Source organism: Pieris napi, chromosome 3, assembly GCF_905475465.1.
Source record: "Pieris napi chromosome 3, ilPieNapi1.2, whole genome shotgun sequence".
NCBI lineage: Eukaryota > Metazoa > Arthropoda > Insecta > Lepidoptera > Pieridae > Pieris > Pieris napi.
Window position 1 is genome coordinate 9,135,584 of NC_062236.1, and position 423,608 is coordinate 9,559,191.

At 33.0% G+C, this 423,608-nt stretch overlaps 24 protein-coding genes, 1 long non-coding RNA gene and 1 other non-coding gene across 33 annotated transcripts; 12 read left to right on the top strand and 14 right to left on the bottom strand.

Moving 5' to 3' along the window:
* Positions 1 to 2,556: 2,556 nt before the first annotated feature.
* LOC125063655 (large neutral amino acids transporter small subunit 1) lies at positions 2,557 to 25,254 on the bottom strand. The gene is made up of 13 exons (XM_047670217.1): positions 25,123 to 25,254; positions 19,303 to 19,540; positions 16,014 to 16,157; positions 14,345 to 14,447; positions 13,905 to 14,030; positions 11,143 to 11,236; positions 10,158 to 10,299; positions 9,523 to 9,653; positions 7,910 to 8,078; positions 6,738 to 6,831; positions 5,932 to 6,090; positions 4,830 to 4,885; positions 2,557 to 4,455 (listed from the first exon to the last, which is right to left on the bottom strand). Coding segments are annotated over exons 1-13 (1,461 nt in total). The 5' UTR covers positions 25,125 to 25,254; the 3' UTR covers positions 2,557 to 4,452.
* Positions 25,255 to 28,729: 3,475 nt separating this feature from the next.
* On the top strand, positions 28,730 to 35,219 carry LOC125063449 (NADPH-dependent diflavin oxidoreductase 1). 2 transcript variants are annotated; one of them, XM_047669880.1, is made up of 8 exons: positions 28,730 to 29,276; positions 29,822 to 30,111; positions 30,371 to 30,554; positions 33,188 to 33,408; positions 33,660 to 33,777; positions 34,129 to 34,283; positions 34,421 to 34,647; positions 34,846 to 35,219. In XM_047669880.1, exons 1-8 carry the CDS (start codon positions 28,892 to 28,894, stop codon positions 35,120 to 35,122), a joined length of 1,857 nt encoding a protein of 618 aa, XP_047525836.1. In that variant the 5' UTR covers positions 28,730 to 28,891; the 3' UTR covers positions 35,123 to 35,219. The 2 variants fall into 2 exon arrangements, with proteins under 2 accessions (XP_047525836.1, XP_047525837.1); XM_047669881.1 differs by having other exon boundaries at positions 28,732 to 29,276; positions 34,909 to 35,219.
* On the top strand, positions 30,706 to 32,874 carry LOC125063451 (U3 small nucleolar ribonucleoprotein protein IMP4). Its single transcript, XM_047669883.1, has 6 exons — positions 30,706 to 31,155; positions 31,274 to 31,436; positions 31,539 to 31,671; positions 31,931 to 32,069; positions 32,252 to 32,373; positions 32,668 to 32,874. Exons 1-6 carry the CDS (start codon positions 30,969 to 30,971, stop codon positions 32,851 to 32,853), a joined length of 930 nt encoding a protein of 309 aa, XP_047525839.1. The 5' UTR covers positions 30,706 to 30,968; the 3' UTR covers positions 32,854 to 32,874.
* LOC125063450 (THO complex subunit 3) lies at positions 35,214 to 37,658 on the bottom strand. Its single transcript, XM_047669882.1, has 7 exons — positions 37,350 to 37,658; positions 37,053 to 37,174; positions 36,675 to 36,810; positions 36,336 to 36,439; positions 35,968 to 36,129; positions 35,636 to 35,736; positions 35,214 to 35,563 (listed from the first exon to the last, which is right to left on the bottom strand). Exons 1-7 carry the CDS (start codon positions 37,551 to 37,553, stop codon positions 35,406 to 35,408), a joined length of 987 nt encoding a protein of 328 aa, XP_047525838.1. The 5' UTR covers positions 37,554 to 37,658; the 3' UTR covers positions 35,214 to 35,405.
* Positions 37,659 to 39,360: 1,702 nt separating this feature from the next.
* Positions 39,361 to 40,076, bottom strand: LOC125063703. Its single transcript, XR_007119554.1, has 2 exons — positions 39,746 to 40,076; positions 39,361 to 39,528 (listed from the first exon to the last, which is right to left on the bottom strand). It is a non-coding gene; the product is annotated as an uncharacterized LOC125063703 (long non-coding RNA).
* A 9,243-nt stretch (positions 40,077 to 49,319) lies between these two features.
* Positions 49,320 to 53,253, bottom strand: LOC125063611. 2 transcript variants are annotated; one of them, XM_047670135.1, is made up of 3 exons: positions 52,891 to 53,253; positions 52,306 to 52,459; positions 49,320 to 52,161 (listed from the first exon to the last, which is right to left on the bottom strand). In XM_047670135.1, the coding sequence occupies exons 1-3, from the start codon at positions 53,084 to 53,086 to the stop codon at positions 49,464 to 49,466; spliced, it is 3,048 nt and encodes a 1,015-aa protein (XP_047526091.1). In that variant the 5' UTR covers positions 53,087 to 53,253; the 3' UTR covers positions 49,320 to 49,463. The 2 variants fall into 2 exon arrangements, with proteins under 2 accessions (XP_047526091.1, XP_047526092.1); XM_047670136.1 differs by lacking the exon at positions 52,891 to 53,253 and having other exon boundaries at positions 52,371 to 52,459.
* A 569-nt stretch (positions 53,254 to 53,822) lies between these two features.
* Positions 53,823 to 104,587, top strand: LOC125063208 (G protein-coupled receptor kinase 2). 2 transcript variants are annotated; one of them, XM_047669507.1, is made up of 13 exons: positions 53,823 to 54,347; positions 57,413 to 57,508; positions 89,306 to 89,418; positions 92,901 to 93,069; positions 93,811 to 94,016; positions 94,553 to 94,742; positions 95,660 to 95,795; positions 96,179 to 96,314; positions 96,849 to 96,989; positions 97,738 to 97,941; positions 98,833 to 99,016; positions 99,648 to 99,745; positions 100,935 to 104,587. In XM_047669507.1, the coding sequence occupies exons 1-13, from the start codon at positions 54,296 to 54,298 to the stop codon at positions 101,028 to 101,030; spliced, it is 1,821 nt and encodes a 606-aa protein (XP_047525463.1). In that variant the 5' UTR covers positions 53,823 to 54,295; the 3' UTR covers positions 101,031 to 104,587. The 2 variants fall into 2 exon arrangements, with proteins under 2 accessions (XP_047525463.1, XP_047525464.1); XM_047669508.1 differs by having other exon boundaries at positions 92,919 to 93,069.
* Positions 85,596 to 87,632, top strand: LOC125063210 (myosin tail region-interacting protein MTI1-like). Its single transcript, XM_047669511.1, has 3 exons — positions 85,596 to 85,827; positions 85,942 to 86,045; positions 86,918 to 87,632. Exons 1-3 carry the CDS (start codon positions 85,596 to 85,598, stop codon positions 87,539 to 87,541), a joined length of 960 nt encoding a protein of 319 aa, XP_047525467.1. The 3' UTR covers positions 87,542 to 87,632.
* LOC125063209 lies at positions 86,023 to 88,146 on the bottom strand. The gene is made up of 2 exons (XM_047669509.1): positions 87,632 to 88,146; positions 86,023 to 86,879 (listed from the first exon to the last, which is right to left on the bottom strand). The coding sequence occupies exons 1-2, from the start codon at positions 88,058 to 88,060 to the stop codon at positions 86,061 to 86,063; spliced, it is 1,248 nt and encodes a 415-aa protein (XP_047525465.1). The 5' UTR covers positions 88,061 to 88,146; the 3' UTR covers positions 86,023 to 86,060.
* An 897-nt stretch (positions 104,588 to 105,484) lies between the features above and the next one.
* On the bottom strand, positions 105,485 to 114,204 carry LOC125063643 (methionine--tRNA ligase, mitochondrial). Its single transcript, XM_047670179.1, has 10 exons — positions 113,807 to 114,204; positions 113,631 to 113,729; positions 113,319 to 113,500; positions 112,923 to 113,042; positions 111,289 to 111,397; positions 110,113 to 110,231; positions 109,044 to 109,195; positions 107,911 to 108,113; positions 107,257 to 107,451; positions 105,485 to 107,091 (listed from the first exon to the last, which is right to left on the bottom strand). The coding sequence occupies exons 1-10, from the start codon at positions 113,889 to 113,891 to the stop codon at positions 106,685 to 106,687; spliced, it is 1,671 nt and encodes a 556-aa protein (XP_047526135.1). The 5' UTR covers positions 113,892 to 114,204; the 3' UTR covers positions 105,485 to 106,684.
* Positions 112,226 to 112,387, bottom strand: LOC125048506. The gene has a single exon (XR_007116829.1). It is a non-coding gene; the product is annotated as a U1 spliceosomal RNA (small nuclear RNA).
* A 597-nt stretch (positions 114,205 to 114,801) lies between the features above and the next one.
* On the top strand, positions 114,802 to 130,686 carry LOC125063255 (erythroid differentiation-related factor 1). The gene is made up of 18 exons (XM_047669601.1): positions 114,802 to 114,987; positions 115,116 to 115,297; positions 115,471 to 115,579; positions 115,684 to 115,821; positions 116,114 to 116,246; positions 116,591 to 116,785; positions 117,770 to 117,997; positions 118,916 to 119,191; positions 119,913 to 120,019; positions 120,734 to 120,841; positions 121,002 to 121,130; positions 122,835 to 123,480; positions 124,134 to 124,301; positions 125,195 to 125,414; positions 126,893 to 127,073; positions 127,918 to 128,057; positions 128,355 to 128,512; positions 129,125 to 130,686. The coding sequence occupies exons 1-18, from the start codon at positions 114,946 to 114,948 to the stop codon at positions 129,499 to 129,501; spliced, it is 3,537 nt and encodes a 1,178-aa protein (XP_047525557.1). The 5' UTR covers positions 114,802 to 114,945; the 3' UTR covers positions 129,502 to 130,686.
* A 224-nt stretch (positions 130,687 to 130,910) lies between these two features.
* Positions 130,911 to 158,481, bottom strand: LOC125063256 (facilitated trehalose transporter Tret1). Of its 3 annotated transcripts, none has more exons than XM_047669603.1 (11): positions 158,387 to 158,481; positions 147,595 to 147,751; positions 139,970 to 140,125; positions 139,522 to 139,724; positions 137,016 to 137,202; positions 136,028 to 136,149; positions 135,447 to 135,623; positions 134,157 to 134,249; positions 132,878 to 133,104; positions 132,187 to 132,339; positions 130,911 to 131,895 (listed from the first exon to the last, which is right to left on the bottom strand). In XM_047669603.1, the coding sequence occupies exons 2-11, from the start codon at positions 147,704 to 147,706 to the stop codon at positions 131,871 to 131,873; spliced, it is 1,455 nt and encodes a 484-aa protein (XP_047525559.1). In that variant the 5' UTR covers positions 147,707 to 147,751; positions 158,387 to 158,481; the 3' UTR covers positions 130,911 to 131,870. The 3 variants fall into 3 exon arrangements, with proteins under 3 accessions (XP_047525559.1, XP_047525558.1, XP_047525560.1); XM_047669602.1 differs by lacking the exon at positions 158,387 to 158,481 and adding an exon at positions 157,888 to 158,021; XM_047669604.1 differs by lacking the exon at positions 158,387 to 158,481 and having other exon boundaries at positions 147,521 to 147,611.
* Positions 158,482 to 162,888: 4,407 nt separating this feature from the next.
* On the bottom strand, positions 162,889 to 182,515 carry LOC125063481 (facilitated trehalose transporter Tret1-like). Its single transcript, XM_047669950.1, has 7 exons — positions 182,350 to 182,515; positions 170,984 to 171,090; positions 168,085 to 168,276; positions 165,459 to 165,656; positions 164,861 to 165,056; positions 164,514 to 164,640; positions 162,889 to 164,269 (listed from the first exon to the last, which is right to left on the bottom strand). Exons 2-7 carry the CDS (start codon positions 171,069 to 171,071, stop codon positions 163,583 to 163,585), a joined length of 1,488 nt encoding a protein of 495 aa, XP_047525906.1. The 5' UTR covers positions 171,072 to 171,090; positions 182,350 to 182,515; the 3' UTR covers positions 162,889 to 163,582.
* Positions 182,516 to 184,587: 2,072 nt separating this feature from the next.
* On the top strand, positions 184,588 to 200,825 carry LOC125063576 (DNA-directed RNA polymerase I subunit RPA2). Its single transcript, XM_047670085.1, has 20 exons — positions 184,588 to 184,796; positions 185,183 to 185,512; positions 185,880 to 185,972; positions 186,160 to 186,306; positions 186,938 to 187,110; positions 187,884 to 188,133; positions 189,062 to 189,208; positions 190,036 to 190,202; positions 190,825 to 190,972; positions 191,549 to 191,609; positions 192,460 to 192,659; positions 193,384 to 193,537; positions 194,166 to 194,256; positions 194,564 to 194,759; positions 195,186 to 195,400; positions 196,313 to 196,451; positions 197,827 to 198,033; positions 199,003 to 199,206; positions 199,744 to 199,908; positions 200,601 to 200,825. The coding sequence occupies exons 1-20, from the start codon at positions 184,701 to 184,703 to the stop codon at positions 200,805 to 200,807; spliced, it is 3,390 nt and encodes a 1,129-aa protein (XP_047526041.1). The 5' UTR covers positions 184,588 to 184,700; the 3' UTR covers positions 200,808 to 200,825.
* A 605-nt stretch (positions 200,826 to 201,430) lies between these two features.
* On the bottom strand, positions 201,431 to 206,052 carry LOC125063243 (nucleolar protein 56). Its single transcript, XM_047669581.1, has 9 exons — positions 205,911 to 206,052; positions 205,247 to 205,451; positions 204,653 to 204,820; positions 204,152 to 204,350; positions 203,420 to 203,683; positions 202,911 to 203,065; positions 202,588 to 202,758; positions 202,183 to 202,325; positions 201,431 to 201,859 (listed from the first exon to the last, which is right to left on the bottom strand). The coding sequence occupies exons 1-9, from the start codon at positions 205,911 to 205,913 to the stop codon at positions 201,788 to 201,790; spliced, it is 1,380 nt and encodes a 459-aa protein (XP_047525537.1). The 5' UTR covers positions 205,914 to 206,052; the 3' UTR covers positions 201,431 to 201,787.
* Positions 206,053 to 206,332: 280 nt separating this feature from the next.
* On the top strand, positions 206,333 to 209,151 carry LOC125063242. The gene is made up of 2 exons (XM_047669580.1): positions 206,333 to 207,638; positions 207,970 to 209,151. Exons 1-2 carry the CDS (start codon positions 206,460 to 206,462, stop codon positions 209,047 to 209,049), a joined length of 2,259 nt encoding a protein of 752 aa, XP_047525536.1. The 5' UTR covers positions 206,333 to 206,459; the 3' UTR covers positions 209,050 to 209,151.
* A 255-nt stretch (positions 209,152 to 209,406) lies between these two features.
* On the bottom strand, positions 209,407 to 214,703 carry LOC125063244 (retinol dehydrogenase 14). The gene is made up of 3 exons (XM_047669583.1): positions 214,609 to 214,703; positions 210,638 to 210,931; positions 209,407 to 210,376 (listed from the first exon to the last, which is right to left on the bottom strand). The coding sequence occupies exons 2-3, from the start codon at positions 210,927 to 210,929 to the stop codon at positions 209,649 to 209,651; spliced, it is 1,020 nt and encodes a 339-aa protein (XP_047525539.1). The 5' UTR covers positions 210,930 to 210,931; positions 214,609 to 214,703; the 3' UTR covers positions 209,407 to 209,648.
* Positions 214,704 to 218,761: 4,058 nt separating this feature from the next.
* Positions 218,762 to 223,203, top strand: LOC125063338 (sperm flagellar protein 1-like). The gene is made up of 5 exons (XM_047669741.1): positions 218,762 to 218,965; positions 219,270 to 219,479; positions 219,751 to 219,852; positions 220,628 to 220,773; positions 222,320 to 223,203. Exons 1-5 carry the CDS (start codon positions 218,848 to 218,850, stop codon positions 222,911 to 222,913), a joined length of 1,170 nt encoding a protein of 389 aa, XP_047525697.1. The 5' UTR covers positions 218,762 to 218,847; the 3' UTR covers positions 222,914 to 223,203.
* LOC125063337 lies at positions 222,907 to 250,837 on the bottom strand. The gene is made up of 18 exons (XM_047669740.1): positions 250,714 to 250,837; positions 247,295 to 247,433; positions 246,211 to 246,358; positions 245,116 to 245,285; positions 244,426 to 244,565; positions 238,768 to 238,912; positions 238,356 to 238,529; positions 237,650 to 237,774; positions 237,182 to 237,258; positions 236,252 to 236,339; positions 235,862 to 235,930; positions 234,293 to 234,348; positions 233,342 to 233,395; positions 232,133 to 232,208; positions 231,238 to 231,367; positions 228,979 to 229,191; positions 223,829 to 223,946; positions 222,907 to 223,125 (listed from the first exon to the last, which is right to left on the bottom strand). Exons 2-18 carry the CDS (start codon positions 247,431 to 247,433, stop codon positions 223,023 to 223,025), a joined length of 2,025 nt encoding a protein of 674 aa, XP_047525696.1. The 5' UTR covers positions 250,714 to 250,837; the 3' UTR covers positions 222,907 to 223,022.
* On the top strand, positions 248,220 to 259,677 carry LOC125063336. 2 transcript variants are annotated; one of them, XM_047669738.1, is made up of 8 exons: positions 248,220 to 248,421; positions 251,013 to 251,233; positions 251,442 to 253,166; positions 253,241 to 255,696; positions 256,061 to 256,180; positions 256,435 to 256,575; positions 256,863 to 256,999; positions 257,265 to 259,677. In XM_047669738.1, the coding sequence occupies exons 2-8, from the start codon at positions 251,015 to 251,017 to the stop codon at positions 257,423 to 257,425; spliced, it is 4,959 nt and encodes a 1,652-aa protein (XP_047525694.1). In that variant the 5' UTR covers positions 248,220 to 248,421; positions 251,013 to 251,014; the 3' UTR covers positions 257,426 to 259,677. The 2 variants fall into 2 exon arrangements, with proteins under 2 accessions (XP_047525694.1, XP_047525695.1); XM_047669739.1 differs by having other exon boundaries at positions 253,241 to 255,567.
* A 12,212-nt stretch (positions 259,678 to 271,889) lies between these two features.
* On the top strand, positions 271,890 to 292,658 carry LOC125063798 (homeobox protein HMX3-B-like). The gene is made up of 4 exons (XM_047670438.1): positions 271,890 to 271,977; positions 281,359 to 281,661; positions 287,802 to 287,905; positions 290,866 to 292,658. The coding sequence occupies exons 2-4, from the start codon at positions 281,387 to 281,389 to the stop codon at positions 291,507 to 291,509; spliced, it is 1,023 nt and encodes a 340-aa protein (XP_047526394.1). The 5' UTR covers positions 271,890 to 271,977; positions 281,359 to 281,386; the 3' UTR covers positions 291,510 to 292,658.
* A 54,739-nt stretch (positions 292,659 to 347,397) lies between these two features.
* Positions 347,398 to 356,197, bottom strand: LOC125063736 (myrosinase 1-like). The gene is made up of 10 exons (XM_047670320.1): positions 355,787 to 356,197; positions 355,029 to 355,141; positions 352,451 to 352,633; positions 351,334 to 351,588; positions 350,635 to 350,766; positions 350,211 to 350,305; positions 349,849 to 349,996; positions 348,691 to 348,845; positions 348,331 to 348,569; positions 347,398 to 347,616 (listed from the first exon to the last, which is right to left on the bottom strand). The coding sequence occupies exons 1-10, from the start codon at positions 355,819 to 355,821 to the stop codon at positions 347,442 to 347,444; spliced, it is 1,530 nt and encodes a 509-aa protein (XP_047526276.1). The 5' UTR covers positions 355,822 to 356,197; the 3' UTR covers positions 347,398 to 347,441.
* Positions 356,198 to 358,005: 1,808 nt separating this feature from the next.
* LOC125063745 (myrosinase 1-like) lies at positions 358,006 to 362,789 on the top strand. The gene is made up of 6 exons (XM_047670341.1): positions 358,006 to 358,168; positions 359,688 to 359,803; positions 359,975 to 360,645; positions 361,177 to 361,485; positions 361,737 to 361,981; positions 362,550 to 362,789. The coding sequence occupies exons 1-6, from the start codon at positions 358,149 to 358,151 to the stop codon at positions 362,707 to 362,709; spliced, it is 1,521 nt and encodes a 506-aa protein (XP_047526297.1). The 5' UTR covers positions 358,006 to 358,148; the 3' UTR covers positions 362,710 to 362,789.
* A 545-nt stretch (positions 362,790 to 363,334) lies between these two features.
* Positions 363,335 to 369,226, top strand: LOC125063521 (tetraspanin-33-like). 2 transcript variants are annotated; one of them, XM_047670005.1, is made up of 7 exons: positions 363,335 to 363,558; positions 364,083 to 364,157; positions 364,741 to 364,869; positions 365,292 to 365,465; positions 365,880 to 366,059; positions 367,679 to 367,860; positions 368,475 to 369,226. In XM_047670005.1, the coding sequence occupies exons 1-7, from the start codon at positions 363,472 to 363,474 to the stop codon at positions 368,485 to 368,487; spliced, it is 840 nt and encodes a 279-aa protein (XP_047525961.1). In that variant the 5' UTR covers positions 363,335 to 363,471; the 3' UTR covers positions 368,488 to 369,226. The 2 variants fall into 2 exon arrangements, with proteins under 2 accessions (XP_047525961.1, XP_047525962.1); XM_047670006.1 differs by having other exon boundaries at positions 367,679 to 367,854.
* A 3,252-nt stretch (positions 369,227 to 372,478) lies between these two features.
* LOC125048470 lies at positions 372,479 to 377,673 on the bottom strand. The gene is made up of 8 exons (XM_047647122.1): positions 377,505 to 377,673; positions 376,511 to 376,659; positions 375,953 to 376,067; positions 375,063 to 375,170; positions 374,645 to 374,742; positions 373,778 to 373,989; positions 372,907 to 373,123; positions 372,479 to 372,778 (listed from the first exon to the last, which is right to left on the bottom strand). Exons 1-8 carry the CDS (start codon positions 377,638 to 377,640, stop codon positions 372,578 to 372,580), a joined length of 1,236 nt encoding a protein of 411 aa, XP_047503078.1. The 5' UTR covers positions 377,641 to 377,673; the 3' UTR covers positions 372,479 to 372,577.
* Between the last annotated feature and the right edge of the window lie 45,935 nt (positions 377,674 to 423,608).

Sequence of the window (423,608 nt, forward strand, 5' to 3'; positions counted from 1 at the left end):
GGGGCGCGGTTGGGCAACCGCCCAGGGCGCCGGATATAAAGGGGCACTGCAGGCGGTGCTAGCTAGCTTCTCCGGAAAAAAAATTGAGATTGAATGTTTCAAGTGTCTTTTGGACATTACATTAATTTCAGTCAATGAAAGATTTGAACAGTTATATGAGTACTTGGAATATTGGTCTTTTTTGTACAATGTAAAACAGATTCCGGAAAAACCTGACCTTGTCTAACTCTGTGGTGATCTCCAATTGAAATTAACTGTAGACTCTAAATCAGATATAGATATTGCCCGATCGATTTCTATTCTTTCCTCTATCGCTTCTACTTTTTCTTTAAATTTTTCTCCTTAAAAACTTTTCTGCAACATTTCTTTGAACTTTTGCCAGTCCACTCTCTTTGTCTTGTACTTCCTTGTGGTAACTGCGGTTTTTTTTCTGACTTGTCTTGTTAGACATACGATAAGTTACAAATTAAATAACTTACTAAACATAAATATAGTTAGAAATAAATTCTCAATACTCCCAGACACTTTCCGTCGGCCATATTGCTTAACAGACGCTTTAAGGGTCTCAAAATAATTAGTCAACTTCACGTAAATTCTGACGCTCCATTTTTATATATGTTCATCCGACAACTATTTTAAAAGCTTTGACAAGAAGGCAGACCGATCCAAGGGGCCAATCATCCCCTAAACTAAATTTTAATATCTCTGTGAGTGGGAGCGCGAAAGCATTATCTACGCGCATGAGACTGAGTGAGACCGACTGCGCTGTTAAAGCCATGAAAATTACTTGAAAAATTATTATTATTCAAAAAGGGCAAGCAAAAGCCGTTTAATATTTTGAAGAAAAATGAAGAGTACCAACAAGCATTTCACCCTTTTGGTACGTTGGATTTTGTTGGTGATGTAGATGAAGAAGAACGTGTATTCAACATAATACAAAAATTTATCTGAGATGTTCACAACGTTCCTGGAATAATTGATGTAGATGCTGCCAGACTACAGTTGTTTATCATTTACATACATGTTATCTGATATTAATGAAGAATTCAATCGAAAGAATTTAAGAAACTTAGATGCCAGTAACTCTCAAGTTCGACGGGCTAGCTATATCGCTAGTCTTTGGAACGATGCAAGTATGAAGATGATAAATATTTTCAACCCCGAAAACAATGGCTGGACACTACAAGATGGTAAATATGATTTTCATTGGTTCGATGGAGATCAATTACCGGGTTTTGTCAGTGAGTCGCTGGAAGAACAATCAGGTAAATTATTTTCGTTTCTCATATTATTTGTATCTTTTTAGTTTTTTCAGACCTTCATTGTTCAACTTGTTTTTTACAGAGGAAGAAAATAAGGATAATGCTGATGATGATGATCACGATTTAGATATTCAATTTCAAGATTGATATTTGATGATGATGATAATGAAGATTAAAAGCCACTGTTAAGAAATATTGAAGTTAATTTTTCCACTTTGTTTCCAAATTTCCAACAAATAATTAATTAAAAAAATTGCTGCTATTTAAATATAAGTGGTATTTTAAAAAAATATTTTTTAGTTCTAATTAATAAATTGCCAAAAAAAAAATGTCGGCTAACTTTAGTATTATTTATTATGTGTCAATTTTTTTCTTATTTTTGTTGCTATAATTTACTTGTCAACAAAAGTTCTAAAAATTATAAAATATCTGTTCAAGTAATTTTCATGGCTTTAACAGAGCAGTCGGTCTCACTCAGTCTCATGCGCGTAGATAATGCTCTCCCACTCATACAGATATTAAAATTTAGTTTAGGGGATGATTGGCCCCTTGGATCGGTCTGTCTTCTTGTCAAAGCTTTTATAATAGTTGTCGGATGAACATATATAAAAATGGAGCGTCAGAATTTACGTGAAGTTGACTAATTATTTTGAGACCCTTAAAGCGTCTGTTAAGCAATATGGCCGACGGAAAGTGTCTGGGAGTATTGAGAATTTATTTCTAACTATACACTCGAAAACATATTATATAAAAATCAGCCATGAGAATTTACGTGAAGTAAGTAATGTTTTTGTGTACCTTGATTACCTGATACCTGGAAATTGGCCGTTTGACCAAGCTAGCAGGTAGGCATACGATCATAGTACATACTAACACTACCCAATCGTCCACATTTCATCCGTCAGAAAATACGTGACGTCTGGCGGCCCTGGGATCTTGCTCTAATAAGTTGAGTCGGATAATACTCATGTTGTACTTTACTAACTAATTGCAAAGCTTTTGCGAAAGCTTGTAGCTAAACTCGGTTTAATAAGATAAAATGTCGCTCGTTAAAAAAAAATCTCTTCATTTAATAATATATTTCTGTACCATTTCAAGCGCGCCGCAGACCGCCTAAAAAGTTGATTTTAGTCCATTCATATTTAAACATGAGCCAAATGTATGTAGTTCAAAAAACTTTCATATAGTTTCACATCTACTTTAAGTAATTATATTGACAATTTAGTACTCAGCCGTAGTTCTACAGCGAGCACAAACTTAAACCTAAGAGAAGTAATTAGACAAATAAAAAGTCTATAGTGAATAGGTACTTTATTATTGTCACATTGTGTCTGCGAGACAACCTTTGGCGCTAATCAGAAACAACGATATACAACATCACATGACAGTTATATAAAGCTTATTATATCGTCTACATCTAAACAACATTGGGTATGGTTTAGTTAACATGAGCAAAAATACACATCATGCGCTGTTATATAAATCTTAAAACTACACTGTATATAATTGAGTAACTAAAAATGAAGCATGTATTTATTAACAGTTAAAGAGTATTAATTAATTGCCTAATCTCATGTGGCGTAGGAGCTGATAGCTATGGGCAGGTTATACATGTTTGCAAAAAGAAATAAGTATAAAAATAACTAGCAGCGCTTTTCTTAATAGGCATGTAGGTGATCAGCCTTCTATGCCTGAGACGCGCCGTTTTTTTAGGCCAATACTGCTCATGCAAATTTAAAAAATGCTTTTTCATATTCCTTGATACTGATATCGAGTATGACATTTCGCATTACGGTCATTTGTTTTAAGTAAAAAGTAAAACACATTATGTATAGTTTTCTCTGGCCTACTTAAAGATACTCAATTATAGGTACCGTTATTAGAAAAAACTTATAATGATTCCGCGATCTTGGCAACTACAACGCTTTATAAGCCGAATATTTATAAAATAAAAACCTTAATTACTTTGGAATGTCATGTATGAGAGTAGCTATATGTATTTACAAAATAAACAAATATTGCAATTTTATTATAAAAGCAATAAAAACGATATTCCAAATAACTTTATTGGAATGTAAAATTAAACACAGCCATTTTGTTATAAATGATAAATAACCTTAGGAGGTACTTATTTGTCACTAAAATGTAGTCACAGACCTAAGTAAAAAAATTTATGATATCTGTATTATCTACTCGATTACTTTATAAAAGCTATAAATTTCTAGTAAAAATATTGTCCAACATTAGAAAGTAGAAAATGGAGAAAACAAGACTTATTTAATATATAATTATAATTGGCGCGCGAACGAACCATGTTTACGCGAATTTGCTAAATCCAGTTTTTTTTAACACAAATCATATTTTATAGGTTTTGTTTCGAAATTTCGTAGTGTCTTTTTTACATTCAGTTGAATTTCACATTAACTTAATTATTTAAACTATAATCGTCTTTTAAGCCAATCTTATTAGATTATTATATAATATAGACAAAGATACAACATTGAGGCTAAGATTCAGAGACATGTCTAAGCGCGAACGAATTGTCCGATGTGTCAAAGTCATGCGGCCATAGACAATAGATGAAACTATCATTCGCATTTGTGTGAATCCAAATCGCTACACACTTGTGATTGGTCATTACAGATTATGAAGAACTTCATAATTCTATTACAATTTCAGAACTGTAAATTCTGAATTAAGAGAAAATCTGAATATTATTATTATATAAATTATTACAAAAGCGTAAACAAAATATTCTTAAAAATTGCCGTGTATACATTTTTAATGAGAATTATCATCATTGCATACTTAAAGCTTTTTCCTTAATAATTTTCATGAACTCCAGCTTTATTGATCAGATTTATTTAAAAAAAATGGTTTCAAATCTAATTTAACTTATAGCTATGATATTCATTGACATGTTTATAAAAAATCAGATCTCTGTAACCTGAACTATATATAGTTCATTTCCAGATTGTCATGAGAATTTTTACCATCTCTTGGTAAATATATTTTTAGCCAATACAAATAAAGCGTTTCAACACTACTTATGGCTCTATGAATTTGAGGTTTTGATCCCATTTCTGTACCACTGGGATTTATCGTGTTTTATTAAAATAAGATAATATATCGTAGATGAAGAACACATAGCTTATTGTGGCTGTCAGTCCGATATGTAGGCTGTGGTTGATTACTGAAACAAAGGACAAGATTATTACTAATTTTAAAATAATACCGCTTTCACTAGATTCGACTCATTTATTTATCAAATTTCCCGTTATTTTGAATTTGAGTTTGAGTCTCAAAACGTGTTGACGGGTCATTCTTCAATTTATATAAGCGTCTTAGGGTCTGTTTCACAATGTATGGATAAAGTACCAAAAATAGCTATGCAACATAAATTATTTGGAAGATAAATTGTGCTATTTGTCATTCATCGGACTCCTAACTTATGATGGACTTTATGTGACGAAGAGCGCCATCTGACAGTCGTGAAACGCAACAATAGTGTTCTTAATATAATATCGAAATGTCAATATTAATTTGAATAAATTCGCGTAAACCAACCTTTGTTTTTGGTCGCACCGATAATGTTAACTTCTGTATTAAACGCGTTGCTGCATCTGAAATGATGAATTTCGTAATTATTTATTTATTTATTTACAATTAGTTACCGTATACAAAAACATACATGTAAAAAATAGGTTACATATGATATTAGGCATGTATGTATGTAGTATCAAAAACTAAAAGCTACGTCGATATCACGTACGAGTATATTTCAAATTACGGAACATGGAGTCTATTCATAATACTTTTATGCAAATTACTTGTTTTTTCAAATATTTTCCAATAAAATAACATTAAAAAGGAAGTTGTAAAAGCAAGATTGATTTAGATACGATTTTTCGCTTTCCGTTTATGTTCTTTATCTTGGCTTGCAAAATAACTTTTCAAAAATTGTTCTTTTCGGAAATTTATTGTTCACACAGACAAAGAAAAACAAAATTTATAACGAATATTTCATACAAACATTTTACAGAGATGTTAAAATCTAATACATTCTAAAACACACATTAAAAAAATAGTACTACTTTAATAGCCAGTATTATGTGGCTGACACATAGAGTAGATTTTTTGACATACAGGTGTCCTTACGTTCACTAAATTGCGCAAAAAAAAATCTCGATACAGTGGCGAAACTATACAATCTGGGGCCCGAGGCAAATTCTTTTCATGAGGCCATATCTGTAAAAAGTCGTCACGTTGTACTCAGTTTCATTTTAATATCTAAACTTCGAGAATTTCAGCGTAATCAATTACACGTTGTATATGTCCCACTAATAGCCATAGGCCTCTCTTAGGCGAGACGGAATGGTCTGTATTCCCCACGCTAGCCCAATGCGTATTGGAGACTTCACATTCATCCATAGAACGTAATATCTCTTGGGCAGGGGCCCTCTTGGGTCGGGGGCCCGTGGAATTTTGCCAGTCCTGCCACTATTGTTACGCCACTGCTTTGATGCGATACCGTGATTCAAGTCGAAACATGACACTAAATAAGCCTTCCAAATGTCAAAAACGTATTGGATCCTGACATACGTAATACGTACGTCATAATACGCACTAAGTCACGTTTATTATATTTATAATATTAGATTATTAATACCAGTAAGAGATCCGAGTCCAGTCAGCCTCGTCCTAGGCTCCAACAGAAGTAAATAAACCGGTACAGCTGTAAGTATCATGAGACAGCCGACGCCCGTTTCAGCTGGAGACGCTACAGCTGGAAATGCCACTACTAGGATTGTGCAGATTATGTAGAGGACTGAAAGTAAAACATATTAATAAATTATATAAATCATTATTAATCGTATAATATATTCTTCGGTTCATCAGCCTTTATCGGTTTATGGGTCTAAGACATGCCGATTTCCTCACGATGCTTTCCTTAACCCTACGAGCGACTGTTAAATGCGTAAATAGTTAGGTTAAGGGGTTCGTACCTACGACCTCAGGGATGAGGGTCGCACGCTGAAGCCACTAGGCGAACATTGCTTTTTTCATGTTATATATTTATTTTTATTACACGCTTTATATTAGCTTCACCTGTATGTATGTATGTATGTATGTAACCGACTTAAGTCCAAAAAGCTATAGCGCTCTGTGCCATATTTTTCGTCTATCGAGCAACCCACGCTTTTTCACATTAAAACCAGTATTTTTTGTTCATTACCGTTTTCAGCCTAAATTAGGAATTATTTTTCACTTTTTAGTTTGATGTGCTTTAAAAGCGTGTTTTATAGTTTTTTTTAACTATATTTATATACAAGAAATTACAGAATATAAAAGTATTACTTAATAACTAAAATATATTATTATAGCATAGTATAGTATTTTTTATTTATTATATTATCCTCACCAGAATCGGTAATATAGCTTTTAATGATTATAGTCACTTTCATAATTACTTACTAGGGAAGAAAAGGTTGACTTTGATGGGTCGTTCAAGATTTGGCTGTGTATACCGCAGAACCGGCAGACATAGCACGGCCGCACCGATGCTCAACTGAAAATAGTGAAATTTATGATAATGTGGTTAAATTTATATATTTTACAATTGCGGTGACTGAAGTGAAATTCAGTATTCTAGAACTTCAAGTTTAAATCTAGTTTAGCTCTTAGTAAAGTTTGAAAACAAACCGCTTTCTTTTCATAATTTTACACAATTTTTTTCTAAAAGGTGCCTGATTTTTGAAGTTATACTTCTATAGGCGCGTTATGAAATTAACAGAATGAAGTTGCCCACGGAAGATGCTACGGCATTGGACATAATTTAAAAACAACATTCGAATAATAATAGAATTTATGTTACACTTAATGTAAGAGAATAATAATAAATATTTATTTATTTAATTTTTCAAATGTAAACTGAACTTTATTGACTATAATGACTCCTTTTCCAGTCTTTGATTATTTAATTGTAATTAATTGTTTGCATGCAATCAAAAACTATTTTTAATAATGCCAATGAAGTATAACTTCTTACGCGCGTACATAAGTACACGCAGCCTTTTTTTTTGTAATTTAGTAAAAGAAAATTAGAAAAAGAAGTATTATTTATTATTTTAATATCATTCAAGATTTTTCATTAGGGGTCGTTCAAGTACATATTACATAAGCACGATAGGGACGGAGATATATTCTTAGATTTCTTATTTGGTGATCGAACACCGATTTGGTGAGTGAACAGTAATTATTTACTTTTTGACACGTATTACCCACACATTGTCTATGCTTGATTATTCGACGAGGATGCCTACAAAAAATTAATACATACTACTATTATTTCTGGGAACTTTGCTTACTTTTGCTGACAAGAGGAGGAGTGGGGGTGGGGGGGAAATTGCAGTAAATCTGCTAACGTAATATTTGAACGGCCCCTTAGCTCCCTCCCCCCTGGTACTATGGTACCGTACGAGGCAAATGAAAAATGTTCGTGGTATGGTAGAATTTCGGGACCATACCAATCGTAATTATTACGAATCGTAACACTTGTAAATTATAATTGAAAACGTTTTAGCCGAATACACGCTAAACCTTCTTGGTTCAAACTTTATCTTATAAGAAATAATGAAAAAACTTACCCATGTAGCAAATCCAACATAGTTAATAAGAGCCTGTATGTCTGATACAGTTAAGTAGAGAAGCGACAAAAGCGCCACGGCTAATACAGCAGGCACAGGTGTTGCACGTGAAGACACCATCGTTAACATCGCAGGCATCTGGCCTTGCGCTGCGCCCGCGTAGAATAATCTATACAAAATTAAATCAAACATGCAGAGACAGAGAATCTAGGATATGGATTATACGTTAAGTGGAGCGTTCAAGTGTTACGTAACGAATTTTGGCAGGGGGGGGGGGTGTCCCTTTGTAAAACGTTACGATGCGGGGCGGGGATTGAATTACGCGTTATAGTTACGGGTCAATAATCTCCAAAAATTTCGTGACGTCATACTTGAACGCTTCCTTAAACACTATGCCAGGGTGCTCGAACTGCAAATTACAAAAAGATATTTTGTTTGTCATAGTTATTACGAAATATTATGACGTTCAATAAACTAATTTTTTCTACGTTTTTTGCAACTACCGCCGAACGCACATATAAAATTATACCGACGGTCAACTTAGCCTTTAATGTACAAAATTTAAATAAAATATGATAATTTCTTTTTTGTTAATTTATTTGGAAAAGTATTAAAAAATAGATTCTTTAAAGCTAGATAATAAAGCTAGAGTTATATTAACAAATCCTTATAAAGACGATCCTAAGAAAACTGATTCTTTACTGTCTTTCTTATTGTGTCTAAACTAAAAAATATATACTATTGCCATACGTTCTATGATATATTAGTTTTTATATAAATTGATATTAATTTTATCGAAATACGATAACGCAAGACTCGATAGTCGGTGTAGCTTGAAAATGTCATTGTTAGAATGGTGACCGTGAATGTTCACTGCCACGAACAAAAAAATGTTAATATAAAATACACCAAACAATCGATAAAAACCAAACCGATTAAATGTTATATAAAAAACATTGCAAGGAATTTTAAGAGACTATATTTCTATATATTTGTACTACCTATAAAATATATTAGTGCCTGTACAAAACTAATAACCCTTCGCCTATTTTTCATTTAACTCTACCCACCATCTATAGTTAATAATTTATTTATTATTTATTTTATTTATTAACACTTCGTTGCATTAACATAATAAGACTTGAACATAATTAAATGAAAAGCGGCGGCCTTATCGCTTTCGAGCGATCTCTTCCAGGCAACCACTAATAATGTTAAAAGCTAACAATCAATATTAGAATTTAACATACAATTTAATTTCTACTAATAACTTAGAAATGAAGGGCCTCATAGCCTAGCGGTCTTATTAAGTGGCAGCTATGTGAGGGGTACCGGGTTCGATTCCCATTTCGAGGGCAAGTTTTAATTTAATTTAAATTTGTTCTCGGCCTTTGGGAGGGTTGTGCGGTACCGGGCGAGTGCTTAAACCGTACATGGAGGGCACGGACGAATTTCTATGAGTGAGTATGCTACCTAAGAAAGGTGACTGTGAAGGTTTAGAACGTAGCAATACGTTCTAGGCCGAGGATGGCAAATTACAAGTGCAAATTAAAAAAGCCGGTTAATGCACAAACAGTGCCAGAGCCATAAAAAAAAACTTAGAAATGACATACCTTGAAGACGTAAGTAATACTCCGTTGACAGCGCCAAAGGTAGAAGCAGCTACGAACAAAGGTATGCATAGTGCAAATGCACCGAACAATCGCTCAGCGAATGTTACTGCCACCGCAGCGGAACCGAGGACCTTGAAGTTTACAAAATTATTATGGAAATGTTATTGTAAATGATTTTACATCCGAGGACGGATTTTTCTTTAGAATAGATACATTACCGTTAAATTATAAATTTATAATAATTACTATATTATTATAAAAAAAATGAAAATGGCGAGTAAATAGTGCCAGCATTTGTCTAAAATTTGTTTTTATTTTCTATTAATCAATTTTAGATTATTATTATTATTACTATGTAGGTTAAGAGTTTGTGTGTTAGAAATAAATATATGTATCATTATTATGTTATACTAAGCGATTTATTTCAAGATTAGAGAGGATATATATTTGTTGTGTCTCTGTAGATTATTAATTTTCGCAACAAAATGCCTCCAAATTATATAACAGCACTAATCACACAAAAGCTGTAGCCAAATGATATCTCTCCCTCACTTTTTCATACACCTGTTTGACATGTAACATAGTAGTTTATTTTTTAATTAAATCCTAAAACTTAAATTAGCAGCAAAACCTACCTCAGTAGGAGATAGTGTGGTGTAAAAGGCCACATTAGTGAGTGTATAGACGATGGTCACAAGAGTACAGGAAATAGCGATGGCACGAGGTAAGTTCCGGACCGGGTCCTTAAGTTCTTCAATTATGAAATTTAAGTAGTTCCTGAAAATATTAAGAGCTTAGCGTACGATAAACTGTCGTGGAGTACACACTTGACCAATAAATAGATTATGAATGTTAATAGAAAAAAAAATGGTTTATATATTTTAGTTCATTTTAGAAATGGTATTTACAGTGGCGTAACTATACCATCTGGTGCACGTGGCAAATCGTTTTGATGGGGCCCTATCAGTAAAAATCGTCACGTTGTACTCAGTTTAATTTGAATAAACTTCGAGATTTTCAGCATACTCAATTACCCGTTGTATATGTCCCACTAATAGCCATAGGCCTCCTCTCTTAGGCGAGAGGGAATGGTCTGTAGTCCCCACGCTAGCCCAATACGTATTGGAGACTTCACATTCATCCATAGAACATAATATCTCTTGGGCAGGGGCCCTCTTTGGTCGGGGGCCCGTGGCATTTTGCCAGCCCTGCCGCCCTACGCCACTGGGCATTTAAGACTATAGCGATTTGCTTTATCTAAGTTGGGTTTCTAAAGTAGGAGACTCATACTTGCTAAGTATTGTTGCGGAATCATAGGCTTAGAGTAAAGTTATAGTAGCTACCATTATATAAACACGGCTTAAACAATGCGTAAAATCAAATAGTTAACGAATGCATTACTAGAATAGATTTTTGTAAGGACGGCTACAGAGCGTGGATTTTATGGTACTCCATACTTTTACATAGTCTACTGACTATGTAAACTTATCACTACACTTACACTTTGAGGGTACCTACAGTTGGCCTATATGTGACCCATTGTAAAAATTATTATAAATATTATGGATTATATAAAATTAAATGAAATTGTTTCTTTATTAAATTGACGTGATAACTTACCATCCGTTATAAGCGAAGAGACCAGAATAGAATGATAACGCAATGGAAGTGACGTCATCAGTTGTACCTTCAAATGTGAAATGCTCTACGTGCCCTGTGAATTTAAAAAGACAAGTATTGAATAGTGCTTTTGTGATACATTTGGATGCGTATTTGTGTAGTTTATTCTAAAAGGGCCCTCGGAGCTCGGATGATAAAAATTAAATAATGATCTTTGGTTTGGGCGTAAGAATGAGATACCTACAAATAATCAAAGGCGACGTTGAAATCTGCGTTTGACCTATAGCACTGTCGGCCAGATTATAACCTCTAATAGACAATAGGTTCGAGAGGCCATGATTAAAGTTAAACTATTTATAACCGACTTCATAAATGTTAGACCTAAAATTTGTCGGATCGTTCTCACTATGTATTTGCGTGTTGTTCCCACGAGAATATAAGTGCGTGCTCCTATTTCACCATGCCTCCTGCTGATAGAGTACAAATCTTTGTGTTTAATTTATTATTATTAATTATTAAGATGTCATGTGGAACATGGTGTAATGGTTGCAGCTCCTTACAAACATTGTGTAAAACAAAAAACTTATCGATTAAAAAGAGCGGCGTAGAGTTTATTGCCAGTTCTTCTCTTCCGTTCTACGCCCTTGATTTGAGAACTGGCAGTAAATGTAAAATTTTCATTTAATGTATATTTCTATTTTGACATTCATAAGTGTACATGGTACCTATATGAATAAATAATAAATAATAATAAAAAATGAATAAAATAAAAACTTTATTCATGACAGAAATATGGGTATGACAAAATTCATGTATCGCTTGTCCCCAGACTTGGGTAACTAGAGTACAATTACACGATGCATGTTTAAAACAATGTTTTTAAGAAAAAGTAGTGTTACATCTAATCAAACAAAAGTCGTATAAGACCTTAAGTATGCGTAAATGCATGAGTATGTAAATGGATGTGTGTACACACACACTCTGTTTATGAGAGTGTGGGTGAGAGTTATGTCTGTGTTAATTTTAGTTATATCTCATGTGTATGTTGTATCTAAGTATATATGAGTGTTATTCCCCCACAACAGTCTATTTTAGATTCATATAAATAAATTGCAGGTCCCAGTGGGGTCCATACACTTGCAGTAAGGTATCGGAAAGCGTTGGCGAACGGACGGACTCCAAAGAGGACTTATTAGATGATTACTCAGATCCGGTGATCTCCAGTTACATTAAATTATGAGAAATGCCATACAATAACTTCGCTAACTCGATAAAGGAATGCCAAAATTATAGAATAATTTGGGATATATTCGAATAAATTATCTAATTAAATAAACTATATATATACTTATATTAGACTTACTTATAACTCTACTAAACTAAAAAAACCGGAAAGAATAACAATTTTTTATATATTATTATATATATTGGGAAATTTATTTTGTACTAGGCAGAAGCATTCTATCTCCATTTAATTAGATGGTGTCAGGCGCAGATGATATCACTCAGCTTTCAATGGAGCCGATAAATCAATTTAAAACTCCATTTGCCTTAGAATCGAGTCTATAACCATGGAGTTAATTTCATTTAAAAGGGATTTATTTTACATCCAGAAATATACAGAACATTAATTTATCCTTATGTAAAGTTCATATTAAAAAAACCTGGCGTTGCATTCAAGACTTTCTCAGTGTTATAAACACGTGTTTTTTTTCATTTCAATTTCAAAAGGATCCCGACTGATTTGGCAACCAATTACTTTAATAAAGCACGCATTTTTAGTTTTTGTTGGGAGTTCGAATCTTATTCGTAGAACTCGATGCACGTTACAAGAAACCAGTTTGTAACCACATCTGTTTCCTTGATGATGGGTCTGTAACTTCCAAAGCGATACCGACAGCCATCCGGTCCTTGGTCCCTAATTTTTGATCCAGTTCCGGAGGCTTGCGACACGGATATTGGGATAAGTACACCGAAATTGCATACAACAGGCAACAGCGTCTTATCGCTGTCGCTATTGGAAACTGCAGAGTACTACTCTTCTTTCCTATAAAGAAAACTAGGATCCAGGTTTCTTTACAGGAAAGTATATGAACAGTTTTGGTCGCGGTCTTAAGCGTGCTGGATTCCGTACGATGTTTTTCACCGTATTAAGAAGTATTGTTTATAGAAAAATACACAGCGGGAGTTCGAAGGAGCCATGCCAGAGTTGAAAATACTCCTTATACATTTTTTATATCTGAATATATATAAATTACGCGTCACGTTGTTTGTCCGCTATGGACTCCTAAACTACATAACCGATTTCAATCAAATTTGCACACCGTGTGCAGTTTGATCTAACTTAATAGATAGGATAGCTTACATCTTATACCCACAATATTATTAATTAATTAATAGTCACAATTCTAACAGATGGTGCTGTGTTGAAAGTACCATCGTTTCACATAAGCTACAATTAAATATCTTAACCACCAAAAAAGCATGGTTGTCCCCATGACTGGTGTTCTCCTACCGTTACCCTTGAATAGTTTACTACTATGACATATAACAAAAACCTTAGCCACAGCAACGCTTGGCGGAGTCCGCTAGTATATTATATATTTTATCAAGACTTAGGAAAACCTGTCGAGCGGAAACTTTTCCGTTTAACCGTTAAAAGTGCTATGAGGAATATTTACACTAGGTATATTCCTTTTAAACAAAATATCTAAAATAGAATCAAGTGTTAAAACTTAGTGAAAAAATTAAGTCACTCATACCTGTGCACAGTTGGTACATTCCAGCAGCGATGATGATGAAGAGCGCCAAGAGCTTTGCGTACGTGAACCAGTCCTGCACCCTCGTTGCCGCACGTACAGACCAACAGTTTATAAATGTCAATAGCACTGAAATTTACAAAAAATGTTAGGTCAATTGAGATTTATAAATAAAAATATAAGCTAGCCAGTCGAAAGTCTAGTAACGGTAAAAATATACAAAAAGCCTAACTATACAAAAACTATATTTTAGAAAAACTTCAAAGCGTTACAAATTTCTTTCGCATTCATAAGAGTCAGTTCTTAAGTATGAGATTTTCCTTAACAAAAGCCAAAACTAAATTGCGGCTTCAATTTTATATTGTAATAATTGTATTTAACCTGTAAATTTAATTTAATTTGAGGACTAAATATTATGGATGTATAATAGGAAACGAACTCACATATGCAGCAAGCAGCCAGTAATCTAGTGGCCTCGTCGGGTGGTTGACATTCTGGGAATATCGGCTTCAGGACGTACACACTGAATGTCAGCGCCACGATCGCCTAACAACGGAACATTATATAAAACGTTTTGTACCTCAAAATAACAAATGACTGCAGCATGCACGTTTGAACTTTAGACTTTATGAATGACAGTTTCTCTTACAGTCTCTTTTGAAGTCGTATTTTGTCTCTAATATAAATTAATATTATAACAATTTTAATACTGTATATTTGTTTGTTATTTTTTGTTACATGAATCAAATTAATTATATAAAAAAATAACCTATTTAGTACAAGCAACAAAATAAAAACATATAAGTAGATAAAGTAGTAAGTAGCTTTCAGATCCATTTTCCTATGAGCACGATTTAAAGAGATTTACGAAGTTCAATAAAGTTCAAAGAACAAATCCGGTCAATCCTCGGATTTACACTAACAGGAATTGAATGTCTACACGTAAATAAATTGTTATTGATTTGACATTAAATGCAATTGCTTTAGAAATATCTATGCGTGGTATAGCAGTTAATAAAAATCTGTAGCCTCCAGTAGTCTATGTCAAACATATTTCTACAAATATATTTCACTCTAAAATATTATGTTCCACATTTAAAAGCTTATTTTAAAGCAATCCGATTCACGAAGCGCAAGAGCATGCATTTAGAACTAATTAGTATGTTTCAAAAGACCTACGTATAAGTTTAAAAATCCTATTTGCTCTATCTAGCAATATTTTTAATTATATAGGCAAAAGCTTATATGGCAAATTTTATATTATCTGATTGAAAAGAATTATAAATATGTATTTTGTCTAATAAAATATTATTATACTTTGTATTGTAACCCACAAAGGAGGTGGGCGATGAAAGACGTTACTAGAAACGAGGTCAAGATATTGATCGCTTTACTGTCACCCTTATTGCTATACAAATAAAGATCAATACAACCTCATTCCGAAAATTTGGGCTATTTTTGGAACTTCTGTAAGATCAACTAAAAAGATAATCCGCTTAAGTAAGGAAACGTACTATTTGAATCTTTTTTACTCAAAAACCACCGCAGATATTTTTATTAATATAAGTGAACACTGAACACCAACGTTTTGTTGGCAAATAAAAAAAAAACGTAAAAAGTATTAAATATTTTTAAAATAGAGAGAATCTCTCGTGGCATAAATCAGACATAGTTAGGTTCGCTGCTCAAATCAAAGAAGCAACTTTTAATTCTGAATGTCTTTATAACAGCAAACAAGAATGGTTTTTTATTATCTTCTTATTTCTTAAAAAAATATCAATGGCGCTACAACCTTTTTAGGTCTTTGCCTAAGATTTCTGTATCTATTTCATGATCATTTGTTAATCTAATAGGCAAGTAGGTGATCACTGATCAGCCTTCTGTGCGTGACGCACGCCCTCGATTTTTTGGGTCTAAGGCAAGCCGTTCACGATGTTTTCCTTCACCGTTCGAGCTAATATGAAACGCGCACATAGACAGAAAGCCCATTGGTGCACAGCCGGGGATCGAACCTACGACCTCAGGGATGAGAGTCGCACGCTGAAGTCAACACTGTGCTAGTTCTTAAACCTAGTGTTTCTTAAACCTAGCTCAATATTACAATTAAATTACCTGTGAACAAGGTCTCACAATCATACATTCGATCCACAACCGAATAAAGGCAGCGAAGGGCCCAAATGTCTCCATGATGTAGGCATAATCCGCACCGCTCTGCCGAATCATAGTACCCAACTCAGCATAGCAGTAGGCACCAACCTGTTAAAGAAAGTTAGTTTTTATTAGACTAAAAACATTCTGACATTGGAGAACCTTGGTTTACTGTATATTTCTAGGTTCTAGGTTCTAAGTTGAGTTACTTATATCTGTCAACTAGCTTAATTAGCCGTTCAAGTAACAGCCTAGCCTATGAACTAAACGGCGCCGTTTAACTAGCAGCCTGAAAGATGTTCAGCCAGTTGATCAAACAGCTAGGCAAATGACTTGGATCGATGACATTTCATTACATGTCTAGCCTGTTAATTTAAATTTAAAAAAAAAATAAGAAAAATAATCTATCTGCCACTCTCAAACTCGATACGAAACTCTTCAAACTGTCAATATGGCGTCGGCAAACCACAAGTTTGATGGTGTTTTCCAAAGTTTCATGAAAAACAACAAGAACAATAGAAGAGTGCAGTGACAATAATAAAAGAAATATCTTTTCATCTACAGTTATCATCACAACAAAAACTTCTATTTAAAATAGCGACGTTTCTTTATTACATTGTGTTGGCTTAAGCAATCCGCTTAAAATATAGTACTTGATTTCCCCCGAGACTTGTTAAGAGGTATTTATCAAATAATATTAACTGTCGACCCGTAGGTATTTTCTTAAGAAAGCCACTAGAGAATAACAGAATAGCACTTAACATAGATCGTCCGAATAAATGAGTAACTTGAGAAAGCCAATTTTACTGTCAATTATAGTTTTTGGTTATTATTTTCAAAATAACATTTGACTAGAAACATGTAAAAGTTTTCCTAATTGTATAATTAGTGTATAGGCATGACTTTGCCTTAATTTTATGTATTTAGATGGATTTGAAAAACGGAATAATATTTTGCAACAATTAATTCGTTGTCGTTCTTTCTAGAACATATATCGATAGAATTGAGCTTAGTCCACGAAGACATTACACTACATTATTACTTGTCTGTATTTGTAATAAATAATACTCTGGATTATCTAAAGATCGTCGTTTCTATTGAACCAAGTCTTCTAGGTCAAAATTATAATATTCGCGAATAACTTTACTTTCCAATCTACGCAGATGATAATGACCTACTTTTGTGTCGTAACTATTACGTTAATTATTAACACGATCTAGTTTCGGCAATTGTGTTTTAAATACCCTTTTTATTCGGTTATTAAATGTCTGAAAGCGTTAGATAATATTAGTTGTACTAGTTATGTACAATTTTAGAAGAATGTTAATTTTTCTAATGAAAGTTAACTCTACATACAGCATACTGTAAACATGAACATGTAAAAGTAGATACTAGTCGCGAGAATTTTCATCAGTAAGTGTGTTATTTTGCATATTAACATCATCAAACAACACATTATAATTCAATTGCCCACTACACTATTTACAATGAAATCCTGAACCGTGATGATAGGATATCTATTTATAAGTGAAGTGAAATGCTATGTTATGTCTGATACAGTAAAGTTTTTTTATTAAATGCTTTGACATCTTAGCACCCTGTGTCCTTTGCAATGTGCAATTTAAAATCATATTTAAATTCCATAAGTAATGTTAAAAACAATTTTTACGTTTAATGTACATGTACATATATCTAATATATAAAATTCTCGTGTCACAGTTTTCGTTGCCATACTCCTCCGAAACGGCTTGACCGATTTTGATGAATTTTTTTGTGCTTATCCGGTATCTATGAGAATCGGCCAACATCTATTTTTCATCCCCCTTAATGTTAGGGGTAGTCCACCCCTACATTTACGGTTTTTTTTGACAAAATTTTTAATTTCTATTTTTTTTATGATACAACATTAAAAAATACATACAACCCCTAACTTTCACCCCTCTACGATCAACCCCGATTTTTTTATTATAAATGATATACATGGCAAAACGACGTTTGCCCGGTCAACTAGTATGTATATAACATATTGGATTTTGACATACGGAAGACATAGTTAGCGCTATGGCTCGGCTCTGAATCTTATCCTAAGTTGCACACAACCTCTAGTTACTTAAATGTCTAATAATAAACCCTAATTTGTTAAATTTTGTCGAGAGGAGCAAGAAGCAATATGTAATGTCATCCTAATTTGTCAATCCTGTTATGTGAGTTAAATATTTTGATAGTTTAAAAACTTGAATAACCAGATATTGAATCTAACATGAACAAGGTCAACTTGTAGAGACCTTGGTCCACTTATCAAACTCATCACCTAACTTGACAATCGATTGTATATAGTTTTGACAGTAAATTGCCAATGGAAATAGTGATAGCAAAGAAATACCGTAATTAAAATATTATGATATCAAAGTAGTCGAAACCTTATATTATTTGAGTATTAATGCTACATCCTACTAAGTTGGGGATTACGTCTAGATAAACCATACATACCAATAGATATTTTACATAAGATAGATAATTGATATAATTCTGAATTTAGAGCAGTGCACTGAATAGGTTTTCTTGCATAAGGCCGGGAAAGTCGTTTTCTCTACAAATCGTTTTTTGGAGACAGTTGGCACAAAAATAATATTGCGATTAATTTAAAATTAGAATATATATTAATAATTAAAAATTAATAAATAGAAAATTAAAAACAAATTCGGTCAAAAGGTAAGATAAAAAGTTCAGTCAGTCGTGTGGCAGTGTACCTTTAACGCTGGCAGCATTTCCACTACGTTACTATAGCGTTACTTATTCGTTGAGCGAGGAAAGCTCTGGTGTCACCGGTACTATCTATCAGGCGCCAACTTAAATCTTTAATAATTTTATTATTATATATTTAATTTGCGCATGTGCACTTGAACCCCACGGCCCAAAAGTCTCTAAAAATTGAAGTTAGAAAAAATACTCCTATATTTGAGCCGTTTACTATTTGCCGCCTGTAATATATATTAAGTTTTGAGGTTTAATGACGTGACGAAGTGTTGTCACGCATTTTCGTAGAACAATTGCTGTAATTTAGTAGAAGTTGAATTGGCTCTACTGCGCAAAAGTTTAAGAAATCGTAAATTAATATGTAATAAACATCATGAATTTTATTTAAGGTGTACGATTCCAAATGTGCATTGTTCGTACCTAGTGATATTTGCCCACTGAACATTGTTTATAAACCTTCAATTAAATAGATCAACTAGTAATACATTATACATACCATACTGAAAACTCCTGATGTTATCCAAACTAGAAGACTAGCATTGACACTTCCCGTATACTTCAAAACACCAGTGGGTGACACAAAAATGCCACTGCCGATAATCGAACCCACGATAACCGTGATTCCGTTCAGCAGTGACATCTTCGCCTCCAATCCACCTTTATCATCTTCAGCCTCTGATTTAAGAGCATCTGTATCACACTCATCTTCACAACTATTTGAACTTTTTGGTGACCTGTAACAAAGAAAATGTATGCTGATAAGTTTGTTATGTGATTAAGTTAAATATTTCGATGTTTTGATGTCTATGGACTTTATGCAAATTGGGTCGTTTTCTTTCGTCAATTAACAATACATCATGCTCTACACCGACAATATTTGAGTATAATTTAGGTTTAACAAAAAATTATTTAAATTAAAAAAAACAAGCATAAAAACTTAAAATGCTTTGTTAGCTAAATAAATTTTTCAAGTAGAACATACAACAGTGCAAAATTAAATTTTAATTTAATCATTTAAACGAACTATCTCACATGTTTGTAATTAGTGACAGATTGTAGTTACAAAAATAATAGCTCGTAAATATAAAACAGTCATATTTGCGAATCTTACCGTTTTTAATCGTTAATTCGATTGTCTTTATTCAACAACGCCTATTAAATTACTTTTGTTATTCAGTGATGGGAAATAAGTTCTGCTCCGAGATTTAATTCATGAATTCATTAGAAGAGCCTTTTATCTCTAATTTAAAAGGTTTTTCAGTTTACCAACGACAATTACGTATATAAGAAAAAACACCTGCGTTTGAATTAAGAGTAGATATAGTTTGTAGCAGAATGCTACGAAACAGCTACGAATGCATAAGTTTTGATATTACAAATCCTGTCAAACGTTTAAAGATTAACACATATTTTAATTTTCGGGGTTTGTTAACATATTTATTTTTATGAATATATTTCAAGTTTGTTAAACCCCCACCAAAAACACCTATTATTATTAAGTGCTTAAAACCACTCATAAAAGCGGTTTTGTTTGTTCCGTATAGCTATTGTATGACCAATAAAGGTCTGTGAGTTTTATAATGGGGTTATTCCCAGTCTTGTTTAGCTCAAAGGAATTCAAAGGGGCCTTTATAAAAGAAATGGGGTCATACAAGGACGCGCGCTCGAATCACTTTTGCGTGGATGACAATTTAATGTTTTAATTCGCTTCAAAAATAATGCTAAGCAGAAATATAGAGTATTTCTTCATAATTTTTAATATGACATATTATTGTTATCTACTTGTATGAGTATCCGAAAGATATATATATTATATATATATCAACTAATGGAATCACATTGTAGTATTTCAATCAAAGTATAAATACGTATCAATGAGTATCAGATTTGGCCGCAGCCACGTCAATTGGCCATCAGTCGGGTATCGCATGTCAGGGGTTCAATGATAAGACCTTGTTCTGTTCCGTAACAATGATAGTGCAGCGAACTCGATTTGCAAACTGAAAGTACTACTGAACTTTCGAATTATCTGTAGAATTTCAATTGGAAACGTTGAACGTGTAATAAAAAGTATTTTAATTTTTTTATAGGAATTATAAAAAATATTCAAAGGTCAAGTACATTTGACGAATTTAAATTGGAACTTTGGAAGCTGACTTTGATAGCGCTTAAAAATTTTGCACAAATAAATCTCAAACATAAGACTAACGGTAACTTAAAGTAACTTATGGAGACAATGGTGATGTGAAAAATGGTTTATAATAAAAATATTTTTGTTTCTAAAGTTTTCCAATAGCTAAGCGCTTAAAAGCCTCCCCCTTCACTCACTTCCGAGACAATAGATCGGAAGCGATGACGCAACATATAATTTGTAAGAGTACGGCCTAGTTTCAAGAGATCGATCGTGACAAGGTTACGGCAATTACTCTCAGTCTAGACTAGATATAAGTAATATTTACGATAAAATATCACAAGACTACTCTGCAACAACGGTATAATTCTAAAATCACCAATAGAGCCTAATAAAAAAGATGTACACATTTTTGTGTTAAACATTAAAAGTACCACACTGTGATATGTATCACATACAAATACCTCAGGTCGGATATCAACACGTGAATAAGAAAACCTTAACTGCATTCATACCACTACACATATTACTTTATATATAAAGAAAAGTCTTGTTATGTAACTTAGCCACATTTTATGTAGTAAGAGAAACTTAACTTAGTAAGAAACGACTTCTGAGCGCCAAAAACTCTAATCAACATTTTCGCCGGAAAATAAAAAGAAATTTCAAAGCTATCGCTTATATTAGTGCAATCTGTGAAATTCCGCTGAAACACGAAGGGTTTTGTAGCATATACTATATCATGATTTTAGCGTAAACACCGATTGAACATTTTGTTTCATGGTTTGCCAATATGATACATAGCCTCTAAGAAGCTTGGAGTGCTCAGCTAGGCGAGACAGTACACTTCACTCCGGGCCACTGCTTGCAACTCTATTAAGCGCAAATTCCCACATGAAGTACTGTTCTTATCTCTGGGCGGGAGCTCCCAAGTACCAGCTCCTTCCGCTTGACCGTATTCAACGAAAAGCGAATCGAATTCTGAATCTTCTACCGCATTTACCATGGAAAATATTCAGAGGAGTTGTTCGTAGTAATACCTTCAGCTGAGTTTTTCATCGGACGTCAAGGCAGAATACAAAATACCATCCGTATCACCTCGACGTTTGTCGTTCCACAACTGAGCGTTACGTAAGGCAGTTTTTTTCGCGCACCACCACTATGTGTAACCAGCTGCCCTCTGAAGTATTTCCGAAGTCCGAACCAATCCGACTTAGGGTCCTTCAAGAAAAGAGCGTACCAATCCTTAAAAGGCCGGCGAGCTATCTGGCAATGTGTGTCCATGGGCGGTATCACTTAACATCAGATGAGCCTCTTGCCCGTTTGCCTCATGTTACATGTTACATAATAATGAACTTAAAAAGCTTGGTGCTGCAGTGTAGTTTTAATGCTGGCAGCATTTTCTCGCTGCATTGCGATATTTATTCGTTAACTTTTTTATTTGTAGGTTTACCTGTTTTGAGGTAATTCACTTAGATGCTTGACTGTGCAACGACCAAATTTGATTGTATAGACACTAATGGTGAGCAATTTTGTGACATGGTTCAGGTCAAACTATCATTATTATCTATTTGCTTATCATTATTGCGCTGTTGCTGGCCTATCGATAATAATATTTACATTACAAACTTTGATTGTTGATCTAAATAATTACTATGTATTAAAATATTCACAATTAATTTATAGCTGTTGTACTTCACTATATTCGCATACATTAGTTGTGAAGAATATTAATATTTTCTGTATTTATAGCATTACTAGCTGACCCGACAAACGTTTTGCCGTGTATATTATTTCTAGGATTTTTTTTTGGTTCAATAAAAATAACTATCTGCTATAATAAAAAATAGGGGTTAATTGTAGAGGGGAGGAAATTAAGGGTTGTATATATTTTTTAATGACACATAATAAAAATAACAATTTAAAAAAAATATCCAAAAAATAAAAATAAAAAATTTGGGGTGAACAACCTTTATCACTTAAGGGTTTGAAAGATAGATAGTAGCCGATTCTCAGACTTACTGAATATGCATAAAAAAATTCATAAGAATCGGTGGAGCCGTTGGAGGAGTATGGGAACGAACATTATGACATGAGAATTTTATAAATATAGAGATGAAGACTATGTTGTATAATAATAAAACGATTGAAACTAAGTAATATAGGTTTAAAATATATATTTTTATTATAGAATCGAGAATTAAGATACCTACTTGTCTAAATAATATACATACTTTAATTTAATTACTAAGTGTTTATAATACGTAACGATTTAGGTATTAAAATTACCAGATTTAATTTATCAAAAAAACCTCTCAATTTGAACCATGTTAATTAGAAATATGTTAATATGAAATCATAGTAAAATATATTTATATTTGGCATGTTATAGATCTAATTACATGACCCAACCTAGCCACAACCTTACATAAAACATTGCAATACGTCAATCTTAAATTGAAAACTATTACTATTTTGAATGATGCAATGATCTAGCGCCACTACGTCAGTACGTCTGAATGCAAGCGGGGTCTGTAATGTGAGTGGAGGTGATTAATAATACAAAATACAAAGTTCTAAGGCACTTGTGGTTGTGTGATCATCAAAAGACGATTCGGAAAATATTCCGCACAAGCGATTTTGTGACAGATTTTTTTTTTACAGTCGTGTTATGATCTCCAAACATCATAACTAGTATTAATATGATGGCGCATGAAAAAAAAATTCAATTTATTAACAAAAAATATTAATACATACTAACCTAACCTAACCGAACAATATTAATAATAGGCATTTTGGACTTTGGCTGGATTTTGGCTCCGCGCTGCGGGAAATGCAGCCCCTTCGCGGGGCTGCTCTTCCTCCGCGCCTACGATTTTTTATATGGCAGACAAGACAAGCAAAAATAATGCTTTTTAATGTCTAATCAAGATTATTTACTATTATATACTCGTAAGCTTTACGCAGATAAGGAAGTTTTAGATTGATATACACAAAATACGTTGCGACTTATAGAAACACAAAAGTTAGTGCATAAACAAATTATTTGTATCAAGATTAGTTTTAGATTTACACTCTGTGGGATCAAAGGCATTTCGGCACGTGTTTAGGCTTGGGGTCAAAAGGGGTGGGAAAACGGGAGAAACCGAGGGTAGACAGCACGATCGATACCATGTGGGTACGATTAAGAGGTTACTTTTAACCAAATCGATGTATTTTAAGTTTAATTAGTTATAATTATCATAGTAGATTTATCTATCAATCTAATTTCATAATGAAAGCTAGTAAATACGTAATTTGAATTGAGTTCGGATCTCATATCCGAACTCTAAGCTTACTAAATTAATAATAGTTATATATGTTAGATACTATAATTCATAATGCATTTTAACTTTAAGTTCAATCCTCAGGTAATTATGATATATTTATAGGTATTGGAAAATAATATAAATATATTACTGCTAAAAAAAACTAATATATTATTAATTTTAACTTAAATTTATACCGAGATAAATAAAGCCAAATAGCCTATTTAAACTAAAAATCTTTGATGTAAAAAAATATTAATTCTCTCCAGGAACAGAACTTAACATAAGTGAATAATTAAGCACGTTTACGCTTTAGTTTCAAGTTGTAACGCCTTTTTAGATGTCACAAGCATGCTACGAGTTATGGAGCTACGGTTTCTGATGTAATATGCGTAATCTTTCATCACGCCATGATCATAACGCTATGAAAACCAGATGATAAGGTAAATATGTAATTGTAAATTGTGATATACTCTGTATGTTTAAAAATGCCCAACATGCTGGGATTACAGATTCATAGGTACATTGTTTATAGCGTTTAATTATTTTCGTATGATAAAGTTTTTATTTACAAAACCTATAAAGTTTTTCTATAGATGTTCGGTTTTTTAGGAATATACATAAATCATTTTTATAAGGATTTTAAAAAAGAAAAATAAAGCTTGTCCGCTACTTAATTCTTTCCGTTTGCAGTTTTACTTATCGAAAAATTCAAAGGACGTTAACTAATTATTTAAATTTAAAAAAAAATTGTAAATTGACATAAACTTATATTATAATTTTAAATTAGTTACATTTTATTACAATAATAAAAACGTAATATGCATTGAATAGAAGAAATTGCAATTTAACTAAATAAACCAAAAATTATACTTACATTATTTATTTAAATTAAACTGGCAAACTGTACACTGCACTGATTTTCCCGCCTTTTTCCAAGTAGAGCGACTTAGTCCGCCAAGACAGAACGCGAGACTGCCGTGCGCCAGTATAGACTATAGAGAGAGGAAACGTCAACTTGTGTGAGAGTAATAGAGATATACGTAGGTATTGAGCGAGGTTTATACGGGGGTAAATGGGGTGGTATACGTCAGACGTGGGCGGTATTAAAATGTCATAGGGCGAAGTAACTAAAAATCAACAGAAAATTGTGCATTTCTATTTATAATTTAAAAAAAAGCTATACATCCTAGTCTGCCACTAAATAAAACATATTTAAAATATTTTCGAAATTTTAACATGTTCTACTCGAAAACTTATTCCAACTCTCCTAAAATGAAATTACTAAAACGTAACGCCTCGCGTCATCCGAAGCTAAGTAACACATTACATTTCGATCAGTAGGTACATTCATCCTCCATCGCCAAGCTTAGCAAACCTAGGTAGGTACTTTTGCCTAAATTTTATGAGTAACTAAAGTTTTATTTATGGTCTCCTCACTGGAGACAATAGAGACTAAAGAGAGAAGACTGAAAACGAGTTATTTATAACCTATAAATAAACGTTATCTATTTTTCTTTCTTCCACCTTTTCCAAAGTACAAGTGTGATAAGTAAAATAAATACTACGATTCTTAAATTAAACAATAATTACTTTAATAATGTATTTAATGTAACTGGTGTGTAAAAAAAATCAATTTCAACACCGAGCAGTATCTACGATATACTGAAACACAAATATTGCACATTTCTACACATACAAAATATAGTCGTTAAGTAAGAGCTAACGGTTACTTTAGACGTTTAGGTACTACAGCGTTAAATTTAAAAAAAATTACATACCGATCGGATGCCAAAATAGATATTTTTCCATACAGTCAGTGTTTAAACGGTTGTGTCTCATTATGTTTGCCCTCCGTTTAATTTTGTTGTTGTTTACTTGTCCATTGCCAACATCATTTGTTTGACCAATCACAATCGAAAGCAACAATTCGGCTTGTATCGCTTCCTTTACATCAAAAGCTTTTTTACGAAACAATAAAGTATTTTTTTTTTAATTATTATTAAACTATATTATATATTATACTATAATTCATATTTTATAAAAAAAAGTCAAATTCGTTTACTTATTCATATAAGTACCACAATGTACACTTATGAACGTCAAAAAAGAAATATGTACATACCTACATATTAAATGCTTCTAATTTTACATTTACTGCCAGTTCTCAAATTACCAGAAGAACTGGCAATAAACTCTCCGCCACTCTTTTTAATCGCCTAGTTTTTTTGTTTTACATAATGTTTGTAAGGAGTTGCAACCATTACACCATGTTTTACATGACCTCTTAAGTAATGAATAATAATAAAATAAATTAAAAACAAAGATTTGTCCTCTTTCAGCAGGAGGCATGGTGAAATAGGAGCACGCACTTACATTCTTGCTGAAACTAACATCACCGCATACACGAAATCAAGGCCGACCAGTCACCACAAGTAGCACCCGTTCACGAGTACGACGCATGGACAGCCACCGGCCCTATCGCCATATTTTAGGGAGAGAGACAACCCGACGCATGGACGCCGCCACAAGCAACGCTGCTAACAACAAGTAACGGTTCAACTTAGGTGTTCAAAGATATTGAGGGTAACATTTGTTAGTTATTCTACCATTATATAATTTAATAGATGACTCTGTGCTATCCATGACAGCAGTACCAGAGCCTGAGTAAATTAATAATTCGATTATAAATATTAATTATACGGGAGTAACTTAACCCTTAAAATATATGTCTCTTAGGGTCGATTCGAGAGTAAATCAATTTTACCTTTTACCATCTACAAATAATTCTAAGAATAGTGAGCCTATTCGGGAATTGTTATTACACCGCCGTTTCGCACGGAATAACGGAGCTATTCCTAGAATAATTTAATGGCGTCTGTCAGTCCAATCATCAGATTTCTGTTATTTCACAAATATTTATTCTGTGTTTTAATTTCAAGTCAACGCAACGTACTAAATTAATAGTCTGGCATTGTATAATGCAACGTTTAAACCATTTGATTGATGATAGTGATAGTGATGAGGAAATTATACCTAGACCTCCAAGATGGTTAAAAGAAAGAAAATACTTAATTGAATATTATAATGACCATGATTTTGCGATAAGGTTTCGTTTGAGCAAAGAAGCCACTTTGTTTTTGAAAATTGAACGTAACTTGTAATATATTTCCGATCGGTAAGTGTACATTCTTACATGTAGGTAGCTACCTTAAAGTACATTTTCTAGTATCTATGCCAAATTAATTAACTTAATGATAATTTTGTTCTATTTCAGCAACTTCTCCATTTCACCTATAAATCAGTTGCTGGGAACTCTACGATTTTATGCAACCATGAACCAATTCGACTCAAATGACCATTGGCGACACCTGTGGTTGGAGCACGCCACTACAAATAAAATAATACACAGAGTCAGTGCCGGTATTGCTGCACTACATAGTGAATATATAAAAAAAGTTCCCCAGTACTCAACTAGAGATAAGGACAGAACAAGACAATTTTTATCACATTGCTCGATTTGCAAGGGTAATTGCTAGTGCCATGGACTGCACGCACATTAAGTGCGTTTTCCAATTACAGAGCATAATGCGACTCAGTGCCGCACAATGCCGCATAATGCTGAAGCTTAATTGGAACGTGAATTAGTTTACAAATGCATCAGCAGAGTGCGCTAAGTCAGTGTTGAAAAAAATAATGTTCTGAATAGAGTTAGCAACCTCATTAATGTATAAATAATGTGGTTAACAATAATAATTGGTTCAACAATAAATAATATTTACTAACGAAAATTTCGAAAATGCCAACTTAAAGAAAAAAACTGGTCAATTTTCTGTCACTGTGTTGGTATTTATTGCGAGAAGCATGCGAGAGCAATAGTTTGGAGAGTGCTCAATTGTGCGAAGCGTTGCTGTAGTTGGAACATTCAACGTTGAGCATTATGCCGCATAATGCGCTCTAGTGCTGTAATTGGAAAACGCACTTAGTTGTCTTTTGTCCCTCTCCGATCTCAAAAATATCGGACACACTGAACTAAACATGACATGATTCATGTTTTTATTTATATAAAACCTCAAAAAATCCAAGTATACAATAAATAATAATTTTAAAGAGAATTGTATGAGGCGATTCTTGCGATTTTGAACGTGTTTAGAGGTGATTTGTTAGTAATTGTGCATGACTGCAACCTTGGGATGTACAAACTCATTATTGAGATCGAGATCGGTATCGCTATCAAAAGTTGCAGAGTAGAATAAAAATAAAATTAATTCCTTGTTTCAGGCTTCTCTACCGTACTTTTATTCTATTTAAAAAGGAAACATCAGGCCTAAGTGGTAAAAAAAGTTCAACCTGTCCTTCGGGCATATAAAAAATAGTAAACAGTTGTTTTATCTGTAGAATTTTAAAAAGTTTTAACAATTAGCATCAAACAGCGAATGAGTGTTATTGGCAATTGACATGAAAAATTGTGAAAGTGTCAATATGATTTCCCTTAATACTTATTGTTATTTCAGAAATCAGAAATCAAATTGTAGATATTAAGTATATACAATATTTATTAAAATAATTGTTATAGTTCCTCGTGAAGTGAATCTTAATGGCCCGAAATTTATAGTATATATTTAAGTCTTAGTGTTGTTTACAAAATGTGTACAGCCAAAAGGATCGTGATCTTATACGGTAGTCAGACTTATACATCTCAAGAAATTGCAGAGAGAATCTGGCGTACTACAAAAATCTTAGGGCTTAAAGGCCCAGTGCAGGCCTTGGATGACTATCCAATCTCCAAGCTTATCCACGAACAATATGCCCTATTCGTTTGTGCAACAACTGGCGAAGGAGAGGAACCAGACAATATGAAGGCTTTTTGGAAGTTCTTGCTGCGAAAAAACCTCCCATCTAACTCTTTAGTGAATCTCAAGTTTGGAGTGATTGGTCTTGGTGATTCATCATATGACAAATTTAATTTTGTGGCCAAAAAGCTTCATAAGCGTCTCATGCAACTAGGGGCGCAGCCCTTACTGGACATTGGTATCTATCAATATTATCTTATTTTCATTACAAAGTTCCTTTGTAGAATCTCTAATTATCTTCTTATCTAATCTCTCTAATTATACCAAATGACATTATCTATAGGCAATTATACCAATACTAACTACTATACTATAAAGTTCTTAACAGATTTTATTTTGGCCTGAACATTTTATGTTTTCGTAGGTTAAGTGTGTGATATTAGTATTTTTAAGCAGCAGATAATGTATATAAGTAACTACATTTTGCCTTATTTAATATACTATATGTAATTTTGGTATCATACAGGTGCATATTATACATTCTTATATGTAATGTTTTTTCTTATCTCTATGGATGGTGTGTTCCAATTGATGATAAAAGTCTAATTGTTGTCAAAATAATTTATAGATTCTTTTAAAAAATAACTTTATTTATAATGCTGGTTTAACTTGCCAATGGGCCTTTTAAATATATTGCCACTTTAATCTTTATCAAAATCTACATACATTAATTTATAAGTATAGTAAATTGATAAAGATCTAAAGATTATGTTATCATTACAGCTCTCTGTGACTATCAACATGACTTAGGACATGATGCTGTTTTGATGTCATGGCTTGAAGAGTTCTATGCAAAATTAAACACACTACTAAAAATTGACCCAAGTATTGGAGTTTCAAAGTTTGTTCCTCGTTGGAAAACAACACTAATTAAAAATAACATTACTATGATATCTGAATATGGATTAAATAAAGATATGTACTTTGGTAGTACTAACACTGATCACTTTGTTAATCCCATATACTTGGAAATAGAAAGTAATACTCGTACAACACATGAATCACATTTTCAAGTAAGTTGACCTCTGAAATATACTTAAATCATTTATTTACAAACACTTGTTAATGTCTGAATAGTTGTCATATATTGATTTATTTATATTTAATGTTACAAGAGAATGTGGGTTAAAACATTGAAAAGCTATAGAGTATGTGTATGGATACACAGTGTAAAAGATTATATGTATAATTGTTGTTAATTTGTAAAAATATGGTAAAACAGGCTAGAGTTAACATTTTCTCTTCACATTCACATTTTTTCTTTTCTTGAAGGATGTAAGATTACTTTCCTTTAAAACTGTACATAAAGAAAAAATCAATTATTGTCCTGGAGATGTATTTAATATAAGACCACGAAATAGTAAAGATGATATTGAGGATCTCTTCGGAATATTTGAAACTCATAATATTGATATTAAACCGCATTACATGTTAAACATAGAAGAATATCATGAAGGTAAGAGACAATTTAGTTTTTCATTAAAATTACAGTAGATGAAATAAAAATTATAATAATTACGAAAATAAAAATTTGTGAATTTGTGATGCTTAATTTTTAAAACGCGTGCCTAAACAGTGTAGGTAAAGTATTACTATATAGTAAATACTATGTAAAGTAAAATACGATTTATGGTTTTAGCTATGGTTTTAATTTAAACTCATGATATAATCTACACTTAACCGTAACCTGTGCCAATGGCCTCATAAATTAATGAAGTATCAATTGTCACTGTCTGTGTAATGTCAGTTGGTCTTGAACATGTTACATGTGTATTTTTGTGTAGAAACTAGAATTATATGTTAAACATTTTACCGTGTTATTTATTGTACTTGCGCAAATTTAACAAGGATATAATCAGTAAAAATCAATATGCTACGGAGGCAAGCGCGATTGCGCCGCGAATATTTGTACAGGAAGTCGGCAGAAGATAAACAGAAGAGTATTCAAGCTAAAAAAGATCAATTAAAAAAATGTTTAGAAGAGAATATTCCTATACATGGAGACCTAAGGAAAGAAGCAATAGCTTTACAACAAAGATTAGAATTTGAAGACAAAGGTAGGATATTAATCTTCTATTAGGAGGATTTCAATTTTGTTAAATTGTAACCTCAAATTTATTTTAATATTAATTTTTTGTTTTTTTTAGCCTAGACTTATAAATGTTTTATCTCCAGGTCCAGAAAAATCTGCAGTAATTGGTGGCTTCAGTGGCGGAGCAAACACATTAAACTCTCAAGATGACGAGTATAGATATGCAGGTGTCGAAGATCCTAAGATTATGATTACAACATCCAGAGAGCCTAGTGCAAGGCTTAAAATGTTTGTCAAAGAGTTAAGGTTTGTAATTAACACTGTTAATAAAAAAAATGGTTTTGGGTCAAAATATTATTATTTTAATGTCAGAATGAAAACATCTACAACAAATTTTAAAATTTTCAGACTAATATTTCCTAACAGCCAACGCATGAATCGTGGAGGTTATGAAATGTCCCAACTCATTCATGCATGTCGAGCTAATGATGTCACAGATTTTATAGTTGTTCATGAACATAGAGGAGTACCTGACAGTTTGGTGAGTAGATTATGAAATCAATTTTTGATGGCCTTTCTTTCCTTTTATTATTAGGATATTTGTCATAACATTTGATCACGTTTTGGACCCCAAATTCAAAGCTAGAAACTTATACTGTGAAAAATATTTGAATAATTATTTTACTTGTCTGTATAACTTTCTTAACTTCATGAATTTAATGATATTACATAACATATATATTATAAAACATGTGGATTTAATGATATTTTTATAATAAATGTTTCAATATAAATTGCAGGTAATATGCCATCTTCCCTATGGCCCCACAGCATCATTTACCTTGTCAGGTGTGGTGATGAGACATGATATTCCAGATATAGGGCCCATGAGTGAACAGTACCCACACCTTATATTCCATAACTTTAAAACAGATCTCGGTATGTAGATGTTATTAAAATGCTTATGTTCTTAATATACTAGATGACCTAGCCCAATTAAGTATAAAAAAAACATCCTGCAGTTTTCTGTGATTTACAGTTAAAATGCATTATATAAATTTTCTTATTGTTTGATCTGCCTTTTTACAAAATAAATTATATTTAATTTAATTATTTTGCAGGTAAAAGAACAATGAGTATTTTGAAGTACCTATTTCCAGTACCTAAGCCAGATTCAAAGCGAGTGATAACTTTTGCCAATAATGATGATTACATCTGCTTTAGGCAACATACACATAAGAAGGTAACTTTTGTTTAAATTCCTGTTATAAGTGAAACTGCAATTAAATTTATTGTTATATAATAACTTATTTTTAAAATTATGATTTCTAAAATTATTTTTATAGACAATATTATAAATAAAAGTATGCCAAATGTTCTTTTTCTTAATCTATTTTCTCTCCTCATATTTCTTTATTTGTTTGTGATATGTACTCAGGAACATACAAAACTCTCTTTTTGTCAATGCAAATTTTTTCTTCATAACATACAATTATGTCACAGATGTGTTATTCAAATATGTCATACTGTTTCACAGGTTGGTAAAGAAATAGAGCTCTCTGAAGTAGGTCCTCGCTTCCAAATGAAACTGTATGAGATAAAATTAGGCACTTTAGAAGCCCTGGAGGCAGCTGACACTGAATGGGCCTTACGCCCCTACATGAACACTGCTGCCAAACGACGATTCCTCAGTGACGAGGATGGATGGCAGGAGGAAGAATGACTTCAATAAACTTTTTTAATATATCATGTCTTTTATTTGTTATAAAATTTTGAATAATTGGATTCCACTAGACAATTGGTAATAAACTTTAAAAAAAGGCCTCAATTAGTGAAGTTACTACTCATATTTGGGCGTAAAACCGATTGTCGTAACAGCCGATGACGTTGATATTAAGTACAATAGAATTCATCCTTTGATTTTAGTCAATATAACCGGTATGTTGTTCTAAACGATGTCGTAAACGGTTTTGAGTATATATATTTATACAGATTAAAATTCTGTAGGTTTGTTTTATTTAAGATATAAAATTAATCCATTCAATGTTTTGTTTTAGACATGCCAGTTCCTCAATTTCTCAAAAAACCCTTACCAATGTATGTGATAGCGGAACAATATTGGGATTTAAAAGCATTCCCTACGCAATATGTCTTTTCTCTTCTAGCGCTTATATCAGATGATAGGCTAGAGAGAGACAAATGTAGGGAACTTAGTTCTGCTGAGGGACAGGAAGAGTGGCTAAGTTATTGCAGGAGACCAAAAAGGACTATTTTGGAGGTATGCTTTCATCTATAGATATAAATATATTGCTTTTGCAGATACTTTTAAACATTGGCTCTATATATGTAGTTATTAGAAAATGTAGCAGCATACCTACTTGCAGAAATTATAAGTTCAATCTATCATTGACAGTATAAAAATAAGTCAAAAATACAGTCTGTTCAAAATGACTGGTATGATAAATTTGACACATTGTGATTTGAAATCATAGATAGTTGGAACCAGTTAACAATAAATACCACTTTCAGGTGTTACATGACTTCCACATATCTGCATCAAATCTCACAATAGAAGTGCTATTTGAGTTGTTCTCCACAATTAAACCTCGCTCCTTTTCTATTGCAAGTAGTTGTTTACCAGCACAAGGTAATTTAGTTGTGACCTTTATAATGTTTGTATTTCTCGTTAACCAAGTTAGTTTGATTATTTTAGTAGTTATATACTTAAGGTAACACCACATTATAACATGATAAAATATGTCAGAGTAAAAAAGTCTCAACCTGATTTTAAGTGAATTTTTGAACTCCATTGGGCAGGAGCTGTCCATAATTTAGAGATAATCTTCAATAATCTAAACACATTCAATTATATATTTGTTTAGATTATATAAGATTACAACTGTGATTTTATTAAAACCAATATTCTAAGGTACCAGAAATTTTATGTTTTATTTTATCAGGCATATTTATTAATTATTTTTTTATGTTTTAACTTCAGGTTCTAAAATAGAATTACTAATGGCTATTGTGAAGTATCAAACTAAAATTAAAAAACAACGCCTGGGCTTATGTTCCAATTGGTTGAAAGGATTAAATATAGGTGACAAAGTGTATGGTTGGATCAAAAAAGGAGTTTTTAAATTTCCTGCAGCGGTGAGCCGTTTTATTAATAATTTAAAATTAAATTTAAATGTTATAATAAAGGCAACCCAAACTTATGCATCTCCAATGTAATTAGGAAAATAGTAATACTGAATAATTATTATACTTATTAAAGAATTTTTTTACAGAATATACCATTAATTCTAATAGGTCCAGGCACTGGCTTGGCTCCATTCCGTAATCTGATTCAAGAAAGGGTAGCTCTCAATATTGCTGATAAAAATATAATACACCTGTTTTTTGGCTGTCGGTATAGAGATAGAGATTTCCACTGTAGAGATGAGTTAGAAATGTGGCAGAAAAACGACAAGATTTCTCTATATTGTGCCTTTTCTAGGGACCAAGAAGATAAAATGTAAGTCTTTAAAAGATAAAAAGTGATTTCATTACATGATTTACATATCTCAGTAGTATACCTAAGTCTCGCTAGGCACAACTTCTGTAGCACTCGAAATCTTGATATATGTAAATGATATAAAAAATATATGTATATCATATTTTATTTAATTAATTTTTTTTTAAACACAAGCAGATGATCAGACTATGAGGTCAGATTTTCAGGTGATAACAAGACATGGCGGTTTCCAGAAAAAAATTATGTGTTTTTTTTTTTCAGATATGTTCAACATAAGATAGTCGAAAACAAAGATAAACTACACAATCTTCTGATAAATCAGGGAGCTTATGTCTTTATATCTGGCAACTCTAAGAATATGCCTAAAAACGTGAAAGATGCATTTGTTGAACATGTGTTGAAAGGAGTAGAAAATGCTGATAGTTTTATGGAAAATATGATTAATACTGGCAGATTTCAAACTGAAACTTGGTAATGCAGAATGTTAGTGAATAAGAATACAATTCTTGATGCTGACAATTTTATGTATTTTATTACTAAAATTAAATATCAATAAAAAGCTGTTGAACTTTGAGAGTTGTTTATTTTACACCTTAAATACTTAAACTATATTTATTAGACAACAATGTTCTCGTGATGCATAAAAGTTTAAGAACAAATTTCATTGTGGGGATACAATTTCCTTTAATGAGACCATACAGTTTAAAAACTGTTGACTAAATTCAGATATCACCAAACAGTCATTGTTTTTACTGTTACTAGCTATTACTCAGCCCCCATAGTTTAAGATTACCAGCATCACGTTTTCTTTCTGAAGGTTCCTTATCTTCACATGCATAGGCAATTAAGTAACGAGAGGGATGCCATGCTACAGTAAATGTTGCTGCTTGAACAGGGATTTCTGCTACTTTTTCACCTAATAAAAATATTATTCTTAAGGATTAGTACCATTACATGAAAAAATACTATAGTAAAAATATATACATACCGGTTTCAGTATCACCAATATCAATTATGTGGTCTTCACTGGCTGAAGCCAGCAGTCGTCCGTCAAAACTGAAGGATAGTGTTCTGACTGGCCACTCTAATCTGCAAATAATTAAACAAACAGCCATAACTTAATAACTGAAATACATTGTGTTTTTTAAAGAAACTTGGGAATATTACATACTTTATTCACAATATTGACAATATTTTTTATATTTCTGCTCTTAAAGCAAGACTGCAATAGTTACCACTGTATATATATATATATATATATTTTATTTTGAAAATATAAACAAATGTTTACTGCTTTTTCAAAGAGTTGTGTGTACACACCTAGAAAACACTCTTAAACATGCCAATTCATTGACATCCCACAGTGACACTAGGGCATCGGCTGAACCTGTCGCAAAATATCTTCCAGTGGGCTCATGCTCTATACAAATACATGTGCCTGGATGAGCTTTTAGTACTGTTTGTAGTTCTAGAGATGGATACCTACAACAATATAAGAACATATTGTCAAAAATTAGTCATTAAAATATAACTATGCATTGGAAACCATGAATACTAAATACTTTTTTTTTTTTTATTACATATAGATGTTAAATAGTTGTATAACTATGGAAGGGTATAATAAAATGTGTTTCTATATTATTCAAAGCATCTTAATATAGGTGGGCTTATAAATATAATATACTCACGTTAATATATGAACGCAACCCAAACCATTTGTTAAGAAGAAAAGATCTGATGAGTTGTTCCATGAAATTTCATTGACTTCAAAGTTAAATTGTTCTTCTGTGACCTATAAAACATTAGAAGCATAATGATAATCAAAGAGTTTTGTTAAAAATAACAGAATGCTAAAACCTTTTAATGCTTAAAAATAAACTATCATAACTAAGGGAATAGTATCAAAAAAAAAAAAAACAAGAACTTTAATAGATAAAATTACTTAGATTGCTATGTTTAATGAGGTACTAATAATGGACTAAGCCTTAGTTCTTACACTATGTTAAACAGTATTATAAAAAACTTACTACTTTATAATTACGTGCATCTATGAAGGAAACAAGATCTTCCTTATTGCCTACAGCAATTGTTGAACCGTTGGGTGACCAGGCGATATTTATATTCTCTCCTTTAGTTGATATTGCAGCTGCACATTTGTGTGATCTGTAATTGGTTAATTAAAGAAGAATTAGTTTGTGAATTATATTATACATAACTGTCTAAGATATGACCTACTGCTCATGCATCATTGCTTGTTGTAGAGGTATGAAGGGGCTTTGGTTAAAACCACATTAAAAATCAAAACAAAGACATCTATGCCCTTCCATATTTAAAATTTGTTTCTTAATATGATTTAGTGTGATATGTAAACAGATTTAAAGACCATGCATAGCACAATATCTTACCGAGCGTCCCAGATCCTCACTGATTTATCACCACTGGCTGTGCTAAGCAAATCAGGATGAGAGGCATGCCAGCACAATTGATCTACCGAACCTGTGTGTCCGCGAAATACGAAGTCTTGTACCTGTGAATTAAGCATATTTTATAGTAGCTTATGTCGTAGTGTTGGTATGAATACTATTAGTTGAAAAAAATCCCCAAATTATAGCCGATTATGAGAGATGTAAAGTTATAACAATTAATTTATTAGGTACTATTTCTTTATAATACATGTAATCTAATGTATACGAAAAACTTACTAATCTGTTCCTCTCTAAATTGAAAATTACAACAGTTTTATCAAAGGATCCTGAAGCTAATCGTCTACCATCGCAAGACCATCCAACAGAATGTACTTTAGATGTATGTGCAATGTATTCCCGCACTACATTGTGCGAAGCGAAATAATTACGAAGCTCTTGTAAATCTTCTATTGGGGTTTGTCCTTGCTTAGATTCTTTCATTTTAATCGTTTTAAAATAAACAAAATACAAATGAAGATTATTCTCAAAAGACAAAATACAAAAGCCGGAAAATTACAAACATTAAACAATAATCATACAGACGTTATCTATAGGATAACAATAATATTCTATAGTCTACTGTATAGACTATATACGGTATTTCTGAAGTTGATTAAAAAACAAGTTGATTGTTCTGGAATTTAATTTTAATTTCATTTCCATAAAATTAAATATAGGCTTAATTTATGTAAATTTCAGTGAGGTTTGGGACCTTAGTATTGGTGGATTACCTACCACTTTTATTCTCAAACTCCTTCAATTGTGAAGAACAGAAGTATTACATCGACTAAATATTTCATAAGAAAATAAATGTTTTTGTACATGAATATACCTACCACTTGCATTAAATCTTATCTCGCTATTTATGGGATAACAATGAATGATAGTTGATACCGTAGTCACCATATTAGAAATAAAAGGAAATGTTCCAGATTCGGAAACATTTCCTTTTATTTATAATTGACCTATTCTTTTATTGATAATAGTATTTGAATTTATTATAATTGACAGTGAAAATAAAATGGCAGAGTGACAGCACACTTGTTCTTTATTTTACGTCTTCCAAAAAGTAGGTTTTAATATGGCTGGCTTTGGCTTATATAGACTCATCCCCTCCAAGTGGCTGGCATTTGCGGTTGGCAGGCATGGCGGTTGGCTGGAGGGTTGGTCAACATGGCATGGCTTGGCTTTGGCTTTGGCATTGGCTATGGCATTGGCTATGGCTTTGGCTATGGCTTTGGCTTTGGCTTTAGCTTGGCTTTGGCTTGGTTTTGGCTTGGCTTTAGCTTGGCTTTGGCTTGGCTTTGGCTTGGCTTTGGCTTGGCTTTGGCTTGGCTTTGGCTTGGCTTTGGCTTGGCTTTGGCTTGGCTTTGGCTTGGCTTTGGCTTGGCTTTGGCTTGGCTTTGGCTTGGCTTTGGCTTGGCTTTAGCTTGGCTTTAGCTTGGCTTTAGCTTGGCTTTAGCTTGGCTTTGGCTTGGCTTTAGCTTGGCTTTGGCTTGGCTTTGGCTTTGGCTTGGCTTTGGCTTGGCTTTGGCTTGGCTTTGGCTTGGCTTTGGCTTGGCTTTGGCTTGGCTTTGGCTTGGCTTTGGCTTGGCTTTGGCTTGGCTTTGGCTTGGCTTTGGCTTGGCTTTGGCTTGGCTTTGGCTTGGCTTTGGCTTGGCTTTGGCTTGGCTTTAGCTTGCCTTTAGCTTGGCTTTAGCTTGGCTTTAGCTTGGCTTTAGCTTGGCTTTAGCTTGGCTTTAGCTTGGCTTTAGCTTGGCTTTAGCTTGGCTTTAGCTTGGCTTTAGCTTGGCTTTAGCTTGGCTTTAGCTTGGCTTGGCTTTAGCTTGGCTTGGCTTTGGCTTGGCTTTGGCTTGGCTTTAGCTTGGCTTTGGCTTGGCTTTGGCTTGGCTTTGGCTTGGCTTTAGCTTGGCTTTAGCTTGGCTTTAGCTTGGCTTTAGCTTGGCTTTAGCTTGGCTTTAGCTTGGCTTTAGCTTGGCTTTGGCTTGGCTTTGGCTTGGCTTGGCAGGATGTGACTGGCGACGTCACGTCCGTTACATATTATATATTTCAGATCACATAATGTAACAGAACTGCGTAAGGCCGTAAGAATAGTAGCCACTAAGACAAAATCATTTTTCGACTGCAAGCGAAACCTAACGCCAATACAAATTGATTCTTTCGAATTACCATGGAACAGATAATTTACAGTTATATTTTAAACAAAATCACTTTTGGTTTACTAGAGATTAAAAATGAAACTCGCATCTCTATAGCGAATAATTTATTAAAATAATTCTCTCCATTTATAATAACTCAATTTTTATCCAGCATTTCCTTGAATGTACTCACGACGCCACACTTTTAACTGAGTCAGGAAGTATAGAACTGGCGAGAGCCAAAACGCCGTGATAAACGCCATGTGAGCTAGCTTTTCCTAAAGAAATTAAAGTAAATTTAGGAATCATTGCAAAATATTAAGATATCACTTACCACACTCAGCCTGAGATGTATTTATAGTTAAGTCTGAACCTAAAAGTAACAAGTATGTACAAACACCTATAGAAAAGCTAATATACTTAATAGGTAACGTATTTGGCTAATTAGGATACATTTGCAAAAGCTTATTAATACCAAAGACAGTTAATACTCACTCCATGAGAACAACGGACCCTCGGAGGCCCGGATATAGTTAGCCCTGTCTGTGCAAAACTACGTTTAGGCACATGAAACTTTGATTTCCGGAAAAGGATTGATAAGTTAAAAATGTTTTTTTCCACCATCCTTAAATTAAATGCTATCATTCAATGTGTAACCTTCACACACCTGGCAAATTCTATTTCATTTTTCAGTAGAAGCATTAATATTTTTTGACAATTTTATTTTGAAAACAGAATTCAGTTTTTTCAACTTATATCTATATAGGTTTTATATAAGTAATACAAGCTGGATACATATCACACTTTACTAATAAATTTACCCAAATTTAAATAATAATAATAATAATAAGTCATTTAATCATTTAGGTACAATTTGTACTCTTATGCATGTCATCTCCCCATCTTACAGCGGCACTAGTGCCCACACATTGTCATCGTCTATAAATTCCCGAACAGTGTAATATCCTCCCTTTGTTAGGATTTTCTTGATGCAAAGCTTAAACTCATGTATCGGAAGTTTGGTTACACGGTCCGGAATCTTGTTAAATATCTGTATACATTTCCCCATAAATGAGTGAGCAGTTTTATGAAGTCTGAAAGCTGGAAAATCAAGTCTATTCCTACTTCTTGTGTTTAAATTGTGACAGTCACTGCGCTTTATAAATTTATTAATGTTTTTATAAACGTACATAATATTTTCATACACATATTGGGAGGCAACTGTTAAAATACCAACCTCTTTAAATAATTCTCTTAGCGAGTCACGCGGTTTTAATTTGTATATAGCGCGTATTGCTCTTTTTTGTAAAACAAAAATATCTTGAATATCGGCCGCTGAGCCCCACAACAATATACCATATGTCATAACACTATGGAAGTAACTGAAGTATACAAGCCTCGCCGTTTCGACATCAGACATCCATCTAATCTTTCTTATCGCAAAAGCAGCCGAACTAAGTCTTGCCGATAGATTTGTAATATGGGGCTTCCATTGCAAACGAAAATCTAGAGTGATCCCTAAAAATACAGTTGAATCAACACATTGAATTATTTCCTCATTAATATTAATGTTTGTACTGACCTGTTTTACGTTAGGCAAAGAAAATCTAATACATTTTGTATTATTAGAATTTAGTAACAAGTTATTATAAGTAAACCAACACATAACTCGGGAAAGGGCATCATTTACCTCGTCAAAATTTATTGCGTTCCTACTGATTTTAAAAATATATCTGCAAATAATACCGTTTCACATAAGTTATTTATATAAAATGGCAGGTCATTTATGTAGATAAGAAAGAGCAACGGCCCCAATATCGACCCCTGAGGCACACCCATGAGAATAGGAGCTCCTAAAGACTCTGCTTTATTTATAACCACTTTTTGTAATCGGTCACTCAAGTATGAATTTATTATTTTTATTGAGTTTGCTGAGACGCCATAATACTGTAATTTTCCCAATAATGTTTTATGCTCTACACAGTCAAAAGCCTTGGACAGGTCACAGAAGACAGCTAAAGCATCCTGTTTATTTTCCCAGGCATCGAATATTTGCTTCATGAGCTCCACACCCGCATCCGTACTACATCTACCCTTAGTAAAACCGAATTGTCTATCATGAAATAGTTTATTTAATCTAAAATGTGAAAGCAATTGATTATGAATAATTTTTTCTAATATTTTACTTAGAGTTGGTAAAATTGATATAGGGTGGAAATTCGTGGGGTCCGATTTGTCTCCAGACTTAAATAAAGGAATAATTTTACTATATTTCATGAGATTGGGAAAAACCCCATCATCGATACATCTATTAAAAATAATCGTTAGATAAGGAGAAATATTTCCAATTATTGGTGCTATTACAGCTACTGATATTCCCCATAGATCTTCTGTTTTCTTCTTATTCAACGATCTAAATGCCTTTACAATAGAATCCGTGTTAATTTTATGAAAATCGAATGCACTACTATTTTTATTTGTGCTAGACGTTAAAAGTGAAAGCGCGAATTGCGAGATGAATTCAGTTTACTAGTGATTCTTGCAGGGATTTCAGAGAAAAAGGACTCCATAGCATTTGCGACCGCTGCATCTTTTTTTATAATTTTGCCATTAATATTAATTTCAAAAGAGCTATCTTTAAATGAAGTTTTACCAGTTTCTTGATTAATAATGTTCCAAGTGATCTTAATTTTATTGTCCGATTTTTTTATTTTATTACTCAAATAATTTGCCTTTGCTATATTACAAACTTTTTTAAATATTTTTGAATAATTTCTGACATAGTTTATAAGCGACTGCTCAGTAGAAATAGACTTTTCATAATATAGATCATACAATTTTCTTCTACTAACGTAAATACCTGGTGTGGCCCAGTCACAGAGTTTCATTTTAGAGTTTAAAGAAACAGTTTTTTGTTTAAATATGCTAGCAAATTCTATGCTTATTTGTTGACATAAATATTCGTATTGCTCATTAGCATCATTTGAATTTTTAAGAAACCTAAGTTTATTCTTAATATTATTTTCAAAAACCTTTAAGCGTTTGTCCGTTATTGGCCTAAAAGTAATTTTTATGTCTTGTTTAACCCTATGGCGCTCAACAATGATTTTTTGTCCACTATGATCTGAATCCACCCAGTTAACAATAGGTACATTTTTCATATAAAACGCAATCAGAAAAAATGTTATCCAAGCAGGTAGCTGATAGGGGGGTAATCCTAGTTGGTTCAAAGAAAGAATATTGTAGATTGAACGACCCAAATAAATTAGTAAATCTACCTACTTGTATATGTACTAGAAACTAAAATATTTAAATTGAAATCCCCACAGACAACCATCTTTTTGTTATTTTTACTTATAATATTAAGAACATTTTCCATAGAAGACTCAAACAGATCATAGCTTCCAGAAGGGGGTCTGTACTCTGTATACACACACAATTATAAATTGTTCAAATTCCACACAAGAAATTTCTATCGTTTGTTCAATGGAATGTTTTATTATGTCTAATCTTTCTTTATATTTGATATTGTTTTGTAACATTATTAATGACCCACCTCTAATTGCACATTCCCTAGTAAATGCACTAACAATTTTATAATTTTCAATACAATCTAATAATTCATTTTTTTTAACCAATGCTCTGTGAGACATAATACATGGATATTCTGACTGTTTAAAAACAAAGAGATTTCTAGATTCTTTCCAGAAAAACCTTGTATATTCTGGTGTACTATTTTAAGGTTGCTAGAGGCCTTCTCTGTTGTCTTATTATTTAATTTAAATATTTAATTTGGGACAAGCATTTATGTGCATCATAGTTAGATTGCTCAATAGGGGCAACTAATTTCATGACTAATTTGCTCCAAGGGAGCACTGTCGGAACTCTGCTGCTGTATAAAGGCATTGTCTAACCTAATAATAGAAAACTGCTCAAATAAAGCAGATTTAGCAGCCAAGTTCTTGGCTGAAGTTAGTAAATAAAAGCTTAGCGTTACTGCTAATTGTTTTTTACCAAATTTAGATAGAAACAATCTATCCTTTCTTAAAAAAAAGCTGTTATCAACAAATGACAATTTATTTATGTCAATTATATTTATTTTGTTTGAATAATACGATAAACTATCCAATGTCACATTTAATTTGTATGGTAGGGGAGCCCACGATGCTAAATGGGGATTTACTCGAGCGTCGTAGAGACCTATTGGGATGCAAAGCTTAGATAATAAGAAGAAAAAAATGTTATATGATATATACCTTTTCATCGGTGGGGGAAGCGGCTATAGATTGTTAAATATGTAAAAAAAAACTGTTGCATCGACATCCTCGAGCGCGTCAGATATTGATAGCATCAATGCCCTACGTATTTTTAATAATGTACGTATGTTAATCTGATCGTTTGCATGATGCGGGTGGTTGTATTTAAGGGTTGAAAATGAAAAAAAAATAAAAATTATCGAGCGCGTCAGTTTTTCTAAGGGAGTGTTAAGTGCACCAAAAAAAAGCTCTCATTCACTAATCTGACGATTTCGATGGGACGCAAACCCACGGCCATTTTCATAATTTGCAAAAAAAAAATCGCAATTTTGAAATACTCAAGCGCGTCAGATTAAGATATATGTAGTTCATCTTTATGTTCTAAACGTAATGTCTCATAATCTGACGATTATCTAGAGGGATTCGCCTGATCTGACAAAAAAAATTTAGAAAAACGGTTCACCTAAAGGGCCATCTCTGCAACTTCCCGCTAATTCCATTCCTGGGCGCTTAAAATTGATATTTTGAGCTCGCTGAGTTCAAAGAAATAACATTTCTATGCGTTTGAGCTCTCCCAGCTCGAAAGTCTGATAGAAGTTTCATAGAACACTATTTTTGTAATTTTCAAACCGCAATAACTTTTGAATGGATCAAGCAATTTTCACGCAGTTGGCGGCATTCGACGCAGTTTTATCATCATCATAAGTAATTTTAATTGATCGAACCACAAATTTAGGAGTAATCCCGAAAAAACACTTTTTCGGGTTTCTTTCGTTCACGATATCTCTCGAACTAATCAACCGCTTTTGACCAGCTTGGTGGCGATCGACGTGGTTTTTTCACGCTCAAAGGCGGATTAGATTTTTGAAGTTGATCGATAAAGAAACCACTTTAAAAAAAAATTCTTATTTTTTTAAGATTTTTCAAAATTTCTCAAAATCTATCGTGCCGAATCGGTTCAAATTCACAGGAAATGTAATTTTGAGGGAAATATTTAGAACGCCGTTTAGTAGATTCCGATCGGTTTAAGGAAATGTAGGCATCACGCAGCTGCACGCATTTAACTTTATCGACGAATTTTTGTTATTTCGGCTTGCGGAAATCGTCAGATTATATATTTTTCATTATTCTGGAATTATTTCCTTCAAAATAAAAAAAAAATTAGCTACGCTCGAGAATGTCGAGATGACGTTTTTTTTTTACAACTTTGTTGCCCTTCCCTTTTTTTCCGTCACTCTCAAATTGTCAGATTAGTGGAATATACACTTTTTAGGATGTAATTAACTCACCCTACCTTAATCTGACGCGCTCGGGAATTTCTGATGGTCAATTTTTTTTTACTAATCTGATCCTGTCTCCTTCACGCGCGGCCTTATATATGGGCCTCATATTTTGTGGAGGTACTTAACCGGGTACAAGGTATCCCCCTATATATTAATCTGCCGCGCTTTAGTAAATCCCGAAATCCCCTCTTGGGCTCCCCTACCATAAATTATTTTCCTTCTGCGTCAAACTCTTACTATAGGGAAATGTAAACATTACAATGTTTTTAACTTCAACACTTTGAAGATGGTCAAATAGTTTTGTTATAGATTTTTTATTTGCATTCTCCCTATTTCCTATAATTATTATTAAATTGTCATTTTCTCTAAACTTAAATTTTAATATTTTTTCAGACATTTCATTTAAAGAAATGCCAGGCATACAATAATTACTTACACTTTGCCCCATCTGGTTCATCGAAATGTATCCCAAATCTTTTCCCACTTCATCGCTAAACATAACATAATTACTTACTGTTTGTTTTTAAAGAAACATTTTCTTTTTTGTTAACATCATTATTGAGGCTAAGCTGTTCAGAGATTGACGGCTCACACACTGACATAGACCATTCAAGTTGTTCCAAGGCAACCAGGCCTGGTGCCAGGGAATCCACCATGTTAGTATTATTCAGGTGGTGATTGAGGTTCAGTGTGTATTCCCTCATGCTCCTCTTAGAAGACAATGCATTATATTTATGTGTAATGTTTGCCAGAGACACATGTAAGCACTTTATTTTATCATTTAATAATAATATATTACATTCATACATTTCTTGATTTTCCTTAATTTGTTTGGAATATGATTCTATCTTGTCAATTAATGCTATATGCTGTTTTTTATTTTTTAAGCCATTTAAATAGCTTTTTTGTATCTTAATTAAACATTTTGTCTTTTTGATAATTTTATTGTGTTTAAAGTATTTCCTAATTTTTTTCAATATTATAAATATTAAGGCATATTATTTAATTCTTGTTTATAGCGTCTATCGCGCGTTTCCTAACTCGCAATCCTTCCTACCGACACACTTAAACTAATTGGACCAAAGTTCAGCTATCGTAGACAGCTTCAGTTCATATTTTATAAAAAAAAAAGCATGTTTGTGTACTTATGTACACAAGTTATATACCCTTTGGCGTAACAAGATAAATCTTTTTAAAATTTTTGTCTATCACCTTACTCTGCGTTTGTAGAAAAAACGACACTAACAATAGAAAAAAGGTGATTAATAAAAATTTAAAGTTTTATAATAACGCATTATCTAGTTAAATAAAGTTTATTTAAATATCACAGAAAAAAATCTACATAATTTAAGAACATTTTTTATTTTAAAATGTTGACTATGCTAACTTCTGGGTGTCGGTTGTTTGTGACGGTGTGCGCGCGCATCGTAAAAATTTACTCTCATTATTTTCCCTAACGTGCCAAAAGAAGTATAACCAGTGGCGTAGCTACCAAGAGGCTAGGCGGGGCAGTGCCCCGGGGCCCTCAAGCTCAGGGGGCCCTCGAATCTTCACCAGAAATCTCGATCGTTCTGATCTTTTGGAAATTTCTCCCATTTTCAAAATAAATATGACAGGTTGCAACCCCACTTTAATCAAGACATTAATTTGAGAGAAATTCAAAAGTCATGCCTAGGGAATTCCCCTAAATTCTTTCTGTAGGTTGGCAGTGTTGCTAATTTGATGGATAGTGATATGTGCATTTTATTATTCATCGATGTGCATTTGATTGTGAATTCGAGTTAAGATTTTTTTTTGAGAACGGTTAAAAAATTCATGCTGTATCAGGAGTAAGTAAGCTAATGTCAATAAACTTTTTTGTACTGGTCAATATAGTGATTCAATTTTATTTGATTTTACCACTCATATTGATGTCCGGTAAAGTCAATAAATCGTGTCAAATCTAAAGATTTCGGCTACAGCTTATTGTACTGGGTGGCGCAAAAGTACTGGCACTAATGAAAATTTGTTTATTTTTTTATATGACATTTCCTGTCATTCTGTTGTTGAAAATTATGTAGTGAACAAATGTAAAATACACTGAAAATAAACATGGACCGTTTTAATCCCCAAGAACGCGGAATAATCGTGTCAATGTTCTTACGGAAAATCTTTAAGTCTTTCACCAAAATACGCTGCAGGGTTCGTCTGGAAATGCCCAATTGCGTGGCACGTCGCCTCGTTGATGTTTCTGGACACTCTTCCACATTTTCGCGCAAAGCATCGATATTTTCAGCTGAACGGCCAGTTCTTGGTCTCCCAGACTTAGGTCTATCCAATGTTGAGCCAGTCGCTTCAAGGGGTGTGGCAAAGCGTCGGATTGTGCGACCAATCGGTGCCGGACGGTGGGGAAATCGTCAACGAAATTCACGTTGTGTTTTTATCACTGATGAATTATTCCGTAAGAACATTGACACGATTATTCCCCATTTTGGGGAGTAAAACGGTCCATGTTTATTTTCAGTGTATTTTACATTTGTTCACTATACAATTTTCAACAACAGAATGACAGGAAATGTCATATAAAAAAAAATGTGCGTGTACTAGTGTACACACGTTAGATGTGAAACTTCTTTATGACCTTATTTTTCGAAAAATTATCTATATGCAACTTTACAGAAATTGGTTAAATAAAGTTAAATTAGATAAAGTTTAACAAAAGGCTTTTAATATCACAGACTTGAATACAAATAATACAATTATTTCATTTTACCTTATTACCAAAACTATTTACTTATTCGAAAAATAAGGTCATAAAGAAGTTTCACTTCTAACGTGTGTACACTAGTACACGCACAATATTTTTACTATCATTGTTATCGTTATTATATATTTTTGTTATTAATGACTTCGAATCTCTTCGGATCAACCGTGGTAGGGGCGCTTAACCGATAAATGTGACGGTAAATTTTTTTCCAGACTTCAAAAAGCAACATGGCGCGTAACCGAAAAACGTGACGATTTGCTACAAAATTTCTCCCATACCTCGATAAAGATGTTTCACTTCAAAAATGTTACACTAAATTTTTTTCCAACCCCGATAAAGAAGTTTGACTTCAAAAAGCAACATCGCGCGTAACCGAAAAACGTGACGATTTGCTACAAAATTTCTCCTATACGTCGATAAAGAAGTTTCACTTCAAAAAGATGGCGCGTAACGGAAAAATGTGACGCGTAACGAAAAAATGTTACACTAAATTTTTTTCCAACTCCGATAAAGAAGTATCCCTTCAATAAACAAATTTTCTTTAGTGCCAGTACTTGTGCGGCACCCAGTATAACGCGAATTAGATAGCAATAATTGAAAACAAAACCATCTAGCCTGGATTTAAACAAAGTCATTGATACTTTTGCGAAAACTAAAGCTAGGAAAAAATTGTAAATATAATTGTTATTTAGTCAGTTGCTAGGCCCGACCTTTATATAATAGACCCTTGAATCTTCTGTATTTCATTTTATTCGCCAAACCTACATCATGTATTAATTGTAATTTATGTTGTTACTGTTTAATACCTGCCCTGCACAAAAAAGAGCGTACGTAGCTTAGCATTTTTAAAGTATTTGTATAATTCATATTTTTATTTGATAAAACCTAATCAGTTTACATAGCAGTGGGGCCCCATTTTTTAATTTGCCCCAGGGCCCTTGGTCACCTAGCTACGCCACTGTATAACTTCAAAAAAAATGGAAGGAACGTTTGCTTGTTTGGCTCATACTCTTACTGTTGTTACTATATTATATTAAGATAATGAACTCCTATTGATGAAAAAGTTAATATGGCGGATATTAACCGTTATAATATTAAAGCGGCCACTGACGATACGTCCATTAATCCGAATGGAGTAGTCGTCGTCCAAAATCGTCCCATGAATGGTAAAAAAGTATTCCATTTGTATGGACGTCAGCCAGCTCTGGATTTCCAAAAGGATTGAAATCCATGCGTCCAGGCCAAATGGACGTCATCCGTGGCCGCCCGTCAATGTCAGAAACGTGCGCCACGCCATATGGAAGCAGTCCGTATTGTCCGTGAATGGGCGAAACGGCGTCCATTTTTTTGAGGTTTTTGTTTCAGTTTATGTTTTGATGTCGATGGTGGTGCATGTGCTGTGTATTTGTCAAGCGTTATAATTTTCTTTTTATTGTGTCTTTGTCCGCGCGTGACTTTGTGTTGGAAGTAATAGAAAAAAATTAAAGTATTTCTATTTTTAAATAAATATATTTATATTATTAAATAAATAAAAGTATTTCTTTGTTTCAACCAATCCTTCATCCACCTTCTCTTAGGTTTTTTTTTGTCTTTTTAATAAAATACACACAACTGCTGCCGTACGATTGCAAAGTTCGAAGTGACGCCATGCATCCAAATGGAAGTATCATGAATGGTACCGTATCTCGATAAATTTCCATTTGGAGTGCATCCAAAAGGAAGTCTACTAAATGGACGTATCGTCAGTGGCCGACTTTAAAGTAACAGAAAAATAAATCACAATATAATTAACCAAAATTTTATTCAATGACTAGAAAATAATAAAAAATTGCAGTAACAGAAACAGATGGTCCTTTAACTACAGTTATTTTATCTTGCTATAAAAACATGAATATGCAATTCCCACTAACATTTTTTTATTATAAAAGTCACCTAACATAGTTTCTATTACCTACATCTTTTGCAATAAGTTTTTCTATGTGGTACATTGTTCTATAAATTAGAAAAGGGCATGAGTCTATAATCATAGAACAATGATGAAGAACAAATGTAAAACTATGAGGAAAGCTTTGATAAAGATTCTTATTAAATGGCACATGATTAGCGCGAGGCCCCATGTTGTTGAACCAAACTACCCAATACGGAAATTCTTTTAATTCTTTTGTGTCCCCACAAAATATTTTTTCCCCAGTTTTGGCTGTTAATTTAGATTTATCTTTTTTAATTTTTTTAGCTGGTGGCTCATCGCATTCTCTTATTTCTTTGCTGAGTATATTTTTTACGGCTTTATTCAATTCCGTTATACTTTTACCATTTAGAATATCAGAATCTGAAAGTATGGGTGGCAATGTGTAATCATCATCACTTTCATCAGTTGATAATTCTTTATCATCAAGACTATTTTCCAAAAATTTTACATCGGAATCTTCCATTATCCCAGTTGCATTTGGTCCAATGTTATCATCAAGAAGCGTCGTATTGTGAAGCCTTATACTATCATTATCTATACTAATGTTATTAGAAACATTTTGATTCGGAGAAGGGTCTACATAATTTCGTTTTTTTGTTTCTTCCTGCAAACGTTTGTAATATAGCGATAACAAGTTATATTTGTTAGTATTTTCTTTTTTTTTCTTTTTTGGGAGAGATGAGGGATTTTTCCTTTCCGGGGGTTTAGATACTTTCCTCGTTCTTACGGGTTTGATGTTATGTTTTTGATATGCAATATTTATAAGTTCATCTATGATAGCTTTTCGATCGAAATTTTGAGGTAAATCGTGAAGTTTTGAAACTGACGTTAAATTTGTTGAGTTTTCAGCAGTGGCTTCTTCAGCTAGATCACGAGAAAATGTATTAAGTAAAGTTTCCGGCTGTTGATCAACTGATACTTCCTTTATTATTTCTTTTAATTCAGTTTTATCGTCTTCATCGTATATACACGCATTTGGATAATCAACAAATTTTATTGTTCTCTCATTGCTAAAGATAATTTCTGATGACTCTTTATCATGTTTACTTGTATTATAGTCTTCATAACCTGTTTCAGGAATAGTGAATTCCTTATTGAAGCTACTTTCGTCCATATTCGCATTTTTATTTTTTTCTGATTTCAGTAAATTATACTCATCGTTATCGCAAAATTTAACAAATACATTTACATTTTCACTTTCCCTAGATGTCTTATGGAATGTTGCCATGCCATTGGGACCTACCGGATTTTTTATTTTGTTGTCTAAAGTTACTCCTTGAATAATATTTCTTTCTTGGCTATTTTCTTTTAAACTTAAATATTTTGTAACATAATCAAGACTATATTGAGTAAAATCTTCACTAAGCACAAGCCGTATGTCTGGATCTTGCAAATATTCTAATATTACATTTGTTGCTGATGTCATTGGAATGTTAATCAGATTAAATTCATCTTTAGGTATAACAGATACTTTGTCTTCTATTGGAATCTTATTAATAATCTCCATAGATATTTCTTGTCCTAAAGTCATTTTATGTTTTTTCCTTTCTTGAAGATGTTCTAAAAATACATAGTCATCAGCAATCTGGGTCTGACAGAAATTATCCATGAATAAATTATGCTTGCAAACCACCATTTTTCGTGTTCTAAGATATGCACACCAGTCTTTAAAAGAAAACAGTCTTTGTGTGCTGCCAGAGTTTGTGTTTATGTTAAATTCCTTTGGGTAATTATTTTCTTCATTAATTTTATCAACTACATCGGTAAGCCTAACTTCATAGTCAGAGTCTAAGCCAAAACACATTTTTAGCGCTATTACTACATAAGCCATACAAATAGTTTCAAAATCAGCAATAAATGTGAATTCTCTGATTTGCTGGCTGACTTTAAAGTATCTGCATGGGTAGTGGTGTATCAATGACTCTATTAAGCACTTAAAGTCATTTGGCAAACAGAGCTCTGTCATAAAATCTTCAATAATTTTTCTTATATCTGGTATTAAAGGTAAACCTAAATCAAGGGTATTAAAAAGACTATTTACAATAGTACAAATTTGTGTAGTGGAATATTCATTCCATAATGAGTTGCTAAACCTTAAAAAATGTGGGATTTTTCTAACATCCAGGTCTTCAGGAACATATTTTGTACAGTTTTTAATATTAATTTGCTCACTCTTTATGAGTCTTTTTAGATGAGATAAGTGAATATGACTTCTATCCAAATTTAAAGCAATATAGAATATAGCAATTATAACACCTTTTCTCAGTGGGTGAATTTTGTACATATTTCTTATCTTCTTTTCATTTTTTAAACTAAACTCGTCATGCTCAATACTATTTTCATCATCTGATGATATGGAAACTTCTTCATCACTATCAAGAAGAAATTCATCATCATCATCATGGGAAACATTATTATCCTTACTTCTATAACTATTATTTGCTTTGCACTGTTTTTTATCTTGCATATGTAAATTGCAATCATCCTTTTCGTCATCTTTAGAAGTAATTGGGCAACACATTTCATCGTCTTTAAGAGGAAATGATTTTATTGCATTCAAATTATTGTTTTCTTTTTCTTTATTATGTTTAGATAAATAGTTACTATCTGTTTCTGTATGATCTTTGTGCTCATTACCGAAGAACTCTCCCAAAATTCTGTAAAAATAACATATTAAACATTATCAAGATAAACAAAGAACTTGGCTAGATATAATTGAGCCTAGTATTCAGCTATTCAATTACATATAATTAAGCATATTTTGCAAATCAGTATGGTTTTGAGTTTTACAGATTACATACTCAGTCTGCTTGACCTGATACTTCTTAATATATCTTGTCCAAATCCATAGAATTTTATTTCTTACACTTGGTTTAGCACCAGCAGCAATCAATTCATCTGTTAGTCCTGATAATATAAAGTTATATGCATGCCATTTGTACCACTCGGCACTCACTGAAATACAAATAAAAAATTATCTAATAGAAGTTGTAAGATTAGCTTAAATATGTAACAACTGCATCTTAAAACCTTAAGTTGCTAAACTAATTTTAATAAATTCAGTTGACTTTGTGTGCTTTGCTAATGAGGAAATTGGACCCAGGTCTAGGTCTACACAAAATAGAAAAACTAAAATTTTTATGGCCAAGACAGCCTTCATAAAAAAATGTAATGGGAAAATTGAACATTTCAAAATATGACAGATTTCGCTTCTAGCACATGACTATGTCTCCTTGTTTGTCTCTTGCACTACAAAGTGACTTAGCAGTCCCATCATCAATATTTTTTATAATAGTCATAAAAATTAATTTTAAAGTCATCAGCACACCTTGCTTTTAAACTAGTATAGTGCGCAACCAAGAGATTAATAAATGTAGCATCCTTACTTTCCACTTCATCATTTTTAGTGTTATATATTTTCTTAGTGGTGTATTTAGCATGAGTGCCATCAGTGAAGACAACGGTTTCAACTATACGTTCTTGAATATTTTGGTCCTGCGTACCACACTCAACACAATAATAAAAGCCATCCACAAGATTTAAATCTGTGCCGCCGCATACATTACACGCACTTGATTTCATATTTGGTAATATATCCCTAACTAAAAACTATTAGGTCATCGGTTATGAAAACCACGTGAAATTAACTTAAAAGTTGTGTTTTATGTATTGACTATTGGCCTTGGGTTTTCAAAAACAGCTGGCAATGGGTAAAATTGGCATAATATGCTAAATAGCACAGACTACGACGTGAATTGTGATACATAACGTAAACATAAACGATAAATCCGAATCATAAGATATTATCTTATAGACTGCAAATAAATAATTGAAATGGGTATATAAGGATTAATAAAAATACTTTGACATAAATACAATATTTTTGCTTTTTGAATTATGATTTCTCACTGTGGTTTTGAAACACTAGATTCGAAAAATTCTCGTCATTTTCATTAATGTTGTTTTCACTTTTACACATTCGTTTTATTAATGAGGTGAATTATTAAACTGTTGATAGGTAAATATTTCGAAGTAGAAACATTTCGTTGTAAAATCAAAGATTGGTTGTTGTGATAACATTTATTAAACGTATTTTTACTTATAAACCGGCTTTATTAAACCCGAAGGAATAGGTTTACAATATTCAATATGTAATTTTTAGGATTTGCTAAAGGAAATAGGGATGCCATAGAAAATAGAGTGTGTCCATGTCCATGTCCATGTTCATAGGGTATGCCACTTGTATTGACTGTCAGTTGTCACTTTGCACAAATCTGGCATTAGCATTTGGCATTTACCACTATACATTGGGATTGGTGACTAGACCTACTTTTACGAGCTCATTGTGAGTTGTGAACAAATTGTGAATTGTATCAATTTATGTGTGGCCTATTGGTGCCGTTGTCAAGTTGATGCTTTCGCGGGGCGTGTTCTTTAAGTCCTATAACTGAAAGAAAGAGGCCGGATAACCTCACTCGCGGGGTTTATTGTATAATAACCAGTTAGCAGTTGTAAATTTAAAGGCTTCAACTCTGTGGACCGTCACACCCCTGTGAGAAAACGTTAACTAGTTGTTGTGTGTTGGAAGGGTTGTGACTTGTGCGTGATATCTGTGTGCATTTAACAATTAGCTGACGAAAGCTAATGTTGTGTAGTGTTGAGTTCTTCGTGTGATCTCTTGTTGTTCATTGATGGGCGGCATTTCGCACGCGTCGAAGGCGGCAGATCGGCCGCATAGGCGGATAATAACTTCCTGGAGGGTCTACGATAAAATCCGCCACACTGGAACTGATGGAATTAGAAAATATCGTAGCCAACACTGTTTACTTGAAAGCCAGAGAGGGTACGTACGTAACTACTTATTTAAAATTTAAATTATAGATGCGAATAATTCATGAGCGTGGATTCTGTATGCAAAATATTTTGTTGTGTTTACGACGTAAGCGAGATAGTTCAATGCCCTTATAATCGTGTAACCGTGTTAAAAGAGAGCAATCAATTAATTACATTAATGTACCGCGTTATCTCGACGCGATGACCGTAACGTTAACTCATGCGTCTATTATTTACCTCAAGATAAAACATTGTTTTGTTTTGTCTAACCTCATGATTGCATAAATTTAAATAATTAATTATAGCTTAGATTCTTAAAAGCATAATCTTCAATCTTACAACTTGTTGTTATTATCCTGGCTACATTTGCAACTAAGACATATTCATATGCATTATAGACAGACATAATAAGCATTTTATAATTTCATATGATTTATAATTGTGATAGTTCAAATCATTTATTTAAATTTGCATATTTTACTCTTAATTATCTTCTTTCAATATATGTCAAGCACACTAAAGATTGTAATGGATTTTCTCAAGTTTTTTCTAATTAGAAGAGACAAGAAAAACCACTATACTTTATTTACCATATGTCATAGACCACATAGCAACAGTATTTTATTTTTCATCTCTTTATAAAACATAAACATGTCACAACTCATAATTATTAAAATTGTTAACAATTTTAAAATACAATGTTCATAATATAAATAAAAACCCTATAAGAACAATGTGTGCAATAATCACCAATCAAGCACTATTTACAGTTATATTTATTTTCAAACTTCTTTACTTATACTTCAGACATCATCTTTCAGACATCCCTATTGACATGTTTAATACAAACAATGTTATCAATTTGCATTCATAGCACTAAACCTTACATCAACATGCAACAGATAGTTGAATACAGAGATTAATGATAATCATAACAAGTCATTAAAAAAAAGTACCATTGATTTTTTGATTAATGAAATTGATATGATATGGACCATGGTGTAATGTTCATAGTTCCTTACAGGCATCTAAAGAAATTGGCAATTAAAAAGAGTTTATTGACAGTTCTTCTCAACTGTACACTGAAAACTTTCAATGTTAATATCATATTATGTTAGAATTATACATTTTTTGATATTCATAATTGTAACTGCCACTATGTCATACTTACCATAAGTTTTTATAAATGATATTTTTTATATATATATAAATATAATATTTTTTATCATAAGTTTTCATATATAACTGTTATTATGTTATGTCTTAATATTTATCTAAGTCCAAACCACCTGATATTTATCTTCAACAATACTATTGAACAGTTTTATAAAAACAAGAGCTTTAAATTATATTCTTTCAACAACTTCAGTTTCTTGGTATAAAGTTTTTTAATCAATGTATATTCCTTTACTTATTTGTGTTTTGCAATATTTACAATTACTATTTAATTTGATATTGCTATTTATATTATAAAAAGTAAAAGCTACAAAAAGGTGTTGTGTTTTAAAAAACATCTGTTAATTATTTTAATTTAAAATAATGTTATCCTATAGGCGCATCTTTGATGAATCATAGTAGCTGAAACACCCCGAGGCCTGGCTGGGGTTAATTAAAGGGTAAAGCTAATTTGGCGGTCTTCGTCTAACGATACTTACTCCCTTATTTAACAAGGTCAAACGTACAATCTGTTCAGTTTTGATTAAATAATGAGGACTAGCTGACTGCTATCACGACTATGTGGAATATTGAATATTTTTCTTTTAATTTAAATAATTTTTATTGCGACGGCAACAAAACTCGTAGCACAATTTTCATTAATAATTTGTCACAAAAATGGTAATTATAATGATGATTCTAATATCTCCGGATGTTCTATTGATACAAGAAATCTTATTTAGAGTACAACTATGGCATAAATCTAAATAAAAAGCAGATACTCTCAGTTTCAAAGAGATAAACAGCTTTCCTGAAACTTGGAATCCAAATCCGATTTCGTTCAGATAGCATCGGATAAAAATCAAACGTATAAAGTGTATAATTTACGTATAAAACGTCAAGTACTTTAATAAACAATTTGTCTCTCTATGAAGCTTAATGTGTTTGAGGCTGCTCAATGTGTGTTAAAGATATGTTTTAAAATAGTGTCAATCTCGTGAAAAATTGGCATTAGCATATTATTTTATTAATTAATTTCTTTGTTGCCATATAAAATATTATGTACAAAAGCCTTATAAAATATTTAATAACAATTGTGTTAGGTATATTAATTTTCAACGAGTTCTAAAGTGCGACAATTTACTTTCTTTTAAATACCCATTGAATGTATGACGCGTAACCGTAGTATATGTATTTCTATATACATAGTTTTATTAGAACCAGATCGAAACTGTTTTTCATATCAATGCTTTTATCTAGACATCGTAAAGTACCCTTCTCCACATAGTGTAATGTGTACATTGCTCTAATTACACGAACTAGAGGCCAAGATCCAGTTTGTATTGAAATTTATTTCAATTATAAATCTTGCTGTGTTTACGTAATACCGTTGCGTCAATATGTTGCGCAAGCGATGTCTTTGTTTAGAGATATATTGAACTAATTTCGATAATTGCTTTAAGAATTTTATTAAGGCAAAATTAGTAGCGTAATCCATAAAAAAAAACAACTTCTAACAAACCATAACAAGTAAAAACCTAAATGTAATATCTTAATTAATATTCTGCCTGCTTGGGGCTTCATTTTGTATGACAGTCTGTTCTCAGGCTAATTAAAAAGAAAGTAATCTTTTAGTAAGGTATCCACAAATCAGTCTTTGTGAGCATCATCACAACGTGCACCAAATATTGCTTCCTGTTAGCATTTCGCCTAATATCTAAAATTTTATGCTTCTAAATACTGTTTATTATAAAAATAAATGTTTTTTACTGTATTTGTTTATATTTTTTTGAATTAATAAATATAATCATTGCGTAAGGCCCAATAAACGAAATTAAAAAAAAAACACTATAAATAAATGAGATTCAATTGTTTAATTGATGACCTCTGAAATTACATCACAAATTGTTTTATTCTCAGGCGGTTCCGATAGCAACAAGGGCAAAAGCAAGAAATGGCGGAAGATACTTCAGTTTCCTCACATATCGCAATGCCTAGACATAAAGACAACAATAGGTAAGTGCCTATTTCCTCTCTATATATCTCTACATTAAACGCCTTCACAATCCGTAATATTGTATCTAACTTTTAGCTCAGGTATAGTATTTTAGGACAATGAATTGTTAAAAAACAACGAGATACAGATTGATTTCTAGAATAAGTAGAAGTTTTGGTGTTGTTGAATTTTTAGTTCATAATAAATTCACCTTAAACTGTTAGTCTGGTAGTATTTAATAGAGGCCACTCTTAAAAGGCATTTCTAATAATAGCGATTCATTTATAAGTCTACAAATGCACAACTCGAAACAAAAGATCTGTCAACAATGCCGCGTCTTATAGATACTTGCGTCATGTATGAGAGGATCGTTATAACTGGGGTTATACAGAAACATAAATCATACGTTTGTACGTTACGGATCTTAGAGAAAATTCCTAGTTTTTATTTAAGATAAACCTGCTTTTAAATAGTTATGATAGTTGTATTTATAATAACGACATAGTAAACTATGATACGTTTATGAATAATTAAATTTGTTTGTACTTAAATACGCTTTCCTTTTTATTAAATTGTATTTAAGCTGTATTAAAAAATACAGTTTAGCGTAACTTAATATCGAAAAATAAACTCAAATTTTAAATTCTATTAAACCAGTACCCAATCTAATTTTATTACATAGGTAACTTACGAAAATTTTTCAAATGTAATCAATCTTGAGTACTTAATAAAAAAATAATAAAGTTATAATATAACCACCGTTCAAATCTGTTGAGCCAGCAAAAACTCAGTCGTTATCAGATAACGTTACTCATTATATCTCGATAGCTTATTCGCTAGGAATGAACTTAACGTAAAGAAATCCTTAACGTAATTTTGAGAGGAGTATTCTCCTGTCACCCATGTATACTATCTCACGACGCCAAACCACTGAGGTCCCGGTAGAATGTGAATCACATTCGAGAGTACTTCTGATTTTGGAGCCAATCATGGTTTTAGTAGGTGATACCGCGGCTATTTCGGTTCTTTGGTGCGAAGAATACGTAAATTCATTTGCACCTTGGCCATATATAAAAGAATACGGTTAAAGCCAAGATTGACTCCATTTTTCCATTTCTCTAATGATACTGATGTGATCGATATAGATTCTTTAAATTTCATTACGGAATTTAAATAAAATAACGTGTGTAACGTGTGTAACTTTTCAACTTTAAACATATTCAGCGAAACTTGCAGAATAGCAAAGTATTTCATACTTTATTTACAAAGTACAACTTTGAACGGAAAAGATAATAAGTAGCTTGTTATTTCCCTTTGGGATTACAAATTTAGTTGTAACTAAAACGTATGTCGGTAGCGAGTTTGCCTTATCAAATGTTATTTAATTATATTACGAATTAAGTAAGTTTATTTTCTTACTATGACCACATAAAGTACAGATTTTGTTTATTAAAATGCATAGAAAATTGATAATGAACTGAATATTGAATTGGTATCACTTATTCTACGACTATATGTTTAACAGCCGTTAAAGTTATTTTAACACAAATAGTAATACATTTTGTGTTATATGTAAATATTAATATATCATATAGTCATATTCTTATTCATAAAAAGTGAAAAAGTTATTGCACTGTTTTAACTAAAGCATTCTCTTTCCTTCATATTCAATTTACGCTATAATGAAAAGAGATAGATTAGTTTATTAAAACGTTTTTTTTTTTAGTTTTTATGAATAGGGTAGTTTTCACCAAACTTCGCCCTAACGTTGCGATTAGTCTGTGCAGTATTCCCTGCAAATATGTTTGTCAGAGTCAATAGATGCGCAGAAGTCGTTTTCAAGTATTTTCCTACTGAAGTACATGCGCGAATTTTCTCCCACCACGCAACGTTTTTCTAAGTTTCGTTATATGTGAAACCACCATAAGCCTTTACTACGGCGTAACGATTTGTTAACGGCTTTAATTAGTAACGATGGCTCCCTATCGCGTGACCCGCGACGCCACGTAGGAAGTACCTTATTACCTCAACGTGTTAGGGCTGACACAAATAGAAGTCATTTCACAGCGAATTATATTTTTTAATTAAATGTTTGTTTCGTATATTTGAAACATACATTGGGTGCAGCTTGTGGTGACTGGTCGTACTTGAATTCGTGTATGCGGTGATGTTGGTTATTTCGACTATGTGTTTGCGTGTTGTTCCCACGAGAATGTAAGTGCGTGCTCCTATTTCACCATGCCTCCTACTGATAGAGGACAAGTTTTTTTTTAAATTTTTTGTTATTATTATTAATTACTTGATATGTCACGTGGAACATGGTGTAATGGCTGCAGCTCCTTACAAACGTTGTGTAAAAAAAATGGCGATTAAAGGGAGTGGCGGAGAGTTTATTACCAGTTCTTCTCTCCCGTTCTACGCCCTTGATTTGAGAACTGGCAGTAAATGTAAAATTAGAAAAAACTATGTATTTCTTTACTGACGAGTCATAAGTGTAAATTATGTTACCTATATGATTAAATGATTTTTTACTTAACTTTACTTTAACCTATGTATATATATATATAACATATTCCATCTTTGGCTATATCTTTAGTACACAATAAAATTTAAAAGACAATAAGACATTAACATTGCACTATAACCCGTACGGTTAATTCTTTGTAATGCGTCAATCTATTCGCTAGTTAGGTATCTACGAATTTCTGAAAAGTTGAATCAAAATTACTTTTAATAAAAATAAGTCGGGTTTTCCTTCCTGACGCTATAACTCCAGAACACACGAACCGATTTCCACGGTTTTGCATTCGTTGGAAAGGTCTCGGGCTCTGTGAGGTTTATAGCAAAGAAAATTCAGGAAAAATTTCAACAGAAAAGCGGGATCACCAAACGAAATGTTACATAAAACGAAGCCATCTGGTGGCGAAACGGAGTTCGCCGAGTTTGCTAGTTACTTTTAAAAATGGGTTCGTGATAGGGTACACTCTTGTCAATTTATTTATATTTCATTTAAAATTTAAATATAGCTTTTTATTTTTGGTTAGCATTTCATTAGATCATATATGCATTCTTGTAAATTGTATCATGCGTTGACGAAGGCGAAAACTGGTCGCATTTATTCCTTTTAATTATGGACTTCACAGGATCTATATTGTGTCTAAGTAATTAGGCAAAGGTATATAAAATTCGTGGGTAAAAGTATTATCGGTTGAAAGGTTAAATATTTGTAGTTAATACAAAAGTGGGATATTCCGAATCTAGAATCAGTTTTGCATGTAAAACTTTATTTTAAAACGATGTAAAATATGAATTCTCACTTCTGCGCCCGTACTCTAACATCCAATAGCGATAATAATACCGATTCCTACATTTTATATTTATGTATGCAAGTTCGATGTGTCCTTGGGATCGTGGGGAACAAATACTCACTCTCTCTCGGAAGTTTTCTGTTGTTATTTTAGAATATCTGGCATCCCTAGTTTTCCCACACTCGCGATTAGGGCTGTCTACGCAAAGTAATTTATCACTATTCTAACTTTTATGGGATTAGTGCGTGGATTAGAATAAGTAATGTGTTGATTAATTTTCCATAAATTTGGTGTCAATTTATTATAGAATTATTAAACATAGAAAAAAAATAGTTAAATATCAGTACATTACTTGGACTTTCTCTTGAACACCAGTCATGGGGACCTCCATAATTTTCTGGTGGTTATGCCAGTAAATTATAGCTTATGTGAAACGTTGGTACTTTCAATACAGCGCCATCTGTTAGAATTGTTCCTGTCAAATAATAAACAAATAATTTGCAATAAAATAATATTGCGGGTATAAATTAAAAAGTAAACTATCCTATCTTTTAAAATTAAAGTTATATAAAACTGCACACATTGCAAAAGGCAAATTTGATATGGAGTCCATAGCGGACAAACAACGTGACGCGTTATTTTTGTATATATTAAGATTGTATTTTTTTAAAAACTTTCCAAGGTTTCGAAAATTGTATAACGTATACAAGAAAACTTCCTAGTCTTCATTACTGAAGTGCCTGTCATGTAGGTAATGCCCTAACTGATCCGTTGACTTCCTCCACACCACTCTTATCCTCAGCTTGTTTTAGTGCATTAGGGATATTGTGACCCATAATTGTCTTTATTTGGTCAGACCAACGGGTAGACGATACCCTACCATACCATTACCAGTTTACCGGTTTAGGCGATAGATACCTTACCTGTTGCAAAAATATAATCTACCGAAATGCCATATCAAATATTTTAACTTTTTGTTGGTTATACATTTTTTATTCATCCTAAGTTTACTGATACGTAGATTTCATTATGGAAGCTTGCTGAATTATGACGCTATTAAACGTTATACAAACGCTCACGTTTTATGGCTTAATTAATGTTAATCGCTAATGGATCGCCATCTATTGGCCGATGAAATCTTTTTGCATCGATAAAATGTAACTGCATACAAACTGTACTCTAGCCACGATAAGAAGGCATTTAGGATTTTGCTTATAAAGTTGTGTGAAAGGAGTTTGATTCAAGGAAACAAAAATAGATATAATATTGACTACTTTCTCACAGAATATTCTTTTATCTGGCTGATCAACTAAGTAATAATAAAGAAAATAGTTTTTGGACATCAAATTCCCTTTCACTGTGCCTATGAGAAGCCGAATACAGGAGAGAGTGGAGGAAGTTGGAGACACTAACTACCTTCAGAAATGAAGAGGGTTGAAGAAGTGCCATGAATGACAGTAATAAATGAAATTCTGTAGTCTGTAGAAATATGGAAATAACTTTAATAATACTAACTAACCGACGTGAGACTGATCGTAAATTAAACTAAAATGATTTATGTGCACTTTTTATTATTATTAGTAGTATAATTTGTTTTTTTTAATGTATCCTTTATTAGTTTAGTTTGTTTTTTATTTTCTTTTTGTTCCTGTTTAGTTTATTTTTCTTTACAAGTATATGTAATACATGTATTTTTGCCTACCTCATGTAATTTAATACATTTTATTTTTTTCTTTTCTCACAGTGGTTGCCTGGAAGAGATCGCTCGAAAGCGATAAGGCCGCCAGTTGCCTTTCCTTTACTTGTAATTTTGTTAAAAAAAATTTTTTAAATATAATTAAGCAACAAAGTGTAAATAAATAAAAAATAAATAAATAAAATAAATATGGTTCTAATAAAATAGACCAACTCTTTGTGTCTCTGGTATAGACATGAAGCTGTAAGCTGCGATTTGAATTTTAGATTAGTCATTTAGAGCAAAACAGAATTATTCATTGATTCTGTTGGCGATAAAAAGTTACTGCATCTATCGTAAAGATAGTTAATTTATTCTTAACTGTGCATTTAACATCGGAAAAGAGAGTTCTGTTTAATACAGATGCGAAAAGATTCCTCTTGTCGCATCTGTGTTATCTTATCTTTTAACATTCCTGTTATTTATAACTATATATCGGGATTATAAAAAATTATAAGAATATATTTTTATCGTATATAACAGGCTATTTGACGAAATTAAAAAAAATATAGTTTATTTATTAGTGACTATAGAAGCTATTACAAATTGTTAGTTTTAGGTCTGATAAGTGTTCGCTTTAAAAAATCTAATAAAATATTTATAATTTTAAAAACCCGCCAAAACGCTTCTTTAGACAAGATGGCGTCGCGCCAGTCCCTATGACGTACGATGCCTGTAAACACGTAAACAAGCGTCAAGTTTTTTATAATTATCATTATTAAATTACACAAATACACATATATTTCGACGAAAAACAACAATTATAAGCATAGTAAGTACGTTATCATCGATTCGACTAATATGACCGATTTCAGTCAAGTTTCTGACCTATAAAAATATCAAATTAATAATTATTTACAAGTTCTTTTACACCATAACGCTTATTAAAAGCTATGTTGTACACAGATTACTCTCAATAACACTTTTTGTTTCATATTGTCAAATAAGCTGTTTACCTGCGACATAAAAGTTATCTCTTGCCACCGGGTAGTGGGTCCAGTAAAGACCTTGGGATTCGCCATTCGGTTCACATGTCCCAGCCACACGAGCCTGTTGCACTTTATGAATTATTATTATTTCAATATCCTAAGAACACTTCAGGTGGAAATGTTAAACAAAAGACGAAACTGTGCGTGCGGTTGTGATTGGTCACACGTACGTAATATGACGCATTATAGTCGCGTAATGGACTAGAGATGCTGTTGACCAATCACAATCAAACGGAGCGCACAATCGTAAAATTCGATTCAATTCTGCTTATACGTTAATATGCTTAATCGCTTGTCCACCTTATTTTCTATTATTTGATTTAATTCAGAAATATATGACCTAATGTCATGTAGCCATTATCCGCTGTACACCGTACCTGTGGTCGATGTTCATCGATTAACATAAAACTTTATTGACGTAATCAAACAAAGCGTAAAGACGGAAATAGTGGCCTTAACGTAGAAGTAGGAAGCGAAGCGCCAAAAATATACAGAATCGATTAATCTCCTTACTATAAATAAAATGGAGATAATCAAATGGCCTTATATTAGTACTTCAATGATGGCGTTTGCAACCTTGAGGAGTCTAGTGGCTTGGCTTTTAATCGTGGAGTCGTCGTTCATGTTTGTATCATATATGTGAAACTCCGCTCGTACGACGACTCAACCACCGACGATACCACTTGGGGCTTATGAACAAAAAAAATATCACGAAACAGATACATAAATGTGAGGATCGAGGCCAATCACCATCATTGAATCGCCATTAGTTGAATAGTGACGTTCCGGCATAGTCAATGTATATTGTATGTGGTCCGGGAAATAATTACAGTTTAATACAATTGGCGTTTCATATAATTACGGGAAATTAAATTTGTATTAATCAGGAGGAGGCCATTACCCAAAAAGTATCCATACACGTAGTAATGGAAATAATAATAACGAATGTAGACTAAGTGTATAATAACAAAAGTAATGCCCATCTGATTTGTAATTTATATAGTATGGAATTAAAGTGGCTTTAGTATTATTATTATTTTTTATTATAATAGCACTCTACTCCCATTGTGTCCAGGGACCTTTTCTATCTCTTAAATTTTTACTAAAAATATATTAATTACAATAAACTTGTTCACGGATGACGCGTTACGCGTCTCGCGAGATACGCCCCGGCTACATCGGTAATATTTTTAATTACAATATTCACGGGCGAGCCGGGGCGCAATTCCTTGCGAGATCCGTTTTTTGATATTTGTTTGCCGCCTTTAGATATTTAATAATTTTTCGCAGAACCGTTCCACCAGGTCTGTGCTTTGTTAACATGTACTGTAGGTACGTGTACCGTTACGGTCTACAGTCATCTGTATTTGTACCAATGGACTTTCTTTCTATGTGCGCATTTAGCATTAGCTCGAAAGGAAAACATCGTGAGGAAACCGGCTTGCCTTAGACCCAAAAAGTTACCTATATACTTGCCTATTGGATTAACAAACGATACAGATACTGAAATCTGAGGCCCACACTTACAAAGGTTTGTAGCGCCATTTATTTATTGTATTTAGCTGTTTAAGCGATTATCTTGTAGGAATTTGCGGGTTATTTTTGCCGAATTTTAATATAAACTTGGATTTCGGGAGGTCTATTAATATTAGTATATAATCTAACTATTAATATAATTGAAAATAGCATTGTTATTTTGTATGGATTATATCATTACAGTCAAAAGTTTATATTCGGAAATAACATAAAACAATTTCTGGCGCGCTGACTTAGCGATTAACATATATTTAAATAATACGTAACAACGGTTCTCCCATAGATAACTATTGATTTTCTTTAAAAAGCTCTTTGCGGAATGGATTGGGAGTTGGCAACACTTTCAAGTCTCGGAATCGAGTAGAGTAAAGTAAAGTTGTAATTCAAAAACACTGATCCGTCTAAAAGTAAATCTAAAAATCAACCATGTTTAGCCTATATCAACAACGGTACCAATAAAAATAATTCGGAAATTGTGTTTTAAAAATATAATTTATTTTATCGCAATTATATTGATCTGGCGACCGAGATTATTTATTGTATCAGCAAGCATGTCAATGCTTGTTTGATAACTATTAAATTGTTTTTTTTGCAATTTTTCAATAATGAGTATGAATAATTTTTCAAATGATTCTACGAGTTTTTTTATTTTTATTATGGGCTTAGAGTCTCAATGTTACATGATAAAGAGACAAACGGTAATTCAGGGCGTTCTACAAAGCAATTTTCAAAATAAGTATTAAATGTTTCATACTTAAATAGTAAATAAGCTTCAGTTATTTTCTTATACCCTGTTCGTCTCGTTTAATTCAATGGGATGGAAGATAGGACACCTTTGGAATAAATTACTTTGACTATCGACCTTTTAGAGATAAAATATCAATTTTCATTAACTTCGTCTGAGTAGGTAATACCATAAATGGCTAAATTTATTCATTATTTAGGCTCAATGTTGATAGAGTTTTAATTCAAGTAACATTTGTTAAAACACGTTAATCTTAGGTTATGGTTTAAATTAAAAAAAATATACGTTGAATTGTATCTCCACTACCGCAGTGGAGAAAAAATTCGATTGTGGTGGAAAGTTTTTGTACGTAGTATTCATCCTTTACACAAGCCACTTGAATACATTGTGGGGACAGCAGTTAAATGGTATTCCCATTTGGGGTCCTCCTTTCGCCGATTGCTTTTAGTTCCTTTCCATGATGTGACTCCTTATTTCCATATTGAATTCTAGAAATATTCACACTTCCATTTTTAATTTTTGGCATACTAGACTGTATCTGTAGCTTTTGTCAAATCTCTTATTTTTTCTAATTCATTCTATTCTTCATACAGCTTGATTTCATTTATGTATTATTTACCTCAATTTATCTACATTTCTGATGAAAAATGCCCTTCACTTATTTGACTCTATGATAGTGTTATTTCAGCTTACTTTGAAGGAGTGGGGAGAGACGGCCAGACATGTCATTCAAACGTTGGATAAGGGAGTTGTTTAGATAAATCGTCCAAGTAATTTGGAAATGGAATTAAACAGCACAAGATTGATTAATCCAATAAACAATGGACTTTACACTGGAATTTTAGAATTTCTAGACGCTACCAATGAAACAATTTTGTGTTGTGAAGAACTTTAAATTAATTTATTTTCATCAAAACCGACTCCAAAGTTTATAAAAAGTATTAAATAAAATTTTTTTTACTAGCTTCGTAGTAAAAGAAAGAAATTTATGAAGTTCGTTTATATGAAAGGACTATGAAGATCCTATTAGGCTATTTTTTAAAAGTCGACCTTTCCAATGGTCAAATTGGTAATGGTCATCAAGAGGTTGTTGTTGATATATAGTTTTAAAAAAAATTCGGCAATTTATTTGGAAATACTAAATTTTAACACCAGGTGTTAAGATTATATAACTTTTGCCACTAGTTCAAATATATTTATGGCATTAGAAATAAAATGCTAAACACGTCTTTATGTGTCGTGTATTCACATTAACCCGTTGACTGTTTAAATTTTCATTAATCAATGTAATGGAATAATTTATTGCTCACTTAGATTGTAATGGCGTCCATTTTCTTTTTAGTGTTGATTAATATTGTTGAGTGGTTTGGTAGAGTTGTGGGTTGGGGGTTAAATGTTCTTAACAACCTCTTTCATATTTACCTTCCATACCTTTGAGCGCCACTTCGCTTGAATGTTTTTTATGCTTTTTATTTTTATTAAGATTCTGTGGCTTGGCTCTAAATATACATTTACTTTTTCGCAAGTACTTTACATTTATAGTGGGTTAATGATTAATGGAGCAGTGTTGGCATAGTGGCTTTAGCGTGCGATACTCAACCCTGAGGTCGTTGGTTTGATCCCCGGCTCTGCCACACGGCTCGATTAATGGATTTTCTCTCTAGGTGTGCATTTAACATTCGCTCGAACGGTCGAGGAAAACATCGTGAGGAAACTACTTGCATATTAGATTGATCATGAAACAGATTCAGAAATCTGAGGCCCAGACCTATAAAGGTTGTAGCGCCATTGATATATTTTTTTTTATAGTACCCCCGCACTAAAAGTGACAGGGGTATGTGATCGGCTTACTCAAGGCATTCTGCTACTCAGAGAACCGGGTGAACTATACCCACTAAAACTCCTTCAGATAGTATCAACACGCATCAAAGGACGTATTGTGTAATATTAAGAAAATTGGCAGCGTTCCCTTTAAAAACTGTCAACATGACTTGTATTTCGGACCGCGGCTAGCCCCTATAAATAGTCGAAATACGACCTCATATGTACAGTATAAAATTACATAAAAGTATATACAAATATAGGAATTTATTCCTTGTTCAACCTAGTTTACTTAAAGTTTGAACTATCGGAAAAATCTTGGCATACCAACCTGCAGAGTGCAGTAAACATTATATATTGGCAAAGACGTACGGATTTTCTCACTTATTTTGCTCTTCGTTGTTCATTCTTTGTGTAATTTTATATGAAAGTGCGAATTATGAAGCTTTATATAAAACTTCTAGTTTTAGTAACTTTTTAATGAGAGATTTGTGCACATAACAGCACTAATTTCAGGTTTAAAACATTTTAATGGTGTTATTGGTTTAAAAAAACACCGATCTAAATATATTAAACGGATTTAGGGTCTGTTTCACAATGTACGGATAAGTTTCGAATTAGCTATTTATTACTTATTGGTAGGATAAACACTATTGTTGCGTTTCACGACTGTCAGATAGCGCTATTCGTCACATAAAGGCCATCATAAGTTAAAAGTCCGATGAATGTCAAATAGCACAATTTATCTTCCAAATAATATATGTGTTGCATAGCTATTTGGTACTTTATTCATACATTGTGAAACAGACCCTAAATATTCAATAGTTTTTTTATTGTCAAGATAATGAAATGTATTAATACAACCATAATTAATCATAATTAAACGATAATTATTATACGGGGTATGGAGATCATATTAGCCTATTTTTTAGAAGTTACATACGGACACAGAAATTAAGTTTTTTTGTGTATGCTTCAAAATACACAAAAATACCAGTTATCACGAACGAAAGAAAGTTCTGAAATGTGAAACTAATTTGCTACTAACATTCAATAAGAAGGATAATAGCAAAGATAATGTCTTCGAAAGATAAAATCAAAGAAAGAAGCTTTGAATGTTGACTAGACGTCAAATGTGAAGCTTACAAAACGTGTCGCAGATTTTTTCGTAGGCAGAATCGGGAGGCTGTTTTCGTGTGATCGTTCACATTAAACTGTCGTACCAGACAGCGGGTGACGCATTGACAGATTGACAGGACAACTTTGCAAGGATTTCGAAGCCGTTTTTGGCGGCAAAAAACTGAATGCGTTTACATTAGCTGTGGCCAAATGTGGCAAGTGGTACTTGATTGATAATCGGGGTAATTTAACATTGACTGCTTAATGTCGTGTCGGTTTTTTATCTGTACAAGAATTTTAGGATATATATTACGTGCGTAAAAACCGTTAGACAAATATTTGAGCTAAAAACACCATTTCCAGCCAGCCATTTTTTTCAGCTCGAATCGGAACTAGAGTGTCGGTTTTCTTTGTAGACGGTAGACGGAATATTCGCTACAAGACCTTATAGAGTTATGACTTCCGCGATGTTAATTTTTTGATTAACTTTTAAAGAATACAATCTAATATATAAAATTCTCGTGTCACAGTTTTCGTTGCCATACTCCTCCGAAACGGCTTGACCGATTTTGATGAAATTGTTTGTGCTTATCCGGTATCTATGAGAATCGGCCAACATCTATTTTTCATCCCCCTAAAAATGTTAGGGTAACCCCTAATTTTATTTTTTAGACAAAATTTTTAATTTCTATTTTTTTATGATACAGCATTAAAAAATACATACAACCCCTAATTTTCGCCCCTCTACGATCAACCCCTATTTTTTATTATAAATTATATACATGGCAAAACGACGTTTGCCGGATCAGCTAGTTGTTCATAAAATTAAATAGTAAAATTTTCTTTGGTTCGGCTTCTGAATATAAAAGTAATTCGCCATAGATCAAGAGATATTTCAAAACATACTTCCTGCATACGTAATTTGAGAAGGGTAGGTACGCGTCTGTTTTGGATAGGTTTCGGACGGGTAGGACTATACTATTCGCTTTTCAAAATATGAAATAGTGACATATCAATCGTAAACACTATACGACATTTTCGATCTTTGTAACATATTTTACTTTACTGGGAAATAAATTAATCTCCGTGATGGTATAGAGTCTTTTCAACATTAATACATACTTGTATGGTCATTATAGATTAAATCTGAAGCCAAAAAGGCTCTTTCGTCCCAATTGTTCCTTAAAAAATTCAGACATTCAGCTTCGTAGCAAGTTGTATCGATTTTTTATTAAATGATTGTTGAAAATAGTGTTCAAAAACTTATAAAAACTAGTGGTGCTTTTGCTACCTTTTGTGTTTAGTCCTTAGATTTCTCATTTCTGTATGTGTTTTGTGCTAATAGGGAGGTTGGTCATCAGCCTTACGCCCACGACTTTTTGAGTTTAAGGCTACTCGCTTTCTTCTCGATGTTTCCCTTACGGTAAAAGAAAACATTGAGTTTTTAAGCACTTACAAAGAATAATTCATTGGCGCATAGCTGTGGTTACAACGCCAACCTCACGGTTGCTAGGCGCAAACTCAAGCCACTGGGTCAACACATACAAAAAATAAAAATGATTTTTTTAATTAAAATTGATAAAAATGTAGTTAGTGGCTTTAACTATCCATGAAAATGGGTATAACCAGCCTTAGTCGATTTCGCACAATACACGTCAGGCCCTAAATCCACTTCCTCTAGACATATTTTTGGCTGCCTCTATGAAATCGTTATATTTGAGTACGTATAAATATTATGAGACGTCTTGGGACATAAACTGGCTAACTCTTAGCTAAACATATTAAGCGTTGTATTAACAGCTGTAAGATACGAATTGTAAATAGTTCATTATCTGGTTGTTGGGTTTGTTTTCACCTATCGCTCATGTGTTATGAAGTTTTATTTGGTTTTGTTATTATTTTAACTTTAGCAAACTCTTGTAATTAATTAACTCTAACCAAAATTTACTAACGTATGGATCACAAACTTGGGTGTCCACTAAATCGCTGCATACAAAAATACAGTTGTGTCAAAGATAGATGGATCTATGTATGATAGGGAAGAAAAAATTGATACTTAGGTACTATAAGGTAGCAGATGTCACAATGATATATAAACTTAAGTGGAAATGGGATAGACACACGGCGAGGAACAGAAAAGTGGAGCAAAAATTTTTTAACTGGTGTCCAAGGTACAATTATCGTAAAAGTGGAAGAAATTTTAGAAGATGGGTAGACCAGTTTAAAGAGACAAGAGGTGGTACATGGCAGAGAGTGGCACAGGGCAGACAAAAATGGCGGGATTTGGAGGTCTTTGCCAATAAAGTACCTACTACAGATATCTAGAAATTAATGAGATATAAATAATAGTAGAAATATAAATAAATTTAAATGTATCTGAAAGTGAAACGAAGGCTTTTATTATAAAAATGATTCTCTGTATTTACAGTCTATAAGGTACGTTGAAATCAAGTTGATGATAATTCTTTAAGGTCTCTTCTTGGGGTGAAGGAACAGGTTTCTTCTGCCACACTTTGTATCAACTTCTGAAACACAAAGCAAAATTGGGCTCGAATTGCCGGGTTGCCGAGGGTTTTAGTGCCAATTCGGCTCTCTCAGAAGGAGAGGGATGGAGTGAGTAGAGAACCACATACCCCAGTTTCCTTTGGTGGTATATAAGATGCCTCTTATTTAATATACTGCTACCATAGGTACTATATACGGCTATATTTATAGCAAGCATGTTTCGCGAGTAATGTTTTAATTACCAGTACAGTTCGCTACATATATTTTGTACTAATATTATTTTTTGTACTGGAATTGTCGTTTGTCTGTATGAGGCAGTTCAGCATGATTGTACAGTGAAAACAAATGAATTAGTGAAGGACACACGCTCTGGTGTGTATAGTTAGTTAATACAGTCAAATACTGTTATAACGACTTCGAAGGGACTACTTATATTTGGTTGTAATAACCGATAGTATCTTAATATTTTGGGAAGGAATCGATGCAATATTCTTATTAATCTTTTCAAATAACATGCTATTTCCAGTAAACCATCTTCGAGTTGCAAACCTGTGTTACAAGTGAACTTAGCACTCAACCTTTGATATTAACATTGGGAAATGCAATAACCGTGTAATGATCTTGTGTAATCTAAGAAATAGTTGCCCTTTGGGTATACACACATTTTATGGAAAAACATGTAAAGTTCGTTCTACAGAATATTTATAAATACCGTAACTAAACATAATTTTAAAATATTCATTACTACCGATCGTTCTACAAGAAGTATTACCCTGCGGCTGTTTAACGGTAGATAAGTTTGTTAAGGCTTGTGTTACGTGTAATCTATTTTTTGAAATTAAGACCGATTCAAATTATTATAGACATGGATAGAGTTCTATACTCGAACAGTTTTTCACACTTGGTTGTATTAAGCTATCATATTTATATTTCTGCCCAAAAACCAGCGGTGCTGCAACCTTTTTCGGGCTGAGTCTCAGATTACTGTATCTGCTCTTTATCAATTGGTTTTTCTAATATGCATAGGTGATCTATTTGTGCCCGAAACGTCGTTAACTTTTTGGGTCTAAGGCATGCAGGTTTCCTCACGATTTTTTCCTTCACTGATGAGCGGATAATGCTCATGCGCTCATAGACTGAAATTCCATTCGTGCTCAAAACCTAGGACTTCAGGAATGTGAGAAGCCACTAGGCCAACAGTGCTCACATTTAAAAGCCAATACAAAAAGTACGCGGATTACTAATTTTAATTGAAAAAATATTAAAGAAAATTTTAATTAAATTTAAAATATAATAATTTGCGGTGTATTTTTTAATTAGATGCGTAATTTATTAAATTAATCACATGAATACCAGTTTTATGAGTTACGTAAAAAACTTTTCCTTGCGAATATATTTTGAACAGTTTAATAATTATCATTGTTATGAATATTTATTCCGCTACTCGTGTGTCCTTAAAAAATTACAAACGTAAAACAAGGTAAGGCATAAAAATTACAGATGCGTAGTTATAACGACCTTTGTATGAAATTTAGATTAAAATTCATTTATTCAACAAATTGAATCGTCAAGGCGGGCAATAATTGTCATTCCTTCCGTGCATCGGATGACGTCGATGTTTTTATCGATTTTATATCGAGATCTTCGGTTTTATTGTTTTGTGACGTGTAACTTTGTTGCATAGAGTAGCGTAGTGTTCAAGCGTATGTTGACTTATTAAAAAATTAGCTGACCCGGCGAACTTTGTACCGCCTAACAGTCGATGAATTAAGTGATATCTCTATAAAGTACTTGCTTAAATAAAATTTATTTTATTTATATTTCTATTCGATTTTGTCACATATCCAGCCGTTCTCGTTGTAACTAAGCCGACTTAGTTTAATTTATATATAGATAATTAGTAATACTCTGAACGTTATATCGGGGTGGTGCCGGAAACCACCACGACACCATTGCCACGCTGAAGTTGAGCATATGCGAAACATGTTTAGGAAACCTTGAGAATATAATAATAATATAGTTTTATTTTATTCCATAAAAATACAAACACAAACGACCCACGAAGGAGATCAATCGTAAATAAATAAATAGTTAATCTCTCGGCTCTTTTGTTTACATGGGGATAACAAAGGACCCATATAAAAAAGTTGAAAACTTAAATCATACTCAAAGATTAAAGAAGATAAAGAAATACAAGTTATAATTAGGGAAGTGATTTAAAGTAAGATCTTCGAGTCAAATAAAGCTAAAAAAGTCTTTTGCTCTATGCCTCTTTAAGTAATTATATTTGGTAACTGAGTTGCACCGTTAATTATTTTTAATGGACGACTATGAGTACGCTTGTAAAAATCCGTGTCATTGCTGAATAATACGTGAAAAGATCGCAGCTGATCGGCTTCAGAGATTATCTTGACGCTTTCTACTCGATATTGAGATAAATTGATAAGCCTTCTATGGCTTGATTCCGAGCGTAATTAAATTGCGACCAGCTCCACTTTACCACGGTTAATGGGAACATTGTATGACCGTTTATTCAATTCAATTCAATTGGTATATTTTATTATCTCTTGCGTGTTTTTATATGAGGACGTTTTTATAGGCAAGAGTACCTGTCGATAAAATGAATTCATTTTCGGACAGTCATAATCGTGTAGATGAAAAAACATTCAAGTAAAGTGTATCAGTTAAACAATACTTGAAAAGTTTTTGGGGGGGTTTGAAAATTAATAATTTCGATGTGTTTTTTCGAAATGAAATTTTGCCTCTCATGCCATTTATTTTTGTATAGTATAGGGGGGCAATATAGTTTCCAGGCATGGAACAAGGCATCTTTAGTTACCTAGGATTTTAAACGTCGTTTTTGCGAATTCGCTCTGAAAACATGTGTACACATATTTAGTATTCTTTTTGTAATACCCGATAATAGGTAGTGGTTTCGCCTACGAACGAAGTTACGATTCCTAGACTTGTTGTTTTGAGCTGGGGTTTAAAAATATACTTATTGAATCCTTTTGTGAGTTGAATATAACTTTGCTACATAGAAAATCACTTAGTCGCCTAGACGTGGTAATAATGCTAGAGTTTCATCTTGACAGTTCCCACTGGAACCATACATTTCGTTATATGGAAAACTATAATTTAGTCAAGTCACCATGGAATATAGATAATATGAAGCATTTTTTTAAGTTTGTTTATAATGTTAACAATATTAATTGCGACAGTAAGTACTCAACTCGCGTAGGTACTCTACATATTAAAATAACTCTTTTAACAGAAAAAAAACAAACTAACTTTTTCACTCGAGATGTTGAGGTATGTAGATCATAAATAAAAATACTCATTTTTACATTCAATTTAAATAAAAGATTTTTATAATCAACTTTCTTAAGTAGATTTAAATTTATAAATACCTAAACAATCAGGAAGTAACATTGTCTGCTTTTGAGGTATAATGTGGAATTATAAATACTATAAAAAATTATTGACTACATAGTACAATAACTGATAAAATCTGTATTTAAACAAAAGACGGCTGGTGGAGGAAAGGGTTAATGGGGTTGTCAAATAGATAGTGGTTTTATAATACTAAGATTGTATCTAAGTTAAAGGAAACATTTTGATAATAAAACGCTGTAGCAATTTTTAATTGTTCTGTATGCGGTGTCGAATATTAACAGCGACATACTATTAATTAATTCACGTTTATATGATACTAGTAATTATGTGAAGTTAGCGTGACCTCAATTTTACCCCATTAGATGGGTGTGGCGAGTAAAATACCCATTTCCAATATTAATCCGATTACGAAGGTTTTTTTAAATAATGAATGGACGTATCATGAACACCTTATATGGAGGCGTTGGCGATTCAGTGGTTTTCAATGTCTCTCGCGGCGACACCTTTTGCAAGTATTAGGCTACACACAGTATTCGTACAAATATTTTAAGTACAGTAAGCGTACGTTGGCAGAATTTTGAAAACTGTGGACCATCACGTATCACGTATTATGTAGAAATGTGGACAAAAAAGTGTATGAATATTTATTACTTCTTTCTGTCAAGTGAGTTCGTAAAATTGTTGAAGACTTGTTTATGAGTAAAAAATTGAGTCTGTAGCGGCTATTAAGACTCAGCTAACAAAGATTTGGATTTTATTCGTCGTAGGCACATAAACGTGGACCAGATAACGATGAAATAGTAATAAAAGTAACCCTATCGGCATAAAATACTTGATTAAACCATAATTTTTAATACATTTTATATGTTTGAGAGTGTAGGCGTAAAGCAAGCAATTCTAGTACCAAAATTGACGTAATGTCACACAGAATAAAAATTCTCATTTCGTGTGTATACATACACTTTTGGTAAAAGAGTTTCTTCTATGTACTGGTACCAATTAATGATACATGTGTGTGTCAGAACCGAACCGAAGGATGTCCGTCTATGTCCAAGCCCCAAAAATAGACGGCGCGCATCAAGCACAGCTGACCAACTTGCGTATAAAGAAAATATACCGAAAATAGAAATCTGAAGATGTTTATTGCCATAGAATATTTAGAATATTAAAAATAGTTTAATGATTTTATAATCAACATATCACGCTCTCAATTGTTTGATATTTTGTGCTCGCAGCGCTGAGACTATATAACAGTTTAAGGTATGCACTGCCTATATTTCATAGCAATGAACTAAAGGGACGAATGGCCATTTAAGTGCGCCTGTACCACGATTTAGTAGCCCATAAACCTCCCTTGAACATGTCGTAAAGAGCCCATCAAATTGTATTCAACACAGATATAATTACATAGATAACGAATCAACTAAACTTTGGGTACAAAGAGTAGACTTTATTTTTTGTTTGTTTTTGAAGTTATACTTCTTTTGACGCGTTAGGGAAAAATGATAAGAAATTTTTTTTACGATGCGCGCGCACATTGTCAAAAAAAACCGACACTCGCACACCGTCACAGAAAAACCGACACCCCAGACCGTCACAAAAAACCAACACCCTGAAGTTAGCATAGTCAACATTTTAAAATAAAAAATGTCCATTTCTTTAATTATGTAGATATATTTTTTTGCAATATTTAAATAAACTTTATTTAACTAGATAATACGTTATAATTAAACTTTTAATGTATTAAATACCTTTTTTCTATTGTTAGTGTCGTTTTTCATACAAACGTAAGGCGAAAGATAAAAAAATTTAAAATATTTTTATCTTGTTACGCCAAAGAAGTATAACTTACGCGTGTACATAATTACACACACATGTTTTTTTTATCTGTATTACACGCTTAAATAATTACCGGTTTTAAACGAAGTGGTCATTTAATCATGTAATAAAGGCGGTTTAATATATAAATTAAAAATTGTATGTGCGCAACAAAATAATAATTTCCTAGTGAGTTTTTTTTTATTAAACTAGATTTAAAATTAGAAATTTCTGCAGACGATGCGTGCTTGAAAACAGTCGTAACTCTTGCGTCACGTTCGTGACGTACAAAGTATTTTACAAACTAACTAAATATGCCCTGACGTTTTAATATATTGAATAGCCATCATTTGCTGGTAACGCGTAGGTGGGGTTCGATCTCCGGCGTATAGTTATTTCGGGTCTGAAGACGAAGGCTAATTATCTACTTGCCTAAAAATTTAAGAAACATACACATACGTTGAAATGTGTCTCCCACTTCACATTTAATTTTAACATCTGACGTGAAGGTGTAACTAATATATGCATTTATATGTAGACTGTTGTTAGAATTTTTATATAGGTACTAAATTTTTGAAATTTACGATGCGCGCGCACCGTGACGCAAAATTAACAGAATGAAGTTGCCAACGGAAGATGCTACGGCATTGGACATAATTTAAAAACAACATTCGATTATTCGAATATTATTATTAATAGAATTTATGTTACACTTAATGTAAGAGAATAATAATAAATATTTATTTATTTAATTTTTCAAATGTAAACTGAATTTTATTGACTATAATGACTCCTTTTCCAGTTTTTGATTATTTCATTGTAATTAATTATTTGCATGCAATCAAAAACTATTTTTAATAATGCCTAAGAAGTTTAACTTTTTACGCGCGTACCTACATAAGTACACGCATCCTTTTTTTACTGTGGAACAGATCAAAGGGTGCGCTTGTAGAATTCTTCTCCTTAGGTCATTATGTTAATAAAGTCTCAAAAAACAATTATGTTGATCTTTAGCCAACAAAATCCCATCAAAGGGAAGCCAAAGCTCTAAATGTAAAAATAACGATTATAAATGTATGGGGGAGTTGAATTTAAAAATATCTTAGATCCCCTCCTTACATAAATCATCTCTTGCCCATAAACAGATCATCGTAAACAGATTATCATGAATCTTTTGAACTAGCTGCGAAATAACGGTGGAAATATCAATGTTTAATAATGTTTTCAATTATCGGCCGACTTGAAATGGAGGTTTTGTTGATTCCATAGATTTTATAAATAATATAATTGAATCGTATTAGGACACGATACGTGAAATCAAATAAAAATTACTATCAAATACTAAAGAAATTTTTTGTCTATGCTGCGAATAACGTTCGTTATTTAAACCAAATTGCGATGTTCCTTTGTTTTTTTTGGCGGGCCCAATTTGTCAACGGTATTTTGATTTTAAAAGGTTTCTTATAATACGTTGGCGGTAAGGGTTTAATTTTTGTATATAGCCCAATGGATAGAATGACCTTTTAAAAAAAAATCAAGATGAAGAGTAATCCCATCCTTTAAGTTGGCTTAAAAGAAAAAACAGAATTGGTGAACACTAATTATAAGCGAAATTTTATTTCTCAACTGTACATTCTCACGCACGAGAAGACAAAAATATTTTACGCCATGCTATTTCTAATGTCTAAAATGATCATGTCAGTATTGCTTTAACGCCTCTCACATTTTTGTCTATGGTCCCAGGGCATACGCGTAGAATACAGATATACACACGAAGACGCGGAAAAGATAGCATTGTCTTTGACTAAAACTGTGACTGACATCAGATGGAAAGTCTCAAGAACGCTTCGGTAGTTATCAACACCTGTCCGAAGGGTTAACATTCCTTACTGATAATAGAGTATTGACGTCACGCATACGTCAGTTACACATCACTCTATACAGATGTACGTTGTGAAAACAAAGCCTTGGACACAAGAGCTTTTGGATTCTTAAGATTTATTCACATCGCATATTCAGTTTATCAACCCCGGAATAAATTTTGTTAGAATTTATATAATATATAATAAAAAAGTCTACAAACTGATGCAACGCTCGAAGGTTTTACAGAAGAAGCAAAAATAACGACTAAGAAACGATGATAGATTTTATCTATTCCAAGGTTACTATAGCGAATTCAATAAACTGTTTTAGACTGCTTAAGCCTTCCTTAAGGTCAGTCAAGGTCGCGTCTTATGGACTCCGGCACACGACCAAGCAGAGGCAATGATGATTCCATAGATGGTGTCGCCTCTGCAATATGTTGACATATGTATTTGACGTAGAAGTGTAATTTCTCCGTAACAGCTATGTACGAGATCGGAGGAGTAGGATATAAATCTAATATATAAAATTCTCGTGTTACAGTGTTCCCATACTCCTCCGAAACGGCTCGACCGATTCTTATGAAATTTTTTTATGCATATTCTAGTAAGTCTGAGAATCGGCTACTATCCATCTATCAAACCCCTAAATGATAAGGGGTGAATTATTTTTTTAATTGTTGGATAATTTTTTTTTTTATTATGGTTAAAAATAGATACAACACTAAATTTTCACCCCTCTACGATCAACCCCTATTTTTCATTTGTTAATTAAAAAATTAGGACTTGAACTCTGAGGTTTATATATACAGAAAAATACACAGAAAAACCTTCAAAGTTTTCATTCCGGAAAACGGAACAGTGTCTGGGGTAGCATAGCAAAATGTTCCATGTTGGTATTTACTAAAAAGGTAGGCTAAGTAAAATCGCATTAAGGAGAAGCGAAGTTCGCGGGGGCAGCTAGAAGTATATGTATATGCTGCTAGCGTTGACTAAGCAGGTACATTTTAAATTTTGAAATGTCAATTGTCCAATCTAATCTCATGAAACGAATTAAGACAATGAAATCATCAAACTCAGAGGTTAAGTGAGGTTATAGAGGCTCTTGAAACTACTGACAATTTAAAGCTGCATCATCATTTTGCTATTAGCATAATATATGATTATCACTTCATGTTTAAGTAGACTCTCGGGGAAATAATAAGGGGTTCGTTTAAATGATAACGCCCTTTGGAACATACAATTTGTCGATACGAGATCTGAAATCGATCTGAGACCGTTGGAAACACGATTCTTATTTAACACGACATCAAATGCTTTATTGCAGTCGTGGTCAGAGAGGTCACCGCAAGTTGACAGATAACATATTTGTCATAAAGTTTTTTTTAAATTTATTACATGACCAAGGATACAAGTCCTTTAGAATAATAGAGTACAAATTTGACGTTGACTATTTTTAATGGTATATTTAATATTAATTAAGTTACGTTTATATTAATAAATCAAAGCTCACCAACATATTATGTAAATAGCTAAAATAATAACTAAAATGGATTAATAGAGAACTAACTTATCTTAATAAATAAAAATTTAATTTTCTGAATTAACAACATTTTGTGATGAAGCTTATTAAAATGTCATATAATCGCTTTCAAATCGCGAAGTTTTAAATTGTTATTTACAATTTATCATAAAACGCCGTGCAATCTAAGTTTGTGAGACGATAAATACAAATAGTTCTAGCCGAAATGGCTGGAGAAATATTAATAAAACTTTATATTGGTCGTAAAAAAACCATTTTGTGCTTAGCCACCGTTTCCATTCGCCAACTCGAAATTAATAAAGTTTACAAAAACAATTATAACGATGTAGAGTTATAAAAATGTTTAATTAATACTTAATCTTGTATTAGCGGGTTATTTGTTATTATTTATTACGGGTAGATATTTGTAAAAATGTGTCTTTTTTGAGGTGATAATTGTGGTGGTTTCAGGCTACAGAGATGGGTGTCATTTTCATATTATTATTCACGCACATACGTGCATACTAAGTTTTATTCTTTTAGTGGACCTCGGAATTTAATTACAGCACAGGGATGTCCTAATGTGGGGACTAGCGTCTGTAAAATAAATAATTAATAAAGTCTTATTTATTTAATTATTTTCTAGTAAGTGGGTAATAAATTTCTTATTGCTGAAATAACCGACACAGTGGTTGACGAAGGTGGCTGGTTTGAGTTCCTTGGATTACATTTCCTGCAACACAAGACGTTCAGATTAGTAAAATAAATAAATAAATCAGTGGCGCTACAACCTTTTTAGGTCTGGGCCACAGATTTCTGTATTAGTGTCATGATCATTTGCCAATCTAATAGGCAAGTTGGTGATCAGCCTCCTGTGCCTGACACACGCCGTCGAATTTTTGGGCCTATGGCAAAAATACGACGGTTACCTCACGATGTTTTCCTTCACCGTTCGGCACATAGACAGAAAGTCCATTGGTGCACAGCCGGGGATCGAACCTAAACTGTTCAATATTTTCAATATATATATAATCAAAATTAGTACGAGTATTTACCTTAAAAAGTGAATTATAAAATAGAAGTATAATCTACCCACGCCCATTGGTTATGGCTTTGTAAGAATTACTTCAATGCAACAAAACAAACTCGAAATCCCCAAGCAATTGGCCGCAATTAGAAATTAATTAATACCGTCGATTAATTGGAAATGTCTAAGCGACGACTGTTATTAAAATATTTATTAGTTTCATTAGCTGTTTATTACTTAATTCATTGTTTATGGGTAGTTATAGGATACGGGAATTCATTACATTAACGAGAATTTAACGGTATGTTTAGTTTAATATATGGCAATAGGATCGGTGTTAGCCTAGAGGCTTCAGCGTGTGACTCTCATCCCTGAAGTTGTAGGTTCGATCCGGCTATGCACCAATTGACTTTCTTTCTATGTGCGCATTTAGCTTTTGTTTGAACGGTAAATGAAAACATAGTGAGGAAACCGGCTTGCCTTAGACCCAAAATGTCGGCTACGTGTGTCATTACTAATTTGCCTATAAGACTGACAAGTGATCATGAAACAGATACAGAAATAAAACACTATTTTGACCGGATTGAAGTTATGTATTATTATAAATTTACAACTATTTAACATAATTTTAAATTTGCACGCTGTAAAGCACGCGAAACGTCGGATAAATTTAAAATTATGTTAAATAGTTGTAAATTTATAATAATACATAACTTCAATCCGGTCAAAATAGTGTTTTATTCAAATGAACATAAGTTATGTTAATCAAAGACAATACCAGATACAGAAATCTGAGGCCCACACATAAAAAGGTTGTAGCGCCACTGATTATTATTATATGGCAATAAAAAGAAGTTGTGGCGTAATAGTTGTAACGTAAAGTAAATATAGTGGAATCTCCTTTAGTAATTTTGTTAATATATATGGCCTGTCTGATACTATGGTTAATATACGTATATAGGTAAGAAATGTGGAATTCAGTTGATGCGTTTTATTATCAAAATATCCACTATGAAAATAAACACACACCTCCCTTCAATATTAAGGCAATAATATTTAACAACGTTAACGTGAACTTCCTACGGCAGACTTGATCTGGTCAGTCCAACCCGTAGGTGACCTTCCGCGCGGTCTAGTGCCTTCCATTTACTGATCACCACGCCGAGATACGTGTCCGAAGAATGTAAGGATGCGAGATTGTACTGTTGTGAACAGACGCTGCTTAATACCGAGTTCTTGATGTATCGAGACGTTTGTAACAATATATATATTGACACTAGCAGACCAGCCAAGCGTTGCTGTGACTAAGGTTTTTCTTATATTACATTGTAGTAAACTATTCAAGGGAAACGGCAGGAGAACACGTCATGGAGACCACCATGCTTTTTTGCTGGTTATGCCATTAAATTGTAGCTTATGTGAAACGTTGGTACTTTCAACACAGCGCCATTTGTTAGAATTGTGACTATCAAATAATAAACAAATATTTTGCAATAAAATAATATTGCTGGTAGAAATTGAGATGTAAGCTATCCTATCTCTTAAGTTAGATCAAACAGCACACGGTGTGCAAATTTGATTGAAATCGGCTCGGTAGTTTAGGAGTCCATAGCGGACAAACAACGTGACGCCTAATTTATATATATTAAGATAAATATGTAAATCGTAATCGCTGTTGAAAGAGTACTAGTGCTGGTATATATCGTCCCAACATAAAATTAGGTCACGGTAAAGCTTAGTATTTGGACGCGATAAGCGTATCGTTTAAAACAATTTAGTTATCTTTTGGACGGTATGACTAATGTGAAGACCGTATTGAGTCCTTATCCGCAACTGAGTGACGTCATAGCTAAAACTATCACAATAGAACGATTCTTGCGTATTTATCTCTGATTGAAACCCCGCAGCGCCGAAAGTATGCCTCCGTCAATAATTCAGTTTGGAAACAATCCTTTAAGAGTCCCTTTTACTCAAGTAGTCGCTCTTCTATGCCTGTCACACAATTTTATATGCCGGTTTCTTAGGATATTTTCATATTTTTCCATTTCTGCCTTCGAATGCCGGCTAACTGCTGGATGCGATGGGACGTCGTATTACATTGTGTATACATCTGTAAAGGAGTAGGCCTAGTGGCTTCAGCGTGCGGCTCTCAATCCGTTCGTAGGTTTGAACCCCAGTTTTGCACCAATGGAGTTTCTGTTTAAGGAAAACATCGTGAGGAATTTCATGCCTTATGCCGGCCACACACACTACGGTCTACCGGAGAGGTAATCTGTGCAGGTATGCCTGCGCAGGTCAACCGAACAATGGTAGCGTGTATGGGTATCGGAGCGGTCTTCAGTTCTCTTTGCGATGGCATCGAATGTGGACGATGACACGCTGGCGTTGCTAGGTCTTGCTTTAATTTTGAAGAAAAATGATACGAAAAACAAGCGAAGAAAGTGGTGTAAGCATTGGTTATTGAAAAGGAAAACAAACGGTCATGTTAATTTATTAAATGAATTGAAATTTGAACCAGAAGATTTTAAAAAATAATCTTCGAATGGACGAGAAAACATACCTTAAATTACTTGAAATGGTTACTCCTATAAAAAAAAAGAAGACACAGTTATGAGAAATAGTATTTCTAAATCAAACTTAAAACAAAAGTAATAAATGTAGATACATTGCCGATTACTATCTTAACAACCTGCGCAGGCGACCGGAGTACACGCACACAAGCACAGGTACACCGTACGATGTCACTCGAAAGAATCGATTTTCGATCTTGCGCCGGTCGCCTGCGCAGGTTCAAAAACCTGCACAGGTGGACCTCTCTGGTAGACCGTAGTATGTATGGCCGGCATTAGACCCTAATGGGGCGTTCCCATGGAGCGTTAATCACGACAGTCAACTACGCTAGTCAACTGTCGTTCGTGACACTCACGAAAGTGTGAATTGATGAAACGTTCACATGGTTGGGGGATTTCGTGCCGTTCACGCTTCGTGTTTCGACTTAGTTTATTTATATTTATTATTTATTTTTGAATTTTGATATAACTTCTTTTGGTCCAAATCCAGGAATATTTCATTCATGACTTATTCTCTTAGCTGCGGCGGCACGTAAATCTCTATCACGGTATTCCTCCAAACTTGGATCATATAACACCTTTTCCATAGAATATAACTCCAAAAAACACGTAGTTTCACTGTCGTTAAACTTAATTCCACGTTGTTGTGACGACATCTTGGCTTCACGAACGGTATATCACGACTGAAAATCAAACACGTTTGATCTATCCACGCTTGTGTCGTGCGCCGTTCCTCACGAAAGCAAGTTTAACGCCTATGCGTTCACACAGAAGTGTATTTCACGAAAGCGTGGTTGACTGTCGTGATTAACGCCTCGTGGGAACGCCCCATTAAAGTCGACGGTGTGTAAGGCATGGAAGGTTGATCACCTGGTAATTATATCACGGAACAGATATAAAAATATTAAGGCCCAGACCTAAGAGTTATAGCGCCATTGGTTTATATGCATCAGCAAAACGGTTTAAATTCAAGAAAGAGATTTAATGGGTAATATATTAGAGCTTTAGTACTTTAGTACTTTATTACACTTCAAACATACTGAATGTTATTTTTTTTAGTCATTTTTCAATGTAGTTTTATTTAAAATTTAACTTCCCCTCATGAATTGTTCGATTCATTTTATTTCAATTGAGTTATCGTAAAGGAAACACTAAATATAGACCAAGTAACGTAGTTAGGTCGATTTTCCTCATATTGAACATGAACTCACGAAATCTGACAATTATTTTAGCTTTATGGCCCTGAATCAAATGTAGTTCGATAATTGACTAATGACTTGTTTATGTATCAATGAAATGTATTTCCCATTTACAGGAGTTTGTATCGTATTTGTATTAAGAAAGAGTTTACTTTCAAATTGCATATACCGATGGGCCATTCACTCGTGAAAAAATATTTTGCATAACATAACAATAGTATTAGATGTCCATACTTAAATTTGATAATATAAAAATAGATAGTGCTCTTTTATGTTTTTTATTTATTTATTACTTATGTATTTTATGTTATAAACAAGTAGGTGATCAGCCTTCTTTGTCTGACACGCGTTTTAGATTTTTGAGTTTGAGACACGCCGGTTTCTTTATGATGTTTGCCTACACAGTGACAATTGCAGACATAGAACGAAAATTCCATTTATATAGCCGTGTTTCGAATGCACGACCTCAGGGATGAGGGTCGCAAGCTGAAGCCGCTGTGCCAACACGTTCTAATAATATAATGAAAAGTAATCGTACAATTTATAAGTTATATTCCTCCATTTTTTTTAAACTATTACAGTTGAATATAAAAGTTGCTGTGGAATACCAATTGACACCAAAAAAGAAGTTTAAATTACTAAGTAGTAACATAATAGTCAAATGTCCATAGAATAGTAATATCCCACCACACATCTTATATTCTATATACTCCATTAGCCGCGTACTGACTGAGCGAGCAGCCTCGCGAGGCTGCCTCGCGAGGCAAATCCTCGGTCGGTCAAGACGTGCCTCGCCCGAGGCAAACGCACGCGCTGCCTCGCCCGAGCGTGCCGCGGCCCGAGCCGAACGTTGTCGGTTTTTGTCGATGTTCAAAGGCGCCTCAGTACGTTTGCCGCGCTCACTCAAGACGGTAGTGTTTTGCCTCGCTTATTCGTTGCGTGTTAGTTGTGCGTCATGGATAAAGAACAGTGTCTTAAATTAATACGACTATATGGTGAATATAGACGACTTTGGGATGCGCAATGTCCTGATTACACAAATAGAGGACTAAGGGAAGATGCATGGAGAAAAATAAGCCAGGAAATGAACCTTCCAATAGCTGAATTAAAGAAAAAAATGGACTCTTTACTAGGGTCTTACAGGAGGGAAAAGTCGAGAGAAAAAAAAAGCCGAATCACAGGATCAGGTATTTATTATTTAATGTTTATGATTAGGGTTAACAACATTCATTTTATTATATTCAAAGTTACATCGGTTTTTATATTATTTCTAATATTATTTTTTTTATTTTATACTGCAGGTCGTGGTGAAATATATGTTTCGAATTGGTATGCCTATGAAGCCTTCAGTTTTCTAGGAGATAGAAATCACCCAGGAAATACACAAGATACTTTAGGTGAAGAAGTGAGTACCTATTATTTACTGATAATTATTCTGCCAAGAAATTGCTCCGTTTGTTATGAAATGTCTCCCTAAATGTGAACGTATTTCTTTTATATTTGTTGATCCTCGCCGTGGTATGGCTTGAATAGATAGCATTGATGACATTTCTGTATCCTGTCGCCATCGGCCGGGTATTACTGTCCCTTCAACTTCGGCATCGAATGATCCTGGGGGAGTGAACCTTTGTGAGGAAGCTAAATCTCTACGCAAGTAGTTATATAAGCATATGGTAGTCAATACGACTTTCGTAGCTTTTTCTGGTTCTAATAGTAGCGGCTTCCTCAGTACTCTAAAAACGGAGCTTAAAATGCCAAAGGCATTCTCCACAACTCTTCTTGCTCTGGACAGCCTGTAATTGAAAATCCTTTCCATTGAACCTCTTTCTGGAGTACCTTCATAAGGTTTCAATGTGTAATCATTGAGAGCAAAAGCTTTATCGCCTAGAATAAAATAGGGCACTGCAATTTTATACGGTATTTGTAATATTTCTGGTGAAGGAATGTTCAATTCCTTCTTTTCGACCTTTTTATATAAATTGGTATTTTTAAACACACCGCCATCTGATATACGTCCTTTGCTGCCAACGTCTACGTACAGAAATTTATAGTTAGCGTCAACTAAAGCAAACAGCACTATACTTGGAAACATTTTGTAACAGTCATAATCATTGCCACTATTTATCGGCGACTGTAATATAACATGCTTCCCATCCATTGCTCCTATGACATGTGGGAAATTCCATTTGCTCTCAAACTCTTTCGCTATGGTAAGCCACTCTTCTTCGGATGATGGTATCTGTAAATAAAATTAAGTAATAATTTCTATCTTTACAGAATGCAAGTCTGGATAATACTCGAAATGATGACGGTTATAACGAAGAAAAAAATGAAACTTCAAACTCGACGACAACGGAAGGACCTAAACAAAAGTCAACTAGACCTAAAAAGAGATCCAAAATGAACGAAAGTGATGATCTTACTGATAACGCCATATCTGAAGCATTAACACTCTTACAACAGTGTGCAAGCGATAATATATCAGAAAAAAATGATCCCTATAATGTGTATGGCCAATATATAGGAAATGAGTTGAGAAAGTATGATAAAATTACATTAGCATACGTAAAAAATGCAATCAATAAAATTATCTTTGATGCAGACATGGGAGCATACAGTGGTTATAGTTATTATACTCAATCATATGGTGAACACGATAATTTAAGATATATGTCTCATCCCTCTTCCTCATCGACGCCATCTACATATTCGATGCCTGCTGCCTCACCAATGCCTTCTACCTCACCGATGCCTCCTACTTCACCGATGCCTCCTACTTCACCGATGCCTCCTGCCTCATCGATGCCTTCTACTTCACCGATGCCTGCTGCCTCACCAATGCCTCCTATCTCACCAATTTCGATGCCTCCCCCTCCTCCTTCTCCAGCTCCTCATCATTAAATATTTGTTTGTTTAATTTTCTTATATTATTTGTCCAATTTTCTAATCAGATTAATAAAAAAATAATAAAAATATGTAATTTTATTTTACCTTAACATAATCCTTTAACACCTCAATTATAGCATCACAGACTTCAGGAACTATAACCGATATCCTTTGTTTTGATATACGAAATAGATACTGTAGACTGGTATAAGAATCTCCTGTGGCCAAAAATCTCAACGTCACTAATAATCTTTCCCTAGCGGATATTGCTTCTCGAAAATTTGTGTCCTTCTTGCTTATTTTGGCGTTTATGAGAGAATACACATTGTCAAATTCGATTTTACTCATTCGAGTGAAATTTTTTTCTTCGTCATCGAAGCACAACTCTTCAAATAATCTGTTCCCAGCCTGTAATCTATTTTTGTATAAGGGTTTAATCCAAAAACGTTTAGTTTTCTGTTTTCTTTTTTTTGCAAGCCTTAGAATTATTAAAAAGGCAGTGGTAGCGACAGCTTTCCGAATGTGCGGCCTCATGGTGGTCTCGGGCAAACTATACGGGCACGCGCGGTCTCTATTCGACTTCAAGTTAAACTGAGCGTCGATGCTCACGATGGCTCGGACTTGCCGCGCGAGGCAGCCTCGGATTAGAAAACTTACAGACCGAGGCTGCCTCGCGCGGCAAACGTTGCGAAGCAAACGTCCGAGGCTGCTTCGCGAGGCTGCTCGCTCAGTCAGTACGCGGCTATTGGCTATGTATAAATTACATAATTGAGTTGCTAAGATGTTGACTGCCATATATAAAACAAATGACTGGCTAGAATTGGCACTCTATATATAAAACAATGATTGCAATAATTGTGATAAGGATATCCCAATTTGATGTAGCTCTTGTAATATCCACGTAAACTTGGCATCACGTGGTAGGAAAACTATATTGAAAGCAGGGTCGCTATAAAAGTATTGGGGTAATACAGCCCCATACGACCTCGTTTAGAGAATCGCTATTGAGATATTTTATATATAAATCCGCTATTGAGTGTTAGTCACACTTTCAGTAATTGTATGCGACTTTAATATCTTGTATTATGTTCGATTGTGATTCGATTAGGCTTGGTTAAACCAATTATAGGGTGCTTTTAAGGTAATAGGAGTATGTGAAACCGCCGTTTAGGTCGCCTTGGCAATTATAATTTGGGAACTGGTAGTAAATATAAATTTAGATCTTCATTTTTATTATTGACGTTGACGATTGTTTCATTTTTTATTATTGATTGACGTACAAGTACAACATTGATATGAAAAATTAGCGCTATATATACAGTGACCGGCAATTTTTTTATTAACTTTTTAACAGGAAGAAAGAGATATCCCTTTTCCTTCAAATCTTTCATCTTCATTCGGGGATTTTCTTTCATATCAACTAAAATATAGCTGTTATTTGCAAAGTCACCAAAAATTCATTGAACTTGCTGAAATTTATCATAACATGACGTAATTTTAAATATTAGGAAAATCTAGTGTTTAAAGAAAACGGCGAAACAACTTTTAAAAAGCCGCATTCGCGAGCCTTCTGGCATTGACTATCCATGGGCGGTACCACTTAACATCAGGTGAACCTCCTGCCCGTTTGCCCCTGTCCTATATAAAAAACGAAAATAAAAAATAAAAATTGTACAAAGTTGCGACAAGACGGAGCGGAAACTGGTCATTGTGACGTAGATTTAGGCGATAACTGACGATAGGATTGATCGATTTTAATCACCATTTTCTTATTTTCAGATGTAAACTACGAATACATAGTCGACCAGCAGCCGATCGGCAAGCTGCTGTTCCGACAGTTTTGCGAACGGAACCGCCCTCACTACCACAAGTACAACAGTTTCCTAGACGCAGTTAGTATACAAATCTATACTTTATCACAATTATTATAAAGCTGAATTTTGGTTGAATGTCCTAATCTCTTACGGGTTGGGATTGATAATCATTTTGTATTGGTTGATTATCCAGGAAGGAGTACACATAGTATCTAATATATAAAATTCTCGTGTCGCGGTGTTTGTAGTTAAACTCCTTCGAAACGGCTTGACAGATTCTCATGAAGTTTTGTGTCTGAGAATCGGACATCATCTATTTTTCATCCACCTAAATTGTAAGGGTAGTCCACCCCTAAATTGTTATTTTTTTTATGATACAGCATGCCAAAATACATACAACCCTTAATTTTCACCCTTCTACGATGAATTCCTATTTTTTATATATTTATTGAACTAAAAAAAATGTTTGTTTTGTGCATGTTATTAGAAATAATATACATGGCAAAACAACCGTTTGTCGGGTCAGCTAGTTTTCTATATAGGAGACTTCTGGTTTTTGATGAAAACGGAACTAACTTTAATATATTATAAATATTCCCTTTACTTATACGATAAGTATGTTATAGTATTTAACTTGGACAAGCGACATTTAAGTTGTAATTCTTAGGAGCACCTTAGAATTTCAATAAAATGTTCTCGCTCCAAAAGAAAATTATTACCGTGCAAATGAAACGTCAAATGGGGAACGCGTAATTACCGCACATAAAATGAATTTCGCCTCCCCAGAGTTGTATGAGCCAGGGATGGATTTAGGATTTACCTTAATACATGTCTGGCAACTAGATTGGTCGAAGTCATATAACATGCACTAAAATATGACGGTGTCAATTTTTAAATTGTACCCAATTTAATATCCCTGAACATTAAAGCGGGGCCATAGACGGACCGCATGTTGCAGCCGATACAGACTGCTCTAAGCGGTCGCCGCACGGCGATCTGCAGTTTCCATACTAAATTTATATTCGCAATACACGGACCGCTCGAGCAGTTCCTGAGCAAACCGCATATTGCAGTCAAGACCGACTGCTGTAGAGCGAGCGCGCGGGTCTTCTTGGAGCAGTTGTGTTCGACTACAAAATAATACTGATGCGAGTTCATTTACAAGATGGAATTTGATGAAGAAACACTGCTACTTGTACTATTATTACGCGAGCGTAGGCGTAGAAGACACCGTAGTATTTGGGTGCGTCCAATACTACAATCAAGAGAACAGCATGGAATATTTCATACTTTGTATCACCAGCTGAGGGAAGACACTCAACTACTTTAGAATGTCCCTGGTTTCATTTGATGAATTAGTTAGTATTTTATTTTATTTGAGGGAGTGGCGTGCGGTCGGCAGCAGCCGCTTGTAGCGGTCCGTGTATGATGGGTCCGGCAGCTCTAAGCAGTCGACCGCACGGCGAAACTCGACCGCAGAGCCACTGTTCTGATCGCTCAGAAACTGGCCGTGCGGTCCGTGTATTGCGGATATGAATTTAGTATGGAAACTGCAGATCGCCGTGCGGCGACCGCTTAGAGCAGTCGGTAGCGACTGCAACATGCGGTCCGTCTATGGCCACACTATGGCCCGCTTAAAGCGTTGGCAATTATTTAAGTAATCATTGTGTTTATTCGAACGCAGCAGGAACGTTTTGTATATATAAATTGAGTAGTCAATGAACGTAGAAAAAATATTACTCGATTTTATTTTGCAAAGCCGACACTGTTGTGTCGATTAAGTGTGGATAGAACTAATGATCAGTTAATGGATCGAACCGTAACCCCAATCTGAGATGAATGTTCCAATATTTTTTGCGCATTTACTGCAGTTGCTTTATAGGCTTAGAGCAAGAACTGTAAATCTTGATAATGGTATAATCTAGAGAATAATGTTTAATGATAGCCAGCTAAAATTATAAAATGCAATGTTTTAATATATTCGCAACAGTTTTCCCGGACTATATTTCTCAGTGACGTACAGTTTCTTGTCATGTTTATCAAGATACTAGTAATTTCTTGTCTATTCTCTGTAATAATGATGGCTGCCGTATGTCAAAATCCAATACATGTTTGACATCAGACGTTCGATTATGAATCTTACCAGACAAGCGATGACTTAACTATTCTCTTGATGAACATGACAAGAAAGCCCAACGTCACTACCGGATTTTAGTCTAGGGAAACTGGTGGGAATTTATATTAAAAAAAGGGTAAAGCTTAAAGCTGACAAGTCCAAAGACAAAGTTTCCTAACTGTCAAATGGTGTTATTTTCGACAGATCTACTCTGAATCTTAGAATTAATCCTTATGTTGATAGAAATAACGAGCTATCACATAGTATAAGGAAGAATTTATTACGGATCAATTCTGAAATTGTCCTTACAGATGTAAGAACTTGGGTAATACCAACAGGAAATAATAATAAGGATTAAGCTAATAAACACATAAAGAAAAGATTTTATATCTCGAAAAACCCCACAATTATTGGTATAATATACACGTGTCACGGATGTTACTAGCTTAAGTGTATCTATAGTTTGGAATTTAAAAATTAAATACATATGTGTTTCCTAGCTTAATGAATAGTAGGTATAAAAGATTTCGTTTAAACTTTAAAGTCATTCAAAACGCGTGCAATTTTGTGCGTTAATGTTGCTACAAATTTAAATGTAAGAAAGTGTTATCTAATTTGTTAAATATTTTTATTTTATTAGTCGTAATTTCGCAATTTATTCTTTCAAAATTATTAGTACTTATGTAATTTATATATACAATTACTGTCAATCGCATTTCTGTTGCTATATATATATAATAACAGACTTATTTAGGCTACGCAAACGAGGTCGCGATCACGCAAAGTTATAACTGTACAATATTTCCTAAATAGCCATTCTAAATTCATCTCGTGTTCTCGAGTTAATCATATCTATACGTCTGAAGTTAATAATACAATCCCAAGTAATGGCCAGAGTACGTGAGGAAACTGTTTAGCTAAGTTCAAGCACTGACAAAAGCGACATATCACAAACTATGGTGTGAACTTTGCGAAGTTTGGCATCAGGAGTTATAAGCTATATGTGTACACTGTACATATCTGATTTTTTTATATAGTCTGTGAGCTATCGATCTGTCTTCCTTCTGTATATATTCCACCTTTTTCAACACAGATAAAACGGACAAATTGAACGACCTGTTTAAAGTATCTTCGTAATTTATCTAAACCGTCTCAAGTAAAATAAATGCGACGCAAACATATTTTTCTTAATCTATGCCATTTCTAACGTTCTCCAAGAGATACCTTTGTAATTATATTTTATTCTAGATTTAAAACCCAATACCCAGCTGTGACGGATTAACTACGTCAGTTGAAGTAATTTTAATTACCAATTTACTTAAATGGATAGTACATGGTTAATTATTATCATTATTTTTCTCCACGGACGCGTTTAGCGTTTTAATCTGGTTTAGCTGGTATGTGTTGACGTAAATAAAATGCATTTATATCTAACCAATAAAAGCGTAATATAAACCTCCAGGCGGAGAGGTCGGAAGTGGAGGTGGATGAAGTGAGGGTGGCGCTCACGGCGGAGGTGTTTGGCAGATACCTTAAAACAGAAGACAAAGATGCTGTCACCGACGTCGTTCCTGCCAATGTTATCGACGACGCCAGTGCACTTCTTCTAGAAGGTACCTTTAAATATTACTTAGAAATGGATTTAATTTTTTGATAGCCAAGGTGCATTGCCAGACAGACGGTCACCGATCGTTATTTTAAATACGTTTTTGTGTTAATTTGATTTGGAATCTTACCAAGATGCATACAATCCTGATCTTTCTAGTTCTATGGAAGCACGTAGTCTATGAGCGAATAATATATAATTATATCTCTATTAATTACGAAGAACAATACAAATCAAATTGAGTTTTTGTAACTGTGTTTACGTTCATACAAATCGCATCCAAAGTTAGAACTGACGTACGTGTGGCATTAACCTTCTAAAACTTGCCAATATTCTCTAAATCAGTTCCAATTTTACCTAAAATCAAATTTCTCTTTAATGTTTCTTTTCACCGACGAAAGATAAGACACAGTAATCTGTTTCTATTACGCCTGAGTAAGTATCGTAACTCTGATAAATATAATGTTGCTGTCACTAGTGACTTTTTTACAGAAATAGACGTTTAAAAACAAATGAATGCAAATACTATATTAATAACATTTATTAAACCAAATTCAAATACTAGTTAACATTATTTAAATAGGTATAAATCGTTTTTTTAAATTGTTGATAAATTTACTTACGAAATAAAACGCTAATTACGAAATTTAACAAATTTTATTCAAGAGTAGTAAGTATTCTACAGAAAAAATATTTTTTAAATGACCTCATTTAATTTTACGTAATTAAATTGATTAATTAATTCCAGGTGGCGCTCGGGATATTTTTGGCGAGTGCATACGATGCGTGAAAAACTTTCTCGCTGGCACTCCATTCGCGGAGTTTGAGAGGTCTATGTACTTTCATCGGTATTTACAATGGAAATGGCTAGAAGCACAACCTATTACGCAAAATACCTTCCGCATGTACCGAGTTTTGGGTAAAGGCGGTTTTGGGGAGGTTTGCGCTTGTCAAGTGAGTTTTTTTGCTTACTAAACTATATATAACTGTAATATGTCTAGTCTTTTATTGACATAACCTTTACACATTTAAAGAAAATACTTTTTTACCGGATTGAAGTTATGTATTATTATAAATTTACAATTATTATAATTAATTTATAATTATTGGTCACCGTGACCACGCACGCTGTAAAGCACGCGAAACGTCGGAAAAATTTAAAATTATGTGAAATAATTGTTAATTTATAATACATAACTTCAATCCGGTAAAAAAGTGTTTTCTTTAAATGTAATATTTCTATTAAATCGTATAAGATAAAAACATGATTGACGATAGAGAAATTGCGTGTTATAAAGTTTTTAACTTTCTAATTATATTGATATAATTATTATGATCATTGATATTGACTTTTTCTTGTGTTAATTCAATGAATTAATTTTTTTTACAATGTATAGTTTGATCAGTAAAAAATAATGCGACTGTTTCAACAGAGACACAAATAAAAGTGTCAGTTTTAGTTCAATAATTTTATTAAATCTGACTTAAAGGTTCGAGCTACGGGTAAAATGTACGCATGCAAGAAGCTAGAGAAGAAACGTATAAAGAAGAGAAAGGGAGAGCCGATGGTGCTGATAGAGAAGCAGATACTCCAACGTATTAATTCACGATTCGTCGTCAACCTTGCGTATGCTTATGAGACTAAGGAAGCCCTTTGTCTGGTGCTGACTATTATGAATGGTAAGTATATCATGTTAGTACTGGCTTCGGTCAATTAGCTGTTGTTTTTCGCTTGCTATCACTGAAAAGCACTCGGAGCGTTGTAAAATGCGATATAATTAATGTTATTGGAGTTTACTCCTTAAGAAACGATTTGAGTTAAAAGGCCCGGTACGGAAATTTTATGAGGAGTAAAATCAAGTGTAACACGAAAAGTTGAGGCGTTATGTGTAACAAGAAAAGTTGAGGCGTTATGTGTAACACGAAAAGTTGAGGCGTTATGTAGAAAGAGACAAACTATCTGTAGGATTGAACGTGTAAAAGAATGAGATGGAATACATTACACAGACTTTTCTATTTTGAATTCACGTTTTGACAGCCACGTTACAACATTGTCAGTGTTGACAGGTGTAGAAAATAAAAGTTGATTGTCTAGCGTGCCATAGAGTTTTGTCAATAGTAATGGTCAGTGAAATTAAAACTAAAAAGATTGTTCATTCTTATTCTTCTCTTAATATAAAGGTAACTTTGGTCACAGAAAGAAAATCCTATTTGGGCATAGATGATGTAGGTACGTATTATTACTTCTACAAACATTTATATTATAAAAACATATATTCTTACCACCTTTAGTATGAAAATATGGTCGACAGCCACAGAACATTATCGCCATTTTATCGTTCGTAAGGAGTAAACTCCAATCGTGCGTCGTAGCTGACACACACACACTTTTTTGTCATTTTATAAATATTGTTAAAAATGCTCAATTCTGCGTTGGTGTTTTAAGGCAAGCAAGATATTGGCAAACCAAGTAAGTGTCTCGATTAACAAAAACTTAACGCAGTAAGTCGAGTGTTACGTGTACTGTGTAATACATACTGTGGATACTAATATTGTACGTTTTGTAACTGGTATTGCAGTTTATTAAATAATTTCAGGCGGTGATCTTAAATTCCACATCTACAATATGTGCGCGGGCGCAGAGACCGGCCTGGGTTTGGAACGTGCGCGTTTCTATGCAGCACAAGTCGCCTGTGGTCTGGAACACCTGCACAAGATGGCTATTGTTTATCGGTGAGGAATTGGTTTTACATTAAATATACTTTTTAATCTAATGAAGGCTCTGTTTTTATGTATAAATCTAAATATGCTATGTATAAAAATCCAATGATTAAGATAAAAAAAAATGTTTTTAAAATTAAGATAAAAGAGCACTTATTATTCATTTAAGAATACGGACCTTTAAGTATTTTACTTTAAGCTCGTATTCTGGACATTAATCAAGATTCAGTTTAAATGTTAAATGCCCAGGACGAGATATTGACTGGATATAAGAATACGGACCTTAGTGACCCCAACCTCGTTTTCGTTACCAGACCATAAAATAAAATAAAAACCTCCTTTTCGTAACCGCGTATTTTACCATATATTTATATTTTTGTCTTAATATATTTCAGAGACTGTAAGCCGGAGAACATATTGTTAGATGATGCGGGTCACGTGCGTATCTCGGATTTGGGTCTGGCCGTGGATGTACCCGAAGGGGGCAGTGTCAGGGGCCGGGTTGGCACTGTGGGGTATATGGCACCTGAGGTAAGATTTTACGTCCGTTCATTGTAATTCTTTCTGAGTTTTCTAAAAGTTAAATTTCCCGTTTATCCCTTTCCTTATATTTTGTTAATAGTTATTACAGTTGCTTCTGATATCGTCTAAAACATGTAATGTATTTGTAAATTCATATACAAGTAAGTAAGACTAGATGATGGGTAGGAAATTCACTGATTTTACATAAACTATATCTGCTCAGGCGCATGTGCCAAAGCTGGTTTTATGTTCTATTCTCAACTCTGACTCGACCATCCCACTTCGGGCGGATGTTCGACGTCAAGAACACACACACACACCAGAACGAGACAAATGTTAAACTGTGGCAGATGCTCGCGAATCTCAAGATTCTTAAGAATATTTTTATGTATTTCATATAACATGTAAAGGATTTAATTGAATACATATTAAAATTAAATAATTATGTTATTCATATTCTTTGAGATGAAGGAAAAGACAATGTCATTTAGAAATGTTTATACTGATTTGAGGTCAATGTGTATTTACGTGTAATTTCCTCAGGTGATAGACAACGAGCGATATACATACAGTCCGGACTGGTTTTCGTTCGGATGCCTGGTGTATGAAATGATTGAGGGTAGAGCGCCATTCCGCGCAAGGAAAGAGAAAGTCAAGAGGGAAGAAGTGGATCGGAGAGTTAAGGTATGGCACATTCATTGCTATGCGGATGACAGCACTGGGGATACTCTTTACACTGGCCGGGCAGGTATTTCTCGGGCAGTTGTTGATGAGTACCGGAACAAACTTGTGTCTGAAGTCGAAACTCTACTACGTGGAGTCTCAGTCTGGGGCAGACAAAACCTAGTCCAATTTAACCACAAGAAGACACAAGTTTGCGCGTTTTCCGCTAAAAAACACCCTTTTTCGCTACTCCTCTTTTCGAAAACACTCTTCTTAAAGTCACAGCCAGCATTGGAATACTTGGCGTTGACATATCGAACGACGTTCAGTTTCGCGGTCACTTGGAGGGAAAGGCTAAATTAGCCTCCAAAAAGCTTGGTGTGCTCAGCAAGGCGAGACGGTACTTCACTCCGGGCCACCGCATGCCACTATATAAAGCGCAAATTCGGCCCCACATGGAGTACTGCTCTCACCTCTGGGCTGGGGCTCCCCAGTACCAGCTTCTTCCACCTAGCACCCGCGAGCCCTCGCGATAGTAACAACTAAATTATATATGAGCATATAAAAAACCAATAAATTTAATATTTTTTAAATATGGGCCTTAATATCTCCACTATTCTAGTATGATATTTTAGTTACTTTTAAACATGGTCCTAATAATACATCTATTTTAGTATTTAAAACTTAAAACGTATACAAAACGATGCCCTTTCAAAATTCGTACTAAAAATTTGTATCTTTTCAATATTGTAATTTTATTATGTTACAGCATGAACCAGAGAAGTATTCAAGCAAATTCAGTGATTGCGCACGCTCATTATGCAGTGCACTATTGGCAAAGACTCCGGCGAGTAGACTTGGCAGTAACGCTGGCAAGCGAGGAGCGGGTCAGGTCAAAGCTCATCGCTTCTTTGTCAGACTCAACTGGGCGAGACTCGAGGCTGGAATGGTTGATGCTCCTTTTGTGCCTGATGTAAGTTAACACTTACGTCCGAATCCAATAACCTATCTCAATCCATTGACCATCTGAGATAGAAATCTTAATCCAAATGTTGTTACAAGTGTGCCAATAACCAATCGACGGATAGTAATAGCCATCTGTCGATGTATCGACAGATGGCTATTACTATGGACTATGGCTTGTAAGCTATCCATGGGAGGTCGGATCGGTGTCTGTGGATAGACCTTTGTGTGAAAATGACAGTTGACGAAAGCTCGATTCCAACAGTTAATTATTTTAACAGATTTTAACTTACATCAGTTTTTAAAATCATTAAAAAAGCAGTTTGTTATGTTTTCAACATAGACATGTTTATTTTAATGTTATTTGTGCGGTTGTATTTACTTTATTTGGTTTATATTGATTATCAAATATGAGTGTAAATTCGGTAAAATGGAACGACAAAGAGGGAAGAGATTGCATTCTATCCTTAGCCAAAAATGAATGGTCTTATTGGGATGCAGAGATGGATCGACTGTCACGGATTGATGAGATTGTGGATTAATTATTGGGTTCGGGCGTTAGAATACACACTTTAACGCTAAGAAACTTAAGTCTTGACTTTCAATTTGAGGGTAAGAGACACATGTCAAAGTCTTCTGACGTTTGACAAATAGGAGTTTCATATTGTTTCAAAACTGGTATTAATGTGTTTTTTGTATGAACAAAAAAAATATTTGATTTTTGAAAGTTACTTTTTCCCGTGTCTGTTTCCGGGTGTTTGGATCTACACACCGGTAAAATATACAATGAAAGTTTTTTAACGTTTTTATTACTTATATTACCGCAGTATATAGAAATAATATGTTTAATTATTAATAATATCCTGAGATATATAGTAAGAGGTTAATTTAACAATTCCAGCCACACGCCGTATACGCAAAGGACGTTCTCGACATAGAACAGTTTTCAACAGTGAAGGGCGTGAACTTAGACGCGGGTGACGACACTTTCTATGGGAAATTTAACACCGGCTCCGTGTCCATTCCTTGGCAGACCGAAATGTTAGAGACCGGCTGTTTTACGGAATTAAATGTCTTCTCTTCAGGTATGACTACAACTACTAGGTCCCACCTTCCCTTCTTTGTATTGTTGAGTCTTAAGGCATTCCGGTTTCCCCACGATGTTTCCTTCACTGGACAAGCGAGTGTTACTTGACGTTGACTTGTACTCGATAAGAGCGCGGCCACAAATCGGCAACGGTGCAGTGCGGCGCCGCACCGCTATTACTGTTGCGGTGTGGCAATATATTTTACCCCACCCCGTTTCGTCTCGCAGGTCACAACTCCGGCGCGCTTGCGGTGCGACGCCGCGTGTCGTGTGACATGGTATAGTAATTTGTATGTAGAGAAGTTTAAAGGCTCTTTCCTACTAAAAGTATATGCGCTGGCTTTACGACGAATTTTGAATAATATATTTATGTAATCTATGAATACATATTATTAGTTTTTGTATGTCTGTCTCTATGTACAAGCTAGTCTCAAAAATGTATTTTTTTTGATACTATAAATTTAAGCTTAGGTCAGAAAAACATATAGATTTTGTTCTATTCCAATCTATGTTAGTAGATAAAAAAAAATAACATTTGCGGTTACAGCTCTTTTTAATCATTCGAAATTTTAATAAGAACATATCAATCTTACTTTTAGCATATTATTATAAGAAAATATTTTTTTTAGATGAGACCGGAACAGAATGTCGCAGCCCTGACCTACAACTAGAAGCTACACTCGAGACTGTACAAGACGATAAAGGATGCTTTGTGTTCGCTAGAAAGGTATTTTATATAAAAAATATTATTTCAACATGAACACTTCAATTAAATAGTTTATTATTGTATAAGGCAGGGCTTTGACACAATGCGTAATGTCAAAATTAATCGCTTTTTCAGCAATTGCAAAAGTATTTCCTAGATGACATTAGATTAGGCTTGACCACGTTCTTTACAAACATTACAATTGTAATAAATCAAAATAATGTATGTATGTTGATTACTTGGTGGTATAGGTCGGTTATCGAAAGCTGGCGCGTTCACAGTAATCACACTAATGCAATTTCACATACTAACTACACAGGTCTACTCTGGTTTAAGTAAGGTTGGGTGGGTTGTAAATAAATAAAAATGTGTCAAATACATATAAATCTTATGTGCTTACGAGGGTGGATCCAAAAGTTCTAAGCCCGACCAATAACGTATAAGAGTAGTTTGTGTAAATAATTTTTCATTTTTCGACATAAGCTCCATCTAGCTCAACACACTTCACTTTTACTTCACTAACTATTCTTTCAATACTCCTCTTAGAAACCCCAGTCGCATCTGATGTCAAATTAAATATAACATTTTTTCATTAAACTGTTTTTATTAAGATGCTTAAAATAATTAAAAACATTGTGCACCATTTCACGAGATTGTCCTGGTAATGTTTGAAAAAAGATCAACTTGTATAAAATAATAATAATATCAAACAGTAAAGATCAACATAAACAGTAGCAAAAGAAAAACAATAACTGTCTCTTTTATACTTATAAGCTTGACCGAGCGCGAGAGGGACAGTCTTTTCATGATGTATTTGTGATTGAATTTCAGTTTGACATCACGTCTCGCGCTTATTTACAGACACTACACAAGCACAAAGTGTAAATGTGTTGAAGCCGCCAGCTTTAGATAACATACCTACATCTATTTAAATCGTTTTGGATACTGGAAAATATGTCAAATAATGCTTTTTCCTAAACATCTTTTAGGAAAAGCATTATTTGACATTGTTGAAATATAATTACAACTTGGCAGCGACAACAATTACCACAAGTTTCCATAGCAAAACAAATTTGACGTAGGAATAATCCTATAAAATAAATAGTATTTTCTGTATTTACAATATTAACTTAGACAAGTCTAAGTACACACTTACTTTTCCCTCATTCAGATTTATCGACAGACATATGTATTGAAACCATTGTTTCAGGTGTTATGCCCTCAGAAAAAAGTCCCTCAACGCTTGAGGCCTGTGCCCATCCCCGAACATTTGCTGCAACCTTCGTCTCCACCTCCCCAAAGCTGACCGCTTTTGTGGGTAGATACGATTTCTTTCAGCGGGTAGATCGAGAAAACATTCTATTAATGTGGGTAGTTTTGCGAGTAGCCGATATGTGGTTAGCTGAATGTTTTGTGGGTAGTTTTATAATTGACTTGTAAAATTGGTCGGACAGTCGAATGTTGCAAGTTCAATTTTGCGGGTAGGTAACGATGGTACAATATTTAAACGCACATATTTTAGTTATTCGAATCGAAAGTTTATAGACAAATTTAAATATTTATAGAGGGATAAACCTAATTTATTCCTCGCTGCTTTGAATAAAAATAGACAAATGTTTCTACCCCATTTACAAGGCTTTTGTTTAAGTCAAACGGTTAACAAAAATTTCAAAAAGTATACTCTGTTCTTTAGAAGAAAATAATTGAAAACATTTTGTATGCACCGTACCATTTGTTAACCGTAAATACCATTTTTGTATTCAATATTTCTTCTCGGGAAACGGATTATTTTCTAGCAACTGTCCAATAATCAAAATATATTTTATGCCTTATGTAATTTTGCCTCGTATACGTACGTTTTTATATGCATTTGTCTTCAGTACCTGTCAAAATGTTTTGAAGTTTCCTTCCACAAACAGAACAATCATGAACAATTTAGTTTTAAGCGATTCTCTTAATATATTTTATTTTCGATCGAATTTATTATGAAGTTTGATTCGCAGGTTTTAGATTAGAAACGCTTAATCTAATTTACCAGCACTTTAGTGCGTGATTTTTAATGATATTATTTATTATTTTTAATATTTGGGCGTAATTTGAAGGTGACTAGAGTGAGCGAGTGAAATTGTAATTGCTCTGGCTTTATGCGAAAATCGACTTTGTTAACATATCTATATGAATTAAACTCGAAAACTAATTATTTTTAAATATCCCAAAATATGCAAAATAAAAGTTCCTAAATAAAGACGATTATTGCATAAATATTCAAGGGCTTAGAATTATGCCATGCGACAGATAGCAGAGAAGGGGAATTTAGACACGGCTTTTTGAATCTAGAAGACTGTAGTCTTTGGTCGGAGACAGATTAGATTAGGGGCATAGATAACAAATGCAAGTCATGGTCTCTGGTCTACGGCTATAGTGACGTAATCTAGTGCAATGCAATTATATATTTTTAATGGAATGTATCAAATTTTTTATAGTATAAATCGAGCAATAATTTAGAATCGATATTGTTGATTCGGTAACTCGAATTTTTTTGTATTTGGTGTGTATATTCGTCGATTTGATAATTCAATTTTAATTCGTGTGTTTCGCGATGTCGTAGATTAATTCATAAATTTATCGTTGAAGTTACGAGCAGCTAATTTTAAAGTTGTTTTCTTATTATTCTTCACCCGTAGTTCACAATCGTTTGGTGTATAATTTTCTAATAGTCCATAATGAAATGAAAAGATAATCGCGAAACAATTATTTGGAACTTTGTCAAATTGTAAATTTAAATTAATTTGTACGTGTCTTATAGCGTGTGTACATTGCCGGTTTTCTTCCATATTGTATTAGTGTAAGTATTAATGCATTTTGACGTCTACTTTTATTGTATTTTACCATTTTTAAATGCCTTTTGTCTTTGGCGGTCGCTGTTAAAATTTTGTATAGAAATATTGAGAGGTAACGCTTGTGACTGTATAGTAAACATTTCTGAAGAAGCATTATTAATACTTGACACGTGTTAACAAACTATACGTTAGAGGCGTTACAGTTTTTTAGACTTAATCTTAGTCTCGTTTGGCCAAACGTAAGGTGTGCTACACACATAAATCATTCTATTGTTAGGTATTGTAATGTTGGTTAGTGTGTAGCACTCCCATGTACAGCGAACTTCATTATATAGCAATGCAACTAGAATAACATGCTAGTTTTGATTTTATTATTTTCGGTAACGCCTCATTCTACGAGTTCAATTCTTAGTTCAACAGAATTTTTAATGTTCTGATGACAATGTGTAAATTATTTTGACCTATTTATTCAAAAGGCGTTACAAAAGATATTTAGAGCAAAGGAACTATATATTCATGGGAAATTTTACGAGTTTTGTGGAGTATTGTAAACAGTTTCATTTTCATAGCTCAGAAATCATCAATATCGTCCATACTACAGCTTCTAAGAATATTCCAGAGTTTTGTGCAAGTGTTTTTTCTTAATTTTGAAAGTACCCTCAAAACTCGTAACTTCCCCCAAAATCGCACAAACAAGGCTGAGGGTTCTCTTCCGTTCTGACTGCTTGTCCATTCCACAGCTCAAACCACCATAGATTTAGATGTTATTCGTGTAAGTGTATCGTGTTGTGAACACCTGTGTCGTCTACTCGAGGGCAGATTTATTAAAAATAGAGATTGCACAAAGTTATCAAGTCAAGCCACCGCAAACTGCAAACTTTTTTATCTGTCAATAACAAACTATTGTTTGATGGTACACGGCACGCACACAAACCCAAGTAAACTATCGCGTTGGTTGTGGGTCACACCAGACAAACAAATTGAAAACAGTCGTGAAGCCATCCATCTTATTTGTCTACCGATACAGACACCGGCAAACTTCTTGAGCATTAAACAAGGGAGCGGGGGAAAGTTTGCGCATGGTATGGGACGCGCGGGACACAAACGTCAACTTATTTACCAATTACGCGACATGTCACTCTTCCGCCGCCGGGCACCATCGCCCGCCAAAGTGATACCTTAAAATCGCTTCTGCGCAAGCAAGGACATTTATCCAAGATGTTTGCCGGTATCTGTACCAAATCGGTGTATTGTGGGTACTTGGTCATACTCTATAACAGCCCTATTAAACTATCGGTTGATAAAAAGTTTGCAGTTTTCGGTCTCTAATTATTTTACATTTCAACTTATCTTTAATATCTATTTGCTAACTGACTTGTTGTTTTCTAAAGGTAAACAGAAGTCAAGAAAATCGTTATTGAGAAACGGTTAAACTTTACTATTGGCATATATACAAGGGAATGAATGTATTTTTCGATAACTTCAAAACTTAATTTTGAAAAATCAAATGTTAGCTAAAAGTTGTGTATACCTTTCGATTCAACAAGCCCAGTTTTAAGCAAATTAACTCAGATTAAAGAACAAATGCAAAATATTTTATGAATTTGTCAATAATGGCTACGGAACGATTTAATGTAACTTGATTAATTTAATTATTATCAATTTTATGTTTAAAGAATATTTTCTATAACTTGATAAACACATTTTTACCAATATAAAATATCAAATTTTTAATAATCATAATAAATTAAATTATTAATTTGAAACTTAATGTTCCCTACCACTCATCGTTGCCTGTGTCATACTCAAGAATAAGTTGTGGCAGAAAATTTTGCGATATTATTTTTTGTAAGGACGCACAAATAATTCAAATGCACAAAAGTATTGTTATTGGTATTTGAATGATAAATGGGTGTGATGATCGAGTAGTTTAGATTAGCTTCGGTACTGTTAGTTATTGCAGTATTTTGATGCAAATATTATAATTTAATAAGCGTATTCATAAATAAATTGACTCCGATTATGTGTTTGTTTTATTTATGAGCATTGTCGATTAATTTATCATTTTTAATCATTACTTTAATTAGATTCTAAAACTAAGTAATAAATTTTGGTAAACAATAAGGTTTCTAGCATACAAATTCAAAAATCATTTAATCATGTAGGTAACACATTGTACACTTATGACTTGTCAGTAAAGAAATACATATTAATGCTTCTAATTTTACATTTAGTGCCAGTTCTCAATCAAGGGCGTAGAACGGAAGTGAAGAACTGGCAATAAACTCTCCGCCACTCTTTTTAATCGCCATGTTTTTTTTTACACAACGTTTTTAAGGAGCTGGAACCATTAAACCATGTTCCACATGACATCTTAAGTAATTAATAATAATAACAAATTAAAAACAAAGAGTTGTCCTCTATCAGCAGGAGGCATGGTGAAATAGGAGCACGCACTTACATTCTCGTGGGAACAACACGCAAACACAGTCGAAATAATTAACATCACCGCATACACGAATACAATATAGTATAAATAGCCGAGTTTCATGTAGGGACGTCAAGACTGAATATAAAATACCATCCGTATCACCTTGACGTATGTCGTTCCACTGAGCGTTTCTTAAGGCAATTTCTGACTCGCACTACCACTATGTGGAACCAGCTGCCCACTGAAGTATTTCCAAACCAATTCGACTTAGGGTCCTAAGAGCGTACCAATTCTTAATAGGCCGGCAGTGCGATTGCGAGCCTTCCGCAGTGCGAGTGTCCATGGGCGGCGGTATCACTTAACATCAGGTGAGCCTCCTGCCCGTTTGCCTCCTGTATCATAAAAAAAAACAATGATTTTTATTCACAATAATGTTAAAATCATTTCTTTATGTGATTGCACGTAACAATGGGGAATTAAAACAATTTGTTATCGCATAATAATTTTATTGATTACTAACTGATTCTGAACAGTCCATTTATATATAGAATTGCGTAACATTTAAAAATATTCTATACATTTTATAATAGGAAAGATGAGATTAGTAGGATTTGCAACTTATAAATTAATCTCATTTAAACAAACCTTTAACAAAATTAAAAAAAAAAAACCAGTAACATTCAAAAGCTAGTACAGATTTTCAGTACATAATGTTGTACATTTGTAATATTTCACACTAATTGACTAGCTACAATATACTACGGTCTACGGATATATAATCTACACTTATACAGTCGAACATAGAAAAAATGTATTGAAAGGTCATAACGATATTTATCAATAGGCTAAAACACGGGGTTTGTTGACCTTATCTATATCCCCCTAATGACTATATTTTTAAACATACCCGTGGGATTTTTAAACTATATAGGGAACTTTATTAAACTATTTATAACTATATACAGGGAAACCGAGTCTCACATTTTTATTAAGAGAAAGTATTAAAATCATAAGAACTTAAGGATTGTCTGCAGATATTTTTAAATGATTATCGCTTATTCTCATTCGACTAAGTTAATTGATGTGTTTTATTTAAACCCGATTATGCTAATGTTAAGAAAAGATAAGGCACATTATAACACTGAATTCATAACTATACTTACATTGTAAAGATTTGTAACGAATAAACTCAAAAACTACTGGACCGAGTTTAAACTTCTACATTAGAACACGCTATCCCAGACTAACAAAATTATTTGCAAGATATTAAAAAAAGTTATTTCTAGCCGTAATCCGGGTAAACGACTTTAGAAGGAGGAAATAATTTGCTAAATTAATAAGATCATTTGGCATTGTTATAATCCAAAACAAATTATTTATTCATATTGATAACTATGTACCGTTAATATTAATTAGATTTAAATGTGAATTTAGTACCAATTCCCAAATCATAGGCTGCTGGCTGGCGAGAAGAACTGGCAAGAAACTCTCCGATACTTTTCGATTGCTATTACTTATCATAATCTTACAATGTACACAGGTTTACGTGTGCAGCTTATTATAAGATTGATCTAATTTTACATCAATCGTACTGTTTGTTAAGTTAGACATTCACATATAATTCGCATTTTCAAACAAATTTAAAACGTTATTTAATAAACAATGGTATTAATTGTACTAATTAAATTATCACGCACTAGCCTTTTTCTTTTTCACATTACTCTTATCAATATAAATACGCGGGAACAAAACAAACTTTCCGCTTTGTATATTCTTCGTTTCATAGATGGCGCCCTTCAACCGCCAAGACGGTTTCTCACAGTGTTGCCAACTCCTTAAATTCTTCCCGACTTGCAATTTATCTAAAAGCTTATTTGTTATATCTGGTATTACTGGCTGTAGAATTATTGAGCAAATACGTAAAGTTTCGAGTGTTAAATGGAGTACAACATCTAACTCTTTTTGGCTTTCCGGTTTTTTCTTGAGCTCCCAGGGTTTTAAGGTTTCGAAGAACAAATTGGCTAAATGTAAGGCGTGTATGACCGCATCCACTGCTTTATAGAATTGGTAGTTTGAATAGTGCGAGCGACATATGTCTGTAATAAATATTATAAAATAACTATTTTGATAAAGGATTGGTAAAGTTTTAAACACAATTTAACTTAACCGTTTACATATGTTTAAAAAAAACTTTATGATACATAGACAACATTCAATTACTGTAATTACTTTATTCATCAAGGTTATAGACTTTTATTTACCTGGCAACCTTTCCACTGCATCTAATAACTGTGACGTCACTTGGAGCTGGCAACACTCTGCGAATTCCTGCTGATGTAAGGCGGGGAACTCACATCTTGGATTCAGGGCAGGCCCACAGCTTCTACTTACTAAATTGCCTAGAGTATCTGCTAACTCGGAGTTCGCTATGTTGATAAGTTTTGTTTCGCTATAATCTATAAAAAAAACTTAAATTATCATCTGCCCGGTATACGATTAGATAAACGATTTATATACAAATATTTGACACAGTATTTACGCAGACATTTATTACTTTGTTTTTTTTTGTAAATTTAATGAATTGTATGATTTCGTAGATAAATCTCACAATATTGTTTTGAAGAATTTGTACAGAACTGATAAACTTTCACCGCAAATTTTGTAATTGACGCATATTTTCAACTGCATAATAAAAGGTTTGAGTGTAACTAGAAACGTACAAATGTGCAAAGTAAAAATATATTGTGTATATTTATCAGTAATAATCATAAATGAATCCTTTTATTTGAAGAAAATAAAATCAAAATAGCTTTATAATATATAATATAAAATCTTTAAATTAGAAAATGTCTACTACATATTTATTCATTAGATTTCTTTTTACTTAAAAAATTAAGAAAAATACAAAAACTTACTAGCGTCATCCGCCATTGTTGCCTCTCTTAACATTAAATATCTAAGAGCATGAGATGCAGCCGTATGCCTTGGGTCTACCACGTTGTGGAGACTTTTTGACATCTTACTGCCATCGACCGTCCAATGACTATGGCAGAGCAACTGACGTGGCGGATGCCACTTGACGGCCATTAGGAATGCTGGCCAGTAGATGCCGTGGAATCTGGGAAGGGTAACTCCACTTATATATTTCTTTCTTAATGTTGCTGATAGACGCTAGACTAATATAAACATAAAAAGATTTTACATATTTTTACGTCTTATAATTCGATGGAGCCGGCTGCACACATGAAAAAACATGACGCATGCGGCGTTACCTCGCTCTGAGGCGTTCCATTTAAGGCTTGAAGTGCAAGCGAAAGCGCGGAACGAGCGACAAAGATGCACAATCGGCCACCGCGTTCGGCAGCGTTCGTTCGTTAAAAAACTGACATAATTGTATTTATGCGTACAAATAAATGTAACTGAATTCAATTGTGTTTTCCATTTACCTCCTTCTCTATATCCATACAAAATATATATTAAACAAATAAAATTAAAATTTTCTTTTCAACCATTCCATCGGTATTTTCTTATGACGTTGCCTTGTTCAACTATCGTCAGTAAACCGACTTTACAGACAACCGATTTTGTGTAATGTAACAAATTCGTTCCAAAACTCAATATATGATGTAATATTATACATGAGGTTTATATTATTTTTTATTAGTTAATTTATCACTAAGTATGACTTATTAATTATTGTAAAGTCGAGGATACGGTGGACAGAATAATAGCAACCAAATGATTTTCTATCGTTGTTGAATAAAATTCGTCTTAGAATACACTTATAGCCAATTATATGACGGCTCATTGGTCTAGTGGTCAGTACCCCCGATTGCGAATCCATGGGTCCCGGGTTCGATCCCCGGCTGAGACGGACATCGATGTGATGAGAATTTGGTGTTGTGCTGAGGTCTTGGGTGTTTAAATATGTATTTATATGTCTATCTATCAATAATATGTACGTTGCCTAGTACCCATAACACAAGCTTCACCAGCTTAGCATGGGACTAGGTTAATTGGTCATAAAAAAAAAGAAAAAAAAAAATACTTCAATATATCCTTTCCGACAACTTGTACATCTGCAGGCCAGGGTCTACCCTTGTCCTTCATGTGGTCATCATCGGGGTATCCGCACACCGTAAGGTAGTTTATTAGTGCGTCCAGCCAAACGTATATACTCTGCTCTTCATCGTCCGGCACCTGATGATATCAGTCAGTATCGTTAGAGCCAGACTCTAATGTGACTCTAATGAAAGATAATTGAATTATTTGAAAACTTTCGGATGGCAACACAAAATGTCATTGAATTTCTTAGGTTAGTATGATTTATTGTCTTGAGACATCATAAAATTACTCATTTTTAATTCTATTATATATTTTTTCCGAATTGTTAACAGGTATAATAGCCTGTTTTATTTGACAGAATATTTCGTTTCTATCGCAGGATTTAATTATTCCGAATAAAGTTATGTTTTATAATAAATATAGTTTTATAGTTTTAGTTTTCCATGCAATGCTAGTCATTTTAAGTATCAATAGTAAAATATTAACTACGATTATATACGAATTTAATAGAAATATATATATAGAAATTCAGTTACTATTAATGTAAAAAATAAGTTTAATCCACAAAATATATCACAAACTTTTAAGGATACCATATCTTCAGTCTTCACGTTATCTTCTTTCATTAGTCTCTAGTACAGTGACCAGCGCGGCGATAAATATTGAACGTTGAAAAGATAAAATCGACTAAAGGACTTTAAAAAGAAAAATAGATACAGTTTTAAAATATAAGAATGAATCTGAATTGAAATTCTGATAAACGATAAATTAAATGAATTAAATAAACAAATATTTTGTTTGAATTAGGAGATGCATAGATTGCCAACGTGCAATATCTACACGGGATAATAATAATAATAATAATAGTACGCCGGGAATTGTTTTACATTTATGTTTTTTATATAGAATCGTTTTTTAAATAGGGGGGCGAGTCTACATGAACACCCATTTTAGTGGGTACGTTGCCGGCCTTTGAGAGAGGAGGATGCTCTTTATATGTAAACAATAGAGGACAACAACAGAAATTTTAATGATATTTAAAAAATACTTACTGGTATAGCCCAATGAACCCTGGATGCCGGTCTACTGACGGAAATATCTGGTAGGTATACATCGTTTTCAACCATTTCTTGCAACTGCTTTTGAAATTTGCTAGGTCTCACTACACCATCTGTAAATATATTTTCAGGTTAATTTTAATAAAGGGGCCGTTCAGGTATTACGTAAGCCAATTAAGCAAATTTACTGCACAATTTATCCCCCCTCCCACCCTGAGAGCAAAAGTAAGCAAAGCTCTCAAAAATAATAGTACATAGACGTATTAATTTTTGTAGAAAATGCATTTCGTTTTCAAGAATAGACAATGTGTGGGTAACATGTGTAAAAAAGTAAATATTACTGTTGACGTAATCACCAAATAAGAAAACCAAAGACCCCCCTATAGTGCTTACGTAATACTTGAGAGACCCCACGTCCACCAGCACTGAAGGATATTTTCTCTATGCACTGGTAAAGATAAACCTTACAATTACTACGGAATATTTAATATATGATAAAAAACTATATGATAACTGAAGTAGAAAAAGCAGAGGAAGAATGGAAAAAGGGAAACAAATCTTTTTTGAGAGGAGACCAATTGGTGATTAAAAAACTGCAGGATAACCAGCGCGAAAAAAGGAAGAGAGATAAAACTGTATCTCCCAACTTGTCTACACAGAAAAAACAGAACACATCTAACAAGTTTGAAAACACATCGACTAAAACTAACAATGTAGGACAAAAAGAAATATTACAACCAAACATACTACAATATATAGGAAGAGATAGATCGTTTTCGACCTCCGACATTTCAAAAAACTAACAAACACACGCGAGCAACCTATCAAAACAAAAACAACAACAACTAAAACCGGAAAAGCAAAACAAATATGGAAGAAACACATTCTAAAACAACCTAATCAAGAAGCCTTCCCACCACGGTTGGTCGCCGCGGGAAGATCAGACCACCACCCTCTAACAAAAAAACATAATATATAATGATAGCATCGCTCAATACTAGGACTTTAAAAGTTAGAGGAGGCCTTTGCCAAGAGGCACACCAAACTCTGTGATATACTGGAGTGAAAATATATTAAAGTTCAGATATATAAAACGACAGAGTTTCGGAATTTAAAGGCTATATTATTATTATTATTAACTGAAGTAAGGTTTCGCTTGGAAAGTAGTACCTGTCTGAAGCCATTCTCTGAGGTGCTGCTTGAATGCGCTCAATCTAAACATATAGTTTGTCTCCTCTGTCCATTCTAATTTGTGTCCTGATTCTACTGACACTCTCACCTAAAATTTAATTAATAATAATAATCTTTATTTATTTGTCACAAAAACTTAGGACATAAACAAGTGACAGTTATATATGTACTATTATAAATAAATAATTGTCTTACTTCTGTTTAGGGAAAAAGCTTGTTTGTGTGAGACTGATGCCTGCTAAAGGTAAGAGTACCCGTGTTACAGGTCATCAGGCCTCCACCACTTCGGATCGACAGAAGGTCTTATACAATACAATATATAGTAGAGAAAAATCTAGTGAGAATAAAACAATTGGTGTAAAATAAACGTAAATACTTTTTCGTATGACGTATGAAATTGCTTAAGTATTGACCAATTATAATATTTTGTGTATTCAAATGGTGTATTGGGTGGATTCTGCTCAAAAATTGCCGTCAAACTTGTTTCAACTTTCGGTCTTATTTCTAGAAAGGTAATTTGTAACTGCCGGTCTATAATACTTCACTGCGAAATATTTTTTTAAGCCCTTCCTCTATTGCCGTTTTCAAATTACCAAACTATAAAAAAATTACGTTAGGGATATTAAACAAAACAGTATATTAATTGATTGCTTCTTCATATAGTTAAACCAAAAAAACATGGTATCTCACTGTGGGATGATCGTTTTGATTGATTGTATAGTGTTCATTCTACTGAAGTGGATTGGAAGTTACTTAACCTAATATACATAATAATAATATACTAAGGTTACATAATAAATTGTTATTTGCTAATTCCCATCTAAGACAAATAATGCTCAATAAATAAACAGTTAACACTTCGTATACAATATAATAATTTGCATTATAATTAATACATATCATCATTAATTTAAAAGGGGGACGGCGCGTACGCAGTCCCCACTACCAAAAATTACGCGTCCGAGTTATCCACATTAGGGATAATCGCAGAGGTCAACTCAACCGCAGTGCAATGGAGGAGTCTCGCTCTGGGGGAACCGCCTTGTTGATCACGGTAACCCCTACGCCAGGTAAGTATGATTTCTCAAACTCTACGAATCTATATATATCAGTTGAGAATCATAACAATACCGCGTTCTGTATTTCTGGATTTGCTATAAGGCGCCATCTACTATGAATGCGCTGTACTAATGTATCACACAAGTTTATCCCGCGCAATCTATTATAAACCAAAGGAACTAAACAGAATGTTTATTGTTTAGCCTCAAACCCTCAACTGCCTTATATATATGGATTCCATTTTTCCATTCTGTAACACTTTTTTGTTCTATTTTAAATTATTTAATCTTTAAACAGTTCTCTAACAAAAAATAACTTTTTTTTTGTTAAACTTAATATGGTGTTAGATTAAGGGGATAAAGCTATGTTTCAGTTAAATCCATATATTATTATGTATTATTTATATGACTATTATTAAGGAGATTAATTTAAATATTTACTGCTCCAATACATCTTAAATTTGATGAAATATAGTAAAACATTTATATTCAGAGGAAATATTTACATGCTAAATTTGAAAGTATGTAGTAACATAGTATTTACTATTTACTTACCTTGCCATCAGGTTTGTCATCAACTCTAATCTGAGCATCAGGCACAAATGCCTCATCATTCACACTATACCATCCTGAATACTTAGCTTTGTATATATAGTCTTTTTTAACTAATTTTTTCTGAAAAATGTTATAAAAGAAAAACTTAAAACTTTATTTCAGACTTTTAAACAATTCTACTAACTGCTGCTTATTATCATCTATTTGCTAAAACTATCCATATACTTGTGTAAATATAGTACATTTTTATTGATTGATGAGTAGAAATCATAAAGATTTAATTTAAAACATTTATTTAATATACTGTTTTCAGAAAAATATATCCCAGATTGTACATGTAAATTTTATATAAATTTTGAGTTGAATAAACATATATACAATACTATCCCAGCTTACCCAAAAATGCTTAACAGCTTTTTTATGCCTCTCTTCTGTAGTTCGTACAAAATCAGTAAACTCAACATGAAAATCTTTAAATAAATCTCTATATTCCTGTGATATAGCTGTACAGTAGTCTGGTAGAGAGAGGTTCACTTTAGCGGCAGCCTGCTGGATCTTAGTACCATGTTCATCTGTGCCTGTAGCATTTAAATATGGTAACAAACTATATGGCATTATTTTATGGAGATATTTACTGAAATTTTCCTGAAAGTATAATTTAAGAACTATTGATTAGAGAAAATAATAATATAATAAAATAAACCCTACCAGTACTAAAGATCACATTTGTTTCAGGATTTGTTAATTTTTCAAACCGTTGTATTGCATCTGCCACAACTGCAGTGTACAAATGTCCTAAATGAGGTGCTGAAATAGTATGAATATCCCACTTTAACATCTCGAGATTAAATACTGATTTTAATATATTATTATCATTAACTTACCAGCATTAACATAAAATATTGGGGTTGTTATATAAAATGGCCTTTTCTGAATGACTGAAGACAATAAACGAGTCGTGAGACGCATTCTAAGTTGTTATTGATAAAAAAGTACTACATATATTTCATACAACAGAGCATTTCTGCAAGTTCAAGTTCCTGGTTAGAAGGTAAAGTTGAATCTTGAAAATCAATAATCATTAAAGAAAGATAGTAGAGAAAGGTTATCATTTATTTATTAAAATTTTAAATCCATATCAAAATTATCAAATAGGACTACTTATATAAAAAATTAAAACCATTAGTTATGAATGATTTTATTTTTTAGTCTCAAACCGCATTTATTCATTTAACAAAAGCAAAAAGGAAAATGAAAAATCCACATTCCACAGACCAAGACGTAGTAATGTAATCCAGGGCCACCAACTTTTGAAATGAAATGACCGCTAAACTCAAATCAACAGTCAACTGGCCTACTACTTTAAATGCCTCATTCAAAATTAAACACTCAGATAATTCAGAAATTAGGCTTTTTTTTATGTTAAGACTATAATTCGACGTAAAACCAATATCATTCGTTTCCTATTTTTTTTATCTTGCAGTGCGGAAAGACTGACTGTACTGGTGAGGCACACCGCAAGAAGCTCAATTTTGTATATAAGTACTTATCTTTAATAATCTTGTAATAATAAGTTGTCAAGCTAATGAAAGTATAGAATAATTATGAGCCAATTCTTGAATCCCGAACATTTAATTTAAATTTCTGAATTAAAATATGCCGCCCTAAAAATTGGCCTAATATTTATGGGACCGAAAAACGCTTATTTTTGGGAGGCCCTAACTTTGGGAACCCGATGGAATTCCTTCTCTAATAAATTTTTACGATAATATGTGAACATCTAGCAACCGTAAGATGTGACATATTGTGATACTACTTAACTAATTGACAGTGACATCCAGAATTAAACTGACTGTCAAGGAACGAATGAAAATAGAAAAAACAATAAAAAAAATTCAATACACCGCAATACAAATTTTATTCTACCTGCTGTCTGCTTCTGATTCTTTTATTATTTTAAGATTTACAGTTCCAACATTTGTTTTGTTATTTTTAGAGGAGCAGCATTGTTTGAGATACTAAAATGGAAGACTACGAAGTCGAAAATGAAATAAAAAGGGACAAGGTAATCCATGTGTGATATTTAAATTTTCTATAGTAATCTTTATTGGCATATTGAAATATACTGATATTTAATTAACCAAAATAATAGTTTGACGAATGTGATAAATATATGTCTGTATGTATTTCCAGGACCGGAGTCCATCTCCTGATGTAAAATCGACAGCTGTGGTCAAATACACCGCTTTTCAAAGTCCAGTTGGGTATGCTCGGCTGCAGTGCAACACTGACCTTAATCTCCCTCCCTCCAACTGGGGAGGGATAGATACATACGGTTTGAAACAAATTTTGACGAGGGGTACAGGCTTATCAAGGTAAATATAGGGACCAATTATAAAAAGAAGGTTCATTTCTAAACAAAAATGTTTAATTATTATATATATATATATAATATATATATTATATAGTAGTCATTAAAATGCTTTTTTCTTTAAAAAAATATATTTTAAGATATGGGAGAATCTAATTAATATGAAGTGATGATCAGTTTCAGAATGGCACACATGTTTCCCGATTGTGTAGGTGAAGTCGATTTAATATCTGACGCTGAGTGCATTAAGAAATTGCTTAAATTACCTTATCAACCAAATGGAACTGTAAGTAAACATGATTAAACCAAAACACCTAATATAAAACTTTGACAAATCATACAGCTTATTAGTTAATATAACAGTTTCTTGAGATAATCAAAAATTTTCAGGTAAGCATGATGGTGCATAGAGTACAGAACACACTGCTATTGGACGACTTTGATGTTTATGACTACCTGATGAAGTCAGAATGGTCTTGGTTAAAGGATTTCTTCTATGAAAACATAATTAAAACTATGTCTGAGAAGGTACATTATTTATAGTGAAGAGTATTTATGTAGTAACCTCTGATCATGGTTTTAAGTTTATTTAAAAAAAAATTAGTTGGTTTGAAAATAAAAGACTGCTTTTTGAATAGTGAAAGTAAAGTTAGCATTAACATGTAAACTTAAAATGAACTATATAAAGAGGAATATTTTGTATATATTTCTTAAATACATTCTTAGATAAATAGTATAAGGCATAGAAATCTGTTTGCAATTATTCCTATAGAATTTTTACAATAATTTCTGAGAAAATCTAACAGAATTATGTGTGTAGGAACATATGTCTCTAACTCCAGCAAGAAGTGCAAGCGCATTACAACTGACTCACAAGTTCCTGTCTCACAGTCTGCTTGAAAGGCCGCAGCCGTTGCCTGCGCCTGTTCCAGACACACCTGATTGGATTTCTGGTTAGTTTTGGCTATTCTACCAACACCAAATTTAATACACTATGTGTCAATCCTAACGGATGTGAAATTCAATGAATGTAATAAAGTAGCTGCCGGTACTGTCCTTCCACTACAGTTATATTTAATATGTTAATGCTAATAAAGTTTACTGTAGCATCATGTTCATTCTATTATTAAGTCCTGCTGTTTTTATTGCAGCACAAAAATTTTAAAAACTCGACAGGAATCTAATTTTTTTGATAACCTACTCTTATTTTGTAATTAAAGAAAACGAATGTGTAGTTATGTATCATTATCTAAATTAAGAGTTTTGTAATTTAGTTATTTTATGTTTTCCAAAATAGGTCCGCACCTACCGGAACCGGAATCACGTACAGAAGAATCAACCCCTGAGGACTCATATAACCGCAATGTACTATGGAACTTTGAAGATATTCATATGTTAATAGGCAGCAATCTCCCGATATTTGGCGATAAGGATCGACCATGCGTTAGTTTGAGGCTGAGAGATGCTCGGGAGCCTATCAATGTGTTAACAGGTACACAGGTACACATTCTAAAAAGGTGTATGATGTTTGCTATGTTACAATTGTACTAATCATATAGCCAAAGATGGAATACATAATATATACAAAAAGGTTCATACATTTACGAAGGGAAAAGATCAATAAAAAATATTAAATACGTAATACCTAATTCGGCTGTGCAGTGTGATGGTGTGAAAGTGAGGGTATTTATTTGAGATGATGTCATTTAGTAGCAAAGTAATATTGTTTAAAGAACTTTATTTCTCATTACAAAAAATGTATTTTTATTTACATGAGAAACTTAATATAATATACATATACAAACGAGATACGCGTCGCCATCAGCTATCCCAACTTTAGTCTATTAGGCTCATTCTAATATGTATATTTAATGCCCTCTTGAATTGACTAAACACGCTAATATTACGAATTTTAGAGGGTAAGTGATTAAATAATTGCACACCGTAGTATGTATGAGAGTATGAGACTCAATGGATTTTTTTTAATAATTTGTGCGCGGCTCCGGCAAGATAAACAAACTCGCTCGACGAGTATTGCGAGAAGTGGTGTATTTGATTTTTTTAAATGATAAGCTACTATGGAGCGAGTTATTCAATATTTTTATAATTAAGATACAGGTGCTATAAACATATAGTTGTTTGATCGTCATAATTTTGGTTTCTTGATAGATTTTATTAGTGGGTGTTAAAAAATTGTATCTAAATAGTGCTTTTATTAATTTATTTTAAGTAATATTATCACTATAATATCGTATTGTTTTCGTATTAAATGTTTTCTAGCTCTTTTAACTAACTCTTCCAAAAGCTAGTAGCGATGAGTTTTGATGCATCTATTTTAAACTTATAACAATTTGTGTATAAATAAAATTGACATTAATTTTAATTCTCTACAAGATCAATCAATACAAATAATAAGTATTGTTATTTTTATACTTTTTGAGTGCCTGGTAGTAAGTTATTTTTTTTTAACTTTCAGGAATTGACTACTGGTTGGATAATTTAATGTGCAATGTCCCAGAAGTCTTAATGTGTTATCATTTAGACGGCATTGTACAGAAGTATGAGCCAATGAAAACCGAAGATCTGCCTAATATGGAAAACTCCAAGTTTTCACCAAAAGTCATAAGGAATGTCGCTCAAAATATTTTATCCTTTTTGAAATCCAATGTCACCAAGTCTGGACATACGTATTGGTTGTTTAAAGGTAAGTTTATTAGCTAAGTCCGTAATTTTAGTTTTCAAGTTTAACCCGTTTGCCAAATTTATCTGTCATACTCATACATACATTAGATTCCATTTATGTCGTGGCCCAGTCGTAAAACTGATCATTTTATGATATGTCCGGCGATTTCATAAGATTGATCTATTTTTAGATTTAGATTTTATTTGTACTGAATGGTTACTGTTGAATCCACATGTCTCAGTATGGCTATTTTCCGATTTAATCCGGTATTTTTTTTGTAATGAGGCAATAAAATATAGCTAGAGTTACTTAGTTCGGTTGAACGCAATCATCTCAGAAGCAACTGGACCGAATTCTAAAAGTTTTGTGTTGTTTATTGATAGAAAAAGAGTGTGTGTACTTATATACACGCGTTAGAAGTTATACTTCTTTGGAACAACATAGTTGGAATCAAAAGAAGCAATAATTAAAAATTTTACATACCGACAATTAACCTCAAATCTATAAATGCACTCAAAACAGTTTATTCAAATCAGTTTTATCAATAATATTCAATATATATATATAAAGATATACCAATAAATAATAAATTATTATTAGTAAATACTATCACCGTCGTATATGAATTTAATAAAATCACCAAAATAATATTTATTTATTCACACTGTTTAATTGTACTGTTACGAAACACGTGTTCAAAATATAAAATACTAGAATATACAATGTGAACATAGTTATTATCGATTTTCATGCCACCTGGAACTAACTTTACGGTGTAGAATTTAGGTTCCGGTGTGCGCGCGCATCGTAAAAATTCACTCTCATCATTTATCTCCATCGCGCCAAAAGAAGTATAACTTCAAAAATCTATAGTCAACATCGTACTACAACAAGTAAGCTTTTAGATAAACTGCGGAGTAAAGCAAGAGCATCTTTCAGGTCCCCATGATGACGTGGTAAAACTCTACGATCTGACGTCACTATGTCCGGACAGTCTCGATAATCCGTTCACGACACCAGTCGCGATGTTATTGTACCGTGTTGCCCGTAACATGAGAATTATGAATCGGACGAAACATGTCCGCCAACTTTTGGAACATGTAGTGCAATTGTTGCAAGTGGAAAGATATCCGCAGATTGTCGCTTCATCCCACTATATGTTGTCTGATTTGTATGTACCGGCGACGACTAATCCCGCATGCCCGGATTTTAAAGGTTAGTTTTTTTTATTTTTATAGAACGGGGGGCAAACGGTCAGGAGGCTCACCTGATGTTAAGTGATACCGCCGCCCATGGACACTCTCAATGCCAGAGGGCTCGCGAGTGCGTTGCCGGCCTTATTTAAAACCTTTACTTTAATATTTTGATTTGCTATTTTAAAAGAGTACCGAGAGTTTTTTACGCCGGCTTTTTCTCTCGGCCTACACCCTCTGTCTTCTTTGCCGATGAGTAGGGATGCCTACAAATTCAAATTTAATGACGTGGAATAAGTGATACATGTATCTTATGTTCCATAATAAACATATTTTTTATTTTAATACGTTGACAAAATTTTGATTTAAAATCGTTTAATTTTACAAAGGACAAAAAATTTCTTAGTATTAGATGATTTTTTTGTGACTATAAAGTATAAAATTTTTTTTTTAAAGCCTGTCAACGGGGATAAAAAGTCTTTGTTTTCTTTTAAGATTTCAATGTACTAAATTTCTATTGAGCAGTAATATCAATTTAACATTCGCTCGAACGGTGAAGGAAAATATCGTGAGGAAACCGGCTTGCCTTAGACCCAAAAAGGCGACGGCATGTGTCAGGCACAGGAGGCTGATCACCTACTTGCATATTAGATTGACAAATGATCAACAGATACAGAAATCTGAAGACCAGACCTCAAATGTGCGCTACATTACTACATACAAGGGTTAATATTTTTTTTTAGATGAAATTCTAGAGCCGGACGACGATTCTGATTTCGGAAACTCAGCTGAGTTTAATGATAATGTTGATAGAAATAGTGAAGGAGACACGGAGAATGAAGAGAAAGAGGTAATTTTTTTCGCGTGACGTAAAAAAAAATATGTTTATTATGGAACATAACATACATGATCACGTCATCCCTACTCATCGGCAAAGAAGACAGAGGGTGCAGGCCGAGAGAATAAGCCGGCGTAAAAAACTCTCGGTACTCAAACATCAAACAACACTTATTTTATAATAAATATCGCAAATTAATTATTAATTTTTTATCTTTTTTTACTTATTCTATTCATATCTTGCGATATTAAAGCATCTTCGTAATAAAGCACGTGCAAGCAATCCCAATTTGTAAACAAAAGAACGTTTATTACGGGCTAGGACAATAAAGCGTAATTAGTTAAAACTAATTTCGGCAGCTTAAAAAGTACTTTTTATTACTTAATCGTTATTGAAGGGTGGCGTATGCTATGTAGAGTGTATCATTGTATAGAAGACAAGCTAAACCAACCAAAGCCGAGTGATTTCGACGCTTTAAGGAGTTTGTTTTTAAAGGGAAGGACGTTACATGAAGTTTACACTGTACTAATGTAACGCGAAATGAATGCGTTTTGGATACCGATTGTTCTCGAAATTATTACCCTTAAAAGTAGCAGATAAGCGAGCCGTGGGTACAAATAAGCAATAATAACGTTGATTCTGTTTCCTAATCTAAATAATCTAAATCCCAGTGAGATAATAGATTTATAGAAATAATCCAATAATGTTTTTAAAAATATTGAACAGGAGAAGAAAACTGAGGACAATTTAGAAGCGAAGGGAGACAGTCTCGCCTTACAAGTGAGATGTCTGACACTAAAGGATACAGGGAACAAGAACACACAACATAGTGGTGTAAGATTTTTTAATACTCTTCACATATAAATAACTTAAAAAAAAATTTTTTTTCTATATTTTTCGACTTTACCTTTCGTTAAATTTTTCGAAATACACTTTGCCATAAAGTGATAAATTTAGTATATGTATTCAAATACAATAATTTGTTTTTTAATAGAGTGGAAAGGAGAAAGAGTCGGTCAGTTCGGGTCTGGGCGTAGAAGTTCCGGATAGATGTGGCCGAGCGTTGTCACATGCACTCAAAGGGTTATCAGCCCTGCATCACCTTACTATTGATAAGGCCAAGGTGAGCTTAAAAAAAGGATTTCATTAGTAATGCAAAACTTCTTTAGGGGCGTGTACACTTTTTTTGGAATGGGTAAAAAATGTTAAACTCGCGTCAGGAATTGCGCATTTTCGATCAGGTGATTGAAAATTCGTAAGACGTATGGAGAGTAGACAGCTGGCGCGGTGTATTTAATGTATAGTCCTTTTCATGAAAGAAGTCCCCCAGACGCGGCGCTGCAATCGCATGACGTAATGTTGCCATTTATGAGTAAAAAATTTACCTATTTTATTTACACTTAGCAGATGTAATTTATCAAACAATATTATTTTCTGCATACTTCGATGAAACAATATTTCTGTTGTGTAAAAAAGTATATTTTTATTTACTTATATTAGCGGTGTTCTACCTACTTACAGGGAAAAGATGAGAAAATAGGGTAAAGAAAAGCAATACAATTTTTATTCAGAGTATTATTGCATAATTGTTGGGTTACAATTTTTTTCGAAGTACATGCCGTTGTTATACCTTCGTTTGTATTCTTGTTACAGTTTTTTCTGACACACCTGCAATTAAATTATGAACAATTAAAAATAATAATAACTTTAAGTTTATAATGCTTATGTAATATATGTTTTAATTTCAGTTACCTAGTTTCATCACGTTATGTATTTGTTCAATTTTGTCGCAAAAACGAATTTATATCATAAAAGTCCCATCAATACAGCAAAAAATTATTAAATTGCAACTCTAAAAAGTACCTGTTATGGCGGCAACTCTCTTCCGAACATTGTTTAGTGGTATTAAAACACCTTGATTCTTATTTTCCGCTTCACAGAACTCTTTCACCTTTAATATAATTTCTCGAGCCGAACTTTTTACAACTTTTGGCATTGTAATCAATCTTTAAAATGCTCTAAGCTAGTTAAAAATTCACAAAAATCTACCACAACAAACGAACTTGATAACATCGACGAATGACAACATTGCCGACCTGTCAAATTTAGTTCCAAAAATCACCGCGGGACTTCTTTCATGAAAAGCACTATAATATAAATTGTCATGTTTGTGTACGAAAGCGCAATAAATAAAATATATTGTATTCTACCACATAAATGATAGTACTTTTATACTAATAATTAAAGCAATTCGTGCAAAATTATTCCCTAAACATTCCTAAATATAAAAAATGCACAACGTTAATATTCAAGTTTTCACTTCCTCGGCACTCCCGGAGTGCAACCCGTCGTTTTTTTATATATTTGTTATGCTGAAAAGGAGTTTACTGTTATTGTAATACAAAGTAAGTCAAAATTTAATTTTTATATAATAGAATTTGACCCAGTAAAAATAATAAATAAGTGGCGCTACAACCTTTTTAGGTTTGGGCCTCAGATTTCTGAATCTGTTTCATAATCATTTGACATAGGTCAGCCAGGTGATCAGCCTCCTGTGCCTGACATACGCCATCGACTAATTTTCGGGTCTAAGGCAAGCCGGTTTCCTCACAATGTTTTCCTTCAAAGTTCGAGCGAATGTTAAATGCGCATATACCTAGAAAGAAAGTCCATTGGTGCTCAGCTCCAATGGACTTTCGTACAGGGATCGAACTTACGACCTCAGAGATGAGAGTCGCACGTCACACAGCTCAGTACATGCTCTAAAATACCGTTCTTAGCACGTTACGATAGCCTTTTTAAATGAAATGATGATACATTTTCATAGGAAGAGGAACGCGAGCGTCTCAAAGAGCAAATAATAAACGAAGAGCAACACCCGAAAATGGCTAACCCGTTCGAGCCGATCAAAATGGACTATCAGCCAATGAACAAGAAAGAACCAAAAGAGCACGTATCAAGAAGCAGACGCCGGAGACGCGAAAGAAAACATTCAGAGAAAACTGGGAATTACCTAATCGAAGCCAATTCGAATGTTGATAAAAACGCGATTCTCATACGCAAAGAGAACAACACATTTCCAAATTGGCATGAGCCGAACAGGGATGACAATTTCGCTTGGAAACTGCATTTGAAGACGTTGTTATATGAGAAAATATGTCTCGCATACGCAACCCTAGCGGAATATAGTTACGCCCACGAACAATATGGGTTTTCTTTGAAATACATAGAACTTGCCAGCAAATGCCAGAAATTGTTAGGCAGTATGATAATCAAAAGTAGAGTCGTGGATGCGTCATGTCTTATTGGAAGGATTGGGGATAATTTCTTTCAACTCAGCAAACATTGGTCCAATCTGGAACAGTACCAGAAGCAGTTCGAGATGGATCATGATATCGATAAGAAAATTCGACACGAGATTGAGAATGATTTGGTGGATGAGACTGAAGTTGCGTGTAGAGATTTCGATTTGGGTGAGTTTAAATACTTATATTATAATACTTATATTATAATACTTATATTATATAATACTTATATACTTATACTTATATTATATAAACTAAGAGAATCCGCGATTTATATTATAAATCGCGGATTCTCTTAGTTTTTAGAGATATTTTTTTATTTCTAACAGGAATTTTCGTTTGCGAACTGTGGAGTCCCGGTCATTCCTACCTATACGATCTCCAATTGTGTATACTCTTTCCTCAAAAGCCGGCAACGCATCATCTAAAATTGGTGTCCATGGGCTGCAATGACTTCCCTTTTTGGACGTCCCTTAGACTCGTTTATAAAAAAAAATTTTGTTCTTATCTCTTGTGACGATAAATGTCATGCCTTTTATTAAAATATTACGTATTCTCTTAAGAACCCGTTTCGATTTAGGAAGATAAATGTTAAATATACAATCAAATATGTTGTATTAAATGAATGATGTATCTGTTTTTGTATGTATTAAATAACCCAAAATTTACATGTACATGTAGTTCATGACTTAAAATATGGCAAAAAACTTCTTTTTTGAATCACCAACGATTATATTTCAATACATACAAGCGGCATCCATTACGACGGAAATGAATCGAAATAATAATTAGCCTATATAATTATTAAAAATCAATTACAGATATATCCCTACCATTAAGCGATCTAGAAGCAATGAAGTCATCGTGTGCGTATTACCGAAGAGCGAGTGACGCAGTGCCGGGTGGCGCGCACAAGCGAGACGAATTGCAACGACGCTTGGCCTCTGTTTGCAACGAACTCGCTGTCAGATATATGAACGATGGACAACGTAAGTTATATACTTTTCTAGTGGTTTCTTTACAAAATAATATTGAAGTTATACTTCTTTTGGCGTGATCGAGAAAAATGATGAGAGTGAATTTTTACGATGCGCGCGCACCGTTACACAAAATTAACAGAATGAAGTTAGTTCCAGGTGGCATGAAAATCGATATTAACTATGTTCAAGTTGTATATTCTAGTATTTTTATATTTAGAACACGTGTTTCGTAACAGTACAATTAAACAGTGTGAATAAATAAATATTATTTTAGTGTTTTTATTAAATCAATTTCATATACGACGGTGATAGTATTTACTAATAATAATTAATCATTTATTAGTATATCTACTATAAACTGTGTATGTAAAATTTTTAATTACTGCTTCTGTTGATTCCAACTATGTTGTTCCAAAGAAGTATAACTTCTAACGCGTGTATATAAGTCACAAGTCACTCTTTTTTTTTCTATTTAAACATCGACGTTGTCACATCCCATAAAGCGTTTAAAAACTTCGTTATAGCTAAAAGTTGAAATCAAACTTAGTATTTAGGATAATTTGAATATTGGTCAGATGTGTCATCTGACAATTTCAATAAATAATATTCCTATATATAAAAAAAACTCCTTCACACTTGACCAAACAAAATAAACGTTGAATTGTAGGTATACCACTTTCTTCCGATTTATGAAGTCGGTTATAAAAAAATTAAGATTAGTTCATACTATAATATTTAATATTTTTTTTAATCTATTCAAATTGTATTTGTACTTTGGAATCGTACATTTTTTGACACCACTTCGGAAATTCTATTGCGAATAATATTTAGAGAAAATAGATAATATTATAATAAAATCTTATTTTTTTTTAAGTTTTTTATAACTCCGTTTAATTTTTTAGAAATCTACATGAAATATGCAGAAGAAGCTGGCGAAAACTCTGCATTTCCAAAAGACATTCGTGACCAGTTAAAATCCCTTTCGCATATGTCTGCGGAGTGCTTAGATGAGGCCACGTCGATATTCGAATCGGTCAAGGACGTTCCGAATTTGGCACTTTTGTACTGTAATAAGGCCAGATATATGAGATTCAAGGCGCATTGTGAAAGAGATGGGTCTACGTAAGTATAACAGCAATTTACCAATTTAACCGTTAGTAATGTAATTTTACGACATAATTCATAAAATACGCGTTTAACCTGATATGATATGAGGCCCATATGGGGTGCCAATTTGGCTACCGTATGGATTTCAAAAAAACCAATGACTATGAAAATAACATGTGTACGACACGAGGTGGTCGATGAACGTCTGCCCTGAAAGAACGAACTACGCATGCGCTGCCGCGTGGTGAGGTCTCGAGACATACTTCAACGTCGCAATTCAGATACCGGCAAACATCTTGAACAAATGTCCTTGCCTGCGCAGAAGCGATTTTTAGGTATCACTGGGAGGGCGGCCGGCGGGCGGTGGTGCGCGTGACGTGTCGATCGCGTGATTGGTAAATCAGTTGACGTTTGAGTCCCGCGCTGCACAACTTTCCCCCATTCCTTTGTTTAATGTTTAAGATGTTTGCCAGTATCTGAATTGCCACTTTGAAGTATGACTCGAGACCTCACCACGCGGCAGCGCATGCGTAGTTCGTTAGTTTCTTTGCGTACTACAAGACACAGATTTAAAATAGCGGCGGTAAGTAGAGGATTCATAGTTGGCCATTACACGCGTCATCAAATCATGCAAATAGATCTAGGGTTTTAATTTTTTTTATTTATTTTAAATTTCTTTATATCCTCGACTCTTGTGGTACGGGACCATATTTTATTATGTGTATAAAATAAATTCCCATTTAGGTTTAAAATTAGTGAACTAGACATAATTCGGCGTGATCTATTTTCAAATAGTATTAAAACATAGGGTAAAAGTTATCAATTTTTTTGTACATTCTTTTTGGAATTGGAATCTCCCTCACAGTACTGGCAGCTCATGGAATACATGATACCAAATCATTTAGAGTCTTTGCAAAAATAAAATCGCCTTAGCAGTTTTGCGATCTAATATAATTTAATTTAATAGTTTAATTTGGTCTACAATTTTAGTGTTAGGTAGAAAGTGCGGTTAGTAAACATATATGATTAATTTGATCTTATCTAATATTGCATTGTACGAGTTAATGATACAGGTATTTCACCATCTTTCTTTTTTGACAATAAACTTAAAGCTATCTATTATTGTGAGAGACTGGTGCTTGAAAAAGGTTGGGAAAACCTGTTATTACAAGTCACCAGTCCCTCTTGGACATAGTGGCAAAAATGATTGCTAATACAACTTTTAAAAACGAACAATAAATAATTTATATAAAAAATATACCTATATATAAAAAAAATTGAAAAAAGTTAACAAAAACAAAAGTCAATATAATTCTTATTTGTACGTCATTTCACTTATTCACAAATAGATACTTTAACTTTTTCATATTAAGTATTTTGATAACTGTCGAACTATATTGGCGGAATAGTGCTGTCAAAATCACAAAAATCGGTTAGCACTGCATCAACTAACTAAATTGTGAATGTCTATAACCGGAGATGTAAATTTTTAGATCTGAAAAACGTAGCCTATACAGCAAAGCCGAAGACCTGTACATGGATGCCCTGAAGATGCTGGGTTCTCGTGAGAACTGTGGAGCAGCAGCAGTTTGGGATCTGGTGTCTTGGGAACTCTCGTGTCATCTCTACACTAAGGCTGTATCGATGCAGGACTTTCCGGACTTGTATGGATGTGTAAGTACTATATATTTATCATTTTAAACGTTATTTACATTTAACACACATAAATAAATACTCATTTGTTCATAGATAACAAAATATTTATGAACTATAGATAAATAACAAGACACGTACAAGATTTTAAATTTTTTTGTTTATGTTAAAAATATAAAAAAACTATATAAGAGTGATAGAGATAGTTCCAAAATAATTAATTCACCTATGACAAAAAAGACCCCAAAGATGCCTGTTCTCAAATCAAGGTAACAAAACCGAAGAGATGTGAGAGAACGTATAAGAGAAACGCTTTGCCGCTCTTTATATTCGCCAAGTATATGATACAAATTTCCTAACATTAAATATTAATTGTGATATGCGGTTAGGATTAAGAATAATCAATATTTGTAAAATTTGTTTGTTCAGATATATATAGCAACAGGTATCTTTTCGTCGATATAAAACTTATAGAATCACTTTTACATAAATTTATACAAAACCTATTTATATTTATGTCCAACACACAATTATACTCTATTTTTAAACTACATAGTAATGATAATAATTATAAAAAGTAGTAGTATAATTAAAAATAATATATATTTTTTTAATTCTTTGATTTTCTTATTTGGTGATTACGTCAACAATAATTATTTACCTTTTAACACATATTACCCACACATTGTCTATGTTTGAAAACGAAATGCATTTTCGAGGATTCCTACAAAAAATTAATACATTTATGTGTTATTTTTAAGAGCTTTGCTTACTTTTGCTGACAAGAGGAAGCCCCTATCCGTTAAAAAAGTTTTATTGATAACTACTCGCCTTAACCAAAAACGAAATATGATTTAATTTTCAGGAAGTAATGGAAGTAGCGGAAGCATTCAAACACGCGCTCAAGTATTGTCTTTTAAGCCCCGGTCCGAGGCAGTATCTTTACCAGTTTAGAGCCGCCATGATTTATCACCGGCTGGGATCGTTGTACCATTCACAATTTCGGTATGTATCATTCAATTAACGATTTCAAACAACAAAAACCTTTGCAATATTTCACCCTTGTCCAATATTTCTTTTAAGTTTCTTTTCTGGTCCTTAACTCATGTGATCCTAGTCATAATACTCTATGGTTTTCAAAATTTGAATTTGGAATCAAAGCGCTTTTAGAATAACGTACAGAATATCAGAATAAAAAAATAACTTTAAAGTAAATTAGATATAGTCTTCAAATGTTCTATTGTCTTTATAGCCATGGATTCGAAGTTCTTAATTCAAATATATTTTTTTTTTATTCTACAGATTAACGACAGAGGACGGTCCCAAACGTCGTACGTTATTGCATGCAACTTGCACGAGTTACCAAGAGGCATCTGTTCGTTTTGCCGCACTCGAGGATATCTTTATGTTCCTCGCAGTGAGGTTGGAACACGTGGCCCTTATGGAAGGGTACGCACAAAGTAAGATATTAATATTAATTTATTCGAGAGAATAGGTTTTTTTGAAGTTATACTTCTTTAGGCGCGTTATGAAAAATTGATGAGAGTGAAATTTTACGATGCGTAAGACACAAAGACCTGAGACACAAAGTTGTCAGTGTGATTATAGCGTGCGAGAGCGAGATAGGAATAAGACAATCTACAAATAAAAAGAAATAGAATATGCGTGAAGTTAGCAGCTATGCCAAGAATTTTGAATGACCATCATGAACTTTGAAGTACCTTTTTAACAAATAAAGGAGTTTTAATTATTTTTTCAAAGAAATTTAGCAATGCTTTTTCACAAAGACCTATTGTTTCTTAGTTAAAAGGTTATGAAACATACCAAGTTATTAAATTGAATTAATAATATAATAAAATAATAAATAATAATAATTATTATTATTAATATTAATTAATTATTGAATAATATACTAAATATTAAATATTATTAAATTATTAACGTTAAATATTAATTATTTAATATTTTTAAAAAATAAAGAAAGCCAAAGAAGTATAACTTCTTAGGCGCGTACTTAAGTACACGCACCATTTTTTTACACAGGCGAACATTTAATGGAATTTGTTTTTCAGTATCTCCAAACGTCAAACTAAAGTCCTTCCAAACTGCTTTAGAACTCTTACAGCAGTCGTACTCTGTCTTGATGCTATTAAAAAATCGCGATCCCGAAGAAAAAGACACAAGAACTGAGGAGTGTGATGAAAAATCGCTCAAAAATGAATATGGCCTAGTCGCATTATTCGAAAACAGACTTCATCACATATTAAAAAACATTATTCAGTATTGTCGATCGAAGACTAACAAAGACTATGAAAAAATGACAGATATGTACAAAAAATTGTATTGTGCAAGTTTGAAAATTGTTAAAAATGACGATATGAGATTGTACGCGGCGAGTATTTGCGATGTATTGAATAGTATGAATAATATTGCTAAAGAATTTGCGTAAATTTAGTGCGGTATTTCTAACCAAAACGCATCTATAAGGCCTTAGCAATGTCGAATTTTATGCTCCTATTAAAAACCGGTAATTGACCTCAAATGCCACTAAAAAGACGTAATGCAATCTATAGTAATGATTATGATAGTTGTGTCATTCCTTCGTATAATGTCAGTATTTGACAGTTCACAGGTATTTATACAATTTGTGTTGCCCCCTTTATTCATAAACGTTAATCTCTTGCCTCTTGCTGTCAACTAGTGTCTATGCTTTGATAAAAAGAGACAAACGACTACTTTAATTGTATGGTGCAACATATTTTATATGATGCGACGTTTGTTCGAGCTTTCACTACTCAATGTTTCTATACATTGTCAAAAATATCTATTTAATTTTACATTCGTGATAAGAGCATGCTCTATAAAAAATGAATTTAAATTCAAAACTCGAAGTCCTATTCATAACGTGGTCTCAAGTTAGTTCCAGTTACCATGGTTACCATTCTTCAAATATTCAATTAGAATCGTTATGTTGTTGTACTATGTTGTTAACAAACATAATCTCTTTTTACTTATTTTAAAAGAATTCAGGAGCTCATTTTTGACAGGGACGAGTAGTCAAAGTTGTGATTTAGCGCTAAGTAATGTCAAAAACGTCTTGGATTTGACATACCCCACTAAAACCTACATGTGGACACGATATGTTTGTATCGTTAAGGCGGTGTTTATTATCGTTGGTCAACTTTATAATCTATAATATTATCGTAAAATCAATTTAAACGAAAGTGGTTTAATAAAAAAAATTTGTTACCTCAATATGAAATAAGATTTAAGGTGAAATATAGGAAGAGAGTAATTTAGTTGATTTGCGTTTATTTGGATGTAATTAATCAGTTTTATAAGTAATTGAAGTTCATTAAGACTTAACGGCACCGTTCTTAACATGTAATTAGTTAGGTATCGTTTCAGCTATTCAATGGATGACTCTTTAGTACGGCTCTTAGTAGTTATTACCTTTCTTTTTGGTGTATAAAACTATAACGAAAGAGGCGAACGTCCCTTTATCTTATGATATGATATGGGGACGCAATAAAACAGTGTATAATATAATTCATGTTTAAATATTTAAGAAGTCTCGTAATTGATAAGATTGACTGATCTGTTGTGTAAATACATTATTAAAATATGTTTATTATTGGATGTTTCATTTTAGAAATTCTACAGCACACATCTTTGACCTTTTTTATATCCTATCCATTTACTCATTCGATGATGTGATAGTCGGTTCAAGACTATGCAAAAATTAGTTAATTATAACAATATCATATATAATTTTTTGTAAATATCTGCCCGTGTCTGTTGATGATACAATTCAACTAATTGTACCACAAAAATATGGAATAAATAAAAACGAACAAGTAATATCTAACATTTATTTCAACAAGTATCACAAAACACAGCCATTACGTACATTTAATATAAAATGTTTACAAAAGCTAGCATATTGACAAGTACATTTCTCACAACAACAAATAAAACTGGTTTGTGTTCATCAAGAATCTTCTTGATTATTGCGTTAACAATTTCTAACAAATTCATTGAAATTATTTGACAACTTTTATTTAACAAATAAAAGATAGGAAAGATTACACTAGAATGATATCTTTCTAATTTAAGAGCTCTTATTATTATTAGACAAACTGACGTCAATTACCTTTGAAATAAAGCCTTTGATAACATGACATATTTTAATCAGTTTCACGGTTTATCCTATGTTTGTACTTTGGTACATCATAAATTCGTTTAATAATTCGTAAGTGCGTTTAATAATCTAAATATAAAAGGCACTGGAATAAATTCTAAATCTATGTGAATTTAATTCTTATAAAATAAACACAAACATTATATTATATATTCCGGTTTCAGGACAATTTTTTTAATATTTTGGAAATAGAATTTTTCCAACAATCTAATTACAAACAAAAACACATTTCCTATTCAAAATATTAGTATATAGTAAATATAAATAAATATATAGGATCGGTTGCGTTAAAGAATCGCTTAATAAATAAACTAAAACAATTAAATATTATTAGTTTATTTAAAAATTCAAATTTAACAATGTACTATAATTACGATAAGAACGTCTTAATAGATAACTATAATACTAACAAATATGTTTATATATTCTTACTTTATTTAAGCCCGTTTATCGAACTATTCTAACTAATGTCCCAATCCCCAATGGAGTATGGACACATATAATCCTATTCGTAGCCTCCGGCCAAAAAGCTTGGTCCCAATCATAACATAATCTCACAAAACATAATTAATCTAAAAAGGATTAAAATATATCTTGGACTAAGTTGTGCATGTACATTATGCCTTTTCTTGTCTTTGTTTTCTGAAAAACAAAAAATATAATTACTATTTTACTTTGGCAAATACTAGTAAAAACAAATTTGATATGACAAAAATACGACGGGTATGTTTACTACAAACACTTTATCATAGACTCAATAATTTTTTTTTTCGTAGATGGATATCGATTCTAAGAAGGTTGAGTTTAGGAATGTTTAGACTTAAGACTCGGTGCTATCTACAAAATGTTATATTAAAAAATCATTTATCTTTGACATTGAAATTAATGTTTTACCCCGATTAATTAAAAGATTAAGAAAAATATTAAACTTACCCAGCTCCCAACATCTCCTGTATCTCCTGGAAGCTCTTGCCCTTGGTCTCAGGCACAACGAACAATGTAAAGAAGAAGGCAAAGACACTACACACGCCGAAGATCCAGAAACCAACAAACATCCCGAGGGATGACGATATGGTTGGGAAGTACCTGGAATGTTTTATACATTTAATTATTGATCATTTCCATTTTTAACCAACTCCAAAGAAGAGGTTATTATTATAACTGTATGTAATAGTGTTGGAATTGGATTATGTATGTGTATTTAGTATGTATGAGTAGAAAATGAGATCTATTCAGGCTTCAAGCACGTGTAATAAGAGTTCTATGTTTGAATGTCTGTCCACAATTCATATCGATTGATCCTTTTGATTATATTCCAACTTAGAGAACAGTCTAAGTTTCATACACGCATTCTGGGACATGTAGAATATAGGAGGTTTTACTTAATTACATTTTTAAACTATCCACAAATTTTAAGAATATCATTCAATTTATGGTGGTCCATTCTTGTTTCCACACCTCGGTAGAAAATTTTTAAAGCCAAAATTTTATGAGGCGTTATTATAAACAAAATAAATAATTCAAAGACGCGTTAAATCCTAAAGTGCAAGAAGCAAAAAATAAATATTTTTTAGTCAAGGCTTAAATATTAATATAAAAAGTTAACCAACATAAAAAAACGTACCTGGTAACCAAGAAAGACATCACCCAACAGAAAGCAGTGGCAATAGGTGACGCTGCAGCCTTTACTTCGATGGGGAACAGTTCACTCATCACAGCCCAAGGTAATGGTCCCAAACCCCAGCAATAGGTAACAATGAAGACCACAAGGGACAAAATAGGCAGGAAACTGATAGTTTCCACTACTGGACTGTCGTTCTCTTGTAGAAGGAAGAACATGCCGAGCAAACCCTGGGGATGAATTTAATTGATAACAACTTGAACTAAACAATGTATTGGAATTTAATCTTCTACTATATAAAAATAAGTCGGGTTTTCCTTCCTGACGCTATAACTCCAGAACGCACGAACCGATTTCCACGGTTTTGCATTCGTTGGAAAGGTCTCGGGCTCCGTGAGGTTTATAGCTAGCAATTCAGGAAAAATTTCAAGAGAAAAGTGGGATCACCAAACGAAATGTTACATAAAACGAAGCCATCTGGTGGCGAAACGGAGTTCGCCGAGTTTGCTAGTTAATAATAATAATACTTCTTGGCCTCAGATTGCGTCCGTTTCTTTGATCATTTTTATTTCATAAATAGGTGATCAGCCTTCTGACACATGTCGTAGTTTTTTGGATTTGAGACATGCTTGTTTCCTCACGATGTTTTCCGTCACCGTACGAGCGAGTGTTAGATGTGCACAATGACAGAAAACCATTGGTGCACAACTGGGGATCGAACCTACGACCTCAGTTATCAGAGACGCACGCTGAAGCCACGATTGAATTGAATGAAATGCTACCTAATTAATTCAGCTTACGATAGTATAAAGGTAAGAAACTAATAAAACAATTGTGTACGTACAATAAAAAACAAAAACGGGTCTACAATTTTTAGTTCTCGGCCTCAGATGTCTGTATATTTTATTTTATTTAGTTATGAAGCTTACGACATCACATACAGTACTAAATCTACTAATTATTTTACAGAATCTTACATCTAAAATGTGTGACAATTAATGTAAACATAAGTTTCACACAAAAAAAAATAGAAATTAAAAATTAATACATATACGATAATACAAGCACACAATAAAATAATATAAAATTATAGAAATTTGTTGGCACTTAAAGCGGAAAAAAAGGAAAAATCATCAGCAAAACAGCGAAATTAGGTTCGAGAAAGGCGGGGACAAACAATAGATCTATCTCGATATATCTCGTGATGATTTTTATTTTTCATTAGTGGCTTTCAAAACGAAATTTAATCTATAACTTAACATTGATGAAGGATAAGACTTACAGCTCCAATAGCAGTTCCACATGAGGAGATGAGGAGAAGAATCCGTCTACCTAGTCTATCTACGACCAGCGGTGTGATGAATGAAGCAACCACCTGAAATATATCTTTTCTTATAACAAAAATATCTGATGTAATAAATAAGTATTCATACTTGTTTAATATAATACACAAAGTTGCAATTAAATTATCTCCATTGGTAGATTAGTTATAGTTTTGTAATTATTATTAATATCTAGTAATAAGTCGGATTAGAGTTTGACCTTGAATCAATTCTAGTAATAATTTTCAAATTATCTTGTTTATAATATACTTCAGAGCTTAATTGTATATAAACAAAGTTGTTATAATAAGAACAACGTCTATTAAATTTCTACCTCAATTTAATGCAATGTTCGGTAATTTTTCGACTAATTCAACAGTTACATGTATCTAAAGTACAGGTGTAACTAACATTGTACCTAAGTCAAAGAAACTTTAAAATCAGCAGATTTCTATATTTATGTAAGTCCTGCTTATATACAAAACGATTCCAACGTAATGTTTTCACGCTTAAACTTTAAATTAATTTTACAAGGTTATTTTTTCTAATATACACGTTGTAACTTAATCGCAAGCATACATCTTTTCTTTATATATATATAATTCTTCTGTGAGTGTGTATGTCACTGGAGAGTAGTTCAGTGAAACGACTGGACCGATTTTGATGAAATTTTTTGTGTGTGTTCAAGGGGATCTGGGAATGGTTTAGATTCACAAATCAGCCCGCCAGATGGCGCTGCAGTCGGTACTTTCATACTTTGCTTTACTAATCGCTTGAAATATCATGCAGGACAACGTCTGTTGGGTCCACTAGTCTATATATATAAAAATGAAACCCGTTTTCTGTTGTCACGACATAACATGAAAACGGCTTGACCGATTTGGCCAATTCTTTTTTTATAATATTCTTTGAAATAGGAGGATGGTTCTTACGGTGAGAAAAATTTTAAAAATTGAGTGAAAAAGTCTAAAAACAACTTTTCTGTATTCCCATACATAATATTCGTAATAATACTTAAAAGTCAATTTGAACTTTAATGCCATACTATAAAGTTCAAGTGTTAGGACTAGGGTTATTTAAATTTTTATTTTTTTACATAATGTATTTGTTATCTTATCAAATTTTTTTTTATATTAGCTAGACCGGTGTTCCGAATAGCAGAATAAGTATTTAAAAAAAAATAAAGAATTGACTGTTAGGCGGTACGATGTTCGCCAGGCCAGCTAGTTTTTAATAAAAGTGATGCATACCTGTACAGCCCCAATAATGATGGTTGCGACGGAAGACTCCAGAGAAGTTCCAGATGCATCGAAGATGTCAGTCATGTAGAAGAGAACAGCGTTGATACCACAGAACTGCTGGAAGAAGACCAGCGCACACGAGATGTAGAACGCTTTGAAGTTACTGCCGCGGAAGACATCAGCAAGCTAGAACAAATTAATGCATTAATTAATTTTATTGTTATAATTAATTACTTTAAAATGTAATGTGGTGTATTGATCTCCATACACACATTTTGTATAACAAAATATTTACAAGAATGTTGAAGATATTATTGCCATTTTTCGCCCTCGATGTGTGAACTGACACTAAATTTAGAAGCTTTAAATGTTATTTTAATGACGTACAATATTTTGACTGTAATTAAAAATACTACCCAAAAATCAGAAGAACATTTTCACGAAATGTAATAACTAATAACTAATTCGAAATTGGCATTCGTGACGTCATCTATTCTTAATTATTAGAATTGGCACATCAGAAAGTTCCAATGACGCAATGTAAGTAATTGGAATTCGACAACATAGACACTTCGTTATTGTTATCTTACCGTGGCTGTCTTCTCCAAGGAAGCCTTCACTTCCACCTCCATTTTGCTGAGCTCAGCTTCAACACCCGCGAGGGAGCGGCCCCGGATCGTCGCGAGACATTCTGCTGCTGCGTCTCTGTCATCTGAATGAAAAAAAAAAAATGTGTGCGTGTACTAGGTGTACACACTTGTGAAACTTCTTTATGACCTTATTTTTCGAAAAATGATCTACTATATGCAACTTTACAGAAATTGGTTAAATAAAGTTAAATTAGATAAAGTTTAACAAAATTCTTTTATTATCATAGACATGAATACAAATACAAATTATTTCATTTTAATTTATTACTGTACTACTATGTAGTACTAAAATTATTACAGAATTTCATTAATTGTAATAGAATTATTAGTATTACTATCATTGTTATCGTTATTATATATTTTTGTTACTAATGGCTTCGAATCAACCGTGGTAGGGACAAGAAAAAGATGGCGCGTAACCGAAAAATGTGACAAATGTGTGTAAATTTTCCAACGCCGATAAAGAAGTTTGACTTCAAAAAGCAACATGGCGCGTAACCTGCTACAAAATTTCTCCCATACGTCGATAAAGAAGTTTCACTTCAAAAGATGGCGCGTAACGGAAAAATGTGACGCGTAACGTAAAAATGTTACACTACATTTTTTTACAACCCCGATAAAGAAGTTTCACTTCAAAAAATTAAAAATATACGCAAAACAGAACTCGACTAAGACAAAATACTGTAGCAATTTTTTATATGTATAATGTCTATATTCAAATGCAACTAGGATGTCACAGGTTCATGTAATACAGTTTTCACCAGCCTAGGATTTCATGTCAATAACTGTTATTATTAGGGAATAAAAAACTAATATCTATAAATATGGAAATATTTTAACACAATTGAAACGTTACAAAAGCCGAACGTAACAAAAGATACACGAGTCGTTTGTTGATTCTGATAAAAATAAATCAATTTCTACTCACTCTTTAGCAAGTAATAAGTTGGAGATTCCGGCATGAAGAAGAAGAGAACACAGAAGAGTGCAACTACAGCTACACCTACATAGGCAACTGCCATATACGATATATATGGTCCAATGCCATAGACCAACAAGAAACCCAGAGTGATGAAGGCTTGGAGGAAAGACCCGAGTGCACCACGACTATCATCCTGCAATGAAAAACGGTTATTACAAACGTGCAAAAACAAAGGACTTAAACGTGAAAGTAATGTAAATTTTTTGCCGAATATTTAGATTTATGCATTTTAGGATTTTCGTGATTAATACAGGAACGTTAAGTTCGACGACGATTTTATAAGAACTCGACACATCGTTAATAAATATATAACAAATTTCAAAAACTCTTATACATAGTTGTTAGTGTGTATTAATTAACAATCGTGAATGATATCCCTATATTTTCATACACTTCAACCGTAAAAGCAAAAAAAACTTAATATTTTTCTAGATAGATTTTAACTATTAATGCACACTTTCCCATTAGACACTATTATTTAGATTACTAATGGCCTATTCCGGCTTCACACAGCTAGACATTTACTTCTTGAAATATTTTGAAAACAAATAACTCGGGGATACGAGGCATGCCTTTTAAGTTCTGTCGTTTCCATATTTCCCGGCAACTTTGAATTTGGACCTGTACTATATTCGAATGTGTTTACATTTTGAATCTCAAAACAGTTAAAAGTATTAGGATTAATGCTATTGTTTAGTCACAGCGTCAATTTGAATCTGTCAAGTTACGTACGAAAATGAATCTTTCTAAGGAAAATGTTCGTGCAATAATTTTCTACAACTTTAGAAGAGGCCTGACACGGCTTCAGTGTTTTGAAGAGCTAATATCTGTGTTCAGTGATGAAGCCCCATGTCTGCGGACTGTCGAACGCTGGTATTTAGAATTCCAGCCTGGACATACTAGTGTTAGTGACCAATCTAGCGAAGGACGTCCAAAATCGGCCTTCACTGAAGAAAACATCATTGCTGTGAGACAACTAATTCTCGAAGATTGTCATGTGACGTATCGAGAGATAGAGGCTCTATTAGGCATCTCAGGGACAACCATTCAGAAGATCTTGCATGAAACGCTTGGTGTGAGAAAGCTAGTTTGCCGTTGGATACCGCATCTGCTTTCCGACGATCACAAGGCGGCCCGCGTCAGATGGTGTAAGAAAACTCTGCAAAGGTTCAACCGAAGAGAGTCAAATCACGTCTACGACATCATCAGTGATGCCGAATCTTGGATCTATGCCTACGATCCTGATTCCATACAACAATCTACAATCTGGGTCTTTCAAGACGAGCCAAAGCCGACTAAACTCGTTCGTTCTCGAAGCACTTCAAAGAAGATGGTGGCCACGTTCGTTAGAAAAACCGGCCATGTTGCGACTATTGCACTTGAAGATTGTAGAACAGTTAACGCAGAGTGGTATACCACAGTTTGTTTACCACAAGTCATCGCCAAACTTCGAAAATCTAACTTAAAGCGGCGCATCACCCTGCACCACGACAACGCAAGCTCACACAGCGCTCGTCAAACAATTCAGTATTTGAATCAGGAAAAAGTAGAAATTCTTGACCATCCTCCATACAGTCCTGACCTAAGCCCTAACGATTTCTTTACATTTCAAAAAATTAAGAAAAGTCTTCGTGGTCAAAGGTTCCAGTCCGGAGAAGAAGCAGTCGACGCTTTCAAGTCAGCCATTTTGAACACCTCCACTTTAGAGTGGAATTAATGTTATAATAACTGGTTTAAGCGAATGGAAAAGTGTATTAAGCTACGTGGTGAATACTTTGAAAAACAATAAAAAGTACTATAAGGTTCTAGTTGTGTTTTTTTCTGCAAACGACAAAACTTAAAAGGCATGCCTCGTAGCAGTCTAATGATAAATTAATTTTTGAATACAGATCTACTTTTTGTTTGAAAAATTTAAATCTTGCCTCTTTATAATATAGAATAAATAACAATCGCTCATCCTTGAAATATAAATCTATAAAAATATAACAATTTCATAACAGAGCAAAGATTAATGTAAATATAATGTCACAATATTTGTCAAGGGCGAAATCCGTGATGCAATGAGATAACCCGACCCCTTTAATATTGAATACAATGTACAAGTTTGTAGGTTAGGAATAATATAATTAGTTCGTACCAATAACATCGTTTTTATGTAAACTTCAAACGACAATTCTTTTTACAACATAATATTATATTATATATATAACATTGGTTACCAGATATCCTTAGTCAATGACTTTCATTTAGTTTAAAACTAACAAAAAATCGTTTTTAAAGACTGAAGTTTTCTAATGAATATTTTCTAGGTAATACCTTAGGTTATATTATTTGGTAATACGAATAAGCGTACGTTTTTTTTGGTTTTTCCACCAAGTCCGATATTCATAACTACTTCTAGTAAGTCACATATATTCGAGTCTATTAAGTTATAGTGAGGTTATATGCTCACCGTAGCAATTTCAGCACAGTACATTGGCGATATAGTGAAGACCATGCCGACAGACACGCCCCAGAATATACGACCAGCGAATAAGTACGCCATAGTCTTAGCCACCGCCACCAGGATCCAACCGATAAATAGAGGGATGGTAGCGGAAATCAAACCCCATTTCCTACCGATTTTTGATGCTGCGAAACCTCCGACAAATGGTCCTACAAATAAAAGACAATAAAGGGACACATTAGTGATTATTACAAAAAAGCTATACGCTAATGTTTGACTTATTATATCTCATGTTTTACTTTATAATAAAAACATTTTTAATTGCTTGCCTATTGTAGTAATTTTAAAAGCATATTTGATGAATTCTACTTATCTCTCTTGAGAGACAATTTAAAATTATGTATAGCGATTCGATACTTTAACAAATTATTTTTATTTATATTGCTCAACTTACCAAAAATAGCACCAATGGTGAGAATTGATCCCATCCAAGCCAAGTCATCAGGAGTGGGTATGGTTTCCAAGGGTGATTCGTCAGTCCTGTTAAGCTTAGAGTTGATAGGTGCCGTCCATCCCATGTTGTAGCCCAGACTTGCGATGAGTATGTTCGCTGAAACGAAATGTGGTGATTATAGATCCTCTTGAATTGAAATTGTATTTTCTTTTTCTAAAAAATGAATCGATCTAATTGCAACTAAAGTAGGTTTTAGTCTCTTTCTGCCAAATTGCGTAGACGCTGTAATGAAAAGAGACAAATGAGTACTTTAGTGAAAACGGTTCAAACAGATTCATTTTTAAGAACAAGAGGGAATACTTTCAGCTGAACTAAGCTTAAAAACTAAATGGGTACAGCTTGTATTTCGTGCATTCCTGTTTTTCAGTAGTTTAAAGTATCAACACGGTTTTTTTTTACAACAGAATCACAACCGGCAGCTGATATATACATATGTTTACATACTTTATTTTATATTCGTATCGAAATAATTATTTATTACACTAATATTATAGTCGTTTACTGTTAGTTATGTACACCATTTTATAAATCTCAGAAATTCGGTTTTAATCTACCAACGTTTTCTGAAAACATTATCTGCCTGCTCCAAGGCATAATAAATAATAAGCCTCGCCTTGATAATAAGACGTATTTAAAATATTTAAGTTTTCACATTTACAGTCCTACACACAATTAGTTTAATATAACATATGAATGGCGTCAAAATCACCGTCAATATACGCCGGGCGCTACCATAAATAAATTTTTTCTCGTAATGTCATAACATTTTGCCCGTCGAATCTCCTTAAATGTTCGTTGTCGAGTAAACATAGGTACCTATATAAAGTAAATAAAAAAACTTCTTCGTCGTGTAATTATATTACAATTTAAAATATATGACATTTTCTATCTATTTGATAAAAAAAACAATTCCTAGAAATATAGAGCAATTACATAGATAAGAATTCTCGTTAGAAAAATACTATGATTATGTTAACAACGTTCTATGTATTTCCGGTATAAATAATGTATATAGTCGAGTCATATATGATATTACGTAGTTATTATTTGTATATTTTGTTAATATATTAATACTACAATAATACATACACGGTTGATATGAGCCACTGAAAACGCTTCTTTATGCCCCACTAATATAAAATAGTTTAACTTTTAAAAATAAAAACCTCTTTCAAAAGGTTTCTTTATTCATATAATCTATCCTCAAAGGCGAATTTAATTTCAGTAGTAAGATAACTAATGAAATTAATTTGCGTATAAATGTAAAATAAACAAAACTTCAATGAAGTGTAAATGTTTGTTTAGTTGTAAATAATGTTTGTATTAATTCCGTTACATAAATCTAGATTGTGTAGGGTTAAGAGATATATTTGTCTTCTTACGTCAGAATTTAGTCCAGATATATAACAAATATTTACATTAAGAAACCCAACTTACTGGAGTTAATAATATTCTTGAATCTCTAAATGGGGCATACATCTTGCCTGATTTTATTAACTGATTGTAAAACTTATTTGGCGTTTTAATTCAGTTTATTTCGATTACTGAATACATTTCATTCAAATCAAGCAAAAGAAAACAAATCTCAAATGGCTAAAGAACTTTAAATAATTTTTCCATAATTACATTTTAACAGAATAAAACATTATTTACCTAATTCATATAGTATAGTTTATATAATTATGTATATACTCGACCTATTAAATGTTGTACTAGTCAGTATATAGTTTGTTAATAAATAAAGTCAATAAGTAGTTAGTTGATCATAAAATAGGTGCACGGGCTTGGCCTATTGTTTGTATGCATTCGATGCTAACTCAATAATGTAACACACCCATTTGCCTGTTCCAATAAACTAACTATAACAGCTCCTAACGCGAAGACAAATCAATTCTTAATAATCGTATTTAAATTCATTTGACGTTGAGCGTTATAAAATTAAAATTGTATATTTTTGAATACTATAGATTATATTTGTTTATTTGATTACTTTGTTTAGACATAGACCTAAAATTTATTACTAACAAAACACACAGAAACACAGAAAATAACAATAATCAAAACATAATAATATAAATAAAACAATTTTTTTTCTTTTAGAGGACACGGTACGTTTCAATTGTGTAATGCGTGTGTGCTGTGGTTGTAATTGGCCCTGGCTCAGCATTATGCTGAGGAGCAGACTGTTCCACAGCGCTGGTCATTCTGCCAGACACCACAGCAGCTAGTTTGCGCTTCAGTCACAAAAAAGGAAAAAGAATTTAATAATAATAATACTTAGTAGAAAAAAATTATATTAGTAAAAGTTAGCAGTGTAAGTAATGAAGTCTTGTGTAAAAGTATTATAGTAAATAAAATAATAAATAAATAATTGTTAAGAAATAGATAAATAAATATTTTTGGACGGATTAAAAACTAAATTACGTGGGATTTTTGTTGAGTAACTAGATGTTCTTTATAACTGCGAAGAAAATTGGTTTTATTGCGCATATTTAACGGATTTAATTGATTAACAGAGTGAATTAACTTGACATTTTTGACTTGAAATAATATAAATTCGCATTTGTGTTCTGTGAAAAACCTGTTGCATATATTTATACATAGCCAACGGAGGCAGTAATATGGCACTTCCCTTTTGAGATCAATTCTATTTGACATTGTGTAGCAATGATCTTTAGCAGTGAGAAGTTGTTTGCATAATAATATTTAAAGGAAATGTTTTTTGTTCACAAATATATTGGCGTTTCTGCAGAATGTAATTAGTCAATAATATGCCTAATTGTAATAACATTTAAAATATCACACGACATTTAGATGTTACCTTAGGGTCATCATCAAAACGAAATCAGTACACTATTACATCGTTTTTATTGAAGTACTCATTCGTATATGTCAAATTCCGTTTAAGCAATAAAGGGAGCTGCGCTATTCTTTAAATATGAATTATTTATTAATTTAATTTATTTATTAACACTTCGTTGCATATACATAAATATAGTACAATTGACATAATTAAATAAAAAGGAGAGCAACTGGCGGCCTTATCGCTTTCGAGCGTTCTCTTCCAGGCAACCACGAATTAGTTCTAAGTAGTTCTAAAACTAGACAGAAGATTGTTTGCTTCCCAAGTTGTATTTATTCATGACATTACAAAATGTATTTAAGACCATTGTATCATTTAACTGCGGTACAGGCTCCCGCAACTTATTCATAAATTATAGGAAGTCATTAATCATAAATGGTGGAATTAATGACGTTACACCTCCCATTAGTCGCCATACACAATACAATAATAAAGCGTTAACTTCTGAAGTCATCTGCTTTACGTTGTGTAAAGGAAACAATCTATTCTCAATTGAGCTATAATTGTTTATTTTAAACTTTGCTGCGCTCCCGAATGAAGACCAATGGTTCTATTCTAAGTATATATTGTATAATCTGTGGTAATATAACTACAACCCGAAATATCTTTAGTAGTTTCGTGATATTCTGCATTTAATATGAAGTAGCATCAATTATTAGTTGATTAGGAGTTGTTCAGACTAGCTGCAGAGTTTAACAACGGACGACAAGGCAGAATACAAAATACCATCCGTATCACCTCGACGTCCGTCGTTCCACAACTGAGCGTTTCTTAAGGCAGTTTACCGCGCACAATGTGGAACCAGTTGTCCACTGAAGTATTTTCGAAACAATTTGACTTAAATAGATATGTCGGCATTATGTAGAAATGTCTGATACACGAGGTTTATTTATATATTGTTTGTTACTTTGTGAACTTACTAAATTGTTTATATTATACGCATCAGCCTTTCCAAAAGATGGTGAATACTTGTAAAACTCTGAATTTTCTAAAACTATTCTAAAACTTTATCTATAGTAATTTAACCCAAGTTGCAAGGTTATTATCCACCAGAATCCGGTGAAATATTATTCACATTTAGTCTAATTTTGCTAAATAATAAACAAGATTCTAAAAAACAATACTTAAGATTTTGTAGTAATAATAATTAGGGACAATAGTATTATATCCAGTTTTTAAAGCTATTTGAATACAAATAAAACACGCTCTCCGCTGTTGTACATAAGATTGACATTCCATTTATTATCTTTCAACAATAGAGATATTTTGGATGCGTCTTCGTGTCTATATTTATCGTGATAATTAAACTATATTTGCTTATAATCTATGCACGTGAAATTCGCATGACATTCGCTCACACCCATGAGTGTTGGCAGGTTAGATGCATTTTTAATTTTATTTATTACTTTAAGTACTTCGAATGATTGAGCTCGAATCACTGAGTTATAATAGAGAATATTATAATATATTATAGTAATGATTAAAGAGAAAGACATGAAAAACGTCGATGAATTTATTATTTATTTCATTATCAGGGACAAATTATTATGAATAATGAATAGGTACAGTTTTTTTAAAGATAAGCGTTAATTTAATCGGTTTTCTTTTGTTTTTAGCTAACAATTGATATAATGAAACATTATTCAGAAGAATATATTAATTATTTTACTTGTTTTTTTTAACACTTCTATGCAAAAATCAGTACAAGTAATAATAATGAAATAATAGGGGCCGCAAAGGTGGTTAGGGATACGATGTGGTAGTTCTTGAACAGTAGAAAATTAAAGGATGATAGGAACTAAGTGAATTCCATACTTATAGTAAATACCATGCTTTACTGTGGAGTCCCTATAAGATTCACCAATAAAGGAAGGGTTATGTGATGGGATTTCAAGGACATATCTTTCGGTCTATGTTATACTATTTCATCAGGCATGCATCAGATAACAATTCTAGTTACCTATTGACATTTGAAGTCAGTAAATTCAAAGTAAATTACTGTCGGTAGATAAAACGGAGTTAACAGAGCTATTTACAATTTTATTACTTTATTTTCACTAAGTCTATCAATTTTCGATAGTGTTTTATTGGCGTGCACATTGTTTGCGAATAATGTTTCCTCCCAACACACAAATTTTCACAAAATTCACCGCATTAAAGAACGATTTTTTCTCAAAATTTAAGTAAAATAACTATGAACTTTTACTTCTTTTAAATCAAAGATAGATGATATTATGCAGCAATAATATAGATCGAATATCCCAAAGTTCTCTCGACAGTGTAAACCTGTTGGGGCTCGACAAACCTGGTATATTACATCAGTTTAACCTCGGAAACCATAAGCAAAATCTCTTTTAGAGTATCTAGGTGAGACGGGATCATAATGTACGAACTAATTCCTGCCAGTCTTGTAATGTCTATGATTACAATTATGGTATGATAAAAAGATAGAGAACGCTGTCGTCAAGTTCATCTAAGAGACTTTTAAGATAGAAGTTCCAGTTTCTACCACCCGGTACTAGTGTAATCCCATTATATCCGGTCAAATTAATTGGCAATCTAAGTCATATACTCAAAGATAGATCCTGCCACACAATTTCGTTTAAAAAAGTTAATCAGCCAAAAACATGTGTTATAATTAAAATAATAATTTAAATTCGAAGGTCATACCGTTGATTATTTCACATTATCGCTACTTTACATAATGTTGATAAAAATACGAAAAACAAGTGTAGTGGGGGTTAAGATAGAACATACTGGTTATCATAGCAATAAGAGTTATATAAACTTTTATGACCTTTGCGATTATAATTTTATACAATAATATTTACATTATTTAATATTATTAACCTTAAATTATTCTTCACAGTAAAACCCAAAAAGTTAACTGGAAATTTATCGCGGAAACGGTTCGTAGCACGGATTATGCTACGAAACGTAGACACCAGCTTCAGTTACATAATATCTATTAAATCTTAAATTTCTTGCAAATGCCTTAAGAAATGTATTATTTCTGTGTCGATTCACGTTTTTTGAAGTTATACTTCTTTAGGCGCGTTATGAAAAATTAATGAGAGTGAAATTTTACGATGCGCGCGCACGGTGATACAAAATTAACATAATGAAGTTGCCCACGGAAGATGCTACGGCATTGGACATAATTTAAAAACAACATTCGAATAATAATAGAATTTATGTTACACTTAATGTAAGAGAATAATAATAAATATTTATTTATTTAATTTTTCAAATGTAAACTGAACTTTATTGACTATAATGACTCCTTTTCCAGTCTTTGATTATTTAATTGTAATTAATTATTTGCGTGCAATCAAAAACTATTTTTAATAATGCCAAAGAAGTACCTATAACTTCTTACGCGCGTACAAAAGTACACGCACCCTTTGTTTTTTTTAAATCCTAATTGATAGAATGAAATCATAAATCCTTATCAAAATATGCATTGAAAACAGCAAATAACATTTTTGTTATAATGGGAATGTGTTTATAGCATAACAGACTTGAAATGATTGTTATAACAGATGTATTAAATTACAATAGACTATCAGTATTTATTATATTACGATTTTCTACGCTATGTTTTAAAAAGCTATTCTTTTAGCAAATTAACTTTAATTACAACTAAAGAAAATTTAAAATTGTATATGTTACTTCTAAAATAGTTTAATTTTGCAGTTAAATTTTAAATAATATCAATGGTGAGGTTTTACTAAACATTTTTGTTAAAAAGTTGATAGTTCACTAATTTCACTGTAATTAAATGACTACTACACAATCATGGTCAGAATAAGACTTTAATGTCGAGTTATGTAATCGTTACGATGTTTTAATTAATGTTATTATTATTTTTCAATCCGTAACTTAAATAGAGTTCTTTTATCAATTGCGTAGTTGAGATAATATCTCGCGATAGTAGCTTGTTTATATAACAATATTTTTAGTTAATTATAGATTACAATTTTAGATGTTACTTAAAGTTGATTTAAGGATGTGTTAAAAACAATTATTATTAGTATAATTATTGTTATTGAATAAATAATTGCATTTGCATTTTGTTATTAATTTTTTCAACCTTTGTATTTGTAGCAAGAAAACACATAAGTCTTAGACGTATCATGACTTTATCAGACATTTAATCCAGATGTTATTTATTTTATAATATTATAACCGTGTTATCTTTTATACGTCTTTTACGATGTAACTGCTATTTTGCATTTATTTTTAAAAAAATAATATTTCCTCAAGTAACGACGCGGAAAATTTAAAGATTTTGTTTACGAAAACGAACATTTGGAGTCAAATGATTATCGGAAGGTTTAAGTTCTTTTAGTAACAAATGCATATAACGCATGTATGCTATATAAACACACAAAATAAGAAACTACGTAAATAAGTTTACTGCGCAAAGCCGTACTGAGTCTAATCTGAGATTTTAAATTACTTTTCACAGCAATTTAGCTTACTTTTTAATTTATTTATATTTAAACCGCAATTTAAAAAATATTTGCTTAAATTAAGATGTCGCCTCAATGATGTGCGCGGACGGCTCGAATACATGGCCAGTGCCAAATCGAATAAAAAAAATTGGACCTATTTGAAAAACTCACGAATTCAAATCCCATTCGGAAGTACCACAGACACATTTTTCACAGATAAACACAAACACATCACATAGACATACCGACGCCGGCGATGACATATTGCCTCCAAAGTTGTCCCTCCTCCATTCTGTACGCTTGTTGGTTGACTGGCGCGCCGCTGCCCACGGGGTCGTAAGCGTAGCTATCTGCCATCTGACGTCACTTCTACGTAGTATTGGCACGCACGCCGTTCCAAATCTGTAAGATTTCAGATTTTTCTCGTCACTATTAATTACTTGATTATATCTGAAAAAAAATTCCTTTCGTGTTTTGTTGTTAAAAATATTCGAATTTTAAAAGAGATTATAAGATAATGTTTAATTAAATAGTCCTGAAAGATATGAAAGGTAATTATGATAATTATTGATTACAAGACTAATTATCTACATTTTAGGTAACTTTTGAAAAATTGGCTTATTAGCTTACATTAACATTCCTTAGGTGGGGTCATATCATATTTTCAAATGATTATTAATCATTAAAATAAATATATTGGAAAGGTACTAAACAGACATACATTTGTATTCACAATATGTATTTATGTTAAGTTATACGTGCGACATATTTATTTGAAAAATTATAATTTATATTCCTAATTAAAAAATCTGAACATACATATACTGCTATAATGTTTTTAATACATCAATTAAAAAAATATAGCAGTGATTATAAAAGGAAAATATTCTTAGGAATTATCACATATTTTCCATAAATATTATTATCAGTTATAGATAATACAAGTAGATATTTAATTTACAATTATCTGTTATATTCCTGCAATATTAATATTATAAGTATTTTATTACTTTTATTGTTTACCACAGACTACAAATTAATTACATGAATCGGAACCATAGCTCTTTATAAGTCTTGAATCTCAGATTCTGTTTCTATACTTTTGGAAGTTATACTTCTTTAGGCGCGTTATGAAAAATTGATGAAAGTGAAACTTTACGATGCGCGCGCACCGTTACACAAAATTAACAGAATGAAGTTGCCTACGGAAGATGCTACGGCATTGGACATAATTTAAAAACTACTTACAACAATAGAATTTATGTTACACTTAATGTAAGAGAATAATAATAAATATTTATTTATTTAATTTTTCAAATGTAAACTGAACTTTATTGACTATAATGACTCCTTTTCCAGTCTTTGATTATTTAATTGTAATTAATTATTGGCTCGCAATCAAAAACTATTTTTAATAATTGAAAAGAAGTATAACTTCTTACGCGCGTACATAAGTACACGCACCCTTTTTTTTCTTTATAGGTAAGTATCTTTTGTATCACATAGACAATTTATGGGTAATTATGTGTCTAACTTCATCTAACGTACGTGATAGAGAAAAGAAAAACCATTGGTCCAGTGTTACCACCATCACAACAAAAACCACTTAACCACTAGGCTAATAATCCTCTTCACAGGCTACAAATAACTGACATTATTATGTATCTATTGTATTGTATTGATGTTGCAACTGAATACAAAACAATTACATTTCGAAATATTTTGTTACGTTAATTACAATCTTGCGATTGCGATTGGCTAATACGATGTTTTTAAACAGGAGATCCTGGCAAGTCCCGGTGAAATAATAATTTTTCAGTGTCTCGAGCGAATTTATATCTATAATAACTAGCCGTTTCGCGCCCGCTTTGCTGGACGAATTAAAATAAATTTTATGTTTCATTATTTTATTTTTTTTCATATTTTTATTATTCTTCTTTTTAACTTCCCGCTAAGAAAATTGAAATATTTCGAAAATCGAGTTTTTAACAGATGTTGACGTTTTGCGGTTCTAGGAAGCCTCTTTTGTTTTTATTAGCGGGAAAAATGTTCATAAAAGTAAAACAGCAATAAAAAAATGAAGGAACGTTGGAATTTAATAAAAATTTCGCATCGAATGGTGGTAGTTTCATGTCGATACGATCAGTGGTTTAAGCGTGAAAGAGCCTCAAACGAACACCATTTTCTTTTTATATATATAGATAAATGAATTCTTTTGTTTATACAGAAGGAATTCTTATGAGATTGAACTGAATTGTTTATAAGTTTTTATTAATTTAAATTCAATGTCTCATAACATGGACATAAATTAAATAAAGATACAATATCATAAGATAGAAAAAACTCTATATCAATTGTGTAACGTAAAGTAGTATAGTAAAGTAACATATTTTTTATTATTATAGTTTTTTTTTTCATAAACAAATAAACAATTGCCTCAGATTGTTTCCACTCTCTTGATCCTTTTCCACGCGATAAATGCTTTCACCGTACAAGCTACTGTTAGATGCTCACACAGACAGAATGTCCATTGGTGCGCAGCTAAAAATCGAACCTAAGACACCGTCAGGGATGAGAATCGCTTCCTGAAGCCACTAGACCAAAACTGCTGATATTATTCAAAAACATTATCAAATGTCTAATAAGCTTAGTACTCTATATTTTAATAATAAATATTTAAATAAAGTAATAATATTGATTTATAAAAAATATTAATATAAATATAGAGTAATATAATGGCGAAGTAACAAATTACCTCTATCTCATTTCATTTTAAAATTTTCCGAATTATCATAAAAAACCTGTTTATACAACGGAAAAGTCAGGATAATGAGGAAATGCTTTTGCGCGTATAGAATAAGTAACGATTTCCCGTGTCTCGTTCCGGTATAAATTTTCCTTAAGGGAAGTAAGTACAATGATCTTATGACATCGACTAATATGTTTTTCTTCTATCTTTCGTTTTCCTGTTATTATAAACGACCAGAAACTGCTTCGATTTCAACAATAGACAAAAGAATGTATACTATTCTACACCCTTCAGCGCTTTCTAAACTTGAGACCTTATATATTTATAAAACTCCCAGACTCTTTATCACAATATTTAATTATTATGGAATTGATTTATCAATTATTGATTGTTAAGATCTCTACGCCTGACAATTTTCTTTTGGCCAAAAAAAAATTAAAAGTTGTCAGGCGTTTTTATTAGTAATAGACCAGTGCCGATAATTTTTGAAACCAAAAAAAATTACAGTAGGATGAAACCCATTAGAAAAGCAGGGGAATATGATCAAAATGAAAGGAAAAATAAATTACGGTCGATCTGAGGTCGGGAAGGGGTAGGGGGGGAGTTTTAAGGGTAAAAAACGGTTTATCTCGATTTCCGGCAAAACTAAAAGTCCTATCGAAGAAAACTAAATGGCAAAGTTGTAGGCAATAAAAAGATCTACAACTTTTGTATTCACACATTTTTCACATAACCTCAAAATTTAGGTGAAAAATTCAAAAAAACAACTTTTTGGTTTCTTATTTCTATCTTTTACAAAAATTTATTTTTTTAAACGAAATTTGGTGAAATCTTACCTTATTATGTCCCAAATATACTGTAATTTATTTGATTAAAAATATTTATTTTTTCACCTTATTTTGAATTATTATCGAAAAAATACCCTAATTTTCAATCGAAAATTCTGACGTCAAAATTTTAGCTTTTTTCAAAAAGTTGATGTGCTTTCAATGCGTTGAAATCTCTACTTTCCTATGGTAAAAAAATATATATATATTACCATAGTAAATCTTCTCAGAAAATGCAAAAAATCGTATGCAGTAACGCCCAGACCCGTCATCCCCTTCCCTACTTCTCTATGAATCTTCTTTAAATTATAATTAGATGCCTATTTATTACTATTTTAAGATAACTTATATATACCTGAGTGACCTAAAAAAAATTTTTAGCCTTTAGATGGGCTAAAATTTTCGTATTTCATAGAGAAGTAGGGAAGGGGATGACGGGTCTGGGCGTTACTGCATATGATTTTTTGCATTTTCCGAGAAGATTTACTATGGTAATATATATATTTTTTTTTACCATAGGAAAGTAGAGATTTCAACGCACTGAAAGCACATCAACTATTTGAAAAAAGCTGAAATTTTGACGTCAGAATTTTCGATTGAAAATTAGGGTGTTTTTTCGATATTAATTCAAAATAGGGTGAAAAAATAAATATTTTTAATCAAATAAATTACAGTATATTTGGGACATAATAAGGTAAGTTTCCACCAAATTTCGTTTAAAAAAATAAATGTTTGTAAAAGATAGAAATAAAAAACCAAAAAGTTGGTTTTTTGAATTTTTCACCTAAATTTTGAGGTTATGTGAAAAATCTGCAAATACAAAAGTTGTAGATCTTTTTATTGCCTACAACTTTGCCATTTAACTTTCTTCGATAGGACTTTTAGTTTTGCCGGAAATCGAGATAAACCGTTTTTTACCCTTAAAACTCCCCCCCTACCCCTTCCCGACCTCAGATCGACCGTAATTTATTTTTCCTTTCATTTTGATCATATTCCCCTCCTTTTCTAATGGGTTTCATCCTACTGTAATTTTTTTCGCTTTTTATTTATTTTAAAGGCTATCTGCACTGGTCTATAACTAAACTCAGATTTTTCATTCCGTAGAATTCTGACATTTGCTACTAGAAAAGTTCTCCACCGAAAAAGGGACTAATTTGACCCTTTTTAGGACAATAAAAAATAAAATGCTACGTATTTTTACCTACAAAAAGGTAAATCTAAATATTTACTTACTCAAGTGACCTAATACAAAAATAAGAAATATTTCAATATCACGAACAATAATATATCGAATTAACTTTCAATCGTCAATCGCTGACAACTTCTAACAACTGACAGTTATGTAGAATTAATATATCGTTGAGTTTTCTTAAATTTTCCAATGTGAGGAACATTTCCTTTAATTTCTCTTTCCTACAACAATAAGTCAAAAATCCAAAAAAAAATATTGCGAAACTGTCCCCGCGTGATGCGATGAACAAGGGAACTAGATATTAGAAGATAGCCGTCGCATTAGACTATACACCAGAAATAATTATCCTTAGATCAGTGGATAATATTTGCAGGTCATTTTATACGCCACAGCCACAGCTATATTTATATCCCGAATTTTCCGTTTGGGATACTATATATAACAAGTTTTAGAGTATAGCTTTGTTAGCTACTGTGTAATAATGTTTAAGAATGATATTATTTGACTATGAGCAATTTCAGGCCAATAGAAGTAAAATTATTCTTAATATTTTAACAATTACTTACTAGCTGGTGCCCGCGACTTCGTCTACGCAGGATTAAAATAATAACTGTCCAATTGGTGTAGCGTGAAAGACATATTTTATCTACTTTAAATACCAGAAGCGTATCTATTTTCATTTAGAAATCAATTTATTATCAAACTATATACCAAATGTGCATTTGAAATAAATTATAAATTTTTATGGTTGTTATGGGTCACTATTTTGGCTATAATGGCATTAGATATAGATGTATACTGTGGCGGGCATTTTTGTAGGACAAATTAAGATAAACATTTCCATCATACATTACATATGTGTAACTCTAGCGATTTTGGCAGCGCACGCCAGAATAGCTCGCAGAGGGGGATTTTTTCCTACTTACTTGATAGTTTAGACAATTCACACAATATCTTCATAAATTGTAGCCTATGTGTTATTCTGATGTATAACCTAAACCAGATTCATTATAATCAATTCAGTAGTTTTTACGTGAAAGAGTAACAAACATCCATACATACTTACAAACTTTCGCGTTTATAATATCAGTAGGATAATTGAAATACTTTATAAATCGATGGAGAGCAATAATATAAGCGTAAAATGCCATACGATAAAAAATGTATGGCCCTTTAATGATACACTTAGAATTATTAGATTATGGCAACTGGTAAACATGATTAACATGATAATGCACTTATAGATATTATGGAGAGTTTTACAAGGTTAGTATCAAGCAGTAGTTATTGTATGAGAGATTTAACTATTGCAAGGGGTTAGTGCAATTAATAACGATTGTCATCGTCCTATATAGAGTTTTTTTGTTTCATTCTTTATAGGCAAAATGGTATTTCTTGGTCTTCTCAATCAAGCTTTGTGAACCTGACAAATGTCGTCGATTTGGTCTGAGACATAATGGATTCCACACGATGTATCCCTTCGCCACATATTTTTGTTTATGAAATAAATAAAATAAAAATATCCCTAATTCGAGTACTACGTAATCAGGATTTCATTGAGTCCATGTTTATCATTAGCACTCGACCTTCGACGGAGTGATGGCCTCATCCAAAGTCTTCCACTTGTCTCTCACCCTCGTCACCATTTTCCAATCCTTCCCGGCTATACCTTTTATTCCATCTTTTCAGGTTTCTGCCCTGCGATTCTGTAACTCACTTCACGAACTCACACAGCGGTTTTCGCATCGGCGGTCGCTCTCAAATCAGTCGTGAAGCAGTCATTTTATGATTTGGCATTCTGATAAACAATAAAGTACAAGCTCCTACCCTGCGAAAACCGCTGTGTGAGTTCGTGAAGTGAGTTACAGAATCGCAGGGCTGGTGGGTGTCTTTTTATTTCATATATAGCTTTTCAATTACAAGAGATAATTATATTTGTAAATGTTCTCTTTACATATAGAGATTTCAGAGATTGGCGCAAGAACTTACTTCCACGTATTTACATAATTTTTGTATTTTTCGGAAAACAGAATGACATTGAGATTACGCACTATAAGAGCCCATTCACACTATCAGTTCTATCTTAAGTATATCAAATTGGCTTGATAATTGAGTACCTTCTACTGATTTGATAATTAACATATCAAAAACAGTGTGAAGGTCTTCATAAGTAATGGCCGTAAAAAATATATATAATTCGCCCAAATCAAAAAGTTTTATTCTAAGAACAGGAGGCAATCGTGAATCTCCTGTTCATCTGATTATGAAATCGTTCACACTCACACTGACAGAAAGCTCGCAAGCGCGGTCTTTCGTTTGACAGTGGTGGGCGTGCCTGCCTTATTGGATAATGCTTGCTTGAAGCTCCAAAAAAAGAGTTGAGTGATTGCACTAGTGGATTTATCTCTGTCACAGATTATTTCACCAGTGGGGTGACTATGAGAAAAATCATGATACCGAATGATAAAACATCATTTTGGATATCATCACAACTAAGGATGAGCATGCGCGCCTCTCAAGGATGAATGCGCGAATGATAATAATGCTGATATATGACGTTAGACGGAAAAATGTTATAGTTCGACGAAGTACCATTCAACAGGAAGTTTTTAATAAAAATTGAGCAAATATAATAATTAGTATGATGAGCGTTAAGTAATGGCAAATAATACTTAATTTTTACTTCCGAGAAAATAATGCAATGTAAATAGATATACATGACTCAGTGTCTCAAGAGTTCCATAGAATCTTTCGGACTATACAGGCCTAAAAGTCGTGGATCAAACGCAAATAGGATAGATGAGGTCATCAGCTGCAAAAAATTGTTCTACGGGAGGTCGCTAAGCTAAACCCCTGCAGAGTTATAATTTATTTTGCGTTTTTATAAGAAAGTTGACTTTTTTAAATCCTTATTAAAATTCGAAAAAATCTACATCCTGTATCTTTTTCATAATATCCACTAGATTGGTACTGATGAGTTCTTGCGTTAGGCATACTATATATAGTTATTTATTGAGTGTATTCAAGATAATATACGATATTTTTTTTACAAATCATAACTTTTTGTTTACTTCGGACCCCACTGTGAAAAAAATTACTCCAACGAAAAGTGACCCTGTAATTCAAGTTTTGGCGCATTTAAAAGGGATTCTGAAAAGGTATTACACATGGCCATGAGTCGCTCTAATATCTTATTCTGTACATTTAAGTGTCAAAAAATGTGTGGCTGTGTTTAGATTTAGATAGTAGCTTTCCCAATTATGATACTTTGATTATCTTTTTGTAGATTCATATATATACTTTTATTCTTTATGACATTAATTCATAACTTATAATAGTATATTAAAAAAAAATTTCATCGTAAATAAAAATACGGCGGTATTACATTATTATAAATATCACAAACCAGACATTCATTTAACTCATTTATATTACACTCAATACACATATTCTATTAAATTGTAAATACATACAGGGTCATCAACATACTATATTTTATCTTTCATATGATAATGTAGGAATCTGTTCTATGTTATATATTTTTCATATTGTAAGTAGGAAGTATTTCTAGGTAATTATGTGAATACAATTATTTCCCTTGTTCATAAACGAGTTATAGATTTATTCCCCTTGTCACTCATCTGTCTTTTTTTACCACAGCGTAAACACTATTTAATAGAGAGAGACGAAATAGTTAAATTTTGATGCTATCAAATCCTCATCTCTATCAAGATTATGACAAAATGTTAAAAAATATTTGTATGGAAACACTCACTTCCGCATGTATGCAAATTTTTACAATGCATTATCGTGTCAATTGTCTTGGGGCTTTCTTAAAAAAATCCAGTTGAGATGCAGATGAGTTTAGGTTCCAAAATTCAACAGAATTTTTTCGTACATGACCATGATAAACTGAAACGTATTATAATTTTGTTTCTTGTTGTTGTGTTTGAGGTTTCTATATAAGTTTTGAAATTTAACTGTCAAACTTGCTTCGACAGATGAGTCTATAATACTTAATAAATAAAATCTAAAAATTATTTTAAAATAATTCATCAATTACTATAAGCTAATATGCTAATTATGTTTTAGGATTTATAATTATTTATTAAAAAACTATTCTTTTCATACATTTTAAAGGTAACGTTTGCTGGTGCACAGTTGACACATACATTTTTAAACGTTTCCTTCAAATTTTGATAGGAGCTATCAATATCTTGGTGTTTTCAAAATTTCAGTTTTATACTTATAAATAGTGTTATGAGAATGAATTCAAATAAGTTATTATTGATAAATTTGAATGCACCTATGTGTATTTAAAGAAACAAAAAAGCAGAGGAGAATAATTGTAAAATAATTGTAGTTTTTACATATAATACAGATTCCTAAAAAAGGTTTTGGTATGTAATTCATTCTGCAATACTTTAATACACGGAATTATGTTTGAAGTGGTTGCAAGTCACAAGAGACTTTGGTAAAATACAGGAAATAAACGCGGGTGGAAATTGGTTTAAAATAATATAAGATATTTTAAGGAATAATGTTTCATGGTTTTTATTATACCCTCTACATACCTAATTAATCAATTGAATATTATTAAACTGTTTCTGCAATAGTGTGTAGGTACACTGAAATCTTCAATGAATCAAAGTCGTTGATCAATAGCAAATTATAAGCTCGACATTTTCGAAGTCGAACTGTGGTCTTGTTTCTTATATGCGTCGATTTTTTTATAGACATAGTACATATTTTTAATTTTATTTTATGAACTAATTTTAATTAAACTATTGAGTTTTATATGGTCTAAATTATTATTTGGACATTTCGATACAAAAAAGTTGAACAAAAAGTAATTTTTCTTTAAAGAAACGGTAAAATTTTGGTTCAGTCGCGAGGTCTGGGTACGAATTTTCATACAAATTGAATGAACGAAATCTGATTATCGCTAAGATTATTAAGCGATGCATCTCAGTTGTATGTTGTCAATAGGCTCATGGTAGGCTTCCTTGTAGAAGTATTCAATATGGTATGTTTTAACATAACTTTTAGTTATATTATTATAAATAGTAAAAAGGGCACTATCTCTAACAAAAAAGATAACGTAACCCCGTTACGGTAAGTCAATGCTTAACACATTTACCAATTATTATTATGATTAAAAAGCTAATGGAAATATATCTTGCACCATATGATAATTCGAACCTGTCCTTTCAAAATCTTTTACAAACGGAAAGTAGCAAAATAGCTAAATATGTATCCATAAAGCTACCTAATTTACCTTAACTTGGTGCATAGTCAAGACATTTGTTTTACGGAAAAATCTATGTATTTTTAACTAAAACAAGCTAGTAGATTTTATAAAAAAATACTTCGTGTTAATAAAATATGATTTGAAGAATTAATAAGTTTTGAAAGCTTAAAAAATAATTAAATTTAATTAGTTTTGGATTCCTATTAGTCTAACCAATAAGTTTGAAGAGAAGGTTAGTAATTAAAAATGTAAATTATTTTGTGAAGGCAATTAATTAGTTATGAATTAAATTGTAATTATGCATGTTTTAATAAGAATTTACGTACAAGTGTATATCTCCTAGCATTTAAAAACTTTAAGACCAAGCTTGCTATAATAATTTAGCAAGAGTCAAGCGCAACAAAACAAGATTTCTACAAATAATTATTACAGAAAATAAAGGTTAATTTTTGATTTTGATTTAAAAACTATTTGAAGAACATGTTATTTATGGTCAAATAATAATTTAAAAAAACTTACACGCTTTTAAAAAGTACTCTGTGGTACTTGTTGTTGCTGTTGTACGGCTCGAATCGGTATGAATTTTGCAACACTGTACAGAACATTTAATATTGCGTTGTGTCAACTGATAATTTTATTATAATGCATTGATTATATTTTTAATGACTCATAGAATACATAGTGTTATGGTACTAGACAAATTTTTGAATCTATTTCAAGAAAACTTGAATTTTTCATGACACTTGTGACAGGACTTTTGACCGTATTGAAGAAGAAAAGAGATTTTATTCGATCATTCATAAATATTATACTTCGTCTGTAAATCCTGAAGATAATTAGCAATATTATGTTCTAAACAGAACATAATATTGCTATATATAATAAATATGTGTATTTAAAAATACGTTTGAATATTATTGCAAAATTGCAACATTATTACGGCTTGTAATTTAAATTAATTTTGATTTACCTTTAATGAGATGAATGAGTATTATTTCTAATTAATAAATTCACTCACACTATATGGACACGGCACGTACCACGCAGTGAAGCTGACACAACTGAATTAATAAAATACTAATTACCATTACAATAATTAAAATTATAGATAACAAGAAAATGGTCCAGCCCTTTTTATCTATAGATATGATATAAATAACAGATATTTATCAAAAACGTAACCGATTGATGTCTATTGTTAAATAGAATTAAGATACTCGTATTTAATCTTATATGAAAAACCGAAACATCAACATTTCCTTTATAATTTTGCACTGTATAACGATGCGATTACAGGCCCAAATCATATTTTGCTCCTCACTTAATAATCTTTTAATACAGTTGACATTTTATTTATAGAACTTGGCACCCAGTTGGATCTTCTTATAAATCATCATCATCAGAAGATGAAGCTGCTTTTGATAAAAAGTCTTTTTATCAAATTAAAATCATTTACCTTTCTAATTACCCAGATAAGTGCAATATCAATGTAATTGTAATCCCTTCTTTTTTACGACGGTTAAAATGAGCTTGGCGATAGCGTGTAAGTATCATCTAAAAAGCTTATTATTAACCACAGACGAAATCGCATTAATTAACTAGCATTAATAAAAGACACAGAAAAACATATGTAAATTCTTATGAAATGACATAGGTAGCGATGTCCACTTGAGTTGAAGAGGTTTGACGCCATGATAAACGCAATAATGAAGACACGGCGGTAGGAAATTTTATGTTTAGATAAAGAGATACCAAGGTGTGGAATCATTGGATTTCTTTGAATTAATTGAATGAATAATGTCCCGTGTCTCAATGGGAGTGGGGTCGACGCGGAACGTATGATTTTTTCCTAAACTTTCTAGTTTCGGAGAATGAGCGCCAGCTGAGTATGAAATAATTCGAATAGATATATCAAAATAATCCGTCTGATTATGAAATAGATTATATTTCAACATTTTAAATCAAAAGCTCTACTCCGTTCCAAAAGCTCATTTCACACTTAACACGTTCGATGCATTACGAGATCTATCAGATCTCTTGCAGGACTTTCGTATTGTGCGTTGAACATAATCGTGTTTTTTCACTCCTTGCGGGAGGATCTAACTTGTAAAGTTCTTTAAGGATGAGCAGGACAAATATACATATTTGCTTCCTACTTAAAGCTGAATTCAAGGACATTAAAAAATAAATTAGAGATGGATTAGGTCCCTAACGCACAGTACTGTAATTGTTTTAATTCCTTGCGTTAGGAGATAATATGTCGGTACTCGTGAAATCGTACGCCTCGTAGACGCAAGAGATGGAGGATGGGATTTTTAGTGTTGTCCTAGAATCGACATTCAGGAAGTCGCGGGCACGTTTTGGAAACAACACTCGCGTATATACCAGCGTGTTGATTATTTTTGATAAACAATGAGTGATTTTAAAAGAAAAAAGTGTAAAAAATCTATTTTATTGGTGAGGTTTCTAACAAAAAATCAACGCCGGATTATACTGCTGCATCGTCCAGTAAAATATTTGTTTTGGAAATTGTTCAAATTTGCCCCCCATTGACTAATAATGACAGTGATTCTGATTATGAAATATTTAACGATAAACCTTTTTCGTTGGAACACATGCAGTTAAACAGCACTGACGCTTCTAAAAAAAACTAAATGAATTGTTACCATTTGCGCGTAATGTGCAAGCAATCAATGTGATTACCACGTTTTAATGAAAAACACTTTGCATAATTAATAAAACTTTTAGAATCGATAACTGAGATATTATTTTATTCCCATCACTACTTACTACACATATTGAACTATCTTCGGTTGCGGTACGAGATACAATCGATATCTAATTTTTTTTTGGTATTTGTAGTTTATTCAAATGTCGTAACTGCGTGCGAAATATAAAGCAATTAGCTATCTTTCACCCACAAAAACTTCAAAATATATGTCATTGTTTTTTTGGAAGATATAAATTATTTTCAAAAGTGTATTTTTAGGAGACTGATTAGGTCTCAAACGCACCCAGGGATAGGCTTGTTACGAGATTTTTTAGGTCTCCATAGCACCAGCTGAAAGTTCTTTAAAAATGATGGCGCAGTGAACGTGTTAATAAATATGGGTTAAATTAAGTTATAACAAAATTCTTCATCTTTAGATTATTATTTTTATATGTTAAGTAAGGGAATAATGGTTATATCAATACAAACTTTACAAATCAATATATAAAATTCTCGTGTCACAATGTTCCCATACTCCTCCGAAACGGCTCGACTGATTCTTATGAAATTTCCTATGCATATTCAGTATGTCTGAGAATCGGACAACATCTATTTTTCATCCCCATAAATGTTAACGTGGTCCCGTGGACCCCAAAATGTTTATTTGTATTTTTTTATTATACAGCATACAAAAATGCATACAATCCTTAATTGTCACCCCTCTATGATCAACCCCTATTTTTTATTATAGTAGGTAGGAAAGATTTTTATTGAACTAAAAAAATGTTTCCTAGAAATAATATGCATGTACCCAAAACGACGTTTGCCGGGTCAGCTAGTTACATATATATAAATAATTTAAAATATTACATTAATTTTCCTAAAGTTTCTTCAGTTTATAACCATAGCCTATATAAATAAACAGCTCCATAATTACAGACCCTAAAACCCTATTAAGGCCTTGGCTTATCTTTTAGGTTTTCAATGACAGTGAATCTCATCTATCAAGTTAACTTAATTATACGATTAACATATTCTATTCATATAAATTGTCACCGAAGTGCTCTCCACTTATGTTTATCGGCAGGAAAATTACAAATTAGTTACTCATAAATTATAATGTTACAACATTATAATTTATGAGTAACTGTTGTATTTATCACCTGTTTTAAGTCTTGCAACACTATAATGGTGCATGGGGCAGACACATCTGTTTCAATTCACAATTACGGGCCACTGTCTCCTAAATAAACATCTCTTTTACCTTGTCATAAGGACCAACCTAATATACATCTATACGATTTTCCTTCTTTGTAAAAAAGGTTAATTTTGTGTAGAACCTTCTTGTTCTACCCATTAAAAGAAATACATATCATTTTGACATTTGAATAACTGGCGCCTGTGTGAAAAATTCAACAATGCACGTTAGTTACGGAAATCTAAAATTATTCAGAGTGATAAACAACTCAAATCCCTAAATCAGCATAATGGCATGTCATACAAAACTCCCGAAACTGGAAACCGAAGAAATAGCCAGTAAGAGTACAAATTTATTAGGACCTAGTATGGAATCGAAATTTGACGAGCTCAAGTACGAAATAATTCATAAAATAGATAGTGAACTAACAGACTCGAAAAACGCAAGAGATTATATAACGCAAAAGTACGACGAGCTTTGTAATAAGATACAGTATCTAGCCGAACTAGACTCTACGGTAAACGGTTTTCGTACTGATGTTAAAGCAATAGAAAAACAGATACTGGAATTGTCTACAAGATTGGATGATGTAGAGAAGAGAGCGATTGCAAAAGATTGTCCATCTATTACATCATCAATGTTGGGTGTACCTAAATAGAGTTTTGTTGCGTTTGTTCAATATATTGTTAACATGTCATTGTCCTGTGTTTTTTTCTCACCCCAGACATTCTCATATTCCGCTGATGATGTGCTGTATTACAAAAGGTCTAAGCATTGTACATTTTTTACGATTATGAAACAATATCGTGAAAGATTTAGCGATACGACATGAAGTCGTAGTGCCCGTCAAAAGTTCGAAGTGTGTTTAGCGAATGAATATAAAGCGGACCAGTAATTATACTGGTCACTTGACTTGATTCAGCGATCACATAACCATCCACACCTCAGTTGTATATATCCTATGTGTATTAAAAAAACCTTAATTTTAATTACATAGGGCAGTATTGGCCTAGTGGCTAGCGCGTGCGACCCTCATCGTGCGTTCGTAGCACCATTCCCAATAAGATTTTTTCCTATTTGCGCAATTAGCACTTCCTCCTACAGTGAAGGTTATACTATATTATAAGAAATATATATATATATATATTATAAGAAACCGGCGTGTAATGTTATATATATATATTATAAGAAACCGGCGTGTCTTATAGCCAAGTTATACATGTGTCAGACACATAAGCCTAATCACCTAATATCAGGCCAAGACCGATTTAGGGTTATTGCAACCACTGTATTATTTATTAAATGAAAACGCTAAAATTTATATCAGGTGGGTAAAATCGCGACAGCGCTACCGGTGACAAAATTTAAACCTAATAGAATCTATTCCCGGTACTTGGCAGATATTTTGATTTATTATTACTTAACTAATTCATAGTGTTACTTTTCAAAGGTTTATACGCGGATTCCTTATCTTGCCGATGTGATCTTTTGGGTACTTATTATGTATCGTTAGGTTAGATGTAACAGATACTGACCAAAATCCTAACTACGGAAACCGTAGCTTAACTTTGATGATTTCGATTTTGTCAAGGGAAAATTAATGAAACCAAAGTCATAGCAAAAAGTATATTTCTCAAAAACATAACTTTGCAATAATTATTACCTTTATACAAATATTTTCGATAGCTATTTTACAATTAATTAATTTTTTTTGTTTAACAATAATAAATTTAAAAACATCGATTAATTTATAACAATTAGTAGTTACGAGTTAACAGTTTAATTAAATAACAATAAATATTTGGCACATCTAAGTCCACAGTAAGTACTAAATTAACTATCACTAATTGTTAATACGAAACTTATAAATTAAAAACAATATCACAATCATTCGTCATATAATAAAATTCAAATAATAACGTCTTAATTCAATCATTCAAGTTCTTACAGGGCGCGTCTTAGGCAGCATTATCTTAGAAATAGTTTTTTAAAAGTGAACACCATTGGTATATAAGAAACCACTAAATTAAAAAAAAAAAACTTTATTCCTTTGAGTATTATTTATTTTGCTCCGTATTCGAATCTAGGGCGTCTAGTCTTAATTTAAGATTCATAAACGAGACTTAACAATGTACTTACTTAAATATTTTTGACGTACGGAAGAGTCACACTTAGCGCGTAAAGCCTCGAATCTGAATCTAATTAACGCCTTAATATAATTTTTAAATAATACTGCGCTAAAACTTTTGACGACCCTCTCGAAAACAACTCGGAAATATCGTCTAAGTACTTTCGAAAACCAAAAACTACGCCTTGCCGCCCAAAATAGTCTGAATCTGGGAAACAGTCTTGCCCTTTGTCTCTGGGATCAAGAAGAAAACGAAAAACACGCACACAATCATGAAACCGGCGAAGAACCAGAAACAACTGTAAATACCGATCGCATTTTTCATTAAGGGGAAACACAGGGTTACTATAAAGACCAGCATCCAGTTGGTGATCACAGTAATCCCTGATGCAGTACCACGGAATTCGACGGGGAAGAGTTCAGACATCATCATCCAGGGTATGGGACCGAAGCCCAAAGAGAAGGAAATAATGAAGAGGACCAAGCAGACCAACGGAATCCAACCAAAAGAAGAGACATTACTTCCGTCCTCTTGCAGTTTGAAATACGTTCCCAGGATGATAAGACATAGGCCCATGATGATACAGCTTTGGAGAAGGAGAATTCTCCGACCGGCTCTTTCGATAAGCAAGGAGGAAATGTAAGTGGCAATGGTCTGAACCACCCCGACAATGATGGTGGCGATGACGGCTGGGATATCAGACCCGGCGGAAGCGAAGATTTGGTTCGTGTAGAAGATGACAGCGTTGATTCCACTAAATTGCTGGAAGAACATGAGGCCCAAGGAGCAGATGAAGGCCATAAGGGGCGCGCGGTTGGTGAGCATGTGAAGAATGCCACCTTTGAGACGAGATGCGTTGTCAACCTGTAAAGATTTTTAGAAATATTATTACATCTACAAAAAAATTGTCAGTATATATCTCAACGTTCGATTCTCAATGACGAGATCGTATTATTGAACACTGGTTGTGAATGTTGCTGATTTGTCTTTCAATTTACTTTATTAAATCATCGATTTAACTGACGCAAATCGGATTTTTGTCAAATACGTCAAGTTAAAAGAATTGAAACACGTATATTACTTATATATATAAATAACTCTTCCTCACCTCTTTCTGCATATCCTCAAGTTCAGTGGTAAGGTCAGCGTCAGGTCCACGGAGCCATCTCAATGCCTTCTCAGCATCGTGTCGTCTGTTCTTTCCAAGTAAATATTGAGGTGTTTCTGGCATCCACCTGATATTTACATACCACGTAAGAATATAATAAAAAACATGTTCTTGTTCGGGTTTTAATTAGTAATAACTACTTTACAGTTTAACTTCACAGAATTCAAAAATATTTTATTTCCAAAACGGTCCAGGCGTTGAGTAGTCGAAACACGAAAAGAGCTTTCAAGGAGTTAAGAACTATGCTTTTTGAAATCAGTTAAAAAAATATTACGGCAATTACTTACCAAAACACAACAATAAGTAGGACCGGTATGACAGCGGATACAATGGACAAAGTCCTCCAGTGGGTCCAACCACCCACCACGAACGTAAACAGGATACCAACAGTCAAAAAGAGCTGAAAGAAAGCTCCCAGTGACCCACGAATGGATGTCTCAGCTATTTCACCAATGTACATTGGCGCTGCTACGCAAATACCACCTAAAATAAATATGCCCAATTAGGAATAAGGTATATAAAGACGGCTAAATTGCTTTTTTTCCTACGAGAAATAATGTATGGACACATTGGCTTTCTTTCCTTCGTTTTCATATTTGAAACTACGCTTTCCTCGTAAATGTCGCGATGAGTGGTCTATATAATCCCTCAAAATAAAGTATAATTTTTATTTTTCTTTCTTTAAACGGGTTTGTGATTTATAAAATAAAAAACAAGATATCAGAGTAAACAAAAAGATAAAAACAAATCGTTCGCGTAAACAGTTAAAAGTATTATAGGAATATTATTTTGACAACGAAAAGCACACAAAAAGTTAAAATCGCAATTGAAAAGTTTCATAAATTCAACTCAAATAACACGATTATGATAATACTATGAAGTTACCAGTAGCTAGTCCAGCAAAGAACCTAGCAGCGATCAGCATCCCTGCTCCATTGGCGAAGATTGTCAGCAACCAACTCAAAATAAATGGTCCAGCCAAAATGAGAATGGTTGGTCTACGTCCGAACTTTTGTGCGAAGACGCCAACGGGTAACGCGCTGATAGCTGCACCAATTGCCAACACTGATGAGACAAGAGAACCTGGAAATGAGGAGCGCATGTATAGAATATTTCCAAGTAATGATAGAGTTTTTAAAACTGATAAAACGGCCTGAAATTGGTTTTTGCTAAACAGTTTTGTATCTGTTACAACAGGTAGATTAGAGTCGGCAGATATTTATTAATAATTTAAAAAATAGAATTGATGATTGATTGATTGTATATCCTATACCTATGATTTGTACAATCGTTTCAATTGGTTAGAATATTAACATAATCATTGCTAAAACACAAGGGTGGTGTATAGTAAATACAATTTGGCTAAAACACAAGGAAATCATTAATGTTTACGAGAGCATAGTACTAAGCTTAATTGTAAACAGAATTTCTAGCGAGTTTGCAGTTAAACGTCAGTGTGCATACCGCATCGAAGCCAAAAGGCATAAAAATATTTGAAGCAAGATTACGCAAATTTAGAGCTTCAAATATTTGTAGATTCGACATTGTAGAACGTAGCCAGAATTATTTGTCGGTACTACGACTACATTTATTACATTCTTTAGCCTTGCGTCGGAAGGAATATTGTCATTAATATTATAGAAAAACGTCCTCTGAGACCTACTGACTCCAATATTATGAGTCTCGAGAATTATCACGTGACAGTACGTAAATAAATGTAAGTATAAATATCCGGTCACACCCACAGACATACCTCCAGCGTGGTACCCTTGGCAAAGCGCCAGATTACGTAGAGTTTGCACAAACAAATAATTTATTTTTACATTTTATGCGCGTGATCGGAAGGTGCGTATGATTTGCGTCAACTTCTGACAATGATGGCAAATTTTCTAAATTTAGCATGGTCGTAAATTTGGATGAGAACTGTTACCGAGTTTATTGTTTATTTTACAATCGATAGACTAGTATGTAATTTGTCTTTATTCGAACAAACTTCTTTCAGAGTGCTTTTAAATCGTTAATTTTTAAGCCCGCTGGGGGGTTAATTATACTCAATAAAAAGTAACTATTTAACGTTAATGCAATGTATAAGGAATGTTAATCCAATCAAAGTTTTCTGACTGTAATATGTTCAAACGAATAATACGGCATTGGATTACAATGATAAAAAATAAAAATAAATCAGTGGCGCTACAACCTCTTTAGGTCTTGGCCTCAGATTTCTGAATCTGTTCCATGATCATTTTTAAATTAAATATGCAAGTAGGTGATCAGCCTCCAGTGCCTGTCACACGCTGTCGACTCTTTGGGTCTAAGACATGTCGGTTTCCTCACGATGTTTTCCTTCACCGTTCAAGCAAATGTTAAATGCGCACATAGAAATAAAGTCCATTGGTGCATCCGGGGATCGAACCTACAACCTCAGGTATGAGATTCGCTGAAGCCACTAGGCCAACACTGCTTTTTACAATGATAACTAGCTATAAAAATGCCTTGTTCATTAACACAATTTTAATTTAACTTAAATATTCATTTATATATTTTGATACTAAAAACAATAAAATATACGATATTTTTCTGGCACTACTAAATAATATGGGCAAGCAGCTTTATTATGAATTAATAAAATATGGATAAACTTCGTGTTATTACGTCAGGTACAATTAATAACGTTGTGTTAGCAATCGTTAATTAGCTTGAAGATCCTTGTAGATGAATTGTCCTGGCTAATATATTTTATAAATTCAGTCCGATCAATTGAATGATCACGGATTTCTAATTAATGGTAATCATATTACAAGATCAAGGGCCCACGCTAAGATCAAGGTTGAAATGTGGGTTTAAATGATCATAAGGAATTTACAGGAATGGTTTTATTATTTAATACGGATTATGTACAGCTGACAGCCCTACTACTTTGTAAAGCTTAAACTGATTTCAGTCATTGACTTAACAATTGGTTGACATTTTTCAATATTCGTGAGGCATTTTTCGCAAACTGTAAATTACGTGGTAAGAATACTCATTGAAATCGGAATCGTTATAAAACTTACGGGGTAAGCTGGTAACCAGCCTTGAATGATGCCTTTCCTAGGCTAAGAATTCTCATTAAAATGCTTATAATACTTTTGAAACAAAGTCAATCAATTTATTCACGTAGATAACTTTTGAACACTTAACATCAAATAAATATAACAAATAACTCTTAATTTACATTAACTACTAATTCTTAAATAAGGTTCAACGTATAACGTATCCTTCATTGGCAAGAATCTCACCACTTTTTTAAATCGCCAATTACATATTTTGTTTTAAAAGATAATTGTAAGGAGCTGCAATCATTACACCTTGCTCCATATGACGGAAGGAAACAGTAATTAAAATCAATAATTACAAACGAATTAATATTAAGCATTTAATAACCTAAACGTATTACGATGTTTCGCAGATTATAAAAAATCTTGTCTACCTAAACTATAAAAAAGAACACGAAAAAAAATAAAAAACTTACTATCTTTAGTATCCAGAAGGAAGTCAGCTTGCTGCCCCAAGGAATTGATGAGGATGTCGGTAGTGTTCGTGTCATTTAGGGCAAATATATCTCTCTCAATAAATTCACTAGTGTTTTTAGGAGGCTCCAGTTGTGGCAACGCTGGTGATGTCCAGCCGAGAATTGTGCCGGCCGCTACAGCCCCTATTGCAGCTGAAAACACAAATAGTAGTTTAAGTTAGCTGTACAATGCGATTTAGTTATCAAGTGTAATAAAGCGAGATTTATATGAACCACTGAAAATGTGGTTTAAATTAGTTATGTTAGTTTAGTCATAATTTATATCAAACCACAGTAATTGCTGTATGAGGTTTAGTTAATTTTCTAACAATAATTTTGGCACGCTTATATAACTTCAATACTAAAATCAATAATTAACTGTATAACGAGGTAGTATTGGAATTAATAAAAATAAACAAATCAGTGGCGCTACAACATCTTTTAGGTCTGGGCCTCAGATTTCTGTATTTGTTTCATGATCATTTTTTAATCTAATAGGCAAGTAGGTCATCAGCCTCTTGTGCCTGACACACGCCGTCGACTTTTGGGTCTAAGATATGTCGGTTTCCTCACGATCCTTTACCGTTCGAGCGAATGTTAAATGCGCACATAGAAAGAAGAACCATTGGTGCACAGCCAAGGATCGGACATACGCCCTCAGGGATGAGAGTCGCACGCTGAAGCCACAAGGCCAACACTGCTCACTGCACTGAGCACTGCGCACTGCACAGTTATTGGCATTAGTGCTAACTTATTACCGTTTTCCTGATAACCGATGAGGAAATGGTTTTGAATATTCAATGTCTACGGGATATGTGGGACTCGGCTCATAACAGCTCTCTGCTACTACAGCTGGGTGAGCAATACCTAATACAACACTCGGGTGCAACCCGCCCTACCGCATAAGGAGACTCCCGGGGTCGCTTTCGTCATAATAATAATGAAAATAAAACAATTACTATGTAGTTCTTTGATGTTGTGCAAAACTATTATCAGGATCAAAGTCACATTCACTATTGTTTAAGGTAGTAAGGTAAGTTAGTATGTCAATTATTTATTGGCTTTTGCGGCAAAATATTTTGCTTACAAAAATAATATTTCTATTCTTATATTTTTACTATCCAAAAAGTACCACTGTTGGAGTTCATTATTATAATTCATTGTAATTTGTATGATTTAGCGGCTTTGTGTAAATAAGTTGAGTATGACTATGATAATTAAAGTTAGTGACGTAATTCGCGCTTATTTTGCGATTGACTGACGTTCGGATTATGTCTCAGATTTCTGCATAGACTTCATTGATAGTTTTTCTTTATAGATGATAAGCCTTCAATGCCTGACGCGTCGCATTGGTTTGTCTATAACATATTGAACTTGTCATGTTTTCAACCGTACGATCAAGTTAATTTAAAGGAAACAAAATCCGTTGGGAAACATCTGGCATTTGAATGAAAGACTATTATTTATGAATACTTCACGTACTCGTCCTACACACGTACAAACGTTCGGTTCTATGAAAAAACGTAAACATAAAACGACGAACGTTAAAAACTTAAATTAGAGACAAATATATAAGCTTGGCTTTTGGTCGAATTTTGTACCAATACAAAAGCCAAAACGTTTTCTTACAAAGCGTTTTGTCGTGGACACAAGATGTCAAAATTTTGCATTCAGTTTTGACGTCCGATGATGAAATTTACAGCTGGTTTTAATCCGAAGAGTTCTTTGGAATATATATATCCCCATGATATAGAAGATGCAGAGAGAGCCAACATCTCTACGCAGCACAAAAGGATCAAGCAGATCTGAAAGAACAAGGTCAACGATGCGAGCCGCTCTGAATAGGATGCGGTCAAAAGGAAGGATATTGGGGAACCCCTGAGCACACCTAGGATTAGCCAAATTAGCCTCAAGACTAACAGATGACAGCGAAACTGAGTATTTCATTACTAGCTGAGGGTTTTAGGGAAGTGACTGCGAATAGTGGTGATACGACGCGCGACGATGGTATTCTTTTTAGCGGTAAACGCGCCAACTTGTGTTTTATTATGGTTAAATTCGACTAAATTAAGTCGACCCTAGTCCGTGACCCCGAGTAATAGGGTTTTGATTTCAGACACAAGTTTGTTCCAACACTGCTCTGATATATACTGTTTTATTCTGTTCCTTCTATATATCATTGATATACAGGAGGAACAGTATTGAGAAAGGTACACAGCCTTGGGGAACTCCAGCATTTATGGGTTTTAGGTCGGAGCAAGATGGTCGATTAAGAGGCCTCGATCGGCCAAGCTCGGAGTATAATTGCTCATGTGCCTTCAATCCCGAGTTAACTAAATCAGTGTTTAAATAATCTAAATCAATATTAACCTCGGTCTAAATTGTCGAAATGTATTGATGTAAATAGAAAACAGTCCATCAAATTTTGATTTGTTAACGTTAGCAGATCACATTTGTTTGCTAAATATTGAATATTAATCGCATGCGCATATCGAAAATCAATTGGCCGTTTAATAATGTTCGTTATGCAATAAATTAATTGTTTCACATCTGTATGATATAATTGTTATTTATAATGAGTGCATAGAGTTGCCAGTTCCCCAGAGCCCATACGTCAAAAAATGCCAGGAAAGAAAACCTTTATTATAAGTATAGTTTTTTTAATAAAACTATATCCTTATTTTATTTTTTTCTAAGAAGAAACGTCACGCTTTTTACTGTGTAGCAGTAGATAGTTCATTTGTATCCACAGCTTTGAAATTGCCTCACTTTCTTATGGTACGTAGAATTCATAACATGTCTTGTTATAGGATAAATTTATTCTACTGAATGAACTAATGAAAAAAAAAAAATATCTTACCAGCAACAGCAGCGATATATTGATTTGTCTTCCTCGTCTCTCCGCCCTTCTCCTGGACGGAGAGCATATGCATAGTTGGCTTGTCCATGGCGTCAGTTTACCGCATTCTGGAACAATAAATCATAAGAATTAAATACAAAGATTATTTTACAAAGATGAGTTGTATCTAACCCTAACGACAAAATATAATACATTCCTTGTAATTATTGAGTGTGGGCTCGTTCGAACAGACCCTTATTTGTAGTATTGATTGAAAACAGGATGACTCAAATGTTACCTCGTTGTCTTCATTGATCCTTATTAAGATGCGATTCACTGGAATTTAACCCAGTCACATTACACCTTGACTTAATAATCATCATGCAATTGTAAAGTATTGTTTTTTTTTAATTCTTATTACACGCTACATTGTCAGAGAATATATGTGCTCTATGTAAAAGTCATTATACATTCAAAGATAAAGCGTCACCTGACTCTTTCATGACATGCTTTTATCTATACAGTGAATTATAAAAAAACTAGCTGACCCGGTAAACGTTGTTTTGCCATGTAGGTAGGTATATTCTATGTAACTACTATAATAAAAAATAGGGGTTGATCGTTGAGGGGTAAAAATAAGGGTTGCATGTATATTTGAATGCTGTATCATAAAAAAATAAAAGCAAAAAAAAAAATAAAAAATAAAATTTTGGGGTGGACCTATCACTTAGAAAAGTGAAATCTCACTATGAAAGATAGATAGTAGCCGATTCTCAGTCTTAATATGCATAAAAATTTCATACGAATCGGTCGAGCCGTTTAGGAGGAGTATGGGAACGAATATTACGTCACGAGAATTTTATATATATTAGAGATAACGTGTGTGTCGTCTAGTTGTCTAGAAGAAACTGTTTTTAGCAGCAACCGCCCATTTTCCTTGGCCTTCATTTATTTAATTTTATTCTCCTGTTTTGTGTTAGCGTGGTGTAAATAAAGTGTTATTATTTTTATGCGTTTTCTATAGTAAAATCTACTAATCTACCCGTATCAATTACGACTGGTAATTTGCAAAAAAAGCTTCAGTTGTTGGATTAAAGTATAGGTAGGTATATATTTTAAATCATTAAGTTCTAAAGTTGCGAAGAAATCGTATATTGTATTATTGACTAAGTTAATATGAGGAATGTTTACTGTGGGAGTGAACTATAAACAAGTCACTGGCCGACCTGTGATTTAATTATAAATACGTATTTTAATGAGCGAATATTAAATATTTAAATCCATATTAAAGGTAACAAATTATTTAACTACTATTCATCTTTCTCCAAAACAAGGACTAACTTCGTCTGGACATGTTAATATAAAATCTTTCAAACCAACTATATGTTCATATATGTGTTTGTAAAGAAACTAGCCTGAAACGGTTTGACCGATTTTTATGAAATTTATTTTAGTGTAAATTCGATAGGCCAGAGAATAAACGTAACATTTGTTTTATACTTTTAAGTGATAAGAACCTATGCGAATTAAATTTTTTTTTTTAATGATTTGCCAGCTTATACCGCATCAGTGCCCAGTCCATAATTGGACTTTCCTCAAAGAAATCACAGACAAAGAAAGAAAAACATTTATTTAACACACACATATATAAAAGCAATACTAACACAATCACTTTAATCAAAAATGGGCCAAACTCAGCTCTAAGTTGCTGTCACCAGCAACACTGACTTTCAGTGGAGTTTCACTTATTCACTTTTCATACTTACCTTGTCCTTATCTTGAATAAGGAATATAAAAAACAATTATATATATGTCGGAGTAATGGCGCTGGTATCAGCTGCCAGCTGCAGCTATATATATATATATATAAGTGCAGTTGTTCGAAATGCTTTAGGTACATTCATTTGTTAATAGCTGTTAAATACTTCTAAACTCTGAGGTTTGTTCTAAGTACCCAATTAACACTTGCTCATCCGGTAGCAAAACATCGTGATGAAACCGCCAGGACTCAGATAAAAATCGATTATGTGATAAATTATGAGAAATGTGGGTAGGTATTACAGAGGTTTTGCAGCCCAAACAAATTTACAAACGTAGTTGAAAAAATAATTTTCATCAGAAAAGTGCTTTTTTGTTGTTGGGTTATGGGAGTAAAAGTGGAAATTGATAAGGAAAGCGCCAAATCTGTGATATCAAATGTTGATAGGAACACTTAATGGTTACCAACGTGCCATTAATCTATACATGTCAGTCACGTTGGCGCAAGGTTGAATATAAACAATATACAAAATTAAAATATTAATTTGTACACACTGATAATAATTGCAGAAAAAATTGAAAAAGAATTACGCGTTTATCACAAAAAAACGTCTCAACTATTTCATAATTTGATTTTTTTTAATCCACACGAAATCTGTTTCAGGAGAATTTAAAAGTTAGATAATGTTTGTTGTCATCGTTTCTTAATTCTATTTCAATGAATGAATATTATCATATAATAATAATCAATGAATATTAGTAGGTACTTAAATTTCGTTTAATCCATTGTTATTAGTAATCCAGTTATTTATTAGCCAAAAATATAAACCATTGATAATTCGGTTTTCTTTTAATGATATGAAAATCCTTCAAGCGATAGCGTATCAGCTAAATAATCTATGGATTTGATAAGTAACTACTGTATATGGTTACCAATAAATTTAATATATATAAATAAATAATTACCCCCCGGCCAGAGGGTAACGAACGTAGACATAACATCAAGGATATATATTTCTAAGGGAGATTCAGTGCGAACTAATAATACAAACTTTATTTATAACAAAATATGGTTGTGAGAAAATGAATCTAACGCTTTCCCCAGACTAGGGAGCTACCAAGTTATGGTAGAATTTTGATATTTAAAGATTTGTTTCCTGATTTTTGTCCGAGGCATAGTGCGAGACAGTCATCGCTAAAGTAATCGTATCGTTATTATATATAATATTTTTTAAAAGAGGTTAGTAACAGGTGGAAGTTGTGTCAAGTACCACCGTACTTAAACCATAGACATACGTGAGGTACTACTCTAATCTGTTTCTATTTCTACCTTTGTTTATCACCATTATTGCAGCGTAGTAAATAACATTAAAATATTTTTTTTGATATAGTCAACTCGAAATATTTGTGCTAAGATAGTTAGATAGTGCAATAATACCGTTTATTAAAACCTAAACATAACAATCAAATATATAGTATTTACAATTTTACTAACCCACATAGTAATAATGTATTTTTTAAATAGTTGTATTTATTTTACGTTTTTATTGTATTACTAAAAAAACTTTATCGCTGACGATGTAGTAAGAAACACAAGAGACGACAAATTTCACATTTAAACCTAATTCTGATAGCGTATCGAATTTTATATCCATAAAGATATGGGCTATACTGTTTTGAGTAATATACAATATTTAGTAAAATATTGTAAATTGCTGTATGATTTTATGAATGGTACTAGCTTTTGCTCATGACTTTTCTCGCGTAGATAAATGATGCTAAGTCAGAAGCCTGGGGCTTATCATGATGGAGCGGAGTAACAGTATGTGTATGTACAATTTTATCAATGAATAAAAAAATCTAACAACAGACAAAAACAACTAAATCAGTCGTGAAGCAGTCATTTTATGATTTGGTATTCTGAAAAGGTTCAAATCATAAAATAACTGCTTCACCACTGAATTAAGAGCGACCGCCGATGCGAAAACCGCTTTGTGAGTTCGAAAAGTGAGATACAGAATCGCAGGGCTGAAGTAAAAGTCGCGGTTCTTGACGGGACGTTCAAATATATATTAAATGAAACACTTTGTTTGCTGGGGGTCAACTGATACACTAGTTAATTGCTATTTGTTCGCGTGACTAGAATCAGTCCATTTCCCCACAGAATACAATTGTTTATAACCTAGAATATCCTTAGAGAGATGTTAAGGACACAGCTAATTATGATAATAATATGCTAACTTGTACTCATTTGATTTCCAGTGCCAAGATTTAAACGTCGTATTTGGTGTAATATATTTGTTTTAGTTTTGGAAACATAGTTAGAACTATCATTTATTAAATTTAAAGACTTATAATAAATAGTTGTACCCCAAAACGTTAAAGAAAAAGTTGTTTCTACTAAGTATGATAGGTATATAATTATTGTAATTTAGAGCATTGTATATAAGAACAATTGACTAAAATAATAATGAAATAATAACTGGTAATTTTATTAATAAAACATAACATATTATAATGCAGTTGTTTGCAGTTTTTTCACGTTAATATTCGTACCCTCAGCGAAAACTAACCTCTCGAAACGGGCACACATAACACAACGTATGGAAATAATTAATGAACTGCATAGATTTAAGGCCGATTTACATTATCATTAGTGTTTAGGAGAGTGCTTTAGGATAGTACTTTAGTTGAAACATGTAAACGCTACGCTAAAGAACTTGCCTTTCAAGTTGTACTAAAGCACTCTCCTAAACACTAAGATAATGTAAATCGGCCTTAACAGACATTTTTAATTATCCGTTTAGTGAATTGACAAAAGGTCTGCTTCATGTCAGTTCCTATACAAGAAATAGTCTTTTTGTAAATATTTTAATCTATTACTGTTTAATGTTGTTTTGTTAAAAATAAAAATAAACTTTCGCATCTGTGGTAAAGTTACTGATCCAGCAGCACGCCATAAAGTTATTTGTTTGCATCGTTCCGATGATGCTTTTCATTAATAATTATCGCAATATAACTCATTTAGGGCTTCTATTGAAGAGTCAACTGCCACTTGCAGCCAGCACGAACAAACGATTTCGTGCCATCAACACGATAAAATACGTAAAATCGAATAGAATAATAGTAATACAACGCTCTATATGTATTACTATAATATGAATATCGCTTCATAGGCATATTTGGAAATAAAATTAATAATATTATAAAAGCAGGTTCGTGTAATAAACTGTGCCAAATATGTGCAACGCAAATCTTTATAAGCCATTGGAATAATATTACCGTATAAAAATATACGAATACTATTATGCCTGCCTTCCACTGCGAGCGGAACGGACCCATTACGGACTCCGCTATACTAGTAACTATGATTTTCATAGTTACTAAGAGTAGGTACAGTACAGTGAAAAGCTTAACGCCCAATTTTTATAGACTCCGACTTTTTTTTTAAAGACAATTCACACCAATTGACCTAGTCCCATGCTAAGCTGGTGAAGCTTGTGTTATGGGTACTAGGCAACGGATATACAAACATATTATAGATAGATAGACATATAAATACATATTTAAACACCGAAGACCTAAGCAGAAAACCAAATGCTCATCACATCGATGTTCGTCTCAGCCGGGGATCGAACCCGGGACCCATGGATTCGCAGTCAGGGGTACAAACCACTAGACCAATGAGTCGTTTTAATTGCAAACACAATATAACAGTGTTGACTTTGCGAAATGAAGAAGTAAAAATAAAAGTAGTAGTCACAGGTAAGTTGAGTTAGATAATGTTTGTTGTCATCGTTTCTTAATTCTATTTCAATGAATGAATATTATCATATAATAATAATCAATGAATATTAGTAGGTACTTAAATTTCGTTTAATCCATTGTTATTAGTAATCCAGTTATTTATTAGCCAAAAATATAAACCATTGATAATTCGGTTTTCTTTTAATGATATGAAAATCCTTCAAGCGATAGCGTATCAGCTAAATAATCTATGGATTTGATAAGTAACTACTGTATATGGTTACCAATAAATTTAATATATATAAATAAATAATTACCCCCCGGCCAGAGGGTAACGAACGTAGACATAACATCAAGGATATATATTTCTAAGGGAGATTCAGTGCGAACTAATAATACAAACTTTATTTATAACAAAATATGGTTGTGAGAAAATGAATCTAACGCTTTCCCCAGACTAGGGAGCTACCAAGTTATGGTAGAATTTTGATATTTAAAGATTTGTTTCCTGATTTTTGTCCGAGGCATAGTGCGAGACAGTCATCGCTAAAGTAATCGTATCGTTATTATATATAATATTTTTTAAAAGAGGTTAGTAACAGGTGGAAGTTGTGTCAAGTACCACCGTACTTAAACCATAGACATACGTGAGGTACTACTCTAATCTGTTTCTATTTCTACCTTTGTTTATCACCATTATTGCAGCGTAGTAAATAACATTAAAATATTTTTTTTGATATAGTCAACTCGAAATATTTGTGCTAAGATAGTTAGATAGTGCAATAATACCGTTTATTAAAACCTAAACATAACAATCAAATATATAGTATTTACAATTTTACTAACCCACATAGTAATAATGTATTTTTTAAATAGTTGTATTTATTTTACGTTTTTATTGTATTACTAAAAAAACTTTATCGCTGACGATGTAGTAAGAAACACAAGAGACGACAAATTTCACATTTAAACCTAATTCTGATAGCGTATCGAATTTTATATCCATAAAGATATGGGCTATACTGTTTTGAGTAATATACAATATTTAGTAAAATATTGTAAATTGCTGTATGATTTTATGAATGGTACTAGCTTTTGCTCATGACTTTTCTCGCGTAGATAAATGATGCTAAGTCAGAAGCCTGGGGCTTATCATGATGGAGCGGAGTAACAGTATGTGTATGTACAATTTTATCAATGAATAAAAAAATCTAACAACAGACAAAAACAACTAAATCAGTCGTGAAGCAGTCATTTTATGATTTGGTATTCTGAAAAGGTTCAAATCATAAAATAACTGCTTCACCACTGAATTAAGAGCGACCGCCGATGCGAAAACCGCTTTGTGAGTTCGAAAAGTGAGATACAGAATCGCAGGGCTGAAGTAAAAGTCGCGGTTCTTGACGGGACGTTCAAATATATATTAAATGAAACACTTTGTTTGCTGGGGGTCAACTTTCTTTAATCTTTTAAAATATGAGCTAACACTTACATAAAATTAGGGGTGTTGTAGTGGGGTTGCGACGCTAACAAACTTGGCTTATTTTATGTTTCTTAAATCTAAGTGACACTTCAATGCAAGTATAGTAGACCTTTTTGGACATTATCTGAAACTAGAATATTATATTCCATCTTATGAGTGTGGGAAAAACGAAATAGCTTATTTTGGCATCAAGTGTGCGATGATTGCTAAAATTTGGTTTACGTTTCTAATTATTTACTAAAATATATATATGTAACTTTGTATTATAAATATTTATATGTAACTTTTTTAACGAGATTTTCCTCGGATTATATTTGAAGTAGTAATTCACACATAGATGTAGGGTTTTTTTGTAAATTCTACATTTACATCCGCCCTTGAATATATTTAAAAATATTTTACATGATTTAAAGTGGACTGCAACATAGTAGTAGTAGTTAAACTACTTTGTAACGAAGAATACTGTCTGCAATAAACTAATTTTCTATTCATATCATAAGAACTGAATGAACTGCTTTTAAAAATTAATCTTTTATTTATTAGTCCAAAAAATTACTAATATACAATATGTTAATAACCGTATGTCCAGTCCATATCTCTTACTTATCTTATCTCCTTGATATTGTAGTGTTTGCAATAGAAATCTCTTTTGCGTATATAAAGTGCCTATAAAATTTATTAATTTATATGCATATTTCTAACTGTAATTTAAATAGCGCAAACTATTCCTAGCATTATTTTATTACAATTTAATTAGTGATGCCTTCATTGATATATTTTATTTGATCATTTAATTCCAGAAATTACTTATTTCTGGTGCTTATGTTTAATTTGAGACTTCTAAATGGCTATTCTGATTGTTAGCTAAATATACTTGATAATCTGTTACAATATACTTCTAGAGATATTTAAATAAACTCCAGAACCAGAAACTCGAGGAATTAAAGGTAAAAATATAATACTCGAGCGCTGTAAAGCACGACCTTAGTACTCGCGTACCCAAAAGACAACATTCAAACAATCTACAATAGATAAAAAAATTACGTAATAAATTGTTTTGTTCGCTTACATGTCAGCGGTTCGTACATTAGCCCGACTCCAAGTGCCAAAGTGTAAAAATAGTTAATTATGATAGAATAAAATCAGGTATGAATTGCAGGCTAAATTGCATGACTGAAAATTTCTTTCATTTATTCATTCTTAGTGAAAGTATGTTATCCCATTACCTAAGGGGTTGATTTTAGGTTTGGGTTGTACGTTTCCCTGGGCCCAAGAACCAAATTAAAAATAGTTACTTATGGTAGAATAAAATAAGGTATGAATTGGCAAAACTAAATTGGATATGACTGAAAATTTCATTCATTCATTGATTCGCCTACTAAACGAAAGTATTTTATAATTATTGTAATCCCATTACCTAAGGGGATGGTTTTATTTTTGTGTTGGACATTATGCTTTTATGCATTGATCAGCGCTCGAAATTAATTGAATTCTTATAATTCCAGGGAAAGTGAGTTTTCATAAACAATAGTAATTCTTTTTTTGACGACTCATTGGTCTAGTGGATAGTACCCCTGACTGCGAATCCATGGGTCCCGGGTTCGATCCCCGGCTGAGACAAACATCGATGTGATGAGCATTTTGTGTTGTGCTTAGGTCTTGGGTGTTTAAATATGTATTTATATGTCTATCTATCTATAATATGTATGTATATCCGTTGCCTAGTACCCATAACACAAGCTTCACCAGCTTAGCATGGGACTCGGTCAATTGGTGTGAATTGTCTTTTAAATAAATAAAAAAATCTTATCTAAATGAATGTTATTCATAACAAGTATTTAATTTTGAACAAATGATGTAGCGTGAAAGACATATTTTATCTACTTTTAATACCAAAAGCGATAAAAGTATTAACGTTTAATAATTGACAAGTAGGGGACATTAAAATAAGACAAACCAGCGACTGATTTATTAACACCCTCTTATTTATAAAAACTCAAGTAGAAATAGTACTGTCAGTTAAGTACTCTTTTGTCTATTACCGTCTGATTGTATTTGCGATTTAATAAAAAGAGACGGCACGCGTTTCTTTTTAACTATCTACTTTAACTAAATATTTATTCTGTAGCTGTCGTCACGAAAGTGATAATTTATATAGGTCCGTATAGGTCACATACAAATAATAACCGTTATCACTTTTTAAACAAGATATTTTTGGGATAAATAAGGTACATTTTCATTTAAAATCAAAAGAATGCTCTTTGTAGACTTATTTTAATTATCATTACGCTCAAATCTTTATCTTTTAATTGTAAAGATTAGCTAATAAGTAGGGTAGACCGAGGCGAATCGGATCACTTTTTCTTTGAGGTTGAGTAAATCATACTAAAGTGCTATATAATGTTATTTTTATTGATAGAATCGTAAGAAGTAACAATTAGCTATGCAATAAATATTTGAAAAATTAAATCATACATATATTCTCTTAATTAGCTATTAAAAACTAAAAAAAGGAAAATATCCGAATCGCCCCAACTCTTGGGGTGAATCGGATCGTGCACAAAATATAACAAAATTTTAAGGTATAGTTTTAAATAACTTTGGAATCAGTAAAAATATATAATAATAAGATCAATTTTAATTATTGGCACATAATTCACATATATATTATGGTCCTTTTTTCTGTTAGCTCGTGAACGGTACTGAAAAACTCTAAGCAGCTTTACGCAAGGTCAACTCTTTGTTCTGGTCTTAATTTACAGCCTCTTTCATTTTTTCTTGACACCATTCTCCGGTGGTCATGAAATAAATATGAATCAATAACCTCAAACATGTAATAAATCAGTTTAAAAGTATCATCCAATTCGCCCCTAAGGATATGATCCGATTAGCCCCATAATTAAGACTTTTGAAATAAATATTTTAGACGTTAACCTCTAAGATTATAGTTAAAAGCGAATTGGTTCTTCAATATTAACACCTTGCTTAACAATATAAACCAATGTAGTTAAATTTTAAGACAAATCCGTCATATGACACAAAGAAAACGTAAGTACGTAACCTTAGATGAGCGCCAAATTGCGACACACACAAAAAACCGAGTGGCTGACGAGCGGTATTGCCACTGATCCACAAGCGCGATCGAAATACTGCTTATGTCGGGAGGTGCTCAGTAAATGGAGAGACACAAAACGCCGGTTGAGTGCGTTCTATGTGAATGTGATATTTGAATTATCAACACATTTCTTATTTTGATCCGATTCGCCCTGTGATCCGATTCGCCTCGGTCTACTATACTTTAATAGTTAATTAGTTATTCATTTACAACCGTAACTCGGAACTTTGTGATACTCAAACACAGCTTTACCCACTTACAATAATTGTTATTTTCTTAATGTAAATTATTATAAATATACATTGAAATACTATTTAATGAGGTAAACTTGTTTTTTAGTAATTATGTATTATTCCAGTCTTTACACCGTCTGCGGAGAATATATTTGCTTAGTTAAGTAACAAGAATTTAAACTTATCTACAACTAAAAACTATTTATTATATTTTTTTGTAATGTATATAAGTATAATGTACTTAAATGGAGGAGGATCAAAAGATAAAAAATTATACTGAATTTAGCCACGTAGACAATTAAATATTTTTGAAGTGAAACTTCTTTAGGAGCATAAGGGTAATTTACGGAACGTCATGCAGATGTGCAGCGTTTTTGTTGAAAGGGAGACAGCGATTGAGACCGATTTTGAGTGTGAGAGGGGCGAATTACGTTACAGAAATTCTATTTTTAAAATTAAAATTTCGTAAAGAGAATTTATATAATATTAGTATTTTATATTTTATGCAAGATAATTTATTGAAATCTCAAATGACGAATTGTAAATTAAAATGCCACCTGTTTTTATTATCGAAGAAATAAATTTACAAAATTAAAATATTAAGTATTTGTATTAATTTTCGCCACTTAATATTTAAATGACAGTTAAATTCATTAAATCCCTAACATATATTCCTTTTCCCTCCCTCTAAGTCTCGGAAATCTAAAATTTTAGATTTGAATAAATATGAACAAGAGTTAAAAATTCGTTTACCAAAGACGTTTCACTTCTGACATGTGTACTTTGTACGCACGCACTTTTTTAAAAAATACTACCCTCACTTTGATGTGGACGAAACTGTATTATTAACCATCGACACGTCGTCTTAAAATATACATACTCTTTAATTTATCGGAGCATTTTTAAACGTCTAAAATTGATAACTTATAAGTTCCCAATTTCATGCAAATTAACGTTATCACAGATATTTAGAAAAAAGTTTCGTAACTATCTCACGTCATCAAAATTTAGAAGCGTCTTTGTTATCGTTCATATTAAAATAATGACTTACCAAGTGTCAAATTATTTTAAAGAATGTATTCACAATTCACTAAAAATTAATAGTGATCGTAGAACTTTTCTCAAATTATGTAACGTCTTTTGCCGCGTCCGACCGGTCACTGTTGAGATGTCAAAAGGACGCGCTCAACACCCGCGCGCTTTTCGTTCACTAGCCAAAATTCGAACGTCACGGGCCGATGTCCACTGAAAAAAAACATTACGCAAACGCAAATTTTCAGTATAATGTTGCCGTATTGTTTCGTTTTTCGATATATCGTTTTATTTTTTATATACTTATCTAACTACCAAAGGAAGGGTAATTATATTCTTTTTCATAAATAGATAATATAATATGCTGATGTTTTTTATGTCAGCAAGTTATTTTTTCTTTATATTTTGAATAAGGCCTATAGTCATGATGATAATGGCTGAAGATGAATCGCTCACAGCAATCGCGTTTGATAGAGCATTATTCAATTTCAAGATACGATTAGCAGACAAGATAAAAATTAATTTATAAACATACTTATATTTTCCAATACATCCAAGGTTCATTAACAATGTTAGCTTTAATAGATAAAATTACGAAATCTGTACCGCAGGCGTAGATTACGCGCGGTTGAACAGAATTCGGGTCTGATGCTTGAATAAATTTATATCATACTTACAATATGAAATAATATGGCAGACTTATCGTCTGACTTAGTCCTACTACATGTTGGTATAACCCATATTACGAAGGTGTAGAGTGTGCGGAAAAAGAACCAGCGAGGTGGAGATGCGAAGTAGGTCTTTACAAATTAATAGGCTTTAAAAAGACTTTAAAACCATTTCAGATTACAACCTATACACATTCTTATTTCGTAATTTTTTTAAGTATAATGATAATTTAAAAACCCGCTCAAACGCTTCTTTAAGAAAGATGGCTTCGTAGTTCGTACCAATCTCTATGACGTATTATGCTTGTAAAACGTAAAGGAATATGAAATTTTTGCGTGTTACTTAATCATCATTCTTCGATCTATATTAAATTACAATACATTATATGTGTATTATACGAAATTAAACTCCAACACATTATAGGATTAGACAAGCGAATAAATATTATTTACATGATATGTCATTGTCGATTCACGTCACGACTAATTTGTGTCACGATACTGACGGACAAAAATAAATTTTTTTTATAATGGGTTTTCTGATAAATTAATGAATTTTTACCAGTTACTCCATATCGATTTTTAAAGCCATGTTTTATACTTTAGGCTAAATATTACTTTATTTTTCAAACTCTCAAATTATCTATAGTTATGTACGCATTTACACAAAAAAAAAGTAATTATTATAAAATAACTGCTGTAGCAGTATAGAATAAAATAAAGCGGTATAGAATTGGGTTTTGAAGTGTACTTTAAAGCCCACAAAATTTATCATTCCGCCCAGGGGCTTGAGACAAAAACAGTTTTAAAGTGAAATTTTTATTACATCGTCTCAAACTTTTTCGTCTGTGTGTTGCATGTCGCGTGACGGTCGGAAGCAGAGTAGGGATAAAGTGAAAAGCGCTCGTCATAGCAGCCAAGGCCAATATGGCGGCGCCTATAGTTTTTTTTATTATGGCAAGCGTATAGACTATTATTAATTTGTGCTAGTGCTCCACGCTATTTTGTTTGTTTTTTAATATGTGTATATAATCTAAATAATTGTTAAGTATTATGTATGCCCTACTCTATAAGACACAGAGTTCAATAAAAATATTAGTTGGAGACTTAGTCTACTTTTATTATTTCCCATTATCATTCCTATTTTCCAAGTATAAAATTAAGATTGATAAAGCGATTTTTATACCCTTAATGGAATATTATTCCAATTTTTTTTAGTTAAATGTCTATAATGTGAAATAAAGTTTCACTTTTACCGTGGCTTCATAAAACCACACTATCCTTTTTTTTATATGCATGACGCACTAACACCATACGAATTTGTAAATGGTCACGTGACAAAGCGTCAGCTAATGTCGTTCTCATACAAATTCTTGAAGCGTTAGTGAGTCACGTCTTTGGAAAAGTGACTTTGTCTCAAGCCCCAGACTCTAGTGACAAGCACTAAGCAGTGACTATGATAATAATTTAATATAATGATATTAATTTATCCCTAATGGGAAAAGCAAAGGACTAAGCAGTGACTAATGTCTCGTGACAGAGACTTACTACAATTTGATAATAACAATTAACACTTGATATATGACAGTTGGATAAATAACAAAGTGTTGCTGTCAGGCACACGTGTTTATTTGCGAAACTGTTTGTTTTCTTACAATTTCTATTTAAAAAAACAACCGAATGGTCTAAATATTTCAATAAAATGGAGAAATTTAATCAAAAGAAGCTGTTACAACAGCCAACTTTGGCATATACTAGTAATCCTGATTTTAGTAGGCCCCCAAAAATTGCTAACCCAGTAAGTGTGTTTAATTTGTTTTTCCACATTATACAGTAACTTTTTTTTACTAATAATGTATAATAAATTCAAATTGACAAAATTGTTTCAGTGATTCTGTTTATATTTAAACATATGTAGTGTTGATTTAAAAAAAATGAAAAATAACACCTTCCTTTTATTAATAACATTGACAGAAATTTTTGTAAAATCAAATGTTTTACAATGTAATATACTAAATTATAACTGGTTTTATTCCCTATATGTTATGAAATCTATTTAACTAATTATATTAATATTTTGATACTAATATAATTATATTATTCTGATACATAACTGTACTTAAAGAAATTACTTGTGCTTTTAGTTTTATCTAAAGACATTAACTTTTATCAAATTTTTTCTAGTACCTACAATGCCTGGGAGCTCCTCACATAGATTCCTTTAATTATATGCTCACAGATGGTTTAAAAGCAGCCATAGAGAATTTAATACCAGTTCAATTTCAAATGCCATCTGGTGAAAGAGTAAAAATCCAAATAGATGATGCTACTTTCTCTAAACCGAGTGTTCCAATGGAGGCTGTTGGTGTTAAAAACCAGAGAGTATTGCCAACTGAATGTAGACAGAGGGCTGCTACATATAAGGGAGATTTTAAAGTTAGATTAACAATACAATATTCAGACAATGTTGTAACACTGGATCGGTCTCTTGGTCAGCTACCTATTATGATTAAGGTATTAAGGCAAATGAATAGCTTAATATATTAAAAGTAAGGGATAATGGCTTTTATGTTACAAAGAACCAAGACCCATAATGAGAGTCACATTTTGCTGTTTTGTTAAGTATCAATTGACTTACTAAATCATTCCACTTTCTTTATATCAAAAAGGTCATGCTCATATCTTCTTACCTGAATCAATGAAAACCAAACCTATTAAGACAGAGCAGGAGCTAATTATATATGATACAGTTTCTGTTATATTCTTATTACTTTCCTTGTGTAGACAATGATTAAGAAAAAATATGTTAAAAATATAAATTTATATAATTCAATTTCTAATCTAAGACATATTTTTATTATTATTAATATTTTTGTTTCAGTCTAAAATGTGCCATTTAGACAATCTTTCACCAGAAGAACTTATTAAACACAATGAGCATGGAGATGAATGGGGTGGCTATTTCATAGTAAAGGTAAAGAAAGTGCTACTAATAAAACAATACTCAATCTTAAAATAAATACTTATAAATCAAATTTAAACATTAGTCAATTTTAAATTAGGCAATCAATCTTAACTGCAAAACAATTTCTGTATCAACCACAAAGCGACAAAGTCAAATCTTGTACTACACAACAATTTCATAAAGAATTATCTTACAGGGTCATGAGCGTTTAGCAAGAATGTTGTTAGTTACAAGAAGAAATTACCCAGTTGCAATCAAGAGATCTGGTTGGAAAGGTCGGGGGAACTTGTTTACTGAGTTTGGTGTACTTGTAAGAAGTGTGAAAGCAGATCAGACAGCTACTGTAAGTAATTAAATATAAGTTAATGAAATTATATAGGAAATATTACTGCAATTGTTTGTGTTTTAAATTATGTTTTGTACTTTTCTTTTGCTTAGGGTCTGTTTCACAATGTACGGATAAGTTCTACATAAGTTCCAAATTAGCTATTTATTACTTATTGGTAGGATAAACACAATTGTTGCGTTTCACGACTGTCAGATAGCGCTATTCGTCACATAAAGTCCATCATAAGCTATGAGTCTGATGAAGTGACAAAAAGCACATCTTCCAAATAATTTATGTGTTGCATAGCTATTTGGTACTTTATCCATACATTGTGAAACAGACCCTTAGTTTGTCCAATTCATATCTTTATTTTTAATAATCAAGTTTGAAGCAGTTTTGACTTAGTAATACTTTGTATTCTTATAATTTGTACCTTATTGCTTTGTGTTAAGGTTACATTGATTCAAATTTTATTGAATTAGTTTTATATATACCTATCTGAAGTTGATGCCTTCGACGCTAATATCCCAGTCTCGTAAATTATAATAGCATCTTTATTTTATCGTGATTAAGATATACTTTGCAATGGACTAGCCTTAAAACACGACAAATTAATTTCTGTTATATCAATATATATTTCTTTCAGAACAATGTTCTTCACTTCCTTCAAAACGGTACTTGTAAATTAATGTTTTCGCATCGGAAAACTATGTATTATGCACCTTTGGTACTCATTATAAAGTGTCTAGTTGACTGGCCCGATCACTATATATATAGATTGCTGTTACATGGAAAGAAAAACGATTTATACTATGTTAAGTAAGTATTTTTATTTTTAACCTATATATGTTATTAAAGTCTAGAATATTCCTTGTCGTATTTCCTTAACCCAAGACTATAAAGGTTAGATAAAACAAAAACTAAATTTTGTTGTTGTAAACAAAAAATAAACCATACTCTCTGATATCACAAATCTGAAGATGGAGATATAGTTCTTGTCGTTCACTTATCTTTGAATACTTAATTATACGTAACTCGTTATTCGATTGTTCACGATAGCTAGTGTTCCTTAGTTGATAAAGTATCACAATTTATGGAAGTAGTTTGTTGTAGCCTAATTCCGCCTGAAAATAAATCTATTTCAAGAGACGCCATCCCATCCCATCCATTAATCATAATTTTTATTAGTTAGCTCAAATCTGCTGTACTTACACACCCGCGGCAATAATTGTTTCGCAGGCAAATGAACCCAAGGCCTATGTGTGTAACTAACATATGATGTATCCATAGGCCAAAGGATAAATTAACCAAATACAAACTATGACATCGTTTCCGCCGTCTTTTCTTACAATAATCAGGCATATGTTAATCGATGATCCAGCCTCGAGCTGCTGCGTAGGGATCTCAACTGTTCACTAACGGATTTTTAATTCCATATTTGCAATGAACAAGTGTCTTTTTTATACGATGAATGAAAACATTATGGAAAAACCTGCATGTCTTATAATAAAATACATGACGTATAAAAAATATGTGCCCCTTGCGATTATATAAAAGCAATTTAGAAAAGCAATACTTTTTTAAAATTCTAGCTGTGTTCAAAATATGCTCCGCGAATTACACGAACAAAGTCTCCATACAATGGAGGAGTGTCGTGAATATGTCGGCAAAATGTTCCGAGCTAAAATCACAGAGTTGCCCCCCTGGGCAGAGGATTTGGAGGCCACCGATTTTCTATTAAAGCACTGTGTTATGATACACTTAGACGACTATAAGGATAAGTGCCATGCCCTTATTTACATGACTCAGAAGTTGTATGACCTAGTTCAGAATAAATGCAAGGTAAGTGCTCATAATAATTCTACTTAAATCATAAACCCGCATTTGTAAATAATAAAATCTAAGTTGAGTGACTTCTTGCCTGTTTACTTCTAAATTTAATTCGCTGTCAGAGTTCACGAAACGAGTACTTTTAAATTAAACTTCTTTAGTTTTTTATTATTATTACATATTTTATTAAAATATATATTTATTGCTGTGGCTAAGATTTTATAATGTTCTATATTACATAGTGGTAAACTATTCAAGATAAACGGTAGGAGAACACCAGTCATGGGAACCACCATGCTTTTTGGTTGCTATGCCATTAAATTGTAGCTTAAGTGAAACGTTGGTACTTTTAATACAGCGCCATCCATCTATTAGAATTGTGACTATCAAATAATAAAGAAATAATTTGCAATAAAATAATATTGCGATTTGCGGGTATAAATTAAGATGTAAGCTTAAAGCCTATCTTTTAAGTTAGATCAAACTGCACATGGTGTGGAAATTTGATAGAAATCGGTTGAGTAGTTTAGTGTAGTCCATAGCGGACAAACAACGTGACACGTGATTTATATATATTAAGATAAAGAAAGACAAAATATTTATTTGATTAAAGCAACATACGCAAAAAAAGAAATACAAACACATTTTGTTTTATTTAATTAACTGCCTTAACATGTGTTGATGAGGATTACTGTTAATCATTTTGTAAAAAAAACTTTGGTGAAGAGTGACTGAGATTTTATTTGAGAACTGCCAGTAAGTGTAAATTAAGAAAACGTACACGTATAAGCATAAAGTTACCTATTTCAATAAATTATATTTTGACTCAGTTCATTGTATCTAAAATAATCTACTTTTATGACGCACTGAATTTGCTCTTTGAATTTTATAATACGGTAGAAATTATTTATGTACGTATGTTTTTATATTTTATTCTAAGGTGGAAGGTGCTGATGCTGTGATGGTTCAAGAGTTGCAAGTGGGAGGTCAGTTGTATTTGCAGATTTTGAAGGAACGAATGCAGAATCTGCTTCTTATGATGAAGTATGGCTTTCTCAAACGGAATTTTGGAGAGCGGAGTATAGGGGTTAGTTATTTATTTTAAATTCAAAGTTTTTGATTATTTAACGTTTAAATCTAATTTTGATATATTTTAGTATAGTGATATTATGAAAGGAATTAAGAAAATTCGGTCACAACTTAATACCATATATACCCTTCGTTACAAAATAAATGTTTGTTAAATTCGGGTGAGTAAATGAATTGGCTCGTACGATTAACATTATTATTAATTACTTAAAATGTCAGATGGGACATGGTGTAATGGTTGCAGCTCCTTACAAACATTTTGTAAAACAAAAAAAAATGGCGATTAAAAAGAGTGGCGGAGAGTTTATTGCCAGTTCTTCTCTCCCGTTCTACGCCCTCGATTTGAGAACTGGCAGTAAATGTTTTTTTTTTTTTATGTAATAGGAGGCAAACGGGCAGGAGGCTCACCTGATGTTAAGTGATACCGCCGCCCATGGACACTCACAATGCCAGAAGGCTCGCAAGTGCGTTGCCGGCCTTTCAAGAATTGGTACGCTCTTTTCTTGAAGGACCCTAAGTCGAATTGGTTCGGAAATACTTCTGTGGGCAGCTGGTTCCACATAGTGGTGGTGCGCGGCAAAAACTGCCTTAGAAAACGCTCTGTTGTGGAACGACGGACGTCGAGGTGATACGGATGGTATTTTGTATTTTGCCTTGACGAAAAAAAAAAAAAAATTAAAATTAGAAGCATTAATATGTATTTCTTTACTGACAAGTCATAAGTGTATATTATGTTACCTATATGATTAAATGATTTTTTACATAATCCCAAAATCAAGATTTTTAGCAAACGCCACAGTACTTTACCTGTATTTGCCTCCACAGACGGAAATCCATCAAATAATTAAAGCGTCCGGTTCGTTGGAACAGCGAATGGAAATGTTCATATCAACGGGCACAGCGCCCTCGAACAACGTCAACTTGCCGCAGTACAAGGGACTGACTATAGTCGCCGAGAATATTAACCGGCAGAGATATATGTCGCATTTCAGGTGATTTTGTCTTATATTTCTATAGCTATTGCGCATAAGGTAATAAGATTTTTGAATAGACAATTAATTTAAATACTGTTAATGCTCCTCTCTAAAATTGTATGTTTCTCTCTGGCGGTAGTTTTGATTTGCGTTCCCTTGACAATCTAATTCTTGAAACTCCTATTCATAAAACTGAATTCTATCACTCTTTTACAATCGTAAGCCTGTAAATGATTAACAGCAACTACAGAAGGATAAAGGTGGTCTAACTAAATTTATGAATACTTGAGTATTATGACTGGACACCAACTTCCAAAAACGAAAATAATATTATCGTTTAAAACATTTCATTATCTCGGTAATCGGGTTGGTCTTCAACAGAAATAAGAAGTTTTAGTGCATTATGGTGTTGGGTAATTTTTTGCCTTGAATTTTTTCAATGTCCGTAGCGCTGATATCTCTTTTAATTACGTCATACGTAAACTTTTGATAGTTGTTACTTGCTGTTCTATAGTTTAAATGAAACCCTTTTTTATTTACATTAGAATATTTTATAAACATATATTTAGACTTATTTATAATAGTCTTAATAACCTAATCCTAAATTATTAACGAATTGTAATATGTTTATAATTCTTAGAGCAATTCATCGTGGTTCGTTCTTCATGGAAATGCGAACGACGGAAGCTCGCCAGTTATTGCCTGACGCTTGGGGCTTCGTGTGTCCCGTTCATACGCCTGATGGAGCTCCATGTGGACTGCTGAACCATCTCACTGCTACAGCGCAGGTATTTTTTTTTCATACCACAAACATAATCTTCTAACATTACAGCTTACATTTTATTGATACTAAGGTGCCCATTATCGGCATCGGTACGACTGAGGATTTTAGGTGGCAAATAGCAATATACTATAACATAATGGCAATAAAGTAGAAATTTCCGTGATATGTGGTCGTAATAACAAAAATACCGCTTCGGTATGCTTGAGGCTGGTGTATCGGCAGCCTTGAGAATGCTTAGGCATCCTTCGGTACGCCGCCGGCGCAAAGCAAATGAACCAGACTTTCAAAATTTTCATAACTCATTCTATAATAATCATAAAATTTTCGAACGTCCTTAAGGACGCTTCGTCATCCCTAAGAACGTTGCAGCATGCCAAAGCATAATTGCCGATAGTGTGCGCTTGCATGTAGGATGCCGAAGGATCATTTTCCTTGCCGATGCCGATAATGGGCGCCGGGCCTAATGTAATTTAAACCAATAAACTATTTTCTATCGGAGAACGGAATTATAACTCTAAAAATTGTTTTATTTATTTTTAATGATAATATCACATAAGGAAATTAATTAATATATTTTCAGGTAACGACACATTTAGATCCGAAGGAAACAAGGCTTTTGCCTTCTGTTTTAGAAAAGTGTGGTAAGTTAAAAACTACCTTAATATCATCTGTCATCGTTAGGAAATTCTAAAACTCTTCAATTGAGGCTTATTGTACGAATTGTTTTTATAAATTCAATTTCTATCAAAATATGGTGGAGGAAAGAGACGTGGCGATTATACGAGCAAAAATAGTTCTAATTTGCTACGCGTCATTTCATTTATTCACAAATGTATACTTTTTAATTCTTTCAGTAGTGTCAACATAAGTAATTTAACATTGCTGCTGCTTCGAATCCTACGACAATTCTCATTCCGCAGACACTAGATTATAAAGTTTAACACTTCTTTCGGTTTCAAAGAGTTATAAATAATAAATCTATTTATTTTTGATATATTTTCGTAATAAATAATATCCATACTCGAATGGTGAAATTGAACACTATAGTCGTATTTTTAATTAGACGAAGCCAACTGACAGTAGCTAATGTAACTTTGCAAAATAATGTTGCCATATTTAAAGTAATAGTGATGCGTTCAGTTCTTGTTCAATCAGATGAATGAACAATGAGTGTGAATAGTCAATCATTTCAAACAATAAAAGAATATTATTTCTATTTCAAAATTGTATAAAAGTGCTCTGATATAAGTTAGGTACTAGTACTATGTAACTACAATCAGTTTTATGACGTCTTATTACAAAGCGCGGCGCGGCGACTAGTGCCATCACCGATCATTAATTCAGGGGTTTTTACTTTGTCACAACACTATTTTTATTTCATTAAAAACTGACAACACCGTAAACGTCAGTTGACTTCGTCTAATTAAAAATACAACTGAGTTCGTTATATGTATCTCTTATAATGTTAGTACAAAAGCAGTTTTTTTTCAGGAATGGAACCAATAAGCTCGGTATCCCAAACTCCTTTAGACAATGACGTATACAAATATCCAGTGTTCCTAGATGGTCGTTTAGAGGGCTATTTAGATGAGGGAACAGCGGCAAAGTCCGTTGCCTATCTCCGAACACTCAAAGTTAAAGGGGAAGATGTGCCTATAAGTACGGAGATTGTGCTTATACCGAAACTTGAGGTGAGATCTTAAATGTCATTTAACCGACTTAAAAAGGTTTAATTTGCCCTGTGTCTGATAATGTTAGAATTGAGTTTTAAATTAGGTACATTCCAAGTTTTAACTAAATCAGTTTAGTAGTTTTTGAGATATCCATGATATGTATCTCTCCGCACGTCCATGGCCAGATTTGCCAAATATTACCTTAAAACTACTAAAATCTATTGACTGACCAATTTAATATATAAAATATAAAATATAAAAAAGCCTTTTATTTCCCAATATAGTTAATTAATAAGGTACATTTCTTTATGTGGTTTTCTAAACCTTTGCAAAACTTAACAAAATCTATTAGTAAATGAATAAATATTATGACTATATTTCTATCATGCTAAGTATTATTATTTACAGTTTTTGATATTCTAATTATTGTATGGGAACCCCTCTTCAGGTGAAGGCCTCTTCCAGCTTTTGCCAGTTTTCTCTATTTTGCGCTATGTGCTGCCATTTGGGGCCAGCTATTTTTTTAATATCTTCTTCTTCCCAGCGTGCGAAAGGTCGCCCTCTGCAGCGTTTTCCTTTAGGTCCTTTCCAGGTCGTAATTTGTTGTGTCCATCTGACCAATTTAATATACCTTATATTTAATACCAATAATTGTTGGGTTTAATTAACAATATATTTAAAGTTTTGGTTGTTTTGCTAATTAAATTTTCGATAGATATTAAATTAACCTTACAATCCACAGACAACGTCACAATACGCGGGCGTATTCCTCTTCACCAACGAGACACGGATGATGAGACCGGTGATCAATCTCTCGACTGGTCAACTGGAAATGATAGGCACTATGGAGCAACTGTATTTAGACATTGCTGTGACGCAAACAGAAATTATCAAAGGTAAAAATACTACTTTTTCATGACTTTACTGCTACACCGGTTTTGCCTATACCAACGATTGCTATACCGTTTTATTATACCATTTTATTTTTGTTATACCATTTTATTACCATAACGACTTTTTGCTACACCGATATTACCTATACCAACGATTGTTATACCATTTTATTACCATAACGACTTTTTGCTACACCGATATTACCTATACCAACGATTGTTATACCATTTTATTACCATAACGACTTTTTGCTACACCGATATTACCTATACCAACGATTGTTATACCATTTTATTACCATAACGACTTTTTGCTACACCGATATTACCTATACCAACGATTGTTATACCATTTTATTACCATAACGACTTTTTGCTACACCGGTTTTACATATACCAACTTACTTAACCTTTTCATGACACTTTTTGCTACACCGCGTTTGCCTATACCGACGTTTGCTATACCGTTTTATTACCATAACGACTTTCTTATACCATTTTATTATCTTAATGACTTTCCTATACCGTTGTATTACTATACCGACTTATGGCTATCGTACACTGTTTTATATGGAGACGCAAATATATTATAGTCGCGTCTAATAATTACAAATATAATTTTACTTCATAGGTAAAACAACACATTTGGAACTATCAAAATCGGCGTTTATGAGTAATTTGGCTCAACTCGTCCCAATGCCAGATTGCAATCAGTCACCAAGGTATAAATATTTTTCATTCTTAACTAAGTGCATGATCATTGACCCCAGTAGTAGACCAATATGTTATTATTTTGTGTATAATTTTTAACATCAATTTAATAAATAAAATTAGATTTTCATGTATTTTTATTTATTATAATATAATGAATATTAATTAAATGAACGTAATGTATTTTATCAGTAAGTATATACGTAATTCGCAACGTATAAGAATGTGGCAACATACACAAATTTTTTTTATTAATCTTTTTTATTTCCCGCAAATTTGTTTATGGCAACAACGGACAAAAAATGTTTTTTTTTCCAGAAACATGTACCAATGCCAAATGGGTAAGCAAACAATGGGTACACCCATACACACTTGGAAGACGAATGGCGAAACCAAATTGTATCGGCTGCAATCAGGCGGCGCACCCCTATTCCGTCCCTTACATCACGATTTATTGAGTTTGGACGACTTTCCTTCTGGGACAAATGCTATTATCGCTGTCATTTCTTATACGGTAAGTTTCTTTAAAATAAAGTAAACAAAAAAACCGTCTATTTTTTATTATCGCCAAATTTATGAATTACCTTTACGCATTTGACGACTCATTGGTCTAGTGGTTAGTACCCCTGACTGCGAATCCATGGGTCCCGGGTTCGATCCCCGGCTGAAACGAACATCGATGTGATGAGTGTTGTTTGTGTTGGTGTTGTGCTTAGGTCTTGGGTGTTTAAATATGTATTTATATGTCTATCTATCTATAATATGTATGTATATCCGTTGCCTAGTACCCATAACACAAGCTTCACCAGCTTAGGATGGGACTAGGTCAATTGGTGTGAATTGTCTTTTTAAAAAAAAATGTATTTTTAAAACCAAAAAATCATAGATTTTACCTACTCCGTGGATTAAACATGTTAGATAAAATCACATAATATTACAGGGCTATGATATGGAAGACGCGATGATCATAAACAAATCTGCCCATGAGCGCGGCTTCGCGGCCGGCACTGTATATAAATCAAACTTTATTGAGCTGGATAATGTTAACTCTTACTTTATCCGAGATCCGAGCAAACCCGAGCTAGCGGCTTATATTGATGAGGATGGGTTGCCGGCCGTTGGGGCAAGAGTTAATTCTGAAGACCCTTTCTACTGGTAAGAAATAGAAGCGACTTTAGTTGATCGATTTTATGGTACTTATCCCTTATAAAAAATTATTGTACAATAGTTTATACGCATTTATAAGATCATGAATTAACAATAAAACTGAAAGGCTCGTTGCTGTTGCTTGCTGTTAACCTAACAAGAAGCGCTAAATGTGAAGATGGAAAAATGGAAAGATTCTCATCTCTCAAGTTTCCGTTTTTGTAGTCGCTTGAATTTTTTTTTTAATTCTTTAAGTACAAAATAATACCTAGTGTAGTGTTTATGTCACCGTAAAATTGTAAACATCGTTAGATTGTAATCTATCTCGCAAGATTGTGAACTCAACGTATTGCTTACAATTTAACGTATTATTGTTCGGTAGATTATAATCTATCGAAGTGAAACCGTCACATTGTGAAACGGATCGTAACTCGCGCGCTGATTGGTTGAACGGAATATGCCCCGCGCCACCATATTTGTTTGTTAATTCGTTTGTTAATGAACATTACCTCAATTTAAGCTATTCATTAGTATTGTAGAAAATTAGGTCAACCTAATATTACTTACTAGCTATAATTATTGTATAGGCTAGATTGTAATTAATGTAAAGTCGCACTCTTTTTTGTGAACTTTATTGTAAAAAAAATATAGAAAAAAAATGAATCATAATATGACGAGAAAGGCTAAAATCACGCTACGACTGAATTAGTGTTGATGAAATATCAAGGTACAGTAAAAAATAAAGGGGAATAATCTCCGTTTTTAGTGTGTTCAAAATAACTGTCATCTGTCAACATCTGTCAACAATTTTACAATGTAATTGCTATGTTTCTCGTGTTTGAAGGCATTTTTATACGATTCAAGGAGAAAATTTACTTCCATGTAAATATGTTGTTCAATTAGTTATCTCTTTTTTTATAGTTTCTTCGACGGTGACAGAAGTCAGTACATAGTAAGCAAATACCACGGCAAAGAGGAGGTCTTTGTGGATAGCGTAAGGCTTTGTGGGGACTTCTCGCCTCGCGCTTGTAAGAAGGCTGTTGTCATGTTGAGGATACAGGTTCGAAATTCTACTACTACTAGCTGACCCGGCAAACGTTGTTTTGTCTAGGAAAAAATTTTTTAGTTCAATAAAAATAACTATTTACTATACTAAAAAATAGGTGTTGATCGTAGAGGAGGATCGTAGGGGAAATTTAAGTTTGTATGTATTTTTGATGCCACATTATAAAAAAATTAAAAAATTTGGGGTGGACACCCCTTATCACTTGAGATAAGGGGTTTGAAAGATAGATAGTTTCCGATTCTCAGACATACTGAATATGCATAAAAAATTTCATACTAAGAATTGGACAAGCCGTTTCGGAGGAGTATAGAAACGAACATTGTGACACGAGAATTTCATATATATAGAGATAAATGAGTATTTGTATGCTCTAATTCAAAAACAAGACTCAGTAGAGTCATCCTGTTCGTCAAAAATTGATTAAATTTTGACATACGGAAGTCAAAGTTGTTTCTGAATCTCACACAAAGGGTATGTTCCGATATACACTGCGAGTACTGTATAGTGCTCCCACTGTTCAAAAATTCGTTCCGCTATGGACTGCCAGTATACAGCCGCAGCGTCCTAGGGAAATATATGACGTCACAAATCCCCGCTATACTTCTGCGAGCACTGGCGTTTTCGAGGTAAGGTACTCGCAGTGATCACGTGATCAATCAAAACCACTTGAATGCCTAACGGCTGATATAACTTACAGTTTAATAACAAACATTTAAAATTCTAACTTACTTTCTTTGTAGTATTAATTCAATTGACAGTTAATATTAATATAGATTTTTTTAATGCGATAATACTCCAATAATAGTTTTTCTTGTTGATAAAACTTTGATGCACTCATTTGAAAACTGTGTCGAAAAACGAAGCTGACTAGTATACTGGACTGCGTTCCGTTTTAAATTGTAACCAGTATAGCTGGCTATAGAGAAACGGTTTCACAGTATACTAAATTGACAGTACTCTGTACAGTGGTCGCAGTGTATATCGGAACATACCCTAAGTTTCTTCTCATTTTCTTCAAGTAAAGTGGCTTATTATTAGTTAAAATAAGCAGTAAAATTGTGTTAATAATAAATATGACGAATTTCAAGTAGCGCTATTTAGACCCAGTCATGTACTTCAAATTTTTACTTACAGATAATTGGAAAGTAACTGATTAATACTTTACTTAATAATCATGAGATGTTTAGAATTAAATGATATAACCATAATTTATTTATATCATTATCTAAGAATCTTGTGACGAAATTCATTTAGAAAGGTTTCTTTTGCTAACAGAAAGCAGAGAATCAAATGAACTGAAAACGCGATTATATTTTATAAATATTACTTTTGTTGTACTTGTTGTGATTGTACTTTTCTATCCCTACAGCGTAACCCAACAGTAGGTGACAAATTCGCGTCTCGAGCGGGTCAAAAAGGTATCTGCTCGCAAAAATGGCCGGCAGAAGACCTGCCTTTCACGGAATCCGGTTTAATCCCGGATATCCTGTTCAACCCTCACGGCTTTCCTTCAAGAATGACAATAGCTATGATGATCGAGTGTATGGCGGGAAAAGCGGCTTGTTTACATGGACATGTAAGTATAGGAATATTTTTGTCAAAATGTTACTATTTTCTTATTTACCTATGAGAGAAATCGACATAGAATATTAATGTCTGATTCTTTCATTTTCTTCTAGAATTATTTATATTCTCACCTATTTTATGTTTATTTTTGTTAAGTGAATTTGTTGATACATTTTTTCATGTATTTTATTATGTACGTATTGTTTGTCTGTATGATAAGTCTCTAAACAACACGACAGGATTTATAGTTTGTCATATAAAAGGCCGGCAACGCACTCGCGAGCCATCTGGCATAGAATATCCATATGCTATATTACTTAACATCAGGTAAGCCTCCTGGTCGTTTGCCCCCGATTCTATAAAAAAAAAGGTGCGTGTACTTATGTACGCGCGTAAACAGTTATACTTCTTTGGCTTTCTTTATTTTTTTTAAATATTAAATAATTAATAATAAATATTTAACGTTAATAATTTAATAATTAGTATATTATTCTATTATTAATTGATATTAATAATAATAATAATTATTATTTATTATTTTATTATATTATTTATTCAATTTAATAACTAGGTATGTTTCATAACCTTTTAACTAAGTAACAATAGGTCTTTGTGAAAAAGCATTGCTAAATTTCTTTGAAAAAATAATTAAAACTCCTTTATTTGTTAAAAAGGTACTACTACAAAGGTCATTATGGTCATTCAAAATTCTTGGCATACCTGCTAACTTCACGCATATTCTATTTCTTTTTACTTGTAGATTGTCTTATTCCCATCTCGCTCGCGCACGCTCGGCGTCCGGCTGTCACGGTGCGCACGCATCGTAAAATTTCACTCTCATAAATTTTTCATAACGCGCCTAAAGAAGTATAACTTCAAAAACTTTTATTATTTTTATAGTCTGATTCATGAAACTCTTGGATACCATGTCATGATCATTGATTCATATATTTTTTTTATAATTTATATACAATTTAAGGTACACGACGCAACTCCATTCCGTTTTAACGAAAAGGATACAGCCATCAATTACTTTGGAAGGCTTTTAGAAGCTGGGGGTTATAACTATTATGGAACAGAGAGGGTGTACAGTGGTGTCGATGGTCGGGAGATGGTAGCCGATATTTTCTTTGGGCTGGTCTACTACCAGCGGCTGCGGCATATGGTGTCTGACAAGTGGCAGGTAAGCAATAATCGTTTCAGAATTTATGTGGTGTATATTATTCTACTTTGAATGTTTATAATCGAATAGAATGGTCTGCCCATTTCACCAGGTTTTCAGTTATACATTGATAGTTCGATTTTTTTTTGGAATCTTATCCAGTTTCTAGATGGGCTATTTATATTAAGAAGAGATATTCGTCATAAAAGAAAAAAATGCAATCTTATTTGCTCAGCTTGTCATATGTATAATTTAAACGCAAAGGTGAATTTGTTCGTTACTACTGAACCGGTTTAAATGTTATACAAACATCAGTTAATTGAAAAACAATTTGGGTCTATTATCTATACTCTAATTTTTTGTAAGTAAATTGTGTGTAATTGTGTCAGAATAAGATGGAAATAACACTAAAATTAATAGGAAGAGAAAAAGTATGGGGTTAGATCCGACAAAGGAGCACTGCAGATATCGAATAAAAAATAGCACTAGAAAAGGCATACTATCGACTGATCTTTTATTTATATTTCTTAAATATGTAAATAAATTTCATCTCCCAAGGTCCGTACAACCGGCGCAGTGGATGCTCGTACAAGGCAGCCCGTGAAGGGAAGGCGGCGTGGAGGTGGAGTGAGGCTGGGAGAGATGGAGAGGGATGCTCTCATCTCTCATGGAGCTGCCTTCATGCTGCAGGACAGGCTGTTCCATTGTTCGGATAAGTGTCAGGTATATTTCCCTCCTACAGGCTTAAGATATTATAGTCCAGTCAAATTATGTCTAAAAACGGGTTAAATAAACATGAGCGAACACAGTTTGGGGATTTTGAGGATCGATAGGGGGGTGTATTCTGAGCATAAATTCCAATTTGAGGGGTTGTACCGAGGTCAGCTCAAGGTCATTTCGATGGAAACGCGTTTAATTCGATATCTCGAGAATGGTTAGTGTTAGGCGAAAAATTGTAGAGACCTTATCTTTTCCAAACAAAATTTACTAACTTTTTTATCTGAAACTTTTTTTTATAACATTAATATTTTTCAACTTATTACTCCCGCAAGGCAAAAATTTTCCATATTTCGTCGTTTTCTCCCCAATCATTCAATTTTATTAAATTTTACCGATCATCGAAGTGTAGATCTTTTAATTATGAACAATTTTGTTCTTGAACTTTTTTCCGTAATGCCAATACCTTCGGAGTTATAGATTACTTTACCGAGCGAAATCCGCGCCACTATCGATCCTCAAAATCCCCAAACTGTGTTCACTCATGTTTATTTATTTCGTAATTTGACTGGACTATTAATAATTAATCTCAATTATTGACGTTGTTATCTAAAATAAGCAGTTTTCTAAAATAAGCAGTTTTCTAGTTGGTATAATCCTGTTTTAATTTGTAATTTAAAAAAACCTTTTGGTTTCAGGCGTTGCTTTGTACGAAATGCGGTACATTACTAGGACCAATAGCAGTTACAGGGGGTTCAAAAGACACGTGTCGTCTCTGCAAACAGGGACACCTTGTATCAATAGCTATACCCTATATATTCAAGTTCTTCGTTACCCAATTAGCATCGGTAAATATTAATGTTAAAATAAATTGTGTTAACACGCTCGCTATTATGGCGGCCTAGTAAATATATGGGAACATATTTTGGTTTTTATTACATGGTGGTAACACCATTCTTTAAATATTTACTGTAATCTAGCCGAATAAAATCTACACTACTGCCTTATAAAGACTATCAGTTTTCTATATATTTAATTAAAATTGAATAAATAATAACAATAGAAAAATGTCGTATGTCACACATTAAAACTTCTTATAAAATTTCCGCTTTTACATTCAATATTTTCCTTTTTACACTTCGCCATTAATAGTAATTTTAAAAGACATGGCATGAAAAACATAATTTGTAAATTATCGACTTCAGTTCTATGATAAAAGGGACTGAATAATTTACCGACTTGGTTAATACCATAGATCTCGCAACTTACGGTAGAAGAACTGAGTTACGAAACTATGTTAGGTTTTTGTAGGTATATCATTTCTTTTTGTAGAGTCCTACTTTTTTCTTTCCTATACGATTAATAGATAAACGTATCTTTAAAGCACTTAAAACTTATTAATATATTAAAATTATCTAAACAACGTCCAAATCGTTGGCAAATAATTTAGGTAAACCAATGTTTAAGCAATTCAATCGTCAACGAAAATAACAATCGCAACTTAACAGATTTGAATAAAACCAATTTATATTTCAATAGGCACTTTATTAAATGTTACACTAAAATACTTATTATTAATGTACCTTAATTTAACACAGTATGAAAATATCTACAATAGTGCTAACAAAAACATCGCTGTCTTTTTATGTGTCAACATTTTTTGTATTTTAACATATGAAAGTATATCTTACCCAAAATTATATCCTTAACCTAATTATAATCAAATATAGAGGTGTTAAAACTTAAACTACTAAATCAAGATTGATGAATTTTGGTAGACAACACAGGAAGAGATAGGCTACTTTGAATCCTGTATGCAACAACCACCGTCACTGTCACCTACTTCCTAATTTAAAATTATTTCATCAAGTGCACTATTATTACGCTATTCTTCCATAGCTTCTACTTCTTGCTTCTTGTCCTTCTTCTTCTTTTTCTTCTTCTTGGGCGTTTCCTCCTAATAGAAAAAACAAAATTAATATAAAAAATAAAAAAATTAAAAAAAATCTTATTATACATATAATCTTATGAGGAAAAGCTATAAATTATTAATAAATAGGTATATTTTTGTAGCAAGTAAAACATCAGTTTTCTATCCCATAAGGATATTTCTGAAAATTGTTTTAGGACACATCTTTATTTATATCTATTTCTTCATGTTATGTGATAGTTGTTTCCTTACAATAAATAAATACATAGAGCCTCCAACAAGTTAGCCAATCCCAATATTAGCCATGATTAAACAGAACATTGAAACATTTATTTTTGTTTAAAACTTACCTCCAAGGCTTGCTGCCCAGCTTCTTCCATAGCAAGTTTCATAACTTCAATATTCTTCATAGGAATATCTCCCGTTTCATAGAACTTCAAACGGTCTTCTACTTGTTGCCGGAGTTTTTCGCCAAATACAGTTGTTTGGTTTTCTAGAAATTAAAATCACGTGGATTCAATTACATTTAACTTTCATTAAAAGGAATAAAATGTGCAGTTGAATTGGGGCAAAATTAAAATAAAAGTTAAACAGAACAGAGTCGAGGGGTATTCCCATAGATGATGATTTAATTCGGCATTAAACTTGATGTAAGATACTTTTTAATAATGACTTTTTTATCTGATCAACGCAAATGATAATTTCAATTAGGTTAATGTTTATTGAAATTGTTCAACAATTATAAATATTCTTACCAGAGAAACAATCAATCCTTGAAGCAATAGAACATTTATTCGCCAGATATCTACTGATCCGGCCTTTGTTTTTGAGACCTGCTCGGCCAATGAATGTTGAATGATATAAGAGACCATACTTTGGTGTGTTAGACCTGGTCTTTAAGGCTCTGAATAGCGCCTTTTCAGCACCTAAAATTGTAACAATATTCATAAATTATGTGTATGTAGTATTTGTAACATCATGATTGATTTTTATAAAAGCTTTCATAATTAGAACAAATATGAGTAGCTTAATTTAGTGAATATAACAAACTGAGGGGAAAAGAGTTTTAATAGATTACCCAATATCTGTAATGTGGAGGCAGGATACTTGGCCAGATTTGTGAGAGAACCAGCCTTAGATATCAACCGAGCTCCCACTTGATCTCCAATAAGCGTTGTAAGGTTTGGTGCGACAGAGTTCATCTTCGTGTGGAGGTATTCTGATATTTGTTTCCTAAATCAAAATATTTTTAAACTCTAAAGAATACTTTTCATTACATTTGAAGACAGTCATAATCATATTTAATAAAGATCTTGATTTTATTGCAGCACAAAATCTATAATTGGTAAATGTAGCAAATTAAGATTAAAAATAACATATAAATAGTTTATTTTAAATCTAAATTGCGGTTATATTGCATGCCTTTATTACTGCAGATTATAGACAACTTGCAGTAGATCAAACATGCAGATATAATGAAAAGAATATAGTAACTTAAGTGCTCCATTTAGAATTAGCACCTGAACTGTATTACAAGTAAAAAAACTATATGATTTTTAGACCAGTAATTCTGACATTATACCATACCTATAATTACTTAGTGAAACAACTCGTCCAGCAAACATTTGTATGTTAATCAAATCAACTGGTGATATATCCATTCCCATTGACATTTTGGAAGCATCAATAATAGCTTGCGCCTTCTCTGAATCACCAAGTATCTCAGTTAACGGCTCCAGAGATTCCTCTGTAAGGGACTTTCTATCTTTGACATATTCTGCACACTTTGTGTAGAGATGGTTGTCTGGGACAATAGCCACAAGCTCTGGGAAGTGGTAAGAGTACCATTCTCTGAAATTAGGTTTAGCATTTAGGTAATACCTTTGCAGATTTAGCATAAAAATTACTGCCTGTGTGTTTCTTTATAACAAATTTGACTATAGCAGTTTAGCTTGGTACAATAGCATCAAAAACCTCATATTTACATAAAAAGAGTTTATTTTAAAACTATTGAGATTTATTGTTTTTCTTTGTTGCAACAAAGGTTTAGGAAAAAAGAACACTTTTTTCCTGATACCTTAATTGCAGTCATATTGCATGGCTTTATTACTACAAGTTATAAACAACTTGCAATAGATCAAACATGCATAAATATAATAGATGAATTGTTCGAAGTATTTACTATGCTTGTAATAAATATATTGAAAGGTCATTTAAAAGCTTACTTCGAAAATATTATGTCTAGTGCGTGAGCTAGGTTTTAACATAAATTGAGAGGAACACATTACTCTAGCTTATAGTCAATTATAGAGAACTAACCTGATCCTCATTGAGAAGGTATTTACATCCTTGTCAAGCTGATCCAGCAGTGCTATTGACTGTATGATCATGTTATCTACTCGGTGTACATTGAACTTCACTCTAGCACGAGAGTAAGAGTGCCCTAATCCCAATTGAGCAACAGAGCATGCTTTTAGGGTTAACCCTTTGATAAGGGCATGGAAGTGGAATTTTATACCTGTAAAATAATGGTAGGGTTAAGAGAAAAAATGTTGTAAAATACTTTTGAATCAGTTAAATAAATCTAGAAATAATAGGCTTCAAAATTTTATTTTACATTTGAAATGTATGGAAAACCAGCATTTAAGACGTGTTTTGTGATGTATCTGTTTTTTTTTTCAAAAATGTCATGCAAATTAATATTTAAATTAATTTTTTTTTTAAATTACACATAAAGAACTAACCTAAGGTCAATTGAGAGAAAACTTGATTATACAATGGCACAACAACAATACTTTACAAAGTTAACATTATCCTTACCCCTTATTAATTCTGGGACAGCACCAATATGTGAGCATGGTATCTCCAATGCTTCACTAACTGCTGCACCAAGTTTCGGATCTAAGACACCTAGAGTGCATTTACTCCTCTTCTTTTTCTTAGGCAGTGAACCCTCCAGAAAAAGATTTAGCTCTTCAGATAAGATACCTGGTAGAATGGTCATATATTATTAAATTTAGTTAAATATCATTAGTGTCTTTAACATAGACAATAAATCCAACATGAAAATACAGTTAACCAAAGCCAAGACAATTACAAGTTCTGATGATAGTTTAAAACACTGAAAACCTTAATACAGTCGAAACCGTTTAGAACAACATACCGGTTATATTGACTAAAATCAAAGGCCCAGGTTATTGAAATAGGTACTTAATAACAACATAATCGGCTTATACAACTACCAGTTTTTACAACCAAATATGAGTAGTCCCTTCAATGTCTTTTTAACAGATTTAGACTATATCAAAATACAACATTTAGTAATAATACAATTTCAGAAGGGTCTCTCATGTATTACTAAATTCTAAAATACTAAGTTATTTAAACTTAATCTCAAAGATCATATGAATTTACCTTCAGACACAGCATTTATGTTTTCTAGAGCTGAAACAGCAGATTTGAATGGCTGGAAACCAATCAAAGATACAACAGAATTAAATTTCTGTAAGTCTGTTACAGATTCTTCAACTTGAGGCAGAAAGGCTGCAAGTTCTTCAAACTCCGCCACTCGAAATAGGGCAAAGCCAGCAGCATGCTCAAAAAGGATATATAATTTACTCTGAAAGAAAATAAAGATACTTTATGTAATGTATAATTTTGTTTACTAGTTCTTAAATCTATATCTATCTATCTATATCTGTTTTACTAAAGACTACCGATTTAAATAAAAAAAAACAAAACTTATTGAACAGGGTATAATTATTAATGTAATACTTAAAATATTACGTTTTGTATGGTAGCTTTAATTCATAATGTCATACTTTTAACTTTGTAAAATTGTTTTAGTTATTTATAGGTTATGATTTACTCGTGAGGCAAATAATAGATATCTACATGAAAAAAGAATTATTTTCTTATGGCTGCATAGTAAACAAGAAACACTTAAAATCTATTGAAATACAAAAGAACTAAGCATCATGTTACGTATCTATAAATTAAACAACATCTTGTATGTATTCTGATTGTAAATGTTAGTAGTTTATATTATCTTAAATTTTGTTGTTTGTAAAAAACTTACCATTTTAAAATGAATTATAATTCTGTAGTTTTATTTATTCAAAAACATTTTTAAGGCAAACACGTGTGTTTTTCAGGAGCAAGTTAGCGTGGTGGCACCAGGCGGCAGGCACCTACGCATGCGGTAGTTCTGTAAGTGTCGATTGTCAATTGTCATCGTTTTGTCTATGGTAATGTATTTAAAAAATTAATTTCTCCGTTTATGTAATCTGATAAATAATTAATTATTCGAGAGATGAAGATTCCAGATGGTTTCATTCCATGGATTAAAAGTTGTCAATGTCCCAGTGTTTACTTACTTGATTCATTTCTAAATTTGGCTTCGACCATAAGATTACTGTTTGCAAATAACACAGACTACTGAATACAGAGTAGGTACGCCGTTTAAAACCCTAATAAATTTTTAACCTGAAGAAAATAACGGCCAGTGTGTCAAAAATTTGAATTTGATGAGTAGTTGTTTGAATCATGCACACAGAAGTGTACTGTTTTTAATTGTTTATTTATTATTAATCAATCTTATGGTGTAGTGAAGTTTAAAAAAAATAAAATGTCTAGATCACAGCGTGAAATGCCAACAGCTCATTATAGAAAAGAGACGTTTTTAAACTTGTGTATGTTATCGAAAGCGAGGCCTATGCAACCAGAGTTGACCCGACTTCTGTTTAAAGAAAATTCTCTTGACAAACCTACACAAAACTTATTCAACCATTTATCTTATTATCTTGTTACAATTCTTGATGCACAAGGTGCTTCTAAATTGACGTGGCCTTTATACGATTCTAAAGCTGAAAGAGCCTATAGGAATGAGTTATACATATTTGTGTGTAATTGTAGCAATAAAGGATTAACACCAGTCATGTCATCGTATTTTGTTAATCCCAGTTGTCATAAAGTTACTGTGTTAATATTTCAAATGTCCTCCTTAGCAATAAGAACAGTTATTACTCATCTTGGTAATGACTGTCAAAAGACCATAATCAAGGAGGTTGATGAAATGAAACAAAAAGGATGTGACAAAGATACTTTTGTTAACTTGGTTGAGCAGAAAACACAAGCTATCCAGTTTAAATTATCTAATCATCTTAATGAACAAAAAATCACAATAGACATTGCCAGTAAATTACGTACTAAAATTGTGGAAAATGAGAAGAAACTTACAGAAGCTCAGAATTTTATTAACAATTTAGTAGATAACTATATTGAACATGAGAAACCAAATGAGACAACTAAGCAAATAATTTTAAACATAAAAAACGTAAAGGAAGACTGTTCAGTTTTTGACGATTGGTTAGCATACACTGATAGTAAAATTATCCAATTAGAAGAACAGTATAGAAAAGATATCCCATTTCTAGACTTATGTCAAAAAACATCAGAATTAACAAAGACTGTTGTTATGAGGTATACAGGTCAAACTGAAAAAAGTAACTACATGATATCTTATAACAAATCTGATAAAATCAATACACAAGATCTCGAGCGTCAAGTAAATGTGGAACAAGCTTTTGTTTTAAAGAATTTAGATTTAAATGGAATACTTAATTTTCCAAATTTAATAAGGGCTTTCACAATAGCAATACAGTTTATTTTAAAAAATATTCAAGTTGATAATCAAATTTATGACTTTACTAAGTATTTACAAACAGGTTCAATGAATTACCATGAAGTTTCTCTTGGACTACAATCTGTTATAGAAAGAATATCAAATGCTGAAGAAAAAATAGAGGTATGTATAATATTTACTACACCTTTTTGTTTGGAATTAATTGACCTGCTGTTCAATTTTATGTCGGCCTTGAGAGATGCCTTGTTTACTATTAATCACAAATTTTAGTTAATAATTTAAAAATAGCAGTAAATAAATTAATTTAACATGAACATCAATATGATACATATTTTTTTACTGCTGAGTGTTATTGAAACTTTCAATCCTAAAAATAAGTTTTTAATTAAAAAAAACATTGTATTTAAACAATGAGAGTAATAAACAATTCCTGGTTCATTTGTCTTTTTAGGTTCATAATACAATATTTTGATTCTGCTTTAATTGTTTTCAGTATTCTCCACCATCTGTCATATTGCCACTAACTAATGGTGGTTTTGGAGACATATATCCTGGGACTCTCACTGGGCCATCCTTATCAAATTTAAAAGCTGGCACAGACTGTCATGCTTTCTTTGAAACATTTACACCCCTCGTTGCATCAAAACAGAAATTCAGCTTTTACAGAACAGTCAGTAACATGAAACAGCCATTGATTATGAGTCTCCACCCACCAAAGGATGACTTTATGAGAAGCCTTTTATCATTCAACGTAAATTCTAATAATCAAATCAGTTCGAACAGTAATCTATCTGTGATGTCACAATTAAAAAGTAATGAAACCATAGCAGATTGTGCATCTGGCTTTACAAAACAGCAAATTCAGAGACTATTTTCTACAAAGAAAACCAGTAGTTCAAAAAAATATAAATATAGCAATGAAAGACCGGCAAGTGCTAAATCAACAGCACTCAATTATGACTCGGGAGTCTCAGTAGAGAGTTGTGTTTTAACACGGAGTTATTCATCTCCGAATCTTTATGAAAACAGAGAAAGGCGATCAATACCAAGACCAAGAGGGCGTAAACTATCTATTATGAAGGAACATAGTCCTTTAGAACTATCTGGCATATCTATGTTGGATAATAACAGTAACTTTAGCACACTGGGCATTGCTAATGCTGAGAGTTCAATTAAAATTATAATATCTAATGGAGATTTAGATTTAAAAGATTTAAGTAAGGAAACAACATCATCAGCACGACAAAGCATTGAATGTATGGGCACTCCAAAGATGAACACACATAAGATTAAAAAAACAAGTTCCATTGAAAAAATTATAAATCGGTTTAAAAAAGTCAGAGCTAGTGTAATACCAACAAAAGAGAGCTTCCTTGAACAGGAAGAGAAATGTATTGAAGAGGAGAAAGTTATGAGATCAATTTTGCCAGATTTAATAAGCCCTAGCTTGTCATTTACTGAGGAAAATCGCATATCCTTTGAGAGTGATGTGCAAAAGAATACCCGCGAGAGTTTGGGCGCCGCTTTGGGTGTTGATCAAACATTTCTTGATCAATTTGATTTAATAGACTGATGTATTTATTTATAGCTGAGCTGTAGTTATAGTTTTCTATTTTATGTTATTTTAGTAGAATGATAAGATTAATTGCTATTAGTACATGTATCATAGTCAAAACTTCTTTTATTTTGCTAACCTATAAAGCAGCATGTCTATTTCATGGATACTTTATTATTTAGAGATGAAAACAAAACAATATCTGTTTTCCCAAAATTTTTTTCGTTTTGATGTTAGAATCTCTAAATAAGAATTTTTACAGCCTGTCTGTAGTTCTTTTAATTTAATATTTATGCCACCACATAGTATGATAACAACATTGAACCCAAAACTAGAAACTTTCCTACTATTTCCTCGCAAAATAAAAATCATAGATAAAGCAAAAATATATTATATTAAACTAAAGTACAATAAATAAGTTCATACAAACTCTAAAACTTAACGTTACGTAAGTAATTTAATACTTTTATCGTAAACAATGGTGAAAATAAGCAAGCACGGTGAAGTTTATGCACTGTCAGCGTTATTAATAAGGTATTAATATAGTAATAACAGTTTTGTACATTTACGTAGAACTATAAACAACGCTTTTAAAATTATTAAAAAATGTGGAAGTGCTAAATCCTAGGATCATTTTCCTCCAACTGCACCAATTTTTCAGAGATTTCCCAGAATTTTCTCGCCTTGCCCATATCGCTGGCTGAAGTTGACACCGAACTTTCCTGGCAATCAGAGAAATATTTGCCAGTGGTTTTCAATAACTTTTCCTCGACGGCTAACTTTACCGTAGTTTGGCAACCCTGTTGTGGGGTTTTGAAAAAACCCTTTATGATAAGCGCAAGACCCCAGCTTAAAGGTGCTGGGACGTTTTTCCAGATTCCAGTGTCGATTAGACCGGGGTGAAGACAGTTTACTGTAACGCCAGTTCCTTCTAGCCTACGAGCCAATTCTTTGGTAAAGAGAATATTGGCTTCCTTCGATACGTAGTATAAGTAACCAGGCATAGTGTCCAAAGGATTTGGGTTCTCCAAATTAACCCTGGCTAATCTATACAAAGAGGACGATACAACTACGATGCGTGAAGGGGAGCTTTTCTTCAATAAGTTGATAAGGAGATGTGTTAGAAGGAATGGTCCGTAATGATTTGTAGCCATGGTCATTTCTAGGCCATCTTCTGTTTTTGCCTTCTTAAAGGTCTGCGCATAGCCTGCATTGTGTATTAACACGTCCAGCTTCGTTTCTGTTTTATTGATGTCATCAGCAAATTCACGGATTGAAGCAAACGAGGATAAATCCAGTTTTTTTACAATCACTTTCGAATTGTCCGTTTCTTTGATGATTTCATCTGAAAATATTTTTAAAAGGTATTATGTTTGGGAAAGAAAGGTTTTTTAATCTATATACGTTTCCTTTATGTCCGACTACTAGCCTACTTTTACAATTGTTTCAGTAATTGATCCGTAGAAAGGTAGAAGACATAATAAATGTTAGGATAATAGAGAAATTCGAGATGTTAAATGTATATATAACACACTGCTACGTAGACTATGACAGTCACCGTTGGGGAATTTTCGTTTTATTTACAGATATTTATAACAAAGACTACCTTTTATTTTCTCAGCGAGGTCCATATTCCTACAAGCCATAATAACTCTAGCGCCTCGTTTAGCTAGATCCCTGGCGGTTTCTTTGCCAATACCACTGGTACACCCAGTAACGATCACGGTTTTTCCGTCCATTCTCGCCTTTCCGTTGTATACGCCACAAGTGACCTGGGCATACAGTCTAATGAGAAATACCACGACGAGTAGACCGAGAACTGCGATCGTTCCTAAGAGGAGGAGTAGTGGTATCGCCCAAAGCAAGATCTCCGGCCTCAATACTGCTGCGAGTACCATTCCTGAAACAAAATATTTGGTCTCTATCACATTGTAAGTTTTTTTAAATTAATATAAAGAAAGGCAATAAAACTGGGTCTACTGGCGTTATAAACTATGACTGTAGATAGATAGATGATATCAAGATGGCATTTTAAATTGTTCTACAATATTCCGTTAAATTAAAGGCAAAGTTAGTTAAATTTTAAGTCCTACATGAAAATACGTGTACAATTCTTTTAGTTAATTATGCGTAAATCGGACATCTATTGGACATGCATTCTCAAAATGATTAATAATTTTTTATAATCTAGTTCTAAAATAATGTATTATTTCTAAAGACAAATTAAAGTAAATTGACTTTGTTAGGTATAACTCTAGTGCGATACATCCACGTTAATACTAAGATGTTATGTAGGAATTGGAAATCATAAATAGGTATGATTCATTATTTGCTTCGTTACAATAACTTGAGATGTTTACTGTGACAATATTTAAAACTTCAAGTAAGCAAAATATTTGGCGACTTGTCGGTTCCAAAAATCACATTATGTCAAAGTTAATAAGTTACGATGACGACTGTTATTCAGAACTATAATAATTTGTCTAATTAATATATGTATAACCCGACTTTTAAACTCTTTGAAAAAAGTTTTTATATTTGAATGTTACATATAGTAATTTTAGTTTATTTACATAGGTAGTGCATAAAGATCCTATTAAGCCTATAAAATATATATTATATTTTTATGATCATGACTACTTGATGGGTAGAAAAACAATGTTCAATAGGGGATTATACATAAAAACGAATTATCCCGACGAATCGAAAAAAAAATTAAGAAGGCTAAATTCATCATATAGAGAATAAAAAACTACTAGTTAATACTAAACCGAAGTCATGTAAACTTGATTTCCCAATCTGATCCCCGCGTCTATACCTACATGAATTAAATAATAATATATACTTAAATTGATTCAGATAAAATCGTGACATGATACATACCGCAACACGCCCTTTGTATATCCACGCTTAAGATTTTGTTCTTATAAACCAAATCAATTCCAAGAATTTATTTAAATACAAAATGAACAATTAAATGGTAATGATTCTTATGAAACTCTTAACAATAAACAATACGAATAGTATTTGAGCAACTTTGGCATTTGCATTTTTATACATAATTTATTATTTTATGTCTGATACAGAATCCTCATTAATTCTCCTTGAACTACATTTAATATTGAAGCTGGCAATCATTTACTAATAAGTTAACAATTTTATCAACATTTTATCTTTCAAATATTATTGTAATCTGTTTACTACTAATACTAGGATTTATTGCTGAAAAGTGCAGAAATCATTGGTGCGTTTCGTAAACAAATTCGTGCGTTTCACCAATCATTTTGCTTTATTGGCAAGTAGATAATCAGCAGCTTTCAATGTACGAGTATGTGCCGAATTACATGTTGATTTCCTCATGATGTTTTCATTTCATGCGCATCAAGGGACTTCTTTGCATAGCCGGGATTCATACGTTGCCTGAGTGCCTTGAGTCGCTTTACCACTAAGCTATAGTACTGTTTCTCTATTAATAAAGAATATAATTCAAATTATTAGACAGAGATGATTAAAAAACACATTTTACTGATTTCTGGTTAATGACAATGTAATCAATTAAACATAATAATAAAATGATTTAAATATTAAAGTCATAGGTTATTAAAACCTGCTAATTAAAGTAATTATTACAATTTACTTAAGTATCATAACGCACCAAAATTAATCATAATTACTTTGAAAGTTTTAAAATATATCTAATTAGAAGGAGAAACCTCGGTGAAAGTTATTTAGAAAACTCTGAAAGTTCGTAAAATTACTGGACCATAAAGATTTTATATTTTATCGACTTGTGTACCTACACCATCGTTATACTTTATAGTTTTTACAAGTCAAAGTATATCAAATTTATCGCTATGGTAACGGCTATTATATTTTAGGATAGAAGAAACCAACTGAAAGTGGAGGTCGAAAGACCTTCCTTCCTCCAATAGTACAATCTTTATCAACGTGGGAATTTAAAATAAAATGAGCAGGCACTTCCTAGACTTATGTATATCAGGTTCATTTTGGGTATGGTTTCGGTCAAAATATTGTCTACAATATAAAAAGACGTTTATCTCTTTTTTTTAATATTTATAATAGGGGGGCAAACGAGCTTGCGGGACGACCAAAAAGGGCAGTCTACGCAGCCCATAGACACCCATTTTTAGTTTTCGGCAAGACAGCAATTCTATCGTGTCATATGGTACAGTACTTGCATATAAAAAAATATTAACAGAATCGAATAGGTAGGTAAATGCATTTTATTTGATTTATAAACAATACCAAAAATAAATAAATAACTCTGTTCGTCATACTTTTTTGTGGATTTGGAAGTCGTTTACTTATATTTCATTAAATTAATGTATGGTTTGATAGCCTCTTAAGAAAATTAACAAGTTTAGTTTGTTTTTTAGTTTAAACGTTTTCCGGAGATAAATTTAGATATAATTAAATTGCAATATATAGTGCGATGCTAAATCAATAAAAGCTGTATCTGACCCATTTAAATAAATATAGATTGTGATATTGTTATTTTCAATAGAAGTATTGATATTAAAATGAATTTCTGAGGCATAAAAGGTGAGATATTTCTCATGTTTTCTTTAAGTTTAATTGTCAGTTATAATAAAATATCACGTTAGTGTTATGACTTATGTGAAGCCTAAAGCGATACAATAGAAAGTTGATTTGTAACTATTTGATATTCTACGACACCTATGATTGTAAGCCGTTATGTAATTTGACTAAGTGCTCATCAATTAAATGCAATGACATTTTTTGATGTGATACGCGATCTTTATATATGATCATCAAGTGACGTCGAATTGTTGAAGAAGGAGGAAGTCTGTTGGCCCTTTTTCTGACAGTTATAGTTATATTAATACAATATAAAACAAAGCTCAATAATACAAAATTTAATTCTGTAACCGATATACAGATAATATCAGATGTATTGCAACGACACAGGCCAGTAATACTATGAATACCTAATTAAAAAAACAAATGACAATCTAACAATCTGACAATCCTAACACACCGTATAAACCGTATAAAAAGCCAGATCATTAAAGATTAACTATGGCGACGTGTAAGTGGAATTCCGGACGTATAAGCTAACCTCGAGATTCCCACGTAAGTCGTGGTCAGTGACCATATCTTTAATTATTCATGTTTTCGTATCGCATCAATGTGGTATCCGAAATTCCAATTCAAAATTCGTGTTTGTAATCGAAATAATTTAACAGACCAATCCTAGATTAATCTAGTTCGCAATCCTACGTAATTTGAATTCTAATTATTTAACTAAAACCTATATAACATTTTTTATCAGTTTAATGTGTCTTTTTCATTCTTCGTTACTACTCCTTTTTTGTTGGGATAAGCATCATGGAGAGGCTAATATTCTTCTTTACCAAGAAGGCACTAAAATTCGTATAGTGGTTTTAGTGTGAGAGCATAACACTTTCACATTTATATAACTTACGAACGTTGAAACATTTTTTTAATAGACAAGAGAGATTTAAAATATTAAGTTGATATTATAAGTTTCAATTTAAATTATTATTTAATTAAACATAATTCAAATTAACTTACTGTTAACAATGAAGATTCAAAATCACTAAACGTGTTATCTTCGTGAAGTGTGAACTGAAACTGCCTCGCAGGCTTAAGGCATTTCATCAGCAAAGCCTTACAAACTTATATACACACAAAGGTATTTAAAAATAGACTTTAGTGCATTGTATTAAGCGATATATCTAGAGAAATTGTATAATAATTTAATTTTGAAAGCATTTGCTCAAGAAATTAGCACTCTATAATACGTAAAATAGGTTCGTTTTGCGTCATGAAACTTTTAAAGTTACATTGCATATAGCGGCTCTTAGCACTTAGCGTTCTGTTTTTCATGCATTAATAAATTAAAAAATATTTACTGCATTTTTTTTCATAATAATTTAAAAGTATAACGTAGAAAGTAGGTTATTCAAAATAAATTAGTTTAGACTTCTAAAGTTATTAATAAAACTAAACTTTTCCGTTAGTGATCGTCTCCATAACATAACGTACTGTGTTAGTGTTATTTAATGTACTTTTTAATCTTTACTGTTCTGCCTTTGTTACTGCAAACCGGCGCCTGAGCATTGCCATTAGGTGATGATGAGGCTGAGGGCATCTTCCGCTAAACTTACCTAAAGGGACAGCTAAACTTTAGCTAGTACTCTTATTTACGCTTCCATATTTCTATCCCGGGAAGTAACGTTCTGATTGTTTGTAATAATATAAATATTAAATGCTTTGGTAAATATTCCGTATCGCGGCACCAGCGATTTGCGTTGTGTTAATTGTCTAACAGTTAAAAGTTTTGTTTCGTTATAGAATTTTGAAGTTGATTAGCGAAAAGGTTTCCCATAGGATATCTTAAGAATGGCACGTTGAGTGCGATCAATTTTTAGCATTGAAGACAATGCCGCTACACCCCATAGCGATATGCAGTAAGATAATATCGAATGTTTAAAACATACATTTTTATTTTTAGTCCACTAAAAATACCATTATTGTTCATTCATCTAGAGTTTGTTTGTGTACCAACAATGTCGATGACCGATGTGCTCATTATCCATTGCTGACTTATAAGTACAAGATACAAGCTTTCTTCTTACCACACCTTTAATATTTCGGTTACGTAAGACTTAAATGCATACAAGCGAACTTCCCTTGATGAGATATCAATTTGAGGCAATAATCGCTATGTGGAGAAATTTTATATATATATATTTTTTTTCTTTTTTCTGTTTAAGACAAAGATTAAGGTAACGTCTGTTAATATTCGGGTTACGCAGAGTTTGTAGAATCAGCCAATCTATCGAATTGCCGCGTAATTATTAAGCATAAACAGTATTTTATTGTGCTTTCGTTCTGGCCTTTTATAACCAAATAAATTAACCACAGCATTCGAAGGATATTTTCACTTTGTGGTTTATTCTAGTATTTTTTACGAATTTTGTTATTTGACATGAAAAGATAAACCATATTATTGGTAAAAACTCTATCATTTTCACCAACTTTCTATACACTGCGTTACAGTTTTTACTTATTATTAAATAATACGTTCAATCCAGACGCAATCTACCAGGCGTCGTGGAGTCGCAGGAAATAAGTTCTTCTAAAAATATATGAGGTAGTAAAATATACTTGGTATAACTATGGGCACGTACCTTTGCCAGATTTTATGTGTCTCCACCACAAGTAGCGCCCAGGTTGGAAAAAATATTAAAACTGACCTCTGCCCATCAATTTACTGTTACTAACTTGTTTGTCGGTAATTACGTACCTTAATTTGTTAAATGCATAAAGCTATTAAGTCTTCGATTGGTCAAATGTTATAAAGTGAAAACTGGTTACTGTTAATATTCGGGTTACGTAGAGATTGTAGACTTAGCCAATCTAGAAAACTGCCGCGAAATTATTAAGCATAAATCATATTTTATAGTTCTTTCATCTTAAATTTGCGGACGACGATCGATAAACATTTATACAAATATGAAAATGTTTAATATTTTAAGTCACCATTACAGTGTGTTTCTCTATATAAATATAAATAAAAATAATATTCTGTAGGTGATAATAGTGTTTAATAATAAACAATTTATTACCATTTAATTTCTAAAAGCAATCCTCTGACCAAAGAATTTTACCTATAGCATTAGATAGAACTTGGACTGCTCCTTAAATAATAATTGTTCTCTCATATAACTCTTTAAATTTAACTCAAAAGAATCATCACATTGATATGGATTATCGTATATATTCATACTCAAATATTATCCAAATCCAAAAATATCACACAAATAGACGTCATGATAAACACCTTTCTTTGAAGTCAAAGTTAACAGTTAACTATTTTTCGAATTTCTCCATTTAGCTGTAACAACAGTGGACGACAGGTCAATGTCATTTGACACAACAAGCTTTCGCCTGTGGGTCACTCGTATGTGTTTAAGTGACATAACATTATTATGGAAGTATTTTAAAACATTTTGTGCTGTTACGCCTTGTGCCTAGGGTAAACACGAATTTCGTATAAAACTAAATCAGTTGAAAGTATTTTATGTTTCACCCACAATAACGGTAGAAATATAATCAAAAGTGTAAATGAAGCTGCTATGGATTAGCGTGTAATTATGACTATCTAGCTACAGAAGACTGCAGCTTAAAAAGGCGTAGATATGATGGTATGGTTATCGGCTTAACGTCATCGTTGACGACTTTATTATGTAAGACAAAAATACTTACAATGGGTACGGGTATTACCTTCGGGTTCTATTCAAGACAAGCCGTAAATTTTTCTATACGAAACGTATATTTTGGCATTTTTTGTCAAAAGTGTTTTACTGGTATTTTGAATATAAAACTCAGGCGTTGACCCATTGAAGTTTAACAGGAATTATAAATCTAAAACGTGGACTAGAGATGCTATTTTGTATGGAAAAATATCGTAATTATGGTAAACGTGGTCTTTCTGTCTTTTTAAGCGATAAATTTGTCATTTATTAGTAGATACGAGTACAATGCTGATATATTCTATTTTTTGGTAGAGTATGTGCAGTTTTATCGTAGTGGATAAGCGTGCAATGCTTAATCTTGAACTTACAGACTCGCTGTGCACAAATGTTTGTACTTTTACTTGCGCAATTAGCGCTAAATATAACCCCATGTTTTTTAAATGTTAAGCATTGGATTCACAAAGGGAAGTCATAATCGCTAAGTTTTGACTCTAAATCTTAGGGTTCGACCGAAAAATAAATATAATGATGCCTATTCAGAAAATTATCAATATTATAATTAATAATATCATCCTTGTTTTATATAAAAACCACGACGTATACAAATATATAATCTTATGATCTAAGAAAATAACATTATTCAATCACACAAACTACCTATATCATAAATCATAATGCATTTATTATAGCAAAAACTCTAAATCGCCGGTCATAAGCAAAATAGCAGCTGCATAGGAAATCTTAGAAAGTTATTTTCTCGGAATGACTTGGCTGATTCGCGTGGTCGCATACCGTGAAAGCCTTTAATATTATATTTTGCCAAAGAGAAAATAGGAATGTTGCCTGATTTTACGTATGACATGTTCTTATTTATATAATAAACAAAATTAATTAAGATTTCATTATTTTATATCGGATTTTATGAATACATTGAATAGTACAGAATAAAGCTTAGCTAACACAAAACCGTTTGATTATATAAGTTCATTATGACAATGAGTCTTTTGTATTTTAGCTGTCTTACCATGTATAGTTTAAACTATAATTATACTATAAGTCCCAAATTGATATTGAAAATATCGTTATCAATATTGAATCGATTTGCACTTAATAACTGTGACAATTATTAACTAATTGGAGTTTATGAAAAAGGTTCTACAAATACTTGAGGCAAGCCCGTACGTTCTTGCGGACTGGCTTCAAGCGCTATTTCCTTTTGTTGTTATACTAACAAAATAAATAGTATTCTTTAATATATCTTATCCAAGAGTGATAGCAGGATTAGAGTTCGGTTCATAAAATGATTTCGAAAGATTTTTGACACAACATAACTATAAAAAAAAATATTATAGTTTAATTCACAATTTGAAATGAACATATATTTAATTAAAACTATTTATATAAGCGTTTGGTTAAAATAAAGTTTTCTTTCGTTACATTCTTTTTATAACTGGCCACCTGTCACAATTTTTGTCATGACAAACGCGAAATTCTCAACGTATAATCAGAACTGTGAAATAAATTAAAAATAAACAAATAATTTAAAATAATGTCTATAACAGAGACGCCAATAGCTCTGTCCGATCTCGAGGCGGTGCTGGCCTGGGTGGACACTTTCAAACTTTCGCGTCCCACTAAAAAGATAAATAGGGATTTTTCCGATGCAGGTATACATAGCTTTTCTTACCACATAATGTATAATATTTTCAAACATAAAAATTTAGTAAGTAGTGTACTCTTAATGGCTAAACTTTCCAATATGGACCATCGATTTGAATGCCCATATTTTTTTTGTAGATAGTACTCACTAAAAGAAAGCGATTTGCAAAGTTTTAAGTTGCGGAAACTTACGGTTTTTAACCCTCTTAATGTATTAATTATTACATAGTATGTGTATTTGATATTATTATCTAAAGAATTAATAAAATAATATTTATAAAGCGACCTTAAATTACTCTCCAAATGTTTCAGTACTTCTAGCTGAGATCTTAGGCGTCCATTATCCAAAACTTGTTGAAATGCACAATTATCCCCCGCGAAATAGCCACTCTTTGAAATTGAATAACTGGATGACCTTAAATAGAAAGGTCCTTAAGAAACTAAGGCTCAATTTATGCTGCAACACAATGGAGCAACTGGCTAACTGTGCACCGGGAGTTATCGAGAGAGTACTTATTATGGGTAAGGAAATTCTACCTACCTGATCAGAAAGTACAATATTCAAGTACAAATTAATCTCGAATATAACAGCAATTGAAGAATAAAACATCTCTTTGCATCATAAAGAAATAAGTTTGGCTACCACTACTAAATTCTCAGTTCACACGTAAACGATTGCGCCTAATTTAATTTATTAGCAATCATATTTGAAATACAGTTTGAATCAAAGCAATAATTTTAAATGTATTATTAGTACTATAATTCCTTCCTACAAGGGTTAACTATTTTACAGTCCGTGATAAGATTCGCCGGGATGAAGAGCTGAACAGAAGTATGAACCAGGAACAAAATTTATCAAGCGGTGGCAGTTACTACGAGACTTGTGGCGATGAAGGTACAGTACCAACTTTTTGACGATGATTTAAAATGGAGATACAATATTTTCATTGGCAAATAGAGGTATGAATGAAATATGAATGTATCAGAATCATGTGAAACCGATTTTATGGGTATGGGTGTCAAGATTTATTAAAAAGAATGATACAAAAAAAATTTAATTTAAAAAACGGTACTATAGAAGTATGTGTCTACCGCGCATACGCTAATAGGTTGAATGTAGATATGTATACAAATTCTCTATAAAGAACTGCTGCCCACTGAAGTATTTCCGAACCAATTCGACTTAAGGTCTTTCAAGAAAAGAGCGTACCAATTTCTAAAGGCCGGTAGCGCGCTTGCGAGCCTTCTGGCAGTACGAGTGTCCATGGGCGGCGGTATCACTTAACATCAGGTAAGCCTCCTGCCCGTCTGCCACTTTGCATAGGCACCCGTGACCCCCAAACCTTAAATTTTTTCTTCGGGTTGCTATAATGCCTATGGCACTCACAAATATCGTGGCTTTTCCAAAATTGGTTCAGTAGATACAGAAATTGCCCTCACAAACTTTATCTCTTTATAATATTATTATAAATAAAGGTAAAATAGGTCACATGTATGTGATTATTTAAATAAATGTTAAAAAGTAACTAAAATAATTTTTTTTTCACTTTTTGTGGAAGACGTTGCGTGCCTTTTTACAAGAAATATTTTTTCTTTCTACTTTTATTGAAACACTTTATATTGTTACCAAAGACATTTTAACAAAAATTCATGTAAATGTATATTTGCAGCAAACGTGCTCGTTGTTCCGGTCAAGTCGCGTATTAATGGTATTCTAGAGACCGTTCAACGTAAGGTGGTATGCTACGATTCCTATATGTCGCTCAAAGAGGAGATGAAAGATGCCAAAGAATCTATTGAAGTGCTTAAACAAAAGGTACTTATAAGCCGTTCTATTTCACAAGGGCTAATTAGTGCAGTACAATTATTGTAGTTATAGGTACTTCTTTAGGCGCGTTATGAAAAATTGATGAGAGTGAAATTTTGCGATGCGCGCGCACCGTGACACAAAATTAACAGAATGAAGTTGCCCACGGAAGATGCTACGGCATTGGACATAATTTAAAAACAACATTCGAATAATAATAAATATTTATTTATTTAATTTTTCAAATGTAAACTGAACTTTATTGACTATAATGACTCCTTTTCCAGTCTTTGATTATTTAATTGTAATTAATTATTTGCATTCAATTAAAAACTATTTTTAATAATGCCAAAGAAGTATAACTTCTTACGCGCGTACATAAGTACACGCAACCTTTTTTTTTTTAAATTTATTTTTGTTGGCCCATAAGTTTACACTCAGGCAGCTTACACTCTAAGGTGGAACTCTTAACACAACACGCACAACACACAACGCGCATAATTAGGTATAGGCTCAAATTATGCTATACACGATAATGAAGAAAAAAAATTGAAGATTTACGAAAGTGTTGTACAAAATAGAAATGATAGGTATAATTTGTGTTTTGTTTTAAAATTAACGTATCATGTAAATAGTGATTATAAAATTAAGGGTATGTTTCACAATGTATGGATAAAGTACCAAATAGCTATGCAACACATAAATTATTTGGAAGATAAATTGTGCTATTTGACATTCATCGGACTCATAACTTATGACGTACTTTATGTGACGAATAGCGCTATCTGACAGTCGTGAAACGCAACAATAGTGTTTATCCTACCAATAATTAATAAATAGCTAATTTGGAACTTATGTAGAACTTATCCGTACATTGTGAAACAGACCCTAATTCAGGTACCTACAATATTTAATACCCAGCTTATTTAGCAACTAAGCTTAGTACAGTGTAAGACCTTTTAGCAACAAATTGAATCGATAGTCCTTTTTTAAATATTGGCTGAAGTAGGTAGTCGTTAACGGTTAGATACGTAAATTCCGACATTTCTTTTTTGTTGATAAAATACCTTGTTCTCTTAATTATTACAGTATAATATTACCAACCAAAAACGTTGGTTCTTATTACAATGATAACTATATAGATCATAATTCAACTATGTATATGCTACTAGCAGACCGGCCAAGCGTTGCTGTGGCTCAGGTTTTAGTTATATTACATAGTAGTAACTTATTCAAGGGAAACTGTAGGAGAACACCAGTCATGTGGACCACCATGCTTTTTTGGTGGTAATGCCATTAAATTGTAGCTTATGTGAAACGTTGGTACTTTCAACACACACTTTAGAATTGTGACTATCAAATAATAAACAAATATTTTGCAATAAAATAATATTGCGGGTATAAATTGCGATGTAAGCTATCCTATCTTTTAAGTTAGATCAAACTGCACACGGTGTTCAAATTTGATTGGAATCGGTTCGGTAGTTTAGGAGTCCATAGCGGACAAACAACGTGACACGTAATTTATATATATTAAGATTTATTTCGATTTCAGGTTGAACATCTAGATAATTTACTAAAACTGAAAGATGAAAGAATTGATGAATTGCAAAAGCAATTAGAAAGAAAACAATCTAGGCGCAAAGAAGTTGAAGCACTGCAGAATAGTCTAGTCATTCCATTCGAGTTAGGTCCTCCTTCGCCGAAAGTAAGTGACGTGGTTGTACCAAATAAACCCCTTGTATTAAAAATTAGTGACACCAACAGCAAAATACCAAAGCTTGAAGACCTATCAAGACCTAAATCAGAAGAGAAAATTCCTAAAGAAGATATTAAAATCTATAAAGTAGAAGAATCAAGAATTCCAATGCCAGAAAAGAGAACTCGAATAGAGCTTGCTAAATCTTTTTCGAAGCCAAGTATTACTGAAGTAACACCGGATGATTTTGTCGAAAAGTTGAAAGACGTTGACAAAATCAGATCGGAAGTGTTTTTTGAAGGAATAGAAATCATTGATCAGAGGACTTTTGACAACTATCTTGATAACGAAGAATTTAAAGATACTGAATCCGATTTACCCAATTCTATACAAAAGGATATATCTGATATTACACAAATTAATTTTATACCAGATGCCTTTGTTAATTAATTAGTTTATCAATTAATTGTCTTGTATTTTTAGTATTTTTAAAATGTCCGTATTATTTATAATTGTTTAATATTTAGAAATAAATACATGTACACGCAATCGTTTATTTTTAACGTATGTTGGCTTGGAATATCTCGCATAAACTGGGATTTTGTTTTAGTATTTTCGTTATGTTTCGTAGTCTGTCCTTGGCGAAATTTTCTGTCGGGGATCTACAAGAATAGAAATAGTTTTTATTAAACATAAAGCTGATAATAATGCTTAACATATTAAAAAGACATTTTTTATTTTTCTTTGTTTTTTGCTTATGCCTGGGGCTTAGTCACTTTTTAAAACAATTTCTATATGAATGAGATGACCTCACGCTTAGTCACGTGACCATACAAATTCGTTTGGCGCACGTGGCGCATGTCAAAAGTGATTTTGTCTCAAGCTCCTGTAGACTTGTGACTATAATAATACTAAAATATACAACATTATCTCGAGACTTGTAACATAAATAGTAGTGTATATTATGCATGTGCTTGTTATTGGTAGATATTTAAATTGTACAATAATACACTTATTGCTGTTGGATTACAGTAAAAGCTCCTTATTCGCGCTTTCTTCAAGTTTTCACATTTCGCGGACTAAAAAAATGCGACCCAATTCCTATGTTCGCTGCTAAATTTATTTATTTATTTGCTCAACAGTATTCCTACAGCAACACACTAAACAATATCCAAACAATTACATTGTACACAAAAGCCAAAAACGGAATACACATTACCCATTCAAACATAACAGCACAGTTTCACCTATATTACTTATATATACAAAAAATATAACAAAGTATATATGTATTTATAATAGAAATGTGAAATTGGATTTTATGAATAGCATTATTATAAAAAGTTAATTAAGTAGTATAATTACGTTTTGACTTCATATTCCTGACCAATAACTCCAAAACGATCAAAATCAACGTCGTTGCGAAAGAAGCATTGCTGGTTGATTTTTTCCAACTTTTCTTTTAAAGGTATCAAGTCGGTTACTGAAAAAAATTGGTTATGATGATTATTTTAATAATAAATCTACATATTACTAAACAGACAAGATATACAAATCGCATACAAAACGATTTTCAATGACAAATCCTAATATCGGTAATTAAAAAGCGAAGGAAACGTGTGAGTATAGGTACTAACTACTAAAACGAACTATTCAAACTTAGATTCTTAGACCTAATGACCTTCTTAGGCTTCATACAACAGGATATTAAAATATATGGGAAATAAATATGTTACTCAAAGATAACGAACGTAGTAAAGGTGTAAGAATTTTGAAATTAACCAAGTAGTGTTGTTTTAAACAAAAATGAAAAATCTTTATGATATTGTAGTGGTGTAATTATTGTTTATATAGAAATTTCGTAATTGTATTTGTAATATTGTCTACGCATCATTATTTCGTAATTCCACTTGCACGTGGATCAGTCAGTCGCCCTATAACCGCCATGTAAGTCAGAGGACAATAAAGCTAGTGAATTCTGTTATGGTTTTCATTTGGTGTACCTCAAACACTAAACTGGTGACCCCGACGTGATTCGCGGGCGGCCCGACGTGATTCAATGTGATCCAAAGGAATAAAAGGGAAAATAAAAATAGGGCGGGGCGACTCACAAAAATATGTAAAAATTTGTCGTGCAAGTATACGAAGAAAGCGCACAACAACGGCGAAATCGCAGCCATGGCCGGAGCATCATCAGCAGCACCACAGATGCCTGCTGTAGCAGACACAATTACGGGGCTCATGCAGCAAATAAACAAGCTCATGCTGGAAGTTGCGGCACTCCGCAGCGAGGAACAAGATCAAGGACGTCCCAGGAGTCGCGGCCATCAAAGCTACAGGAGCAGGTCCGCGTCGCACAAAAGAAGGACTCCAGGGGATCCAGAGTGGCTCTGCAGGTTTCATTTCCGGTGGAGGAAGAACGCGAGGAGGTGCGAGGAACCTTGTGCCTGGCGTAAAGACAGACAGCGGCGCGGGAAACTAGTACCAGTATATCCGCAGGCGGTGGACGGATGTACTGAGGGACAGGTATCTAGTAATCACCGTTTGTTAGTTAGGGATAGTTTATCTAAGTTTACTTTCCTGATAGACACAGGAGCTAATATTTCTGTAATCCCGAAATGGTGTGTTAAACAACGCACACTAATTCATTGCGATTTTAAATTATACGCGGCTAATGATAGCGAGATAAAAACATACGGCATATGTTATTTTACAATAACTTTTGGTCTTAGGAGAGATTTAAAATGGCCGTTCATAGTGTGCGATGTTAAGCAACCAATAATTGGGGCAGATTTTTTAAGAAATTTTAGATTATCCGTTGATTTATATAATAATAGATTAGTTGACCTTGTTACTAATTTGTACGTTTGTGGAACAAAGAGTGTAAACTCGATAGGAGCGGTGAAGTCTATTAGTAGTAGCCAGCCGTACGCGGAATTACTTGAGCAATTCAAGGAAATCACGCGTCCACCTATTTTTAAGGAAGTGCCAGAGCATTCTGTCTATCATCATATTGAGACAACAGGTCCGCCAGTGTATACGCGTGCAAGGAAGCTGCCACCTCACAGGTATGATTTAGTTAAAAAAGAATTCCAGCTGATGCAGGAGTTAGGGATATGCAGACCGTCGAGTAGTCCGTGGGCCAGCCCACTACGTGTAGTGCCTAAAAAGAACGGTGAAATTCGACCTTGTGGGGACTATAGAATGCTTAATGCAATAACAAAACCGGACCGTTATCCGATACCTAGAGTTCAGGACTTTACCTATGGTTTACATAACAAAAAAGTTTTTTCAAAAATTGATATTTGTCGAGCGTATCATGTTATAAAAATTAGGCCGGAAGATATTGAAAAGACCGCGATTATTACCCCATTCGGACTTTTTGAGTTCCCAAGGATGACGTTTGGTCTGCGTAATGCAGCACAAACATTCCAAAGGTTTATAAATAGTACGATATTAGCAGGCATAGAACATTTGAATAGTTTAGATGATAAGAATATGACCGGAGAATCATATGTATTCGGGTACCTTGATGACGTCATCATTGGATCAGATAACGAGCTAATACACCAAAAGCATTTGCGACTATTGTTCGAGCGTTTCAGTAAATACAGTATGTCAATTAACTTAGGAAAATGCGTTTTTGGTCAAACAAAAATAGATTTTTTAGGATACGAGGTCTCAGAAAAAGGTATTAGTCCGTTACACGACAAAGTTCAGGCTATTGAAATGTACCCGAAGCCAGAAACTATTGTTGACCTTCGCAGGTTTCTCGGCATGTTAAACTTCTATAGAAATCACATACCAAACGCCGCGAAAGTACAGGGAACGTTAGATAGGTATTTACACGGAGCAAAAAAGAACGATAAGCGTAAGATACAGTGGACAGACGAGGCTAGTAGGGCATTTGAATTGTGTAAGGAGAATTTAAAGAACGCCGCTACTTTATCGCATCCGATTGCAAACGCAGAATTAGCTTTAATGACCGACGCATCCGATTTCAGTATCGGCTCGGTGTTACAACAAAAGGAAAACAACACTTGGAGACCCCTAGGATACTTTTCAAAAAGGCTTACGGAATCCCAAAAGAAGTACTGCACATATGACAAGGAACTTTTGGCGATTTACTCAGGCATCGTTTATTTTAGGGACTTAATAGAAGGTAGGAATTTTACGGTGTATACAGACCATAAACCGTTAACATTCGCATTTAGTAAGTTAAACTCAAATAAAGAATTACCTAGAAGGGCGCGACAGCTGTTATTTATTAGCGAATTTACAAATAACATCCAACATGTAATAGGTAGTGAGAACGCAGTTGCGGACGCATTGTCGAGGATAGAAGAGATAACATGTCCGAACCCGATACAATACGTAGACATCGCCCATGCGCAGGCCGATGACGCTGAGTTAGCAAATTTATTGAGTACAAGTACCGCTAGTAGCATACAATTGAAACAAATGAACTTAAATAATTCCGATGACTTGATTTATTGCGAAACGTCTACTAAAAATATTCGTCCATACATTCCGAAAGAGTTTAGAAAGTCTATATTTGATTATTTCCATGGGTTAGCGCATCCAGGGATAAAGGGATCGCGAACACTTATTTGTAAAAAAGCATTTTGGCCAAATATGAACAAGGATATAGGGATTTGGGCAAAGACATGTATTCAATGTCAAAAAAGTAAAATAGTGCGACACACGGTGTCTAAGTTAGGTACTTTTGAGGAAGGCGACCGTTTTGCACATTTGCATATCGATTTAATAGGACCACTACCCGTGACGGAACATGGCTATCGGTACTGCGTGACGATGATAGATCGGCGTACACGATGGCCTGAGATTTGTCCAGTTAAAGATATGACGGCTGAGACTGTTGCAAAAGCAGTTTATGATAACTGGATCTGTAGGTACGGTTGCCCAATTTTCCTGACGTCAGACCAAGGCCGGCAGTTTGAGAGCGATTTATTCGTAGATTTAATGAAAATATTAGGCATTCGTAAAACACGTACTAGCCCTTATCATCCGCAGGCAAATGGTAAAATAGAAAGATGGCATAGGTCTTTAAAAGCGGCATTGATGGCGAGGTTAAATAATAACGCAGCTTGGTTCGCAGAATTACCTACGGTGATGCTAGGTCTGCGAGCAGCGTGTCAGGCGGACAGCGATTACATAAGCGCAGCGGAATTCGCTCTAGGTCATTGTTTACGTTTACCTGGTGAATTTTGTAGCGATAGTATTAGTAAAATAGAGAATCCGCAAGCGTACATAATTAGATTGAGAGATATTTTAAATAGTATTAAACCTAAATCTAGAGAGTTTAGTAATAAAAATATGTTTGTACATGCTGATTTAGGTTCCTGTTCACATGTTTTCTTGAGAATAGACGCAGTACGGAAACCTTTAGTACCACCTTATTGCGGACCCTACAAGGTATTGGAAAGGAATAAAAAGAATTTTAAGATCGCAATAAATGATAAAATTTCTTACGTTTCAATAGACCGTGTAAAGCCAGCGTATATACTAGATGAGTTTAATTACAATCAGGTTAGCGGAAACTTAGATCAGCATAAGCAGGTTAATGAACCTTTAAAAACGCGTAGTGGTAGAAGTGTTAAGCAACCCGTTAGGTTTATGTTTTGATTTGCAAGCAACATACTTAGTAAGTAGGGAATTGCAATTTCAGCGATTGTTCAGCTAATTGCAAAACCAATTTGTATTTAGATTTAAAAGAAAAATATGGAATTCATTTATAACTGTGTATATATTTATAACATTTACACTTTGTCATAGTTTGTATTTAAAAGTTTCAGTAGTCAATTTTTTTTTGTGTTTATATGTATCTACTCATTTTTTTTTAAGAAGGGGGTGTATGTAGTGGTGTAATTATTGTTTATATAGAAATTTCGTAATTGTATTTGTAATATTGTCTACGCATCATTATTTCGTAATTCCACTTGCACGTGGATCAGTCAGTCGCCCTATAACCGCCATGTAAGTCAGAGGACAATAAAGCTAGTGAATTCTGTTATGGTTTTCATTTGGTGTACCTCAAACACTAAAATATCAGTACTACAGCATTATCTTTTACTCTATAATCTAAGCTACTTTTTAATATGAAGACACCATGTCATGATTTAGATATAGTTGCAATAGACTAGCCATCTCTAATCAGGTCCTATTCTGCTTCCTTCCTAACCCTCACCATTAATACTCTTACACTGTCTTATTAAACAACTTTATAAAAACCGAAAAGATTGTCTATTCGACGGGTATTTCTTTTATTTATATTGTAAACACAACAGACAGAAAAATAAGCACATGTTAACATGTATAAACTGATTTAGGCTTAAACAATAGTGTAATGTTTGAGTTGAAATAAATAATAGGTCTAATTAGAAACCCTTAATTAGTTGCTTCATGCCATGGGGGTAACAGGACGTTTTACAAACTCATAATTTAGTGGTACGAAAACTGAAATGGTTACCTTGTTTGACATTAGTTTTTAATACCTTTGAAAACTCGTTCAATACTAGACACGTCAGAAACACTCTCATTGCCACAAATACAGGGGGGCAAAAACACGGATGTATTTGACGTCTGTACACCAACGCCATCTATAGTCTGCGGCCATTCACTAAGCGGACTCTCCTCAAGCAGATGGAAATCGACCTTTTCCCTTTTCTTCTTCTCTTCTATTCTCTGCTTCAAGATTTCCAGTTGTTCTGTTGTTTTGATAGAAATTAGTAACTAAGAAAGAGTTTCGTATTTACTTAAGTGCTCGTCTCCTTTAGGCTAAGTTCAGATGACCGCGCGGTACCGCGCGGTACAAGATCAATATAAACGGTAATTATCGTCTACATTACCGCGCGGTACCGCACGCCAACGCGCGGCGCGCTCCGACCCGCGCGCAAGATCTTGAACCGCGCGCTTCCGCGCGGCCGCGCGCGGCACAAGTTTTGCAAACCTGTATCGACCTGTTCAGTTGATCCGCGCGGCTTGAGACGGAAAGACACATAGATCGATGCAAAATTAGTACCGAAGATATGGTATTAAGTATTTGGTGATATGCAATATCTTATAGCATCTTCACTGGATTTTAAATCATTTTCAATAGAATCGTATAAAAAATCAAAGGATGCAACTGACATCCGGAAATAGTTAAAAAATTATCTTCGTGTAACCTCAAGTCGGGATACAAAGTGACAAACAGGCTGGATGAAAGTCTGTCACTTAAAATTGGATGCACCCAGTATCGTCTTTGTCTTCTTCTGCGACGTCTCAGTCTTCTATATAAAATCCTCAATTAATGGATAAGATATTGCATATCACCAAATAATTAATACCATATCTTTGGTACTAATTTTGCATCGATCTATGTGTCTTTCCGTCTCAAGCCGCGCGGATCAACTGAACAGGTCGATACAGGTTTGCAAAACTTGTGCCGCGCGCGGGTCGGAGCGCGCCGCGAGTTGGCGTGCGGTACCGCGCGGTAATGTAGACGATAATTACCGTTTATATTGATCTTGTACCGCGCGGTTCGTTGTTCCGCGCGGTACCGCGCGGTCATCTGAACTTAGCCTAAGAGTTTTACAGTGTCACGCAACGTTTACATTGTTATCCAATCATACATTAAAATAAAAATATTCCACGTCATTAAATTTGAATTTGTAGGCATCCCTACTCATCGACAAAGAAGACAGAGGGTGTAGGCCGAGAGAAAAAGCCGGCGTAAAAAACTCTCGGTACTCTTTTAAAACAGCAAATCATCAAACAACACTTATTTAGAACAAATATCGCAAATTAATTAGAAGTAGCCTGTCTAGCACTAGTCCCAGGCCCTTTTATCAACTAGATAATCGTTGACTTTATAGTAAGCCTTTTTACACACCTTTTCTTTAATACATTTCTTAAATTTATTGAAAGGCAGAGAGCCTCTGGGATTTTATTAAAGAAGAGTATCCCTTTCCCAAAAAAAGAATTACTAACTTTAGATAATCTAGTACGGGGAAATTACAGCCTGCGTTTGTTCCGTGTATTAACAACACATTGATACATTCTATGTATCATTACCGGCATAAGGGATCGGCACCTGCGCATGGACGAATTACATAACCGATTTCAGTCACCGCGACAAGTCAATCAAAAAGAGGTCAAAAGATAAGGTCTTTTGCCAAAGATACATTTACGATATCTCCTTTCTTTCTGCACAAAAGCGTAACGCAAAACGGCAACGTCGCATGTAAAAATTATCAATGGAATCCATTGAAAAATACAATTATTTTAACATACAAGTTGTTGTTTATATAAAAACAAAAAATATTCAAACGGCTTGTCAGACTTTCTTTCAAATTTTAATATCAATCGTTTAAGATCCATAAACCCCAAGAAATTATCAATGACACCGTGTCATTGACACGAAATTACCACGCTTCAAATTGTATAGGTTATACGACAGTAAAGGCGCGATCCCGTTTGCCTCGCTAAATAGAGTTGGAAATAGTTCCGCCGTATTAATTCACTATGGGGTATTTCTTCCTAATGAAGATCCACATATTATCTGTTATGTAATTCGAAGAAAACCATACCGTATATCGAAAACTTTGAAACCAAACAATATTGTGACGTATCTGGCAATTCTATCATTGAAAAAAGTGTGAAACTCCAACACAAAGGTATTTCTATAAAATCTATTTTAAATGCGATTTGCCAACTCGATGAATGCTAAACCATTCCAGATTTATAAATAAAAATGGGCAAATATGTCTTACCTGGAGAACAGGGCTCGTACTCATCAAACGTTTGTTCGTATTGGGTGAATGGACTGGCTTGCATATAAGGAGGCAGCGTTCTTATGAATGAGTCCATTTTCATTGCCTGACATTGTTTCATCGGGCATGTCTGTATATATCATTTGATACAGTGAACGACATCGTTTTTTAGATTTAAAAAAAAGTACCTGAACTAGCTGCCACTATGCCAAATCTGACATGCCTAGACTTATTCTTGCTAATATTTTTTGCTTAGTTAGCAACAACAAACACAAAGTTCTATAACCCTCAATTCTTGTTGTCAAGTACTTTTGTTTGTTTTTGTTGCTTTTATGTAGGTAATATATTTGCAAAATCAAATCAAAATGTATTTAATCATATTGGTAACTAATGAACGATAATATTAAAAAAGGAAGATGTAAATTTACATTTACTACCAAATCAAGAGCGTAGAGCGGGCGTGATTTATATGATGGTGTCATGGTGTGTAAAGCTAATAGTAGGTAGCCTTGATTTTGCGCGTTACTTGAGCGCGTCAGTTAATTATGGGGAGAAACCTTGCACCAAGTAATGTACTCCTTGTACCTCCTTCCTTCATGTGGACCCTTAGTTTAGTGGGCTTACAGACAGATAATTATGACGATTTAGTAACTGCATATTAAGCATCGCGGGCTCCCCTACTATAACTGAATTCTGGTCAGAAATTTATTTTAAATTAGGAAGAGTTTAAGATTAAGAATAAAAATTGCTTTGGAATAGACAAGAAGGCTTAGGCACATTTTAATATATTAATCATATAACGATTACGTATATACAATAGTATGATTTACAATAATTATACTTTGTTCATCTTAGCGATATTTATTATCTATATATCTTAACTATTGAATTATACCTTTTCGTAGTGGATTATGCGGTCATGATCAGGAACATGTGAAGGTATCACACTCAAACTGTCGTTGTGCAAACTCCTAAAAAAAACATTAATCTGTGAAACAACTTTTTTAAACAACTCTGTTATAAGAAACGGTACCTCACTGTTAAAAAATAAATTATGTATCAAAACGCGAAATTTAAAATTTTACAATAATTTCTTGCAACATATTTTATTTGAGCATCTTGTGTTTCAAATGTACTACACGTTAAGTAAATAAAAGACGACAATAGACATCTTTTATTTACTCAAAGTAGGTATAGAGAGACCCTAATCCCTCAGGTAGCGAATGAATAAGTGAGTTTGACATACTTAAAGGTCCATTGATCGGTAGGTCCGCCTGCAAAACTAAAATGTTTATTGTATTGCTCAAGCGAGCAACGTTATGGTAGGTAGTTATTTACAGATTAAATAATATTACAATACATATAAAATATATCACAATTTTGGATCCAATTGCAATTTGTTGAGTTCTTTATAACGGCGAAACTAAGTACCAGATACAAGTAAAAAATAATGAGTCAGTATTAATGAATAAAGTCTAAAAATTTCAACTAAAACATTAACAAACGTGAATTTACCACATTTTTCTAGTCGAAGTACTAGAAACGTCGAGTTTTGTAAATACAGTCGACTCTCGATAATTTGAAACTCAAGGGACCAGAGATAAATTTCAAATTATCAAGAGTTCAAAATAACAAGTGTTTGAATAACCACGAAGGGGAGGGGCGACTGAAGGAAATAAGAATTTGATCAAAATTTGTTACTTATTATTTCTATATTCTTATTATGTATTAACAATTATTATAACAATTAACATTTATGTAAACAATTGACAAGTCTGTGCATGTATGTAAACAAACGACAGGTATGTGCATGATAAACGCTTCAAATTATAGAGAGTAGGGAAGACCGGATTTCAAATTATCGCATGTTGGCGAGCAAGATAATACTTTTTCAACTTCAAATTACCGAAGGGACCAATTATAATTGATTTTATTAAATTTATCGAGTATTTTTCAAGGGACCAGAAAAAAAATCAAATTATCGAGAGATTCAAATTAACGAGTGTCAAATTATCGGGAGTCGACTGCAATATGATAAAAGATTTTTTATTACGCAATATAATTCATAACAGGAACCAAATCTAAGGAATGCCGATAAACATACCCAAGTGCAGATAATGATTCATCCAATTCTTCATCTTCTAAATTGTATGCGTCTCTATAAATATATAGTAAAGTAAAAAAATCATTTAATCATGTAGGTAACATAATGTACACTTATGACTTGTCAGTAAAGAAATACATATTAGTGCTTCTTATTTTACATTTACTGCCAGTTCTCAAATCAAGGGCGTAGAACGGAAGAGAAGAACTGGCAATAAACTCTCCGCCACTCTTTTTAATCGCCATTTTTTTTGGTTTAAGTTACTTATAATGTATATAAGTAACTTAAACTTGGGAAACATAGACAATGTTGGGTCCAACAGACAAAATAATACTGTTAATAAATAGACAGAGGTTCTTTAGGCCTTGGACTTGGTCACAGATACGATCAGCTTCCTATGCCTGACACAAGGTATCCGTTCTTGTTCGTATGTAAGTGCACTTAGAAAAAAAATATAATTGTACAAAAACTACAATTAGTCCGGTCAATTTAGACATCCAAGGTTACAAAAATTCCCACTTGGCTGAATATTGGTATGATTGCTCAATACATTAGCTTAGACAAAAATTGTAGATCAGATAATTATCTATAAAAAATGTCTAAATACTTTTTTTCCTAAGAGCCACCGTTTTTGAGATATAACGATTCAAAAAGTTGAAAGAGTTGTAATCGTCGTAATATGCACACGTTTCCACGCCACCTTTGAGGTAGTGTACTAATTTTATGATAAAACTTACCATTTTGCTGAAAATCGCGAAAAACCAGTGTTTGTGAACTTTGACACCGAGTAAATATTTTTGCACGTGCCGGATCGATGAGAACTTTTCACATTTCCTTTATAATAGTGTATTGAGCAATCCTACCAATATTCAGCCAAGTGGGAATTTTTGTAACTTTACCCCTATTTTTTAGTCTAATTTGACCGGATTAAATACAAAGATTTAAACTTACGGTGGTGGCACATTGTCCTCTTCATTATCGTCTATCATTTCATTGAAGAGTGAATCCTGGAATTATTATTACTCAAATATATTAACTACAGTTATTCGATAAAAATCTATACGACCTATAACTCTTAAGAAACGTATGGATATATATAATATACTGCTTATATAGAAAACTGTTTTTAAATCGAAAACAAGTACTTAGCACATGTTGTACTAGCTGTGTAAGGCCCTTTCTCCACTGCTCCGGTCCGACGTCGGATACCGGAATGAGTCATGAGAAAAATATCGGAAAGCCGGATTGCGCTTCTCCACTATATCCGATCCGACAATAATCGATACTTGTGTATTTACCATGCAACACTTATATTAACTAAAACCCATATACTTAATTTTATTAATAAAACGTTCTATATTCTAAATATTTTATTGCCCTGGCTAGTTTATTACTTTTTTTATATTGTCTATCTTGAAATATTAAAATCTACTTAATAAATAGTTCACTAATACTATGGTAGATAAAATATAAATAAATAGCAACATAATTTGGTTTGGTCCGGGTTATCCAGATTCTTTCAAATTCAAGAAACTATAAATAAACCTATGAATAATAATTTATAACCTCTTGGATTTACTTGGACCGATAAAACACCGCGTTCCGATCTAGCAAGTTATCGGATCGTTAAAAACCGGATGCCGGAGTAGTGGAGAAGCACGTAAGTACTGTTGTTAGTTTCTAAATCGGATCGGTAATTAACGTTTGCCGGACCGGAGCAGTGGAGAAACGGCCTAAGGCCCACAGAGGGGTAAATGTACTTACTTAAAGAAGAAAGCCAACTGGAGTAAATATGCAAGTTCTTAAAATATGTGTTAATATACCTATACGAAAAAAAATTATCGTTTTATATTAAGACAATTAACATTCTTAATTTGTTTAATAATAATATTGTAATTAAAAATACAAGTATATGCGGAGTTACGAAAACTACTGCCACAATATTTTATTTATAGGCAAGACGTATATGAATGTATTCGCAGAAAGACTAAAATAATTGATGCTGAGCAACATGACCTACAACTCCATGGCGATGACAGGTTACCGAATGGACTGGTCCAAAAGGAAAAAGAAACAAGGGCAGACCAAAAGAACGATGGGCCGACGAGATTGAAAGGGTTGGTAAACATTTGGAGACGACGGCAAAAAATAAAAGATAGTGGAACAAGTTGAAGAAGGCCTTGATCTCAGAAAATAATAGTATTTTTTTAAATTATATCTACCTTTGTTAGTAGATGAGTAGATGATGAGCCTACAGTGCCTGACACAAGCCGTCGACTTTTTGAGTCTAAGGCGAGCCGGTTTTCTCAAGATGTTTTTCGAGCGAATGTAAAAACAGCCGGGAATCAAATCTACGACCTCAGGAATGAGAGAACACTGCTCTCTAACAGATAATACACCATACAATTATTTTGTCAGTTCGTTCCGGTTCCTAAGATTATCTCGTTTAAACGAAGTGGTCAGACTTATAATATTCGCGACGCTTTGACAAACTGTAAAAGAGACATATTATAAACTTACGATTCTCTTCCCTACATTCAAGACGACCTTCTGCCCCCCTGCATCCGTTGATTGCCTTTGCTTCTCGCGCTGTAAAATTAAAAAATTAAAAAAAATCATCGACTGTCGAGCTAAAAAGCGGCCGTACCATCCCGAAGCATTTATAGGATTTTAGACTAAACAAATATTTATATAGCTTGTATGATAAAAAATTGTTTTTTTTTATTTATTTGTTGTTTTGTGTTTTAGGGATGTCATCAAATTTAATACCATATTAGCTTAATCATAGAAAAAGTATGATAACATTGGTTCATTCCTACCAAAATCATCAAGTATGGTCGTCTATAGGAGTTCATTGTATATTTAAACCACAAATTAATTTAATAAGGTTAACATAGGTTTATTTCTTACCAATTTCGTGGTAGATGCAATTTCCATCGAGTCCCTCGCTCCAAGCAGAGTTGATTTTGTAACAGCCTTCGGAACTACACTAGATGTACTGAAAACATAGGACCATACTGGTTTCTTTTTTTTTTTTATTGGACAATTCACACCAATTGACCTAGTCCCATGCTAAGCTGGTGAAGCTTGTGTTATGGGTACTAGGCAACCGATATACATACATATTATAGATAGATAGACATATAAATACATGTTTAAACACCCAAGACCTAAGCACAACACCAAATGCTCATCACATTGATGTTTGTCTCAGCCAGGGTTCGAACCCGGGACCCATGGATTCGCAGTCAGGGGTACTAACCACTAGACCAATGAGCCGTCAAACTGTATATAAATAAAATTATTTTACGAATTAATATTTTATCCATACGGGAAAAATCTCAACTGTAAAATACTCGTAGATACACGACAGTCGACACGAACAGATCAAGGTGTTAGTCACGTGACTACCGTGGAGAATCCTATTTTTAAATAAATCAATAAATACTTATTTTAGAAGGTTAATATTGTATAACGTCTTTTATTTAGGCCATGCCAATGTCATCGGTGTTTTTAATTACGTAGGTTAACGGACATTTTTCATTGTCCGTTGAGAGAACTGTTAAAAGTTCTCTTATTTGTTAGTGCCTATATACATAGTTAGTTTATTTCTAATTTTTTTATTATGTAATGTTGTTTTTCCTAATTAATTTCTTATATTTGTTTCGTCTGTAATTTTTGTTCACTTATTGTGGGTTCTTGTCAATTAAGTGTCATCTGTTAAGGCAGGAGCGTTTTTTTTTATAAAAAAATAAAATCTATAAGGCAGTTTAACGGTAATCAATTTAAAAATAAGTTTGAGTTTATAGCGAAAAATTATCATTATCAAAATTCTCTTACATAATTTTTAGTATAGATCCCATGGTTCCTCTTATATCGACACTCGCTCTGGTAACTCGTTTTTGACTCGTATCGGACTGTAAAATAGGAGTTTTTGAACTAACTTTGAACTGGACGCATTCATACAAACCGTGCAGTATGGGCCTAGTAGCTTTAGCTTGCGACTATCATCCCTGAGGTCGTAGGTTCGATCCCTAGCTGTGCACCAATCGAAAAAAAATCGACGATATGTGTCAGGTAGAAGGCTGAACACTACTACTTGACTACGAAATAAAAATGATTAAAGAAATGAATGTAATTTGTGACCAAACATAGGTCGTAACGCTGTTGAATTATTATTATTACTCATACAAAAAGATCAATAATTTTTCATGTTTTCAGAATTGAAACAGGTATTTTAAAAGACTATATCTATGTTCTATATGAGTTCATATAAGAAATAGAAAATGCTAAGAATACTAATCATACTCCTTTAAGAGACTGTTTATCTGTTTGCCGACATTCCCATTGTTCTTTGGGTTGATGCTTCAGAAATTCATCTTTTATTGTATCCAAGTTTGGACAATTTGAACTGTGAAACATTTCATGGAAAACTGCGAAATAGAAGAGAGAAAGGCGATATAACAAATATGAAATTGACTTTTTTTGACATCAGCTACCGAATAAATTTAATTAAAAAGTATTAAAAAAATACATAGAATATTATAAAAAATATGTGAGTATTTAAAAACTAGTTACGGTTTCGTATTTATTGATGCAACAAAAGCACGGCTTCGCACGAGACGTGAAGCATGAAAAATAATAAACTCATGCGGAGAAGAACTTGTGTTTAGACATACTGACTTTTTTGCAACCATTATCAACCGATTGATATCGCTTATACATATATATACATATCTCTCTTTATAACATTCGTTCATAACGTAACGTCGTAATGTCAAAAAATGGTCAAATCGTTTTTTCTCCGACTTACTGTACAAATAACCTACCCCGCAAAGTCTGTTCAGGTTTTATAAACCCGAAAGGTCAATATGTATATAGTCTATGTCACTTGCAAATGCCGTTGCTTCCTATGTTTGTGTATTTCTATACAAAGAGGTAACTCTTTATAATATTAGTAAAGATGTACAGAGAACAATAATCATACACAATAATGGTTAAGACTACAAATTACCGTATTCTTTCCATTTCTTTGGTGCAGTTTTAGCGGCCTTAACAGACTTTAGAACCTCCCTACGTTCTGGTGGATTAAAATCAGCCATGTCACCGAATATTACGAAGGGAGGATCATCACCTTCTATCATTTCCCACCAATTCTTTTCTTGATGTATTTCAGTTTCTGTTTCTTCTATTAAGCAGAATAGAAAGAATATCAAGTGGATAGCTGCATTTATTAGAGTCAAAAATGGATCCAACAATGTCAGGCTAACAAACCAAAGCCCTCAAAAACAATGTTGCTTTATGTTGGTATAAATTATGCCATAAAACAAGAATACATTCTATGATAACATGGAAAATAGACCATCGTAAAATATGTGTTAGTAATTTTTAATAGTTTTTTTAAAAAGGAAAACTTTAACACCGACCTTGTATAACCTCGTAACAATCGCAAGGGTCCTCTTTCGGGTCATCCTTTATAGGTGCTTTGGTCTGCATCAAAGCAGGGATGTCAAAGAAATACTGGTTTGTTTCAGGAGTCCCACCAGCGTAGTGGTATATGAAACCTAGGAACTAAAACAGACATTTTTTCATTTTCAGGGTTTATTTTATTCAGTATTGGTTTGGACAACTTCATATTTAATTATTGTTTACTCGGTATTTCAAGTGCTTCATAGAAATCTAAGTACGTATGTAAATAATGAAACAAATTTGTGTAAAAGTGTGAAGTCATAAAAGGAGAAATCAAAACTAATAAATGCCTTGAAGGTAGTCTTAGCGAACAAATCTTTTTTTGAAATTATACTTCTTTAGGCGCGTTATAAAAAATTGATGAGATTGAAATCTTACGATGCGCGCGCACCGTGACACAAAATTAACAGAATGAAGTTGCCCATGGAAGATGCTACGGCATTGGACATAATTTAAAAACAACATTCGAATAATAATAGCATTTATGTTACACTTAATGTAAGAGAATAATAATAAATATTTATTTTTATTTAATTTTTCAAATGTAAACTGAACTTTATTGACTATAATGACTCCTTTTCCAGTCTTTGATTATTTAATTGTTATTAATTATTTGCATGCAATCAAAAAATATTTTTAATAAGCCAAAGAAGTATAACTTCTTACGCGCGTACATAAGTACACGCACCCTTTTTTTTTTTTTCATTTTACTACTATGTACTTCATTTTAGGTAGTCTTTATACCCCCTAAGCATTTGCATTATCTACATTTTAGGCATAATTTTTTTTACCAAAAGAATTAAATAAAAATTGAGAGATAAAGTCTTGAATAAATACGGGGCAGCGTAACAAAGTGTAGCAACAGATGTAAATAAAAATTTCCCTTCTGGGAATCTAGGTACGGTCATAAACCGCGCAAAAATATTTCTCAGATTGTGTTAATCCGCCGCAGTTGTAAACATACGCCGACCATACCTTCGCAGAAACTTATTAGGTTCTATTGTTTATACTGCCTTATTGGGTTCTATTGTTTATGTGAATAGATAATTATACTAAAATTTAATACATTTTTTACCTGTATTTACTCCTTGTCTGGGCATTATTTATGGTTTTATCTTTATAGTATGCAGAATGCGATTTCGTAATTACTTCCGCTAATCTTAGCAATATTATATTCTTAAAAATCTCAATAATTAATGGTTTTATAAAAGTCTTCGAATCGTGAATGAAAATTTACTGAAGTTTTTAGTAAAACAAAATTTATTATATAATATAATATATATTTATATACTCATATAAAAGGTATTATATTATATACCAATAGAATACTGTAGAGGTGTGATTATTGTATATATAGATATTTCGCAATGGTATTTGTAATATTGTCTACGCATCAATATTTCGTAATTCCACTTGCACGTGGATCAGTCAGTCGCCCTATAACCGCCATGTAAGTCAGAGGACAATAAAGATAGTGAATTCTGTTATGGTTTTCATTTGGTGTACCTCAAACACTAAACTGGTGACCCCGACGTGATTCGCGGGCGGCCCGACGTGATTCAATGGGAACTAAAAGGAAAATCTAAATAGGGCGGGGCGACTCACAAAAATATGTAAAAATTTGTCGTGCAAGTATACGAAGAAAGCGCACAACAACGGCGAAATCGCAGCCATGGCCGGAGCATCATCAGCAGCACCACAGATGCCTGCTGTAGCAGACACAATTACGGGGCTCATGCAGCAAATAAACAAGCTCATGCTGGAAGTTGCGGCACTCCGCAGCGAGGAACAAGATCAAGGACGTCCCAGGAGTTGCGGCCACCAAAGCTACAGGAGCAGGTCAGCGTCGCACAAAAGAAGGACTCCAGGGGATCCAGAGTGGCTCTGCAGGTTTCATTTCCGGTGGAGGAAGAACGCGTGGAGGTGCGAGGAACCTTGTGCCTGGCGTAAAGACAGACAGCAGCGCGGGAAACTAGAACCGGTATATCCGCAGGCGGTGGACGGATGTACTCAAGGACAGGTAGCTATTAATCACCGTTTGTTAGTAAGGGATATTGCATCTAAGTTTACTTTCCTGATAGACACGGGAGCTAATATTTCTGTAATCCCGAAATGGTGTGTTAAACAACGCACACTAATTCATTGCGATTTTAAATTATACGCGGCTAATGATAGTGAGATAAAAACATACGGCATATGTTATTTAACAATAACTTTTGGTCTTAGGAGAGATTTAAAATGGCCGTTCATAGTGTGCGATGTTAAGCAACCAATAATTGGGGCAGATTTTTTAAGAAATTTTAGATTATCAGTTGATTTATATAATAATAGATTAGTTGACCTAGTTACTAATTTGTACGTTTGTGGAACAAAGAGTGTAAACTCGATAGGAGCGGTGAAGTCTATTAGTAGTAGCCAGCCGTACGCGGAATTACTTGAGCAATTCAAGGAAATCACGCGTCCACCTATTTTTAAGGAAGTGCCAGAGCATTCTGTCTATCATCATATTGAGACAACAGGTCCGCCAGTGTATACGCGTGCAAGGAAGCTGCCACCTCACAGGTATGATTTAGTTAAAAAAGAATTCCAGCTGATGCAGGAGTTAGGGATATGCAGACCATCGAGTAGTCCGTGGGCCAGCCCACTACATGTAGTGCCTAAAAAGAACGGTGAAATTCGACCTTGCGGGGACTATAGAATGCTTAATGCCATTACTAAACCGGACCGTTACCCGATTCCCAGAGTTCAGGACTTTACCTATGGTTTACATAACAAAAAAGTTTTTTCAAAAATTGATATTTGTCGAGCGTATCATGTTATAAAAATTAGGCCGGAAGATATTGAAAAGACAGCGATTATTACACCATTCGGACTTTTTGAGTTCCCAAGGATGACGTTTGGACTGCGTAACGCAGCCCAAACATTCCAAAGGTTTATAAATAGTACGATATTAGCAGGCATAGAACATTTGAATAGTTTAGATGATAAGAATATAACCAGAGAATCATATGTATTCGGGTACCTTGATGACGTCATCATTGGATCAGATAACGAGCTAATACACCAAAAACATTTGCGACTGTTGTTCGAGCGTTTCAGTAAATATAGTATGTCAATTAACTTAGGAAAATGCGTTTTTGGTCAAGCAAAAATAGATTTTTTAGGATACGAGGTCTCAGAAAAAGGTATTAGTCCGTTACATGACAAAGTTAAAGCTATCGAAATGTACCCGAAGCCAGAAACTATTGTGGACCTTCGCAGGTTTCTCGGCATGTTAAACTTCTATAGAAATCACATACCAAACGCCGCGAAAGTACAAGGAACGTTAGATAGGTATTTACATGGAGCAAAAAAGAACGATAAGCGTAAGATACAGTGGACAGACGAGGCTAGTAGGGCATTTGATTTGTGTAAAGAGAATTTAAAAAACGCCGCTACTTTATCGCATCCGATTGCAAACGCAGAATTAGCTTTAATGACCGACGCATCCGATTTCAGTATCGGCTCGGTGTTACAACAAAAGGAAAACAACACTTGGAGACCCCTAGGATACTTTTCAAAAAGGCTTACGGAATCCCAAAAGAAGTACTGTACATATGACATATGACAAGGAACTTTTGGCGATTTACTCAGGCATCGTTTATTTTAGGGACTTAATAGAAGGTAGGAATTTTACGGTGTATACAGACCATAAGCCGTTAACATTCGCATTTAGTAAGTTAAGCTCAAATAAGGAATTACCTAGAAGGGCGCGACAGCTGTTATTTATTAGCGAATTTACTAATAACATTCAACACGTAATAGGTAGTGAGAACGCAGTTGCGGACGCATTATCGAGGATAGAAGAGATAACATTTCCGAACCCGATACAATACGTAGACATCGCCCATGCGCAGGCCGATGACGCTGAGTTAGCAAATTTATTGAGTACAAGTACCGCTAGTAGCATACAATTGAAACAAATGAACTTAAATAATTCTAATGATTTGATTTATTGCGAAACGTCTACTAAAAATATTCGGCCATACATTCCGAAAGAGTTTAGAAAGTCTATATTTGATTATTTCCATGGGTTAGCGCATCCAGGGATAAAGGGATCGCGAACACTTATATGTAAAAAAGCATTTTGGCCAAATATGAACAAGGATATAGGGATTTGGGCAAAGACATGTATTCAATGTCAAAAAAGTAAAATAGTGCGACACACGGTGTCTAAGTTAGGTACTTTCGAGGAAGGCGACCGTTTTGCACATTTGCATATAGATTTAATAGGACCACTACCAGTGACGGAACATGGCTATAGGTATTGCGTGACGATGATAGATCGGCGTACACGATGGCCTGAGATTTGTCCAGTTACAGATATGACGGCTGAGACTGTTGCAAAAGCAGTTTATGATAACTGGATCTGTAGGTACGGTTGCCCAATTTTCCTGACGTCAGACCAAGGCCGGCAGTTTGAGAGCGATTTATTCATAGATTTAATGAAAATATTAGGCATTCGTAAAACACGTACTAGCCCTTATCATCCGCAGGCAAATGGTAAAATAGAGAGATGGCATAGGTCTTTAAAAGCGGCATTGATGGCGAGGTTAAACGATAACGTAGCTTGGTTCGCAGAATTACCTACGGTGATGCTAGGACTGCGAGCAGCGTGTCAGGCGGACAGCGGTTACATAAGCGCAGCGGAATTCACTCTAGGTCATTGTTTACGTTTACCTGGTGAATTTTGTAGCGATAGTATTAGTAAAATAGAGAATCCGCAAGCGTACATAATTAGATTAAGAGATATTTTAAATAGTATTAAACCTAAATCTAGAGATTTTAGTAATAAAAATATGTTTGTACATGCTGATTTAGGTTCCTGTTCACATGTTTTCTTGAGAATAGACGCAGTACGGAAACCTTTAGTACCACCTTATTGCGGACCCTACAAGGTATTGGAAAGGAATAAAAAGAATTTTAAGATTCTGATAAATGATAAAATTTCTTATGTTTCAATAGACCGTGTAAAGCCAGCGTATATACTAGATGAGTTTAATAGCAATCAGGTTAGCGGAAACTTAGATCAGCATAAGCAGGTTAATGAACCTTTAAAAACTACACGTAGTGGTAGAAGTGTTAAGCAACCCGTTAGGTTTATGTTTTGATTTGTAAGCAACATACTTAGTAAGTAGGGAATTGCAATTTCAGCGATTGTTCAGCTAATTGCAAAACCAATTGTATTTAGATTTAAAATAAAAATATAGAATTCATTTATACTACGTATATAGTTATAACATTTACACTTTGTCATAGTTTTATTTAAAAGTTTCAGTAGTAATTTTTTTTTTGTGTTTATATGTATCTACTCATTTTTTTTTTAAGAAGGGGGTGTATGTAGAGGTGTGATTATTGTATATATAGATATTTCGCAATGGTATTTGTAATATTGTCTACGCATCAATATTTCGTAATTCCACTTGCACGTGGATCAGTCAGTCGCCCTATAACCGCCATGTAAGTCAGAGGACAATAAAGATAGTGAATTCTGTTATGGTTTTCATTTGGTGTACCTCAAACACTAAAATACTATTAAAAACTAATTGATACCAATTAAAATGGGGTTATTATACCTCCTTAATAACTTTATCCATTTTCTCTTTCCACTCCTGCTCAACTCTTGCAGCAGTTTTATACCCACGTGACAAATTTAATATTAATGCCTGACTTTCAGACAATATATGCTGTAGCCCCGTTATGTAGGTTGTGTAATCTGATGATCAAAATCCCATGTTAAAAATACTTCCATAAAGCTTACCTCAAAAATGAAATATTAATTTAAAGTTCATAGAGGTTTCGTTTATAAAGAAGTTTTTCGTTATTAATAGTCAACAAATAATCTTCACTCAAAATCTGATTTCAAAGTCTATTCTCAGAGGAATTCATTATAGTTACGACTTTGTCCTTTAAAGATTTAATTAGTTCACTATAGTGTTTAGATCTAAGCGGAAACAGAAAACTATCCCTGCCTATTATCAGCCTTTAAACGGGGTTTTAATTATTATAATAATTATTTTGAAAACAATTTTTTTCTATTATACTTAAAAACCAAGATAAATATCAAAATAAATATATGTGTAGGCCATTCACCTAGCAACTAGGCCATAGGATCAACGACCTGGATTCGCTTAAAACTCTATACTGTTGTGTATAATAATTTAAATAAAAAATCTGTTGTATATTTTTCTATGCTCCTTCTGCTCAATTTAGAACGTAAGGTAATATTTATTCAAATCAAGTGTGAATACGAAAAATAATATTACCTTCCACGAGCCTCAATAGCTGAAGCCTGCTTTTCCGTCTTTCAGAACACATGACGTACATCAAACCAGCCAAGTTCTTGCACTCCAACTGCGTCTGCAGCGCTGATACCTTCTCCTTTCTCTCTCTGTGAGCTTCCCTCATCATGTGAGAGGTTCTTATTTGTTCATTCCTGAAAATAACTGCTTATGAAGTCTGTATATATTCTGTTACATTACTCGAAATGATGAAAAGAGTTTTTTTTTTTGTAATAATATAATAATAAATATAATAATGTAATAAGTGATCAGCCTTCTGTGCCTGACATACGCCGTCGACTTTTTACGTCTAATGCTTGCCGGTAAGCTTACGATATTTTCTTTTATCGTACGAGCGAGTGTTAAATGCGCAGATGTAAAAGTCAGTTGGCGGGTTCGAACCTACGACCTCAAATAGAGTCACACGCTCAAGCCACTGAAACCAACGCTGCTCTTAATCTATACTAGTATTATAAAAAGGAAAGGTTTGATTTTTTGTTTGTTTGAAATGAATAGGCTCCGAAACTACTGGACCGATTTCAAAAATTCTTTCAGCGTTGGCAAGCTACACTATTCCCGAGTGACATAGGCTATGTTCCATTTTCAAAAAAATAGGGATGCTTACTAAAACTTGAATAATCTAACCCAAGGTGTAAGGAAATAAACAAAAAACTTCCTTCAACCGTGTGCGCTGCGAAAACTTTTAATGATAGAACAAAATGATGTATTACAATTTTTTAGGACACATCACTATCTATGAAAATTGTAGCAACAGCACGTCTCTATCTTTTATAGTTACGTCAAAATAAGCGTCCTTTTATTATTATTTTTAATTAAAATACCACCGCTAGAAAAGGCTCTTTATTCGTACCTAGGTATTGATCCTTATCAATAATTACCAACGTTTCACATAAGCTACAATTTAATGGCATAACCACCAAAAAAGCATGGTGGATTGGTGTTCTCCTGCCTTTTCTCTTGAATAGTTTACTACTATGTAATATAACAAAAATCTTAGCCACAGCAACGCTTGGCCGAGTCTACTAGTCTAACTATAAAAATTGTTACTGGAATACTAACTGTAAAATGTAGTCAAATCTCTCTTTCATCATTTTAACTTCTTTCTCTATTCGAGATTGAAATTCTGCGGTGAGAGCGTCTTCTTTCTCTTTCAGAAGTTTTTCTATTTCTTGTGTACGCCTCTTCGCTTCTTCGGGACTGAGTCGGTCTTAAACAAGAAATGTAATGGTTTATGAACATGTTAAATAAAACATGTAGTCTTCTTTCGGAATAAATCTAGTGAAACGGCGAAAGTGAATACTTTATTTCGAAAAAGGCGCTTGTTTTTGATTTTTTTACTATAGGTATCACGTTTAAATAGTTTTTTATATCGTCTCCTCAGCCATAGTAATACAAATTAAACTACTTTTATATGTATTTGTCGCGCTCCTAAACAAGACTGCTATGGTTATTGGTTACATTAATACGAACCACACCAATGGCATTTCTATCCTGCCTTCATAATTGCGAACCTTTTCATAAGTTTTCATGATATTACATCAATTTCAATGATTACATTAATTTGGTACCATTGGCATTATGTAACAAAGAACTCGGACGTTCTACCGCGTAATCCAAGATTGAGGTAGTTCTTTATATGATTATCTCATAGAACTTGTAATTACGAGGTACGAAACTTCACTTTTGAGCTTTCTATAAGTACTTATTTAGTTTGATTAACTTTTTTGGATTTTTAAATAGGTAGGTACACGCACAATTAGAATCTACAGATTGAAAAAAAAGATTAGGTATTATCGTTTTAATAAGTTGAAGATTACCGATTGGTTACTAATACTTATTAAGTATTTTAAACTATTATACTTAATATTGTCTTTGGTATTACTAATAATATACTGCTTTATGTGAAACAAAGTTAAGGTATCAGATTCTACAACTAATATATTATCATATAGTTTAATCTAAGCGCTTAAAATTCGTAGTCTTGGGTTCGTTATCTTGAAAACAAAGATATGAAAGAAAACCAAATTATACCTTTAGAACAAAATGTGTCCTTACTTTACTACTCAGGCGTTTATGTATAATCGATATATTTATTTAATTATAAAAGCTTAACTACTTGCTATAATATAATAAAAATATCTACCTTTACAGGGACATGGATTAGGCACATCTTGAGGATCTTCTGGTTGTTCGTTGTTAATTACACTAGCGCTGTTTACGGGCGATGCTTGTTCTTCTTTGATGACAGCCAACGCGTCGGCGCTGCCGCCACCTCGTGACATCTATCAATAATGCCATATATTTTATTAACTGCACTTTTTCATAGTGATGAATGTGAGCAGAGAAAAAATATAGTTTATATATAGATTTTTTACCTACAGACATTGGATCGTCACATTTTGATTATATTGCGTATCATACGTAGGTACATCTAAGTACGTATAAAATACATCAAACGAAACTACTTATACAGAAATTCAGATCATTCCATCCGGGACTTGGAAAAGAGTAGGTTATTTAATTATATAAATTTCAACAAAATCGGTAGTCTGTTTTTTGTAATTGTGCAAAATCAATTTAAAAATAAAGATAAACATCCTAAGAATTTATTTATAACATTACTAATGTATTTCGAGATTATGCCGACGGCTTTTTTATTACAACTTATAAACAATGAACAGAACAATTTGGAAATTTAAACATAGACACCTTTAGTTAATGTCGTTTTGTCTCTGTCTATCTTATTAAAGAAGAGGCATTCTCTGAAAGGGGATGAGGTAGACAATGAAAGTTACTCAGGTAAAAAATCCCTATGAAACAAAAGTTACCCTTACATACTCTACCAGTTTCAATCTTTATTCCGTTGGGAAACGTAGTCAAGAAGAAACTATGTATTTAAATTGAATTAAATTTCTTAATGGTGTCATACAAAGATAATAATATGATTAAAGAGCGACGTCATTACTACGTAGAGCTTACAAGTCAATATCCATGTGTCAAATATCATATTTGTCCGCTGTCAAAGTTGAGTGAAGTGGCAACATTAAAATGAAAATTTTGATAGTTGTCGTGCGTGAAGTTTTAGCATGTGATGTTTTGTGAAAAGTGTTAATTTTTAAAGGAAAATATCAAAAATTGTGTATCGTGTAGTGTAGAAAAGTGTTAAAAAAGGTTCTGTGACTGTTACGGACTGTGTTTTATGTGTAAGCAGCATCAATTACTCCAAACAAATATTATATGGATAAAGCCGTCACTTGAGGTGGTTATAAGGTTAGTGCTTTTTTCGTCTGTTGTTTTCTTAAAATAGATTTCTGGTCGGGTTGCAATGATGTTACAGATTTGTTTGTGTAACGCTTACATGTGACTTTTCAGTTTTTACATAAGACCTTGAACTAGAAACTTTTATCAAGCATTTCGCTATCAAGGTTAGGATTCCGCGCATTTTGTCACTGTATCTTTGTTTATTCTCTTTATTAACTGATTAATTCCATTTATTAACGATATATATTTACTTTAACGTTACTTTAACAAAATGTTTAGTTGTTATAAAGTAGTTAATACGTAAACATCGTTTTAGCGCAAAATTTAATCGAACCTAACCTAGCATTGGTGAGTGACTTTTTGCTGTATTTTTTGCACCGGTCAAAATCACCGTTAACTGTAGCGAAAGCTTAAGACCCCGCTGTTGTAAGAATTAAGGCTAAATGTTCTGGGATCATGTGATAATTTAAGCTGTTTACAGATTATGACAGAATATTCAACTCCCTATCTTATACTGACAGTATCATGATAAAACTAGTTTCTACCTTTTTGATAACACATTTAAACCTTAAATTTGCATTGCAAATATACCCATTACCTCTAGCCCTTTATTTTATGTTTATCAAAGTTTAATCTTTTTTTGTTATAATATTTACAACAAAAATTGTGAAAACTTACAAAAAAAGGCAACTTTATTTGGTAATGGATGAAGTGGTTAATTGCAATATTAGTTTCAAGTTTTTAACATTTTATGAAGACAATTTGGCAGGTGACAAATATGTACCTACTCAAGAAAAAATCTTTGTAACAAAAATATTGATTTACTTAATAAATAATTCAGAATGTAGTAAAAGTGTGATAGTTTAATAATACAATAATAACATTAGTGTTATATAAATGAAGCCTTAATAGTATATTTATAAAATGTAATACTAGCAAATTTTTATTAAATTATTAATTATATTGTCTTAACGACATCAAGAATATTAATTTCATCCTTTTTTATGAATCTCTGCACTTAAGTGAGACGCTTGACATAGAGGAAAGTATATACAGTCAAAACCGTTTATAACGACATCGTTTACAACGACCTATCGGTTATTACAACCAGATTGTACGGTCCCGTCCGAATTCCTAGTAAACTATTCTGTAAACAAACCGCTTATAACAACATCGGATACAGCGACATATCGCTTACAACGACGAAATTTTATCGATATTCATCGGCTATAACGACCAACCGCTTCTTGTCTCAGCAAAATAAAACAATACAAACGATTTTAAATCTTATTTAGAGGCGTTGAATGAATATTTAGGCATATTATTACCAACTTCTCACTTTCTCCCAACGAACAGTTTCAGCCAACAACGATTTCGGAGGCTCTTAACGCGGTAACGATTTTGCAAAAATTTGTTGCCCTTAACGAACAGTTTGATACTGGTGATACTCATACCTTGAGGAGTATGAAACGTAAAATGCAAAAAATATTTGAGACTGGGCTAAAAAAAACAGACCAAAATGACTGATTACTTTTGTACCTAATTATTTTGTACTAAATATTTTTGTTTCTTTTTTGACTCGTTTACATATTATAATATTAACATACCATATTATAACCCATACCTACCTATTCTAGATAGATAACTATGATAATATAACATGTATGTATTGTACATACATATGAACTATACTTGTGTATATATAATATATGACATTGCTTATAACGACTATCGGATATAACGTCGGCAACTATACGGTCCCTTCAATGTCGTTATAACCGGTTTTGACTGTATATACAACTTCTTGAGTAAATATATTACATTATTTCATAAATCATAGTCAGCGGGAGTAAAGTCCCTTGAGTTATGAAAGTAATGTAGTAAATTCACATTTTTATTTGTGTTAGTATTCATTTAACTAAAAAAGGTATGTTAATATGAGATTGAAAACTCTCAGACCTAAAATTTTTATTTACCATACAAAAGATAATTGGACCTCAAATGTAAAATAGTTTTGTAATTTATACTGCATTTTAATAGTTTAAATTATCTTTCTCTCAATTTAAAAAGTACCTGATGATTAAATATAATATCTTTGATTCAATAAATTATATTACTTTATGCTTGACTAAGGAAGTTAATGATTGCTCTAAACAAAAAAAATAAAATATTGCAGTCAGCTTCATAACAATGTCGAATAGACAATGTTTGTTTTGGTTACTTTAGACTAATTTCAGCAGTATCATTTTTTCCAAGATAATTTTTTATTATTATTTTATATATTACACATTCAATTCCTACCTTTTCTATATTATATATTTTGAGGTTCACTTGAAATTGTAATGATATATCTTGTGCTGTTTTTTTTTCACTTTTTTAAATTTTTCTGTTTTGTTATTTACATCAGCTGATTGTGAAGTTACTGAGTGACATTGTCACTTTCTAACACAAAATTTTGGAGTTTGTTGTGATTGCCAGTGATAACAAAATCTCTTTCTTATTAAGTTTTTAAGTAACTTAATATTTTTACATATCTCTATTTATTTACATGCATATATATAAATTTCTATATATATAAAGATATTTTTTACTTGTTGCAGACATGGAGTCTCATGTTTTAAATGTGTATCATCATGCTCGCTACCGCACAATAGATCATAAGATTATGCGTACAACAAGTGAGTCGCTATCATCAGAAGGTAGCTGTGACCAAAACAGTCCTGAATACCCACAGGATCAGGCATCCAGTCAACATGAGGAAAGTAATGAAGGAGAGTATTGGAATAATCAAAACAGAAATTTGTGGAGCCAAAATCAGAAGGTATATATTTGAGTCAAGTAAATATGAGAAAGATATATTTTATTTAAAAAAAAACTTACATTAGTTTTTTACTAAAATTTCTATGTAAAGTAGTAGTTTGAGGCTGCTGTTATGATAAAGATATTATCCTAACAGCAGCCTCAAATAAATTTAATGAATATAAAATTTCTAAAAGACAAACATTACTAATTAATATCAATTTTTTCAGATAAATATAACTAAAAGCCATGATTCAAGTATAGATGAGGAAGAAATTGATGTTCAAGAAGTATCCATAGATGAAAGAATTGATTCATCTGATAATGAGGTGGATCCAGATTCAGCTGAAGATACCTCTCTTGTCGAGGGTGCAGATTATGACGTTATCCAGGTATTTGCTGTTGACCCAGATTTAGATTTGGAAGGTTCCTCTGAAGATGAAGAACTAGAACCAGAACATGATGATGAACATGAAGATGAAGATGAAGAAGAATACCTAAATTCGGATGACAAATCCAACTACACAGAGACTGATAATTCCGTTTTGTACCATCAAAACCCCACAGATAATATATGTGAAGGTAATTTAGACATTAATTTAGATGCTTCCATAGTTTCAAATGTTGATGAATATTTTATAGAGGAGAAAGATATATTGGCTGTTAAAGATGAGCCTGTTGTTAAAGATGTTGATGAGTATTTCATTAAAAATGTCAAAGAACTTACACAACCAACTATTGAGGAAGATTTCCTAATACCTGAAAAATTGCCAGATGAATCGGACTTTCGGATACAAAAAAATGTCCCTGATGTTGAAGAATTTTTTGCAATTGATCATAATGATGATAAGAGTGAAATTATTAACGTAATTATTCCCGATCCAGAAACAGAAATAGAGCCAGAAGTGCCTATTAATGAAACAGAAATAGAGCCAGAATTGCCTATTAATGAAATAGAAATAGAGCCCGAATTGCCTATTAATGAAACAGAAATAGAGCCAGAGTTGCCTATTAATGAAACAGAAATAGAGCCAGAATTGCCTATTAATGAACCAGAAATAGAGTCAGAATTGCCTATTAATGAAACAGATCTTGCAGGATTGCCTAATATTGAAGATTTAAAAAGATATCTGTTAGAAGATATGCCATATAATAAGTTGAAAAATGCTCAAAGATCATGCAGCGTACCTCATTCCCCAATGCATAATCTTTGTTTAGATATAGATTCTAAAACTTGTTTAAGCTTTGAAGATTTGAATCTTGACTTATCTGATTTGTCCTTTGATAACTGTAAAGACAAATCTAACAATAGCTCAAAAAGTGATGATATACCACAAACTCTAACAGAAGAAGATGTAAATAGTTTTTTAATAACTTCTTCATGTGCTCCTAGTATAAAAAATCAAGATGATTTAAAGCTTCAAGATATGGAAATTGATAAACCTGTTGAAACCATAATGTCTGAAGAGCATACTAAATCAGCTAAAACACTCCCTATTGAGCCTAATGCAACTTATAAGAGCAGCTTAAACAAAATTCCAGCTATAAACTCAGCTAATATACAAGATCAACATCCTGAACTGAAAACTAGCAATATTAAACAGGAGCCAATTTCTCACACTAAATTACCCAAGATTCCCTTAAAATCGAAATTAACAGTTTTCGATTTTTGTATTGAAAAAAATGTTAAAAAGGAAAGAGATGTAGAAAATGACATTGATGATTTTGTGGATGTTGAGTCTTGCAATGATTCTGTTATACCAGTGCTTGAGGCAAACAATTTAAATTCTCTATTAGAGCAATTTGAAGCTACTGAAAAATTAAATAAGAAGAAAGAAAAAATTGTTAAGGTGGAAACTACAGTGAAATCTAAACCAATAACAAGTTTAACCAATGGAATGCGATTACAGGATGCTGGTATCCAATTGAACAAAAACAAAATGCGACAAATTTTGGTGAGTATTATTATTACATTTAAATTTTTATAGCAGAATTGTAAGTCTGTAATTTTTACTTTAAATTATTACAGATGCCATCAACAATAAATACTACAGCAAGAAGATCTCCAAGCCCTGTGCATTCAGATCATGACTACTGTACCACTAAAAAACGGCACAGCCTTCCAAACATAACAGGCGGCCGTAGTTTATTAAAACCTGAGGTCTTATCCAGCAATAATAAGATCTTAAGTTCAAGGCACAGATCTTGTAAAAACAAGAAGATAGTGTATCATCAAAGTAGTGATGAAGAAAGTGAAAAGTGCAATGCTAGTAAGAAAAAAGTTGTAAACAATCGTGTTAGTGATGATGATAGTGACATTAGAAAGAAATGTAGTAGTAAAGAAACTTTAAAAGTAAATGCAAACATTAATTCACGTAAGAAAGTATCTCCCGTGCATTTTGTTTCTAACTGTAGTGTGGATAAAAATAACGGTTCTGTGATGGTGAAAAATGCTTCTAAAGCAAGTGATACTGCAAGTAGTCAAAATTCTAATGGTAGTCTTAAATTAACTATTAAAAATAAGTGTGAAGTTATAATTAGACATGGTGATGCTAAGGAACTAGATAAAACAAAAAGTAGTATTGCTGAAAAATCTCTTGTTAATACTGATATGGAAAGTTTCGAGGAAACTAGATTAGAGAAATTCAAGCATGCTAGTGAAAAAAGTCATGGCGTTATTGAAAAAATTAAACAGGCCGATGAGAAAACTGATAGAGTTGCTGAGCAAGTCAAACAAGAACATTCAAAGGCCGATGATTTCTACGTTACTCTATTTAAAGATAAAAAAGACGTACAAGTACCTCAAAATATAACGAAAAATACGGAAAAACGAAGTCACGATGACGTCGATCAAGTTTCACATGAATCCACGAATGGGACTGAAAATGAAATACAGCCGCAAAAAAAGAAGAAGCTTAATCTACAGGAATATAAATTACGCCGAGAAAATAATAATTCAAATCAAAGTTCGGCGCAAGTGAGTCCAGAAGCAATATTCCCAGAAATGCCGGGTAATATTATTTTGGATAAACCAATTTCCAGCAGTCCACGGGATTTGCCGGCTGCTATTAAACCTGCAAGTGATGAACATAATAAAGCTACTGTCAGTTCTGAGACTTCTAAAAAGATTTTCGACCCAATTCGTGAAGCATCTAGAAAAATTCTTATGAACACTAAGAAATTAAAGGCCGAGGCTATAAGAAAACGAGATGAAGATTTTATAATGAGTAAGATACCTAAAGTTGAAAACCTGGAATTACAACCTTTAATAAGTGATGCAGAAATGCTGAAAATTGTTAATATGTCTGCTAATCCAATTATTTCTATACCGATTCCGAAATCGAACGAAGCTTATTATCAGCCACCCAAAAACTATGATGAAATTATTGTTGTAAGTATGGGCACTAATACCGACGAAAAAGTTTTCAAGGTAACTGAATCAATACCTGAAATAAAAAGACATAAACCACTGTCTCCAGCAAAAGAGAATAAATCTACTATAAACTTTAAAATAAAGAAATCTGACAATATCCTAAAACACAATGTTTTCGAATCCATGAAAACTGAGCACAGCCCTAAAGATGATCAAACTGCTGACATAAAAATAGATGAAGAACGCTACAAAGGTATAGCAGCTACCTTAAAAAGTGTAGGAAAACAAGTAGACACAAAGATATCTAGTAATTCTCTCTTTGCAAGTATACAAGACGTCGTAAGGAAAAAAGCTACAAATGCACATAATACAAATTCTCATCCAGACCACAAACAAAAATTAATTACACCAGTACACAAATTAGAATTTGTATACCCTAAACCTATTATTGTCCGGGACTATGATGAAAATGCAGACCATGGCGAGGACAAAATCATTCTTCATTTAGAAAAAGGTAGAACTAAACCAGAAACGCGTGTTGCGACAGTTCAAACCGCTTGTACTGAAGTATATAAACAACTCACACTTGAAGTAACTGAACAAAAAACACCAATAGAACAAACAATATCGCCACGAAAAAGGAACGATAGTGACATGTCAATGTCTAGTGAGGGCAGCCCTGAAAGGAAGCTTCCCGTACCAAAGACTGAAAATAAGCGTCAAGAATTAAAACGCGAAAGATCGCCAGTAAAAGAAAAACGTTCACGTTCAAAAGATCGGCATGAAATTAAGTACAGGCGCTCTAGATCACACTCTCGTGGACATCGGCGACACAGATCAAGAACAAGAACCCGATCAAGGTCCCGTGGAAGATACAAGAGGTACAGGCGATCTGATTCACCGTATCGAAGAAAAAGACGTTCAAGGTCTCCTTATAGATCCCCGCTGCGTCGAGAATATCGTTCCGTTCGTTCTGGATCGAGGTACGCAGAAACTAAAAGCTCAATTGCTAAGAAAAGTCCGCAAAAGATCGAAAAAAAGACCAAATCACTTACACCACCAATTAGAAAACCAACTGTCTCTGAGAGTTCTGATACAACTACTTCTTCCAGGTAAAAATAATCAACGGAATGTGCCATAATAACATTAACCGCCCAACCAACTAAATATAATAGTTTCCTTTTGATTTCAGATCAGATATCAGATCATATTCTTAGATTTATTTTATTTAATTAAATTGCATTAAGCTGTATACGGTTTACTAATGACAGTTCATTAACATTAATTATCTGTAGTTTAAAATAACTTTCCAAAAAAACACGAAACATTAATTACTATATGTCATTGTTTGGTATACCTTTGAAGATGCCTTCTCTTTACAAAACATAGATTACTCGATTTTAGATAATCAGAACTAGGTAGTAGCCATAATAAATAACATACTATGTCTTTATAACATAATATAATCTCTTTCAGTTCCTCTTCGCGATCCAATACTAGTGGGTCTTCATCGATCTCAAGAGAAGCTACCAGCACGTTCCGAGGGAATAACTCTAGGGCGACAGTTTTTAGGAACTCTTACAGTTCTGAAGATAGGTAAGAGATGCCCAGTTTAAAAAAATCAATAGGTATTTAATTTGTAAAAAAAAAGTCCTTTATCAATTGTGACATATTTGTTAATTCGCAAATATTTTTTGGTAAAATTTAAATGCTCTGTTAAAAATTTCAAAGAAATGTGCGTAACATAAACTTTTTAAAACTTATGGTCGAATATAATCACAAAGGTTAAATTATACTATATACTACATTGTTTTACATAATAAATGTTTACAATCTTGTAACCGTTACAGAGAGAGCAATACGCCCGTAGAAGAAAGACGGATAGTGTTTGTGGGAAGGTTAGAGCAGGACATAAATAAGTCTTTGTTGCGGAGTCAATTCTCCAAGTTCGGACCCGTTACTGAAGTCAGACTGCATAGCAAAGAGGATGGGTAAGTAATCAATGATTGACTCTTAAGATTCACAATCGAGATTTAGCGCCAAGTATGAAAAATTCTATAGTTAGGGCTAAGTCTAGACTCAATTTTATCCTTAGAAACTAGTCTACAGCATGAATGATTCAAAATTACTTTTAATTAATATTCTATATTACTTTTAATACAATTGAAATGCCACTTTTAAATTTGTCTCTTAAAATTGTAATGCATCATAATTTAAGTGACTGATTAATTTTATTTGACGTGTAGTTGGCAAATATTAAATGTTTTATTAACTCCAGGTCTCGCTACGGTTTTGTAACCTACCAGCGACCGAGGGACGCGTGGACAGCCGTCGAGGCGGCCTCATCATTTCCTCAGTATGATGTTGGATTTGGTGGTAGACGAGCATTCTGCAGGCAGAGTTATGCAGATCTTGGTAAGTTTTTATAAATTGGAAATTTCTTCGGAAAAATTACATCGGCCAAAGCTAATAGGGATATAATTTTTAATTTCATTGCATCTTCGCGCTTACCCTACAATTGATTTATGGTATTTTTTACCGTACAAAATGGAGACGGGAGACGCTTATTACAGTATTATAGCAGTTCTAAGATAATACTTTCCAATATTATGTCTGGAAAATCAATTTTCTAATGGAAAATATAAAAACTATCACTTATTTACAATTTCTCCTCAAACAGATGGGCTTGAGGCAAAATATACAGAGTGTGCATTTCACGGCCAGGCGTCCGCGCCACCCCCGCGCAGGAGCGATGACATGTCCTTCGAACAAATGTTGCTAGATATAAAAAAAAAATTGAACAATCGTAAAGGAGACAAAAGAGCGGAAGATAGCGCTTGACGATTGCTCTCCGCTACCTTCCTTGTCTTTGAGATCTTAGCTAACTCCATATTGGTCTTGATGTCATTTTTGACTTTGGCATGTCGAAAGTGATCTGTCAAATTGACAGTTACACTTTCGACGATGACACGAAGTCGAACACAATGGGGCATGGTTCTTGTGTTAAAAAGTGCTAAAATCATTGAAACCTCTACAATTGTAGGTAATTATTGTCATGGACTACATTATGTATAAATATGACATTCACGAGAATGATGCCCTAGGTTTTGTTTGCGCGGTAAAGCTGTCAGTTTTGACGTTTACCAATCGCGATTTGTGCAATCGTAAAGACATATTGTTTTATTTTGCTCACTATGTACCTACTTAGTTGATCGTAGTACATTTTTTAGACTGTGTAATTATTTTATTGTAAATAGTTTAGTTTTAGTAGCTTCGTTAACACTACCTCTTATTTTTATAGAAAGTTTGTACAGTCACAGTCATAAGTGAAATTTTTAAAGAGTCCCTAAAGTCTGTCCTTTTGAGACTAATCATGTCTAGCCCGAAGTCTGGTTTGAATCTCAGGAGAAACATGTTTCGGTTCAAGGCTGGCAGACCATATTTGACAGTTTTGGGACTACTTCAAGCACTGTAAATTTACAAAATACAATTTCACTTATGATTTGTAAATGTTCATAGACAATAATATTGTTTTTGATCAAAACCACTGACTAGAGGAGGAAAGCTTTCGAGTATGTCTTCGAAAGTCAATATAAATTTAAATTGAAAGTTTTCCTCCTCGAAGTGTATCAAGTTTTATAGAGGCTAAGTTTGAAATCATAAAATGTACATAATTTCAGAATCCATCCAGTTTTAAGCTTGAGATTTATATATCAGGGATTTTCAATGCCATTATAACTTTAGCTTCTTGTACATGATAGAACTGCGATGATATTTTTATACGAAAACACTAAATGAAATACAATTTTTTAAATAAAAACGCGTTTACTTATTAAAATATTCCTATAGTCACTGGTGACTTAAAATTAATAGGTGACAGAACTGGTAATGTAAGGTAGAGATGGATTTTATTTGATAATGTTTTTCATTTAAGTGTATTAGTATATTTACAAATTTTCATTTGGGTCACAAGTTATGAATTATTCTTGCGTTTGCAGCTTAAAATCATACAATCTTCTGTCTTTTCGAAAAGAAAAATAAGATAAGAGGTTTATAAATAATTTGGCAAGTTGTAAGATGCGCAGTTGTTTTTATATTGAAATAGGATACGCAACTTATCCCTACAACGAAATCTTGTCAGCTTTTAATACAGAATAATTAGTTCATGACTTGTGATAATATATTAATAAATATATCGTAATGCAATCATCAATGCAAATTTACCTTTTATAGGTTTTATGAAAACTAATAGTTGTTGAATATAGAGTGCTAAAATTTGAAATGGTTTTGCAAATGAATTATATTCTAGCTTTTCTATGCTTCCATTTTGTCTGTGCCAAATTTCTGTTCCTAATCTGACTGAATAGATATAATCACATTTTTATATGGTGCCCTTGACAAAAGTATCATGCGTCTGCCTAGTACGAAAACGACTGCTTGATTGTGATTGGTTAAACGTGTCGAGTGTCTATGAACGAGAGACGCTTTTGACAAAGCGCGAAACGTGACGTCATTTCGTCTCTCGTTTTATTTTCACCATCCTGTTTTGCTTACTGATCACGTGACCAGCGCCCATACCCTATAATGCCTAATAGCGATTACAATAGCCAGCCGGACGTTAATAGTTCTCTTTTGGGATCATGTGGTACAAAAAATTAACAATGAAGTCTATTCTATTAGCAGTTTCAGAGTACCGGCGCAGTACATTATGAATTCTATTGATATGGATTCACGCGTACCGTAAAATACTTTTGTTTATGGCTCATATTCACACGTTCGTTATCTGTGGAGTTTAGAATGCGGTTTTTAAAAACGAACAACGGTTCGCGTCGTTCTGTGATTAGTCAACAGCGTCAGACGAATCACTATTAAGCTTTAGGATCCGTTTTTCAATAAATTTTATAGAAATTTATAAATGTATTAATACATTAATATCAATAAAGGAATTTGGTCAAACTAGTTTCCGTCGTAACAGCTATAATTTAGGAGCGCACTTGGACTACAAAATGTTTGCTGTTTAAAAACCATCATTAATATTTTTACTCATAAAAAAACCAAAGAATACCCTAATTTTTCATTAGCTTTTGCAAATCGTTTTTAATCAAAAATGTGTTATGATATCATTAAAGCTATAGGAGTATTCTTGCACCGTGCTTATGTGCCTTTAAAAAAATGTATTTGACATTTGCCAACAACGATGCCAGCGGTTTTAATAACGCCATCGTTTTCTTACCATATTTAAAGTTTTATCTAAGTGCGCTCACGTTTAAGTAAGTTTCATTACCCTTGTGTACGGGCCTCCAGATTAGGTTATAATTGTGTATATTATACATAGCATAAGTGTTATCCTTTTACCTCCTTTACATAATGTATACGTGAATCCAAGTTTGCTGAGGAAATTAAAAATCGTGCAAAGTCGTATTTGTAGGGGTCGTTCAAGTATTACGTAAGCAGATTTACTGTAATGCAAGGGGGGGGGGGTACCCTTCCTCTTGTCAGCAATAGTTAGCAAAGCTCTCAAAAATAATATTTTTTGTAGAAATCCTTGAAAATGTAATAATTCAAGCATAGACAATGTGTGGGTAATATGTGTAAAAAAGTAAATAATTACTGTTGACGTAATCACCAAATAAGAAAATCAAAGACTCCCTCTCCCCCCTAGTGCTTACGTAATACTTGAACGGCCCCAATATGGGTTATGAACGTATCTTTAAAGATATCCGAATTTGAACAAGTTTTTAAAACAAAAATATAAAAATTAGACCCTTTTCCACTGTAGTCAGTTTGAGCAACCTTATACATTTTTTTAACTTAATCGTGTGATTATCTGCAAAACATTATAGAACAAAATGTTTAAAAACACTTAAGTTTTTCTATGGTCTATTAATCACTTGGGGTAAGATTCAAAATCTAGTTACCGTTAAGTGTGTCAAATAATATTGGATTTTGATATATGGGATTCACACTTAGCGATAAATCGCAACTCTACATTTTACCCTTAGAGCTCAAGCTCTTTGATCAACAGAATAGTTTTCTGTTGATCCGTTTTTAGGTAAATAACACCTAGTCACTACTACGATAACTTCGTTGTGATCATATTTATTTTGTCTTTTAAGTCACGTGTAGTTTCTTAAGTGATATCTCGTCATCTTTAGAATTAATATAAAACCGCGAGACAATACGTAATGATCTTTGTACTTTTATATAGTTTGCCACACAATAACCTAAACAAATTTATAACTAACCATGCAATGGGCGTGTTTGGCCGAAGTAAAAAAATAAAAAAATAAAATAAAATAAAATAGCCTTTATTGCTGAACTTATTTTTACAGTAATTTTTCTTACAAATACGTTTATAACTTTTAACAGTTTCTTTTCTTTTCATAAATCCGGTATCGGTAAACGGTCGTTTCTACATTTCAGCTTGTCTTTCGACATAGGCCTCCTCTAAAGATTTCCACTCTGTTCTATTTTTCGCTATGCGCGTCCATATTGGGCCCGCCACTTTTTTGATGTCGTCCTCCCATCTTCTAGTCTGTCTGCCTCTGTTTCTTTTACTATCTCGTGGTTGCCATTCTGTTATTATTCTCGTCCATTTCTCCTTCTTCTCTCTTATCATATGTCCAGCCCACCTCCACTTTAAGCACCTGTATGTTGTGTATGCATTCTTAAATTTTGTTTTGTTTTTGATACATTTTAGTTTAACTCGGTCTTTTCTTTTAATTCCTATTGTGCTTCTCTCCATTCCATTCTGACAAACTTTTATTTTCCTTGCTTGTTCTTCTGTCAATGCCCATGTTTGGCACCCATATAGTAAGCATGGTAAGATACACATATTGTATATTCTCCTCTTGTTCCTCATAGACATATCCTGGTTCTTCATGACTTCACTGAGTGACCAATATCTCTTCCAAGTATTAGTTATTCTTCTTTCTATTTCTTTTTGCATACATTCCTCAGTAGATATTAACTGTCCCAAATACACATACTCCTTTACATACTCTATTTCTTCATCATTTACTGTTATGGACTCTGTTTGTGAGGAGTTAGACATTACTTTTGTTTTCGTTAAGTTCATTGACAGGCCTGCCTTCTTACTTTCTTCCGCTAACTGTTGCAACATTTCCTTTAGGGTTTTCGGGTTTTCCGAAAATAAGATTAGGTCGTCTGCAAAGCGTAGGTGACTCAGATTTTCGCCATTTATATTTAGTCCTTTATTCGTCCAATCCAGATTTCTGAATATCATTTCCAGAACTGCTGCAAATATTTTTGGTGAAATTGGGTCTCCCTGGCGTACACCTCTCTCAACCGGAAATTCTTCGCCTATAGATTCTAGTTTTACTTGTGCGGTGCTTTTTGTGTATACGTTTTTCAGTATCCGTATGTATTTTGCATGTACGCCTTGATCTTTTAATGCGTCCCAGATAAATCTATGTTCAAGTGTGTCGAATGCTTTGTTGAAATCCACGAACCCTATGTAGTAAATTTTGTTATATTCTTTAAATTTCTGGAGTATTTGTCTAAGGGCGTGTATGTGGTCTATTGTTGAAAAATGTCTACGGAATCCAGCTTGTTCTTTGGGTTGATTTTCTTCAAGTGTGTTTGTGATTCTAGATAATATTATTTTTGAAAACACTTTGTAAATATTGGACATTAAACTGATTGGTCTGTAATTTGCTATATCTCCTTTGTCACCTTTTTTATGTAGTAGTATAATTGTAGATTTTGTCCAATCCTCTGGAATGTTTTCCGTTTTGATAATTTCATTAAATATATCTGTAAGTCTTGGAGCGATTACTGGTAACGTTGCTTTTAGAAGTTCGTTTGTAACAAGATCAGATCCAGGGGCTTTATCGAGTTTTTGTGTATTTATTGCTTTTATGGTTTCTTCCTTCATTATTTCCGGTATATATTCTTCATTAGTTATTTCGTCGTTTTCTTTTATAGTGTCTTTCTCTTTTTGACTTCGGTATAAGTTTCGGTAGAATTCTGTAGCGATTTTTAATATTTCGAGTCTTTTACCTGTATTATTGCCATCTTTCTTTCTCATACTTGGTATCCAGTCCTTTTTGTAGTTTAACTCCTTCAATGCCTTTTTTATTCCTCCTGTCTTTTCTATGTAACTTTTCATTGTATTAGATCTTTTAGTTTTTCTTTCTTTCCTAAGTTGTTCACTGATCTTTTTGCTTACTTCTGTTACTCTTTGGCGGTTTCCTTTAATTTCCTTTTGTCGTAAAAGTTCTTTTCGTTCTTGTAATAATTGTTTGATTGTAAGTGAGACTTCTTTCTTGATACTTTTGTTTGTTTTTCTGGTTACTGTTTTTAGTTGATTTAGTAATAGGTTGTATTTTTCTTGTATCGATGGATATTCTTTCTTCTCTAATTCCGCGGCATCTAGAGATGTTTGAAGATTATTAAGTAATAGTTTAGGGTCACCTGAGTATTGTACCGCTAATTGTTTATTTTGAAATCGTCTTGTTTTCTTGAACATTCCTGACATCGCAACTCGAACCATCCTATGGTCTGTGTGGAAGTTTAAATTGTTTATGATCGAAATGTTCTTGAAGGCTTTTCTATTATTAGACATAATAAAATCGATTTCATTCCTATATTGTCCATTGGGTGAGATCCATGTCCATTTTTTTGATGGTTTCCTTTTATAAAAACTGTTTAGAATACTTAATCTGTTTTCCAGTGCAAAGTTTACTAGTCTTGTTCCGTTTTTGCTTCTATTTCCATACCCATAGTTTCCTATGGTATTTTCTTCCCCACTATTTTGAATCCCAATTTGTCCATTAAAGTCTCCCATCACGATGACGTTTTTGTGTGCGTTATCAATAGCGTTTTGGAGATTTTCATAGAATTCCTCAATTGTTTTTACGTCCTCTTTTTTATCAGATTCAGTTGGTGAATATGCCTGTATAATAGACCATCTCTCTTCTTTATCTCCGTTCACGGGCAGTTTTATATTAAGGATTGCAATACGTTCCGAGAATCCACTAAGTTCTTCTATGTTGTTGACTAGATTTGCTTTCACCATGAATCCAACTCCATACAGCCCGGGCGTCTCCCCTTTATAATGTAGTACGTATTTGCCATGGTTTTCTATACCTTCTCCAAGTCTGCGCATTTCGCTAATACCTATAATATCCCACTTTAACTCTTCTATTGCCAGCTCTAGTTCTTGGAGTTTTTCAGGTGTTCTAAGAGATCGACAGTTAATAGTTGCTATGTGGATGTCATTTACTTTGTTTTTCATGTTAGTGTTATTTTTCATGTTAGTGTTATTTTTTTCCTTTAGAGGGTCGTGGTCATTTTTCCCCACGATGACCAGTCGGCTTGGGGAAGTATTTTGTTTTGTTATTTTATGTTGGTTCATGTTGAGCTGTTTATTTTTCCGTTTACCGACAGTTAATTGTTATTCTTTGTTAGTTGTTGTCTTAGCGGGAAAAGACGAAAGAGAATTAGCTCTAATCCTCATTACGTCGAAAGCATTTGGTCTATTGTTAATCGGCGGCATTAGAGTTTGTTGTTTCCTTGATTGAGCATTGTTTTGTGGGGATGATGACGTTTCTCTTTTGCGCTTTTCCTTATTTATGTTAGTATTTTTTTCTTTTACTACTAGTTTGTCAAATTTCAGGTACGCGATATTTCCCTTTTCTCTCTCCTCTTTTAGCTGCGCCTGCAACGTTTTCCTTTTCTCTATTACTTCCTTTGTGTAGTCTTCTGTAACATATACATTTTTGAAGTTTTTCTTCTTTCCCATAACTTCATTCTTCTTCCATTCGCTCGTAAAGGAAATCAGAATTGGTCTTGGTTTTCCAGAAGACTTTCCCTTTCCTAGACGATATATTTTGTTTATCTCATGTTCTTGTAATTGTATGTCAAGGTCAGTTTTGAAAATATGTATTGTATTTTGTATTAATTCTTGTGTAGACCTTTCGCCTTCATTTACTCCAAACATTATCAAATTGTTTTGCTTCTTTCCTCTTTTTAAACTTTCTACTTCCTTTTCGAGATTTTCTACTTTTATTTTTAAGTTTCTATTTTCTGTTATAATAGGTTGAAGTTTTTCGTCTAATCTCTCCATTATATTATTTGTTATCGAATCTTTCAATTCTATTGTTTGGTTCAAGATTTCATTCTTCATTTTATCAAACAATAGTTGAAACTGATCTTCCATTCTTGTAAACTAAATCTGCGTGTTATGGAACGTAATTAGTGGTAGTTTTTATTTACTTGCTCTGGCAACACTAGTTAGCTGTTGCTGTGACAAGTGTCAATGTCATTGATCTTTTGTCTATGCTCAATATGATTGGTGAATTTCTAACCTCTAATTATCACTTTTTGGAGATACTTTTGTTGAAATTCAAGAACTTACGTGATATTGTGTGAAATCGGTAGTTCCACTACACGGACGACACTTCGATTTGTGTTTTGTGACGTCGCAGTCTCAAGAACAGTGTACGAAATTATTTTTAGCACTCAATATTACGGAGCTACACAATTACGATGCTTACAGTATGACAGCCGGAAACGGACCAAACTAAATTTAGTAAGTCACTTACTATGCTTACAAAATTTTCGGCCGGGACACAAAATAAGTGCTAACGCAGTAAGTATGGCTTAATATACGACGCCATTTTGCTTATTGTTGATGTAAACAAAACGGACAGGAACAGACCTGTCATTATCGATATTATCCACTGGGTCATTTAATATTTCTTCCAATAAAATATTTCTCATAAAATTATCCATTTGAAACTATTCACAGGTATTAAATTATATTCCTAAATTTAGTACTGTCAATTATATTCAGTCTATGAGGTTATGTACGGGATATGACATAAACCGGTGTTTTGTGTTATGTTAATAAGCCAGTAAGTCTGTCCTGGCCGAAAAGCGCTACAGTCAGCTTGTAAGACTTTAATTTTTTTATGCTTACTGGCTTACTAAGTTTAGTAAGTACTTACTTCGGCCAAACACGCCCAATAATTCTTTGCTTTCTACGACATAAGAATCTAGTCTCAAAATCTGTCAAATCATTTTTTCTATGCAGTCTGACATTGACAGTTCTCAGGATAAATGTGTGAATACGTTTGTAATACGAAATCCGAAGTTTGTTAAAATAGATAATACGTTTGCGAATATTTTTATACCATTGTATGCTTTTAAAATAATTTATTTGTTAAAAAATAAAAAAAATAATTAAAAAAGAAGCGCACAAGTTTTGTTGAACAATCATTTTATAGTAATTTATTAGTAATGGCAATACATTCAGACTTGACACTAATCGTTACCACTATATATTTTATTAGTAACGCCACTTGGGGGCTTAGACAAGATGCCATAACAGTAGTGTATGTTTTCACACAAATTAAGTTTTAGACTTTCTACATACACTACTGTTAGGCTTCTTGACTAAGCCCCCTGTACGCAAATATTGGCGTAGCCACTATCGAGCTTTTGTAGTATAGTAAAAACATATTTACTCAATACATAATAAACGGGTTTTGGAAACCCTAAATACTCTATTTGTATAAAGATATTATTGCGTAAAAATAATTTGAATATCTCAAACTGGCAACATTTTAGTTTTATGATATAGTCTGAACGGAAAGAGAACTGTCGTGGGGTTTTGAAGTCGCTGCAGTGCTAAATTACCTTATTTGTTAGGTTAAAACGCCGTTACGTCATTATAGTACGTTAGTAATCATCTGGAGGAAATATATAAAAACTAAAGGTATATTTGTGAATAAGAATTGTAGTAGCAACTACCACGCCGGTCCCATTTCCACACAGACTATGAATTATATTATTAATTATATTTTTTATTTTAGTCTTATTTACAAGTCTGCTATTAGCTTTATTACTTAACTGTAAAGATATGTATTATATTTTTAACTAAGACAGCTTAAATGTACTTGAAGGTTACCAAAGCCAAACTCAATAACAGTAGCAACTCTCGGTTAAGAGGAATCGCTTTTTTTGGATTGGCTATAAATTACCTATGTGTTTGACTTATACTGCTGAATGTTTTTGTTTTTGGCATGCACATTTTCTCACAGATTAATTCATGAAAAAGAATTAAACAATATTGAAATGTCAATTTGCTAATATTTTTATCTATTTAATCATTGTTACGTCTTAAATGACTGGGATAAGTTTAGGAATTGATTAAGAACGAATTAAAGTGTAAATAGATATGTATTTAGATTTAGTACTTGTACATTTGAAAGTCCAATTTTATGTTTAAATTAGGTTACATTTAAAATCATACAATGTAAGTAATATAGACTCAGTGAGAATGTTTTATACGTAAAGTTGTTGAGAATAAAGTATTTTGAACAATTTCTTAGTTTTATTTTGCATCTCCCAGTTTCGGTGATGTGCAGATAACCGCTTTATAATCATCAATATTAAACCCGGTGTGTTGTGTAATATAAAAATACCTAAATAAGTAACTAAAGAAAATTGATTATTCTAGCTTAAGACAATTATCCGAATTTCTGTACGAAACAAACGATTGAAATTAACTTTTTACATTTGCTCTTGAGCGATAGATGTAGTGTTTTTCTAAACAAGTTTAACGTACCAATAAACAGGTGGCGCTGTTTTAAAAGTGGAAAACTATATTTAACTTTTAATTTTGCTATTCAATAAAAGGTGTCGCTGTGCAATTTAAAAATAAAGTTATTGCAGTTAATTTTATAATATTATGCTATACAAAGTGATTTTATTATAAATGTAATAAAATATATTTTGTACGTTTGTTATTCGCAAATACAATTTGACGTTGTTATATTGTAATTTATATTATTATAACAATATAAATTTGAAAGCGCATTTTTATTGCAAAGCGGTTACATACATATAAACACACATTCTTTACGTATAGATAGATATTTCCTGACGGATCCGAGGGACATTATGTATGGATATACTTTTTTACTAGGTTTAGATTACGTCACGGAGGCATTTATCAGCTTTATTCTTGTTGTCTGTATTTCTTACTTTCGTTTTGATTTTGTATTGTTAAAATAATATTTTTGTGCTCCGTTGGGTACATCTAGTTTATTTATCTAGTAAGGACCATGGTACTATTTTAGTTATTTATGGAAATCTCAGTTATTATGTTTTACTATATTATTACAACAATAAAGATGTACTAATAACATTTCACAAAAGAAATAACATTCATATCTTGTGAAGGCTCTTTTAATAAACTGTCTTTTCTTGATTTAACTTTTGCTTTACGGATAGGATATTTATAGGTATTAACACACAAGCAACACAGTAAGAGCAAGTGCATATACAATTGCTGTCTCTGTGCACAATTTTACGTCCATTCATTGATATTTTGAAATGTAACCGGATTCTTAAATAAGTGTAGATAACAAGCAAGCAAACTCAGGTTATAAAGCAAGCGTTATTTGGTTAAAATCAAAAGTTAATTGCATTAATTAGACCGATTCGGCTTGTCAGTTCCGCGCTACAAAACGGATCTCGGAAGCATCTTGATTCCACCCTTTACGCCTCGAGCAACCACTACTTAGTTTATTTCGACACCACAGTACTATCGATTTGCGTGTATACATTGCGTGTTGTATATATAGAAAATTATAATTTATGTTTTATTGTATGTAGTCATCATTGCATTATCTTAATTTTGTTTTATGTGTTCTTATTCGGCCAAAAATTATTGATAATAGTTTTAATAGGTTATACAGGCAGCTTCTTTGTTAGATATAGTGAATAAAGAAATATAAGCTATAGTGAATGCTTAAAATGGTTTAAAGTCTTAATTATATATTTGATATGGTCACATAAAACAAAAGGTTTCGTCGAAATAAAAATATTAAATGTTCCAAATTCTATACCTATAAAGCGATATCAATCTAAACTTTCAACATATTTTAACAATGAAAGCCTATTTTGATATATTTGTGGACTGCAATGTAAAGCAAAGAATTAAAATGCAACGTTGTAGCCAGTAGCGACTAAATTAGTATAACAGCCTCAGGTCATTTCCGAGTGTCTGTACTTTTAACGACTAATTTGCTATTATTGCCGTTGTAAGGGGAGGGGAAGATTTATTTTTGTATATGAAGATGGGATTCAATTATTATCTTTAAATATATATAAAGTAGTAGTTTTGACTCTTTATTTTTATCGTACACACGAGTTTTATTTATGCCTTTCTGCATAAATAGTTAATAAAGTACTAATATACTAAAGTTATTTCATTGCATCTTAAAATATTACTCAAACTCAGATTATATTTAAACAACTGTCAAAATATATTTTTTCCTTTGCAATAAATGAATCATCGAAAGTGGTACATATAATGATGGGTGAGAAATGGCTAATTATATCTAATATCAATTAAATAAAGGACTATATTTTGTTCAACCATTTTCTTTATACTATACGTTATTTACACGTTTGAAAATTCGGAAGTCGACTTTAAAGGATTTTTTGCGTCGTCACGTTCAGTGGGGTTTGGGGCAGAATTTTCTGCGTCTTTTCGTGGCAACAATCATCACAGTATTTAATATCAGCGTCGTCTTCAGCGCGTGACTCATCCCTGAGGTCGTATGCGCATTTTACATTCGCTCGAACGGTGAAGGAAAACATCGTGAGGAAACCGACTAGCCGTAGACCCAAAAAAGTGGAGGGCGTGCGTCAGGCACAGAAAGCTGATCACGAACTTGCCTATAAGATAACCAAATGATCATGAAACAGATATAGACATCTGAGGCCCTGACCTAAAAAGGTTGTAACGCCATTGTTTTTTTTTATTTTAGGCTTTTAACTCTTATACAACTATGAGTCCGCTGAGGATAAAATCTTGGAAGTCCTGATTGTAAGCCGTATGTGAACCACCAATCCACTGAGGTATATGCCTCAATCAAAATTTCCATAAATACAAAATTACAACAACGACAACTTATAGACTTGATATATATATTTTATATTAACAAATGAGTTAGTACAAAAGCTCTAATCAATTAACAATTTATTAATGTATTTAATAGTAAAAAAATACATATTAGAAATTGGAGAAATTTTTTATATAACATACTATATCGTATAACTAGGCTGTCAGAACGTAAGATTGACGAAGATCTCTTCTTGGGTCCGCTGGACCGCTAAAACACATAGTTTCCATTAGTAATTTACGTAATATCTGTAATAAATGACAAAATGGGCGGACACATATTTGTGTGTTTTACTCCAGGCCTACCATTTCCGAAACAATTATTAATTCGCCAGGATTTCAAACAGATGACACAGTGTTATCGGGTACATTATAGGCATACCTGCTGTAATAATAAGCAGATAATCATTATTGTAAGAATCTCTGTTTTTTATCGGAAAAATCAAAAGTAAGGCTTGGTGGCTCAAATGCCAAAAACGTTACATATATGGCTCACTAATGAGCTAATAAGATTTTATATTTTCGGCCGAATTCAAAGTTAGGCTTAAGCTCTTCAATAATGTGAAAAAGAGGATTATATACATTACGAAACAAACTTTAGTAAAAACTATGTTTATGGGTTAAAAAATATTATGACATGATGGAGATATATCATGCTTCTTCCGCAATCTATGTATTTTATCATAACGGATTATGCGAGAAATTTAATATCTTATTACAATTTAAACTTGCACGATTTTTATTAAAAATTGCATTTACTTTTATCTTGAATGATGTTATAACATATCAAATTATTTTCCCGTATCGTGTATTACTGTTATATAGTAAACGATACTGTGAAGTTGCTCTAAATACATATAGCACGCGTGGAGCGAGTTAAATTCTTTGGGTAACCTTTACGTTTAACTGCTTAAGCGATTTTAATGCCTTAAGGATGAAACCAGTAGCTAGGGAATAGAATACGAAAGCGCCATTATTATTTAAAAAAACTTATTTATTTATTTAATTATAAGTAATCTTACAGCTAACATACATAATATTACAAAACAAACACTTAGACAGTACAAAAAGCCAAAACAGATTACATAGATAAACAATATTATATACGAAAAATGAAACAAAAAAGCGCATCAATAGACAAAAATATATACAGAAAACTGAAATTTAATATTTAAAACAATAAATAATACTAAATACAACCTAAACAAAATTCGAGTCTTCCCGCCCCTTCAAATATTTTCTCACATGTTCTTTGGTGAGGTGGAAAATATCAATATCCTCATAATTAGTGCCATAGTTAGATAAAACCCGAAACATTGGTGAATTATGCAGGTAATTCGAGTTCGTACGAGGCACATGGAACAATTTTGTTTGTCTTGTCGCATATGGAGAAGGAATTTTAAAAGAAATTAACGACAGCAAATAGGGGCTATCGATCCGCCCATTAAGAATAGCATGTAAAAAAAGCAGGTCTTGCTGACTTCGCCGACTTTCTAATGAGACTAAATTAAAATAAATGCAAGAATGTGCATAACTATCGAAGCATTGGTATTCTTTAAAACTAAGGAATTTTACAAACTTTTTTTGTATATTTTCTACTGCTTTTTTATACTTTGTATAATATGGAGACCACATAACACCCGCATACTCCAGCACGCTTCTAACATAAGCAAAATATAAGCTTTTAATGCAATGTATGTTATTAAATGTCTTGCATGACCGCTTGACAAATCCAAAACTTCAAGATTTATTTTCATATTTCATAATCATTTATTTATTCCGTTATCCTACAGCTTACAAAAATTAACGCTAAAACTATAGCCAGAAATGGAATACATCATATTTTCCATTGAAATTTACAAATAGGAACAAACAATAAAAATTATTCAGTAGGTACATGTAACTAATTGAATGAATATTGGAATCTTTATTCCTAAACTTTGATCATGCCTAAAAGTATAAATATAAAAATGTTAACAAGTTCAGAAAATAACAAAGGTTAAAAACCTCACAAAACTTTCATCTACATTAATTCACTCCATTACACTATAACCGAGAAGAGAACCACAGATCGGGCGCTAATAGTGTATCATGGTAGCACTTTGGATTTTTCACCTCAAATCTCAACGTAGTTTTAACTGTTAAGGTCTGCCCTTTAATTGTGTTACCCTACTTGAAAATCGATGAAGACCAACCAACATCCAACCACCCTTAACACACTATGATAAGGGTAAAATTCCCCTGCGTCAAGCAATATTTTTGCATGAAAAGGATGGAAATAGAGGCATGGTTCACTGATTCTCCGGGGGTGGTAACTTTGTAGAGTGACGCCCTAAATCGTAGGGGTAGTTGTCAGTTTTAAAAGTAGTATAGATGTGGCAAGACGTCTCAAATTAGTACCGGTGTGTGATTGTGCTTGTGAGTGATATATGAAGGAATTTTATTTTATTCGGTGAGTATTAAGCGCGTTGATGTTTTTCATATGTTTGACAAAACAAAATAATCCTTATAATTTATTCTATTTATAAACAGAACACGTTTATGTGTGTATAATCAAATACAGGAATGGTTAACAAGTTTGGAAAATATAAGGCAATGATTTCTAATATAACTAGGCAACTAAGTAGCACGATATCATTGTGAAGACAAATTTACTTCAAATTATTAAGGTTGACTTCTGGACATAAACAAAGTCTGACTGTAGCACAGTGTAGCCTCGTAGGCTCAGCCGTAGCGGTTTACTATGTAGGTAAAAGTGTAAAGGGTGTACTATCATGTTCAAATATATTTATATATCACTAGCTGACCTGGCAAACGACTCGTTTTGCCATGTAAATCATTTATAATAAAAAATAGGGGTTGATCGTAGAGGGGTGAAAATTAGGGGTTGTATGTATTTTTTAATGTTGTATCATAAAAAAATAAAAAATTTAAAAATTATCTAAAAATTTAGGGGGTTAAAAAAGATGTTGTCCGATTCTCAGACATACCCAATATGCACACAAAATTTCATGAGAATCGGTCAAGCCGTTTCGGAGGAGTTAGAGTAACTACAAACACCGCGACACGAGAATTTTATATATTCGATTTAAATACTTGATATGTTTAGGGAAGTAACTAATAGTAAACGCTGTTCTCTTAAGATACATTGTAGTTTCCTAAATACATCATGTACCATATATACACCAAGCGTTACCTTAGGTTGACGTGCAAGTTTCTAAAAGCCAGGAATGATTAGGTATATGTGTCTCTTGTATCGTCGTCTACCAAGTCCATTAGTCTTAATAAATCATTGAGTTTGGACATTGGAACAGGAGATATAAAGCAATTTATGTCAAAAACATTACAAGGTTAGATAAGATTATAAGATTGTTGCTAACTATTCAAAAAGTTTGTGAAGAATGAAATGTATTTATTTGACTACAACTCCTTTACAAGTATGATAAATGCCCACTTATATAAAGATGAAACGGTGTATATAAAATATGCAAAATTTGTTTTTTTTTGCACTAATTTACAGCTGGCGGTTGGACTACTATCCTATAATAATTCAATAGTTTTAAGAGTAAATAATAAATATGCTTGTCTAATGTCCTAGCAGCAGCAGCAAGTAGGGTTGGTTGGGTTTCAGAGTGCGCCTATCACTCTTGAGATCGTAGGTTCGATCCCCATTATTTGACTTATGGACTTACAAACTCGACGCGCATCTTAGACCAGCTCATACGGAAACGGGAAAACATAGTAGGGACTCAAAATCCACAACATGTGTCAGACAGACAATAGAAGATGACGTACTTGTCTATGAAATATAAATTACCAAAGAAACAGACACCAAGACATATTGGGTTTTACCGCATTTACCATAGAGAGTGTTCAGAGGAGTTGTTCGGATTAATGCCTGCAGCTGAGTTTCATTATCGGACGTCAAGCAAAATACAAAATACCACCCGTATCACCTCGACGTCCGTCGTTCCACAACTGAGTGTTTTCTAAGGCAGTTTTTGCCACGCACCACCGCTATGTGGAACCAGCTGCCCACTGAAGTATTTCCGAACCAATTCAACTCAGGGTCCTTCAAGAAAAGAGCGTACCAATTCTCGAAAGGCTGGCCACGCACTTGCGAGCCTTCTGGCAATGTGAGTGTCCATTACATTAAAAAAAGAAGATCACCTACTTGTCTATGAAATATAAATAACCAAGGAAACAGACGCCAAGACATATTGGGTTGTAGCGTCACTGGATTATTATTAATATTAATTCCCTATTCAGTATTTAAGTCCAGTTTATTTTAAATTTATAATAGGTAATTACAAACTATGACCCTGATATTCACTTAATAACACTTAAAAGTAGCAATTTAGATAGATTATAAAATTTGTAACAAATGATTCTCTGAATATTACTCCCATGACTCGCATTATAACAATTTCTAATGGAGGCACTTTATTTAATTAATTTCGACTTTGACATATGTTCATACTTTTAATATTGTTACGCGCAAAATAATATTTATAAATAATTAACAAAATACAAATTTAACGCGCTCTTTTTAACAGTATTCTTCCTCATTATTTTACAGGAAACGAACCGTGCCGCAACTGTTTGATACAGTGTGTATAACATATACTGTGTATTATAAATACAGATATTCAATAATACAAACTGAAAAAGTGCTAGTAAAAAATCAAATAAGAAACATTTAGAAATCACTTTACACTAATTTATATTTTTTATTGGTTGATAGTTGAGGGACTTTTTACCTGAGAAAAATAGTGTTTCAACGGGGTTTAAATTGTTCACAACGCTTCACGCTTTTATAGGAATGATTACCGGGCATTAATTATAAATATAGATAATAACCTAAATAAATCAAGCGTTTGTCGAAGGCTGTCAAAGTTCTATATATATACCTTATCTAGCCTTCTTGTGAAATTGATCATAGATTGAGTTTGATTTCCTTACACAAAAGTAACGAGTGCCTAATAAATAAAAATAATTATAGTAAAAAAGTTTAATTTACACAAGGCTGGGAAATACTGAATTTTGTATGACGAAATAGCATCCATTAAATTTGAGAGTATATTTTATACTTTTAATGCGTTTCCATATTCTTTTGTTTCATTATAGAAGATAGTGCTTGTTTGTCAAAAAGTACATTTACCGGGTCCTCGACTAGCTGTCTCTACACTAGCCTTTCCAAATTAATTAATTCTCTGCTCTTAAGCAGAAAATTAATTAATTCATTAATACTTTATTACCTTATACAAAAACATACACATAAAAAAAGCAAGTTACAAAAGTTATAAGGCAACGGGCGGCCTTATCGCTAACAAGCGATTGTTGTGTTTCCACATTGTAATTTTAAAATGTTATCTAGATTCACTTCTATATACTCGTACATACATGTTGTATATCTATGTACATGTTCTATTCTTATAAGGTATATGACTTTATTTGCTATGAAGAAATATTAATTACAATGTGCCTATTGCGTTCCTTAATTTGAAAATATTTTCATATAATGTAACATGTGTAACATGTACAAAAATTAAAGATAGTGTAAGCCAAACCTCTTGTTGTATAAAAGAGGTTTGGCTTACACTATCTTTAACAGGATGACGCTGACGTATAAGTTTGTATAAAACATTTATTATTGTATTAGTTTTATTCTAAATTATGAGATGTCTATTGAAGCGACCTATGTCTTCAACAATGTATTCTGCATATACAAGATTTATTTAATAAAACGAATTATTTATAACTAATATAAAGTTTTATTTTTTGAAACTATGAACCTACGAGCAAACGGTTAGCGGCTAGCAAGTTATAACAGACATTGAAGTATAGAAATAAAAGTAGATAAAAGTTTACTACAGCAATTTGTGTTATGAATTATTCATGCATTTTTGATTGCACATACACTGTAATCACTTAATGGCCAATTAGTATCGTTGTGTGAATTAATACCCCTTTACATTAACTGACTCAACCCGACTTCACAGTGATGTTACTTCTATGCGGTACAGTGTGACGTTTTATTTGTAGCATGAAGAATATGGAAATCAACATGATAGAATAATAAATATGTAACTTTATACATTGAGATGCAATCCGTAGGGCATTGGGAACTAGACAGAAACATGGAAATATATTGATTAACAAAATACCATATTATGTGTACTGTCATTATATTGTTATACTCGTATATAAATGTTGTGTTGTCCTTAAGGTATATACACCATTATTTAATCGTTACGACGGAAATACTGAAAATAGCATTTGTGATTTGTATATAAACTCTATTGCATATAAATAAAGCACTATTTTTGTTCGCATATATAAAGTCCCTAGTTTAGTCATTATACTTCTTCGGGCTATGTATGGAGAACAAAAGAAATATTTTTCATATAGTAATTAGCCAACTGGGATCTCGTCCAATCAGAGGCGCGCGACGATCCGTTTGACCAATCGCACTCACGCGTTACGTTGCCTTTCGTGTATAGTTTTATAATAGGTCTGCCAATAATTTTACAAATATTTGTATAGGAAAACCTAGTGAAGAGCGTTAGCTACTTTTAAGATTCTTCAAACTGATTTTTGACAGATGGTTTATCAAAGTAATAGCATAACTGGTGACTTCGTTTCAGTAATAACAGATTAAAAAAGTTCACATCGAATTCCAATTTTGGGTCGGAAATGTCTTGATAAAATAGTCCAAGCTTACACGAATTATCTGACCACGATTAGCATATAGGGTTAGGCGCTGTAAAGTTTACGGGTTAGATCGTATCGCAAAGTGGCCATCTGTCCGTGATCACCGCAGTTTAGGGTTAACTTTGTTATATTTTAATTGTCTTTATGCTAATTTTATGATGGAGGGTTGAGGGTTAAATTTGTGTTGGTGTCATCTTTATCAAGGTTATGTTTAATTAGAATTTCTATTAAAATTATTAAATGTACTAACATTACACTAAATAAGATTTGACTAGCGAATATTTGTTTTTTAATCTATATTATCAAACATCGAGGAAGTCGACACAAGCAGTGCAAATGCTGAACAATATACAAAGAAGAAAACTATTTATTGAAGAAGAGAGGAATAACAACAGAAGTACACTTGGATAATCCCAAACGGGACCTAGAAAACGAACCTTTACAGCAATTTAGAGATGTTTTAAAATCATTTAAACTGACGCGATTTGCTGTATATAAGCTATGATATAAATATGACAAACTGAATACATTTTATGTGTCTATTTTAAAATGAATCTATAGTATGTGTATAGAGTATATGTATAAGAATCTTAACAACACAAATAGCAGCTATATTCTTCAAGTTTGGCCCGTCGGGTTTCTACACTCATCTCTCAAATACCTACGCTTGGAATTTACCGTGTTTTTTTTTTATAGATCACGGGGCTAAGGGGCTCACCTAGTATTAAGTGATATGCTGCCCATGGACTCTGTCATTGCCAGAGGGCTCGCGAGTGCGCTGCGGGCCTTTCAAGAATTGCTACGCTCTTTTCTTGAAGGACCCTAAGTTGAATTGGTTATAAAAATAGCGGAGTGGATGATGATGTATATAACGCCATTACTTTTGTTTATTCATTATGTAAGATATATCTCTATGTACCATATAAATGTGGGTAGGACTTAAGCTAATCACTTACTAGATAATGCTTTCAAAAAAAGTTTACACACTGGCTTTCACAGATTCACACACAACTGTGGGATTTCAAACAATCGAATCGAGAAATTAAAAAAATGTAAAAAATGCGTTAAATCCTCTATTATCAAAGAATGTTAATCGATTCCAAAGTATCGATTTCTCGTTCACCTCACTGATTTACAACACCTGGCGTGGATTGATGGAAGTATCGAATTACTAAAACCATTAAACAAATGCCATGTTTTACCATCAAACGTTGTTTTGTATAAAATTCGATTAGCCGGATAAATAGGTCTATTTGTTCGGCATATCTTTTATGGAGTTCTTCTTAAACCAAAAGTACTACTTCTTTACAAATTAATATTATCTAAATCGTTACGCGAAGACATTTGAAACTTCTTTATCGGAACGAAGACACGCTGCTAGACACGGAGCTATGTTAATAATTTGCATTTATATCTGATATCATATTAAACTAATTTGAGATTTTTTTTGCTAATAACAGTATTAACAAAATGGTCATTTCATGTTGATCTGGCGACAGCACGGTTTGAGACAAATCTTGTCGCTTGTTAACCGTTATGACTTAAGAGAAGAGCGTATGACTACCTTAAAGGCCGGTGACGCACTTGCAAACCTCCTGGTGTGGCAGGTGTCTATGGTGAAAGCACTTGACTCTAAGTGACCGCCTGCTCGTTTATCCCATAAAAAATAAGTTTTAAGTTATCTAAGCAATAGTCATTATTATTGTTAAAACCTAAAGCACATGATTGCAACATTAGTATGTGTGTGCGTGTGTTACTTTCACACATACTGTTTCCGCGCGACGCTTGCGTTGAAACAGGAAAGCGTAACTAAGCATACGGCAGTAAGCAGCATTGGTGAATACTGAATACTATGTAATAATTACTATATATACGAACCTTCATAAATAAAAAATAAAGTTGGCATACTATGTAAAAACTATATTTACTACAGTCACGGGTTCACTATATAAAACTTCAGGACAGCGTTACGTTAAAATTGTAGTTCAAGTAGAACAAGATTTTAAAAGTTTTAGTTAATATTTTAAAGATCATAGAACGGGGACAGTTAAATGAAACACTTTGTTTGAAGCTGGGTGTCAACTAGCTTTAATTGTTTAAAATTTGAGCTTTTAAGTTATAACTAAGATTACATTAGGGGTTACATTAACAAAAAGCTAACTTAATTATAGTTCGTAAATCTAAGTGACACTTATTGGATAATATCGGAAACGAGAATGTTAAAACTATTGGGCTCATATTGGCTTCTAGTGTGCGATGATTGCTTACATTTTGTTAACGCTTCTACTTATTTACTAAAATATATATAACTTAACTATTGTTAAGTTACATAACTCCCGCGGTAATCTTTTTCTGTGAAACACACTCATTCAGATACGAAACTTGTTAAAATCCAATATATTTTTGACGAACCTGAGTTCGATTAAACGCTTATCTTGTTTCTGCATCTTACCCTTAGGGCAAGATCTATAGAGCGCACTTAGACTTTGCTCAGACTTACCTTTCGAGTTAAATCACAGTCTGTATTTATACAGCAAACTGCGAGTCTCTCTGAGTACTACTAAAACTTTGACTTTAAACTTAACAAAAATAATGGACCCAAAATTTACTTTATCATCATATCTTTTACTTGACTTTTTATGTTTGTTTGTAAAATACATGAAATAAAATAATTACACTTTATTATGGTGTTTATTATTTATATAAGTGTTGAAACCCCATTTTTGAGAGATCTTAAAAATAACTGGTGTGATATGGTATCTGTCACCTGGCATCACTGGCATATGTTGACATTGACAAGCAACAACAAAATTCAAAATATAACCAAACCAATAAATAGAAGATAGATGTGTACCGTTTTAGACGTTTAAATATTTGTTATTATTATACTTTTTTAAAGGATAATAAAGAAGGTATTCCATGAAATGAAACATTAGTTTGTATTTTGTCATAATCTGTCTTAGCTTGTGCTTAGCTTAATCTCGCCGTTAAAATGACTATAAATACTAAATCATAGTTTATGCTTAGTGTGCACTAAGCAAAGTTTTTCGTAAGTAAAGTTTGAACTAAGTCTAAGTGCGCTCTATAGATCTTGCCCTTAGTATCCAAACCGTTACTGCTAGACATGTTCGAATACATAAAGTAAATGTATGAAGTTAAGGAATATACAGAAACGGCAGCTAATCGGTTACACATTCATCAACTATTCTAAAACTAAATTGTAACGCTTTATCAATAACTGTAAAGTGGCGATCAAACGGGTGATTCACGATGAAAAGCGCTCGCAAAATAATATAAAATGAACATTTCCACCGATCCTATCTGACCACTGCATTAAATAATGCCGACATTTAAATGCGCGGCGGTTGATAGTTCCACATTTAAATGGTTTATGTACGTATGTTCAAAGCTAGATTAAAATACTTATTCGTTAATTAAAATAGAAATTATTAAATGTTGACGTTTTATATGCTTCATTCAGTTTGAAACGTAAAATAGGCAATGTAATACATAAATTTGCTATAACTATGATTTTGTTCTATTTGGAGTAGAGACTCTTGGGCTGTGGGATTCAAGTCCCCAGGTTATTAACGATTTAAGTTGGCGTACTGTCTGTACTGGTCACCCCAGAGCTGGTACTTTTCTGGCTCAACGAATATGTATCGCAATACAGCGAGGAAATGCTGCCAGCGTTAAAAAGACACTGCCATAAGGACCAACCTTTTTAAATTAATAAAAACAGAGGGAAAGGGGCAGGAGGCTCATCTGATGTTAATTGATACCGCCACTAGACATTCTCAAACCAAGAAGTCTTGCGAGTGCGTTGCCGGCCTTTTAAGAATTGGTACGCTCTTTTCTTGAAGGACTCTAAGTCGAATTGGTTAGGAAATACTTCAGTGGGCAGCTGGTTCCTCATAGTGGTGGTGCGCGGCAAAAACTGCCTTAAAACGCTCAGTTGTAGAACGGTGGACGTCGATGTAATACGGTTGGAGTTTCGTATTCAGACCCCGACGTCCGATGATGAAACTATCCATCTATATATAGCTATCATATTTGTCATTCTAGAAAAATTGCAATGACATTTTATATCGTCCATACGGGCATTGAACCCATCCCATTCTATAAACTAAAGCTTTGTGGTACACTTGTAGGTACTACACGACTTCGCCACCCAACAACTGACCGCGACTATATGAGCTTAACGTAATTGAACGAAGTACATCATTTATTCATGTCAGTTAAGTGCGTTATTGTCTAAGAAATCTCTGGGGTTCAAGATAATATTAGAGAGGATTACACTCCCTTCGTAAATAATGGGTGGCTTTTTTAATAATAGATCTTATTGTTTAATACTGTTAGGGGTTTTACTAATACTGTGCCAGTACTGGTGAGTTTTTGGACTATCGATTTTATTTTAATATATCGGATATCAAAAGAACTACGTATACATTCAAACCGGGACAATAGCGAAGTACTGAAGTAGGTATTTAAAGAGTACCGGAGAGTTATTACCCGAATACTCTTTGCGGCATGCGTGACCCATTAACGTCATTCAAATTTGTATTGTCACGTGACCTAATGTTTCAACAATTTTATATTATGGTAGCGGATCACGCTTATCGCAAAGTATTTTTAGAAAATTATTATCGTGCTTACAAAGACGTCATTACAGGATTTATTTTGGAAAATATGTTGATATTCTACTAATGAGTAATTAAACTATACAATAATCTTGCTTAAATGTTAGGTTATTTATATTTTGTATACGCGCTGATCACCAACAAAAATGGCGAGAATGTCAAACGAAGGACGAAAGTCGCATTCCGTTTTACTTCGATGGGTTTGTCCAAAATCTGACAGTTGACACGACGTGACTTTACACGTCATAATATTACATCCGTTTGTTCAATCATAATTAATTAAATCCACGGTTTCGTCTATAGTCTATCGTTTTACACTCTCACTCTCCAATTCTGCATATTCGCCTATGAGGAATATGTATATATTATGAAATTAGATTTTTTATACAAGTCGGCGTATAAATACTAGAATTGTCAATTAAACCATTCTAATGGATTTTTTATATTCCCAACATCCTAACAAATTTTTACTTCCACAGACTGTATCAATAAAATGAGGTGCTAAACATGGACTCGCCATCATCGCAAGACAACGACATCGAAGTCAACGTGGTATCGGGTGCCAGTAGCCCAGATATCCCCTCGTCGCCCTCCAGAAAAGATCAGAAGTCTCCCTTCTACGACCTGAAGAAGGATGAAAAGGCCACAGGCAGTGCGCCGTATACAAGTTTCTCAATAAGTTCGATATTAAATAGAGCTGAACCGAGAAGAGACTCGAATGTTTTGGAGGCAGCAATCGCTGCTAATCATTTTGGAAATGCGAATGATGCAATGCTGTCTAGGTATGTATATCATATTTGTACTAATATACAACCAAACCAGTCTTATAAAACCGTTTTTGAAGTTATACTTCTTTAGGCGCGTTATGAAAAATTGATGAGAGTGAAATTTTACGAAGCGCGCGCACCGTGACACAAAATTAACAGAATGAAGTTGCCCACGGAAGATGCTGCATTGGACATAATTTAAAAAACAACATTAATAAAAATAAATATTTATTTATTTAATTTTTCAAATGTAAGCTGAACTTTATTGACTATAATGACTCCTTTTCCAGTCTTTGATTATTTAATTGTAATTAATTATTTGCATGCAATCAAAAACTATTTTTTATAATGCCAAAGAAGTATAACTTCTTACGCGCACCTTTTTTTTTTTACTTTTGAAGTATTTATTTCTCTTTTAATAATGTTTTTAATTGCTTTATATTTGGGAATTTATACATGCCAAGTCAAAACTTAGATATCACTATTTTCGTTAACAACATGAAGCATAAGACAAAATAAGTATAAAACAGAAGCTTAATTATAATATTTAATATTGATTTATTTTTCAACTTAAATTAGCACTAAAGGCGAGCACTGGCGATGGAAACTTACAAAGTTTTGATATTAATAAGCTGGTAATGAGGCTTAGATTAAGTTTGCTTTATGAACACAATTTACTTGATCGCTACTAGTAACTTTTATTAACTCATGCTATTTAAATTATGTCAATAAAACTCACATTACATCAAGTTTTTTTTTATCTTTACATTATCAATTGTAATTTAATAGGTTTTTAATGTTAGCAATGTTCAATTACAAATAAATAATAAGTTTAGAAGGCTGTAGATTTTTGTTATAATACGACGATACTATATAAAAACTAGTCTTGGTCTGTAATAGAGTTCATTCAGTGAAAAATATAACATTTATTTAACACAAACAAAGCGTTTAGTTCGTTGTCAAACTTAGGATGGTGCTTCTGACAATCAATCTTTTATTTCGAATAATTAATGAAGTCCACCGGAATTACAACGCTACTTATGAAGTCAATAATACATTTTTGTAAAGATAATCTTCAATCCATTGTAATTTAACTAATGATAATAGCAACACCATACACGAAGCTAACTTAATTCGAACAAGAGAAACAGCACGTCCCAAAATAATCCTTAGAAGAAACATCATTACCCCATCTAATCAACAAGATAGTTTTCCGGCCCCTTATCTGGCAACACTGCGTAAAATTCGCGGGTAAAAATGACCCTTTTATCTGTCAAACCCGTAAATGTGTAATGGGTTGTAGTGACGTGTAAACACGGTCGGCAGTGGACAGTTGACGTTTCATTTGTTTTGACTACGATTTGTTGGGATATGTTGTTCTTTAAACGAGGTTTTGCTGCATTAGATTGTTTTGGATACAACAACAGAACGAGCCACCCAAGTATAAGACGTTTATATAAAGAAAACTTAATAATTATGACATAAAAATGTACTTACAGAGAAATAACATGTACAATTATACCTAGTAATATCAGTACATACTTATACATAATAAAACCTATATGCTATATGACATGAAACAGACTAAATTCAAGTATATAACCACTTACTTTGAGTCCAATTGATGCGGTTGAAATAACAAATACATAAAGCTAGAAGCAAAAACGTTGAAATATAAACTACCTGTTAATTATAAAAACAATCGAAATAATTAAATAAAACAAGAAAAGAAATCTTGTAAAGCGTCTTTATTTTCACCCCTAGACTAATTACGCCTACAGTGACGTCCGACATTTTGTTTATGATGTAAACCATCTGTCACTTTTCCCGCCATCGTGTTGACATCTAAACTTTTTTCTTACCTTATTCTTGTAAACGTCTTACGATTAATTAGGTAAATTGAGACAAAAAATATTTAGAAAACAGAAAGATTTTAAGATGCTTATTTTGTAACAAGGAAGATATTCGTTTATAAAAATGTCACTAATCTTGTTATTTAAGGAAAGAAAGGAATTATATACATTTTTATAACATTTATTTTATTTTATTACATTTTATAGATCAAAAGACAAACATTATTGCTAATATGTAGCTCATACATGTCATAAAATCTTTGATGTAGAAACCTCAACGTAGCATATGTGTACCACTCTCTCCCCTCAATAAATAGAATCAAGACGTTATTAATAAAAGTAATAAAACCTTATTACACGCGTTAAAAAGCACAGATTATACACATACTTGTGGGACCCTCTAAATGCCCCCAATAGGTCCAAATGGGGTGGGCAGAATCTTAGCCTTCTTGGGGTGAGACGGCTACTTACCCTCTCAAATATAAATAATATAATGGATTTGGTTTTACTCCAACTTATAAGCGATAGCGATTAAAATATCATTTTGAGACGCCTAAACGTTGAAGAAACAGTTTCATAGACATCGCTTGATAGAAACGCGCTCAAAAATTTTTTTTTTAAATATTAATAAGTTAATGCTGAAGGAATAGGTAGTGACAAGTTTCACTATATCCATAAACTAAGCTATAATTTTTATTAAGCTCGTTTACTTGAATTCTTTTAAACCTTTAATGTGTGAGGTATGAAATATTGACGCTGGCAATTCTCTGATGATGAAATGACGCAAAATAGTTCTTGTTATCCGGAAAACTAAGCCGGAACCTTCGTTATTAGAATCATTAATTAAGTCGAACCACGGGGGTAATATAAATATATATTAAAAGCTATAATTTAACGCTACCCGCTTCTGCGTTAGCCCTAATTGACTGTATTCAAGGGTAGGTACTTAAGTAAGGGGAAGTTCTCCTTATCCTTTAAGAGAATTTGATATATTTGAAGATTTTTAAGGAATTTTTTTGACGGGAAGGGAGATATTGTACATAGACTGCGGTGAAAAGTCCTGTTTACTAAAATAACGATACAAGCCTTATTATCTAAAAGGGTGCATTTCTTTACTTTAGAGGAAAATTGCTGTATTAAAATCTTTCTATATTACAATTATCAATTTCTTCAATCAGTTTTATCCTCCACCTAAATATTGTAAAATTGCTATAATAATAGCCGGCAACCGCTTAACTGAAAATAGAGTAAAGTATGTTTTATATATGTACTAGTTTCCATAAAAACTATAATTTGTATTATTCTGTTAACCAGCCAGGTTGTAGTAGGTATAGCTGTTTTTAAGGTTCTATCTGTATGTTAAAATTTAAAAAGTGCTATATTATACAAAGTTGTAGCGATGAAGATTTAAACATATTTTAGAAAAGATAAGTTAGATATATGAAAAACATATTAGATATCTTTCGGATAGTTTAGCATTATATTTCCTGAAGTATTAAAAATATTGTAGGCACCAATATTGTAGGTTGTTAAAATAGGCTTTTGACAGTTCATCAGTTTTTGATAGATACTTTGAAAACATGTTTTATCACAATACAAAATGTTCGTGAAATTTGACTTTAAACAGATATATTTATGGTATAATAAAGTATTTTCATTTAAACGGTACTTGGGAATAAAATAGGCGTATTGTATAAGATAACAATTGTCCAAAAACACTTAACTCGTACAATACTTTGTAGCGTTTAACAATCGTTTAAATTTTTCGTAAAACTATTTCATAATAGCGGCTATTAAAACTTTAATTTTCTCTTAAAGCAACCAAATAAATACTATGTTATATTGACAGTTAAGCGGTTAAAAGCCCTGTTCTAGAGAATGGCCGTTAGGTTATTGTCGTCGTGACTCGTGAACCTAGAAATAAGTGAAAAGATATCTCTTAGAAGCTTTTAAACGCGTCCGAGAATACCTCCCTATCTACCAACAAAAGACTCCCGTGTCGCTTGCACAGACAAGAGATACAAGTAAACACTTTATGCTATAAAAGAAAGTACAAACGCTATTATTAGTAACAAGTGTGGAGTGTTGAGCAGACGCGCCGCAGCAAAAAGAAACGCGCGGGTGACGGGCATCGATTTTTATACCCCTCGAGGGAGGCGGGGTCATGAGACGGCCAATCAGGACGCGGTGAGCCAACCAATCATGGCGCGGCTTCTTCCTTTCCGCTTTAAAAGGAAGCAGTACTTTATCGTGTAATGGAATTTGAGTTTGGAACTTCCCTGCTGGGATTAAATGCGAGAGACCAATGCAAATTGGTTCTCTCGGATTTTTTGCTTCAGTCTCAAACAGTTGCGTGAGTTTTTAAATTACATTTAGATTGAGACGATTAAATTATGAGTTTAAATAGGATCTGTTAGATATAATCTTGAAAAAGTAAAAAATATCAGTAGAACATAACCTCTTGTAGAAACCACATTTGTGTTGACGACCTATATTTAAAAAAAAACTTTAACAGTGCTTTCAGAACACATGAATAACTATTTAGACAATTAAAGGTGATATGAATAATAAAAAAAGTTTTTATTCTCTAAACAAGTACTAAACGATTTCCTAGAAAGAAATTGTTATAAATTCGCAATCAGTTGTTTCTATTCAGCCTGCTAAATTATTGTCGATAAAGCATCCAATCGGCATTGTCAAAGTTATCGATAAACATTGCTATACTGTAATACTAGGGACGTAACCTTATCGATAATATTTCATTATGAAATCTTAGATTTATTAATATACTAATTTTCAAATAGTCTGTAATTGTAATATAAAAAAAATATATAATACCTATGCGAAATGTGAAGGAAAAAGTCATGATGTGAAGTGGTTTAGTTCTACACTGGTTTATTGCGACATTGTATTATGAGAGTGGCTACGTGCTACGGCGTAGCAACGTAGCGACGTTGCTCTGCGGCCGTAGAGTGATTGTAGCAAGTTATCTTTAATTTTTTACCGTTTTAATAATAATTGTTTCTTTGTTTTTTATTCTTCCTTTCTTTTTATTGTGAATAGCAGTAACGTTTATTACCCTTAGTGCTAAGTAGTTTTATGAAATTGTTTTTCTCTTTTAATAGTTTTGAATAAGCGTTTTGCCTAGCACGTATATAGTAATAGTTACAGGAAAAAATGGATACTATTGCAATAACACATTATTTAACTTATATTAAAATGTAGGTATTTTGACTATATTAAATAAATATCCATTAAAATGAGTCGTTAAATATAATAAATCTATAAACAAAATAATACACAAGTATTATTTAATGTAATAGATCAGTTTTGATATATACTAAGATAAATAGCAAAGGGAATCTTGAATGGGATTTTTATTATTATTATCATCAAACACCCTGAATGGGATTTAATTACATATAATAGGAAACATAAAACTCTATATAACATTTTCTCAGACAGGTTTCATCCATCGATAATTTAGTACATCACTACCACTCCAGGGAACGCGCCAATCCTCTTTGTTACCAAATCGATATTTATATATCGATATCTAACTGGTAAGCGAGAAAGCTTGTCGATGTCTATCGTGAACATTCGCTTTGAAAAAAGAAAAGAAAATGGCAACATTGCTCCCAGAGTGATTTATTACCTCTCTACTTTGTTGTTTTTTATTAGACGTGGAAAAGGGCTGATTCTGAAGATAAAATCAATGTTATATTCATTATTTAACGTCAATATGGTTTATAAGACAAAACTCGTTAGGTACAAACAAATAAAAAATGATACAATGGTGAAGGATGTATCTGGCAATATTGGTTTTTGATAATGAGGATGTTTTTAATGTAATATAACTATAAATTCAGACACAATTTTAAAGGCGTTTAATAAGCTACCACCTCCCTACTAACCTATAACTGTTAATATGTTAGCAACTTGAATAGCCGGGTATCTTGCGCTAGTCTAAACAGCTCCGGTGGATGTGATGCCGGTCCACTTATAAAATCCGCACGTTCCGCAACTATGACTTCTTTCTTCTACCAGCCCGTCTCTTGACTTGAATTTTGCCTATTATTATTAACTCCAACAAGTGGAATGGATGATGACGAAACTGTATAGTCTGCATAAACTTTCGTGTCGTCCCGATTCGTCGAAAGACACTAAAAAATTTAAAAAAAGAAACTAAAATAAACAAATATAGCACATAAATAAATATCAAATACCTACCGTATACGTATCTGTAATAGCCTAGTTTATCCAGACAAGCAAATCTAAGTCAATTAACGTTCCTTGTTACAGATTGGGTCTTATATCACAATGGAGTGCGCTAGCTGGCAGGTATGGTGGTCTTGTCCCAGCTCCTTGGTATTGGCAGAGGCCCCACGAACGGACGCCACCTAGAGGTAAATGTTATGCTATATCTAATAATCAATACATCATTCATATTTGTTTCAAAACATCCCATCGATTTTTGGTTTCCTCGGGAATTTACCAAACCTGTTGGACAGCTGGAGCTTGTTCGCACGTCCCCAAAGTAGAAAATAGTACTCCTGCTAACGATGATGGCAGTAGCGATACAGCCTTGCGATTCTGTAACTCACTTTTCGAACTCACACAGCGGTTTTCACAGCGGCGGTCGCGCTCAAATCAGTCGTAAAGCAGTCATTCTGATAAGGAGGGAGCTTGTAGTTTATTGTTTTTCTTTTCTTTTTATTTGAGCGCCACCACCGCTGCGAAAACCGCTGTGAGAGTTACAGAATCGCAAGGCAGTACACTGTACCGATTTAGAACAATAAAGTAACCATACATTACATTATAGCACATTATGCTTGATCGTATTAACGTAAGTGAAGACATTGTGGTTATAAGTATAAGCATTAAAACTAAGGGCTCTTTGAGGGCTTCAAAACGTCTTTTTGTTGGTCAACGCTACATATTTATTTTTAAGCCCTTAATGCATTAGACAATAGGTGTAGATAAGTTATAGATAAGCGAGAAATAAAGTAGTCGTATTTTAGTTTTTGTCTCTGTATTTATAGCACAAGTGTTATACGAACTTACTAAAAAAGTTTTTATTTTATCATAACTCGATGTGTCTTTAGTTTATTAGGAAGCCATTTTAAAACATTTAAATGTGCGTGTCATATGCAACCTTGATTGTATCACATAGTATTAAGGCCGTTACTAAATTTGAAAGTATTAGTTATGTAAGGTGCGATTATGGCAACACTGAACACGATAATGGCGCGAATGATGTCACTGTAACACGGATTAGCACCGCTACGGCCTCCCTCAATCGATGACTGGGATTTTATATGTTGGCGATTTTATAGCAAGTACATTACTTAATTATGCATTTAAAAGTAGGTTTAATTTATTGACAGATTGGTCTGGACTATTTTTTTTAAAGGAGTGCTTATAGCAGTGTAGGCTTTATTATTGCAACAATAATAGGTGGTCCCTTAAGCTAATGACCACAGGTAATTTCTAAAGCAAGTCTTTTAAAAAAACGTCTAGAATTAAAACTGAACTCAAAGCTCTCTTTAAGGTATTTTTTTTAATAAATTGCCAACAACAAACCTTTGTATATTTTTATTTTTATCTGTAGGTATTTATAATTTTCCCCACCTTTCATAATATTCATATAAGGAACGGTGCACATATTTGCACCGCAAAAGTTAGGCGCCATGTCATTATTCTGAATACAGTTACAAAAACTACCAAAATAATTTCCAACATACATAAGACAGATCTTTTGTTTAAGTATAAAACGAAACTTCTCACATTTTCCTGCGCTATATTTATGGTAAACAAGCAATCGTCATCCCGTCTGCTCTCTCAACCCCGCTCATTTCGCTTTAATTTTCCAAAACCCATCTCCGGGGAAAACAAAGCGAACGCCATTTCACGCGGCCCAAACCGACCGAACAATGCTTTTCTACCATCGTACTATATTTATACGTGTAGCAACACTGAACTGTCAAAGCTATATCTATCCCGCTCGCTCGTGCGCCAGTTGTATTAATCGGCATTCGCGCCAAAAGCAATGTTGGCATTTGGTGATGTCGCGGTTGTTTTAATTTTCGAATGTGGTTTGTTCGGATAGCTGTCACAGCATTTGTTCGTCTTTTATTTTTTTTTCTGATCGAAGTTTATTGTTATAAGAGCAGCCTGCTTCATTTCTCTTTCCTTTGTACCTGTGTAAATTACAAAGTGCCCTGATTAAAAATGCAATACGTGTATTGAAAAAAGACAGCACTTTTTAACTTAAAATATTTCGACGTCAACAACCTTAGATAAGAGACGCTTCTTCCACTCAATGTAACTTATTATTCCTCAAGTTAAAATACTCAATTAAATAATAATCTAAACGCATAATAGACTCATAAACTGCTTAACTAGTAAGCGTTTGTGTAAACAGCAAGCCAACGGTAACAAAGGATTACTTGATATGGCTTCTAAAATCAATGCGAATCAGTGCTACAACTAACAAATTTACACGACCTCTCCCCGCTTACACTTTTAATCGCGTGGAGTGTCAACGTATACTGGTTAGTCATCTCAAAAGTTGTGCAAATTGTGGAACTGATTTTCGACTTAAGTAATGAGGCTTAAGGTGTTATATCGCTCGACAAACAGCTGATGTCCCGGTTCGATTGTAGTGATTCAACCGCGTTGATGACATTCGGCTTCGCGCCTTCGTGTCGTGTTCGAATTTTGAAATTCAATATTGGAATAATTTGTGACAATGTCGCTTCCGGGGGAAATTGGTTTTATTCTTTTTAAATAAATGTTTAAAGAGTTTTTAAAACAAAAAATCAGAGATATGAATTTAGTTAATATTGTACTTTTTGTACAAACTTAGACCAAAAACAAATTAAAGTATAAGATTCTGGGTTTTAATATAAAGATTTTATTAAATTTTATCTAGTATAAATCATATTATAATTAAAACTAGTTAAGCAGAAAACACAAGAAATATTGACAATTGACACGCATAAACAAAAACAGCATAACTATATATTATAGAATTTCCTTGTTAATTCGACTAATTTAACCTCAAAACTAAATCCGACACGTGAAAGCTACCAAATTGCCTAATTAAAGGCGCTGAATCCTACAATTAGATTTATTCGTATTAAACCAGAGGTAATTGGATCCGAATCGTGTCTATTTATTTCGAAACCTTTTAACGTAATCCACTAATAGTTCCATTCCACGATTTGTGAAGATTTGTTCGATTTATTTTTATTACGGAGTATTAAGGGCTAATAAGATTAGCAAAAATTTATGTTGGGGCCAGTCTGAGTGTAGTTTAGGTATCTTGTTTTCAAGACGAATAACATCTGCTTCATTGTTACAGAAGACTCAACAATGAACGAGGATGGATCTGCCGGAGGATCCCCTCGAACTCGCAGTCCACCTAGAGCACCTTCACCTCCATCCCCATCCCGTTCTTCACCTCGCTCCCCACGACTTCACCCTGCATTATACCAGCAACAACCAGATCCCCAAGACTCAGATCCCGACATAGACGAGAGCGACGACTTCGACAAAGATGAAAAACGAGATCCAAACACAAATCTCGGTAAACGGAAGAAGAAAACTCGCACCGTCTTCTCTCGATCGCAGGTGTTCCAACTCGAATCGACTTTCGACATGAAAAGGTACTTAAGCAGTTCAGAACGCGCTGGCTTAGCAGCGAGCCTACACCTAACAGAGACACAGGTGAAGATCTGGTTCCAAAACCGCCGGAACAAATGGAAAAGGCAGCTAGCCGCGGAATTAGAGGCTGCTAATATGGCGCACGCCGCGCAGAGATTAGTACGTGTGCCAATTTTGTATCACGAATCGAGGCCAGCGACAATGCCGCATACCCCCCTGCCATTGCACCCTCAATTCTCGAGTGAATCTGGGGTATATTTCCAACCGCAGGCCCCGCAGCAGATGCAGCCATTACCGGTGTCTCCAGTTACTTCGAGAGCGCCGTTATCCAGTTTAGTGTAGTGTCCGCTTGACGCCGCGAGGGACGCGGCGAATGGACAGTACTAACTAGTCATATTATGTGTTGTGAGTGTTGAAGTTAGGTTAGTTGTGTTATACGGGCAATATTGCAGTTCGCGAGTTGGCAACTCTATTGTGGCAATTAAAGCAAATTATTTCAAAAGGTTCCACTTCCATTTAGTAGGCAAACAATGTATGAACTTTAAGACTTTATTGAGTTACTTTATACATATACAAAGTGCTTATAAAACAAGGTCATTAAATCGTTAATTAACTTTAATAAAGATACATATAAATACTACAAGAAGAAGAAAAGTTCACACGAACAGTCGCAGGAAGTATTGGATCAACTTGCCCGTACAACACAAAGAGATATAACGTACAAAATCGTTGTCATTGCACATTTGTATTATATGTATATAGTTTTAAATCGCTAGCCAATTGTATATAGTTGCAAGACGACTGTGCTTTTTGTGTAAGATATTTAAATATTCTAAGTAATTGTTACGCTTTGCCAAATATTAAGTAGTCATGTTTATTGGTTTTCGTAAATATTTTTAATGAACACTTAAGGCTGTTAGATATCGTGTAATTGTCAGAATTTAAAAATTATTTTGACATTTCTCTATGGTGTCATCATAAAGTTAAATCATTAAAATTTTTAGCAAATTGTAGTAAAAAATTCGGGATGTCGAAAATTACTAAATTTAGATTCAGGCACTAAAGTTCTCTTGTCCTTTTCTATCCAATTGTCTTTACGTTGGATAAAAAGAGATAGATGAGTACTGAAATAGTGCGAATAGACTGTTTCAACTTCGTGAATATTGAAGAATGGAATAACGTGTATATCTTATACTGTGCACGTGGGCTACTGTGACCATTAAATTTATGACATGTATTTTAAAATACACAAAAGCCATCACAGTAAATGCTCCGATCATTTTGTAGTGTTAAAATTAGTAATAAATAATAATTTTGTTACCGAAAACCAAAAACTATAGAAATAATTTTGTATAGTGTTGCCATAATGCTAATTGTAATTAGAATAAGACCGCTATTCTAAAACGTCAAAGTTATTTATTGATAGTAGTTATTACTTCGTAAATTACTGTATTATTATAATTATGCTAAGAGAAATAAAATATTATACATGATATCTTTCTTTAATTCTTTAAAATGGGATCGAAATTGAAAAAAATCCCATCGCAAATTTCTTTGGGTTCAATAGAACATTATTATTGCCGGCCTTTTAATACAACATATCTATGGAGTAGGTACTTAAAAAACGGTTCAAGGTCCTTGTTTAAATTTGATCCTACTGCGTTGAAAAAGGTTCAGAGTTCCTCATAATTACTCTGTCAACTGTCAAGTATACAAGAAATATTGACAATTGTCACAGTATGTCTTAGATAAAACTAATAATTTAACCTTAAAACTAACACGTGCAAACTGTCAAATTGCCTAAACCAACGCTGAATCCTACAATTACATTAAATCAGAGATAATTGGAATTGGAATGAGGTTTCTGGGGTCCTCGTTATTTACTCCAACCAGCTGGCATAGGTTTGCAAGCGCTTGTATACAATATAGGGCTTCTATTATAATCTAACTAACTGCTAAATAGCAGTTAGTTAAATTAATACTGAAAATATATTAATAGATACTTGAAGCTATTAATTATATATTATTTTTTTCGGATTATGCTTATTAATATATACATTAAAATTGTGTACAAAAAAATCAGTGGCTCTTTAGGTCTTGGCCTCAGATTTCTGAATCTGTTTCATGATTCATTTTTAAATCTAATTGCCAAGTAGGTGATCAGCCTCCAGTGCCTGACACAAACCGTCGACTTTTTGGGTCTAAGACATGTCGGTTTCCTCACGTTTTCCTTCACCGTTCGAGCAAATATTAAATGCGCACATAGAAAGAAAGTCCATTGGTGCACAGCCGGGGATCGAACCTACGACCTCAGGTATGAGAGCCGCACGCTGAAGCCACTAGGCCAACACTGCTCATTAACTTATACATAATCAGAAAAAAATAATTGATCACGTAATCTTTATAAAGACTTATATACATTATAAAAATCTTAACGGTTTTTACTCCGTTGTCCCACGCTTCAAATTTGTAGGTAGGTACTTGAAATTTGCGTGTGTAGGGTGTTAAGTATCGGCACACTTTTACTAAACCAGAACTTCCGGCACTTCCGGCCAACCACGCGTTTCCGGCGAGGGGGCTCAACAAGTGGTTACTGTTTTAATAAAGCTTCCGAGTATTTAATTATTTTAGTTTTCATATACTATACTTACTCATTCATCTGTCTCTTTTCATTACAGTGTAAGCACCGTTTGACAGAAAGGGACGGAAGAGTAGGTACTTTAGTTTTAATATAAATTAATAGGTAATGATTTAATGGGTTAATTTAAATTTAAAAACGAGACTTATAGCGAATTATTCCTCCCAAAGGTCAAATCATTGTCATTGTCATGTCATTTATGACGTACGGAAGTTTTAGCGCTAAGTTTCGTTTGTGAATCCAATTCTTATAGACAAAGAGGTAAGTATGTTAAGTACAGTTCTTTGAACCGAATAGCAATCTAGCATATCAATTCGGTTTTGGTCCCATGACCTCAATACTACGGAAGTTTAACTGATGATTGATGAAATGGTACCTACTTAAAATGTAAGAACAATTCCACGTTACGTTATGTGTGTATTGTCTAGATAAACACTAGAGAAACTAGAACTAAAGCTACATTTTAAGTACAGGTAGAAGAATACCATCGACTAAAATTATATTAATTAAACCGTATCAGATTAATTAAAGTATGACGTATTAAATTTCGATAGGAAAATTTAAGTGTGTTTTAAGTAAGTTATTGTAAACATATCTTATGTATTTTACATTTCTTGCGATTATTAATTTAACTTTTTTTCCCCAGAGTTATTGCCTGGAAGAGATTCCTCGAAAGTGATAAGGCCGCCAGTAGCCCTCCTTTATATTTAATTATTTTAATTTTAATTTGCAATAAAGCGCAATTATATAAAAATATTTTTAAAGAATAATCTGCGTGTAATGTTTTGTAAATGATGAATGAAAAATTGCGTAGTTAGTTCCGTCGTCGTCCGTAGTCAAGAAAAGTACATACCAATTCTTAAAAGGCCGGCAACGCACTCACGGATCACTGTCCATGGGCGGCCGGTATCACTTAACATCCGGTAAGCCCATTCGCCCCCTGTTCCATAAAAAAAGTTAACTTAACATTCAAATATTTACTTCAAAAACACGCAACTACAGTCGTATCAGTTAATTATTCCCTCGAGTATAACAAACATGACGCATAACCAACGTAATAAACGCCAATCCCAAAAAATCGCCCCACACTCACCATATCTATTTAATTAAGCGATTCTCGATATTAATTCGATTATTACTCTTCATAAAATGCTACAAAACTGACTTTTAGCAAACGATACAACGTCACGGAAGGCGACAGTAAAGCAATTTCGTTTTTATCGTCAAGAGATACAGATTATATTGCCCTATCGCGACCCTTATATAATTACCGTCACGAACACGCTATTCAAACGTTAACGTCCAAATGAATCGTAACGTTAGAAAAATAAAATTCAAATTGAGAACTACCATTCGACGGTCATTAATTAAGTTTAAAAAAAGAAAATCAGACCTTAAGTTCGAATGTGGAACGTTGAATTCGATTTGTACACCCTAATCGTAGCTGGATCAAATGAGCGCTTTCCGGAATCTTAATTTAATTAAATTTGGAATGTTTTTGAATTTGGAATGTTATCGCGGCATCGCGCGTGCCTCCGAGTGTTGCCACGCGCCACCACCCGATTGTGACTCGGTCGTTATCATCTGTCACTTAATTATCGAAATCGACTACATTTTTTTGCACGGTATGAGTGGGAATTGCTGCTTTTTAATAGTTAAATTTTCTTACTAAACTATGTTTAAACTGATTTAAAAGAACAAACGTTTCCCTTTTCATTATTTCATGACATAGGGAAATTGGACTTATTTTTCAATTTGCTTTTAAAGTTATCGATTACACAAATTGCGTGCTAATTACTCGATAAGTCGAAACGTATAATCGTCTGTCCATTTTGACAGATAACAACGAAATTACGGCTAATAGTGGGTTCCGTATCCGCCATGTTTGTTTTTTAAACCTGTCATTATTCAAATTTCGAATGGCAGATGCGTTCGGATGCCTTAATCGATTTGGGAACCACGTTTTTAATTTACCTTTATACAATTGTAGGATAAAGCCTTAATGTTATTAATATATGGGCTATTTTAGTTTTCAATAATTTCCAGGTAACTTTGTCTAACATTTCAAATTACAAAATTGAAACATGGGTGCATACAAGGCTGTCATTCGAATATGTGCCTTCATTACATATACATAAGTACGTATATTGTTATATGTGTTGTAAATGTAAAGTTGTTAAATATATTTTGACACACGCTTCTTGAGCCGAAACAAAACAGTTAATGATCTGTTTAATTATAAACGTGCGTTTACAACAATTAAAATTTAGTTTAATGACACGTGACTTGATACTTTGTACAATATATGCTGTGGTTACAAAACATCCATAGAGAATAATCGTAAATAAAAATTATGGATGAGGCTCATATACATTTATTTCAGTCATTATTAAATACCTACTTTGGCGATTTTTCTGTGTAAGGCTAAATCTAGTAACGACTGCAGAACCGAATACTAATTCTTATCTGTAATACTAGAGAATTAAATGTATGAATTAATATTAGTTCAAGGAGAAAGATCAAGTATTCCAATATTCCAACTTCATTGTTCTTTTAAATTACTGCAGGACTTATTTGTGCTTACAAATGTCTCGCAAAATGCTATTCTGACTAAGTTGCCATAGTTTCTGTAAGGATTTTAATTATTGCCATTATTTTTGAAATTTTCACATATTTTTACAATACAATTTTTTTGTTTAAACTGAGGATACAAAAACACCAAAAATTCTAGGTTTTAACCTTGGTGCTTAAAGGGCCATACAAATTCCTTAAGTAAGTTGAGGGAAGATAAATGAAGATGTGTTCACTATTTTGAACAATTAAACAAAAGTAAGAGATAAAACAAAATTTTCATTATAGATAAAATTTTATAATGAAAATTTTGTTTTATTGTTATAAATGTAAATGTCACTTAGATGTTTTCATCTAAGTGAAATTTATGAAGCCAAGTAATCATATTCCAGTTTGTTAAATAAATGTATTTTGAGGGTACTCTTGCACATGTAGAAATGACATATACTCCGATGGCGTAAATACCTAAAGTGCTTGGCCTTTGAGCTAAGAGAGCGCCACCTACGATTATCTACCACTGCTGTTTGCCAATTGGAGGAGTTGTTCGGATTAATACCAGCAGCTGAGTTTCATCATCGGACGTCGAGGCAGAATACGATTCCACTCGCATCACCTCGACATCCGTCGTTCCACAACTGAGAGGTTTTTAAGGCAGTTTTTGTTGCGCACTATGTGGAACTAGCTGCCCACTGAAGTATTTCCGATCCAGTTCGACTTGAGATCCTTCAAGAAAAGAGCGTACTAATTCTTAAAAGTTCGGCAACGCACTCGCAACTATTTTAATTCATATTCTGTTATTATGGAAATTGGCATACAAACAAACAAAAGGGTTTGTTTTGAAACAAAATAAAAATAATAACATTACATTACAGAGTTTTCTAGAAAAATCACACGTTTCTATCAAATCCGTCACATTACCGACTGATTAATTTGAAATTTAAAACACATGGATTTTTTTTAATGTAGCCGTAATATTTAGTCACTGTACCAAAGTATGATAAAAAGTGGATTTAGTTTTTTTATCAAATCCGACATTGTTCTATGGCGAATTGTATATCCATTTTGACATATAACAACGAAATTACGGCTAATATTCAGTATTTGGACATGTCCTTGAAACTAGACTAAGAACCTAATGTTTAGTCAAATATTTTGAGAACGTCCAATTGAGATGCCCTTGTTTTAACAAAAAACTTGTAATTAATTAACTGATAAGCTTCACTCACAAAAAGGCAATAAATAACACACGTTGCAACATAAATTAGGGGATGGTTTAAATTCTGGCAAAATGAGTTATTATACATTCGCCATTATCAGTGACTAAGCGATCTAACCGAGATAGCTAACGGTCAAGAACACTGCCCTTTGGCGAAATTAGGCAACATTGTTATTCATTAATAAATATAATTACTAACGATTTTGTAACTAAATTGTTGATATGTACGTCTCAACCTGTTCTATGCTGTAACTGAAAATATTCGTATACACAATAGTTTTATTCAGAAATAATTATGTACCGTTAACAAATGAGCAGTTTAGGTCTAGTGGAAACCGGCTTGCCTTAGACAGCACAGGATGATTACCTACTTGCCTATTAGCTTGATAAATGATCATGAAACAGATACAGAAATCTGAGGCCCAAACTTAAAAAGGTTGTAGCGCCATTGTTATTTTTTTAACATGTCAAATTGAAGTGACTAGCGGCCCACGTGACAGGGAATCCTAGTGTGGGCTAGTGCTCTTTCTTTGTAATTAAACATCCTTATTTATTATGCATAAAAAAGTTTTTTCTTTTCTTTCTTTCAAACAGTGAAACTACAATTTACAGAATAATTTTACTATCTAGATTATTAACATAAAGGGGTTATTCGAAAATTTATTAAAATTATTTGAATTTCACGTTTTCATTGTTTTGAAAATTTACTTACTGTGTTTCGTTAACAATTTTCTAGTAATTCATTTCTTAAATCTATAATTTTAGTTACTTGTGTAAACACAGTTACTACATAAGAATTTAGAAAGGCCAAGGTGGGGCATGGGACAAAAATGGTTGGGAGACACTAGATGGACCAGTGAAACAACAACCAAAGAAGAAATTTACGATCTTCTAAATAAATAAATGATTGATTTATGTATTTGTTTTATTGCTCTTCAATATGCGAGTATATTGACTTTGTGAGCAAGCGTATCCATATACTTATGTAGTTAGTTCCTCAATTTTGTAAGTTTTCGTACCGTGCTTTACTTAACCGTTTTGTTAATGATTGAGAAATTTGTCGCTTTACAAAAACCTAGACTTTATTATAAGGAAAATGCTGGGTTGACAATTTTGTGCCTATTGTTGTTTTATTTTCTTTTAGTAAATAACTCTTTTATTTAAAAAAATAAGGACACTTCTACTATTATAAATTGTTTATATATCTTGTATGTGGTGATATTGTGTCTGTGTGTGTATTATATATATAAATATTTTTAATTTCAAAAGAAACGACTAACCAGTATACAAAACAAGACATCCAAAGTAATTCAATTAAACAATCGCATTAAATGTAATCGTACAAATAAACAAGTAATTATAAATTAAATGACTTCCGCCTAATGTTAACTGATACGAGATAGTATCATGCCGTGTGCCCATTCGATGCCCATGGATAAAAATGCCCCCGTTACACTCGAAAAATTAATATTTTTCTGAGTTTGTGCTACAGTTACTTTGGTTCAAGTTTCCTAACATATCTAAGTGAGAACTGTGAACCTCATGAATGATTTATTTTTATAAAAATCAATGGTTTAAGAAAATCCTTAGCTCCTGAATGGAACAATGATATACTTTTAATCCAAACTTAACATCACTTTCATAACTGATTTCTTAATATTCATATTTTTTAATACCTAACACATGGCAAACGGGCAGGAGGCTCACCTGATGTTAAGTGATACCGCCTATAGTCACTAATATTGGGCTCGCAAGTGCGTTGCCGACATTTAAAAATTGATACCCTTTTTTCTTGAAAGACCCTAAGTTGAATTAGTTCAGAAATACATCAGTGGGCAGCTGGTTCCACGTAGTGGTGGTGCGCGGGTAAAACCGCCTTAAAAACACTCAGTTGTGGAACGACGGCCGTCGAGGTGATACGGGTGGAATTTCGTATTCTACCTCGACATCCGATGATGAAACTCAACTGTTGGTATTAATCTTAACAAAAAAATCCTATACAGCTAAGAGAGATTCCATTATATTTAAAGTATGTCAATTAAGTATCAAAAAAATTCAATGCTTGATCCACTGATTTGAAGGAGCATTTCTGACATTAAATATACCACTGGGAGATCACTTATACTTACTAAATAGTTTACACAAAATATAGAGTCACCCTTAGTGCTATCAATTTATTGAACACTTCATTAAGATTTCCGATTATTATGTGGCTAACGTGCGGCCTCGTATATGAGGCAAAGAGAGCTGGAAAGACCGAACCGACCGAACGCGATGGCAACTCACTGTGGACACCGCCGACACCGACACTGCCCCATCTAGGGGTTATAAGAGATTAAGTCAATGTGCAGCCTTTCCGCATATACGATCTCTTCCAGCTATTCATAAAGAAAAAGTATTTGTTCCCCTTAAGACGTAAAATTTATATTAATAAAATTATTGTCTGCTTTGAACATTATACTTGGTTTTTACAAAAAGTGTTTAGTAATTTCTGGAATTACAAAAATATATTTTTTTATCAATACATCGTTTAAAGTGAAGCTTAACGTCACGAGGGTGTGACACAAATAATACAATTTGAAATGAGACGCGTTAAAGTGACAATTCGAACAGCATTTACGCGTCCCGTTTAAAAACATTCGATTCCTATTTCAAATGTTTGTCAAGTATGTATGGCTGTGAGAAAGTATTTCATCAAAAAATTATGTGATTTATACAGCCCTACATTCATACCTATATAATTGTATACTTCAAATATTATATTATTACATGTTACATACATACATTTTATGTATTTTAATATCAAAATCATAGGTCTAATAATTTTTGTCAATATTTTGTGAATGCAAAAATTATAAATCATCTCAAAGTTTACCCTCAGCATAAAACTTTCCGTCAACCGTACACAAGAGGGAGTGTCCAATGACACCTACTGATGTTTTGAAATTAGAACGCCGCATTCGCAACACGAACCTACGAATTACAATTTAAAAAAAGAAGGGCGCTATTTTTTTCTTTTCGCCTCTGTTTAGCTACCACTTAAATATTGTCATTGTAATAAATTAAATACGCAACTTTATACTCTATGACAATACAATAAGGTGTTAAAAGTATAATGTAGTTACATTGAATTTTGGTGAATTATACAAAGCCGTTTATTTTTCTTATTGTTGAATATTAGTGCAGCGATTTGGGCGTTAAGTTCCTTTTTTGAAAAATGAATAGGTAAATACTACTGGGTCAAGTTGCAAAGTCTTTAATGGAGAGTGTTTTTTAAAAAACCGATTTAGAATAAATTGAGCTTTAGTTTAGTGTAATAGAGCTGAAATTGGAATGTACCTCGTGAGATTTAAGTTAATACGATTTAAATGTCGTTGTTATTTGACAGGGCTCCTTCATATCATTGTATTCTTTGCCCGTGATATTTTAATCCCAGCTCTAATAAATTTATTTTTAAGTACCAAAATTTTGCGATTTTTCCACATTCAATCCACTTTGTATCACAATCCTTATTGAAAAAGTAGTTTTATTGTAACTTTTCTTGATTTAACAAGATTTGTTTTATTTATGTTTATTTGTGTCTATTTTTGTGGCTGATCATCACCTTAACAAGAGCCTCCCGTTTCCTATCAGTTTCAAAGCAAGTAGGTGACCAGCCTTCTACACTACTTCTACTGGCCCTAACTGGATATAGCAACGGCGATACAGATGCAATAATCAAGTTATTCCTACCAAGTGTGGCTTCAATCTATTCAATAGTAAAAGAAAATCTAAATCCTAGTACATAAAAATGTGAAGTATAATATAATCATAATAACTAATTAAATAAATTAATCGGCAAGCCGGTTAATTTCTATTTTACAGCTTGTCCGTTGACATAGGCCTCCTCTAGAAGCTTCCACTCCTCTCGGTGTCTAGCTTTACGTAGCCACTTAGGCCAGCTGCTCTACTTATGTCTTTTTATTTATTTGTCTTCCTCATTTTCATTTTCGTCATATTCGGGAGATTAGCCATGGACAATAAATAAAAAAAAACAACTCAGTACTTGGACAAAGTAAGTCAAGCATTGAATTAGCATTTTGCTGAATATTATTGGCAGACAAGATTGTAGCTTAGCCAATATACAAGAAAAAGTGGTGTGTTAGGGCTTGACCAGGTAAAAAAAACTAAAACTACTCAACCGTAATGGCGGTCAATCAAATCACTCTATAATTTATTCATATAGGTAACGTGATGAACGTGAGTAAAAAAATAATGCGTAATAATTTACTATCAGTATCTAGAGCGACCGTAGAATGGACGATAAGAACAGGCAATGAACTAAAAGAAAGATATAGTTTTGACTAATAATTTGCTATCAAAATATTAATAATAAAAAGCAGTTTAACCATTTGGCTCACTTTAGTAACTGAACAGCTGTTTAAATTTGTGCACTTTAAGTTATGTATACAGCAATCAACATATTATAGAGTGAGATAAATTGGTAGGACTTAGACAAACGAATATTATAGATTCATTAACTGATGAAAACTCTTATGTCCCCCGAGTGGGCATCCAGCGTAGAAAACTAGCCTGATCGGTCCTGGGAAGCTCTTTTAATTTCATTCCACGTCATTCCAGCTTCCCTCGCCTCTGCAATGATGCTTCGTTGCCAGGTTTATTCTGGGCGGCTTCCATATATTCACTAACGGAACGCAAAGGGCAAGGCAACGGAACAAGGAAAACAGGTTTTATTTTATGCTCTCAAACACTTATGAAACTTGTAAGAAATAAGATATTAGTGTGAAAGACATGAGAACTTACGAATTAGGCGCAGGGCTAATTCATGCAACTTACTCGCAATCGAGTAGCCCGCGATATCCATTAAGTATAAGGTATTTGATTTATAGTTTCACTTCGGCTTATTGCTGCAAACTAGAACCAGTTTCACTTCGATTGCATAAACCACCTTCAGCTATTTGATAAAGTATTCAACTTAAAACTTTAACGGGATATAAACGTGAAGTTTTTACAGAACTTGTGCTATTCGGCAATCGTGGTAGAAATATAATTATGCAAATAAACACGTCAGTTAATTACCCACAGCCGAAGGTTTTAAAGTCTAAAACTTATTAAATAAAAATTACAATTATTAATATTACGGCTAAACAATCCTATGTTAGGAATTTGAATGCAAAAACATTATATGAAGAATAAGGTTCCACGGGGTAATCAATGATGAAACCATTCAGCGTGACGTGTAATTCCAGTAAATTGGTCGCTAGGCTGCAGATACCATGATATCTTAAAATCAGCGATTATTCGAGCCTTTGAATGTGCCTATGTACAGGGCCATCGTAAAGAATAGCCGCCGTCGCCGGTCTAGAGAAAATAATAATATTGTTCGTGATAATTCTAATATTAAATTTGGAGGACGAGCTTTGGTATGGAATGCTACTTGTGTACAAGTTAGGTCCATCTAACCTCCCTCGGCCAAGAACAAATGCTGGCGCGGCCGAGCAGGCAGAATAAACGCCAATAATAAGTCTTTCCTGAAAATGTGATTTGGTTCCCTTTGGAGTAGAGATTCTTGGACCGTTGGGTTCAAGTGCCGCCTGTGCACACTCATTAAAGATGCTTGATGCTTGGTTGATAAGTGACTCCAGAGCTGTGATTTGCTCGATAAATGAATAAGTATCGCAGTACAGCGATAAAATGCTGCCAGCATTAAAGCACTGCCCTGCGATTCTGTAACTCACTTCACGAACTCACACAGCGGTTTTCGCATCGGCGGTCGCTCTCAAATCAGTCGTGAAGCAGTCATTTTATGATTTAGCATTCTGAAAAGGTGGGAGCTTGTAGTTTATTGTTTATCAGAATGCCAAATCATAAAATGATGCTTCACGACTGATTTGAGAGCGACCGCCGATGCGAAAACCGCTGTGTGAGTTCGTGAAGTGAGTTACAGAATCGCAGGGCAGCCCCAAGAACCAAACTCTTTAAATTTCTTTAAATTTTCTGGTTAGTTTAATTATTATTATTACTAGGTAGGTTAGGAATGTTGTATATTTATACAATCAAATGTAATAATTAACTTATTTATATTAATGTTTTTAATGTTTACTTTAGTTCAATGACTTGGTGCTATTTTGTTATATTATTTGTGCTATAAGGATAATTATTTTTTTTTCCACTACATTGATTTATTAATCTATATTTATAAAGAGACGAATTTAATTTAAAAAATACATAAATACTATATAACTCTGTTATATTTCGAATACCTATTTTAAACCATCTAATAAAATGACGTCATTAAAGTGTATTCATTATAGATAATACACAGCTATCGTAATGGACAATAACGTTTGAATTATGGTAAAATTGTCACCTCTCTATTATAATGACATTTAACAGCTGCTATATGGGTTTATCTAATGCTCTATAATCTATTATTGTTACCGGTTATTGCTGGAATGTCGTGTTACTAACGTTATTTAATTTACCCATAAGTTAATCAACGGCTTTGACACTAATCAAGAATAAATTTCACAATAAAACCTACGTGTTACATACAATTTGCTTTTAATTATTGCCGATACTAGCCTATAATATAGTATATTTTATAAGTGTCAGAAATCAGATGTGTTGACTTTGACAGCTGTCAATATCTACAACATGAACCTTCCTTATTATTCATAAGCCGTTGACCGAAATTCGATGATTCACGCACTTATGCGCACCCAATTAAATGTATTATCAGATAATTTGGCATTTGAATAAAAACACAATTAGACAGACGGCTTGTTGTGACCATTTGTGTTAGATTAATGTTATTTTTGGCTGATAGTGGTTGTCCGATACTACTTGAAGGTTGGACTTAAGTTATTTTATATACATACTAGCTGACCCGGCAAACGTTTGTTTTGCCATGTATTTGGAAACATTTGTTTAGTTCAATAAAAATAACTATCTACAATAATAAAAAATATGGGTTGTTCGTAGAGGGATGAAAATTAGAGGTTGTATGTATTTTTGTATGTTGTACCATAAAAAAAAATCTAAAAATCTAAATAATTTTTTTGCAGTGGACACCCCTTATTACTTAGGGGTTTGAAAGATATATAGTAGCCAATTCTTAGACTTACTGAATATGAACACAAAATTTCATAAGAATCGGTCAAACCATTTCGGAGGAGCATGGGAACGAACATTTTTTTTCTAAAACAGTGTTTTAAAATATACATATATATGTATTACATATATTTGGTTATGTTATTGATCTTAGTAAATAAATTCTAAATTTGTTCAACATCTTGGAACTTTGTCTAGATTTTGTTTCGATCAAACCACTATAGAGTGAAGTACTACTGTCTCTTACCTATAGTAATTACTTTTTCATATGAAAACTAGTTTCTTTAATATTATATTACTGGTTAGTTGGTGGCTCTTTGAATTTGAAATACTGTACGATAATATATAAATATTATCGTACGATACCGAACGATAATATTAATACTCACTTATAATTTGCTGTTCCGTAGGCAAAACAAAGAAAACCGAATTCAAACAAAACTAACATTTAAGCGTTAAGTTTATCGGTGTTCAAAGTTTATGCGTTCTAACCGCAGTGTGTGGGGTTAGGCGATAATGATCAGATGAACATTTCCTAAATTAATTCTTTGCTTCGGACTCATATTTCTTTTAATATTAATTACTTAAAGTCCAACTTCTTAAGATTAACTGCCTTCTCTATGGCTCAGTGGTCAGTTAAAAGCTCAGAGAGAAAACTAAATTTATCTTGCATTGGAAGGCATCAAAAGCAGAAAAGCCTTACTATACCTTACACACATTACCAAGTAAATTACTATATTTTGATACTACCTTATTTTGTTTCGTAAGCAGAAAAGGTAGGTATTGAGAAGCTCCACGTAAGATTGTAGTATCTTCTTGATACAGATATTATTATTAAATTTCATTTTAATTTGTATCTATGGTATACATTTACAATTATGTATATGTCTTTGTCAATACAGAGCAGTATGGCCTTGTGTTTCAGCGTGCGACTCTCATCCCTGAGAACATATGTTCGATCCCCTGTTGTGCACCAATGGCTGGCTTTCTATGTTCGCATTTACATTCACTCGAACGGTGAATGTTAAATACGTTAAACATCATAAGGAAACCGGCTTGCCTTAGACCCAAAAAGTCGACGACGTATGTCAGGCACATGAGGCTGATCACCTACTTGCTTATTAGATTAATAAATGATCACGAAACACATACAGAAACCTGAGGCCCAGACTAAAAAGGTAGTGCCACTGATTTATTTCTTTTTTATGTTGACAATAGAATTATTTCGCTGTATATCAGAATTGAATACATAAAAATGCTCTATATTTTTTCACTATTGATTAATGCTTCTAAAATATCCATAGCAATAAGCCAATACGAAGGTAAATCCGGGCTCAAAGCCTGGTTTAATAACGTTACAGTGCCTCAGAGGCGGACGATTTTTTGCAACCCATTTGCGAGCGCGCCACTTTTTAATTCTTTTGACGATGAACGCGTTTGTGTTGATGTTTGTGATGTGACCATTTCGATAGAAAAAGTGTTGCGTTTGGCAGTTTTTAGAACTGAAATTACGTTGATAGCTGTCAATATAGCTAGATCAATATAAATTAGTCTTTGAGATTAGTTTAATAGTCAATGTCGTGTTGCATCTCTGCGTGGCATAGAGATGCCGTTGATCAATCACGATCAAACTTGTAGTGGCAAGTGTGATCAAATTATTTAAGGAAAAAATGATTTAGCAATCGACAAGTACTATATTAGTATATATGTAGTTAGAACAAAAATGAATAGTGTAACTTAACCATTTGTTGCCTATTGTATGTCTACTACCTTTAGAATGTAAGTACAAAATGTAATTGTTTTTGTCAAATAAAGTGATTATATTTATTTATTTACGTATATGGTATATTAAGATAATTATAACAAGACTTAAAAAATTTAATCTAATCTATGGATGACATTACAATTGGCTAACGTCATAAAAGCCAATTTAAATCGGTTTAATTTAAAAAGTCCAGCAAATACTAGAGTATTTATTTAGCTAGTATATCTCTGTCAAGTTACAAAAAAATTAATTCCACTTGAGTTCATAGTGACTTATCCTTAAAACCACACTTAAATATAAAAATCGATAATCACATCCCATCACTATTTGCACTCGTATGCAGCTCACAGCCATCATATTTCATTTTTATCATTTTATCCAATCCTTTGCCGAAACCATACTTTTAGAGAGGCGCTCTTTTTAATTCGTTTTGCGATGATAACTACGTGCACTACTTTTTATTCGTCGAATATTACTTCGGGTATGGCTTCACTCTAATTTGGAAATATTTGAAACATGTTAAAATAAAATAAAATACAAATGTGTTAAACAATAAATAATAGTGTTTTATAATCAAGAGGTAACTGAGAGTAATGTTGGCCTAGTGACTTCAGTGACTCGCAACCCTGAGGTCGTAGCTTCGAACCCCGGCTGTGCACCAATGGACTTTCTGTCTATGTGCGCATTTAACTTCGAACGGTGAAGGAAAACATCGTGAGAAACCGGCTTGCCTTAGACCTATGAAGTCGACGGCATGTGTCAGGTAGAGGAGGTTGATCACCTACTTGCCTTTTAGATTGACAATTATGACACAGATACAGATATCTGAGGCCCAGACCTAAAAAGATAACGCCACTGGTTTGTTTTTATTATAAGTTAAGTAAAAATAAGGAGGTTCGGCTGAATTACTATGGTCCCTGTGGTAGTGTACCTTTTATGCTAGCATTTTTTGCTGTAGGGCGAAAGGACCAGCTATGGGATCACCGGTATTACCTACCAAGCGCCAACTTACATCTTTGTATTGCGTATACCAATGGTATATGGCAGAAACATCTCTGTCATTGATAATTGTGAAGACAAGCCATTATGATTGTTTTTCCGGTAGTACACGCCTGGACCACTTAACTAAGCCATGGAATATTTTTTTGTAAATGATTACTAGTATTATTATTCAATGATTTTTTAAAATGAAAACACGATTAGTTAGTAAGCATATGAAATTTTTCAAGTACACCACATGTATAATGCATTTTCTACGTTGTATATAACAATCTATCTAATCTAAAAAACATGAAAATGAAAATAAATTTTACTAAAAAATTAAAATATACCACTACAAATTTTAGTTTTTACTAGTAATTAAAAAACACTTATAATAATGATTAGGTACCCGATAGGCGCTTACGCTTTTGCACACACGTAAACATGTGTATGTAAAATATTGACCACACAATCCTCGAGAAAACACGCGTAAATAACAGTTACGTGGTAATTAACCTCTCATATTTACGGGCCTCAAACCCGGAGCGTGACGTATGCGCTGTCACTTTCATTGTGATTTGTTGCTTTCACGTTTTTAGGTAAAGGGGCAGATTTTTAGGTCTAACACACTTATGATTTGTTGTTTCCGTATACATGAGAAGAAATTTAGTTGATAAGATTGACCTGGATGTATACCTATGTCTCTATTTTAGGCTTTTCTTTTTAAATTGTATCTTCTCCACCTCTCTCTCTCTCTTTTATTTATTAAGTACTATAACAAAGATCCTGTAGTCGATTAAGTAAGTACAACTTAAAAACTAATTTTACAAACTACAGCTTCCGCCATAGTACGCCGGATGGAAAGCGAGATAGTCAAAAGTCAAAAATCATTTATTCATATAGGTAACACAATGTACACTTATGAACGTCAAAAAGTACTATATATAAAGTACTGTATAGGTCCAAGAAGCAAGAAAGAATAGGGGTATTACGTTAGATAATTTAGGAGACTGTCCAGTCTAGAGTCCAGCACACTTTCCAGCACTTTTGCCATAATCATTGCTAACGAAACTAGACAACAGTTTTCTTGTCACAGATATCGCCAGATCTATTCTTAATAACAGGCACCACGATGGTATTCATCAGACGCAGGTGGGTAACTAATACACAAGTAATAGAACATAGAAAGCACTAGGTAAATAAAAAAACGGCATATTTGCATTATTAGCTGTGCATAAAAATAAAACACTAAAATAAATTTAAAATAGTACCAGGTAGTGTACCCTTAATGCAGGCAGTATATTCTGCCTTTGCGATCATATTACTGTAAGAGAGAAAACCAGGTCTGGGTACAACAGGACTATGTCTATCAGAGCCAAATTAAATCATTGATTAGCGACCTTGCAACAGCCCAAAGCCAATCCAAACAATCCAAAGGGAAGGAACGAAAAAAATTAACATTAAAGCATTATTATTATGTTCTTGTATAATTAAACGAAAACTACGTGAAATGTGACGCTGAATTTTTTAATTAAAAGTTTTATAACGGTTACTCAAATTATAAAACCTCTGCAGGTTTACATCGATCGTGGTCAGCGAGAGATTTTAAAATTACAAATTCTAGTTAAAATAAATAACATTAATTGATACGATGAAATGGTTTTACGGAAATGAAATTTTATTTCAATATATTAATTTATATACTAGCTGGCCTGGCGAACATCGTACCGCCTAACAGTCGATTCTTTATTTTTTTTTAATTTCATTCTGCTTTTCGGGACACCGGTCTAGCTAGTAAGATAAAAAAAAAAAGTTGATAATACAACAAATACATTTTGTCAAAAAATAAAAATTTACCTTCCTGGAACCCTCCACTAACACTTGAACTTTATGATATGGTATTAAAGTTCAAATTGCCTTTAAATATTATTACGAATATTTTGTATGGGCATATAGAAAAGTGTTGTTTTTAGACTTTTTCACTCAATTTTTTTTAATTTTTCTCTCCGTAAGAACCATCCTCGTACTTCAAGGAATATTATTAAAAAAAATCAGACAAATCGGTCAAGCCGTTTTCATGTTATGTCGTGACAACGGAAAACGGGCTTCATTTTTATACATATAGATGCGGTCTCAGTATTTACACGCTTTATTTTAGCTTCACCTGTATGTATGTATGTATGTATGTAAAAGACTCCTTCGGACTCGATTTTGACCCACTTTTAACGGACAGATTTAATTCAAACTTTGCGCACCTGTCAAAGATCGATGACAATGCAATAATCCGAAAAAAAAAATGAAAAAAATTTAACTAAAAAATAATATCTGTGCCGTCTATCGAGCGCCCCACGCTTTTTCACAATAATACCAGTATTTTTTGTTCATTACCATTTTCAGCCTAAATTAGGAATTATTTTTCACTTTTTAGTTTGATGTGCTTTAAAAGCGTGTTTTTTAGTTTTTTTAAACTATTATTTATTTAATAGTATGAATTAAATAGAAATTAGTGACCCGGCGTCAGTAATTTCGTTCAGTCATGCGTTCTAACCTAACCACTAATGGTAACTTTACATTTGGCTTACTCTGCTCTTACTCGTAAGAAAAATAAAGAATGTAAAGATCTGCCCTGCGATTCTGTAACTCACTTTTCGAACTCACACAGCGGTTTTCGCATCGGCGGTCACTCTCGAATCAGTCGTGAAGCAGTCATTTTATGATTCGGCATTCTGATAAACAATAAACTACAAGCTCCCACCTTTTCAGAGCGACCGCCGATGCGAAAACCGCTGTGTGAGTTCGAAAACTGAGTTACAGAATCGAAAGGCTGGCATGTCTTTAATCAAATACGTACTTAACTTTAATGATATTTTATTAATGAGAGGCCATATTATTTCAATATTAACTATATCAATTATGTACTTCATTTAATTAACAGCTCTCGCATATCTTTAAACAAGAAGCATTTTTTTATCTCTTCGCCTTTTGATGCAAATAATGTTTTTTTTATAAAAAAATCTTAAAAGTACCATAGACAAGGAAAGTATTCTCATATTAAACAACCATGTATAATGTAACAAAACCGGCAGACGCCACTGAAAAAAACAGCTTGTCTATCCTAGACAATGGACGGCGGCTACAAAGAGCCGATGCCATAGATAAATAATATTTTTCATACTCATTGATCTTGCGTGGGCATGTAAGACATAAGCTTTAGCGTTTATTTTTTGTTGTGAGGTTATAGTACAAGCTCGATAGTAAGTTTGTTTAAGTTAAGTTAGGTTTGGAAGGCACATGTGTCTATTTATTTGACATATTTATCAAAACGCAAATAAATCATATATTTTTAGGATGCCTAACTAAATGGTACCTTTAAACATTAAATAAACACAAGATTTAATTTCGTATGATACATTACTGACGAGTCCAAAGTACTAAACTAACTGAAGTATTGTAAGTAATTCTATTTTCAATCCAGGTTTTCTTAGGTTAGGATTGATATTTTTTTATATATCAAAGAAACGGGCAGGAGGCTCCTGATGTTAGTTGAGCCATAGACACTGACATTGCAGGGCTCGAAAGTGCGTACCTGCCTTTTAAAAATTGGTACGCTCTTTTCTCGAAGTCAAATTGGTTCGAAAATACATTGGTGGACAGCTAGCTTCACATTGTGGTGTTGCGTCGCAAACCTGCCTTAAAAAGCGCTCAGTTGTGGAACGGCGGACATCGAACTGATACGGGTGAGATTTCGTATTCTGCCTCAATAAATTAGTGCTATTTTATTCTTGTTCGTAATATATTTAGTTAATATTTTATCTATTCTAGTACATTTGTATTAAACACTAAAAATAATATCCGCTACCACTTATACTTTATGGCACACTCGAGGGAGCGTTAAGGGTACTTCATACGAGTTATTAGCTCCTTTGTCGAGTGCCTCTACATATCTCATGCTTCGCCGAACCCACTGAGTTCTGTTATTGTGGCAAAGCTCTAATGCCGCTGTTTGTAACTGATAGATTTTAGTGTTTTGACAGTTTATAGGTAAAAGATAATTTCTAGTATAGAGTACATAAAACTGGGTATATGTTATATAGAAAGAATATTTATTTGAAATCAATTAGAAACACATAATCACAAACCAAACGCAACTAGTTTTTAAGACTGCTTTTAACTCAGAGAATAAGATCACCACTTTATTCTGAAACCATTAAAAATATAACGATACCAATTACAATTGGTACAAATCAGGAAACATGTCCAAACAATTATTACACCGCAATAAATAACAATGAAATTGTCAACAAATCGAAAATTACCACCATCTGCCGCCACGTGACATATCCCAAAGGGTTTTGGCGCGCTTTGCATCTGTCAAGTAGCCATCTTTGGTGATAGAGTAAATTTGCAATTTTACGCGCCATTGACTCCAATGGTATGAAATTAACCGCACTTAATCTGTTTATTTTCTTTATCTGTTTGCCGAATGGTTAATTATTCGACTGTCTGTATGGATTATGTCCCGTTATGACTATGAGAGTTTAAAATAGAGGAAACGCTTGACTAGCTTTAAATTAATGTTAACTTTGCAATTTTTCGCCTCTTTGGTATAAATCCAATATTAACGTTTTGATTTACAACTTAATTTGGGTGAAGGTAATTAAAACTCAAATTGTGCTACACGGAACTGGGACTTTTTTCAATGAATCTTTTGAGTATGGAGATCTCACAATTAGCTCCAATAAATATTATCAATCAGCTCTAATACATCGAACTTGTTCCAGTTCTGCATACGGACTCACCTGTCAACCATATGCCAACAAATCAATTCACTTCAAAATCATTTATTCATTTATACACTTATGAACGTCAATAAAGAAATACATAATAAATTCTTCTAATTTTACATTTACTTTTTACTCTTTTACTTATCGCCTACACATATGAAAATATTAATCATATCATAGTCTCATATGTAGGCGATGAGAACTTGGAGAAGCTGATCATGGATTGTTACCATATGCACCGATAGAGTCTCGTCATCAGCTGCTAAGGGAACTGTACACCTGCAGCAGGAAGCGCTGGAGAGCTCTGACCATGACGTTAAGACATAAGCTTCGGCCCAGAGAGAGATAAAATAATATCGGAGATGTTTTTCTTTCACGCGTTAGTGACGTAATAAAATTCAATTAGTCCTGTGCGCAACAACCTTTTTAGGTCTGGGCCTTAGATTCTTGTATCTGTTTCATGATCATTTGACAACCTAATTGACAATTTACTTACACGAAGACACACACACACATACAAAATACTTGTACACAGCCTGGGTACAAACTAAAAAAACTAAGTTTATATAGGTTTAAAGAACTTTATTACTCATAAGAACTTAATTAGTTCGCTTAAAATGAGATACAGTAGGTACTTAATTCTAAAATTATATAATATTAGTCTCTCTAGGGCGTTGGAAACATTACTGATTGCAAATAATCTTTTAGACCTCCTTTGAAAACATTTATATTTTCGCACAGTTTCAATTCTTCTGGTAAGTTGTTGAACAACTGTGCTCCTTCGAATAATATTGTTGTTTTTCCGTAATTAGTCCGCGGTGTTATAAGTTGAAGTTTATTTTTTTTCCTCAAGTGGTTTGTATTTGTTTTTTTATGTAATTTTATATTTGATTGGATGGAATTTATTATAATTTTCTTTACTAGGATGCATGTGTAGTATATATATAGTTGTCTAATATTTAGTATTTTTGTTTTTTCATATAATATTTTAGTTGGAGTTAAGTGGTTATAATGGAATAAAACTTTTATAATTTTGTTTTGGGTCCTTTGTAATTTATTTAGATTAGTTTTCGCGGCTGATCCCCATATTTCAATTAAATATTCAAGATTTGATTTTACTAAAGAGTTGTATATAATAGTTCGTATTTTTTTTGGGATGCAGTGTGCAACCTTACGTAGTGCAACTAACAATGACATTAGTTTTGTTTTGACATGATCGATATGCGACTTCCAGGAGAGCTGGTCATCTAATATTAGTCCGAGATACTTTTCTTGAGTTGAGCGTTTTATTGCATCATTATTTATTATTAGTGGTGGGTAGTCTGAAATCTGTTTATTTCTTGCGGCGAAAATCATATGAGATGTTTTAGATGTGTTAATAGTTAATAAGTTATATTTTAACCATTCGCTGAGTAGCTGTAAGTCCTTCTGAGCATTATTTATTAAATCACTAATCGATTCGCCGAAATAAAATAGGCAAGTATCGTCTGCGTACAATGTTAGATGACCTGTGAGCCCTATTTTGTTAATGTTATTAATATAAATTAAAAATAGCAAGGGACTTATTATGGAGCTTTGAGGGCAACCATATGGCACGTTTTGGATTGAAGACTTGAAATTTCCTAGTTTTACAACCTGACACCTGTTTAGTAAATAGGATGTAAACATATCCAATGCTGTGCCTGTGACACCAGCATTGTTTAATTTTTGTAAAAGCTTTTGATGACTCACAGTGTAAAATGCTTTTTTCATATCAATAAAAATACCTAGTACAATATTTTTTTGGTCAATATTTGTTTTGATTTTTGTGATTAAATCAGTCGCTGCCGTAAGAGTACATGATTTAGCACGAAAGCCATATTGTTGTTCGATCAAAAAATGTTTTTCGCTTAGATAATTGTTCAGGCGGGTATATAAAACCCGTTCAAATTTTTTTGATAAAACAGATAGGACCGACACAGGCCTATAATTGCTAGGATCAGTTCTACATCCTGATTTGTGTATAGGACTGATCTTAGCAACCTTTAGTGTGTCAGGGAAGATACCTTTCTGTAAACAAACATTTATACAATTAGTTAACCTCTCAACAATAACACTTTTTAGGCATTTTATAGATTTGGTGCTAATACCATCCAAACCGGTGCTGGTGTTGCTGTCGAGATCGTCGACTTATATCACACTTTTAACCAGGCTAAAACTCCTTTTACATACTTACATATACATATATAAACCCAATTCAACAGTACCTTTAAATGGCACATATTTCCCCCATTAGCCGCCCCCCTCAATTATGACGTCATAAACTCATTAAACGTACATGTTTCGACAATTACCAACCCTAAATGTGGCGCTACCTATCTCAATTAAGATTAACCAAGTACCGAGGATGATAAAAACCTTATATAGATATCTATGTGATATTGTTATGTATTGTTCATCGTAATAAATAACTCCAAGTTTTATAAGTAATTTTAAAGGCTTTTTTATTGTTCTTTACGAAACCAGAGAGAATAAATTTAAAAATGTTAGTAATTTCATAACATTAGTATCTTACAATTATTATTTATTTTCATGTTATTGTGCTCAATGATGAGACATTTAATTATTTATTCGATTTACGCGCGTTTTTGAAGGAAAATTAATTAATACAAATTAACTACTTTTTTGGCTAATTATGCCTCTAATTTAATTAAGACAGTTTTTGCCGCGCACCACAACTGAAGTAATTCCGAATCAATTCCATTTAGGGTCCTTTAATAAAAGAGCGTACCAATTAATAAATGGCCGGCAACGCACTTTCGAACCTTCTTGCAATGTGAGTGTCCATGGGCGGCGGTATCACTTAACATCAGACGAGTCTTCTGCTCGTTTGACCTCCTATTACATAAAAAATAATTAAAACTCCTTTATTTGTTTAAAATGTACTACAAAGGTCATTATGGTCATTCAAAATTCTTGGCATAGCTGCTAACTTCACGCATATTATATTTCTTTTTACTTCTAGATTGTCCTATTCCCATCTCGCTGACGCACGCACGGCGCCCGGCTGGTTTAAAAAGAATTCGTTAGTGGGCAACTTCATTCGGTTAATTTTGTGTAACGGTGCGCACGCTTCGTAAAATTTCACTCTCATCAATTTTTCATAACGCGCCTAAAGAAGTATAACTTCAAAAATCGACTCGAACGATTTGATACGGCAAGACCGTTTACAATTATTAATAATTTAAAGATTAATTATTTTATAATAATTTTGACAAAGTACTAGTCTGTTAATTTATTGTTCATTTTAAATAATATAGTATTAATCGTGTAATTATTATTTATTTACAAACGCTTGCCAACGCTCGGCGCACTGATACATTGGTACAAGAAAAATAGAATACAAGATTTAAAGTGACAAACACTTATAGGCAAACATTACACTTATATACATTACTAGCAAACTCGGCGAACTCCGTTTCGCCACCAGATGGCTTCGTTTTATGTATCATTTCGTTTGGTGATCCCGCTTTTCTGTTGAAATTTTTCCAGAATTTTCTTTGCTATAAACCTCACGGAGCCCGAGACCTTTCCAACGAATGCAAAACCGTGGAAATCGGTTCGTGCGTTCTGGAGTTATAGCGTCAGGAGGGAAAACCCGACTTACTTTTATATAGTAGATATCACTCGACACATTATCACAATTTATATCGATTCATTCATTACAAAAATTAAAGAAAAAATTATTTATAAGTGTGAAGGGAGCAACTATGTACCTATTATCCAGACGTAGCTCTTTTATCAGAATGCTCAATCTGGATATCGGTGGGTTTTGGCCAAAACACCTTCTTCTGGAAAGGAGGAATAATGGGATGCCTGGGGGGGTATCTAGAGGGTACAAAATTTTTTTACGATATTATTTATTAGCTTGACGATTTGATAGCTTTGTGGCTTAATCCGTAAAAATACATGAATATCTATGACTCACATGAACTCTTTACTTTGTGATATCTTTTTGTAATGAAACTGACTTTTATCATCATTTCCCAAATAGCAAAATCACTTTAATACCTAAACGACTCGACTCAAAGCTTTCAGATCACATTTCCCCCTCATCATAGACACCCTCTCAATCATTTAACTACTGTTTATGGTCATTACTTGTAGTCCGGGATTGTATTCCCGGGACACTCTCCCGGGAATGTATCCCGCGGGATCGCATGTGTCTGTGGAATTGACAGTTGTTTTGTCTGTGGTTTGCGTTTTTTATTGAGTTATCCGTCAAATTGTTTATAAATGTAATAGGGATTGAATTTTTCGTTACAAGAGTTAATGTATAAATTGGTTTATTAAAGAAAGTTTAATTAGAACATAATAATACTGAAATATATATCTTGATATCACAACCTATATAAAGTTGTTGTTTTGTGAAAAGCATAAAAGGTTGTAGTGGCTTTTTCAGATAAGGAAATCTTTGAAACTTTTTTTTTGTGGTTGCGTGATCATTTGTTTTTTCCTTACGGCAAGTAGGTGATCAGCCTTATATGTCCGTCAGGATCCATCGACTTATTGGCTCGTAGGCATGGTTTCCTAACTATGAGCTTTGAGCACTGCCGGGGTTCGAACCTACGAACTTAGGAATGAAATTCACACGTTGATACCACTACGCCAACACTGCTCTTTAACATACAGTAATAATATAATATTGTATGTTATACAATATTATATATGTGTTAATAATATTATGTGTTAACAATATGTTATATACTACAACGAAGGTTTGTGGAACCATTTTGATACATTTTTAAATCTCCAAAGGGTCTTTATTTAGGTTGGCCTAAGCAACCATAACATACAAAGTTGCGGGCACCAGCTACCAATACTTAAATATCACAGATTGATACCCATCCAATTATAAGACCCCGAGATCTATGGAATATAGTAATTACTGTTCACATTGGGGTAACGTGTGATAACCCCCTTTGATGTCGCTTTGATCTGCCCCTCTTTTGTTTTTAATTTTGTGACATTTAATAAACCTTTTTTGTTTCAAAGAGGTTGAATATGTCTTATACAATGTTCTGCTGTCTCATATGATTATAAAAGCATTTTAACTCAATCAATTTAATGCATTTTTAACTTTACTTTAGAAGTAATAAACCTGTTATTAGAGAAGTAAACGTTTAATGAAACTATTAAATAGAAAATTAAGTTAATTTGCAAAATTTAAACAACAGTCAAGTGAGTTACCGACACCAAACAAATTTAACCATCGAATCGAAAACAAACATCTCAATTCAAATTTCGAGCAAGCTTATTCTAAATTCAAATAGACAATACTGGCTGAACAGGCGCATTAGAGAGTGTAAAGGTTGTCGTACAGTGGGCCCCGTACGGGAGGTACTTTGTGTTATTTATTTTTTTTACTATTAATATAGTTGTACAGTTTTATACTACTGTTGTATTTTAGTTTAAATTAACTATTTATTACCCTTTTACCCATTTTTTTTTAATTTATCCTTACCGTATGAATTAAATATAAGGTGACTGTACAGATACCAATAAAGATTATTTTTGTAATGTTTTTTTTAATAATACGATAAATTTAGTATAAGATGCTCTAGCTAATTAGTTTTATGATTTAAGCTTATCTTGTAAGCGAATAAATAAATTCTAAATTAGATCTATCATTAGTTAAACTATCAGGAACACGCAACAATGTAATTTTATATTTTAACATTTATCAAAACGTAGTATTCTTTTTATATTTTAGTAATCAATAAATATAATAAACTCTTTTACTGTAACACGGTCCTAATAGGACTATTACACGACCAGTTGGCCAAATGGCGCGAAATCCGACCCTCTCGACCAAGCCCAAACATTGGGGGCGAACACAGATTAAACATCAGATAAAGTTTTTATAGACTATAGACTATTCGTCAATTAGAGTAAAGAGGTTATAATGATCTCGATTTGCTTTTAACGAATAACAATTTTAAATTTAAAAACTATATTCTTGAATTTAAACAAAATTCGCTACAATATATTATCGAGAAATATTTAATGTTAAAAACAAAGAAAATTGCAATTTTATTTTTTATTTAAAAAAACATTTATTCATGATTCAAAACGTTATTCTCTATGTTGCATTATGCCGTAAACTGCCGCTCATTCTTACAGAAAAACTGCGCAAGTTAATGGAGAAATCTATCATATTTAAAATCAAGGTAATGAAAATCAAGCAAAAAATGTACACCTAAATCTTATTATACTCTGCGTAAGTTTTTGGTTTCTAATTATTTTATAAACGAAGCTTACCATATCTGAGTTTTACTCTTTGCCCAGTTACATTATGCCGTCCAATGGAGGGAAGCCCGCGGGACGTAATAACCTCCTAATGGCCCGACACATATTTTTCATTCCGACCTATTAGAGGTCCACCTAATATGGGGATTAAAATTTTACGATTGACATATCTGCGTAAAATGCTCTATGATTGAATGTGGGTTTGCTTTTAGGCTTTAATTATGATTTGTTTTCGTGAATATCGCTAGAATTGCAATATGCTCCATGGCTGTGAGTACCTGAGTTAATCCCTGACCAAGCAATAATTGTTTTGGATAGATACAGAGGCTTACTTGAGTCTTCTATTGAGCTGGAGTTATAAAAACTTAGTTTATAAGATCATATTAGCACACATGTTCCACTATTTGGTACGTAGTAAGGAAAACTGGCCGATGACGTTCAAAAATACAACATAGTAAATTAGATTGGGGATTGGGGTCTTCGTAGGTGATTTCTTATACAGGCTTGTAAATAAAAAAATCTCGCTAATACGCATCTGTAAAGTGTATTTTTTAAATCGTAAGTATTTAAAAATGTAATAATTTTTCTATGCCTTGCTAATTAGGCCTGTTTATCTTGACCATGTTCAGATATAGTATTAGCAATTATAATAATAAAAAATGTTTTCAAAATGGTTACTAAAACGTTAAAAAGAGTTTTATACCTACCAAGACAAATAAAGCTATTCATTATTTAAGTAATGGACAATAAAATACCACGCCCAAATAATTATATTAAATTGTAATTGTCACGAGAACTGATTCCTATAAAGTTAATTAGGGGCCGCCCCCGCATAAAAATATTACATTAAGCACTTTTAGTTTGCTTATAGTCTGTGATAGGGTGACTCTATAGTACGGCTTAATCTATGGATGAATTTTAAAAATAATTCGACTTTTAAATCTTAAAAAATAACTGGTGATATGCGTGCCTTGATTTTACATCAATTTTACATAAATGTTTTCAAGGCCGTATTATCCTAAGACCTGGCTGAAAAAAGAGAAAAATTAAATTGTCATAATATCCTTTAAATTGTAGTATGTGTAATTAAAGGTATAGTGACCGTATTCCTGCCAATACTAACTAATTTATTGTAGCCATGATATTGTAGTTCAAACATTTGTTCCAACGTATATTATTATAATTGTGATAAAATTTTCGAAGTATTGTTTTCAATAAATAAAACTTTGTATGAAGTATTCCTAACCGATTAGTTTTCTGCATATAAATTAGCTATCTATCAGAAGCAATAAAATAATTGTTACACCAGGATTGAAGCCTGAATTATCAAGCCATGTGGCATGTGTTCTATATAAGCCACAGAGTGAGTTCATATATGATAACTAAATTGGAGGAATCACTTTGAAAACCGCTATCAACAAACAAAATTGTACCTCAATGCTTTAAAATATGGTTCACTTTTGATTGCGTCGCAATTGAGTCCCCCTGATTTGGGATTACGTATAACGAATCGTAAATTCGATCTTTGACACCTTTTTCATTTGGATTTAACTGAACTCTTGAGATTGATTTTAGAAATCACTCATTTGTAGATTTTATGGGTTTAATAACTTTTTTTTTTTAAATTACCCTAAGTTTTTTTTAACTTATTTTGTTTTTCATCAAATTTTTACTTAAAATATCGGCTTTTGTGAATATCCAGGTCATAGCTTTGACGGCATCTCTTTTACTGGGGAGTTGATTGGAAAAGGTGACACATATACCGCAGATCTCAAAAACATATAACTTTCGATATAATAATATAGGTATAGTGATAATTTAAAACTTATGATTACATAAATTGATTGTGAGGAAGTTGCATAGATCTGGTGAGCGTAGCGCCTTCTTAAGTTCTAATGTAATTTTCACTCTCGACATATTTTCATAAGTATTTGATTATTCTTATGTTTGAGAGCAAAAATAAAATATATATTTTTATTGAAATGCCTAACTCATATTTCAAACCGCCATTGGCATTGTATGTGTTTTATTATTTAGTAATTATTATAATTACGATTTATCCCTATTGAAAGTGTCGTATAATTATCTTGAAGTCATCTAATAGAAGGTAAAATATATATACAGAAGTGTGGCAATACTTAAATAGTATATAAAAACTAAACTTCTTTCGTTAAATTTCTATCTAGAAGATTGCATGATTTATAGCAATCCATAGACACATAAACGCCATACGTGTGTACATGGATGATGTCTACTAGAAGTATTCCAGATCGGTGACAGATCACACTAAAGAAATTCGTTACATCTCGTTTTTCTCACTTTGTTAATTTTATACTTCTATACTAATATTAAAAAGAAGAAAGATTTGATTGTTTGTTTGTTTGAAATGAATAGGGATGCTTACTAAAACTTGAACAATCTAACCCAAGGTGTAAAAAAATTAACAAAAAACTTCCTTCAATCGCGTGCGCTGCGAAAACTATTAATGAAAGAACAAAATGATGTATTACAATTTTTCAGGACACATCACATTTTTTATAACACATCTATAAAAAATGCCGCGACAGCATGTCACTATCTTTTATAGTTACGTCACAATAAGCATCCTTTTATTAATTTGTTTTTATTAAAATACCACCGCTAGAAAATGCTCTTTATTCGTACCTAGGTATTGATCCTTATCAAAATAAATACCAACGTTTCACATAAGCTACAATTTAATGGTATAACCACCAAAAAAACATGGTGGATTGGTGTTCTCCTGCCTTTTCTCTTGAATAGTTTACTACTATGTAAAATAACAAAAATCTTAGCCACAGCAACGCTTGGCCGAGTCTACTAGTAGATAATATTTTTAAGAAACTTGTGTCAACTGAACAAAGTTAAAATTGCTTTTAAATTAAAATTAGTCCCAGTTGCCACAGACAGACATCACCCTTTTTGTTTCTAAACAGAATCATTAATTAAAGTACTCGTAAAGTAAAAGCCACTAGCACTAACTGGATCCAGATAAGCTGACACACGAGCTGCAATCTCGTTCTTCAATCGAAGGACTAATCTCATTCACCTGTAAGGTTCTGTACTCATTCCCTTACAGTGTAGTGAACGAATGAGTATTGAGTACAGATATTAATAGTTTTTTCCCGATTTTGGATTTTATATAAAAATAATACTTGACGTGTTAAAAGTCTCGTTCTGGGTCTCTTGTGCATACCTGTGCAGATAGTCGTGGATTATAACTGTCAAAAAATTAATAAATAATTTATTATCTATATCGAGGTTGTACAGTTTCACAGATGCGAATCTTTTCTTAGTCGAAAAAAAGGTATTTTAATGTGGCAATAGAAATAAGTTTAATGTCTAAATTTTATGTACTCATCTATAAAATGGAGGTTAAAATACTTATGTTTAACGCGATATTAGCACACGGTTCTACAACAGTGCTACGCGCTTCGTAGCAGCTTAAATTAGACTAAAAATTATTTAATTTAAAGTTATCCAAAATCATATGGAAATATACTTTAGGTATATAAATCCTCAAAAAATTAAGAACTAGTAATTTAATAGTAAAACAGAATATAATGATACAGTCATAGTTTTCTTTCCTAATTTATTTATATAGCTTATAACGTAAATTCTATGTAAATAAATAATGCTTTTGAGATATTTTTTTTAATGATCAAAAATTAATAGAAAATACAATATTTAATGTTTAATCAATAGCATCAAATGTAAACGCACCCTTAAAATGTAATACAAGTTGCAATTCTGTGACAGCTTTCACGGCCCATTTGTAGTTTCCTTGTAACGGAACGCAGCCAAACTGCAAGTCTTTGAGCCGTTTGAAAATCGAACTCCAGAGCGTCAATCAGCAAAATTGGAACGCTACAAAGAAGAACGCAGTCCATTTGCAATCTCAATTCGAAATTCGAGTTTCGAATTCAAATGAATGACCGTTGAAACACGAAGCGCCCCCTATTTCGTCTCTTTTTGGAATGTTAAATATTAGGCCTTAATTATTCTTTTCATTTCTGATTTCCGTTTATAAGGCATTTGGCTATCTATAAAACTTCATATTTTGGTATTAATACTGCAATATTTTAATGCATATCTATCATTTTAAATCTTTTCAGTTAACAAACATGCATCCTTATTTTATTTGTTTCATAAAATAAAATAATGCAAAGTTATAGAAAGTGTAAAAGGATAAATATATACGCAAAATTTAATAATAATAATGAAATTTATTAATGTTGGGCCCGTTACGACAAATTGTTTTATGTATAATATGGTAACACAAAGAGAAATAAAACCCACGCAACAGTCACGCATTAACTGATAGAGTAATCCAAAATCATTTCATTCAAAGAAATTAATCACCGGACAATTCAGAACGAAGAAACCATTAAACAATCCTCATTTCTCGAACGCTTCCAAATAGAGCCGCGAATGACATTTCAATTTATACTCTGTGGTAACCGCGCTACGGCGGATTTGGCGCGCATTTTGACGTATGCGCCATATTTAATCACCTACAAAGCTTGCGTAGCTACATACGCATTCAGAACTAACAAAAGAAAAAAAGCAATCTCCTCAGATTGGCATTTGGGGGCCAGCGTACAAAAGAGACCTCTTTTTGGGGGAATATTGTTAGAAGATTGAAAAACGTTTTGTCGTCAACATGTTATTTGGTAATTTAGTGTTGCCCGGTTGAAATAACGAGGGTTCTGATTGCAAAGGAGTTTAGCATGTGTCTGATTGATTGCTTTTTGAGTTGCGTTTGAATACGCTTTAAGATTAATTAATTGAGTGTTGCCATGTTAGCGTTGACATTCGTGAATAGGATTCTTCTTGGAACGCTAGTAGCAATATTTTTTATACGAGGTTAAAATAGACCTGCTATATCATTTAGAAACCACTAGGTACTGATTATCTCTTCTCTCTCTATATATAAATAATTATGATTTGATGATGGTCGATAATGAGATGGTGATTAGAATTATTTAATCATAATATTATAATTGACGTAAAACATTTAACTTTCAATATTATTTTGTCCACATAGAGTTACGATTAAATTATTTATTATATTTTATTTCCAATGTCCGATATAAAATCCAATTTTATTACTTTACCGAGTATCAGATAGTCAGTGAAATTGAAGTGTATTTTCGCGGCAAAAGGCGATGACATTTACTTTTTTTTCTCGCTCGATGATTTTTCCGTTTCACCAGGCTTGCGAATGACTGCGTTCTCATTTAAGCAATGGCATTTGACGGCTCGGTCTTTGTCATTCGAGTAAAAAAAAAATAGAACGCTCCATTTTGATTGAAGTCCGCGCTTTGGGGCGAAATCTTTTGGGTTCAGCAAGGTGAATAGATTTATGAATATCTTTAGATATGCCCTTTTTTATTATGATCATAAAAGAAAATCTGTATTTCTATCTATTTGTTTATTCCCAGTCTCTATATACAAAAACCAAATATAATAATATAATGCGGATATTAAATTATACACTACTTAATTAAAACATTTTCGAAATATTTATATAATACATTAAATATTATTCTGCTTTTCTTTTAATGTAAAATACGATTTAGTGCAACGTTTGTTGCAACTAAAACAAATAATATTTCCACAGAATGTCTCAATAATTGTTCTGTTAGAAATACTAAACAGAGAAGTATTTCCTTTCTAGCCTTCATATTTTCTAACAACAATGGCAGTCTAGTATTAAAAAAAAAAAAAAAAAGGGTGCGTGTACTTATGTACGCGCGTAAGAAGTTATACTTCTTTGACATTATTAAAAATAGTTTTTGATTGCATGCAAATAATTAATTACAATTAAATAATCAAAGACTGGAAAAGGAGTCAATAAAGTCAATAAAGTTCAGTTTACATTTGAAAAATTAAATAAATAAATATTTATTATTATTCTCTTACATTAAACAAATAAAACCCTATTTATCTTTAAAACATTTTTATTTCATTATACTATTTATTTTTAAGTGACTCTAATGTCTTCATCAGGATTTCGGTTTGTAATTTTAAATTAATCATTACTTGGTTGTGCATCTACGAGGCTTCTCCAAAACTAAAACTACTACTTGCTTTCTGCAACAAATAAGAGAATATTAATTTAAGCTCTGTCCATGCAAAACTTAAAAAATTGTATAATTCATATTATAAAATTTTTAACACATTTATATTAATATAATTATATAAATGTGTTAATAATATAATTTGTAGCACATGCTACAGACCTGGATAGCAACTTTCTTTTATTCTATTAAGAGATAGAGATAATTTAAATATAATACCGGTGTCTTCCTTGTAGGTTTCTTTTGAGTTGTTTGGGGATTCTTGTTGTTCAGTTCGACATGATTTTCTTTAACCTTTCTTTAATCCTACAAAATAATGAAATTGTTAAGTTATGTTGTCACTGTTGTGCACACCTTTGTTTGGCATTTTTAGTATTCAAGTTATGTCAAAACTGATTTATTACCTTGTCATTGTTGGCTTTATTTGCTTTTGGGATAGCAATTGTTTCCAAAATGATTTTATTTGTAATATCCTGAAATATATAAATAACATCTATTAATTTAAGTATCATGGTGAGTGGTTCGCACTCAGGTATTAAGGTGTATTATACCCACTGTCCATTATAAGTGGGAATGGGCTCACATCTGGCTGGACAGAGTTTCGGTACAACAAGAGCAACATGGATGTTTTGAGGTATTACAATATCTCTAACTACCCTGTAGGGGAATAAAGTATGTGCCTATGCTTGAGAGGTTGAACCTTGAACATCACCATCATATTTATAATTAACATTCCTACCTCGACACCATCACAATCAAATTCATTGAAATCTACTTCAAACCGTTGCGGTATCATCTCTGCCATATCCATTGTGTCTGGAGAAGGTGATGGTGGCTTTATTCCACCTCTAGTTTTTGATGTTTCACGGCGATAAGATGACAACTCTTTTTTTGTATTCAATTTAGTGCACTTCCACTGATTCATCAATTGTTTTTTGTCTCTTGTCCTTATATTTGCTAGATTAAATCTGAAAAATTACATGTTTTGATTAAATAATGTAATCATTTTTTTGAGATACAGGTACTTATTAAAATGTTTACTTCTCTGTAATATCGCTCCAAGCCTTCATTTTCTCCTTATTAGTATTCGTGCTTAAATCTTTGTTCTCAATTATTGATATATAGGGTCGTAGAATATTTCTAAAAAGTTGCTGTAACAAACGCAATAAACAAAAGCAATGAATAATGGTTCATGTTTCAGTTTTAATCAACAATAATACTCGATAATACATACGGATAGTTAACCTCAATTGTATTGAAGCACTCAGGAAGTTTAGCACAGTTTTTTCACAAATATTTTATCATATTAATTAGTATTGATTTAGATATTCAATTTAAATCACTTCTAAAATTCGCACTTGTATAATGAAAATAACTAGATACATAGATAATCTTTTATTTTAAACAATAATTCAAACTCCTATATTTGTTTAAAAGGTAAATGTCAATGTCAGATGTCAATTGTCATGGATATTCAAAATTCTTGTTAAGCTGCTAAGCTAAGAAATAGAATATGCGTGAAGTTAGCTTATATTCTATTTCTTTTGTAGATTGCGCACGCTATAATCACACTCCGAATTTTGTGTCATAGGTGCGCGCGCATCGTAAAATTTCACTCTCATCAAATTTTCATAACGCGCCTAAAGAAGTATAACTTCAAAAACACGAAATTTTAAATAAATCGTCATATCATGTTCGATTGAAATTCCTTTTTTAAAATCTTTTGTCACAATGATAGACAAAATTCAAAAGCGCATCCAGATTAAAACGCGAAAACTTTAATGGAACCCAAACATAATAGACAATATTTACATAACTCACACAACTGGAAACGAAACTTTATTAATCAAAAAGCGCGGGAAAAGAAAATCCAATAGACTGAAACTCATTAATATTTATTGAAAAAATGGTTCGCATCGAATGTTAAACAATTTCTCAGTGGTATGTCAAGTTGGGTGAAAGATATTATTATTTTAATTTACTCTGAAACTTACCAAAATTAAGCAAAACAAAACCTTATGTGAACGTATTAGGACTTTATTTATTTATCGTAACTGTTATTGGTTGTTCATTGGATGGTTTTGATACAAACTTCCACTGCTTTTGACAGAACTCCGTGTACTATTTTCAATCTTATGTTCTTAGAAATAGGTGTATTTATTAGTGAAGACGCAACGTAAATGTAAAAATAACTTTGTTTGGTTATGATAATGGCATTTTTCATATTAAAAGTTATCCAAGAGATTTGTATTCCCTGTGGTATCGAACAGTGTGATTTGAAATCAGAATGGTTTGTAAATCTATCATTTGTGACAATTTCCTATGGATTACGGTAGGGCTTCTAATAGCATAAAAATATTTAAATTTAACTATAAAGATTTAATAAGATTAGTCTTGGTTGAGTGGGTTTGGCGTGCCCTCATCCCCGACGTCGAAGGTTCGAATCCGGCTGTGCACCAATGCTCGTACAGTAAAGTAAAACAACGTGTGAAAACCGAAAAAAAAATACCTTAGAACCATAAAGTCGACGGTGTCGGGCACAAAAGACTAATCACCTACTTGAAATTAGAAAAAACAAATGATCACGAAGCAGATTCAGAAATCTGAGGCCCAGACCTAAAAGGTTGTCGCACCACTGTTTGTTATATGACGATGTTGTTTTTAAACCTTAAGTAAAAGCAGCTCCTACGCATTATAACTAATATTACTGAATATTAATTAAGCTCAAACGAAGTACCTGAATCAGTTATTCCATTTTGAATTCATATCACAGATATTTAAAAACAGATAAGCATATTTGTATGTGTTTCACAAAAATATTCAAAGAAATATTTGTAATCAGATTGACGATAATCATCTCCAGGGAGCGTAACATGGGTTTAATGGTAATTAATGGCTTGATTAGTCCTTATAATTACTTAAAATATACTTGTTAAGACTTTCTTGACGCGGGTTCAAGCGAGATTTGAGTCTAACGTTAGATTAAGTATGGATACGCATTAGTTGTAGAAATAACTGCAAAATTTAATTATTATTTAATTTTTGTGGAGTTTTAACAAAACTATGACGGTTGTAAAGAAAATGAAATGTCAAGTTTGATATACCATAGTAACTCCGTTGGCTCTTAGAAAGTTAAGTCTATTGGTGGTTCGAACCTACGGTCTTAGGAATTAAGTCACACGCTCAAACCATTCGTCCAACACTGATCTTTACTTTATACTAGAGGCAACGTTTTCTAAGAACTGTAGTAAGCAACTTATCAAAGTCAATAAATATAGTTGTTTTTCTTTGATTAAGTAAGTTCATGTCGTAGGTCCCTACTTAAAGACTAAGATGAAAAACACTTTTCCATTCGAAATATAACTAAATTTGAACTAGTTAATTAGTGTTAGTGCACGTCAGTACTAAATACACAGTGAGTGAAAGAAAAAAAAATAGAACACAAGAACAGAGTGTCTTCCCTTTAATAGAGACTGTAAGTAGTGTTATTGGACACTTTCTTATGTAAAAATCCTTATTAGTAACTTAGGTTAGACTTAAATTACTTATTAGTCTTAAGTTAGGCTAGATTGTAATGTGCCATGATGTCTTAGTAAAGACACATGTATATAAATAAAAATAAATAAAAAAAAACGAAATATAGTCGTATCACGTAAAAATGCACTAAAATGCGAAACTATAAAAATACTCAAATACTAGTTAAATTTCATAATTTGATGAAATCTACTTAAAAGCAACGCAGTATTAAAATAAGGTTCTTTATCCTCACTAATCCAAGAGGGGAGGAGGCATGATACAAGATTTAAACGTTAAGAAGCGACGGACAAATTTGCGGGAGACAAGCATCTTAGCAAATATACTGTACGCTCGTGTACATAAGTTTATATTAATATAAATTTTGTTTGTGTGACGTTAACTTATTATTGAAGAAGTCTATAGAAAGAGTAAATGTTTCGACAGACATCTGATCTTACTAAAAACATCAACTGAATTAGGTATCTTCCAAAATTCTTCTTCCAGTAGAATAATTTCTAAGTAGTCAAGCTTTGTTAGTTATTTCGACTATGTATTTGCGTGTTACTCCCACAAGAATGTGCGTGTGCGTGCTCCTATTTCACCAAGCCTCCTGCTGATAGAGGACAAAATTATTTAACTATTAACTACTTAAGATGTCATGTGGAACATGGTGTAATGGTTGCAGCTCCTTACAAACATTGTGTAAAACAAAAACTTCGCGAGTGGCGGAAAGTTTATTGCCAGTTCTCTCTTCCGTTCTAAGCGTTTTATTTGAGAACTGGCAGTAAATGTAAAATTAGAAGTATTTCATATAGATTTATTTTTTGACGTTTATAAGTGTAAACTTATTGTTACCTATATGAATAAATGATTTTAAATTTTAAACTGATAAATAAAAAACAACATTTGATTAGATAATAAAAAAACTTATTTAATTCACATATATTTTGTGTACACGACTGTACACCCATATTGTAACTTAGCTACACCTTTGAGATATTCTTCTTAAGAGCATGAATAAACTCTTATATTATAACGCGACTGGCAATATTGATATTTATTGTTTAAGAACCTACATATGTGGTACGTTCGATTAAACTAAAGATCCCATTGACCAATGGCAACACTCTAAAATACCGCTGCCGTTCAGTTGAATAGTAGCTAACCTAGCACTTAAAAACATCGTTCAATGTGTATAGAACGCGATAAACATTTCCCATGATACAATTTTACATAAATTTTGGTATAGTAAAAGCCAGTCCGTAGGATACCAAAATAATTTTTGATTTCAACTCAGTATATATTGAAGACCGGCCTGAGCGACGTAGTAAGGGCACATAGCGCGCATGGACAGAAACCTATGGACCCGCAGGCTTCTTAAATGGAGACCTCGGCAGAAGTCAAGACCGCAACCAACTAGGTGGACTGACGACATCGTCAAGGAGGTATGCTCCCAGTGGTTACAGAGAGGCAAGTGCGGCATATTGGAGAAAAGGAGGAGGCCTATGTCTAGAAATGGACCAGATAATGCTGATGATGCTGAGATATGTATTAAAAAATAAACAAAAGAATTTGACCAAATGAACAAACTGTATAATATAGAATATGTGTATACCAAGTATCAAAACGTTCCAATCCACGTATAGCTCTTAAATGAAAGCTTTGGAATAAAGTTGCGTCACGAGCCGTCCTCTAATTAACTGCGAGAGGTTTGCGCCATCTCTGAGTTATTGCTAAACTTTCTTATCGAAATGTTTTACCTGGGACTGTACATACTTTGAAGTTGTACATTGAATGGGAACACGTAAGAGGAATATTCAGCGTTGTCGTATTACAACATTAGAATTAAGATAGTTTTAGGGGATTGAACCCAATTTTTATTATTATATTTATGTATTAGACAATAGAAAAGACGATGTTGAAGAATTAGATAAATGCTTAATATAAGGAAAAGAGAAAGGGAAGGCAGTTTTAGCACGGTGACTTGGCCAAGTAAATACTAGAAACTGTTAGTTTATGATTTTAAAAAGAAAATACACGAATACAAAACATATTTAATTTACTTCTTCTTTCTCTTCGAAAACTTCATTAGCGAAGGTCGTGCTGGTCGTGACCTAACATTGACTTGCTGCCACCACACCACTCTATCTTCAGCTTGACTCAGTCTATTAGGGATGTTGAGACCCATAACTGTCATTACCTGGTCAGACCAACGGGTAGGCGATTGACCCCGACTTTTCCTGCCATCACTCCTCCCTACCATTACCAACTTGTCAAGGCTCTTTGGTTCTCTCCTGGCTATAAGGCCAAAGTACCTAACCACCCGTTTGTAAATGATAGTCGACAGTCTTATAGTGATAGTTAGTTGGATGATAATGGACTAATTGGTTCTTTTTGCAGTCCATGGTATTTGCAACATTCTCTTACAACACCACATCTCGAATGCCTCTATCTTTTTTCGGTCCGCTGCACGAATTGACCATGACTCTGATCCGTAAAAAAGTATGGAAAATACCAAAGTTCTGACGAGTCGGCTCTTGGTAGCATTCTGTGACCGGCATCCCTATCAGCTACCAGCCTTGCGTGGTCGGTAATTGAAGTGAGAACAAATAAGTTTGAAAATTCAGATTTACTGAGAGGATTGACGTTAGAAGGTAAACTCAAGCCTGTGCGGGATGCTATCCACGCATTTCTCGCATATGTTAAATCCGCAATTCCGTAATTTCTAGAATAAGGTCTTGACCTACCAACCTAAGGGTTTGTTTACCACACTGCTAGATTTGACAGCTCAGAGCCCAGAGCTCATTTGTTCACAATTATTCATTACTTTGCACGTATTCGTGATAAATACGTTTAATAATAGACAATATCATTGTTAAAAGTTAAAAACATGTTATGTAACTTTAACTGAAGTTTAGACCTGGTCATGAGAGATTTCCCCTTTTTAAGAACTTGCATTTAAACTCGTTCTTTCCGTGTAATATTAATGTTTTAGATAATTCAATAATAGAAAGACAAAAAAAGAAATGAAAGACATTTCAAAAAATGTAAGCACTTTGTACGATACAATCTTTTATAAACTTATGATGTTAAAAGTGTACTTATCAACATTTTATTTCATAAATATTGTAAAGATTACCCGTACCATAAATCCAATGTGAACGAAAAAAGCGGGAAATAATTAGCCGCGACAGTTGACAGTTCTCGCTTTGACAGCTCCAGGCAAAGGAAACTTGCCATACAGTCAGTGCATTCTATTATCATTGAATTTAAGTTACAATTTTTAAAATTGGAATAACTCGTTCATTCGGAAACGCTTATGCGCGGGAAACGGAAAGGCGGGAAGTAATTAGCCGCGTCCCGCGCTTTTCAGCCCCAGGCGAAGAAGACTTGCCACAGAGTATAAAAATGTGGGCAAAATAAAATATTGGCGATATTGCCAATAATAGTTTTGCAACAGTTTTATTGAAGTTTTTCACACTTTGTGTGATCCGTATACTACATCTCATCTCATCATCGACACGTGGGTGAGATCGCTATATGTATACCTATTCCAAAAAATATTCCCCTGAATAAAAAAAAATAAGGGTTCTGACAGAGACTGTTTGGAAAAAAACCGGCGTGTCTGCTAGGCATGGTCTATATTTTTTTTGCTACGGACTATTTCATTTATTCACAATAATTATATACCTTAAATTATGAAAAAAATTGGTATGAGATATGTTTTGTCGAACTGTAATGACATCACAGTTAAGTCAATATGTAATTTATTGATAAATATATACAGAAAATGTAATTTAGCATAGCGACCTTAAGAGTTAGAATTCTCTGTATTTTGCAGTAAGTAATAATTTCTTTAAATAAATTACGATTAATATGTTTTATATTAATTATCAAAGAAAAAGATAAACATGTCAATAATTACCATTGCCTTAATAACTTGTTCTACTAATACACTATAGCTAGTCATAAAGGGATACAGACAAAAAAGAATCACCGGTCGTAAAAAACGCGTTTAACAACCGTGTTGCCAGTTTCTGCGCACAAATTACCCCAACGCAATTTCGCCCTAAGCCCTGAGTCGAAATTACGACGCGGGTTCCAATTTGGCTGGTAATGTGAAAGGCTTTGAGGGAAATCAGGTGTTATTTTATAGAACAATGGTTGTACACATACAGGACCAACAGAACAATTGTATTTATAGGAAAGAATATTAATTTTATTACCTAATAACTAAAGTTTTGTAATGCCGTCAAAATAATCTCAAATTATTTCTAAGTGTTGATAGCCTACGGTACGTACTCCTACAAGAAATAATGATCATGGGCAATAACTTCAGAGCATTCTTAGCATGGGATTATTTGATTAAGGCACAAATTATTTTTAACAACGTATATGCACTATTTTATTAGCGAAGTCCCGTATTTTTTTTAGGTTTGTTTTGGTTTTTATTGTATTAATTGGAAAAAGGAGAATAAGTGTTACGTAACCCTTCTGTTTTACGGAGACGGTTAATTTATAATAAGTGAGTTTATAAAACTATGTTCAAAGTCATACTACACATTTAAATCAAACTTTTGATGGAAAGGATTTTATTGCGTATTTATTACATGATTGGCTTGACGTTCTCAATATGTCGTTGTCTCCAGCTGAAATCCGATACAGAAGACCTTTAACAGACCATTTACTTGGAGAATCGCATCTTTCAGTATATATGATTTTTCTAATAAAAACTTATTAATAAAAGGTCAAAAAAGGGAAAGTTAAATAGGTATCACATTATGTACACGGTTCAAATAGACTCGAAGCGTTGTAATAAACTAGTTTCATTATCACGATATTTTCTTTGCGAAACGCAAAATCCTCGACTTAGTTTCATTTATTCACAATAATTTGCCGGTGGCTCTTTTTATATTTGCGTGATACTGTAGCAAACATACATTAATGATTAAAGACTTATATTGTCTTTAAAATGAGGATGGGTCCTATTACAAATAGATTAGGTACCTTAAACTAAAAAAAATACTTGGTAAGTTTGGTTGTAGTCTGAATGTTAATAAATAATGCAACTAAGCTTTAGATAAGATCGTATACTACGCTTGAGAAGAAAACCTAAACCTACAAACCCAATCAAATATAAAGGATCCTCTACTTCATTACAATATTATATTCAATTTAATAAGATTAATATTTCTATACAAATACAGAAACCAATATCATTTCTACACTTTGTGAGCATCAAATAAAATGAGAATCGAATAAATTTCAAGCCAACCGAGCGGCGACGGTGAAAGTTAATTTGAAAATGGAATAAACAGACGCCGACCAATGGCATACGTTCTCTTGGGACGGTCAACCAATCGTGTTCGAGGGATTTTCGCGCGCTGAATTTTTATTAGCACAGATAATAACACCACAGCTCCCTTTTTCGTGCTACGCATTCGGTGTTGCTATACGTGAAATGGAAAATAAATGGGCAAACGTGTCTGGCTTTGTTGATATCTTCGACTATTTGGTAATATTGTTTCAGTGTATTTGAGGGTCGGTAATGATACAGCTTTGCGGTTCTAGCGTGATTTCGTTTCTTATTTCTTGGGGTACATAAATGCTTTCTTTTTGTATTAGATCACACATCCTATTGCTACGGATGGATACTAAAAATGAGGCTGGTAGCACTATTCGTATCTACGTTATATATCAACATATATTAAATAAAATTATTATTTTGAGAATGTATGAAACGAGAGAGGATTGTTATTACTGTTTTGCCTGTATTATATACAAAATATGTCTTTTATTTTATGTTACCTGGAAGTTGGGTCGTCTGGAAGAGATTGCTTGTTAACCAGTAAGGCCGTTTGTTTCTTTCCTAATAATTTATGCTACCTGTTGTATACGTACTATTAATTTAACATAGTGGTAAATAAATAAAATAAATAATAGCGACGCGTTAGACGTGCTCAAAATACAGATTATTATTAAGATAGAAAATACTATTGTTAAATATTATTTATTAAAAAAAACAAAGAAGCGTATTTAATATTCTAGTAAATACTTAATTCATTTCTCTGCAAAAAATAAAAATATTGGTTTACACACAAAGTAGATTTTCCTATACACTTATAGTACTGAGAGGTAATGTTACAAGGACCCTTGTCTAAACATGGTTGTGGCACGCGGCGCCTCTCGATAATTTGTTAAGCTTAATTATGGGGTTATTTTGAAAATGGAACGCATATTGTGACTACATTGTTAGGATTTCATAAGCGTAGGTTAAAAAATATATACAAGGGAATAGTTTTGATGAGAATTGCCATTCGATAAAAAGTGATTTTTACACTTTATATTTTTGCTTATTATAATCTGTTTTCCGCCATTCATTTTGGACTTTTTTGAGAAAAGGGTGAAAAGAAATAAGCTTAGATGATAATTACGAAAAAATCATATCTTCTATTTATAACATAAACATGACATAAAATTCATTTCTAAACCAATTCGACTTCAGGTCTCAAGAAAAGAGCGTACCAATTCTTAAAAGGCCGACAACGCATTCGCGCGCCCTCTGCATTTGACAGTGTCCATATGCGGTTTGCCCCGGTTCTAGTAAAAGAAACTTTAAAAAAATATCCGCTTAGTCATAAAATCAGACGTATTATACGGCTTTAGCTAAAAAGCTCTCTCTTTTTATCACAGAGTAAACACAATTTGACAGAAAGAGACGTCTTTCTTTTTTATGTCAGCATATTTACTATGACGACTAATATTCAATTGTTTATTATTCAAGCTAATGTTAACATTTAGTTAGAACGTTATAATTGAATCCAAACAACGAACATTATTTTATTTTTAATCTGTAAATAAAATTTAAAAATGGAATGTTCTGATGAGCATAGATTAAAAATACAAATAAAGCCATCAAAGGTAACACAAGACCTCTTTAGTATAAGTTACATTACCAAATAAAAGGCATTAGGGGCGCTCTCATTAAATTACTCGACTAATGGCCGGCGCGTGACCGTGCTAAGTATCGATATGAGTGGGTTGCTATTGAATGGTTTTGCCCATTTTTGTGATACAATACTATATCTTTTCTTAATTTTTATGCGTTAAAATGCTTCACTGAATATGAATTAATTGATTTCATTTTATTCATAAAAGTAATTAATAATATTAATGATGTAACTTGGACCGGTCCCTAAATTGGAATTATCTGATTTCGATTTTAGTTTCCGATAAATTTCAAAACAGATATAGCACATACAGCTTGGAAGCCTTAATATATCACCATACTCTAGTATTATACATTTCCAATTCATTTCAACACATACATATATACATAGGTTATAATGGGCACCTCAGTCTTTAAAGATAGTTATGGTTATATTATTTGAATTGAAGCTGCTCAATATACGGCACACGGCAATATTGGGCACGATTTCCGTAAGATTCAGTATATTATTCATTAAATATAATATAGATTACAAAAAAAATCGAATCACAGTAAAACGCGATACAGATAAAAACAGCTTTATTAATATATATTCAGGTAATTCGTGGGATATTCGACCAATTTTCCAGGTTTCTGGCTGGCCATTTAAAGATTCATTTACGTACTATAAATCTTAATCAAATATTTTTTTTTTAAGACAATTCACACCAATTGACCTAGTGCCATGCTAAGCTGGTGAAGCTTGTGTTATGGGTACTAGGCAACGGATATACATACATATTATAGATAGATATACATATAAATACATATTTAAACACCCAAGACCTAAGAACAACACCAAATGCTCATCACATCGATGTTCGCCTCAGCCGGGGATCGAACCCGGGACCCATGGATTCGCAGTCAGGGGTACTAACCACTAGACCAATGACTCGTCAAAAAAAAATATTGTTTTGCGATATCAATTTAGGTTTAAAAGACAAAACATTTAAAAGCTATTTGATGTTTATAGTACGTTTATTAATTGGGTTAAATAATACTCATGTATACTATACCTAGTACTTGTTGTACGTACCTGGGCCAAAAGCTGTACTAGATAAGGGACAATTTAAAAGTACCCATAACCGACGACCATATGGGTGTATGTCTAAATGTGTCAAAGTAATCCATGGTATCTGCATACCTTTTCGGAAAAAAGGCTTGAATATATAAATTAATTTAATTATACAAATGAGCAGTGTTAGCCATGTATCTTGAGCGTGCCAATACATCCAATACACTTTGGTAAGTGCACATTTAACACATTTAACACACTCGTAGTGACGAGTGAATGTTCCTTCACACTTGAAGGAAAAAATCGTGAGGAAATCGGCTTGCCTTTTGTGAGGCACAGAAGCCTACACCTACTTGCCTATTAGACAAACAAATGATCTCGAAACAGATTTTAATATTAGATTTTTCATTATACAAAGGTTACTAGGAATAATGTCTATCAATCCATATAATATCAACGTAAACCACTAAACATATATACTATATCTTAACCGTCATCAAAGTAGTTCATAAGCGGTATAACCCTTTTAAGGATGGGTAAATTTCCAGAAACTATTAACGATTTTTGCATTTTATTATAATAAAAACATTTTATCATTTTTAATGATAATGAAAATCTGTTGTACAATTTACGTTTAAATATTGTAAGACATTTAAATTATTTGAATGTAAATCCTTAAATCGCATGAAATTGCCCGACCGTATAATCCCTCCACTTTTGCTTTCATTAAAAAAAAATCGACAATGACATTAGAATCGGTGTTGCATTACCAAATAATATTGTCACTAAAAGTGTTTCTGGTAACACTGATCGTTATAGATAGAGTACTGGGAATAGATTAGAGATATGTGTGTCAAGTAATTGTGTTTTATCCAGGGGTCCGTACATTGATATCATAAAGATTGAACTATTATTTAAATAAGTTATGTAGAGAAATATATAAAGACTCCTTTTACTTTTAAGGCTGGAAGAGTTGTATCGTCATGTAATCGTTATTTCGTACCTAATGCATAGATTAAAATTAGAATAGCAAACCGCGAACATCCCAAAGAAAGAGAGAGAGATATTAGACTGTTATTTTAAATCTTTATGTACCTACCCTACTTATAGAGCTCATTAATAAGCTCATAATGCTACTACATTCTGGAGTTTTTATAGACAAATTATAATTTGGATACAAAAAAATCTACTACTTTCAGTGTCTTTTTCAAGACTTAATTAAGTATTTAAACATAACACGCATATGTCATATATTTATTAAATTCATAGGGTTTTCTGTAATACTAATGATCCCTAAAACCGTAGCAAACTAGCCGAAAGATATCTTTGTGCGCGGGCGCAGAAGCGTTATCAGTGTTTAGCAAACTGTCTCATTGTCATTGCGTCAGAGATTTAAAGATAGTGCATTCTTAAGATAATCCCGAAGACAGAAATCTAAAGATACATTTGGGTTATATAGTTTCATTTTAAAATGTTATTTTTATAAAAATGCCCAGACGATACCATAGATAAGTTGATATAATAGTTATACCTTGTTATACCTACTTGGGTATCAACTCACATTTCAATATGAAAGAAGATAATTAAACAATAAGCTTCTTCCTATTCGGTGCACTCTTGACAGAGCGGTCGTGATCGCTAGGAAGTAGTTGTAATATTAGGGCCACTGTGATGCGCTTCACGACGTTTTGCCATCGTTGCCTATTAGTGGTCATCCTGCTGCACTGCTTGAGAGAGTCTCCTACGGCCGACTTAATTTAGTCAGTCCAATGCGTAGGTGACCTTCTGCGCGGTCTAGTGCCTTCCACCTTCCCCTGGACGACAAGGCGTTCTATGGACTGATCACCACGCCGAGATACGTGACCGAAGAATGTAAGGATGAGATTGTACTGTTGGAAACAGACGCTGCTTAATACCGAGTTCTTGAAGTATCGAGACGTTTGTACGAAACTCGGTCCACGAAACCCCAAGCATTCTCCTTCAGCACAATATTTCCACAGCGTCTATTTTCTGTTTTTCCACATCTCGCAAGGTCCACGTTTCAGCTGCGTACAGAAATATGGGGAATATAAGTGTCTTCACGAGCCTGGTCTTCGTGGCTTTTGTTATATTCCTGCTTCTTCATATTTTTTGCATCTTGCTATCATTTATATAAAAAGGCTCATTTGATGTTAGGTGATACACCCGCAAACCTGGTGCTACGGGTGTCCTGACTCAATGTATTAAAATATTTTTAATAATTTTAATGTACCAAATTAAAAAAGTTTGGTCCCTGTGGCAGTGTACCTTTAACGCTGGCATCATTTCCTCGCTGTATTGCGATACTTATTCGTTGAGAGAGGAAAGCACCAGCTCGGGGGTCACTGGTACTGTCTACCAGGCGCCAACTAAAATCTTTAATTAGCGCCTCTGCACTTGAACCCCGAGAGTCAAAAGAGAAGAAAATCGAAGTTCAGGGAGTTGTTTTATCAAAATAATATAGCAAGAGAAACTATTAATCGAATTTTTGGTTGTCGATACTAATAAGCCTTCGTGTTTTTAAGTCGGTTAAAAATTTAAACCGAAATTATGGCTATAATAAATAAATATGAGTACAGCTTCCTTATTAAGTGGCAGCTAGGTGAGGGGGTACCGGGTTCGATTCCCGGTTCGAGGGTAAGTTTTAATTTAATTTAAATTTGTTCTCGGCCTTGGGGGGTACTGCTTAAACTGTACATGGAAGATACGGTCGAATTTCTAAAGACAAGCACGAATTATAAAAAATCGTATACTTGACGCTGGCTTATGCACAAATCGTGCCAGAGCCATTAAAAAAAAGTACAGCTTCAATTAAATAAATAATATTTTTTTTAAAAATTAAACCTCAGACGGCCAATAAATCGACTTTTTTTGTAATAATACTTTAATTTTATTGTACTCTTGGTACGAAGTTTAAAACAGAAATAGTATTAAAGATTATGTACAGAAGTTGTACGATTTAACACAATAATAGATCAGATAGACCGCAATGAGTATTGTAAGTCAGCGGTCACTCTGTTGTTAGCTAAGTCCTTACAATCTTATTGATACGCTTTTTTTGTTAAAGGCTCTTCACAGACAGAGAAAGTCGCGCGTTTTTGCAAAACACCTTTTACTATTTCAAAGTCAGTTTGTAACTAAGAGCAAAATATTTAAAATGTTTACCACACTTAACACACACACAAATACTAGCCGACAGATGTTTTCCCGTACACTGACGTCTTAAATACAAAAATTTCAAATATAAAAAACTACTAAATTGAAACTATTTTCGAATACTCATACATCTACAGGGTGGCCAAAAAGTCGTTAATGACCTCATATATCCCTATTTGCGTTTGATCCACGACTTTTTGGCGTTCAGGAGGACTTGCAAATTCATACAGAAGATTTATATGTAAAGATATTGATATGAATTATGAGTATTGTTTAGTTTTTCTCTTTGGATCTGAAGATCGACTGCTACATTATATTTTTTTTATAATCACAATAATATTTAAATTATAAAGTAAAGTAATAACAATAAATACATAAACTCCCATATTATATTTGACGAAAATATAATAATCAATATAATAAATAATAAACACACCACCTACACTTATTAAGCAGGAAAAGAGTAGTTACGTAATTATATTTATCTTCTAATGTAGGTCTACTTTCTAAACGGAACAAAACTTCGTAAATTAAAATGTTTAAATTTAAAACGCACAATTCGCGCATCCAATCTGAAAGTCCCTAAGCGCAGCACAACACAGTATTGTGCTATTGTATCAGTAGAGTGCGAGTCTAATACGATAAAACCACTTAAGTACTATTCAAGAGTTATCCAACAATTGATTTGACGCTTGGTCGGCTAATCGGTCAATATGCTAAGATTTTGTAATATGGGGCATCTTTTTCGGCGTCGTCTTTGTGGAAAAGATTAGTGAATTATCAAGTCTCTATGGTGTGTAAACGCGTTTGTATATATTTGTATGAAAAAACCTTATTTTGACCGTTAAATTTCATATATTTAAGAAGATCTACTCGTTAGATGTACTTGGATATATAACCAGAGAAAATGTGGTCATAATGTTATCTACTTTATGAAATAATTTATTAGATGTACATAATCAATTAAAAAAAATATACATTGAAATAAAAAACTAACCTTAACATAATATATTATATTTATTGTTTTTTTATTATATTTTTTTAAAGTTATTATGGCTTGGTAACCATCAAGCCAGTTTATATTATTATGTTATCAAAGTGTTGATGTGATTGTCTTTAATTTAAATAATCACCAAGTGAGATTATGACCCACCATAATATTAAATACATTTTCGTAGAAAATATATCAACCGTACATTCAAAGAACAATTTTGATTCCAAATGCATTGCTTTAAATGACCGAGCCAATCAAAAACGAGACATTTAACATGGCCGTCGTCTCTTAGAGAATTTTTAACTATTGCCCTATATGTGAAGAAATATTACCTATTTATATAAAACTTGTTATAAACACTGAGCAGTGTTGGCCTAGTGTGTTCAGCGTGACTCTCATCCCTGCGGTCGTAGGTCCGATCCTCGGCTGTGCACCAATGGACTTCGTATGTGCGCATTTAACATTTGCTCTAACGGTGAAGGAAAACATCGTGAGGAAACCGACATGTCTTAGACCCAAAAGTCGACGCCGTGCGTCACAGGAGGCTGATCGTCTACTTGCCTATTAGATTTACTAAGAATGAAACAGATACAGATATATGAGGCTCAGACCTAAATAGGTTGTAGCACCACTATTTTTTTTTGTTATAAACACTGTGCAGCGAATTCTTAAAAGACCGGCAACGCAATTGCGAGCGTTCTGGCAATGTGAGTGTCCATGCGGTATCAATTAGCATCAGATGGGCCTCCTGTTCGTTTGACCCCTTTTACATTAAATAGATAATTAAAACCATTCTGGCAACACAGATTAGCAAAATATTTCTCTAAGAAGTTTGTATATAAAAGTTAGTACTCGTCTAATGTCACAGCACCTATTTAAAGATCCTTTCAGTTTGACAGGGCTCAACTCATTGTTCCTACAACAATACAAAACCTATACTATATTATAGAGTAAGTACGCGGATAGACTATTTTTAAATATGTGCTTATTATGAATTTATTCATAGAATTACCGCGAGAGTTTGTAACAAATGTTTCGAATCTGTTGGTTAAGCTTTCATTGCTATATCAGGTATCTGGTGCGAAAGCTCGCAGTTCAATCTCCGTACATTATTTTACAACTAGTTTTCGCTTGATTTGTTTTAATTTGCGGTAGAACTATAGAAATTACTTTTGATTTCTTATACGAAATAATAATATATAATAACTTATTTCATTGATTCAACTGCATGAACTTAAAATTCAAACTTACTGGAATATAAATTTTTTAAACCGCGAGTTAATATAGAAATCTATCTGATTTATTTTTACTATTAGATTTCGAAATATAGCTTCTTTTATTAGATTCAAATCTTGCTTAAGTCACACATTCACATTTTAATTAAATACGACGTTTGTGAATGTTGTTTTTTGTGCGGTTTCTAAATTAGTACTTTAAATTTATAAATTTTAAGGTAATTTAAACAAAGGTACGTATGTATTATGATTTGATATACAGATATTGTATCTCAACGCCCTTTTTCCAAGTTAAAAATTGTTTCAATGCCTGTTAATTTTCTCTCCCCTTCACGGTGCACATCTGAGTATTACTCAAGTAAGTTATAAAGATAAGTCAAGAAGCGGATTCTGAGGAATCTGAGGGGCGGCAAGAGGGGCGTATCTTACAGCTATTTTATATGGAAGTGGCTTTATATAAAAAAAATTGTTATAAATTAGTTAGGCTTAGAATTACACCATGCATATACACCTTTAATTATTATTCCTTGAAATATTCATCCACATTTACAATACACAACAATTTTTTCCCAAGGACCTCTAGAGTATAGGCCTTTTTCAACTGGCCCATCTCTCTTGCTCACTTGAGCATTTTTCTCCCAATCTTCTTTAAGCTCGTCAGCCCACTGTTCCAGAGGGCGACCTTCGTGGTGGTCCTTTCCACTTTGTTACTCTCTTTTTCCAACTGTCATTGTTCATGCGAGCGGTGTGGCCCACCTATTTAAAACGACGGACGTCGAGGTGATATTTTGTATTCTTCCCTGCGATTCTACAGAATCGCTGAAAAGGTGGGAGCTTGTAGTTTATTGTTTATCAGAATGCCAAATCATAAAATGACTGCTTCACGACTGATTTGAGAGCGACCGCCGATGCGAAAACCGCTGTGTGAGTTCGAAAAGTGAGTTACAGAATCGCAGGGCTGCCTTGACGTCCGATGACTTTTTTAACAATTTGATGGGTATGTATGTGTATTGCGTATAAAATATGTAGCTGAGAGTTGTTATATGTGTGCGCTGTGTTAGTTTTTGGAGCCTCATATAATATTTAAAGGATTTATAAAAGCCAAGTCCACAGTAGTGTATCCATTTCGCGTCACCTCAGTTCATCTATATTTTTCACGGTGTCAGTAAATATAATAAAAAGCTTCCCCTCATACGAAGGCATTTTGTGTTATATTATTTATATACCTACTGTATATGAATTACAGGGATCACGAAGAAAATGTAATAAATCACACTTTTCTTTTCTTTTATTATCTATATGAGCGGTGGCTGACAATATTAGGAGTAGTTTAATACTTGAAATGGTTAAAAATAAAGTATATAATTGACATATTACATTGTTAAAATGTCACATATAATCAGCTAATTCCGGATACAAATTCGCAGATATATTAATATTAACGAGTAACTTAACATACCTATATAGTAATGTATATCTTTTTTTTTTAAATGTTATGGGAGGCAAACGGGCAGGAGGCTCACCTGATGTTAAGTAATACCGCCGCCCATGGACACTCACAATCCTAGAAGGCTCGCAAGTGCGTTGCCGGCCTTTCAAGAATTGGTACTCTCTTTTCCGAAAGGAGTCTCTTTTCTTAATATAATTGTTTCGGAAACTCTTCGGTGGGCAGCTGGTTCCACATAGTGGTGGTGCGCGGCAAAAACTGCCTTAGAAAACGCTCAGTTGTGGAACGACGGACGTCGAGGTGATACGGATGGTATTTTGTATTTTACCTTGGCGTCCGATGCTGAAACTCAGCTGCAAGTATTAGACCGAACAACTAAATAAGTTCTATCACTAAGAATCAACGAATAGTTATTCTTGGACTTACACGGATTCATTATACAAATATGTTATTTAAAATATCGCATTTTCACTTGCATTAACAAAATCGCACAAAGCACTTAGACAAAAACTTCGATCACTTTCGATCGAGTTTTATATTATCCCAAACAATTACATGGAGTATAAAGAGATTATGTAACAATTTATCCAGCCAACAATAGTTTATCCAATTTTTACACTCATTATTTACGCTGCTTACTCATTACAATAACTAACAAAAAATAATACAAGGGCCGATGCGATAAAAAAAATCGCAAACTCAAAACAGACGCGGCGGGTGGCGCTCTATATTATTATAAGCGAAAATGGTATAAAATGTGTTACGATAAGGCTTATTTTCATGTAACGTAAATTACAAAGGCCTATGTAGCTACCGAATTCAAAGTGATTCGCTTTGGTGTTTGCGTAATGCTCTTATTAATGTTTTGATACAAATATTGTATCTATTTAGATATAAAAGTGCCTCTTGATTTGTGCGTGACTGGAAAGTACCTATATTATTTTAGGATTACAGTTAAGTTAAACTTATATTAGACTTAAGTTTGCACTTGCATGGACAATTGGACAGAGCTGAGACTAATCAACAAATTCTTGATACAATACCAGTGGTTACTTACTTTTTGCTACTTAGAAGCATTTTGTAAAACAAAAGAATAACGGATAAAAAGAGCGAGGCTGAGTTTCTTGACAGTTTTTCTCGTGAGAACTAGTAGTAAATATTTTTTTTAATATAATTTAATTCATCACACAATAAAATATGAATCACTGGCATCTCAAGTAGGTATTGTTAGTATAGCGAGGTCTTCTCTTAATTTTATTTTCTCATCTTTCTCTTTTCTTTCGAGAAGGTACGTCACATTGTTTTGAAACTAAAATTATTAGATATATACAATTTTACTTCATGTATACAGTTTTAATATAAGTTAATAAATTGTCATAGTAAATTATTTAAATGTTTATTTATGTAACGTGTTATATTACCTTATTTGTTATAGCAATCCTAATAAAAGGTTGCTTATGGCACAGGTTTTCCCAGTTTAAGCGCAAACTTAAACGTGGCATAAAACAATCACCTCGTGTATTGCATATTTTATCATTATTATACATGTATATATTATAGCATACATGTAAATATCGTACTTATATATCGACGGCTCCGGAGAACAAAATGATAGCCGCTATTATCATAGTTTTATTATTATTGCAAATTTGAGATCCTGAGGTGCTAATACATCTTACCATTTTTTTTCAGATTTTTCTTTTGTTTATTTAAAAAGTTAGAAAAAGATATTATTTTATTCAACGATTTTTTTGGATGTAACAACATACGATAACATTGCTTTAGCAAAATATTTTTCATAATTACGCACAATATCAGCTTTTATCTTAATATTCTAGTAAATAATACCTACCGCGTCTATGACAAACGCACTTATGTGAAGAAAATATGAAGAAAAATTTACATTGAGCCAGAGAGAAGACATTATGCAGCAGTATTATAAATTAGGAGATCATGAGCGGCAATGGCAACAGTTGAGAAGGTCAAAAGAATCAAGTTAGATCGAAATAATAATCGCACCCAAACAGTCCAATACTATTTTGATTTACATAAAGAGAAAGTTCAAGTATGTAGGACCTTTTTTGCAAGCACTTTGTGTATCAAATCAGACAGTTCATACGGTACTGACTGGTAATGGCCAGAGTGAGGGCGATTCGATGCATTCTACTATACGTAGAACGTAAGCTGAAAAACCAAGTTGTGTATACTCCAGATCAAATGTACGCAATAATTACCCTGTGCCATAGTAAATGGCGAGAAATACATAATTAAAGAAATGTTACAAAGTGACTTCTACGACATAATAATAATTTTATTCATCAGACAAATACAGTCCATTGATTGATTAGGGAGTAAGTAGCAATAGTTTCTTAAGATTAGATTATCAAAAGAATTACTCGAGGACAAACACTGGGGTAAAGATGATGGAGGTAAGAAAATAAAGTGGTCTAAAATAATGGAAATCAATGTAACCAGTTCAGAACCATTCATCTTGCGGTTTAAATATGATTTTGACGCTGAGTATTCTAAGCTCAACGTGGAACGCCAACAGAGATCCAAACGGGGTAACACAGACATGCTTCCAATACACCCAATATTTAATGACAGTCCTGAATTAAAAATTGTATACACGGAGACTCTGCCAATACGTAAATCCCTACATTCTGATCTCATAAGTCTTTGTAAAACAAATGACATACCAAGCTACTATCATGGTTTCTATGAATCTCTTAAATTTAATGATGAGGCAGAAGCACCAACTGATAACTGTGCTGATGAAGACAATTTTTTTTAAATATTAAGCAACTAATAAGAAGACTTTTTTTCAATTATAATATACTTTTGGATAGAAATTACTTAGATTTCGCTTATATTTTATTTGGAATATTAGGTTTTGTGATTTTGAATGTTTACTCGAAGATGCCACTTAATTATGAAGATTTGAGTATGGAGATAGATAGATTGATTATAGACTGATTTATTTGAGAGTGACTTTATGTTATGTTTGTTTGGTTATGTTTTGTTTTCTTGAAAAGTATTATTTTTGTCATCATCTTTGTTGGCTTTAAATGTTGGTCCCAAAATAAATAACAGTTGATTATAATTAAGTAGTTTATTTTAAATACGTCTAATTTACTCATATCGTAAATTCATTATGTGAATAATAACGCGAATAAGATGATAATATTAGATTATCGACATTGCTGGAGAGTTCCTATATCGTAGAATAACATGACAGGACTATATTATAATATTCGTATGAATGAAGTTTAATTGAGAATAAAATGATAAGTGCATGTTAGCAACACATGTTATTGTTTAATTTAGTCTAATGTTTTATTTCCTAAATATCTCAAGTTCAGTGGAATCTTTTAAAATTTCAACTGAGTATAGAGATAACACTAAAAATTAGCTATCATTTAAGCTAACTCCCAGGTTCCTACCTAGGATCCAAAAGAAGTAATCTTATTAAAACGGTTTTTTAATTTTCCTGTAAAGTTGTGATTTTGCATTTATCATTTTATTCTCCGGAGCCGTCGATATAAATATTTTATTTTATTTTATTTTATTCGTCATCTAGGAAGCAGCCAAAATAAAAATCATGAATAAACAAAACCTGGACTGTCTGCCCCTATGGTTCATGGGGTTAAGGGGCTTAATATAATAAAATAAAATAATAATAATATTAAAGTAAACTCACAAATTCAAAGCTTTTAGCCGTATTAACATTAACAAATTTTTTCTTCTATAAATATATATAAATTCAGTTTTACAGTCATTAAACAGTAAGAAACAAAATATGTTTGTTAATATCAGAAACGATATATGTTGAGGTTCACACTTGTAGAGAGTAAAAATAAAAAATACAAGTAGTACATAATTATAGAAATAAATGTTTACACTTTTGTGTAGCGCTATCTATTGTCAAAAAGAAAAATGAATTTGTTGAAAAGAGTCTTTATAACTTCTATTAGCGTCCTCTAGCGACAAGTAGCAATACCACGAAAACTAGAAGTGGTTCTATATTAGGTTGTTATGTGTGAAGCAGATCTATGTCCAAACTTTTGAAGCTATAACTATTACAAATTAAATTATAATGTCTTTTATTTTCAATTCCACAAATAGAAAACTTTATATAATATTTGCTGTGTCTTAGCGTAACTTACAGCATTAAGCGCCATCTAGCGAGTTTATAAAAATGCACAATAGATGGCAATCGCGTTTTTACTAAATCAAAACATATAATAACACGCTAGTTTCTATTTTATGCGCTAGATGACGTTTAACTAAGACTAAATAAACAATGAAAAAATACCTAATTTTTAATATTATTAATTCATGTTCATAAATGTATACTTATGAATTTATGATAATGTAGGGATATATAAAAATAAAGATAATACATAATTTTGTAACACTTTGTAATAATAAATCACTTATAAATAAATCTACAATTCATCTTTTTTCTTCTTTTGTGTTATGGATATTTTCCAATTATCTGGTTCCCAATCTTTTTCGACAATCCTCTTCTGTATTATTCGTTTATAGACTAGTGCTGACAGTCTAGCTGTCCTCGTTTTTTCTTCAGATTCAAAATCTACTTCATACAGGCCAAAACGTTCACTGAAAAATTCAATTTAAATAATTACAGTTGGAATCAATACAATACCTACTCAGTCAACTGAATGCAATATACATTCCCAAAAATTTACTCTGACACAGCGCACGCATACACATATATATATATGCGTGCGTAACAGCTATCACACACACACACAGTTACGCATACTTAATGTCTTATAAGACTTGTGTTTGATTAGTTGTTACGCTAAAACTACTTTTTTCAAAAACCTGTTTTAAACATGTACCACGGAATAATTGTTATCTAGTTACAGCACGGGGTTCCCTAATGTGGGGACTAGCGAAATATGAATTTTGTCACAACCTATTTGTCATGAATAAAGTTTTTTATTATAGATTAATTAAAAAAGAAACAAGCCTTTCGATACTCATTATAGTGATTATCATACTTTTATTTCAAATAGAATGAAATATTTGAATCAAACTATATCGTTGTTAAATATCACAAAAGTTACTACTTGTAATTGATTAGTAGGTACATGTATTTTGTATAATATGCTAATAATGAAGTCTCACTCATAGAGTGTCCCATACATCAATGTCAAGCGGAAATAGAATCAATAGAGAGGCAATAATTTAAAATAATAACAAAGATTTATTTTATTTATTTTCTGGCGCCTTTCACTAGACTTGGCGCATATTCTTACATTTTATGAGTTTACTGTGACCTCTGTATGTATAACTAAATGTACTAACCTCGTGCCAGCAACCCACTCAACATTATCCATCAAGCTCCAAACAGTATAACCCATTATTTGAGCTCCATCTTCAATAGCAAATAAAACTGCGACTAAATATTCCCTTAAATAATCTACCCTCGTTCGGTCGTTGAGACCCGGCTCGGAGGACCAGCCTTGCTCTGTTATAAACGTCTGAGGGTAGTCGTATTTTTGGTTTATGTACATATATAGGCGGTATATTCCGAATGGGGAACTCTGAAAGTATTAAAAAAATAATTAATAATACGATTTGTGAACGACTTTTTTCAACTACCAAATGATACAAAAAGGAATTAATGTTTTTGAAACTACCCTAATATTGCAAATAAAATCTTACTTTCAGCCATGAACTCTTTGATTGTGGCCAATGAACACTTTGCGATATTTCAACGCCTATGTCATCTTCAAATGACGGTACTTCAAACTTTTCGGTTTTTTGAGGTTTGACTAACACTGACGTATAGTGATTTACACCTAAGAAATCAGCTGAACCTGGAAAATTATTATATATATGTTTAAAATTCTTCATCCTGATTATTTATTAGTAGGTAATAATAAAAAAAAGAAACACTATATGATCAGTTATAATTATCAGTGTCTGACTGATGCTATCTTAACGTTCTTGAACTAAGATAGCATCAGTTTCCGCGTTTCGTTTCTAGTAGGATTCCTCACCATGTTTACCTTCAAAACGAACTATCAAATGCGAATGTTTTTACCTTTTACCACTTTCTTAAAAACCAAATGTTTCATTATCGATTCATAACTTTATACATTCGAATATCTTGAGCAACTGCCCTATGCTGAAACAGTAAGAGTTCTTCTTGTGAAACAGTAGTTTACTTATAAGAATGTAGAATTTATTACATGAAGTGCCTAAAATCATTAATATGTCAAGTGGAAGAGACTAGCTGCTCACGACACAGGGAATCCTAGGTTGGCTATTACACTTTCTTTTTTAACTATAGGTAGGTACATCCTTTTGAAGTTATACTTCTTTTGGCGCGTTAGGGAAAAATGATGAGAGTACATTTTTACGATGCGCGTGCACACCGTCACAAAAAACCGACACCCTGAAGTGAGTATAGTCAACATTTTAAAGTAAAATATGTCCATTTCTTTAATTATGTAGATATATTTTTTTGTGATATTTAAATAAACTTTATAAAATAACTTTATTTAACCAGATGAGGCATTATAATAAAACTTTCAATGTATTTAATACCTTTTTTCTATTGTTAGTGTCGTTTTTCCTACAAACGTAGAATAAGGCAAAACAAAAAAATATAAAAAGATTTTTATCTTGTTATGCCAAAGAAGTATAACTTCTAACGCCTGTACATAAATATGTACACACACACACACTTTTTATCTTAATAAAGGAATAATAATCTATTGATACCGGGATATGAACTCCCATCTTAATTTAAAAACTAATGGTTTCGAATTAAATGGAAATGGAATGAAGAAGGTTAAGAGAACATTGCAAAACTACCTTTCAAAAGTTTAATTTCCTCCGGGCTTAATGTGGGTAGACGCGACATTTCATATCCCTGCTCTTTGCTCTTTTTCAATACTCTGCTTTTCACCGTTTTCGGGAAATCGCCGTATTTCGACCAAATTGGGTTCATGTACATACCAATCTAGGAAGTATTAAAAAAAAGTTAAATTATTTTTTTGGAACGAAGTTCCTTATTATTAATTCCTTTCTTACAGAACTACAAAGTCTGAATATTTTTTATCATGCACTTTCTCTTGCTTCATCTTTTTTTCCAAAATCGTAAATACCGTATGTTTATTGAAACGTCTTTATAAACACTTTGCATTGATCTAAAAACAAAAAAATATCCAACTTACAGTAAAATCTCTATAAATTTCAGCCGCCTCTTCATTTTCTGTTTTATTGTCGAATCCGAAACCGTAGTTTAGAGATAAGGATATACCGACGGAACCTGAAATTTATGAATAGGGTGTTTTTCCTATAAATAAAATACTTTTTTTAATTATTACAAAAATTTAAAGACACTACAGTTGGTGAATTTTTTCTGTGATGATATTTGCAACATGCTTTTGATGAATTGACAAAATTTATATTTTTTCTATAATTACAATTTCTTTTTAGATTATCCAAATATCTCCAAGAATCAATGCGTAAAAGCGTAGTTTTTAAGTATCCTACCTTTAAACGAACATTATTAATAGAAAACGATAACATTATTTGTTTTTTTTTTTTTTTGTTGGCAATGTTAAAAAAATATAATTCCGAGATTTATTGACTTACCCTTATATTTCTTCTTATATTCCCTTTCATACAATCTGTAGGCCGTCGCATGGGCAAGTAAAACATGTTTCAAGCACATGTAATCTCCTATTCCTTTAGAATCAAGTGCGGGAGCCATTATACCTCCATAGCCTGAAAAGTAAAAAAGTAAAATTAATAAAAATCTTCTTCAGACCTGTGGGTTGGTAACGATTGATCACGTGGGCGTGATGGAAGCATTACTGAGCATTAAATGGCAATTATATCTATATATAATATATATAAGATACTAGATACTATTAAGATACTATTAAGTAGTTTATATGTCAGAGAGTGACGGGAAAGTTTCGTTTCAGCTGGTACATATGTTGGTGATTGTTTATTACCTATTTATGTTGTCGACACAATCTAAATGTACTGTTGAAATTTTTAATTAACATACTTAGTCATATCGATTAGAACATATACATATTAAACATATGTGTAAGGTATATAATACATATTGCAAAATCAAAGATGTACCTGTAATGTAGAATACCGATGTAATAGTTTTTTTTTATTTCGACACAAAACATATATAAAAGTAAATAAACATACATATAAAAATATTAGATACATAGATGTACCATACATACAAGATTGGGAACATATCCCAAACTTGCTTAAATAAAAAAATTAAGTTAAAATACGAAACAGCAATCAAAATAAAGACAAAAATACCTTCAAAACAAAACGATGGTTGGTTTATAGTTATCCAGTACTTGACTCTATCTCCGTATCTTTCGAAAAGGACTTTAGCGTAGTCCTCAAACCACTGAACCACTAGAGGACTGGCCCAACCACCCAACTCTTGTAAAGTTTGGGGCAAATCAAAATGGTACAACGTGACCATCGGTTCTATATTGTATTTAAGTAATTCGTTTATTAAATTATCGTAGTATTCGAGACCTTTTTCGTTCTTAACGTTTGTAAAACCTGAAACATACGGTACTTATTTTATATAAACGTGAAGGATTAATAATAGTATATTTTAATGTAAGTATATGTATCATAACTAAATACCAGCCAACCAAATACCAAAAATATAGGCATGTTTATATACGTATAGGTATATAACGTTGGGGTAAGATTTTCAGACCTGTTTATCAGGTCTTCCAAACTACCGTTAAATGTCTTTTTCTAATAAAGGAGTACAATACAAATTATTATTGGTTGTTTATGTGAAATAAAACAAATGAGTGCAGGATATTTATAAAAATAACTACATACAAGTAGTCTCAAACAAGGCAATGACTGAACTAAATCGAAATCAAATCTTAAAATCAAAACAAATTGCTTAATTATGTCACCCTAAAATTGGACACCTTATTTGAGAGCGCAAAGCTAAATAGATATTTTAAATAGTTTTAAAAACCCAATTTATTAATTAAAGAAAAATTACAATGCTTGATAAAGGAAACCATTAAAAATCAAGAATGTCCAATACGGCAATTACCGTGTTTTTTTCTTTTTTTACTACCCTCAACCTATTATATAATAAAAGCTAAACGAGAAACATAAGATAGTAGTTATGCATTTAACTATAAAATATTCGTAATATAATATAAATCATTTATAAAAATATAAATTTGCGAAGAAAGTGGTACATTCAGATTGATTAATTATAAAAAAAATTTAAATCATTATGACATTCAATAATTGTAAAGTAAAAATGGGATCAACCTGGAGACTTTTGCTCAAAAATTTTTCTCAATAGAGATAAAGGTCTGTTCTAATTCTCAAGCTTTGAAAAAGAATCAGAATTAGAACGTTCAGATCGTATGAATCCATAACTCACCTGTAGGAAGCACCCGTGGCCAAGAAATCGAAAACCTGTAGTGATCTACGCCGAGTTCACGCAACATTTCGACATCTCGTTTGTATTGGTGATAGGAATCACTGGCGACATCACCGTTCCTACCATCAGCTATCACGTCAGGTCGGGTGTGAAGGTATCTGTCCCACATGCTTTCACCTTTACCTATAAAATTAACGACATATTAACGCAAATTTGTACCTCATAAATGTTGCTATACTAATGTATGGTTTTCGTTTGTTTATTTGTTTGTTAATATTTTATTTCTGCGGCGACACTAGGCATGAAGGTGAAAACACCTGGATGTTTTAATTTTAATTTATTATAAATAAAAAAGTTATTAAAATAAAAATAAAATAAAATATGTTTATTATGGAACATAAGATACATGTATCACCTTTTCCACGTCATTAAATTTGAATTTGTAGGCATCCCTACTCATCGGCAAAGAAGACAGAGGGTGTAGGCCGAGAGAAAAAGCCGGCGTAAAGAACTCTCGGTACTCTTTTAAAATATCAAATCATCAAACAACACTTATTTTAAAACAAATATCGCAAATTAATTAGAGGTAGCCTGTCTAGCACTAGTCCCAGGCCCTTTTATCAACTAGATAATCGTTGACTTTATAGTAAGCCTTTTTACACAGCTTTTCTTTAATACATTTCTTAAATTTATTGAAAGGCAGAGATAAAAGAGCCTCTGGGATTTTATTAAAGAAGAGTATCCCTTTCCCCAAAAAAGAATTACTAACTTTAGACAGTCTAGTACGGGGAAATTGCAGCCTGCGTTTGTTCCGTGTATTAACATTGTGCGTATGTTCTATTCTAGTAAACTTATCACTATTTTTATATACATACATAATATTTTCATAAATATATTGCGAGGGAAAGGTAAGTACATTAATTTCCTTGAATTTATCTCTAAGAGATTCCCTACATTTTAAATTATAGATTGCACGAATAGCCCTCTTCTGCAGGATGAAAATAGTTTCGACATCAGCAGCATGACCCCATAATAATAAGCCATAAGTCATTAAGCTATGAAAGTAACTAAAATAAACAAGTCTAGCTGTATCGACATCAGTTAGTGAGCGAATTTTTTTAACCGCGTAGGCTGCAGAACTAAGTCTCTTCGCCAATCCGTTAATATGAGGGGACCACTGAAGTTTTGAATCCATGGTGATTCCGAGAAATACAGTTGTATCATCCAGATTCAATTCCTCATCGTTTATAATTGGTCTACACATTACACTACACTATTACACTATTACAATATTTATGTTTATAGTCCAGTCAATCATAGTTTTCTTAGCAAGTCGCTGACATATGCCATCCTCAACGACGACTTTTTAATTTCATATATTTTAAAAAGCAACGTAATTATAATTAACAATCTACAAAAAATAAATAAGTGCAATAACCTTTTTTAGGTCTGGGCCTCAGATTAAATATCTGTTTCATGATAATTTGTCAATCTAATAGGCAAATAGGTGAGTCTCCTGTGTTTGTCACACGCCTAAGTCTATAAGTCTATAAGACATGTCGGTTTCCTCAAAATGTTTTCTTTCACCGTTCGAGTGAATGTTAAATGCGCACAGACAAGTCTACTGGCACAGCCGGGGATCGAACCAACGACGTCAGGGATGAGCGTCGCAAACTGAAGTCACTAGGCTAATTGCGGAAATCCGTACAGAAATCGTTTCTTCGAATTGAGTTTGTCGTTCAAACAGACGGACGCGCTCAGGGGCCTTCATTTCTTATTGAAGGAAATTCCATACTTAATAGATAACGCTGTTAAAAAACAACACGCAAGTCGAAACCGAAGTCGTAGTACAGCAGTAGATGAAAATTATATGTACATACATACTTATTATCCAAACGAAATTATTTGGGCAAGTATATATTATAAGATTAAAAAGTAGTTAAAAAGACAGTCAAACATAGATATATGTATTTATGTATTATAGCCTGAATACAATTAAGATTATAATTTTGAGAACGAGGACAACTTTTCCTCACGCTCTATATATCTATATATATAAACCAAAAAAAATGAAACCCGTTTTCCGTTGTCACGACATAACATGAAAACGGCTTGACCGATTTGTCTGATTCTTTTTTTATAATATTCTTTGAAGTACGAGGATGGTTCTTACGGAGAGAAAAATTTAAAAAAATTAGTGAAAAAGTCTAAAAACAACACTTTTCTATATTCCCATACATAATATTCGTAATAATACTTAAAAGTCAATTTGAACTTTAATACCATAGCATAAAGTTCAAGTGTTCCGGGAAGGTAAATTTTTATTTTTTGACATAATGTACAACAAGTCTTTTCTTATCTTACTACCTAGACCGGTGTCCCGAATAGCAGAATAAGTATTTTAAACATAAATAATCGACTGTTAGGCGGTACGATGTTCGCCAGGCCAGCTAGTATATAATAAATTTGTAAAGTATTGAAAACGTAAAGCAATGCGAATTGCAGTCTCATTAACGCCTATGATCATTTCATCAATGCTTATGCTTTGAAGACAAACGCGGGTGTAATTTTTGCTTACCATCGACATTCCAGGCACCTTCTACTTGGTAGGCGGATGATGCAACGCCAAACATAAAATCTTTGTTAAAACTTCGAAGCCTGTTGTCGGACCACGCATTTGTATGTAAAACGCTGAAATACAGTATAATATCAGTATGCAGCGAATCAAATATTTGTTTTTCGCAATAACTTCAAATCGAATATCAATGGGAACGTATGAATATATGTAACATAAATATTAAATAATTGATTATCGCTTGTTTAAATCATATAGTTTTAAAATATAATCAGTCAAAATTAATCTATAGAAGTTATATGTACCTATATTAGTTACATTTAGAAGTCTTTAATATGCAACATTTGGGAATTACGAATTTTATTTTTGAATTTAAAAATGGATTTCTAAATTAAATCAGGGGCGACATATGTCTACAGATACTAAAAAGTACCTACCTATCTAGTTGAAATAGTTAAATATCTTCATTTTTTTAATATTTTCTTATAGTTTACGTGTAAATTTCATGATAGTGTCAAGTATAATATACATCTTGATTAGTATTCGTACAATTTAAATTAAAATCGTGTTATCAATAGTGAAATTTTGTATTTACATTGTTTCGTCTAAATTCAAACTTCGAACAGTAGTGCGAAACTCATGTGTTTAGAATTAGATTCTTAAGTAATTCGATATTACTACGTAAAAAAATATGAAATTGTTGTATCGTTTTTCCAAGGTTTTCCTTTTGCTAATAGTTGTAAAAGAAATATGTAACTTACCAAACCGTTAAAATAAATATATATTTTAATCCCATTTTAATTTTCGTTTATAACCACGAACGCGAATTACCGCTGCGATGATAACACAACTATTAATTATACCTACTCAATTATAGTACCACCACGTCATTGACAATACAAATATTATCAACTGATAATTGTTCAGATAATGACTTTCGTTTACGTACACGCACACATATTATGTAACATTCAAAAACGATGTAATTTATACACACTAATAAATCATGTTCTGTTTTAAAAGTTAACAATAAATAATAGATTATAGAAATAATTCACTTAGGGCTAGGCTATAGTTATTCGACCGTTAAAAATTGTTAAGTATTTTTAATAAATTAGCTTCATTATCTCCCGGGTCTCATTTAAAACTTGTTGACAACCGCTTCGCGACAAAAATTAACACCAGTATCTAATAAATAACAATAATATGTCAATAGTCATACCTCTGTCACCTCATGAACTTGTCATTGTCATAATTCATAATATTGCCATTTCTTTTGAAAGCTCGTTATTAAGGAGAAATGCATAACTCAGATGGTCCTGTGAATGTTTAGTATTTACAAAAGCAAACATTGTGATGGGTGTCCGTAACCACCAAATTTTAGAAATCGAAGGTAGAATAATACCGTTTGCAAAATTTTCTACATACAAACGATAATATTGCATTCTTAATTGTCAATGTCAACGTGACCGTACAGTCATAAATCCTTGACTTGACGGAAACAGTGTTGAGCTAATCTCAACCTTGGGGTTGTGAATTCAAGTCCCGCCTATGCCTCATCGGATTCTTCTGTTGCATGTTAACTCGTACGGGGAAGGAAAACATCGTGAAGAAACCGGCATGCTTAGAGCAAAGAATCAACTATGTTTGTTATGCCGCATTTACGCGATATACTTATGTATTAAAGTATTGCGTTTACACACTCGTCCTGCCCACTTCCCTGCCCACTACGGCTGAATGTAAAACTGGTATTAAGCACAGAAGGCTGAACACCTACTTGTCTATTCAGAAAAATAATGATCAAGAAACAGATACATAAATCTATGTTGCGAATCCTTTATAACTAACGTAAAATGGGTAATATGAGGTTTTAAATACCCTTAAACCTAGCTTTGTTTGCATTTCATTTACAAGTTAACATTACAAATTGATTAAAGTTAATTTAAAGGCATTAATTTAGAGCCTCCTTTCTTTGAACTTCCTGCATTCTTTTGAATGTTATCAGTCAGCCCATTAGCCTGGTACAGCTAGATACTTTTCGACGATATGTATGCCATCATCAGCCTTCGTGGTAAGCCAACATTTATTGTCCAAATCGTTCCAGCGATTCGTCAATATGGACCATTTAAGTTGTAAAAAAGAAAAAGTAAAAAAATCAATTAATCATATAGGTAACATAATGTACACTTACGACTCGTCAGTAAAGAAATACATATTAATGCTTCTAATTTTACATTTACTGCCAGTTCTCAAATCAAGGGCGTAGGACGGAAGAGAAGAACTGGCAATAAACTCTCCGCCACTCTTTTTAATCGCCATTTTTTACACAACGTTTGTAAGGAGCTGCAACCATTACACCATGTTCCACGTGACATATCAAGTAATTAATAATAATAACATAAATTAAAAAAAACAAAGACTTGTTCTCTATCAGCAGGAGGCATGGTGAAATAGGAGCACGCTATTACATCCTCGTGGGAACAACACGTAAACACATAGTCGAAATAAGCAACATCACCGCATACACGAATTCAAGTGTTTCTTAGTCCGTCAGAAGTAAATATCAAGATATTAAACATGCCTTAAGCCGGTTGCAGACCGAAAACTAAGCTATGCCAATTGCCAAGGCTAAACTAAGCTATGCCAAGCAAGCTAGGCTAAGCTAAGCTAGAAATAAATAGCGTGCACACCAACAGCTAAGCCAAAGCTCAGTCAGTGTGGCGAAGGATGTGCAAATGGTGTGCGGGGTAGCGGGGCTTAGCTTAGCTCGTGTAGCTGCGCATCGGCATACACAACTAACTTAGCTTCGCATATTTTAGTTAGCTCACATAGCTTAGTTCGCATAGTTTGCGGTCTGCACACAAGTATGGAAAACTGCGTCAGCTATGCGAGCTAAGCTAAACTTACTTAGCTTAGCTCTCACAGTTACATCATTCAATTTAATCTACTAGTTTTATGCCAAGATGCTGACATTGTGGAATCAATTGGCGAGTCAAGATGAAGCTGCAATATCTTGAATTATATTATCAATATGTTTATTTTGAATACTAGTTATCTGATTATTCTAAGTGGTTTGATAGTTTGGTTGTATATAAGGTGATTTTAGCCTTCCTGTTAGCAGAGATGAGGCTGATCGTGTTAAGGTAAGAGATTCAGAATTATTTTATTGTTAGTTTCATACGTGGTTTTGCTAGAAATGTTTATTATGTGATCAGGATTTTTGACGTTGGTTTAAATACTTATGTACTTTATTATGTAATTTGAATATTAATATAAAACAATCTCTTCGATATATGTATTTCTCACGTCGCATTTCAAATTTTCCAAAATATATTTATTTATTGCTGATTAATGGGTTAGATGAAATCTTTGTTTCGTTCGTAAAATTTTAAGGAAATCGGAGCCCTCTGTAACTTCCAATAATTTTAGCGACAGCGATCCCGATTCCGAATTTGTACCACGCGATACCAACGTTGCGACATCAGCCTTGCGATTCTGTAACTCACTTTCCGAACTCACACAGCGGTTTTTTGAATGCCAAATCATAAAATGACTGCTTTACGACTGATTTGAGCGCGACCGCCGCTGTGAAAACCGCTGTGTGAGTTCGAAAAGTGAGTTACAGAATCGCAAGGCTGTGCTATATTGAGAACTACTTACATCGATATTTCATACAAAAACGTCGGGATCGCTATCGTTATTGGAAGTTATAGACAGGACCTCTGTGTGCCTGACAAACGTAAACTTTTGATTCAAAGCTATGCTTTTTTCCTCACGATATTTTCCTTTACAGTACAACCATAAATCGTAATTCACTGGATTAAGATCTATTTAACTAATATTTTTTCTCTGTTTTTGATAATAATAGTATTAACACTAATTGTAGGGAACGTAGTGACAAAAACACGTTTTTTTAAACAAATGTTTTTAAGGGAAGTAAAAGAACGAACCTACAAAGTCTAATACATACTTTAAATTTAAAGAATTTTCAAAACGCTTTCGCTACATATCTTTTTTTTTATCTTTTATAAATTCTACACGACGCGTATCTTAATATTCTGAATATAATTATTTTAATTTAATTATTATTAATAATTTAAATATAAACTTGAAAAACCAGTTATTATTAAGTCTGTCTCAATGATACGGTTATTTAATCCGATAACATGGGACTTTACGTCAATTACACAACATTTATTATTTACGGAAAATTTTACAAAAAAATAAACGTTACTACTACTGTACAACAGCTTAAAACATTTTGTACTAATTCCGCGGAATTTTGATGTAGATGTCACCCATCATTATATTAATGTAGATAATATATAGTCCGCGCCACTACTCATTGCCGAGGGGAACCCTGGAACTAAATTTGTCGTTACAGTGAAATATTGTTTTATTCGTTTTAAGGTAAAACATTAGAAGCAAATCTTGGAGAGTAGTTCGCGAATTTCATTTCAATTTACGTTGGGGTAAATTAGCCTTGCACTTAGCACTATATTACTACACCGCACTACTCGCTAGCGCCGCGTCTATCGGCAATCAGTGGTGGCGCGGACTCTATCTGCAGATTTACTTCTTCAGTCACATCGAAAACACACTAAAAACTGCTTTCATTAGACAGTCGTAATATATTTAATTTGGATTTCATCTTTTTCTCAGTCTTTTGGTCGCGAGCTGCTACGCTCACCCGAAACATGAGAGGAAGTTCCCTGATGACTTCCTTTTCGGGACTGCCACAGCGTCCTATCAGGTGGAGGGAGCATGGAATGCTGACGGTGAATATAAAAATATATATAATACTTATGCTGTATTCGAGTTAAATATAGTTTAAGCTAAATTGTGTACATCAACAAGCGTCTAAATTGTATGTCAGAATACTTCTGACATTACTTTCGTGTTCTACAATAAATGTAATCCATGTTATGATGTTACTTATGAATTTCCAGGCAAGGGTGAAAATATCTGGGACCACATGACCCACACAATGCCAGAAGTGATCGCTGATCAAAGTAACGGTGATGAAGCAGCCGACTCCTACCATAACTATAAACGCGATGTCGAAATCATGAGAGAACTTGGCTTAGACGCCTATCGGTTCTCCCTCTCCTGGTCTAGAATACTTCCCAATGGTCAATCCAATATCGTAAACCAAGCGGGAATTGATTACTACAATAATTTTATTAACGAAATGCTTAAATATAACATTACTCCACTGATCACTCTTTATCATTGGGATTTGCCCCAGAAACTGCAAGAGTTAGGTGGCTTTGTTAGCCCATTGTTCCCCGAATGGTTCGAGGATTATGCTAGAGTTGTGTTTGAAAATTTCGGAGATAGAGTAAAGCATTGGATCACATTTAATGAGCCCAGGGAAATTTGTTATGAGGGTTACGGTTCGACCACAAAAGCCCCCAGGCTCAATGCAACAGACGTCGGTACCTATCTTTGTGCGAAACAATTGGTTATAGCGAATGCTAGAGCATATCATCTATACGACAAGGAGTTTAGGCCCATTCAAAACGGCAAGTGTGGTATAACTATAAGTGTCAACTGGTTTGGGCCATTGACAGATTCTGAAGAGGATCAATCCGCTGCGGAGATAAAGAGACAAGCCGAGGTATGGTGACACATTTCACAGATAAGATTGCTTCCTATGAAATATCTTGTCAAGTTCAAGTGTCTTATCTATTGCCTTGATCTTATTTATGTGGGGTCTAAAGCCTATTATTCAACTAAAGTTGCCATTTTTTTTTTGAAGTTATACTTCTTTTGGGGCGTTAATGAAAAAATTTTACGATGCGCGCGCACGGCGTCACAAAAAACTAACTCCTGAAGTTAGCTATCGTCAACATTTTAGTTTTTTTGAAGTTATACTTCTTTTGGCGCGTTAGGGAAAGGTGATGAGAATAATTTTTCTATAGATTAGTTTTTTCTACAAACGTAGAATACGAAGAAACATCAAATTTTTAAAAGATTTTTATCTTGTTACGCCAAATAAATATATAGGTATAACTTCTAACCCGTGTACATAAGTACACTCACGTTTTTTTTCAAATGTTGCCATACTAAAAAAGCGACCTACCCAATTGCTTAGTGCTGTTGAACAATTAGCATTTATTTCTGTCATTTAGAAGTTTTATGATTTCAGTGGGGTATCTATGCCGAACCAATTTTCTCGGAACAAGGTGGCTTTCCAAAGGAACTCTCTGAAATCGTGAAGAGGAACAGTAAGGAGCAGGGCTACCCTAGATCTCGTATGCCAGAATTTACCGACGAAGAGAGAGATTTAGTTCGAGGATCCACCGATTTCTTCGGTGTTAATCACTACACAGCTTACTTGGTATCGGCGAATGAAGAATATAAAGAATGGCACCCAACGCCATCACTTCTTTCTGATGCTGACGTTGGCGGCTATGTTCCCCCGGAGTGGCCTAAATCAGCATCCAAGTGGCTAAAGGTATTTGTGAATTTCAGTATTGTTTAAATACAAGATATTTAATCGATAGCAAAGTATGATCTTTTGTGTAGGTATAACAATTAAATTCTTGTACATACCGTCCCAGCGGGCCACGGACACATGTCTTCTTTTATTTCATAGAATACGTTTAAAGTTGGTAGTGGGTATAAGATGGATAAATGATTGATATTTACCTGGCTATTTAAATTACTGTAACTTTTCGCACTTTACAATTAAAAATATTTTTTTAGCTTGCACCAAACAGTATTTATAATGTATTAACCCACCTCAAGAGTAAATACAATAATCCCACTTTCTACATCACTGAGAATGGCTGGTCAACAACCCTTGAAAGTGGTCTGGAAGACGAGGACAGAATCACCTATTATAGAGCAGCATTAAATAGTGTTTTGGATGCGTTGGAGGCAGGAGTAAACCTAAAAGGCTACATGGCCTGGAGTCTTATTGATAACTTCGAATGGATGGAAGGATATCTGTAAGTATTTACCAAAACTCCGCCAAAAGACGTTTGTAGGTGGATGTGCTTTATGTATCAGAGAAGTATAATTTTTTTTTACAATACAAATATTAAAACAAGAACAATTGCACAGCATTTTTTGAATATCGCAAGTAAGGTATCAATACTATATCCAGATATTATTGTAAACACTTAAACAAACATAAATTTTAAAATAACGAATTACATTGACACGAATTTATTACATTGTTTACACAACTGTAGGTAACTCGATGTTTCAAATGCTTATAACAACAAGCGAGCATCGGTGTGGTGACACAGATTATTTTGTAAGCAAATACTAAACATCAAAATAAAAAAATATAATTTTACATTACAGTCGCTGTTGTCTTTTGACAGTATTCTTCTTTCGTTGTCAGGTAAATTACATAATAACGCGTGACAAAAATGGCAACACAATCCATTACAACATGCGATACAACCCACCATTTTCTATCCACACATAAAATTCAAAATAACATGATTTTTTATTTTTAAATTGAAAAGCGGTTTGTAATTTTAAGTTTTGCATCTCTTAATGTTTCAGAGAACGTTTCGGTCTGTACCAAGTTGACTTTGAGAGTCCAGAGAAGACCCGTACACCAAGAAAATCTGCTTTTATTTACAAAGAAATCGTAAGAAGCCGAGTTATTGAGCCTAACTATGAGCCACCCAGCAGAACAATGTGGATTGACGAAGGACACTAGACTAATACTAACGAATTAAATTATAATATTTAAACATAAGTCAATTCAAAGAGATAATTTAATAAATGATTAATTACCTATTTAATTTGTTTCTAATTTAAATTCTATATATTAATTAAACATTTACACATATTGTTTCAAATTACAATACTGTTTCTGCCCTAAATTATTTGCTATCTGAGCAATATTATACCTATACAATTTCATGGGTACTTATTATACTTAAACAAATAATAATACAGAAGTATTCGTAGGAACATAAATCGAGATGAACATGAATAATGAAAGCTTTAGAAAAGTAATAAAAAAATATTATGACAACGTATTAAAATTTAAATGTAGCTGGCAACACTGTTCTGAAGTCTTGCAGAAAGAGAGCTGTATTATGTGTAATGATTATTTAACAGAGATCATAAGTTGAAAATTAGAACAAATAAATGAAATGACGCGTAGAATACAAGAATTAAGAATTATAGTAATTCGCAAAATCGGCACACTGGCACAGACTCTAACAACACATTAGTATATTTACTTATCCTGTGCTACCAACTCAAAATTTAAAACCTCTACATAATCTATGACACTCAGACTCAAATCTCAATTCAAATGCCGATGGCGGTGGGTTGTGTACCTGTGTCAAGACTTCGCGAAAATTGAGAATATCGATAATTGTATACATTATTTCAATTTTCATTACAATATTCTATAAAGCAAAATTAATCTTTTATTATTTCCCTAACTGTAAATACAAAGTAAGTAAAAATGCATGCGAGGCGAAGAGGACCGAATTTTACGTATGTCAGTGGATGTGTAAAATACATGATTTTTGTATTAAACTTTATATTTTGGGTAAGTTCCTAATAGTTCTGTTAAATTAAAACTGTTAAGGTGCTTAATACCAATAACGATTTCTAAAAATATCTCTTAATTAACGTATGAATCGCAATCCATTGTTCTCAGATCTCGTGTGATTCATTCATTCGATTGTATACATGTTATGTTTAGAGAGACGAAGGATGTGACTAAACATAATAATAATTGGTTCCGTTGTCAGTTGTTGGAACTAATTTGAATTAACTTTTAATCAATTTAATGCATTTTTTTACATTTTGATATGATTTTTTAACATGCTATATCGCGATGAGATCATCAGCTTCCATATGTGTTTTGCTGATGAGGTTTATTGTAACGAAATTATGTAAAATAAGTTAAAATTCAGTATAAGGTCAATATTTTTTTGGCATAAACATTCAACATGTTTATGAAAACTATACTTTTTAAATATAACTCTGCCTGTTAATCACTACTTCGACAATTCACAAATTTGTACAAATTTATATTTATTCCCATTGACAATATTTAAAATATTTCAGCTTTTAGGAGGTTTAGTAGTTTCTGTTGGACTCTATGCATTTATAGATAAGTGGCAAGCAACTGGACTCATAAAGGTAAATTTAACTCTTATATATATAAAAGAAAGTCGTGTTTGTTACAACACTTATAACTCGAGAAGTGCTTAACATGCAGTATCGCCATATTGACGCTAGAGAGAAGATGCCTAATGTGTAAAACTGCCATTCTTCTTTCGAAATGGCAAGCAATAAAACATTTCTGTATTTGCAAAAAAGTTGTATTAATGTAATACTTAACATTAATGAAACTTAAAATAAGTTAAATTAAAGTAACAACGATATTATAAGGTTGTAGGGCGGAACGAAGTTAGCCAGGTCAGCTAGTTTTTTAATAGATCAACTGAGAGCTTGACTTTTTACTTATATTGATTAGAATGTGATCAGTATTCTATGTCCCAAATAAAATATAATAAATAAAGAAATCATTCCATAGGGAAGTTGCATTTATTTCCATTATGAGTAACAGATATGTTATCTGTTCTGGCAATGTGAAAAATTCTTTTAAAGAATGTAAACTAAAGAGTAAAGGGACAAAAAGTTAAAAATTTGTGTTTCTTTAAACAATTTATTGTTTATTATTTGTATACTATCACTAACCGTACATATATATTAATTTCAGTTGGACACTCTATATGACTTAATATTAAATATTAGTCTCTTGATTGCGTTGATGGGAGGTGTGGTGTTCATTGTCAGTTTTGCTGGCTGCATTGGAGCTTTGAGAGAAAATACCTGCTTGCTAAAGTTTGTAAGTTAAAACTATAATTGTTCAATCTGACTCATTCAGATGGACTATAACTGACATAATTTTTAATTGTTAAACTGGGTTTTAAACCACTTATAATACATTATTTAGAGGTTCAAAGTCAGGAGATTGTTGAAAAGAGTTGTCCGATTTACTTTATGACACTAAGTCAGAAAAATAAAACTGACACAAGGTACTGTAAAGTAGACAAAAACATATTGTGCAAAAATTGTAAACTAGGAAAAAATAAGGTTTAAAAATAATACATTTCCGAGTGAAAACAAGTACACCTCATGTTTCTGAAATTTGAAGTAGGACACTATATTGATATTGTTTAATTGTGACCGATTTTCATATTATCATCAAAAATTAATTATATTATTATAGTAATCCCTTTATCAAAATAATAATTTAATAAATTCCAGTACTCCCTCTGCCTACTGATACTATTCCTAGTGGAAATGGGAGGGGCAGTGTGTGGCTTTGTGTTTCCAAGATCCCTTCATGGCTTTATCGAGCAGAGCTTCACAGAGAGAGTTGTGCACTCATATAGAGAGGACCCTGATTTGCAGAATTTCATAGATTTTGCACAGAGTGATGTAAGTATTTTAAAGTAAACTTTAAATTTCTGTGGTTTTTACCCAATCAAAATGTCATCATACAAAGTATGAACAATAGTTTTGAATTACAGAAACCATATCAGTTGTGCTAAATACAGTTATTTATAAATTGTAGTACTGCCCATAACTATGAGTATTTTTTTTTCTACAAAGTAAAGTCTAAATTTTACCTGACACAATTCTTTAAAAATTTAATTTTATGTAACATATAATACCTAACCATAGAGACACGATTTTAGTGAGTGACGCTCGGAGAATAACCTGGCAGTTCTGGGTTGGGTCACATTGAATGCTTAAAACTTGTTGTTATCATTGAAATAAATTATATTACTAGCTGACAATAAATAGTATTAGATTAAGTTATTTTATAATTAATGTGTATAAAATTATTAGTTTCATTGCTGCGGTCTCACATCAGACGGTTACATGGACTGGTCCAAGAATGAATATTTCAACTGTACTTCCCCATCTGTAGAAAAATGTGGAGTTCCTTACTCATGCTGTATCAACCCTACGGATATAAGTTCAGGACTAGTGAACATTATGTGTGGGTATGGGGTTCAAAACTATCCGGTAAGTACATTTGTTTAATGAAGAACAAATTTAAATAAAAAATTCATATTTTATTTGACAATTGTGGGTAATTAGACAAAATTTATTGATTTTGAATAGTTGATTTTTGTCGGTCAACCTATCTCCAATTCTATTATTTGATGGTGTTTATGGTATTTATAAATAGATTTTGTTTAACATATAAATGTTTGGGCTTTATATAGGAATAGGAAATCATTTAATGATTTTATATATCAATCCTCTGTCCAGATTAGATACCTACCATATACACAAATGAATAATTTAATTCCATGCATAGTCAAGCACTAATTTCTTATTTATAAAGAAAGGTTGACATATATGTGAAGTAGAAAATAAAGTCGCTATCTGTAAGATTTGATGTCCAGACTGAGCCAGACCTATGTCTGACTTCCTTATGTCAAAAACCAATCTAAGTTTAAGGGCATAATCTTTTAAAGCACATACTAGAATTTAATGTTTTCAAGAGATTTTATTATATAAAATAATCCCAACATATTACAAAATAAAGTCGCTTTCCGCAGCTTAGATTATGCATTCCTATAGAACAAAGTTGTTAGGACAATTAAATTTATTATTATTGAACATTTAGCTAATCTAAAATATCCTGTTTATTTAAATTGAAAATCCACACTCATGTTTTCCTGTTATTATTATATACCTAATTGAATTTTTAAAACATAAACCCATTAAGCTATTTAAACCTAAAGTAAAGTAAATTATTTTATATAATTATATATATATACATATATAAATTATATCTATATTTTAAGTAATTATTAATTGTATATCTAATGCTTATATTGGTTTTCGTTTTCAGTATATTTAAATGAATATGAGTTTATATACACGACTTGACTACTAATTATCACCTAATTTACCACAAATTATATTAATAAGATATCTTTTCCTCCATACATCCGTCCGGTGGTTATTACTATACTACTAATTATAACCTAATTTACCACAAATTATATTGATAAGCTATCTCTTACTCCACACATCCATCCGGTAGTTTTTATATTTATCTTACACAGACACACGTTAACTCGTTTGTTTCGTCGTTAGTTCATTCCTATGCTATCCAGTAATTAAATCTGTCTGTAATCTTAATCTTCATTTTATTACTATTTAAAGCTTGTAAGCTTGTATGACCGTTAAATGTATTTTTATGCTTTTTTATAGATTTATTTATATTTACACTTGTTGCTTTATAATATAAAAATTTAACATAATTACACGTAAAGGAAAGGCAACTGGCGGCCTTATCGCTTTCGAGCGATCTCTTCCAAGCAACCACTGTGAGAAAAGAAAAAAAAATATATAAATATTTATATTAATATACTTTAAATAAAATGGTTTCGAAAATAACGATTACGTAGTCAGCTTGATTTTAATTTAATTTCAGTTTGATGGATTTTAGTGATGTTTTGAATTTTAAATTATCTCGTAATAAAGGCATCAAGTGAAATGTCTCGACAAGTTTAATAATAATTATAATTAAATATACATTTAATATTAGAAATAATACCACTTTAATGAAAAAAATTTACATCTTAAAAATATTTCCTTTTATTTAATTTTATCTCATAAAATTTCAGGTGGCAGAAGCGAGCAAGCGTGTATGGACAAGTGGGTGTATCGAAATCGTTCGTCTATGGGGCGAACGGCATCTCTACACTATAGCCTCTGTAGCCCTTGGGGTAGCATTATCACAACTATTTGTTATATACCTCGCTAAGACCCTTGAGGGACAGATTGAGTTGCAAAAAGCCAGGTATAGGTATAAATATTTATACTATTTTAATTATGGCTAAACTATTTTAAGTTTTAACCTGTAGTTGACCATTGTCAAATACTTACTAACTTCTAATAAACATCTCTTTGGAATTCCAGTTTTAGTCACAGTCAAATGTAGTCCGTATGACTGGGGTTATATTAACAAATCGTCATAGTCGTAGAATGTGACGGATCTGACAAATAGTAAACTTTACAGGGCAGCCATTTCATAATAATATAATCATGTTAGTTTTTGTAATAACTATTTTAATTCATATTCTGTTATTATGAAAATTGGCATACAAACAAAAGGGTTTGTTTTGAAATAAAGTAAAAATTATAACGTTAAATTACACAGTTTTCTAGAAAAATCACATGCTTCTATCAAATCCGTCACTGTACCGACTGATTAATTTGAAATTTAAAACATGGATTTTTTTTAATTTAGCCGTAATAATAATAATAATTAGTCAATGTATAGTATACAAATATGATAAAAAGTGGATTTTGGATTTTCAAATCCGACATTGTTCTACGATCATGACGAAATTATCTTAATCCATTGTTCTTGTCCGAATATAGCGTGTACTAAAATAACACAGTAATTGTAACTTACAGATGGCAAACATGAAACCGGGGCTCGGCAGGCGCGTACAGGGATGAGTGTAGACGCGCGCTGCTGTAGCGACCGGAATCGAACCCGGAGCCTGCCATTCACATCTAGTGCCATATGGATCCGGTGTTAAGTGTTAAAGTGTGAACAAAGTGTAAAGTGAACAGTGTTTTAGTGAAAAGGTGACATCATGAAAAGGTAAGGAAATGATATGGTCACATTGACACCAAATTTATATGGGCCACATGTAACATCTACTAAAATAACTAAATATACATATATACTCCTTCAGTGTACTAAAACAATTATCAGGCCTGATAGAAAATTAAGTCTAAAAAGTTGTTGTTGTTATGAAACATTTGTTTCTTATCTACGATTGATGTAGAAGCTTTAAAAAAAAACAAGGACAACAAGAACAGTGCAATGTGCCAAGCTGGATACAAAAAGCAATATGGTTTCTGAACTTTAGGAGTACCTCATTGGGAAAACATGCAATAATGTTGGTATTTCAAATAAAGTCTTCACATCTATGTCAATTGTCTATGTTTTTTGCAATGACTTGACTTTTTATTTTAAAATTTCCAATATAAAATAGTGGCAAGAATTTTGATGTCTTTCTCGATAATATAATAGGTACCCGTTTCGAAGTAATGTTATCATATATACAATTTTATTAAGTGGACTTGCTTACCACAAAGTATGTTTACAACAAACAAACAGATGAAGAGAAAAACATTAAGACGTCTGACTTTTAATTTAAAAAAATATGATCTTCAAAATACTTTTAGTTAGTAATCTTCTGCGTAGATGGCGTTGTAACCAGTAATACATTTACAATTATGTAGATTATAAGTATATGATATGCTAATATAACTTTTCGTGCATTTATGGTAGGAATAATATGTAAATATGTATGTGTACTGGGAGTAAAATCTCATTTTTAAAAAGGGGCTTTTATACTATTGGCCAGTTAAATTTAGTGTGATACTGATGTAGATTTTGTTTTTGAACGGAAAAATATATGAATTTCCTTAGTATTAAGCTATATGTCACTGCCAAGTAAAATAAAAATAACTATTTATGCCCTACCATATAGCAGATACCATAATTGTTGTGAGCCTTATATGTTTCCTATTAAAAATGTTTGAATCTCAGATTAATGGATTCATATGTATAAGGCCATGTCTTATTTTTGCCTGGCGCTATTATTAAAAAACTAAAATGCTTGATTCTTTAATTAATTTATGCTTGTTTAATCATAGTTGAGTCAAAAAAGATAGGTGTGTTTAAATTGATCATAATTTGTCAGTTTTTTTATGAGGGGCCCGGTAAAAATATGTTTAGCCATAATGCCATCAAAAGTTTTACCTGGAATTCAAACACATCGTTGTAAAAAAAAATTGTGCGTGTACTAGGTGTACACACGTAAGAAGTAAAACTTCTTTATGACCTTATTTTTTGTAAAATGATCTACTATAAAATATATATAATAAATAATGCAATTATTACATTTTACCTTACTAAGATTATTACAGAATTTCATTAATTGCATTTACTTGAAGTAATCCGACTAATTTCAAGGTTTTCTCGCGAAATTTGCCACCAATATTTTATTGAAAATATTAAATTATTATAAAATATCGGATTCAACCTGCGATCGATCAAGCTATATTTTGTAGTTGGTATTAAAAAAAGCAACATGGCGCGTAACCGAAAAACGTGACGATTTTTTACATAAATTTCTCCAATACGTCGATAAAGAAGTTTCACTTCAAAAGTTATATAATTTGGAAGCTTATGGTATCTATCCTTTACAATGCTCAGCAATTATGGTATTTCTCATATAGTTCTCGGATATACATATTGAACTAATAATTGGGGACACAAAGTACTTGCAAGTGTAATAGATATGGGCAAGTTTTTACATCATGTTACAAGTTTTCACTTACTGAGAAAATTATGTCTTACTTAGGTGTTCTCTTGTGCCTAATCTGTTGAAATATTATTTTAAAAAAAAACTCAGTGATATGGAGAAGCCGAAAGTATTGAGTAGTTAGTATGAATAATAATTATTGAATATTTATTAGAGTAACTTATTTATATATTGTGGGTAGACAAAAAATAGGTCGAAATTGTTTTATTGTTATCTAATAGCCACATTCCAATTTTAATTTGTTATTGAGTAAATAAAAATTTATGTTTTTCTACATTTTTAATATTTTCTTGCTTTAAGCCGAATATTGTGTGTTGCTCAATATAAAAGACCAAATGTATGTGATTGTCTATTAACCAAAATTAGTGTAAGTTTGTGCTTTGTAGGTACAATATTTCATAACTAGAATACGCACATTTTAGCTAACATCTAATTAAAACATGTATTTATATAACATTTCTGTAATAAAAAATCAATTTACATTGACTTTAAATACATGTTTTAATTTGAATTTGTTTTTTTAATGTTAAGGTACACAGTTTAATTGATATCTAATTAATTTTGCCATTGTTCTGTGGTTATCGGTAAGATTTTCAGAAATTAATAGTTTTAATATCATTTAAAGTTTAAACTTATTCGTAATTTATGAAGTAGCGTCTTCATTTATAGTAACAGGTTAGCATTAAATAGATTCTATTTTTAAAATTTATTTGTTGCACGTAAGATGGCTTAAGTAATGGTTTTGATAATACTTTTCAAACCAGAATATGATAACTTACGTGCGGATACCAGTATGTATTAAATATAATAAAATGACTTTGTAGTAAGGTGTTCAATTTGTGTAGTTTGCAACTGTCTACTGTAGTATAAACTCAAAAATATTCTTCTACATTGTATATGCTGTCTATAGAATAAATACCATTATTCCAAAAATTTGTTTTATTATAGACTACCGTTTTCAGATGAAAAAAAAATTGAGTATTTGCTTAATAAGTGGTCAGGTTTTCTAGATTTTAAGTTCAATAGGAAGTGTCTTAGTCCCAAACATCGACAGGCACAAGGTCAAAGTCCAAAGTCAAAATAACCTTATTCATATAGGGAAACTTCCATAAATATTTGGGAATTGCCACTGTCGAGGAAGACATTAAAAGATCAACCGTGCGATACAGAATGAAACTCAGCAACACGTCGACCCCCTAGCTTCGGGCCTCTTGGAAACGACGGACAGTGTGTATCGGCTGAAAAGGGCAAAACTTGCCGCAGTCTGACAGTTTACGAAATACGGAGGGAATAAAAAAAATATTGGATTCGCGTTCCCTAATTGCATTATTTCTTATAAAATCTGATAAAAGCCATGAGGCTGATTGCAGATAGATTAAAAAAAAATATATGTATAGGGAAACAAGTCCACTGATTAATGTCAGGAAAGAAGTTACATTAATTGTTAATTTACATTTACTACCAGTTCGCATGTCAAGGGCGTAGAGCGGGCAAGAAGAACTGGCAAGAAACTTTCCGCAACTAATCGCTAAGTTTTGAGCCATACAAATTGTTGAACTGGAGCAAAAAATCAAGGATTAGGATCATTTAAATATTCTTTATTTACATTTAATGAGAGCTTTGAATTTAATGTTGTAAAAACGAATACAATTTCCATATAAGGAGTGGTTTATCTTCTGGAGCCTTGTTGGTCGTACGTTTAAATTAGTTCTGTTTCGAGTATTATACTGGTGAAAGTCACCATTTGTTTTATTATAAGAATATATTGACCAGATAGTGTCATAATATTTGATTCCTTAAAATTGCCTAAAAGCCTGATCATCTTTTTTAACAAGACGCAGAAATATATCTGCTACGTTCCCCGTGCGACCCCACCCATTCATATAATTAAGGGTATGTCACACATTGATAACATTTTTAATTTTGATTACCTACTATGTGTGAAATAAATACTCTTCTGTGGTGATCCTAAGTAATTCATGACATCAATGCAAACCCACCAAGCGCTCTATATGCGACAGTCCGTAAAGCATTTGTGATTGACAGGGAGTTTCTTATTATATTAAAAAGGGTGAAAATCATTAGGATATTTATGTTTTTAAACAGTGAGAAGTCTTATTAGTAATCTTTAGTATTCATACATTTAACAGTCTAGATAACCACATGTTTTCTTTTCTATTTCTTCCCCTTTCCTTTCTTGCCTTTTGGCTCGGGTTCTGGCTCTGGTTCAGGCTCTGGCGGTGGTGGTGGCCAGTACTTATCGAAGAATGCGTCATCGGCTGCAAACTGCAATGGCAGAATATGCTGTCGACGATGCCAGTTCTCTCTATCAATCTCTTCCTGTTCATCCTGAAGTTTTTCATCTCTAGCTCTGAGCTGGAAAATACATTCTTTTATCATTATTTTATATTAATGTGTTTGAGAGGTATATAAATCCTGCTAAAATCAATTTGCAAACAAATTGGATGATGGAAAGTTTTTGTAACTACCCGCCATATTTATACCTCGAGCAATGCTAAATATTCCTCAGTATCCACTTCCTTTTTCTTTCCCTTCTGCGGTTTCACATCTTTCTTCGGCTTATCCTTCTTAGGTTTTATTTTGAGAGGCGCAAACAACCGTTTGGGATTTTGTAGTTGATATGGCGTGTCAATTAAATTATATTCAGGACTAAAGGTGAAAATTGAGCGAACTATGTCGTATTGGTAGTCTGTACTGAATCTGAAATAAATTGCAAATGCTAACGTTAAACTATATTTGATTCCTCATTTCTATATGTAATAGCTTTAGTAGTTAAAAATTAGGAAGTAGTAAGTCTTTTGGTTTATTAAGAATCGTTTTGAATACTAGTTGGCTAAAATAAACAAATTAAACAAGCTTAAAATCGCTCTACGAATGGACTTGCCTTTCATGTATTTGCTTGAAATATTTTTACAGGCGTGTCTGCTAGCTAGGTTTATTTATTATTATATATACCTACACTTATTTGCAGTGTTGGCCTAGTGGCTTCAGCAAGCGACTCTCATCCCTGAGGTTCGATCCCGGCTGTGCACCAATGGACTTTATTTATATGTGCGCATTTAACATTCGCTCGAACGGAGAAGGAAAATATCGCGACTCGCGAGGAAACCGGCTTGCTTCAGACCCAAAAAGTCGACGGCGTGTGTCAGGCACAGGAGGCTGATCACCTACTTGCCTATTAGCTTGATAACTGATCATGAAATAAATACAGAAATCTAAGGCCCGAATACACACTTATTTAGATTTATATCACTTAACATAACCAGAACATAATCAACTTTGTACACAGGACTAATAACAAAGTTTCGTGAGGAAATACGCAAAACGAATATTTAACACCCCTAGTATACTAACAAGTCATAAATATAATGCATAATGTTTATCAGATCGCGCAGAGAACATTCATAGGCTGCATTCTCAAACGTGACCAGATGCCGTGACTGTCGGGAAGTCACCGATGTGTCAACGCTCACTTCTTCCAAGGGCTTATAGAAAACCCCAGCCTCCAGCGGGGTTGGGAGGTGTTCCTCATCTCCAATAAACCTGGCAGCTGATAGCATGTTGTGCTAGAGGAAAAAAATTGCACGACTAGATATCGTAGCAATATTGAGTGGAAGTGAAAACATCGGGAAGGGGATGGGGGTCAAGTCGTTGACGCGATTTTTAACATTGGGCAGTGGACAAGAACTTTTTGATGGTTTGGTCTTTGCGAACTAAACAGGTTAATTTTAATGAAAATCTAAACCCTAGGTTGACGACTCATTGGTCTAGTGGTTAGTACCCCTGACTGCGAATCCATGGGACCCGGGTTCGATCCCCGGCTGAGACGAACATCGATTTGATGAGCATTTGGTGTTGTGCTTAGGTCTTGGGTGTTTAAATATGTATTTATATGTCTATCTATCTATAATATGTATGTATATCCGTTGCCTAGTACCCATAACACAAGCTTCACCAGCTTAGCATGGGACTAGGTCAATTGGTGTGAATTGTCTTTAAAAAAAAAACTAATTATAACGAAACAGTATCGTTATTAATAGTTTTAAATGTTTACAATAAAATAAAAGTATCAAAAGTAAAATTAAATAAAATAAACTACCTAATGTTAAAAATATTATAACTAATTACCTGTACCTATCATCCAAAACGAAACGATTGTTCTTTCGCTGCTTAAACCGGTAATTAAATTTAGATGTTTCTAGAAAAAGTTTTTGATCCCACCTGGAAGCGTTTTAACATTCGCTGGCGATCGGCTGCATCGAAATGCTGTATCTCTTTCATCCATTCGCAGAACCAAAGGATAAGGATCGCTTGAGATGCTATAACAAAGGTTTAGTTAAATATTTTGGTTGAACGCGCTATACAACATCAAGCCACAACCGATTTAACGCGGCTGAAACCGGTTAGCTTGTGATGGAAACTCACTTTAGGCAACTAAAACAAATATTAAGATTAAGTTTTCTTTTTATTCTACTATAATAGTAGATATTACACCGGATTAACACGTTTATCCAAATGAACTTTAAAAGCAAGATTAAGATATCTTAATTTCCACTAGTCGTAGTAAATTCAGATTTCAAAATATTCCATCCTTTGAAGTTATAGCCCCGAATTATATAGGTAATATTAAAAGCCTTACGTCTGTCCATTTCATCGTCCTGAGCGCGCCGGAGTAGGTTTGCCAAAGTGTCCAGAAACCAGAATTCAGCCAGACTCTTCTTGTATTGCACGCAGCCTGTTAATTCACCTGGAATATTCAGCAAATATCCTGTTATCGTTATTAAAAGTATACTAACCGACAGAGTGGTGCCAATGATCGAGACCAATGGCAGATTACTGTTCAAGTTGCTAAGACCCATAAAGGGTTATGCTTCACTGGACATGGTCTAAATTCTCTTAAATCAGTTTCACCTTAAGATATTTTTAAGATAGTTTTTTTTTTTAAATTTATAATGCTACAAATGTAATTATTATTATTATTATTATTTTGTATCTCACACACTGTTTTGTTGTGTTTTTTTTAATATTTTTATTACTCTTTAATGTTAATATTCTACGGTTTCGATATTTGTAAATATGTGAGGAACATGTATACTAACTTTTTTAGTAAAGTAGTTTATTCTAAGAGTACATTGTCTTCACATATAATTATTTAACAAATGTAACAAAATATTGTAAACCTATTTTAAAAGAGTAAGTGTAGAGTTTCTTGCCCATTCTTCTCCACACGAAACTACCTTTTGGAAGGGGCAACTAGAATCTTCTTTGTATTTTTTTTCTGACGTTAAAAAGTGCCATTTTAGATGGTCTAATTGAAATAAATGATTTGACTTTGACTTTGATACCTACATAGTTTTAAGCATTGTATGATAACAGATTTAAGGGTCTAGTCGAGGAGTATGTTAGAGGAGAATAAAGGGGTCCTCTCAAAAAAATGGTAGATTTAGAAATTTCAAAAGTAATTCTATAATAAAATAAGATGGGTAATCAACAAGCTTAGGTTCCGCCTTAGGCCTCTGATATACTCACCTAGTATATCAATATATTTTTGTTGCGGCGTGGTAGCTATTTTCGGGATAAGAGTCAAGTCAAAGTCAGTTTTGAACTCTTCTGGAAGCACATGGATTCGGTTTTGCTCTTCAATCTAGAAATAGTAACATTTGCGGATTCAGCGTAGTTGATTATTCATTAATGAAACTATAAGTAGACAAAGCACGGACCTCCTCGATCTCTGTAAAGCATCTGCAGATTGTTACAAGACATGTCCAGTTGTCACCAACATGTCACATGATTCTCATATTCAAGTCCACGGCACGTCTGCTTTGTGGTGGAGGGTTCTGTGTGACTCGCTACTGAGCATATCCACTAAAACCCACGGCGCCACCAGCAATCGCCCGAGACAGGACACGGTAACAGCGAAGCCAAGGACAAGACTATGCGGAAAATTCAAGGTCAGATTGGTAAAAGGCCGGCAACACACTCGCGAGTCCTCTGGCATTGGCCCATGAGCGGCGGTATCACTTAACATCAGGTGAGCCTCTTGCCCTTTTGCCCTCTATTCAATAAAAAAAAGATCTTAAAATATACCTTACGCAGTCGATCAGGTAAAACCCTTCTTAGTGAGGGTGTGGGGAAAATCTCTGGCCGTTCTTCAATTATTTCCTCTTCCACCTGGCTCTTGATGTCAGCTATTAAGTCGGGTTCCACTACTAACTCTTGTTCTTCTTCTACTTTGCCTGGTAAGGTATAGGTACTATTATATGACATGTCCATAGTCCATTGTTATCTATTCAGCGTTTATTTTGAATCTAAAATTTCTATATTCATAATTATAATGGCTACCTCTTCAGCTCCTGTTAAAATATCTCTAGTCTTTTTATGTATGGAGCTGGGTCATGGTGACTCATTTCTGCTTCACTTTCATTGAAAATTTTTCTTCAGGCAAGTACTATTTTGTATGGTGTAAAGAACTTGACTATTATTTATCTAATATGACATGTCATCGGTCAAGAATGATTTTGTTTTAGGAGACAATTCATCTTCCTTGCGATGTTTTTCTCATAGGACAAGCAAGCTATGTGAAAAAAATGGATTTTCCACAAAAATTGCTCTATTTTAAAGCCAGTATGGGAAGAATTATCACAGTTATTTAAACTTTTTTTAGAGCAGTGTTGGCCTAGTGGCTTCAGCGTGCGATTCTCATCCCTGAGGTCATAGGTTCGATCCCCGGCTGTGCACCAATGGAATTTCTGTCTATGTGCGCATTTAACATTAGCTCGAACGGTGAAGGAAAACATCGTGAGGAAACCAACATGTATTAGACCCAAAAAGTCGACGGCGTGTGTCAGATAGGTACTGGAGGCTGATCACCTACTTGCCTATTACATTTAAAATGAGCATGAAACAGATTCAGAAATCTGAGGCCCAGACCAAAAGAGGTTGCGCCACTGATTTATTTTTATTTTTTTATTTAAACTTTTTGAATTTATGCGAAAATAATATTTTTTAATGAAAATATAAACTGATGATTCTACTTATATATAAGTAAAGACACGGTAATATACATGTTTTAAGAACATACCCAGTTCTTCTGCCTCTCCAGATTCAGAAGACGATTCTTCAGACTCAATAGCAGACCGCAGACATTCCAGCCCGGAGTCGGAGAACAGCTGGTTCAGTTTCTCTATATGACTATCTTCTGTTCTTCTAGATGACATTTTACTTTAACAATTACAGTCTACAAAATAAAGAAATAATTATTTTATCCAACCAATTCTTTTTTATAATAGTATCACTCAACGACACTAAAATATATGTAAATTTGTGTGTCAAATTCAAATCACGTCACTTATTTTGATAGACAAAGTAATAAGGCCGCTTTACATTATCTTAGTGTTTAGGAGAGTGCTTTAGGATAGTACTTTAGTTGAAACATGTAAACGCTACTTGCTTTAGTAAACGCTACGCTAAAGAACTTGCCTTTCAAGTTGTACTAAAGCACTCTCCTAAACACTAAGATAATGTAAATCGGCCTATAGAAATAGTATCTAAGTCATATAAATTTATATTGATAGCTTAGTAATCATTTGTTTGATCGTACAAATGACACGTATATTGTATAGCTTTAGAAACAAAAATTGACTAAGTTTTAGAAAGTGTATTTTTCCTTAGATACAGTAAAAGTACAGATACAGTTTATTCTGTTAAGGCACGGGTTGTGGCTAGTATTCACTGAATAATCGAATGATCGATTTTCGCGGCGAATAAAGCTGCTTACAACTGGTAATAACGCAAAGGGTGTGGATTTCAACCGTTTTTTAAAATAGCCGAAAACTCCAGACAAAAGTTGAGTGCTATTGAATTACTCCCCACCGAAAGGGCTTTAACGCACAGTGCACATATATCATAGACCTAGAATAGGCGTGCTATTCACGTATGTTTACCTCTACTCGATATACCGACGATAACGTTTCGAAAGCAAAACGTTAGTGTGGTTCGGTTGCTAGGTATAACAGCTACTTTGTCTAATATTGTACAGAAAAAACGAATAGATTAAGTATTTTCTCAGTAAATAGGGTAGTTCAAGACCGTACCGATACTTAAAAGGGTGGCAACGCACTAGCGAGCCATCTGGCAGTGTGAGTCTCCATGGGTGGCGGTATCACTCAACATCAGGTAAGCCTTCTGCTCTTTTGCCCCTTTCTATAAAAAAAAATAGACGTAAAAATATTAAACCACTGATGTTTTATGGGTTTTTAGTCACACAACAACTTTTCACTTTTCAACTATTGTTTGAATACTGCCCACTATTGACTATTGTTGCACTCATGAATTTTATATTATTAAATTGACTAATTTGCATACAATCTTTAGTATAATAATTGCTTTAAAATTCTCTTATATTAAATGCTAATAATATTTGTTGCTATGTTTTATAATTAGCTAACAAAAAGATCATATTTTTGTGAATAAGGCTGTGCTTGCCTTAACCGAAAAGTTCCCCTAAATTAATAATACCTTAAGGACTTATGACATGGGATTGGTACAAGTCACTGCCAAGCTTTAAAATTACATGAAAGCAAAAAAGTAATGCATTGAAAATTATGAGAGTTAACAAAAAGGTTCATCGGTAAATTATTTAAAAATAAATCAGTGGCGCTCAAATTTATGTATAGGTCTTGGCCTCAGATTTCTGTATCTGCTTCATCATCATTTATGTAATAGGCAAGTAGGTGATCAGCCTCCTGACACACGCCGTCGAATTTTTGGGTCATGGTTTCCTCACGGTGTTTTCCTTCACCGTTCAAGCGAATGTTAATTCCGCTCATAGAACGAAAGTCCATTAGTGCACAACACTACTCCTCTGGTCAGTATATTATTTATTTATTTATAAAAGCTTTCCAACGCTCGGCACACTGATGCATTGGTACAAGAAAACTAGAATACAATATGAAATGTGACAGGCACTTATTGATGCTAATCATAATCAGTGCAACCTCGATATAACAAATCGGAGGGGAACAAGAAAATATTCGTAATATCAAGTAATTCGTTGAACTGAGGTTTGTTATGTTGAGGTTAGATTGGTCTAAAATTCGTTATAAAGAGGTAAAAGAATAGTTTTATTCACCTCAATATAACTATTCTTTTACCTCTCTCGAGCAGAGGTGTTTACATTACTTTCCATCAAAACAACAATGATTACTTTACAAACAAAAGCGTGTCGAAACATGTCGAGACATGAATCACATTATAAGATTAAGAGTTATATTATTGGTGGAAACTTTATATAAAGGTTTTGGGTTGGCAAAATTCGTTAATTAGAGGTATGAATACTTTTTCTTGATAGTTGAAAATTCGTTATAAAGAGGTTGTACACAAAGAATGTTCGCAATGTAAAGGTATATTTTATATTGACTCTTATGGACAATTCAAGGGGATAGAATTTGTTAAATCGAGGAAGTCGTTATATTGAGGTACGTTATATTAAGGTTGCACATTACATACGTAGTTGATCATACAGCTCATCAGCCTTCTGTGCCTGAGTCTAAGCCATGCCAGTTTTCTCACGATGATTTCCTTCACGATACGATGTTAAATGCATAAAAAGTTCATTGGTGCACAGTTGGGGATAAAACCTACCAACTCAGGGATGAAAGTCGCACGCTGAAGAGCCAACACTGCTCGCAGTTCGTACAAGAGTTCACAATTTATATGCGCAAAGCAATTCGGATGTCGTCATCCTGCACAGTTTCCTGGCACGAGCAAATCCGCGTTTGTAAACTAGTTATGTCAAAGTAATCTATTACATTAGACGTTTCCCAAAAAAACATAATTTTAATTTATGGAAAAGTATATTTCACAATCATTGAACATGAGATATTGTTTACATAAATGTATTTGTAATTATTTAGAAAGGTAACTATTTGAAATTATACTGTTATATATATATATATGTATAATATAACTATCTATAGGTATATGTTTTTGGGAATAAAAAGGAGTTCTTAGTAGAATTGCAAATGACTTTTTAGTTTTCCTATTTTTCTCATTTACCTACCCTGATCAGGGAAACGTACTAAATTATATGGTCTCATTAAAAAAAATAGGTTTAATAATTATTTTTCCTTACTTATTACAAAAACACATATTTGAGTCATTGTTACAGTTAATTCTTGAACCTCCTCGGTGTCGGTTTTGTTGATAATTCTTCGAAACAATGATTCTTTCTCCGGGTATCAAACCCGTCCTGACTTTCTACCTTACGCCAATTGTTTACCACTAGGCCACCGCTGCTATAAATTTTACAAAGCCGATTAATCTAGAGATAAAATTCCATTGGGCGTTATTCTAACTTTAATAGTACACCAATCACAGCGCGTTAGAACCAAAAAATGATAGACCCCACACTTTTCTAACACCACACATTTAGGTATTTGAAAAAGATTAGTTTGCCCGTTCATTGTAAAATAGACTTTGTGTATATTGTGCAAAGGTGATTTTGATTTGACATTTATTTAATAGTGCACCAGCCGTGTTTGGGAATTCATTAAAAAAATCACAATTAGCGTTTACTAATTGGAGAACCGAAATACGATGGGGCCAAAATAAAGGGGTCTGTTTTGATGAAGCTTAAATTATGAGAATAAGCGATTTTATGATAGCACTTACTTAATTATTATTTTATTTGTGTGTTTTGTACCTATGCGAAAAATTACGGTCAAATTTTGTGAAGTGGAGGAAACTTAGAAGGTGTACTTTCAGCCTTAAAAATATATTTAGGACTCCTATACCTTATTAAATATTTTTTATTATCAGAGACAGACACATAATTTACAATTTTACTTATTAACCTAAAGGCAGTTTAAATTTGACACACATTAAAAGCTTTTATTGCAAGTGTACCTACCTATCACACACAAAATTTTACAAAGGTAAGGTTTAGGGTCTGTTTCACAATGTATGGATAAAGTACCGAATAGCTATGCAACACATAAATTATTTGGAAGATAAATTGTGCTATTTGACATTCATCGGACTCATAACTTATGATGGACTTTATGTGACGAATAGCGCTATCTGACAGTCGTGAAACGCAACAATAGTGTTTATCCTACCAATAAGTAATAAATAGCTAATTTGGAACCTATGTAGAACTTATAGTACATTGTAAAACAGACCCTTAATATTGAAATTAACATAACACCTCGATACAAAAATGAACAAATATATTCTCAAGTATAATTTGCGATAAAAGTCATACATTGTCTAGTAGCCTATCAAGCGAAATTCGCGTACGAAAAAAAGTCTTTTGAAATAATGCACATTTGCATATTTGGTGAAGTCCATTGTTCGAAATATATAGAAAATTTTGCGAGCATTTTCGAATTTGGGACGCATTCATTTCGGTACATAGCTAAAAACTATTTCGGCGAATGGTGATGACTGATAGCCATCAAAGGAATATTTTTTCATATAAACGTGTACTGTCTGCGACTAAAATGCTTGCTATCATTGCTTATTACTAAAATAATGTACTTGGATGTTTCCTAAAGCCATTTTAAACAAATAATTTCTTAAAGGATTTGGGTTACTTAATTTTACACTTTTAAGAGTTTAATAGCATTTATAGAGATCATAATAGTAATAATCAGTGGCGCTACAACCTCTTTAGGTCTGGGTCTCAGATTTCTGTTTTTAAGATCATTTTTTCAATTTAATACGCATGTAGGTGATCAGCCTCCAGTGCATGACACACGCCGTCGACTTTTTGGGTCTAAGACATGTCGGTTTCATCACGATGTTTTCCTTCACCGTTCGAGCGAATGTTATGTGTAGAAATAAAGTCCATTGGTGCACAGCCGGGGATCGAACCTACGACCTGAAGCCACTAGGCCAATACTGCTCAAGAGATATATTTAGATTAGATTATAGAGATCATAAGTTTGATCTCGTTACAATATTTTGATGTTAATTTTTTACTTTAAATTGTGAATAACGTTTTAGCTGTAAATAATATTTACTACTGGCAATAAACTTGCGTGTCCATATCTATGGTTCAAATCAAAATAATATCTATTCTTGAATATGGAATTCAGTCGATTATTTTTCCAGAATCAAAACGTTGCTAGCTTTGTATAGAACTACTGAGGCGTTCCTTTAATCATTTTTGATACGGAATGGTTTTACAGTCCCAGATTAAGTAAAAACTTTCTGAAAATTGCGTCCATCGCGAACTAGTTGTGTCCTGTGTCCTGGGTCAGGATGAAGCCGCTACATAGATAACAATGGAGCCGAATAGTAACTTTAGTCAGAGATATTAAAGCTTATAAAAGTCAAAAGTCAAAAATCATTTATTCATGTAGGTAACTAAACGTACAGTGTACACTTATGAACGTCAAAAAAGAAAAATACATTAATGCTTCTAATTTTACATTAACTGCCAGTTCTCAAATCAAGGGCGTAGAGCGGAACAGAAGAACTGGCAATAAACTCTCCGCCACTCTTTTTAATCGCCAAGTTTTTTGTTTTACGCAACGTTTGTAAGGAGCTGCAACCATTATACCATGTTCCACGTGACATCTTATGTAATAAATAATAACAAAATAAATTAAAAACAAAGATTTGTCCTCTATCAGCAGAAGGCATTGTGAAATAGGAGCACACACTTACATACTCGTGGGAATACCCTGGAATAACAACACGATATACCTTCCAGGCAAAGTAGAAGAAGAACAAGAGTTAGTAGGGGAACCCGAGTTAATAGCTGACATCAAGAGCTAGGTGGAAGAGGAAATAATAGAAAAAATGCCAGGTATTTTAACCACACCCTCACTAGGAAGGGTTGCTGAATGCTGAATTTCCTGATCGATTGCGTAAGGTATTTCCTTTTAATAAAATATCAGTCATGAAAGCTCTTGAAGATTCTTTTTTTAACAAACCAGTGGGCAAACGGGCAAGAGGCTCACCTGATGTTTAGTGATACCGTGGGCACTCTCAATACCAGAGGGCTAGCGAGTGCGTTGCCGGTCTTTTACCAATCTGACCTTGAAGTTTGGTACTTTTGTAAAACGTTCCGATGCGGGGCGGGGATTGAATTACGGGTTATTGTTAATATTATTTCCGACTTTCCAGTACTTTACACCACATAATGGTAACTTTTAGGTATAAAGAGTCACTTTGGTGGTCACGAAACGTTCTAATATTGGGAACAGAAAAACGTAACGGCGCGTTACATGGGGGGGGGTTTATTAATCTCCAAAAATTGCGTAATACTTGAACGATCCCATTGGACATTATGCGGTTGTCCGCATCGCCTTGTTTCTTGGCTTCGCTGTTACCGTGTCCTGCCTCTGGCAATTGGGGAGAATGTAGATCGATAGAGGAAAGGAACGTGCGTTTCGTGGAATTGTGATTGGTTAACAGCGTTACTAGAACGCATACACACGCGGCACGATGCGTTATTCCGTCCGTTTGACCAATCACAAATCTGCCTTGCGATTCTGTAACTCACTTTTCGAACTCTCACAGCGGTTTCCGCAGCGGCGGTTGCGCTCAAATCAGTCGTGAAGCAGTCATTTTATAATTTGGCATTCTGATAAGGAGGAAGCTTGTAGTTTATTGTTTTAAAAAAGTGAGTTACAGAATCGCAAGCCAGGAGTCAATTTATCTGTGAACTACCACGAGGTATGTGCACGAAAAATAAAATTCTAATCGCTTATAACTTGCGTGCCGATGTCTGGTTCATAATTACAAGATATATTGCGTCACCGGGTACCTATATTCGGCACCATAATGCAGTAACACTCATCACAAAAACAAGGTTTGTATGAAAACTTCACTATTAAACGACATCTTTTTTAAAATATTTGTATGGACGGTTTTGTTCCCATCTTTAGGGGTGATTTTGATAAGTGTAAGGGATGATTTCAAAAGGTGTGAATTGTTAATAGATTGCACGAAATTTTGTTCCATGTAATACCAGATTTTCGCTCAGTTTTTTTAGGAAAAATCGATAATGTTTTTGGAACATTCGTCTAGTGGTAAAGCGACTCTAAGTTTTTTGTGCCATTATTTGTTAGAGCAGCAACAGCGTCGTTACTCTGTAACTTCCAATATGAATTGTAATCACGACTATGTTAAGTTAATGTAGCATCCGATCACAAGCGCATCAATTGCTTTCAAACGTTGGGGACGGTTTTGCTATTGTAATTTACAGAGTTCCAGTGCTAAGTCGTGGATCTAACGCTATAAACATAAATAACATATATTTGTTGGTGATAAAATCTTTTTTTTATTTGTCACTAGCGGACCAAATAGACATCCTGTATGCGCGTCTTAAACACAAAAAACATATAAATGTAAACCTAAACCATTATCGAATTTACTTAAACACAAAAAAACATCTAAATCGGTCCGGCCGTTTAAGAGTTTAATTAATCACTAGCGGACCGACACATTCCTGTACATGCGTCTTAAATACAAAAGAAATCTAATTGTAAATCAAAACAATTCTCGTAATCTTAAACACAAAAAAATATCAAAATCGGTCCAGCCATTTAGAAGTTACAATACGCTCAGAAGATTTATATTATTAATCATATTATATACCTACCTACAGTTGAAACTAGAAGTATGCCTACCCAATATGACGCGTGCGTGTTTTAAAATACACAGGATTTTAATACAAAATTGTATTTTGCATACGTAATAATATAACCATTGTTTTTTGTTGAAAGAATTTTATTCCCCCAGAAATCAAACCATTGAACCCAGAATAAACTCAACGGCGTAACACTATGTTTTTAATTGATATATTTTTGTCACAGCATTCTAGGTTTCAATTTAAAAACTAAATTTTACATTCGTAAGATAGGCTCGTTCAAAAAGTCATTATATTTATTATCGAGCGCTTACTGTTATGTATAATTCCAAGTATGTGTGTCTGTGTGCACGCATACGGGCCCGACAAGTGCGTGCGTTGCAAAAATGCAACTCCGCGACTTGGTTAAATATCGGACGCATGGGAACGGAATGGAGTCGATGCTATAATATTTTTAAATTATTTATTTTTAAATATGTGATAGAAAAAAGGGTTGTGATTCACAACAAAATTATACATATATAATTGTAATATGTAGAGTTAGAACATAGTTATGGTATAAGAAAAGACCGCAAAAATTCTGTTTAAGTTTCATAAAGTGACGACAAACGACATCTCTTACGGGCTCCAAGTCACTTTCTTCGCCGTATTCTGGGTATCTACTGAGGTCTAACGAGCAACTTTGGTAGCGCAGCCCTGAAACCCCCGATGAGCCAGCAGATCAAGCCACGTAAATGGAAATGGATAGGCCTCACACTCCGAATGTATCCCAATCATATTCCCAAGTAGGCGCCTGATTGGCCTGATTGGCAAGGCAAGCGGAAGCATAGCTGTCTCCGGCTAACCTGGTGTCGTACAGTTGCAGATGAGGCAAAGAGAGCCGGAAAGAATTGGAGCGAGGTGAAATACGAAGTTAAAGACCGAGTGCGAAAGAGACTCACTGTGGGCGCCCCCTGCCCCAATTAGGGCCAATAACACATTCGATCAAATTCATAAAGTGATTTTGTATGAATCAGGAACATTACAAGGGCAATATTTTATTAGCGTCTCTTTTGTATAAAAATATCACATATTACACCGACATTTATAAAACTCGTTTACATATAAGGCTGGTAAAATATTTGTATTTATCTTAACGATATTAAGAATAGTGTCGCTCTATACTCTATTCTTGTATCCGGCATAGATTGTTCTGTAGAATTTTCTTTAATTCGATCACTAGACTCATAAATACTGAGAATTATATAGCTTTAAACGAAATAAAAATATTTCATAATATTAATTTAATTTATAAGGTTTTTCACTTTAATCCTGTTATTACTTCTACTTAGTATCTAAAAATCATTTATGAATCAATTGAGTATCTATCGTTCAAAAATATTAAAATCAACCAGACGTTAATTTAAAAATACATCTAATATCGACTCCATGACACCTCTATTCCCAACTTCCCTAACTGAGAGGTGAACGAACCTACGAAATGCACACACACATACACATTGCGGACAAGACGATTCACATTAGTGTAGGTTAGTGTATGTAGTCACCGGACGGGCGGGGGACCATTTTTACGGATTTTAATCTTACAGTTAATTTTTGTTCAACATAATTTTTAACAGAAATTTCCTTCAATCAATTTAAAATACGATTTCGAAGATCAAAGAAGTTTTATCGGACAAATCAGAAATCGGTTTAAAGGATTCCTGCCTTGCGATTCTGTAACTTACTTTTCGAACTCGCACAGCGGTTTTCGCAGCGGCGGTCAAAAGTGAGTTACAGAATCGCAAGGCTGGACGCACAGCGGAGACATGAATGGAACCTTTTCCCATATTTGTCCGATGTGTTTATACTATAATTAATTATACAGGCGCTAATTAAAGATTTTAGTTGGCGCCTGGTAGATACTACCGGTGACCCCAGAGTCATAATAATAATAAGAATAATTTATTGCATGAATATGTATGGTGGTACAATCGTAAGTTCGCATATTCTGCCACACACAATGGCGCACAAATTTTTCTTTAAAGGAATTTTACATTTTACATTATTAGTCATATGAATTGGTCAGTTCTTATATAATTTGTTTCGTACATATCATATTATACGTTATTAAATTTATATCAACTACAGTGTCTCACGCAAATAATCATTTATTGAATAATACATTTTTCCAAAAGTAATACACCAAGTCGATTTTTAAAGACTAGTCGGACAATCTTTTAATTCTTTTGGTAAATTATTGTAAACCTTAATTGCAATACAAAAGGTATTTTTCCTAAACAGTTCCTGATTGATTTTTGGCACAGCCAATTTCTCCCCAATATATATATTGTTAGTTCGCGGGTTCGTTCGACTCTGAGGTCCATAATCTAATTTGTATCTCAAGTCACAATCCCGTCTTGAGCGCTGACAAACGTTAAACAACAAATATTGTTCTCTATTTTTTGTAACATATTTTCCATAACAAATGATAGATTGTATACTGTAGATATTGCATTATGTTTGTTGGGGAGTTTTAAATAAATACATATAAAATTGTTTGACTGCTCTAGAGACTAGGTTTAAGTTTGAGTGACGTTTTAAAATACGGGCGTTTTTCGTAATACACTCAGAGATATTTTTCTGTCACAAACAGAGAAGATCTCGTTGTATCTATTAATAGCCCGGTACACAAACATTTCATGGAAGAAATCAGCGGCGCTACAACCTATTTAGGTCTGGGCCTCAGATTTCTGAATCTGTTTCATGATCATTTTTCAATCTAATAGTCAAGAAGGTGATCAGCCTTCTGTGCCTGACACACGCCGTCGACTCTTTGGGTCTAAGACGTGTCACTTTCCTCACGATGTTTTCCTTCACCGTTCGAGCGAATACTAAACGCGCACATAAAAAGAAATTCCATTGGTGCACAGCCGGGGATCGAACCTACGACCTCAGGGATGAGAGTCACTCGCTTGAGCCACTAGGCCAACACTGCACACGGCGTATGGAGAGTTTTAAAAATTGCATTTGACCATACCTACCTACTTCGTGTAATGCAATCACAGCGATTCGATTCTATTTATCACCCGACTTCATTTTAATATTGTACAATGTATTGGCGCCAAAATAAGAAAACCCAATCATATAAAAATGACAGATTCCAAATTCAAATGTAATATTTTGTTAATTTTCAAATGCAATAGTATTTATGGCATGACTAGGTATTTCAATCAAAGAGATTTTGTATAATTTCAGAAGTTACACTGTATGTTTTAATTCTGTTCTCGCGACGCTAAGAAACTTCGTTACAAACATTTGGAAATAATTACTGTATAACCCTAAGACACTACAATCCACAAACGAGAATATTAATATTTATTTTGGTGAGCTTTGATCTACCCCTCACACGTACGAAATGTGATTTAAATTTTAGTGTACTTCATAAAAATTCGTTTGAGGTTTGAGGGCCGCGTAACTATCGCGGGGTGAACTATTTTCAAGTTTTCTTTTGATATTATTTTGATTAACAAAAATTACAATCCTTATTTTGTGTTTATAAATATTATTACATGCTCTCGAATGCCTTAACTACTTTATAGGTCTGAGCCTCAGATTTCTGTGTCTGCCGTGATCACTTCTAATAGTCAAGTAGGAGATCAACTTGCTACCTGACACACGCCGTCGACTTTTTGGGTATAAGGCCGATTTCCTTGCGATGTTTTCCTTTCAACCGTTCAAGCGAATAAAAATAGTGTAATTTGGTGCACAGCCGGGGATCGAATCCACAACCTCAGGGATGAGATTCGCACGCTGAAGCCGCTGTACGCCTTTCCAGAAGTGTACAGTTAAAGTGCATTCGAGTGTTTTCTAAGGATAAAAATTGGCGTATAGTAAGAAGATTGCTTGAATTATATCATCAAAAGTTGAATAAGTACGCTTCTCGAAAACTATCACCTTCAACAGCCTTGCGATTCTGTAACTCACTTTTCGAACTCACACAGCGGTTTTCACAGCGGCGGTCGCTCAAATCAGTCGTAAAGTAGTCATTTTATGATTTGGCATTCTGATAAGGAGGGAGCTTGTAGTTTACTGTTTGTCAGAATGCCAAATCGTAAAATGACTGCTGCAGAACAGCCTTGCGATTCTGTAACTCTCTTTTCGAACTCACAAAGCGGTTTTCACAGCGGCGGTCGCGCTCAAATCAGTCGTAAAGCAGTCATTTTATGATTTGGCATTCTGATAAGGAGGGAGCTTGTAGTTTACTGTTTGTCAGAATGCCAAATCGTAAAATGACTGCTGCAGAACAGCCTTGCGATTCTGTAACTCTCTTTTCGAACTCACAAAGCGGTTTTCACAGCGGCGGTCGCGCTCAAATCAGTCGTAAAGCAGGCATTTTATGATTTGACATTCTGATAAGGAGGGAGCTTGTAGTTTACTGTTTGTCAGAATGCCAAATCGTAAAATGACTGCTGCAGAACAGCCTTGCGATTCTGTAACTCTCTTTTCGAACTCACAAAGCGGTTTTTACAGCGGCGGTCGCGCTCAAATCAGTCGTAAAGCAGTCATTTTATGATTTGGCATTCTGATAAATAGTCGCTGACCGCCGCTGCGAAAACCGCTGTGTGAGTTCGAAAAGTGAGTTACAGAATCGCAAGGCTGAGCTCTTTGCGATCTCTCCAATGTATATATATATAATTTGTAAAGTAGTATAGGTAGTTCTTTTATAAAGCCTGCGATAGATCATACGATAGTAATCACGGCGTATTAAAAGAGAAAAAGGGCATTTAATAAAAAAGGTTTTGTTATATCCTAGTTCTTGGACTCTCCCCAGCCAATTAGGGCTTAAATAGATCTATCTAGGCGCAGTTTTATGTATTAAAGTTGAATGACCGGCTGTAATTCATCAATCTGTAATAATGTGGGGATGCATCTAGGGGAGGTTCACATCCTCCAGCGGAAAGCGCTTCATAGATAAGTCTAGCGCTGGAAACGTATCCGACTATTGAGAGGGGTATGTTATTGTCTATGTTCAAAGATTTATGTGAATTAGGTAATATTTGTTATATTTAGCATAATTCTGCTTCAATTAAGTAACAAATATATCTGATTAGATAGACCAAAGTTTGTAAAATTTAGTCTTTATTTTTATGTTCGTCGTATTTTTTTGTTAGACGTATTTTCGATCGTATGCAAAAATGCTTGTAGAAACTTTACTGAAATTAAAGATACTAATATTTTTATTTTGACGTGTTAAGGTAGAGTGAGATGGACCTTTGAAGCAGTCAAGTTTAAGTAATTATTTTTAGTTTAAATGTTGATTATAGAAAGTTACAAGCTCCTAAAATACACTTACATAAGGAACACATGTTAAAATTATTGATTATTATTTATGTCTACCATAACTGTAAAAACCAGACCTGTTAAAGGTTACTTGTATGCTTTTAATATAATTTTAGGGACCAACTGCTGACTGTATTCTCTGAGAGTAACAGCAAAGTCTTATAAGTAAGCTTGTTCTTACTGTACTCAAGCTAAAAACAAATTATGTATTATGAAATCGATATACCTACATATATGTGACAGGTTTGGGAAGATTGAGAGACGAATGTAAGATGTATTCTATTATTTAATAAGTTAGTATATTATTGTTTGGTATTTATGCTGTAAATATAAACAAATACGAAAGCTTTTTAATATTTTATAAAATATCGCAAAATATGTTGCTTAGCTCAAAACTAGACGGCTGGACCAATTCAAGCTTTTATTAATTCCTAGATGTATGTAGAAGGTTTTTATAGAGAGATCAAAAACAGCACAAAAAAACTTAAAAACAAAAATCTTATTCCGAAAAAGCAAAGCTCCATAGCAAAAGTTCCATATGTTGGTGCTACTAAAAAGGTAGGTTAAGTAACACAAACATATTAAAGCGAAACGAATTTTGCGGGGGAAACTAGCTTCCTATAAAACCCTTTATTGTTTAATCGTGCTTATAAAATATTATAATATTTATTGAAGTTATACTTATTTTGGCGCTTTAAGGAAAAATGATGAGAGTAAATTTTTACACACACACCGTCACAAAAAACCGACACCCTGAAGTTAGTCAACAATCAAATTTTTCTAGTGTCGTTTTTTCTACAAACGTAGAATAAAATTTTTGAAAAGATTTTTGTCTTGTTACGCCAAAGAAGTATAAATTCTAAGCCTATATAAGTACACACACACGTTTTTTTTAAATCAGACTGCACTCCTACGATGAGAACTTGAAGAAACAGGTCCTCTCCAGATGTTTCCTTGCTGGCCAGAACAATCCTACGCTACAAGACTACCATTACCAGCCTTTTAGCATTCGAGTAAAATCAAAACGTAAGAAAAGCCTTTTGCAAAGTAGCGCTGTATTTGTCTATTAAGCGCTGTCCGCTAAATATCCCCAACCATCCCTATCTACAACCGATTGGCGGTGCGCTCAAATCAACCCCTTATATCAACACAGAATAAACAATAAACTCTTTGCTAATCCTTTCGGGTTAATGACCTGAAATGCTTTGTCACTAATTACAGAATAGGTTGCTATTATGATGTGTGATTAGTGGAAAAAAATAACATTTTTCTCTGCTTTTGTAACCGCGGGCGACATGCCTCCTAAAGCGCCGTTCGTTAGCGGTGTGTTTTATCAGTGGCTGTTTTTTTTCTATCATTAAATCATTGTATTTGTGGTCATAGATCTGACAATAAGTACATTCATTCATATATCGAGTGTTTCATATTTTAATAGTGCCTTCAAGATTTCTTAATAATTTAATTGATTGTCCTGTAAAGTAATGAAATTTATTACTTTACAGGACAATCATATTATGACCGATGACCACAGATTTATATGTTAAAGTCAAAAGTCAAAAATCATTGTAGGTAACACAATGTACACTTATGAACGTCAAAAAAGAAATACATATACATTAAATGATTCTAATTTTACATTTAGGTACCTACTGCCAGTTCTCAAATCAAGGGTGTAGAACGGAAGAGAAGAACTGGCAATAAACTCTTTTTTTGTTTGATCTCTAACAACTTGCTAACTCATTATCGTTTAGTATTAAATGTAAATAATATTTTTTAATCTAATTTAAATGAATAAATGTGACATGCATTACCTCTCACTGGATCGTTTGGTCGTTTATTATTTAATTGTAATCTTTGTTGTGGGTAATACTTATGTGGTGACATATAAATATAAACATTATTAGAATTTAAGAATTAACAAATTTGTTTCCAAAACAAACTTAAAATGTGGCAGTGTTTCTAAAATGCTGCCAGCATTGCGATATTTAAAAAAAATTAACGCATTTCCATTGTGCATGAATAGAAACGTAAAAAATCTGATCTTTGGCAATAAGCACACAATTTAATATAATATAATAGTAGGTAAATTATGAACGGTACTATGGAGCATTACTGATAAAATGTCTTCTCTACTACATATAATAAATACCTACTATACTAGAGTCGGTCAAATAAATAATGATTGAGAAGCAAATCCAATACTAGGTTATACGTCACCAATTTATCCATAAAGCAGTGTTTGTGCAACCTTTTTATAGCCCCACCTTAGCTTTCCCAAAATTCTTATGCCCAATAATACATAAAAATAAAACAAAAAAAATAATACAATAAATAAATATATTCAAAAAAATATTTGTTAATTTAAGAAGCTTAAATGATAGGTTAACGAAACGCAGTAAGTAATTTTCCAAAAATTGATTCCAAATAATGTTAATAAATTTTCGAATATTAGCCCCCCCTTAACAATCAAATTGCCCCACTGTGGGGCGTGGGTCTCACGTTGAGAAACACTGCCATGCATTTTAATTCGATACAATAATGAAAAATTAGTTAAAAATACTAGTTGAAATGAAATTTATGAAACCGGCCTAGACGAGTTTTTAGCAGAGCAGGTGACAGGATATGACTCTTTTATTTGTGGTCACGGTCAAGCACCCCTTCATAAAGTCTTAGACCTGCATCTTAAGACTGTACTCAACTTTAAGTCTTGATTAAAAATTGTCAAACACGCTGAATCAAACTTTTGTGACTTATTAAATTTTTCATATTTTTTTTAGATCCGGTTAGATTCGATTGTCGACTGGGACGTCATAAATATTACTCAAACTCAAAGCACAAGTGAAAATTTAGTTTTTCCCTTTGACATTTTGAAGTTAAACTTCTTTATCTGCGTTGGAAAAAAAATTACCGTCAAATTTTTCGGTTACGCGTCACGTTATTCCGTTACGTGCATCTTTTTCTTGTCCCTACCATGGTTGATTCGAAGCCATTAATAAAAAAATATTCAATAACGAAACAATAATAGTAATTCTATTACAATTAATTAAATTCTTAGTAGTAATAAGGTAAAATGAAATAATTGTATTATTTGTATTCATGTCTATGATAATAAAAGTCTTTTGTTAAAATTTATCTAATTTAACTTTATTTAACCAATTTTTGTAAATTTGCATAAAGTAGATCATTCGAAAAATAAGGTCATAAAGAAGTTTCATTTCTTACGTACACGCAAATTTTTTTCTACCGAGGCATCGAACGCCGCTATAGTTATAGATTAGACGAAACGACCAGACTGGACGCCGAAAATGGCAGTTATCGCAGCCCATAGACACACATTTTAGTGGGTTCGTTGCCGGCCTTTACAAAGAACAAGAAACTCTAAACTTCGTCTTAAATCCAAAAGGAGACTTCTGTTCAACGGAACAAAAGGCTTACCTATAATGAACATTTATCAATGAAATATATGTAGATGTGTGTCTGCACTATTCCCCTTCACTTAATCGTAAACATAAATGGCGCGTTTCAAACCGATATTTTTGAGTTCCCATTAAAATACAATTGTTAATGTCTGTATCAAATCCGGTTCAACACTTGTCCAAAAATCGTTTCACGTATTCACACACACATTGACAGCAGCCACGACCTACCGTAACATAGCGTCTTACATTTAAATGTGTTTCTAAGAAATTAGGTACTTAAAGTTTATACAGGCTTTTTACATTTGAATAAAATATTATTTACTTTTAAAAATGTGATATAAAAAGTACTGGTTAGTAAATGAATAAAAATAGGAATTGTAGGTTGTTGTGTTTTGTTTTTATGTCTCCGTAGTAGATAATTCATCGGATAATTAATTCATGATTCACAGAGATCACTAAATAATTAGTCTTATAAATTACGTTTATTTATAACAAAAAAATCTCAGTTTAAAGTTTCTCACATTGGTAACAAAATCCACGAAGTGTTCATAATAGGACAATTTAAATGCAAGATCATAAAAGTCTATAAAACATGAACAATATAAATTCATGTAACGATTGTTTGCATTCAATGCGACGCAAAAATAATTTTTGTTACACACATTCACATACCGAATTTCAAAATGTACGAATGAGATAATCTGTATTCATCGCACAAAATTATTGAGGAGGGTTCGTTTGTGGGAGAGAGATGGCGCTAGTTCCGCTGTTTCGTTTGGCCAAAATGCAATATAAGAATGACGTGAGCGGGCCATTGACCCTAGAGCAACGTTTGGCCGGAGTTTTTTGTCTTATTACAAAAGCGCGCGAATTCCTGTTTGTTGTTTTTTTTTGACGTTTGTTTATTATCTATAGAATGTGGTTGTGTTTATTTTTTTATATGGCAATGTAAGGTGTTTTAGAAATTACAAAAGATGACATATTAATTAATTTAATATGTATTGAATAAATAGAAAAATGCAATTAAAATAGCTATGTCTAAATTTGTTGTAAATATACTGTTCACTTTACAAAGTTTTGTTTGTTTAATTAATACTACTAATCAAGTAATATATAGATTTATTTACTTATAAGTTTTATTACATATGGAACCAGATGACAGGATCCATCTTGCTTGTCACATACAATGTTCTCATTCTTCATGATTACGTATCTGTAATCTTATATAATGAGAAAATTATATCATATTTTCTATTAAAATTTAATGTACATATAAATAATTAAAAATGAATAAATAGAAAATTAAAACAAATTTAAAAAGTCTCCTCGCTGTATTGCGATACTTAATCGTCGTATATTTATAAATTAATATTTTATATAAAAAAATGTTTATCTTTGTTAAGTGTTGAGTTTCAAAATATTTCCAGCGATCTTGCATCTTATTTCGCGAATAAAAACCACGTCGACGACCGACATCAAGGCCGCGTCGAATTTGCGCCGGCGCATCGTGCAAGTGAGATTCTTAAATTATAGGTAAATGTTCGAGAAATAACCGAGATTTTAATCTTTTTCTATACGTTTCACTGCGTTGCTCAGTTAAAGCTGTAGGTAATTTTGTTAGGAATTTTGGGCTTTAAGAAACAAAACAAATTTTCCTAAACTCAGTAATGAACTTGTTCACAGATATTTACCTACGTAAATCTGGGACCCATAAACTCAGTTTCTACGTGTTTAGTTTTTCTGAAAAATTACTACAAATCTAAATCAGCGTTGTGATGTACGGGCCACAGCCACTTTATTAAACATTTATTTATCCTTTGAGCAACAGATAGCCCCTTGTGCAGAGGAATCAGTCACCCACGTAGTCCTGGAACGCGTGGCTTCCCAGCGAAGAGAAATACTAGCAGAAGTGAGGTCGCTCCGTGATAGCGAAGTTCTCAGGAAACATCTGAGCTTCTGGAAGGATCTAGGCGGCCTTAACTAGCCAGGACTTTACGTGCAACGAACCAAATGTGCGTCTAAGTGCGGAAACTGAGTCCACACTTACATACATATAATGGTGAAGGCGCTACGAAACGTGATTTAATCATGTAAAATTGTTTTTAGAGCTATTTTGCACGAAATGCGACATTACATCAAGCAAGTTATGAACGAAGACACGGTATATAACTACTGACTTTTTAAGACAGTTAAGGAAGTATGCTCTGGCCTTGCCTGCTTTTGGCAGACACTCGTGACTCATAATGGAAATCTCCAAAATGATATATATTTCACATAGCACAAATGTACAGTACAATATTCTTAACCTACATATTAATAATTAAGAATGTATAAATAGAAAATTAAAACAAATTTAAAAAGTTTGGTACCTTTAACGCTGGCAGTTTTTCCTCGCTGTATTGCGATACTTATTCGTTGAGCGAGGAAAACACCAGCTCTGGGGTCACCGGTACTATCTACCAGGGCCAACTTAAATCTTAAATTAATTATAGTAGTTTTAAGATAATTTCCTAAAACTTTCTACTACATGGTTTTGGAGAATAATACTTTTTGATAGGATTCAGAGAGGTTTATTTAGAGAGAGATATTAATTTTAAGGCAACTATACATTAACAATAATCTACGCATAGGCAATAGATAGAGACGTATATTTGTCAGTTGGAAAAAAATATAAATATAAGCCATCTTACATAGACAATTACCTAGATTTGTCAGCGACACTATGTAAAATATTCTCCCCTCAATCTAGATGTATAGCAAAATTCATAAAAGTCATTTAAATTACTACTAAGTTGTATCAAGTAGGGCATAGACTAGACACAATATGTCTGTATGAGACTTCTTGAATATGTCATAGATGGGAGAGATTGATCCAAGCGAAGTCGCGTCAAAAAGCGAGTTAATTAATAAATCTTCACTACTTTCGTGTGCGCATCAATCCCGTTCTCTTGCGCATGTGTGCGCGTGCGTTGACACCGTTTTTTCTGAGTTGGGATAGGTCATGGCTGTTTTATTTTTGTTGAGTGCACTCAACATTGGTGTCAGGTAATATGTGAAAAGTACGTGTTTGTTAAAGCTTATAAAAGTAGATTTACTTTGGTTTTTTACTTAATTTAACTAGATTTGGTATTTATGTCACATACAAAGATATATTTTATGTTTTGATGTGCTATGATTAAAAGCAATTTTTTTAATTAAAAATCTTTTGATTTTTTTTATTAGTAATCTTACAGCTGACAAAAATATTAAAAGACAGTAGGTACATTATACAAAGCCAAAACATATTACATAGACAAACAATATATATATGAAACAGGAAACAAGTAAAAACATTAATAGACAAAAATATGTATAAAAAAAAAAAAACTGAAGTTTAACATTTGAAACAACAAATCATACTTAATATGTCAAATTACTGCTTAAACAAAATCAGAGTCTTCAAATATTTCTTTGGTGAGGTGGAAAATAGCAACATCCTTATAATTAGTGTCATAGTTGATAGTTAGATAAAACCCGAAACACAATTATTACAAAAATTGTGTACAATTTGCGTACGAGGCACATGGAACAATTGTGAGTATCTTGTCGCATATGGAGCGATTCTTACAGAAATTAACGACGACGATTATAATTACGTTTAAATTATTGTATTCTATTTTGCAACGCATAACTATAATAGTTAGGTACATAGTTGAATATGACCAAATCATCATCATCAAATCAAAAGAAAGCCCCACCCTTGTTACGTGATGGAAAGTAATATAAACTATAAAAGCAAAAGTCATTACGTGTAAATAAGCTTACTGTTCAACAGTTTCTTCCAGACATTGAGCAATTCATAATAATAATAATGTTTTTATTGTCCAATCCAATGATATATTGTTTGTTTGTACATTTTTGAACCTTTTTGTAGTTAAATATTATGTATTCCATCTCTTGCTATATTTTTAGTGTAATTGTTTGTTATTATTTATAATTTTTGTTAGCTGTAGAATTATGAAATTAATTAAGAGAATAAAAATAAAAATGAGTTTATTAATTTGACAACAATTCATTAGAATGTGTAAGATTTTGGAACCCTAAGTTTTGAGTTTATTTATTTTTATCTACATCTAGTTTACATAACAGTATTGTATATTTTTGTTTTTCTAAGATGCCCTCGTCTGGAAGAAGGCCTCTTACGACTTTTCTACTCTGTCTTTTATCGTCAGCATCTTTTGCCAGCAACCCTTTAAATTGAATCGGCCCACCGCTCTTTTAGTCTGCCCTTCTTTTTTGTCCCTTTGGACATATGTACCCATATGTTTTTAAACCATCTTCTATCTGTACCTTCTACATGCCCTGCCTGATTACTACAATATAATTTAAGCAATTTAGGTTCTTTTTAACTAACACCGCTGGCTCTGAGATACAAAAAGTCTTGCCTTCCGAAATGAGAATCTTCCAGTGCTCCCTGTCCTGTGCCAACTCTCACCTATTGCTGGCTTTCAGCTGCAGCAGGTCCTCTACTCTGTCGATACAGCGGCATCTACTGATCTCCGAGCCGGCCTAGTAATCTTGAACCATGCGCTCAAGATTCGCTTAAAAAAAGGAATAATTAAATATTACAATTTCCACTACTAGACCCGACCTATACGTGGGGATATGGTACAAAAGCTTATACTAGCTTCAGAACGTAACTAAAGCTTACCACGCCAATGATTCTCAGTAGCCAGTTTCTTAGTGACTATAGCTCTAATAGATAGATCTCCATACAAGTTTATAGGGCCATAAACTGTGAGTGCTCGCATTAGGCACTAGTGTTTCAGATAATCTAGTCTTGGTACTTAGATTTATGACTTGAATGACACTTATTACATTACTACTAGGGATTATGTAAATACATACTTTAGTATCTTAGGATTTTAATAACGTAGTAGTAACGTAAAAAAGTGCGGTTTTTGATAATAAATTTTGAAAAACAAAATAAAACGCCATGACTTCTCAATCACTTAGGTAATTAAGGAACGGGTGCAATATACAAAGTACCTACTATCACGCATAAGCTTTTTGTTATTCTTAAATTGCATAGGATATTTATTGGCATAGTTTGATCACGAAATAGATACAGAAAGCTAACGTCAAAGACTTAGAGGAAACTCTACTTCTTTAGTATTCTTTAGTATAATATATAATGTTGGCGTGGCCAATTTGAAAAATGTTGCCTTAATATTTATCAATTTTTAATTAATATTCTTACTATGTATGCTACCTCTTACCCCTTGTGCCCAACACACACATATATATTACATTAGTTAACGAATAACATAGGATAACTGACCTTTTTATTGTCTGACTGAAAGTCTTCTATTTTTTAGTAGGTACCTATAGTAGTTGGTTAAATTTTATTTTGATTTTCTTCAATAATTTCTTTCTTTTTTTTTGTATATGATTTTTTTATTCGAATTAAATATATATAAGAATTCAAATAAGTAAGGACAGGATTGTGTTTTTTGTTAATAAATAAAACATAATACATTGTATACACAAGGTGGTTTCTTTGTAATTAGGAACTTATTCCCAAGTTCGAAACAGAACGGAAACCTATAGCAATTTAGCTAAATATTTCCCTATGACAGTTCTAATTCTGGCATTAGGCTCGATACACACCTGTGGCAGATGGTGCAGCTGGTGTATGCCTAATATGGGTCTAACTACTAAGCAATATACTCAGTACAAAATACAAATACATAGAGTGGATTCTATGTTTTAATTGTCTATGAGTCATGTCCGTACGTCAGAAACATATTGAATATTATCTTTAGATGTATTATATACTTGTGATATACAAGTATCGTTCATTCTTTCAAAGTATATTTCGTCATAAAAATATTTATGCACAAATTATTATGGATAAGAAGAGATTGTCTTATGTCTGTTTATTTTGCGGTTATTAAAAAAGAAGAAAAACAAATCAGTGGCACTACAACATTTTTAGCTCTGATCCTCAGATTTATGTATCTGTTTCATGATCATTTGTCAATCTAATAGGCAAGTAGGGGTACATCCTCCTGTGCATGACACACGCCGTCGAATGTTTAGGTCTAAGGCAGGACGATTTCCTCACGATGTTTTCGTTCACTGTTCGAGCGAATGTTAAATGCGCACAAAAAGAAGTCCATTGAGGTCGTAGGTTCGATCCCGTGCACCTAGAGATGAGAATTGCACGCTGAAGCCACTAGGCTAACACTATGCTTATTTCGCGGTTATTGCAAAATATTAATAATCGTCATTTAATAATAAAAAAAATATGAAAAGAAAATATAAAAATATAATATGATAAATAATTTCGGTAACTCTTGTACACATATAAGCGTCAAACAAAAACATACGGCTATTAATTTACATTTACTGCTGGAAGAGAAGAACTGTCTGGAAGCTCTCTATAATGTTAATCACCATAAACTTCACAAGATACTTTGAGGAGAAACATAACTATACAGCTTGTCCTTGGACATAGGCCTCCCCTAAGAGCTTCCACTCTTCTCGGTGTCTAGCTTTACGTAGCCACATAGAGCCAGCTGCTCTACTTACATCATCTTACCATCTCTTTATTTGTTTTCCTCGTTTTCTTTTGTCAGAGCGAGGAAGCCATTCCGTCGCTTTATTCGTCCATTTATCTTTGTCTTATCTCATACCTAATGTGTCCTGTCCATTTCCAATTCAGTCGTTTACTAGAAGTAACAGCATTTCTAAACTTTGTCATGTCTTTTATTTCTTCTAGTTTGACTCTATAACTCAAATTTAAACCTAGAACACTCCTTTCGATACTATTTTGACATACTTTTAGTTTGTTTTCTTGTCAGTGAGTGACCAGGTTTGACATTTTCTTTTTTACAGTTAAAATCAAATCTAACATTAGACTCGACACGCCAATTACTAGTAGGGAATATGTGATACCTACTTTATCATTTCTACGTGAAGAGCTTTCGTGATATAGTGATTTAGAATTTAAAATCGAATAGTATCGCTAAGTCGGAAACAGAAAGTTGTGACAACGACACGTGCGATACTGTCCGCGCGGACATCGCAAAACTGTGCTGATAAGATATAAAGAACTAGAAGATACAAATATATAATAATTTTTGTTTAAATATCTTAAGTATTTAATTACAGTGACGCTGCAAACCTTGTTCTTGGCCTCAGACTTCTGTATCTGTTTGATGATCATTTGTCAATCTAATAGGCAAGTAGGAGATCAGCCTTCTGTGCCTGACACGCAGTACGACTTTGTGGGTCTTCCGCGGATCGAACTCACGAACTCAGTTATGAGTCATTGCATTGCATCAATGGACTTTCTTTCTATGTGCGTTTTTCCGACTGAAGTATTTCTGAACCAATTTGACTTAGGCTTCTTCAAGAGAAGGAACGTACCAATTAAAAGGCCGGCAACACACTTACGAGCCTTCTGGCAATGTCCCCACCTATGGACGGTATCACCTAAGTTTGCCCACTGTTCAAATAAACACAGACCGAATTCGAAGTTCCAGGAGAAAACCAAATTATTAGAAGATTTTTTCTGCTAATCCATTAGTGTACTCATCTAGTAATTCTACATTTGGGTTCCCCGATACAATACATTCGTATGAATATCAGCCGATATTATGTTCATTTCCTATTTCTGTTTAAACTCAACCATTTTATGATTTTATTTTCCAGCGATTCCGGTTCGCACGTAATGAATAGTTGCATGTAACGAACCGGAACTGAATATCTCCAAAAACTTGAGAACGGCACGCTTAACATTTGACCCGAACTATATATATAAGACTTCCTCCACCCTCCCCTGTCTTCTTCAAGCCTCTGCGCCAGGACGATGGTAAGACCTGTAAGAGCATTAACTTGGTTAGTCCAGTGAGTAGGGGATCAGCCTCGACTCTGTCAGTCACGATGAGTTTTTCAGAAAGTTCTGGATTTAGGTGTGAGATTCACAGACATATTGTGATTATTCTTCGATTGGGTGATTGAGATTAGACTTTTAGGCTTAAAGGCAGTCTGTCTTATTTCAGACAGACGATTTACGATTTTCATAATATAAAGTATTTATTTCCAACACACAAATATACAGTATTTACAATATTCTCAACTAACATACTAATAGTAATAAATGTATTAAGAGAAAACAAAAACAAATTTAAAAAGTTTGGTCCCTGTGGCAGTGTACCTTTATCGCTGGCAGCATTTCCTCGCTGTATTGCGATACTTATTCGGTGAGCGAGGAAAGCACCAACCAGGGTCTCAGGTACTATCTAACATTTGCCAACTTAAATAAGCCCACGGCCCAAGAGTCTCTCCTCCAAAAGGAGCAAAATCGAATTTGAAGGAAAGGCTCTTATATTTGAGCTGTCTATTATTTTCCTCCTGCTCGCTCCCAGCTTTTATGCCTGTCCGAGGAAGGTGAGACGGGGTTATTGTATCCACATAAGCAGCTTCGGCTTTAAGGTCCTTCAAGAGATCAAGACACCCCATCCGGCCGCTTGCTATTGTCCTGAGCGATGCCTGTTGACTCCAAAATGGCTGGAACATTTACGGAGGCAAGAAGATGTCGTGGCGAGTAAAACGACCTGCGTTTTGAAGTTGTCAAAATTAGTTTTTTTATTATTATTCAACTTCCAGCCATACTCGTCAAACGATTATTTCTCTAGAAACTTCTAAAGTGGGACAGGAAAAAACCTAAATGCTGATTCAATCGACATTAAACATAGCCCGCAATTTTTACAACTATTTGAATTCCTTTGTGACACGCCATGGTTTACTGATTATTCGATTGGATTTATTTATGATGAGGTCTAGTGGCTTCAGCGTGCGACACTCATCCCTGAGGTCGTAGGTTCGATCCCCGGCTGTGCACCAATGAACTTTCTTTCTATGTGCACATTTAACATTCGCTCGAACGGTGAAGGAAAACCGGCTTGCCAAAAAGTCGACGGCGTGTGTTAGGCACAGGAGGCTGACTTGCCTATCAGATTGACTGATCATGAAACAGATACAGAAATCTGAGGCCTGCCTTGCGATTCTGTAACACACTTTTCGAACTCACACAGCGGTTTACGCAGCGGTAAGCAATAAACTACAAGCTCGTTCCTTATTCGAATGCCAAATCATAAAATGACTGCTTCACGACTGATATGAGCGCGACCGCCGCTGCGAAAACCGCTGTGTGAGTTCGAAAAGTGAGTTACAGAATCGCAAGGCTGGGCCTGGACCTGAAAAGGTTGTAGCTCCATAGATTTTATTAATATTGTTTATGATAAAGGCAGAGCAAGACTGCCATAAAATCTCTAAAAAAATAGAGCAAGCCTAGTTTTAGTTATCCGCAAGCGAATTAAATTCTCTGGTATGATTGGACTTCAAGAAAACATACAAAATTAGACCATTCGCCATAAAAATATCACGTTCGTTTATTTATTGATCATTAAAATCCAGTAAATACTGAAAGCCTGTTTAGTCCTAGGGCTCACAAAATAAAATCTAAATAAGGGTTAATTAATTTCATTCGAGAAAACCTAAAACAAAATCACATTTCAATCATTAGTAGGTAATTAGTTAATCAACCGTGGAAAATGGAGGAAAACGCGGATAAATTGAATTTAATCAAAGAAACCCGTTAGTTTTGTTTGGTGCAGTACTTGCGCAATGGCTAATAAGATTTGTACGACAAAATACGGCTAAACTGACGCTAGCTGTTCAGTGGTTAAAGGTACGAGTTTAAGGTTCGATTTTTGGGTAGGTACATTAAATTTTATATGGTGGTGATATATGATTTATCAGGATATTATCTTCAAACTTTTGCAAGGCTTTTTTGGCCTTAGATTATAGAATGAGATTTTTTTTGTCGTAATTCGAAGTCTCGCAAATTATTTCGCAAAGTGTTTATCATTTTATTATATTAACAAATTAAAGTGAAATAAAATTGTATAGTAATTTTAGTTACTTTACAGTTAGTTTGGGACTATACATTTTATTTCAAACGAAAATTGTAAGCGCTAATCAAGCCAGAAAATATTACAGTTAGTCCTGGGTTCAATAATGTTTTCTCTTGAAAAATATCACTGTATAAGAATCCCATGAAATATATCAAATCTATATATCGTTTTGAGTTATCAGCATTCAAACTGTGGAGTTATTATTAGTATTGAATACAGAATATATTAGAATTTTAATCAAAAAATCGACCGGCTAAAAGGACGCCAACGCACTTGCGAGCCTACTGGCAATGTTAGTGCCCATGGGCGGCGGGGCGGTATCACTTAACATCAAGTAAGCCTCCTGCCCGTTTGCCTCCTGTTACATAAAAAAACTGTACCTACCTATATATTTGTATCATAAATTTCATCCGAAAGTTGATAAATTAAAAAAGTGTCGAATAAAAATAAAATATACGAAAAATAGTGAAGCTACGAGTTCAAAAGCTCGCAAAATAAATAGACTTAGCACGGATGAAGCCGTAACAATGTCTAATTCTAATACGCGTGTACTTTTCGCCGTGCACTAATTAATATTTATTTCTGAACGTGAATAGTAGTTCATTGGTTTTTGTAGTGGTTGCGTTTAGAAGTTTAATATATAAACACAATAAGATTTTTTTTTTAATCTTTTGGATAATCAATGCATGCAACATTTAAATATGTTCTAAATTGGAAGTGGACCAGTGTTGGCCTAGTGTTATCAGCGTGTGACTTCATCCAGCAACCAATACCTGGCTGTGCGATGAAGGAAAACATCGTGAGGAAACTTGCCCAGACCCAAAAAGTTGACAGCGTGTGTCAGTCAGTAGGCTAATCACCTTGTTATCAGAATAGATAAATCTCCCGCAAAGGTTGTGGCCATTGGTATTTGAAATTATACTTCTTTTGGCGCGTTAGAAAAAATGATGGTAGTAAATTTTTTCTATTGTTACTGTCGTTTTTTCTACAAACGTAGAATAAGGCGAAAGATATAATTTTTGAAAAGATTTACGTACACACACGTTTTTTTTTAATTCGTAGGAAGGAAACAAAGTCTAGAAAATTTATAAAGAAAATCTATAAAGTTGGTTTCTTAAGAACCTTATTTTCTGGAATAAGAACATTTAAGTATGGGTAGAATAAATTTTGGTACAGAGAAATAATTCATAATCAATACGAGTAATAGCATCTGGCTGCTTTTGTACTTATAGGTAAGAGGAACAATACTTGTTTCTTTGGTGGAAGACTGATACACATTATAAATTATCAAACAGGACCAGAAACATTCCCTGGCATAACACAAAATTTCATAAAACTTAAAACCTTTGGGCCGTGTTCTTTTTTCAAATTAAGGAGGAATTCAATACAAAGTTCGACTATGAACTATGTATTGCCATATTATTAAAAAAAAAAAGTTCGACTATGGAATTAATTTTGAGTGGCACACGAGGCTATATGTGTTCTGTGGGCGGATGCTCCACATTCCCGCCAAATTGCCGGCTAAATCTGTTAACTTTGATTACACTAAATTGGGAGGCGTAACATTCCTAGTTATCATTTCTGGAGATAACTGCTCGGTAAATTGTTCTATTTGTTTGTGTCTGGATTTAGATGACGGATCACTGTAGGTGGATACAGATAAAGTTGGCACTTATATTTTATCTGTGACTGCATGACATCGACAATACCTACATAATCTATAATTTTTGAAACATTATAATTAGTTTTTATTTATTTATTTTTTATGATTGGACAATTCACACCAATTGATCAAGTCCCATGCTAAGCTGGTGAAGCTTGTGTTATGGGTACTAGGCAACGGATATACATACATATTATACATAGATATACCTAACACATATAAATACATATTTAAACACCCAAGACCTAAGCACAACACCAAATGCTCATCACATCGATGTTTGTCTCAGCAGGGGATCGAACCCGGGACCCATGGATTCGCAGTCAGGGGTACTAGCCACATGACCAATGAGCCGTCCTCCAGTAATAAAGGGTTTTTCAACAAGAACTTTGTTTTCTAAAACAAAATAAAACAAAGAATTTAGAGGAAAATGAATAAAATTTTTATTGTATTACAAAGAGAAAAGTTTGGCAATTATGAATGAAAAATGATATCTGGCAAATGTCCACCACGACCACGCTGACAGATGTTGATTCTTTCATCAAAATTTTTAATCACTTTTTGGCAAAATGGAGGGTCTATTTCGTTAATGACATCACGGATTTTGAGTTTTAAGGCTGCAATCGATTCGATTGGCTCCGTATAGACTCTGTCTTTAACATAGCCCCACAAAAAATAATCCAGTGGTGTTAAATCACACGATCTGGCTGGCCACTTAACAGCTGAATTTCGCGAAATTATGCGCTCGGGAAATTTGGTTTGCAATAAATTGATCGTTTCATTGGCTGTGTAACATGTGGCACCGTCCTGTTGAAACCACATTTCAGTGATATCCATGTCATCAATAATAGGCCAAAATTTAGTGGTTAACATCTCGCGATACCGTGATCCATTGACTGTTACCGCATTTCCAGCCTCATCTTCGGAAAAAAAACGGCCCAATCACACCTCCAGACCACATAGTGCACCACACAGTAACACGTTGAGTATGCAAAGCCTTCTCAATAATTGCTTTAGGATTTTCAGAAGCCCAAATGCGACAATTTAGCTTGTTGACGTACCCTGACAAATGAAAATGGGCTTCGTCTGAAAAAATGATTTTTTCAGAAAAACCAGCAGGTTGTTCCTGAATGAACTGAGCGAATCTGCGGCGATTTGAATGGTCGATCAGCTTTAATTCCTGCACCAGTTAAATCTTGTAAGGCTTCAAAGCCAAATCCTTTCGCAAAATTCGCCATGTTGTGCTTTTGGATAACCCCAATTATTGAGAACGTCGTGAAATTGACAAATTTTGATCTTCTTCAACACTGGCTCACGGCGGCGATGTTTTCTGTTGAACGACCCGGTCGAACACGTGTTGGTGTTGGCACATTTTGTACCGAGCCTGTCGACTCAAATTTCGCGACCAAATTCTTAACAGCGGTCTCAGAAGGACGATTAAGCTGGCCGAAAATATCACGAATTTTACGAAATGTAACTTTAACAGAACCACCATTTTTATAGTGGATTTGAATTATTTTAATGCGATTTTCGAGCGAAATTGAATTCATTGTAATAATTGCCAAAGCACCTGCTACGAATACCGCCAAAAACTAAATGTCAAAACTATCACGTTCTCGGTGTTGCCACAATTGAAAAACAAACTTCTTGTTGAAATACCCTTTATAAGAAAAACACTATTTAACTGTTGTTTATTCTTTATGTTACCCGATAATTAACATTCCTGATTCGTTATATGTATTTTCGTTACATATAATTGTTTTAAATTTTATTTATTGTGTTTACAAAAATATATTTTATAAACAATATTTCTTTTATTAATAGAATTGTATTTAATAAATTTATGTCACGCAAAATAAGAATAAAAATATTGTATGCGAGATCAAAGGTTCATTGTTTAGTTTTTGTTATAATTTGTTCTGTTTTCGCGCCATTATCAACTGCGCTGCGAGGCAAACGGACCTTGGTGGAAGGCATAAGCGGAAGAGTAGACTTTACCTTTGGTATTGGGTTGCGTTTAACAATTGTACCCTTTCCATTTTGACCGCGGGCTTACTAGAGGGCATGGGCTATATACGCCTTTGTAAGTAAACATTTATTTATAATATAAAATAAATTATTTAATATATATATATATAGAATAAATTATGTGTAACGTTAGTAAATGTTTATTATATAAAGTAATGAGTTGTGGCTTATAGTAGGTACGTATGTTTAATTAACTTATAATCCTAATAAGGCATGGAGGTTGTATATTTTGTGAATATTTGTAATGTATTTGGATATTTTTCTTATATTTTTCTTTTCTAAAAGGACTTTAGCACTATACTGTCGACTATAGATACAGTTTTTGATGTGGTCGGAATTGGTGCTGTGTAAACGTTATGGAGGAATGGTGAAAAGTTCATCCATCCAAAAGGTAGGATAAGTATATCTTTAGCAGGGTAGACGTCATCACTGTAATTGTAGCCATCAATATGTCTCGGCTTCGCACCAGATATAGATAATAGATAAAATATATAAAACCTCTTTTGAGCGTTCTAATGAGGAAAGAAATTTAAATCGAAATTTGAATCACAAATCTTCTGTTTGAACAATGGCAAGTTTTGTTTAAAATACTTTTTTTTACTCTCGCTATCTCTCATGACTAGGTCTACAGACGCTTTTAAGCTAATTAAGCAATTTGGAGTGATAGTGTGGAATTTCGCCAGAAATTCGGCGTTTATTGTTTGTTCAGCATTTACTGAAACTGCTTGCTTAACGCAAAATGTGTTGGGAATTGTTTTTAAATTTTCACTGTTCTGTGCTTAAGTACGTTTAGGGTAGTGAAATTATTTCTACTAATAATAATTTGATACTGAATTTATATATACTGAATTTGTTCGTTTGTTTGAGCCTTGAGGTCATATATTTGAATCCCACCCGAAATTTGATCCACGGACACTCTCTTGTTACGGATTTCATCTGAAATTATTAATATCATAAATAAAAAAAAATTAAAAAAAATTGTTTGGTCGTATAAAATTACTAACAGACACGTTATCCCTTACAAACTTAAAAACTGAACCATTCTTCAAAAATGACATCAAGAACAGTCCAGCTATTTTGAAAGAGTTTCGTTAAAACGCACTAAACATTTATACAGATAAACAGATTAAACAGATAAAAAATCACTTATCATACAATACACTTTTTACACATTGTAACATAGCAAATGCATTTTTAGATAAATCCGGTTACTGAACCTGATACTCTAATTTGAATTTTATAGTGCGTTTATGAGTAATGTATTTAAGTTCATAGTTATAAAGTTAGTGGGGTTTTTCTCGTTAAAGAAGAATTCTTTAGTGTGTAGACAAATGTGCCACGTCAGCGTACGACACTGACGGACGGCGATAATTACACTTAAAAATTGCGAGTCCACTTTACACTTCAGGACATTTTTATTAAGCAACTTAACAATTTAGTCAACAATATATATATATAAAAATGAAACCCGTTTTCCGTTGTCACGACATAACATGAAAACGGCTTGATCGATTTGTCTGATTTTTTTAAAATAATATTCCTTGAAGTACGAGGATGGTTCTTACGGAGAGAAAAATTGGAAAAATTGAGTGAAACAGTCTAAAAACAACACTTTTCTATATTCCCATACAAAATATTCGCAATAATATTTAAAGGCAATTTGAACTTTAATACCATATCATAAAGTTCAAGTGTTAGTGGAGGGGTTCCGGGAAGGTAAATTTTTATTTTTTGACATAATGTATTTTTTGTATTATCAAATTTTTTTTTTTTTATCTTACTAGCTAGACCGGTGTTCCAAATAGCAGAATAAGTATTTAAAAAAAATAAAGAATCGACTGTTAGGCGGTACGATGTTCGCCAGGCCAGCTAGTAATATATAAAATTCTCCGGTCACAATGTTCGTTACCATACTGCTCCGAAACAGCTCGACCTATTCTTATGAAATTTTGTATGCATATTCAGTAATTCTGAGAACAGGCTATTTATTTTTAAAACCCCTAAGTGATGGACACTCCAACGCAATTTTTTTTTATGATACAGCATACAATAATACATACAACCCAACCCTATTTTTACCTCTCTACGATCAACCCTTATTTTTTATTTGTTTATTAAGAACTTATGACTCTGAGGTTTATATAGAGAAAAATTCACAGAAAAACCTAAAAAGTTTTCATTCCAGAAAACCAAACAGTCTCTCGGATAGCATAGCAAAATGTTCCACGTATGTACTAAAAAGGTAGGCTAAGTAAAATCACATTAAGGAGAAACGAAGTTCGCGGGGGCAGCTAGTAGGTAATCTTAATATATATAAATTACGTGTCACGTTGCTTGTCCGCTATGGACTCCTAAATTACCGAACCGATTTCAATCAAAAATGCACATCGTGTGCGGTTTGATCTAACTATAGCTTACATCTCAATTTATACCCGCAATATTATTTTATTGCAAAATATTCGTTTATTATTTGACAGTCACAATTCTAACAGGTGGCGCTGTGTTGGAAGTACCAACGTTTCACATAAGCTACAATTTAATGGCATTACCACCAAAAAAGCATGGTGGTCTCCATGACTGGTGTTCTCCTACCGTTTCCTTTGAATAGTTTACCACTATGTGTTATAACAAAAACCTTAGCCACAGCAACGCTTGGCCGGTCTGCTATTATAATATAAAAACAAGTCCTCCGCCGCTATCTGACTGTTTCCGAGAAACTAAAAAACCACTGAACTTTCACATATCTAGAATGATTCATAGGAAAGGTTTAGAAACAACTTTTCAAGGTTTACAAAACAGGGTTGTTAATCACAATAAATAAGTTGTGTACAAAAATTTGCGCCTGATAAAATGTTAAAGCAATAATTTGCATATACTCGTTTCAGAGTAGATACGGTTTCATACTTTTTACCGGCAAGTGTAAACTTTCTAATGCCCGCTCCGGCTACTCTATCCTCACTGTGACCACTTTCCAAATTAACTTATAAAATACACTTGAGACCTTGTTATATGAAACAGATATTTCGATAAAATTAGTACATAAACTGTTGTTTTAAATAGCTTATTATATATAATTACTTTTAAGTTTAGACTTGTGTTGGCCTAGTGGTGCGTGCGTCTTTCATCTCTGAAATTGTAGGTGCGAATCCCGGCTTGTGCAATAATGGAGTTTCTGAAAACATCGTGAAACCGACATGCTTTAGACACAAAAAGTCAACGGAGTGCAATTACGGAAGTCTGATCACCAACTTGCCAAAACAAATGAACAAACAGATGCAGAAATCTGAGGCCCGGACCTAAAAGCTATTATCGGTTTGTTGTTGTTGTTATTTTTACCAAGAAAGCGTTGAATACGGTGTTTAGTACCAGAACACAACCATGTTGCTATAGGGCCGATGTTCTGCAGTGCGAACTGATGGTGTTGATGACTCGTGTTAGGCACACCATTGGTGATATTCCTAATCTAGAATGTTGTTCACAAAAACCAGAGATCTTGAAACTTTTTATGAGTTATTTTACCAACCAATTTTCACTTAGAAACTAAGACTGTTACTAAAACTACATATGGATATAAAAACTAAATAAAACAGTGGCCTACCACCTTTTTAGGTTGGGCCTCAGATTTCTGTATCTGTTTCATGATCATTTGTCAATCTAATAGGCAAGTAGATCAGCCTCCTGTGCCTGACACACGTCGACTTTTTGGGTCTAAACGATATCATTTCTCCGCTTCTAATAAATGGAATAATTACAAAAAAGTAATAGTAAGTATGTAGCATGTCAAACAATAAAAAAACAATAATAGTAGGTATGTTAAATAATTACAAAAAAAATATAATAGTATGTGATATAATTAGAAAAAAAACAATAGTAGGTAGTACCTATATGAAAAAATTCCAAAAAAAAAGAATAGTACCTATGTGAAATAATTAGAAAAAGAAACAATAGTAGTATGTCAAATAATTAAAAAAAATACAGTAGTAAGTATATGAAATAATTACAAAAACCCTAATTGCCCAATTAAATATATATATTAATATCAGCGTAAATGAAAATAAAAGATTTTTTTTTTAAAATGAGCTAAACTAATATGTAAAATGAAAATAAAAACATGATATTAACCTCACAACTCAACCAATAAATTATTCTAACTGCGTGTTCTTGACACCTATTCAAATGCTAATAGCACACATACATTTCTATGTGTGCGTCTAAATTTGGCCACTCAGGCGCAATCTTGGTATACCGAGCCCTGATTGGTTAATTTGAAATTAGAAAAAAACTTCTGATTTTGAATGGTTAGTTTTTAAATAATATGCTGGTTGGTTAATTTGATAATAGATTTGTAATACTGTTAATTGTTTTGACTATTTGGCTATTATTTGCGTAATAGATTTTTTTAAACATTTTTTTGAACGAGCACAGTATGTATAAATAATTTTGACTTAAATTTGCTAGAATAGAAATAAATATGTTTTAAGCATAATTAACCTATTAAATATTTGCTATATATTAAATAAACCCAAAACATTATTTAACTAACTATAGATTATAGTACCTCTGATCATTAGTTTAATTTTGGTAAACATTCCGTTTACCTCACTTGAAGAAGGATATAATAGTTTTGAAATTTACATTAACATACAAGTTAAGTAATTTTAAATCTCAATACTTTTTATTGGTTCCCCGAAATCGAACCCACAATAGGCGTGCTATGCTTTAAATCAAATCCACTATGAGAGCGATAGTTACGTGTGTGTGCGTAAAAATTTGGGCCACTCACGCGCAATGAGTTCCCATTGGCTGGTTTGAAATTAGAAATTTAGACGATTTGTAATGGTGCATTTTTGAATTAAAATTACTAATAAGTTTATTAGATTATATACAATCCTTATGACGTATATGTTCCGGTTTCTATATTAAAACCAGTCGTTATTACTATGAGTGAATATTAATCAACAATGAAAAGTTAATTGGGATAATTTCGCATATGTTATTAAGAGAGTGATAAATATTATTGATAAATGAACAAAGTCCAGGAGACGTGCTTGATATTTGTTGTTACGAATTACCTATATTTAATTTCCTATAGATAAGTTGTTTATCTCTAAATAACAATCTGTTTAAGAACCAGTAGCGCACAAAGAATCGACGCAAAAAAGGTAAAATTACCGTTTATAGAATAAAAACCGGTTTCCGTACATGGCCTTACATCTAACGCGTTAGTAATTTGAAATTCGAACCAGCTTTTGAAAAAAGAATGCTTTATTATTTTTTTATAAACTAATATGGCTGAATATTTTCAAGGTATGCCAAGGTTTATGCTTGAATATGGTAGAATATGAATATTGAAATTGCGTAATTTGCAGTCGCCTTTTTTGGTATTTGTATTTTGTATTTATTAAATAAAGACATTTAACATATTCTTATCGTATATCTATTAATAAGGACTGTACTAGATTTAACGCATAATTATAAAAATAATGATTTCCACAAAAAAATGTTTTGGTATGAATTTAATTATACCTAAAGTTTTTTTCCAGTTACGTTATTGTTATTGTACCAGTATTTGTTTCAGACACAGTTTTTAAATATATTATTTCTGACCTTGTCCTTAACTACACGTCTATATCTTTTCTAAAGCTGATACATTTCAATTAAATGCTTTCTTCCATATCCGAAAACTATAACATAGCTATACCATAGTTTTTTATACCATATCAAAAATACATACGACCAAGGCTCAAATTACGTGCGTGTGCGTCTAACGCTCCCCACTCGAGATTCGAAATTTGAACACCGTTAGATGATTGGCTGCCATTGTATAGTTTTTTTGTGAGTCTCGACGGGTGTAACTAGTTATTATATTTATTTAAAAAGAATCATGGCGCCTTTTGTTAGATGAACATGTACAGACTTTGTATGCTAATATTTGAATATTGATTTTTAATTTATTAGGTATTATATAATTGAGTAAGTTTAAAAAAAAAAACAGTTGCGTGATTTTCAAGTAGGTATATTTCTGTAGATTAAAAACTAAGCACAAATAATTTGACTTATTTTTCAACTTTGAAGCTACCAATTACTTTGTCATACCCATTACAAAATACAATTAGTCACGGCAAAACTTTTCTCGTAATTAAAGAAAACATTCAAATGAAAGGGAACTCCTTTGTTAAAAAAGGTCCTCAAACTCACACAAATTAAGTTCATCGAACGCACACATACAAAGGGCCCCAATTCGAATTCCGAACGCGCGCAACAGTTTCCGCAATGGCCGACGGTCATTGACCCGGGTTTTGGAGGGCGATGACGTCACAGTGACCTTGAACGCAAATTTGGCGGTTGCCGCGCCGGTCCTGCGTATTGCGTAGGTTATGGTCACACGGTGACTGAAGCGTATTCATCCCTTACACACGAACTAAAGTAAATTTTCCCTTAAGTTTCTGACGAAGGATTCTTTGAAGGGTTGTTTTCATTTTTATAAGATAGAACAATTAACTTTTTACTATAAACTATTCTAACGCAGCTGCTCCATATAATAATTAAAATTAGTACGTACGTGAATAAAGTAGAGTTTATTTTAATAGTTTTAATTTATGAAATTCAACGGGGATTTTTTTTGATAAAATCATGACTTATGTTCTAAATTGGTTTGTATTAATAGTGTTTTAGCTATTCTTTTCCCTTGACCACACACTTTAATTTTTTTTGTGAATTGAAAGAATTAAAAGTGTCATGGCTGCGTCAAAAATACATAGATAATAATCAAAACAGGCACAGTGTGTCTGATTTGTATCCTACTGGGTTACAAACATAAGTAAATTATTCATTGGAAATAATTTGTCACGCACAGAACATTTAGTATGGCTTTTCTGCAACAAAGTTGCCATGACATTTGTGTCATGTCAAACGGCGTATTAATTATTTGTCTATGTTTAATTGTAGCTAACATGACATTAGAGTTAAGTGTACATAGTTTTTCAAATTCCTTCTGGCAATAAGACTTTTGTATAGGTTTTAAACGCGTTTAATTAATACGAAAATTGTTAACGATAGTTGTAATAGTGATCGACTTATTAGGCTTCAAGAAAAGAGCGTACTAATTCTTAAAAGGCCGGCAACGCTCTTGCGAACCCTCTGGCAATGTGGGTGTCTATGAGGAGCGGTATCACTTAACACTTAACATCATAAATAAAAGAATCTGTTAATAAACTGTACCCACATAACCTAATGGAATAATTTTAAACTATGTTTGTATTCAGAAATGAAATATAGAATTTTATTGTCTTTGATTTACCTACATAACCTTTACACATTTAAAGAAAAAACTGTTTAACCGGATTGAAGTTATGTATTATTATAAATTTACAACTATTTAACATAATTTTAAACATACATAACTTCAATACATAACTTCAATCCGGTTAAACAGTTTTTTCTTTATAATATAGAATTTTACACAATTACGATGTGTCAAAGCCTTGTCCCATGCCCCAAGGTTTATCTGTCTGGTATGGGTTGATAAAGACCTACAAATATGGTTATGTGTATGAAAAATGAGTCAGACGAGGTCAACGAACCCGATTTTGATGAGACATCGACTGACAATACGATCGTGTATTTTGATAACTTTTATCATATTCTACCGTATGGTAACCTAATTGATTTGGTATGGTGAATATATTTATTTTAAAAAATCAGTGGCGCTACAACCTTTTTAGGTCTGGGCCTCAAATTTCTGTATCTGTTTCATGATCATTTGTCAATCTGATAGCCGTCGACTTTTTGGGTCTAAGGCAAGCACAATCCCTACGATGGTTTTAGCGTCCGAACGTAATGCGCACATAGAAAGAAAGTCCATTGGTGCACAGCCAGGGATAAAACCTACGACCTCCAACACTATATGGCCTCGATAATAGGTGCGGACGGCGTCCACAAACAATATTTCAAAAGCATTACAAAAATACCTTAACTTATAAAGTCAAAGTCAAAATCATTTATTTATTTAGGTAACACAATGTACACTTATGAACGTCAAAACAGAAATACATTTTAAATGCTTCTAATTTTACATCTACTGCCAGTTCTCAATCACGGGAGGTGAACGGAAGAGAAGAACTGGTAATAAAACTCTCCGCCACTCTTTTTAATCGCCAATTTTTTCTATTTTACACAATGTTTGTAAGGAGGTGCAACAATTACACCATGTTCCACATGACATCTTAAGTAATTAATAGATAATTAATATTAATAAAATAAATTGAAATTAAAGATTTGTCCTCTATTAGCAGGAGGCATGGTGAAATAGGAGCACGCACTTACATTCTCGTGGGAACAACACGCATTAAAAAAGCAAAAGAACCTAATAAAGTGATAAATAAATTCATATAATCGGATGGGCGATCCCAAAAAATATCTAGATTGTAACTAAATGAGTGCTATTAATAGTGTTAAGTGAAAACTGCAAATTTTTCGCTGATTGCTAATGTATAAAAATTATCTATGAAATTTGTGAAGAAGTTTCAATAGCACATTGTTCTCGTAACTAAGTTGTGCCTACTACTTCATTATTAAACTAATCTTACAACTAAATCTCCGATTCGTTGGTATAACGATAAGTTTTATTTGATCTTCATTTGTCTAATTATGACGCTGTCCGTACTTAGTATGTTTTCGTATGTTTAGAGTTGCTAACATACGACACACTTTAAAATGTTGCCATTGGAGAATCGTAAAAAAAATATTGATATTTCGTTTGCATTAAAGATATTTATGAAAAAGGTTGATTGTCCCAACCTTTTACCCTAATTTCGTGTACCCTCTGGAGACCCCAGGCATCCTATTATCCCATTTGACCCTCCTTCCATAAGAATGCGTTTTGGCCAAAACTCAATGATATCCAGTTGGATCATTCTAATAAACAAGCTAGGTCTGGATATCCATAGTTGCTCCCCTCATAGTTTGAAATAGATTTATTTTATTTTATAAATCGATGTATTTATTATATAATAAACATAATATAAGCACAAATCCGGACTTCAAACATTTTGTTAAAATTAAAAAAATATATTCGTCACAAAGATAAATTTTTATCTTTATGAGTCGAATATGCTTTTATTTTCAATATGGGCCATGAACCTATACGATGGCCGTCCATGAAATAATCAGTTCAATATAATACCAATTTAGAATTCACTAATTAACAGCTGATAATGTTAGGGTGAAAGATTTTGTTAAGCTTACGAAACTATGATGTCAAGATAAGCATAACTGATGCTAGATTTGACACAAACGAGAATCTTAAAAATAACTTGATCTCACGTTTCCTGTATGCAGAGATTATATTCCTGTACCCTTTTTGACTCTTTACATAATATTATTTCAACGGGAGTAATTATTTGGGCAATTTTTTAAAGTGCTCACGCCTGACGAGTCCGCTTTCCCGTATTTACCTAGTTAGTGAAAAACCAACTTTAAAATTTATATATTTAAAAACGAAGCTACAAACTTTTACTTCTGGGCCTCAGATTACTGTATCTGTTTCGTGATTTGTTTTTAAGTAGGTATGTGATCAGTATTTTGTGCCGGACACACGCCGTCCGCTCTTTGGCTAGAAGGCCGGTTTACTCACGATGTTTTCCTTCATCGAACGAGCGAATGTTAAATGGGCATGTTCGAACCTACAACCTCAGGGTTGAGAGTAGCACGCTGAAACCAAAAGACCTCTGCTGTTTGTTTAGGTAATTATGTTTGGCCAAATACAATGCGTTTAATGAATAATACTGTATAGACATATGCTTAAACATTTTAAATAAACTAAAAGTACAGAATACACTAAAAAACCACTAAGGAGGGGTTTAACCTTGGTGTCTAAAAGGCTACACCACAGTACAAAATATGTCATTATATTCCTTATTGAAGTGATTTAATAATAAAAAGACTTATATTTTCAGACAAGATGTATTATTTGAGCGAACTCAACGACCATTCATATATTCAGTGTTGCCAACATAAGAAGTCAGACTTAAAACTAAAGTAGTAAATGTAGATACATTGCCAGTATCTTAAGACTTATAAATTATTAAATTCTTTATGACAAGGAATTTAGTTATTTTATCAATTAATTGTACTGTTGTTGCATTTGTAATGTGTAGTTTAAATGAATTAAAAAAAATACAATCAATACAAAAAAAATAACGATACGATACATCAATATATCTTAAACTTATGGAGCCAAGCAATCACATCCCAGGTTGTATAACAAAACATTTGTATAACAAAACTTAAGTTACACAAACTTCCTCTTCTCTATAGGAGGGCTTGTGCGTATTTCGTCTGCCATTGGGCAGGTCAGTGACGCCAGATAACGCACACTAAGGTAAATCCGACAATTGTTAAGAATTATTAGATATACAGGAACAAGGTTTCAAGATATGTGTCATCTTAGGACAAATACGCTAAAAAAGTATATTGCGCCTTAACTTCTATCTAATATAACTTGTATAGAAACTATATATAAAGTTAATTTACATTTTATAGTAAACTATTTATATGTTAAGAGCAGTGATGGCGTGCGATTCTCATGAGGTCGTAAGTTCGATCCCCGGCTGTGCGCCAATGGGCTTCTTAGGTGCACGTCTATCACTTTCACGAGAAAGTAAATATTGTGAGGATGCTTTAGAACCAAATAGTCGGCGCTGTCAGAAGGCACACTTTACCTATATGAAAAACATTTTATGCGTCAAATTTTTTATATATATATATATATAAAGATAGATATCTATATCTATCTATCTATCTATATAGATAGATATAGCTTCTAGTCCAACAGTAGCTTTGCGGTGCACGCATTTCTAGGATATTTACTGAAATACAAAAAAAATTTTTTAAACTAGTCAAATAGCATTTTTGCTTACAATTTACAACATTCATCTTTGCGTAACTTGACATTTGACATTAAACCTTCACAGATAATTTTCGTCAATAACATTACTCATGGCGTATTCTTAACCGGAATAAATGATATCATTCCCAACTTCGTTCTCGAATTTTCTTCGAATATTTTCATTTAATTTATTCAGATACTGTCTATAAGGCTCATTTTTCATAAGCACATTGGGATACCTGGTCAGTAAACTCCGATGCGAAATGTAATATTTTGTTAATCTAAACAAACTGTAGCCAGACATTATAGGGTTGCCAGTAATAAAAATCGTGACAAAAATTTACCTGAAATTTATTCCTTTTGCAGGCTTGTTGCAGGTCGATACTGCGTCGTAGAACAAAAGAAGCAGATTATACTTTGAGCGATACTCTTTATGTCCTACAAGGGCTCAATATTTAATTCGGTCTCAACATCGAAATCGTTTCCGATGTTACGTAGTAGCCATTCTTGAGAATCGCTTTACTAACACAAGTCAAAAGGACATATTCAATAACTATTTAGGTACCCAACGACGATAATAAGAAAGTTTCTAAGTATGCGAAAAGTTTTCCTGTCATAAATAGAAATGTAATCAATTTAGGGCGTGGTGGCCCTAAACGAGGTCATTAACCCTAACAGGACAATATTTTACAAAATTGGCCGACTGATAAGCGTTATCACCAAATGCAATTGTAGATAGATAGTGTATTTTTATCATTAATCTGCGCGTGCGTTGATCTATGTGCAATGTCAAATGTATTGGTAATTATTTGATTTGATGAAATGCAATGTTTGCTGGAATAAGGAAAGTATTTCATCGCATAAATTGAATAATAATTCAATTGTTTGATATACAAATTTATTAGTTACTAGCTGGCCTGGCGAACACCGTACCGCCTAACAGTCGATTCTTTATTTTTTTTAAATACTTATTCTGCTATTCGGGACACCGGTCTAGCTAGTAAGATAAAAAAAGAAAGTTAATAATACAACAAATACATTCTGTCAAAAAATAAAAATTTACCTTCCCGGAACCCCTCCACTAACACTTGAACTTTATTGTATGGTATTAAAGTTCAAATTGCCTTTAATTATTATTACGAATATTTTGTATAAGTAAAAGTGTTGTTTTTAGACTTTTTCACTCATTTTTTTTTAATTTTTCGCCGTAAGAACCATCCTCGTACTTCAAGGAATATTATAAAAAAATAATCAGACAAATCGGTCAAGCCGTTTTCATGTTATGTCGTGACAACGGAAAACGGGTTTCATTTTTATATATGTATATAGATAAATAAAATATGTGTTACTAAGTATTATTATTATTTGGGGACCCTTAAGTAAAAATACTTGTACTTTCCCTGCAACTTTTAACAAACACATTTCTTTTTAATTATACTTTTTTATAAGTTACTTGGTTTGTTTATAGCTAGACAGCATCGAAGAGAAAATAAATGATTAAAGACATGTTCTTCTCTGTATCCGCGCAGACTCTATAAACACAACAGATTATACAAAACATGGACTGGACCGTGATGTTTGTACAGTTACCATTCTTTAAAAATCATAGCAAGGTTTTTTGGCCAAAACTTCATCTTCTTGACACCACGGAAGAAAAAGAACAAAAGCATTTGAATTAGTGAATTAGTGTGAGTACACGTTAGTCTTAAGTGCTAAACAGTGGTAGGTAAGTGAAAAAATAGAACACAAAAACAGTATTCCCCTTTAGTATAAGATCCCGCTATACAACGACCTTCACCGAGATGCTTATTTAATGAAACTTATTTTATATTTAATTTAATATGTCAATAAATATAATCCATATGGGTTGCCTAGCAAATTTCAGTCCAGAGCATGTTTAATTAATATTTAAAAAAAAAAATTTTTTAATTTGCATGTAGTAAATTTTTTGAACTTTTTTCAATCAATATTTTTAATCAGGGTAGTATTATATATGTATCACTATAATCTTCTTTTATACTAAAGATGTATATATACTTTAGTGTCACATAAAAAATATACACATAAATAATTAATTGATTAAAAACAACCTAACGTTTGCATATTCTATGGGCTTCATACTTTCGATTGGTATAGAATTTATCTAATAATCATACTGGTGAAATGTTAAAATTTTTTATTTTTTTTTTAATATTAATTAAAATACTCTGGACTGAAATTTGCTAGGCAACCCATATGGATTATATTTATTGACATATTAAATTAAATATAAAATAAGTTTCATTAAATAAGCATCTCGGTGAAGGTCGTTGTATAGCGGGATCTTAGACCACTTATAAGAGACTGTAAGTAGAGTTATTGGACACTTTATGTAAAACATCCTTATTAGTAAATTAGGTTAGACTTAAATTACTTATTAGTCTTAAGTTAAGCTAGATCGTAATGGTCGATGACGTTTCCAAGAAGAGACAATGTACTTAAAAAAAGCTGTTTAAAATGTGTTGGGCATCTAGAAAGAAAAGTCTGTTGGTTACCATAGATCGCAGGTTATCATACCCATAGCCAACAAAGTCACATCTGAGAACGGGACCTGAAGATTTTGTTTTATCTGTTACTAGAATATATATATTTACTGACAGCTTAAAATTAAGTATGTTTATCTGTTAACGAAAATCCCACTTCTTGAAAAACAAAATCACATTTCTTTTAGATGTGATAATCACATATAGTATAGTGTTGGACTAGTAGCTTCGGCGTGCGACTCACATCTTTGAGGTTGTAGGTTCGAACCCCGGCTGTGCACCAATGGACTTTCTGTCTATGTGCGCATTTGACATTCGCTCGAACGGTGAAGGAAGCATCGTTATGCAATACACCCAAAAACGACGAGTCAGGCACAGAAGGGTGATCTAGTTGCCTATTGGATTGACAAACATGAAACTGAAATCTGAGGCCCAGACCTAAAAAGGTTGCAGCGCCATTGGTTTGATAATCACATACATTAATTTTCATAAAATATGTTTACTATGGAATATAAGATATTGGTATCACTTATTTCACGCCAATAAATTTGAATAGGTAGACATCCCTACTGATCGGCAAAAAAGACAGAAGGTGTAGGCCGAGAAAAGCTGTCGTAAAAAACTCTGGGTATTCTTTTAAAATAGCATATAATCAAACATATACAATTCGATACCAATTGACCAACACAATGACATCTTTGGTTTACCAATTATCAGCGACTCCGAAACTAGGAAGAGACTCTTTGTTTCAGTGGACAGTATGCGGTAAACTGTAAATTGATGATTAATTACTTGCGTAAGACGGTTAGTTCCTTCAAAATAACGTTTTCGTGGTAAGATGTGGTTTTACCAGAAATTGCCGAAAATAAGGATACTTTGGTACGACAATAAGGAAACAGGTCAGCTAAAATTTTGGGTCCACCTTTTAATGCCTCAAGCATAACCTTGTTTGTGTAAGAATCAAAGTGTCGTATCGTAGCTGTAGAATGATATGTATGTCCAGAGGACCAAACATTACAGGAAACGAAAACAATGTTTCATTTCGTCAATGTTCGTTGAAATATTATTATGTGTTTTTGTCCATACTTTTGGATGGTAAAAAGGACTTATGTATTAATAACATAAGTCCTTACTTCATGATTAAACCAGTTAATGACAAAAGATGAAGAATAAAACATAAATGGTTTTTTGATGTGTGATCGACAGTGAATAAAAGTACTTATTCGCTGCAAATTTAAATCATTTGACAGATTTGTCCATATTAGAAGTCGGTTAAAATGGAAATTGTGTTAGGTATAATAATAGTAATATTAAATCAGTGGCGCTAGAACCTTTTTAGGTCTGGGCCTCAGATTTCTGAATCTGTTTCCTGATCATTTTTCAATCTAATAGGCAAGTAGCCTGCGCTTGACACACGCTGTCGACTTTTTGGGTCTAATACATGTCGGTTTCCTCACAATATTTTCCTTCGCCGTTCGAGCGAATGTTAAATGCGCACATAGACAGAAAGTCCATTGGTGCATCGGGGATCGAACCTACGACCTCAGGGATGAGAGTCGCACGCTGAAGCCACTAGGCCAACACTGCTCCAAGTGTGTTAGGTATAGGTTTCTTTAAAATATGTCATATGTCAACCGTTACTGAGAGAACCATTGTGTGAAGACTTTTTCTATTACATACGAACTTATTTCTAGACTCATAATAATTAAAACAATTATACTTTTATCTATACTAAGAAACGCAAGAAGTCAAAACATGTTCAATATCAATTAAACTTTTGGTTGCACCTGTCCTGTACCGTAATGAAGGAGACAGGAATATATTATACCGACGAGTGAGTGAGATGGGTATACCGTACCATGACCTTTCGCAATTTGAGCAGAATTGGCAGGTCAGTGACACGATACGATAAGATAAGAAAATTCGGGTGAATGTTGTTCTTTGTTTGAACAGCGTCTTAAATTACGGTTCTGTTTATACTGTTTCAAAATGAATAATTCAAATTGAATTTAAATGATTTAAGCATAATCTACTACTGTTACTACTTTGTCTACTAATTTTAAATAGAATAGATGCGACATACACATAAGACTTACTAGATATATACAATTTAAATATTAATGTGGTGCAAATTTTCGTATTGACGAAAATATTCAAAGCAATATGAGACGCTGACATTATCGAAAGAATTCTGTGATTCACTTATTCCTTTTATGTGCAGGAAAATTTAATCTATATTTATAACCTATATCTATAGTATATAACAGGTTTATAAAGTAGTGGACATAATCTAAAAATGAACATAATATTATTATTATCATAAATACATATATATTGATCCAATGCTAGTTATTTTTGACAATTGGCAAAACAGTTCAAAATTAGAATGCAAAGCTCCAGACGGGTTTAAAAAAGGAAATTTGTATTGTCGAACAGCGAAAGTAAAACGCACACATACACAATGTACACACAAGCCTGACCTTTCCCAACTTAAATGGACGTCGCCCGAATACTCGGGGTCAATGACACTGCATCGCTCCGAGGCCAGTGCATTCGGCAGGACTAAAAAAAAAGATTACTTTCGCTGAATGAAAATGAAGCCGAAATTCGCACGGTTCCAATTTTAAATTCGGAAGTCATTTGAATTTTAAATGCGAAGTTTGATGGCATCTGTCAAGTCTTTTTGCGTTTGTGATTTATTCTGTTCTTGTTGAATTTGAAAATTTAATTCGTTTTATAGCAGTTTCTTACTATTAAAAATGTTGTGTGTCAAAGA

Excerpts from the sequence above, each read along its gene's own strand:
- LOC125063210 (XM_047669511.1), top strand. The coding sequence starts at position 85,596 with ATGGATAAAGAACAGTGTCTTAAATTAATACGACTATATGGTGAATAT. Across the intron at positions 85,828-85,941 it reads AAGCCGAATCACAGGATCAG|GTCGTGGTGAAATATATGTT; the intron begins GTATTTATTATT and ends TTTATACTGCAG. Across the intron at positions 86,046-86,917 it reads AAGATACTTTAGGTGAAGAA|AATGCAAGTCTGGATAATAC; the intron begins GTGAGTACCTAT and ends CTATCTTTACAG.
- LOC125063576 (XM_047670085.1), top strand. The coding sequence starts at position 184,701 with ATGGAGAAATTTAATCAAAAGAAGCTGTTACAACAGCCAACTTTGGCA. Across the intron at positions 184,797-185,182 it reads CCCCAAAAATTGCTAACCCA|TACCTACAATGCCTGGGAGC; the intron begins GTAAGTGTGTTT and ends AATTTTTTCTAG. Across the intron at positions 192,660-193,383 it reads TGCTTATACCGAAACTTGAG|ACAACGTCACAATACGCGGG; the intron begins GTGAGATCTTAA and ends TACAATCCACAG.
- LOC125063643 (XM_047670179.1), bottom strand. The coding sequence starts at position 113,891 with ATGCGTCTCACGACTCGTTTATTGTCTTCAGTCATTCAGAAAAGGCCA. Across the intron at positions 111,398-112,922 it reads ATGACAAACCTGATGGCAAG|GTGAGAGTGTCAGTAGAATC; the intron begins GTAAGTAAATAG and ends ATTAAATTTTAG. Across the intron at positions 109,196-110,112 it reads GGGTTCATTGGGCTATACCA|GTGCCGGACGATGAAGAGCA; the intron begins GTAAGTATTTTT and ends TGATATCATCAG.
- LOC125063611 (XM_047670135.1), bottom strand. The coding sequence starts at position 53,086 with ATGAAATCAAGTGCGTGTAATGTATGCGGCGGCACAGATTTAAATCTT. Across the intron at positions 52,460-52,890 it reads TAAAAATGATGAAGTGGAAA|TGAGTGCCGAGTGGTACAAA; the intron begins GTAAGGATGCTA and ends TTTGTATTTCAG. Across the intron at positions 52,162-52,305 it reads TATCAGGTCAAGCAGACTGA|AATTTTGGGAGAGTTCTTCG; the intron begins GTATGTAATCTG and ends TTATTTTTACAG.
- LOC125063242 (XM_047669580.1), top strand. The coding sequence starts at position 206,460 with ATGTCTAGATCACAGCGTGAAATGCCAACAGCTCATTATAGAAAAGAG. Across the intron at positions 207,639-207,969 it reads ATGCTGAAGAAAAAATAGAG|TATTCTCCACCATCTGTCAT; the intron begins GTATGTATAATA and ends AATTGTTTTCAG.
- LOC125063451 (XM_047669883.1), top strand. The coding sequence starts at position 30,969 with ATGCTACGGAGGCAAGCGCGATTGCGCCGCGAATATTTGTACAGGAAG. Across the intron at positions 32,070-32,251 it reads TAACTTTAAAACAGATCTCG|GTAAAAGAACAATGAGTATT; the intron begins GTATGTAGATGT and ends ATTATTTTGCAG. Across the intron at positions 32,374-32,667 it reads GGCAACATACACATAAGAAG|GTTGGTAAAGAAATAGAGCT; the intron begins GTAACTTTTGTT and ends ACTGTTTCACAG.
- LOC125063336 (XM_047669738.1), top strand. The coding sequence starts at position 251,015 with ATGGAGTCTCATGTTTTAAATGTGTATCATCATGCTCGCTACCGCACA. Across the intron at positions 251,234-251,441 it reads TGTGGAGCCAAAATCAGAAG|ATAAATATAACTAAAAGCCA; the intron begins GTATATATTTGA and ends CAATTTTTTCAG. Across the intron at positions 257,000-257,264 it reads GCAGAGTTATGCAGATCTTG|ATGGGCTTGAGGCAAAATAT; the intron begins GTAAGTTTTTAT and ends CTCCTCAAACAG.
- LOC125063449 (XM_047669880.1), top strand. The coding sequence starts at position 28,892 with ATGTGTACAGCCAAAAGGATCGTGATCTTATACGGTAGTCAGACTTAT. Across the intron at positions 33,778-34,128 it reads TAGTTGTTTACCAGCACAAG|GTTCTAAAATAGAATTACTA; the intron begins GTAATTTAGTTG and ends TTTTAACTTCAG. Across the intron at positions 34,648-34,845 it reads AGGGACCAAGAAGATAAAAT|ATTTTCAGGTGATAACAAGA; the intron begins GTAAGTCTTTAA and ends CTATGAGGTCAG.
- LOC125063337 (XM_047669740.1), bottom strand. The coding sequence starts at position 247,433 with ATGTCACGAGGTGGCGGCAGCGCCGACGCGTTGGCTGTCATCAAAGAA. Across the intron at positions 246,359-247,294 it reads TAATCCATGTCCCTGTAAAG|ACCGACTCAGTCCCGAAGAA; the intron begins GTAGATATTTTT and ends TTCTTGTTTAAG. Across the intron at positions 236,340-237,181 it reads GGATCTATACTAAAAATTAT|TACATCTAGTGTAGTTCCGA; the intron begins GTAAGAGAATTT and ends CTATGTTTTCAG.
- LOC125063736 (XM_047670320.1), bottom strand. The coding sequence starts at position 355,821 with ATGGGATTAAAATATATATTTATTTTAACGGTTTG. Across the intron at positions 352,634-355,028 it reads AGGTGCCTGGAATGTCGATG|GTAAAGGTGAAAGCATGTGG; the intron begins GTAAGCAAAAAT and ends TTAATTTTATAG. Across the intron at positions 350,767-351,333 it reads ACCATCGTTTTGTTTTGAAG|GCTATGGAGGTATAATGGCT; the intron begins GTATTTTTGTCT and ends TTTACTTTTCAG.
- LOC125063338 (XM_047669741.1), top strand. The coding sequence starts at position 218,848 with ATGTCTATAACAGAGACGCCAATAGCTCTGTCCGATCTCGAGGCGGTG. Across the intron at positions 218,966-219,269 it reads TAGGGATTTTTCCGATGCAG|TACTTCTAGCTGAGATCTTA; the intron begins GTATACATAGCT and ends CAAATGTTTCAG. Across the intron at positions 219,853-220,627 it reads CGAGACTTGTGGCGATGAAG|CAAACGTGCTCGTTGTTCCG; the intron begins GTACAGTACCAA and ends GTATATTTGCAG.
- LOC125063244 (XM_047669583.1), bottom strand. The coding sequence starts at position 210,929 with ATGGTACTCGCAGCAGTATTGAGGCCGGAGATCTTGCTTTGGGCGATA. Across the intron at positions 210,377-210,637 it reads CCTCGCTGAGAAAATAAAAG|ATGAAATCATCAAAGAAACG; the intron begins GTAGTCTTTGTT and ends AAATATTTTCAG.
- LOC125063255 (XM_047669601.1), top strand. The coding sequence starts at position 114,946 with ATGGAAGACTACGAAGTCGAAAATGAAATAAAAAGGGACAAG. Across the intron at positions 115,298-115,470 it reads AGGGGTACAGGCTTATCAAG|TTTCAGAATGGCACACATGT; the intron begins GTAAATATAGGG and ends AGTGATGATCAG. Across the intron at positions 121,131-122,834 it reads TTACTATTGATAAGGCCAAG|GAAGAGGAACGCGAGCGTCT; the intron begins GTGAGCTTAAAA and ends ACATTTTCATAG.
- LOC125063209 (XM_047669509.1), bottom strand. The coding sequence starts at position 88,060 with ATGAGGCCGCACATTCGGAAAGCTGTCGCTACCACTGCCTTTTTAATA. Across the intron at positions 86,880-87,631 it reads TGTTAAAGGATTATGTTAAG|ATACCATCATCCGAAGAAGA; the intron begins GTAAAATAAAAT and ends TTTTATTTACAG.
- LOC125063208 (XM_047669507.1), top strand. The coding sequence starts at position 54,296 with ATGGAATTAGAAAATATCGTAGCCAACACTGTTTACTTGAAAGCCAGA. Across the intron at positions 94,017-94,552 it reads GGGAGGTTTGCGCTTGTCAA|GTTCGAGCTACGGGTAAAAT; the intron begins GTGAGTTTTTTT and ends TCTGACTTAAAG. Across the intron at positions 96,990-97,737 it reads AAGTGGATCGGAGAGTTAAG|CATGAACCAGAGAAGTATTC; the intron begins GTATGGCACATT and ends ATTATGTTACAG.
- LOC125063655 (XM_047670217.1), bottom strand. Across the intron at positions 14,031-14,344 it reads ACTGGCTGCTTGCTGCATAT|TGCTATTGACATTTATAAAC; the intron begins GTGAGTTCGTTT and ends TGTAAATTTCAG. Across the intron at positions 11,237-13,904 it reads AATGTACCAACTGTGCACAG|GGCACGTAGAGCATTTCACA; the intron begins GTATGAGTGACT and ends TTAAATTCACAG.
- LOC125063745 (XM_047670341.1), top strand. The coding sequence starts at position 358,149 with ATGAGGCTGATCGTGTTAAG. Across the intron at positions 358,169-359,687 it reads ATGAGGCTGATCGTGTTAAG|TCTTTTGGTCGCGAGCTGCT; the intron begins GTAAGAGATTCA and ends TCTTTTTCTCAG. Across the intron at positions 361,486-361,736 it reads CAGCATCCAAGTGGCTAAAG|CTTGCACCAAACAGTATTTA; the intron begins GTATTTGTGAAT and ends ATATTTTTTTAG.
- LOC125063256 (XM_047669603.1), bottom strand. The coding sequence starts at position 147,706 with ATGGCAGATAGCTACGCTTACGACCCCGTGGGCAGCGGCGCGCCAGTC. Across the intron at positions 135,624-136,027 it reads CCTTGGAGAAGACAGCCACG|CTTGCTGATGTCTTCCGCGG; the intron begins GTAAGATAACAA and ends AATTTGTTCTAG. Across the intron at positions 133,105-134,156 it reads GTGGAACTGCTATTGGAGCT|GGTTTGCTCGGCATGTTCTT; the intron begins GTAAGTCTTATC and ends ATTCATCCCCAG.
- LOC125063243 (XM_047669581.1), bottom strand. Across the intron at positions 202,759-202,910 it reads CTCCACATTACAGATATTGG|GTGCTGAAAAGGCGCTATTC; the intron begins GTAATCTATTAA and ends TTACAATTTTAG. Across the intron at positions 202,326-202,587 it reads AAGGATTGATTGTTTCTCTG|AAAACCAAACAACTGTATTT; the intron begins GTAAGAATATTT and ends TTTAATTTCTAG.
- LOC125063481 (XM_047669950.1), bottom strand. The coding sequence starts at position 171,071 with ATGGACAAGCCAACTATGCATATGCTCTCCGTCCAGGAGAAGGGCGGA. Across the intron at positions 168,277-170,983 it reads ATATATCGCTGCTGTTGCTG|CTGCAATAGGGGCTGTAGCG; the intron begins GTAAGATATTTT and ends TTGTGTTTTCAG. Across the intron at positions 164,270-164,513 it reads TTGAGGATATGCAGAAAGAG|GTTGACAACGCATCTCGTCT; the intron begins GTGAGGAAGAGT and ends AAATCTTTACAG.
- LOC125063798 (XM_047670438.1), top strand. The coding sequence starts at position 281,387 with ATGGACTCGCCATCATCGCAAGACAACGACATCGAAGTCAACGTGGTA. Across the intron at positions 281,662-287,801 it reads AATGATGCAATGCTGTCTAG|ATTGGGTCTTATATCACAAT; the intron begins GTATGTATATCA and ends TCCTTGTTACAG. Across the intron at positions 287,906-290,865 it reads CGAACGGACGCCACCTAGAG|AAGACTCAACAATGAACGAG; the intron begins GTAAATGTTATG and ends TCATTGTTACAG.
- LOC125063450 (XM_047669882.1), bottom strand. The coding sequence starts at position 37,553 with ATGAAAGAATCTAAGCAAGGACAAACCCCAATAGAAGATTTACAAGAG. Across the intron at positions 37,175-37,349 it reads ATTTAGAGAGGAACAGATTA|GTACAAGACTTCGTATTTCG; the intron begins GTAAGTTTTTCG and ends CTTAATTCACAG. Across the intron at positions 35,564-35,635 it reads TATTGGTGATACTGAAACCG|GTGAAAAAGTAGCAGAAATC; the intron begins GTATGTATATAT and ends TATTTTTATTAG.
- LOC125048470 (XM_047647122.1), bottom strand. The coding sequence starts at position 377,640 with ATGTCATCTAGAAGAACAGAAGATAGTCATATAGAGAAACTGAACCAG. Across the intron at positions 374,743-375,062 it reads GGACGATGAAATGGACAGAC|CATCTCAAGCGATCCTTATC; the intron begins GTAAGGCTTTTA and ends CCTTTGTTATAG. Across the intron at positions 373,990-374,644 it reads GAATGTTAAAACGCTTCCAG|CACAACATGCTATCAGCTGC; the intron begins GTGGGATCAAAA and ends TTTTTCCTCTAG.
- LOC125063521 (XM_047670005.1), top strand. The coding sequence starts at position 363,472 with ATGCATGCGAGGCGAAGAGGACCGAATTTTACGTATGTCAGTGGATGT. Across the intron at positions 364,158-364,740 it reads AAGCAACTGGACTCATAAAG|TTGGACACTCTATATGACTT; the intron begins GTAAATTTAACT and ends TATTAATTTCAG. Across the intron at positions 365,466-365,879 it reads TAGATTTTGCACAGAGTGAT|TTTCATTGCTGCGGTCTCAC; the intron begins GTAAGTATTTTA and ends TAAAATTATTAG.